Source organism: Pleurodeles waltl, chromosome 7, assembly GCF_031143425.1.
Source record: "Pleurodeles waltl isolate 20211129_DDA chromosome 7, aPleWal1.hap1.20221129, whole genome shotgun sequence".
NCBI classification, from domain to species: domain Eukaryota; kingdom Metazoa; phylum Chordata; class Amphibia; order Caudata; family Salamandridae; genus Pleurodeles; species Pleurodeles waltl.
Window position 1 is genome coordinate 931566889 of NC_090446.1, and position 535321 is coordinate 932102209.

The 535321-nt window shown below is 46.6% G+C and overlaps 2 protein-coding genes and 1 long non-coding RNA gene across 5 annotated transcripts; 1 reads left to right on the forward strand and 2 right to left on the reverse strand.

The window, feature by feature from the left end:
• The first annotated feature begins 2576 nt into the window (after window positions 1-2576).
• On the forward strand, window positions 2577-390398 carry SAP30L (SAP30 like). 3 transcript variants are annotated; one of them, XM_069199614.1, is made up of 5 exons: window positions 2577-3073; window positions 7497-7619; window positions 17271-17369; window positions 112206-112277; window positions 381868-390398. In XM_069199614.1, the coding sequence occupies exons 1-4, from the start codon at window positions 2882-2884 to the stop codon at window positions 112266-112268; spliced, it is 477 nt and encodes a 158-aa protein (XP_069055715.1). In that variant the 5' UTR covers window positions 2577-2881; the 3' UTR covers window positions 112269-112277; window positions 381868-390398. The 3 variants fall into 3 exon arrangements, with proteins under 3 accessions (XP_069055715.1, XP_069055716.1, XP_069055714.1); XM_069199615.1 differs by lacking the exon at window positions 381868-390398 and adding an exon at window positions 246677-247184; XM_069199613.1 differs by lacking the exons at window positions 112206-112277; window positions 381868-390398 and adding an exon at window positions 19404-23174 and having other exon boundaries at window positions 2580-3073.
• Window positions 162735-279644, reverse strand: LOC138245745 (uncharacterized). The gene is made up of 3 exons (XR_011194163.1): window positions 279591-279644; window positions 215354-215413; window positions 162735-162795 (listed from the first exon to the last, which is right to left on the reverse strand). It is a non-coding gene; the product is annotated as an uncharacterized lncRNA (long non-coding RNA).
• HAND1 (heart and neural crest derivatives expressed 1) lies at window positions 363453-378854 on the reverse strand. Its single transcript, XM_069199612.1, has 2 exons — window positions 378038-378854; window positions 363453-365229 (listed from the first exon to the last, which is right to left on the reverse strand). The coding sequence occupies exons 1-2, from the start codon at window positions 378521-378523 to the stop codon at window positions 365131-365133; spliced, it is 585 nt and encodes a 194-aa protein (XP_069055713.1). The 5' UTR covers window positions 378524-378854; the 3' UTR covers window positions 363453-365130.
• Window positions 390399-535321: the final 144923 nt, after the last annotated feature.

Genomic DNA, 535321 nt, shown 5'->3' on the forward strand with positions numbered 1-535321 from the left:
CCCTAGTTTGATCTTCTCCACCCACGCTTGCTCTCTCATCCTCAAACCTGTTCCCTGTCTTTGTGGCCCCATAGACCCACCTGGTTCCCCAGGGCCCTGTAATTTAAGGGCTCCTCGCTCTCTGACCACCCCCCCCTTACTCCCGGGCCTCCTTCGTCCTCACTGCTGCTCCATTGCAGCATGGTCGGCCATTTTGCTGAAATTGGGACCCTCGGATCCCTGGGGGCCCCCATCCCCAATGCCTCTTCATGACATCTCTCCCAACTGCCCTCGCTGTTAAACCCCGCCCCCCCCGTTGTCGGCGGGGGCTGTTGCCACCACGTCCCATGGTCCCCTCCTCCCTACTCTCCCTTTTCTTCAAACCCAATGGGCCCCCCAGCCCAACCAAGCCTGGGCCTGCCTTTGGGCCCCTCACCTTACCGGCACCGAGCCCCTGGGGCGCACCACCTGTTTTTTGCCTCACGTGCCCCAGGCGGCGCGCCGGTCCCAGCGCGTCTTTCCCAGAGCGGTGCGCTGCTCTCCGGCTCCCGCTCGAAGCCTGAGGGCGCCCCGCCCCGAGGGAAGCCCTCGGAAATCCCGGGCCCGCCTCCCGACCGCCCCCCCGGGCAACTCCCCTTACCTGAATTCCTGCTGCGGCGCGCGGCGGTGAACAAGCCGCAACCGCCACTGCAACTCCAGCTGAGGCCCTGCGCGCCGGGCGTCCAGGCGCAAGGGCCTCCTCCCTCACTAAGTCCATGCGGCCGGCCTGCTTCAGCAGCGCCAAGGCATCCTGGACTTTCGCGTCTTGAGCCATCACCGGACGAGAAACGACCAACTCCACTCCTAGGACTCCGACGTAGAACAGAAGGTAAGAGCACTAACACACCTAACTTCACCTACCCTCCCTGAAATCTTCACCAAACTGTGCTGATACACTCTGTCTATACCCACAAGTAATCGCTGATAAGAAACGCAAGCTACACCACGTGAAAAGGAAACGGAGCTAATGGACAAAGTCCTGGCCACCAGGTCACCTTTTCTAAAATGGTGCCTGAGGCCACAAAATGTCTGCATATATAATTAACCCACCCACCCTAATTGGCACACCGGACGCCCAACTGCGTTGCGGGTCATGCCACCTCTCCCAAAAACCCCGGGGGGGGGGGGGGAACTCCTCGTTCCTCCTCCCCCCCGAGGCCCCAATGTCAGGCAGGTTGGTGTCACGCCATTAGACATTGGTGTATTACATTTCGGGCTATGGTGCTTCCTAGAGCTCTGTCTCTCAGAATGCTTTTAGCAGGCCCTCTTCAACATTTGCTGAGGCTTTCCTTGCTTCCATCGCCTCTAGCCCCAAAGGCATTATGGAATCCAATTGAATGTCAATGTTCCCCATTAGGAAAAGGCCTCCCTCCCCTTACCAATCTCCTACGTCTTGTCCACCATCTGAAATGACTCGTCATCTTCAACAACCTTTACCAGATCTACAGGGCGATCATTCCTCACGTAAACATAAGAGAATACCATTTACATATTGACAGAGGTTCTGATTGTGTTATTGACAGTTTCTTTCAAACATCTTAGATCACAGATTTACTGTCAAGAATCTGCATAGTGGATTACATTACTCCTTTCCAAGATGTATTAACGGGAGGTGCATCCAAGCTTAATATCCCATTAGAGGCTTCCCATGTGGCCGTTTCAGTCATTACGAAGATGTTACGCCCATGGCAGCACCTATGCATCTGTTGCTATTAGTAGCAGGGCAGCTAGAAATGGGGATATTTTTACATGGACAAAAAAAACTCTACTTCTTGACTCTTGAAAAAGTGCAAACCTTCTGAGAAGAGCCTGGCTTTTCTTCTTCTGTAACCAAAACCAGATGTGGTTATAGTGTCTGCAGATGGAAAGAGACATGCATCAGTTCCAGAGAAAAAAAACTCACTTGTTGGGGAAATGCACATAATTTGTGTCACGGAACAAAATAAGCGGCACCGCCTCCACAGTTCTTAAATCTGCCAGTGCAGCAATCCGTTTAGGGAGATATTACTGATCCCAATGAGAATCTGAAAAAGTTTGTGAATAAACCCCCCAAAAGATTCTGTGAGATGGTTCAGGAAGGTCTCCTACTCTCTAGCCAATTGATAAGCATGAGCACAGACTGGACGTAACTTGCAATACCAAGGTTTTGTTATGGCTGTGCCTCACGACGTTGAAATACGATGCCTAACTGAAGACCCTGAATATTCCATTCACATGCTTTTCTTTGGGCAATGTGCAAATATAGAGATGCTTTGGATGAATAATGAAGCAGAAATGCTATAAACAGTTGAAATAACAAGTTTTTCAAAAACGTCGTTCTTCCTCGAAGGTGCAAACAGCAAAAACAAATCAGGAAAAGACTGTAAGCGTGCTCTACACGTCCTAATAAAACAAGGCTGGGCTGCCTAAAGCTGTTCTCATTGGCCCGGATGCCTTGAAGCATCACGGCCAATGAGAGAAGTCCTCCAGTGGAGCAGCGAGCACCAGGATTGGCTGATGGATATCAAGCCAATCCTAGGTGCTTTTCAGGCTCTTCACACAACGTCTGGGGTGACTATTGGAGGGTGAGACAAGCCACTTAATTGGCTGTCACCCCAAACAACTGAAATTACGGACAAATGGCGTCCGTGAAAGAAGTCTTCACGGACAGACAAACAGCTGGAATTACGGACTGTCCGTGACATTTACGGACTGGTGGTCACCCTACTTTCTGAGGAGACTGTCTGCTGGCAGAAGGGTAACTGCTCGTATGTAGCAGGAAATTGACTAGTCATTACTGAGAGGACCCCGAGTTTTCACCTCTGGGCCACACACATTTAGCTTTTGAAGAACATTCTTGGGTCGAGTAACAACGTCTTCCAAAATGAACGGATTCAGCACTGAAGAGGACAGTAGAGATGAACCACCTGCACCCAGCACTCCGTTTTATGGCCAAAGCTGCTGCTTGATTGACGATGGGGAAAGATGTGTCCGGCCAGCTGGAAATGCATCCTTCAGCAAGCGCATCCAGAAGAGTATCTCTCAGAAGAAGCTGAAGCTAGACATCGACAAAAGTGTGAGTATCCTCCTTGTATTTGTTGGTAAAAGCATGTCTGTTCATGGCATTCAGTCTACCCCACTGATTCTTTCTCCATGCCCGTTAGAATGCCAAAACGTCCTGTAGCATTGAACGAATTGTCAGCTTTATGAATGGGGAAGAATTTTATGTCTCTAAATGTTTATTGTCAAAACAAGATCACATGTATGAAATAAGCCAGAAGTTAGGTCGGTAAAAGCTCAGCTTGTTTTCTCTGGTGATAACAGAATAGATATTAAAGTGGATACTACACTTCTTCCACCTGTCGTAACATAGAGTAAAGAAGAAATAAATAAAACAAATCACGAAACCAGGCTTGAGATGATAGGCAAATGCCTCTATTTTCCTCCTTTCGAACAACACAAGAATCATGGGAAATGCTTCAAGAGCAAACTGTAACGCATGCTGGAAGGAGGATGGAGCTCTGACTGAAAAACTAAAGCTAGCTTGAAACCGTAGCACTTTTACACACATACTGGTCAAGTCACATAGACTCTTTGAAACAGCCAAATACAACACCCATCCTCGTTGATACATGGCCTTGAACACGGCAAAATACACATTCTCACTGGTCCACATAAAACTTCAAAATGCACACTTATTTGTACTTTCATCCCCACCCTGCTGATAGTCCTCTGTTTTAGATTAATTATTACATTCACCTAGTGATAATTGTATTCTATATGTTGGTATGCCAAACCTGTTTCTCAAATGAGCTGTAAACCAAGTATGTAGAACTAGGTATTGGAAGGGGGCTGGCATCTACAGGTTTGTAAGCCTGGGGCTGTGAAGGATTGGTTTGGCTAATTTGCATCCCTTTAAGACCTTTACTATAACCACGGTTATCCTACAGTAGACATTTCTTCTGGGGTTTCCCCAACTGCCTTTGCTTGTGCTAACCTTATCAACATGTAGGAGCTGTGTGGTCTTTGTCTCAATGTAACCAGCTCATGGAACAGCCCAAATTGTAACTCTCCTCTCCATGGTTTTTTTTTTTTTTTTTGGGGGGGGGGGGGGGAATGGCCCAGTGGTGAGGTAGATGTAGGACATCCAGGTTTTAATGATGAAGCCAATATCGCTAAACTGTTTCTTGAGTATCATTTCTGGTCAAAGGAGCAATTCGTCAAAACATGACGTAACTAGCCAGCGCATTGACAGTCCTTCCATGTAAATGCCTTTGTTCATAAAGCTTGTTCCTCTTTCCATATCCTACAAGTAGAACACACATGGACATCTCTTGTCTCCTCCTTTGATAACCATGGGAGAGCTCAATTTACTAATCCTTTCACTTGGCTTTATGTCTGTAATTAAGTTCCTTTGTGTACCAAGTGCAGGGCGGCCCCAACGTGAAGAGGAAGATGACTCCCGTCAATGTATTGAGTAATCAGGGGCATTGGTTCGTATATGGTTGACAATAAGATGCCTTTCACACACTCGGAGGATATGGAGGGGCTGTTTGTGTGAGCAACGGGACTAGCCTGTCTCGCATGTTGCCTTGCCACTTTTCCAGGAGCGAAATACCACAGTTGTTGTTTATAGAGTCTGCACAGGCCTGAGCAGGATACTGAATAGGACTTCACAAAAAAAAGTATGTATTCATTTGTAACAGGACTCTCTCTATTTTTGTTTACTTTATCCAAAGGTCTTATGGTATGGATCAGCTCGTGGTGGTAGAATGTAGCGGGTTTAGCCACTTAATCAGGGGAACAAAGTGTTTGATTCCGTTAACTATTGTGCATTTTCGAGAACGTTCATAAACACCGTTGTGCAATGCTAATGTCAATGTTAACTGTTGCAGACACGTCCATACAAAGTGGTGCGGTTGGCTTTAGGTATCAGGCACTTAATTTTGATTGTCTGTATAATCCCGGAGTGTGGCAATTATTCAACAAAACATTAAAGGTCATTTAATTACCAAGAACACATACAGTCTACACTTACTATACACAGAACTGTTTAAAAAAAAAAAAGAGAGAGAAAGAAAATCGCCAAGGGGAGGCCTATTGGCTTTGCCTGGCTTGTTTATTTTTATTTTAAGCCATACTCCCGCTGACACCAAATCAGCAAACTGTTCCCTGGAAAAATAGAAATAAATAAATATGCCAGGGCTCCTTAGCAACAGTAGCCTGGGGGCAGCCGTGTAATCTTTGTGGCCCGTGCACAGCACCAATACTACACTTTGCTCATAAAGAAAAAGTGATATTAAAGTTGTAATGTGATTCTTTATATACCTTCAAGGGAAGGCCTCATTATAAGGTGCCTGGTCTTATTTTTTTTTTTTTTTTTTTTTTTTACCACACACAATCCAGCGAAGACCTTTTAAGATGTGATCTAAGTGAGAAGAGCCTGCAGTGTCTTGTAATGTAGCCCTCAAAGAGAGTACAAATCACGTTGATTATAAACGCAATATACAGTACTGTATTTTAATCTTATTTCATCTGCCAAAAAACAGGATTATTAAAAAGGAATATCACCTTCAGGCGCACTTTATCTTTTCATGCAAAGGTCAAACATAGGCATGGCTGCTCTCTCCCTCTGTCTGTGGTTCTCTTTGACTCGTATCAGTCTGTCCCATGTCAATATTTTTATGATAACACGGTGCAATTGATTTGGTACTTCTGACTGACTTTTTCTACTATGACAGATAATATCCAGTTAATTATGCCATTAATTGGGGGATGTATAATTTCAGCTGCTCTTTAAATATTCTATTGGATTTTACACAAACAAAGGGAATTGGAATCTGTCCAAAGTGAGATTTTAGTTTTTGATAGACGAGCCACACCCTGTTCAGATTCCTTGCCCTTCTGGTTGCTCTTGCTAAGAGTGCAAATGGAGTTATTTTCTATGTCCGTCTCAGCTTTCAGCATCATGTAAAAAGTTCTCCTCATTTGATTCCTTCTCCCCAGTGCTAATGTTGATTCTGTCGCTCCTACCTCTTTTCGTGAAACCGTTATTGAGCCTATCATTATTTTGAACCTAGTTTATTCAGTGTTGCTTGTCATTCCACATGACCTGGTCCAAAGAATTCACCTCATGCTGAAATGCGGCTAGACTAAATCTAGACCTAAGCAGAAGGTCTTGAATTCGTCCAACCACTCTGCTCTATATTGGTTTCAGGACCGCAGTTGTTTGTAATGTAATCTGCATGGCACCCCTTGGCTATCACAGTAAAGGCCCTACTTTCATACGTGACTCTCTAAGCTTCACTGCTCAGGGGTCTTCTCCTCACCTTTTTCCATTTCTCGTGTCCACCAGACTCGGGTAAGCGTGATTACCTTCTTGATGCTAGCTCCTAAATCATTGAACACTTTTCCTTTTGACCCCAAACTCATGGAAGATCATCTATTTCCGACATAGACTCAAAATATCTTGTTCTCCTTCTCTGTTTTGGACCTAGTAGTCTTCCTTCTTCTTAGTTAATAGCTGTACCAAAGTGACAGAAGCACAAAAAAGTAAATAGATGTGTTTTAATAAAGTAAGTAAAAATGTGCAAGGTCACCTAATCTACGCTTTTCCAACTTAACAAAGCAACATCTTTAATGAGACCTTGGTTTCAGGTTAAGGTCTTTGCTTATGAAGGAGAGTTATTGTTTAGATAATTATGATTGAATTACAGACCCTTAAACGTCTAGTACTGATGTTCTCAGGTAGTCACTGGTTTTTATTAGTTCCACTGCTGTTCAGGTGTGTCTAGATCGAATCATTTGGTTGACATTCTTCCTCAATGCAGACTTTTCACATACCCGTGCACCGGGGCTCTGTGAATCACACACCACTGATAAACTGGGACCCACACACAGCTTTACTAATGACAATGATCTTCTTCACCACCTACTGTTCCAGTGTTGGACCAAACCAGAGTCTGCCAGTCCATCTGCGTTACACCTTGCACCCTCCCTTCAGTTGTCTTCAAAACTGGGTGGCGCTCCCCCCAATAACCTACGTGGGGGCCTCACATGATCCTGGGGCGAGGAAGAGGGCGGCTCTGGCTAAAATAAGCATTATTCTGATAGCAGGACTTTGTTTTAGGCAGAAAAAAATATATTGCATTTTTTAAAAAGATAACCCAACTGAACTAGATTGTTTAAATAGGTCTAGACACATTTAAAAATTGCAAACTTAATAAAATAATTGTGAAAAATTCTGAGGGGGGGGCGCATTATTTATTTATTTTTCCAACTGGGGGGACACAGCAATCAAAGATTTGAAAACCACTGATTTAATGTATCAAGAAGTCTTGAGACGAGGTCTTCAGTATGCTTTCTTTTCCAAAATTGAGTAGGAACTATAAAATCTTTTTTTTTAATACACTTGCTCACATTCTTTAATGTTTATCGTTAATATTGAATTGTGAATTTCTGCTTATAAAATTTTCCTGTTTGTATTTCTCCATACGTAGGTGAGGCATTTGTACATATGCGACTTCCATAAGAACTTTATCCAAAGTATGAGGAACAAACGGAAGAGAAAAACAAGTGATGATGGTGGAGATTCGCCCGAGCACGAGACAGATGTCCCAGAGGTAAACACGGCACCCACAGCTTGTCACTTGGGAGGCACAGTACCTCACAGCATGTGACTGAGGAGGAAAGTACAGCTCACAGGGGCATGTCCTTGATTCTACAAGCAGGGATGTGGAATTTATATCACCTTACAGCCGAGCGATGTGGATTTCCCTGGGAGGGAGGGTAGGAAGATTTAATGTCTATTTTATTCGATGAACAACTAGACATTAAATTACATAAACTAGAACAGAGCTCTGTCAATGTGTTTTCACAGCATACTGATGCAGTGTACCAAAAATAAAAGCACAGTGTAAATAACGTGCCTTTTTATCAACAGTCTGCTGTGAGAACGAGGTAAAAGAATGAGTTAAAGCAAGCAAGAACGAATAACTTTATTTCAGATGTTTACTACTCTTGTATGTCTTCCACATCTGGGGAAAAAAAACTAACCATTAAACCAAATCTCACTTTGGAGCATGCATCTAATATACAACAGGAGAGAAGTAAAACAGTGCTATGGAAGGAAAAGTAAAACTTAATGCAACATAGGTATAAAAGTAGAGACTAAGCACTTTTTAATATGATCAAAACCTAGTTCTTTCAGCTAACTGGGCTAGGCTTTGTGAACTTTTACCTTAGTAGTTACTAGAGTGGGCCACACTGCTGCAGGGATTGAAACTGCCTGGCTTGGTCCAGCTTTCTGCCCACTGCCTACATCAGCAGTAACTCGTCTGCAAAGACTCCTCGGGACTCGTTTGCAATGCTACGTGGGGCCTTTCCAGTCCACCCATAGCCCTTTAGCAGTCACTGACTTGCTGTTTCCTACAACTGCCTAAATGCTTCATCTCTACTGTCCCGTCCTCTGATGCTCCAGAAGCCCTCACCCTTCTCTGCTCAGTGATGAATGTGCAGTCCCCCCTTCCCTCTACTCGGTGCCAAGCTACTGAACTGAACCCATTCCCCAAATCTTGCTAGCCCTCTCTCACTATTTCCGTGAAGGCAGCCTTTTCTCTTTCTATCTACCAGCCCCCTTACACTCACCCTATCAGGCATTGGCTTCTACCAGTGGGTTTGTGGTTTTACTTGTGGGTTGGTCTGCTGGAGACATTTTTCTCCTGCAGCAAGTGGGTGTGTGTGGATCTTTGTGTGTGTGTCCCTCTGAGTCTGCGCGTATATGTCTTGAGCAGCTGTATAGGTTTCTACAGTGTGTGTTTATGTGTGTTCACATTATTTGTTAATGCATAGGGATATGTCCTAATGGTGGGCCTGCAGGGGACTGGTCTGCGCTGTACATGCATGCCTTTTTAGGAGATATATCTGTCTCCAGGGAGGCGTGTTCATTTACAGGGGTTGTGCCCTGTTGCTGGCTAGTCCTGTAACCTTTAAATAGAAATCTTTCGAGCTTCTAATTGAGGTCCTCCGTGGAGATGATTCTGCTGCACTCGCCACTTAATCAGCAGCTGTACCACGAACGAAAAGGGATGGTAGAAAAGGAAAGATGGCTTAAAGACCCAAAGCAAGAAGGGGAAAGAGCACAAGAAATGAGATCCGCTTACCTCAGAAAAATATGGGTAATTGCAAAATTATAATAATTAAAAAAAAAAAAAAAATCAGCATAACCAAGGTGAAACCAATAATGGGCGAGAACCAAAACTTAAAAATAGGGTATTTATAATCTGCAGGTTACTGGTTCCAGTTGTTCCAAGTTTAGTGGGTTAATGGCTAAATGCTTATACCTTATGTGGGCAGCAACGCATCTGCTTCATTGCTGCACATTATGAAGGTGGTGAAACACCTGCTTCTATACTGCACAGTGTTCATTGGAGGCACACAATGACATTTTCTCCTGTACTGCACAATAAGCAGACAGTGATGCTTCTGTGCTACACAGTATGCAAGCAGTGACGCATTTCTTTCTGCAACTTCTTATGTAGACCTTGTTCTTCTGTCATGTTGCTGGATTTCCTTTAATAAGACATTCTGGCGAGCTTTTATCTGAAGATATAAGCAGGAACTCTACTGCCAAAGTCTCTTGACGGTCTATATGTCTCTATCAGCTGCACAATTGTTGACTCCATGTACTTCCAAATACTATATGCGTACAAAAAACTCTTGCCACTTTTGAAGTAATAGACATTGAAGAAAACTTCAAGTTATTTCCAACTTAATATTTCATTCATATATTTTTCCTTTTTGGTTGGATTGTGCCAGCGTTTCTGGCATGGTCGGCGGGTTTGGGTGGTGGTCCTAGTTCCGAAGGCCACCAGGAGTTGTTCCAAGGGGTCGTAGTATTGCAGAAGATCAGCACTTCCGTTTTATCTATGTTGAGCTTCAGGCAGTTGCCCTTCATCCTGTTGGCGATGATGGTCATGCACCTGTGAAAGTTAGTTCTTGTTTTGGCGGGATCTTCTGAGAGTGAGAGGGTGAGCTGGGTGTCGTCTGCATAGGCTATGATGGTTAGCCCGTGGGATCTGACTATGTTTGGCCAAGGGGGTCATGTAGGTGTAAAAGATGGTGGGCCTGAGGGAGGATACTTGAGGGACACTGCAGATGACGTCCTTGGGTTCAGAGGTGAATGGAGTTAGGCGGACCATCTCCGTCCCTCCGGTGAGGAGGGAGGCGATCCACTTGAGGGAGTTTCCTTGGATACTAATGTGATGCAGTCTTCTGATCAGGTTGTGATGAGATACAGTGTCAAATGCTGCTGAGAGATCAAGGAGGATCAGGGCCGCTGTTTCTCCCTGGTCAAGGAGGGCTCTGATGTCATCGGTGGCTGCGATCAGGGCAGCCTCAGTGCTGTGGTTGGCGCGGAATCCAGATTGAGAGGTGTCTAGAAGAAGGCTCTGCTCCACATATTTTGTGAGTTGACGAGTGATGGCTTTTTAAAGGATTCTGGTGGGGAACGAGAGACGGGAGAGAGGGGTGGCAGGATTTAAGTTTGCTCGGTTCGGCAAATGGTTTCTTGCGGAGTGGTGTTGCTTCTGCATGTTTCCAGTCTTCTGGAAAGGTGGCCATGGCAAGTGAGGAGTTGAAGGGGGTGGTCAGCTGGCTGTTGATCCTGCTGCTTCCGAAGTCGAAAATGTGGTACAAGCAGGGGTTTGTGAGGGCTCCTGTGTGAATGGATTTCATGATGATGGTGTCCTGGGAGGTGAGCTGAGCTAAGTCGATGGTCTGTGTTGATTTTGCTCAGTGCGTGAAGCTGAAAGAATTCGAGTGCTTGTGCTGGGGTTCAAAGTTCTTATAGATGGTGGTGATCTTGTTGTGGAAAAACTTGGTGCGTCTGTCACATCGTTCTTGGGAGAGAATGATGCTGTTTTCTGTGGCTGCCGGGTTGACAAACTCTGACGATGTTGAAGAACTCCTTGAAGTGGTTGGAACTGGACTTGATGCGGTTGGCTAGGGCTTTCCTCTCTTTCTCTCTTAGTAAGCAGTAGAGGTTAAGGTAGGTCTTGCAGGTGGTCCTGTCTGAGGTATCCTTGCTTGTACACCATCTTCTTTCCAGTTGCCTACAGTGGCGTTGTGCTGTTCTCAATTCCTTGGTGTACCATCTTGCCTGCTTGGTGGATCTCCTGTGTCTGCTGGTCTTGATAGAGGTAATGATGTTGGTGATGCAGAGTTAGGGCATGATATGTTGAGGGCGTCGGCCCATTAGGTCTCTGATGCTTTGCTCCAGCTGTGGTGGTGATGCTGTGCGGCTCATTGTTGGAGGTGTGGGGACTGAAGATATTGAAGTGTACAACGGAGTGGTCGCCCCAATTGAGTTTAGTGACAAGGCTATACTTGACCCTGTTGCTGGAGGTTCAGATGGGGTCCAATATGTGTCCTGCATTGTGGGTGGAATTGGTGACGAGTTGGGTGAGTGCGATGTTATTCATGCTGTTAAGGAGGCTGGTGGTGTTGGTTTCGTCTAGGTGGAAATTCAGATTTGAAGGAAGATGTCGTTTTTAGAGTCCATGGATGCAGGGGCGCTGAAGTCGGGGATGACGGTTAAAGGTTTATGTCACATTGACAAGTTAAAAAAAAAAAAAGAAAACATTTTTATACATTCCATACCCCTGTTCAAGGGAAGTACACCCTCCCTTATATCATGTCAGTGATGACAACAAGATAGCACAGCATCACGCTACATGGCTCTGGTACAGGGGTGTGGAATCTAATAAAATATCTACCTGTCCATGGGGCACGTTGCTTCATAATTCTACTTGTGCTGTAAAAAATCTACTTGTCCCTTTGGTGCTATGTAGTGTGGTGACAAATTATGGCAGTAATCTCATTATGCTAGAGCACTGATAATAGCCTCTCTGATTATGCCAATGCTAATGCTGTAGTAGGGCTTGAATACTAGCAGTTTCAAGCCCAACTACAGCAGTTTCCTTATTTTGCCACCTTTCTGTAGATCTACATACTAGAACTGTAGGAAGCAGTAAGCAATAGTTCCAGGGCTGGAATGCCTTTGAACCTGTGCAAACCTACGGAAATGCATGTTTTAATGATTTTCATCAGCTCTTCTTTAATCTTTTCCCATACTGAGAAAGGTTGGAAAATTACTCCTGACAAGGGCAGAAGTAGAAATTCTCCTAGGGCTGGGGAAAAAGGTAGTTGGAGGCAAAGTTAACTTATAAACGCTCAATAGATTTTAGCATGAGCAAATGTACACATGTATATTTGCTTGTGCTAAAATACAGTTCACAAATATTTTCCAGGAGTGTGATTTCCTGGTCTACTTTTGTAAATTTTTGTGAATTCATGAATGCCACAAATGCAAAGGCATATAACATGGGTGCACTTTTGTGACTTTCTTTAAGAATTGTGCATCCAATTCGGTCTGGCTTTAACCAAAACATTTTGTTTTTATTAAAATTCCATTTCTCTCTATCCACCTATCGGCTGGCTTTACTATGAGTGATAGCACAAGAAGCATATTGACACACAAAGTAGTTTTGTTCAGTGCCAGGAACTACTGTGGCAATGTGTGCTTTTTGAGACCCAAAATATTTTTTTGCTTTTTGCCAATGTTTGTTACAGTTGTGGGGGCCTGGCAGTTCCCACAACAATAAAGTGTTACAAAAGCAATGTCAAAATAAAGACACGCAATGACAAAACCAACAGACTGACCACCAATGTCTGATCGGTTGGCTTTGCCAGTGCCTGTTTATTTCATGTTTCACATAATCTTGTTGAAAATGGTTACACTGATTTTCCGATATGAATATTTTTTAGAAATACTAGCGTGCATCAACACAGTTAACTAAATGATGCTTCAAAGAAATAGTACCTAAAAAGTTCAGTAATTTAGCAAAACGTTTTTCCTTCCTACTTGCATTTTTTTTCTGAACTTTTTATTTTGAAAGCAAAAAATTATCAGTCTTGCTTACAAGCTTCTGCAAACATTAGCATCTTATCAGAGAGCATTCTGGGAGCATTATACATAGCCTTATATTGTTAAACGTTTCAAACATGTACATATTTCTCACTGGAACCACTGTCAGTACTGCAGTGTGACCTGACAACGTTTAGAGTGCTCACCCTAATTATAAAGGCTTTCCTTTAATGATCCATAAATACGAGTTCGAACAACATTAACATATGGACACCATTATTACTTCAAGTGCAGACAGTTCCCTTCCCCGTAAACTGGCGGCCAAGGGGTTTGTGCTGCAGAGGATTGGGCTTACTTGTCCCAAGGACATGATAAACATGAAAACTTGTTGACCTTGACATCAAACAATATGTCCTACTATTGAGCTATAGGAATTCCACACCCATGCTGGTAAGATAAGAAAACTACAGCAATCCATAGCCATGATGGGAAAGAGGCAAGCACAGCAACCCATACCATGTCACTGGTGGTACGACATAAGTGCATCATCCCTGAGAATGTAACTGGTGGGATGTGGGAATCATCATACCTCTGGGTGTGTTGCTAGTAGGAGAACTGCAGACTGTCACTAGTGGGGGAAAGGAAGCAAAGCTCTCCTAAGCATGTCACTGATGGGACAAAGGTAGCACAGCACCCCAGAATAACCCCCTGGTGGCAGGGCATGTCATTGGAGAGCCAAAGATGGCACACAAGCTCAGGATTTCCCAGTGATGAGATGAAGGAAGCAGATCTCCTCGGGGTAGGAGGTTTTCATAGCATTTAACATTAAATCACTTATGGGGGGAGTGAACTAGATCAAAGACATATTTCTAATGTGAAGATGGAAATGCTGTACTCTGGGCACATTAACTAAAGAAAAGCTCTGTACTCTGTGCATGTCTGTAGTGTGATAAAAGTCAATTGAGAGAGGCTGGACTTCAAAGTACAGTGAGTGTGGAAGTATTTGGTGTCGACAGACCAGATTCTTTAATTTCATCTCCGCATCTGGATAATAGACTAACAAAGTGAACAGTTTTAATGGATTGAGATTAGAGGGGTTAGACTCTTAAATACACGATGACGTGGAAATTCTGGGCTCTGCTATACAAGTACAGGCAGATAAGCCCAGCTTGAGGTTGATTAATGTATTGATGTTACGTTACGGAATTTATATTGCACCAACTCTTCCTCAAAGGGATATCCTGGCACAACAGGTTGGTCAGAAGTACCACGTAATAAGGAAAAAACAAGGCGGTTTAAAACAACCAGGTCTTAAGTAATTTTCTAAAAACAGGCATCCTCTTTGTGAGACATAAATTTAAAGGGAAATAGAAAGTCACACTTCTTGAGAGATATGAGGATCCAGAAGAGTGAATAGCTGTATGGTCATTGCAGAGAAGTTTTTCTCAAACTGGGAATATAAGGAAATCTGGGAAGAAGATTGCATATCATATGGTTATCCATGTTTTGAATAGTTTAGAGATGTGTAAACAAATACTCTACCATGCCAACCTGTAGGGCAATGTTGTAATGAAGTCGGCTAGTGATTAAGGCCTGAATTACAATTTTCCTACAACTGTAATAGCAGCCAATTGAAGATTCTGCAATACAAGTTAGAATCCCATAGCTGGCCGTACTGATGGCTTTTACCTGTTCTTTCATTGAAAGAATGTTGTCAGTGATTATACCTAGATTTTTAGCTATAGTTCAACCAAGTGCAGTTAGCCTTCCCTCAAAGGATGACATTTGTGTTCTCACTATTCAGTATAAGACAGTGGTCCTTCATCCATGCAGCTATATTGGTTAAACTATCCACAGTTATATCTGGTAATTTGAGTATTATCAGCAATCAATATTATTAATTGCTTATCATCTGTGTTTGATATTATGTTGATGCTGTTATCTCTTACAGTTGCCGTCAGAGGGGCCATATAGATGTTAAACAATGTGGGGCTGGGGTGAAGCCAGAAGGAATGCCACAAGGAGCTAATACAGATTCTGATAGAGGGAGATGTATAGACTGGGATCTTCCAGCTAAGGATGGAAAACATTTGGGGGCCTTACAGAAACAGAAAAGGCTGTTTAATCAAGATTGCATGTCAAAGGCTGCTGAGTGGTCAATAAGGACAAGGGGTTGATTGCCCTCATCCAGAGTGAGCCATATGTGTACCATGGATGCTCTGAATATTGATTGGGATGGGTTTCATAGATTGGTGTCCTAGTAGGATGATAGCTGAGTTATGTTTATCCTTTCTAGGATCTTAGCTGGAAATGAAAGCAGGGATACAGTGTGATAAATAGCCCTATGCAGTGGATCAGCTGAAGAGTTTTTGAGTAATGAGGACATTTGCATGTTTCTGTGCAGCAGGAAACTCTTCTGCCTCAAGAGACATGTTAAATAGGGCCACTAAATGGAATTTAAGTGGGATAGAATTGGGTCTGAAAATATGGTGACGACATAGGTCTTCAGGTCAGCTGGAAGGAATATCATGATGTGTTTTAAAGCTTGGTGCCTAGCCAAATTAAATCGTCTGTGGCTAGTGGAAACCATTGAGGACAAACATAAGGAAGATTTTTTTTTTTCTTCCAAATGCATCATCTGCCTAGGTTTGTCGTCTGTCAACACCTTGTTTTAGACAAATTTTATTTTTTTCCTGCAGACCCAAAACTGCTCAGCCAGGCAGTTCACAGGTGAAGGAAGGCAGTGAGTTTTTAGCTGAACCCTTGTTAAGAAGGTTGCAAAACTGATAATGTGTATGATATTGGTAGCTGTCATGAGATTTTTAATAAATAAGGGGTAACAATCCTTTCGTTTTAATGTTAAAATGTTTTTTTTTTTCTCAAAAAATAAAATTGAAAAGTTATTTTTAAAAACACCACAAAGGAATGCTCTAGAGAATTGTGTTTTGAGTAGGACAAGCTAAAATATTGCAGAGCAAACTGTCAGTACAGTTGAAAACTATATATATATCTCGGAGTCAATCTGCATGAAAAACACCATCACAAAGCCCATTTACAGCAATGAAAGTTAAAGCACGGCCGTTATTTATGTATCCAGCTAAGTTGCTTGAAAGGGCACTTCAAAGTAAATATTTGTGGGTTTTTTTTAAGCACCAAGGCAAGATTGTCATATTAAAAGGCTCTCTTGATAAATTGGTTGAGCATATTTAGTACCATATTATAATTATTATTTCCTTCTAATCTGTGGGTAGTGTCTGTATTGCTGATGCCCAGCTTATATGATTTCTCATTTACTGTGATGTGTTCGCCAAATTACAAGGCATGGCTTACATGGCATAGAGCACTACAAACTCTGTCATTGGCTTCTTGGGCAACAGTAGATTTGTTTGTGAGCATTCCATCAAAATGAGCCTCTCTCACACACAAAACACTTGTTTTTCTGTCTTTCTGCTGTCCTTCTCTTTGGAGATTATGGGAGCACTCATTTTGGACAATGAGATGGGTGTTCGGTAGCCCTTTTTAGTGTTTCCAAAGTCTCTTTGATATGCAACAAAGACCAGCAAGTCCATTCCTAGAAACTGTGCCCTGTTTACTAATTCTGCAGGGCTGTATTTTCCTTTACTTACCGTGTCCCCTACTGGTCACCTGACCTGTTCCATTGTGTAGCATAAAAAATTAATTCTTAAAAAAAATAAATATATATATATATATTATTTTTGTTTATGCTAAAATATTGTAGAAACTTCCTCTCTTCACAGTCGGCTCTCCAAATAGATCCCACTTCCCATGTATAGCATTTTCTGTACTTCTGTAAACTTCCTGAATTTGAATCAACATTATTCAAAGGTAAATGTGTCTCCGTGATGCTTGTTTAATCGTAATGTTATGTTCGTTATTAGGACTGATTTGGCATGTAAAATGTTAGAAAAAACTATAGATAAAAATTATGAAATAAACTTTTACTAGAGATGCATTTATTACAATTCTGTACACAAGAAGTAAGACCGTTCTAGTATCTGAAATTATGGAGATCTACATCTCAGATCGCGCAGAGGCGTTCTTTTTGGTAGTATCCAGTTTGGTGGGAAGCATTGTTGACCATGTTGAGGTACAGATGACTGTGCTAGAGACTACTGCTGCATTTGATCCATTTAAAACACCTACTGGAGATAGTACTGTGCGCTAACACACAATGCGTTTCTCAATAAGAAAGTTTGCAATATGAGAGGGTGCATGATATGAGTGTACATAGCTCGGAACTACCCTTCTTTTGCCACTGTGAGTAAAGGATGTTCACAGTCTTCTGTCATAGGTTTCCTTTGCCCTGAAACAATTCTTCTCTTCTCAGGTTGACCTGTTTCAGCTGCAAGTGAACACACTCCGGCGCTATAAAAGGCACTACAAGCTGCAGACACGGCCCGGCCTCAACAAGGCTCAGCTTGCAGAGGTGAGGAGAAAAATTGGGTTGCATCGAGGGTGAATGAACAATAGTATTTACGCTTGGGTGGTGGGTTGGGCATCCGTTCTTAAGGGGAGGTTTACTAGAATCATGTTAAAGCACATGGCTTAAAGTATTTGAATACCCAAAAGGAGTATGGATGTGATAGGGAGAGTGGGTTGCAAAACTTGATTGACTACCTTCCATTACTTGCCATTTGCCACTGAAGATTACCAGGCAATGCATTAATAAGTTTCTTCTCAAAATATAGCAGTACATGCTCTCCTTGTCATACTTTGACTCTGTGTATGGCTCTGTGTATGCAAACCTGTAAAGTTCGAAACAATCTAGAGAGCAGAGAAACTGTTTCTTCAGAATAATGCAGTTTGCTTCAGATCGAAGCACCATCCCTGCTGCATTTATCTGCACAATAGGAAAAAAGTGGTATTCATGGAAGCAGAAGCACATACTGTGGGGTGATGTCAATATTTTATGGGGGTTGCTTAGCTTAGTACTACATCAGTAGGGAAAGTTTAATGGTGCTGAAGAAATTTCCTTAAAGAAACCTACATTTCATCCACAGTATAAACTAAAGCAGACCCCAAAGCCTAATGCAAAGTACTGCCATGCCCTTCTTTTACACGATTGCTGTGTCATAGCTTTTTGCTGCATTTTCGATTTTATTTATTTTCTGTTAATGAAGTAGTGTAAAATGTAGAGGAAGGACCAGTGGCGGTCACTGAGAGGGACCTTTTGGCTCATCGTTTTTTGTTTCACACAGCCTGTTGTTTGCCGCGAATCTAAGGTCTTCTACATCTTCTTAGCAATGAAGCGCTTTTGCTCATGAAATGCTTGACTACTATTTTCTCCTTTTTGGAGCTAAATCATGGTAGTGTTGCAGTGAGCCATTTTGAAGGAATTTGGGAACAACAAACGTCTTTTTTTCATGAGGTACACTGCTATTGATTTAGTAAAAAATCGCACAGATCCACACCCAGAAAAATATTTCAGAAAATTCTGGAGTAGGATTTTATTTGCAGCACCTACAAATTAAAGCTTTTAAAGGCCCCATATGTGAAGTTAGTATATTCAGCATTGGAAGAGTGCCTATGTTTTATTGTCAAGAAAAGTCCTGTATTTAATCTGCACTGTAGTCATAGACCCATATCATTAGTCTTTCATGACGGTTCAAGACTCCCAGATATTTTGTCATGATCTCTTTTTGAAGTTACATAACCTTAGGACCCAAAGTGGGTTATCATTTTATTTGTTTTAAAAGGTATTTTTTTCAGTTTCCTCTCATCGAAAATGTTTAACTATTCAGTATCTTTGAGGGGCTTGACCATCTTCTCTTCTCACTTGCCTTTCATAGATTTCTCTCAAACGGAATGTTTTAGCTTGTCAGTGATCATGTTTCCATACCAGGAGCAGGATGTAAATAGCCAGAAGATGGTGCTTTTGATGTATGATTTCCCTTGGCAATTCTTAAAGTCTAAGTATAGATTTAGCACAGTGCCATTCACGCCGAGTTGAAAAATGACAAAGGCTTTTTAGCACTTCAGCACAGTATTACAGCTTTGGATTAGTAAAATATCACCAAGCCATTCTTAAATAAATAAATACAACCCCATACATGTATTTCGCTCTAGGTAGAGCTCATTAGAGAAGTACACCTTTGTCACAACACCAGGGAGCACCCGGTATAAGTCAAGACAGTAGTCTTTCAGATCTATCTTTAGGGCAGGAAAGTGACTACTGAATCATTTTTATCTCCATCCCTGCAGGACGAAGTTTAACACAGGCCACAAATTGCTTCATATTCACTGCTTGTTGACCACAAAGGTATTTCAAATGTTTATTTAATTCCACTTCAGTCCATTTAAAAAAAAAAAAAAAAAGACACATTTGTCCCAAAAGTAAGTGTGTGAAACTTAATCACACATTGCACAGACACCCTGCCCAGTCCTCCTGCTCTGCTCCTCAGGAGTTCATACTGCATCTGAAGTTTTCCAAGACTGTGTTTCTTTTCATCCTTCCTTGCAGACTGTCAGCCGTCACTTCCGGAACATTCCGGTGAATGAGAAGGAGACCCTGGCATATTTCATCTACATGGTGAAAAGCAACAAAAGTCGCATGGACCTGAAATCAGACAGCAGCAAGCCACTGGAGTGAGGACTCCTGGAGACTGCAGAGAAAGGTGCTCTGCGGGGACCCAGTCTCCTGGATCTTGTTGGGGGGCGATTGCCACCTAAACCATCCTGACAGCTGATGGCTTCTGGATTTTTTTGAGGGAGGGGTATATTGTCTCCTCCCTTGATCTTGTTGGGTGAGCTGCTTCTCTTGGACCTTGCGTCAGCGACTTGTTTTTGGGGAGGGAGCATTGCAATATATTGCGTTGGTAGGAAGCAGTGGATTCTTTAACTGAAAGTGTGTAGGTGTTGATGGGGATGATGAGGGATCAGATCATGCTGTTTTTCCTGGATCTGAGAAAGTGCTGTACTTCCTGATGCTGAAAGAAGGTACACATAATAAACTCGTTTGATCTAAGGAAATTATCGGACTCCATACAAGGGGCGACTTGACATCACCTAGAACTTCACCAGGATCCCCTCTATGAATTTGTGACACCTATATGAGAATGAAACTTTCCCCACTGGGGCAGTTAAAGGATCCAACTTTGGGACTATGTGGAAAACTTCCAGAGATGCTGGGAAATGTTGAATAACATTAAAGTTGGCATGCATTGTAGAAGACAATAACATTTTAAAAATAAAATGAGACTTTACAGGACTGTATGGTCCTGGTCTACAGTGGCCCATGTTTTGTTCAGTGAGGTCAGTGGAACTTTAATCAGTTTGTGATGAGGTAGGATTTGCTGCATAAGAGGTGACAAAAAGGTGGGTGTGGGTCTATGCTTGGAACAACTGATACTGAGCGCTCTGGATTATCTGTGGCAGATAGACAGCCATTCACCCCAAAGGGCATCTGTTAATGTGCGGGGATCCACTGACCCATGTGAATCTGCTACCTGGTCAGTAAATGGCAATTGCTGAATTCTTGAGTATGCACATCTCAAACTCTGGTGCATGCTGCCACATTTTCTGTATGCTGCATATATTTTAGACATTTGCTGACTGTTTGCGCAAGGCCCTTTTGTACAGTCTTGATAAAAGAGCCCTAGCATTGAACTTCCTACAACTTGTATAATAATAGTGTTGGAGTGCATATGAGCAGATGTTTGTCACCTGTTACATATATTTGCCTTTTGGGGTGAGGTACAAACTAATTTCTCAAAGTTCTTATTTACTGGGGATACCCAGCTGACCTAAGCAGGCTCGTGCCTTCTTTCCAATCATGGAAACAGTCTAATGCTTTGATTCTATAGCCAAATGATCTTGACGCTTTATTCCAGAAAATTTGTTTTATAAAACAAACAAACAAGTGCATTTTAGCATGCCCTTTTCACAGTTGTAATTAAAGCATTTGGTTACTCATGCTGTGACATAGGTTTGAAGTGTTTCTTGCATGTAATATGGAAGACTTGGCGTGCTTTCCTTATCTTTAATTGTGGAAGATTCCTAGGTTTCAGCCACTGGTGTGTTCACGTATGCAAGGACCTATTTTTTTAGAAGAGTGGAAGGGCCAGGATTTTAGTGAATCGTTTTCTTTCTTGGATACAAGACTTTGGTTTAGAGCACTATTCCTCTCTATGGTGCTTGGAAGGCTTTTGTTTTGGAGCACTAGTCATGGCAGGAGGATTACACTAGCCTGCTTAAAGCATCATTCTGTGCATGAGGTGAGGAAGTCCATTGGTTTAGTGCACAGTTCTGCCTGTACTGACATGAAAGCCCTTGGCTTTGTGACTTTGTGGGAAGCTATATTCCTGGTGCTTAGTTCGTTGCATGACATGAAAAGGTATAATGAGTGGAAGATCTAACTGTAAAGCACTTGTACTTGTATTTTTAAAGCACTTTTCTTTGCATGGGGTGACTGACTATGATTAGCACGCTATTTGGCTTAGAAGGTTAAGCTGTTGCTGAAAAATTGAGTTCTGTTTGATGGCACTTTGTTTAATCTGACTTGCTATTCCTTCTCTTCTGCTGCCCTTTTAGGAACGAGCCCACAATAGTCATCATAGGGTTCAGTAGTAAGTTGAAAGATTGCCAAGGTCACTGAAATAGTAGCACTGTAAACGACTCCCTTTCTCCCCCTCCAAGCCTGCACATCAATCATTCTAGCCATTGTAAAGCTTTTAGGCCTTTCCGAAGTTGCCAGTACCTTTGTCCACCAGGATACTAGTTCTTCCTGGTGTGGCTTCATCTCTGCGCCTACAAGATGGGAGGCTGTGGACATGCCATGTGTCTTTCAGACCTGGTCGTGCTGCCTGGTCTACTCCGAAACATTTCAGTTAAATCTTCTGAGCCTAGACTGGAGTTCTCTGGAGTTACACAGATGAGACAGACTGAAGAAGCTGTTAAACAGCAGTCTGTACTGCCAAGACTGTGTGTATCACAGCATGTGTGATAATAGTAGAAGAGTGAAGTCTAATAGGGGGCCTTCTTCCTTGATGATAAAAATGTGACTGTTCAATATGCTTTCCATTGCAGTTTAATGAGCATGACATTTTCCTTTGTGTGGTGCTTAGTTCCTTTGAAGACTGCTGGACTTGGCTTATGAACCCTGTGATTTGGTCTCACTACTTGCTGCCAGTGCCAATGACATTTTCCTGGAAGTGCTAAATTCTTCTTGCCAATGCCAGATCTTGCTCTGCCAGTGTGCCTAACCCATGTCCTGGAAGTGGACAGATTATTTTTTGTCTTTCACCCCCTGAAGCATTGACTCCAGTGAAATAGATACTTACCCTCAGGCAGTGGTACTGAGACCAACACCTCGATTTCCCATTGGATTTTGAAAAAGGTTAGTGTTATATAAACTGAGTTTTTGGAGGTTAACTTGATTGCTGCTCCAAATTGTTGAAAAATGTAGTCCTGGGGCCTTTATCCATAGGAGAAGAGCTAGGTCTGCTTTGGTCATAGAGTGGTCCATCACGGCATTCTTTTAGTCATCACTGTTGGAGTACTTTGTGTATAAATGAGCGTGACTTTGTGTGTAAGGTGTCAAATGATTTTAGTTACCCAAAGTATTTTTACAAGCATAACAAGCAATCTGTAAAGAGCGTTCTAACTTTAAAAAACAATACTTATTATTTGACAAAGTAATTCTACGGTGAATTAATATGGGTCCAGTCTGTTTGTGAGGCCCCAGACACACATTCCAACTATAGGCCATGTATTGAAATGCTTCAATCATATCTAAGTTTTCCTACCCTGTATACTGTGTACTTTTGTCCTGGGTTGGTTGTTCTTGTAGATATATAGGACTGGTTCTTCTGATAATTTGTTGGCTGCTGAACACTGTTCTGCACTCCTCGTTTAAAGCGGTCTGTGCTTTCTTCTTTCAGGTTTTACAGCTTTGCTGCAACATGCCTTACCCTTTCTTTGTCTCTGATTTACATGTGAATTGAACTGAATGGTATTGTTTCGGTAGGCCTTATTTTAAAAATTGAAAAACACCTCTTTTTGTATCATGTGATGTTATTGTTGGATAATGTTGTGGATAACTTGTAGTTTTTAATGTCTAACTTTGTTCCGTTGCTCATTTCTTGTGATGTCTTCCTTAATGTTTTGCTAATATTAGGATTGTCACTTTAATTGCTGCCTTTCCCCAGACAGCAAACACCCCTCACCATTATGTTGAGTCAAATGTTGTGTTGAAAATTTATGTTTTGTAATAAAGGCAACGCTTCTTTTGGAATTTTGTGTTCCTTTTTTATTTTTCTGGACTTCTGTAGATTGGTAACCAATTTTGGGGCACCAGCTGGCTCGTCCATATGTTGTGTTCATCCCATTTAATTGGAGAAGGTTCACTTAAAAACAGTAACTCAAATTGTGGCATCTTGCGCAAAAAGTCCCGGTCACACATAGACGTTTGGAGGTGGGCTGAGGCAGGTTACCATGGTAGTAGTGAATAGTTTAGCCTGGAAGTAGACAGCTATTGGTGTTTGACCTGCCCAGGTAAAAGGAAGTTGAAGAACTCTGAGCCAGCAGGAAGCAAAGAGGCAGAAAGGAGGTAGACTGGGCACAGCAGTGACTCTGGCAGACGGAGTGAGAATTACAGAGCTTAAATGAAGGGATTGAAGGAAAAAGATATTAGTTTGGAGGACAGTAGCTCTGATCAGGATGGTGCAGGCAATAGTGGGAAAACAATGCCAAGAAAAGTAAGGGCAGGGATATATGAGTGCAAAATCAGGAGCAGAGGGTGGCAGATTTGTTTGGAGAGTATTTGGAGTGACCATTCAACCCCTTTTCCAAGCCTTTTTAAGTGAAGTAGAACCTCAGAAGTCTGTTTTTGACAAATCCATTTTTGTTTTGCATGAACAGAGTATAACCTAAACAACAGTCTATTAAACCCCACATTTAATCCCCCATATCAGTATAAACATTCCTTACATAAATAGCCACCTGCCTCCAGACCTTCTGGTACTTCTCAGTACAGCCCGCCCATTTGTATACCATTTTCTCAGCCGCAGCATCATATTCCATTCCACGTTACCAGTCTCCAGTTAAGAATTGACAGGCATTTCACCAGAATCTGGTGATGTTCTTCTCCCCACCAAAAATCTCACACCTTGAAGAATTCTCTGTGCGCTCTCCTCTGCCCATCCATCCATAATTCTGAACAATGCCATCTTGGGATCCAGGTCTGGTGGACTGCCCAGGATATCTGCCAGGACAGCGTGAATCATCTTCCAGTATCTCCAGATAGTTGGACACTCCTATATATCTCAGGATAAAAGGTACCCACAGAGTCACTGCACCTCACACGAAGGTTACTAGCACAGCCCATCTTCCACATTCTTTCTGTGGTGAAATACACTCTGTGGACGTAATTAGATTGAACCAGCCTAAGGTCAGAAGGAATCACAAGAACTCTAGAAGCAATTTTCGCCTCATGCTATTCATCATTGTCCATCTTATAGCCAATTCACAGAAGGATATTGTAGCCTGTAGGGGGTTATGACTGTTGAGAATCAGAGCACAATATAGCCTGCCTTTCCCCCTTCTGACCCGTGGGCTCCAGCATCATCTTCACCTTAAATGGATTGAACTTGGGTCTCCAATGTTGCCAGTGCATGACTAAGGTATAGGTGCCTACAAAAATGGATACTAGGCAAATCAAACTCCACTGCCAGGCCCTTTGATGACTTCATGTGTTCTGTTTCCAGGATTTCTGCAGGTATGAGATCCCAGTTAGGTCCCACTGTTGGAAACCAGGCAGCTGGAACTCCTTTGCCAACCAAGAACCTGTCCGCAACGGAGCCAGAGTGGTTTTCTAGACTAGCCACTATATTGGAACCCTAGTTACATGGACAGGGTTGGTGGGGAAGGGGATACCGTACAGTAGTCCCTGTATTCCAACCCCATCCAGGAACTCCAACTGTAGTCTAAAGGCAGAATCCTGCCTATCTTTAAAAAGCTTGTCTCCTATTGACACCCTCTGAGGTGCCTAGTAATCCAGTTTAAGGTCTGGTAATCCATCCCACCCTCGTACACTGGCAGAGAGCATTTCTGAAAATGGAGTCTGGGAAGCTTGCCTACCCTCAGAAACGTAGTGACCACTGTTTGCAAACCGGTGAAGAAAGTCAGAGGAAGGACATAGGGGTAATTTTGCAGTTTATGCAAAAAGCCACTATAATGCCACTCTGCCTATAATCGACATGGGCAACCCTCTAATTCCTCACATTTGTTGCATCAGGAAGGCAACGTTAAGGTCCCAGATCAGCTGTCTATATCTGGTGACCATTATCCCAAGGCTTTTGACCCTGTCAATTTCCATGTGTAGAGAAGGAGGCAGAGATATATAAGATACTGAGCCCTGCATCTCAATGCAGATGGGCTTAGCTCAATTCACCAGTTGACCTGAAGTGTCTCCGTAGATCTCAAAAATCTCCATCACCTGCTGGAGGAAGATCGGTGGATCGTGCAGAAAAGACTAGAACATATTCTCTGTTTAAAAACCCACTAGGCCATCAAAAACCCTTGACCTGTGCTTTTCTCCAAACCCACTCCTCGTTAGCACTATAGCCAGGGTGAAGAGGACAAGGGCATTTACCAGAGAATATCTCTGTTAAGGCCTTTAGTAGTTCCTTCATGGAAAGCTGTTAATGGTCCTCACGTTACTCTCTCGAAAATGACCTGATAATCAGGTTGTTTGCTATTGGATGTGTCGCTTCAAACGGAGGGTTAGGTTTTATGCTGTATAAGTTACAAAGACCCCTGGTATCTATGTCAGTGACCCTCTGACCCATCGCATCATGGTATATGTGATAATGCTAACTGGTTGTTCTCTCTGTGACAACCAACAAAGCAGTTTGCCTGCCTTGTTGCCCAGGTCATAGATCTTATATTGGGAAACAGTACAGGCTGCCCTGGCTGTGTCCAGATCTTTAGCTTCAGAGCCAGTTGAAGCTGCTCCACTTGCCTTTCTCCCCATTCTGACTGCTGTACATACCTGTTTTCTCCAATGTCTATATTTTAGGCTCTTAGTCTCATTTTCTCACTGCCTCTCACATACAGTACCAATGCTCTGCCTCCAAGTATGGCCTTGAATTTCTCCCAGAGGGTGAAATGAGAAGGCACTGATGGGATGTTCTCAAAGTATTCCTCAAAGTATCATGTAGGTAATTGTTAAAGGCCTAGTCTTTTGCCAGACATTGTCGACATACACCCTGCTGACTTCCTCAGGTACCTTTAAACAACATTGCAATTGGTGGGTGGTCTGGCAATCCCCAGAATACAGGACCCAGAGACTGCACCAATGTCAGTTGCCAGCATCAGTAAGTAGGCCAACCTAGAATAGCACCAATGAGGAATGAAGTAGAATGTGTGTTGTCACTCAAGCAGGTGGCTGTGATGCCACACATCGCCCAGGGAACCAACAAATTTGTTGAATACCTACAACCTATCGGTAGGGGTTTGGTTCAAGATTCGATTAATGTCTCCTCCGAGGATTGCGTTCCCCATTGGGGAATCAAGCAAAAAAAAACATTGACCACCTTGGGAGTAGCATTCATTAGTGTAGGACAGTACATATATACTGCCTTCTGGCCACCGGACCCATTCTAGTGTGCTCTCTATTATAACATACCTGCCCATATTATCCAAATTGATCCCAGTAACAGCGAGGGGAAAAAGCCTGTCTAGCTAGAGTGCAGTTCCCCGACAGCCTCTAGTGAACCCTGCGTGGAACATTGTCTTACAACTATAGTGGGCAAGGAATCCACATTTCTTGCCCTCTGAGTGTCCTATAATAACAGGATTTCCACCAGGGTAAGTTCCTTGGTATACATCATCACAGCCCTCTGCTTCATCTTGTCAAGGAGGCCATTGACATTCCAGGTCAGTGCCCTTTGGCTGTCATGGACATCACACATAGCCAAATAAGACTTCTTTTCCCTTTCCAGTGACAATCCAACTGTGGGTCCTTGCTCTACCAGAAAACAACCTAACTAGATAAAATAACCCCCTCCCCTATCCCCCAACTGCCATCCACCGCAAACTTCCTAGCCTGAAGCATCTGTTCAGTGCAGAAAACAAATAAAGCTACAAAGTATCAGACATGTCCCCTTCCACAAAACACCTACGCAGCTTTATCCAAGGCACCAGATTGATTGCATTACAATTTGAGCAGACTGTTAAGTGGATACCCGTTCGTGTCAAGGTAGATGGGTCTGTGCGGTGTCGAAGAAGCTTCCTTGGTGATTTATTTCTTTTCATCTGTCTTTTTTTGGGGGACCTTGGCAGCTTTGACATCTGTCCCCCAATTTCTCTCGCCCATGGGGGTCCTGAGGACTCTGTGCTCTAAAGTCCGGCTGTCGGAGGGGGCCACTCCTTGACTCACTCCTAGTCGCAGTCAGATGATCAAAAAACAAAGCCCCCCCCCCCCCAAAAAAAAATCACTTTGTATTTCAGGGAAGAGTAGCATACTTAAATCCATGGCACAAAGCTTCTGCTTCTACTTCTGCTGTCTCTGCACCATTGTCATATAATCCAGGAAAATTAGCTTCTTCCTTAAGTCATGCAAAACCTCTCCCAGGCTCCAGTCGAAGGATGAGATCTGTCTCTAAAGTTCAAAGAGCAGGCAATCATAGGTCTAAAGATGCTCATGGCAGGGACTGCAGGACAAATGCCTGGTGTGGCCGCTCATTTAAACAGGTCGAGAGTCTGGCCTCAAGGAATTTCATAGGGTGGGGGCCCTCCACTTTCTCGAGGAAGTTCATGTTGTTCTACGTCGAGCAGACTTAGCATCTTCTATATGAGCCACCATTTCTTCTGTGGGAAATTTGAACTTCTGACCGGTCTGTCCAAACTCCTTCATTTATCCTCCAGAACTGCGATGTTGGGCTTTTGTCTCAGTCACTGTGCCTGTAGTTTTGCACAGTTGCGACATCCGCCCTGACCTCCTCAATCTTAGTTCAAGAGCCACCGAGAGGACTAAATTGCCAGTAATATGGCATCTGTGCCAGAGTGACCATCTGCTGCATCACCCTGCCTCTTATACATTCTAGGTGCTGCAACATCTTTTACAATCTGGGCGTAACAAATTTGTCTAGTTTCCCCTGTTGAGGGGGAGATTTATCCTTAGCTATCACAGTACTAAGTACTGGAGTTTGGCATATATCCTTATTACCAAATGTGTCTGACCATACAACCCCCCTTTCCATTGGTGGCATGAGCAATAAGGGTCTGTCTCCATCTAATCAGGCTGCCCCCATGGGTATCTTGTTTGATCTGGCCAGAAGCTTTACAGTGCACTAGATTTGAAATGGAAGCAGAGGAAGTTATGTTCACTTGGTAGACTGCCTCTTGTGGAGCCAACTGATAAGTCATCACTGGCAGTACCTTCAATGCTAGGGAAAGGGTCCTGTCATAGGTCTCTTCAGATGTCACGGGCAGGCAGAGTCCAAGGTTCTAGTTGGTTAGCTGCAGTTGGTGGTGCAACTGATGGAGGAGGAACCCTCCTGGGTGACTGGCAGGCAGAATTGCGTCGGGGCCTCTGGGCACAGGGCCCGGATAGTGCTAACATTAACTGCATTTCCGCTGGCAGTAGCTTCCAATACCACTCACAAAATGCTGCTGTTCAAATAGTGCACCTGCTACCTTCTGATTCAGACATTCCAGTTAACTTCACAGTCAGGAAGCCACCAAACAGGTCTTGGCTCAGGAGCACGCACACTACTCCAGTTATTTTCCCTGCCGGTGGAAGGCTACATTGGAGCATAACTAGGGCCTGCCTCAGGGGATCCCTCCAGACTGCACGTCCTCTGGTTTGTCACAGGGAAGCCATCCCCTATACCCAGACCCATCAACTTCACGTGACTGCCATCTTGCTAGTGCAGTGTTGCAAGGATGTCCGACCTGAAACCCAGCCTCCACTTGCTGATGGGTCGTCAGCCGCAGCTGCAGGACTCCTGCAGCTCCACATGTCAGTTTTGCAGCAAAGAAAGTCCACCAGATCAAGGATAACAGACTGATACTGGGTGCAGGCGCCGAAGCACTAAGAGTTGGGGACCACCATCTTGCCCATGCAAACATCCCCCCAGAGAAGTTGACGTTGAAAAAAGTCAGTAGGGACAATTAAATATTTGGTGTGCAATCTGAACACAAACAAAAAGACAGATTAATAAAATGGTTCAATCTGATAGAGACTTCTAGTTGCAGATTCCTTACCTTAGAATTTTCCCCCAGGCGTCAGACTGGATCCGGAGATTTTTCTTTGAGCAATACCCTTGCGCGTTGGTAAGTGGCGTATGTCGACTCCATAGGCGTAGTGGTTGCCGTGATGATGTCAAAGGTAGTACATAGACGCCACCCTCGCGCAGTGATGTCAGTTCATTTCTTTCCTTGCCAGGCACTGATCCGGAGAGAGCTACCCTAGGCTATTTTTTGGCCGAATTCAATTGTTTTGTCGAGTTTTTTGTGTGCGACTTTGGTGTGTCGAGGATGTCCCCAAAGACCGGGTTCAAGCATTGTGAGGACTGCCATCGGACGATGTCGGTGACGGATCATCATCGCGTTTGTGTGTAGTGCCTCGAGCGCAACCACGACCCGAAGTCGTGCTCCGAGTGTCGGGCCATGAACCCAAAGGCTTTGAGGGAGTGGTCCCTAAAGCTAATGGCGGCCCGGCACTTGACTTCGCGTAGGTCCCGGTCTCGCTCGAGAGGAAGGTCTCGAGATCGGTTGCAGAGTCACCACCACTCATCTTCTTCTAAATCCTCGAGTTAAGGTAAGAAGAAGAAGTCGAAGAAGTGCCGTTGCTCTCTGACTTCTCCCCGTCGCTCGACCGACGTGACGTAGAAAGAGCATTCACGCACTAGGCCTCCATCCTCGGAGCCTGCGTCTGGGTCGCCTCCACGCTTCCCCAAGTTTCCCAGAGCTGGAGCAACCCCCCTGCCCAACTAAGAGTTTTACGAGGCCATGCGCCTCATATTTGGGCAGGCCGACCCTGATACGCCGCCTTCGGGTTCCGCGCCGGCATCTTCGGCCCTGGCTACCAAGGTCACCTCCAGATCCATGCGTGGATACGCACCGGCGCCGCTCGCACCCTCGAGACCTTCCTCGGTGCCGGGTCGATTATTGAAGCTCCTGACGTCGGTGGTGCCCACTATCGTCATCGACCCGATTCTTATCCCCAATGACTGAGTCGGTTTCGGTGTGGCCTATTCACCCCAGGTCGGATTCGGACCCTTTTTCTTATGGGTACGAATATGGGGAGGAATTGGATGGGTCCCTGGACCCTTACGAATACCAGGATGACCATGCTATTGACTGGGCACAGGAATTGGGTGAAGCCAGTGGTCTGGATACTTCTCCTGACGCTGGAATGCTGTCTCCTCGTACCGTGGCTACGGTGGCAGGAGCAACTTATGGTATGGTGGTCAGTAGGGCAGCTGAGGTCCTCGGCCTTGAGCTTCCTCCTGTAGAGGTCAGGTCTAATCTGACAGAGGTGCTAAAGCCTGGGGCTTCTACTTCAGAACCCCTTTTACTATTTAATGAAGCCCTCACAGATGTCCTTTTGGGTACATGGTCCAAACCCAACACAGCGGCTCCTGTGAATAGGACTATCGCACGCTGCCATCGGCCCGCTCCGAACGACCCTAAATTCCTGTCCAACACCCGCACCTGAGAGTCTTGTTATCCAGGCTGGAACAGTTTGGCAAGAAGTTGTTTTCTTCCTCCAGTCTAGCGTTGCGGTCTGTGAACACCGCATGCCTTCTGGGCCGTTATATCCACTCCTTGTGGGATACGGTTGCGCAAGGCCTGCCACAGATACTGGAGAAGGCCTGTGATATCTTCTCTCAAGCAGTGAGCGATGGGAGAGACGCAGCAAGGTTCACAATCTGTTGTGGGCTGGATACGACTGACTCTCTGGGCAGATCAGTTGCAACGACAGTGGCCTTACGACGCCATGCCTGGTTACGCACTTCTGGTTTCTCAGGGGATGTCCAACAGTCACTCATGGACATGCCCTTTGATGGCACCCGTCTCTTCGGAGAAAAAGCGGACTCGGCCTTGGAGAGATTCAAGGATTCCCGGGCTACGGCTCAGTCCCTCGGTCTTTCCTCGGCCTCTCGCCCACTACAGTCTGCTTTTCGCCCCTTTCGTGGACAAGGATGGGGTGCCCTGTTGCGTCCTCCACACAGCCACCGTGCCATGCACACTGGCCAGCCTATGTGTGGCCGCGGAATCCCACGTGGCCGTGGGACAGGGAACCAGAGGTCTGTCCAGTCCACCTCTGCCCCCGCTGAAGCCTCCGTACCCTCCTAGTCCGTCCCCTCATTCCCGCCCAGTTGGTGGCAGGATTCCCCATCACCTGCCCCATCGGGAACATATCACCACGGACGGGTGGGTTTTGCAGATCATTCAAAAGGGCTTACACCCTCCCTTTTGAATCTGCTCCACCACATGTCACCATCCTTCAATCACCTTGCGGAAGATCATTTGGCGCTTCTCCAGCAGGAAGTCGCGGCTCCCTTGGCCAAGGGAGCTATAGAAAAGGTCCCTGTGCCAGAAGCAGGTTGTGGTTGTTATTCCTGCTACTTTGTGATACCAAAGAAGGACCAGAGCTTACGTCCTATCCTAGACCTTCGGGACCTGAACTACTTCCTCAAGAAGGAGAAATTCAAAATGTTCACCCTGGCTCAGGTTCTGTCTGCCTTAGGTTCTGTCTGCCTTAGACCCAGGAGGCTGGATGGTAGCGTTGGACTTGCAGGATGCTTATTTCCACATCCCCATCCTGGATGCCCACAGACGTTGCCTACGATTTGTGGTAGGTCACGAGCACCTTCAGTTTACCGTGCTCCCCTTCGGCCTTACCAGCGCCCCTCGGGTGTTCACAAAAGTGATGGTGGTGGTTGCAGCTCATCTGCGCAGGTTAGGGGTCTCAGTCTTCCCCTACCTCGACGACTGGCTGTTGAAGGCAGACTCGCCCCAGAAAGTCGTCTCCCACCTTCAGACTACGGCAAACCTCCTGCACACGCTGGGGTTCACTATCAACGTGCCGAAGCCACACCTGACTCCCTCTCAGTCGCTCCCTTTCATGGGGGACAGTTCTGGACACAGTGCAGTATCGGGCGTATCCTCCCCACAAACGAGTCCAAGACACTCAGGCTATGATTCCGATCTTTCTTCCTTGGACTTGGGTTTCGGTGACATTGACTCTGAGGCTGCTGGGCCTCATGGCCTCCTGCATCCTGCTAGTAACACATGCCAGGAGGCATATGCGGGCTCTGGAGTGGGACCTGAAGGTCCAGTGGGCACAGCATCAGGGGAATCTATCCAACCTGGTCCAGATTTCGGAGGGAACTGCAAAAGACCTGCAGTGGTGGCTTTTGAATCCAAATTTGGTCCACAGCAGATCCCTCTCCCTCCCCCAACCAGATCTCTCTATAGTGGCAGATGCGTCACTTCTGGATTGGGGTGGCCACATGGGAGAGGCAGAGATCAGAGGTCTCTGATCTCCATCGTAGTCCGGACTCCATAGAAATCTGCTGGAGCTCCGGGCGATCAGGCTTGCGTTGAAAGCATTTCTTCCCTCTCTCAAAGGGAAGAGTAGTGCAGGTGTTCACGGACAATACTACCGCCATGTGGTAATCCAACAAACAGGGCAGAATAGGGTCTTGGACCCTATGTCAGGAGGCACTACGCCTCTGGACATGGCTGGAACATCAGGGCATTACCCTGATGGTTCAACATCTGGCGGGATCCCTCAACGCCAGAGCAGACGAACTCAGCCATCGATGCACAGCTGATCACGAATGGCGTCTCCATCCGAGCTGGCGCAAGGTCTCTTTCAGTAGTGGGGAGAGTCTTGTTTAGATCTGTTCGCCTCTGCAGAGAACGCGCAATGTCAGCTGTTTTGTGCGTTGGAGTTTCCAAGGCGGCACTCGCTCGGAGGCGCTTTTCGTCTTGAGTGGAGCTCCGGCCTCCTTTACGCCTTCCCGTCTATCCCTCTTCTGCCCAGAGTTCTCAAGAAAATCAAGAATGACCAGGCCCAACTCATCTCCTATTGTGAGTAGGTTCTTATGAGGGCTCACCCACTTATTTCCTCCCACTCCATTTATCATGCCTCAGTGGGACCTTAATCTTGTACTTACTTATTGGATGTGTACCCCCTTTTGAGCCAATGCATAACTGTCCCTTGCGGCTCCTCACCTTGAAAACTTGTCTTTCTGGTCGCTATCACCTCTGCTCGCAGGGTGAGTGAGCTTCAGGCGCTTTCCTCAAAACCTGCATACTTGTCTGTACATCCTGACAAAGTAGTGCTACGCACTAGAGCTTCCTTCCTTCCTAAGGTGGTTACACCATTTCATGTAGGCCAGTCCATCACTTTGCCTACCTTCTACGCACCCCCACATCCTTCCCATGAGGAGGAGAGACTCCACCGTCTGGACCCAAAAAGAGCATTGGCGTTCTACCTCAATTGTACTGAAGATTTCCAGGTGGACAATCAACTCTTCGTTGGCTATGTGGGTGCGAAAAAAGGGGAGGCAGTGTAAAAGCGTACCATCTCTCGATGGGCGCTTCTTTGCATCAAAATGTGCTACGCTTTGGCCAAGGAGCAACCTCCTGAAGGCTTGCATGCTCATTCCACCAGAGCAACTGCTGCTTCCACTGCGTTAGCATGTGGAGTTCCTGTCCTGGATATCTGCCAGGCAGCTACGTGGGCATCCCTGCACATGTTTGCTCAGCATTACTGCCTGGATAGTCTGGTCCGTCGAGACGGCTAGTATGGTCGTTCGGTCCTGCACGACTTTCTAGTATGATCTTGGTTCGCAGCCCGCCACCGACGATGGCATTGCTTGGTTATCTATTCTAAGGTAAGGAATTTGCAACTAGAAGTCTCTATCAGATGTACAAGTTACTTACCTTTGGTAACTGGTAGAGACATATTCTAGTTGCAGATTCCTTACCGCCCACCCATCCTCCCTTCTTGTGCACTGATTTCTAGGAACAGGAATTCCCCTTTTCAGGTCCTTAGCTCTGGCGCACCAATCTCAGTGTTCTTAGCGGCTCTGCGCTCTGGCGTTGAAAGTCGTTAAAAGAAACGGACGTCACTGCGCGAGGGTGGCGTCTATGTACTACTCCCTACGTCAACATGGCGACCATGACTCCTGCCGAGTCGACTGACGCCACCTACCAACGCGCAAGGGTATTGCTCGAAGAAAAATCTCTGGATCCCGCCTGACACCTGGGGGAAAATTCTAAGGTAAGGAATCTGCAACTAGAATGTCTCTACCAGATATTTCGTTACCGAGGGTAAGTAACTTGTATTTTAGGTCAGGTAATTGCTGATGCAATGGCCTCAGAATGGTAAGTTAGGGTTTGATAGAAGCAGGATCCGTTGAAGATCGGTCCGTTGAAGAGTCTATTGAAGAAAGGATCAGAAATATACCAAAGACTACTGATGAGGATTGGCAAGAAAAATGAAGGCAGACCAGTTTTACCAGCTACAGTTTTAGTAGTCTTCTTTGTAGAAAAAATACCGGATTATGTTGAAGTGTTGTACTGGAACTATGGGTATTCAGAGTACAAAAGTCCATTCCTTCAATTATATAAATGTAAACATTTGTGGAGGGAATTCGGAGTACCAAGACTGGAGCGATTCACTGAAGGGGTCTATGGCACACTCTCCTAATACACTTTCTTCACATAAACATAAGCAGCTCTGGGAAAAGAGGGACCCTAACTTCTTATAGTTTCACTACTTTCCTAACCAATTAAAAAAATAAGTGCGCAGGAGTAGCTACAAGCCACCTCATGGCAAACCTTTGTTTTGCAATAACATGTTTGGGAGCCCAGACTGAACATAAATTTGTTATTCAAAGAACTGTTCAGGAGTCAATTTTATTTACAGTCCAAATAGACATGCAAAATACACATATGCACAAATATTAATATCTTCAGTCTAGTTTGACTTCAGAGATCATAGACTAACTATTATTTCCTTCTAACAGTCCGACTGCAGAATATCTTTTTATTAATTACATGCACACCAAATACGTCTTGTTTTCTTAAAAACACATTTTCTTTAGAATTTACAATACTCTGTCAGATGCCCTCCGTTTGAGTACATAATTGTTAATACAAGTATGTCTTTGAAATCTCTCCAAGGTTTGAGGTCCTACAGTTAAGGAGTGTTTCACATATTCCAAACTCTTCCTCAGGGCTAAAATGTGGCGAACTCCACAGTATTTATTATTTGTGTTTTTGACGTTTTTTTCATATCTTCTTTATAGAAGGGGAAGTTCAGCTTCTTTAAAGGTAAATCTGAAAACATAGTGTCTGATTTAGAATTTGTTGGGGGTGAGGGATGTGCTTGAAGGAGGGGGAGGGGGAGAAAGTTACTCTGTCACAAACGTTACTGATATCCCGTCCACCGTATTACAATCTCGTAAGAGATATCCCATTTGCAGTATTACAGAGTAACCTGTCCGCCAAACTCTAAATCAGGCCCATTGTGTTCCTAGGGGACAGCATAGGCCGTTACTTAGGCTGACAATCGTGTGTGTCATTTGTTTCTTGACAAGTGGTGCTTCTTGCACACATGTGAAGACAGGACTTCACATCATTGATGTAAGATTGTGTTGTGAATCAGAAAGTCTCCCTTTCTTATGGAAACGTATAGGCTATTTGAACAAATATCAGATCAGGCTTATGCTGTGAATTTAATGTGTACACCAGGTGGGTTCCTGGTTTATTTGGTTGAGTAGGGTTTTTTTGTTAGGACGAAAAACCCTTGCTAACCATAGGTAGTATACTTCATGATCTGGCCTCTCCTCACATTGGTTGAAGGTGCTCTATAACGCCAGTAAACCCTTAGTAGGAAGTTCTCTTTGACCCTCCTTTATATAATGGTGCTTTTCTATCCTAACAGGAAGGGGAAAATAGGTTAAAACTAGCTAAAAGTTCACAGATCCTTTATTCCTGTCACTAGTTGGTAGGATGGAAACGAAAATGAAGATGAATTTGACCCTGCTCTGAAGTAGACTTGTTCCAGCTTGCAATAAAATGCCCAAGTGTGGGTTATGGGGCTTTCCTCCTGGCCAAATTCCTTTCTTTGAACTGGTATTTCTCCCAACTATCTACTCCAATGGTGGTGTCTGAGAATAGTGAACATGCAGAATAAAATCATATGTCAGTGAATGAAGAAATGGTGTAATAAACCCGCTCGGTCCTCTGAGCTTGCTTTCCCTCCATCCATGGAACCTATAAAACTCAAAGTAAATATACATTTGAAACACTACTTCATTATGGATGCCAGTTAAATGTGTACACAAATGTTCCTTCATTAAATTGTCCCTAAAGCAGCAATCAACTCTCATTAAGGAATTAATTGAATAGGCACATGTGTGGGTATTCTATGACTACCTCTCCCCTTGCAAATTATTAGCCCTGACCCCCACTGCCCCCCACACCAGCATCCGCCAAGCCTCTCTATCTTCCCCTCACATACCCATACCTAGCCAGTAGGAGACTGGATAAGGTTCATCACTTCAGAAAAATGACTACATCATGTCTTTCATTTTCTCCCTACCACGTTTTCATCCCAAATCTGAGAATCTTTCACTGGATCATTCTTCAATATTAATTCAAGTAGTCAACCTTCTAATGGCCACGGGTGCCAGATTCGGAGAGAGGCAATGGGTGTTATTTGCCCTACTTCCCTGTACCAAAAAAGGACCAAGGCCTCTGGCCCATTGTGGACATCCCCTGTCTACGGAAAGACAACTTTAGAATGCTCACCCTGGGCCCAGGAGATGGGTGATGTCTCTGGACTTGCAGGATATGTATTTCTGTTTACCCACCCTGCAATCCCACAGATGTTAGCTGTTCTTCAAGGAGGGGTTGGAACACTTCCAGTTTTCTGAGAAGTGTTTCAGCCTTACCTGTCCCTCAGGTGCTTACGAAAATGATGGTAGTGGTTGCTAACCACCTTAAGCGGTTGGGGATGTGAATATATGGATTCTTGTACTTGGATGTGTGTCTCCTCAAGGCTGGCTCACAAGGCAGTTGTAAGCTCTCTCCAGATGATGGCAGAATTCTTGACATCATTATTTTTTTTTTTTTCCCATCAACAAGGTGAAGACCCACCAGAACCCCATGCTGAGGATTACCTTCATGGGACTATCCTGGACAAGGTGGCTTTCAGGACTTTTCTAATGCTGCAGTGAGTCTGGGACATTTAGGATATGATCCAAATGTTTCTGCTCGGTCCTGAGTTTCTGTCTGGGAGCATGGTTGGAGGGTTCTTGGAATGCTAGCTTTGTGCATCTTCTTCATCTCAAATTCCAGATGAGATATGTGAGCCCTGCATTCAGTGGGCCCATCATTAGGGCCAACTCGATCCATATCTTGCTGGAAACTTCTCAACATCATCAGTGGTTGAAGACAAGTGCCATCCTGGCTTGCGAAGGCCACTCTACCTTCCCCACACAGACTTCCCAGTTGTGACCGATGTGGCACTGCTGGGATGGGGCAGTTACTTTTGGGAGGTGAAAATTGGGGGCCTAGATTATTCGCCTGCACGCCTGTGCTTATACACTGCTTGCGAAATCTTTTGAAAAGAAAAAAAATCTTAAAAGGGGCTTAGAACCCACCCCTTACTTACCTGAATTACCATTCGTTCATTCCAACATCAGTCTCATTTACTTGCTTCTCATTGGTCAGCCCGTCATCTGCTTTCACTTTGTGCTCGCTGCTTCTTTGCTGTGCTGCCCTCATCTGGAGCCTGGGCCAAGTACTCCTTCTGCTCACTGGCATTCGCTACTGGCCAGTGCCCTTTCACTGGCTACTTCACTGTGCAGGTACTTTTTTTTTCTTTACAGTCAAGCACTTCATCTGCATTCCTGCCCTCTTCCCATTGTTATTTGTGAGCAAGCCTGTTTTCTTAGTACTAGTCGTACTGTAGCACTTATTAAAAATATTAGGAGCTGTAAGGTATGCGTTGTTTGTGCAAATGACAAGTGCACACATGGTGTAAAATTTTATGTGGTACACAATTCAGATTGGCTCCAAAGAGTCTCTGGGCCGCTGTGTGAATAAAGTGCGACCGTGGGGGGGACTCACCTTTTGTTGCTGACAAAGGGCATTGTTCCACTCTACTTTCTTTCCAGTGTGCGCCTCAGCTGCACAGCACTTGCTCTTTATTCAGTCCTCTTTTTACTGGCAATCGCCCCCCATTTCACCAAAGCAGCAGCCCCAACCCATCTCCAGAGAGGAAGAAGCTGAGGCACCACAACTGGCCTTGGTCAGCTGGACATGTCTATCATCGTCCCCTCCTCTTTTTATGTGGTGCACGCTGTCCTGGCTGAAGAGTTCCTTGTCAATGGGTCACAAGAACAGCAGGAGAGGGTCAGTTTACTCTTTCTTTTTAGTCATATTGGTGTGTTCATTTTCAGCTAAAAAGAAGTGTTATAATGTGGTCAGCATAAACTGCATTAAAGTTTAGTGGTGACCACATCATAGTGTTTATTGTTTTTTTTTAAAATTTAAGACTCTGCTGCAGTGTGACATGTCTAAAAGAAAACATTGACCAAATCAATTGATTTCATAGAGGCGAAATATATTGGCTTTGACAATGCTTGTTGTCTTTTTGTGTTTGCCTTATCTACTTCTATATTTAAAACACCTGTTGTAATGCATTTTGTTGAAGGGCTGGCTTTCATGTTTCCCCCAAAGCTTTTTGTGATGCTTCAATGGGACTTGAACTTAGTGTAGCCATTTCTTATGAGGATGCGTTTTGAGCCAATGCAAAGGTGTTCACAGTGACTGATGGTGCTCAAAGCAGTTTTTGGACTCTGTGCTGCGTGAGTAAACTGCAGGTGCTGTTATCACCCTGCACCACCTTCTTCCGATACCAATTGGTGATGTGGACCTGGGTAGCCGTTTTCCTGAAATTGTGACACCGCTTCACCCAATCTGTCACTCTGCCAATGTCTTTTGCCCCACCTCACTCCTCTATGGAGAATAGGAGAGGCTCCATCTGCTAGAACCTAAAAGGGTTTTGAGTTTCATCATTGAGCCCACAAAAAACATTGTGTGAATGATCAATTTTTGTAGGATTTTCTGGGGCAAAGAAAACGATCTCTGTGCAAAAAAGGCCCCAAGATGGATAGTCCCCTGCATCAAAAGCTGCAATCTGCTCACAAAAAGCAACTCCCTGATGGCATGCATACTAATTCCACCAGGGCCTACAACGCTAGAGGGATGGACGGTGCTGAACATCTGCCAGGTTGCGACGTGGGTGTTGGTGCACACATTCAGAAAGAAGTACTGTCTTGACTATCTGGTCTGACAAGGTGGCCACTGTGCATGTTGGTCTGCAAGACTTCATAATCTTAATCCACCCTTCAGATCTCCACAAGCTGTCTAGTCTAAAGATGAGGAATCTGCGGTTAGATTTATCCATCAGAAGAACAAGTTACTTACTTTTCTGTATCGCTGTTTGTGGTGGATCCTATAACTTCTGATTCTTTACTGCCCTCCCACCTCCCTATTCTGTGGAGTGGACTCCTGATCATACTAAATAAGGCTAGATTCGGGCACACTGTCACCTACAATTTATTGAATGCTCCGTGTACGGTGCAGAAGGAAAAAGATTTTAAAACTGACATCGGTGTTCAAGGTGTGTTGCTTTTATGTCTCTTTGCTTCATCACTTCCAGGGCAGTATCGAGTCACTGTAGCACCACCTATTGACATGCAGGATGATTGTGGAAGAAGTCTCTTGATTCAGTCTGGTGTCTGGGTATTCTAAAGGTGAGGACTCTGATATTAGATAGGGTATGTACTAGGAAGAGCATTGCTGAGTCAAGTAACTGGTAAAGGGACAAAATGAATGGGATAGTTGAAAAAGTTAACAGATTCTGGAGATGAATAGTGTGGAACAGTGAGCTGGCTTTATATATGGAAGGACAAAATAAATGTGTTTTAGTACTTCAAATGCATAGCAATAGAGCTTGATAGTAAATCAAATGTAGAGCTTGGAAAATGGTTGTAAAAACAGGTTGCTCCTAATGAGGAACGTGGCGGCTAGAGAATGGAGAGCTAATGCAAAATAATATGCTGATGATGATGCATAGTCGACATTTGCACATCTATAGTTAAGGTTGAAATTTTAGGCCCATAGGAAAGGTCCTTTTTGTGTAGTTTATAACTTTCCTTATTTCACCATCATTTGCATTGTCCCCAAATCTAATGGAGGGTAAAGGGAGCAAGGATATGGAGGTTCTCCCACAAGAATTATTTTTCATGGAGGCTTCATTTGGTGCCAATTCCTGACTTGATGCACTTTTGCACAGTGGTTAGGTTGCACTTCCTCAAAACATAGTTCTAAGGGTGCATGCAATAAATATTGCTACTCTGCTCGTAAAGAACATAATTAAAAATTAGATATATATTTGCAGAATGTTCCTGTTGTTTGCAAGCAGAGTAAAAAATTATTGACTAAACAAAGGCCCTATGATTGGCAAACATAAAAAAAATCACAAAATGCCACACCCTTTAAAAATGCTTATGGAGCTGTGGCATTTTGTTTTTTTGTGGGATAGGGAAGAATGCCCTTTCACCTCAGCTGTCCTTCTTGATAATCGCTAAGACTGGAAAGAAAAAAAAAATCTGCAGCTCAAAGAGATTTTATGAGCTTTGTTACTGCATACTGAAGGCCCACCCACTTTTTCACTTTCTCATGTATGGGGGAGGGGGAGAGGAATGGGCAGCTAAAAGCTGCCTTGGTTGTCGTCCTGCAACATTCAATACAGTGGTTGGGAGGACTTGGGCCAGCTGATGCAGGTCATGGTGTCCAGTTCAAGAACCACTTCCAAATGCTTACTGCGTGTAATGACTCACAGTTTCAAGCCTTGTGCACAGTTACTGATATCTGTAACCCAAAGCAGTTTGTAATGGTTTGGGATCCCTAATGTCAGGGCATAGGATATGGTTTTTGGCCATTGTTTGTGCCTGCTACTTGGGGCCACGAGCACTAGGAACAGGCCAGGCCCTTTGTGCAATGGTTCTGGCTGTAAGGTGACAAGTCACAAGGAGTGGCTGAAGAGCAGGCCTGGAGGGCACAAACACTCACCTAGTAGTCACTGAGCACGATAAAGCCACAGCTAAAATACGCTAGTCTAACCCCTGATGTGTGGGTACTTTGGCAGGGCTGTACCTAATAGTCACTTAAAACACCTTTTCTGGCAAAAGCACCACCCCTCTGGTCACTGGCTTGGCACACACACAAATTGGAACCAGTCAGATACACTGGCGAGTGGCAGCTTTGTTTTTTAGGTCTCAGTCTACCAAACAGCGCATCTGTCTGGTTTGCTGAAGACATCTTGGGGACATTCAGAAAGCTGACCTAGGAATGCATTCTGCCTGTTGCATGCCATTGGCTTTGTAACTCACATTTTCTTGCTTTCCATTTTTAGCTGTGTTTGTTTAAGGCTGTCGAGCTTGAAGTTCGTACCTTCCCTTGTTAAAACCTTATTTACAGTATCCTAGGGGGATGCTCCCTTTTTGTAAAGAGGTCAGTAAATCTTGTTCCTATCTCATCACATTTACTGAGCATTCAAAGACGAAGGTCAGATGTCAGGCGCTGTCTTTCAAGGGCGCTTGTTTACCTTTCTTTCTCTGATTTCAAAGTGATAGGATTTATGTGACAATCTTGCTGGATACTGGGAGTAGGAAAGAGTTTTCTTTTCTAGCACACAACATTTAAATGAACTCAAGTATTTCAGAATATATAAGAATTAGGGACACAATGAAGCACATTTTTTGTGATTTCTAATGTGTGTTCAATCCTTTCATAAGGTGATGCAATTTCCACACATTTTCGTCTGTGTGGTGTATATTTTTGTTAGTAAAACTATGTCTGTGCAAATGTGATGGTCATTTCCATTGAAAATGTGTTGTCTGTAACTGCAGTGTGCTACCACACCATGAATACTCCACTTTACGCTGCTCAACTCTGCACTATTCCTTACCACTGCATTCTACTCTGCAGCAATTCATCCTATACTACTTCACGCTATGCCTCTCTACTCTACCCTGCACCACTCTTCTCTGTGGCAAGGCACTCTTCGACACTACTCTTCGCCACTGTACGCTACACAACTCCAGTCTAGGCTGCACCAATCTACTCTGCACAACTCCTCTCTACGTCACTGTACTCTACACCACTCTGTGACACTATGCTAACGTACTTTACTGTGTAACACTCAACTGTATGCCTCTGCACTCTATGCCAATCCAATGTACCCCACTATAATCTACTCTGCACTACTGCACTCTATGCCATTGTACTCTACACCACTCTACGCCATTACACTCTGTGCTGCTGCATTCTACCCTGCACTACTCTACGCCACTTCATTCTACTCTGAAACAGTCTACTGTACGCACCTGCACTCTACGCCATTCTACTCCACGCCACTGCACTCTATGCCTCTCTTCTCATAACCACTGTACTCCGCCCAAGTGCACTCTATGCTACTGCACTCTCTCTAAACTCGACATCACTGCACTCCACTCTGCATCACTGTACTCTACAGCACTGCGCTGACATTCTACTCTGCAACACTGCACTCCCTGCCATTGAACTCTAGGCTGCTCTAATCTGCACTACTCTGTTACCCCTCTCTGTGCCACTGCACTCTACAACACAATATACCACTGCACTCTACAGCACAATACTCTACTACACTTTATGCTACTCTATCTTGCACCACTATATGCCACTGAATTCTATGCCACTCTACTCTGCGCCACTGCCATCTGCCACTTGACTCTACTCTGTGCCAGTGCCCTCTGCATCGTTCAACTCTAAGCCACTCCACACCACTGCACAGTTCACCACTCTAATCTGAACCACTGCCTTCTATGATGCATTGTACGTCTCTGAATTCAATTCCACTGCACTCAATGCCTCTCCACTCTTCACCACTATTCTCTGCAGCACTCTACACCAATGCAGTCTGCACCAGTTCACACTACCCCGTTCCAGTGTATGCCACTCTACGCAACTCCCAAATCTGCCACTCCAATACACAACGCTCTCTGCCACTCCACAGCACTCTACTCCACTATTCACCACTCCACTCTACGACACTCAACAACACTTTCCTCAACGCCACTAACCTTTAGCCATGCTGAACAACAGCCAAGCTAGTGTACAATATGGCTAAAATGCATTGGCAAAATGAGTAGCTCTTAAATAGGCCAGACCTATTGACTTTGCCAATGCTTGTTCCTTCCCCTGCCCTCCATCAGCATACAAGTGGCAAATTCTGCACTGCGCGACCCCTAACGGTGCTCTCCCTCTCTGGGGAGATTCGTGCTGGCAGGATGTTTTTTTAACAGCTGGCCAGGCCCCTGCCGTCCTCAGAGCCTGCACCATCCTAGCCTGACATTGCTGGGAGCCCGCTGGAGATAACTAACAAAAACTCACATGCTTATCTCTTGCCCTACGGTCACGTGTGTTTGGAAGGTGCGAGGGCACCATGTTTATCAGCAGGCCCTGGGCTTCCGCGGCCGGTGGAGCACACAAGTATTTAAGTACGGCCACCGGCCCAATCAACAAACACCTCCAGTTCTGAGAGCTCTGTCAGAGTCTCGACTCAGTTACAGAAAGAAGGCAGGCTGCACTGCAGACCCTGAGACAGCAGACTGCCCAGCGCGATGATGCAGCCGGTCAGCACTAGCAATTTAGCAGTGAACAATCGTCCTGATAAGTGTACATCCGTGGCTGGTGGCAACTGAGCAAGTAGTGGCTGCAATATTTTGAAGGCACTGGCAGTGCTAGGTCAAGTTCTAACAGTCAAAGAGAGCTTCATTGCAACTTGTTATGGTGGTGGTCGTGATAGTCTAGCGATCTCCTCCTGCACCATTTGGCTAGATAATGAGTTACCATGCAGCTGTTGTGGCCAGTCAAGGGAAGGATGCCTCACTGATCAGAAAGGTAATGTTTCTAATATTTGTCACTTCCCATGCACTTCATTGCATGCTTGGTTTTAGTTATGATAAAGTGGCACTGTAAGAGTCACACATTCGGTCTTGGAATGTCACTTTGTGCACTGAAACTATGAAGATGGCACACATAAGCAACCTAAAAATGTAGCAGCTATTTATGTGTATCTAGAAGCACACTGGATTGTAGAATCCCTGTATCAGTGGATTGAAATTCCCTTGCAATGGACCCATTAAGTAACATGCAGGTGAAGGCTTTCCAAATGTGTTCCGACATTGTGAGCTGTTCTTCAGTCGAAGTTGTTCAGGCGTATGAGAGGAATGCCAGTAAATAGGAAATAAATGAATCAGAATCTTAATTATTTGAGCAGATTTAACATGCAGCAAAACTAAACCCTTTCCTATTTCGCAAATACGTGAAACAGCCAGACGAATATTTATCTTTCACATGGCTAAAGCCACAAATGCAACAGAACTGGAAAAGGACGAAAGCCAGGAACTGAAGAGCCTTGATTGGCCATAAGGAGGTGCAAGAAACCTGGAATATGCTGAAAGTAAAATGAGATACTTCACAATAAAACAGTAATGAAGGAATCCAAGAAATTAAAAAATGAATAAAAGAAAAAGAAAAGAAAAATGCCTCATGGTTGCCTTGTAGTCTAAGTACAAACGTTCTGAGTTGGTTAGGGTGACAAGCCAGTGGTAACAGCTATAGTCCTGATTGGTGGGCATAGGAAGGTTATGCCAGAAGTCTGGTCTGTTCGTTTTTGAAAAGTTATGATAAAGGCAGTAGGCCTGGCTCATATATAGTGAAAAGCTCTTGTAAAAGCCAACGGGACTCTAACAGTAGATTGTTACCACAATTTGTTACAGGCGGTATTCAGATACTTGGTTACATGTAATCTCACAGATTACCATTAGCATAGTAGGTAAGTGTTTTGGTGACTATTACCCGCTCTGTCTAACCCTGGGAGTAAAGGATTTTCACTGTGATGATTCTTGTTAGGCCACATTGAGAGTGGTTCTGTATTGGTTTGCCAACTGTAAATCTTTATATGTAATCATTTTATGACTGTATGCCCCTTAGCTGTCTTGTGGGAAACTTAAGCTCAATGCTGTACACCTCAGTTTGTTATAGTGTCAAGCCAATGATGATAAAGCTTATTGGTGTGCAGTCCCAGGCCCAGCTCACGCCGTGCTGCTGCATCACTATTGCTCCTGTCTTCTCCTTGCCTTTCCCCCGGTTTCTGGGTGCCTTCTCCTTGCTTTTCCCTTGTTTTTCACTGCTTTCTCCTTGCCTTTTCCATCATTTTTTGTGTGGCTTTTCCTTGCTTTTCCCTCGTTTTTCACTGCTTTCTCCTTGCTTTTTCCCCTCTTTTTTGTGTGCCTTCTCCTTGCTTTTCCCTCGTTCTCACGGCGTTCTTTGCTTTCCCCCTGTTTTTTGTGTGTCTTCTCCTTACTTGTCCCTCATTCTCAGTGCTTTCTACTTGTTTTTTCCCACATTTGTGTGTGCCTTCTCCTTGCTTTTCCCTCGTTCTAAATGATTTCTCCTTGTTTTTCCCACATTTTTGTGCCTTTTCCTTGCTTTTTCTTTGTTTTCCTTGCTTTCTCCCATGTTCTATGCCCTCCTTTCTTTCCCTAGCTTTCACTGTTTTCTCCTTGCTTTTCCCCAGTTTTGTGTGCCGCCTTCTTGCTTTTCTCTTGTTCTCACTGCTTTCGCCTTGCTTTTCCTCCATTTTTGTCTGCCTTCGCCTTGCTTTTCCCTCATTCTCACTGCTTTCTTCTTGCTTTTTCCTTCGTTGCTGCTCCAGCCTGTCACCCATTATTTCCTGCCTTCCTCCGAGCCCCGCCCCCTGCCTCCCAGCACCCTTCCCTCCTCCCAAGACCTACTTAATTGAGGCCACAGCATGACCTCATTGAGCAGGTCCCAGGCCTGGCTCTCCCTGTGCTGCTACATCGCTCTTGCACTTGCCTTCTTGCTTTTTCCCCTGTTTTTTGAGTGCCTTCACCTTGCTTTTACCTCGTTCTCATTACTTTTTCTGTGCTTTTTCCCCATTTTTTGTGTGCCTTCTGCTTTTCCCTCATTTTTGTCTGCCTTCTCCTTGCTTTTCCCTCGTTTTGAGTGCCTTCTCCTTGCTTTTCCCTCATTTTGTGTGCCGTCTCTTTGCTTTTTCCCCTGTTTTTTGCCTTCTCCTGGCTTTTCCCTCGTTCTCATTGCTTTCTCTTTGCTTTTCCCTCCTTACTGATTTCTCCTTGCTTTTTCCCTATTTTATGTATGCCATCTCCTTGCTTTTCCCTCGTTTTAAATGCTCCCCCTTGCTTTTTTCTCCTGTTTTTTTTCTGTGCCTTCCCCTTTCTTTTCACCCATTTTTACTGCTTTCTCCGGGACCTACAAGCACCTGGATACCCTGTTGGGTGATTATCCGCACCTTACAAATCCTGATTGGTTAATTGATCGATGCATTGATTGATATGCAGGGAAATGTTATGCCGGATGTCATAAGTCTTGTTGTATATAACGAAATGATATGGCGAAGGCAGTAGGCTCTGCTTATTTATTGTGAAAAGCCTTTAACAGTGGATTGTAATCATAGTATGTTACAGGCTGTAGACCGGCATTTGGTTACATTTATTTTCACAGATTACCATAATAGGCAAGTGTTTTGGTATTAACTGCCCTCTGTGACAAACCCTGAGAGAAGATTTTCACTGATGATTCTTGATAGGCCTAATTGAGAGGGGTTATATATTGTTTTACCAACTGTAATTATGTGCATATTTGTAATTTTATAACTGTACGATTGATGGTTGCACTTTATGAACACTTCAGTAGGCCTATGCTGGGTATAGTCAGGACCACTGAAATGATGCAATTCAGCATGCTATGTTTTTGGCATAATTGTGGATTTGTCATACTTACCACATGATCCATCATCTTCTGCATAGTTTGCAGATTTTAACAAAAAGAATTTGTGTCCCAGACAGATCAAAAGTTAATAAAAATGCTAACATAGGTTGAGCACATTGTCAGGCCTTTTATCGTGCAGAGGCAGGTTGCCTACTAGTTGCTTATTGCTGTATTTAGATTTTGAATTGAGAGTGTTGAGGTGAAATCTTTGTGCAAACACTGTTAGCATGTGTAAAAATGTTGAGAAGTTATAGTAGTACTCTTTCAAAATGTGTTGCATTGGGATGCATAATTAGCTTTTTTTCGTGCCACATAATTTAGACAGCCCTATTACCACTTATTTGGTCCTCCCTGCCGCACAATTCCAATTGTACTGGCTATGGTGTTAGGCCGGTGGCATTTGTTTATCGGCCTTATTGGTTCAATGGGAAAAGATATGTCTAATTCCTCAGGTGTGATCTCTTTATAAAGAAAAGTTATGACAAAGCGAGTATGGCTGATTTACCTTTTGTGAAAAACATAGTCAAAGGCAAAAAGCTTTGAAGGATGGATTGCTATTGCATTTTGCTAAAGCCTGTAGGCCGGTATGTGTAGTGGTATATGAAATTCACATAATTTTGGTTTTGTGAAATTAAGTGTCCCTGGAAATGCATTCTATCCATTGGCTTTGTGTTTTGTTACTCACAATTGCTTGAGTTCTATTTGCTGCCTTTGTTTGCGCTAGGCTATCCAGCTTAAGTCAGTCCTTCCACTGGAGCATAGCATATTTACTAAATTCTTCCAAGAGTGCTCGCTTTCTGTAAACAAGCCTTTGAATCTTGTTCTTATCATGTCACATTTATTTTGCATTCAAAGACAGAGGTCAAATGTCAGGCTCGTTCTTCTGAGGTAGCTTGGTGTTTACTTTTCTTTCTCTTATTTCAGAGTGAGAGAATTTGTAACATTCCTTTTTTTTTTTTTTAACTGTTATTATTGAATATTATAAACTGTAAACAAACAGTGCAGTGCCGACATGCCTAATAAGAAAAGGAAATGTAGATTGTGGTACAACATAATGGCGAAATCAAGCATGTACCAAACATGGGCCAGTCATATTCCATATACAAGGAAGAAACCCCTCTCTCCTCTCGACCACCACCCTCACCACTAGGAACCCACATGGGTACAAATGCAATATGCGATCTATGGGGAAGTCAGGGTAATAAGGTAGAAACCATAGTTGATCTTCTCCAAACACTCGATACATTAAACACCATCCCCACCCTCATCCTCCGTACTGTCCGCAGAGACCACCTCCACCTCACCAGAAACTCGCTCCAGCAGAGAGCCCCATACCTCCAAATCAGTGACCACCTTGTCATCCCTGTGCGTGCAGCGCATGTGTTGCTCCTCAGCCACACCCCATTCCAGCAGATCTCGTATCCATTCAGAAAGCAATGGATTCCGGGTGCTAATCCATCCAATTGCTACCCTACGCCTAGCCAGCACCAGTTGCGCTAGCTTAAATGGAATAGTCCGACCTCGCGGTTTCTGGAACACTCCCAACAGACAAGCCTTTGGTGTCACCTCTAATCTGTTACATTCTTACTGTGAAAGGAAATGTTTTTTTCTAGCACACAAAATTTAAATGTCTATCAATGAACTATGCAGATATTTCAGAATATATCAGAATTAGGAGGACACAAATGAAACTCATTTTTTGTAATTCTTAAGTATGGTGTAAACAAACATTTTAATAAGATCAAAATAAATCAATATGCTAGGTGATGACCTTTTCACACATTATCGTTTGTGAGCTATATACTTTTACCTGTAAAACCATATGTCTGTGCAAATGTAGTGGTCATTTTAATTGAAAATATGTGGTCTGTAATGGCAGTGCGTTACCAAACAATGCATACTCAACACTACGCCACTCAACAAGACTCAACTCTACTCTGCTTCTCACTCTTCTCCATTCTCCGACACTCCACTCTGACACACCATTCCCCCTGTGACACTCCATTCCACATAACTCCACTCTTTGCTACTTAGTGACACTCTCTCACTCCACTCTACGACTCTCTACGCCCTTCCACTCTACTTCCTCCACAGCAGTCTATACCACTCCACTCTACGCCACCCTGCTTCACTCTATACCCCTCCACTCTTCTCCCTCCATGCCACTCTGTGACACTCTGCTCCACTTTATGCAACTCCATGACACTGCTTTCTACTTCACACTACACCTCTTCATGACACTCTATGCCACCCCATGACACTCTACACCATTCCACAACACTTTACCAGTGGTGGCTCCTCTTAATGGACTTAAGGTCTACGCCCTCTTTTTTCCTGCCCGTTAGTTTTATTATACCAAGAGTGAATGATGATACATTATTTACTTTTGGTATAATAAAAATGCCAATCTCCTTAGTCTCTGTCTGTTGACTAGTCCAAAAACGCAGAGGCACCTGCACCAGCATTCAGAGAAAGATGAGCAGGGCTGGAGAAATTCCATCCCTGGCCTTGGGGTCTTGGCTCGCTTCTGTTACTTGCAGATGTGACTCCCTCTCTGGGACCCAATAGACTTTCTGCCCACCCAAGGGGGGGGTGGTTGATGGGGGTAATCACTTCCACTCGGCCCCAAGGGCTAGAACGCCAAATAATAAACACCAGGGCCAGCATTGATGCAGTATTTGTTTTAGGGGGAGCCCAGACATGAGCCCATAGAATTTCTGCCCCCTGCGAAACCAATGATTGCATTTATGCAGTATTTCCTGGGCCCATTCACTCCTAATCTGCACCTCCCTAATTCTCCCCCCCCCCCCCCTGCCCCCCCCCCCCCCCCCCGGGCAGCAGAAAGCCCACTAGTCACTAAGGGGGTTATTCTAACTTTGGAGGAGGTGTTAATCCGTCCCAAAAGTGACGGAAAAGTGACGGATTTACCACCAGCCGTATTACGAGTCCATTATATCCTATGGAACTCGTAATACGGCTGGTGGTATATCCGTCACTTTACCGTCACTTTTGGGACGGATTAACACTCCTCCAAAGTTAGAATAACCCCCTAAGTATTTCAAAATGGCAACAAAACAAAAAGATGGGACGCCCTATCTGGCGCTGGCCCAAAGGGGCAATAGTGTTTTTCTGATTCCCTGGGGGCAGATACGAAGCTTGTCCCAATTGGGGATCTGCCTCTTAACCCGGGTGGAGTCAGAATGTGCATTAGACATAAAGGATTTAGCATTTAGGGCAAAAGGAAGGAGTGCGGGCATTGCACTCTTGCATTGACCATGCCCCTACCCCAATAGGAACAAACCAGTCTTTCTGCCCCAATTTGCCCCTGGTGAGGGTACCCACCAGACACCACAGATTTAGCATTTGGGGCAACATAAAGGTGCTTGGGTGTTGCACTATCATATTGGGCCATACTACCACCCCAAAATGGACAAGCTAGTATTTTGGCCTTCCTGGAGGGCAGAGCAGGGATTTGCCCACAATTTGCCCCTGGAGGGGGGCAGATGGCCACTGGATGGCAGGACAATTTTTTTATTTATATAAATAATGGGGTGGGTATGGCTCGCCCTGACATCAGGCCCAACCCTCACCCCTAGAGCCTCAACAGGTTGTATGCCCTACATTGATCCCATGACGTTGTCTTACCCACAAAGCTCTCCGTACCTCAAACTCTGCCCAAAGTCAGGCATTTTGCTTGCATTTCTGTGTTGGAAACTTCTTGAATACACAGGGATCCACAAAATTCCCACTGCCCTTGATTCCCCTATTTGTTCAGATAAAACCTGTGCCCTCCATGTATGGGTGGGCCAAGCGTCCCAGGTAAAGCCCCAAAACGTAATATGCAGAGCTCAACATTTCCTGCTGAAAAACTAACCTGATTTGTCAATGGGGCAACTGCGTTTAGTAGCTGGGCTCGGCCGCCACCTCTGGAAACCTACCACACCCACACATTTCTGAAAACTAGACCCCGGGGTATGTCCAGGGTAGTGTGCTTTGCGTAGATCCCACAATGTTTTCTTAACTGCAGTGCTCTGCAAACCTCAAACTTTCCCCAATATCACAATTTCCCTTGCAATTTCTGTGACATAATCTTCCGGAATCCACCGTTATCCAGAAAATTCCTTCTACCCAGCATTCACGTACTTGTCCTGACAAAAAACAGCACCCCACTTGTCTGGCTGGGCCTAGTGACCGTGAAGGGAACGGATCAAACCAAGATCAATGGGAGTCCCAGAGTGGGACTCCCATTGACCTTGGTCTGATCAGTTTCTGGTACTTTGTTCCAACAACCTGAGGGTGAGCAAGACTTCACAGCTCACTGTCCTCTTTCAAGTTTCTGTCCAACTCACTCCTTAGGAAAACCTTTCAGGTTACTCCTGTTGCTAAAATTGCCCTAAGTGGGAACGGTATGCCCAGACGTGGGTCCCGTGCTCATTGTGCCACTGGATTCAAGCTAGCCTGGCTGATGAAGGGTGATACCCTGAAACCGGTCCCAGGATGCTTGTTTCCAGACCAAGGAGGACCTGGCCTGGCAGTTCGGGCTGGACTGTTCCCATGAGGAACAAGGTCAAGACTGATTTGCATATGGCTGAGTCCAAACTGGGGTGGCATGGTGAGCAAAAGAACGATGGATTAAACCCAGATCTGTGACTGGGGGTGAGTGTTTGCATTGTTCAGCACTCCGTCCATCATCCCTTTTGTGTTGCTCCTCATTGTACCACAAGCAAGAGTGCCCACAAACAGAAACCTTTTAAAAAGTGGAATTGCAGTGTCAAAATGTTTAAATGCAAGTGGTTCCCCTTGTTCTAAAGAGACACACAATATCCCGTAGACTTGTCTTACTGGTTCTGAAGGACTCCTGACAGTGAAATGCTGATGTCCTTCCCAGTGTGGAATCAAAGGCTGTAAGTTTAACCAGTGGAGCTTTCACGGATATGTTACAACTTAATACCATATGAAGTATGCTTGGTACGGATCCACTCTGTTAGACTTGGCATCTTTTGACCTGTTTCCCCCTGTCTTTTTGCCTCCCTGTGTAAATTGTATTAGCTATTGGTTTATCCATTCTTGGTATATTTGATTTACTAATAAGTCCCTAGTGAAGTGCGCTAGAGGTGCCCAGGACATGTAAATCAAATGCTGCTAGTGGTCCTGCAGCACTGATTGTGCTACCCACACGAGTAGCCCTGTAAACATGTCTCAGACCTGCCACTACAGTATCTGTGTGTGCATTGTTGCACTGCCAATTCAACGTGTGTGCCCACTTACCAGGCCCAAACCTTCCCTTTTACCGTATATATCAACCAAAGGTAGGCCTAGGTAGCCCATAGGCAGGGTTCGGTGTATTTAAGAGTTAGGATATGTACTGGTGTGTTTTACATGTCCTGATAGTGAAATACTTCCAAATTAGGGTTTCAGTATTGCAAGGCCTATCTCTCCCATAAGTTAATATGGGGACTGCCTTTAAAATATATTTTAAGTGCAGTTTCCCATTGGGAATAGATAGAAATCTGAAGTTTGGGGTCTCTGAGCTCACAATTTAAAAATGCATCTTTTAGTAGAGTTTGTTGTTAAATTGTGTTTGAAAATGCACTTTTAGAAAGTGGCCATTTTCTTGCTTAACTATTCTGTGCCTCTGTCCGCCTGTGGAATCCACATCTGGGTCAGACTGGCTGTGTGTGAATTCCCTATAGACAATAGCACAAAGGGAGCTGAGGTGTGTCCTGTAAATCGTGATGAGTTTTCCTGGGCTAGAGTGGGGAGGGAGGAGCTGACACCTGCACCTGAAAGGGCTGTGCCTGCCCTCACACAATGTAGTCTCCAACCCCGTGGAGTGAATCTGGGACCATGCCTGGGAAAGGCAGGATCTTGTGAACAACAGAGGCTTTTCTTTGAAGTTTGCCTACTTCAAAGGCAGAGATATTAGTAGTGGACCCAAAACCCCAGACTTTTAGTACGCTTCTGGATCAAGAGGAACCTCTTCCAAGGAGAAGAGTTGAAGAGCTGGAGGAGGAATACTGCCCCTTTGCTGTTTGTGCTTTGTTGGGTTGGCCTGCAGTTGCTGTTTCTGCCTTAAAGATGACAAAGACTGGACCTTGTTGTATATCCTGCTTGTGAAGTTTTTCCAAGGGCTTGAAATGGAGCTTGCCTCCTGTTAGAAGTCTGAGGTATATCAAAGACTTCAGATTCATCTGTTTACAGCACTGGGAACTGTGTTTTGTGCTGCAGCAGAAGAAAAACCAACATGATGCCACCAACGATGCCGCTGCCTGCACCATGACCTGAAGACACTGCACTAAGCCGTGCCCCGCTTCGCATCGCCACCCTGGTCTCACTGCCGCCGCCAGCTGATGCCATCACCTAGCCACTGCTTGCACCGTGACCTGTGGGCCCGCATTGTCTAGCCCACACCACAGCTTTAGTATCGCTGCCACCGTATGCTGACAGCGATGCTGCTGCCTGCACCTTCGCCTGAGAACACCGCTCGTGAGGTGCATGAAGCACCGTCTCATCCCGCAGTGCAGCCCTGGTCCACTGATGCCAGTGCCATGAACTCCAGCATCATCCAAAGATACCCCTGTCTGCACCGCGACCCGTGAGTACTGCACAGAGCCCACCCAGCGTCGTACCACCGTCTTTGGCCTCCCAACACCAGCGCTTCTGCAACAAAGGCGCTGCTGCCTGCACCGCGACCTGGAGCCTCCACACATTGCACCGCCACTCTTCACACCGAAGCCCTGGTATCACCGACACCGGAGGACGCCGTCACCGACATCATCCCGCTTCGCATCGCAGCCCCTGCGGCAGCACTCCTGACTTCGTCACCAGTCTGGACTTCGATCTGCAACCCATGTGACCAAGGGTCTGACGACCCCTGCACCGACCTCCGGCATCACGACACCCTACATTTCCAAGGTACTGTTTCCAAGTCTTCCCCACACCGTGGCTAGCCCTCAACGCCACAGTCGGCCTGAACTGTTGGATTTGTTGTTCACCTCACCGTGATAGCCTCAGACGGAGCTATCGACTTCAAGAAACTGTATTTTAAATTAATTCTGGCAAAATACATAACTTTATTATTGTATGTTGGATTTTTCTTGTTTGGGTCTTGTTTTACACTGATAAATATTGGCTTTTATTCTAAAACTGGTGTGGTGTCCTGTTTTAGTATTTTCACTGTATTACCGTGTGTTATGTGCAAATGTTTTACTCATTGCTCCTGAGATAAGCCTGACTTCTCGTGCCAAGCTACTAAGTGGGTGGGGTAATCTGAGCTGGGTTTCCCCCTTGCCCTGACTAGAGTGAGGATCCCTACTTGGACAGTGTGTAAACTGTCTGCCAACTAGAGACCCCATTTCTAACACACTGCCTAAACAGTAGGCGTCCCTTTGTCAATGCGTTTTAGCCATGTTGTACACTAGCGTGGCTGCTGTTCAGCATGGCTAAAAGTTAGTGGCATAGAGAAGAGTGGTGTGGAGTTTGTAAAGTAGAATGGCGAAGAGTGGAGTAGATTATTGTAGAGTGGAGTGCATAGTGTGGAGTCGTGTATAGTGGCATACATTGGAGTGGCATAGAGTAGAGTGGACTGGTGTAGAGTGCATTGGTATGGACTGTTGCAGTTTATAGTGGTGCAGAGTGCAGTGGCATTGAGTGCAGTGACATTGAATTCAGGGTCGTAGAAAGAACAATCGTAGAATGCAGTGCCGTGGAGTGGTGCACAGTAGAGTAGAGTGGGGCAGAGTGCAGTTGAGTAGAGTGCAGTGGCATAGGGGGCAGATGCGTAGAGTGGTGTGGAGTGGCATAGAGGTGAGTGATGCAAAGAGCAGTGGAGTAGAGTAGCATAGAGTGCAGTGGTGTAGAGTGCAGAGTAGAGTTGAGTGGCATGAAGTGCAGTGGCATAGATGTGTAGAATAGAGTATTGGAGAGTTCAGTGGCGGAGAGTGCAGTGTTGTAGGGTCCATGTCAGAGTGCAGTGGTTTAAAGTGCAGAGTGTAATAGTGTAGAATACAGTGGATTGGGTGGAGTAGAGTGATGGAGAGTGCAGTGGCAGAGAGTAGAGTGGCATAGAATGGTGCAGAGTGGAGTGTTGTGTATGTGAGTGATGCAGAGGGCAGTGGCGCAAAGTAGAGTTGAGTGGCATAGAGTGCAGTGGCGCACAGTAGTTAAGTGGCATAGAGTGCAGTGGCATAGAGTGGTGCAGAGGATAGCAGCCTAGAGTGGTGTAGAGCAGAGGTCTTCAAATTTAGGGGCGGTTAGTGGGGCCTCAAGTGATCCTAAGGGGGGTGCCAGACTCTGGCCCAAAGCAGCATTGTACAGATAACAGGCCTTTGTTTTAAGCAGAAGCATGTTATTGCATTTTCTAAAAAGGTAACAGTACTAAACTGCAATGTTTAAATAAGTCTAGACGTATTTAAACATTGCCATCTTTATAAAATAATTGTGAAAAATTCTGGGGGGGCAATGATTTTTATTTTTGCAACTGGGGAGGGTGCGGAATTTAAAATTTTGGAGACCACTGGGGTAGAGTATAGTGTCATAGAGTGCAGTGCCTTAGATTGGAGTACTGCAGAGTAGATTGGCGTTGAGTGGAGTGGCGCAGAGTGGATTAGAGTTGCGTAGTGTGCAGGCACATAGAGTAGATTTTTTCAGAGTAGAGTGAAGTGGCTTAGAGTGGAGTGGTACAAGGTAGAGTGCTAGAGAGTGTAATAGCGTAGAGTAAAGTGGTGTAGAGTGCAGTGGCATAGAATGCCGTGCTGCAAAGTAGATTAGAGTGATGTACAGCTGATTGGGCGTAGATTTGAATGGTACAGAGTAAGGTGCAATTGGCGTAGAGTGTATTGGTGTAGAGTGTATTGACGTAGAGTGTATTGGTATAGAGTGGTGTGGCATAGAGTGTAGTGTTGCAGAGTGGGATTAGAGTACAGTGATGTAGAGTTGGTGTTGCTTAGAATCGAATGGTGTAGAGTGCAGTGGCAAAGAGTAGTGGTGTAGAGTTGAGTGGCAAAAAGTGCATTGGCATGGAGTTGAGAGGTACAGGGTAGAGTAGAGAGGCATAGCGTGAACTGGCGTAGAGTGGAGTGGTGCAGAGTACAGTGGTGTGGAGAGGTGCATAATAGAATGGAGTGGCGTAGTGTGGAGTATTCATAGTGTGGTAGCACACTGCTATTACCGACAACTAATTTTCAATTGAAATGACCATTACGTTTGCACAGACATACAGTTTCACTAATAAAACTACAGTGCACAGAAGAAAGTTTGTGAAAATTGCTTCACCTACTTTAATGATTCATTTTGATCATATTCAAGTATTTGTTTCCAACACACTTCAGAAGTAGCAAAAAATTTGCTTTGTTTGTGCATTCATAATTCTGACATACTCACACATTTATTTAAATGTTGTGTGCTAGAAATAAACTCTTACCTGCCCCCAGAATCCAGCAAGATCGTCACATTAAATCTCTCACTTTGAAGTCGGAGAACAAAAAGTAAACAAGTGCCCTTGGAAGACAGCGCCTAACATTTGACCTTGGTCTTTGAATGCACAGCAAATGTGACGAGATAAGAACAAGATGTAAAGGCCTGTTAACAGAAAGCAAGTTCATGAAAGAATACAGAAAACACGGTTTAGGCAACTGGAGGGACGAACTGAACTTGGAGAGCCTAAAGCTAATAAAGCCAGCAAATGGAAAGCCAGCAAATGGAAGGCCAGAAAGTGCGAGTTACGAACCACAAAGCCGATGGTAATTAACGAGTGGACTGCATTCCTAGGTCATCTTTATGAAAAGTCCCAAGATGTCTTTAGCAAACCAGAGAGCTGTCTGGTAGGCTGCAACTTAAACCAGAGTAGCTCAGAATCAAAACACCTCAAAATCTTCTCCTCAATTGAAGGACTGTAATTGTTTAGAAAAAACAGAACCAAACTTCACCAAAGTGGGAGAAGAAAGCAAGCTGCATGACACACAAAAATGCAATAACTGCAAAAAAAATGTAGTTTTTTTAAAATTTACAAATATAATAACACTGACCCATAAAAAGAAAACACAAAAATAAAAAAAATAAAAACATTCAAAGCACTAATTATAATACATATAACAAAAACAAGCCAGAATGGAAAAGAGGAACGTTCAAACAAATCCAAAGACAACAGAATAAAAAGAACAAAGGGCGCTTCCTCCTGCCCTGGGTATCTTGATTCTAGGGATAACAAGGAGCAAAGAATTACAGGAGCAGGGGTGCTGGGGTTTTATATGGCAAAACAGGACACTATGGGGGATCTTTCCAGTCCGTAAAACCCCCGTGCTAAAAAAATAGCACTTTAAAAGTAACCTTCTGTTGTACAGCGAGAATGTGTAGGTGAATGTGCACTGCGATAATGTGGTCAGTTTTTTTCAAGTCAGTATCCAAACGTAGGGCAGGTTCTGAACTTGCTTCAGTTGGGAAGGACCCACATCAGGGAGGAACAAACAGAGCGGATTACAATACATTCAGACTCAATAGACTTTAAGAGGCAATGGCTTGGCCGTGCAAGTTTTGGTGTAAAAACATACGTGCCTTGTTCAGCACCTTATGCTGAAAGCAGCAGTTGCATCATAGATAACCGAGGCAACGTCAAGGGATTTCACTGAAGTAGAAGTTAACAGTTGTCGTGCACAAAGCTGTGTGCCAGTGAGCATAATCGTTGTTTCTACCACCCTCTAGCAGTTCTATCTTGTTATCACTTAAGTGCAAAAAATATTAACATCCCAGGATGAAAATCTATAAGGCATTTAGGTCGCTGAGCTAGGTAAATGTGGGTCCTGTTGAAGGATAATAAGGGTGTCCTCTGTGTAAGAAAGGGCAGAGCAGCCATAAGATTTAATGGGAGAATTCAAAAAGGCTGGGTGCATATGTTAAAAACAATGGGCGAAAGGGAAGAACCATAAGTGACTCTACACAAGATTATGTGCACTTGTCAGTGGAAAGGAGACAAAACTACAACTTTTGTTCGATTTATGAAGACCAAAGCAAAGAAAGCCAATCCTTGTCCTCTATGCCAGTTTTTGTTCCAAACAAGCTAATAGGTTGTCGTGGTCAACTGTATCAAATGCTGCTAACAGATCAAGTAATAACAGGGCTATTTAATCACCTTAATCATCCAGGGATTGTTGCTCTACTAGGGCGTGGACCAATGATGTTGCAGTGCCGATGCCAGATTTAAAACATAATTACCAAGTACTCAGCAAATCATTATTTTACAAAAAAGATTTTAATTGTCTAGCAGCAAGCTACTCAGTGATTTTACCCATCAGGGGCAGTAAGATGATACTTTGCTACGTTGCTGTTATCAAGCTATTGTTTTTAGGTCTAGGCTAGACAGTGTATGCACCGTCTCTTCGAGGCATGTTGTTTACTGTTAGTGGGCTACAGCCTGCCCATAGACTTACCATTTGTTTGCTTCAACGCTGTTCTCATATCCTTCATTGCTGTTTGTCATGGTATGTTTGCGTCCTGCCTCTTCTTGTGTTTGGCCCTCTCCTAGAGCATGGACCAAGTACTTGTGTCCGTCCACTGCTTTCGTTTTTGGGCTCGTTTTTTAATTGTGTTTTAGCTCTCCATACAAGTGTTTGCATGTTCACTTGCTGCTTTCCCCTCCCACCTGCCCCCATTCAGGTTGCTTCTTTTCCCCTCCCACCATCCATTTTGCTTATTTTGTCTCACACCACGTGTTTCTTCTTTAATTCCCCTCGACCCCACCCCTTTAATTGTGTTTAAGCACTCCATGTTATTGCTTGTGTTTTCACTCACTCCTTTCCCAGACATCCCCATCCCTATTGCTTATTTTCTGATTCACTGCCCTGTCCACTTCTGTTTCTTCCTTAAAACCTCCAACTCCCCATCCTTGCTCATTCTATATTTATCTGGAGCACTCCACTCAATCAACGAAATATTTAGTCACAAAAAGTATGACATACGTTTAATTGAAATAGCTTAATGTACAAATGTTTTTTAAATATAGAGATCAAACATTGTTACAAACAAAGAACAGGACAAATAACTCACACTCATATACTGATCGATATGCATGCCCATAGTACAACAATAATGTGCCCAGTTTGCACAATGGTTCAGACAATGGAGGACACAATACGCTACAGTTGATTGTCTCGTTATGATGTCCAAATAGATTACATAGTCAACACATGTTTAATCTGTATCTATAAATCAGCTTTCCATGTGTGCTGAAGCACACAGACGTTGTTATGGGTAGGGGGCTCAGACAAACCAAATGCACGCATGGTTTTGCTTAGCTGTTGTGCTTTCGGATTGGCATTGTTATCTATATGATCATTGAAGTCACCTAGGATAAATAATGTCTCAAAGTGAAGTCAGGAAACACCTAACAGATCTAGTCTGTGTTATTTTCCTGAGTGGGCGTGTGTGAAAGCAGCAAAAGTGAATAACATATTCCGGAGATAAAGCGCATCTGCAGTCCACACCTCTACCTAGATTCCTAGATGGATACCATTAATAGTGCAGAGGAGATGCTTGCAATAAACAAGGGCAATACCTCGTCCCCTATGCCCTTCTGATTTACCTGAGGAATTTTAAATCCCTGTGGGTTGTCTATAACACATTCTAGTGCAGATCCTTTGTTCAAACAGGTTTTTTTAATTAATTTGTATTTTATTTTGGATAATTATGTAGTGTGATTGAAGTTGCTGCCCTGAAGAGTCCCTGTAACAGTGAGAATGGGGTGGGAGCGAGTTAGACATTGAACAGGTCAACTGTAAATGAATGACTGAGGGCAGCTTTTACAGGAGTGTTATGCAGTCATGAACTAGGAGGTGGACAGACCAACTTCTGTTCATTTCTTCCACCCACTACTTACAGCTGTTTGGCCTTAGTCCCGTTTTGTGTTGGAAAGCAGCCTAGCTATTGAAGTACATCCTCTCACTGGGAAAGAGCTTACGCCTACATCAGCTATAGCTTCCCATTACTTTACTGAAATGATAAAAATTGGTTTAACAAGTTCTAAAAGACCCCTACTGCCCAAACAAATTTTACAGGATGCCAGGAGGAAATTCGCACAGGAATAGAAAGTATCTAGCAATGACTGCAGTGACAGCACGGATGGGTGCAGGCGGACTTGCCTTTGGTACAGCTGTGCAGCACAAGCACGTAGTCTTTTCACTGCTAGGCCTTTCCTCGTCACTGCTAAGCCTTTTTTTAGGCTATTTGGGGTAGTTCGCCTTTAGGCCTTCATAATCTTTTGTCCACATAAGCTATCCATGCCAAAGTTGTGTCCTTTTCAACATCCAGGGAATTCTAAAGGTACCCATAATTTTTAGATTTCCCTGGAAGGGACCAAGAAATTAGCCAAAATATAGCTAAATTCTGTTTTTTGGGGAAAAATGGGGAAAAGTGCTGCAGAGGAAAATGTTTTTTCCTGCAAACGACATCTACGAAAGGTTTATGATGCAAAAATTGCTATCTTCCCAACTATCAGGAATAGGCAGACTTGATTCAGAAAACCAATTTTTTACCAGAGTTTTGGCATTTTACTGGGAGATAGCCCTTTTTTCCTATTTTTGTTGCTTTCACTCTCCTTCCAGTGGTAGAAATGGGTGTGAACCCCATGGTGGATCACAGAAAGCTATACATTTCTGAAAACTAGACACAATACTGAATTCAGCAAGGGGCCATTTGTGTAAATCCTTCAAGGATTTGCTAAAGAAGCAGTTCAAATAAAAAACTATTGAAAATTATTAGGAAAAGACTGGCATTTGTGACAGTGTTTTCATTTGCCACCATGGCCGATTTACAAAAGCAATATACCATTACATCTGCTAGACCCTTTTGCTTGCGGAAATAAATAGGGTTTGTGGGTTTTCTAAGAACTCGCGGTACTCCGAGCCAATAACTAAGCTGAACCGTACAATGTTTTTTTATTATGTACCTGGTATACAGCAGTTCATATAGTAAAATATAAATAGTGAAAAACAGGTATTGAGGAAACCTGTGTATTTCCAAATTGGGCACAAGATACAGAGTTTAGAAGCAATAGTTATTTGCACATCTCTGAATCTGTGGGTACCCATACTAACATGAATTAGAGGGGATTTCTCTAATGAATTCTTTCTTACACAATTGTCTTACATTTGGAAGGCACAAATGCAAGACAATACAATTGGTAATAACACTTGTTCTACTACTCTGTGTTCCCCTAAGCTTCCCAATTAAAAAATGATACCTCATTTGTATGGGTAAGCCTAGTGCCTGCGACAGGAAACTGCCCAAAATGTAATGTGGACACATCACATTTTTCCACTGAAAAAAGGCCTTTTTGCAGTGTGCCTAGCTGTGAATTTTGTGCCCTAGCTCAGCCGACACCTAGAGAAACCTAACAAACCCATTTTTTTTTTTTAAACTAGACTCTTAGGGGAACCTAGGGTGGGGTGACTTGAGTGGCTCTCATTAGGTTGTGTTACCCAGAATCCCTTCCAAACCTCAAACTTTGACTAAACAAAAAAAACAAAAACTTTTCCTGACATTCCAGTGATGGAAAGTTCTGGAATCTGTAGTAAGCCACAAACGTCCTTCCACCCAGCATTCCCCAAAGTCTTCTGATACAAAGGCTGTTACCCAGAATCCTTTGCAAACCTAAACATTTGACTAAAAATACATTTTCCTTCTTTCTCTGATGGAAAGTTCTGGACTCTGTAGGGACCCACAAAATACTTTCCACTCAGCATTCCCCCAAGTCTTCTGATAAAAATGGTACCTCACTTGCGTGCGTAGGTTTCATGCCTGCAACAGAAAAAGACCGAAAACGCAACTTGGACACATCACATATTTTCACTGAAAACTGACCCCTTTTTTTCAGTGTGCTTAGCTGTGGATTTTGGGCCCTAGTTCAGCCAGCACCTAGGGAAACCTTGCAAACCTTTACATTTTTCAAAACTAGGGGAATCCAAGATGGGATGACTTGCATGGCTCTCGCCAGGTTGTGTTACCCAGAATCCCTTGCAAGCCCCCAAATATAACTAAAGAAAAACATTTTCCTCGCATTTCTGTGATGGAAAGTACTGGAATCTGCAGGGATCCACAAACGTCCTACCGCCCAGCTTTCCCCTGAGTCTTCTAATACAAATGGTACCTCACTTGTGTGGACAGGTGTAGTGCCCGCAACAGGAAACGGCCTAAACCTCAACGTAGACACATCACATATTTCCACTGAAAACGGACATTTTTTTCATTGTGCCTAGCTGTGGAATTTGGGCCCTTTCTCAGCTGGCGCTTAGGGAAACCTAGCAAAGCTATACATTTTTGAAAATTAGGGAAATCCAGGATGAGGGGACTTGTGTGTCTCTCGCTAGGTTGTGTTACCCAGAATCCTTTGCAACCCTCAACATTTGTTTTAAAACACTTTTTCCTCCCATTTCTGTGATGGAAAGCTCCGGAATCTGTGGGGATTGTAGGAAAGTACCATCTTTCTAGCATAGTTACCCCCACATTTTGCCTGTTGTCAGTGTGTTTAGACCGTAGCTCACTGGGATCTTGCTCTCTCCTCTACATTTGGTTGCTGGTTAAATTTTTACCCCCACAATTGGCATATTGGTGCACCAATGTAAGCCCCTATTATATAGTTCTGTGGGCATTGGTACACCAGGGGTCTTCCATGGGCTGCAGCATGTATTGTGCCCCCATGGGTGCCCAGTCAAATTTCCTGCGGGCCTGCCATTGCAGCCTGCTTGACATGGTGCATGCACCTTTTCACCACAGTTATAAGGCTTTTCTTATATCCTGGTAACTGCACATAGACACTGTAAGTTACCCCTCTGGTAGGCCCTTCAGCCCAAGGGCAGAGTGCATGTCCCAAAGTGTGAGGGTACCCCTGTTTGAGCAGGGTGCCCCCCAGGCCCTATTTCCTGGACTCTGTAAGTGCAGGGAAGCCATCTTAAGGTATCTAGTGGACACTGGTCAACACGAGTGGTCCAACTACAAAAAGGCTTCTCCGAACCTAGGAATGTTTGGTACCTATCATTTTAGAATCATGCAAGTACACCGATGTCAGTACTATTTGCATTATACCATGTATTCTGGGGTGTTCCTTAGAGCAGTGTTGTCCAACCTTTTTACCGCCGCAGACCGGTAAATGTTTGATAATTTTTCGTGGCCCGCTTGTCCCATTGTGTGCCAAGCGGGCCACGGAAAAATGATCAAACATTTACTGCCCGCCACAGTGGGGCGGCCCGGTGCCGATTGATCCACGGACCGGCACCGGTCCGCGGCCCGGGGGTTGGGGAACACTGCCTTAGAGGACCCCCCAGTTCTGCCTGTGCAGCCTAATGGGGACTAGCTGCCATCCCACGCTGCTTCTGACCCCAGACACCATTCTGCCTTTCTGCTGGCGAGCCTGGCTTAGGCCAGAGAGGCAGAACAAAGGATTTCCTGAAGGGAGAGGTGTGACCACCTCTGTACATATTAAGTGTCTAAGGGCTGGCGTGGGGTGGCCTCTGGGCGCCACCAGACTGCTTTGAAGGGCACATTTGGTGCCCTCCTTGCATAATTCGGTTCACACCAGTTCAGGAACCCCTGGATCCTTGCTTTGGCGCAAAACTGCACAAAGGACAGGGGAGTGACCACCCCCTGACCAGCACCTCCCTTAGGGAGGTGCACAGAGCTCTGCCAAGTGGCCACTTGATTCTACCATCTTGGAAACAAGATGGACAGAAGCCCCTGGGAGCATCTGTCTGGTTAGGTAAGGTAGATGACTTCCCTGACCCCCTATGATATGTGGGTCACTTCAGAGAGTGACCAATACCCTTTTAGGGTTACTTAGGGGCTCCATTACGGGTGGGTCCTCAGATTCATTGAGCAAGACTTTACAAAGAACTGTCTGCAAGACATCTTCTACTGCTGGTCTGCTTTGGAACCGAAACACGTCTGTCTCTAGTGGGAAGGCTCCCATTGCAACATTGTTTCTCCGGATCCTGCAAGATTTCTGCAACATCCAAGGCTGTGCATCCTCCAGGGTCAAGAGGACTCTGTTTGCGCCTGAAAGCACAAAGGAATCTCCCTTGGAGGGAAGGAGTCACTCCCCTGCATTTGCAGGTACCTCAAGACAACGTCGCCCAGCTACTGGAGTCTGCTGTCCCACGGACATTGAAAGATTCTGCATCACAGGTGATGGGTCTGTGGCTTTCTCTGGGTCCTGCTTGGCTTCTGACCACCTCGGGGGACTATGGCCCCCTGCTCCTGCCACTGGGCTGGAACCCCTGTGCACCGCCACTATTCTTCTTGCCAAGGATTGTTGACTCTTCCTCAAGGAGAGCTTCAGGCGCCAAGAAGCCTCGGCCTCCAGCACTCTGCAACTCAAAGATCAGCCCCTGTCCTGCAACGTGGTACTTATTTGTTGTTGTGCTGCGGAGGCCTTCTTGTGACTCCCTGAGTCCATCGCCTGTTGGTAACTCGTGGGGGCTTTATCGACTTATGCTGTGTGCTGAGGGCCAGTCTTGACTCCCCCTCAAAGATAGAGTCCCCTGGACTTTGGTGGTCCCCAAAACTCTGCAAATACTTCTTCGGCTCCTGTTTGCATTTACCAGTGCTTGATGGTGACCTTGCTGGTCACTGACCCTCCTGCAATCTGACGACCGTCAAGGGACAGCTCATAGGATACTCCTGGGATCTTCTGCAGCTCCTCAACCCCCTGTACCTCCGCGACTGGGTTGGTAACTACCTCGCTGGGGAGACTTACTGTACTTATTGCTGGTGTTTTCATCTGCCCATAGCTAACTACCACACTTACCTTGGTTGGGTTCACTATTTCACATTCCACCTTCTTAGTATATGGTTTGCCCCCTCCAGTAGGGCACTGTGTCCTTTTATGCTATTTCTGTTGGTTATTTGGTATTGTGTGTGGATATCTCCATAGGAAGATATACCAATGTTAACATAGTAGTAGTGCTGTAATAAGGAATCCTTTATTTTTGCAACACTTGTGTGGTTCTTTCTTGTGAGTGAGTTTCGGTCTGACTACTGTGGTATTGCAAGTGCTTTATATTTCTCCTGGATACGCTTCAGCTGCTCGCCTCAGCTACCCCAAGAGAGCTTTTGCTATCTTGACACCCACTCAGTATCACTAACGGTTGCCTGGACTCAGTATAGTGTGCCACACCATAGGTGTACACCATAAACTGGGCCAGCCTCCTACAGGGAGCCACAAACCTCCTTTCAGGCAGCATTTTCCCAAGTCTTCTCATTAAAATGGTACCTCACTTTGCGTGTGGAGACCGCTCATTTATTCACTGTGCAGCGCTTCCTTCTCTGACTCCCCCCATTTGTTCAAGGCCCCTCTCCAAGCCTGTACTGGGAGTGGGGAGGGTGCCCACCAGTGCAAGGTAATTGTACGGATTGCCAGCAGCAGTGCTAGTGCCCTGAAGCGAGAACGTACTTTGTGAGTTTTTTAATGCTTGAAGATACCAGGAGCACAGGCTTCCCATGTGTGAAGGTCGGGTAATTCTGTCACCTTCAGTGTGTCATGGATTGTGGACCAATATTGGTGCAAAGTCGGAAAGGCCCATAGTATGTGCTGGAAATCCGCATCCCACTGGTGGCAGCCTATGCAAGTGAGTTGCACAGGGGGGTAATACCTATTCAAGTGTGCTGGAGTTAGGTATGCCCTGTGGAGTAGGTGGAATTGAATGTTCTTGAAGCATGAGTTACGGGAGACTTTCTTGAGGTGTGACCACACTGTCTTCCATTCCTTGTCTCTCAATCCCCTGCCCAGTTCCATACCCCACTGGCATCTGAGTGGAGCCAGTGTGGTGTTAAAGATGTCTTTAATGGCTCTGTAAAGCCAAGATATAAGATGCCGTCCAGGATCCATGGTGTATATTGTCTGTTTGACTGGGTGTGGCGGCGGCTCTGCATCTATTCGCCCTCATAGTGTCCGCATGGAGTTGCACATTTGTGGATAAGTGAGGAATTGCCTGAGTGGTAAGGTGTTGTCCGTGATGAGCTGGTCAAATGTGAGTAATTAACCGTCTGAGTATTCGCCATCCATGTCGCAAGAAGGCGTGCTGTGTAATAGCTCGGGAAGGGGGGCATGCCCACCATATTTGGTGCGTAGCATGGTCTGTCTCGTAAAAGTCGGTAGATACGGAGCATACAGGTCCTTGCTATTGAAGAGGCAGAGGGGAGGCGGGTGTCAGCCTGGGTAACAGCAAGCTGCGTATTGTGATCATGCCTAGGGGACCATAGGGGGGGGCCTGTGGCCCCGTCCATATATTGGCCTGCCGCCCAGCGCGACAGCCACTGAAGCTGCGCCGCGAAGAAGTACGCCTCAAAGGAAGGGGCTCCTAATCCGTCCGATCCAATGGCAGTTGCATTTTCAAGAGGGTTACTCTTGTACGTTGCGTGCCCCAAATCAGGGAACCCAACAGTCAGCTCTTTGATGAAGGCACGACGGAGGCCGAGCTGAACATTTGCAAAGAAATATTACAGCTTTTGGATGATAAGCATCTTGTTATCCTACTAATGGGGGTGAGGGGGAGAAACTGCCAAAATGTCATCTGTGTTCTAAGGCCAGCAAGGGCCCTACGGAGGTTACCCTCCTTTAGATCCGTCAACGAGTGGTAGAGGAGGTCTGCCAGGTAGTGGACCGCCTTTGGGCTTCCTTGAAGATGTGTGTGGCCTTGCACAACATCGTCCTGTGATGCTCCCGAATATAAAGGCTAGACAGTGGATTTGGCTAAGTTGCTTTGGAGGCCAGAGACTACTGCGAATTCCTCCAGTGTGCTGGGCAGTGGGCTGAGGGTCATTTGTGTGTCCCAGAGATACACTAACATGTCATCCGTGTATAATGAGACCACGTGCACCCTGTCCGACAGCAGGATGCCCCAGTGGCTGCCCTCCCCTTGCAGACGGATCGCCACTGGTTCCTGGGCAAATAGTAGGGGAGATAGTGGGCAGCCCTGCCACATGGTTCATTGGATGAGGAATGAGTTGGAGACCGAGGGGTTACTGTACAGAAGGTGGGTATATGCGACGAGTTGCTTCACGACTCCCATGCAGGCCAGTACCTGGAACAAGTAGTCCCAGGATAACGTGTCAAATACTTTCTACACATCCAAGATGAGCGCTGCAGCATGGGGGAGGAGGTGCGCACCTGGTCCTGGACTTGGAACAAGTTGCAAAGGTTTTGCAAAGTGTTCCACCCAGGGACGGAGCTATTTTGGTCCTCGTGTACCTGTGTAGGAATGATCTGAGAAAAGCGGTCTGCCAGGATTTTGCCTAGTATTTTATTTTACCAAGATGAACACGGCCTCCAAGGGTGGGGCCAGTTTGGATCCAAGGGTGGAGTAGTACTCAAGTGGCAGACCTAGGCCTATGGATTTGTTTCGGGCCAAATCTTTAATGGCCTGGCGGACCTCCTGAACTGTGATAAGAGCATCTAATTCTGTCTTAGTGGCCGCAGGGATACATAGAATATCGATCCGCGATAGAAAGTCGATAAGGTTCGTTAGGGGAGTGCAGCCAGGGCTTTGATTATATATGTATGATATTGAGTACATTCTTGGAGTATCACTTCCTGCTCGCGGAGTATCTCTCCAGACCAGGAGCATACCTTTGTGATTTGAGGGTGGGATGGGGGTTGTGTCCTGACATGTTAACCAGGCCACAAACTGCCCCACCTTATCACCTTCCTGGTGCATCCTGGTTGCATGTGCTGTGAAGTAGAAACGCCATAGGCTTGCCATATGAGAGGCAAGGTTCTCTTTCGCTTGGATACGATATGCGGTTATGTCCGCGCGGCCAGCCAGCCAGCAGTGCTTCGGCCTCTCCTATCTCACGCTCATGTGTCTTGCGGACTCCTGTTATTTGTTTGATACATATACCCCGTGTTGGACCTGGCCCTTCTTACAAGGTCATTCCCAGTTTTTTTGCCTTCTTCCTCCTATTTTTTCTGACCCTTTTTTGTTGACGTTAGAACTCTGAACGCTTTACCACTACTGATTAGTGCTAAAGTCTGTTTGCCAAACTTCAGACAGGGTGGCCGCCGCCTTCGTGGCGAACCCCCTGCAGGAGTTAAGAGTTTTATGCTAGGTCGGCGGGCGGAAACAGGCTACAGCATTGTCTCTGGCTCGTAATCAAGCCAGCTGCAATGCTGTAGCCCACAGGGTGCACCAGCACCCTCGCAGTGTTCACTGTCTGCAAACAGACAGTGAACATTGCGATGCTGCTGGGCAGGGGGGTCCCAAACACTGCCTATGCCAAGCGCATGGGCAGTGCAGGTGGCCCCTGTGGCCCATGCACCTGTTCTCCACCAGTCTTTTCATGGCGGTGTTACTGCCATGAAAAGGCTGGCGGAGAACATGGTCGCAATCCGCAGGGCAGCATGTGTGCAGCACTGCCCTGCCAGATTACAATTTTCGCCACTTACAGGAGGTGCTGGTGGAACCCTTGCGGTCTGACCACCAGGGTATAAATGTGGCGGTCAGACTGCAGCAACAGCGGTGGTCCTAACCACCATAGCAAGTGTGGCGGTCTGAAGATCCTCTGAATGAGGCTGAATGAGGTGCTCAGTGTCATAATGATCAGAGGGTGGGGCTAGTGGCAGGCCAGAACTCCTCACTGCCTGAGCCCTTATTTATAGCCCATGCCTGGTTTAAGCAAATAACATTACCAAAGAGGGGCTCAAAACAATCCTGATCGAGTGTCCCCATCCTAATTGATTTACCTGCATAGCGTGCCGAGATTAGGAGCAAGACACCCCACCCCTTTCGTGATCGTCCTTGTCCACCCCTTCTCCACTCGCAGCTCCCCGTTAGTGATCCTAATTGGCGACCCTTTTGTGCTCAGAGGTGAGGTCCTGTTAATATCTCACTGCAGTAACTGGCCTGTGAACACACATTTCCCCATTGCCCAGTCATCTGAATCACCTATTCAAAACTCAAGGTGAGAATCCATGAGAGGTGTGAAAGACGGAAGGGGATTTGGGACAAAGGGGAACAGAGGGAGGCTAGGTGAAGGAAAGAAAACAAGTTGTATAAGTAGTCTGAAGCAGGCAATGAAACTTCTTATTTCCTATCTGGGGCGTTTATGACCCTGTCATGCATGCCATTTTCTAGGCCATAAGCATCTTGTTTACGGTTCTATGGGTGTGCACTGGTTTCAATTATTATTTAAAAAATATGTTTTCCAATCCAACCATTCCATCTCCTTTTCCTCCTCTATGCAGGGAAGAAGAGTGCCGCTTTCTCTAGCACCTCCACACACCCTTTGGCTGGCTCCGAACTCGGAATGGGAAGGGTTGCAGCCAAGACTGGGAGTCCTGGATTGCAGGCAGGCTTGTCACAGATACGGATAGCTCAGTGGATTGAACACCTGCTGCACAGATCCCTGTGCAACACAAGAGGGCGCAGGTTTCAATTTCCGTAAGACAGCTATTAGGGTGAATGTACATGATGTGGAGCTCAGCATGCATCCTGCTGGTTACAGGATCCAGTCATGTAAATTAGGTATGTTCTGTGGCAGAGATGCAAAGAATGCTGTGCTCATACTGCAGGGTAAAAGTACCAACCGTGACAGGGCTTCATCAGACTATCATCCATTTACATGCTATGTCATGGACACCATGGAGTCGACTAACTGCACCAAGTAAACAACTCATTATGTGTTTCACAGTAATGCATGTCACATTATTCATTACTCCCAAGGGTCATTGTATGGCAGCCTATTTGAAAACACCTAATTCGAATGATTAATTTATAAAAATCAGGGAGGGAATTGTCTGAAAATAACCAGCACAGCTATATCATAACTATATTATTTCTTTAATGTTCTAACCAACAAAGTAACCAGATTCCACGTTACAAGCACCTGTAATTTGACGAGCCAACGGAGTGCCCCTTTTTAATTCCTTTCACCGCCAGGAGTTTCTTACATCCAGCCCTCTGCCTACTTTTGCGGTGGGGGCACAGCTGACATTGGTTCTTTTTTTCACTGTTCATTAAAAGGAGCACACCTTTTAAATTTTCCCTCAGCCCAGCATATTTATTATTTACATTGCCCTCCTTCATCCAGCAGCATTGTAATTAATATGAATTTAATATTGTTTGCACGTGCCTCAGTGTTCTCCCCAGCCACACATTTTCCCCATGTGGTGCTGTAATGCTCCCACAAATAGCCTGTGGCATGTTCTGCGCCCCGCTTGGCACTAAACAGGCTGGAGATGGAAGTATTCAAAGCCTTATTGAGACAGTTTTAGTTTTCATTTGACCTGTTATCTCCACTCCCCTCGACCACCCTTTGCACAGTACTCACCTTGCTCACTCTCGCTATGCATAGTGCATAGACTGTCCAGGAAGGAGCCAGTTTCCTGTACCGTCTGCAGCAGCCCAGCTCTCTCAGCAGTAATAGTGAGGTAAAGTGGCAGACAGAGGCCCGTGGAGCACTCGAGCCTGCCAGCGTGCCCTCAGTGTGCCTAGTCTCCAGCTTTACCCTTGTTACTTTGGACAAGTGACGTTGAGTCCCTTAAAGGTCAATCCAACACTGCCTGTCTGTCTCGTCCTCATTTCTCCCTCTCTCTTTTATCTCTTTACTTCTCTCCCGTTCACCCTTGATGGATTGCCGCCTGTCTATCCATCTCTGCCTCATTCTCCATCTACAAACATGAGAAAGAGTAGAGGTAGGGAGGACAATGTGAAGGAAAAACCTAAAATAGACGGAGTGTGTGTGATGAGAGGCACCCCTCACCTGTTGATTCTCTGGTAGTAATTCCTCATTATAAGTGCTCTACACAGTGCTGCAGCTGCTTCTCTGGTCCGAGTGGTAATTCCTCATTCTTATTCCTCTAGACAGTGCTACTTCTCTGATCCCAGTGGTCATTCCTCATTCTTAGTCCTCTAGAAAATGCTGCAAGCTGCTTCTCTGGCCCCGTCATAAATTCCTCATTCTAAGTCCTCTAGACAGTGCTGCTAGCTGCTTCTCTGGTCTCAGTGGTAATTCCTCATTCTTAGCACTGTAGACAATGCTGCAGCTGCTTCTCTGGTTTCAGTGGTAATTCCTCATTCTTAGTCCCCTAGACAGTGCTGCAGCTGTGTTTCTGTTAATACATCCACCACACTCCAAACCAAAACCCGTAGGTAAAAGACATTGTCATCTCCAACACCAATAGCTCTAACTCCCACAAATGCAAGACCTATTGCATTGCAGATGCTTGTTTAGATATGCCACATTAACTGAAAGGCAATACTTGCATACATTTAATAATATTCTAGTATTATCCAAGTGAATGATAAAGGTAAAGGTATCATACTTTGCTTTAGTGAACTCACTGCTTCTTTGGATTCTTCAAAGTGGTGAAAAGGACTACTTGGCACAATCCCTTGCACTGGCCAGCTGACCTCCCTAGCCGCAGAACACCACATGTGTAATACCTGCACATACCCGAGGGCCCGATTCAAAAAGGTAAACTTTAACTTTTGGTATTCACTAAGAGCATTTCCAAGTATTTTTACGTCCGCACTTGGGGACGGAGATTCCACTCCGGGTGCAGCGTGTACCCTCCATACCAGGAGGGTACTCTCCGCATTCGGGGTATATCCACCCGAGTGCACAGAGTACACTCCAGTGCAGAGAGTACACTGAACACCTTGAGTGGAATCTCCACCCCAAGTGCAGACATAAAGATACTACTCGTAAGTGGCGTTTGTGAATACCAAAAGTTGTAAAGCTAGACTTTTGGCCTAAGTTTACACCAAAAGTATAAGTGAACTGAGGCCCTTTCTTTGCTTTCTAGTGAGCATATGATGTCATGGAGGCATCTCCGCAAAGAAGAGACTGTGTATTGTGATTCATGGTAAGTGAAGGGATTGCTGAATTTTGGGATAAGGGTGCAGTTTCTCAGTTATTATTTGTTGCTGTTGGTGTTCACCATTGTCTATGCTCATGTGCCAGTCTGTGTGAAAAGCAAGTGCATGTTCTGTGATCCGTCACCTCTCTGTCTTCATTTCCATGACTGCATTTTTATATAGCAGTGCATCCCTTGCTAGAGGGCTTTCTGTGTTGTATCTGGTTGCTGTATAATTTCTTATATCTATTGTAATAACATGCTTTAGGGAGTTTATCCTAACTTTGGCCCATGACATCCCCTTACCTGGGCATCTGGGACAAACAAAAACATGGAATAGGCTTAGCAGCCATTTCTATTGGCCCAATATGTCCCAGAAGGTTGAAGGGGTTTTGTAACTCCTGTGTCACCTGCCAAGCCAGTGGTAAGGCAGGTGGCCACCCAAAGGCCTGCCTTATTCCACTTCCTGTAAAGGGGGGGGGTACCCTTTGAAAGGGTTGGTGTGGACATTGTGGGTCCACTTGAACCACCCACAAACTCACAAAATCAGTACATACTGTAGTAGTGGATCATGCTACCAGCTATCCTGAAGCAATGCCACTTAGGTCTACTATAGGTCCTGCAGTAGCCAAGGCCCTGATTGGTATTTTTACCATAGGAGGGTGTTCTAAGGAGGTGGTTTCAGACGGAGGTACAGAATTGATGTCAGCTTACTTAAAGCACATGTGGAATGAGTGTGGGGTGACTTTTAAGTTCACCATACCATCCACAAACCAGTGGACTTGCTGAGAGATTCACCAAGACATTGAAGGGCATGATCATGGGGCTCCCTGAAAAACTCAGAAGGAGATGAGATGTCCTCCTGCCATGCGTGCCTCAGAAGGAAGTAGGGATTTCCCGCTTTGAACATGTTTGGCCACCCTGTAAGTGGACCACTTGCACTTGTAAAAGAAATCTGGGAGAGACCTCTCCATGAGCCTAAACAAGATGTGGTGGACTATGTGCTTGGCCTCTGCTCAAGGATGGCTGAGTACATGGAAAAGGCATCCAAAAACCTTGAGGCCAACCAACAGCTCCAGAAGCAGTGGTATGACCAAAAGGCTGCCGTGGTAGAATTGAAACGAGGGCAGAAGGTAGGGGGTTCTGGAGCCTGTGGCTCCCAGGGCACTTCAGGACAGATGGAGTGGCTCTTACCCTATCCTAGAGAAAAAGAGTGAGGTCACCTACTTGGCAGACCTGGGCAGCAGCAGGACACCCAAAAGGGTGATTTATGCACACCGCCTAAAGCACTATTATGACAGGGCAGATATAACCATGCTGATGGTTACTGATGAGGAGCAGAAAGCAGAGAGTGAACCTCTCCCTGACCTCCTCTCAAATTACCCTAAAGATGGGTCAGTTGATGGAGTTGTCTACTCCGACACCTTTACTGTCCAACAGCAGGCTGACTGCAGGCAAGTCCTACAGAAGTTTGCTGGGTTCTTCTCTTTGACCCCTGGACAGACTCACCTGTGTACCCAAGATGTGGACACAGGAGATAGTTCACCTGGCAAAACAAAAATCTGTAGACAGTCTGACCAAGTGAAAGAGAGCATCAAAGAGGAAGTCCACAAGATGCTGGATTTAGGGGTTATTGAGCCCTCTGACAGTTACTGGGCTAGGCCCAGTGGTCCTAGTCCCAAACCCCATTCCAGAGATGGCAAGAGAGAAATTAGGTTCTGTGTGGACTATTGGGGTCTCAGCTCTGTCACCAAGATAGATGCTCACACTATACTAAAAGCAGACAAACTAATTGAGAAGTTAGATGCTGCCAAATTCCTTAGTACCTTTGACTTAACTGCAGGGTACTGGCAAATTAGCATGACACCTGGAGCAAAAGAGAAGACAACATTCTATACACTGGATGGGCATTTTCAGTTTATTGTTATGCCCTTTGGTTTAAAGAATGCCCTGCCACTTTCCAAAGGTTGGTGAATCATGTTCTTGCTGGCTTGGGGTCCTTTAGTGCAGCAAATCTAAATGAAATTGCTGTCTTCAGCTCCTCCTGGAAAGATCACCTGATCCACCTGGGGAAGGTTTTGCAGGCCTTGCAATCAGCAGGCCTCGCTATTAAGGCGTCAAAGTGCCAAATACCGCAGGGCACGGTTATATACTTGGGCCACCTTGTAGGTAGAGGCCAAATGCAACCTTTACAGCCCAAGATACAGACAGTTCTGGGCTGGATGCTCCAAAAACCCAGACTCCAGACAGGGCATTCCTTGGCTTATCTGGTTACTATAGAACATGTCCAGAAAAGTTCACTGGCCTTTGACACCCTGAAGGAGGCAATGTGCTCAGCACCAATTCTCAAAGCTCCAAATTATTGAAAGCAGTTCATTGTGCAGACAGATGCCTCTGAACATGGGAAAGGAGCCCCAAACCAATGATGACGGCCATGACCAGCCTGTGGCTATTATTATCAGGAGGTTACTCCCCAGGGAGCAGCGTTGGAGTGCCATTGAGAGGGAGACATTTGCTGTGGTTTGGTCCCTGAAAAAGCTGAGACCATACTTGTTTGGTACTCACTTTATTGTTCAAACTGACCAGAGACCTCTCAGATGGCTGGTGCAAATGAAAGGTGAATGGACTTTTCACTGAAAACATAGACCTGGGACTGCCAATGAAGAGGGCCTTTCCAGGTTCTTCTAGTTAGACAATGAAGACTCCCTTGGGAAAGGTTAGTCTCATCCTGGGACGTTGGGAGGGGGTTGTGTAGGAAAGTGCCCTTGTTGGCATGGTTACCCCACACTTTTTGCGTTATATTGACGCTGACTTGATTGAGAGAGGGCTGCAGCATGTATTATGCCACCCTGAGGGACCCCTCAGCTAGCACATGCACACTGCCTTTTGCAGCTTGTGTGAGCAGGTGGGGAGAAAAAGACTAAAGTCGACATGGTGCCATGCCCTCAAACCACTGCCTGTTGCATAGGTAAGTCACCCCTCTAGCAGGCCTTGCAGCCCTAAGGCAGAGTGCACTATACCACCGATTAGGGCATAGTTGCATGAGCAATATGTCCCTATAGTGTCTGAGTCCATTCTTGGACATTGAAAGTGCAGTGTGGCCATACTGAGTATATAGGCTGTAAGTTTGTCATTACAATCTCCACAGCTCCATAGTGGCTTCACTGAAGTTTGGTATTAAACTTCCCAGCACAATAAACCCACACTGATGCCAGTGTTGGATGTATTATAAAATGAACCTACAGGGCATCCTGTATGTTAGTCCGACTTCTAGTGCAGGACTGACATGTCTGTGCCAGCCTCCCACTTCCAGAAGAGCTTCTGACCAAATGAGGGGTGAGAGCCATTGTGCTCTCTGTGGCCAGAAACAAAGTATGCGCTGGATGGAGGTGCTTCACACCTCCCCCAAGGGAACTGCAATATCTGGTGGTGAGCCTCAAAGGCTCAGGCCTCTTGTTACAGTGCCCCAGGGCACTCCAGCTAGTGAAGGTGCCCACCCCCCTGGACAAAGCCCCACTTTTGGTGGCAAGTCCGGTAGGAACATTTGGGAAAATAAGGAGGAGTGACCACTTCAGCTGGGACCACCCCTAAGGTGTCCAGAGCTGAAGTGATCCCCTCCTTGCAAAATCCTCCATCTTGGTTTGGAGGACATGGACCAATAGGGTTAGGTGTGTGTCCCCCTCACCAAAGGGAGTGGACCCCTGAAGGGTATAGTCACCCTCAGAGACAGTGGCCATTGGCTATTGCCCTCTGACCCTGTAACACCCCAATCCAGGATGTAAGAGGTCCCCTGAACCTAGCTCATCTGATTCCTGGCGACCTCAAGAAGATGAGCAGAAGAAAGGAGGACTACTAAGCTGACCCCAGCAGAGAAGGCTGAAGACACCATCTGACTTGGCCCCAATCCTACAGGCCTGTCTCCAGCTATTGAAGCCCTGCTACAAGAAGGCAACGCATCCTGCAGGACCAGCAACCACTTAAAAGCCTCAAGAGGACTGCCTGCACCCCAGAGGACCAAGATCTCCCGTGGACAGCTGCCTTGTCCAGAAAGAAACACCAACAAAGGACTCAAGAACCGCCCCGATCCGTGAGTCCTGCCCACTCTGCACCCGAAGCCCACGGCCCGTGTCCAGGTGTCCCAACCGACTAGAGCTGGTCCCCAGGCGATTCTGACCTAGTGTCCACCCTGGGTTGACCCCTCCTGTCCAACATGACGCCTGCAGCGTAACTCCAGAGGACCACCCCTGACCGCGAGAGAACTGGACGAAGATACCCTACGCCCAAAGGTACTACTGCACCCGCAGCCCCCTGGCCTTTGGGAATCCGACCACCGGACCAGCAACGTCCAACAGGCGGCCCTCCTCCTGGTCCAGCCTTTGGTGGTCTGGAACCGACCCCCTGGACTTAGCCTACATCTTTTGTGACCCCTGGGGTTCCCCTATTGGAAAGCATTGGGAGCCTGACGCTGTGCTTGCACCCTGCACCCGGCCACCCCTGCTCCGCTGAGGGTGTGTGTTTGGTGCTAACCTATGCCCCCCTTGGTGCTCCTCTAAATCCCTCCCAGGTCTGCCCTCCGAAGATGCTGGTACTTACCTGCAAGCAGGCCTGATTCCGAGTGCCCCCGGTTTCCATAGGAGCCCATGTTAAATGTACCTCAACTTTGACCTCTGCACCTGGTCGGCCCGTGTTGCTGGTGGGTGTTTGGGGTTAACTTGAACCCCAACCTGTGGAGACCCTAACCCCCGGAGACTGGAACTGTAAGTCTTGTACTTACCGCAAACCTATGCTAACTGTTCTTCCCGCCAGAACTGTTTCTGAAAATTGCACTGTCAACTTTTAAAACAGATAATTGCTATCTATTTGAAAACCATATAACTTGCCAAATTGAAACAAAGTGATGTTGATACATATCTCTGATCCTTTTTTTTTATTTTTTTAAATCTCTTAGGTGTAACTCTTACAATCGACATCTGACTTGAGCCATTGTGAGTATGTTATCCTTCATATAACATAAGCACAACGTGGAGGGGGGGAGGGCCACCAGCAACGGGAGGAACAAGTACCACACCTGCAATTAAAAATGCTATGTGTAATGCCCACACTTCAAAGTAAGGTTCAAAAGAAGAATAGAAGCCCCGTCATCTCGCCGCACACAGAATACATCAATGAGAGATATAAACACCCTTTGGACACTTCTTTTGTATGCCTAGGGTGCATGGTGCTATCATGGCCTCTTGTGCGGTGAGGATATCACAGCCCTTAATGCATTGTTACCTAATAGTAAGTGTAGGTGGTATGCAATCTCTTTCGGGCACAGGGTTCCCGGATTCCTTAGGGGCACACAGCGCCCAGTGTACTATCTCACAGCCAGAATGCCATGCACCCGCCCACGACTTGTGATTTCTACTGTGATATTAATACTTATTTGTAGTTCCTGATGCTTGCAAGACCAGTACTACTGGTTCAGAGGGGTGGGGGGAGGATGGAAGACGAGTGTCATTTTTAGCCTCAATTTTGACTATAAAATTATCCCAGAGCCCCAGTCCTTTAATCAATACTTCCCTGTCATTGAGAGAATGAACTGTGTATGCTTCTGCCCTCGCCCATCTTTGCAAGTCTCTCAGCCAGCAGCCCATGTCTGGTACCCCTGGTGCCTTCCATTGTATCGCTGTGAGGCGTTTGGTTAACACAAATGCCTGAACTACACACCTGTGTATTTGTCTATCTTTTTTTGACCTGGTGCGTATGCCTAGCAGGCAGGATTTCGTGTGGGCAGTAATGTATGACCGACCAATTCTCCTGTTAAGGAAGTAATGTCTTGCCAGGTCCATTGTATAGGTGGGCAAGCCCATATCATGTGATAGAAAGTAACGCCGGCACCCTGCAGTGTGGGTAAACATAGTCAGTTTGAGGGAACATGCAGTGAAGCAGGTGAGGGGAAAGGTATGTTTGATGTAAATAATTAAATTGGGTGTAACAGAATCTAGGGTTACGTGATACCTCCTTTATCATTCAGATCACCGTGGCCCATGCAGATTGCGTTAGGGGTTTGTGGAGGACCCCATCCCATCTCGTCCGTGCCCCCGCTTGATCGGAATCGAGGTTCCCCAGGAGAGAGCTATACAACTGAGATGTAATGCAGGCAGGCCCTATGCCTGTCAATATCATATGTTATGTAGGTGAAATCAGGGGTTCTGAGTCTCTGCCTCGCCAGATGTTATGTATGATTTGTTTCAATGCACAGTAGGTTCGGAATCGCCCTGGACCTATGCCATAAGTATCATCTATTTCCGTGTACGTCATGATAAAACCTTCCTTGAATAGGTCGCCTTTAGTGTGTATTCCCAGTTCTAACCATGGATCTAAGGAATGTTGTGTATTTAGTTTCCTTGCGCCTGGGATATCTGGCAGTGGAATCTTAGGTTAGTAAGGCAGAGTTATGTTCCTTCCACATACGTAACGGCTCCAGCACATACAAGCCAGTTCCATCAGGTTGTTTGCTCGCATGGGAGGGGTTGTGTGTTCCTGTAACCATGCAAGCACGCTTACCCTTCTCAGACTTTCACACACTGGCAATGACTCCACACTAGGAGACTTCAGTAGCCATTGAAGTGGCCACTGCAGTTGCGCTGCTGCATAGTACAGCTCGTAACTTGGCATGAGCAGGTGATGTGGGACAGTGAGTGCGACTCGCCGCCGACTGGTTCCCCACAATAATTCCAGCATCAGGCCATTCAGGGTCCTGAAAAAGGATTGAACCACTACTAGTGGAAGTGCAGTTAAGAAATACAGCAGTCTGGGAAGTATGATCATCTTTGCAATAGCCACTCGTCCCAAAGGTGACAATGGCAGTGACCCCCAAAAATGTAAGGATCCCTTAATTGCGTGCATCGCACGTTCTAAGTTGCCCTCCAGTAAGTCTTCTTTAGTATAATAGATTTGGATGCCCAAATACTTAAAAGTAGAATAGCAGCGTGGCAGCTTATGGACTGGAAGAGCAGGCCGCAAGCTTTCCGGTATCGGAGTCAGGGGGAACAAGCAGGATCTTGACCAATTTACATACAATAAGGATAATTCTCCAAAGTGATCTAATAATTTTAAAAGCTCCAGAAGGGACAATGTGCATTTATGTAGATATATTAATGCATCATCAGCATAAAGGGATACTATGTTGTTTGCCACCCTAAGGTATCCCCCATCCGTTCCGGGGGTCTTATTGCAGGCTGATTGACGCAGTACCATTTTGATCTCGTCAATCTCTATGGGTTCATCGAACTCCGTGCGTTGTCGTGGAGTAAGGTGCACAAGGGGGAGAGAGTCAAAAAAATCTGCTAGTTGTGCGGCCGGGGAATCCGGTCCCGCAGCATAAAGCGTGCTGTAATAGCATCGAAAGGCATCATTTATGGCCAGTTGGGTATTGACCATGATTCCCGAGTCAAGCCTCAACGCCCCAATGGCGGCGTGGCACTGCTTGCCTCGGTTCAGCCATGCCAGCAGTCTGCCATAGCGATCGCCTTCTGCATATGACCTAGAGATGTAATGTCGATAATCATAAATGTGCAGGTGTCTGTCTGTGTTGTGCGTGTTGTTTGCGGAGAGCCTCAGGGTCAGATAAGCCCGTTGCTACTGCACATTCCACATTGCGCAGGTCTGTTTCTAATGAGACTAGCTCCCGTACCAGCGTATGCCGTACTCCTCCTATGGTCGCAAGGCAATGGCCTCGCACAACCACTTTGTGGGCATCCCACCCCACTGCGCGTGTTGTGGCTGTCCCGCCATTTAATTCAAAGTATTGGAAAATACAAGCCATCACTCCCTGACGGAAAGGAGGATCCGACAACATGTCGGGCTGTAGGGGCCAGGTGGGTATGGAGGTGCGCGGTCTGCCCCAGTGCATGGTGACCCTCAATGGGCAGTGATCTGACAGCGTCTTGGCTAAGTAATCTGCTCTAGTAGCATCATGGGCCAGACCAGCCGGGCCTAACAGCAAGTCTATACGGGTGTGTAACCCATGTACTGGGGAATAGAATGAGTGTTCTCTGGCTTTGGGGTGTAAAAGGCGCCATATATCATAAAGCTCTCTTTTGGACATCCATTGGCACACAATTCACCCTCTATATTCCTGCTGGGAGCTCCCACCAATGGCGGGTGAGATCTGTCTATATCTACATTGGGTACGAAATTGAAGTGTGAAGGTGTGATTGACCTCAAGAAATCCCCCTGTTTTGAATTGGGGGCATATAGTCCAGCTATTGCTAGGGAATTGCCATCTAGGGAGTCCTCCAACAGCACATACATTCCCTCCTTGTCCACTACAGAGTGCTCGACTAGTTAGGGAACCTCTGGAGCTATCCATGTTAACACCCCTTTACCAAATGCTGATGTCACTGTGCCTTGGGCTAACCCACGCCATTTGGTTTAAATACTGTGCAAGTCTCTATCTAAGATATGTTTCTTGCAGGATTGCTATATGGATCCTGTGCCGCTTTAAGTATGCATGTATCCTATGACTTTTGATGGGATTGGCCATTCCCTGTACATTCCATGTTTCTATGTTGTAGCTGTCAACTTTCATGTGTGTGTGAGTACGTAGTACCGGGTGCGGACCGTTGTCCTGTTATGGCCGCGGTGAGAGACACTAGAGTCCGTAGTTCCCCGTCCCCCACCCACAGTGCCCCTCCCCTCCAGCTCCCAACGTCAGTGTCGAAAACCCACATATTTTCAGAAAAACAATAAACAGTGTTCAACCCTCCGAGACCACGGCCAACAGGGCCTGGACCACCCAGTAATGTATTAGCACAACAGGTGCAGTTTATAATAATGGTTTGAACAGTGTCCATTTGGGAGTCCATTCAGAGTTGTCATCACGTCTCTGCCAGCCCATTTCAAATACCATGGTTACCGCACCGACCCGGACCCCCCCCCTTTCACTGGCCGTAACGTATGTACCCCGATCAACACCTCCTTCAGGGTAACAGCATACAGTTGAGCAAGTGTAGCTGCAGGCTGAGCAGCAGAGCTGCTCAGAGCGACAGTTTATACAAGCCCTAAGTTCCGGCTTCCTTGCTTCCAAAAGCAGGTTTGTGCCTTGCTCGCGAATAGGGACCAGAATGTTGTTGTCCAAAATTATTCTGTAATATTAGAGGTTGTCAGCTGTACGCTGAGTCACATCCAGGCCCAACGTCGAGGGAACTGTAGATTCACTGGAACAGCCAACGATAAGTCTGAGTGAAATGCTTTATCATCTCAGAGGGCAGCATATTGATTGGATGTAAGCTGGGCCGCTTCAGTTAGTGCCTGTGCTTGGCCTTCAGCTGCTTGTGCCTTGGAGGGGCGCATCTTGATGCCAGACTTCTTTTTGCGACGGGGTTGGGGTGTCAGCCAGGCTCCCTCTAGAGGGTCTTCACAGTGCGCTTTGACAAAACCCTTGGCAAATAACCACGTCCATGCATGTGAAGGGAAAATGTAAGTTTTTCCCTCGTCCACCACCCGTAGTTGTGCCGGAAACAGCATGGAGCAAGTAATGTGGCACTCGCAAAGCAGTTGTTTGACTTTTATGTTTGAAGTTCGCTTGTGCTGCACCTCCATGGTGTAGTCGGGGTAGGCCGTGATGACAGTGTTGTCAAACTTCCAGGGGCCTTGCATGCGGAAGCTTTAGCGAATCAGATCACGGTCCCAGAAATTAAGGAGGCAGCCTATTAGCAGTCTTGGGCAGGGCTCTGGGTCGTGGCAGCCTTCCCGAGATCCGCTGTGCTCTTTCTATGGAGAAGAAAGGTGGTACATCGTTTGCGAGCACCGTGGCCTTCAACCATTGTTCAAGGAATGATTCAGCATTAGGCGCCTCCGCCCGCTCCAGAAATCCCAGAAAGCAAATGTTATTTCTCTGTGACCTTCCATCCGCATCCTCTGTTCTGCATTGCAGAGAAGAGATTGCCGCCGTCAGATGTGTCCCCTTCTTCTGAAGGCCCTTAACCTCCGGTTGTACAACTGCCAATGAGGCCTCATTCCCAGCCACCCTTTCAACTAGTTTAGGGTGGTCTACTCAAAGCAGATTGACTTCCTGCGCCATAGAGTCAATTTTTGATTCTAAAGTCATTTTGGTGTCCAGTACTGCTTGTAAGAGCTTATCGAATTGTGCAAATGAACCTGTAGAGTTTTGTTAATCTGTTGGAGGGTTGCCGTGTTATCTTTAGCGATGGAGGGCAGGAGTAGCATCGCTCCCTCAGCAAGTGGTGACAGCCGTACTGCTTTTGGTTTGACCATGAGTACTGCGAGTGGGGGAGCTCACCCAATCGTGCGCGACTCCCTATCTAATGTTCTCAGCTACCAAATTAGTGGAAACAAAGACTATTAGCATTCTATTGAGTGAGGGCCAGTGCCCCTCTCCCGCCGTGGCACTTCACGTGCCCCACATCGTGATCTAATGGGATCGCTCTAGAATAAACATCCTTGGTGCTCCATAGTCGGGCAGTAATTTCCAGGTCCTCTGTGCCGCTTTGGGCCCTCACCGGTTGCAAGTGGAGCCCCTCATAACTGGTCATACGGAAGATTCATTCCCTGCTACAGTCCCTGTTGCGGCGTGAGTGCTGCAGCTAGTGCTACCGGGGGGAGGGGAGGTTGTACCCCCTGCAATCTATGTCAGAGTTCTCTGGTGCCATTCAGTGCCTCGCTACTGCTTGAAGTGTCTCATCTATACCCCTGTCAGGGGCCACGCAGGATGTCAGAAGGGGGGGGGGCTACCTCCTCGATCCCCAAGAGCAGCCCGTAGCTCATAGCCTGCTCTCACCTCAGTCCCGGGCCCCGGCACGCACAGCCCGTCGTCCTATAGGCGCGTCATCACTCCATGGCGGTTCTACGCCTCTCGTACTCCAGAGGCAACTCAGTACTCCCCGTCCGCCACACAGTGCTGGCTCCCCTCCGGTCACGATGGGCGCACCAGCAGACGGGAACACGGTGTACCGCACCTCCACCGCCTGCTCGGCAGTTAAACAGGTCGTGGCAGGGTCCGCTTCCTACCCCAAGTGGGCCGCTCAGCCCTCAGATGTGACAACCGTCACCAGCAGGCAAATCGGCTCCCCGCATCACCATTCCCCACGCCTGGGGTCAGGGAGATCTCAATTCCAGCGTCTGGTGAGGCCCGGATAGAGTGCCTCAACAGGATTACTTCAGGGCCAGGAGCGGAGCTTTTCAACGAGCGTCCGCTCGGGTCGCCATCTTGGCCATGCCCCCAGAAGTGATCCATATTTCTGATACTTACTTACAAATGTACTTATCTGCAAACTTGTGGTTTTAGAAATAAAGTAAGTATATATATATATATATATATATATATATATATATATTTTTGCTATATAAAATCCAATGGCCTGGAGTTAGTCATTAAGTGTGTGCTTCATTTATTTCCTGTGTGTGTACAACAAATGTTCTGCACTACCCTCTGATCCTCTGATAAGCCTAAGTGCTCGACCACACTCCCACAAAAGAGAGCATTAGTATTATCTACTTTAGCCTCTGTTAAGCCTCTGGGGAACCCCTGGACTCTGTGACCACTATATCTCATTTTGATATAGTATATAGAGAGCCAGCTTCCTACATCTATGAATTGCACCGTTTGTGCACAAGATACTCCACAGAAATGTTATGCCATCAAAAAGTGCATTCATGCTTACATGTCCATTGAGCTATCAATGCTGCATCCCTAAATGCATTTGAGGATACATTCACAGGTCTTACCTGATCTGCATCTTTTTTTTGTTGTTGCAATCATCGCTGGACATATAACTACCTTTCTAACTTGCCCTTCTGTTAACTCCACATCATGGTGGTTTAACTTCCTCTTAGGAGGAATTTGCATGATATTTGCGCATTTAGTGCTGCTGTGTGCCTTATACCCTCTGTTCACAGAGATCCATGTACCTTTCATCTCAGTGGGCAAGTGACATCCAGCTCATCATAGCTTGCCAGTTTCTGTTGATGCAACCGCTTTTGCACTTTGCCAGGAAGGTTCTATAAACTTTGTTTTCAACCTTCGAGCTTAAATGCCAGTTATCTAACGTTATTCCCCTCACCTGGATGATATATGCCAGTAGCACCAAGAACCTTGTTGATGTACTGAAGTGAGGAAAAAGAAACCGTTAACCATTAGCAAGAAAAAGTGGATACTGACCTTAATCCTTTAACTGCTTTGCCTTTCCCCCTCCAGTGCTGAGCCCTTTTTTTGGCTATTTGAGGTAGTTTGAACTTAGGGCTACATAACCTTTTTTTTCCATATAAGGTATCCACACCAAATATGCATCTTTTTTTCCCCACTAGCCAGAGGATTCTACGGGTATCCACGATTTGTGGATTTCCCTGGAGTATACGGGGTAAATAGGCCAAATAATGGTTTGCTGTGCTAAAGTTACCATCTTCCCAGCTTTCAGAAACCTGCAGAACTGAATTAAAAAAAAAAGATTTTTTTTTTACTACAGTTTAGGTATTTTTCAAAGAAGTGGCCCATTTTTCCTATTTTTAGGGTGGAGCCTGCGCTAGCACATGCATCTTGCTTGCGAGACTCTGTCGTGTACAGTAAAGAACTAGGAGCCCACCTATCACTTACCATTTGTTGGTTTGCGTGGCCCTCTTCTTCGTAGCCTTGTCATTCGTCACTGCAGGCCTACGTTCATTCCTGTCTGTGGAGCAGGGACCAAGCACTGATTGATTCAACTTAATTAGTCCCCGTCCGCTGCTTCTGATGTGATTGAGGTACTATTTTGTTCTATTTACCTTCTAATGCCCTTCAAACAGAAGGCTTGTGACTGGCAAAAACGTGCCTAGCAGGACAAACAAAACTGCAAAGTTTTTTTTTTTTTTTTTTTTTTTTTTACAGCTAACTTTTATTTTGCCAAATCGTTCTTTTCTCACTTTGCACTCCTATTTTCTTTTGTTTTTACTCATGGGTCTTGTTCTCAAAAGATGATGATGATCTTTTTTCAAATATTGCAAAGCAACATTGTTTCTTTATTATGTGTCATTTTTTAAATGATGCTTTAACACATAATAGTGCAGCACACCCCAATCCACGCCACTCAATCTGCCCCACTACAATCCCCCAATTCAATCCACCCCACCCCCATCCACTCCACTCCAAACCACTCACACCAATCCACTCCACCCCACTCCAATCGTCCCAAACCAACCCAATCTAATATGCTGCGCTCCAATTCACCCCACCCCACTCCAATCCAATCCATCGCAATCTAATCCATTCCACCCCAACCTAATCCATCCCACCCCAACCCAAGCCACCCCTCTCCAACCCACTCTCTCCAACCCACCCTAATATTTATTTTTTTAAACTAAGGTTATTGAGTTTTAAATACTCATACAATCATCAGCATAATTGTATAGCAATTCAGAATCTGGACTTCTATCTGTAAAATAGCTACAGCATTTCATCTGCAACTATCCAACTGTAGTGATTATGTGAGACATATAGACAATTTCAAGGTAAACAAGTATATTCCTTCCACAGACATATATTTCTTGCCAATCAAGGTACGAATGTTGTCTGAAGTGAACCAGCCTCCCCTCCCCTAAGATGGTCCTATGCCCACTACTTGTTCAGATGATGCTGTACATTACTTTTATTTTTGTTTGGCGTAGTATGCCGCAATCATACCACACTTAATCAATCAGGAATTTGTAAAGCGCTCTCCTCACCCTTGAGGAACACAATGCGCTGTGGAGGTGGGGGGGAGAAGAGGAGGAGGTGCTGCTAGTGCTCGAACAGCCAGGTCTTGAGAAGTTAATGACAGTCCCCTTAATCCCCCCTCCTCACCTTCCCGTGGCACCTCCCAAACCCGATCTGTATCCTGTTGTGTGCAGTTCATGTAAATGCGTGTGTTTTTCAGCTGTAATGCTATGGGTCAATGTCAATAGTCTTATTGGGCGAGTTCCTCAACGGGCTGGTATTTACACTATTCTACACAGTGTTTGTTCTTAGTGGGTGGTGGGTGGTGTGAGCCCTCTAGGTTCAGTGGGGGATAACCTATTCATATATTTTAGGGCTGCAACCAATTGCTCCCATGCTTGTGTTAGTTCCGGTGAGCCCTGACCTGTCTGGCTTCTTGTTGCAACACTAAACTTTCATATTCCCAGTCCCAGTGCTCTAGTTCCTTCTTTCAGCAATGTAGCCTGGGGCATAACAGTCGCTTCCTGTTCCTTGTTATTTCCCTTTTTGCCAGGATAAGTACGAGGTCCTGTAGCCTACTAGTGACTTTATTCTTGGAAGTGTGTGGAAACCAATGAAGGAGGCAGTGGCCCGCCATGCAAGGTGTATCTTGGTCTAGGACCTCCGCCATATGAGTTGTTACTCCACTCCAATACGCAGTTAGGCTCATACAAGCCCACATCATGTGTATGAAGTATGCAGCTGCTGCTCCACAGCGTGGACATTTTGCATCCAAAACCCGGAGATGGTGGTGGAGCCCCCTTGGAGTCAGATATGCCCTGTGTGTTACCTAAAAGTGTATTAATTTAAACCAGGCATTTCAAGATATCTTTGGTACCCTCTCTAATATCTGCCCCCAGGCTTTCTCCGGTATCTGGATCCCCAATTCTGTTTCCCATTTCATTCACAGGCCCTCCAGGGGACGCAATGTTACCCTATGAATTGCCCCATATAAACTGGTTATAGCCTTATGTTTACCTTCCGAGGTTATTATATAGGTGCTGACCTCTATGCCTCGTAGGTGCCAGTGTTTTTGGAGGGTGTGGGTAACCTCTCGGTGTAGCAGGAACTGACCTTGTGGAAGATCATATTCTTGTCTGAATTCCTCAAATGGCAGCAGCCTCCCATCCCTATACAAATCCCCCAACTGTGTGGCCCCCGCGTCCACCCACGATGCCAGTCCTCCCCAATTACCTCTGTGGGGCATCGATCCTAGCTAGGTCATTGGGATGTCAGGTGAGTAAGGTGTGCTTGTGTCAGTCTTTTGGAGACACCTCTTCCAGCATTTATGAATGACCTGGACCTCCGGGGTATCTGATGGATCAGACCCAGTGAACTGAAAGTTCAATCCCACCAATTGAGGGAGATGGGGAATCGTTGAGGTCGACCCGGCCGTTCGGAGTCGACGCCCCGCCATCCACTGGGCCAGCCATTGTAATTGGGCCGCCAGATTGTATGATTCGTGGTCCGGAACCACTCGTGGTCTTTTCAGTGTGGCGAGGACCACCTGGCATCCTCCAGCCTCCCATATGAACGCAGTGAACAGGAAGTCAAGCTCCCTAAAAAGTAGCATGCCTGTTTTGTCCCTTTCAGCATGGGCTCTTACCATATAATTTTTATATTCAAAGCAGCAGAGTCTTTCAGTGTACTCTGCTACTTTCTCCCTGACCTCACTCACCTCTGTTTGTAGCTCTGGTCTTTGTTTTTCTTGTGTGCATAACTCATCTTCTGTTGTCCTGACCTCCTCTAGCAGCGTCTTCAGGATTCCCATCAATGAGGCTTTGCAATTCCCTCTAAGCACTACTTTGAATGCATCCCACAGTATCTGGGGAGAAGGGGCATTAGCCTCATTTTCCTCAGAATATCATCTGATGTGTCCTCCCACCTGTTCCTGAAAGGCTGGGTCTTCTAAGGATTCCGGCTTGATGCGCCAGGTTGGTATTCGGGGCTTGGTTCTATCTCAGGCCAGCTGGAGAAGGACAGGATTGTGTCCTCCCCAGATATTCCACTTCTGTGACCTGGCTATGTACTTCGGGCATGCAGAGGAATGTGTGTAGACGAATATGTAAGTCATGCATAGTGGAAAAGAAGGAGTAATCTCTGGTGTTTGGGTAAAGGTGTCTCCATGAGTCTATCAACCACCACTCAGACTGCCACCCTCAAAACATTTCAGCCGTTCTGCCCACTGGCGATCCCACAAGTGGGGGATGCGATCTGTCCAACTCAGTCGGCCACACAATTAAAGTCCCCCCTTATCAATACTGCATGTAGTAGGTGAGGGACTAACGCTCCCGAAAGGTGCTCCAAAAAAGTACCTCGTCCTGTGTTCGGTACATATATACTGATAAGTGCTATGTCCTTTCTCTCTAGGCGGCCAGTAACCACTACATATCGACCATTTGTCTCAGTGAGTGTTCCTGTTTTTTTAAAGGGGGCTCCCGCCCTGATCCATATAAGTCCCCGTGCATACGCTGAGTAGGCTGTATAGTAAACCTGGCCTCTCCATCTCTTCTGCAGTGCCACCCCCTCCGCTGCAGTCAGGTGAGTTTCCTGCAGCATCACATGTGGGTCCCTCTTCTTTGTAAATAGGAGAACACTTTGTACTGTTTAGTCATATTGTGCGTACCCCTAATATTCCAGGATACAACCTTTTAGTTTTGTGAGTCCCCCCATTAGATTTGCTTGTTATGTGACTGTTACTATGCATCCCTTTTCCATTAACAGGCCGTATTGACGCAGCATCCTTCTCCAGGATTACTCGTCTGGGGGTACAGCGTCAAGGTTCCCTTAAGATAGCAACCAAAGAACATCCCAATTCCCCTACCTCCGGACAGGTGAAAAAACAACCCCCATCCAAACTAGTTGTAATCAAGAAAACTCTCTTATGCAGTGCGTATGACCAAGCCTGTACCGGTGAAAAGCCCTCAGCTCCAGATCCCACCCCATCCAGTCTCATCTGTTCTCGAAACTGTGTGATTTGCCCACTCTTAAGCGCCCTGTGGCGGGCTTTTCAGTGTTTATCTCAGTCTCTCGCAGTGATTTCATGTGATATCTTCAGAGGTCCCTGGCGTCACTATCGGAAGCTCCACGCTTAAGCGCCGTTGAGCCCCCAGATTCTCCATCTGAATCAGAGTGCTGTACATCTCCCCCTGTTGCCACAGAGCATGGGCCGGACTCCCGTCCCCACACCCCCGCTCACGGATGCCACAGCTGTAGTACCACTTACTCTTTCACTCCTTGCCTCCTCCAAAGATGGCGCTGCTTCGCTGTGTCAGGGTCCCCCAGATCGTCTTTGCCGGCTCCTGGCTTGGTTCCTTCGATGTGTGTAAGCATCAGCTGCTCTTGATTGACCATCCAGCCAGTCTCGTGCCTTTTGTGGGGTTCAGAAGAAGGGTGCCCCCCCGGCCACCCTCAGCGTGGCTGGGAAGAGCATAGCATATGGAATGTTCAGTGTGTCCTTATTTGCTTATTGATCTCCAGGAACGTGGTTCACTGTATTTGCACTTCACAGAAAAAATATGGGAAAATGCGGACCTCGCTGTTCTCCACTTTTATCTCTTCTCGTTTCCGGGCTTGCCCGAGTATGTGGTCACGGTCCTTGTAGTGCAATAGTCAGGCCACCACCAGTCGTGGTGGGGCTCCTGGAGGAGTTGGCCTAGTCGGGACTCTGTACGCTCTCTTGGCATCCGCTCACCTGGATCTTGGCTGGTGCAGTCCGGCACCCTCGGTTCACTGCCCGCTCCGTGCCCGTGTGTTCTGGAGACGGGCAGGGCCCGCTCGGCCTCGGCTGCACGTCTCAACTCGTGCTTGCCATTTTGGTGATGGCGGCTCCCGGGTACTCTCTTCGTATCGGGCTGGTTTCTAGCCCCGCCGCGACACTCCGCTTTGTTTTCAGGTGCCTTGTCCCCACGCCCGCTGAGGGGGTCAGGGCTGCTGCAACTCCGGGTTCATATTTACAGGATGGACTCGGAAGGGGGGTTCCTGTGCCAGGGCGCTCTGCTTTTGCTCCTCACACCATTGGCGCCAAGCCATGCCCTCCTCCAACCCAACCTAATATAGTCTTCCCCACTCCGATCTAACCCACTCGATCCATTTCACTCTGCCCCACTCCAATCTTCCCTACTTTAATCCAAAACAATCTGCCCCACTCCAACCTGCCCCCTCCAATCCCAAACAACCCACTCCAATCCAAAATAATCTGCCCCACTCCAATTCACCCCACTCCAATCCACCACAGTCCAACCCACACCAATACAATCCACCCCAATCTAGTCCAGTCCAATCGACCCCAGTCCAATCCAATACACCTCACCCCAATCCAATTCACCCCAGCCCACTCCAGTCCAACCCACCCTACTACAATACAACCCACCCCTCTCCAATACAAACCTGTCCACCTACTGCAATCAAGTCCACTGCTACCCAGTCCATCTCACCCCATTCCAGTTCAGTCCACCGCACTCCAATCCATCCATCCTAGACCATTCCAGCCCACCCCACTCCACTGCAATCCACCCAACCCCTTCCAATCCACCCATGTCAGTTGAGCCCACCCCACTCCACCCATCCAGTCCACCTCGCGCCAAACCATCATACCCCACTCCAATCCAATCCATCCCTCTGCAGCCCACCACACCCCACCCCATTTAATTCAATCCACCACACTCTACTCCAGTCCACCACACTCTACTCCAGTCCACCCCACTCTATCCCAACCCATACCATCCCACCCCACCCCATCCCAGCTCAGTCCACCCCATTTCAATACAATCCACTCCATTCCAGTCTGCACCCCTCCACTCCAATCTGCCCCACTCAATCCAATTCACACCAATCCAGTCCACCCCAATCCAATCAACCTGACTCCAAACAAATCCACCCCACTCCAGTCCACCTCACTCTAATCCAGAGAATCCAATCCACCTCACTCCAGTCCAGTCTAATCCATCTCACTCCATCCCTCTACAATCCAATCCACCCAACCCTATCCCTCTAATCCAAACCACCCACTCCAGTCTAATCCACCCCACTCTGATCCACCCCATTCCAATCCACCTCAGCCCATTTCAATCGACCCCACTGCAATCCAATACACCCGACACCAATCCACCCCACTCAACCCCACTCTATCCCAATCCAATCCTCTCCTCTACCTCAATCCACTTTAATCCACTCCATCCTATTCCACCCACTCTACTCTATGAAACTCTGCCACTGAACCATTGAACTCTACTCCCGCTACTCAATTTCTACAACACTCTACTCACCTTACTCCACTCTGCGAAACTCCAACAAATCCACTCTGGGACACTCTATTCTGACACTTCACGCCACTAAATTTTAGCCATGCTGGACAGCAGCCACACTGGTATACAACATGGCCAAACACATTGCCAATGCCAGTAGCTCTTGTATAGGCAAGGACCTATTGGGTTTGCCAATGCTTGTTTATGCTCTCAGCCTACTTCCAGTTTGTGGTTTAAACCAGTGTGAAACACATGAGTGATCAGGGAAAGCTAGAAATTTCTGAAAAGTAGATGACATTCTTAATTCATCAAGGGGTCGTATGTGTAAATCTCTCAGGGTTTTCCCAAAGAAACTAACTGTTGAAATTTAGAAATATTGAAAATGAGTAGGAAAAAATCAGCCATTTGTGACAACGTTTTCATCTGTAACTTTTTGTTGCAATGGCCATTCAATACCATTATGTCTGCTAGACCCTTCTGGTTGTGGTGATAAATAGGGTTTGTAGGTTCTCCAAGAACCAACAATTGAGCTGTACTGTACCATGGTTTTTCATTGTGTACCAAGTATAGACCAATTCATTTGGTGAAATATGTAGACTGAGAATGGGTATCAAGGATACCTATGTATTTATTAAATGGGCACAAAATAGAGTTTAGGAACAGTGGTTATTTCTACATCTCTGAATTTGTGGGTACCCTTCCTAGCATATGATTTTGATGTTTTTCAAAATATCTTTCTTACGTTCTGGCGTACATTTGGCAGGCACAAACGAAGCAAACTCCATTTGGTAGCAGTGAATGTTCTACTATTCAATGCTCCGACATGTTTTTTTATAAAAATGGTACCTCACTTGTAGGCCTAGTTCCTGCAACAGGAAATTACCCAAAACACAACATTGAGGCATCACATTTTTCCACTCAATACACCCCCTTGTTTTTTGCAAGGTGGGTAGGTGTGGATTTTGGGCCCTAGCTCAGCCGGCACCTAGAGAAACATATCAAACATGAACATTTTTTAAAACTAGACAACTTGGAGAATCCCTGGTGAGGTGGCTTACATGGCTCTCAACCGTTTTCTGTACCCAAAATCCCTTCTAAGCCTTAAACTTTGACTAAAAAAAACATTTTCCTTACATTTCTATGATGTAAAGTTCTGGAATGTGTGGGGAGTCACGAACTTCCTTCCACCCAGCATTCCCCAAGTCTCCCGATAAAAATGGTACCTCACTTGTGTGGGTGGGCCTAGTGGCCACAACAGGAAATTACCGAAAGCGCAACAGGGAGTCATCACTTTTTGCACTCAAAACTGACCCTTTTTTTTGCAAGATGGGTATCGGTGGGTTTTAGGCCCTAACTCAGCTGGCTCTGAGGGAACTCTAGCCTAACTTGCACATTTTTGACAACTAGACACCTCTGGGAATCCAGTGTGGGGTGTCTTGCATGGCTCTCACCAAGTTGCTGTAGCGTACCAAGAATCCCTTGCAAACCTCAAACTTTGACTACAAAAAACATATTTTCCTCACATTAATGTGATGGAAAGTTCTAGAATCTGCAGGGAGTCTCAAGCATCCTTCCACCCTGCATTCCCCTAAGTCTTGTGATAAAGATGGTACCTCACTTTTGTGGGTGGGCCTTGTGCCCGTGATGGGAAACACCTCAAAATGCAACATGGATACACTACAGTTTTCCACTCAAAACTGATCCTTTTCTTCCATTGTGGGTGGCTGTCGATTTTGGACCCTACCTCAGGCAGAACCCAGGCTATCTTAGCAAAGCTGCACATTTTTGGAAATCAGACAACTTTAGGGGAGTCCACAGTGGTGTGCCTTGCATGGATCCCATGAGTTTTTCTTACCAACAGTGCCTTGCAAACCTCAAACTTTGCCTGACATCATGATTTTTCCTTACATTTCTGTGAATAAAACATGTGGAAGCCACGGGAATCCTAAAAATTCCCACCACCCCATGTTACCCCACTTATGCCAATAAAAACGCTGCACCAATTGTGTGACTGGGCCTAGTCCCCACAACAGGAATTGGTCAAGCCAAGGTCAGTGGGAACCCTTGCAAGGAGCACACCTGCACGGAATGTTGCTTCTTTACACCAAAGGTAGATTTTTGGCTTCAGGAAATTACTTTTATACTGGCAATGGCCCAGCAGCTCCCTCAACAATAAAGTTTTCCTTACCCATGACAAAAGTGTGCTGTGGTATTAAATATTTAGCAATGTGAATTAATACTGTGTCTTTTTTAATTTGATTTTTTTGTTTAGTGTCTTTGGAGAACCTACAATTTTATCTAGAAATATGTATTTTTTTGTTTATTTGTTGTTACACACATCCACTGACTGATTTAGAACAATACTTCTGCTTTCTGCGTAGGCCAGTATTTTAGAAGAAAAGTTTTGGTCAGTCAGCATAGTTGGTGTCTCAGTGGATGACTGCTGCCCAGGCCCTAAATTGGGTTATGGAGAACATCCATAACCCAAGTTCTAATCCTGCTCAGAGGCAGGATTAGATACTGAGACACCAGATACTGAGATAGCATCTGAGGGAAAGAAAAATGGAGCAGAATCTGGAAGTGTTGTTTTTTTTCAGTCGTGTAGTTCCATCTGATGACTCATCTTAAAGCAATTCTGAGGGACATGATGCCAGTCATGCTGTCCCTTCATAAGCACATTCTGTTCAGTAGGGCAACTGTAGCAGGGTCGACCAATCCAGAGAGCAGGCATGTGCAGCGGCAAGCACAGATGGAGTGCTCCTATGGCAACTCCCCAGTTTAGTTCACCTCCACATTCCGCTGTTTACTGGCAATGCTGGATGAAAACTCAATACAGCCAACTTTTTTGCAGATTGAGATCTGTAGCTCCCCGCATCTTTTTAGATATTTCCTTCCTTGAGCAAAATGTGCAGCAAACAAATGTGCTTGCTGAACAATTTCTGAGGGAGTATGGAGACACTCTAGGGCCTCATTCTAGGACACACTCATGGACCCCCACTTCGCTTGAGGAGTTGAAGATATTTTGGGGCCTTACACTCAAAAGGGGTTTAAGCACAAACCAAGGTTACAGTCTTACTGGTCTACTCACACTGTTTGGGTAACACCCATCTTTGCACCATATTTAAGCCGAGATTTTCTTTTGCTATTGCAGTGTATGCTGCATTTCAGTGACAGTTCTGCATTGTGCTGGTACCATCCAAACCGTGACACGTTGTTCAAAACCTGGCCTGCATTGGAACATTTGCCTGCCAGGTCTCCAGAGGTTTATACTCCTGGAAAGAATATAGCTATTGATGAGTCCTTGATCTTGAACACAGGGTGGCTGCTGTTCAGGCAGTATGTTGCAAGCAAAAGTGTCGTAAATGCTGTGTGAGAGCTCTACTGGTTATGTATACAGCTTGTGAGTGTATATAAGGAAGAACTCTACTCTAAACCCTGTAGGTTGCCCTCCCCCACTATGAGTCAGGGGAAAGCATATATGGGAGTTTGTCCAGCCACTTCTCCTAAAACAGTATAACCTTTATGTGGACAATTTCTGTAAGGGAGTTTGGGCTGTTCAGCTGGCACTGTGGCATGCGGTACAGTTTGTTTACACCGCAAAGGGTTCCCGCAGGAGCTTGTTTGTAAGAAGCTCCAAAAATCCCAGAGCACTGCATTACTGTTCCAACGAACTGCTTGCGAACAAGTTCTCCGATAGGCGTGATGTGTATGTGTTTGTTACAATTCGTGATGAGAACACTTCACCCATCACAGTTTGGGGGTCACATGGCCGAAGTTCACAACCCCACCTGTATACTTCATTACAGGTACATGAATAACCAGATTCTTCAGCCATACAATCCAAGTCTTAAAACTCGAACACTGTATAAAAAGCTGTTTACCCACCTGATCCAGATGGCAACATACAACGCGTATTTTGTTTGACCATGAGAAGACTCATGTCTTGCCTTGACTTTCAGGTGACCACCATTGAAAGTCTTACTGCTACAGAAGCAGTAACCTCCACTTCATATGTTCTGGAGTACATGGCAAAGCTGCAGGAGGACACTGCAGACCCCATTCCTGGAACAGCTTAAAAGACTCAACCATGTTGTCATTGTAGATTCTGCTGTAAGCAAGGAAAGAGACAGGCAAGTTGTGTACTGTCCCCAGTGCCCATCTCAGCCAGCCCTATGTTTTTCTACTTGCTTTATCTTGTACTATACAAAAGTAGAGCATTGTGAATTTGATGAGGTGGAGCTGCAGTAACATAAAACTTTGAAGGCCTGTGCATGGATACCTCCATTCTATGGGCCACTACTTCACTAGGCAGGCAGCTGTAGAATTTATTTTTCCTCTAATTGAGGAAATCATAGACTTATTTTTGGCCTGCTTGAAACCTATATCCACCATCAGAACATGGTAGGTGTTCTGTTCACCTATTGATTGGTGTATTATTGTCCCCACACAGCACATAATGGTGGATGAAATATAAGCCTTGTTGTCTTGGAGTGCCCTGTGTTGCAAAAACATAAAGTCTTGAGTAGTTTTTGAAGTGCTTTTTAGGGAACCTATGTATACAACACAAGGACCACACTGATTGCCCACAAGAACCAGGGTAGGTGTGGTAAGTCAAATGTCTATGGCACTCAGTAACTAACACTTCTCGTTTTGCTTTGGAAGTGTGCAGGCTCAATTAGTAGTGTGTATCATAATCAATGTTATTGCAAAATGCTACAGAACACAACATTTTGTACAATGGTGATTTTCACATTTTAGTATAAGGACAATATACATTTCATTATGTATCAAAATTAGTCGAGACGACACAGTGCTCAGAAAGTGAACTAATGTATGTACACAACAACATAGAACAAGACACTGAACATATCTCAAGGTTGTATATGATTTTATATCAAACTAACTTAAGTGGAGATCCTGTCTATTGTCATATGGTATCTCCTGACGAACCATATCATGTTTTGAAAGCAACTTAGGGAATGTTGATGTTTTGACCCATAGTTAATCTTTGCCTCTCATCAGGACCAAAGTTGTCTGATTAAAGTTCCCTAAAAAACGTGGAATTTTGAGAATTTCAATAAGGCATCATCTAAGCAATTTGTGCAAGGATACATAAAAAAAACAGAGTCTGCAGTGCATGTCAGTCCGCTTGGTTTCTCGGACAGTTTTGGTGCCGTAAACAAATTATTCGGGAGAAATAAACCTTTGTACTATGTTGTGAAAGTGGTCACACCTACACTGACAAGAGGACACTTAGTCAAAGCCACAGTACAAAATGGGCCACAACTTTCCTTAGACGGTCCTGTAGAGGTAAATGGATTACTCAGAGGGAAGGGGGGAGAAGCACACATTTGCATTGTGTCATGCCACCAACACAATTGCAGATCATCCTTTGAAGTGCTCGCCAGAGGACACACATTGACCTAGATTTGTTCTGTTTGTCACGAGCACTAGGCCCAGCCATACAAGTAGGGCAGTGTTTTTTTAGGCACAAGTGGGGTAACACTGGGTGGTAGGAATTTTGTGCATTCCTGTGGATTCCGGATGTTTTCATCACAGAAATGTAAGAAATATGCATTGTTTCCGGCAAAGTTTGAAATTTACAGAGCATTGTGGGTAAGAAAACCTCATGGGATCCATGTAAGGCACACCAGCCTGGGCTCCCCTTGTTGTCTAGTTTCCAAAATGTGTGTGGTTTGTAGGTTTGCACAGGTGGAGCCGCAGCACGCCCCAAATACCACAGCTCTGCCTTTTGCTTATCTCTCAACCTAGCACTTTAAAGTATTTTGTGTTGTGGTCTCTTGACACACCCACACAAGTGGAGTACTGACCTCAGCGGGAGGCATGTAGGAACTCAGGGTGGTATGAAATTTGTGGCTCCCGGCAGATTCCATAACTTTTCGTCACAGAAATGTGAGAAAAATATATGTTTCTGACCAAGGCTATAATTACCTGGTGAGAGCCACACAGGTCATGCACCGTGGATGCCACTGGTTTGCTAGGTTTCTCTTGGTGCTGTCTGAGCTAACCCCCAAAATCCACAGCTACACACATTGCAAAAAAAGGGTCAGTTTTCAGTGTAAAAATGTGATGTGCCTATGTTGCCTTTTTGGGGCCTTTTCGGTCTCAGACACTAGGCCTGCCCACATAAGTGAAGTACCATGTTTATCAGGAGACTTAGGGGACTGCTGAGTGATGAGTGGCCTCTCATAGATTCCAGAAGCTTTGCTCACAGAAATCTGTTGAAAATGTGTGTTTTAGTCAAAGTCTGAGGTTTGCAAAGGCTTCTGAATAAAATGACCTTGTGAGACGCACAAGTCATGCACTCCCAGACTCCCCTAGTTGTCTAGTTTTCGGAAATGTGCATGTTTGCCTAAGTGCCGGCTGAGCGAGGGCTCAAAATCCACATCCACTCAACTTGCAAATATAGAGTCTGTTTTCAGTGCAAATATGTGAAGTGTTTATGTTGGGTTCGGAGCCCTTTCCTGTTGCGGGCACTAGGCCTACCCACAAAAGTAACGGAACATTATCATCAAGAGACTTGGTGGAATGTGGTAGGAAATTTGTGTCATCTCACAGATTTCAAACATTTTCCTGACAGAAATATGTGGAAGTGGAAATCTGTCTATTTAGTCAAATCTGAGGTTTCCAAAGTATTTTGGGTAACATTACCTAGAGGGAGCCAAGTATGTCACTCCATTGTGGATTTCCCTAGGTGTCTAGTTTTCAAAAATATGTAAGTTTACTTGGTTTACATGGGTGCTGCCTCAGCTACGGCCCAAAATCCACAAGCACTGACTTTGCAAAAAATGGCTCAGTTTTCTGAGGAAAAATATAATGTGTCCAGGTTGCATTTGGGGCCAATTCCTGTCGTAGGCACTAGGGCTATCCACACCTGTGATGTTCCATTTTTCAATGGAGCCTTGAAGGAATGCTAGCTGGTAGGAGGTTTTGGCACTCGTCAGATTCCAGAACTTTCCATCACAGAAATGTGAAAAAACTGTGTGTTTTCATTCAAAGTTTGTGGTTTGCAAGGGCTCTGGGTAATAGCATCTGGTAAGAACCATGCAAGCCACCCCACTCTGGATTCCCTCAGGTGTGTAGTTTTAACAAATGAGCAGGTTTGGTAGGTTTCCCTAGGTCCTGATAGACCCACAGCCCAAAATCTACAGCTCCCCACTTTACAAAAATTTAGTCAGTTTTCTGTAGAAAAATGTGATGTGTTCATGTTGCATTTTGGGCAATTTCCTGATGCAGGCTCTAAGCCCACCCACACAATTGAGGTAGCATTTATATTGGGAGGCTTGGTGTAATTCTGCATGGTAGGAAGTTTGTGCCTCCCCTTAGATATTAGAACTTTCCATTACAGAAGTGTGAGGAAAATCTGTTTTTGAGTCAAAGTTTGAGGTTTGCAAGGGGTCCTGGGTACAAAACCCTGGTAAGAGTCATGCCCGGTGATTGCCACTTGTCTGGATCCTGCCAGGTGTCTAGTTTTAAAAAATGTGCTAGTGTGCTAGGTTTCCCCAGGTGCAGGCTGAATAAGGACCCAAAATTGACAGCTACCCACATTGCAAAAAAGTGTCATTTTTCAGTTGAAAAATGTAGATGTGTCTAAGTTGAGTTTTGGGCCCTTTCCTATCATGGGCACTAGGCCTACCCACACAAGTGAGGTAACATTTTTATCGGGAGACTTGGGTGAATGTTAGGTGGAAGGAAGTTTCTGGCGCACCCACATATTCCAGAACTTTCAGTCACACAAATGGGAGGAAAATGTGTTTGTTTAGTCAAAATCTGAGGTTTGCAAGGGATTCTGGGTAACAAAATGTGGTGAGAGCCACACAAGTCACCCCACCTTGGATTCCATTAGATGTCTTGTTATCAGAAATGTTCAGGTTTGCTAGGTGCCATCTGAGCAGCGGCTTAAAATTCACAGATAGGCACTTGGGGGCAGTTTTCAGTGAGAAAATGTGATGCATCCATGTTGAGTTTTGGCCCATTTCCTTTCGTGTAGAACATTTGTTATTACCAATGGGATTTTGCTACATATGTACAGTCGCGGCTGGTGTCTGGGCAAAGTGGTGGTGCGGCGGGGGGACAAAACAAAAATAACAACACAAAAAAACTTACCTGAATGCCTGCCCCATCGCTGCTCTTCTGGCTCTGCTGTGGGCACAGGCTCCCAGACTGCCCTGCAGTCAATCCTAACGCTGCCTCATGCTTCTGGCAGGATGAGAACAACATAAGAATTGGCTTGAGTGCCCTCGATTTGCACTCCCAGACAGACTGTGAGACTGTGCCTGCTGTCTAGAACCCAGCAACACAGCTCAGGTTGGAGACAGCTTAGTGCGCTTGTCGGTTGTGCCATACCGGAGATGGCCAGCCGAACCCACATGCGCACTGATAACTCCCCCTCGTGCCTGTCATCCCCATGGCCCCGCCCCCTAGGCTCGACGCTATAGAGAAAAATAAAACAATAATAACCATGCTTTTTTAAATTGTTTTATTTTTCAAGTTTTGCAGCTGCTACTGCTGGCGGGGGGGGGGTGACGCTCCTCCGCCATAGTGGAGGAGCCACCGCTATATGTGTATTTTCCAAATGAAAGCCAGTGTGTGAGAAAGAAGATGTTTTGAAAAATGCCCTCTAAATCATATGCTAGTACCTGGTACTTTTAAATTCAAAGATCTACAAATAACCATTACTCATAAACTCCATATCTTCTTCCCATTTCAGAAATTCATAGGTTTCCTTGATACCCATTTTTACTCTACATATGTTTCCATATGAATTTGTTTATAATCAATTGCTACCTTGGCTTCTTGGAGAACCTACAAACCCTATATATCCATGCAACAAGAAGGGTCTAGTGGATGTCATAGTATATTGCTTGTGTATATGAGTCATTGTGACAAAAAGTTACAAATGAAAACGTCCCAAATGGCAGTTTTTCCTACTCATTTTCAAGATTTCTTTATTCCAACAGTTAGTTTCTTTGGGCAAACCTTAAAGGATGTACACATGTGACCCCTTGCAGAATTCAAAATTGTGTCTACTTTGCAGAAATCTATAGCTTTCCTGGATCACCCACTGGTTTGCACTACAACCTGGAAGTAGGTTAAAAGCACAAAAATAGGAAACTACCGCTTTGAAAAATGCCAAAACTGGTACAAAATTCGTTTTTTTTATTCAGCTCTGTATTTTCTCAAAATCTGGAAAGATGGAGACTTTAGTACAGCAAAACGATTGTTGCTTTTTTTGGGAAAAAAAGCTGGCACTTTTATCTGGAGCACTTTTTTCCTATTTTCCCCATAAACTAAAAATGTTGCGAAATTGTGGCTATTTTCTTGGTTCCCTCCAAGAGAATCCACAAACCCTGGAAACCTTTAGAATCCCCAGGATGTTGAGATAAAAGGATACAAATTTGGCTTGGATACCTTATGTGGACAAAACGCTATAGCGTCCTAAGCGCGATCTACCCCAGCACTGGGGTGGAGTGCGAGGCCCAGCAGCTAAGGGGTTAAGTTATTCTTATAATAAAAAGCCGTGGCCAAAATAAACAAGCTTGTAGATAGAACATTGTTCCTACTAGGCATCTAGTAGTGACAGAGCTAAGCAGAATCAGTATGATATAGAGGAAACCTTTTGAAAGAAATAAAGCTGTTTACTACCGTGAACTAGTATACAGAAGACCACCGAAGACATGTACTTTCCTGAAGTGCTTCACGAAAAAGAAAAAAAAGAGTTCCCAGCAGGTGAGCACTTATGGAAGAATATAAGGTGCCAGTCAGAGATGGTAAGTGGGCTATGCTCCATGGGAGGGTAAATGGCATACTGGACAGCCTAAAACAAATAAAGGCAGCAAATAGAAAGCAAGCAAACGTGAGTTACAAACCTCAAAGCCAATGGTAAACAATGGATGGAATGCGTTCCCAAGGAACTTTTAAGAATATCCCCAAGAAATCTTACGCAGCCAGACAGTGGTGCTGTCTGGTACACTTCGACCTACAAACCAGGTTTATTAGACTGTATTTTGTTTATTCATAGTTACATAGGCAAGGCCAGGACTCGAACACTTGTCTAGGCTTGATTATCTTCTTGTACTCCTAGTTTTATTTTGCTAATATTTATCCAGCATTTCATATTAAGTGATGGCGTAAAGGATCTGGTAAAACGGGTTTAGCTGACACATGGCCAGCATAAAACCAGCACACTCTTTGTGTTTCCTTCATGTTTCCTTTACTTAAGATAATTCATCAGGGGGAATAACATTGTTCACCAACAATGCGTCCTGGTCAACAAAATGTCCTCACCATAATGCATTTTTCTTGTGAACGACACTTTGACTGCTATTAACGTACTCTATTTTTGTGTTTCCAAGATCAGCAGACAATTGGCTGAACAAGTTCCTAAATTATCACTTTTCCTCCATGAAAGTACCTGAAAATCTTTATATAAATCCCTTATTCTGTCCGTTATTTTTATCCAGTGTTACGTACCCATAATTTTACTACCTTACAGTGTGCTGCAAGCTAAACAGAACTGTTGTCTTACTATATGCAGGAGCGGCTTCTCTGCTATGGTGGCGCAGCGTCACCCTCCTCCCCCGCCAGCAGCAGCAAACCTTTTACAATAAAATCATAATAAACTAAGTTTATAATGGTTTTATTGTAAAAAGGGCGGGGCCACGGATGGAGGGGGAGTGCCCAGCACTTCCCCTCAGTGCGCATGTATGTTTAGCCGGCCGTCTTGGTCCGGCCAAACGCACAGGGCTTTTTCCAACCCGGAACTGTGTTGCCGGGTTAGAGAGTACAGGCTGAGGCTCCCATTCTGCCTCGGAGCGTTCATCCAGGGTGCTCTGGCCAATCCTAACACTGCTTTGATTCTGCCAACAGCATGAAAGCACCATTGGGATTGGCCGCAGGGCAGGCTGGGAGCCGGAGGAGCGGCGCAAAAGGTAAGTTTCTTTTTTTTGTCCCTCCCCTCCCTTGCTAAGCACCGCACTTCCCCTTCCCAAAATACCCCCCCTTCACCCCCCCCCAACGCGACAGAGTATTTGAGCTGACTGCAAATCTTGTTTGGATCCCATCCGATTACCTTAGCTTTAATACTGTGTGGTTGATAAAATGAGTTGCTCAATAATTGCATCTATTATGCACTGTGTAACAAATTGCAAGACAGGCGGCAAGTGCTCTTTTAAAAACAAACATTGGCAAAACCAATAGGTCTGACCTTGGCAAGGTGGTGCTATCGTTGCTTTTTTATATTTTACTTCAGAAGCATGTGTCACAAAAATAATATTAAGAAAAAAAAGAAAACACGCTGGCTCCTATATGTGCCTGCCATAGGCTTGCAGAAAGATTTCAAATTTAAAAATAACCTTTGCATATAATATAATTTAAAAATATGGATGCTTTCTATCAAGTAGGTTTACTTGGAAAGGGCATAGAAAATTGTTCTAGTTTTAATGAATATCGTAGGAAAATATGATTCTTAGTGGCACTAATGTTTTTTTTATTGAGGCTAGTGAAGGCCTAATTTAATTTTGCGCTGTATGCTGTGGTGGGGAAGCTACATGTGAATGATATTTAAATAGACCGATTTCTGAAGAGGGCCAGAGTCTCTCTATACATGTATTTGAAAATGTAATTTTTCGAGATCTATTTCTTAACTGCCTAACAAGTTTCACCGTCATTTTCGAGTTGCCCACGTGGGGGAAGCAGCGCCTTAGTTTTCAAGCATCAAGGATTTTTTTTTTGTCATGCTTGCTTAGGTAGGATGCTATTTTCGTGGCCAAGGGTTATCATTATTTGTCAGATATACACGTTTTCCCAAGTTGTATAAATTACAGGTCACATATTTTATCAGTAGCATATTGACATGGTTTTAAATCGCGAAATGTGTTTTTTTTACCCATTTTGGGACCTCTAAGGACTTTCAATGTTGGTAGGAACTGATTACACTTGGGAAAACCGAACTAAACCAAATTAACCATAACTTTTTTCCGTTTGATACAGGCATCGAATCCTAAGACCACAGGCCTGAGTCTGACAGGATTCTCGTTCTCTGCCTCGCGCGCGCTCTCTCTCTCTCTGTGTGTGTATATATATATATATATATATATATATATATATATTTTTATATATATATATATATATATATTTATTTATTTATATATATAAATATATACATTTATATGTACAAAAATAAAAAATGTTTCAGGGACGTTATAGTTAGGCTCACATTTTAAACGTACCAAACCATAGAAATTCACCAGTTAGTTACCTCAGGTAACTATAACTCCTGCACTAAGGTAACCATAACTTGCGCCCCCGCCATGCTCAGTTTTTTTTTGTCGAAAATTTTACTGCAAATATCACATGATATGATCAATGATGTTATCAAAGAAGTCCTAAGTGCCGTAATTTGTGGGGCAGTTAGAAGTGCATGGCGAGGGTGCCAGTTATAGTTATCTTAGGGCACGAGTTATAGTTACTTGAGGTAACTCTAACTATATCTGGTGAATTTCTATGGTTTCGTATGTTTAAAATGTGAGCCTAACTATAACGCTCCTGTAACCTTTGATTTTATTTTTAAGTGAATTTCTATGTTTAAAAAAAATTCTATTTCCTAACTATGACATCCATGTAACCTTTGTTTTTTTTTTTCAGTGAATTTCTTTGTTTTTTTGAACATATAGTAATTTCCAATACTATACGTAAATCCAAACAGGCACTGAGGCCATACCCCTATAAGCACCAAACCTTGCTCTGTGCATGGCCTTCCCCAGTGCGTAGCGGAGGTTGCCCACAAGACTTGGCCTACAGCCACACCCTGCGACCAACCCCCCTTACCACCCAACCCCAGACTGTGCACGGCCCTTTGGCTGTGTGCGGCGGGAGTTGGCCACGGCCTCTCTGGGTGTGAGAATTAGTGTGATAGGGTGAATCTGGGGGTGAGAATGTCTGTGTGGGTGTGGGAGTGCGTACATCAGTGTTTTAATGGGTGCGTCAATGTGTGCGGGGGTCTGTGAGAGGGTGCATGACGGTGTCAGTGGGTCTGTGAGTGGGTGTGTGAGAGTCTGCGTGGGTCTGTAAGTGGGTACGTAACTAGGTCTGTCATTGGGTGCGTGAGGGTCTGACTGGGGCTGTGAGTGGGTGCATAAGGGTCTGAGTGGATCTGTGAGTGAGTGCATAAGTGTCTGAGTGAGAGAAAGAGTGTGAGAAAGAGAGAGAGCTTTTTTAGGCTTTGTATGATATAGAAAATAAAAATATATTAGTCATTTGAAAAGAGTAGGATCACCTTTCAGTATGAGCCTTAAACATTTGCATTAAAAAAATTATAATAATAATAAAGGAGGCAAATGACCAGGGATACGCCTGGACTCGAACCCTCAATGCTCTGTGACCTTCACACTTGAGCTATTGAACTTTTTTATTTGTACTTTTATTTTTTTAACCCTTTATGGTCTATCTGGGACCACAGGGGGAGCCTCAAGGCCTCCCCTGCGGTCCCTGATGATTATTTAAATGTATTTTATTAAATGCCTATTAGGGGCTATCTGGGACAACGGGGAAGCCTCAAGGCCTCTCCCTCGATCCCATTGCTCCAGCAACCAAGGAGGTGCTTCAAGTAGCAGCTCCGTGGTTGCTGGAGCAAAACTTTCATCTCTGTTCCATGCATGAATATCTGCGTGCAAGGAACAGAGATAAAAACTCTGCTTTTTAACAGCGGGACCTGTGTGACAGGTCCGGCTGTCAGAAAGCAGTGTGTTTGTTGTGACTTGGCTGCAGCTGTCAACCCTGCAGCCAAGCCACAGCAAACAGCTATGTCCTGGGGGTGAGCACCCCAGAACATAGCAGGAGCCGACCCTGGAGGGTGGTGGTCCCCAGGGCCATCTGTGGCTCCTAGAGAACAAGAATAGCCCTGGGGAGGTTGAGCTCCCTGGGGCTGCACGGGGTCCGAAATTGACCCTCTTTCTATTTTTTTTTTTTTTTACATATGCCCTGGGGAGGTGGTGGTCCTCTGGGCTGCTAGGGGGGGGCCGCCCGGCTCCCTGCACATAATGAGATCAATGCCCAGGGCAGGTTGTCGTCCCTCGGGCTGCGGGGGTTAGGAATGTGGCCCCGCATTATCTTTGATTATTGCCCTGGGGAGGTGGCAGTCCCTAGGTCAGTACGAGGGGGCCGGATGTCGCCCCTTACTTAAATAATGCCTCTGGGACTTGGCCCACCCAGGGGCTCCAAAATGACAAAGCGCTGGAGCCCACTGATTCCTGACCCTGTCGTGATTCTGTGGCAACATTTAAAAAAAAAATGCTTTTTTGGTCTTTGGTGGGTCCCTATGGGACCCCACCACCAGAGTTAAGGGGTAAGGGTGACTCTACCTTGGCCCCTTTTCATTATTTTTTTAACCTTTTTTTGTGGGACTCAGCTGAAGAAGAGTCCCAACATGGCAGTTCCTTTTTAAAGTGTTGTCAGCCAATCCGATCTCAGCACGAGATAAGGAGGTGTCGCAAATCCTTCACATCCCTATATACAAATTTAAATTTCCTTTAATTTCTCTATATCTACTGAATGGATTTACACCCAATAACAAAAATGGACCAAGAGCTACCTTTCTGCCAAATTTGGTGTAATTCCATCCAGTGGTTTCAGTGCCATTGCTGTTCAAAATCCTTATGGAAAAATGAATGGGGAAAACATGTTTTGTGACACCCCCATTTTTCTCAGCCTGATCCTGATGGATCACCCCGAAACAAAAAGTATGGTCTCCTGTGCTTGTCGTTAGTTTAACCGCCGGGTGGGCCAGGTCCCCAGGGCAATAGTTATTTGTACAAAAAAGGAGGGGGCGCAAGGGGCCCCTTTCACATGGCTCTGTTGAGCCCCAGGGCCCGACTCCTGCCTAGGGCTTCGTTAAAAAATGGTGGTGGGGGGGCAGTGCTGACCCCCCTCCATGGGGCTCTTCTGAGCCCCAGGTACCACCACCTCCCGAGGCTTTAGTTATAAAAAAGGAGGGGAATTGTGCGGACCCCCTTCATGGAGCTTTAATATGCCCCGGGAGCGACCACTTCCCCGGGGCTAAATAAACAATAATGTAGGGGGTCGGTGTGGAACTGCCTGGGCCCTGGAAACCCCCGACTCCCCTGGGGCCAAATAAATAATTAAAACTGGGAGCCCTCCCCCTCCCCCCTGGGCTGATATATGCTCTGGTGACCCCATCTCCTGGGGCCTGGCCATGTCTTCCTGGGTGCCCTGGCCCCACCCATGGCCCTCAGTTTGTAATGATAAGGACTGCAGGGGAGCCTGAGGCCCCTGTGGTCCCAGCCGGTTTCCCACCTCCTGCGGGAGTCGGTATCGCTCCTGCATGCAGGGAGCTACTAAACATGCAGCTCCCCATGTGCAGGAGTAATCTTTAATCTTTTTCCCTGTCCGCATAACAGCAGGCAGGGAAACAGATGAAAACTCTGTTTTCAGTGAGCGACAGCAGTTTAACAGCTCGAGTTTGTGGTAGCATAGTTAGTATTTGCTCTTGCTTGGCGGGAGCTCTCACAGCAAAAGCAAACAGCTATGGTCCCGACGGTTGGCACCTCGGGAAATAGCAGGAGTTGACCCTGGGTCTGGCAGTCCCCAGAGCTATTTTTGGCTCGAGGAGGGGGCCTGAAAGGTGAAAGAAAGAGCACAAGTAGAGGTGAGGAAGCACAAATAGTAGGACTAAGAGGAGTTGGGAGCACAAAAACGATGGCAGAGACCTAAAGAGGGACTAAGAAAGCTTGAAAGTGGCTAGAGAGCGTAAAGGAAGAGTAAGAGAGTAAATAAGAGTAAGAGAGTATAAAAAGGAGACAAATGAAAAGAGTACTGCAATGAGAACAAGAACAGAAGACAAGAGGAGCTTGACAGAAGAAATGAAATGGGAGCAGGGTGAGCGAGGCAGGAGTGTCAAGGCGAGTGAGCCAGGTCTGAAATGGCCTAGACTACTTGGAGGACCAATCGTGGGTAAGTGGGGGCCTGGGCCTAGGCACCTGCTCAATGGGGTCATGCAGCTGCTGCCATTAAGTAGGTCCGGGGAGGGAGCAATACTGGTGGGTGGGGCAACAGAGCCGCGGGAAAAGAGAGGCAGGAGACACAGGGCAAGGGGCACCCACAAACTGATAAATGGTTGGAGGCCACGAGAGGAGTCCCAAGGCATCTGTGACCGCAGCCACCACCCACTTTGGGGCTGACCGAAGGCAGCTCCATTTCTAAGCTCCAGGGTGGGACCAAAGTTGTGTTTCCTGCCTTGGAAAGTGTGGCAGGAATCAGTAGTATCACAGGGGATGGAGTCCCTCGGAAATTGCTCTCATCAAGCCCCTTGGGATGGGGGTACCCATGGCCAGAGGCTGGCTTGGGAAGGCGGACCTGATGCACCCTCCCCTATGTTTAAGCTTTGGCCCCAGAGCTTAGGGTCCCCAAGCCTCAGTGAGGCACAGGAAGGGGCCTGCATGCCCCCTCCCCTATTTAATACAGCAAAAAATGACTTCCCCAGGCCCTGGCACAAATCAGAGGGCTCATATGAAAAAAAACATGAGAAGCTGTCGTTTTTTTTTTCCTCAGCTGTGCAGATCTACCGTGGATCTGTGATACTGAGGGGAAAAAACAAGTATTTGCCCCCACAGGGTTTCCCCTTTGGGACTTCCACCCACCTGGCCTGAGTGGGCAGGGTAACCCTACCCTGCTCTCTATGTTTTTAAACATTTTTTATTCAAGGCAGGGAATTGAGTCCTCAAGTTCTAACATGGCTGTCAGCATATCTATGTTGATGTGCTGGCAGCCAATTTGCTGCACAATTTAAAAAATGTTTTTGGCCTCAGGCAGGGTGCCAGGCCTAGGGTATCCCTCCCTGGCCGCCTTATGTCTCTTTTTTAACCCTTTTCCTCATACTCGGGACCATGTCCTGAGTCCTAAAATGGCTTCCCTCACTTCCTTCTTGATGGATGTCAGCCACTCAGATCTCACCATGAGATCTGTTGGCCAGCCGTGTGAAATATACTGTTTTTTAGCCTTATTTCCTCAGTAACTCCTGAACAAATTTACACTGTCACAAAAAGCACTCTTTGGGAAAACATTTTTCTCAGCTTCTGCTTGATGGATCACCCCAAAACTTTCCAGGAAGGAACTGTGGTAGAAGCATTTGTTTTTGGAATGTTTTGTGAAGATTCATCCTATGGCTTAAAGATATAAGCTAACCAAAAATCTGAGTAGTATATATACATACACACATAGATCAAGGTTTTGCACAAACAGCTACTTCCACCACCAGTGCCACTGCACATGCCATGGGTGCAGGTTCCGTCATTGCAATCCAAACTACCAGCATCCGAGAAAGAATGCTGTAACTCCAAGATCCGTTTGGCTGTATTTTATCAAACTGCATCAGGGGACGTTTCTTCTGCGCCTTTGTCAGCAACTGTAGCAAGTGAAGTCTCCCTTCAAAATATGGCTAACAGTGCTTAGATGTGCATGAAAATACAGCCTAGTGTTTTTGGATTGATGTTGATACATTGCAAGTTGTCAGAGTGTTGTGAGTCCATTTTAATTTGCCTCGGTATAGGAGTTTAGCTTAGCTTCGGCTTGCAGACCTGTGCCCTTTTACCTAGATAACATGCTTTGTTTTATTATTCCTCATTATTCATGTTAGATTTGCTGTCATTTTAGAAGAAATGTTTTTATTTCATAATCAGTTGCCATTGTGTGAAAGTGTCATTATCTGTAATGTACATATTGGATTTTCATCATGTCCTTTGCTTTATGTTGGACAAGAACATAATGTGAACATGTCAAGCATTTGTTATGATATTGCCGATACAGGTTTGCGCACACAATTTAATGTTTAGGTACATACCCACGTCAGGATGCCTGCACGAACAATAACATGTGCCTTATAATAAACATATTGTGAAACCAAGGCCATTAGAGGGGGTTCCACCCAGGACATTCCATCTATACTGCACGTCACTTTGCAGCAGACCTCAGCCTTTGTGTCTGTACGAAGCCTGACTTGGAGACTGGAGGCCGACCTTGTTCTAAGGTAACAGGGGTTGGAGCACTTCTCATGGGCATGGCATAGGCAGTTTAGGTTTATCACGACTTGCTCTCTTTATGGTAGAAAATACACTTTCAGGAGGAATTTGCTTATTCATGTTTATTGCAATATGTTGGGATTGTTCATATTTACAACGCTTATTTTCACAATCCTGATTTTGTTACTTGTCATTATCCTAATCATTGCAGCTCATGCATTTTATCACACATTGCAGTCTTTTTAATAAATGTATTGCAAACTATCCTGCATCTTTTTTGTTGTGTGCGTGTGAGAGACTCCTTTCTAATGAGAGAAAAGGGTGAGACTTGTTCCACTGTGATTTCCCTGAGAGATTTTCGTATTCCATGTGCTAGACTGCCAGAAATCACCTTTACTATTTGGGTTTGGTGAGGTGCTGCTAGAGATCTGGAAGGATTGGACAGACAGCTGCCAACTGGTGTAGGAGTGACTCAGTCACCTACAAGCAGAGGTCTTGCCGCCCCTAATCCAGCAGTCTCATAGAGATAAGAGAGTCCTTACGACAGAGAATTATACATAACATAATATTATCAACTTTCAAAATGTTTTGAACATTAGGAACTGTATCATAAGTTAACATTTATAATCAAAATTCATATTTAGATACACATACATTTTGGAAATCAGGAAATGAGTAATGATGAATCATTCAGTACCATTCGATTCATCACTCCTCTTTTTTGGGAATCTGATAGTATCAGAAATATATATTTCCAACACAAGATTTTGTGGGCAGACAATATCTGAAGAAAAGGATCACATCACATCCTTCCATGACATTTTGTTTCTCTCAAACCTTTAAGGACGTATTGGTGCTCATTTACTCCTCAGGAAGAAATCAGTAATTAGCTACAACTGATAACAACAAATAGAGAGTGCCAAAGCTTGCTAAATCAGTTATAATTGCAACAAATACTTCTTACACACAGGGGCAGGGCTTAATGCAAACACATCAGTTGCACTTTTGATCATTGGTTGTATGTGATACAGTGCCCTTGCAATCTAGTATATTCTGGACCATATTCCCAATATGTAAGCACATTTTGGAGCATATCAGGGCTATGAAAAATGGTGGTCTCTCATGCCCTGTGGTGGACCATTAAAAAAGAATACCACTGTAGGAACTCTAAACGTATCAGTTGTTTTGGCATTGGCAGGATCATGCTCAACCAGAAGAGTAGTGATTGAGAAAAAGATCCTGAGAAGGCTTGAATCGAAATACATTATTGAGCTCAACACAAAACATGGGTGAAGAATTATCTAGCACATTGGTTAAAATTAAATTATGTGATGAATGGATCCTTCATGTGCACCTGCTATTTCTCCACACCCTCATTTTTATCTTCCCCCCCATTTACCTTTCTACTACTCCCTCTTTTCTGTTTGTCTTTTTATTGTCAACTTATTTTTCCGTCAAGGACATAGTTTTGATCTGCATATCTATTATCTGACAGTTGGTGCTATAACATAGCCTCCACCTATTTTTGTATTATACGGATCTCTATTCACCTGACTGGGGTAAACAGTGTAAAATGAATTAGGGTTAGGATGAAGGAGGAGTGCAAGATACCTTGAATGGATGATATTCATAAGACATCCTTTGAGATGGGCTCGTATAGTATCTGAGCTAGGCTTTCACAGCAGGCCCACACGGGCATTAGCAGCGCTATATTCCTACCTTTACATCCCCACCCCCTGTTTTTTTCTCCACTTTCCCCCTTTGTCCATATTGACTATGAGTATGCTTCTTTGTGTCTTATATATATCCACATGTTTTATTTCTCAAGCAGACATTTATTATATCATCACAGATCAGACATGTGAACGTTTATTAGTACAATCTGAGGAGCCCTACATCATTACATATTTTTTCAAATCAATACAGTTAGATATATTCAGAACCCTCATCAACTTTTCTGCTGCTTAACAGAGTGTTTCTGTGAACACTCATAGCAGTCTGTTTACTTTTTCCATGCTATATGTGACATTCATTTTCATTAACATTGTTCCTGGCTCTAAACCTCGGAAACATCATGGCCTTCTCCTGTGCATAGAGGAATGATGTACTACAATTTTGTTTAGACCTAAAGAGTTCCCCAGAGGAATGCTTCATTTGAATTTCGATGGATAATGGTTCTTAGCACATAATATGACAAAGCAGACCAGTGACAAGTTTATTATCTCAAACATTTATGCTTACATCTAGGACAGCTATTGTTTTGTTCACTGATTTCATAAGTGAAGAACAAGTTCGGGTCATTTTGCTGTAGAGAATAATTACATATCTGTGCCTTTTCTTTTTTACCATCACAGATGACAAAAAATTCATAGATATACCGTGCCCACAGCATAATGTGGTTGGTGATGTCTTCTTATTCCATGGTCCAAACTACCTACTTTTCTTGACAGCCCATGGGAATGTTGCCATTGCTCAGGGTGAAGCAAGTACCCATAGCAGTGCTTGATATTTGCTTTAACAACTCATCTTAATATTGTATTACTCAAATAGAATTTTGCCACTTATAATGCCATTTCTGTGTTTTCAAATTGATTTATAAACTTACCTCTAAGAAAATGCCTGCACTCTTTCAAGCCTGCTTCATGGTGTATACTGTACATGTATATATTGAGGTATCTTCTATTGTGATATTCCCTACTTACTTATCACTATTGGTGTTACCTTATTGTATATGTGGATATAATGAATTAGTTTTTGACACATTGAACCCTCTTAGCTGTCGGTTTACAGTTTCTATGCATATTTGAATATGACACCACGATAGAAATAGGTCTCTTTCACATACAATTATGAACTTTTGATGAAGTTCTTAATGTTAAAAACATCATGAAATGTAATATTGTGTATCGTTAACTAACAACTAGCAGTGTGTCTACAGCTATCCGAAAACAGTGTAGCCTTTCACCCATGTCTATGCACAGTTCTTTTTTTTTTTTAGAGGGGTGATTGCACATGTTACTGTTATTTACAAAGGGGCTGAGCCGAAACACTTCCAGACTCAGTTTAATAAAATAGAGCTGAATGGATTTTGGAGTGCTGGCATTACTTCTTGAATGAAAGAAGTATGTATATTTTCTGTGAAAATACATATATATAATAATATATATTTAAAAATATGTGTATTATAAAAATATATTTTCACTGAAAAAACTACAAGTTAAAATCTTATAGTGCTATTGATAAGTGTTGAACTAAGGTAAACATCTAACCTTTAAAAACAAAAGTATGAAATACACCTGTTAAAGTTCAGTTAGTTAACTATAACATGTGCCCCTGCCATATACTGCTTCTTAACTCACATATAACATCACTAATGTGATGTTAAATGATATTTGATAACATCACTAATGACATCATATACTTACTCTGACACTGACCTAAGGTTGTAACATTCTTGAGTACAATTTCCCACCAGAATCACTACAGGCAATTTTGTTTGTTTTTTGTGTTCCAGGATACCCTGCCAAGGAAATGGAATTACACCAATCAAGTACCACCTTCCTTAACTCCGGCGTAGGAATATATAGTAAGTTGTCATTGTAGAAACAGCCCACCTTTGTTCTATGGTTGGGATTTTCTAACTATCCTCGTTGGTCCAGAGTTTCTGTGGTGATAGTGTGTTGTGCAGCAGAAGGTAGTGCCTCCACTCCTGAAAAGCCATTTCATTGGCAACAGTTCTCTTTCTGCAATGGTATGATTCTACTCTGCGGGGAGTAGCTTTTTTTTTAGAAGATTGCTACAGGGAGAATATGCCCTCACTCTGGGTCTCATTGTGATAACACAACAGCATATTGAGAAGCATCTGCCTCTTTAAAGTATGGCAAACTGGGATCAGGATTTTGAAGCACAGGAGCAGACATGAATTTTTCCTTATGCACAGGAAAGGCATGGCTGTCTTCTTCTGTCTTGCGGAAGGGAAAGCCTTCCCTTAAAGATTTTGTGATAGGGGTCAATACCTCAGACAAATGTGTTATGAAACACTAGTAAACGTTTGCAAATCCCAAAAGACTCTGAACTTTTTTCACGCTGCTCAGTCTTGGTCTTTTAAGGATTATTTCTACCTTTTTTTCAATTTATTTGAATTCCTGTCTGGAAATTCACAAACCCTAAAAGATCTACACCGGTGACATGGAATGAATGTTTGTCTAATTTAGTGAAAGGTTTTAACTATAGAACAGAGCATTGTCCATAGGTCTGTCTGAAGTTGTCTTTACCGTGGCAAATGTATGCCTGTTGTCATACCCCAGTCTTCCTGTGCTCTTTGTTCTTCTTTATTATCACCTTTTTTCAATTAGGCAGGTGCCATTTACTCTGATATGCACCGTTAAAATATCTGATCACCTAAGTTCAAATGCTTGGAATTTTTGTTAACAAGTATGTGGTGTTCATTAGTAAAAAAACCTCTGTTTCCTGCTAACCTCAAGGTTGTCTCATATGCTTGCTTGTTGTTTATTTGTTCAACTGCTCTGCCAGTGCCTAATGTGTTTGTTTACTCAACCTCGTATTTCATGCCTTAGCTTCCTACCAGAGACAGCCTTTTATTTGACAGGAACTACACAGTAATCTTCTTGCAGCCTCCAGATTAACATTTGCTTGGCTGTCGACTCAAACTGTCACTGCTGATGTCAACTTTTGTGGCAGGCATTTCTGGAGATTTAAACCGGCAGACGTTGTGGCCTGTCATTGTTAACTATGAGAAGTCTGTCAGTGGTTGCATAGAGCCCAAAATGTGTGGATTTTCTCCTGGAGTTCAGTGGGAGTATACTCTGATACCAGCCAAGGGTCCAGGACCTGGGGGGCACCTCTTGGGGATGAGAGACTCACTCGAGTAGAGGCCAGCAACAGGGCTCAGGCAGGTCCAGGTGGTGCTGGTCAGCTAGGCAGGAACCTTGTGTTCCTGTAACTCAAACAGGAGGTCAGCCAACTGGCCCATGGAGTCACTTCTGGGAAGCCTGGGTTCAATGCAAGCAGGTCCAATGTTCCTTTTTAAGACAGCACAGAAGTTCTTCTGAATCTTTCTGCAGGTCCAGGAGTGTTCTGATAACAGGTTCTGAAGATACTATTCTTAAACCCTTTGACAGCCTGCGGGTGGGGAGGCCTCTTGTCTAACCTTCCACCTTTTCTAGGTTAGGTTCCATGCTGTCTAGGTTAACAAAGAACAGGTTGTCCTACATGTGAGCTGCATTTATTAGTGGCAGGAAAGTCAGCCCTTAGAAGTCAAGTAGGGGATGGGTATAGCCTTCAGGATACCCTTTGAAGTTCAGCACGTCAAGTAGGGAATGGGTATAGCCTTCAGGCTACCCTTTGAAGCCCAAGAAGGGCTGAGCACAATCACCCAGGACATCCTGCTCAGGAGAGTAACACCCTGCCACACACACATACACTGCCATTTTGTGCCCATGTCGGGAAGGAATACAAAACACCCCATTGGAGAGCCATTTACAGTCATCTGACCTAGACACTGCCAGAAGGGCATATGCTAACTTTCGAAAAGTGGTACTTTCATAAAGGTAACTTAAAGTCTGCCTTTACCAATAAAGAGAATTTTAAACTACAATTCAAATGAATGGAAGAAGTTCTGCTCTATCTGTTCCCAAACTGAAGTTATCACTTATTAAGTGTAATAAAACACTCAGTTTTAGTCTGTGGGAGAGATAACCTTTCTACTGTGAAAATCACATTTAGGAGTTTTTACCTGTCAGGACTTAAACGCAAACACAAATGTCCTACTTTAAAATACTATGCACCCTGCCCAGTGAGTGGTTATGGGCTAACTTAGGGATGTCTTAAAAGCATTAAAAGGGAAGAGTTAGGATTGGCAAAAGTTTTATTTGCCAGACCAAAATGGCAGTTTAAAACTGTACTGCAGGTTGCATTGGCAGGCCAAAGACATGTTTTACATTTCTACTTTAGTGGGTGTCACAATGGGTGCTGCTACCCGCTAGTAGCATTTAATTTACACCCCCTGGGTACATGTACTACCATTTACTAGGGACTTATAAGTAAATTAAGTGTGCCAATTAAGTGTGTGCCAATTTTACCATGTTTAGGGAAGAGAGCCCAAGCAGTTTACTACTGGTTAGCAGGGCTAAAGTTAACAGTCATAATGCCAACAAAAACAAGTTCAGGCAAAAACAGGGGAGTGAAGACATAAAGGAGTAATACCACACCAAGGATGTCAGAGCTAACATGTTTCCTCCCCCAAAAAATGGCGGGAAGACTACCTGCCCTCATGGGAGTTCTCATCACTAAGGCGGAAAAACCTGGAAGGACCATCGGCATTGTCGTGGTCAGTACCAGGGTGATGTTCCACCTTAAAGTCCATTCACTATAGGGAGATGGTCTACCTCACCTCAGCACTTTGGGATTCTCACCACTCTTCTGCATCTGCCACCTGAGGGCTTGCGGTATGTCTGAATCCAGAAATGAGTCCCAAACAAGCATGGTCTCAGCTTCTTCAGTGCCCAGACAATTGCAAAGGCTTTCTGTTCTATTGCATTCCACCTCTGGTCCCCGAGAAGTAGACTTCTGCTTATGAGGGCTGCAGCTTGGTCCTGGCCCTCATCATTCAGCTGTGAGAGAATAGCCTCAATGCTATGTTGTGCTGTATCTGTCTGCACTATGAATTATTTGGAGAAGTCAGGTGCCTAAACCACTGGTGCTGTGGACATGGCCTCCTTCAAGCTGTCAAATGCTTTCTGGAACACCTGGCACACCTCTGTCCAGATCACCTTGTTGGGCTGCTTCTAAGAAGTTAGCTCTGTCAAGGAGGCAACAATGGTGCCTTATCCCTTGACAAATCTCTTGTAGTATTGGTGAGCCCTAAGAAAACTCTCACCTAAGTCTGGGTCTTGTGGGGCTCTCAAACCAGGATGGTTTGTATTTTGGGTTAGATGGGCTGCACTATGTTTCCCCCCGAATTGGTGGCCCAGGTACACAACTAATCCCTGCCTTATCTGGCACTTACTGACCTTGATAGTCAGGCTTGCACCACTTCAGGGCCTACAATATGTACAGAGGTGTTGCAGTTAGTCATCCCATCTAGAGGTGAAGACAGCAATGTTATCTAGATAGGTGGCACTGAAGTCCTCCAACCCAGCCAGTACTCAGTTGACCAACCTCTGAAAGGTGCCAGGTGCATTCCTTAACCCGAAGGACACCAACCCCGAATTGTAAGTGTACCTCTGTGAAACCCATCTGGGATGGAGCATGGAGACCTCTCTTTGGCCTCCTTGGTTGAGGCAATCTGCTAGTAGCCTTAATTCAAATCGAATATACTCAGGAACTTGTCAGTTCCCAACTGGTAAATGAGCTGATCAGCTTGGGGGTATGGGGTGTGCATCAGTCTTGATGACTGAGTTGAGCCCTCTTTAATCCACACAGAACTGGAGCTTTGGGGTGACACCGGGAGGGGCCACCTTGGGTACCAGAACCACTGGACCATGGGCTACTGGAGTGCTCAATCACCTACACTTTCTGACAAGTTTGAGACTCTACCAGAGTGGCCTAATGGTCATGCCAGAAAATCATGACTTTTTGGTGTCCTCTGGGTTCTCAGTGGCCTTTTTCCAAAAGCATTTCATCTGAATCCGAAGAGGCAACATTAGCTTACTATATCTTGTGGGTATTTTTTGTGAACTAGCTCTGACCCCTCCTTCACAATGCTGAGAGGCCCTCTAATAGAGTGACCATATAGAAGTTTGAAGGGACTGAACCATACCCTCTTCTGAGGCACTTTCCTGTAAACAAACAACAGGCAGTCGTAGAGGACTTCTTACTTACACCTCAAGAGCTCCGATTGGCCCATGATCATGCCTTTTAGGGTCTTGTTGAATCTCTCAACAAGACTATTGGTGTGGGGATGGTATGATGTGAAGTATATATAGGTTTTCTAACTTAATATATGCTGACATGAAGTTGGTGCACCGGTCAGACACAACCTCTTTGTAGAAACCCACGTAGGGTGTATCAGTGCACTGGCTACTGGGGTGCAGTAACTCTCATCAGAGGTATGGCCTCCGGGTACTAGGTGACATGGTCCACCGTGACCAAGATAAACTTGTTGCCTAGGGCTGTCCTTGGATCCGGAGGCCCTACAATATCGACGCCCACCCTCTCTAAGAGGGTGCTCACAACAGAAAGAGAAAGCAGGGAAGCCTTCAGCTTTACACCTGACTTCCCATTTGCCTGGCAGGTGGTACAGCACTAATAGAATGCATATTAGGTCACTCATCTAGGGCCAGTAAAAGTGGGTAACCAACCTTGCAAATGTTTTGGCCTGCCCCAGATGTACTGCCAGAGGTACATCATGGACCAGGTCCTGTAAGAAGGCCTGGTAGCATAGAGGTGCTACCAAAATACGGGTTGCCTGAGGCTTGCAATACGTGAGACCACTATTCCAATAAATTAGTTGATCATCTGAGGTGTATTCATTTGCCTGGACCTCTGCCTGCTGCCGTAGGCCCTCATGAGTTGGGCACTCTTTATGAACCTGGCAGAACTCTGCCCAGAGCTCTGTCATCTGGCTAGTTATGACAGGTCTCCCAAGGCAGCAATATACTCTACTGTAGGTTCCGGGCCATCACCCTCAGGTTATGCCTCATCCTGGACTGTGGGAACATCTTGGGGAGGTTTTCAATGGCCCTGCCCCTCCTCTTCTTGGTGCTGCTTGGGTGAATGGTCCAGGATCTATGTCCTTAGGACTCTCCTCTCAGTCTGGCATGGACTGTGTGGTCAGGCACAACCACTCAGGCAATCCTACCATCTCCAAGTGGAACCGGAGCTGCACCTCATTCCAGATAGTGTGCTCCAGGTCTATTTGTAGCAGAAAGTGCACATGCATGGCCGGACTCACAGCTACTTTTAAGGAAGCTGTGACCACCCCATTCATTCAGACCTAGAGCCACAGGATTGTGTCTCACCTCATCTGCAGTCTCATCCTGGTGGACTACATTAGGGACTACCTGTTCTGAGGGCACCAGTAATCCTACCAGCTCCTGGGTCTCTCAGAGCCTCCACCTTGTGCCAATTTATGGTGAGCCACTGCCCATACACCCTGTCACCCAAGGACTCTGGGGTAACCGCTGCACTCCCTGCAACTTTAACTGGAGCACCCTCCTTCCTGAGCACTAACTAGCCATCCCGAGGGTATGCCAACCAGAAGGGGGTGTAGGGTAGCTCCTGATTACATGAAATTGTAGCAGAAAAGCCTTGGACTGGAAAGCATTGTGTGCTGTCAAGATGGAGACCCTAAACACCCAGCTGTCTCTGCATACATCTTCTCATTGTACACTCATTTAACTTTTTTGCATTGGGAGGATTTGAGATCCTAGGCAAGACTATAAAGGAACATGCAGAAAGGCTGCTTGCGCCTTCTACTATCAGAGCTGGTAATTAGACGTGGGCATAATTTAAATTATAGCCAACACACCAAGAGCAAGTATGTCGCCACCTCCAAATTCTCTTTATGACCTGTCCCGTGTATCTCAGACCTCTTTTTTGGTTCTTGAAAAGACCCCTCACCTAGCTGGTGGCATGCTTTAGCATGAGGGTCCCCCCCTTGGTGTCTAGTGCCTCCGGGGTGTGCTATGATGCCTGATTATAGCAGAGCAGGTTGTTCACAGTGGTCTTTCCTGGCACCTCCTGCTTGAAACCCCAAAATGCAAAAGGATCGTTAAGCCCGCTTTCATGTCTGTATTCATACTAAAAACCAAGATCAAGTGAGATTTTGCCCTTCTGCTTTGAGGGAAGTTTTTGTCCACCTTAAACTCTCCTTAGGACACCTGTGTTACTGTACTACCCTGGTCAAACTGCCCCCGGAAAAGGTTGCACCCAGTGAGCGCTGAAGCCTTGGAGCCACCTGCAAGAGACCCATGTGACTTGCCCCACCGCCTTACCTGGTAAGTGAAAAAACAATGAGAATAATACTTTTACACTAGAGGCTGAGGGCCTACCACATACCCTACATCTCCCATGTCTCCTCAGAATACCAGACTAGAGTTGAGCTCAGCTGGGTGTTCTTTCCCCACTGATTCTGCTAAGCCCAGTCCCTTAGATGTGTTTTCACTAAATAGTGGCTTGGGACAGTAGGAATCGCGTTCATTGATTCATGTGCTACTAATTAGATGATGAGGCATTTGGCTATACTTGTACCACTGCAGGTCATTCTGTCTCTCCCAAAACATTTTTTTTGCTTGAGAGGATGTGGTCCTTCAACATGGATGGCTCTGCACCCTCGATTCCCCCCTGCTATGTGAGTCGACATAGCATGGCATATCTGGAGGTAGAAAAAGACCTCAGTCTCAGCCATCTGATATTCCTAAAAAGGCCACCCCATGGGATCAGCCTCTCACCTTGCCATACACCTCCCCGTTTGCCGATTCCTATCCTGGCCCATCTCTTTGATGTCTTCATTTTCCCTACCTAGGCCAGTGCCATGCTGTCCCATAGAGGGGTTTGTTTTGTTAATTTCTCTCATTCCATTTAGCTGGTGACCTTTCAGGCTCTAATCACTGACTCATTATGTGCAGGCAGGTCTGTCCATCACAGCCTCTACCTCAATAGAGGCTGTATAAGATTGCTCCTCACAAAACAAGCCCACACTTTGGTAAGATACTAGGAGATGCTTTTTGACGAGGACTTTAATCACTTTTTCTCTGTTTTCAGTAACGTTTTTTATAACATAGGTGAACCCCACCACTAGGGTGACTCAGGGTTAGCACACCTGTTATGTGGAAATCCCTCACTCCCCGACAAACCCCACATGCGGCATAAGGTGCTTAAATGCGCATTTCTTTATTTCTCCTCTGTTTCCATTACGCCCATGTTTAATCTACCGCCCTGGGATCGGATATCGTGCACTACTACCTGTGCATTGTCAGCTACCTATGGAACTGTAAGTATGATTGGTTTTCTATTGTATATTCATAATTATGTATTACTATAATCTTTCTTGATACTATCTATAACTGGAGACGCTTACCTCATGTGACCCTATCATGATTGTTGAATATGAAACTGTGCTACTTGATGTTTTCAAACAATTTTTGTTTATGGAATATAACCTGATGTGAAAACACTGGTTGGACTTGATTGCTGCCTTCTGTTTACAAAATGTTTTTGAACCCTATGATGCATTATTTGTGCTGTTGGGACTTTTGCAAAATTTGACCTGTTTTGAATCTGAACACTCTGTAATACTTCTATATCTACATGTCTCTGATATCTGATTATATTATTCCTGGATTGGATTTTTAATGGCCTTATTGCATAACGAATTGATTTATATGTTTCACTTATTACTTTTCCCTCTACTCCTGTTTTTTCCTTTTCTCTTTTTTTCCTTTTCCTTTCTCCTATGTCTTGTGTTGTGGATTGTGTTGCAATATTTTGTCAGGTTCTCCCATTCTAAAGAACAAACTGACTTATTGACTTTACCCTATTACACAAGTGTGGCCACGCCAGGGACTTTAACACCTGTTCTTTGACGCAAGTCTGTCCTTGTCTCGGCTTCATACAGTTCCACTAGGTAACCCCTTTCCCGTAACCACTCTGTCTGCTTTCAGGGATGGCTCAGTTTGTGGTGCGAAGGCCCATTCGTTGATGACCACTAACTGTGATAGTCAGTAAAATAACAGACTATCTTGCAGTGCAATTCCATCATTATAAACGACCCTTGTGAGTTCAGACAATGCTGTTTCTGCCGGCCCCCTGTCTCACAACAGCAGTCTTATTTCCCCCTCCAGCTTCCTGAAGACTTCTTGCAAGATCCTGTAAGGGGTGTTTGGGAACGCTGAAAGGGGTTTGGGCAAGGTAATCATTTGGGACATCGCAGCCCAGCCTATCAGGGACAGAGGTAGTGCCCTCCAGAGCCTAACCTCCGTCCTGATGCTATCTAAAATGGGGTATTGAATCGGGCATAGGAAGACTTCCTGATTATCTATAAAACATATATCTATCTCTAAGTATTTAAATCCCTCCAGTACTGTCGGTATGGTTTCTGTGTTCCTCACCACCCTGGGCTAACCTGCTAATGGATAGAATGTGGACTTTTCCCACTTGACGGTATATGCCGAGTATGTGCAAAAACTTAGAAGGGAAGGCAACTGCGACCCGTGGCTTATCCCGGTGAGCTCCAGCACTGCCTTTGCGACCCCTGGCATAAGGTGCCGCGAAATCAGTGTTAAGAGAAAGTAAACAGTGTTTTGGTGAGCTCTGATTACTTTCTGTCTTCCACTGGAACACGGGCTGGAGCTAGAGATTTAGTTTCCGTGAAAGTGCAGTGATCAGTTCTATGCAAGAATAAATAAAAAAGCACACACTTATTTTTAAACTCATTATTGCTGTTTTATTATTGATGTTACATGAAAAGTGATGTGTTTGTACATAACCTTTATCCCTCTTCGTCGCACAAGTGATAGTACCTTACAAATGAACACAAATCAAAATGAAACAACAATAAGGCGTAAGATATGCCAAAACCATAATTCAATTTATGGGGCCCAATTCACAAAATGTAGTAAACTTAAACTCTGATTTTTAAATCTGTTTGAGTGTACTTTTGCTACTTCTTGGAATTCATAAATTCCAATAGGAATCCACATTCAGAGCTGCCCGTGGTGCTTGTTTCCACATGGATGCCTTGGGAAATCACAATTTCCAACTTTTAAATCTATTCACACTATGAAGTTCTTCATGGTGGCGAACTCTGCACAGTGGACATGGTTTCTGTTGCAAATGCACGTTTCTTTTTATTTCCGTTTTCTCCGGTGTGAAAATATATTTTCCCGTGGAAGAAACTTCTTCTCCTACATCAGGGCCGTAGCTTTGCCAGACATTTTGGTGGGGAAGGGAATGAATCTCAATTTTCCCAACTAAAAGTCAGTGGGCTGCAGGATGGATGAGTGAGAAGACCAAAGTTTAGGGTGAACTGTTTTCATGGGAAACCGGGTCATTACGGATTTGCATTAGGTGGGAATCTGTCTAGAGTGGCATGGGCTGGAATGCTACCCACACTTTCAGTGGTTAGACTACTTGCAAGTACTCATCCCATCACCTTTTGGATGTTTGATTGCCAGTAGTGTTCCTGGAAACCTGAGACTAGTGTAACCGTTCAAACCTGCTACTACCAATGTTTGTGAATTTCAAAAAGTAGATAATTTTCACCCATTGAAGGAGTACCTCTATGGGTGAAAGTTCACTGTTTTTTGGTAAACCAGACACTATACATGTATGTTTCCTCTCCAAGAGATGAACTAGTTAAGACCTCTTAGTAAATTGAAAACCATGAGAAAAACCAACTCACAGACATAGCCCTGAGACCCACCTACCAAGCCAAGAATGTGTTTGAGGGGTGTGAAACCCAAACACCACCCTGAAGCTATGCCCCTATTTGTCCCATCTGGCCATGGTAGTTCTCCCTGAGAACTCATCATGACGCGCAACACACAATGGCCAGTTGTCTCTCTCCAGAGTTCACTTACTTTAAATGTATTTTCACTGCACACACTTTTCTTCGTCTCTGTTAAGAGAAGTCTTGATGGTTGAGTTACCAAATCAGTGCATATAGGAAGGGCTCCAGGATTCCATTCTCAGTTTGTACAGATCATTTTATCAAATGACTGGCAGCCCTATCTACTAAACCGAGTTACAAATAGAGGTGGGCATGCCAGCAAATTATTAGAGGGTCCTGTGCCAGAGCAGAGCCAAGGATTTGACTTGGCTCTAAGAGTACATGCATGAGCCAAGCCATGAAAACGTTTGGCATGTATATAGTGTAAGAAACATAATGTAATAAAATAATAAAGTCTCTTCTAAATTCAAAAAGTGTATTTCTTTAACATGCTAAAGCGTTTCACCTTAGTACATCAGATTATATCACTGCATAGTCAGACATCTATTCCAAGTTTTTGAACATGAGGGGTTCTCGACATGCAGACGCCAAACCCTGGCTCCCACAGGCCCCGGTGAATGGGGGTGTGGGAAACCAGCACCTTGTTGCAGTACCCTTACCCCCTGCCCCACCCCACCCCACACACACTTTTCGCCTGGTTTCTGAATGGAACTTGCACTGAAGTGTACTGGGATCCTGCTAACCAGGTTCCCAGTACCAGTGTTCTTTCCCTAAAACATTTTAATGGTAATTTGATACACCTTTAGCTACCACTATAAGTCCCTTGTAAAAGGTACCTAGGTACCCAGGCATGGGGTACTATGGGTACGTCCCTGAGGGCAGCAGCACTGATTGTGCCACCCTCCAGGGCCATGCATCCAGATGCACCCAGCACTGCCATTGTAGGCTGAGTGTCCTGGTGCAAACCTAAAACACAAACTCGACTTGGCACACTATCTGTGTGCCCTGTCCACCATACACTACATTTGCTATGGGTAAGACACCCCTCTGGCAGGCCTTACATCGCTAAGGCAGGGTGCTCCATACTATATGTGAAGGCATAGCTGCATGAACAATATGCCCCCACTGTGTCCCTGACAAACCTGGGACATAGTGAGTGAACAGAGCAGCCATTTTAATATATGTGCTGGAAATTGATGAACAAAAGTTTCCCAACTACATAATGGCTACTCTGAACCCTGGGTTTTTTGGCATCAAACAACTCAGAATGATACATCCAAACTGGTACAAGTACTGGATTTTTTATAAAAATGTACCCAGGGCTCACCTTAGAGGTGCCCCTGCAAAAGCTAACTATCCTGTCATGGTTGCTGACTGGTTCCAGCCAGCCTGCCACATCCAGGCAGCCAATACACAAACCTTGGGGGAGAGCCCTGTCTCTCTGATTTATAAAACAATGCCCTTCCTGGGTGGAGGAGCTAACACCCCCTCCCTCAGGAATGTGCACTGCCCTGGCATGGAGCTTCAAAGGGCACTTGAAACTCGATCCCCAGGCCTGCTGCTAGCAGCAGATGGCCTCCCCCTTTGCAAACCACCACTTTTAGAAGGAGCAAAGACGGGAAACCACACAAAGGGTAGGGTGAGTGTTCTCACTAAGCATGCACCACCCCTAGGGGCTTGCAGGCGAAGTGGACCCTCCATCTCATCTTCCTCCATGTTGGATTACAGGAAAATAGCCAATGAGGTGTAGGCTAGTGACCCATCCCACAGGAAGTGGTCACTATAGTAGGTGTAGCCACTCAAGGGTAAGTGTCCCATTGGACACTACCAGGTTCCCCCTAAAATGCCCACTAAATTCAGTATTTAGTGGTCTACCCTAGACCAAGAAATCAGATTTCATCAGAAAGAAAGAAGACAGCACCAAAGAACCTGATAGGACGAGAACAGAGCTGTGGAGGAGCTGACCACTGGACCGAACTCAAAAGACCCAGAGGACCTTCAGGCTTTGTAAATAGCCTGAGATCTCCCTTCTGAGTGGAGTGTAGGAAGTTGGCTCTGTATGCACTATTTCAAAGTAAGGAATAGTATGCACAGAGTCCAAGGGTTCCCCTTAGAGGTAAGATAGTGGCAAAAAGAGATAATGCTAATGCTCTATTTTGTGGTAGTGTGGTCGAGCAGTAGGCTTATCAAAGGAGTAGTGTTAAGCATTTGTTGTACATACACACAGGCAATAAATGAGGAACACACACTCAGAGACAAATCCAGCCAATAGGTTTTGTTATAGAAAAATATCTTTTCTTAGTTATTTTAAGAACCACAGGTTCAAATTCTACATGTAATATCTCATTTGAAAGGTATTGCAGGTAAGTACTTTAGGAACTTTGAATAATCACAGTAGCATATATACTTTTTACATAAAACACAATAAGCTGTTTTAAAAGTGGACACAGTGCAATTTTCACAGTTTCTGGGGGAGGTAAGTTATTGTTAGTTTTAGCAGGTAAGTAAATCACTTACAAGTCTTAGGTTTGGGTCCAAGGTAGCCCACCGTTGGGGGTTCAGAGCAACCCCAAAGTCATCACACCAGCAGCTCAGGGCCGGTCAGGTGCAGAGTTCAAAGTGGTGCCCAAAACACATAGGCCTCAATGGAGAGAAGGGGGTGCCCCGGTTCCAGTCTGCCAGCAGGTAAGTACCCGCGTCTTCGGAGGGCAGACCAGGGGGGTTTTGTAGGGCACCGGGGGGGACACAAGTTCACACAAAAAGTACACCCTCAGCGGCACTGGGGCGGCCGGGTGCAGTGTAGAACCAAGCGTCGGGTTTTCAATGTAAATCAATGGGAGACCAAGGGGTCTCTTCAGCGATGCAGGCAGGCAAGGGGGGGGCTCCTCGGGGTAGCCACCACCTGGGCAAGGGAGAGGGCCTCCTGGGGGTCACTCCTGCACAGAAGTTCCGTTCCTTCAGGTGCTGGGGGCTGCGGGTGCAGGGTCTTTTTCTAGCTGTCGGGACTTTAGGTTCAGGCAGTCGCGGTCAGGGGGAGCCTCGGGATTCCCTCTGCAGGCGTCGCTGTGGGGGCTCAGGGGGGACAACTTTGGTTACTCACAGTCTCGGAGTCGCCGGAGGGTCCTCCCTGAGGTGTTGGTTCTCCACCAGTCGAGTCGGGGTCGCCGGGTGCAGTGTTGCAAGTCTCACGCTTCTTGGGGGGATTGCAGGGGTCTTTAAATTTGCTCCTCTGAAACAAAGTTGCAGTCTTTTTGGAACAGGGCCGCTGTCCTCGGGAGTTTCTTGTTCCTCTTGAAGCAGGGCAGTCCTCTGAGGATTCAGAGGTCGCTGGTCCTGGAGAAAGCGTCGCTGGAGCAGGTTTCTTTAGAAGGCAGGAGACAGGCCGTTAGGACTGGGGCCAAAGCAGTTGGTGTCTTCTTTCTTCTTCTGCAGGGGTTTTCAGCTCAGCAGTCTTCTTCTTCGGTAAGTTGCAGGAATCTCAAGTTTTAGGTTCAGGGAAGCCCTTAAATACTAAATTTAAGGGCGTGTTTAGGTCTGGGGGGTTAGTAGCCAATGGCTACTAGCCCTGAGGGTGGGTACACCCTCTTTGTGCCTCCTCCCAAGGGGAGGGGGTCACATCCCTAATCCTATTGGGGAATCCTCCATCTGCAAGATGGAGGATTTTTAAAAGTTAGAGTCACTTCAGCTCAGGACACCTTAGGGGCTGTCCTGACTGGCCAGTGACTCCTCCTTGTTATTCTCATTATTTTCTCCGGCCTTGCCGCCAAAAGTGGGGGCCGTGGCCGGAGGGGGCGGGCAACTCCACTAGCTGGAGTGTCCTGCGGTGCTGGCACAAAGGGGTGAGCCTTTGAGGCTCACCGCCAGGTGTGACAGCTCCTGCCTGGGGGAGGTGTTAGCATCTCCACCCAGTGCAGGCTTTGTTACTGGCCTCAGAGTGACAAAGGCACTCTCCCCATGGGGCCAGCAACATGTCTCGGTTGTGGCAGGCTGCTGGAACCAGTCAGCCTACACAGATAGTCGGTTAAGGTTTCAGGGGGCACCTCTAAGGTGCCCTCTGGGGTGTATTTTACAATAAAATGTACACTGGCATCAGTGTGCATTTATTGTGCTGAGAAGTTTGATACCAAACTTCCCAGTTTTCAGTGTAGCCATTATGGTGCTGTGGAGTTCGTGTAAAACAGACTCCCAGACCATATACTCATGGCTACCCTGCACTTACAATGTCTAAGGTTTTGTTTAGACACTGTAGGGGCACAGTGCTCATGCACTGGTGCCCTCACCTATGGTATAGTGCACCCTGCCTTAGGGCTGTAAGGCCTGCTAGAGGGGTGACTTATCTATACCTGCATAGGCAGTGAGAGGCTGGCATGGCACCCTGAGGGGAGTGCCATGTCGACTTACTCGTTTTGTTCTCACCAGCACACACAAGCTGTCAAGCAGTGTGTCTGTGCTGAGTGAGGGGTCTCCAGGGTGGCATAAGACATGCTGCAGCCCTTAGAGACCTTCCTTGGCATCAGGGCCCTTGGTACCAGGGGTACCATTTACAAGGGACTTATCTGGATGCCAGGGTGTGCCAATTGTGGATACAAAAGTACAGGTTAGGGAAAGAACACTGGTGCTGGGGCCTGGTTAGCAGGCCTCAGCACACTTCCAATTCAAAACATAGCATCAGCAAAGGCAAAAAGTCAGGGGGTAACCATGCCAAGGAGGCATTTCCTTACATGGAGGCACCACTCAAGAAACCAAAGAAATCTACAAAGAACTAGCAAATCGCTGGGGGTCGCTTCACAGACCAGACAATACCTCTGCAACTGGAAGTCGCAGCCAGACCCAACAACACACCAATGACAGCCCAGATAAGACCTACAAGTGTGCCAAGTTTGGTGGCACTGCGATCTCCAGTGGCCGAATTGCACCAATACTCTGGGTACGGGTCAGCTGACTTCAGACAACCAGAAAACCAGCTCCCTCTGAGATGAAAATGGATCAGGAGGAAGCCCCCGTCGAGGGACTTCAGGAACACCCCAGACCTCCCACCAGAGTGCCCCCGTTGTCCTGTAAGCAGCCCTCAAAGAGACTCCCCTCCTGCTCCAAAGGACTCCGTTGCGCACAGCTCCTGGGTCACCAACTTGCCCTGCATCCGGCCACCCTGCACCCTGCAAAGAGGAACCAGCTATGCTCCACAGGTCCCCAACCCCTTGCGACCTCGACAGCCCAAGGGGACCCCAATACACCACCTTTAAGTTTGGAAACCATCTGCTTTTCCAAGTGGCCCTGTGCCTGTGCCAAAAGACTTTCTAGCTCTGCTCCTGCCAGAACCGGGAGCCATCCGAGGCTCTCCAGCTGACACACTGTGCCCACCGACTGCTTCGGCTATCCTGAAAAAGAAGAGACTGATAACCCAACTGTACGATTTTTCATGCATTTTAAAATGGACTGCATATTGATTCCTATTGTGCGTAATTACGCACAGAAAGATTAACTTTATTAAAACTTTGAAAAATCATAACTCAAAAAGTACTTAACGTACCTGAGCCATCTTGGTCTTAAAATTATATAAAAGTCTGAAGTATTTTTATAAATTTGTTCTTGAGTTATTCATTGAGTGTGTGTGGATGCATGATTGATACTGTGAGTACAACAAATGCTTAGCACTTCTCCTGGATTAGCCAAGCTACCTAAAAAATTGGAGCATTAGGTGATCTGATTTTTACCTCTGGAAACCAACATGTTGTTGCCTGGACCCCCTGCACGGTGTGCCTAGTTGTGCACACTACAAAGAGGGACAGCCTCCTACATTTGGTGTATCAGCAGTGGGATAAAGACTTTGCATTTGCTGATACCACTTTTTCAATTGTGTGAACACATGAATAACTCTCAAAAAGTGCCTTTAGTTAATTAATTTTGATTTTCTAATTGACTAACTATTTTTACAAATCTTTAAAATAATTGTTAGGGCCCTGGTTAGGTCCCTACAACTCTAGAGAAAGTTTAAAAGTCCTTGCTTTAGTTGGTTAGCCAAAAAGGGGAATTCTAAATTCTAAAAAGGTCCCAACTTTAGTAAGATAAAAATGTCTGATACAGAGGTCAGAACCCAGGAGTTCAACCTGGAACCTAATGAGGCATATAGTTATGACCAATTAAGGAAACTCTGCAGACTGTACAAGATTCAGACTGGAAAAAGACCCAAAACATAGAAACTTAGGTTTCTGGTGGCCCGTATGAAAGAGACCACTCCACAGATGAGATAAATGATGATGATGCATCTGTGATGGATGAACATCCTGTGTTGAATGGGGATGAGGGTAGCTCCTTCTTCCCTCAGCAGCTCTAGAGCACCCACAGAAACAGCCCTGGATATTGCCAGGCGGATCAAGAGACTGGCCTTAGAGAGGCAGCTCTTGGAAATGGAGAAACAAAGAAAAGAGTGGGCTTAGGGCCCATCTCTGGTGGCAACATACCAAAAAATAGAGAGGATGAGAAATATTTCAACCTAAGAGTCCCAAAAAGAGTTGTCCCTGTCCTACCAGGAAGGAGATGATATTCAGAAATGGTTCAGTTCCTTTGAAAGAGCCTGCATTGGGAGTGATGCTTAAAAGAAGCACTGGGGCACTCTGTTATGGGAATTATTCTCATGAAAGTGCAGGGATAGGCTCCTGACACTGAGTGAAACAGATGCTAAATCCAGTGACCTCATGAAGGGTACCCTAATTGAGGGCTTTGGTTTTACCAGTGAGGAATACCGCATAACATTAAGGGGGACTCATAAATCCCAGAGTCAGTCCTGGGTAGAATTTGTGGACTTCCCAGTAAAAATGCTAGGTCTTTGGTTAGAAGGCAACGAGGTACATGACTATGAAGGGCTGTACAATTTAATGACGAAAGAACACCTTTTGAGTAATTGTGTCCAGAACACGTTGCACCAGTACCTAGTAGATTTAGGGCCAGTCTCCCCCCAAGAGTTTGGGAGGAAGGCCGATCATTGGGTGAGAACTAGGGTGTCCAGAACTAGAACTGGAGGGGGTGACAAAAGGAAAGAGTCAGGGAAGCCTCCCCAAGAGAAAAAAGTGAACAACCTAGAAATAAAGAAAATGAGTACTTAGGCCCCCAGAAATCTGTCCAGGTGGGTGGGCCCAAAGACACCTCACAAAACAAAGGTGGGTACCAGGGTAAAACTTGTATGCCACTAAGGCATGGTGCCACAACTATCAAAAGACAGGGCACCACACCAAGGACACTTCTTATCCCAAACACAAACCTACTAGTAAGCCCCAGGGTTAACCAGTGTAGACATTGGGGATGACTCCTTGGATGAGGAGGTTCTCATAGCCTTTAACTGGAAAGTGGGCCCCACAGATGAGTTGAAGATTCCAGAGGGGAGTAAACACTTCCACCACCTGCTGGTGAATGGAATCCCAACCACTGCCCTGAGAGAAACCTGTGCCAGTCACACAATTGTACATGACAGACTGGTGCTCTCAAACCAGTATGTCCCAGGAGAAACTACCAGGGTAAGGGTTATCCCACTGAAAGTCACTGATAGGCCAGTAGCTGTAGGGCCTATAGAGATAGATGGGTCCCTTAGCTGGAGCAGGGTGATAGTCAGTCTTGACTGTCTCCTTGGAAATGACCACCCAAAGGTTGGTCAGAGCCCAAAAGAGGAAGTGGTCCAGTGCCAGCCCTCTCCCAAGGATTCTGGAGGTGCTGCTCCTAAAGTGAGTGCAAGTAGGCCCCAGAAGAAAAAGGGAAATCAGAAGAAAAGGAAAGGGGGGCAAACTTTAACTAAGGCACCAGAGAGCCAAGGGGTGTCTACTCCATTAAGGAAGAACTCCACTGTTAGAACTGGTGAAGCCCAGCTTGACTCCCAAGAAAGCCTGACTAGTCGGGCACGTGCTCAGTCTGAGTTGGTAGCTCCTCAGTGGGCAGCAAAGAAAGTGGAAGGAGGGTGTTCTCTGCAGAATGTAGAGATCCCCCATTCCCTTACAGCAGACAGGGACCCTGAACCCAAAGAAGCCTGTAAGTTAGCCCTGTCCCCTGTGGGTATGGAGCTAAAGGTGTGGTTCTGGGCACTGACAGCTGTCTGTGGCCTCGGCTGGGTGTTAGCCTTTATGGCTGCACTATCCTTAGCATGGTGGTCTGACCCCATACCAAATAGCAAGTTAAGCCCCCTGACCCTGTTGGTCATGGTGGGGTTACTACAGTTATGGGTAGCCTCTTTTGGTAAGCTAGGGGTTGCCTTGGCTAAGATAGGGATAGCAGAGGTAGACACCTCTGACCCCAAGACAGAAGGGAAACGTGCAGACACTGGTCAAACAGGTATAATACATTTCAGATTGGGTCCTATAGCTGTTAAGGTGGGTCAGTTCCCCTGAGGGAATGACCTGGACAGTAGGATGTGAGGCAGAGTAGGCCCTGCAACTGACCAGCGTGTTTCCCTTCCCTTCTCGTCCTCGCCTGACAGACTTGGAAGCCTCTCCCAGATATTGACTGAGTCTCCTGCCATGTAGGCTGGGGGAGTTGTGTGGGAAACTGGCCCCTTGTTGCAGTACCCCCCACTTTTGCCAGGTTTCTGAATGCAATTTGGACTGGAGTGCACTGGGATCCTGCTAACCATGTTCCCAGTGCCGTTGTTCTTTCCATAAAACATTGTAAAGTTAATTGGATACACTTTTAGCTACCACTATAAGTCCAGAGTAAAAGGTACTTGGGTACACCAGGCATGGGCTACTATGAGTAGGCCCCTGAGGGCAGCAGCACTGATTGTGCCACCCTCTAGGGCAATGTATCCAGATGCACCCAGCCATGCCATTGCAGTCTGAGTGTCCTGTTGCAAACCTAAAACACAAACTCGACTTGGCACACTAATTGTGTGCCTTTTCCACCATACACTGCATTTACTATGGGTAACACACCCCTTTGGCAGGCCTTGCAGCCCTACGGTAGGGTGTTCCATACTATATGTGAGGGCATAGCTGCATGCACAATATGTCCCTACTGTGTCCCTGCCAAACCTGGGACATAGTGAGTGAACAGAGCAGCCTTTTTATTATATGTGCTGGGCACTGGTCAACACAAGTTTACCAGCTATATAATGGCTACTCTGAACCCTGGGTTGTTTGGTATCAAACAACTCAGAATGATAAATCTAATATGGTCATCTTAAAGGTGCCCCCTGCAAAACCGAACTATTCTGGCATGGTTGCTGACTGGTTCAAGCCAGCCTGCCACATCCAGACAGCCAATACACAAACATTGGGGGAAGAGTCCTGTCTCTCTGGTTTGTAAAACAATGCCCTTCCCGGATGGAGGACCTAATACCCCCTCCCTCAGGAATGTGCACGGCCCTGGCAGTGAGCTTCAAAGGGCTACCACACTTGAAACTCCATCACCAGGCCTGCTGCTAGCAGCAGATGGCCCCCTTTGCAAACCCCCACATTTGGAGGGAGCAAAGGCGGGAAACCACACAAAGGGTATGGTGAGTGGTCTCACTGAGCGTGCACCACCCCTAGGGTTTTGCAGGTGAAGTGGACCATCCATTTAATTTTCTACCATGTTGGATGGCAGCAACATAACCAATGAGGTTTAGGGTAGTGACCCTTCCCACAGGAAGTGGTCACTATAGTGGGTGTAGTCACCCAAGAGTAAGTGTCCCATTGGACACTACCGGGTTCCCCCTAAAACGCCCCGTAAATTCAGTATTAGTGGGCTCCCCTAGATCAAGAAATCAGATTTCACCAGGAAGAAAGAAGACAGCACCAAAGAACCTGACAGGACAAGAACAGAGGACCTGCTGCACCAGAAGAGGCTTCAAGAACCCTGCTTGCTTCACCAGAGTACTGATAATTGCCACTGCGGAGGAGCTGACCACTGGACCATCTTCCAAAGACCAAGAGGACCTCCAGGCTTCGCAAATAGACTGAGGTCTCCCTCCTGAGTGGAGGCACCAATCAAGAAACCAAAGAAATCTATAGAGAACTAGCAAACCGGTGAGGATCACTTCACCGACTGGATGAAATCTCCTCGACCGGAAGTCGCAGCGAGACCCGATGACACACCGACAGTCCAGACGAGACCTACAAGTCTGCCAAGTTTGGTGCCACAGCGCCCTCCAGTGGCCGAGTTGCCAATACCCTGGGTACTAGTCAGCTGACGTCGGACAACTAGAAAACCACCTCCCTTGGAGCTGAAAAAGGATCAGTCGGAAGCCCCAGTCGAGGGACTTCAGGAACACCCCGGACCTCCGGCCAGAGTGCCCCCGTTGTCCAGTAAGCAGCCCTTAAAGAGAATCACTTTCAGCTCCAAATGATTCTGTTGCGCACAGTTCCTGGATCACCAACTCACCCTGTGCCCTGCAACAAGGAACCAGCTGTGCTCTCCGGTCCCCAAGCCCTTGCAACCTCAACAGCCCAAGGGGACCCCAAGGCACCACCTTTAAATTTTCAAACCATCTCCTTTTCCAAGTGGCCCCTCCAAGTGGCCCTGTGCCAAGAGACTTTCCAGCTCTGCTCCTGCCAGAACCGAGAGCTGCCTGAGGCTCTCCAGCTGGCACAGTGTGCCAACTGACTGCTTCGACCATCCTGCAAAAGAAGAGACTGGTAACCCAACTGTCTGATTTTTAATGCATTTTAAAAAGTGACTGCCTATTGATTCATATGGTTCGTAATTATGCACAGAAAGACTAAAGTTATTAAAATTTTGAAAAATCATAACTGAAAAAGTACTTAACGTACCTGAGCCATCTTGTTCTTAAAAATTATATAAAAGTCTGAAGGATTTTTATAAATTTGGTCTTGAGTTATTCATTGAGTGTGCATGGATGCATGATTGATACTGTGAGTACAACAAATGCTTAGCACATGTCAAGGATTAGCCTAACTGCTCGACCAAGCTAAATAATTGGACCATTAGGGGATCTGATTTTTACCTTTGGAAACCGTGTGGTTGCCTGGACCCCCTGCTCAGTGTGCCTAGTTTGGCACACTACATAGAGGGCCAGCCTCCTCCAGGGGGATGGCTGATGTGTAGATGGGGCAACCCTCTCTCATTGCCAGGTACGTTTTGGCCAGGTCCCTTGTGTTCCAAGACTCATGTGGCCCTGTCCAGGAGGGCTGGTAGTTGAGCGGCCTGCGTCTGCTGCTGTGAGAGTCTCTCACTTGCCTGCCTTCTGTAGTGGCAGATGGGGCTCCTGGGCTGAGCGTCTGAAAACATTCTAAAATGTGGAGGCTGTCTTTGAGAGATAAAGCCTGATGGGGTGCTGGGCTGTCTCACTACAGGGGTGGTGGATGGCCAGTGCTGACTTCCTCCCTCCTTTCCTGCACCTGCAGATGGGTGGACGTTGCAAAGGTTGCCGGTGACCCTTGGTAATAGATCACTTGGCTCATGTGTCAATGAAGAACGCAGCTAGCCGCGAGAATTAGTGTGAATTGCAGGACACATTTCATCATCGATCAGTGTCGGGGGTGACCCTCAACAGTGGAAGTTCGTCGAGCCAAGCGCCAAACCCAGTGGCAGGCACTGTAATAAATCACAGTGCCTTTAGACTTGCATTCCAAAGCTCTTAATCATGGCTTGTTATTGTAACGGGCCTTGACTGAGAGCTCTGGAACTAAGGCTGAAAGCAATGCAAGTTTGTCACAGTGCCTGTCAGTGGGCCAAGAAATAAAAATTAAAACATACTTACCCACACTTCCTTGCAGTGAGCTCGAATCATCCTGGAGAATCAGCCAACCCTCTCTAAATCCTGACACTACTTTCATGCTGCAGATGAGCTGCATGAGAGCAGCTCCAGAATTGGCTGGAGCTAGCTGCCTCAATGCTCCACTAGGCACTGGGTGCCTGTGTCTGCTCTCCACCCAGCTGTCAGGCTTGCAGTCGCAAGACAGCCGGTCAAACTTGCATGTACAGCGTAAACTGGTGGAGTGAGCACCACTCCCTTGCTTCCAGTCGGCAGCAATGCCCTGCTCCAAAACACTGCTCTAGCTGGGAGCAGTGAAAAACAAAATGGTAATTCATTTTATTATCCTTTTTATTTTTACACTTTTACCGCACTATCAGCAGGGGGGTGACGCTTCTCTGCCCTAATAAGGGAGGTGGGGGAGGGGCGCGTCTGTTATCAACACTTCAAACACACTTTGCAGCAAGGGTTCCCTTGAGGCTATGTCTGTCTTAGAGTCGCTTGAATGTCAGTCACCCTGGAGCTCTCTTAGGGCATGGCTCTGGGTTGTTGCAGGGGGCTGTAGTCCTTTTGTCCTCCTAAGGTGAGACCCATGATCGCCCATTACAGGGGCTTACCCAGTTCCACCATGCGTGCCTGGCTTTCCTCACGTTGGTGGAGTGGGCGGGTTCCCGATCTATCCTGCAATGGGGCAATTAATGTGAGGCACTGGGCCGGCGTTCTGCCTCGACTGGAGCCTAACAGCTGATTCTGATGGATACAAACTACCTGTGGATTCCTCACCTTATGAATTCGTCCTTGCGCCAGCTTCCGACGGAAAGTCTTCTTCCCAGCTCTCCACGTTGACGAGGACGTCGCAATTGTACGGCTCCACGCGACTCCGTCTGACGTCACTGTGCCAATAAGATTTCCTCGCCGGCGTGGTGACGTCAGTTTTTTTTTTTTCCGTGCCTTCGAAGCTAACGTTTTTTTCCTGGCTCGTTGGATAGAGTTGTAGGGTTTCAAGCCTTGTAATGAATGTGGCGGTCGGATCTCGGTCATTGATCCGCATGGGAACTGCATTTGGTGTCTTAGCTCTGAGCACGATGTCAAGGGGTGTGGATCGTGCCAGAGCATGAACCCTAAGGCACTAAAAGAAAGAGAGGCTAAGCTTTTCTTAGTGAAGGCTCAGAAGAAGGGCCATAAGAGGGCTTCATCTCACACTTCTTCCAAGAGGCACAGGAAGCGGCGCCGTCATGACTCACAGCGCCATTTGAGGTCGAGGTCTCCATCTGCTAGACGTCGAAGCAATTGGGAGGTGAGCCCTACTGTGACTCCACAGCCCCAGAGTCCAGAGATATCTCCGACGCAGTCAGTCTATGAGATGGCTCCTCATAGCCCTCAGTTTTCACCGGCGCCGCAAGAGCCTGATGTGCAGCAGCAGGATCAAGACCAGAGGTATCCTGCCTACCTGGCTCCGGGAGCGGATCCGGCAGCATTTCTAAATGCTATGTATGCTGTTTTCCAGTCTATGGCCCCTGCTGGTGCACCGGCGGGTCCCACGGGGCCATTAGCATTTTCACTGGGCTCCCCGGCTCCATATAAGATGAGGCCGTTTATGCCGTTTTGCCCGGTTGGGGGTGCCGGGTCGACGCCGATGATGTCTCCACGAGGTATGGCGTCACCATCTAGATCTGTGGCACCGTTGCCATCACTGCGTCAGCCGACCCCAATGCTATCCTGTGGCCAGCCGGCTCCATTACTTGCGTGCCAGCCGACTCTGAAGAAGGCGCCATTGGAGTCCGTGTCGGCGCCGGATCCGAGTGATTCTCAGGTCCATCCATCCTCTTCTGTGCCCGGTCGGGATTCAGAAGCGGTGTCTTCATCGTTGGTGGATTCGATGTTGACGCCGAGGCTAGAATCCCGCTTGAGATCTCGAAGGAAGGCCTTGCATCTCCTTGAAGAGAAAGAATACCTGCAGTTGGAAGAGGGCGAGCTTGTAGAGCCTTCGGATGAATACCAAGGATTGAGGTCAGCAAGTGGGCTGGATACTTCCCCGGAACGGGCCATTTCATCTCCAGGGGAGTTTACGGAGGAGGCAGCGACATTTCATTCGGTCATTAGAAAGGCAGCGGACTATTTAGACCTGCCTTTATCTGCAGCAGAGATTAAGACAAATCTGCTAACTGAGGTGCTGCATCCCTCTACGTCCTTGGCTGATCCTTTGCTGCCCTTCAATGAGGCATTGTTGGAGCCTATTATGGACTTGTGGAGGAAACCAGTTTTGTCTCAGGCTGTGAATAGAGCTCTAACAAGGAGGTGTAGGTGAGCACCCGGGGATCCTGGGTTCCTTTCACGTCATCCAACCCCAGTGTGTTTAGTGGTCCACAAAGTCTGCTCCTGGTTCATTCCCTGTAGTCCCGTCTGATAGAGAGTCCAAACGAACGGAACAGTCTTCGAAAAATATATTTTCGTCTTGCAGCATGGCGCTCAAGGCTGCAAACAGTACCTGTGTGCTGGGCAGGTATGTCCACGCCCTTATGGACTCAGCCAAGGCTATGGTAGGGGATCTGCCACAGGACGCACAGAGGCCTTTTGGAACACTCTTTTCGGACGCACAGGCTGCGGCGCAGCAGACTATACAATCTGGGCTTGATACAACGGACTCAGTTACCAGGGCAATGGGGACATCTGTTGCTACAAGGAGGCACACTTGGCTGAGGTCCTCCGGATTCTCCTCGGATGTACAGACCACCTTACTAGACTTGCCCTTCGATGGTGAAAGGCTGTTTGGAGAGAAAGCAGACTCTGCCCTTGAACGTTTTAAGATGAGCCGGGCTACAGCAAAGTCCGTAGGCTTACAAGCTACCCCTGCTGCCCCTTATAGGCCTTTTCGCAGGTTCAGAGGGTTTGGTTGTGGGGCAGTTTTTTGGAGGCCCCAGTACTCTGCCCAACAACCTGCCAATCCATCCTATCGATCCTTTAGAGGGCGAGGGAGGGCTAGAGCTAGAGGGGCAGCCCAGCAGCACCCTTCATCATCATCCTCTTCCTCTAGTGGACAACAGCAGGGGAAGCAGCCCTAGTTTTCCCCACTTTATCGAACATGCCTCTCCTGTAGGGGGAAGGCTTTGTCTTTTTCTCTGCGAGTGGGAGTAGATAACAACAGACTCCTGGGTGTTGAATATTGTGGAAAAAGGATATGCTCTCCCCTTTTAGGAGTTCGCTCCTCACTCTCCCCCCCCCCCAAACCCCCCCACTCCCTCGTTTTGTTCAGAAGACCAACTCCTGTTGTTGCAACAGGAGTTTCTTGCCATGTTATCAAAGGGTGCGGTAGAGTTGGTTCCAGAGTAGGAAAGGGGTCAGGGTTCTTATTCAAGATATTTCCTGATCTCCAAGAAGGACGGTCGCCTGAGACTGATCCTAGACCTGAGGATTTTGAATTGTTTCCTCAAGCAGGAGAAATTCAAAATGCTGACTCTAGCGCAGGTACTTTTTGCGTTGAACAAAGAGGATTGGATGGTGTCTGTCGACTTGCAGGATGCATACTTTCATATCCCTATACTCAAGTTGCACAGGAAGTATCTCCAGTTTGTGGTGGGGTCGCAACACTACCAGTTTGCGGTCCTTCCGTTTGAGCTTACTTCAGCACCTCAAGTCTTCACAAAGATGATGGCAGTGGTTGCAGCACATCTCAGGCGGAAGGGAATAGCGGTATTCCCCTACCTGGATGATTGGTTGGTCAAAGCCAAGTCTCCAGAGCTGGTGCTGCATCACCTGCAGGTGACAACCCAGTTGTTGTTCGATCTGGGGTTTTCGGTAAACGTACCCAAGTCTCACCTGGAGCCCTCTCAACGCCTCCTGTTCATAGGGGCAGTACTGGGCACAACATTGTATCGAGCCTACCCCCGCCTCAGCGGATTTGGGACATTCAGGCGCTGATTCCAATGTTTCGAAATGGAGCGGTTATTCCAGTCCTCAAGGTCTTATGCCTGCTTGGTCTGTTTGCTTCTTGCATTCTGTTGGTCACTCATGCGCGCTGGCATATGAGGGCTCTTCAGTGGTGACTCCGCAGGCAGTGGTTTCAGCACAAAGGAGATCTTGAGGATTCAATAAGGATCTCCGGGGACACTGCAGCAGATCTCCAATGGTGGGCAGTGGACGGCAACCTTTCCCAAGGAAGGCCGTTCTCACTACCACCTCCAGTGGCCACAGTTGCAACGGATGCCTCCACTCTAGGGTGGGGTGCTCATCTGGGGGATCTGGAGATCAAGGGTCATTGGTCTCCGGTGGAACAGATTTTTCATATAAATCTGTTGGAACTGCGGGCGATACGTCTGGCTCTCAAGGCCTTCCTCCCTTCCCTTCGTGGTCAGTCGGTTCAAGTCTTCACGGACAACACTACCGCGATGTGGTACGTAAACAAGCAGGGAGGAGTAGGGTCGTACCTTCTCTGCAGAGAAGCTCTACGGCTCTGGTCCTGGGCTCAGGACCATCAGATTTGCTTGATATCAAATCATTTGGCCGGGGTTCTGAACGTATGTGCGGACAGTCTCAGTCGGCACTTCTAGGCCGATCACGAGTGGCGTCTCCATCCAGACCTGGTCCGGTACATCTTCGGGATGTGGGGATCTCCGCAGGTAGATCTATTCGCCACTCGGGAGAACGCGCACTGCCCATCGTTCTGCATTCTCCAGTATCCGATGCAAGGAGCGTTGGGGGATGTGTTTAAAATACCCAGGGACGGCCAATTGCTTTACGTGTTCCCCCCCCATAACCTTGATTCCTCGGGTCCTGAGGAAGATTTGCCAAGACAGGGTCCAAGTCACCTTGGTGGCACCGGATTGGCCATCCATGCATCCATCCATCCATCCATCCACCCTTTCACTCACCCTCCCACTCCCAAGTTCATTATAAGCCTTTTTCTTCTGAGCTGCAGACAGAAGAGGCCCATCAGGAACCCCACCCCACTTTAGCTGCTAAAGTGTGTGTGTGTGTGGGGGGGGGGGTGATGATGTCCCCAATGCAGGCAGAAGCTTAACTGCACACTTACCTCTTAGTCCACTAGCGCAATTGTTGTCTGGAGCTGGTTATTTCCCTCTCTTGGGCCTCTACCAAGGACTCTTAGCTCCATAACGTGTTTTTCAAAGTAAAAGCAAATGCAGTATTGTAACTGTGTTACTGCCTGCAGAGCAGCCCCCTGCTCCCCTCCTACAGTCTTACCCTCTGTGATGACCAACAAATTGTTTCCACCCACTCTCTTATTAGCCTGCCTCACCCCCAGCCATTGAAGTGGATGACGTTTTGTAACTCCTCCCAGGGTCACTCTTTATGCGCCCCAAAACAACCTGATCCATGATTTTCTAATTCAGACCTCCCTCTCATGTGATGTCACTTCTGTAGCTCGTGCCTGCAGATCGAAGAAAACTTTGCCTTGCTTGCATTTGTGCAGTACGACATCTGAAAAGTTCACTAGAGTTCACCCAGGAGATTCAGCACACTGTCTCTGAGCAGTAATCTCTTGTCATCTGCTCTATGTTTATTTCCCTGATCTTGCCTCTCCCCGGAATGGCAGAATAATGCCCCTTCTGCCCATGAACACCAACTGCCCATGTGTTTATGGGGTCACTGATGAGCCCAATGACCAAAAGAAATGCCTTTACCAAGAAAGTCATGTATTGGAAATATCCCAACAAGAAAAAGTGGCAGAAGTTTTTAAAAGTGGCACGTAAGAATAAACACTTGCTTTCATAGTCATTTCAAAAGCATTTGACTATGTCAATCCCTATCATATCATACGGAGTTGCAAAAGACAAAGATTTCTGTCCTGGGTCTAATGAGAGACTTGTACACAGATTAATCTACATACTTCAAGGGAAAAAACATTGAACCTACACCAGCAATAATAATGAAGTCAGAGGTCAAACAAGGTGACTCACTATCCCTACTCTTGTTAAATATTGCCATGGACCATCTACGATGTGATCTTCAGAAAAAAGGCGGAGGCTTTACATTTGGCTTGAACAAATAACTGCTTTAGTCTATCCAGACAAAATAACAGTAATCAATTACACATGGAAAGTCATAAGTACTAACTTGAAGATCACTGAAAACTTCTTCAGAACAACAGTCCCAGAATTAAATGTTAACAAGACAAAGGTTTTTCATAAGCCATTATCAAGAAAGAATTCTGGTGAATATTTGGCAACCATAGCAATTTGAAAACCAGAACATCAATAACATTCCTTCAGATGACGATGAGAGTTAACTCAGATTGAGCTTTATTTCTCACACAGTTCATACTAAAAATAGCAAAATAAATGAGGTACCAACAGAATATGATAAAATAAATGTGGCAGTCTACCACTCAAGCCCACACAAAACGTTGGATTACTGTATCAATACCTGGTTCCTAAACTGCCATTCAAATTGGAAATGGCAAGCACAGAAGTAAAGAGACTCATTGAACTAGACCAGACCATAAAGAAATATGTCAAGAATTATCTCTACCTATCTGGTTAATGTGATGGTCTGTTGTACTCAAAAAGGTCAAATTGTGGCTTAGGTACCAAAGCTGTGTATAACTATGAGACTCAACAAAGTGAATGATCCATTGTATCTCAGAGAAACTCCAGACTTGCACAGTGCTCACTATTACATACGTGCAGGAGATATGATAAACGATAACATTGTTCGCATTATCAAAACTCACAACCAAAAACTATCAGACAGCAGATTGCTAGTCTACTTTTTGCAACTATTAGCATCTTACGGCTGGAGCAAAGAAGAATTAGAAAAATTGAAAAATCTGCCTGTACAAGATGATGGTATAAAATTCTTAACAAAGTAATCCAACCTCAAACTTTTGGATTACTAAGAGCATGAAACTAAAGGAAAATCAATACATAACTGCACCTATGCTGAGAGCGAATGTCATGAACACTTGATAAAAAATATCCAAAGGAAGAGATCAATCATTCTCTACTTTCTAGATATTAAATAGATCTAAAGAAAACAATTGCACGTGTCAGGCGCTTGTCCTAAAACAAATGACATAAGAATTAAAAGGCCTAACAAGATTCTGGAGCGCCTCAATGATCGAGCTAAAAGATGTGGTTGGCTAACATCCAAGGAACCTCATTTGAAGAATAGTCAAAGAGAACTAAGATAGCCTGTTGTAGTGTTCACCAAAGACGGTATTGCTATGGTGATTGATGTTTCAATCCACCTCGATAATTCACAGACTTCCGTTGAACAAGTATGTGAAGGTAAAGCCAATTATTACAGTGAACTATCTCAAGAAATCAAAACTCTCTCAACCTATTCCACTGTGAAACTTCATGGCTTCTCGTAGGTTGTCGGGTAACGTGGCCTCAATGTAATGATGCTGTTAAAACTGATCTGGACTGCAAATGAAATTCCCCTTCAAGAAAAATGTACACCTTTTTACCATGTTGGACGCTTTAAAAATGTGCCAAGTTTTCATGACAACAGAATAGCAAAGCTCAATATTTTACTGTACAATGTGTTTTGCTTCAACTGACATGTTAAAGTTAGAAATGTTGAGACATATGTTTAGTCTCACAAGTTAGTGTGAATTTGATAATGTTTTATAGCATTTGAGTTTGACAATTATATATCTAGAATATGATGTTAATAATAGTATTAGTTGGATGTTATTGTTATAGGTGGTATTAGGATTTATTAATTTAGCTATATGGTTATGTGTGAATTTACGTTGAAATAGACATTTAACTCGGTAAAATAAGTTGTTACATACACACACATAATGAGTACAGGCCACATTATGGTATGCTAATCATCTGTTAACCAAAGCTTACTCTGCACAGGGCATTTGTGATTAGAAGATTGAGAAGTGTGATAATAAATAGGCAATACCAAGGGCTGAAGAAATACTAGAGGGTTACTGTCTCTATCTAATATGTGATGCATGTTTCTGTGACGGCAACTTGAAGTGTATTTGCACTCCGGGACAATCTTAATGTTTTTAAAAGCAAGACCGATTTAACACTGATGGGCAGCAATAATAACCCACAATGAGCAGCATTCCTATACGAGGTAGAAAATAAGGCAGAGATGCTCCTTGTTTGGCTGAGTAAGACAGAGGAATTAAAACTGTGTGTAGAAAATACAGAGGATGGATGAGCCACCGGTTAAGTGTCGCATAGAAAAAGTGGCAGAATTTGCAAGCTATTATCAAGGCCTATAAGTAAGTCCACAGCTGACAAGTCATCAAGCAACATAGAAGACTTCCTAAAACATATATGCCTCCTGGCCCTCATTCCAGAAGAAGCAGAGGAATTAGACACAGACATAGGGAAAGGTAAGATAGCTAAAGCAATCAGAGAGATACAGTCAGGGAAAGCTCCAGGGTTGAACTGCATAATTGCACGGCCACACCTTAGTCCCACACCGAGACAGATATTCTTCAAAGCTAATTAAATAAACCAGTTATATTACGACTGATTGGCCACCATAGTGGCAATCCTGACAGAAGGCAAACCACCAGATAATTGTGCCACCTATAGGCCTATATTACTGCTTAATTGTATTTGTATAGCTCTTACTATCCCTGACGAGATGTTGAAGCGCTTTCCGGAAAGTAGCATGCTACTCCGGAAACCCAAAAGGATTAGTGATGGATCAGTAAAGGGAAATATGAGTATAGTATTAGTATAGAGAAGTATGAGTTAATTTGAGAGGAGGACATGTGAGTCTGTTGGTTGGATTGAAATAGAATAATGGAGGGGTAGAAGAGGGAAGAATCCAGAAAGTGTTAATTGGGAGATCATAGTAGTAAGATGAGGTTTGGGATGAGTAAAGGAGAGATGGAGGAAGGAAGAGTCTATAGAAAAGGATTATGGAGATCATTGTTGTAAAATGGGTTTCGGGATGACTCAAAGGGGAGATACTTGAGGAAGAATTTAGTAGAGTTGTTTGAGAGATCATAGTAGTAAACTGAGGTTTGGGGTGAGCCTGGAGGGGTAGAGGAAGGAAGTGTCTAAGAAGGGTTATTTTGGAGATCATAGTAGTAAAATGAGGTTTGGGATGAATCAGAGAGTGGAGATAGAGGATAGATTCATAGAGGTTTAGGGTGAGACAGAGTAATGCATCGGAGACAATCGTTTTATTACCTCTTTTTCTCTCTTCTACAGTAGGACTAAAGTAATAAATATATAGGTACATGACTATATAGGAAGGAGATTTATGTGTAAGTCAAATAATATATTGAGATTTAAAGTTGTATCGTATAAACACAGACCTTCAAGTGCTGCATTATTTGAAGTTCATTTGTGTACTTTCATAACATTATTTTTTTTATCTTTCCTCAATATTTTAATAGTGAAATACTTGTAGCTAGTTAGGATAATGTTTACTTATTGTGATGGATAAACAAAACGGAGACTCATAAGTATCTAAACAAACAAGTTATATTGAAACTATGCAATGACCTATGAACATGTTAAGCATAGAATAATATGCATATATATGTGTGTGTGTGTGTGTGTGTGTGTAACATATACATTTGTTAAGCAGTTATTAAACATATTTGTACAAAGAAATACACATATCTAGATATATACATATAATCAAATTATAAATGTTTACATACACAGATATATGCAGTATGTTGCTGTTTGAGTATGGTGGTTATGTACTCTTTTAAAAAAAAAAAGTATTGAATTTTTCATGTGATATAACCAATATATACCTCAACAGAGGTGAGATCAGTGTAAAAAAAAAATCACAGCATTTTCCCCACATCTATGTTGTAGATCTATGACAATTTCAGTAAGAAAGAAGAAATGAAAAATACATCTATCCCAGTTGCTCGGCAGGAGAGTGGGGAGGGTTGGAGGAGGACACATCTGTAGCGGGGTCACCCCCACTAACCCTGTCTAACATATCGCCCCAGAGCTCCAGATCCCATTCCGCATATTTGTCCGTGCGGACTCTCCTAAGCCCACCCTCCTCAGCCGTTGCCCATTGCTGCAGGTCAGTCTTCCACTTGGTCAGGGTTAGTGGGGACTGGCTGGCCCAGTGGATGGCACTGTGGCATCTTGCAAGTTGCAACCCCAGTTGGGCAAAGTGGTGTGGCATCCTTTTGCCCGTTTTGGGAAATGGTAGGAGTCCCAGTAGGCAGTGTTGTGCTGTGCGTTCCACTTTAAGTGCAGTTAGTCTGTGTACTGTGTGGGCAACCTTCATCCAGAAGGGCTGGAGCGTCCCACATACCCAGGCGACATGGTCAAATGTCGCAGACAGAGCGCTGCAGCACACACAGGCGTCAGGGCGTGCTGGGTATATTCTATGCAGGCGTAGTGGGGTGAGATATGCCCTTTGTAAGTAATACAAATGTGTTAGTTTAAAGCTGGCGTTGCTAGACACCTCCTGCACTAAGGATCTGGCCCTTATCCCCTCCCTGTCTGTAAGTAGGGTGTCAAGATTCATGTCCCAAACTGCGTGCATGGGGGACAGATCCATTTGTCAGGGAAAGATCTTACTCTTGAAGTGTCTTCTTAAGATAAGATAGTTATCCGTGGATCTTGTATTTGGGGGGTAATGAATTCCATAGTTTGGCTGCTTGAACAGAGAAAGATGTACCACCTATTGTCTTTTTCCTGCATGGTGGGTTTTGAGGTGAGGTGCCAATCTTAATGTCGAAAGTAAGATCCTAGGAAAAGTACTGGCCTCTTATTTAAGGCAGGTCATCTCTAAATTGGTGCATCTGGACAAGTCAGGATTCTTGGGATGTATGATGGAACAACGCATGCGTATATCACGCATGCCTCTACAACACAGTTTGTAAAACAACTGTGACTTTACCATGCATGCCTTTACAGCAAATTTGGTTGTAAAAGCATGTTTGGTAAAAGAACATGCATAGTAAGTTCTCCCCCGTCCTGCCCCCTCTCTCCTGATACCATACTCCACCCGCCCTTAAAACTGCCCCTCCCACCCCCTGCCCTGAGCCCTAAACCCACCTTCACCCTCGCCTGAGCCCTGAGCCCTAAAAAATAACCCTGCCCTGGCCTAAAAACTATCCCGAAGTACCCTAAAACCTACCCTGCCCTTTCCTAAAAACTAACCCCCCCCACCGAAACCTAAAACCAACCCAAACCCTCCCGACCCTGCACTAAACCCTAAAACCTATCCCATCCTGTTTTAAAAACTACCCCTTCCCCTGCCCTGAACCCTAAAACCTACCCCACCTTGTCCTAAAAACTACCCAACCCCTAGTCCTGAACCCTACAACCCACCCCGTCCTAAAAACTGCCCCAACCACCCCACCCTGATCCCTAAAAACTACCCTGACCCCCCGCCTTGATCCCTAAACCTAACCCGCCCTGTCGTAAAAACTTCTTCAAACCCCATGTCCTGAACCCTAAAAACGACCCCACCCTGTCCTCAAAACTGCCCGAACCCCCCACCTCCGCCCTGACCCCTAAAAACGACCCTGACCCCCCTGCCATAATCCCTAAAACCTACCCCACCCTGTCCTACAAACTACCCCGGCCCCTAGTGCCCCCGCCCTCAACCCTAAAACCTGTCCTAAAATCTACCACGACCCCCCCGCTCTGAACCCTAAAACCTGCCCTGTCCTAAAAACTACCCCAACCCCTGCACTATAAAACCTACCACGCCCTGTCCCCCACCCGAACCCCTGCCCTGAACACTAAAACCTACCCCAGCCCCTGCCCTGAACCCTAATATCGACCCCACCCTGTCCTAAAAACTACCCGCCCCCCACCCCGAACCCTAAACCCTACCCCCATCCTAAAAACTACTGCGACTCCTCGTCCTGAACCCTACAACCCACCGTCCTAAAAACTGTCCTGACCCCCCACCCTGAACCGTAACAAAATACCCTGACCCCCCTGCCCTGATCCCTAAACCTACCCCGCCCTGTCCTAAAAACTACCTCGACTCCCCGAGCCCTAAAAACTAACCTGACCCCCCTACCATGATCCCTAAAACCTACCCCACCCTGAACCCTAAAACCTACCCAAACCCCCCACCCTGAACCCTAAAACCTACCCCGGCCTGTTCTAAGAACTACCCTGACACCTGCCCCCACCAACTCTAAAATCTACCCTGTCCTGTCCTAAAAACTACAATGACACCCCTGCCCTGAACCCTAAAACCTACCCCATCCTAAAATCTAACCTGACTCCCAGCGCCCTGTCCTAAAACCTACCCCACCCCTCCGCCCTTAACCCTAAAACCTACCTCGCCTTGTTCTAAAAACTACCCCAACCCCCAACCCCCCACCCTGAACCCTAAAATCTACTTCATCCTGTCCTAACACCTACCCCGACACCCCTTCCCTGAACCATAAAACCTACCCCCCGTCCTAAAACTTACCCTGACACCCAGCGCCCTGTCATAAAAACTACCCTGAACCCCAAAACCTACCTCGCCCTGTCCTAAAAACTACCTGACCCCAACCCTGTACCCTAAAACCTACCTAAAAACTACCCCAACCTCCGCCGCCCCATACCTCACCCCACTTACCTCTCTCTCCTCTGCTCTCTACTCCTTACTCTTCCACCCAGACACCCAGACCGCTTTCTCTGCCGTTACCACGCATATGCATAGTAAACACATGCGTAGTAAACGCACATAGTAAACACATGCGTAGTAAACGCACATGCGTGCAGTGCTTAATTTGTAAATAAAAACGTGTCAGTGCGCAAAGACCTCCTCTTAAACATGTATGTGGCTGCTGCAATTAAATTTCGGAACACAGAATACTGAGGCGGCGCAATCCTGAAGCCATCTCGGGCCTCTCCAATCCATTTACAGCCACTCCCTGTCCCTTCAGCTCACTCTTGCAGCTTTCTACTTTCTCCCTTTGTGACGCGCTTTAGTTTTTCCCTTCCTCCGTCTTTCCCATATGTGTCTTTTGCTTGCAGCAAATGCTTGAGGCAGAAGAATAAGCCTCAAAAATAAATGCTGGTGCTCAGCACCGGAAACAACAAGCACAAATTAAGCACTGCATGTGTGGTAATGGCAGCGTGGTCAGTAGATAGCGTTGCATTGACTGCATTGTAAGTGATGTTTCCCGGGTTCATGCTGCATCGGGGGACTGAACTGAACTTTAGACGCCTCTACGACTGTCTGAATAGACTGAGGGACCACTGGGAAGAGTCAACCATACTATACCTTGACACTACTAAAGCCTTCGACACTCTGGAGTGGCGTACCTGCACAAAATGCTGGCATAGGTCCCTGTTTCCGGCGGTCGATAAAGCCATGGCGAGGGTAAAAGTAAATGCCCTTTGGTCTGACCTCTTCCAGGTTGAGAGACGAACGAGGCAGGAGTGTCTGCTATCCACAATGCAGTCTGAGCGGAACTCTTGGCCTGCTGGATACGGGAAGACCCGGTGGTTTGGGCCCTATGCAGGGAGGAAGACTAGGTGGACAGAATCTCGCTTTTCGCTAATGCCATTCTCTAGTACGTGTCACGCCTTAATGACACCAGACCCAGGGTCCTACAAGTTCGCTGCGCATAGAACATTTTCATTTTCAAATTATTTCCAAATCTGACCTGCTGCTGGTTTCAGTGACAGTCAAAGAATTAAAAGCTGGTTTAATTTGACCATGCGCTTACCCCTTGGGCCTTATAGAATATATGAATGGAGAGTTTCAATGATAATAAATGAAAATGATATGCAACGACTAAATTAACATTACTGTTAGAGGTGATATAATTACAGATTTTAAGTTATGAATCTTACAAACTGAAGATTATTATTGGACAACGAGGAGCTGTGTTTATATATTCAGCATAAAAATAAATTCAGATCGCCGTGACAACAATGCCCCCATCAGACTGCCACATGCTGAAAATTAAAACTCGCTACCAACTAAATTGTACCACTGTGATATCACTTCCTTTGACAATATTGCACAAAATTACTGGGCTTATATTGTGGTGATGTCCTTCTTTAAGGTACAGCGAAGTGAGCTCATAGGCCTAATACTAATGCCACGATACAGTGATTGTTGTCACTGTGCCATTGTACGTGAGGCTTGGTGTGGGCGATCTTCATCTTTGAAGGCAGACAATGAAAGTTTTAGCTCACTGTGGTATACAGAATGAAATCTGGATTCAACTCTGTCCCTGATGACTTGAAGTCTTATTTAAGGGGCCACCCACAAAAGTTGAAGGGAGTCCAACCATGTCGGTTTGTTCCACACTTACCTGTTTCTTTTTTCCTTAAAGTCCTCTAGAAAGGCAAGTTTTTCCTATTCTGAGCAGCTTTGTTTTTATGTCGAATATCAATATTTTCTTAATTTTGAAATGGCGCCGCGGATCACTCGATTCTGACTGTTTGACGTGTTTTGGTTTTTAAATGTAGTGTCGTCAATGTGACAACTTGACATCACGTAAAGAGATGGGCGCCCTCGCCTCATGTGGTGAAAGAAAGAGGGGTCGCGCGTGTAAACAACCACACTGATCCGCATCGCCGTACTGCACGCGCCCACTGATAAGATAGGTGTCTCCGTCCTCAGATAGTGTCAGACAGAGCACAGCTGGCGCAGAGACGGGTGATAATATGTCTCTGACCTGAGTTGGATTTACCAAGTCTCATATGAAGCTAATGCCAACATGTCTCAGATAAATACAGTGTTAGTCAGTAAATAGTAGTAAACGACCTTGCCAGTGTGCTGTGTGATTTCGTGGGAATGCTTTTCAGCAATTGCCTGCGCCACGGATTGTGTAGATGAATGTGGTCAGTTACCATAGTGCTGCAAGTATATGGGCGTCTTCGAATGGTTAGTGTCATTTGCACATTCCCCTACATATGGGTAACGGACAGAACTGTGGTAGGAGAGGGTTCACTTACTTATTGTGGATTGAGGGTGTAGAACATTATTTGGTCGGGGCTATGGTTTCAGAGCTTTTCAATAGCCGCAATTAGTTGATAAGCAATTGAAAGCCACTTAGAGGTGGGATAAGTTAACTTTTGGCATATTGAATGTACACAACCTAGGTGAGAGGTTCTGGTGGTTCCCACTCTTACTGGACAGATCTCGGTTTTGGAGGTGAGGGGTGGAAGGGGCGATTTGTCAGAAATGGCAGAGGTGGTCATGTCATGTGCAGACTATGAAACTAATCCTGGAGTTTTGAGCAATTTTTGAGTCAAAGTTAAATCCTAGTTGTGTAATCTTTGAGCATGGACCAATTGATTGACCCGGACTAAGTGTCAGAATTTAGTTGAGCAGAAGATTGAGACAGAACTGATGGTGCATTTGTTTGATGCAGAGGTTCAAATTTGTTTCCACTAATGGTCTGCAAGTTCGCTACACCCATGATCTAATAGCAGGCAAACACATTTTTAGAAGGACACCGGTTGTGTGATTTGATCATGTGTATATAAAGTATAATTAGCAATGAAGTGACAGAGCAGGTCATGATTACATATGATCTTCAGGGAAACTAGAGGTAGAAGTTGGAGTGTACAGGTGACCAGGAGATCGTTTTGGGACTTCACATGAGACCTGATGTGAGTTGGAGAGGAAAGAGACCACTATGTGGAGTCAGTGATAACAGCCAGAGAGGAAGAATGTGAACCAGGGGAGGGAGTAATCGGATTACTCCAGTATTGGAACTTTCATAGATTCACATGCTTGAATCATTCCCCATCGTCAAGATGGGAGCCCCCGGTACAATTACACAATTAGTGTTGAAATATATTAATACAAGCACCCTAGGCCTCTTCAGTTTAATAGTCTATCATAGTCATTTTAAGAAAAAGGACCAAACTTGAGCATCCACCAATCAGACAACACCACCCTCTAGAATCCTCCTGAGAGAAGCTCCAGCACCTCAGATTTTCTACTGCATGTCATGCTAGGGAGTCTCCTCAGAGCTCTGCTCTTTTTTCACACCTTTGGATTAGCTTGAAGCTATTTTTTCTCTGCTAACACTTGTTTTGACTGATTGGGGTTAACACCTACAACATGTTTGACAAGGAGAAGAAGGGTTTATTCAGAAATTTCAAAACTTGTGGTAAGAAACGACTACATTCTGAAGACCCTCATCAGGATTGCATATACTGCGCTATCCAGACCACTCAGCCAAGGACTGTAAGGTTTGTCGTACTTTTTCCTCTAAGACTCTTAAGGATAGAGAAGGCAGATTTTTGATTTGGCTGCAGATACTTAAGTACAGAGATAATCCAGTCTCTGACTCTAATAGTGATGACTCTTCAACATCAAAAAAGTCATCAAAAAGGGCAAGATCAGACACAAGATCTCCTTACCAACAATCAAGAAAAGCCCACAAAAAGACTGCCTCAGGGTCTTACAAGGGCCTCAGCCCCTCTACTTCACCTCATAAATCTTCCAGGAAAGGGGAGAGAGGTCATGCCAGCAGTTCTAAAAGGCATGAGAAGCCATCCTCTGTACCACCATCTGGGCCTTTCAAAAGGCCCTCATCTACCTACCTCTGCAGCTAAGAATGATCCATCGTCGACAAGACCGTCGGTGAGTGTTTTTCCACCGTCAACGATGACTTTCACTGTTCCATCGTTGACGACATTTGTGAGGACGACATAGTCGATGACGAGTGCCCCACCATGGACGAGAGCAGCGTTGATTATGTCATCGTCGACGAAGATCTACACCTCATCATCGTTGACGGCGGTAACAGCGGTATCTGCTTTACCATCGTCGACGGTATTCTCTTCGGTAAGGCTGTCGACGATCAAGATCTCCATGCGTTCGTTGTCGACGAAGACTATATCTGTGCCGTCGACAACACCATCGACGACACCGTCGACGAGGGAAAAACAACATAAAAAACAAGAAAGACTTACCCCAAAGCACACCTCACCTAGTAAGGTGACCCCTCTCATACCAGTTCACTTGTTAGAGGAGGAGGAAGAGTCAGACGACGAGGGTCCATTTGAAACAGCCCATAGCCCTTCTCAATTGAACGTCAAATATCAGGATGAAGACGAATTTGATGAAACTTATGACCCTCTGTACTATGGAGGAGATCAACAATATCAGGAAGGGACATACTTTCCAACCTCGTTGCTATCTGACCTCCAAGCGATGCTGGCTGATTACAGTAGGCATTTTACTCCTCAAGGGAAGCAACTTCCTCCGTCGCCCGTCTCCGGGGTTACCACTCCACGTCAGAGACTGACCTCATTGTCACTAACAAATGTGGCCACGCCGGATATGACTTTACCTCAGGACACTTTACATGTCAGAAGGTGATCAGGAAGAAGGGGAGCTCCTTGACACTCATTCGGAGTGGAATGAATACATTATTCCTGCTCCTCCTTCTTCCCAGTCAAAGGTGGATTCCCCTCCAGATGACATCAGGAGATTTCATAATCTTCTGGACAGAGCAGCTAAACGTTTTGCTTTGCCAATGCCGTCCAAGCAAACAGATTGCTTCCTATATGATTTTAAAGAGCCGTACCAGAAATCTGTGCGCTCCTTTCCACTGGTTAGCTACTTATGGGAAGAAGGGTTAAAAGTGATGCACAACCCCGCTACCGTCATAGCAGTACTGCCCCGAATAGATAAAAAATACAAGGCACCAGAGGATGCCCCAGCATGTCTAATTGGTCATCCTCATCCGGACTCAGTGGTGGCCCAGGCGGCACAGAGGAAGTCCAAGAATCCGTCTGCTCCGATTTCAGCACCTCCAGACAAAGAGAGTAGATGGCTAGACAATATTGGAAAGAGGTTCTTGTCGATGGCTAGCCTAGTGATAAGAGCTGATAACTCCCTAGCGGTGTTAGCCAGGTATGACAGACAGCTATGGGCAGACATCACCCCGCATATTGACCAGTTGCTGGAGGATGGAAGATCAGAGGCAAGGAAGACGTTGTTGGAAGGTCAGCGCACGTCAGCTGAGCTCATAGACTGTGCTGTGGACATAGCCACAACTGCATTTTGCCAGCTCGCAGGTGCAGCTGTACTTAGGAGACAATGCTGGCTAAAGGCTACATCATTCCGGCCTGAGGTACAGAATAAGATTTTAGACCTACCTTTCGATGGGCAAGCATTATTTGGTAAACATATTGATGAGGCCTTACAATCTATCAAATCTGACACGGATACAGCAAGATCGTTAAGGACTCTCCAGTTTCGGAAGCCTTCCTTTCGAGCTAGAGGACGTAGACTGCCTTCATATAGAGGAGGCTATCAGCAATATAGATACTCAACCTATCCTTCCTCCTCTCAGCAGTTCCGTCAGTACTACCCACAAAGAATACCACCACAAGCAGCTTATGGTAGATCTGGCACTAGGGGACTCTCAACTCGCCCTGCTAAGGACTCGGCTCGTAGAGCCTGATACATCCAAGGCTCCGGCTACATCCAACCCTCCTCCTCTGGTTTTAGGCGGAAAGATATCCCTGTTTCTCAAGCAATGGCAAGTCATCACATCAGACAAGTGGGTCCGCCAATTAGTGAAACAGAGCCACACTCTGGAGTTTATCCAACTACCTCCCTCCAATTCTCCTTGCAGGACTCCATCAAGGTATCCAAAACAGCTCAAGAGGGAGATCAACAAATCCTCCTCAAAGGAGCTGTAGAGAAAGTGCCTCTGTCACAGCGAGGAAGGGTTTTTTATTCCAGGTTCTTTCTCATTCGCAAGAAGTGGAAGGTTTGGAGGCCGATCCTCGACCTAAGAGAATTAAACGTCTACTTAAAAAAGCAGTCGTTCCGCATGATAAGCCTACAGGATGTCCTCCTGCGACTGAACCAGGGACATTTCATGTCTACACTAGACCTAAAAGACGCATATTTCCATATTCCCATCCACCCAACCCACAGACAGTACATGAGATTCATGGTAGCCGGAAGCCATTTTCAATTTCGTGTCCTCCCTTTTGGCCTAAAGTCAGCTCCCAGGATATTAACCAAATGCCTAGCGCCAATCGCAGCTTTCCTCAGGAGGAGAAAACACCAGATATTCCCATATCTCGACGATTGGCTGATAAAAGCAAACACCTACGCAGGAGCGCGCAGATCAACAAGAAGGTGCGTTTCCTTACTCAACAGTTTAGGCCTCACCATCAACTGGGAGAAGTCCAAACCTCTACCATCATACAGTATCACCTTTTTAGGGGCAAACCTGGACACTCAATCCACCATGGCGTGTCCCACAGTAGAGAGACAACAGAAGTTACTGACTCTAGCAAACTCAATACAGGGAAGAAAGTCAGTTTCAGTTCGCCTTTTCAAATCCTTGTTGGGCATGATGTCATCATGCATAACTCTGCGCTACAGGAACAACTCAACCTTCAATGGCTCCAGATTTTGGGAAGCTTCGAAGATCGGATAAGCATAACCCCAGCAATAGTCAAAGCTCTGACATGGTGGTCTCAAAATCATCATCTGTCTGTCGGCCTTTCCTTTCTACATCGTCCAGCTGTATGGACTATCACTACAGACGCCTCTCTGGAGGGCTGGGGAGCTGTTTTGCAAGATCTTCAAGTAAGTGGCAAGTGGCCACTAGATTTGAGGGCGATGCACATCAATCTGCTAGAGCTCAGAGCAGTTTATCTCGCTTTGCAGGCTTTTCTTCTGAAAATAGCGGGATCAGAAGTAGTAATAAGAACAGACAACACCACTACGATGCATTACCTCTACAAACAAGAAGGCACAAGATCTCTCACCCTCTCCAGGGAAGCCCAAAAAATTTGGAATTAGGCCTCACAGCAAGGCATCAAACTCACAGAGGTGCATATGCTGGGGATAGAGCACAAGATAGTGGACTCGCTCAGCAGACAAAGATCGAGCTGCCATGAATGGGAGCTGGACCAGTCAACAATGGATTACATCTTTTTCCAGTGGGGAACGCCCAAAATCGACCTGTTCACCAGCAAGTGAAACGCCAAATGCCAGTACTTCGCAAGCTGGCATCTCCAAAAGGGATCTTGGGGGAATGCATTTTCCATAGCTTGGTCCGGCATCTTTGCTTATGCCTCTCCTCCAATTCCATTGATCCCAAGAGTCCTCACGAAGATGAAGGCAGAGCCGTGCACCCTGGTATTGATAGCTCTGTAGTGTCCTCGCCAACACTGGTTTGCAGAGCTTCTTCTTCTATTAATGAAGCCTCACATTCCGCTGAAACCGTCTCTGCACTTACTAACAATGAACAAAGGGCAAATATCGCACCCGGATCCTCAGTCGATGCGATTGTCAGCATGGCTCCTGAGCACAGGGAGTTTGCACATCTGAATATCCCACAGGAATGTAGGGACATTTTGTCCAGAGCTAGAGCAGATAGCACTAATAAAGCTTATTCTTGCAAATGGAAAAGATTTTGTTTCTGGTGACACCAGTGGCAAATTGATCCACCGTCCTCACCACCGGAACCCTTATTGCCTTATTTATTGCATTTAGCGCAATCAAGCCTGGTGCATTCCTCCATAAAGGTGCATCTGGCGGCATCATACAGGCGTTCAGACTCTTCACCTTCGCTGTATTCCTCAAGATTAATCAAACGGTTTTTGCAAGGACTTTTCAGGGTCTTTCCTCCATTCAGACCTCCTCTTCCCTCGTGGAACCTGAATATTGTTCTAGAACAGTTAATGAAGGATCCATTTGAACCGATCCATCGTGCTTCTAAAATTTCTTTCTTGGAAGGTTGCTTTACTGGTGACTCTCACATCAGCCAGACGGGTCAGTGCGAGAGAGGCCCTCTCCATACAGGAGCCGTTCTTGCAGATCAAACAAGACAAACTATTGCTACGCACAAACCCATATTTCATCCCAAAGGTCCCTTTAGATTTCCACATGAACGAGCCCTTAGTTTTTAAAACCTTTTTTCCACATCCATCTACTCCTGCAGAAAGAGCATTACACTCCTTAGACATTAAGAGATGTGTTAAATTCTACCTGGACAGAACTAAGTCCTTTCGCCGCTCCAATCAATTGTTCGTAGCTTACAGTGCACCCAGACTAGGTCAATCGCTCTCCAAGCAGAGTATAGCCGGATGGATCTCCTCAGCCATTCGATTCTGACATCATGCAGCCGGCAAACCACTGCATTCATCAGTCCGTGCTCACTCTATGCGGGCAGTTTCTTACTCAGCAGCGCTGTTTGCGGGGGTTCCCCTGCAAGACATTTGCAGAGAAGTGACATGGAAAAGCTACCATACATTTACAAGACATTACTGCTTGGAAGCACTATCTCAGGGAGAGGTAGCAGTGGCTCAGGCAGTCTTCAGGAACCTCTTCAGGTGAAGGTGAGCTATCTCTTTCATCCCTCCATCCTAGATCAGGTATGCACATTGTTTATGTCTGTTCCTTTCGGATACGGATCCAATGCTTTTCATGTTAAAAAAAAAAAAAGAGAAAAGGGAGAGAAGTAAGGATGGGGTTAACAGACGATATTTTGTTTGAAGTATTGCTTTAGATATATATATGTATTAAATAGGCAGGCGTTTTGTGACATACATGGCTACAATGTTCCAATGTGCATAAGTACTGCTCGCTACTCTGATTCAAGCATGTGAATCTATGAAAGTTCCAATACTGGAGTAAGAAAATTAGTTACTTACTTGTAACTGTAGTTCTCCAGTATTGGAATCTTTCATAGATTCACATGCGACTCCCCCACCTCCCCGGAGAAGCTCACTTTCACTTCTCTCTCTCTCGCTCTCGCTCTCTCTCTCTTTCTGTTCCTATCCTTAATGCACTTGTGCTTGGAAAATCTGAGGTGCTGGAGCTTCTCTCAGGAGGATTCTAGAGGGTGGTGTCCTCTGATTGGTAGACGCTCAAGTTTGGTCCTTTTTCTTAAAATGACTATTATAGACTATTAAATTGAAGAGGCCTAGGGCCCTTGTATTAATATATTTTAACACTACTTGTGTAATTGTACCGGGGGCTCCCATCTCGACGACGGGTAATGATTCAAGCATATGAATCTATAAAAGATTCCAGTACTGGAGAACTACAGTTACAGGTAAGTAACTAATTTTCTTCCTGACAACTCTGAGAGTTGATGATCCAGAAGATCATGGTCCAAGCAAAGGTCTAAAAACACTTCGTCCGCAGCTTCAAAAGCATTGTCCCAGATTTTGTAGAGGGGCTGACTCAGCAAACGTGCTGAAGTGGTACTTTCATCGACCAAGGTCATGATTGTCGAGTTGTGCTTGAATATGTGCAACAAAAGTTTCCTCAAGGCTCATTATGCTATGGAAAGCCAGGAGATACGCATTCAAAATATGACAGTGTCCAGCTTTGGAGTGAGTCTCCCGAGTAAGAGTGTGAAGAAGAGGTTCTTGGAGCACTGGTTTCTAAGTTGGATCAAATGGAGGCCAAGTGGTCAGTGTACTAATTTTTGTGAATTAGATATTGTTGTTTCAGGAGTAGTCTGTGGATGAATGTGCTGTGATTGGTGTGATTCAAACGCAGGGTGGGTTGGTAGTTAATCTTCTTAGGGTCTATTTTGTGAATTAATTCAGGCAGGGGCTTTGCTATTTTGTTTAGTACCATAATTGATTTTAGTTTGCCGATTTAGGCCGTGAAGAACATTAGCAAGCTGATGTACAATTGTTGGTGATTATTCAGTGCTGAGCTTAGACAGTTAAAGTTTAGGGGCTGTAAGATGATTCTTTATAGCGATTGATAGTGATTATGGACCCTAATCATTTTTTGCACTAAATATGGCTTACCTTTGTGTTTTTCAGGTATTCTGCCAAAATATTGTGTCACAAATATCATGAGACATACATTCTGTAAAAAAAAATTGGGGAACCTAATATTGAAGGTAAAAATATTTTTTTTGTAGGTCTTTTATAACTTTTTTTAATTATAGTTGTACATAATATCGTTTTTTAAAATATTTAGTTAATTTTTATCAATTTTAGTGTTAGGTATATTTATTAATTTTTTTGTGTTTTATTTTTTTATTTTGGTAATATAAGTTTGTTTTGAACATTCTTTCAATTTTTTTGGTAGGTTGTTGGGTTTGTAGTGGAAGAGACCGGGAAGTTTTTTAAATATTTAATTTTAATTGTTTATAGTTTTTTTTACAGGTTTTAATTTCTTATCTATATATTTATATTACATTTTACTTAGCTTGTCTGCACAGTAAATAATGTTATTGTTTTTCAAAATAATCCATAATGTGGTTTTGTTCTGTTATTAACTTATTTTGTTTGTGGTTGTTGGAGTTTTACAGTAATAGGTGCACTATTATTTTAAATGTCTTTTTATTTTTTTAGTTGATATCCCTTTTTATATATAATTGTATGTATATTTTTTTTTATTTCGTGCTTATACGTTGTAGTTATTTCTATAAATTATATAAAGTTACAGATATTTAATATGTATATAATATTTATTTTGTATTGATGTAAGATATGGAAGAAACAAAATCTGAGTTTTATCAAGCTTAACGTTTTTTTTCCTACAGTTACTTATGTTTGAGTGAAAATAGTAATTTTGACCTCTCCAAAATCCATCACTTTTGGGTTGTAGTGGAAATAGTAAATGTAACCCTGCCAAAGTCCAACACTTTCCCTACAGTTTCTTACGTTGTAGTGAGAGTAGACAAACACCCCAGTCTACTTTTTAATCTGCTAATCTGATTTAATATATGTACATATATATATATATACATATATATATATAGCGAGAGAGAGAGAGAAATACATATATATATATATATATATATATATTTATTTTACCTAGTGGATGTTGCCACTAGGTAGTTATAGTTAGGACTTTTTTTTACCATAGATAGAGCTTTGTTTTTGCCAATAAATTTGGCGATGCCTGACGAATCTTCATGAAATTTTCAAAACGTATACTTTGGTCAGTTTAGCGGCTGTCTTGAAAGTTTCGGGGTGATCTGTCAAGCGGGGGCTGAGAAAAAGGAGGGTGGCCCAAAACACTTTTTCCCCAATTTAAGTCAATAGGATTTTTTTCTAATTTGCTGAACAGAATTACACCAAATTTGGCAAAAAGCTAGATCTTGGTACGCAGATTTTACTTTTTGTTATTTGGTGTAAGTCAGTTCAGTAGTTTCTGAGATATTAGAGTTAAAAAAAATATAGATATATTGGGACCCGGATCCGGGCCCAGATTCGCTTATATGGGGGAAAAGCAAGGCCCTGATTGGCTGGCCGCAACCTGACAGAAAATTTGCGGCTGCCATTTTCTTTTGTGGATCGGCTCGGGGTGGGTAAAAATCAGTGAAACAACACATAAGGGGTCAGGATACAGGTATCCTGACCCCATAGGACACATAGAAGGGTCCGAGACCCCTCATCAGCAAAAAATTGCCCAATCTTTTTTTTTTATCCGATCTGTGGACGTGCAAATCCATTGTTAGATTCGTGGATCCAGAGATAAGAAAAAAACATCTACTGCATCCAACCAAAGACTGTGCTGAGCTTGGAATTGGGTGCATGCAGAAGGGTTGGTCACAGGGCTCAAGTAACTATAACTTGTGCCTTCGCCATATACAGCTAGTTACTCCACATATTACATCATCGATGACACCTTCTATGGCATCATTGATATTATTACTGCAACATCTGCAATAAAATTATTGATGTGAAAATTGTGCATGGCAGGGGCGCAAGTTATAGCTACCTTAGGGCACAAGTTATAGTTACTTGAGTTGTTAACTATAACTACTGAATTTCTCTGGTTTTGGGCGAGTAATTTCAGTACTTAACTATAATGCCCCAGTATTTTTTTCAGTGAATATATAAATATATATGTCACTCTAACCCTGAAAAGGCTTTGTTTTGACTTATACTGGGTGCTCCCTTGTGTCTGGACAAAGCCAAACCCCTTTGAAGAGCTATAATGATAGCGAAACACTTGTCATGGGTTGTTTTTACTCATTCCAGGTTGGCTTGGATGGTATTTTACCAGTTCAAAGTTGTAATACTGTGCCTTGAGTGGTGATTGGCTTTTGTCATTTTGCAGCTCAGCGAGGATGGCATTGTGTCAATCCTCTGCTTAAAGATGGTGCTTCGTGCTGGAGCTGCTTTCCACCTAACCCTCGGAGATATATATATATATATATATATATATATATATATATATATATACACCCAACCTCATGGGAGGAGGAACGGCTGCAGAGGTAGCAAACTCCGCTAGCATATCACCAACCAACTAAAAGGTTATGCCGTTCAACCTAAGGTGTAGATTGGTAAATGTAGTTTATTGCAAGTCACCACATGGTGCATTTCATGTGACCAAGGCTTAGGCCGCTGAAGGACCTGAAACGGTGGGCAACAAGGGGTTCGACCAACTGGCAAGCCCCTGAAGCAATTTATTCACCTGGCTTGGACAACATGATGGAGAGGGGGAGGCCATTGACTAGGGCCTTGATCCGGGTGGCTTCTGGCAGCTGCACATGCATGCCCCTCCTGAACTGTCCTGCGGCCCGGGAGGCTGTGGCACTGTGGAAATGAGCTGCACGACAGGAGACTCAGGCCCTCATTCCGACTTTGGCAGTAACCTGACCACCATGCCAGCAGCAGTGTTATGACCGCCGCCAAGGTGGCGGTGCAGACCGCCATATAACGAGTAAGGCGGTGAACCCAATGCAGCACAGACAGCTCACTGCCAGCACTGCCCCAACGCCACTCCGACGAACAGCATCCGGCGGTAGAAGCCAACTTCATGCTGGCGGAAGCCAATATCCCGCCCACCATATTCCAAGTCACGACGCAGCCAGGATATCCGGGGTGGGCTTGCCACTGTGAAAAACCTGGCGGAAACAGAAAGTACAAAAGGAGACACCCACCTCCGTGGCTGCCATGGCAAACAAACTGCTAGTCTTCCCAGCATTGTATCTCGCCATACACCTTCAGGGCCACCGACGAAGACATCAAAGGTAAGTACGTCTAGCACAGAGGGGAGGAAATGGCAATGATACACTCCCACACATAACACACATTCCTCGCACAGACAGAAAGGCCACACAAAGGCACACACTATATACGTCAATGCCAAGTACCTAATACACACACAAAGCCAAGCAGATACGTGCCAAACATACAGCTCAACGCTCACAAACACCACCAACACACCCCATAACCACACAACAACAACTAGACCACAAACACCTCAACGCAGGCATAGACAGGCACGTTGTGCGACACCACATACACACACACACACCATGAACTATATGTAGCAATGACACACAATCAATAGTAGTGAACACATATCCAAACAATGACACAGGTGACACATCACGTACAACGAACAATCCAGGAAATCCACACATACAGCAGCATACACACAGACACACACAACACCCCATACAATCCCACAAGCAAACAGTCAGACACATAACGGCATGCCCTTGGCACAATCCATCTATCCATCGCATGCAACAACACAGGCACAACCCATACACAAACCTCACACACCGTTGCACACAGATGTCACACCACCAAGTAGAAGAAAACCAGGACAAGCATCTGATCTTGCCAAAAACAGCAGAGTGGGCAGATGTAATTGGAACCATCAAAAAATATTATAACTATATACAAAATCTCCCAAATGGCAAGTCCGATCTGCTTTAATGCAGAAACGCATAAAGTCCATATATCATGGTCCCAGCTTGACTCCTTACAGCAAATAGGCCTCCAAGTCATAGGGGCATCAGTGGGGCAGGCAGGCACCTCAGGGGTGTGGGGGTGGTGGGGGAGGCTTGGATGGGGAAGGGGCAGGTTTCGGTTTGGGCTTGGGATGGGTGACTTTGGCACTGGGAGAGGTGGATTTCTTGCTGGGTGGAGAAGCAGGGGAAACACCAGAGGGGGCACCCGAGGAATGGGAGGTGGAAGGGCATGGGAGGGGCAGGAGGGCACAGTGTTTACGGGGAACATGGGGTGGGAGAGGAGTAGGGAAGAGGTCAAGGGTGGCAAGGAAAACTCTATTAGGGGCACAGGGGCGGTCACATGATTGAGGTTTGGGAGTGCTCGTCTGAAGTGTATGTGTGCTGTGCATGGATGCTGGTGTGTGCAATGTGTGCATGTGTGAATGTTGGGTGTGTGAGTGGGTGCGTGTGAATTCATTGGGAGGAGGGGGTAGAGATGCAGGGAGAGGGAATGGGAGATGTGCGAGTGAATGTTGTGGTGGTGTGTGCAAGTGAGGTGGATGTGCTTCAGGTGGCAGAGACGGTAGTCGTGGTGAGTGCGGATGTGGTGTGTGTCTGTGAGTTTGCTGTTGTGGTGATTGAGGGTATGACAGAAATGCCAGCAGGACCAATATGTGATGATTCAGTGCTGGCAGGTGTGAGTGGAGATGTGACTTAAGGGGAGGAGATGGAGGGGGAAGTGTTGGGTGTGTGCATGCATGTGTGAATGTTAGTGATGCCTATGACTGTCTATGTGCACCTTGTCTGTTGTGTATACTGGTCTGTAGGTGTGCTTCAGATGGGTGTAGGGAGAGGGGTCGTGGATTGGGTACAGGTAGCTGGAGGGGGACGGAAGATGAAGGGACATTGGCTGCCATCAACGAGGAGGCCAGGGCCTGAAACGATCTCTGTAGGCCAGACAAGGCACCATGAATGCCTTCCAGGAACGCATTGGACTGCTGCATCTGGAATGCCAGTCCCTGGATGGCATTCACGATGGTTGTCTGCCCCACAGAGATGGACCTCAGCAGGTCAATAGCCTCCTCATTGAAGCAGCAGTGCTGACTGGGGCAGGGGCAGAGGTGCCTGCGGCGAAGGAGATGCCCACCCTTCTGGGTGAGCGGGCATGGGCAACTGGGTGCGGTGCAACAGGGAGGGCAGTGCTGTTAAGGGGGGTGGTGGAGAAGGATGGTCCTGGGGTGGTCCCAGATGGTTCCACCACTATCAGGGATCGGCCATCAGAGGAGGAATCTGTATCAGATGTGTTAGTTGCTCTAGTCTCCCCCGTGGTGCTCCCCTCGTCCTCCGTCCCATTGGTCCCCTTGGCTTAACTGGTGCCAGCCTCCTGGGTCCTGTGGGCTGCTGCATCCCCACTCGCCGGTGCCCTTCCTCCTCCACCAGATAATGCTAATGCACACAAAGACAGAGGTGGAGAGAGAGAAGGAGGGTGGGAGAAACAGAAAGGGAGGAAATCATGATAACCCACACATCCTCTTCATATACAAACAATACATATTACACTCCCTGCCGGGCAAACAAGAGACCATTTTGCAAACATTTACAATTGAGTCATGCAAGCGGTACCCAAACTCATCAGAGATCACCTCAACCCTGCAGCCCAAACACCTGAATGAAGACCACTACATGCCTATCAACTGCCTAAATGACTTATCCAACAAGCCAGTCCAGGAATATACCCAACCACATGTCATCCACTTCTGGATGATAAAAATCTGAGCACAAAGGGACTGAGCACACTAACTAACTGACAGGAATGAGTGGAGTACATTTGGTACAGAGGTCCATTGATGTAGCAAGTGAAGCTATTGGAATGTGCACGTAACATGCCTGTCATTACCCATATTCAGTGCCAATATGACCCCCTTGTACTACTACAGTACACGCAGAGATGGAGGATGCAGCCAGTGACATGATTGCATACTTGAGCGACCCATACGTACAGGTGAACGTGTGTAACAGTACCACCACTTCTTTTCCTGTATGGCTCAACATAGCTAATGTGACACACTCCTACATGATTGGTGTGGCAACCAGGACTGTACATTGCCTAAATCTCATCTGACGACATACATTCCAAGTCCAGTGAGGGTCACAGTTCACAACCATGAAGAAATCACCTAATAGTCAACACTTACCCCCTTGTGGCTGCTGTGCTGCCTTCAAGCGCCCATCTAACTCTGGGCAGGCCACCGTCAGTATGTGGGCCATTGGGGGGGTCAGGGTCCGAAAGTCACCCCTCCCATGTTGGGAGGCCGTCCCCACCTGGGCCTTCGCGGTCTTCCGGGCCCAGAGTCTCAGGTTCTCCCACCGCTTCCTGCAGTGGGTGCTCCGCCATCTATGGACTGCCAGGGTCCGCATTTCTTTGGTGATGGCTCTCCATAACCCTTTTTTCTGGTGGCGCTGACCTGCATGGGGATCATTCCGAAAATGGGGGACATGATGTAAATAATACCAATACAGCTGTCACCTTTGGCGACACACAACAAACACGGACCATGCACACTGCCAATATCCCACACATATCATGTGCATGCAAAACACCTGATCAGTCATGACATGTCAATGTGCACTCACACATATCGTCAAACACCACCCAACATGTGGGACAAAGGACGTTGTACTGACCTGGAGTGCATGTGGTGGACAATAGAGGCAACATTAGGTTGAGTGGGATATAGGACCCCGCTCAATTACAAGATCTTCTCAGTCTATCTGTAGTGACTCCACCCTGGCTTCATGTGCTACCCTGTTGCCTTTTGGGGTAAGCGTGCCGAGAGTGCATGTCACCAGATATACGACAATTTGACACCAAAGCTCCCTGCCCACTGAGCCCTGTTGCACTGCATAGTCCTGTGGCTGTGAGGGAGATCTGAGTTGGGCACCCCTGTTTGTTGGCCATAATGGGGACAAGCTTCATATGCTGGGATCCCGATGTAAAGTAGACAAATTCAACAACTATACCTCAGATGCTGCTAGAAGACTCGCAGCTGGAGATCCACTGTCAGTACCCTCTACCTCCCCATATGCACACCAGATACTACAAGCCATCCAGGCATCTTGTGATGCCCTTGACTCTCAAAAAGGGGAAGTTGGCATCAACAGTGCCCTGCTGCATCACGATCTTTGGAAAGGGGCGGGTGATGGAGGTGGAGAGCCGAGTGTCCACTTTTGAGGATGACTCGTTGAACTTGAAAGCTAAAGTAACTACACTTTTTTCCACCGTTCGCACCCTCTTGGCCAGAGCTGAATACATAGAAAATCTTTCCTGCCTGAGCAACTTATTCACAGAGGGATTTGAGACCCCCGCTCAGAGACCTTCATGGAAAACTGGCTCACATCTTGGATCCATGAGGGGTCTCTGTCACCATGGTTTGCAGTGGAGCGGGGACACTGGCACAGAGTCCCCCTCTGGGGGCCCCTTCCAAGCTGATCATTGCCAAGATACTAAACTTCCACAACCGTGATGACATTCTTTGGGAAGCCCTTGCTAGAGGCAAGCTCTGCTTCCAGTCATCCCAGTGGAAATATTTTGATACTGTAAAACAGAAACTCAAGGCTATATTACAATAAATGCTTCTCTTCCCTGCATGGCTATGAGTTGTTCACAGATTCTGCTCCCACTTCTTTGATACTCCAGAAGTGGCCTGGGAGTGGGCAACTGAGCAACATATTCTCTAACAATATGAACCTCCTGAAGATGCTGCATGAGTGGACACGGACACTTCACGTCCAGTCATTACACGCTCACAGACCCGAAACTGCCCAGATTCAAGGGTCAGCGGAGGGGCCATGGCTGCTCCCCTGTCTCCTCATAGACAGATCCTGGCAGGTCCCAGACAGGGATTTCTAACCCTGTTGCTCCTCTGCTGCCCTCTGGACATCCGAGGTTGTTAATGCCACAGCCTCTGATGAAGATGACCACCTTGTGGCCCCATAGTGAGCGTTTAATACCTTGGTCACTGGCTCAGGGTGCCTTACTTATGACTTGGTTTTTGCCTATTTATCCTACTTAGGAGAAGGTCCACCTCAAATACCCTAACATGTTTTTATTTCAAATGTTGGATTATGTTGGGGGACAGATGCTTCACAAAAGGAAGTAGGGAGTGGCAAGTTGCTGGGAAATGTTGAAAGGGAGTATGTTTGTATTGTCTTGTTTCACTTAATTCCCCTTGCTCCAGTGAATGCCTTATGCTCCTCACTGCTCCATCTATGGTGGACTCTCCTGTCGACCCCTGTTCTCCTAGGTAGTATCCATCATGAAATTGAATCTAGTCTCATGGAATGTAAACGGCCTCCTAGACTGTATTAAATGTACACCTGTCCTTAAATTCCTCCGCTGACATCAGCCAGGCGTAGCTCTTCTACAGGAGACTCATCTAATGGGCACCCTCTGCTCATTCCTGCTCCGATTTGGTTATGATCATGTCTACCAGTCTGGCTTCGCTAGGGGGTCCAGAGGAGCAGCAATTCTTCTCCACAAACATCTTCCCTTAGTGACTACTCAAGTCTTCCATGATTCCCTGGGTAGTGACTGGGGCCCTAGAAAGGAAACCATAAAACCTGCTGAGCTTTTACATACTTCCCCAGCAACAGGGGCAGACCCTCCAGGATCTCACTACAGTGATTACTAGTTTTCTATATGGGGTGATAAACCTGGGGGGATTTTGGTCCAGATGTAGAAGAATCCACTTTGCGATTCTCTAATAGCGATTTTTAAGAAATAGCTATTTCTGATTCGCAAAATGGTATGTATCATATTTGCGATTCGGTAATAGCGATTTCTTAAAAAACGCAAACGCTATTACCGAATCGCACATAGCGATTCTGAGCCCATTTGCACTTATTGGCCTGTAAGCCCATATTTGCGAATTTTTTGCATTTCCCCAATTGTGAATTCCTAACTGGAATTCGCAATTTAGGAAATGCAAAACCCCAGGGTGCTGGGGGCCTAAGGCCCCCTCTGCTGCACCCCAAAAAAATATTTCAGGCTATGTAGGGCGCACACATGCCAAAGGGGCATGTGTGAGTTACATGTCGATTTTAAAAATGCATTTTTAATGCATTTTAAAAATTTGCACATGGTTACCACCAAGTTTTACTTGATGGTAATTGCGATTCCTAAATGCCCTATTCGCATTAAGGAAAAGCTAGATACATGTGCATAAGAAATCGCAAATAAGGATTCCTTATTTGCGATTTCTTATTTAGAGAATCGCAGTTTGCGATTCTCTAAACGTGCTCGCAATTTTAAGGAATCGCTATTGTAGCGATTCCTTAAAATTGCATAGCGAATGCCTTTCATACATACTGAAAGGCATTTTTGCATTCGCAAACTGCCATTTGGACCATTTGCGAATGCAAAAACGCTTGATACATCTGGCCCTTTATCACTATGTACAATCTTGACTTTGAAGTCTCTAGTCATCCCTCGCATGACCAGCGAGCCCTCTTTAAGACTTTGAATTACAGAGCAGACTGCTTCGGACTCTGCAAGATTTGGAGTGTGTGAAACCCTCGAGAACAGGTGTATACCCATACCTTGGAGTCTACTAAACCATGTCCCACATCCAGTACATATTCTTCCCGGCCGTGGATCTCTCAGCTAGACAGAGAGCCACCATGCTTCTCAGTGACATCTCGGACCACTCCCCCATGCTCCTCCTCCTTGAGATCCCAGCACAACACGAAACATCCATGTGGCTTCTGAACGCTTGGCTCATTGTAGACGAAGGGCTTTTGGACTGCCTCCCTTAGGAACTGCGCTCCTACTTAAAAACTAAAGAAGGGACGGTTTGTACAGTATGCTCTGGGCAGCGAGAAACCCACAATGCAGGATATAGCTAAATCCTACCTCAAACGCATAGACAGAGACAGGTATCAGAGCATTGCTGACGCAGAAGCTTGTATACTCAACACTGAGACCATGGCTGCTTTTAACACAACTAAATCACTGACCTGGCAGTTGGAAATCTATAGAGTGTCCCTACATCATCTGGCCTTCCAAGAGACCACCCAGTGCTGGTGTGCTACCATGCAACATTTATATGACTACGGGGACAAGATTAACATGCTCCAGTATCGGCTATCAAACAGACGTATTATCTGTAGACTTATCCCGGCCACTGGGTCTTTGGTCACCACCAGTGAGGATTTTGTGTTGATGTTTACAGACTACTATGAGCGCTTGTATGCCTGACATCGGCAGCTGGCTGCTAAACTTGCTCGACTGTGGCTCACGGGTATACCCCTCCCCTGCCTGACACAACTCCACCAAAAGACTCTAGACGAACCAGTCCCCGCAGACAAAATCTAAATAGCCATCTGAAGGTTGAAAACTGGTAAGACCCTGGGCCCAGATGGCTTCCCTCTTGAGTACAGTTCTAAACTCCGTGACATTGTCACCCCACATCTTTTCCGGTTCTACTCTGGGGCAGTGAGGCAAAGGTCCTTTTCCCCTGAACGTGATCTTGCAACTGTTGTTGTTATCCTTAAATCAGGTCAAAAATCGACAACCTGTGCATCCTGTTGGCTCTTCTTATTAATTAATGCATTAAAATATATGCCAAAATCTTGGCGACAAGGCTCCAGTTGGTCCTCCGATCGTTAATCCACCCCAACGAGTGCAGCTTTATGCCAAACCGCAGCACCTGCCACTGTATTTGACAGCTACATGTGTCCCTGGCCCATGTCACAGAAATCACGGAGTTAACAGCTCCTTTACTTGGAGCCTTCGACACCGCCAACTGGAGCTACTTAGAGTTGGTGTTGTTTCGGATGGGCTTTGGTCCCCACTTCCGAAATATGGTGGCAACTCTGTATGCACAACTGACAGGCCAAGTCCTGGTCAATGGCATACTGTCTTGTGAATTCTGAATCAGGTGGGGTACATGGCAGGGAGGCCCCCTCTCTCTACTCCTCTATGCTCTTTTGTTGAGCCCTTGGCTCTTATAATCCACTGTGACGCCTTGTTGCTGGGGTGGAGATGGAGCAGAGCCTCTGAAGACAGGATTGCCCTATATGCAGATAATGTCCTCCTGTATCTAGCCGACCCAACAGTCTCTGGCCATTGGGCCCTGGAGCTCCTCTGCTTCTTGGAAGAAGCCTCAGACCTTTGATTAAACAGGAGGAAAATCACTTCTCATTTCTCTTCAAGGGGGATTACGTTTCATTAAACTGGCAGTCTAGCATCCCACTTCGCCATCTCGGTTTCATAATAATTGGGAGGCCACACCTCCGTAATACTGGACCTTGCATGTACTCTCAACCTCACACCCTTTCTGAAGGGAACCAAGAAAAGTCTAGTGACATAACAACACATCCCACTGAACATCTTAGAGTGGCAATGATTAAATGATATTTCCCCATTTCCTCTATATCCTGCAGAACTTCCCACTCCAAATTATGAATGCATGGTTCGACTAGATGGTGGCGCTGCTTCTGTCTTTTTTGTGGCAGGGTCACCCCCTCCCCCCCTTTGCATCGCGCAAGCCAAATGTCACCACACGGTGTACGACGGTGGCTTTGGGGTGGAAGACATCCATTTATATTATTGGATTATTGGGTGTCTCAGAGATTGGTCATAAATGATTGTCTGACCGGTGGGTGGGACGGTCTGGTGTGCCATCTTGAATCATCCAGCCTGAGCCTTGACGGGGTGATGCAGTACTTATATGGCCAGCCACTCCACCTTACTCTTCCAGTGGTCACTAGAGTGATCTTCCTGGTATGGAGGGCAGCAACGTGATTTCCCTGCTGGGACAGGCGTCTGACTTATCAAGCTTCCCTTTGGCTAGGATGATGGTTGGAACAGGTGACACATTTGGAGGGCTTCAGACCCTTGAACTCAGTCAGAATTACACTGTTGAGTGACGTATGACATGGATCTACTACATATTTATTCATTCACTGATCTCCAACCTCAATTTACCCTTTCCGGCACCCAATCCCACAGATACTTTTATCTGTGTCATGCCCTGTGTCACTACAGCGCCTGCCTGCTGGAGGTGCTGGCATTCAGCCCTTTGGAGGCACGACTGTTGTTGGGGGGACTGGGTCAAAGGGGGTATTTCCAAGATATAACGGACCCTCGTGTGCAACGCCCTGGAGACACTGGAACCGTTTAAACAGAAATGGGGGAGATAGGTGGGAGAACTAGAGGATGTTTAGTGGCACAAGGCCTGCATGGCTCCTAGGGAACTAGTGATATCCACAAGACTCAGACTGATCTAGTTATACTACTTGCACAGTACGTGCACATTACTTACATGACACCCCAAGGACAAGGAGGTATTATCTATGACTCCCGGTGTGCTCGCTGCAAATTCCTGGCAGGGAATTTTTCCACATGATCTGGCAATGTTTCAAGGTCACCCAATATTGGACCCATATAGGCAACACCCTATCAGCGATCCTTAGTATATCAATTGAACTGACTCCAAAGATTGTCCTGTTGGGTCTGATGGATAAGTTCAGAGAGCCACAGGGAAATAGGACGTTGGTGTGGTTGCTGGGCTGATAGCCAAAGAGACATTGCACTGTCAAGGAAGCTGCCAAGGCCACCTAGTCTGAAACTGTGGCAATCTATTATGAACTGGTGTGCCAAAGAGAAGGAACCAATTTATATTGCCCGGGGCTGTCCTCGGAAATTCAACAAATGTTGGCGTAAATGGTGGGAATACTACAGATTGTCCTACACATGAAATGCTGTTTACTAATGAAATTGGCTGCTGAGGGTGGAGGGTGGGGAGGTGGGGTTGGAACGGGATGCAGTGGCTATGTTTGTGGTGCTTTCACTACACCATCATTAAAACCATTAAAATGTGTTTATAAAAAAAGGTTAAATATTTATATATTATAGTTTTTTTAAATGTAATATTTGTAAATGTAATATCAAGTTAATATAGTCTATAATAATAGTTACATATTGATTTACATACATATTTTTATGACAGTATTGTGTACTTCTACATTTTAGCTGTCAGTGTTTTTCACTCTACATACAAAGTGTATAAAACCAATATTAGTGTCTTTCATATTTTTGGGGGAATATTTTTGTTGCTGATATTTTTTTTGGGCATATTTTTTCATACAGCCAATATTCTCCTGCTCACAAAGGCACCTGCTGCCACCACCCTTACCCTGTAGAGCAAACGTGGGGTGGATTACAGCAATAACAAGCCTCCAGACATGAGATGGAAACCTACCTTGTGTTAGGGTCACTAGCTCACCTTAGACGTCATCTTGTGGTGACTTTGTGTACTGGGTGCCTTATAAAGAGCCATAATACCATATGACAAAACGGTGTCACTATGTGAACTTACAAGTTCTTGGGATAGGGTTCACTCACAACTGGTGTAACAGCAGTCCAAACAATGTTGAAAAATAGATACCCTTGGGGTCTCCAGACAGAGGAGAGTTGGTACGGCTCTTCCTGAATGCCATTTGTTGTTTTCTCCAGTCTAGCAGCACAGTTTAGCTGGCTGTCTGGTGCGGGCATGTCCTACCTTTTACTTGTTTTGATAATTTATTTTACTATGGGACACATGAATGTAACCAACCATCTATCCTCATGAGGTTGAATTAACATTTGAACCCAGATAGGTGTGAGTGTTTGGCTCTGAACAATACAAAGTCAACAACATACAAAACCAAACAATACCATCATTAATCAACATTAGAGCCAGTAATTTATACGGCCCATGACCTATTTGGCAATGAATTACCACACCAGTTTAGTAAAGTTCAAGCATTTATTTGCCCTTTAGATTAACAATGCTAAGGTCACATAAATGAAGAGCAAAACCAAATTATAAAGATACATGAATAACACAGGTTGACCAAACCTTCTAAAGAAACTCAGCTTGTACAGAATATGGATCATTAGGCACTCAAGAATCACCATACAGAATAACAGCAACATCAGATGCACAGTTGAGATTGAATACATTTTGTTAATACAGATGTATTATTCACAATCAGTTATTTTGTGCAGCCAAATTCTGAATGTGACATTCTAACTATTACCTTAATTAGATTAAGCATGTTGGACTTCATGCAAAAAGAAATAGAAGACAAAAGCTAATTTGGAAAACACCTATCTATGGCGATAGCAAAAATAGCAGCTGGATTTTTAGAAGTGAAAAACAAAAAAACCTGCAAGAATGACAAATGCGCAATTTGTGTTATACCTCTCCTTAATGGGTTCAGCAGGCAGTGAAGTCTTCATCAGTTGAGCATCTTCATGGCCAGCTTCATTGGGCAGTGACAAATAGGGAAACAGTTCAGTAATGTTTGGTCTTAATGCATCTGAACTGTCAGTGGCACATAGCACATTATTTCACTAACAGAAATAAAAGTACATCTGAACACTGCCAGGAACAGGAAAGAATTGCACTTTAATCAGCAAGTTTTCTCTTATATCATTTGAAATAATTGGTAATTTTCCTTGGCAGTGGACAATTTCTCTCATTGGGTTACGGTACCTCAAATCTGGGATTGTGCCAATAGTAACTGTGTTTCAAAGATGCAGGACAGTGGGTCGCACGTCCACTTAAAAAATGTAACTTCAGTGTTACTTGCACGTTATTGAAGGTGGCTATACACTGTCCACAATGTTATTATTATTATTTTTTTTATAACAAAGGGTTTAATCCTTATAACTATGCATGTTTAAACATTTTACAACAAGTATATATTACATTTTGAAAAAAGTCATATTTTAGTCTAAGTCCCATATGTATCAATTTCAAGGCAATAGAAAACCCTGCTAATTATCTACAATTAACCTTGGAGCACTGAAGGATCAAATTATGTATTACCATCAATGTTACTAAATTAGGAGCCAAATAAAGCAGTCTAAAGAGCAATAGTCTGTGGTTACTTCAACACTGTGTTATTTCATCACACATTAACTCTGTCGGGACTAGAGAGGCACCTCATCAGTGCCAGTTTAACACCTGAATAGAGCATCAGAACCTATGCAAAGGATTTTCTACTATGCCGCAACAGGTGTGGTGGCACTTTACTTCAGTAACCTTTGATACATTTGAGCTAGAAACATTTTTTGGGTTGGAATCTGTGAATTATACAGCAGATGGAACATTATGTGGCAAGTGTGCTACATTTCTATTTTATATGAAAACGTTACAGTTCTCTAATCACATATTTCCAGTTGTCCAGGAAATAACTCCCAAGCTTTAAATCCACCATTTGTCGACTATCAGTATTATTTGTTTAGTGCAAGTCTTGTAAAGTGCTACATGCCACCTTGCCCACTTTCAAGCTCTTTAATTCACAGAAAAAAGAGTTTGTCAGAACCTCTTTCAGGAGGCCACAGGAGATGCAGGGGTTACTTGGCCAAACCATGGGGGTTGAGGTATTTTACTCCAGATGTCTCAGGGCCTGACCTGCGATGGATCCTTAGCAACTGGACCAAGTGCCCCTTCTGCACTTGACTCTCAGTGACAGACGTGAATAAGCAGTCTGAGGCTCCCTTGTGGGGAGATGTGGATGCAGATTAGTGAACATGACTCGTATCTCAAAAAGTGCGGAGCAGCAGCAATAAATGAAAGTTCTGCCAAATACTACTTTTGTAACTAAAAGAAATATTTAATTTCTAACTCTACTCATTGAAGGGAAGGTTATGCATTAACAGACAAAAGCACATTTCCCCCTTGAGGTTAGTGCTTTAGTTTTCATTGGGAAGTCCCTATCCCAAACGTTCATCACAATCACAATGTGATTGAGGTTATTCCCCATTCACTCCTGCCCGCATCAAGGGAATGCTCACTAGCAGGCCTTATCTCTAGAGCCCACTCTGCCTCTCCAAATAGTGTCAAGCAGCTCAGTAGCGAGTTCCGCAGTTCCCGCTAGGCACTTAACAAGTCTTACCTGCTCCTGCATGGAGGAAGCGTGCATCATCTTGGAGGGTGACTCGTCCCCTGGCACTCTTAACGGCTGTGGTCCTGCTCAAGTGAGTCAGCTGCATTAACAAATGCAGGCTCTCTCCTTAGCTTTTGTGGTGTTGCTCTGGAAGCAATCAAAGGTGTTTCTGCGCTCCTCCTGCGGGCTTAAGTTTCCATGCACCCAAACGGGGGAGGGGGGATTCCAATACTCCAGATCTTAATCCTGATGATGTGGCAGTGGTGCCACGGCGTCCTCACTCAGGCCACTGGGTTGGTTCAGTGACAGTTCTTCTTGCTCCTGATGCCCTACGTGTCACCGCTGCTCACAGTTCATAGCCTCCTGCCTGATCCACCTGGCACAGATATTCCTTGCAGCTCTTCCTGGCATACAGAGTTGATGCACCACTGCCACGTAATGCTTCAGCCCTCAATGCAGAGTATTCCTTACCACAGCGACTCTTCCTGGCATATAGGATCGCTTCTACGATGTCGCACAGGCTTGAGCCTTGATCCCATGGCAATTGTTTCCAAGGTGGCCCCTCTTGACTCACGGAGTCCCCGCATCAGTACCACAGAGGCATTTACCCTTATCTCAATGCAATCTTTTTGCAAGGCTAACTTCACAGTGGTCCTCTCCTGGAATATGGGGGTCGCTGACTCATTCCTACACATGGGCCACAACCCATTTGGTGCAGCAGCCATCTCCTCACACCTTGCAACAAGAGCCTGCTTGCAGGGCTCTCCACTGGACCGCGCTCCCTCCAACACTCTTCTTCCTCACAGAGCACACTGGACTTGGCAAGTAAGCAGGCACTCATGCTCCAGAGCATGTGGTCTTGGTTTCCCTGAGTGACGTCCTCTCACCCAGTAGGGAGACAAGCAGGCCTTCGCCCCTAGTTCTGGTTGCAGCCAGAAGTCTTGCAGAGCTTCCCCTCCTGACAAGGTTCATCTGGCTGCTTGGCAGATATCCAGATTTCTGGTATCTCAACTTACACTTCATAATTTAGGTGCTGGGTCTTGAGGTTTTATGTTGGGGTTCTACTTCTTTTGAAGTACATACTTCTCCTCTTCCTCTTGAAAAGCCATTATCACGGCAGGAGAGTCCGCAGCTGATAGTCCCATACAACACAGGCCATTAGAGTGACTAGAGTTCACACCTTAATGTCATCCACAGTAGTATGTGCATCAAAAGGTTATTCAGTTCCGACGAATTAAGTAGGACTGTGTATCTAGTCAGCATACGCTTCAGAGTTTAGTGACTCAGTCTACGTATGCCATCAGGAAATGTCGACACAATTCCTAGCTAGCTCACAGTACTCCATCTGAGCCCCTAAACACACCAGGGTACCAGATGGTATTTGCAACCTTGAACTTAACTACTCCGATTCCCAAGAAAATCATGGCCCTTTTGTTGCCACTCTCCGTACCCAAGATGAGGCACAAGAAAGATGCGGAAATATTTTATGGAACATTTATTGAAACATTCTTATTCTTGCATAAGAAATATGAGCTGCAATTATTAGGCAAACTAGACAAAGCATTGTAAGCAGCATTACAAAAATGATGAAATGGTAATGTTATTGAGTTGGTACACTCCTTTCTTACTGCCTACACTATTGAGAGCATAGTGGGAATACCCTCTGCCAAATCAGTTGGGATAGCCCGACCCCATACCTGGGTAAGATGTATGGGAACCCAGTCTGGAGTACTACAGGCTATTGTCCTATTCAGGGAAGAGGTCAGAATCAGCATTAGAGTCTGTATCTCGGTCACGGCGTCCCACGTTCCAGGATAATCCCAGTGGAAGTGCTCCTCTGCAGAATGTGGCACAGAGGCAGTTTTTAAAATAGAAGTACCATTCGTGTCACACTGTGTCAGAAGTGCAGGCCTGACGCCATGATATGTCGGCAAGTGTGAAGCTGTCTCCACAGACAATTAGAATATTTAGGACCTCATGATCTGTGTGCTTATACTTTGATAGAGTGCACAGACTTCAAGAAACAAGATGCATGTACAGTGACTTCTCAGTACCTTATGGCATGAGTAAAAGGCCATGTAAAAGGTCACCACTAGAGAAAAAATGCTAACTTAAAATGGGCATTTTTAAAATGGAGGCATTAGGTGAGCCCAATTATGGTTTACCACATCTCAGGCTCCCAGCCCCACTCTTTATGATTCCCTTATCAACCCCATTTTCTTCCTCAGATGATCCAGGCCCCATCCTTGTGTTCTATCATTGAATCAAAGAGCACCATATAAAGTATACAGGGGAGCCTCACTTTCTCTCCTCGGGTGTGTCCACCACAGCTCACAGGAATACAGCAAAACACAAATCTATCTGTGGGGAGTCGATTGCAGGTACCACCTCATATCTTCACCAGGCAGGCCTGGGCCTCCCAAAATTGAACACAGGGTCCTTCATGTTTTGTACTGGTACAGGCATGCATGCGCTCAGTGTACGTACACAGTACACACACTGTCCAGCAGTGTTACCTCCATTTATTGTGCCACCATAGGCACATATACAGGCACGCATACGCTCAGCACATATTCACTCTACACACACTGCTACCTACTGTAGCCTTTCTGTATTGTGCACTTGCAGGAAGACTTAGAACCAGTGCACACCTTCACCATGCATGCTGTGCCCAACACTACGTCCTTCATGCACTGTACACCTCACAGATACACATACACCCAGTAGGTGCACTCTCCATGCACCCGTTGCATAGCACTACATCTTTAATGCACTGTATTCCTTGTAAGTACACATACAACCAGTAGAAGCCCTTTTTGATTGCTCTTCTTTTGACCCTTGGGATTATTTGTGACCTTATAGGAAAAGGTTGGTCTTCTGAAGAAAAGTTTGAATTGGAGGGTTAGACGAAAGCTGCTTTTTAGCTGTGGGCACCGAACCCTCAAAAATCTTCTTCCATATTTAAGCCTCTCCCAATAGTATTGTTTGATTAGATGTACTGAATAAAAACACAGGTTTCCAGCTGGAATTGGCGGTATCAGAGTTTGAAAGAGTTATGGCTATTCTCACACAAATTAAAAAAATATTTTTTATGAATTTACACATTTCTTTCCAGCTTTAAACGCCCTATAGCAATGACCACAGAAAGGAAATTTGTTGTCGGCTGGTCAGCAGTCATGCCTCATTAGCCATGCACGCAAGGGTTCAGAGAAAGGAAACAGCAGAGTTTACTGTCGCCAACAAGATGTAAGACAGAGAGAAAAAAGTAAAAGTTGAAGTGGCCATTTAAATTGCACAGAATACCAGTAGTGGTCTAACTCTCTTCACTTTGGAGGTAATATCAGTCTGGGAACTTTTTCAGGAGACCCAGGGCACTCAGAGTTTACTAGTCTCAGAATTTGACAGTAAGATCCTTTTCCACTGATGTACTGAAGTTACCGTACTACTGAGCGCACAAAGTGCTCCCCTTTAGCACTTCACCCTTAGGGTAGTGAAGTTGAACAATCCAAGGAAGGGGCGTTGGCTAGAGACCTAGAACACAATGAGCTATCCAGCTCACCCAAAATCCAGTTGTTGCTTTATTTTAAAAGAGAATATACTTTATTGTAAAGCTATACAGCTATACAGCTTTTAGAACATTCCATCCACTGAGGGTAGAATGCTCTAAAATGAACAGGGAAAAACAGAAATATAATCATTGGACCGCTGGGATCAATGCTCAGTACCAGACATTATTAGCCTTAAGTCACTTGTCTTCATTATAGCTCCCAACATTCTAATGTTTGAAAATAGCCTTCTACCGTGCCATGGTAGGACATACTGGCCATAAAAGACCTGCTATAATATAGGCCAATAACAAGGAAGTGGGATTTAATGGCTGATATAGGCCACTATGTAGGGCCATGAGGCTATTAAGACATCCTGCCATATGAGGGCGGAATGTACTAGTTAGAAACAAAGAGGATTAATATCCCCCGGGGTGTTACGAAGCTTCTCGGGCTTTGCATGTGTTGTGCATGTTTGACAATCAGTGTCACGGCTGTGCACATGGTCAGTCATTTTTAAACATTCGCAGAGGTGCTGTGAAACAAAGCGTGGTCACCTCCCCTCAGCCCAACGGACTACCAGGTAGTTATTTGGGTCATCCTCCATTTCTTTTGTACCTTTGTTTTGTCTATGTACAATGTGAACAGCAGCGTTTGTGGACAACTGTGCTTTCAAACCACAGCTAAAATCGGAAGTTGAATTGGGTTTCAACTGGGCCTTCTTTTTCTGTCTTGCCTTCCACCAGTATAATAATCCTGAAACCATCTAAAAACCAAAATAGAACTCCAGGCTTGGAGGCAGGGACAGACTGAACATTGACATAATTTGGCAAATGCAGCTTTATGCATACTGCTTATTCTCAGGGACGTCTTTGCTTATTTGCATCTATAAAGCTGTAAAGGTGTTGCTAAAGCTGCGTGTAGAAGCACGCCTTATGCTACATCTCTGATCTCCAAATCACAGTGTAAACGGCTACAGCCTATTCATCCCAGCGGGGCTCATCACAAATGCATACTTTGGCTCGGAGTTAATGCATCTTCTGTAGTCTAAAATATCTCTCTCCGTTTTCACATGAGCAATAGAAAAGCTGCAGCAAATGGTATAAATTAGTTTTACAGCTAGAGACCAAACAAATGCCCCCTGCAATACGTGTGTGTGTTTGTAACTGAAATGAACCAATTACGTACAGTTAATCTTCATTACCCTTAGGATAGCCCTCCTTATCACAGTGCTAACATCCAAGGCCATCCTGCCTCTGACCGGGATTGCTTACACAAGCCTGTGTCCAAAACGAAAGTCAGCATGATAGGCACATAAGAGTCCCTCCACTCCCAGTTACTTCCTGTTAGTAACCAAGCCAATATAATTGTGTCACAGGAAATGGAAGAGAGGGAGAGAATTTACTATGACAAGCGGGAAAATACTAAGGGTAATGAAGATTACTAGTAAGTAATTGGTTAACTACTTCCAAGTCTGGTCTTTATCTCCATTGTGCTAACTTCTGAGGATGTACCAAAGCCGATAAAGTAACTAGCCATTTATACGCTGCTCAAATTATAATGTATTTAACAATTCACTTCATTGCTGACATCAAAACTGAATCTTCAAAATTAACAGAATCATTCAAAAACAACTGCAGCTTGTAGTGAGACCAAAAGAGTGATTGGGTTTGCCCATGTGGCTGCTCTGCATATTTCTTTCAGAGAGAGACCCCTTGCTTCTTCCCAAGAGGTAGCAATGGCTCGGGTTGGGGTAGCTAGGATGATGGCTGAATCTTAGTCCCCCATGGGTATATATGCCTGGGTTGTTGCCTATTTAACCCATTTACTGATTGTAGCCATGGTAGCTTAATTGCCCAGTTTGCTGACCCATGTGACAAGAAATTAGCTTGAGCTTTCCTAAAATCCTTAGATCTCTCCAAATATATTAGTAAACCTCTCCTAACATCAAGGGAAGAAGGGTCATTATCTTCAGCTTGAAAAACTGGAAGAATTATTTCCTGCTAGGAATGGAACTGAGACTGATCTTTCGGGTTGAACCCTGGACCTGACCTGAGCAATGCTCTGTTGGGAATTGTTTTTAGCTTAGGGATAGAAGCTTAAGAGAGGTGTTAATTCTCTTAACCTTGTAGTGGAGATAACGGCTACTGAAAAAAAAAACACTATAGGAGACACCCACAATGATTTCTTATTGATTTAACGGTTCAAAGAGTTCTTTCTGCAAACCTTCCAAAAAGTAAGGACAGATTCCAAAGTGGGAAAGGGTTAGCAACCCTTGATTTCTTTAGTTTAAAAGACTTTAGGAGTTTACTAACTAAAGGAAGGCTAATGAATAAATCTCCTGCCGGACCTCTACAGAATCTAATTGCAGCCCATTGTGCTGTTTTGATTGAAGTGACCTAGCCCTTAGAAAACCACTAAAAAAATAAACAACAGGATTTGAAATTGACCCCCGAGAAATTGGATCATAGTCCAACTTTTTACGTTAGGTGGAAATAATTGTCTAATGCTTTGTACAGGATTTGAGGGGAGAAGCATTTTTGGGAGGTTTGAATATCACATGCTATCTCCACTGAGCAACCCAGATGTTCCAACCCAACCCCCTCAATCTCCAGGCTATCAGCCTCAACTGGTAAAATGTTTGTATCTTAGATCCTGAAACAGGAGAGACCTGAGATAAAGGAGAAGAGAGAGATGAGAGTATGTTGCGAACAGAATCAAGAGAGAAAACCATGGCCTCCTCGGACAGTAAAGATCTATGAGGATCATCAAGGACCTCTTTGCTGGAATCCTCTGTGGCAGGCTCTGCAGGAGGGGAAAAGGAGAGAAAGAGTATAGGAGTTCCTGAGGCCAAGCAATTGTCAAGTCATCTCTCCCCTAAGCTTCCTTGCAGGTTAACTCCGAGCAGAAGCGTAGAAAAAGAGTGTTTGTCTGGGATGCAAAGAGGTCTGTGGTGCGGAGAATGAAATGACCTATTACATACTGGAGAGTCTCCCAACTCAGATGAAAATATATCAGTGAGGGACGATTCTGGCTGAGATTGTCTGCCTGTACATTGTCGTTCCCTGGAAAGTACATTCCCTGCAGCGATATGAGATTCATATCTGCCCTGGTCAAGATCAGGTTGGTTAAAATGGCCGGATTCAGGGACTTCATTCCCCGGACTTTTCACGTAGGATTTTGTGATTTGATTGTCTTTCTTTACAAAAACAGGCTTTGCTCTGCCAATTGCTGCCAACTCTCTCCCGTTTGAGGAGTTTTGGCTCTCCCAGTTTGACCAACTGCCATGAGTCTCCCATTCTCCCAATGTCAATCCCCAACCCCCCTGACTCACACATGTTTTGAGAAACGTAGGAAAGGATTCAGACATAGGGACACCCTTTTGAAGGTTCCTGGGGTAAACCACCACCGAACGTCTTAGTTTATGTTCCCAGAGTCTGGAATTTGAACTTGATAATTCCTGGATGAAGGGGACCAGTTTGACAGCATGTGAAGAACAAGAGGCTTTAGGTGAAAATATGGCTCCGGAACCTCAACTGTACAAGAGACCATGAGACCCAGCACCTTCAGCCACTGGCGAGCTGAAGCTGACTCAGATGGAGCAAGTGCAGTAACATTGCTTGCAAGTTCAATCATGTTGTTTCTGACAGGAAGGCTCTCCTTTTGTCTGTGTCAAGGAGAGCTGCAATAAAGTTCTTCAGGCATGTTGATAGGAGCTGTGATTTTTATTTGTCGAGCAGGAAGCCCAGGGCTTCGAGGTGGCACAAACTAGCTTCACCTGATCTTCTGCCTTAGAAAAAGAAGATGCAGCAATTAGCTAGTCATCTAGATAAGGGCGTAATTGGAGAACATGGAGATGAGCCTCCATCGGTGCACGCAGCTTGGTGAAAACACTCGGGGATGACGAAAGGCCAAAGGGTAGGACTGGAATTGAAACTGACTGCTTCTGACTGTGAAATGTAGGAACCTTGGTGAGTGGATGAATGTGAACCAGGAATTATATATCTTGATATATCTTGTAAGTCCAGAGTTAGGAGGAAGTCTTCCTTCGAGATAAGAGGGATGACACCACAGTGATAATGATTTTATTAACACCCCAATACTAAATTCCCAGTTCTGTTTGATTATATTAATTTACTGCTAAATAGTGTTGTCAATAAGGGCCATCAGGCCTGTCTTTGTTTAGCAGAAGATTTTAATGTAAAACTTTCCCTGCAACTTAACTCATCCAGTATTGCTATTAGCCCTCTAACAAGCTCTGATCTTAGAGGTCAGGAGCTGATGACTTATCTTGCCTCCCATGACTTGCACAATGCAGTGGAGGTGGCAGGTGTAAGTGATCCGCCTGTGTCCACCTACAGAGGCAGAGTCCATTCCTGTACTATTGATTATTTCTTTATTTTAACTAATCTGAAGGAACTGTTCCTATACTGGAAAGTAGCTACCTCTAATTTTTGGGATCACAATCACGTTGAAGCAGCCTTTTCAATTACACCAAAACCAAAATTTAGAGTGGATAGTGTGGCAGTAATCTCCAACCTTCAACAGATAATCTTAGATTGGTGTGGAGACTTTGGGAGCCAGACCACTTGTTAAACCAAATGATTAAGGAGAATAATGGGTTGACTGTGGGTCTTTTTAGAGGAAGAAGATGCAGAACATAGGGCGGTTGGGGTCTTTAACAATCTTAGCAATAACATAAGAAAAGCCTTTTTAAAACCATCTTGGCCTGCACTCAGCGTGTCAGTGGTTCAGTTATAAATGCTTGGTGGCTAATCGCTTATTGTGCAGGTCCATTATGGCTAAACCTAGGGTTGTCTCTGTGGCACCAGCTGTAGGAGGCTGGCCTGGCTTGTAGTGGGTACCAGAGATACTTACACCTTGTGCCAGGTCCAGTTATCCCTTATTAGTGTAGAAGAGGTGTTTCTAGCAGCTTAGGCTGATAGAAGGTAGCTATGGCAAAGCAGCTAAGGCTGAACTAGGAGACACGTAAAGCTCCTACTATACCACTGGTGTCATAAGCACAATATCATAAGAAAACACAATACATAGAAGTACTAAAAATAAAGGTACTTTATTTTTGTGACAATATGCCAAAAGTATCTCAGTGAGTACCCTCAGTATGAGGATAAGATATATACACGAGATATATGTACACAAACCAAAATTAGGTAAGTAATAGCAAGAAAAGTAATGCAAGCAGTGTAGAATTACAGTAGATTGCAATAGGAGCACATAGGTATAGGGGCAACACAAACCATATACTCCAAAAGTGGAATGCGAATCACGAATGGACCCCGAACCTATGTGAGCTTGTAGAGGGTCGCTGGTACTGTAAGAAAACAGGGAGGATTAGAAAAATAGCCCACCCCAAGACCCTGAAAGGTAGGTGTTAAGTGCACCTACTACCCCCAGAGAGAGGGGGATTCTGCAGGAAGAACAAACACCAGCAATGCAGCAACAGTGGATTTCCGGACCTGACTACCTGTAAGACAGGGGACCTAGTCCAATAGTCGCAACAGTGTCGAGAGTGGGCAGGAGCCCAGGAAATGCCAGCTGAGGGTGCAAGGAAGCTGCCACCGGATGGAAGAAGCTTGGAGTTCTGCAAGAAAGAAGAGAGCTAGGGACTTCTCCTTTGGAAGATGGATGTCCCACGTCGCGATGAAGCTTGCAGAGTTGTTCCCCCGCAGAAAGACCGCAAACAAGCCTTGCTAGCTGCAAGGGTCGCGGTAGAGGTTTTTGGGTGCTGCTGTGGCCCAGGAGGGACCAGGATGTCGCCACTTGGAGGAGAAGACAGAGGAGGTGCCCAGCAACTCAGGGAGCCCTCACAGAAGCAGGCAGCACTCGCAAAAGTACCCGAACAGGCACTTGGAAGGAAAGTGAACCGGAGTCCACTATAGGTCACAAAAGGGAGTCTGATGACGCTGGAGGACAACTCAGAAGGTTGTGCACTGCAGCAAGGAGTGTCGGGGACCCAGGCTTGGCTGTGCACGAAGGAAATCCTGGAAGAGTGCACAGGAGCCAGAGCAGCTGCAAATCACGCGGTACCCAGCAATGCAGTCTAGCATGGGGAGGCTAGGACTTACCTCCACCAAACTAGGACTGAAGAGTCACTGGACTGTGGGAGTCACTTGGACAGAGTTGCTGAGTTCCAGGGACCACGCTTGTCGTGCTGAGAGGGGACCCAGAGGACCAGTGATGCAGTCTTTTGGTGCCTGCGGTTGCAAGGGGAAGATTCCGTCGACCCACAGGAGATTTCTTCAGAGCTCCTGGTGCAGAGAGGAGGCTGGCTACCCCCAGAGCATGCACCACCTGAAAACAGTCGAGAAAGCCGGCAGGATGAAGCGACACAAGGTTGCTAGTAGTCGTCTTGCTACTTTGTTGCGGTTTTGCAGGCGTCCTGAGCAGTCAGCGGTCGATCCTTTGGCAGAAGGTGAAGAGGGAGATGCAGAGGAACTCTGGTGAGCTCTTGCATTCGTTATCTGGTGAGATCCCCAAAGCAGAGATCCTAAATAGCCAGAAAAGGAGGTTTGGCTACCTAGGAAGGAGGATTGGCTACCAAGAGAGGTAAGAGCCTATCAGAATGAGCCTCTGACGTCACCTGCTGGCACTGGCCACTCAGAGCAGTCCAGTCTGCCTCTGTTTCCAAGATGGCAGAGGTCTGGGCACACTGGAGGAGCTCTGGGCACCTCCCCTGGGAGGTGTAGGTCAGGGGAGTGGTCACTCCCCTTTCCTTTGTCCAGTTTCGCACCAGAGCAGGGCTGGGGGATCCCTAAACCGGTGTAGACTGGCTGATGCAGAGATGGGCACCATCTGTGCCCATCAAAGCATTTCCAGAGGCTGGGGGGGCTACTCCTCCCCAGCCCTGACACCTATTTCCAAAGGGAGAGGGTGTTACACCCTCTCTCAGAGGAAATCCTTTGTTCTGCCTTCCTGGGCCAGGGCTGCCTGGACCCCAGGAGGGCAGAAACCTGTCTGAGGGGTTGGCAGCAGCTGCAGTGGAGACCCCGGAAAGGCAGTTTGGCAGTACCCAGGTACTATGCTAGAGACCCAGGAGATCATGGAATTGTCCCCCCAATGCCAGCATGGCATTGGGGTGACAATTCCATGATCTTAGACATGTTAGTTGGCCATGTTTGTAGTTATCATTGTGACGCTTGCACATAGGTAGTGACCTATGTATAGTGCACGCATGTAATGGTGTCCCCGCACTCACAAAGTCTGGGGAATTTGCCCTGAACGATGTGGGGGCACCTTGGCTAGTGCCAGGGTGCCCACACACTAAGTAACTTTGCACACAACCTTCACCAGGTGAAGGTTAGACATATAGGTGACTTATAAGTTACTTAAGTGCAGTGGTAAATGGCTGTGAAATAACATGGACGTTATTTCACTCAGGGTGCACTGGCAGGCCTGTGTAAGAATTGTCAGAGCTCCCTATGGGTGGCAAAAGGAATGCTGCAGCCCATAGGGATCTCCTGGAACCCCAATACCCTCGGTACCTCAGTACCATATACTAAGGAATTATATGGGTGTACCAGTATGCCAATGTGAATTGGTAACTTTAGTCACTAGCCTGTTAGTGACAAATTTTAAAGTAAAGAGAGAGCATAACCACTGAGGTTCTGGTTAGCAGATCCCCAGTGAGGCAGTTAGGCATCACACAGGGAACAGATATATGCCACAAACTTATGAGCACTGGGGTCCTGGCTAACAGGGTCCCAGTGACACATAACAAACATACTGACAACATAGGGTTTTCACTATGAGCACTGGGCCCTGGCTAGCAGGATCACAGTGAGACAGTGAAAACACCCTGACATATACTCACAAACAGGCCAAAAGTGGGGGTAACAAGGCTAGAAAGAGGCTACTTTCTCACACCACCCTACATAACCAATATAAAAAAGTTTACTTCTAAATGTTGTAGGAAAGTTATAGTTCAACAATGGGGCTTACTTGCATGGGTGTCAACCAAGAAGAATGGCAAACTATATTGGTGCACTTTATCAGATATGAGAAGAATGATTCAAACTGTGTCCCTGATAAGTTGTCATATCTCCGGTGAGCCATGGAAGGCCCATTTCACAAAACTTGTGCCGCTACGCCCCCTGATACCGAGCTCTCCTCAGTTATTAATATTCGGTCAGGTATCCAGGTCACCTTGAGTAATCTGGAGGATGCAGTGTACGGAGCTAACATATGAGGTATTGTCAAATGTGAAGCCATTCAGACTGAAGAAATGAGGTTTTGTAGGAATGCTTTGTCGGCCCCCCATATAGTCCTCTCATTTAATCTGCCATGAGGAATTGCATTTGCCCTACCTAGATGATTATATTAGAGCACACCCCCATTACTGTGGCAGGCAGTATAGAGAAATGAGGAGGTCTGTTTATCTAGGGATATTATAAAGGATTGACTTGCATGTCATAGGGGACTCTCAATTCCATGGCTAGTAGGTGTGGAGTAAATTTTTCAGAAGATCGGATTGCGACATGTTTTTATGGACCCCAAATGTAGCACTGACATAAGTTAAGAACATGTGCAGCAAGCCCTATATAATCTTGACCATTCCATAAGAATGAACGGGGGGGGGGGGATTTAGTGTGGCAGCTTACCTGAATATGGTTGTAGAAAGCCCACCCACTAGGTATCTCCTTAGAGCGAAGGGGCACTTTGAGCACGGCTTATTGTTCTCTTTTAGGGCTGGCACAGGAAAATATCTACTTTGTTTCCAGTTGGGCTTTCAGAAGAACCCAGACGCACGTCTCTGCCCCATGACAGGAGAACTGGACAACCTATGTAGCACTTTGCACTTTTCTGTAAGTTTTAGTTTAGATATATGAAGCACATTTTACTCCCGCACATTAATCTTCTTAATATCAAAGGTTTTAGGGTAGCTTTTAGCTTTTTGATGCAATTGCCAGACTATGAGACAAGTTTACTTGTTTTTTTCCTGAGATCTGCTGTCCGGGCCCTCAGTACAATGCATTTTGATTGTTTTCATTGTTGACTCAATCGTATTGTTGCTAGGACTGGGTGGTTTTGTACTGTATCATCTGCTTTTATTACGCATTTTTATATAAGTTTTTAATGTATGTGTATTGTTTTCATTTTTATGAATACCATTACCATCTAAATAAAGATATTTTGACTAACTGGCTACAGAGAAGTCATTTTGAAAGTTAAATATTTCACAAACTTGTTTCGATTTTTTAAATGTGAAACAGGTGGAAAAGTACCGTTGGAATTGAGGGGCAAGAACAGAATAGAGCAGAACACCTGCACTTCCTCGCAATATAGAAGTGGGATTACAGCTTCCTTCTGTAACAAGGCTTGAATCCCTTGCACCATGGCTTGTTTCTTTGAGGCATCTTTTAGCAGTGGGGTTTTCCAAAAACGAGGCTCTGATGGAGAAAACTAAAACTCTATCAAGTACCCTTTACTGACAATGTTTATGACGCATTTGTCTGTTACCATTTCCCGCCATGTTTCCAAAACTAGGATTATTCTTCCTCCCATCAGAAGATTTTGATTGTACTTCTTTTTGTGCTTGATTTTGGGGCTCCAGCTGTGGCTGGGTTTTACCACCTATCATGGCTCCCCAAACTCGAGCCCGGCCTCGAAAGTGATGTTTCTCCTGAAAGCCTTGAGCTGTCTTCTTCTGAATAAATGACTTTTGAGGTATAAACACCTGCAAGGCTGGGGCATCTTTTTTTCTCTGCTGCCTTTTTTACCAGATCATCCAGCTGGGGAGAAAATAGCCTGACAACGTAGGTACGGAATCAGAGATTTCTTAGACTGATCAAGCTTCCACATCTTAAAGCTCAAGAGATGTCTAGCTGGAATGGATTCACCTGATGCTGTAGCCGAAGACCATAGAGAATCAAATGAAATGCCGTCTGAAACTGAGACAGCAGTTCCATATTCGCCAAAATCTCTTTTGGGTCCTTTTGCTCTTGTAGGGAATCATAGATAGATTTTGTGTCACATAGGCTGCGTAAATTGAGACCTGTAAATAAATGTTGGACACAGCATAAGCTCTCCTAAGTCAAACTTCCACTCTCTTATATGTTGTGTCTGATAAGAATTATTCTTCAAGGCTAAGAAGGAAGAAGATGACACACTATCCAAAATGGTGTTTACTTGGGTGCCCAAGGGAAACTTTTCCTCAAATTTCTCCAGAGCATATAATTGATGAGAAAGCGTGGGAAGCTTTTCTTGTCAATCACCTTTCACTCTTTGTGAAATATAGTTTCTCTGACCTCCTTGACAGGGAGCTCATCTGATGAAGGAGTATTATATTAAGAAAAAAATGGCTGTAGGGAGTTTCCTCTTCTGGAAGCTTAGCGTTTCTCTTACACTTTTTAGGACCTCCTGTAGCTGTGCCCCTGGATCATATTTACCCCTAGAGGAGTGTTTTATGGCATTTGTTTTTTGTCTGGGATACAGCAGAGCTGACTGCCTTATTAATCATCAGCAGTAAATTAGACCTAGAGATGATGAAAATCTCCCCGCACCCCCTGACTCTGCTTGCCTTGAAGTGCTTGGCACCGGCTCCATTGTAAAACACAAGATGAGCTAGAGGTACGACTTCATGATTTTACAGGCTGCTAAGCAACTCTAATCCAATCTAATGAAATCAGAATCTGGCTAAAGTCCTCTAGTGCCCACATGTGCTATACGAATGCAAACAAGTGGGCTCCACTACAGCAGCAAACCAACCTGGAGGATAGGATTCTTGGCCTGAATGTCCTCCTCAGAAGCAAAGTTCCCTACTCCAGGACCTGGGTGGGAAGAAGAAGAAGATCTAAACTGCACACAAACAACCGCTAGAGCTGGTTGTGAGGCCTTAACCTTTATTCAGGAATTCCTCTGTGTTGGCTTGTATGCAACTCTGTCTTCCTGACAGGAATGAAAACAGGAAGTGAGTGAGGTGGGAGGGTTTCTTATGTGCCTATCATGCTTGCTTTCATTTTTGACACAAGTTTGTGTGAACAATCCCTGTCAGAATTGCGTCGGCCTTGGTTGTTAGCACTGTGATGAGGAGGACAAGACATGAGGGTAATGGTAGTTTCCAATTTTCATGCTAACTGACATTGCTCTCTCTTTTGCTTTCCTTGTAGTATGAAACCATATTTTTTAATAGGTTTTTCATCTCTTCTAGGAGCCTTTTCATACGCATTTGTCATTGTGAGGCACAGACTCATCTCATTCACATTTTAGTGAAACACCTATTGGAAGATCTGGCGTTCTACAATAGAATGTGTAGCAGAGATTGAGGGGCAAGATGACAAGGGTAGGCATTAGGATAAACAATCAATAAAACTGGAGAATTGGGGGCAGAAGCATAAGAACGAGGAACAAGGAGACCACAAGTAAGAGGAGGACGAGGAGAAATAGGAGGTTCTAGAAACACTTGGAGTATTGGAACACCAGAGCAGAACCAACAGAATCAACAGGTCTGGAAACCAAAAGGATTATGACAAAGGAGTCTAAGGGTTTGAACATACATTTATTTGTATACAAACCAGTTTAATCTGTAATAAAACATATTTCTGAAGTACTTAAAACATATACATAAAGTCAATGGTAATAAATATTACTTTGTTTAAAAAAAACTGAGATTCACTTACAACAAAGGTTAAAGTGATGTTATAGTTAGAAAGTGTAATTATTTTTTACTTTACATTAAAAACTATAAATTGTGCCCTCGTCATGCACTGCTTATTAGCAAACATATTACATCACTTATGACGTTCCTTGATAACATCACTGCAACATCTGAAATGACATAATTGATGACAAGACTGTGCACTTCGGGGTGCGAGTAATACTGGTCCTTTTGCTCTTGTAGGGAAACATAGATAGATTTTGTGTCACATAGGCTGCGTAAATTGAGACCTGTAAATAAATGTTGGACACAGCATAAGCTCTCCTAAGTCAAACTTCCACTCTCTTATATGTTGTGTCTGATAAGAATTATTCTTCAAGGCTAAGAAGGAAGAAGATGACACACTATCCAAAATGGTGTTTACTTGGGTGCCCAAGGGAAACTTTTCCTCAAATTTCTGCAGAGCATATCATTGATGAGAAAGCGTGGGAAGCTTTTCTTGTCAATCACCTTTCACTCTTTGAGAAATATAGTTTCTCTGACCTCCTTGACAGGGAGCTCATCTGATGAAGGAGTATTATATTAAGAAAAAAATGGCTGTAGGGAGTTTCCTCTTCTGGAAGCTTAGCGTTTTTCTTACACTTTTTAGGACCTCCTGTAGCTGTGCCCCTTGATCATATTTACCCCTAGAGGAGTGTTTTATGGCATTTGTTTTTTGTCTGGGATACAGCAGAGCTGACTGCCTTATTAATCATCAGCAGTAAATTAGACCTAGAGATGATGAAAATCTCCCCGCACCCCCTGACTCTGCTTGCCTTGAAGTGCTTGGCACCGGCTCCATTGTAAAACACAAGATGAGCTAGAGGTACGACTTCATGATTTTACAGCCTGCTAAGCAACTCTAATCCAATCTAATGAAATCAGAATCTGGCTAAAGTCCTCTAGTGCCCACATGTGCTATGCGAAAGCAAACAAGTGGGCTCCACTACAGCAGCAAACCAACCTGGAGGATAGGATTCTTGGCCTGAATGTCCTCCTCAGAAGCAAAGTTCCCTACTCCAGGACCTGGGTGGGAAGAAGAAGAAGATCTAAACTGCACACAAACAACCGCTAGAGCTGGTTGTGAGGCCTTAACCTTTATTCAGGAATTCCTCTGTGTTGGCTTGTATGCAACTCTGTCTTCCTGACAGGAATGAAAACAGGAAGTGAGTGAGGTGGGAGGGTTTCTTATGTGCCTATCATGCTTGCTTTCATTTTTGACACAAGTTTGTGTGAACAATCCCTGTCAGAATTGCGTCGGCCTTGGTTGTTAGCACTGTGATGAGGAGGACAAGACATGAGGGTAATGGTAGTTTCCAATTTTCATGCTAACTGACATTGCTCTCTCTTTTGCTTTCCTTGTAGTATGAAACCATATTTTTTAATAGGTTTTTCATCTCTTCTAGGAGCTTTTTCATACGCATTTGTCATTGTGAGGCACAGACTCATCTCATTCACATTTTAGTGAAACACCTATTGGAAGATCTGGCGTTCCACAATAGAATGTGCAGCAGAGATTGAGGGGCAAGATGACAAGGGTAGGCATTAGGATAAACAATCAATAAAACTGGAGAATTGGGGGCAGAAGCATAAGAACGAGGAACAAGGAGACCACAAGTACGAGGAGGACGAGGAGAAATAGGAGGTTCTAGAAACACTTGGAGTATTGGAACACCAGAGCAGAACCAACAGAATCAACAGGTCTGGAAACCAAAAGGATTATGACAAAGGAGTCTAAGGGTTTGAACATACATTTATTTGTATACAAACCAGTTTAATCTGTAATAAAACATATTTCTGAAGTACTTAAAACATATACATAAAGTCAATGGTAATAAATATTACTTTGTTTAAAAAAAACTGAGATTCACTGACAACAAAGGTTAAAGTGATGTTATAGTTAGAAAGTGTAATTATTTTTTACTTTACATTAAAAACTATAACTTGTGCCCTCGTCATGCACTGCTTATTAGCAAACATATTACATCACATATGACGTTCCTTGATAACGTCACTGCAACATCTGAAATGACATAATTGATGACAAGACTGTGCACTTCGGGGTGCGAGTAATACTTACATTAGAGCACGAGTTAGTTGAGATTGGTGAATTTCAGGGTTTTTTAAAATGTAGAATGTTGTGTTGTCACTGAACTTTTCCTCTAACTAGAACGTTGCCTTAATTTATGTTTTTCCTGAGTGAATTTTTAAGGGTTCTTTAATGTAAAATAAGATATAATTACAATTCCTAACTAGGTCATCACTTTAAACTTTGTTTTTATTCTGTGAATATACAGATGAAAGCTTAATCCAGATACTTTAAAAACATCAATGTTATGCAAACAATGCTGAAACCTACTTCATTACGTTAACCAATACATGACACCTGACCAATACAGTAAACCTTACTTCTGTTAGCCTGTCAATTTCTGCTAATGCATTTGTGCTTTGTGTTGCACTCAACTTTTTCTTTTTGCTGGATGCCTGGATAGATGCATTGAATGACTTCCTCTTCCCCATAATTGTCTACCAGGTTCACCGCCACAGGGCTGCCTATAACCACTGCCCAATCTACAAGTAAGTTAGGGGGGGATTAAAAGTCCTACCTTCCTGAAGTTGAAGATGTCAGAGCGGTGGCCATGCCTCTTCCTGGCACTGACGGGTGCAGGGTGGGCCTTTTGCCCGGGCTTTGCCTAGATGTGGCCCGTCCTGTGGGAGTTGATGATGCGCTTTAAGCGGGAGGAATGCGGGCAGCGCCTCCTGGCTGGATCATGTCTGGGGCCTGTAGTCCCCCAGTGGCGCCCAGCAACAGCTCACCAGAGTCCTGCACTGCAGGAGCTGATGGCACGCTTTAAGCACGAGGAATGCAGGCAGTGCCTCCTGGCATGATGGTGTCTGGGGCCTTTAGTCCCCCAATGGCCGCCAGCAGCAGCACAGCAGGGTACCATGCTTTGGGAGTTGATAGTGCGCTTTAAGCGCAAGAAATGCGGGCAGCGTCTCCTGGCATGATGGTGTCTAGGGCCTGTAGTCCTCCAGTGGTCCCTAGCAGCAGTTCAGCAGAGTCCCCTCTCTACAAGCTTCAATTGTATTTCTTCAGCAGCTATGAAGTAGTAATTTATGTCTGTTATATCGTAAGACATAATTTCTAAATGTATTGCATAATTCAGCCCCATGTTTCAGGCAACTGATTATACTAATAATATGCCATAAACCTTAGCTTTCATGACTTCCTTCATCTATCAATCTTTGTTAGTAAATTTTAGAATGCATTTAGCATGAATAAGCAGCAAAGTTTTATCAGTCATTCAATCAACCCGGATTTATAAAGCACATCTATTCACCTGCAAGGCTATCCAACTCACCTATATTCATAAGTAGTAGATTCCTATTTTCATTGATGAGAAGTCAATAGATTTTAGAACTTGAATTTTTCTTGAGGAAATGCTTTAAATTGCGGAAAATAGTTTGAAGAAAAGAGCGATCTTCATTCAGGATGGTAAAGCTGTTTCTAAATACTTTGAGGACTTGACATAAATGAAGATAGTTCCATATTTCACCCTGTTGAAGAACTGTTCTTACTTAACTGTGTTCTATTCAAGTTTCACAGATAAAAAAGTGTATTTGGTGAAAGAATGTTAAGTTATCCCATACTGGCAATGATATTAGCTTGAGATAAAAAAAAATCTTTGTTTTTCTTCAGCTTTTAAAGATAAGTCCAACTAACGTCGGGCTCTCTGAGCATATACAAGACCATAATTCTCTCCTAAGGGAGAACATTGTAAAAAGTAGCCCTTTGATAGCTTGTTTTTCAATAGTATTGTTTTAGGGAGATATGGCTCTCAGCCATGATCAAACATTAAAGCTGTGCTATTCTGATGGATACAACTACCTGTGGATTCCTCACCTAATGAATACTCCAATGGCGCCAGCATTCAACGGAAATCTTCTTCCTAGCTTCTGCACGTCGACGAGGACGTCACATTAGCCCACGCGACGCCGTCTGACGTCATACAGGAAATAAGAAGTCCTCGCCGATGTGCCGACGTCAGTTCCCTTTTTTCCGTGCATTCGAAACGGTTATCTTCGAGGGAGCTACTGTTACTTTCGTAGTTACAGTGTATTTTCTGCTGCATGATTTTCTCTGAGGTTATAATGTCTCAGAGAAAGTCGGGTTTCAAGCCCTGTCGAGAGTGTGGGGGCAAGATGTCAGTTACTGACCCTCACTCCGACTGTTTATGGTGTTTAAGCTCTGACCACGACGTTGCAACATGTGATTCATGTCAGCACATGAATCCGAAGGCCCTGAAAGAACGAGAGGCTAAGCTCTTCATGGCGAAGTCGAAACGAAAGGAGAAAAAGCATCATAGAAAGTCTTCTTCGCCGAGGTCTCATCAGCGTCATCGAGACTCCCGGCGCCGTAGGGATTCACGGCGTCATTCCAGCAAGGAGTCTCGTTCGAGGTCGTCTTCAGCTTGGCGTCGAAAGACTTGGGAGGTCAGTCCCACGGTCACGCCACACCCATCGACGCCGTTGCCTTCTCCGGCGTCACCGACTTCGCCTGGACAGACTTCAGTGATTGAAGTGACGCAGCCTCAGGTGTTTTCTCCGGCGTCGCAGACGTCGAGGCTGGCATCGGGGTCGCCTTCGATCCAGGCACCCCAGTATCCGGCGTTTCCTGCCCCTGGAGCCGATAATACCGCATTTTTGAATGCGATGTACACCATCTTTCAACAGATGGCTCCAGGCGGTGCTCCAGCTGGTCCTTCGGGGCCGTTGGCTTTTTCCTTGGGTGCACCGGCGCCTTTACGACCGGCACCCTTTATGCCGGTGGCCGCTCCGGTGGCTCCAGAGGTTTTGGCCCCGGAGGTTTCCATCCCGTCGACTTCGGGATTTCGACCTGTGACTCCGACGAGGCCATCGGAGACTCCAAGACGTGACTCTCTTCGTCCGGCTTCTACCTCGGCGCCGAAGCTGCCTGTGGCGCCGGATATGGCGTCGAATGGATCCGGAGATCGGCGCTGATCCTCGACTTCGGCGGATGCCATGTCGACGCCGCGTATCGAAGAGAGGCTGCACTCTAGAAGGTGTGCTCTCCGTCTTTTGGAAGAGCAGGAATACCAACGAGTCTTGGAGGAAGGAGAGATTGAGGACTCTGGTGATGGACTTCATGGTCTGGATACAGCCAGTGGGCTGGATACTTCCCCTGAGTGGGACCTGTCATCTCCAGGGGAGTATACGGAGGAAGCTGCTACCTTTCACGCTGTGGTGAGAAAGGCGGCTAACTTTCTGGACCTGCCTTTGCCGGTGGCAGAGGCGAAGCAGAATTTGCTGACTGAGGTTCTGCATCCGGCCTCTACTGCAGCGGAGCCTCTCTTGCCATTCAATGAGGCTTTGCTTGATCCGGTGATCTTCCTTGGCTGTTCATAGGGCTGTGGCCAGGAGATATCGAGCTGCGCCATCTGACCCTGGCTTTCTGTCTAGACACCCTACGCCGGAGAGCTTGGTGGTGCAGGCCTCCTGTTCTTCTAGGTCAGCTCCTGGATCTTTCCCGACGGTGCCAGGGGACAGGGACTCCAAGAAGTTGGATGCACAGTCCAAGAAGATATTTTCGTCCTGCAGTATGGCGTTGAAGGCCACCAACACGACTTGCATTTTGGGGAGATACATCCATGCTCTTATGGACGACATATCATCTTCATATACGGAGCTTCCCCAAGGGCTTTTGAACATTGTTTCGGATGCCCAGGCTGCCGCAACTCAGATTATCCAGTCTGGGTTGGATACGACAGACTCGGTGGCTAGGGCGATGGGCACGGCTGTGGTGGAAAGGAGGCAGGCTTGGCTCCGCAATTCGGGGTTCTCTGCGGACGTGCAGTCGACCCTTTTGGACCTCCCGTTTGATGGGGACAAACTGTTTGGAGCCAAAGCGGATTCGGCCTTGGAAAGGTTTAAAGAAAGTAGAGCCACAGCCAAGTCACTGGGACTGCAAGCCCCTTCTTCTGCCGCCTCTCGGTTTTTTAGGAGGTTTTGTGGTTTTGGACGGGGTTCTTCCTCGTCTTCATTTTGGGGGAGATACCAACAACCTGCCTCTTCTCTCACCTTTAGATCGATTAGAGGGAGAGGTAGGGTCCGCACCAGGGGAGCCTCTCAGCAGCACTCTGCCTCTTCCTCGTCCTCTGGAGGGGTGCAGCAGGGGAAGCAGCCTTAGGCTTCCACCAGTCCCTACTTACTCCTCTCCTGTAGGGGGAAGGTTACGGCACTTTCTTCACAAGTGGCAGACTATTACATCGGACACTTGGGTTATCAGTGTTGTGGGGAAAGGCTACACCCTTCCCTTTCGGGAGTTTCCGCCCCCCATCCCGCCCGCCCGTCATATTGTTCAAAAGAACACCTCCTGTTGCTAGAACAGGAAGTTCAGATCCTCCTATTAAAGGGCGCAGTGGAGTTGGTCCCAGAGCAGGAAAGGGGTCGAGGTTGTTACTCGAGGTACTTCCTGATTCCCAAGAAGGATGGTCGGTTGAGGCCAATCCTGGACCTGAGGATCTTGAATTGGTTCCTCAAGCAGGAAAAGTTCAAGATGCTGACCCTAGCTCAGGTGCTTTTGGTGTTGAACAATGGAGATTGGATGGTGTCTGTCGACTTGCAGGATGCTTACTTTCATATCCCGATACTCAAGTCGCACAGGAAGTATCTCCGGTTTGTGGTTGGGACGCGGCACTATCAGTTTGCGGTCCTCCCATTTGGTATTACTTCAGCACCTCGAGTCTTCACGAAGGTGATGGCGGTGGTTGCGGCGGAGCTCAGGAGAAAGGGGATAGCAGTATTCCCTTACTTGGACGACTGGTTGATCAAAGCCAGGTCCCCGGAGCTTGTGTCGCGTCATCTGCAGTCAACAACCCAGTTGTTGTTCGACCTGGGCTTTTCGGTGAACGTGCCCAAATCTCACCTAGAGCCCTCTCAATGCCTCCTGTTCATAGGGGCAGTACTGGATACAACATTGAATCGAGCCTTTCCTCCGCCTCAGCGGATTCAAGACATTCAGGCGTTGGTTCCAATGTTTCAAAGTGGAGCGGTCATTCCAGTCCTCAAGGTCCTACGTCTGCTCGGTCTGTTTGCCTCCTGCATACTGTTGGTCACGCATGCTCGCTGGCACATGAGGGCTCTTCAGTGGTGCTTCCGAAGGCAGTGGTCTCAACACAAAGGAGATCTAGAAGGTTCGGTCAAAATCTCCAGAGATGCTGCTGCGGACTTGAAGTGGTGGATTGCGGGCAACAATCTTTCAAAAGGGAAGCCGTTCGCGCAGTCACCACCGGTGGCCACAGTCATAACGGATGCTTCCACTCTAGGGTGGGGAGCTCATCTGGGGGATCTGGAGGTCAAAGGGCTTTGGTCTCCAGAGGAACAGATGTTTCATATCAATCTGTTGGAGTTGCGGGCTGTACGTCTGGCTCTCAAGGCCTTCCTCCAATCCCTTCGCGGTCAGTCGGTTCAGGTCCTGACGGACAATACTACTGCGATGTGGTATATAAACAAGCAGGGAGGAGTAGGGTCGTACCTTCTCTGCAGAGAAGCTCTTCGACTATGGTCCTGGGCAAAGGACCATCAGATTTGCTTGGTAGCAAATCATCTGGCCGGGGTCTTGAATGTACGTGCGGACAGTCTCAGTCGCCATTTCTCGGCCGAACACGAGTGGCATCTCCATCCAGATCAAGTCCGTCTAATCTTCCACATGTGGGGGTTTCCTCGGATAGATCTGTTTGCCACCCGGGAGAACTCGCACTGTCCATTATTCTGCAGCCTCCAGTATCCGGTGCAAGGAGGTTTGGGGGACGCGTTTCAGATGACCTGGTACGACCAGTTACTTTACGCGTTTCCCCCCATACCCTTGATTCCTCGAGTATTGAGGAAAATTCGCCAAGACCGGGCCCAAGTCATCTTAATAGCTCCGGATTGGCCAAGGAGGGTGTGGTACTCCGATCTTCTCCAACTCTCATTGTGCCCTCCGCTCCGTCTCCCTCTCAGGGCAGACCTCCTCTCGCAGTCGCAGGGGCAGGTTTTACACCCCAACCTCCACAGTCCGCACCTACATGCCTGGAGATTGAACGGGGCAACCTGAGTTCCTTCTCTCTCCCGCCTGATGTAGTGGATGTTATCTTAGCGGCCAGGCGACACTCCACTAAAACTATCTACGCTAATAGGTGGTCTAAATTTGTGGTATGGTGTGGAGAGAGACAGATTGATCCCTTACGTGCTCATTTGTCAGATGTTTTATCTTTTGCTTTGTCTCTAGCGCAGAAAGGTTGTGCAGTGGCTACAATTAAAGGTTACTTGTCTGCCTTGTCAGCCTTTATTTGTCTGCCAGACCAACCATCATTGTTTAAGTCTCCTATTGTTCTTAGATTCTTGAAGGGTCTTCTAAATAAATATCCTCCAAAACCATTTGTTATGCCACAATGGAATTTGTCCTTGGTCCTGACTTTCCTTATGGGGTCCCCTTTTGAGCCTATGCATTCCTGCCCATTAAGATATTTAGTTATTAAAACAGTTTTCTTGGTGGCTATAACATCTGCAAGGAGAGTGAGTGAGTTGCAGGCTTTATCAGTAAAACCGCCTTATACAACTTTTTACGGGGATAAAGTGGTGTTGAGGACCAAGGCTGCTTTCCTTCCGAAGGTTGTTTCACCCTTCCATTTGGCTCAGACAATCACTTTGTCCACGTTCTATCCTCCGCCTCATCCTTCAAAGGAAGAAGAAAGACTACATCGCTTGGACCCAAAGAGGGCGTTAAGCTTCTACATTGACAGAATGAAGGAGATCAGGCTGGAGGATCAGCTGTTTATCGGATACGTGGGCAAGAGGAGAGGAAAGGCAGTCCACAAGAGAACACTCTCCAGGTGGGTTGTTCTTTGCATTAAAATGGGTTACTCTTTAGCAAAGAAGGATCCTCCTGATGGTATTAGAGCTCATTCCACCAGAGCCAAGTCGGCCACTTCGGCCTTGGCTAGGGGTGTTCCTGTGGTCGACATCTGCAAGGCCGCAACTTGGTCGTCCCTTCACACTTTTGTGAAGCACTACTGCTTGGATTCTGAGGTCAGAAGGGATGGCCATTTTGCACGGTCAGTGCTGCAGGATTTCTTGGTTTGACCATACAGGCACCCACCTCCGAGTGCGGTACTGCTTTGGGACTCTATTCATTAGGTGAGGAATCCACAGGTAGTTGTATCCATCAGAAGAACGAGTTACTTACCTTCGGTAATGACTTTTCTGGTGGATACATTAGCTACCTGTGGATTCCTCACGGTCCCACCCGCCTCCCCGTTGCCTTTTTGGTCTCTCCAAGTAATCCTTGAGTGTGCTCCTCTTGGTCTTTAGGACTGCAGTAGATTTTGTATATATGGATTCTTGTATATGTATATATTTCTTTGTGTATATACATATTTGGTATATTTAAATGTTTTGTTTTAAAAAGGGCAAGAATTTTATTAAATTTATAGACAATTTATTGTGATGTTGTGTACTTTGCAATGTTATGAGATGTTGCCTTAATCTTTCATTGTATAGGGTATTGTTCTCATGCACGTAAAAAATTTTGGTACTGACGTCGGCAAGGACTTCTTATTGCCTGTATGACGTCAGACGGCGTCGCGTGGGCTAATGTGACGTGCTCGTCGACGTGCAGAAGCTAGGAAGAAGATTTCCGTCGAATGCTGGCGCCATGGGAGTATTCATTAGGTGAGGAATCCACAGGTAGCTAATGTATCCACCAGAAAAGTCGTTACCGAAGGTAAATAACTCGTTCTTTAGGAGCATTCTTCCCCAAATACTGGTTATACTACTAAATATTAATCCCAAGAATATCATGGCACAAGAATATTGAGGGCATTATAGTGAGAGGTAAGTGCATATAGGGAAGTATAGATTATCTCTTCCTTACTCCACATCCACGTACCTTGAAGACATACATCAATGCAGGTACTTCTATGTGTAGTAAGGCATTAAAAAATCTATACTGACTTTTAGTTTTTTTAGATTTTATATCGTGTCCTGGATATTCTGTTCCATTGATATTCTACTTTTGATAATCGGTGTGCAGCATGTATAATTTTATGTGAAGGAATAAGTGGATTTTTTAAAGCAAATATTTAAGCACATTCAATCAAAATTCCACAATACAACTTTAAATCCTATCACTTGGATGGGATTTAACGTAGAAGGGTTTAAAGTTGTAAAATAGGGTGACTCACAACTTTGTATATTTACTTAACTTTTGTGAAAAGCAAAGCTCATGAAGTTCCTTTTTCAAAAACAAAAGCTGGCCTTAACTCAGAGCCCCACCCTCCCATACCTCTTACCTCAGATATCAAAAGTCCAGCCTCCACACTCAACATTGTTTTGCTGGAGGATAGCCTACCTGGCATATTGTGCATCAGGAAATATTCACACTTGGAAGGGTCGAAAGGATAAATTAAGAAACTTCATAAAGTGTTGAGTTTCCACATTCCACCCAACTTCAGAAGTGAAGTTTTAATTTCACTCACCATATATTTATAATAACTTTACAGAAAGCTTAGAGTACATCCGTCAAGAATATTTTGAGAAATCAGTGGCAAGCAATGTTTAAAAAATCTAGTGCTACTACAGTGTTGAAAACTAAATACAATGTAGATGTCATTTTAAAGGGGAAGTTGGGAAGGTCCCACAATGAATTTCACTATAAGGGTGTGACAAAAGATGGACAGTTCTATTACATTTGTCAAAATATCCTGGACTTGAAGCAGGCACAAACATAACCATACATCCCTCATAGTCACAGGTTGTGCGAAAGGTGCTGTACAAAAGGAGACCTTTGTTAGTCATTGACCAGCAACAGGTAGACATGGTAAAGGATAGGTAATTGTGTTAGCCCCGGGTGGATCGACTTCAGGGCTGGGACCTAGCTGAGGACGCAAGTTCCATCTCCACTAAAGGAGCCATAGATGGGCTGTCATATATTAGCAAATAACAAGAGGGTGCCATTGTTAAGCAATGCCCTGTCTGTACCGTAGTGAGATTGTCACATTGTTGAGTTTTACAAACTCCACTGACCTTGCAGTCTGAGAAAGAAAATTTAACAACATCTCCACATTAGAAGAATAAGGAGCAATTTGTCAGAAGACGTAGCCTGATATTTGTGCTAAGGTGCACGAATTTCCGCAATGTGTATCATGGGCAAAATAGAAGGCAGCAAGGGCTAGCATGTCAATTAACATTGTTACTACCCTTCTTTTTCAATATTGGTTGTCCCAGTTGGGACCTTTAAGCTACTTGTACCGAATATTGCGAATTGCTGCCAAATGTGTGCAATGTATGTCTTTGATGGTGGCCTTCGTGGTGGACACTGCTGTAAATGTGCTCCAACTTCCGTATAGTGTTTTCCCAACTCTACATTATTACATAGAGTGTGTGAACTGTGTACTAACCATAACATGTTCTTCTCTCTAACTGAGTCCAATATGGACTGGTGCGATATGTTGGCTACATGCATTTATCATTGTGCAGAATGCTTTCGCTAAGACATATCATTATTGTACACTGTACCCCTGATGCAAATGTACTTGGAAAATGTTTAAAAACAATAAACATATTTAAACCAAAAAAAGACGTTGCCTGACATTTAACTCACAGCAAGCTACCCTGGTCACCAGAATGGGTCAGTTTGCATGACAAAATCTTGATGTTTCCTTGTGCCAGAGGGGGCTAGGGAGCCGTTCCTTTCATGGGTGATAGATCAGTCACACAAAGTGGGGTATTATTGTTAACGGGATTAGTGTAGGAACTCTGTATGGTAGGAAATTTCTGAATCCTGAATTAGATGACATTAATGAGGTCTGCTTACACTTTTGTTTTGCTGTGTAACGTCAGTGCACAAAGCGTGCTATGCAATACAACAAAATAAACTAACAACTCATAGGAGGCATTTCCTTGCATTCCAACTTTGATGTCAGAACAGAAAATGCTTCTGGTAAACATTTTCTTTTTCAGTACTGTGGGTGACCCGTTGAAGTCCACCTCAGTGTGAAGGTAATGTGGTGAACATCAGTGGGTCGTTGTCTGCCCTAAAGCAGTTAAAATCCACCAAAATCCACGCAGCCAGATGTCCTGTCCAACAAGACAAGAATTGACAACAAGCTGCAAGAATATGATGGTCACATCACACTTATTTCTTTGTTCCATGATTGTAGGGATTCTCCGTTCTCATGAAGACCCCAGGTTGGTAGGCTTCTAGGACTGGGGAACAGCGAATAGCACAATGGTCAAAGAAAGGTGGCAGGTGCTGCAAATGGCCATGCACAGTCAAGAGAATGTTTTAGTTGCCATACATGGTCTACGGAGAAGAGGGCTAGAAGGAGAATAGAAAATATTGAGAAATAAAAAGGAGATAGAAGAGAACAGTGATGGAAGAGGTCCTAGGAAAGCAGAGACTACTTAGGGAAAGACAGGAGAGTAAACAGAAAAAAGCATGAGGGAGAGCAAGAGCGGCAGGAATGGGAAGACATGCAGCACTAAACAGAAATAAATACTGGGGAAAAAGTTGAGAGAGGCAGTGGTGGCAGAGATTGGGAGACTGGGAGAGAATTGAGAAAGTAATAGAGAGCCTAAATGAGCAAAGTTAAAACTAGATACACTGGGAGAAAAGGTGATTGGAGATATTCAGTGGAATTCATACCTTATGTTTTGACTGATACACCTGGACCAATATTATTTTAATGCACATCTTTGCACTTTATTTTCTAAAAGGGATCTTAATGTAAGACCCAAAATCACTTTACATAGTGATCTTTAAAGTCCCAACAGGGTCTAACCATTGTTAATTGATCCACATTGGTTTGTTGAAGTTGCTTAACAATGGCATCCTCTTGTTATTTGTTAAAATAAACCCTTGTTGAGAAATGCTGATGGCTACTCTTTTGATATTTATCAACCATGTCTCCATTTGCTTTATTCCAATTAGACTGTTTATATTCAAACTTGAAATGGAGTTTAAACAGAGTTTTAAATAAATAATTGGCTAGCTGCCCCGGTAACTTGGGGTGGGTGGGAAGCTTAATATGAAGTGACCCGACTCATTCAGGGTGCTTTTGGAAGCCAAAGAAAGTTGGTCAATGTGAGGGGCATGGCCGGCCATGAGGGAAAACGGTGGTGCAGGCTGTGCCCAGTGCAGCAGAGACATTGGGCCAATATGAGCTCATCCGGGTCTGGAGCAAAGCTGTTTCTTGGGGATGGGGGACGGTGGGCCCCAGAGACTCCAGTGCTACGAGTGGAGGCTGGTGGGAGAGGACCTGACTGCTGGCACCATCTGGGCACCACTGCAGGAGGCTTATGGGAGCGACTGGATGCCATGCTTATGCAGGGCTTCTCCCCTTAGCACAGTAGACTGCCATTCCTCTCAGAGACTGATAAACCGCTGCCCCTTTTGCTCTGTGTGGCCCCTAGTGAAGGCAGTGGTGAGTGATGCCACCCATATAGAACCCAAGCTTGATCCAATTGTTACCTCTTTCTTGGCTTAAGGTGCCCTATTTGCAGTGCCTGCAGCGGGGGGCTGGAACTTGTGTGCCTCTCCCCCGCCTTGTCTGACTCCAGATCCCTGGTTGCTGACGTGGGTCTTTACAGGCAGGAATTTAATCATGAGCTGCCTGCAGTGACCCCCCCACCTGTTGGCTGAGGCACCCACTGAGTTGATGGCTGGTATGGTGGGGGCTGACCTTCCACCTCCGGCGTCTTGCTGATCCTATCTGAGGGTGGGCAGAGATAGTCAGAACATGCCTCAATGGAGATGGGGCGAGTGGGCTCCCAATGGGGGTGGATGGTACTCCCCCTGGGAAGGATGACTCTGAGGCAAACTCTGTGGATGATAGGGGGGCAGTGATGTGGTGGACGTCCTTGGATATGAACCTCAACCGCATCCTGGCTCAGTTAACTCTACTAAACATGTCCTCAAGGTGAAAATTGGCAAAGTCTCTGTGGATCTAGGTCTTCTTCAGGATGACCACAGAAAGCTGTCTGATTAGGTCAGGCGCCATGAGGAGGCCCTGGAGGACACGGGGCCTGCAGTTCTCATGCTGCTGTACCAAATGAAGACTATGGTGCGCAGGGTAGACTTGATGGACAAGAGAGCTGCAGCCAGAGAAACAAAATCCTCATAGTGGGTTTTCCTGAATGGTTTGAAGGATCGGACATTGTTCAATACCTGGAGAAGTGGTTTTCCGACAATGTGACACTATGGGGTATTTCAAAATTCTTTGCACTAGAGCACGCACCAAGGGGCCCAGCTCGCACCCTCCTCTTTGTGTGCCCCATCCCCATTGTAACCCACCTACTTCATTTTAGAGACCACATACTGATTCTACAACAGGCCAGCTTCAAGGGTAAGCTACAGTTGTCTAACTCTGTTGTGGCTATTTTTCCTGATTGCATCCTAGAGGTTCAGCTTAAGAGAACGTCATATCTGGCTGCTAACTGGGTACTTAAGGATATTGGTGTCCAGTATATCTTGTTCCTTGCTAAGCTGAACGTGATTGTGGATGGTGCGGCTCACTTTTGTGATAGCCCTGAATCTGCTTGGGAAAGCCTGGAGGTGTATAAGGTGGGCGGAGGAGGCTAGGACTGGTCCCCAGCCCCCACTGCCCCAGCGACAGAGGCAGCAACAGTGCCAGTTGCAGAGTCCCTCAGAACGGCTGATCGAGCAGGAAAAGGCTGTATCAGTGGAAACTGCCAAGGTCTTCTGTGCACTGGAGACTCAGGAACTCACAGAGTGACTCTGACTGATGCCCACCATGGAGAGCTACGATGTGACCCATGGCTGACTCCAAGGGCTGCAGATTAACTCTAATGATGGAACGACTTGGTGCTAGGGCTTTCTTTGGCCTCTGCTGAAGAGGCAATGGACAAGTAAAGGGAGGGGGTGAGTAAAGACAGGGGGAAGTCCTCAAGAGATGCAAAAAGTCAGCTTCGGTTAAAAGTAGTAGAATGCCATTGTGCATGCTCAAGCTGAGATACATGCAGGATTTAAGTGTTATTAAACACATTTTTATGCCTTTGTGGGGATACACTGCGACTATGACATCGCCTTCTGTTGGGACAGGGTGGTGTTACCTTGACTGTTTCTTGTGGTCAGAGAAGACCTGGGTGGGCGGTGACTGAGGGTGAGGTGAGGGCTGCCTTAAAAGCCTTGGTGAGTAACAAGACCCTCTGACATTGAGGGCCTACTGGCTGAGTTTTACAGGCAATTTGCTCCTGCCCTGGTCCCCCGTTCAGTGGCTATGTACCAGGAGGCATATGAGCAGGGGACACTTCTGGCTACATCCTTGACTGCACTGGTCATCTCCAAACCCCAAATCTGGTGGGGAGTTGCTGGAAATTTTCTTTTATAGGCTCTTGTCCATGTTGAATCTGGACTTCAAGATTCTTAGTAAGGTTTTGGATAATCGCCTTGAGCCCCACCTGCAGATCCTTGTACATCAGGACCCGAATTAGTTCATCCTCACAAGGAATACCTCCGTGAATATCAGGCGGTTATTTCCCATAATCGGTGAGTTGGACCACAGAACTCATCCAGCCCCAGAAGCCCTGGTCCGTTCAACTCTTGAAAGACTTGAGCAGGGTGTCCACATGAGTTGGTCCAAGTCCTGTGCTTTCCCATTGCCGGGGGCTACCCAGCTTGCTCCACCAGTCGGCCTCTTAAAAAAATAAAATAAAAAAATAAACTACATTTTGCCACGCTGCCTTATGTTTTTAAGAAAACTACTGTAATTCTGTGTATTCTACTGTGTTGATAACTGAATTTGGGGGAAACTATGAAAGTGTTTGACCTAATCATCTCTGAAATAAGCTTGATTACTGTTTGGGAGGGAAACAGATCACATCCAGCCATCTTAGTGTGCCACCTGGTCATCGCGGTTAGGGCTCCAGTGGTTTCACTGCTTCTTTCTTGCATCCGGCGTGCCTATTTATTCGCGACTGGGATACACAGCAGGCGTGCCACAGGCATACCTAATTCAAGCCTGTCTGCGTCTGTCCGCAACAGAATGGTACTAGGGGCCAGGAACACAGGTCAGATGCTCTCAGCTAGGGTGGCCTACTCTTCATCTCAGCTGCTTGCCTTAAGCCCTACAAGACCAGAAACCTTTCACTTCTCCTTGAATCCGAATAGAGCCCTATCTAAATGCTTGCACTGTGATGTTATGCTTTTCAATATTGCACAACTCCCCAAGCCCATAACATAGGGCAGCGCTCCCCACCAATTAAGGATTTAACCAATTCCAATTCTACCCATTTCAAGTTTTTTAACCTCAACTGTCACCCATTAGGTAAACACCAATCTGACCTTTTCAACTTTCTAACACAGACGCTGTGTTTCTGACAGAAACATGGTTAAATTTGGCCTCAGCACCAGACAGTGTAGCCACTCTGCCCTATGACTGTCAGATTCTTAGAGTGGATTGCTCTTATTTTTAAAGCACAGTATTTCTGTAAAATAGTCAACTCACTATCTCAGACTGTGAAATTCTATTGTTTTCTCTGACTCTTTCTAATGCTTTCACCATGCCAGGAGCTCAGATTTATTCTGTCCTCCCCCACCCAGCTTGCAACCGGAGTTCCTCTTTAATGAAGAACTTATCCCCTTACATTGTTAAGTATGCTGGCTTTACAATTCTCTGAGATTTTAATATCCACTTTGAAAATAAGGCATGCAAAACTGCCTTCTCTCTTTTTCAGGATCTCATGGCCCTGGATAACCAAGGTGTCAACAGTGGTCCTACCCATGAGGCTGGCCATATGCTTGACCCCATTTTTTCAAATGAGAAGAACCTGCGAGCTCACCAAGCCCTACCCCTAGCCTAGTTTGACCACTATGCAGTTCCCTTTTTGCTAACGTTCTCAGGTGCACTCTGGCCTGGAGCAGCCCAGCCCTCTTCAACTGGTAGGAGCTGGTCGAAACTCAATGTGCTTGCCTTGAACTCTATCTTAGATTCCAACCGTCTGATGCTATACAATTCTGTAGGTCCAGATGCGTCCATCATTGATTGTTGGATCGGGTCTGTGCTTGACTCCGTAATTCCGGTCACCACCAAAAATCAGCACGGGACACTTCCACCGGCCCTCTGGTTCAAGGTACGTTACGCAATAACAAAAAGATTTGTATATCTCTTGAGAGAACGTGGAGAAAATCTTATAGCGCAGATGACAAAGCAAAGAATAAGTTGTCCCTAAAAAACTACCACAAGGTGGCTACGGGCGTCAAGATGGCAGTCGCACTCTGAGAGTGTTCTGGACCCGTCCGTCATCCGCCCAAACCCACTGCCTCGGTGCCCCCTGATTCCGGGGGACCAAAATATGGAGTTCTGGGGAGTCTGGGTGCCGTCGGTTGGCGGCACCATCCTAAAGACCGAGCCGCGCCTGAGGTGGGGGACGCCCTGTGCGGACTTCCGAGCAGAGTCGGTGGGCCGGGGCCTGCTGGGGTCGCGGCAGGAGGCGCTGCACCCTCCCAGCGCACCCGGGGGCTGCGCGGCGAGTGGCCGCTGAGGGGGCCGTTGGAGCCGGGCCTGGGTGACCCCAGGGCTGTCGGGTTCCAGGAGTGATCTGGGACCCGGTGAGCCAAGCACCGAGGACCCAGTCGCCTGTGCGCCGTCGGAAGGAGGCACAAAACAAGAAGGAAAGAGGCTGGGAGGGCAGCGCTTGGAGATCCGCGCCCTCCGAAGCCTCCGAGAGACTACACTGCACCCCTCCGTGCGGCGAGCGATCGATCCTGGTTCGGGGGCCTGCGGGCTCGGGCGCTGACCGCGGACCAGAAGCAGCCCCCCTCTAGACTCTGGCCGCCTGTTCCGCGCCCGGACTGCGGGCCTTTGGGCTGCCCCGCCCCGACACTGCGAGCGGGAGCAGAGGAGAGATAGGAAGACGAAGAGGTGAGGAGGAGCAGCAAGGGCCCAGGGCCCACGGCCTCAAGTGGATCCTTGCCCTGAGCCCCTGGGCCTTGCGGCTGGCCGGGTCCTCAATCAACCGGTGGATCTCACCTGGACCACAGATCAGCATCGTGGGGAGCGCAGAGAGAGGAGCCAGGGGCCCCCCTACCCAGGGACAGCGGAGACACGGACCCGAGCTTCTGAGAGAGGTGAGGCCTGGGGCGACCGGGGGTCCCCCTCAGCCCACGTCCAGAGGGAGGAGCATGGGCCTGGGATCACCATGGGGCGGCACCCCATGGTGATACGGGGAGAACATTAAAGACGCCCGACGGGAGATCGTCGTCCCGGGGGAACACGACAGCTGGGTATCTCCCTGGCTTTTGGTTTAACGAGGCGGTGGACGCTCCCCCTGACTGCCTAATCCTGGGACCCACCAAGACCGGGGAGGGGCCGACTCCCGAGCGTCCTTCTGGCTGACCCCCCCCCCCTCCTGGAGTGAACAATTTGACCTGGAGCCACTCAGGGGAAAAAAGAGACACAGGACCCCCGGCCGCGGCTGAGCCTTGCCTCCACTGAGACGTAACTGCGCCCGTTCAACCCCTCGGACAGCATGGACACGGAGAGAGCCTCCAGACAGACGCAGCCGTCCCAGCATTGGGTTGATCAATTTACCACACCGACGGTCCCTCGAGCCGGAGGTGACGCTCCACCTAATGACCAGACCGCAGACGGGGTCAGTGCTATCCTTCTTGCAATCCAAACCTCACAACGGGCAGTGGAAACCAAGATTGGGGAGGTGAGAGAAGAGATGGGCCTTGTGAGACAAGACCTTAGAAAAGCTGTGGGCCGAATTACAGAGGTGGAGAACCGCGTCTCGCGGACAGAGGATGACTTGATCGACCTTAGAACCAAGGTGGCCCAGCTACAAACTCGGACTGGCGAACTCCACAGTAGAGCAGAAGATGCTGAAAACCGCTCCAGACGCAACAACCTGCGCCTCGTGGGCGTCCCGGAGGGTGCTGAAGACGGCAATGCTACCAAATTTCTGGAGAACTGGATTAAGTCATGGATGCCAGAGAACTCTCTCTCACCATGGTTTACGATAGAACAGGCGCACAGGGCACTGGCCCCGTGGCCCCTGCCGGGCGGCCCTCATAGACACATGATAGCACGCTTCCTCAATTTTAAGGACCGTGATGCTATCCTCAGAGAAGCCAGGCGCTCCCCTGACCTCCTTTGGGACAATCAGAAAATTCTGTTTTTTCCAGACTATACTCGCGAAGTTCAAACTAAGCGTCGATCATATGAACATGTGAAGCAGAAACTGAGAGCGATGCAACTTTCCTATATGCTCCTCTTCCCAGCACGCCTGAAGGTAATCCTCGCCGGTAAGGCGCACTTCTTTGATTCGCCTGAAGAGGCGTGGGACTGGCTGACAGAAGAAGGTATCGGCAACCGAAGGGGCCCACCTGGTACATCCGAGGGACCCCGAGAAATACGTCCAGACACACGAGCTGACACGTGGAGAGGTCGGAAACGTACCAGATCCAGACGGGGAAGACTGAGGAGCTCCAATGCCCGAGCAGATGAAGACACCCGTCCTGTCCTGGTCCCACCGCCAGGGAAGGGACCGGTAGACCACCCCGGGGATCGAGCCTCGGGAGAAGATCAAGGGGGTGATTGCCTGAGCCACTCCCCCGAACTTGGTTGACATCAGCCCTGCATGTACTGAACTCCGGTCTGTTGGGACGCACCAACTGAACCGGGTGCCATCCCACATAAGCGGAGCAGGGTCACATCCACGACAGCACTACGTAGTGCACCCCAACGACTTTATTAAGGGCAGGGGTTTTGCATTAGTAAATTGCAATTGATCCGACGTACAGGAGGGGTCCACCACTCCACTCGATGGCAGTCTACACGGCTGCGTTGCCCCTGTTGGGCATTAGGGCGACAGATGCTTCAAGGGTAGAAGTATGGGGTGGGGGGATATTGGGGGTTCAAAGCTCACGTTAGGGCTTAGTGAAGTGGTTATGTTAAGTTACTTTTGCAATACCTACGCCTGTCACATAGATCCTTTTCAGTCAACGTGCCCATCTCTGGGTCCCTGGTTAGGTCCCCGACTACCCACCACGCAGTCATGGCACAAACAGCTCACTCACTGACACAGATTCTCTCATGGAATGTCAATGGCCTCCTAGATAAAATTAAAAGATCCGCAGTGTTTAACACTTTGTGCAGATATGCCCCCTCGGTGGTTCTCCTGCAGGAGACACACCTACTCGGAACCAAGTGCCCCATCCTAGCACGGGGGGATTTGACAAGGTTTTCCACGCAGGTTTCTCAAGGGGTTCCAGGGGAGTAGCTATCCTGTTCCATTGTTCGTTACCCATGGTGGTCCCCTCCACGCATTCAGACCCACAAGGTAGATTTGTAACGGTGACCGGTACATTGCACGGGTCACCGGTCAACTTCGTATGTGCATACACCCCCCCCCCAAGCCGGCTTCGATGCCTTCTTACTAACTCTCCGCGGGACGCTGATAGGCCTCCCGCAGGAACTTACTCTTATTGGTGGAGACTTTAACGCTGTCCTAGACCCTAAAATAGACGTATCCGGACCTATTTCCTCCACCCGAGCCAGGAGAGCAACCAACTTAAACAGTTGGATAACAGGACTGGGGCTATGTGAGGTGTGGAGGACATGGCACCCCAGAACACGGCAATACACGCACACCTCAGCAGCCCACCATTCTCAGGCAAGAATTGACCTTGTGTTTATGCCGGCTCTAGACATCTCTAAAGTCACTGGCGCTGAGATATTACCTCGAGGAGTCTCAGACCATTCCCCAGTACGAATCCGAATAGGGGACACAACCCCGAATCAGCGTCCGGTGTGGCGCCTGAATGCATGGTACCTGCAGAATAAGGAATATACCCTTGAAATAAGGGATCACCTTACCCAATACTTCGATCAAAACCTGGGATCCGTACAATCCCCGGGCACAGTTTGGGCGGCATGTAAAGCCACACTTAGAGGCTACGCTAAGCACCGCGTGTGCGCCCGCGAATGAGTGCGAGACCTGCAGGTGACAGCTCTCGAGTCTAAAGCCTTAGCCCTGGAGCAGTCTAAGACCGCCGCCACATCAGCATCCGCTTTAAGACGCCTAACAGTGATTAGAGAAGAGATAAAGCAGTTAGTGCTTGAGGCCGCAAAGCACACCTGGAGGGCGTCGGCGGCTCGCGTGTACGGATGGGGGTGATAAAAATGGCAAACTCCTGCACTGGTTGGCCTCGCGCCCACTAGCCGACAGGATTATCCCCGAGATCACGGATGAAGCGGGCTCGGTCGCAAGGACTCCCAGTGAAATTGCTGCGAGCTTTGCCTCATACTACGCTCACTTATACGCAGTGCGCCCCCGCCCACTAACTGAAAGGGAGTCCCCCCTTCTTCCCACAATCCCATATGCGACCAGGGAGATCCTGGTTGAAGCCATAACCCTGGCCGAAATCACAACGGCCATATCCGGACTAGCGTCAGGCAAAACACCTGGTCCAGACGGCTTCCCGTCTGAGCTCTATAATAGATGCGGGGACATTTTAAGCCCCCACCTGCTCAACATGCTTGACGAAGCGGAGAGGATCGGCCGTTTCCCCACCGGAATAGACCAAGCCACAATAGTGGTGATCCCAAAGACCCAACTGCCATCGCGGGACCGCTCGGCTTACAGACCTATCTCCCTGCTGAATGTCGAGATTAAGGTGCTCTCTACATTACTTGCTGCCAGGCTGAGGGTAATGCTTCCCTCACTGGTTCACCCAGTTCAGTGTGGCTTTATGCCTTCTCGCAGCACCAGGCACTGCATTAGGAGACTACACGTCGTTCTGGCCCAATACTGCACATTGACCGGGTCCCCTCTCACCCTTCTTCTGATAGACTTTGAGAAAGCCTTTGACACGGTGGATTGGTTGTACCTAGAACACGTTCTAATATAGAACAGATTTGGACCCAAATTCCGGGGTCTTGTAAAACTGCTTTACTCTAACCCAACCGCTCGTGTCCAGGTAAACGGGGTGACCTCCGACCCATTCCCCATCCGTCGTGGGACCCGTCAGGGATGCCCGTTATCGCCGTTACTCTTTGCCCTCGCGATCAAACCACTGGCCAAACTGTTGAGAGAGGACCCACTGGTAGTAGGCTGGGCATGGCCCACGGGCCCAGAAGACCGGGTAGCACTATACGTGGACGATGTCCTCCTTTATCTTTCTAATCCAGCAGTGAGTGGCCCGCGTGTCTTAGAACTCATGGACCTCTTCTCACAGGCCTCGGGACTAACACTGAACCCCAGAAAATCCCTGCTGATCCCTCTACACCCCTCTAGAGACTGTGTAAGTTGGCAAAAAAACATCCCAATCCGCCACAACAGTTTTAAATATCTGGGGGTCCACATAACTCTGCTCCCCGAACTAACATGGGAACTAAACGTCACACCGCTCCTTAAGAAGTCCAAAAAAGATCTTCAACGCTGGCAGAATCTTCCACTTAACACACTGGGGAGAATAGCGTTATACAAAATGATGATACTCCCCAGATTTCTATACCTGCTGCAGAACTTCCCACACCCAATCCCCCTGAAATGGTTCAACGAAATCGAGACAATGGCGCAACAATTCCTGTGGCACGGTTCCCGCCCCAAATTATCCCTTGTTACATGTCAGAGAGACATTTACGAAGGGGGACTGGGAATGTCCAACATTTATTTCTATTATCTGGCTATGCGCCTACTAGTGATTAACGACTGGCTATCGGGAGGTTGGACCGACCCCGCGTACAGATTAGAACTTCAGACGATGGGCTACAACTGGGTTTTCAATGCTCTATACGGGGGTGTGACCCCGCAAACCATCCCCGAGGTGACCAGATTGATTCTCACGGGTTGGCGAGCGGCACAGAGGGCCACGGGGTGGTGGTCCCATCTAACACAACAGACGCCTCTTTGGCAGGGGAAGTGGTTGAGGGAGGTCTCCGCATTGGAGGGTTTCCGGAAATGGGACATTATTGGGATATCTACACTTGGCGACATCTGGGGTGATTCACAAATTCTGTCCTTTGAGGAGCTTCAGAAAATACACTCCTTAAACAATACCCAGTTTCACAAATACCTACAGCTCAGCCACGCTCTATTAGTACACGTACGGCCAGGGGACGACATCCCAGAGTACAGTCCACTGGAGGCAAGGGTCATGATGGGATACCTAAACAAAGGGGGAACCTCCCAGATCTACCGCTCTATCCTCACTAATACATCCCCCCCCCCCTCGAGGAGCTTCGCCAGAAATGGGAGGGCTGGGTGGGTCCCATAGAGGACTTAGAATGGAGAGAAGCATTAATGGCCCCTCGAACACTAGCCATATCTACACGATTTCAGTTGTTGCAAACCCTTTACCTACACGCAGCCTACCTTACCCCTAAGAGACTCCATCGGGCTAATCTTCAACCCACAGATGAGTGCCCCCGATGTTCCCAACCGGGAGCCGATTTTTTTCATATGGTCTGGACCTGCCCAATTATAGAGTCATATTGGAGGTCAATTGTGGGGGAGATCTCCGAGGTACTACAATCAACGGTAGAGATTTCCCTGACACCAGTCTTGCTAGGGGCCATGGGTGATACTGGGCTAAATAGAGCGAATCGAACATTCCTGGGTGTGGCCTGCCTTGTGGCAAAAAGAGATATTATGTCAGAATGGAAGGCCGTAAAGGCGCCGACCATCACCAAGTGGAGACGAGGAATGGACTGGTGCGCAGGTTGCGAAAAACTTGTATACAAGGCGAGAGGGTGCCCTGACAAATACACTAGAGTGTGGGGGACCTGGGAGAGTTTACTGACCACTTGACCAGCCTAAGACAATAGAAATCTCCAAGCAACTCCCCTAAACCAAAAATCACCCTAGGGGTGATGGGCACTGCTACCTGCAATCCTAACTCTGTTGTGGTTGAGGGGCCACACCCATGCCACACGAGGTGAAGAGTGGGCCCATCCCCCCAAGAAATTGTGACTACAGGGGTTAGTGATCCCGTGCTGTAGAGGTGGGATCTGGTCCTAATAGTTACACCAGACTTCATGGAGCCCAAGGGGACCAAAGGGACGAGTAAGATGGAAATGCCAGATTACTTATCTCAAGAAGGCGTCAGAGCATTGGTATTTGTATTCACTGTTACAATGTATCTTCATTGTGTTTTCTTGTGTTTTTTTTTTGTTTTTTTTGTTTTTGTTCTTCTCTAAAATAAATAAAAGCTCTTTATAAAAAATAAAAAAACTACCACAAAAGCTGCTACCTGACTAGAGCCTCCAACTTCTCTTATAGAATTAGTGGGGCCCAAAACTGCTTGAAAACACAATTTCAAGTTGTAAAAACACTTTCTAATTCAGAAAATACAGCCCTGTCCCTCTCTCACAACCTCAGTGGGAGAAGCTAGCCTCTTTTTTGGCTCTAAAAAACTACCACAAAAGCTGCTCTGAAGCTTGAGTCTCCTTCTCTGATAAAATTGGAGTGGCCCCAAACTGCTTGAAAATGCTATTTCAAGTTGTAGAACCACTTTCTAATCATACAAATAACTGCCCCGGTCATCCCTCGCTCACAACCTCAGTGTGATGAGCTAGCCCCTTTTTTCTAAAAAGAAAAGACGTAGATTTTCATGCCACTCTGTCCTCTATATCAGACGATAACTTGACAGACACTTCTATTACTCCCCCCTTCACAGTAGAGTATAATTTGCCACAGGGTCCCCATGATAGGACCTGCTTACTGAGCTAAGTTCAAACCCTGGACACCCCGACTCACAAATCCCTACTCTCTTCCATTCAGTCGGGCTCACCTCTTGACCCTTGCACTCCCTCAGTGTTTGGTACATTTGAATCATCCACTATGGACCTTCTTACACAGCTTCCTAATGCCTCATTTTTGGAAGGTATCGTCCCAAGGGCATGGAATGCTCAGGCCCTTATTCAATTAACCAACTCGGGAGCCCTCCATCTGGGCTAATTACAGTTTCCCTTTTGCCCAACCTGTCTAAAGTCCTACTAAAACATGTGAACAAACAACTCACAATGTACACGGAACACAATGGCCTGCTTCACCCCTCACAATTGGGCTTTAGAGCTGGCCAAAGTACACAGTCGGGCCGTAACAGAATATCTAAGGCAACAACTTGACAACAGTGGCATCTTCGCACCAATCCTACTAAACACGGTGAACCACAAAGCTCTTCTCCAAAGGTTAGTGGCTGTAGGGGTGCAGGACACGGCTCTGTCCTGGCTGAGCTCAATCCTTTGGGACCCTGCCTTCCAAGCTCACACCTACCAGCATTGCTCTAAGCCACCCCTTCTACCATTTGGGGTCCCTCTGGGCTCCATTCTTAGCCCAAATCTCTTCAGTTTGTAAGTAAGTCCACTTGAAATGTGCGGCCTCACCATCCTGCCTTATGCCAATGATATTTAGATAGTTGTCATCCTAGGGGAAACATAGTACATAGGCATTGGATAGCTACCTCAAACAAGACTGCACCTGGATGATTACTAACTCTTTGAAGTGAAACACAGAAAAGACTGAGTTACTATTGCTGGGCAACTTTCCCCACTTGTGGGGTTCACATCTGTGACAAGATGTGATGGGTACTTTACCAACCCTTGTTCCAGTAGTCAAGAATCAGAGTCTGGCTGGACGATAATCTATCCATGAGTCATCAAATCACCAAAGTGGCTGCAACCTCCTTTGGAATCTTGAGATGACAAAAAAAATCCTAGGATGTCTCCCATCCTCGGTCCAGCAGACAGTCATCCAGGCCCTGATCATCTCGAGGCTTGATTACGGAAACATTATTTACCTAGGGTCTCAAAGTACCTTCTAAGGCGACTCCAGGTAGTGCAGAACGCAATGACAAGACCCCTACTTTGCCATCCCCCCCAAGTTCCATCTCGCTGCTAGCCTGCTCGACGATCTGCGCTGCCTTCCAAGAGAGAGACCCTAAATAGCCCAGGAACGGGGATTGGTCCCCTACACGGTGACCACCAATCAGGAGGGGACTGTGACATCACCCACCTGAACTGGCCACTCAGATGCTCTCATGGGCCTCTGCCCGTCTTGGATTCCGGATGACAGAATCAGGTGGCAACCTGGAGGAGCTCTGACACCACCCTTGGGGTGGTGATAGGCAGGGAAGTGGTCACCCCCTTTCCACTGTCCAGTTTCATGCCAGAGCAGGGACGTGGATCCCTGGACTTTTGCAAACTGGTTTATGCAAGGAGTGCACCCAATGTGCCCTTGAAAGCATACCAGTGGCTTGGGGGGGCTACCCTTCACAAGCCATGAAACACCCATTTCCAAGGGAGAGGGTGTTACCTTCCTCTCCCACAGGAAATCCTTTGTTCTTCCTTCCTCTGCCTGAGCTGTTCAAGAAGCAGGAGGGCAGAAACCTGTCTGAGGAGTGGCAGCAGCTCAAGCTGCCCAGAAAACCCCAAAAGACTAGTATGACCAATGCTGGGGGTCCTTTAAGAGCCCCCAGAATGCATGAAATCATACAACCAATACTGGTAACAGTATTGGGGTATGATTCTGACATGTTTGATACCAAATTGGCCCAGGTTCAGAGTTACCATTATGTAGCAGGACACAGGGACCCAGTCTAGTACCCAGTAAAATGTCTCCCCCCCCCCACTTTACAAAGCCAAGTGTAATGGAGCTGGAGTTTGTACTGGCACCTCTGTTCATGCAAGGGTACTCTCACACACAGATACCTGCACCCTGCCGTCTGGGCTAGGAGGGCCTACCATGGCTTGGCTTACAATGCCCTGGTGCATTTACCTGTAGTGAAAGGGTGCATGCACCTTTTTCACACAGGCTGCAATGGCAGGCCTGCAGACACATTTTGCATGGGCTCCCTTGGGTGGCATAATACATGCTGCAGCCCATGGGGAACCACTGGTGCCCCAGTGCCTCGGGTACCTAGCTACCATATACTAGGAACTTATATGGGGCACCAGTATGCCAATTGTGGGGTGTGCTAAGTCCTAAGCAACCACATTCAGAGGGGAGAGCACAGTCACTGGGTTCCTGGTTAGCAGGACCCCAGTGAACACAGTCAAAACACACTGACAGCAGGCAAAAAGTGGGGATAACCATGCCAAAAAGAGGGTACTTTCCTACACTTTGCAAAACCTGGTACATTACCACACCATTGATTTGATGAGAAGCTGGTGTCCTAGCCTTCTTATCTGTCTCAACTCACTTGGAACTTTTGCATCACTATAAAATTACAAGCTCTGACTTGCATTAGACCCAAAGAACTCTTTCTAAACATTGCATTGACGCAGCCGCATTGTATCAGCTGAAGGGCACCATGACGTATTCAATATAACTTCAATATATCCCTGACAGCTACCTTTTTGTTGGCCACCAATAGGGCTTTGCAACAGATCATAATATGGCAACTGCTGTGCTACAGGTTGAGAATGATGCAATGTTTGATTCTGCTAAATCCTGTCTTTTTTTCTGCAGGACCGCTCTGCTGCATCTGATACTGTGAAACACTCCATGAGCATCTCATGATTGACAGATTACTTCTTATTTACTTTGACTCGTATATCTCATGCCGGTCACAGCAGATCAGAATTCCAGATCTGTTGTCCTAACACAGAAACCGGGGGACCGCAAGGTTCCATCCTTGGTCCTACTCTTTTTTAACTTTACATTAAACTCCTTATAGTCCTATGCAGAAACTCAGAGATCCTGGATCATCAGTATGCCCATGATAGACCAACCTCTCTCCCTCCCCTCGTTTTTGCCCAAACTTGGGAATTAGTTCAGGACCGCGTGGCATCTTAGCATTTGACACTCTACCCCTCTAGCTATGATTTTTATTTATCTCACCCAAAGAATAATCCTTACCTGTCCAGTACCTGGATTGATTCATGTGGAATCCTGAAAGTACTTTTTCAGTTTGGGAGACTTTTTGTTGAGGGAAAAAAAGAGAGCAATCCATTACTAGTTATCACATTAAACACTCATATCATTATCCATGGGATAATGGTGACAATAGACTGAGGCCCTCATTCTGACCCTGGCGGTCGGTGATAAAGCGGCGGCCAAGCCGCCAACAGGCCGGCGGTCTAAAATATGCAATTCTGACCCTGGCGGGAACCGCCAACACAGCCCGCCAACTTAACACTCCGACCGCCACAGCGGTACAAACAAACAGCGCGGCGGTTCCCGCCAACAGCCCGGCGGCAGACAATGTACCGCCCACCCTATTACGACCCACCAATCTGCCACCTTTTCCGGGGCGGGAGCACCGCCGATAAGAACACGGCGGAAACAGACTACGAACGGGAAAACGCTCACCTCTACGCACTCCACGCGAGATTCCGGCAGTATGGAGCCAGAGTTGCAGGTCATCCCCGCACTCCTATTCCTGCTCATATACCAGGAGCACGCCCGGCGGCGCGGAAGACATCGGTGAGTACTGCACCTACGACACAGGGGAGGGAAAAGATTACCGGCACACACCCACCCACCCACACCCACTACAACACACACATCAATGCATTCCCACAGATCACTGTCACAACCCACAAACCACCCCCCTCCGAAATAATGCAAAGACCAAAAGAAGAGATCATAAACGGCCAGATATATTGAAATATGTACACCAGTAATCCCAATAAATAAATAAACTATGTACAAAATATATACAGCTACTAAATGTAGTCCAACCACTGTCCGTGGATCACAGGGGTCCTGTGCAAAGGGGCAAGGCCCAGTCCCACGACAAGAACTCCACGGAGAGAACACTGCAGGGGCATCAGAAAGAAAATAGGACAGGCACCTCAGGGGGAAGGGAAGGGGGGGCACCTCAGCCACTTGAGTACACGACGCCAGATCCACGAGGGGACTCCATGACCACTGGCCCATCCTGGGGAGAGCAAAGCCACAGTCCAAACAGTCCATACAGTGGGTGGCCTGCCCACTGGGCCATCCTGGGGAGAGCAAAGCCACAGTCCAAACAGTCCATACAGTGGGTGGCCTGCCCACTGGGCCATCCTGGGGAGAGCAAAGCCACAGTCCATACAGTGGGTGGCCTGCCCAATGGGCCATCCTGGGGAGAGCAAAGCCACAGTCCATACAGTCCATACAGTGGGTGGCCTGCCCACTGGGCCATCCTGGGGAGAGCAAAGTCACAGTCCATACAGTCCATACAGTGGGTGGCCTGCCCAATGGGCCATCCTGGGGAGAGCAAAGCCACAGTCCATACAGTCCATACAGTGGGTGGCCTGCCCACTGGGCCATCCTGGGGAGAGCAAAGCCACAGTCCATACAGTCCATACAGTGGGTGGCCTGCCCACTGGGCCATCCTGGGGAGAGCAAAGCCACAGTCCATACAGTCCATACAGTGGGTGGCCTGCCCACTGGGCCATCCTGGGGAGAGCAAAGCCACAGTCCATACAGTCCATAACAGACCCCACTGCCACTGGAGGAGGCAAGTTGGCCAGAGGACATCCTGCAGCCCTGCCCGAGATAGATCCTGCCCTGCCACGTCTGCCAAAGGGCCAGCGGTTCTTGCCCTGAAGGGTCCAGTTCAGCGGTTCTTGAGACGGCGGGGCCCAGTTCAGCGGTTCTTGAGACGGCGGGGCCCAGTTCAGCGCTCCTTGCCTTGAAGGGCCCAGTTCAGCGGTTCTTGAGACGGCGGGGCCCAGTTCAGCGGTTCTTGAGACGGCGGGGCCCAGTTCAGCGCTCCTTGCCTTGAAGGGCCCAGTTCAGCGGTTCTTGAGACGGCGGGGCCCAGCGGAGCGGAGCGTGAGACGGCGGGGCCCAGCGGAGCGGTGCTTGAGACGGCGGGGCCCAGTTCAGCGGTTCTTGCCCTGAAGGGCCCAGTTCAGCGGTTCTTGAGACGGCGGGGCCCAGTTCAGCGGTTCTTGAGACGGCGGGGCCCAGTTCAGCGCTCCTTGCCTTGAAGGGCCCAGTTCAGCGGTTCTTGAGACGGCGGGGCCCAGCGGAGCGGTGCGTGAGACGGCGGGGCCCAGCGGAGCGGTGCTTGAGACGGCGGGGCCCAGTTCAGTGGTTCTTGCCCTGAAGGGCCCAGTTCAGCGGTTCTTGAGACGGCGGGGCCCAGTTCAGCGGTTCTTGAGACGGCGGGGCCCAGTTCAGCGCTCCTTGCCTTGAAGGGCCCAGTTCAGCGGTTCTTGAGACGGCGGGGCCCAGCGGAGCGGTGCGTGAGACGGCTGGGCCCAGCGGAGCGGTGCTTGAGACGGCGGGGCCCAGTTCAGCGGTTCTTGCCCTGAAGGGCCCAGTTCAGCGGTTCTTGAGACGGCGGGGCCCAGTTCAGCGGTTCTTGAGACGGCGGGGCCCAGTTCAGCGCTCCTTGCCCTGAAGGGCCCAGTTCAGCGGTTCTTGAGACGGCGGGCCCAGTTCAGCGGTTCTTGAGACGGCGGGGCCCAGCGGAGCGGTGCTTGAGACTGCGGGGCCCAGTTCAGCGGTCCTTGCCCTGAAGGGCCCAGTTCAGCGGTTCTTGAGACGGCGGCCGGTCTATGGCCAACTGCTAATTGCCTGGTGGTGCCCTCCTGGGCAGCGGGGATGGTGCTCCTTCACTGCCCACCTGGGCTGTGGGTGGTGGGGCCCTCCTGGCCAGCTGGGCTGGGTCCTCCCTGGGCAGCGGCTATGGGGGTGGTGGGCTCTCCCGGGGCAGCTGTGCCGGTTCCTCCCGGGGCAGCGGCTATGGGGGTTGTGGGCTCCTCCTGGGCAGCAGGCCTGCTGCCTGACCTCTCCGACTTGCTGCCCTTGCCCTCCTTAGTCGTGGGCCTGTGGCCCTTTCCTCCCTTTGGAGCTGTGGCTGGTGACTGTCTCTGGGTGGTGTCCGGGGGGGATGTAGAAGGCGGGCTCCTGCGGCGACCCTTCCGCCTTCTGCTCCTCTTCCCAGGGGGTGGGCTGGCTGTCCCCTTGCTGCTGGGCGAAGATCCAGACATGCGGGCTGGCGGGCTCCAATACCCCTGCACCCTTGTCAAGGGGGCTGCAGGGCTGGTGGTGGCTGAGGTGCTCTTCTTACCCCGACGAGAAGGAGGGGGGGGCTCAGGGTCAGGAAAGAAGTTAGTAGTGGCGAGGAAGAGCTTCTTGGGACAATGGAGAGTGGTAGGTACAGTGGGAATGGGAGTGGAGGGAGAGGATGTGGTTGTAGGTGAGTCACGTTTGCTGTCTTTGGGTGCAGGTGCAGGAGGGATAGGCTGTCGTGAGGTGGATGGCTGTTGGGTGGGTGGGTGGCTGCGTTTGTGTGGTGTGGAAGAGGGGGTGACAGACACAGTGGGAGAGGACACAGGGGACGTGTAAATGGCAGTGGGGGTGGTGACTGCACGTGTGCGGACTGGAGTGGAGGGTGTGCTGGTGATGGAAACACTGGCTGATGTTGAGGTGAATGGAGGTGTGAGTGTAGACGTCACAGGGAGGGAGGAGGGAGACGAGGAGGTGGGGGTCACAGAGGTGGTAGTGACTGTTGGCATGTCTGCATCGGAATGTTGCGTGTGTGAATGTCTGCGTGATCTGTGGTGCTTATGTTTGGATGAGCTTCTCTTGGGTGTTGAGGTGTGTGCAGGCTGGTCTGATGGTGTGGGTGGGACAGGCAGAGGAACAGGAGACTGGGAGGAGGGAGTTAGTAGAGGCAGGCAGGAGACAGGGACAATGGCTGCCGTCAGTGCTGAGGCCAGAGCCTGGAACGATCGCTGATGGGCAGCCTGACCCGAATGAATGCCCTCCAGGTACGCATTGCTGCGATGAACCTCCCTCTCCACCCCCTGGATGGCATTCAAAAGGGTAGTCTGCCCAACAATGAGCGTTCGGAGGAGGTCAATGACCTCCTCACTGAGGGCAGCGGGGGTAACAGGGGCAGGGCCTGAGGTGCCTGGGGCGAAGGAGATGCCCGGCTTCCTGGCAGAGCGGGCACGGGGCGAACGCTGAGGGGCTGCTGGGAGGGCGGAGATGGTGCGCTGGGTGGCGGCTGTACCTGTAATGGCGGGGGGCACGGATGGTGCCACCCCCGCAAGGGAGCCCCCTTCCGAGGACGTGTCCGTGTCGCTGCAGGGTCCAGTCGTCCCCGTCGTGGAGCTCCCCTCGCCCTCCGTCTCACTGGTCCAGTCTGACTCTGTGGCATGGCCCTCCTGGGCCATGTGAGATGCAGCTCCCTCCTGCCCCGATGCCACTTCTCCTCCGCCTGATGATGCTGATGCACACAAGCACAGAAAGACAAACAAAAAGGGGGGGGGAGAGAGAAATAAAGGGATATTGAGTACATGGATCTCCGGTACAGTTAGCGGACATGACAGACACAGATGCCCCCTGCACTAAGTTGCGCACTTGGGGTCCGCTACGCATTCCGTGGAACATGCCCTACACGCCTAGAGTTGACAACTGCACCCATGGATGACACGGCCCAGGGATGGCTGTACTGACAAACTACTGAGGGTGGTGGCTGGGGACACAGGGGCTTACGGGGGTGCCCAGCCTACAGATATCGCCCTGGCCTAGGGGGACCCCCAGCCCTCCTCCCCCACCCAGACACCTCCACTGCGCGACAACAGAGTAGATAATGCTTGTACTCACCCCCTTGTGTCTGCTGTGCTGCCCTCACGCGCCCATCCAATTCAGGGTAGGCCACCGCCAGGATCCGGAACATCAGGGGGCTCAGTTGACGGCAGGCACCCCGCCTACGTTGGGAGGCCATCCCCAGCAGAGACTCGGCGGTCTTCTTGGTCCCGCGGCGGATGTCCTCCCACCTCTTGCGGCAGTGGGTGCCCCGTCGATGGTGGACCCCCAGGGCCCGGACTTCCTTGGCGATGGCACGCCAAATCCCGGTCTTCTCATGGGCGCGGACCTATGTGACACGTACAGGGAGGGAGAAATACCACGTTCAAGTTTCTCAGCATTTTCCTTTCCAGTGGCCCAACGCCCCCCATCCCCGCCAGGCCCCCCGCCATGCCCCCCGCCATGCCCCCGCCATGCCCAACATGGCCCCCATCCCCGCCAGGCCCCCCGCCAGGCCCAACATGCCCCCCATCCCCGCCAGGCCCCCCGCCATGCCCCCCGCCAGGCCCAACATGCCCCCCATCCCCGCCAGGCCCCCCGCCAGGCCCAACATGCCCCCCATCCCCGCCAGGCCCCCCGCCATGCCCCCCGCCAGGCCCAACATGCCCCCCATCCCCGCCAGGCCCCCGCCAGGCCCAACATGCCCCCCATCCCCGCCAGGCCCCCCGCCATGCCCCCCGCCAGGCCCAACATGCCCCCCATCCCCGCCAGGCCCCCCGCCATGCCCCCCGCCAGGCCCAACATGCCCCCCATCCCCGCCAGGCCCCCCGCCAGGCCCAACATGCCCCCCATCCCCGCCAGGCCCCCCGCCAGGCCCAACATGCCCCCCATCCCCGCCAGGCCCCCCGCCATGCCCCCCGCCAGGCCCAACATGCCCCCCATCCCCGCCAGGCCCCCCGCCAGGCCCAACATGCCCCCCATCCCCGCCAGGCCCCCCGCCATGCCCCCCGCCAGGCCCAACATGCCCCCCATCCCCGCCAGGCCCCCCGCCATGCCCCCCGCCAGGCCCAACATGCCCCCCATCCCCGCCAGGCCCCCCGCCAGGCCCAACATGCCCCCCATCCCCGCCAGGCCCCCCGCCATGCCCCCCGCCAGGCCCAACATGCCCCCCATCCCCGCCAGGCCCCCCGCCAGGCCCAACATGCCCCCCATCCCCGCCAGGCCCCCCGCCATGCCCCCCGCCAGGCCCAACATGCCCCCCATCCCCGCCAGGCCCCCCGCCATGCCCCCCGCCAGGCCCAACATGCCCCCCATCCCCGCCAGGCCCCCCGCCAGGCCCCCAAGCCAGCCAGTGGCCCCAAATCCATATTGAATTAAACTCACTTGTTGGTCTGGAGGACCGTAGAGTAGCGCATACTGGGGGAGGACCCCATCCACAAGTTTCTCCAACTCCTCTCCAGTGAAGGCAGGGGCCCTTTCCCCAGGCGCAGCAGCCATTGTCCCTTCCAGACCGAGGTCACAGCAACACTTGCAGTATAGGTCCTCTCCTGTGAAAGTTCAAGTCGCAAGTGGATAAGTAGATAGAAAGTGGCGGTCACGTCCGCGGCGGTGCGTACCGCGGCGGTGCCTCCCGCCACCGCCGGCGCCCTTCGCCATTGGCTCCTGAAACCCATAGGCTTCAATGTTAACCAATGCGGCTTCGTGCCGCAGTCTTCGCCCGCCGCGGTGTGCCACGCCAGCGCATTGACCTCACATCCCATTGTCACACTTCACAGGTCAGGCAGCCGCCATTTCCAGGGCCCACATGGCTCAATTTCAACTGCGTCACACAGGCCTAGGCCTTGCATAGCCACTCAGACACGCCATTCACTGCATAGAGAATCGTATACTGTGCTAGCTGTGAGTACGTACCTGTGGGTTGCTTGACTGTGTGCTCCATGTTGTCCTTCCTAGGCACCGTCCGCTGGGTTGGGCGAGGAGACGGATGAATCCTCCCGTGTACCGACCGCTGGTGGACCTGTCGACAATGGAAGAACGCCACATTATCCTGACCTACCGTCTTAACCGTGCCACTATCCATGAACTGTGTGCCCAGCTGGAGCCCGACCTGATGTCCCCCATCTGCCAACCCACAGGGATTCCCCCTCTGGTGCAGGTCATGTCAGTACTCCATTTCTTGGCAAGTGGGTCATTTCAGACAACCGTGGGAATTGCTTCTGGGATGTCTCAGCCCATGTTTTCGAAGGTGTTATCCAGAGTGTTGTCTGCCCTGATGAAATCCGTGAGGAACTACATCATTTTCCCTGAGGTGGGCGAATTGGCTACAGTGAAGGGTGATTTCTACGCCCTTGGACATATTCCCAACGTAATTGGTGCCATTGATGGGACCCATGTGGCTTTGGTTCCCCCAAGAGACAGGGAGCAGGTGTACAGGAACAGAAAAAATTACCATTCAATGAACATCCAGGTGGTGTGTTTGGCTGACCAGTACATCTCGCATGTAAATGCCAAATTCCCAGGGTCAGTGCATGACGCCTACATCCTCAGGAATAGCAGCATCCCTTACGTGATGGAACAGCTACAGAGACACCGTGTATGGCTAGTGGGGGACTCTGGGTACCCCAACCTGTCGTGGCTACTGACCCCAGTAAGGAATCCCCGGACCAGGGCAGAGGAACGGTACAATGAGGCCCATGGGCGTACTAGGAGGGTGATCGAACGCACCTTTGGCCTCCTAAAGGCCAGGTTTAGGTGCCTGCATATGACAGGTGGATCCCTAATGTACTCACCTAAGAAGGTGTGTCACATCATCGTGGCCTGCTGCATGCTTCACAACCTGGCTTTGCGCCGCCAGGTGCCTTTCCTGCAGGAGGATGGTCGAGACGGTGGTGTTGTGGCAGCGGTGGAACCTGAGGAGAGTGACGAGGAGGAAGACGACGGGGCTGAAACAGACAACAGGGACAGAATCATTGAACAGTACTTCCAATAGGACACAGGTAACATTTCAAAGATAATTTAGTAAATGTTAACTACTCTCCAGCATCTCTGCTGCCTGTCTATTTGCCCCAGTGTATGATGACTGAGTTTTGGCTTTTCCCTCCCTATTTCAGATCTGGGGTCCCCACTACGAGTCCTGTGCTTCGTTTCCCCATGGACTACAGCTTTGTGGCAGCTGTTTGTTGACTTCACCATGTACAAGGACATATTTGCACTGTCATGTCAATTACAATCTATTGAAATCACAGCCAGACTCCAGATATTTTGGTGCAAAATAGGTGTTTATTTAAGTGCTCAAAATGGGATGGGTGGTTTCAAGTGGGTGGGGGCTATGGTGAAGGAATGTCCATGGCAGAGTCCAGAGTAACAGTCACACAGGTGCATTGTCCAGAGGCCTGTGGAGAGATGGAGCATGGGCAGTTCAAGGATGGACAGGGTGACTATGTGGGACAGTGGGATGACATCAGGTGGTATCCATTGCTGGCGGGGGTCTTGACATCCTACTCTGTCTTCTTGCGAGATCTCAGGGCCCTCTTGCGGGGTGGTTCTTCTCCTGCAGGAGGTGGGGGTCTGGTGGGCTGCTGCTGTGCGGGGGCCTCCTGTCCACTAGCGCCGGCGGAGGTGGTTGGCTGTTCTTGGTCCAGGCTAGTGGCAGGGGCCCTTGGGTGTTGTTCAGTGTCCGCCCTGTTGTTGACGAGGTCCTGCAGCAGCCCTACCATGGTAACCAGGGTGGTGTTGATGGCTCTGATGTCCTCCCTGTACCCCCGATAGTGTTCCTCCTGCAGCACCTGGATCTCCTGGAACCGGGCCAGTACCGTCGCCATCGTCTCCTGGGAGCGGTTGTATGCTCCCATGATGGTGGTGAGGACCTCGTGGAGAGTGGGTTCCCTGGGCCTCTCCTCCCCCCCCTGTCGCACAGCTGCCCTCCGAGTTCCCCTGTTTCCCTGGGCCTCTGCCCCCTGGCCGGTGTGCCCACTACCACTGCCCCCAGGTCCCTGTTGTTGTTGGGGTGGTGGGTTATCCTGGGTGCCCTGTAGTGGTAGACACACCCACACCGCAGATTGACGCGCCCTGGAGACAGAGGCATGGGCCCGCTGGGTGGGAGCTGTGCTGGTGTTCCCAGAGGGGTTTGGGTCTGTAGTGGCCTGGGCCTGTGTGAGGGGAACCGACTGTCCAGAGGTCCCCGATGGTCCGGGCTGGTCATCGGTGTCCAGGTCGACAGAGCTGCTGTCATCGCTGACGGCCTCTTGGGTGGGGGGTGTGGAGAATTCTGGCCCCTCCGCCGCGGTGTGTTGACGGTCGGGTCCTGCAGGGGTATAGAGGTATGGTTATAGTTTCAATGTGTGGCATATGGGTGTATCTGTGGGTTCTCGTGTCCCCAAGTGCTGGCATTCGTGTGTGGGGGCTTTGGTGAGGGTGGCTTGTGGGGGGGATGTGTATATGCATTGGGCATGCTTTGGTGATGGGTGTCCATGCTTAGTGGACGCATGCAGGCCTAGGTTTTGGGATGTGTGGGTTGTGATGGTGAGACATTGGCGGGGAATAGGTGTGCTGGGGGTGGGGGTGAGGATGGTGGTGGGGGTGAGGGTGGGGGTGACGATGGGGGTGGGGGTGAGGGTGGGGTTCGAGGATGGGGGTGAGGTTTGGGGTCTGATTTGGCATGCAGGTGGGGGGGAAGCAGTATTGAAGCTTCAACTTACCAGTATCCATTCCTCCGCCGACTCCTGCGAGGCCGTCAGGATGCAGGATGTTCAAGACTTCCTCCTCCCATGATGTGAATTGTGGGGGTTGAGGTGGGGGTCCTCCGCCAGTCTTCTGCACGGCGATGTTGTGCCTGGATACCATGGAACGCACCTTCCCCTGTAGGTCGTTCCATCGCTTCCTGATGTCTTCCCGATTTCTGGGGTGCTGTCCCACTGCGTTGACCCTGTCGACAATCCTCTGCCATAGCTCCGTCCTCCGGGCAATGCTGGTGTATTGTATCTGTGTGCCGAACAGCTGGGGCTCTACCCGAACGATTTCCTCCACCATGACCCTGAGTTCTTCGTCTGTGAAGCGGGGTTGTCTTTGGGGTGCCATGGGGTGGTGTGTATGATGTGTGGGGTGGAGTATGTGTATTTAAGTGAGTTGAGTGTGGTGGTGTGTGTTGTTTTGTGTGTGGATAGTGTGTGGGTGATGGTGTTGAGTGGCTGTGGCTGTTATTTTTTGGATGCTGGTGTCTCGCTCTTGCCTTCTTGACGAATTTTTTAGCGTAGGGGTTTGTGGGTGATGTGGGTGTGTGTTTTATATTGTATTGTGTGTGTGGGAGTGGTGTGTGTATGTGTATCAGGTGTGTGGGATTCAAATCGTCCAATGTGGCTGAGTTTTGTTCGTTTGTGTGTATTCTGACCGCGGCGGTGTGTCCCGCCAATGGAATACCGCGTTTGAATGACCGCCGCGTGGATTCGTGGGTCGTAATGGGATGGGCGTATTTCTGTTGGCGTGACGGTGGAGGTTTGGTCACCTCCACCTTTCCGCCGACCGCTGGTCTGGCGGTCTGTTGTGGCGGTCGGATTTTCGGAGGTTTGCCTTCTGCGGGTCAGAATGACCGTGGCGGGTTTCCGCGACCGCGGCGGGATTATGGAGGATTTCTGACCGGCGGTAGGCGCCTTTTACCGCCGAGGTCAGAATGACCCCCTGAATGTCATATCAGGTTTGGAGAGACAAGAATTAAAAGAAGAAACATAAGGAGAGTGGAAGAAAGAAAAGAAGCTTTGAAAAGAGGGAGAAGGGAAAATAGATGGTGCTAGTAGCAATGCAAACAGCACAAATATCAAAAACAATACCAGTGAATAAATGCATGTGTGTGATACATTTCATGAATACTCAACCTTAAGAAGTACAATAAATAACTAGAAATATATAGATATTAGTGTTATATACATCAGAACATTCAAGGGGGGGTTGCTAACTTCTTCGAGAGATAGGTGATGAGTAGTAAGGTATTGGGCAGATTAGTTTATAAAAAGTGTAACAGGAGTCCAGATAGTGTCCCTTTGTATAGCTAAAGTCAAAAGTTGAACATAGGCTCTGTCTAGATGAAGGTTGCAGCAAATACCATACCACCATGCCTGAAAGGAATTAGCAGAAGTATCTTTCCAATTCTTGGTAATTTGTTAAAAGGCAACTGTCAATAACAGGTCAGTCATGTGAAAACTATAAGTACAACATTTCCATTTGTCTAATCTACCTAGCATGTATATTGGAGTATGAAAAGGAACATTATTTTGAAAAAATATAATGAATTTGTTTCCTTACTCTGAGTCAGAACTGATGTGTGCGAGGATAGGAGAATAACATGTGATGTACATTGACCAACGGTGTTACAAGACCAACAGCTAAATGTAATGTTCAAATTCATTTTAATCAATGAAACAGATGTAGTTAAAAGTCTACTATACAGGGAGTGCAGAATTATTAGGCAAGTTGTATTTTTGAGGATTAATTTTATTATTGAACAACAACCATGTTCTCAATGAACCCAAAAAACTCATTAATATCAAAGCTGAATATTTTTGGAAGTAGTTTTTAGTTTGTTTTTAGTTTTAGCTATGTTAGGGGGATATCTGTGTGTGCAGGTGACTATTACTGTGCATAATTATTAAGCAACTTAACAAAAAAAAAATATATACCCATTTCAATTATTTATTATTACCAGTGAAACCAATATAACATCTCAACATTCACAAATATACATTTCTGACATTCAAAAACAAAACAAAAACAAATCAGTGACCAATATAGCCACCTTTCTTTGCAAGGACACTCAAAAGCCTGCCATCCATGGATTCTGTCAGTGTTTTGATCTGTTCACCATCAACATTGCGTGCAGCAGCAACCACAGCCTCCCAGACACTGTTCAGAGAGGTGTACTGTTTTCCCTCCTTGTAAATCTCACATTTGATGATGGACCACAGGTTCTCAATGGGGTTCAGATCAGGTGAACAAGGAGGCCATGTCATTAGATTTCCTTCTTTTATACCCTTTCTTGCCAGCCACGCTGTGGAGTACTTGGACGCGTGTGATGGAGCATTGTCCTGCATGAAAATCATGTTTTTCTTGAAGGATGCAGACTTCTTCCTGTACCACTGCTTGAAGAAGGTGTCTTCCAGGAACTGGCAGTAGGACTGGGAGTTGAGCTTGACTCCATCATCAACCCGAAAAGGCCCCACAAGCTCATCTTTGATGATACCAGCCCAAACCAGTACTCCACCTCCACCTTGCTGGCGTCTGAGTCGGACTGGAGCTCTCTGCCCTTTACCAATCCAGCCACGGGCCCATCCATCTGGCCCATCAAGACTCACTCTCATTTCATCAGTCCATAAAACCTTAGAAAAATCAGTCTTGAGATATTTATTGGCCCAGTCTTGACGTTTCAGCTTGTGTGTCTTGTTCAGTGGTGGTCGTCTTTCAGCCTTTCTTACCTTGGCCATGTCTCTGAGTATTGCACACCTTGTGCTTTTGGGCACTCCAGTGATGTTGCAGCTCTGAAATATGGCCAAACTGGTGGCAAGTGGCATCGTGGCAGCTGCACGCTTGACTTTTCTCAGTTCATGGGCAGTTATTTTGCGCCTTGGTTTTTCCACACGCTTCTTGCGACCCTGTTGACTATTTTGAATGAAACGCTTGATTGTTCGATGATCACGCTTCAGAAGCTTTGCAATTTTAAGAGTGCTGCATCCCTCTGCAAGATATCTCACTATTTTTGACTTTTCAGAGCCTGTCAAGTCCTTCTTTTGACCCATTTTGCCAAAGGAAAGGAAGTTGCCTAATAATTATGCACACCTGATATAGGGTGTTGATGTCATTAGACCACACCCCTTCTCATTACAGAGATGCACATCACCTAATATGCTTAATTGGTAGTAGGCTTTTGAGCCTATACAGCTTGGAGTAAGACAACATGCATAAAGAGGATGATGTGGTCAAAATACTCATTTGCCTAATAATTCTGCACTCCCTGTATATAGAAATAATGTTTGAGTCAGTCAATCAAACAGGATTGGTAATTTACACAACCCCCCCCCAAACGAAAGAGGATGAGACTAACCTTTCCCAAGAGAGTCTTCATTTTCTAAGTGGAAGAACCTGGAAAGGCCATCTGCATTGGCATGGGCAGTCCCAGGTCTGTGTTCCACTATAAAGTCCATTCCCTGTAGGGAGATGGACCACCTCAACAGTTTAGGATTTTCACCTTTCATTTGCATCAGCCATTTGAGAGGTCTGTGGTCAGTTTGAACTAGGAAGTGAGTCCCAAAGAGGTATGGTCTCAGCTTCTTCAGGGACCAAACCACAGCAAAGGCCTCCCTCTCAATGGCACTCCAACGCTGCTCCCTGGGGAGTAACCTCCTGCTAATGAAAGCAACAGGCTGGTCAAGGCCATCATCATTTGTTTGGGACAAAACTGCCCCTATCCCATGTTCAGAGGCATCAGTCTGCACAATGAACTGCTTAGAATAATCTGGAGCTTTGAGAACTGGTGCTGAGCACATTGCCTGTTTCAGGGTGTCAAAGGCCTGTTGGCATTCCACAGTCCAGTTTACTTTCTTGGGCATTTTCTTGGAGGTGAGTTCAGTGAGGGCTGTCACAATGGATCCATATCCCTTCACAAACCTCCTGTAATACCCAGTCAAGCCAAGGAATGCCCTGACTTGAGTCTGGGTTTTTGGAGCTACCCAGTCCAGAATAGTCTGGATCTTGGGTTGGAGTGGCTGAACTTGGCCTCCACCTACAAGGTGTCCCAAGTAAACCACAGTTCCCTGCCCTATCTGGCATTTGGATGCCTTGATAGAGAGGCCTGCAGATTGCAGAGCCTTCAAAACCTTCTTCAGGTGGACCAGGTGATCCTGCCAAGTGGAGCTAAAGACAGCAATATCATCAAGATAAGCTGTGCTAAAGGACTCCAAGCCAGCAAGGACTTGATTCACCAACCTTTGGAAGGTGGCAGGGGCATTCTTTAAACCAAAGGGCATAACAGTAAACTGATAATGCCCATCAGGTGTGGAGAATGCTGTTTTCTCTTTTGCTCCAGGTGCCATTTTTATTTGCCAGTACCCTGCTGTCAAGTCAAAGGTACTTAGGAATTTGGCAGCACCTAATTTGTCTATGAGCTCATCAGCTCTTGGAATTGGATGAGCATCTGTCTTGGTGACAGAATTGAGCCCTCTGTAGTCCACACAAAACCTCATCTCTTTCTTTCCATCTTTGGTGTGAGGTTTGGGGACTAAGACCACTGGGCTAGCCCAGGGGCTGTCAGAGCGCTCAATCACTCCCAATTCCAGCATCTTGTGGACTTCCACCTTGATGCTTTCCTTAACATGGTCAGACTGTCTAAAGATTTTGTTCTTGACAGGCATGCTGTCTCCTGTGTCCACATCATGGGTACACAGGTGTGTCTGACCAGGGGTTAAGGAGAAAAGCTCAGGAAACTGTTGTAGGACTCTCCTACAATCAGCCTGCTGTTGGCCAGAGAGGGTGTCTGAGTAGATCACTCCATCTACTGTGCCATCTTTTGGGTCTGATGACAGAAGATCAGGGAGAGGTTCACTCTCTGCCTCCTGATCCTCATCTGTTACCATCAACAGATTCACATCAGCCCTGTCATGGAAGAGCTTAAGGCGGTTCACATGGATCACCCTCTTGGGGCTCCTGCTTGTGCCCAGGTCCACCAGGTAGGTGACCTGACTCTTCCTCTCTAGCACTGGGTAAGGGCCACTCCATTTGTCCTGGAGTGCCCTGGGAGCCACAGGCTCCAGAACCCAGACTTTCTGCCCTGGTTGGAACTCAACCAGTGCAGCCTTTTGGTCATACCAAAACTTCTGGAGTTGTTGGCTGGCCTCAAGGTTTTTGGTTGCCTTTTCCATGTACTCTGCCATTCTAGAGCGAAGGCCAAGTACATAGTCCACTATGTCTTGTTTTGGCTCATGGAGAGGTCTCTCCCAGCCTTCTTTAACAAGAGCAAGTGGTCCCCTTACAGGATGGCCAAACAGAAGTTCCAAGGGTGAGAATCCTACTCCCTTCTGTGGCACCTCTCTGTAAGCGAAAAGCAGACATGGCAAGAGGACATCCCATCTCCTTTTGAGTTTTTCTGGGAGCCCCATGATCATGCCTTTTAATGTCTTGTTGAATCTCTCAACCAAGCCATTAGTTTGTGGATGGTATGGGGTAGTGAATTTATAAGTCACTCCACACTCATTCCACATGTGCTTTAGGTATGCTGACATGAAGTTGGTACCTCTGTCAGACACCACCTCCTTAGGGAAACCCACTCTGGTAAAGATACCAATGAGGGCCTTGGCTACTGCAGGGGCAGTAGTCGACCTAAGGGGAATAGCTTCAGGATACCTGGTAGCATGATCCACTACTACCAGGATATACATATTTCCTGAGGCTGTGGGAGGTTCCAGTGGACCAACTATGTCCACACCCACTCTTTCAAAGGGAACCCCCACCACTGGAAGTGGAATGAGGGGGGCCTTTGGATGCCCACCTGTCTTACCACTGGCTTGACAGGTGGGGCAGGAGAGGCAAAACTCCTTAACCATGTTGGACATATTGGGCCAGTAGAAGTGGTTGACTAACCTCTCCCACGTCTTGGTTTGTCCCAAATGTCCAGCAAGGGGAATGTCATGGGCCAATGTTAGGATGAACTCTCTGAACAGCTGAGGCACTACCACTCTCCTAGTGGCACCAGGTTTGGGGTCTCTGGCCTCAGTGTACAGGAGTCCATCTTCCCAATAGACCCTATGCGTTCCATTTTTCTTGCCTTTGGACTCTTCAGCAGCTTGCTGCCTAAGGCCTTCAAGAGAGGGACAGGTTTCTTGTCCCTTACACAGCTCCTCCCTTGAGGGTCCCCCTGGGCCCAAGAGCTCAACCTGATAAGGTTCAAGCTCCAAAGGCTCAGTTCCCTCAGAGGGCAGAACTTCTTCCTGGGAAGAGAGGTTCCCTTTCTTTTGCTGTGTTGCAGTTGGTTTCCCAACTGACTTTCCTGTTCTCTTGGTAGGCTGGGCCATTTTTCCAGACTCCAGCTCTACTTTTTCACCCTGTGCCTTGCACTGTGCTCTTGTTTTCACACACACCAGTTCAGGGATACCCAGCATTGCTGCATGGGTTTTTAGCTCTACCTCAGCCCATGCTGAGGACTCCAGGTCATTTCCAAGCAGACAGTCCACTGGGATATTTGAGGAGACCACCACGTGTTTCAGGCCATTGACCCCTCCCCATTCTAAAGTAACCATTGCCATGGGATGTACTTTTCTCTGATTGTCAGCGTTGGTGACTGTGTAAGTTTTTCCAGTCAGGTATTGGCCAGGGGAAACCAGTTTCTCTGTCACCATGGTGACACTGGCACCTGTATCCCTCAGGCCCTCTATTCTAGTCCCATTAATTAAGAGTTGCTGTCTGTATTTTTGCATGTTAGGCGGCCAGACAGCTAGTGTGGCTAAATCCACCCCACCCTCAGAAACTAGAGTAGCTTCAGTGTGGACCCTGATTTGCTCTGGGCACACTGTTGATCCCACTTGGAGACTAGCCATACCAGTGTTACCTGGATGGGAGTTTGGAGTGGAACCTTTCTTGGGACAGGCCTTGTCTCCAGTTTGGTGTCCATGCTGTTTACAGCTATGACACCAGGCCTTTTTGGGATCAAAGTTTTTACCCTTGTACCCATTGTTTTGTGAAGAGGCTCTGGGCCCACCCTCCTGTGCAGGTTTTTGGGGGCCTGTAGAAGACTCTTTACTATTTTTAGTTTTGGTTGTCTCATCACCCTTCTGCTGGGGAGTCTTTGTGACCCCTTTCTTTTGGTCACCCCCTGTTGAAGTCTTGGACACCCTTGTCTTGACCCAATGGTCCGCCTTCTTTCCCAATTCTTGGGGAGAAATTGGTCCTAGGTCTACCAGATGCTGATGCAGTTTATCATTGAAACAATTACTTAATAGGTGTTCTTTCACAAATAAATTGTACAGCCCATCATAATTACTTACACCACTGCCTTGAATCCAACCATCTAGTGTTTTCACTGAGTAGTCTACAAAGTCAACCCAGGTCTGGCTCGAGGATTTTTGAGCCCCCCTGAATCTAATCCTATACTCCTCAGTGGAGAATCCAAAGCCCTCAATCAGGGTACCCTTCATGAGGTCATAAGATTCTGCATCTTGTCCAGAGAGTGTGAGGAGTCTATCCCTACACTTTCCTGTGAACATTTCCCAAAGGAGAGCACCCCAGTGAGATCTGTTCACTTTTCTGGTTACACAAGCCCTCTCAAAAGCTGTGAACCATTTGGTGATGTCATCACCATCTTCATATTTAGTTACAATCCCTTTAGGGATTTTCAACATGTCAGGAGAATCTCTGACCCTATTTATGTTGCTGCCACCATTGATGGGTCCTAGGCCCATCTCTTGTCTTTCCCTCTCTATGGCTAGGATCTGTCTTTCCAAAGCCAATCTTTTGGCCATCCTGGCTAACTGGATGTCCTCTTCACTGGGGCTATCCTCAGTGATTTCAGAGGTGTTGGTCTCTCCTGTGAGGGAACCAGCATCTCTGACTATTATTTTAGGAGTCAGGGTTTGAGGGACCCTGTTCTCCCTAGATAGGACTGGTAGGGGGGAATTGTCCTCCAAGTCACTATCCTCTTCCTCTGAGTTGCCACCCTCAGAGGGGTTGGCCTTTTCAAACTCTGCCAAAAGCTCCTGGAGCTGTATTTTGGTAGGTTTGGGGCCCATTGTTATTTTCTTTAGTTTACAGAGTGACCTTAGCTCTCTCATCTGTAGATGGAGGTAAGGTGTGGTGTCGAGTTCCACCACATTCACATCTGTGCTAGACATTATGCTTCTAAAAGTTGGAATACTTTTTAAGAAACTAAAACTGGTTCTAGAATCTAATTCAAACTTTTAACAAACTTTTAAACTCTAAAAGAAATGCTAAACAGGATCTAACACAAGGCCCTAGCAGGTCTTTTAAGAATTTAGAAAACTTTTCAAATTGCAAAAATCAATTTCTAATGACAATTTTGGAATTTGTCGTGTGATCAGGTATTGGCTGAGTAGTCCAGCAAATGCAAAGTCTTGTACCCCACCGCTGATCCACCAATGTAGGAAGTTGGCTCTGTATGTGCTATTTCAAAGTAAGGAATAGCATGCACAGAGTCCAAGGGTTCCCCTTAGAGGTAAAATAGTGGTAAAAATAGATAATACTAATGCTCTATTTTGTGGTAGTGTGGTCGAGCAGTAGGCTTATCCAAGGAGTAGTGTTAAGCATTTGTTGCACATACACAAGACAATAAATGAGGTACACACACTCAGAGACAAATCCAGCCAATAGGTTTTTATATAGAAAAATATATTTTCTTAGTTTATTTTAAGAACCACAGGTTCAAATTCTACATGGAATATCTCATTCGAAAGGTATTGCAGGTAAGTACTTTAGGAACTTCAAATCATCAAAATTGCATGTATACTTTTCAAGTTATTCACAAATAGCTGTTTTAAAAGTGGACACTTAGTGCAATTTTCACAGTTCCTGGGGGAGGTAAGTTTTTGTTAGTTTTACCAGGTAAGTAGGACACTTACAGGGTTCAGTTCTTGGTCCAAGGTAACCCACCGTTGGGGGTTCAGAGCAACCCCAAAGTCACCACACCAGCAGCTCAGGGCCGGTCAGGTGCAGAGTTCAAAGTGGTGCCCAAAACGCATAGGCTAGAATGGAGAGAAGGGGGTGCCCCGGTTCCGGTCTGCTTGCAGGTAAGTACCCGCGTCTTCGGAGGGCAGACCAGGGGGGTTTTGTAGGGCACCGGGGGGGACACAAGCCCACACAGGAATTTCACCCTCAGCGGCGCGGGGGCGGCCGGGTGCAGTGTAGAAACAAGCGTCGGGTTTTCAATGTTAGTCTATGAGAGATCTCGGGATCTCTTCAGCGCTGCAGGCAGGCAAGGGGGGGATTCCTCGGGGAAACCTCCACTTGGGCGAGGGAGAGGGACTCCTGGGTGTCACTCCTCCAGTGAAAGTCAAGGTCCTTCAGGTCCTGGGGGCTGCGGGTGCAGGGTCTCTCCCAGGCGTCGGGACTTTAGGTTCAAAGAGTCGCGGTCAGGGGAAGCCTCGGGATTCCCTCTGCAGGCGGCGCTGTGGGGGCTCAGGGGGGACAGGGTTTGGTACTCACAGTATCAGAGTAGTCCTGGGGTCCCTCCTGAGGTGTTGGATCGCCACCAGCCGAGTCGGGGTCGCCGGGTGCAGTGGGGCAAGTCTCACGCTTCTTGCGGGGAGCTTGCAGGGTTCTTTAAAGCTGCTGGAAACAAAGTTGCAGCTTTTCTTGGAGCAGGTCCGCTGTCCTCGGGAGTTTCTTGTCTTTTCGAAGCAGGGGCAGTCCTCAGAGGATGTCGAGGTCGCTGGTCCCTTTGGAAGGCGTCGCTGGAGCAGGATCTTTGGAAGGCAGGAGACAGGCCGGTGAGTTTCTGGAGCCAAGGCAGTTGTCGTCTTCTGGTCTTCCGCTGCAGGGGTTTTCAGCTGGGCAGTCCTTCTTCTTGTAGTTGCAGGAATCTAATTTTCTAGGGTTCAGGGTAGCCCTTAAATACTAAATTTAAGGGCGTGTTTAGGTCTGGGGGGTTAGTAGCCAATGGCTACTAGCCCTGAGGGTGGGTACACCCTCTTTGTGCCTCCTCCCAAGGGGAGGGGGTCACAATCCTAACCCTATTGGGGGAATCCTCCATCTGCAAGATGGAGGATTTCTAAAAGTTAGAGTCACCTCAGCTCAGGACACCTTAGGGGCTGTCCTGACTGGCCAGTGACTCCTCCTTGTTATTCTCATTATTTTCTCCGGCCTTGCCGCCAAAAGTGGGGCCTGGCCGGAGGGGGCGGGCAACTCCACTAGCTGGAGTGTCCTGCTGGGTTGGCACAAAGGAGGTGAGCCTTTGAGGCTCACCGCCAGGTGTGACAATTCCTGCCTGGGAGAGGTGTTAGCATCTCCACCCAGTGCAGGCTTTGTTACTGGCCTCAGAGTGACAAAGGCACTCTCCCCATGGGGCCAGCAACATGTCTCGGTTTGTGGCAGGCTGCTAAAACTAGTCAGCCTACACAGATAGTCGGTTAAGTTTCAGGGGGCACCTCTAAGGTGCCCTCTGTGGTGTATTTTACAATAAAATGTACACTGGGATCAGTGTGCATTTATTGTGCTGAGAAGTTTGATACCAAACTTCCCAGTTTTCAGTGTAGCCATTATGGTGCTGTGGAGTTCGTGTTTGACAGACTCCCAGACCATATACTCTTATGGCTACCCTGCACTTACAATGTCTAAGGTTTTGTTTAGACACTGTAGGGGTACCATGCTCATGCACTGGTACCCTCACCTATGGTATAGTGCACCCTGCCTTAGGGCTGTAAGGCCTGCTAGAGGGGTGTCTTACCTATACTGCATAGGCAGTGAGAGGCTGGCATGGCACCCTGAGGGGAGTGCCATGTCGACTTACTCGTTTTGTCCTCACTAGCACCCACAAGCTGGCAAGCAGTGTGTCTGTGCTGAGTGAGGGGTCTCCAGGGTGGCATAAGACATGCTGCAGCCCTTAGAGACCTTCCTTGGCATCAGGGCCCTTGGTACTAGAAGTACCAGTTACAAGGGACTTATCTGGATGCCAGGGTCTGCCAATTGTGGATACAACAGTACAGGTTAGGGAAAGAACACTGGTGCTGGGGCCTGGTTAGCAGGCCTCAGCACACTTTCAATTGTAAACATAGCATCAGCAAAGGCAAAAAGTCAGGGGGCAACCATGCCAAGGAGGCATTTCCTTACAGTAAGGCACACCTTATCACCCACAAGGGTATCTAGGCTCTGAGGACGATGCTGCAAAGGGGTTCAGTTGAATAGCCAAGTTTTGAGTCCTTTTATGAATTCCAGAAGAATGGCTGAGGTCCAAATGAGAAGAGGGGGCTCATTCCAGGATTTCGCCGCAAAGAAGGAGCATCCTCAATATTTGCTTCAGCGGATGCAGGGGGGTGTTTGAGGGAGAGGAAAGCAGAGCGCAGGCGTCTGTAGGGTTGGTGGCAGTTCAGGTGATGGTTAATTTTTTTTCTGGTCCTTGATTGGGAAGGGTATAGTAGGTGTGGATCAGCATCATAAATTGGCATATTTTCTGAATGGAGAGTCAGTGAAGTTTCTTGAGGTGGGAGGTGCTGTGGGTCTGTTTGGGGAGGTCGAGGATGATACTGCCCTCTGACTTCTGTATGGGCTGTAGTCCCTTCAGGAGAGATGTGTTAATTCCTACATAGAGTGCATTGCGTAGTCTAGCTGACTAGTGGGTAGGGCTTGAGTAGGATTCATCTGGTGTTGATGGAGATCCATTTAAAGATCTCATGGAGGATGTGAAGAGTGAGGAAGCATGCTGAGGAGAATGCATTGATCTGGTCTTTTATGGTGAGCCTGCTGTCCAGGATGATGTCAAGATTGCAAGCATGGTCTGTCGGGGTGGGTGCTGGTCCTAGTTCAGTAGGCCACCAGGAGTCGTTCCACGGAGAGGTGGTGTTCCGGAACATCAGTACTTCAGTTTTTCAGTGTGGAGTTTTAGGCAGTTGTTTTTTATCCAATCGGCGATACCCGTCATGCACTTGTGAAAATGTACCTTCATGGTGAAGGGGTCTTCTAGTAGTGAGAAGATGAGGTGGGTGTCGTCTACGTAGGATATGATGTCCATTCCATGGGTTCTGATGATGTTGGCTGGGGGGATCATGTAGATGTTGAACAGTGTAGGCCTGACGGATGAGCCTCGAGGGGCACTGCAGATGATGTTCTTGGGTTCAGAGGCGAAAGCTGGTAAGCATATTCTCTGGGTTCTTCCGGTGAGGAAGGGATGCGATGCATTTCAGGATGTCTCCTTGGATTCTGATGTGATGAAGATTTTTTCTAAGGGTGTAGTGAGATACCATGTTGAACTGCTGAAAGGTCTCGGAGGATCAGGGCTGCCATTTCTCCCTGGACGAGGAGGGTTCTGATGTTATCCATGGCAGCAATCAGGGTGGTTTTGGTGCTGCGGTTAGTGTGTAATCTGGATTGGAAGGGGTCCACAAGATTGTTGATTTCCAGGTGTTCTGTAAGCTAGAAGTTGATAGCCTTTTCGAGGATTTTGGCGGGAAAGGGGAGGAGGGAGTTAGGACGGTAGTTCCTCAGTTTGCTGTGGTCAGCAGAAGGTTTCTTGGGAAGGGGGTTTAACTTATGAGTGTTTCTATACTTCGGTGAAGGTGGCCGTGGTTATGGATAAGTTGAAGGTTGCAGTGAGCTTGCTGCTGATGCTGATCATCTTGCTCCTGAGGTTGAAAATGTAGGGGAGAGATGGGTCCGTGAGTACTCCTGAGTGGACAGAGTTCATGATGGCTGTAGTGTTTTGTATGGTGAGCTGGTCCCAGGCGGCGAGCAGGTGATTGGAGATACCATTGTGGTTACCCTCTGTAGAAGCGAGGAGGCTAAGGGTGTCAGCGGCAGTGGATTATAATTCAAAGTTTTTGTAGATGGTGGAGATCTTGTTGTGGAAGCAGTCCACTATGGGGTCACAGAGTTCCTGAGAAGGGTTGATGGTGTTTTTGGTGGCTGAGGGGTTGGAGAATTCTCTGGTGATGTTGAAGAGTTCTTGGCTGTGATTAGAGCTGGTTTCAACACAGTCGGCTAGGGCATTCTTTTTCATCTTTTTTCAGTAGTTGGTGGTATTAGTTGAGGGATGACTTGAGGGTGGCTCGGTTTGTGGGTTCCTTGCTGGTGGACCATTTCCTTTCTAGTTTGCTTGCAGTTGCATTTTGCGTTTCTGAGTTCTGAGGTGTACCAACTGGCCTGTTTGGTTGGTCTTTAGAGTTTGGTGGGCTTGACTGGGGCGACTCAGTCAACGCAATTGGTGATCCAGGCAGAGAAGTTCTTGACAGCCTGTTCTAGGCTGATTTCTATGTTAGGGTGGGCAGTGTTGAGGATGCCAGTCCATTGGCTCTCTGATACTTTGTTTCAATGGCAATTTGAGGTGCTTGGTGGCAGTGCAAGGCAATCCTTTGATGGGGAAGTGGACAGTGGCATATTCTGTCCAGGTGAGCTTGGTGACATGGCTGTACTTGAGTTTGTTTCTGGCCATGAAGATGGGGTCAAGCGTGTGTCCTACAAAATGTGTTGGGTCAGTGACTAGTATGATGAGGCTAATGCTTTTCATGCTTTGGAGAAGGTTGGCGGTTTTGGTGTGGTTGAGGTGAAAATTGAGGTCTCCAGGGAAGATTAGTGTTGGGAGTCAACGGCGAGTGGTGCGATGAATTTGGCGATGGCATTGCAGAAATTGGGGCATGGTCCTGGAGGTCTGTAGGCAAGAGTGCCTCTGATGATGGTTTTGCTGTCGATTTGGAGTTGGAAATTGAGGTGTTCCATGATCAGGATGGTGTCGTCTGTGGTTGCGGTGCAGTGGATGGTTTCTTTGCGGATGATGGTGATTCCACCGTGTTTGTTGATGTGGTCCCCATGTGCTATCTCGGCTGTCTGGAGTTGCTGCGGCGATGTTGGGAGCGTATGCGCGTCGAACTAGGTCTTGGTGAAGAAGACAACGTGGGGGGTGAGGGAGGCGATGATGTCCCAGATCTCAGTAGCATGCCTTCAGAGTGCGGTGAGCAGGAGGCAGTGGATTTGTTCCAAGGTGGTTGTGGTTGGCATAGTTGGTGAGGTGGTAGTGGTAGTGCATGTGGGTGCTTCAGTGTTGTAGGAGACAAGACAGTGCCGGCAGGTGAAAGGTCCTACTATCTATCGAGGTGAGGTGTGGCAGCAGTTGTTGTTGCAGAGTCTGGTGTACAGGGCTCGCACTTTGGTGGAGGAGTATCTCCGAGAGGTGGGGAAGCCGAGGTTCCTGGCGCTGGGCATGGTCCAGGCACGGATGGGCACTGACAGGTTTGTCTTTTGTGTGCTGGTGGTGCATTAAGTAATTGTAATTGTAACTGTATTTATATAGCACTTACTACCCCTGATGAGGAATCAAAGTGCTTTTCGGCGAGTAGCACTCTACTCTTGAACCCAAAAGTATTAGTGGTGGATTAGTATAGGGAAATATGAGTACACTCTTAGTATTAGTATAGGGAGGTAAGGTTTAATTTGACCAGAGGACATGTGAGTCTGTTAGTTGGATTGAATAGAAAAATAGAGGAATACAAGGGGAAGAATCCAGAAGTGTTAATTGGGAGATCATAGTAGTAAGATGAGGTTTGGGATGAGTAAAGGAGAGATGGGGAGGGAAGAGTTTGTAGAAAGGGATTAGGGCGATCATATTAGTAAAATTGGGGTTGGGATGAGTCAAAGGAGACATAAATGAGGGATAATTTAGTAGGGTTGTTTGGGAGATCACAGTGGTAAACTGAGGTTTGGGGTGAGCCAGGAGGGTTAGAGGAGGAAAGAGTCTAGGAAGGGTTATTTTGGAGATCATAGTAGTAGAATGGGTTTGGGATGAGCCAGAGAGTGGAAATAGAGGATAGATTGATAGAGGTATAGGGTGATGGTGAGACAGAGTAAAGCTTTTGAGAGAGTATTTTTCCCTATTGTACAGTAGGACTAAAATAATAAATATATAGGTACATGATTTCATAGTAAGGGAATATGTGTAAGGAATATAATATATTGAGATTTAGGCTGTATCGTATAAACACTGACTTTCAAGAGTTGCAGTAATTGAAGGTAATTTATTTGTGTACTTTTATAACAGTATTTTATCTTTCTTCAATATTTCAATAGTGAAATGCTTGTAGATAAATAGTTAATTTAATATCTAATGTGATAGATAAAAACAGAGACTCAAGCATCTAATCAAACAGCTTATATAGAAACTATGAACATGTTAAGCGTAGAAAAATATACATTCACATACATTCATACACATATACATAATATACCTTCATAATATATATATACTCGTACATACACATACATACATATATACATTTAACTGTAAGTAAAATATACATTTGTTAAAAAAGGACTAAACAGGTCTAAGTAGATAAAATAGTTATTATACCTATTTGTTCAAAGAAATGCACATATCCAGATTTCTACATATAATCAAATTATAAATGTTTACATACACAGGGATATGCAGTCCATTGCTGTTTAAGTATGGCAGTAATGTAGGAAAGTGCCAGCTCTTGAGTAGTCTTCTGAAGATAAGATAGTTATCCATGAATCTTATATTTGGGGTAATACATTCCATAGTTTGGCTGCTTCAACAGAGAAATATGTCCCACCTATTGTCTTTTTCTTGTATGGTGGTGTTTTGAGGCGGGGGTCAATTTTGAGCAGAGCTCTTTTGAATGTATTGGGTGATTTTATTCCAGATGAAAAGTGGTCGTATTCCAAGTATTGCTTTGTGGGTGATACAAAGCTGTTTGAAGGTGAATCTTCTGGCAACCGGTAACCAATCTAGGGTTCTTAAGACTGGAAGATGTGGGCTTGTGGCTTTACATGTAGGAGTGGTCTAGCAGCTGTCCTGCATGTGTTGTAGTTTTTTCATAGTAGATAGAGATGATCCATGGTGGAGGTCATGTGTGTAATCCAGTTTAGATAGTACAAGAAACATAGTGGATATCCTAGGTGGGGGAGATGCTTCAGAGAGTTTTCATGGTTATGAAGCTTGATCTTGCTAATTTGCCCACTTGAGCATTGATTGTTAACTTGGAGTCCATGGTAATTCCACGGCTTCTAACTTCCTTGGATACTTTAGGAGAAGGTCCCAGATTGTCAGTCCAGGCACAGCGCAGGTCATAATTTTTCCAGTCGCCACATGTGAGTATTTCTGTTTTGGAAGCATTCAAATGGCTCCATGTCATCCACTGATCAACGGCTCTGAGGCAACTGAAGATTTATGAGTTGTAAATGTCTTTGAGGCATTCCAGTTTAAGGAGTATTTGTGTGTCATCTGCATAGTTGTAGCATGTGAGTTGAAAGTTATTGATCATTGCTGGTAATGACATCATGTAGATTTTGAAAAGCATGGGTGATATGTTTGATCTTTGAGGGACCCCTGCTTTTGTGAAGTAGGATTTGGATGAGAGGGGTGGGGGAGTATGGGTGGCATTTGTTCTGTTTTGAAGGTAGGATGTGATCCAGTCGAGAGCAGTCCCCTCTATGCCAGCTTCATAGAGTCATTGTATTAGGATGTCATGGTCGACTGTGTCAAAGGCAGCTGAGAGGTCCAGGAAAAGTAGTGCAGCAACTCTATTGCAGTCTGTTGTGTTTTTAAGATCATCCCACATGGTGATGAGGACAGATTCAGTGCATCTTCCTGGGCAGAATCCAGTAAGTCCTGGGAGGAGGCAGGGGCACCGAGGAAGAAGGCAAGGCAGGCAGGAAGTAGGAGAAAGACAGCAGAGAAATAGAAACAGCAGGGAGAGTAGTGAGGTGACAATGGCGTAACTGGAGGAGAACAAGCAGTAAGAGGCGATTATGATCTAGCAACAATCAGACAGAATAAATAGTAGCAGCAAGAATAATGACAATACCGAAGCAGCAAAGCAATGGTGAAGCGACAGTAGCGCTACAATCAGGCACATAAATACCATAAAATATGGATACAGCAAGAAACAAGAGAAGCACAAATGCAGCTACAATCAGGCAACAGGGAAGTAAGATACAGCAAACAGTAGTGAAGCAAAACAGGCTAACAGGGCAGTCATGGGCAAGGCTTTATGAATGCCATGTCATGCGGCAGCAGGCCGAGCTGGTAAGGTTTGCTACTCTAGATGAATTGCTAATTTTGAGCCACATTTTATTCCATAACTGTGTGGACCAAGGAACATTAAAATCTTTTTCCCGTTGTAATTCAATTTGTGGCTTGTCTCTTAAAATTGAAATGCTGGGTGCAGTAATGATCTTGTGTAGAGTGGATGCATTGGAAGACAGTGGTATGAGATATAGGCCCTCATAAGGAACATGACAGTGTTTACCGCCTTGTTCAGGCTGGCGGTCATTTAACTGAAAAATGTGATTGTTCCTGTTGAAACATCATACATGTATTACTATTGAGTCTTTTTTTTTAACCTATAGGAGACCTTTCTTTCGCCAAGATTTCCAAAAACTAGGTCTGTCTTTGTTCTTAATTAGCTTATTATACCAAAGGGAATATTTAAAAAATATATCTACCTCAGTTTGGGGATCTTCCTAAAGGTTGTTTAGTGATTCTTAAGTGACTCTTAAGCATGGGGCGGGATAAGTAGCAAGGTTTTTCAGTAAATGTTAAAAATTCAGCCACTGAGAATGGCAAAAGAAATGATAAGTTGATATCAATTCATAAAGGGTAGGGGGAAGACTGTTATCAGTATTAAGGTAGTTAGATTGATTTAAGAAAAAGCAGTATAATATGAAGGACAGTTGGGAAATGTTATCCCACCTAAGTCTTTGGGATGCTGTAGTTTAGTTTAGAATGTTTGTCCTGCTACAGAAACGTAAATAAAATAGTGATTATGGTTTCTGTAGGAAAGTACCCTCTTTCTTAGTATGGTTACCCCCATTTTCTGCCTTTTGTCAGTGTGTTTAACTTTGTTCACTGGGATCCTGCCAACCAGGACCCCAGTGATTATACTTTCTACCTTCTAGCTTGGTAACTTGGTTACTTACACACCACATTTGGCATACTGGTGCCCCCATGCACATCCCTAGAATATGGTACTCAGGGCATTGGTGTACCAGGGGATCCCCATGGGCTGCAGCATGTATTATGCCACCCTTAGGGAGCCCATGCAAAGTGCATCTGCAGGCCTGCCATTGCAGCCTGCGTGAAATGGTGCATGCACCCTTGTCACTACAGGTCACTGCACGAGGTCACTGTGAGTCACCCCTATGGCAGGCCCTCCTAGCCCATAGGGCAGGGTGCAAGTACCTGTGTGTGAGGGCACCCCTGCACTAGCAAAGGTGCCCCCACAAACTCCAGTTCCATTTTCCTGGACTCCTTGAGTGCGGGGCACCATTTTATGCCCATACTATACATAGGTCACTATGCACCCCTGCACTAGCAATGATGCCCCCACAAACTCCAGTTCCATTTTCCTGGACTGCTTGAGTGCAAGGACACCATTTTATGCCCATACTGGACATAGGTCACTACCTATGTCCAGCTACATAATGGTAGCTCCGAACATAGGCATGTTTGGTATCAAACATGTCAGAATCATATCCCAATACTGTTGCCAGTATTAGAAATATGATCCCATGCACTCTGGGGGTTCCTTAGAGGACCCCCAGCATTGCTCCTACCAGCCTTCTCTGGGTTTCCAGGCAGCCCAAGCTGCTTGAACAGGTCAAGCCCAGGAAAGCACAACAAAGGATTTCCTTTGGAAGTGAGGGGTAACAACCTCTCCATTTGGAAATAGGTGTTACTTGGCTTGGGAGGGGTAGCCTTCCCAAGCCACTGGTATGCTCTGAAGGACACATTTGGTGCCCGCCTTCCATTAATCAGTCTACACTGGTTCAGGGACCTCCAGTCCCTGCTATGGCGAGAAACTGGACAATGGAAAGGGGTGTGACCACTTCCCTGTCCATCACCACCTCAGGGTTGGTGCCCAGAACTCCTCCAGAGGGTCCCTGGGTTCTGCCATCTTTAATCCAAGGTTGGCATGGACCTCTGGGAGCATTTGAGTGGCCAGGTCCGACAGGTGACATCAGAGCCCCTCCTGATAAGTTGTCACAAGGCTAGGTGACCAATCACCCTTTTAGGGCTATTTAGGGTCTCTCTCTTGGGTGGTTCCTCAGATTAGGCTTGCAAGATTCCAGCAGGACTCCACTGCAACCTCTACTTCCACTTCTGGCTACTGGAACCACGACTGGACCCTTCAGGAACCGACAATCTGCATACACGACGAAAACTCTGCTTGCAACATTGTTGCCACGACTCCTTCCAGCTTCTGCAACATTTCCCCAGATGTGCATCCTCTGAGGGTGGCAAGTCTTCATTCTGCACAAGAATATAGAAGGAATCTGCCTTGGAGTGAAGGACTCACTCCCCAACATCCGCAGGCACCAACTGCAACGACAAACGGCTGTGTGGATTGCCTCTCATCCTGTGCTGCATGGATCCTGCATCAAGGGTGGTGGTCAGAGTAGTCTTCTCGGTCCTCTCTGCCAGCTATCCAACTTTGGTGGAGGTAAGCTTTTGCTTTCCCACGCAGAACAGTACCCCCATGCACTTTGTCTCTTGCAGCTACCAAGGTTTGTTGGCATCACCTCCAAGGGATCTTCAGGATCCCAGTAGCCCCGGCCCCCAGCACTCATTCCTGTGACGCACAGCCCTCTGCGTGCTTCTCCTGCGGTGTGGGACCCTTCTCTAGTTGTGCTGCGTGGGCCCCTCTGCGACTCCTGGTTCCTCGTCCAGTGGGTCTCCTGTTGGAGCTGCCTCTTCTTTTGTGGACTCTCTGCCTTGCTGAGGGTCCCCTAATGACCCCCTGTGGGTTGAGACCTCCTGGACCTCGCGGGTCCCCGGCAGCCCCACTTTTGCTTCACAATGACTTTTGCCTTTGCCAAGGCTTGTCGGTGGCTCTTCCACGCCACTGACCAACTGCAATCATCCATCCAGCGTGGGACGTCAACTGCATCCTCCAGGAACTCTTCACCTGCTCCGGGGCTGCATTCCTGATCGTCTTCGTCCTACCATGGACCAACTCCTGCAACCACAGCTGGGTTGGTAGTAGATCCTGCTCCCCCTGGACTCTTCTGTGACTTCTGGACTTGGTCCCCTTCTTCCACATGTCTTCCTCTTCAGGAATCCACCGCTGGTTTCTTGCAGTCTTGTCTGGGTGTTGCATTTTCTTCTTTTCCTTCTTTTTGAGTGGTTTGGGAAAAATCCAGTCACTTACTCTTTTCTTCCTGTCACTAAGGGGCACTGTGGTACTTAACTTTGGGGTTTGCTAGTACCCCCAGGTCCCCTCTACACATTCCAGTTACCTAAGCGGGTCCTGTGTTCGCATTCCATTTTTTTTGTATATGGTTTGGGCTCACCAGAGGATCACTATTGTCTATTGCTATTTGCACTTTTTTCTAACACTTTCTTTGCCTATTGCTGATTACTAGAGTACATATCCAGTGTGTTACTTACCTCCTATTGGAGGATTGCCTCTCTAGTACTTTTTAGTAATAGTGTCACTAAAGTAACGTGTTTTCTTTCATGTGTGTAAGTGCTGTGTGACTACAGTGGTACTGCATGAGCTTTGCATGTCTCCAAGATAAACCTTAGCTTCTCATCCACAGCTGTCTCTAAAGAGCTGGGCTTCTAGGCACTGCCTAAACTACACTAATAGGGGAATACCTGGACCTGGCATAAGGTGTGAGTACCTTAGGTACCCACCACACACCTGCCAGCTTCCTACAGTTTCAAAATAATGACCCGGAATCCGTTCAGGGATATTAGCTAAAGTAAAAAAGAATAATAGAGACAAGTGTCATTTTCATTGAATTTAATCTACCCCACCATCATAGATACAGTGGATTAGATATGGAAGTTAAAGATGACATTTTTGTTATGACTGAGTTTATATTAATTGAGTCAGTGTCCTTGATAATATTCGTAAACCATAATCCCAAGTATTTAATTTTTGAGGGCTCCATGCAATGCAATGAAATTCATGTTTAAAACATTATTGAGAGGAAAAGTTTAACACTTATCAGTTACATTTATATCCCAAGACTGAATCAAAGCATTTGACTTCTTGAAGAAATGCAGATAGTGATAAAGTTGAATTAGAAATAAACATCAAAATACCATCTTCATATGCTCCTAATTTGATCTGTTTATCCCCATATTGAGATCCCATGATATTAGGATTATATCTAATAGGAAATGTTCTAATGCCAAGATCAAAAGCAACGTGGAAAGAGGACATCCTTTTCTAACTCATCTATATAGTGAAAAGGAAGAGGAAATCAACCCATTTACATATATAGAAGGTGCCAGTGTGGAATACATTCAAAAAACTAAATTAAGGAAATAAGGACCAAAACCAAACCACCGGGGCAAATGAAAAATAAAAGACCAATTCATTCTATCAAATTATTTTTCTGCTTTGAGAGATAGCCGCCAATGAATGCTTATATTTATTAGATTTACTTAAAATGTTAAATAATAATCTAATGTTATCAGAAAATGTCTATCTCCAACAAAGCCTGCTTATTCTCGCTCTATTAGATTAGGTAACAATGTATTACTCTGGAGTGCAACAAACTTTGCAAAAATGTTATAGCCTAAATTGACCAATGAAATAGGTCTACAGTTTTTACATATTTTAGGATCTTTACCCTCCTTATGGATTAAACAAATTAAAGCATCTTGGAGCCTCCCCCGCATGTTTATTTAAAATAAATAAATAAAATAGTTTAAACAGTTTGGGTAGTTGTGATTTAGAGAAGTGGAGATAAAACTCTATTGTGAATCCATCTGGACTCTGAGCTTTCTTTTTTTAATTAAATACATTGCTGAGAGTATCTCCTTTGTGGTAATTTCTGTTTTTAGAGGAGAGAAATACATAGACAAGTCAGAATCTGTAGGAATTTGTGAGTGTTATTGTGCAATAGAATCCAAAGATTGTTTCTTCAGGCGTGTATAGTTTGGAATCCTAAGATTTTGAATTTGTTTGAAATTTCAGAATCTTTGAGTAGAGAAATACTATGAGCCGATAACATTGACTCAATCTTGCTTTTTTTCCTTTTTAGGTCTCAGCTCTAAATGGAGCGCATGTGCTGGCTCGAACCGAGACATGCTGTATCTACTTTGTGGGTTTACAGCCTGCCCATAGGCTTCCCATTTTCTAGCACCATCGTCATTCCATTTTTGGTTATTCCCATTTGACAAGGCCATGCATACATCATGCTTCTCCCAGTGTTTAGCCCTCCCTGAGAGTACCAGCCAAATACTGTAAACCTACGCAGCAGCCATTTTTTATCCATTGTGTCTGGACTACTTTATTATTATTTTTTAAAATGAGTGACTGGTCTCACCACACATTACGAGCGCTGATGTTTTAATTGCGCAGAGTGCTAAGTTTATTATTTATTTTGTAATCATGTGCCACTGCCTGGCTCCTGTTTGCCCCATGGCTGTGCCTACAAAGGCTGCAGCCAGCCCTTCCACCTCCTGTGCTGGCTGCAAAATGAAGCCTCTAGCGCAGGCCCCTACCATCATCCTAGCAACTGCGTCTTTTGGTGTATGAAGCTCATTAAACTAGGTTGTGTTTTATAAACATACAGTATCTGGAATAAGCCGCAGTGCTTTGTGTGAGCTTGCCGAGATACTAATCTGCTGCTTCGTATGTTATGTGACTTGGATCATTGGTATAAGATTTGTTATTGTAAGTTGATACTGCAGAAAGGTAGGGCTCTTGGGTATAACGTTAAAGGCAGGAACAAACGCTGTCATTCGTGATGGTAGCGGAGCGACTATTGCGCAAAGTTCATCTGAGTTTAAGCCTAAAATAAGGATGGTCTCAGAACTATGCACGTTTTACAAATAACTAATACCCAGTGTTGGGAGACCTTAGAGGGAAAACTCCCTGTCCATTTGAAGAGTACATGCACATTACCACTAACAACCCCAGTCTCTGACTCTTGTCATGCAAGGCAGGAGAGACAAACACAGAGATGCTACCAAACATGAACTGTTGCTATAGAGAGGTTGTTTAAGGACAAGGACAGTACATCTTCTGTTAAGTGAGTGAGAGTGGGCACATCTGATCAGGAAGGCAGTAGCGGTGCTCTGTGCTTTCTGACTGGTAAATACCTGACTTCAATGAGACCGAAACACTTGGTGGAACCATACTGTTTAAAGTACAACATCACTTCTAAGGTATAGCCCTGTTCAGTTAATATAGCAACTTTGATGAGAATTGCTGGTGTTGCCTCTCAATAATGAGCGTTGTCTCCTTTACACTTGGTTAGCACATGAGATGCAACCTCTTCTTGACGGTTTAATGGTGTATCAACCCAGTGGTGGTACACTTGTGTCTAACCTTGTGGTGGTCTACGTTTGATTATAATTATGTCAAATGAATCTTAGTTATGCTGAGACTTTACACACTAGTCAAACAAGCCCACTTCAGTCTTTAGTCTATGGTGTCCTCCTTCGTTTAGGTTGCAGTTTTGCTTGCTCAGCTGTTAGAAAGTTACAGCTTTTGTGGCTGTCTACAGGAATTCAGTCTTTTCATGGCCACTCAAACCACACTTTGACAGAGAACAAGTAAAGATACTAGACTGAATGATTGGCAACGTCTCTGTTTTCGTGGCCTCGGACCTGTCTTTGGAAGTATGTAACCCGCCAAGATGATTAGATGCTAAGTGATAAGTGGTCAACATTTTTATCTGCTAGTGCCACTTCTCAGTGACTTAATGTGCTGCTGCAAAGGTATTTGGGCATTTCAGGACCAAAGTATGAGTACCCTTGTGCTTCAGAAATAGGCTCACTCATTTATTTACTAGTAGACTATTCAGTTTATGGTATGCACAATCTAAGTTGCCGATATTATCATGAATGTTCTTCCACACATTGAAATTAAGGTTATGTTAATGCTACAGAAGTGTGAATTAATTTTTCTCCGTGGTCCCCTGGGAGTGATATATTTACACACTGAATGTTTTCAAAGATGGCAAAATGCATGGTACCTGTTTATATTTTTCTAGGATTTCTATTTAGTATTCATAGTTGTAGATATTTTATAATGCAGCACTCTACTTTTGTCAGCTACTTTTAAAGCTTTCAAAAAACGACCCCTCTGTTTACAAAATGCTTTCTCATAAGGGGTTGAATTGTGTTTGTGCTGGTGTGGTCGAAGCAGAGCGCTATTTTGTGGTTTATTCTGAAAAAGATTTAATTTATCAGGGACCAGGTCGTAGGCTGTCAGCAATAAGTCTTCAAGGATTTGTCTAGTGAAATATAGTAGTAGAGCATAGTCCCTGTTAATGATTCATTTAAAAGTGCTGGAAAACAGTCACTTACTTATTTTTGATCTTTCTAGAATTCTGGGCGCAGCTGTGACTGCATTGGAGCATTTTGAAGGAGGTTTGGGGCTTGGATAAGTTGCAGCTGACATAACAGTTATGGCCAAAGTTCGGGTGACTCTGGGGCTACTATTGAGGCAAGTTGCGTGGTTCCGTATCAGACAGTGCAGGTGCGACCATAAACGAATTGGTTAACCCCTTTTGACGCCCGCACTACCTCCCTGGTGCGGGTCACGACCAGTGGCCGACACCAGAGAGGATTTTCTTTTTTTACATTTTTTTAATACTGGGAGACACGGAAGAGCTTCCGTGTCTCCCCCCACCCCCCACCCGCCCCTTTGTGACGTCAGTGCATCACTGTGTTGTTTTCCCCATCAGAGCAGGAAGCGGCCGTAGGGCCGCTTTCTGCTCCGATGGGGAAAACGGCCCCAAACCGCCTTCCCCACATTCGGGAAGGCCTCGTATGAAAGGGGAGACCCTCCCCTTTCATACGAGGCCTTCCTGAATGGGGCGCGATCGCGAGCGATGGCGCCACCCCCAGGGGCTAATTTACCCTGTGGGGGCAATTTTTTTTTAGTAGTTGTAGGGTTTCCCCAAGGAAACCCTACAACTACAAAATATATATATATATATATATATATATATATATATATATATATAGAGAGAGAGAGAGAGAGGGAGAGATATATATATATATATATCTATATATAGATATATCAATCCATGTAGATAGATATGTCTATCTACACGGATATATCTATAGATAGATCTCTCTCTATATATATATATATATAGATCTATATATATTTGTATATATATAGATATATCCATGTAGATAGATATATCTATATAGAGATCTGTGTATATATATATATATATATATATCACTTTTGTCAGTGCATGTGTGGTTTCCCTGGGGGCTGCAATCTGCTCACAGGAAAACCAGACCCACATTTAAAAGTGATCTATATATATATCTTATATATATATATATATATATATATATATATCTTATATATATATATATATTTGCCACCAGTTGTCTTGCAGTTGCAGCTTGCGTCTTTAAAGCAGTGCACATACTTCAACTGACGCATTTGAACTGTAGCTTTTAGGCAGCAATAAAGAAGTCAAGTAAGTCTTGTGATTATGTTTCTGCTACAAAAGGATCAGACTTTTGTCTAGTGGCAGTTTTAGTGGCATAAAAGAAGCACAGAAGGTTTATATGACTACTGCAAAGAGCAAATCTGTATTTTAAGTAAATAGCTTAGTACGTTAGTAAAGTCAGCCACTACCTGCGCTATAATACAAATGAAATGTATGTGCTGGGTGGGGGTCGGCTATGGAGAGATGAAGAGCACGTTTGCTGGGTGGAAATAAGGGAATCCGAGGAGGAGGACATGGGAGTGGGAGCACCAATAATGATTGTTGGACTGGGCGTAGGAGGTGCTAAAGACTGTGACGAACGGTATGTGACAAGGTGTTTGAGTGTCTTGAAAGAACGTGCTGATTGAGGGAAGAAGTGCAGGTAAGGTGGCCTCTACTGCACGTATCACACACACCAGCAATTTTGTGACTGTCTTAGTGGGCTAGTGTTTTAGAGCAACAGTTTAGCCAATAACAGAGATGGCATCTTGATGGATGACTGCTGCTGACGTCACTCTGGTTATAGAGGACAGCTCTGACATAGGATCAGAGACTGAGACAGCAGATACTGAGACAGCATCTGAGGGATAGGACAATGGCGCAGACTCTGGGAGTGATTTTTCAGTTGGAGGAGTCCCATTGGATAACTCCTTCCAGTAAAGTGTGAGGGAGGTGATGAGGGCAGTCCTGTTGTCCCTTCGCAAGCACAGTCTGTGCAACAGGGCAATAGTGGGTTAGCCCAACCCAGAGAGCAGGTGAATGCGGGGGCAAGCACAGAGAGGGTGCTCTCTTGGGAGCTCCCCAATTTAGTTCAGCCCCGAATTCCACTGCCCAAATTGTATTGTGGAGACATCAAAATTATCTATCACAAAACAAACTGGTTTTGTAAGGCAGGCACCTATGTTTTTGGTCCTGGGTTCGGCGGCTATATAGGGAAACACACTAAACCCAAACATTTCTGGAAACTAGACGTCCGGGGGAGTCCACAGAGGTGTGACTTGTGTGACTTGTGTGAATTCCTCAAAGTTTTCTTACCCAGAATACCCTGCAAAGCTGAAATGTTGAATAAAAACTCAATTTTTCTTGCATTTCTGTCACACAAACTACAGGAATATGCTGCGATCCACAAAATTCCTACCTCCCAGTGATTCCTCACCTGTCCTGATAAAAACACTACCCCACTTGAGTGCCTATACCTAGTGCCTGCATAAGGAATGGATCGCCCCAGGGTCAACAGTTGCCTCATGTAAGTACCAACATTGACCGTTGTGTGATCTATTCCTGTCGCGGGCACTAGGCCTACCCACGCAAGTGAGGTACCATTTTTATCAGGAGACTTGGGGGAACACAGAATAGCACAACAAGTGTTATTGCCCCTTGTCTTTCTCTACATTTTTTCCTTCCAAATGTAAGACAGTGTGTAAAAAAGACGTCTATTTGAGAAATGGCGTGTAATTCACATGCTAGTATGGGCACCCCGGAATTCAGAGATGGCCAAATAACCACTGCTGCTCAATACCTTATCTTATGCCCGTTTTGGAAATACGTTTTTCTTGATACCTATTTTTCACTCTTTATATTTCAGCAAATAGCCCTATATATCCCTGCAACCAGAAAAGTCCAGCACACGTAACGGTATATTGCTTTAAAAAATCTGACATTGCAGAAAAAAGCTACAGAGTAAAACGCAGAGAAAAATTGCTGTTTTTTTCAACTCAATTTCAATATTTTTATTTTTCAGCTGCTATTTTCTGTAGGAAAACCTTGTAGGATCTACACAAATGACCCCTTGCTGTATTCAGAATTGTGTCTACTTTTCAGAAATGCTTAGCTTTCCGGGATCCAGTATTGATTTCACCCCCATTCCTGTCACTAACTGGGAGGAGGCTGAAAGCACCAAAAATAGTAAAAATGGGGTATGTCCCAGTAAAATGCAAAAATTGTGTTAAAAAATGTGATTTTCTGATGCCAGTCTGCCTGTTACTAAAAGCTGGGAAGATGGTGATTTTAGCACCACAAACCTTTTGTTGATGCCATTTTCAGGGAAAAAACCACAAGCCTTCTTCGGCAGCCCTTTTTTCCCATTTTTTTGAAAAAAACAAAATTGTAGGTGTATTTTGGCTAATTTCTTGGTCTCCTCTAGGGGAACCCAGATACTCTGGGTACCTTTAGAATCCCTAGGATGTTGGAAAAAAAAGGACGCAAATTTGGCGTGGATAGCTTATGTGGACAAAAAGTTATGAAGGCCTAAGCGCGAACTACCCCAAATAGCCAAAAAAGGGCTCAGCACTGGGGGGGAAAAAGGCCCAGCAGTTAAGAGGTTACATAGTATCCAAAATGTTGAAGTAGTCTGACAGATATACTGCTCTGTTCGCTAAACAAATGGAAAAGATCAATAAAATGTGTATTCTAAACGCAGGGGTAGGGAATAGTTTTAAGTCCACAACTCCAAGTGCCCATTCTCCACTGCTCTTTGTCCCCCACGTAAACAAGCATTGGCAAAGCCAGTAGGTCTCGGCTATCCAAGCTACAGGCTATGGCAATGTTAATGCACTCATGAATATTAATAAAAACAGCCCAAGAGCCATACACAAATATATTTACATTGCCAACGCCTATAGCTCTCGGTTAGCCGGATTGCTAAGACCTGTTGGTATTGCCAATGCTTGTTCCCATTGTGGCTCCTTCTGCCGGGTGCCTTTACTTTTCACTAAATAAAAATGCCCATTTCTTTTATGACAAACTCACATCTACTGCTTTACATAAGCATTTCATTACGGTTCAAACTGAAGTTTTTATTGTTTTTTTGTTTGTTTGTTTTTTACACTTCACCTGAACTAAAAGAAAGCTACATCATTCCACGTATTTACATAATAACTCGTGCCACATTTGTGAGCGTGATCTTTTACATGCCTGCTTTACCACCTAAAGAGTAAAAGAAGGGTGACTGTTGGTTACAGACTTTCGTTGCTGTAAATGAGAGGGAAGCAACAATGTGCCAGATGTTAGAAGTATTTTACAGGTCTGGGCTGTTTGCGACTGGTAAAATGCTTTTTGATATGTACCGAAGGAAAAATACGACTTGGTAACTTGTCACCAAACCGCATTTTGCTTTTGCGATTCGGTATTAGGAAGGGGCGTATTTAGGGCATCCCTTCCTAACACCTAATCACACTGGTATGTATGAATGTTTTGGGACAGGAATGCAGCTGCAAAACATTCATACCTTACTGACTTCGTAGAGGAGGCGGTAACCCATTCGCAAACAGGAAGGGGTCCCCAAGGTATCCCTTCCCCTTTGTGAATGTGGGTGAAAACAATTTTTTTTTAAGAACAGACTGTGGTCCCAGAGACCACTGCCTTCTCTTCGAAATGCATCCCGTTTTCCCTTAAGGAAAATGGGCTGCATTACAAAAAAAAATGTTTTATTTAAAAAACAATCACAGACATTGTAGTCTGTTGACACCACAAAGCTACCATTCCTCTGATTGTGACCATTCATAATGGGTCGCAAATTGCGACCTGCCTTATGAATATTATTGCAGCAGGTCCCTTGAGATGCATTTGGGAATCGCAAACAGTGTCTGAGATATGATTGTACATAGCTGTTTGCAATTTCCTAATAGCGAATCGCAGAAATCCGCTATTAGGAAATCGCAAACACCAAGCCACGTATATCTGGCCCAATGTTAGTAATAAAAGAAGCATCTCGCTGAAGTGATTAAGATGGGTGAGGAGCTTTCTTTGGGTCAACAAGAAGTGAGCATTGATCAAAAGATTTATTGTCCACTATTAACAAGAAACACACAATTGAGGTAAACAAAACAAAAAGGAAAAACACGTGTTGAAACAACTTGCTTTAGAGAAATGTGTCTGCTAGTGGTAGGTTTGATTTGAAGTACAAATGAAAAACATGAACAAAACTTTAAAAATTGTGTTTTATTTAATGATGAAGTAGTGATGGAAGTTTGTGGTATCGTTGTGACCACTAGTGCTTACTTAGTTTATGTTTTTTTTAAAAAAAATTATAGGAAAGGCTGACAAAGGATCCTGCAACTAGTGCTGTCAAATGTCTGGGTTGCCGAATACCAAGGCTACCTACTCTTGTTTCCACTTCATGCTTTTTTCTTCCACCACTCCACACATCATGCCTCTTTCACTATTGCAGGTTCTTTTTTCATTCCTGCTTTCTCTTTGTCTGTTTTCCTTTTTGTTTTTCTGGATCAAGACGTCTGATGATTAAAATTAGGTCCTGGGCCCAAAATGACTGCGGGTGCCCACTACATACAAAAATTAAGCACTGGTGATCGCCAGGTCAATAGGGCTATGAGCTTTGATTCTCATAGCACGATCACCGCGTTTCTTGTCTATTGGAATGGAGACCAAGTTGAACGGTATTACAGAGGCCAGAATAGGTTTTTAAACTACATTGCTTGGTTATGTGAGTTGCTGATGATCTGAGGAGTTCAGGCTATTTTGTTGAAAGTGAAACTACATTTTGAAGACAGATGTCTGCTTTTCAAGGGCAAATGCGCCACATTTATTGATAAACTGGCTTAAAAAAGAAAGAAACTCATATTAGAAAAGGATGGTACTGGTTGCTGCATAAGGGTTTTGGACAGATAACTGAGTGGCAGTTACTTGTACACAAGTTTATCATCAGACATTGGTTGGAGCATATAATGAAAAGGTCCACATATACAATAAGGTAACAAAAATGTTGCTAGTAGCACTCCTTTTCTGGATTATGGTATGTTGTTTTGTCATAATGAGGAAGGGGATTACGGTACTCTTCACATTTTGGTCCTCAATAATGTGATTTCCGTCGCTCTGTATCCTACAATGGTACTTTTCATGGAAGCATTCTATTCTGATAATGCCTTTTTAGGGTCAAGCCTGCGAGTGCATGCACTAGCGCATGCATCTCACTTGCGAGACTCTATTTTGTTCATTAGTGAGCTTGAGCCCGCCTGTCTCTTACCATTTGTTGACTTGCCTGGCACTGTTCTTTACAGTCTCGATATTTGTAAGTCAAGTCAAGTGTATTATGTTACGGAACTCCAACGGAGAGCCACATAAAAAGATACATAATTGTATTAAAAGATGAAACATAGTGATAGTAAACGAAATAAACTTTGATAAACAAGTTGATTAAGCTAATACAAAGTAAAAAAAAAAAAAACACTTAAAATAGTTTAAAACTCTAGCACAACACATTTCATTAGGCGGAATGAGTAAAGCTTGTAATAGATTAGAAGCAGTACTAAAAGAAAAGGTAAGAAAAATAGTGCACAGCCATCTGCGGCGATAGGGCAATAGGGCCAGGCAGATTAAAACAACATGTTTCAAATCTTGAACGCCGTTATGGCATAGATTACAGATAGCAGAGCAGCAAAACCATTTTGCTTGTAATGTGTTTAGGGGGAGCTGCCCCTGTCACAGCAGGAGCCAGAATCTTCTCACCCCATGAGGCAGGTTCCAGATAAGATAGGGCTGCGAGATCCTTGGTTTTATGGAATCTGATGTTATATGAAAACTCTGCCTGTGTGCACAGGCCCGGCTGTCCTGGCGGAAACCAACCACCCAAGTTGCTTTCATAAATGTGGATTTAAGCTGTGCTGGAGAGAAAGTAAAAATTGCAGAAGGATCTAATTGTAGATGATCCATGGCATATAAAAATTTCCTGCAGATGGTATATTTCACTTTATGACCAGTTAATATTTCTTTTTTTAGCATTGACCACAAAGAGTCGTCACTGCACGTCATCAGATTAAACATCCAACAAATTACCGCAGCCAGGCCTTGAATAAAAGAGCTGCGCAGGCCCAACTCAAGTCTGAATAATAGTATTGAAAAGGCAGAATTTACAGTTAAAATATTCCTTAAGACACGTCCCTCTAGTTTATCTAGAAATATCCACTTTGATACCGCAATATGCTCTATACAATACAATGGAGATGGAGGTATCTTTGCCCGATAAATATCTAAGAGATGTTTAAAATGCCTTCTGCCTGTTGCCATATATAAGGCGTTCAGACTGTTAGCTTGAGATTGGGCCTTCCTTTGGTTGTGCTCAATATGTTCTCTATCTTTAAGGTTCCCACACACAGTTTTTTTCCAAAAAGGTGTAAGAGGTTACTCTTTCAAGGGGTTGAGCTCCCAAAGTCCAGCGAAAATTGCTCTACTTGAATCTTTTATTCGAGGGCTTGTAATCAGTTACTAAACCTCTTTGGGGTGCGATCTAAAATGATTGTCATCTGCATAAAGTAGACAGCAACGCGATCTACCTCCTAATTACGGGGCAAAGCCCTCACATTGAGTTAAAAGTGCAGGTAAATCTGAGAGATACAGGGAAAATAACTATGGAGCCAACATACATCTTGTTTTAGGCTGTTTTTGGTTGAAATTACATGAGATAGACCTTGTTCACCCCCTAGCAAAACTCTGCACCAGGTGGAGGAGTGAAAAGCTACCACAAGATCAAAAAGAATGCCAGGCATGCCTAGTCTTAGGCGCTTCTGCCATAACAAGACACGATCTACCTTATCGAATCCTGTAGAGAAATCTATTAAGGCTGCATAAATCACTTCCCCCGGCAGAGAAACATATTTTTCATTAATTAGTTGCAAAACAGAGATATTGTCGGTTGTGCCATGATTTCTCCTGAAGCCAGACTGCTCTAGGGGGATACTTTTATACCTTTCTTCCCAATCATTAATCTGACATAGCAAAAATGTGGTAAAGATTTTTCCGACTGCATCCAAAAGTGCAATTTGGTGGTAGTTCTTGGGGCAACTTAGAACCCCTTTTTTATACAAAGGGACAATGACGCTACCCTCTCAGGATTGAGTGACATTTCTGGCTTCATAGCAACGTTGATACACCGGAAATAAAATCTTACACCAGGAAGCTATTTCTTGTTTTATCATCAGTATTGGCCTTTCATCCGGTGCCATTGCTGATGAGCAACGGATTCCTCGTATAGCAGCCTCAATTTCTTTTAGAGTGAGATATGAATATGAGGAATCGAGACTGGTTTGAGGGAAATCCACTGTAGTCCCATTAGAAGCATAGAGGTCAGATAGAAAAGTCGACCAGCTTAATTCCCTGCTAAATATTGGGAGGGGCCTGGCTCTTGTATCACACCCCTCTGCAATCAGGGACTAAAAACCGCCTAGTGTGGCCGGAAGAGGCTGCTTCTCTTACTGCAACCCAGAATCTATCTGTGGCATCCTTTTTTAGGCGCGCTCTTAACCTCCTTCTCCTTCTTTTTAAGATGTCTAGCTGGGATTGCCTCACAGATGTATAGTCCCAATGCGGTTTACGAATAAGAGCATTAATTTCTCTATTCAATAATAAAAGGGAGCAGGGTTTTGCTGTATGTTTATTCTGGGGCTTCTGACGAGGGATCGAAGCAACCAGGTGCATGAAACTAGTAAAACTCTCCATTACTTTTCCTACCCAGCTACCAAGATCATTCAGGGTACTTTCTAGGATACCATTGAGCCCCTTGAAACCACATGGGGACCAATATGTTCTTCCATTTTTAACATTCAGCTGGGGGTGCTACCCTGCTAAACTCCATGAATCGGTAAGTTGCGCCTTCAAGTCAAGAGATACTACCAGAACATTATGATCACTAGGGGTAGTCTGTAATACTATAATATCCTTTAGCAGGGAAAAGGACTGATAGTTTGTTACCACATAGTCCAGGATTGCAGCACCCCTGGATGATTTATGAGTACAATGGGCTGGGCAATCAGATGGGAGTCTACCATTAGCAACAATACAATCATTCTCTCTCAGATACTCAAGAAAAAGCTTCCCATGCTTATCAAGCCTTATTTTATGAGGAAAAATACAAGGAGATAGTCCAAATGCTTCCTCCTTTTCTTCATCCCAAAAGGATGCAAGTCTCAGGTTAGAAATCTTACAATTTAAATCTCCTACTATGATCATTTCTGTTCCTGGATCCTACGTCGCAGAGTTCCTTAATGTAAAGAAATACCTTGACTAAAAGATTATTAAAAGGGACACCAGGAGAGACATAAGAGTTTAGCAAAGTAAGGGGCGTTACCTTGTCTCCTACTCCAATGCAGTGTAAAGTTACTGCTAAAAACAAATTACTGGGATCCCTAAAGCATTCATGCTGCCAATGCAATCTATTCGCCAGCAAACATGCAACTCCTCCCTTTGCATGACCCCTCGTTGAGGGGGAGGCCTTACAGTAAAAGGAATAATAATTTTTGAACCGCAGCTCCCCAATAGACCAGGTTTCTTGTAGGCAAATTATATCAAGATTTAAGGAGTTCAGAAAGTCAATTTTTTCCCCTTTAAACTTTATACCTGCCACATCCAATATATAAGGGTAAGCTCATTGCTACATTGATGGTGCTGTTAGCCTGGAGGTTGTGGTAGAACTACTTAATACTGCTGGTAGCCAGTTCCAAGAATGGGGATTAATGCTCAGATCTAGAGGCGGACAAACAGGGGAGTCCCTAAAAAATACTACTCAGCCATATGCCTCTAGGGGAATTTTTAAGTCCGGATAAGTGTGAAAATGAGTGTCATGTGTAACAAAAGGGATGACTGAGGAATCAGGGGATTGGCGGACCCGCTCGGTTGACCTTAAGCCCGTCTCATTCAAGACATTGATACATTTACATTGTAGAGACTCTAAATTACTTAGGAATTTGTTGATAGTCAATTTAGAGAAAAAGGATACACGAGACAAGGGGCCAAAATCAGCCATCTTAAAGAGACCAAAGGTATATCCCTACTTTTAATCATTTTAAGGGGGTCGATATCAGAAAAACATTTTAACAATTGGGATCTGTTAAGAAAGAGATAATTGTCAAATAGAAGCATAAAGTATAGAGTTAAGGTATCCTCAGGGTAACGACCCTGTCCTCTTCTGGTGAGTTGCAGCCAAGTCTGAGCAGGTATAAGTCCTGTAGTGGCTTCAAAAGATTGTGCAGAGGGATTTAAGGATGACTTAATTGGTTGAGAGATAGTTGGCTCACTAGCCAAAATTAGGTTGACCATTTCAGGGTTGCTGATGTGTGGATGGGGTTCGCACAATGACAAGGAGACAGTAGATGCAAGGCGAGGATGTAAAACTGGAGCCTCCTGATTTAAGGGATCTTGCAGGTCAGTTTGATCCTTGGAGAAATGTATCTTTGTCTGACCTTTTTTGGGATGTCTCTGGATTGATTTTTGGACCTTTTGACTTTTTTCCTTTGACATATTAGAGGCTGTACAGGAGTACCCTGGATACTGGTCAAGATATTTACTTTTGCTTTTGGTCGAGCTTTAAAAATTGGAAACATCACTGTCTCTGAGTTTTGTCCGACTGTCTCTGTTGAAAAATCTCTTAATAAAAACCTAATAGAATTGACTGGACTCTCAATTGGCGTGAGATTCATAGGAGATAGTCTCACCTGTGGTGCACCAGCCTGAGAGCAAAAATCAGTACCAAGAGGTGTTTCATTGTTTGCAATAGTGAGATGCCATGCTAAGAGATCACTGCAATACTGTGTCAAGAATCCAGGATTTCCTCAATTCTTTTAGGATGGTCATTACGGAATCAAGAATACAATCAGATCCACCAACCAATTTTTCTAAAAGGTTCAAAATAGAAGATAAAAGTTGCTCTAGGCTTAAGAGCGAAGAGAAGACCAAGATGTTTTGATCAGGATTAGTATTTGAAGGTTTACCATTTAGACTCAGGTTGGGTGTTGTTGAAAGATGAGAGCAAAGTTAGGAATGGTTGGAGGGTGTGCTACTAAAGAGTTGTAGACCCGTGGATGGAGGTAGAAGAAATGGTTCTAAATCGAGATCGGGGAGGGTGAAGTCCCCAGGAAGATTTTCCAGGCTGGTACATGGAAGAGGGGCGTCAATGCCAAGTTCAAGAAATGAAGTTTCCCTTACAAAGGCCAGACTGGTTACATCATGATTTAATGGTGGGATTGTACTTGGAGAGGGCGAAGAAGCTTTGCAAAAGGCTGAAGGCTCAAGGGTAAAGGAAGATGTGTGAGACAGGGCTGGACTCCTGTTTATCACTAGAGGCCATATCATCATTTCTGTTCCTCCTTGTGGAGCAGGGAGCATCCACTGCTTGATTCAACTTAATCAGTGCCTGTCTGCTGCTCCCGACATGATTGAGGTATTATTTTCATCTTTTTAACTTCTAGTGTCCTACAAACAGAAGGCTTGTGACTGGGAACAATGTGTCCAGTAGAGAAAACAAAATTATAAAGTTTTTTTTTTTTTATAGCTAACTTTATTTATTTTTTGCTAAGCCATCTTTTCTCACTGTACACTCATGTTTTCTTTTGTTTTTGCTTGTGAGCGCTGTTCTCAAAAGATGACAATTATCTTGTTCTGAATATTGCAAAGTGACATTGTTTCTTTATCATGTGTAATTTCTGAAATTATGCTTTAACATGTAATTGTGTAGCACACCCCAATCCACCCCACCACAATCCACCCCACCTCACCCAACACCAATTCAACTCCCTCCAGTCCAAACCACTGGCCCCAATCCAATCCACTTCAGCCCACCCCACTCCAGTCCTCTCAACGCATCCCAGTCTAATATGCCCCACTCCAGTTTGTACCACTCCAATCCAAAACAATCTGACAGGAGGAGCTCTTCTGCTGGGACAGAGGAGCATCGCTCCTCCCCACCCCCACCAGCAGCTGCAAACCTTTTACTACAAAATGATAATAAACTATGTAATAAAAGGGGCAGGGCATTGGGGATGATGAGCACTGAGGGGGAGTGCACTCCAATCCAAAACAATCTGCCCCACCCCAATCCGCCTCCCTCCAATCTGCCCCACTTCAGTCCAAAAGAATCTGCCCCACTCCAGTCCACCCCACTTCAATCTGCCCCACTCCAATCCAAAACAATCTGTCCCACTCCAATTTGCTCCACTCCAATCCAGAACAATCTGCCCTGCTCCAGTCTTTCCCACTCCAATCCAAAACAATATACCCCACTCCAATCCAGTTCACATTACCTCGCCCCAGTCCAATCCACCTCACTCCATCCCAATTCATCAAACTCCAATCCACCCCAATCCCATCCAATCCACCCCTCTCCCATCCAATCCACCCCACACCAACACAAACTACCCACTTGAACCCAATCCACCCCATTCCAGTCCAGTATGCCCCACTCCAATCTGCACCACTCTGCTAGGCTCCACTCCAATCCAAAACACTCTGTCCCACTCCAATCCGCCCCACTCGTATCTACCCCACTCCAGTCCAAAGCAACCTGTTCCACCCCAACCTGCCCCACGCCAATCCCAAACAGCCTTTTCCAATCCAAAACAATCTGCCCAGCTCCAAATGGCTCCAATCCAATCCACCTCACTCCATCCCAATTCACCTCACTCCAATCCATCACAATCCACCCACTACAATTCAGTCCACCCTACACCAATCCAGTCCACCCTAGTCTAGCCCAGTCCAATCTACCCCTCTTAAATCCAATACAATACACCTCACCCCAATCCAATCCATCCTACCCTAATCCATGCCAATTCATCTCACTCCAATCCGATCCAGCCCACTCCAACCCATGCCACCGCAATCCATCCCACCCTAGTCCAATCTAGCCCACCCTACTCCAGTCTGTTCACCCCATCCCAATCCAATCCACCCTACTCCAATCCACTGCACCACATCCCAGTCCAATTCACTGCACCACTTGATGGATTGGTGAGGGGTGGACTGGGACCCCTCACCAATCCATCAAGCCCACCCCACTCCTGTCCACCCTACTCAAATCCAATCCACAACACTCCAATCCAATCCACCACACTCTAATCCCCCTACCCCACCCCGATCCAGTGAATCCAAACCACTCCAGTCCAATCCAACCCAAACCACCCACTCCAGTCCATCCCACTCCAGTCCAAACCACCCCGCTCCGACACACCCTGCTTCAATCCATCCCACCTCACTCCAATACAATCCACCCTACTCTAGTGCAACCCACCCTAATCCAATCCAATCTATCCACTCCAATCCACCCCACCCAAATCAAGTCCACTGCTACCCAATCCACTTCACTCCAGTACAATCCACCCACACCACCCCAATCCAGTCCAGTCTAGTCCACATTAATCCACCCTACTCCAGTCTAATCCACTCCACTCCAAACTACCTTAATCTACCCCACTACAATCCAGTCCACATTGCTCCAATCCAATCTGTCCCACACAAATCCAATCCACCCCACTCCCATTTTTTTCACAGTTTTATATAGAGTGAACTGGATTTGAAGATTTAGGAGTGCATTACATGAGCACCAGTTACATTACACAAGGACATTTTTATGTTTTGGTAGGCACAGGGAGATTAAGTTATTTGCTCAGAATCACAGGATATTAAACAAAGACTGAGACTCGAGTCTAGCTCCCCAGCTCCAAAGTCGGCAGCTCTGACCATTACACAACATCCTCTCCCCAATCCACCCCACTCCAATCCAATCCATCCCACTCCAGTCCAGTCCACCCCACCCTCCAGTCTAGTCCACCCCATTTCTTTTCATCCCTCTCCACTCTAATCCACCCCGCTCACTCTAATCCACCCCACTCTAATCCACCCACCCACTCACTCCAATCCACCCCACTTCACACTACCCCAATCCACCACACCCCAACCCACTCCAATCCATTCCACCCACCCCACTTCAATCCTGTTCATCCCACTGCAGCCCACCACACCACAATCCAATCCACCCCACCTGTTTCTATAAACCCCTCTCCAATCCAGTCCACCCCAATCCAATCCACCCCACTCACTCCAATCCACTCCACTGCACCACATCCCAGTCCAGTCCAATCTAATCCATCCGACCCATCCTCAGTGCAATCCACCCCACTCCAATCTACTCCAATCCAATCCAACACACCCCAATCCAATCCAGCACACCCACTCCACTCCAATCATTCCACCCCACACCACTTTAATCCAATCCATCCCACTGCAGCCCACCACACCCTAATCCAATCCACCCCACTTCTATGCCGCCCCTTCAATCCAATCCAACCCAACCCACTTCAATGCACCCTACCCGCTCCAATCCTCCACACTCTAGCCCAGTCCTCTCCACTGCACCACATCCCAGTCCAGTCCTCCCACTCCAATCCAATCAATCCAGCTCACCCCACTCCAATCCAACCTACTACAATCCAAACCACCACACTCCATTCCAGTCTAATCCACCACACCCCATTCCAATCCACCACACCCCATTCCAATCCACCACACCCCACTCCAGTCCACCCCACTCCAATCCACTCCACCCCACTTCGATCAATATAATCCACCCCACTCCAATCCATTCTCATCCACCCCACTCCAGTCCAGTCCTTCCAGCTCACCCCACTCCAATCCAACCTACTACAATCCAAACCACCCACCCCAATCCAATCTAGTACACACCAGTCCAATCCCCCAATCCAATCCAGCTCATCCCATTTCAATCCACTTCACTCAAATCCTATCCACCCCACTCCAGCCCACCTCACTCCACTCAATCCACCCCACTCTACTCTGATCCAGTCCACCCCACCCCAATCCACCCCACTACCTCAATCCACTCCACCCTATTCTACCTCACTTCACTGACACTCTCTGCCACTGAACTGCTGAGCTCTACCCCACCCAAGCTCTATGACTCAAATCCAAAACACCCACACCAATTCGATCCACCGCTCTCGAATACACCACAGTCCAATCCACCTAACCCCATTTCAATCCACCCCACTCCAATCCACCCCACACCAGTCCTCCCCACTCAGTCCACCCCACTCCACTCAATCCACCCCACTCAATCCATTCTACCCCACTCTATTCCTATGCAATCCACCCCAGTACCTCAACCCACTCCACTCTGTTCCCTCTACTGAACTTTATGATGTGTTACTCCCCCTACTTCACTCTACAACACTCTAACAAATTCACACTTCTCACCCATGCCACTAACGTTTAGCCATGCTGAACAGCAGCCACAATGGTGTACAACATGGTAAAACACATTGCCAAAGCCAATAGCTCTTATACGGAGGAGACGTATTGGTTTTGACAAATCTTGTTAATTTTAAGGTAGTCCGCTAACAGCTTTCCTGCTTTATTTCATAAGCCATAATATTTAGAAATCGACCGAAGGAAAAATGATGTATCTTCAGTGGAGTGTTTATTAAATAAAAATTTAGCATGGATTAGTTCGACAAGACAGGATTTGGATTTTGTAGTGAAGTATAAATTCTCTAAACCTTTAATGTTTTTTTTTATCATTTCATAAGATTGCTGAGAATTAAAGTAACTTTTTTTTGATACATACAAAATAATTTAATCCTCAACTGATGCTCTAAAAGCGTCCCATAAAATTTGAGGGGACAGATCAGGAGTTATCCCTAAAAAGAAAAAATCTTGGTTAAAAGATTCAAAACTCTGAGTAAACTGAGTATCTCATACAAGATATTAATGTAATCTCCACCTTCTGTTTCCTTTAGAAACTGGAAATAATTCTAAATCCATTAGCACCAGTGTATGATCTGAAATTAGGATATAACCAATCTCTGACTGCAAAAGTTGAGAAAATTAAGACAAACATAAATGATCCAATCTGGATTGGGAACACTGTACTGGTGAAAGGAAGTTGTATTCTTTCAGAGTCAGATTATAGAGTCTCCACGCATCTACTAATGATAGTTGATTAGTTGTTGATTGAAAACGTCTATGGGTAATGGACGGAATAAAAGGAACTTTAGAGCTTCAATCTGTAAAAGGATCCATAATTAGGTTACAATTGCCTCCTAGATTGAAATAATCCTCTGAAATAGACATTAATTTATGAGTGATATCTCAGAGCAAGACACATCTCCAGAAACAGCTTATGTCTATCCGCAGTCACCTTGATTAGATCTTGTGTAAAAAAAGAGATTAGATCCCAGCCATGAATTACGACCTTTACCCTGTGCTGCCTTAAGAACCATTATTAAGCCGGTGTTTTCCAGAAACTGAATGATGACCCCTCTAGGTTTCAGAGAGGAGGGCGTGAGTTTAGGAGCATGACCTAGACAATGAGCTCACTGAATATTTAAAGTAGTAGTTTCAGGCAGGCCAAGCACTTTTGGAATAAAAGATTGAAAATAACTAAATAGGACCTTGGTCTTCCAAACCTTCCACCAATCCATAAATGTGTATATTATGTCTATGGATTCTATTTTCCAAATCTTCAGTCTGTTTTTTTAGGTGACATACCTCAAATTGTAAAAAAGCAAGTTGATAAGAAGCATCCCCCCAAAATCCCAATTTTTGTTTCTACGTTTGTGACCCGATTGTCCAATGAAGACCATTTATGATCCAAGATTTGTGTGTGTTGATTAGTTTCTTCCATATATGGTTTGCGAGCATGGATTTCCTCCAAGATAATTTCCATGATAATTGGAGAAGGACACTTGACTGGAGAAGTAGGATCTTTTTAACTCTTTTATGAGAGGAAAAAGTAGAGGTGCCACTTGTTTGAGCAGGAGGTTTAGAAGAACCTGTCACCAGTTGAGGAGTCACAAGTGAGTTAGATGCTGGAGCCTGCAGCAGATTGTTGGAACTTTCCATGGCAATAAGTTTGGCCGAGAATGGATTAGAGTCTGAAAACGTAAAAAGGTTGGAAAATGATCTACTAGAAGGTGCGTTAAATTTAAAAATATGTGGTTTCCCCATAAAAGATTCACAAAGTCTGTGCAATCTGGAGGATATCGTCAAGAGTCAGCTAAAGTAGAAAATGTCAACCAGCGATTCTCTGAGAGAACCCCAGAGTAAATAAGGTTTGGAGGCAGAAGAAATGTCAGTCTTTACAGTTAGAAAACAATGAAAACAGAAGCAAAATATGCAGCAAGCTATTAAATCTAGATGTCATCAATACTCTTTTAATAGAAGTAGTCAGTTTTGCCTTGTAATGGGGCGCTGGGGGGATTTGCCGAAGGATGAGGTCTTCCGCCTGGGGTCTTTGGATAGGGTGGTATGGCCCACGACGTAGTTGGGCGACATTTGGGCTGTCTGGTTGGGCGTCGGGTGGGGGCATATAAGCAGACATTTTGTTAGGTCAGCCACCATTTTGTCAACAGGTGACACGTTGGCCGTTCCTTTCTTTTGGGGGCTTTTGCAAACTCGTTTTAGGCTCGCTTAATCTAATACGTTCTTTTCATATCCCTGAGGCGGCAGTGGGCGTATATATAAAAAAAAAAGACAAACCTTTAATTGCCATACCGTTTTTCGATGTTTGGGATGTCGGATGACTGTGTGCGGTGGGCGCTGGCCCTTCTTGCGAAGGTCCCTTGCGTCTGGCGCGAAAGGCGTTGTCTGGAGTCGCGGTGGCAGTGCTTGCTTGTTCGCCGCCGCAGTCGGGCCGAAGGCAGCAGTGCAGGTAAGAGGAGGCGGGCGGGTGCTGAGGCGATCCCTCGGGAGGGGGGCTGAGCGTTTCCCGGTGGGCCTGTCGAGAGATGTACAGAGCTGCACAGACATGCCGGGAAAGCCACGGTGTGTCTGCAAGTCCAAACAGGGAGCTGTGACTGCGGGCAGCGCCCGGGAGAGGGGACTGGGCGCGGCCTGCATGTCGACCGCAGGAGGACGAGGGAAGGGAAAGGGGAGGGGCTTGGCCTGCAATGGGAGCACAGGTTTTTCCCGACGGCCCCCTGCAAGGGCAGAGATACGCTGCAGGGAGGTGGGGGTGGCTAAAGATTTGCAAAGGGCAGGGGAGCACGACAGTATGGGCAGGGTGGGGGCTGGTACAACCCTGGGAGGTTTATGAGTTGAAGCCCGTCAGAGGTGGAGATCTAAGGAAGGAGGGGGTTAAGGCAAAGGGAGGTGAAGAGGTGCATCACATAGCGAGGGACCCCCAGGTGCCCATTTCTAAGAAGTGGCCCCCCATTTTGGAATGGAGTAATAGTGAGAGTGAGGGTGGCAGCGGAGTGGAGGAGATGGGGTTGCAGGAGGCTGTGGATCCCTCCCCTCCACCTAGATGTAGGTTCCTGATGCGCGTGTACGGTGCCCAGGCAGCAGGGCGGGGGGTGCTGAGGTTGGGGGGTTTATGGGGAGTCGGGTATGTCAGGGGGTCTATGGGGGGTTGAGGTAGAGGGCGGGTCGAAGACATGCATATTGCGGAGGATGGTTTTCAACCCGGCACATTGGACCTTCATTGGCAGGAGGAGGAGAATCTCGGAGGCGATGAACCAGGCAAGCAGCGTTTGGCTCGGGGATCCTGGCAAGAAGAGAAGGCGGGGCCTGGGGCGGCCGGCTGGATGTCATCAGCAGAAGTTCGAGCATGGAGGCAAGGGGCTGCAGATGCTCCCAGGGAACGGTGTGGAGGTATGGGTTTTGCGCCCGCCGGCATCGCCGTTCCTGGGAGCAGTGTCCGGGCCCGTCAGGTATGCAGAGGGAGTCGCGAGTGTCTTCTTCAGAAGCTGCCCCGCGTGGTGGATTGCGGCAGCAGGTGTGTTTGGCAGCGGGGTCACATAGGCAAGAGGCATGAGTGGATGAAGAGTGGGAGGGGGATTTTGAGGAGAGTAGTATTGAGGAAGGGGAGCTGGTTGAGGGATGGGAGGAAGAAGAGTGGTGGGAGAGCTGTAGGGGTGGGGTGTCCACTGCTAACCCTGTTGTTAAGTCATTTCATAAGGCAAACCAGTTGCAGGTGCGGTCTGCAGGCGTGGTTTTGGATGGAACACAGCTGGAGAAGCCGAAGGCACAGGAGCGGCCACCGTTGTTTTCTCCAGGTAAGGAATCGGCTCTGCAAGGACATATGGGGGGTGATTTTAACCTTGGCGGACGGCGGAGGCCGTCCGCCAAGGTACTGCAGCCAAATGACCGCACTGCGGTCAAAAGACCGCGGCGGCCATTCAAACATTTCCTCTGGGCCGGCGGGCGCTCTCCAAAAGAGCGCCCGCCGGCTCAGAGGAAATGCCCCTGCAACGAGGACGCCGGCTCAGAATTGAGCCGGCGTAGTTGCAGGGGTGCGACAGGTGCAGTTGCACCCGTCGCGTATTTCAGTGTCTGCAAAGCAGACACTGAAATACTTTTTGGGGCCCTCTTACGGGGGCCCCTGCAGTGCCCATGCCCCGCGGCACCCTCTACCGCCATCCTGTTCATGGCGGGTTTCCCGCCATGAACAGGATGGCGGTAGGGGGTGTCTGAATCCTCATGGCGGCGGAGCGCGCTCCGCCGCCATGGAGGATTCACTGGGGCAGCGGTAAACCGGCGGGAGACGCCGGTTTACCCTTTCTGACCGCGGCTGAACCGCCGCGGTCAGAATGCCCTCGGGAGCACCGCCAGCCTGTTGGTGGTGCTCCCGTGGTCGGTGACCCTGGCGGTCACCGGCCGCCAGGGTCAGAATGACCCCCATGGTGTCTGTGGCAATACAGGCTAAAGAAGAAGCAGAATGGCGGCGCGATTAGTTAAAGGTGTGTACGTGCTGGATGCGGGGGTTGCGACTGATAGTGGGGCGGCTGGACCAGGAACGGGTGACAGTGCCTATCAGAAGGCATCCATAGAAGGAATGAAAGGTGACAGCCTCTCTCTACAAAAAGCAAGTGACACTAAGAAAGGGGACAAGGCAGAGGAGCTGGTGTCCAAACGGGTAAAGTCACCTTACATGGGCACTGCCAAGCCGTTGGGGGCGCATTGGATGCAGGCGACCAAAGAAAGAATTTGAAAGGGGGAGTATGTCGAGCTTTTAAAACTGCTTCACAGGGAGGTTCGGGCAAAAGAGAGCTCCAAAGAGGAGAAGTTGGAGCTTGCTAAACGGCCTAAAGTTCCAGTCAATATTGAGAATTGGACGGCGGCCTTTTCGATTTTCGCTATTGTGTATTGCAAACGTTTTCCGGAGAGGTCTGTGGCGCTTTTCAAGTATATGGATATCATTCGGCAAGCGCAAATCAACTATGGTGGGTATGCATGGCGGAAACACGACGAGGAGTTCAGGGTGAGGATGGCCGCGGATCCGGAGGTAAAGTGGGGGGAAATAGATGCGGACCTTTGGCAACACACCATGGGCCCGGCAAAATTTGGTAAGACTGTATTTACGGCCAGCGGGTTACCCATTAGCTACCGGCCCTTTCGGGAGCGGCCCTTCCAAAGGGGTGGGGGCCGGGGGCGCGAGCCAGCAAAGTCCGAGCACAGCTGGTACGGGGTGAACGGGTGCGTACTGGGACTATAACAAAGGGATACGTTCTCGGGAGTACTGTAAGTTTTGCCATGAGTGCTCCAAGTGTGCAGGGTGTCACCCCCTCATACACTATTCTGGGCAACAAGGCTCCACAGGCTCTGTTTCGGCACAGGGTCAGGCCAAATGGGGTGGTCAGCAGTCAGGATCAGGTGGATGAGTCGGACAGAGATTTAGACAGGGTGCTACGGGAAAAGGTGCATGCTCCGGTTAATGTGGACAGGCTAGCATTTTGGTTACAGGCTTATGAGAGACCATTGGATGCTGACATGCTGATACAGGGATTTTTACAGGGGTTCCGGTTGGACTACACGGGTCCTGGGCAGGGGTGGGCAGAGAACCTTCAGTCAGTACACGGAAAAGAAGAGATGGTGCGGCACAAGTTGGAGAAGGAGGTGGGGGAAGGTCATATGGCTGGCCCTTTTTCAGATTGGCAGATGCAGAACCTGATGGTGTCCCCTATTGGGGTAGTGCCCAAGAAAGAGAAAGAGCAGTTTCGGTTGATTCACCATTTGTCTTGGCCGGAGGGATCATCAGTCAATGATTTTATTCCAGCTGATGTGGCAAAAGTGTCATATGCGTCAGTCGGTGTGGCCATTGATATGGTGGAAGATTTGGGGTGCGGGGCGTTGATGGCAAAGACAGATATCAAGTCGGCCTTCCACCTGCTCCCGGTTCATCCTGATGACTTTGAGTTGCTGGGAATTCAGTTTCAAGGGTCCTGGTACATAGACAATGCGCTCCCCATGGGTTGTTCCAGTCCTTTTGCTCTTTTTGAATGCTTCAGCGCTAGCGTGCAATGGATTTCACGCAAGTGTCGGGCCATGTCCATGTGACGCATTATCTCGATGACTTCTTCTTTGCAGCACTGGCAGACGCTCTGCGGTGCGCAGATGTTTTGCAGCAGTTGCAAGAAATCATGGGGGACCTTGGTGTGCCCTTGGCCCCCGAAAAGACAGTTGGGCATGAACGGCGCTGTTGTTTCTGGGTGTTGAGTTGGACACGGTGACGGCGACGGCTCGACTACCTGATGATAAGAGGGTGGACATGATGCAGAGGATTTATGTCATGTTGAGCAAAAGTAAATTGACAGTGAGGGAGGTCCAGGTGCTGCTGGGTCACCTTAACTTTGCAGGTAGGGTGGTACGGGTGGGGAGGACGTTTTGTCAGGGATTGGCTTTGGCAGGGAAGTCGCTGCCCCACCATCATGTGCGCCTCAAGGCGGGTGTGCGGGAAGATCTGCGTATTTTGAAGACATTTCTGGAGTCATTCAATGGGATACCGCTGAAGGTCTGGCAGGATTGGGAGTGGGAGGTCCAGATATTTTCTGATGCAGCAGGGACAACTGGGTTTGGTATTGGGAGGGCAGGTGGTGTGCGGAGGAGTGGCCTCTTGAATGGAAGAATGGTGGCCGTAGCATAGCTTTTTTGGAGTTTTTTCCCTGGTGATAGCAGCGTGCCTTTGGGGGAGCACTTTGCAGCATAAACGGGTATTGTTTCGAGTGGACAACATGGCAGTGGTGCATCTGGTCAACAGGCAGTCAGCATGGGAGGTCCAAGTACTTCAGTTGCTTCGGGTTTTTGTGCTACAATGCTTGAGGAATGACATTTTGTTTTGGGCGCGGCATGTACCTGGAGTGAACAGTGACATTGTGGATGCATTGTCTCGTTCACAGTGGAACGGTTCCATGGGTTAGTCACGGGCACTGACCTGTGCAGGATGGCCATGCCAGAAGCTCTATGTAAAATAGGCACTTGAGGATACTTCGATTGGTAATGAATTTGCTGGCGCCATCCACACGACGGGCATACGCGAAGGCATGGGAGGAGTTTCTAAGCACTGGTGCTCGTAGGAGAGTAAGACAAGACGATACAGTGGAGGATGTGGTCCAGTTTATTATGGCACTGATAGACAGAGGACAGTCTAGGGTCACTATAGCAGGTAAGCTAGCGGCGTTGGGTTTCATGGGTCAAATTTTTGGGGGATACCCGCCATTGGCAGGCGAGCTAGGTCAGCGGATTTTGGAAGGTTGGGCGAAGGAAGGTAGCAGAAGGGGACGCCTTAGACATCCGTTGTCGTTACAGTTGTTAGAGTTTGTTAGGTATCTTGGGAGCCGTTTGCCTTAACACCAGTGAAACACTTCTTTTTCAGACCATCATGGCATGGTTGTTCTTTGGCGCTCTCGGGGTCTCTGAGCTGCTGGGTTCAGAGTGGAAGTCGGGTATTGATTGGAAGGAGGTATATTTGGGGGTTTCTGGTGTGGCATTGCGGATCAAAAGTAAAAAAAACGATCAGTCGGGTTCCGGGGTGGTCGTATTTCTCAGACGATATCAGGATGCTTCGATTTGCCCTTTGATTCTGGTACATAAGTGGAAGAAGGAGGCTGGCGATCGGTCGGGAGTGGTGTTTACACATAGTGACGAGAGCAAGGTTACAGCATCTCAGTTATTGGCAATCATGCGTAAAGGGCTATCGGTCAGGAGGCGCGTCATTTCGGGACCCATTCCTTTAGGATTGGGGTAGCTACAGAAGTAGGACAGAAGGGTTGGGACAGGGAGATGCTGATGTCGTTGGGGAGGTGGAAGTCTGATTGTTTCAAGAGGTATGTGAGAAGGAGGGAATTTTAAGGGGGAATTGTTGCTAATTTTTTGTTTCTCTTTGTAGGTGTGGTAGCAGGCCCGCAGGCGGGATACATTGCGATTTGGGTTGTCAGACATTCGTTTATCAAATGGGCACAGCACCAGGCACGACGGATGGTCATAGGGGAGAATTTGGGGCATGATTTAGAACGGTATCATGTGCGTTGGATTAGTAAAGGGGGTATGAGGTGGGGAGAACTCTTACCACATTTGCAAGGGTCTGCTGAAAGGGGACCTTGTCCAGACATATTGTGTTTACATTTGGGGGAGAATGATTTGGTGGTGAATGATTTGGTGGTGAAAACATGTCTTGATCTTTTTAAGGATTTGAAGAAGGTTTGCAGGTCATTTTGGCTCAGTGGAGCGGCTGCCATGTGGTCTTTACAGGATTTGTTCTGCGGCGGGTTTGGCGGGGGCAAAAAAGCCGGGGGCCATTGAAAGGGTCAGACGCAAGCCTAACAAAGAAATCAAAGGTTTTTGTTTGGTCAAGGGAACATAAGGATTTGCGTTTCGAGGATGTTGAATTTTTCAGGGATGATGGGGTCCATTTATCCTTTATGGGAATGGAGCTCTATCTTTTGCAGTTAAAGGAGACTTTGAGGGAGATGTTGCGGGAGGTTTAGATGGGGGGGAGGGAAAGAAAAAGTCAGGGTAGGACTTTTTCTGGTGGCGGAGAGAGTTTTCTTCCAGGTACCAAAACACGTGCGGATGGTGAAGCTGGCAGAACAATTTAGGTATTAAGGGGGGGAAGCAGCAGCAGGTCACGAAGGACAGGCAGGGAGCTTGACATTAGCGTTCAGAAGGAGAAGAAGCGGGTATGACGGGGAAAAAGGTAAACATGAGTGGAGAAAGGGAAGGCAGGATAAGGTTATAGGGATGGGGGTTGACAGGGTAGGGGAGGGGTGAAGATAATTTGGATGTCTAGTGAGGTTTTAGTTTTGTACGGCAGAGGCCAAGGTTTACAGGATTGTTCCAATAAAGCGGCCTTTTCCCCACATCAACTATGTTGTGGTGTTGTTCCCTCCTCCCCAATGTGGCCCCGCGGGGATTTGCCGAAGGAATGAGGTCTTCCCCCGGTGTCTTTGGGGAGGGTGGTATGGCCCACAATGTAGTTGGGCGACATTTGGGTTGTCTGGTTGGGCGTCGGTGGGGGCATATAAGCAGACATTTTGTTAGGTCGGCCACCATTTTGTCAACATGTTTGGCCGGTCCTTGCTTTTGGGGGCTTTTGCTAAATCCCCCCCTTCCTCCCAAAGAGCTATTCTGGAGGGGATTGTTTTTTTGTATTGTGATATGTGGGACGGGCGTTTCGTTTGGAATCGGTGCACGTAAGGGCTCGGGTACATGGTTTGTTGTCGCTTGGAACAGGTGCTATGAGAAGCGGAGAGAGTTTTCTTCCAGGTACCGAAACACATGCGGATGGTGAAGCTGGCAGGACAATTTAGGTATTAGGGGGGGAAGCAGCAGCAGGTCACGACGGACAGGCAGGGAGCTTGACATTAGCGTTCAGGAGGAGAAGAAGCGGGTATGACAGGGAAATAGTTAAACATGAGTGCAGAAAGGGAAGGCAGGATAAGGTTATAGGGAGGGGGGAGGACAGGGTAGGTGAGGGGGAGGATAATTTGGATAGGTGTTTCGATGTCTAGTGAGGTTTTAGTTTTGTAAGGCAGAGGCCAAGGTTTACAGGAATGAAAGTGCACCTATTCCGATAAAGCGGCCTTTTCCACACAGCAACGATTTCATGGTGTCGTTCCCTACTCCCCAAAGTTCTTTCTAGAATGTATGGCGAAATTAATAGCCCTTCCGTGGGGAGGGGAAAACTGCATCAAAACAAAATGGTGGGTGCGACCCCTTCAGTCACCGCACCCGCCATCAGAGCAAGAGAAACTGCAGCACTGTCACGGTTTCCTGCTATGAGCGACAAAAACTAAAGAGGAGCACCTCCCTCCGCTCACTCCTCTCTAAAGCTGGCCATAGCGGTGGAGACCTCTGGTGTGGTCGACCGCTTTCTCCATCGGTCCCGGAGCCGGATCAAGTTGCAGCCATCTTCTATGGCGTCAAGCCACACTCCCAGAAAGAAAGTCGTTTATTCACAATATTGTACTCAATGCTACACTTTCTAATAGTCATATACTCAATCAGTGACTATGTGTACTATCTGCTGTGAGCGCTAAACCCATCCCACTCCCCTCCAAAAACAATAGCTCTCCCAGGAACTGAATCCCTCAGCAGGAGCAAGCACTTCACCATGGGTGCTTGAACGCTATGTTGCAGGAAAACTAACAAGAAGAGCAACACGGTGAGCAAAAAATGACAGCTGTGAGACTCCCAAAAAATAAAAGCTGAAAGCGCATGAGAGAAACTGTAAAAAATAAGGACAAGGCAAAAGACAATTAGTGGAAACTAAAGGGTCTCCAGTATGGAAGGAAAAGCACAATCTCGGGCAACAGCGTCCAATCCTCCATCAGCAGGGGCCACACCCATAATATCTATCCATGTGAGGAACGTAGCATGCAGTAAACTTCTAGTCCGTGTACTGACAGCACCCGCAATGAAAACCCCATACCGAGCCCCCCTCCCACGCGGGAGAGTCCCATTGGCGCATCTGGACGGGCAAGCTTACAGACAGAACAATTATTTTGCTGCCAGAAGAGAAATGGAGCCATGAATAAAAAGGTCTCATCTGCTCAACTACGCTGGAAAGATATACAAACAAACACTGGTGGTGATGATAACGATGAGGCAGAAGTAGCAGCGCTGGAAGAACACTTAACCCACTGCTCAATTCGGACTACGAGTGTTTTGTACTCAGGCAAGCAAAACAAAACAAAACAAATTGAAAATCAATCAACAGTTTTTAATGCCCACCTGAGAGAACTAGCAACCATGTGCGTGAAGGATGATGCTAACAAACAAATCCGAGCACAAATAATTCAAGACTGACTAGCCACAGGCCTTCGACGATGGACTTTTAGCAAGCCAAGAATATACCTCAATTAAATCCTCATCACTGGCGGATCACTCTGGATGTGGCCGTCAAAACCATTTGTGAGAATATGCAAAAGGGTTTGTGACGAAGAGGTGGAAGGAGAGGGCAGACCCTGCAAAAAGTGAGAACCAACCACCCCGAGCATGACGTGGTGACAAGGCAAACTTATCCACCAGGCGTAGCCATTTGTCTGCATGAGCCAGGCCTCATGAAGGAGCTGAAGAGGATGAAGACATTTTCCTCGTGTTTGCCATCAACCAAGATTCCAGTCACATGAGATCTTCCCTGAAATGCGAGGTCAGCATCAAATGGGTAGAGACTGTTGCGCTCATAGACACAGTCAGTCAGTCAATGTCCTGGACCGAGCACAGTCCCACTGGCCCCGACCCAAGCCTACGCTGCAGGAGGTGAAGACTCGCATCTCCCCATGACAGCCATGAGCCACTGCCAGTCACGGGTGCTTGTACCACTGATGTACAATATGATTCTCACGCTAAAATCTGCTACGGCCTTTGAGTTTCACCGGAGACCAAGAACCCCTGTTACTTTGAACAGCGTTGTTATGTTGTTTGTTTAGTATCGATGTGATATTTTCCATTGTTCAGGCTCGTGCTTTCAGTACAAGCTGCCTCAGGAGCTATTTGAGGCCAGCTGTGACGTTCAAGTGAATTTGAGGAGGGAAGGGCTCCTAGGGAGCAGCTTACACCCTGACCAGCTGGCGCGCAGCGGATTTTCTCGTCATCCTCTTTCAATAAACATTCGTCAGTTTCACTAACCTGCACTTCGAGTCTTGGTCATTACAATTAAGAACCGTTTCAGAAACAACCTGTAAGGCATACAAATTGATAAAAATATTTACACTGTTCAAACCCTTCTTGACCAGAATGTTAGTTCAATCAAGTGGGCTATTGTGGCCACTGATGGCGACATTATGGTTACCCCTGGCAAAGCAGATGCCCATCATAGACATAGTTTGAGTTTTGTTAGTGACATTTCAAATATCCCAGGGGTACGAAGGCCTTTTCAGGACATATTGTGGTTTTCTAGGCAACATTCCTAGCATACAACTGGACAATCCATGATATTTTGTGAGATTCTTTGGCACCATTCTGGTTGTGCCTGGTACAATAGAAGTTCACCCATGACTAATGCGGGCATTCTTTGTGACAGTAAGTTCATCCCTGGCATGGTTTTGGTGCATCCTTGACATCTTCTGGTCATTCTTGACATCATTCTTGCGACCTCTGGTGTAATGACGGTACATTCTTGATGCCATTCACACGTGGCGCACTCACCAGGCTGCCGCTTACATACTGTGTCCATATATTGTAAGATATTTTGAACAATTTGATACTTAGATTACAGTTATTAATCAGTGCCAATAGGCCCTGATGAAGTTGTGGGGCGTCACGTCTGAGCGACAAAACTCATGTTGGCAGAGGGCAGAGAAGTAATAAAGACTGGAAATGTGGCAAATGATTTTTGGACTTGTGATAAACGTTGAGTGGACTCTTTGTGTGACGTGTGCTCAAGGACTTTGGTTGTCATCTTTGACATATCACCTACATTCGTGGTAACATTCTGTGTATCGCCTGCATGATGGCGACATTCGTGGAATGTTGTGGTGGATTGTGTGTCTTTCCTTTATATATTGATAGCTCAGGCCAGGGTTGGATTGGGGCCATAATAAGGCCCAGGCAGTCAAAAAAAAAAGTGTCCCACAATCGCAGATTGCAAAACACTGTTTAGTTAGGAGCATGGACCTAATGTTGGTAAACATTTTCAGTGCTAAAAGTATTTTAAACCTTATAGGGCCAGTAACGTTTGTCAAGACTGGAAACAAAGCATTCCACATTATTTTCTTGGGTGCTCTTGGAATATTTCTCACCCTAAGATCCCCTGAGAGCCCTCTTCATCCATAGGCCTTTTACACTCACCCATGACTTTTTAGATATGCACAGTAACTTTACACTATTTAAGAGAAGTCCTGTAGTGTTCAGAGACTGACGAAAGGCGTATCGTTATTTTTGTTTTACTTGCAGGTAGCATCATGCGTAACTTCCAACAAATAGAATGATGCTAGTGTGTAAATACAAAAATAAATATACATAGTGTCACTTTCCTAACATACATGCAGTTTTATATAGCATAAACTTGACACAGACATATTGGATAGCTTTACAAGAGCACCAGATAACATTACAAAAGGGAAGATTAATTTCTTTGGAGGCTCAGATGAATTATGTGATTTGCCCAGGATCACTGGATGCTGAGCTGATGCTGGGACTTAAACCTGGTTTCCCAGTTTCAAAGCCCGCAACATCTCCCTGTTGACTGCAGGAACGGATATGGGGCAAGCAAAGAAGAACAGCAGAGACTAATTTATCCCACCCTGTTCCATGGAGGGGAGGGGACAAAAATCAATTGCAGAGTTCCCTCTGCCTCTCACCAACTCCAACCACCCAACTCTCAGGACCTCTCCCCTGCCCCCGCCCTCTGCAAAGCAGGTGGTAACTGCTTCCCATGGGGAGCTCTGTCACACCTGGAGAGCGTCAGAGGGGGCATGCTGTGACAGCTGGAGCAGCCCCATTGTCATTTTGCCTCTGACAATTAGCCTGCTGCCATGACTTCATTTGCACAGAGACAGGTTCAGTATATATATATATATATATATATATATATATATATATATATATATATATATACACACACATACTATTCATACTATTATAACAGCTGTTGATGTTGTGCACTTGGTGGCGCCCGAGAGGGCCAAAGCAGGTTGCACTGCTTAATAGACCGAAAAACCGTCCCATTAACTGCTGGCCTCAGGCACAGGCCCATCAGTCGATGCCCGATTGCCCGCCTTGCCTGTTCAATGCTTGCTCGGGCACCACTGCGCCCCTTCTTGTCCCGCTGTGGCCATTGCTTGCCCAATTCTGGCTATATATCAGCCACAACACCGGGGTGGTAACCAGCCATGCCGCACTATCGATATCCCGGGTGTGATGATGAAACATGGGCAGGATCTGTCCATGTGTGACAGTGGCATTTAAGTGCTTGTGACAAGACATACTTTTCACGACCAATGAAATGAATATGGTGTAAGCAATGTCAATAATTGTTCCTCTCTCTTTGTATGATATAGTGGGAAATTATTGAGGTGACATGTTTTTGCAACAGAATGTACAAATGTTGAATGAAATAGCACTGTGGTGATCAATTGACTTGTTTCCCCTTGATATATCTATAAAATAACAGTACAAACAGAGCACGCAAGCTACCTTTTTCTTTGTATGGCTATTCTTTTTAGGGTCGAGCCTGCTTTGCATGCGCTCGCGCATGCGTATAGCAGGGAGACTCTTTAGTATTTAGAAAAGGGCTCCGAGCCCTGTCAACTTCACGTCAGTGCTTTTTATTGGTTCGTGGGCTTCCCTAATTAAATCGGCTTGCTTTCATTAGCGAAGGCACGCATAGGTCATGCCTTTTCCGGTGGCTAGCCCTCCTCGAGCGCAGCGACCAAGTACAGAAAACATGTGAGGCTTGCTGTTTCCCATCGGGCTGGTGGACTTTTTTTTAAAACTAATTTACGAGCCCGATCTCGCTTGGCAGAAGTCGAGCGCTTTACCTACTTGATTTCACTTTTTCGGGTTACGTGCATAAATGCACTTTTGCCCGATAGGTGAAAAGTCGGGTTAGGAGTTTACAACGCGATCGGCTCTAACACGAGCAAACGCGAGACCCGATGCATTGTAAATGCTTGTTTTCCTTTTTGCGGCATATGCGTGCAGTAAACCACGCAGAAGCTTGTCGAGGCCAGATCTATTGCATTTGGCAGGCTTGTTTTTAATGGAAATAGGCTTTTGCTACAGAAGTACTTGATTGGCTCACATCCTACCTGACTAAAGTGTAGAACAGGTCATCATTTTCTGAGATGGAGATGGTGACAGTTCTGATGGGTGAATTAAAGACTGGATTTTGGGGCATTTGTCTTCTGCAGCTGAGCAATCGCTCAGTTCACACCCTTCTGATGGCAACGAGTCTTGCACTCCCCATCCCACCTTCCTTTGCCTCCCCCTGTTTTGCTCCCCTCCCCCTTACTTCTCTCCACCTCTTAATCCTGATGTCCAGCTGGTATGTCACAGGCTCCAAGTAGTCTGTGCAGCTCTCCCCTTACTTTTGCTTGGCCGGTTTCGAGATAACAGGGGAATCCCTAGAGATCAGATCCCCCACACCCTGCTGACATTAGACCAGCATCCCAGCCCCGCGCCCCTTGTCAAACGGCCTGCTTCGAGAAAGGCAGGGTTGACCTTACAAAATGTAACAATAACATTGCTTTACACTGAAAATAACACGTTGTTGCCCATCTGAATTGTATTCGTTTTATCAGCCTTGGAAAGATGAAAGGCTGCCTGAAACTACTGGGATATGAACCCCTGACCTGAACATTAGACACAAATCTCTGTAGCGGTCGCTCAGCTCACTGAGTTACCTTACTGGCTTGGATGCTGCTTTAATTCAGCGCTGCTGCTGTGGATGTTTTTTCCACACTTGGGTTGCGGAATGTCTATGTTTACATCTTATTAATTCCACAGACTTGGCGGAGCTCGAGAACCGACGCCTCACCTGTGAGTCAAGCAACCTCTGTACAGCCATGCACCCTTTCGTAAACAGCGATCGCTTCCTTCATGGTGAGATCACTGCTGCAGTGTCCAATCAGAATTCGAATCTGTTAAGCAACTCCACTGGAAGGCCCTTGTTTGAGCATACGTTTTAAAGAAACAGAACCTGGAACTCCCTTCGCTGCATCGTGATGATGTTAAAGTACGGTTCCATCTGTACTGGTCAAGACAGTTCTTTGACCCGTGTACAGTGCAGGACAGGGTCACGCGTGGTTTGCAGCATCCGGCCTCAAGATTACTGCACTGTTCTCCACTCTAGCACCCCTGCAGCTCCCTGCTCAGTCTCGTGTCTCTGGCAACCATGGTATTTCAAACAACAGTGGTTCTTTCTATAACACTCCTGAATTCTCAATAGAGACCAGCACAACATCAATTCGCACAGTAGCAAGACGCACAGACAGGAAGGTACTACTCGTTTGAAAAGAAAAATCTGAAATCCTGTTCAAGGGTTTAAATACATATAGTAGTGCAAGGTACATATAAAAAGATGTATAACACCCCGGAAACCCATTTTTCTCTTGCAAATTGAACATAAAAAGTTGCACAATGCCCCAAAGAAAAGGAACCTGCAAAATGTATTAGGACACACATATATATATATGTAAAACGTACAGATCAAATAAGGTTTCCAACAAGAAGCCATAAACGACCCAAGTTTGCCATGATTAATAAAGGCAACTTTATTGGATTCGTTAAGTTCTAGTCAACGACGTCTCGACCCTCCAACAATATGGGGTCTCATCAGGACAGAACTTTTAAGGGGACACCTAGAAGAAAACACAATTCTTTAAAATCAAAGTAATAACAGAGCAAAAAGAGGTGAATACTAAAAGAGAGTAAGGTGCACCCACCTACTTAGGAAATACCACAAACCAACACCAAGTGCACATACAAAGGTGCCAAAAAATAGTAACATTTACTTACAAAGGGACCTTGCACTGCATCTGGCCAAAAAACATAACGAAAATACATGAAGACAATACATAGTAAACCTCTTACTAGTTCACATTAAAGAACAAATTACAATAATAGAGAAGCAGGGAGAGCAGCCTACCCCCTTTGTAAGAAGAACCAGAGACAGCAATCAGTTGGCATACAATTGGATAACTTGCTATGGATTCCGACACGCTACACCTAGATAGCAGGAAGAGGGTGTTAACCAATGAAATAGGGTAATTCACTAAAAGTAAACTAAAACACAGGACCGTAACTAACATGTATATGGCCTGACAAAAAGTATATATAGAAGGTGCGAATCGCAGTTGGAGATAGCCACCGCGAGGACAGAATGTGTGTCTCCAGGTGAACAACAATGTAATTCAATGCACAATGGAGGAAATATATAGATGGCGTGCGATGATACTGGTCTTCACTACATGTGCGAAGACCAGAAGGTATGCTTAGTAGCGGTATAATCCAGACGCGCCACCAATTTCTAGACTCCAGAAAGACAAGTCACCCTCCATTCGAAATGGGTAAATAAACCAGGTAAAGACGCAGTGTCCCAAGAGAGGCTTGGAGCACTCGTGTCACATCCTCCGCTCTTGTCGAGAGGAGGAGAAAAACTAGAGCATGTACCCAGAGGCAGGGAAACCAATCATCAACATCTCCAATATATTGCTACTGAATGGAAAACAGAAAAGAATAATAAACAACTTAAATTGCAAATCCATCCATTATTCCTCATTCAAAAGAGACTGACCATGGCGCAACGAGGGCACTGGGGCAGTATTAGATATACTGAATCTGATTTCACAAAGCCATTTGAGTAATGTGTGTACCCAAGATCAACATAGGGGCACAAGTGGCCTAATTTATGTGGGTGAATTTTTTTTGAGAATCCTAAAATGTGGATTTAAATGAGACGTGTACTAATTTCTACATGTTGTCGTCTAGTTTTTATTAGAAATAAAGAAGTGACATAATTCTAATAATAATTGAGTATATTTATAAGTAAATAAAATACAGCCGGGAGTACAGCACAGTTCTGTAACTGTAGCCACATTCAACTCAACTCTTACAAACAGCGGTTTTTATACACTTTGTGGACACCCAAGTTGCACTTCTTTCATACTTTTACAATTAACAAAAGACCATAATTCTTTAAACACTATCTGACTATTTGTTACAAAAATACAGTTATAGCAGATATAATACAAATATCTTTCTACACACACAATAACCTTTGATCCTACCCTTTGAACTTTATCAATCTGTCCTCCCTACACGTCTACCAGCCTTTGAGGTTTTACGGTCTGCCCCCACTTACTGCTAACCTTGAAACACAAACATCTAGTGCCGTGTCTCCCTTTCAGCCTGTCATGATTTACCCCTTCTCCTGACCCTGGTATCAGAAAGTGGCTCAGACTCTGCTTTGTGTATGCATCCTTCTAAATTATCTATGGCATGCGAAGTCGGACTGTGACTGCTTTTACCCTGCACCTGGCCTTTCTCCTCATTCTCCTTTCTGTCCCTGCATCCCTGTGTGACCGTTATATTCAAACCGAGGCTTATACTTTTCATGTATCATATACACTTCTGCTCATTTGTTTTCTATGTCGTATGTTGACCAGAGTAGGCCTTCTGTCATTTTCTTGAGGCCTATTACATTCCCCCCTCTAGTTGAATTTTCAACTACTTGCTCATCTTTCCTACCCAGTGTATCTATCTTGGTGTATGCGCTCTGCTTTTCCTTTCACACGTTACAAACTACCCTATTAGTAAACATCCCTCCCAGCTTCTCACTACTGGTTTTACAACACCCTACAATGACCTGAACAAGACTATACATCAATAGGATCATCAAAAGAATTGGAAAAAGTCCTTTAAGCAATTCGGCTAACCAGGACGGCATCCACGAAAACAACCCTGGAAACCACTCGATGGAGGCACCTCCTTCCTCTACCATTTTCTCCTGCAGATTGTGCAAAGTCTGTATAGCCTCTGTTATTGTCCCATTGTCTGCATCGTTAGATGGCACATATGTACAGCATGCCGTACCGATCTTGGCACAAACCCCACCTTCCATTGCCATCATCAAGTCTAACACATATCTATGTTGCATCAGCATCACTGGTACTGCCCGTAGCTCTTCTTTGATTGCATTGAAATCCTCTTCCGTTGCATTGATGGCTTTCATCAGTTCCCAATGTGTTATTTGCAACCAACGAGCAGTGGCTTTAGCCTGAATGAATGGGAGGATGCTTCCAAAAAACAACTGGACATCATTGATCAATCGATATTCTTGAGGAACCTCTGCCCATGTTGCAGTGCCAAAGTATTCAGCCGCTTTTCTCCTTCGATGATGGTGTAACAACGTTTTTGGACGGCTCATAGGATGCTCATGTAACTTTGAAACATCCACTCCTGGAATCACTAAGGAGGGGGTGTGCACAGTAACTAAGGCACAGAGTCCATTCCATCCTGAAGGAAGTCGTGTATTTAGCCATTCTCTACATTGCCAATAATAGTCCATTAAACTGGAGTTGCCCCCTTTCATATCATCATTATATCTTGTGGTGATGCAATTGGCATTTGTCCCTACTGAAACTGTTCCGTTTCCCTCAAAACATAAGGAGAAAACACTAGGTGTTCGACCCACTCAAAGAGTTGAAGGTGTTTCTACCCAGGTTAAACTTTGTATATTCTCATCCCATATAGCCTGACAATCCAGTTGTGTATTAATGTTATTTCCACTCCCTCTCCATAAGGAGAGAGCTCTACATCCAAATACTGCTCCATGGTGCCATTGATCATGGACATATACTGAACCATTTACCCTAAGATAAGGTCTCTCCTGACAGTCATAGGGCTTAGGTGTGGCTGTGTAATAATTACATAGAAGTGTAGATTTGATACTCCTAGGAACCCTTGTCCTAGTATTTTAGCCTTCCACCTATCTCCCTTGTATCTTAAAGCTCCTGTCCTCGTCATTGCTTCTATTTTTATTTCTATTTCCTTACGGTCAGTCAGAACATTCGTTATATCAGCTATCCCTTTCTCATATTGTGTGATGATTACTAAAAATGTTCCCTGCTGCACTTGTAAAGGTTGCATCCGTGCCCTCATTCTACATAGGAAAAGTTGGAGAAGGCACTGTGTGATATTAGAAGACACTTCTTTAGATGAATGTAAAATATCTGAATCACTAGCATGTGGAATTAAAGAACATACTAAACAAGACTCATTAGTACTTTGCATCCCTACTTCTACCATATGCTGATACCATGTATTGTCAAGCAAACTATGATGTATAACATTAGATACATTTTCATACATATGTCTCTCCTTTCAAACGCACAATATTTAAATTTGATACTATACATGAACTAGAATACCACTTCAAACCTAGAGTAAATATAAAAAAATAAACAAACAAATAATACAGTGGTCCAAAAAAGTCTGAGCTAATATGGTGCTCCGCTCGCTCTTTGAAAAAGAACAGAAGTTATTTCTCCTTTTGTTTGCTCGCCTCCAAAAGTTCCTATCCCAATGACAATGTTTGACACAAAGCAGGGGCCAGTTGAATGTCCGACAAATGTATCCACAGTTTCCTGCCCTCCACTTTCACTGCAGTGGGGGTGCTCTGGGTGACTGGATAAGGCCTCTCAAACTTACTGTCTTTCCATCGTCTTACAAAATTTTGACCCACAGGAATCAGACTGATCTGCTGGGCTGCGGTGGTGCACTTCTGTTGCTGCATCACCTGTTAAGAGAAGAACTTAGCAGATTTCAGCAATTGAGACAAATTCATTGAGACCCATTCATTTCCTCCCCCAAAACTTCAGCAGTTTTATGAGCATCTGTATTTTGCCTTGCTATCGTTAAAGGAGTCAGCATCGGGCGTCCTGTCACTATCTGATGCGGTGTCAGGTGGTGATCACTTCCTGGCTGATTTCTAAGCGCATACAAAGCTAATGGAAGGCAGTAGAACCAGTTTTTATGCAATGTAGCACACAGTTTACTTATTTTGTTTTTTTAACAAGCTGTTAAGGTGTTCCACTATACCATTACTTTGGGGATGATAGACAGATGACAATTTATGCTTTATCCATAGAGAGGTGCAAATGTGTTGAAAAAGGGCGTTAACAAAGTGGCTGCCATTATCTGAATGGATCGTTTCTGCAATTCCCCATATAGGTATTACTTCTCGTATCAAAAAATTAGCTGCTGCTTTAGCATCTTTATGTACACATGGTCCTGCCTCGATCCACCTTGAAAAAGGACAGACCACGACTATCAAGTACCTGTAATTATTACATCTATCGATCAAGTCAATGAAATCTAAATGTAGATTTTTAAATGGCCCTGTTGGGCGGGGGATTGTTGATGTAATAAGATTCAATGTAGGTCTTGGGCTGTATTGTTGGCATTCTGCACATTCAGAAATATACATTGTGATCATCTCCGATAAATGTGGGATAAACCAATCTGCCTACAATGTAGCTAGAAGATATTCTTTAGCCGTATGCGCAGGGAGATGCAGTTGCTCCAGCGCTGTATGCAACAAAAGTTGTGGCATTACCAGTTTCCCAGTACTTTCCTTTCTATAGATGAAATCTGTTGGTGATTGTATACATCCTTGCTGTTCCCACAGTTCCCTTTCATGTAGTGGGGCCTGTTCCTGCAACTCACGTTCATGTAATTGTGCTGTCTCAATATACAAGGGTAGTAATTCAGTATTGTTCGGTTGTCTGCTTATCATTTCCAATGTGTTCTCTTCTGCTTCACTATAATTTGGAGATGTTTTAGCTGCCTCCTTGGCTGCCCAGTCTGCCAGAGCATCACCTCTGGAGACAAGGTCTTGCTTGTTTGTATGTGCCACACATTTTATTACCGCCACCTTAGATGGTAAGGTTAAAGCATGTATCAGTTTTGCCAATAAATCTTTATGCATCACTGGAGACCCATCAGATTTCAAAAATCCTCTTCTCTCCCACCTGTAGATGCTCGAATGCACAGTAGTAGTAGTAACATATGCTGAATCAGAATAAATCGTAACTTCTAACCCCTCAACATGTTGCAATGCTTCAATAATAGCCACTAATTCTGCAGCTTGCACTGAAAAATGAGAGGGTAATGGCACTTGGCTCACCATCTGCAATGTGTCAGACAACCCCTGCTGTTCGGCTCTTACAACTGCTGCTCCCGTATGTCTAATCCCTGTTTTCTGATCTATGAAAGAGGATCCATCCACAAAGAGCAGCACGCTCCCTAGGATGGGATCTTCTCCTACCTTACTCTTTGCTTCTGGCACATAATTGGCACAGTCATGTACTTATTCATCGTCAGTAACCAGGTGTGCAAACAATGTCGCTGGATTAACTGTATGACATTTAACCACCTGCAAGATGGCAATGAAAGTATTACGTCATACCCAGATACTCTCTGAGTCATGAGAGTGCTTTTGCCTCTTTGCAAAATAGCAAATACCGCATGCTCTACATACAGTGTTAAAGGTGATCCCATCACAATCGTAGTACTCTTCTTAACTGCAAATGCTGCTGTAGCCAGGGCTTGCTCACTCTGATAGGGGACCTTCATGATAGGATATAGCAGCCCACTGTAGTAGGCAATTGGCTTATGTCCCATAGGTGTTTTCTGAATCAATACTGCGGTCATCGTCATTCTATTACAATGACAAAAAAGGTAGAATTGTTTCTTGTAATCGGGTGAACCTAACACTGGAGCATTCATAATCGCTTTCTTTAGCTCCAAGAATGCTGTCTCTTCTTCATCTGTCCAATGTATTTAAATTGCAGTCGCATGGGACTCCTTTAATGCAGTGAGAAGCAGTGTTGTCAACGTAGCATAATCAAACACCCACTGCCTCATATAATTACAGAGTCCTAAAAACTGCTGCATCTGTTTGGTAGTGGTTGGCTTGGGCATATTCTTTATGCTTTCTATTCTGTCAGGTGTAACCTTCCTCCCATTTTTGGATATCAGTTGTTCCAAATAATGAACCTCTTTCTGCACGTACTGCAACTTATTTTTATCCACCATGTATCCTTTGTCTGCAAGCGTGCAGCGGAGGCTAATGGTTTTGTCACCTGCATTCTGAGAGAAATGTCTATTTCAAACATTACTGTTCCAACTAAAGGTTGTTCTCTGAACAATTCCTCGTCTGAAATATCTCTTAATTTGACCCTGGGATCTGTGAACACTATTGATGCCTACATTCCCTGTCTTTTGTCAAATGCAATGAGCACTGCGTATGTTGGCCTTAGTTCAAGAACTGATATGTCCAGCACAATCTCTCGTTCTGTTATTGGGTCTATAGGTTCACATGGTCTAAATACTAATTATTTTGGTAACTGCACTGTTTTCCCCTGCAACGCTGGTGTATGCGCTATCAGAGCATATATGCCCGTCAAAAAACCCTCTGTGTTTACTGGTACTGCTCTGACCTGCTGTCTAGATTCTTCACATGCTATGAGAGATAACATCCTACCTGGCGTAACACCAGGTGTATAACACACCATCGATCCATCTTCCAAAAACAAGATGGTCATATTCAATTTGCTCATTAGGTCTCTTCCCAGAAGGTTAACGGGTGACTCAGGGGAATATAGCAATAGACCATCGATTTGTGCGTCACCCACAGTTATATTTACAGAATTAGTAAAAGGAACCCATTTGACAGCCCCAGAAAACCCTTGTGCGTCCATTGAGTTGCACAAGAGTGGTAATGTTCCTTCATTTATGCAAGATTTGGTGGCCCCAGTGTCAATTAAAAATTGATAGGGGCCACCTTCTATGGCTACTGTCACAGTGAGTTCCTCCTCTGATCTGTGGGTCACTGATAGTATTGGACACATAGGGGGTCATTACGACCCTGGCGGCCGGCGGTAAGTTGGCGGTAAAACCGCCAACAGGCTGGCGGTGTTCCGCCAGCTATTATGACTGTGGCGCAATAGCCACGGCCATACCGCCGGCCCATCCACTATACCGCCAGGCTTCCGCCTGGCGGTCATAATCCCCAGGGCAGCGGTGCAAGCACCGCTGCCCTGGGGATTATGAGTCCCCGACCGCCAGCCTGTCTGTGGTGGTAAACACCGCCATTGAAAGGCTGGCGGAAAGGGGACTTGGGGTGCCACTGGGGGCCCCTGCACTGCCCATGCACTTGGCATGGGCAGTGCAGGGGCCCTCAGGCATAGCCCTGTCGCGCATTTCACTGCCCGAATTTCGGGCAGTGAAATGCGCGACGGGTGCTACTGCACCCGCTGCACATCAGCATTGCCGCCGGCTCTATTACGAGCCGGCAGCAATGTTGATGTGACTTTTCCGCTGGGCCAGCGGACGGTAACACTGTTACCGTCCGCTGGCCCAGCGGAAAACTCATAATAGGGAGCCAGGAATACTGCTGTCAATGGCGGTATTCTGACTCCCGCAGTCTCGGCGGTCTTTTCAAAAGACCGCCGAGGTTGTAATGACCCCCATAGTTGTTACCAATGGGCTTTGTTATTGGACATAATTATTGTCAGTGCTCCACTAGATACTTGGGACGGTGTGCAAAAGGGGTTACCTCCTTGCATCACTACTCCTCCTACCTGTCCTTGTGCTTGTCCACCCATGATGTTACTGCCATCCTGGGCCCCTGTTGCTGCAATGGCCCCTGAGGTGCCATCAACTGAGCTTGAGGGGCCTGTGGCCACTATTGTCTTGTATATTGTTGTGGTCTCCATTGCATCTGCGGCGGCCTCGCTACTTCTCTTTGCGATGTATTCATCCATACATTCATCCATCCATTTAATTCTGCATTCCCTTACAAAATGACCTGATCTGCCACAATAATAACATGGCTGACCCCCTCGGTACTATCCTTGCCTTCTCCCCTGCATGCTCTTTGTTCTCCTGTTGGGCCTCCTGGTCTTCTCCCTATTTCACCCACTACCTGTCCTCCTGTTACTTGCCCTTGCACTGGCGTTGTGACAGTCGCTGATTGTGTTGTCACAAGTGCTCCTTCTGTACTTGGTTTCTTAAGTTTCTGTTGCACCAACTTAGCAGTAGCTCTCTCTGCCTGTTCCGTTCTCTCTTTATCTTTCTCTTGTTTACGTTTAAAATAATGTATTATGTGAGCCTGTATTTCTGACCATGGTTTAGCCTCAATTCCCACTACTCCATCTAGATTTACCTGTATCTCTGTAGGAAGGCCTCTCTTCAGCACATTATAGAATAAAAGTGCATTCCCTCCCGTATTCTCCCAATTACATCCTATCTCCTGTATCCATTGTTCTTTCATTCTCGTAATAAACTCTGCAATGTCCTCAGATGGCTTAATACTTTCTGCCATAAGAGCTCCAATATCTGGCCTATCTGGATATGTCAGCTGCAGCGCATCCCAAGCATGCTGGCGGACATTATTAAAGAACGATCCATCAAACTGTATTTGTCAGCGTAACTTGAGGAAGTCCTGCTCTCGTAAATATAGTATTTACCTCATCTCCTGCCAGAGAACTCAACAAACTCTTGACATCGCCCAGAGCAAGATTCACTCCAGCAGTATGTTTTTCAAAACTTCCTATCTATTTTCCTGCACCTTCAGATAGTGGAGGCTTGCTCTCTTTAAATTTTCTTTGTCCATTTGTGACCAAGGCACGTATGTTGGAGCCTGACCTCCCTTAAAAATGAGAGGCAGTTGGGTGATAGGCGGGAAGCCTGTTAACCTACGACTTAACCTCGGGTCTGGCCTGTTACTGCATATCACTTCGGTCGGTTTGTCTTCAGCATACATCTCCCAAACTACAAGACACTCTTGCATGTATGGATAATCCCAACCCAAGGCACCCTGTCCCTGTCGTATACAGTCTTCTGCTATAACCAAATCATAGGATTGAAAAGACCCCTGTCGGGACCATGATTTTCTCCCCTCTTTTTCAGTCCATTCTGATAATTTGTCTGGAAAGGGTTGGCAAAAATACCTGCCCTCCTCTCGTTCTGTCGTCTCAATAGGTGACACCCTCATTTTGGTTGTTTTTAAAATTGACTTTCTCTTTATTTCTCCTGAGTCTCGTGCTATCAATTGTAACCTTTGTATAGGACGGGGTCGAAAGTTATACTGGCCTCTGTCTCTCCCTGCTGCACCCTCATTTGTATCAGACTCGTCATCCCAATCCTCAGCTGCTCCCTCAGCTCCTGTTTCCCTTTGTGTTTCCTCTAAATATCTATCATATTGTGACCTTTCTACATCTTCTTCCTTCTTTCTTTCTTCCAACATCCACTCTCCTGCTGCTTCTCTCAGTGTATTTGCAGATGTATCTCCTAATTTGAGTATAACCTGCCCCGTAGTCCATTGCCATTGAAGAGGGTCAGTATTCTCAAATCTGTCTGCTCGATCTCAAGTGCGTGGCACCCTACGTATCGCTCCTCCCTTTCTTCTCTGTTCATGCTCTGCCTGAGGAGCTGTCGGGAATAGGCTAGGCGTTCTCTCCGTCTCCTTCACCTCTGTCTAACTTTCCCCAGATTTGACCCATACTGGATCTTGATATCCGGCCGCTGGCCGAATAGGGTACAGACCATACGGTGGGGGTCCCTCTGGAGCCCCTTCTGCGAATATTTCTTGTGCTTGTGTCCCTATCCTTTCTAACATTGTCTAATGTAGGTTTGTCTTTGTGTCGCAGAAAACCTGCCATAATGACAAAATAGCTTCCCTCTTCTTTCTCTTTTTCTTCTGATATTTAGATTTGACGTAAGTCAATGTATGTTCAACTATGTGCTCATCAAATGTCCCTTCCTTAGGCCATGGCTGAGCATGGTCTTTGGTATCTCTATACCATTGCTTACAATATTTCTGTATTTTCTTCTTGTCAGCCGAAAATGTTTTTATCATATGTAACAGGGGAGCATCCATGATTTACCCCAGGACATACTCTTCCTATATCTCTATATACTCTTTATTACCACCCTCTCTTTCGGTCCTTTCTCTCCTCTGTATGTGTTCTTTTGTCAATTTCGCTAACCTATACCCCTTCTTCTATTTCAATGTCAAGTGTGGGTGCATTTATAGGGGACGAAATAGATTGTTACCTAACAGGTTACACCCTATTGTGAATGCGAATTATCAACAGTGGCACTTGGGGACATAACATCCGTTTCTTCATTTAAAATCCAAGACTCCTATAAATCTGTGCAAAATGCATCAAGAAGGGCTTCTAACACAATAATCTCCCGCGTTATTATGTGAAACTGAGTAGTGTCACACGGACATGGGGGTTGGCCATGGGCCCATTGAAATGTTAAAACTAGATCGAGGGTATCTGCTTCATGCCACAGGGAATTAACGATCTCACTCATGAGGGTTTTTTATTTATCTTCCCTAATCTTGATGCCACCTAATTTTAATTCTCCATTTTTATTTGCACTGATGTTTCCCCCCTCCCAGGACACTTCAGGTTTTTCTATCAGAGTGTCAAAAATATGACAAATATCTTGCACTCTCTCTTCTTCACTTATTTCATATTTTATAACCTCAGGCGAGAATCCTTGCCTTTTCTCTACAATTTGCCCAATATGATTATGAAAAATCGCATTCTTTTTATCATCCTTATTACACATTGTTAACATCACATATTTTAGTCATTATTATTACACTCTTCACGTTTTCAACAAAAGGTGTGACTACGCTCCGGGTAAAGTCAATGGACACCGACCACTTGGTCGTCCCTTTGCCTCCTGTCAGACTTTACACATTACCTGGTTCACTCCACTCTGTACTCTCACCCTCTGAACCTAACCGGAACACCTAATGGACACTAACCGTCCCTTCCAGGAAATATTTCCTAGGTTATCCACTAACACATCTAATGTGTCTTCAAGGTGCTATTCTCCTAGGTTATCCGCTAATACACCTAGTGTGTCTTCCAGGAGCTATTCTCCTAGCTTATCTGCTAATACACAAGGTGTCTTCCAGGAGCTACTCTCCTAGGTTATCCACTAATACACCTAATATGTCTTCCAGGAGCTATTCTCCTAGGTTATCCGCTAATATACATGGGCCCTCATTACAACCCTGGTGGTCGGTGTTAAAGTGGCGGTAATACCGCCAACAGGCCAGCGGTTAAAAAAAATGGAATCACGACCATGGTGGAAACCGCCAACATAGACAGCCACTTTAACACTCCGACCGTCATAGCGGTAGAAACAAACACCCCGGCGGAAACCGCCTACAGACAGGCAGAACACAATGTACCGCCCACTGTATTACAAGGCACCAATCCGCCAGCTTTTCCGGGGCGGTACCAACGCCATCAAAAGCACGGCGGAAACAGGACTTTGAACGGAAACCACTCACCTCTCGACACCCAACGTGGAACCAGGACGCTATGGAGCCCGAGTTACAGGTCCTGCCCATGTTGGGTTACCTCCTCTTCTACCAGGAGCAGCAAAGACGCCGGCGACGACCACAGTGAGTACTGCACCTAGCACACAGGGGAGGGAGGGAGGAAAGAGAGTGACACACACACATGCAACACTCAACACCCCCACCCTCACCCACAACAACATACACACAAACACATGCAACAACTTGACATTTACACCCCGTCACAATCTGGAAGAACGCAAGGACAAAATGAAATGATTGTAACAAGTGTAATCATCGAAAAATCAGATAGTCCAAGATTCAAATCATCAGTATATACAAATATGTACAGCAACTACACAAGTCCGGATAGTATTGCAATCATTGTCCGTGGACCAGTGGTCCCAAAATGCACGGGCGAAGCCCACACATGATACCTGACTCGAAACGGAGAGAACACTGCTGGGGCATCAGATTGAAAATAAACAGGCACCTCAGGGGGAGGTGGGGCACCTCAGCCGGATGAACGGACAACGCCACTGCTCCACGAGGGGGCTCCATGCCCACAGTTTGGTCCTGGGGAGTGCAAAGCCACAGTCTCTCAAGTCTCACAAGTGGGTGGTTTGCCCACTGCTTCATCCTGGGGAGTACAACGCCACTGTCTCTCAAGTCTCTCAAGTGGGTGGTTTGCCCACTGCTTTATCCTGGGGAGTGCAAAGCCACAGTCTCTCAAGAATCACAAGTGGGTGGTTTGCCCACTGCTTTATCCTGGGGAGTGCAAAGCCACAGTCTCTCAAGTCTCTCAAGTGGGTGGGTTGCCCACTGCTTTATCCTGGGGAGTGCAAAGCCAAAGTCTCTCAAGTGGATGTTTATTTCCACTGGTTCTAGAGGGGGCATTGTGCCCAGAGTGCTTGATCCTGCCAAGGACTTTGTGAGTGGATGCATTTCTCCACTGGTTCTGGAGGGGGCATTGTGCCCAGAGTGCTTCATTGTGCCAAGGAATTGGGGTTGTGGATGCTTTTCTCCACTGGTTCTGGAGGGGGCTTTGTGCCCATAGTGCTTCATCCTGCCAAGGACTGTGTGAGTGGATGCTTTTCTCCACTGGTTCTGGAGGGGGCATTATGCCCAGAGTGCTTCATCCTGCCAAGGATTGGGGTTGTGGATGCTTTTCTCCACTGGTTCTGGAGGGAGCTTTGTGCACGTAGTGCTTCATCCTGCCAAGGACTTTGTGAGTGGATGCTTTTCTCCACTGGTTCTGGAGGGAGCTTTGTGCCCAGAGTGCTTCACATGCAGTGTGGCATGTCCCATTCCCTCACCTGTGTGTGTGTGCCACGAGATTGCCTGGGAACAGGTAGCATGATACTCCATGGAGGCAGAGACACACTCCACCCTGCTGCGACTTTGCCTGCCACCTGCAGGTACAAACAGTGCTGGGTGTGGTGCCTCATGTTCGCTGTGCAGGGTCCAGGACATCTCCTGCAGCCTTGGATGGCTGCCCACTGAGGATGTTAGCCATGTCAGTTTTGGTGGCACTGTCTGAGCACATCGCGGGGCTTGTGGCGGTGGTTGCGGCGGTGTCTGTGGCTGAGATGCTCCCGGTGGTGAATGTGTCAGCACCTGTGGAGGGAGACAGCAGGACGTCTCCTGCAGCCTCGGATGGCTGCCCACTGGGGATGATGCTGGGGACTGTTGTTGAGGCAGCAGACATGCAGATGGCGGTGCAGGTGGTGGTGTCCACTGCCGTACAGGTTGCTGTTCTGGTTGCCAGAAGGGGTGACTCTGGTCCCTCAGCCAGAGGCTCTGTGCCCTGTACTGACTTCCCCTTCGCCTTGTGTCCCTTCCCCCCCTTGGATGTCGCTGCTGGTCCCTTGGCACTGTCCCCTTTTGGCTTGGAGGAGCCCTTGCTGGGTGGTTGGTGCGGCTTTTCCCTACGGCATGTGGGCACTGTAGGAGGCTGGCCTGGTTTGTAGTGGTACCAAGGGATACTTACACTCTGCACCAGGTCCAGTTATCCCTTATTAGTGTACAAGAGGTGTCTAGCAGCTTAGGCTGATAGAAAAGGTAGCTTAGCAGAGCAGCTTAGGCTGAACTAGGAGACATGTAAAGCTCCCACTATACCACTGGTGTCATATGCACAATATCATAAGAAAACACAATACACAGATATACTAAAAATAAAGGTACTTTATTTTTATGACAATATGCCAAAAGTATCTCAGTGAGTACCCTCAGTATGAGGATAGCAAATATACACAAGATATATGTACACAATACCAAAAATATGCCGTAATAGCAATAGAGAGCAATGCAAGCAATGTACAGTCACAATAGATTGCAATGAGAGCACATAGGTATAGGGGCAACACAAACCATATACTTCAAAAGTGGAATGCGAATCACGAATGGACCCCAAACCTATGTGACCTTGTAGAGGGTTGCTGGGACTGTAAGAAAACAGTGGGGGTTAGAAAAATAGCCCACCCCAAGACCCTGAAAAGTGGGTGCAAAGTGCACCTACGTTCCCCGGAGAGCACAAAAGTCGTGATAGGGGAATTCTGCAAGGAAGACCAACACCAGCAATGCAACAACAATGGATTTCCAGATGAGAGAACCTGTGGAACAAGGAGACCAAGTCCAAGAGTCACACTCAAGTCGTGAGTGGGCAGATGCCCAAGAAATGCCAGCTGAGGGTGCAAAGAAGCTGCCACCGGATGGTAGAAGCTGTGGATTCTGCAAGAACGAAGAGGACTAGGAACTTCCCCTTTGGAGGATGGATGTCCCACGTCGTGAAGAACCTTGCAGAGGTGTTTCAGTGCAGAAAGACCACAAACAAGCCTTGCTAGCTGCAAGGGTCGCGGTTAGGGTTTTTGGATGCTGCTGTGGCCCAGGAGGGACCAGGATGTCGCCAATTGCGTGAGGAGACAGAGAGGGCGCCCAACAAGACAAGGAGCCCCCTCAGAAGCAAGCAGCACCCGCAGAAGTGCCGGAACAGGCACTACGAAGAAGAGTGAACCGGAGCTCACCCGAAGTCACAAAGGAAGGTCCCACGACGCCGGAGGACAACTCAGGAAGTCGTGCACTGCAGGTTAGAGTGTCGGGGACCCAGGCTTGGCTGTGCACAAAGGAAATCCTGGAAGAGTGCACAGGAGCCGGAGCAGCTGCAAATCACGCGGTACCCAGCAATGCAGTCTGGCGTGGGGAGGCAAGGACTTACCTCCACCAAACTTGGACTGAAGAGTCACTGGACTGTGGGAGTCACTTGGACAGAGTTGCTGAGTTCCAGGGACCACGCTCGTCATGCTGATAGGGGACCCAGAGGACCGGTGATGCAGTCTTTTGGTGCCTGCGGTTGCAGGGGGAAGATTCCGTCGACCCACGGGAGATTTCTTCGGAGCTTCTAGTGCAGAGAGGAGGCAGACTACCTCCACAGCATGCACCACCAGGAAAACAGTCGAGAAGGCGGCAGGATCAGCGATACAAGGTTGCAGTAGTCGTCTTTGCTACTTTGTTGCGGTTTTGCAGGCTTCCAGCGCGGACAGCAGTCGATTCCTTGGCAGAAGGTGAAGAGAGAGATGCAGAGGAACTCTGATGAGCTCTTGCATTCGTTATCTAAAGAATGCCCCAAAGCATAAACCCTAAATAGCCAGAAAAGGAGGTTTGGCTACTTAGGAAGGAGGATAGGCTAGCAACACAGTAAGAGCCTATCAGAAGGAGTCTCTGACGTCACCTGCTGGCCCTGGCCACTCAGAGCAGTCCAGTGTGCCAGCAGCACCTCTGTTTCCAAGATGGCAGAGGTCTGGAGCACACTGGAGGAGCTCTGGGCACCTCCCAGGGGAGGTGCAGGTCAGGGGAGTGGTCACTCCCCTTTCCTTTGTCCAGTTTCACGCCAGAGCAGGGCTGGGGGATCCCTGAACCGGTGTAGACTGGCTTATGCAGAGATGGGCACCATCTGTGCCCATCAAAGCATTTCCAGAGGCTGGGGGAGGCTACTCCTCCCCAGCCCTGACACCTTTTTCCAAAGGGAGAGGGTGTAACACCCTCTCTCTGAGGAAGTCCTTTGTTCTGCCTTCCTGGGCCAAGCCTGGCTGGACCCCAGGAGGGCAGAAACCTGTCTGAGGGTTTGGCAGCAGCAGCAGCTGCAGTGAAACCCTGGGAAAGGTAGTTTGGCAGTACCCGGGTCTGTGCTAGAGACCCGGGGGATCATGGGAATGTCTCACCAATGGCAGGATGGCACTGGGGGGGCAATTCCATGATCTTAGACATGTTACATGGCCATGTTCGGAGTTACCATTGTGAAGCTATACATAGGTGGTGACCTATGTATAGTGCACGCGTGTAATGGTGTTCCCGCACTCACAAAGTCCGGGGAATTTGCCCTGAACAATGTGGGGGCACCTTGGCTAGTGCCAGGGTGCCCACACACTAAGTAACTTAGCACCCAACCTTTACCAGGTAAAGGTTAGACATATAGGTGACTTATAAGTTACTTAAGTGCAGTGGTAAATGGCTGTTAAATAACGTTGACATTATTTCACTCAGGCTGCAGTTGCAGGCCTGTGTAAGAATTGTCAGAGCTCCCTATGGGTGGCAAAAGAAATGCTGCAGCCCATAGGGATCTCCTGGAACCCCAATACCCTGGGTACCTCAGTACCATATACTAGGGAATTATAAGGGTGTTCCATTATGCCAATGTAAATTGGTGAAATTGGTCACTAGCCTGTTAGTGACAATTTGGAAAGAAATGAGAGAGCATAACCACTGAGGTTCTGGTTAGCAGAGCCTCAGTGAGACAGTTAGTCATCACACAGGGAACACATACAGGGCACACTTATGAGCACTGGGGCCCTGGCTGGCAGGGTCCCAGTGACACATACAACTAAAACAACATATATACAGTGAAATATGGGGGTAACATGCCAGACAAGATGGTACTTTCCTACAGGCACCCTCTTCACCTTGGCAGGTGGTGGAATGGGCTGATCCTTGGCCTCGCTAGGTGGCACACTGGTAGCCCTGATGGGTGCCGCCCCCGATGTGACTGGACGTGCTGAGACCACAGTGCTGGAGGATTTTGTGGCTGAGGTGCTGGGCTGGGACCTGGACATCCTGGCCCCAGGGGAAGGACGGGGGGAGGTTTAGGGAAGAGGTCAGTGTTAGCCAGTAAGAGTTTCTTAGACACACTGGGATGGGAAGATGGAGGGGGTTTGGGAGTGGTGGAAGAGGTAGTGGTTGTAGGAGATGTACGTCTGCTGAATTTGGATGAAGGTGCATGGGCCAGAGGCTGTTGTGAGGTGGATGGCTGTTGAGTGGGTGGGTGCCTGCGTTTGTGTATTTTGGGAGGAGGGCTCACAGACACACTGGGAGAGGACACAAGGGACGTGTAAATGGGGGTGGTGATTGCACGTGAGCTGTGTGTGGTGATGGGCGTGCTGGTGATGGAGGTAGTGGATGAAGATGTAGTGCATGCAGGTGTGAGTGGAGACGAGACAGGGAGGGAGGAGGAGGACGTAGAGGAGGAGGACACAGTGGAGGCAGTCGATGTTGGTGTGTCTGCATGGGGATGGTGCTTATGTTTGCCATGTCCACTCTTGTGTGTTGATGAGTGTGCATGCAGGTCTGATGGTGTGCTCGGGATAGGCTGAGGTACATGGGATTGGGTCTGGGTAGAGGAAGTTGGAGGGGGAGGCTGGACACAGGGACATTGGCTGCCACAGCCTGAAATGCTCTCTGTTAGGCCGCCAGAATGAGTGCCATCCAGGTATGCATTTGTTTGCTGCAAATGCCTCTCGACACCCTGGATGGCATTCAAAATGGTTGATTGCCCAACAGTGAGTGATCTCAGGAGGTCAATAGCCTCCTTCCTCACTGAGGGCAGCAGGGCTGACTGGGTCAGGGCCTGAGGTGCCTGGGGCGAAAGAGATGCCCACCCTCCTGGGTGAGCGGGCACGGGAAACTCGATGAGGGGCTGGTGGGAGGGCAGTGCCGGTAGGGGGGTGGCGGCTGTACCTGTTGTTGCGGTGGGCACAGAGGTGCCCGCCACCGCAAGGGAGCTCCCATCAGAGGAGTAGTCGCTGTCTCTGGTGTCTGCTCCTGTCCCCGTCACGGAGCTCCCCTTGCCCTCCGTCCCACTGGTGCCTTCAGACTCTGTAAATTCACCCTCCAGGGCCACGTGGTTTGCTGCTCCAGTGCCAATGCTCCTCCGCCAGATGATGATAATGCACACAAGGACAGGGTGATAAAACAAAAAGGGGGGAAGACAGAAGAGACACATGGTCAATGCCTGCAACACCACTACCGTTGGCGGACACAACACACAGTGAGCAGCCCTATGCACTAGCGCATGCACTAACAGTGCAGGGGAAAAGCACATGCCCATGGGGGACTCTGTCTAGACCCATTTAATGCACAGCTGGAACCCATAGGAGCCTGACTAGGTGTAGAGGGCAACTACCACCTCTGGGGTTGGAGTGGCACTGAGCCTGCAAAACAATGGATCTACCTTGGCGCGTCTGCCCTGGCCTAGGGGAACCCACAGCCCACTTCCCCCAGCCAGACACCTCATAAAGCTCCCAGAGTCAGCTGAATGAGACTGTACTCACCCCCTTGTGGCTGCTGTGATGCCCTCAAACGCCCATCCAACTCAGGATATGCCACCGCCAGGATCCGGCACATCAGGGGGGTCATGGTGCGACGGGCACTCCTTCCACATTTGGAAGCCATCCCCAGCTGGGCCTCCGCTATCTTCTTGCTCCAGCAGCGCAGGTCCTCCCATCTTTTACGGCAGTGGGTTCTCCGTCTATGGTAGAGCCCCAGGGTCCGCACTTCCTTGGCGATGGCACGCCAAATACCCTTCTTCTGGTGGGCGCTGACCTAGAGGAATAGTTAAGTAAAAAAGGTTGTTACTCCCCTGTACTGTTCTTGTCACACATTGGCCACAAACCTCCCACCCTGGCCCAGCAAAACATACACTCATCATCCTCACATGGTGGCCTGTCCCCCCCGTCTCTTCCATCCACGACACTCCATACAATCATGTGCCATCCACCATGCACACAGTGTGCTCACCTGTTTGTCTGGAGGACCGTATAGTAGCGTGTACTGGGGGAGGACCCCATCCACCAGTTTGTCCAACTCCTCCGCAGTGAAGGCAGGGGCTCTTTCCCCAGACACTTTAGCCATTGTTGCTTCCAGATGCAGGTTACAGCAGCACTTGAAGTGTAGGTCCACTCCTGTTGAAGGTCAGGTATCAAGTGAGGGAACTGATAGAAAATGGCAGTCACGTCCGCGGCGGTGCATACTGTCACCGCCGGTGTACATTGTCATTGGCTCCTGGAACCCATAGGTCCCAATGATAACCAATGCTGAATTGCGCAGCGGTCTTCGGCCGCCTACCGCGACGCTGCACAACGCCAGCGCAGTTACCTCATTTCCCCTTGTCCCTCCTTACAGGTCAGGCAGCCGCCATTTCAGGGAGCCACATGGCAGGCCAACTAACTCAGTCACAGCAATTCTGGCCAGGAATACGGACAGGCAAAGGCACACAGAGATTATTTCACGATTGTGCTAAACAGCCTGGTGAAAGCTATGTGGCGTATGACCATCTACTCACCCTTCTGCTCCATAGGGCACGTCCGCTGGGGCAGGTGATGAGATGATGGCATCCTCCGGTGTACAGACCCCTGGTGGACCTGTCGACAATGGAAGACAGACACATCATTATCACTTACAGACTTGATCGTGTCACAATCCAAGAACTGTGTGCCCAATTGGAGCCAGACCTGATGTCAGCTCTCTGCCATCCCACAGGAATCCCCCCTCTAGTGCAGATCCTGTCAGTGCTCCATTTCCTGGCAAGTGGGTCCTTTCAAACAACAGTGGCCATGGCATCAGGGATGTCACAGCCAATGTTCTCTAATGTGTTGTCCAGAGTGTTATCTGCCCTGCTGAAACACATGCACAGCTACATTGTTTTCCCTCAGGTGGAGGATTTGGCCACAGTGAAAGGTGACTTCTATACCCTGGGACATATCCCCAACATCATTGGTGCCATTAATGGTACACATGTGGCATTTGTTCCCCCCGCAGGAATGAACAGGTGTACAGAAACCGGAAAAGCTACCATTCTATGAATCTGCAGATGGCGTGTTTGGTAGACCACTACATCTCCCATGTGAATGCCAGGTATCCTGGCTCAGTACATGACGCTTACATTTTGAGGAATAGCAGCATCCCTTTTGTGATGGGGCAACTCCAGAGGCACCGGGTGTGGCTAATAGGTGAACCCAAGGTCCCCACACAGTTTAAATAGGTGTCTGGGTATGGGAGAGTCCCTAATGGTTGGAGGATGTCTAACAGTTGTCCCTCGATATTTGCAGGTGACTCAGGTTGCCCCAACCTGTCATGGCTCCAGGACAAGGGCAGAGGAACGCTGCAATGAGGCACATGGGGTGAACTAGGAGGATAATAGAGCGCACCTTCGGCCTCTTGAAGGCCAGATTCCGGTGCCTTCATCTGACAGGTGGCTCCCTATACTACTCACCGAAGAAGGTGTGCCAGATAATCGTGGCATTCTGTATGTTGCACAACCTGGCTTTGCAACACCAGGTGCCTTTTCTGCAGGAGGATGGGCCTGATGCTGGTCTTGTGGCAGCTGTGGAGCCTGTGGACAGTGAAGAAAAGGAGACAGAAGAAGATGTAGACAACCGAAACAACATCATCATGCAATACTACCAGTGAGACACAGGTAAGGGGATGGCACTGCTTCTCACATCTCATACTACTGTAGGACATAGCATAAATCTGCCTTTTTACCTCTGTGTGTGGACCCTGACATGTCACTTTGGCTTTCCATTTCACAGATCTGGGTCCCACTGTGTGCCCTCTGCTATGTTTACTGCTGCCCAACAACTGTGTAACCATGGTATGTGAACATGAACATTGACATTGCTAGATTCCTGAAAGGTTACTATTACACATTTGTAAAAATACAGACTGACTCCAGATTGATTTGCGATTCACAGGTGTTTATTTCTGTGCTAATAAATGGAGGGGGCTGTGCAATTGTCTTGGGTGATGGTGGAGGAATGTCCATGGTAGAGTTCAGTTTCTTGGTCTCACAGGTGCATTGTCCATAGGGGCAAAGGAAGGGGAGCAATGTCAGTTTAAGGTGGACAGGGTGACAAAGTGGGGCAGAAGGGTGACAATCAGGAGGGTCTTATTTCCTGGCGGGGGTCTTAACAATGTTCTCTGTCTTGTTCCTGGATCTCAGGGACCGTTTGCAGGGTGGTTCTCCTTCTGCAGGGGTTGGGGTGCTGGTGGCCTGTTGTTCCTGTGGCGGGGCCTCCTGTCCACTAGCACCGGCGTAGGTGGAGGGCTGTTCATCATCCAGGCTAGTGTCAGGGGCCCGTTTGTGTCCCACTGTGTCCCTCATGGTGTTGGCCAGGTCTGCCAGCACCCCTGCAATGGTGACCAGGGTGGTGTTGATGGACTGCAAGTCCTCCCTGATCCCACGGTAGTGTTCCTCCTGCAGCCGCTGGGTCTCCTGAAACTTGGCTAGTACCGTGCCCATGGTCTCCTGGGAATGGTGGTATGCTCCCATGATGTTGGAGAGTGCCTCGTGGAGAGTGGGTTCCCTGGGCCTGTCCTCTCCCTGTCGCACAGCAGTCCTCCCAGCTTCCCTGTTATCCTATGCCTCTGTCCCCTGAACCATGTGCCCACTGACCCCAGGTCCCTGATTGTCTTGGGTTGGTGGGTTTGCCTGGGGTCCCTGTAGTGGTGGACACACTGCTGATTGACGTGTCCTGGGGACAGTGCCTGGGCCCGCTGGGTGGGTGCTGTGGTGGTGTTTCCTGAGGGGGGAGGGTCTGTGGTGGCTTGTGACTGTGGCAGGGGAACTGACTGTCCAGAGGTCCCTGATGGGCCGGGCTGGTCATTTAGATCCAGGCGTGCAGAGCTGCTGTCATCACTGTGGGGCTCTTCTGAGGGGGGACTGGATATGTCTGGAACCTCCTGTCCGGTGACATTGGGCATGGGTCCTGTTGGGGTGTAAATGCATAGTTTCAGTATCTGTGTGTGCCATCTTGTGCATTGGGTGAGTTACCCTCTACTCCTGTGCTTGCCTTGTTGTGTTTGCCATTGTGTGATTAGTGTTTTGGGGTCTGTGTGGGTGTCTGTACTGGACATGCTTTGACAATGGGTGTCCATGCTTCGGTGTTGCATGCAGGCCTTGGTATTGGGATGGGTGGGTTGTGATAGTGGGGCATATGTGAGGTGTTGGAGTGATGGGGGTGAGGAGGTGGGTGGGGGGTATGTGATGGCATGCAGGTGGGGTGGGGGGGGTATGGTAATTAAGATTTGACTTACCAGAGTCCAGTCCTCATGCTACTCCTGCGGGTCCCTCAGGATGCAGTATTGCCAAGACTTGCTCCTCCCATGTTGTTAGTTGTGGGGGAGGAGGTGGGGGTCCACCGCCAGTTCTCTGTACAGCAATCTGGTGTCTGGGTACCACTGAACGCACCTTCCCCCGTAGTTCGTTCCACCTCTTCCTGATGTCATCGCGTGTTCTTGGATGCTGTCCCACTGCATTGACCCTGTCGATGATTCTCCTCCATAGCTCCATCTTCCTAGCAATGGAATTGTGCTGCACCTGTGATCCGAAAAGCTGTGGCTCTACCCGGATGATTTCCTCCACCATGACCCTGAGCTCCTCCTCAGAAAACCTGGGGTGTCTTTGAGGTGCCATGATGTGGTGTGGGTGATGTGTGAGGTGATGTTTTTTGTGATGTGTGAAATGTTGTGTTGGTGTGTGTTGTTTGAGGTGCGTGGATGTTGTATGAGTGATGGTGTGGTGTGCTTGTGGATGCTGGTGTAGTGTTGGCTATTCTCTCTCTGTGCTTCTTCACCAAAATGTCGTTGTAAGGGTTTGTGGGAAATGTGTGTGTGTGTTATATAGTTGTGTGGGTGTGTGGGTGTGGTATGTGTTTCAGGTGTGTGTATTTCGAATTGTCCCATGTAGTTGTGTTTTTTAAATGTGTGTGTATTTTGAGCGCGGCGGTGTGTACCGCCAATGGTTTACCGCGGTTGAAAGACCGGTGCGTTGATTCGTGGGTCGTGATAGTGTGGGCGTATTCTTGTTGCCGTGACGGTGTAGGTTTTGGTATCGCCAGTTTATCACTGACCTATGATGTGGCAGACTTGTGTGGGTGTCTGTATTGTGGTGGATTATGAGATGTGGGTCGCAATACCTGTAGCGGATTTCCGCCGCGGTATGTTGGTGGCCTTCAGCATGGCGGTAAGCGGGATTTACCGCCAGGGTTGTAATGAGGGCCATAGTGTGTCTTCCAGCGGGATATCACATTTAATTTCTGCATCAACATTATATTTAAAAAACCCACACAAATCCTGCATGGACTTACTTCCCCATACTACAATTACCACGTAATTATGCACTTTTAATTATCAGAGTTCGAAGCCCAACCCCTCCTCACCCTTTAGGACAGCAGCCTCTGGAATCTCGGCTGTCCGCTTGGACAGGTGTAATCCTCACCTGGTTTACGCGCAGTGCTCTATTCAAGCGTCACCGACGGTGGTTCCTTCAGCCGTGTCCAGGGACTTGAGGAAGTAGTGGGCTCCTGGCTGCCGCTCGCCAAAATGTAATCGAGTTTTTATCAGCAATAAAGAAGCGACACAATTCTAATAATAATTGAGTATATTTATAAGTAAATAAAATACGTCCGGGAGTACAGCATAGTTCTCTAACTGGAGCCACACTCAACTCAACTCTTACAAACAGCGGTTTTTATACACTTGGTGGGCACCAAAGGTCCACCTCCTTCATGCCTTTACAATTAACAAAAGACCATAATTCTTTCAACACTATCTGACTATTTGTTACAAAAATACAGTTATAACAGATATAATATATTTTTCTACATACGCAGTAACCTTAGATCCTACCCTTTGAACTCTATCAATATGTCCTCCCTACACGTCTGCCAGCCTTTGAGGTTTTACGGTCTGCCACCCACTTACTGCTAACCTTGAAACACAAACCTCTAGTGCCATGTCTCCCTTTCAGCCTGTCATGATTTACCCCTTCTCCTAACCCTGGTATCAGAAAATGGCTCAGACTCTCCTTTGTGTATGCGTCCTTTTACATTATCCATGGCATGCGAAGTAAGACTGTTACTGCTTTTACCCTGCACCTGGCCTCTCTCCTCATTCTCCTTTCTGTCCCTGCATCCCTGTGTGACCGTTATATTCAAACCGAGGCCTATACTTTTCATGTATCATATACACTTCTGCACATTTGTTTTCTACGTCGTATGTTGACCAGAGTAGGCCTTCTGCCATTTTCTTGAGACCTATTACATTGTACATATGAGTAAACCGTCTTTCACAGGTGGAACATAGGCTTTCTAGGGTGGGAAGTCTCTTGGAACATGGGGTTGTCGGTATTCTCAAACCTTTTCACAGCCCTTTGCAACTATGATCATGAAAGGATGACTCCATGTGGAAAGGAGCTGGGACCACCTACAAATGTATAGGAGTGTTTGGTGAATGGGTATTCCTTGGGGAAGAAGTATTGAAATGTAATTGCGCTACTGCTTTAAATTTAAGTAGGGGTAAATGCACATTATATGTATTTTAGCATGCAAAAATGTTCTAGCACTGGGCTAAATAGGGAATTCACAAAGCAGTGCCAAGAACCTGCAACTGTTTCATACTCTGCGATTGTCGTATCTTTCTAGGTGTATTGCTGCAAGGGCGGTGCTGTCTCGCAAAGTGAAGTCACCTTTCAATAAGTGAGTACTGAGATAATATTCTAACTGCACCATTCATGCTGGTGCTGTCTCGCAAAGTGAAGTCACCGTTCAATAATTGAGTACTGAGATAAGAAAGTAACTGCACCTTTCATGGTGGTACTGTCTCGTGAAGTGAAGTCGCCGATGACAGTTGAACACTGGGATAAGGAAGGGGATGAGGAGATGTTTACTATCAGGGATGGTGCTCACTGCAAACTGGAACTTCGTCTGCAGAAGGCCAAGACAGGGGTAGTCAGGTTGCTGTTAATACTCGTCTTTAGAACACATTGTCGTATTTTATCTAAGTCTCCTTTCTAGTGAGTGCTAGGTGCCAATCATATGATCGTGTCTGAGCTGCAAGGTGGATTGACCTGTGACATGAAAAGCCCAATTTACAGTTTTTGTGGCTGAATCGAGCTTCTTACTGGACCAGTGACAAGGTTTCCAGTCAGCTGAGATCTGTGGACATTAGATAAACTATCCTGCATATAATAATACTCTTATTTACCTAGCATTTTTTATCCAAAGTGCTTAACATAGGACATTGTTATATGCAATTATTATTATCCAATTGAAGTTGGTACTCATTTTATCTACCTCGGATGGATGAAATGTTGAGTTGGTCTTGCCGGTAAACAAACCTGTAACCTGCATGTAGGTCACTGTGGGAAGGGCCTCTTTTGACATGGTTAGCCCCCCACTTTTTGCCTGGTATTTGATGTGGTTTCAAAGTTGTAGTGCCCATGGCCCTTGCTAAACAGGTTCTCTTTCCCAAAACTATTGTGATGCATTGGCACAACTGGCAACATCTTTAGCTGCCACTATAAGTCCCTGGTAAATGGTACTTAGATACTCAGGGCATGGGGTATTAAGGGTAGGCCACTGAGGGCAGCAGTACAAATTGTGCCTCCCCCAGGGACCATGCATCCAAATGCAACCAGCACTTCCATTGCAGGCTGAGTGTCCTGATGCAATCCTAAAATGCAAAACTGACATGGCACACAGCCTGTGTGACCTGTCTCCTACCCACTGCATGCAATATAGGTAAGTCACCCCTCTGGCAGGCCTGTCAGCCCTAAGGCATGGTGCACTATACTGCATGTGTGGACAAAGATGCATGAGCAATATTCCCCTACTGTGTCCTTGCCAAATCTGGGACATAGTAAGTATACAGAGCAGTCATTTTAAATGCATGTGCTGGACACTTGTCAGTACGAGTTTCAAGACTACATGAAGGCCACTCTGAACCCTGGGTTGTTTGGTATCAAAAAACTCAGAACAATAAATCCGAACTGGTACCAGATTTATTGCAAAATGTATCCAGGGGCCACCTTAGAGGTGACCCCTGCAAAAGCAAACCAACACTGGCATAGTTGCTGGCCAGTCACAACCAGCCTGCCACCATCAGACAAGATTCTGCAACCGTGGGGTGAGAGCCTTTGCTCTCTAGATCCAGAAAGCAAAGCCCTTCCTTGGCAGGGGTGTTAAACCTCCTCCTCCAGAAAGGTGTACAGCCCTGCCTGCGAGCTTCAAAGAGCTTGCCTTCCTTAAAACTCTACCCCCAGCTGTGCTGCTAGCAGCAGATGGCCGCCTCAATTGCAATTGCCCACTTTTGGTGACAGCAACGGCAGAAAAATGCACAGAGGACAGGAGAAGTGACCACCCCTAAGGTGATGCATGCGAAGTGACCCCTCCATTTCATTTTCCTCCATCTTGCATGGTAGGAAAACAGCCAATCAGGGATAGGTAAGTAACGTCTGCCCACAGGAAGTGGTCACATAATGGGTGTAGCCACCCTAAGGTTGATGCCCTGTTGGCCACTACTAGAATCCCCCCCAAACACCCACTAAATGGAGTATTTAGTAGGAACCCCTAGACCTGCAATCAGATTCCACAAACACAAAAAGGTCAGCAACAAAAAAGACCCAAGGCTTCAGAACAGAAGTCCTGCCGCACAAAGAAAAAGGTGCCAAATCCTGTCTGCTGCACCCAGGACTAGACAATAGCCACTGAGGGGTTGACTGGGCATGGGACTGACTCTTCAAAACCCCAATGGACCTTCAGCCTTCTGAAAATTGCCAAGTACCTCCCTCCAGAGTGAAGGCATCAGTGCCTGCAAGCAAGATGCAGAAACCGGCCGGCCACTGACCAATGAACTGGACACTGCAGCCAGACCAAATTCCAAGTGTGCCAAGTTTGGTGCGACTGCGACCTCCATTGGCCAAACCATGCAATAGCCAGGGGTACTGGACCCCACTGGACCCCCAACAGCAGACAACCAGAAGAAAAGTCCACTCCGGACTCTCCATGGACCAGTAGCAATCCCCATTCGAGGGACTTCAGGATGCGTGAACGCCCCCTCACCCCTGTGCAAAGTGACCTGCCACCTGGTACCAAGGGCACCTTTGGATGCACCTCTTGGCTGACCTATCTGCTCTGCACCCAGCCTCCCTGGCCCCTGCACTGGAGAACCAGCTGTGCTCTAAGGGTCTCCCACCCCTGGGGACCGCTATACTCCAAGGGGACACACTGGACTCGCCTTGAGGTCCACCTGTGCAGTGCTTTTCCAAGTGCCTCAATCCCCTCCCCACCCCCACCGTGGTTCTGCAACAGCTCAAAAGACTTTCAGAAGCTGCTCCAGCTGGAACCAGGAGCTGCCCAAACTTCCTTGGCTGGTCCACAGGACATCTCGACGACCTCGACCTAAAAGCAAAAAGAGACATTGGTAAATGAATTGCCTGATTTTAAATGGATTTTTGAAGTTTTCTCCCATTGATTCCTATGGTGCGTAATTATGCACAGAAGCAAGACTTTTTTTTTAAACTTTGGAAAATCATAAGTTAAAAAGTACTTACCCGATTTTGAGGATTTTGATCTGAAGCATTTTTATAAATTAATATTGAGTTATTCCTTTTAGTAGGTGTCATCATTTATTGATACTGTGAGTACAACAAATGCTGATTGGCCTAACTGCTCGACCAAGCTACCACAAAAATTAGAGCATTAGGTGGTCTAGTTTTCACCTCTGTAAACCAACGTGTAGTTGCCCAGACTCTCTGCACACTATATAGAGAGCCAGCCTCCTCCAGTCACATTTCTCAATACCATCCGCTGAACTCACTGAGCTATCTTACCACTCATCTCACTGAGCTATCTTATTGATGCAGTACCTAATTTAGTCAAATATATTTGACTTATAATTCAGTAGTCCCATAGCCACCAATATTATCATGCCTGGGCAATCCAATTATAATTAATTGTTCAGGTTTTATTTTACCTGCATATGAGCCCGTACTCACACAACCCTCCTGTAGCAAGCCTAAATTGTTTGCCTTCAGTACCCCATGGCTTTCTGTGAGCTCACAGTAGTATTTGGTTCCTGAAATTCAAGGGGCAATAAACAACACTTCATACAAGGATTGCCTAGTTGACATCTACGTCCATATGCTACAACTGGCATTCGACAGCAGACAACTGAAAGAGACCTAGCAAGCACCCTATATAACCCTATACAAGTCCTGATGCGATAGATTGCTCACAATCCCCTATTTTTCATCCACGTGCTAAACACAAATAAGGTAATTTCTCTGGAAACAAGAGAGGGTTCTCCATTTTAACACCTCAGTGGGAATCAGTGACTTGAATTAGTTCACGCAGAGCAACTCTTGGATGACCTTGGAACTGATTGTCGCTATAATCTGCAAACGTGTAATTGACTGTCTGGACCTTCGAGGTGGCTCTCCGAGGTTTCCGTCATTTGGCGCATGCGACACTAGTTTGAAGATGAGTGAAATCATCCATATGACACAGTCACTCCATAGAAAACAGTGCCCATGCATTCTTAGCTATAGATGCTTTCCCTTTATTTACTTCCGGCAGCCTCTCACCTTGTTGGCTGTACAATCCGCGCCATCATCATTGGACGCTGCACACCCAACACATGTGAAAGAAATTCCCCAAAATGCAGAGCCTACGCTGCCCTCCAGCCGCTGGCTGGATTTCCCTCCAGATTTAGACTGGGATTCCAAACAGGCAGGTCCTGTTTGCACCTGTTACCCTTTGGGTCACGGGGGACACTTTCTGAATCCTCTCTCTCATGGCATGTTGGGCCGTAAAGCCAACCCAGACATATGCTCCCCGGTCCATAGACGGGCATCATGGATGGAGTCTCTTTTGCCAGTGATTCCAAATGCACCGATGCAATGGAGCAGGGTTACAAAAAAAGTTTTAAAAAACAGTCCGACACCTCAGACAGCAGTGAGACCTCAGTTCTGAAGTGCTGACAACAGGTAGAAACATTCACTGGTAAAAACATAAGACTAGCAGCTCGTGTTAAATAAGCCCCACCACCTCGCAGCCCAAAGTGAGGCCACCAGGAAGTCCATCTCCACTAGCATTGGCCAGCATGTGACGGCACCCACAAAGCACACCTGAGACACACAAGTGGAACCTAGGAGAATGCAAACTTCACCAAGGAAGAACTGGCATTCCTGGCCCAGCAGATGGAGCCACCTGTAAAGCTGTTGTACTTTTTTAGCAAAACGACAGAGGCCCTAAGAACCCAACAAAGACTGATACCTGCAGGTGATTCAGTGTGCTATTTTAATATGTATTAAAATCCACATGGGAGAGTACTATAAGGGAAAACGCATATACTTTTTTTCTGAAATGTACTGTTTACAAATTATTAACAGGATTTTGAATTAGAAACGTGCCTTTACAAGAGTTTGTGAACATCCACAAACTCACAAACTGTGTGATTGATAGCCTACTTCTCAAGGCATTCCCATTCTGAAATACCAATTTCTCTTCCCTTTAGGAAGATTTATCAATTACATTATCCTGGTGTAATTTCGCATAATCACAGATCACATACAAATCAATCCATTTGCACAGCTGGTGAACTGTGCCCAAAGAGTATGGAAGGAATGTTCTGGACAACTTGGGACAGAATTAGGTATATACTAATTTGGAGGAATACATATTTCATACAAGTGTGGGTGAGTTCCATGGTGTCATCACTCCGGATATTAATGTTACTTAGTGGCTGTCTAAAACTTCCAAAAGTATTAAGTTGTTTTGAAGTTCTTTCTTGAATACCAGATTAATTTGAACATGGTCCCAGGTCATAACCTAGTTACATGTTTCTGAAAAATTAGTACAATTTAAATGGATTTGAGAGCAGATGATACAATCCAACACTAAAACAATGTTCTGAGGTGTCTGGTTTGAACCGGCGTCAAAACCAGACGCACCTCTTTGAAAAAAACAGCCGTTTCACGTCGGGTTCTTGGAGGATTTTGTTACAGAACCATCATAGTTCTGGGAAATGGCATCATACTGCCTACTATTCTAGAAAAAATGGCACAAGCTGAAATAAATGATACTGTGGTCGATGAGTAATTTTGAGCTGTGAGGGGACGTTTCAGGAATGGTGTTAGTTCCTGGTCGGGTGCGCATATAATTGATGTGTATTTAGACAACAGGGATTTAAAATACCTTATTGTAGGACATTAATCTGCTAACATGTATATTTTTTATTTGGCCATCTGGAGTTTTGATGTCTTTTGTGGTCCGAGCCATATCGAGCAGGCCTCAGAGACGTGTTTTTTCTCACATAGACGGTCTGCTAACTTTGTATTTTCTTACCTATATCTCAGTGGCGGACGGCAATTTTAGAAGGGAGGGGGGCGGGCGAGAAGCACACTCGCACTCATTCATATTCACACACATGCACATCGATTCACAACACTCATCAACATTCAAACATACACGCACGCACCAAACATTCATTTAAAAAAACACACACACACACACTTCCCTTCAGCTTGGAGGTCCCAGGAGGGTTGGGACTGCTGCCTTCCTTCACTGGCCGACCTTAGGTCAGCCAGTGAGGGAAGCCAGCAGTCCCAACTTCGTCACAGAGTGGGACGGGGTCAGTGAGACACCTGACGCCACTCCACTCTGTGACGAGGTGTCACTGATTGACACTCGCTCTGGGCGCTTCAGGGCTTAAACCCGAAGCACCCAGGTCGGAGTCAATGGGTGACACTTCCCCTCGTCACCGAGGGGGAGGGCCTCAAAGCACCTTTGCTGAGCAGAGGAGGTCACGTCCATAGGAGCTGTGACCTCTTCAGCCCGGCAAAAGTTCAGCTCAGGCAGCCAGGAGTCTGCGCAAATCGCAAATTGCGCATGTCTTGCTCTTGGCTGCCTGAGCTGAACATGAAGAGTGTCTGTCAGGCTGACCTGTGCTCACTCTTCATGAGGGACAAAAGGTGGTGGGGGTGGCCCCTCCGCCCTAAAAGACGGGCCGCACTTGCTTTATTTGCAATTTGATCAACGCTGTGAAGTTTACAAATGGTTGCAGGAAAACTAACCATAAATTGCACCCCTCAATACACTATTAATGATGCCACATATGGCATCACTTATGACTCGCTAAATGACACCATTCACAGTATCACTGATGACATCTCAAATAACATCGTTCCTGACATCACTGATGACTTCACGGGCATGCGAGCATTCCAAGCACCCATTCGCCTACAGTATACCTCTGCAATAGATCGCCGGTGGCCTCCTTTTTACCTGTTTTATTTAAAGACATTTTTCTGAGTTGCAGCCTAATGTAAACAACGCTATCAGAGATTTTATTATGGCTAGTTAACCTGGTGTGTTTTGTGACCTTAACTGCATGTAATCTGCATTTTTTCAATGGATTTCTGAGGTTTCTTTTATTATACCCAAAGCTAGCCATAACTTCACTTTAACTTTTGTTTCTTTTCAGTCACTTTCATATTTTTGTTTTTTAATTATGTACCACTTTCAACAGTTCCTCCCTCCTAGCCTCCTGTTTACAAACACTCTTCTAGCAGGCAGACGAACCCCCGCCACACACAGTTTTTGCCTGTGTACAGCAGGGGTTGGTTGCAAAGCAAGGCTTACTGCCTGGCTCTGCGCCCAACCTGCTGCAGACAGCCAACCCACTGCAGTGCATGCCGAAAGACCAACCCACCATGGGCTACCAATCCCTGCTACGCACAGCATGTGGCCTTGCTCAGTGGGGATTGGCATACTGCCAGGCACTACTCTCAATTCACCAAGGATAGCCAAACTCCACTCTACTAGGGCTTCGGCCATGCACACTGGCAGTATGCCACACTGTCTGCCCTTTTGGCCAGGCCCTGTACCCACCAAACAATAGGCCCCAAACCACCGCTGTACACGGTCAGATAGCCAAAGTTTATACACTGCTCGACTAGGATTGGCCAAGCACAGCTGTAGTGCACTACATTTCTTTTTTTAATTAAAAATTGAAACCTGCCTTTGGCCATGGTCAGGAGTGCTGGCTACAGAGCCTGGCCAGGTCCACTACCCAAGCCGTCGTCAGTGGCTAACTTCAGCATAGTGTTTGGCTGTGTGCAGGGTCTGCACCCCCTTCCTAGCAGTACCTTTCTTTTTTAATGTGATCCACACATTGACGATTGAGCTATCTCCAAAATGTAACCTCTTCAAGGCCAGACTAAAACATTTTAAAAATTCAAATTTCTCAACAACTACTGAGCAGATTACACCAAACCAAACAAAACGATTCCTTGAGTAAAGTTCTACTTTTATGCCAAGTTTGGTGTACTTCAATTCATTTGTTTTGTCTGTATCATGGAGCAAATAATCCGATGGGAGGTAAAATGAAAAATTGCACTTTTAGGTGCCCCCTTTTTACTGGCCCTCACTCGATGGAGCCGCACAAAACGTGCCATTAATAATACAATGTGGAAGGATCATTTTTCTTTTGAAAGTTTTGTTTTTGAAAAATGCTTCTTCAATGGAAAGTCTGTCATGAAATTAACTACACAGGTGCTATTGTGTTGTGCTGAGTAAATGGTCATTATTAGCGTAATTATAAAACACAATCAGTTTAAGTACAATAGTTTACATATAATATGGGTTGAATTATTCACATTGGGTGCTGAAAATAACATATAACATTTCTGTTGCCTTCATTGGTCTACCAGAATCCTCACACACATTATCCTCACATCATCTTTGGCAGTCATCATAATGTAATGTAGGAGGTAGGCCAATGGTAGCATGTTCTGCCAGTGCTGCCTTGGGAAAGGTACTAGTGTCATGAGCATTTTACAATGACCTCCCCCCCCAAGCACATGCCTTCTTCATGTCTGTTGAGTAGGTTTTCTTCTATATAGGCCCTAATTGTAATGACCAATGACAGTGGACACAAAGGTGCCCCATCTTGAAGCTCCTGTATATTCAGGGGCTCTGTGCCCCAATGGACTGATGGCATTACTGCAACTGGAAAAATCTAGACACAGTACAGCCAACTCTGAAGACCAATGTGTCAACCTAAAGTGGTAATTGTACAGAGGTTCAACATAGTGTCTAAATCCCATATGAATGGTCAGGAAGTGTAGTGAACGGTGTTAAGGTCACTAGCATCAATGAAGAGTCAGAGCCAGAAGACCTTACTGGTTGTTCCAGCAGTTCACATCATGATGGGACATGATCTACTGAGCCAGGCTTTTCAGTTCATTCCAGGAATTTTGGCTCTCATCAGGTTCTGGAGACTGAACATAAATATCTTTGTAAACCAGAAAAATGCATTGTTTTCTGCTTCTATTTATTGTTCAGGGATCTTGGATGGATGTTCTTTTGCTTGACATGCACAGTTCGTTAAGACCTTTTCCCCATGTTCACTAATTCCAAGGCTCCTGTCCCAGATCTAGAAGGATAGCACCTAGGGCCAGATGTAGCAAAGGGTTTTACCCATTTTGTGTCTATGGGAAAATGTGTTCGTACATATGGCCCTTAGTATTTTATTGATTGTATAGCCTCCGCTTTCTTCTTTGCACCCGCACTCCATGAGACTTCATTTGTTTTCTTGTTTTACCTCATATTCTGCTTCCCTCTCAGATCCCCACCTCCTCATACTCTTACTGTTGCTCTTCTGTTGCTTCCCCCACCATCCTGCTATGTTTTTTTAGGTTCCGCATAGCAGCGCACAAGCGCTGATTTTCGACCTGTTATAATCTATTCTGTGGACGTTAGCCATGCCCATCTCACACCCATTACTTTCATTCCTTCCTGGGCCTGACTTTCAAAAAATCCCTTGATGTTGATGGTAAATGCTTTACGTTTGTCCTACCTTGAGGCTGTTTTGTTACGCCTTGCAGACTAACCCGTTACATTATTGTACGATCGGCCATAAACTTTAGTGTGTGCGCACTCCTTTTCTCTTTTGTCTCTCCACTTTGCGCTCCATGGCGGCCATGATGCTTTGAAGCTCTAACGCGTTCATTATGTCCTTTGTTTAGTATACTAACTGGTGCTCTCTCCTTCCCGACACTGCCCAAATGCTGCTTTCTCACACCATGCACCATGTACCAGCTTTTCACACTGACTGCAACGCGTGCAAGTCAGATTTGCCTGAGGAAATATACAGCACGTTCTCAAGACATCATCCCCCAGACTGGGCCGATGCTGCTGCCTCCGACAGTGGAAATTTACCGCTGCTTGCTTGTTTTTTATTATCTTGCCCCACACTATTTTAATTCACTGTTTCCCCACTTGTTCAGGTTTGGCCAGTGTTCATATGTGTTTGTGATTTTGGTTTACTTTGGGCGCCATTTTCATGAAACAAAGGCATGCAGCATCTTCATTATCCCCACCCTTATCAGGCTTTTGATCGAAGAAGTAGAAATATGACCCAGCACAGAAGGAAGGGGTAAGCATTGGCTTTCAGTTTCAGAAATAGAAAATAGGAACCTAGATTTTCGTGATGTAACACTTACCAAGTAATTTCCGTGCTCTCCTGCCAGTCTGTGTTTCGCCTTGCACAGTTTTCTCAACGGTGATAGCTCCATGTTGTCTCACAGGGTGAAGCAAATGAGCTCATCTTAGTTTTGACTCTCTCGGAATCTTGTTGCCTGTCTATGATTGAACTGTCTGTTTTTTCAATTGCAGAAAGAAACGTGGTGATCCTATTAAAAGCCTTACTCCATTTTTTGGGGTTTCTAACAAACATTGCACACATACTTTAAAACGGGACAGTGGTCCTGGGGCCAATTAAGTGCTCTATTCGACTTCCAAGAGGTAATGCACTGTGGAAAAGATTTAATTGTAGCGGGTGTTGGCTCTTGATTTGCTCTTCCCCTGGAAACATAACAAATAACTGTTAATTGTCTCCTTATACTCCAAGTTTGGTAATTGTCGACTGACGGTAAAGGTACAATTTTATTGTGTTTTGTGATGTGGTGCACTAATATTACTGCACTGCAGCAATATCACATCAGATTAGCGCTTGCACTACAGAAGTGGGCAGTAACTTGGTGACTCTTTGTTTTCCTATTTTACCTACCTTTAAGTGACCTTTTTGCTCAGTGCACTGTTCTGCAACCCTTGTACAGAGCCTCTGTTACAATCCAAGATGCATCCTGATTTTGGGCACATTTGACACCTTTTTGCATGCCACTCTTTTTGGAATTCTAGAACTTTGTTACCTGCATACCAACTGTAAATGGTCTTACACATACACAACAGAGCCTTCCAAGAATTATGACGGGTGTTTTTTGTTCCGTGGTAGAAATATTTTTACGCTGTCTCCAGGATTCGTGTTTGGTAAATAGTAATTCTCTGTGAGTGATGACGAGATGACAGATGTTAGCATTTTATACCTGTTTTGCTATTTTTAGACTCCGCTTTGGTTTTCTTGGGTTGGGGGAATGGCTACAAAGAGTAGAAGGCAAAGGGACTATTATTACACATGTGTGTTTTCAGTCACAAATTGTGTCCTCAATGCTTTGATAGGAATACCACTAGGTGGAAGCAGATCACTTTATAACTATATTCGGATAGTGCTGTTGTTGCTACCCATAGAAAGGTTATGATCCCTGAGTTTATTTTACACCTTGCTGATGTCACATGTAAATAGCGACTTTTGAAAGCTCGCTTTTACTGATGCAAGGACAGTTTTTGACAAGATATGTCTATCTGGCCTGCCTTCCTAGAATTTTGTGGCAGAGAGGGCCAATTTATGTGGCAAAAATGTCCAGTTATGCATTTACAACACCAATAGCTCTAAATCAAGAAAATGCGAGGCCTATTGCATTGCAAATGCTTGTTTAATTTAGACACTCCCGACCTCACAGCTCCTCTTTTGCTGTCTTATGCTGCTTGTTGACGTTTCATTTTCCTACCATGTCACCCACATCATGTTTTTATAACCAAAATGCTCTGTTTTGGAGGATCTCACAGCTGCAATTTTCTGCTGGGTCGTTCAAAAAGCAAAATGGTAATTGTCTCATGACTGGTGACACACATGTATATGTCAACACTAGTGTCATGACACATACTTGCAAATGGGTGGTGACACATTTGTGCATATTCATTCGCTTTCTTAGGTTTTGTTATAACAGCAGAACTGTCAAACAGATCTGTTGCTTACCAAATACATAAAGTGAGCTTCAAGGTCTGTCCCTTTCAACCTTTGACAACTCTCTCTTTGACCACCCTCTTACAAGTCATTGCCTTGAGACGTTGTCAATCACGCCTTGGCTCGGCCCTGTATTCGTTTCTCTGCTACCCTCATTAGCTGTTTATGAGTATCCTTTCCCTTGAGTACTTCCATGAAACTATATGCAACACTACTTTACAATAGACCTCTCTCCCCTCTCCTGCTTGGTCCCTCCCGAGTGTCTCTTTCTAATGCACGCATCAGCACATTAAACCTAGCCCCATTACGTTTGCCAGTGCCTGTTGTATTTGGCAGCTGCTGTTCAGGATCAGCAAACGTGTTTTTTTTTTTTTTTCTTGGTTGCTGAACTGCATTTGCAAAAAGCATCGGCCAAGCCAGGTAATGCTTTTGCCAGTGCTTGTTTCTTTCATGAACCAGTAAACGCATTGGGTGTGAATCAGATAAGGTCTTCAGATTAACTGCCGCAGGGTTATACTGAAACAGGCTGATGTAAAAAGAGTACCTCACGGTTGCAGTACACAGTTTGTGTAGTTTCTGTCTGCATGGATGGACATTTTTGTGGCACGCAGTACTTTTCGTAGCAAACGTCGCCAGTTCTACTTGCCAGAATGGGTTGTGATTTTAAAACAGGATTTGTGTGAAAAGAAGCGTCCATCAAGGACTTTCTTAGAAGAGGTTATCGAAAAATCTGAATTTTAAAGCACATTGGGCCAGGCACATAGGGCAAAATGGTGTGGAATTTAGTGACGTATACCACAATGACGAATGCAACGCCGTTTTTGTCATGGATTTGGATACTCTGATTTGTTGAAAACATGGCTGACAACCTTTTGCAGATGCATTGAGGATAATTTGCAAAGTAATGTCTTGAAAGCAAATACTTTCAACGGATTCAGTCTTACATTGATGTTTTGGAGGTTGTGTTTGGAAATCTGACCTATTTAATAGAAAGCATGAGTACCATAGGACACTTCATCTAGGGGCCCATTGTATTTAGCGCAGAATGTCGTTGGATACAGTATACCTCCGGATTTGTGGATTCTAAGGAGAATGTGATTCTATGTCAGGACCGGAGGCTCAGATTATGCTTCTCTTTCTTTACTACTCAAATATCAGCAGCCAATCAAAACACAAACTACATTTCCCAAAATCAATGCAACAAAATGTCCACCAATCAACGGTCCTTTACTCATATTAGAGTCCATCAATGTCCCGGGACTTCCTCTTTCTTTGCTGCTCCTCACTGAGATAAGTGCTTTCTATGCTGTTATGCTGTGAAGAGCACGTGCATGTTATTTGCTCTTAGCTTTATCGGCGTTGCTTTTCCTTTACATTTCAGGCAGGCCTGTTATGGCTGTGCCGAGGAGTCTGAGTACTTGTTTTTCTTGCACTTGGGGTTGGCTCCCCACCTTTGCCTGAATTCAGTGTTCAGACTGAAATTTGTGAAGTTGCTTTCGCAACATGGTGTAACCATGACCGAGTGGCTGCCCTTTGAGGAGGAGGAGATGGGGCTTGGTTTTGAGGACGCCCTCGGTCCCCAGTTGGGAGCAGGTTTGTCTGAGATGATTAATGCCTCAGTACAACAGTCTTTGAGCAGGGCCCTAGCGGTGTCTGTACCGCAAAGGATTAACCAAGCTGTTCTCGCAGCTCTCAAGCCCCTCACTCAGCAATTCGATTCCTTTGTCAAAAAGCAAGGGTTGGCCCTCTTACCAGAGGAGAAGGTGAGGGAAGGCCCTGAGACTGCGACTACTCCCCAGGACTCTTCTTGGCCGCATGATGGTTCCTTGTCAGCGTTGGCCAAGGCTTCCGCTGACCATGTGTATTGTTACTTGCCGTCTACCTCTAAGGGCACTCTCCTAGAGGCGGCAGATTCATCCAATTCGGACTCAACCTCCTCTAAGTCCTCTCACTCCAGCGGTACTTTACGTAAGCGCAAGAGAGCTCGTAAATCCAGCTCTTCTCAAGGCAAGGAAAGGTCTCACTTGCCCTCTAACCCTTTCCAATTTAACCCAGAGGATATTATTAATCCTCGCTCTGCGGATTGGGCCCCAGCGCAGGCCCTGGCAGATTATCTCCATGACAAATTGAGAAAGGGTTTTGACAAGGAGGTCTGAAACAGATTGCGGGCTGAGTGCCCCAGGCCAGAGATCCCGGATAAGGTGGCAGAGACACCGGATAATGACCCCAGCATGCTGACCTTCCTTAAGAAGTTCGCCAAGGACCCCAAGAAAGGGATCGACAGGGCCTGGCGCTCATGCCAGGACAAACTTTTGGACCTCGCGGGTCCCTTGGCAAACATTTTTGAAATGGCCCTCAGGGCTAAGGAGTCTGGCGAGCCTATTGACCCCCCCTACACTAGCAGAGTGGACTCAGAGGGCAATCTGTTTATTGGGGAATGCGAACTGCGCTATCTCTTCTGAGCGCCGGAAGTCCCTCCTCATGAGGATTGATCCGACATTGACGGAGTTGGCGGTGGCGGATGCAGGTCCCCTGGCAGATGGTCGTCTTTTTGGCGATAAGTTTGTCAAAGATGTTGCCAAGTATGTAACTACTTTTACAACCCTGGATAAGGCACAAGCGAACCTAAACAAGGTTTTTCACTCTGGTGTTTTTGGCCGGGCCGGGCGAGGTAGGGGCCGCTCATCAGGCCGTCCCTCCTTTCAAGGCTCCCAACGTGGCTCCTTCCGGGGCCAGAATTATAACAGAGGAGGTGCTTTCTTCCCCTCACGCTCCCGATTCTCCCGGCAGCTTAGTCAACGAGGCAGTGCCAGATCCACTTCCCAATCAAACTTGTCTACAGGTGAGAACGTTAGACGATTCTTTCATTCAGCTGGGGGGTCGTGTTCAGTTTTTCCTTCACAATTGGTCTCGTGTGACTCAGGATGCATGGGTGTTGTAAACCGTTACATTTTTCCCGACAAGACGCCAGCATCATAGACTCCGCGATTCAAATGCTGCTCGGAAAAAAGCCATTGCTCCGTGCAATCCCCATCCATCGGCTTTCTGCAGCAATATCTTCCTAGTTCAGAAAAGGGGAGGAGGCCACCATTTAGTCATAAATCTTCGGGACTTCAACGCCTTTGTAGTTTACCGGCATTTCAAAATGGAGGGTCTTCATCTCTTACCAGACCTCCTTCAGCCGGGAGACTTGCTGATACGACTAGACCTCAAAGATGCCTATTTGACGATCCCCATCTGGCATCCCCACAGGCATTTCCTCCAGTTCAGGTGGAGGGATACTTGGATGGAGTACTTGGTCCTGCCCTTCGGGGTCTCGTCGGCGCCTTGGTGTTTTACCAAGTTGCTCAAACCAGTAGTGGCATTTTTGAGGGAGAAAGGGATTTGTTTGATCATCTATCTAGACGATATCCTTATCATGGCTCAATCCCAGGATCTGCTGAGGCAACACGGTCTCACAACTGTCACTCTTCTTCAGGATCTCGGATTTGTCATAAACGACAAGAAATCAGTCCTGGTTCCCTCCAAGACTGTAGAATTCTTAGGTTTTCAGATAGACTCCGACAAATCGCTCCTGGTTCTTCCCAAGGCCAAACTTCGAGCCATCAAGAAAGAGCTTCAGGTGGCCTTGTCCAAGACGTCGTTGTCCCTGTGAAAGATCGCTCGGATTGTGGGTCTCCTGGCATCCTCAGTACGGGCAATCTTTCCAGGTCCCCTCCACTACAGAGCATTACAGAGACTCAAGATACGTCATCTCCAAAGGGGCTTGACATATTCGGACTTGGTCTCTCTGACGGAGGAAGTCCATGCGGAACTCAGCTGGTGGCTGTCCCAAGTCGACGAGTGGAACGGCAGAGCCATCTTCAGCTCCCAACCCGAGACGGTGATAGAGTTGGATGCCAGTCTTTGGGGCTGGGGCGCGAGATGCGGGGACATCTCGACGGGGGGGGGAGATGGTCTTCGCAGGAACTTCAGTTGCATATCAACTGCCTGGAGTTATTGGCGGGGCCATTTGCAATAAAGATCTTGTTACCCAAGAGAGTTTCGTGTTCCATTCTCCTTCGGATGGTCAATGTGGCGGCAGTCAGATATATCAACAAGCTGGGGGGCACACGTTCGCCTTTCCTAGTGGAGATAGCCAAAGAGTTTTGGCATTACTGTCTGGAACATCGCCTACAAGTGAAAGTGGAATATCTGCCGGGTCAGATCAATGTGGTAGCGGATTGGCACTCTCGCTATCTCACGGATTAAGGTGACTGGAGGCTTCTGCCTCAGCTGTTTCAGTTGACTCAGCAACTGTGGGTTCAATGCAGAGTGGATCTCTTTGCCTCTCGCCTAAACAAACAGCTTCCGATGTTTTTCAGTTGAAGGCCGGATCCGTTGGCGATGGCAACGGATGCCTTTCTTCAGGACTGGTCAGGATCCCTCAACTATGCATTTCCTCCGTTTGCCATGATTCCGAGGGTGGCGTCGCAAATCAAATGCCAGAAGGCGGAGGTGATATTGATCACTCCGCTCTGGAAGGCACAACCATGGTTCCCGCTTCTGTTGGCACTTGTGTGCGACTATCCTCTTCTTTTGCCTTGGTCGCCAGACATGCTTCTGGGGCCGCAGGGCGAGAGACATCCTCTGGTTCTGGACAGGCAGTTGCAGCTGATGGCCTGGAGGCTTTCAGGCAACAGTGGCACTTGCCAGGCCTTTTGCAATCAGCTCAGAAATTTATCAGTGGGGCTTGGCCGCCTTCAACTAGGAAGAGGTATATCTCCGCTTGGAGAGCATGGAGCAGTTGGTGCCTGGAACGGTCTTTGGATCCCGTGTCAGCCAAGCTTGCCCACATTTTAAATTTTTTATCGCAGAAAGCCGACGATGGATTATCTTACAGGTCAGTGAATAATTTTCGTTCGGCTATTTCGGCTGGCCATGTTAAGGTGGATGGTGTTTCGGTAGGTATACATCCTTTGGTTGTTAAGTTATTAAAAGGAGTCAGGGTTTCTAAGCCTCCTTCCTCCAAGTATACTTCCCTTTGGGATGTGAATATGGTTCTTCATCTCTTTGAGAGTTGGCCAGAGAATCCTGACCTTCCTAGAAAGCAGTTGTCTGCTAAACTGGCCATGCTGCTATGCCTAGCAGCTTGTCCACGTTCTTCAGATGTGGTAGCCTTGGATCTTGCAGGTAGAGTTTTTACACCAGACGGTGTCTCTTTTTCCATTTCTAGAAGAACAAAAACAATGTCTTCCTGTATAGACTATTTGCTTTTCCCTTTTCTAGGAAATTGTGTGTTGTTGATTGCCTAAAGGAATATGAACAACAAACTAGATCTCTTAGACAGAGTTTGACAGGTCAATTATTTATCTCTCTTGGCAAACCTTTCAAACCTGTATCTACGGCTACCATTGCCAGATGGTTGCGTTTTGTCATGGCTCAAGCAGGTATTGATACGCTAGTATTTGATGCGCACTCAGTTTGGGGCGCCATGGCTTCAAAAGCTGTAGGTTTGGGTATGTCAGTGCTGGACATTATGAAATCAGCAGATTGGTCTTCAGATTCCACGTGCAAGCAATTTTATTATAAACCTGTGGGTGATTTTGCATCCAGTGTGTTTCAAGCAACTTTGAACTAGCATAATCTGAGCCTCCGGTACTGACTGAGAATGAAAAAATTTCTAGCATTTGCGCCAAGATTTTTCAATTCTATTAAGGACACGGAGGCGAAGATTATCCCGCCCTAGGGTTGTGTTGTTTAAACAACCACTTTCTCGTTAAATGTAGTTTTTCTGTTGAGATGTGTCGTCATGTTCCCTCCCAAATTTATTCTACGGTTATGTAGATAAACTTGTTGATGCTAAAGATATTTTCTGGTTGTTATTATCATTTTGTCGTTATTATTACGATTTTTCTTATCTATCTAGGATCGGACCAGAAAGGGGAGTAGGACACAGTACCTCCGGAAGCTCTCTGGCTTGGTCTGCTGGAAGAATGTTATCTTCAGCTGTTAAGGTTCTCAGGCGTTCTTCAAGTTTGAGTTTAGGAGTTCTTACTATGTAATTCGTATCGCAAAGAAAGAGGAAGTCCTGGGACGTTGATGGACTCTAATATGAGTAAAGGACTGTTGATTGGTGGACATTTTGTTGCATTGATTTTTGGGAAATGTAGTTTGTGTTTTGATTGGCTGCTGATATTTGAGTAGTAAAGAAAGAGAAGCATAATCTTCGCCTCCGTGTCCTTAATAGAATTGAAAATTCTTGGCGCGTTTGCTAGAAAATTTTCACTCAGTGCGGAGGCCACGGACGGCTTGAATGGGCCGGGCACACCTATAAATATGGCTGCCTCCTATGCCCCCCCCCCCCATTACTCCCCCATTCAAAATGCAGCTGCCAGAATGTCAGAGATTGCTTTCAGAACAAAAGCTTTCTTTTTTAACTCTTAATTTAAACTTTGTCAGAACAAAAGCTTGCTCTGCAACAGTTAAGGGACTACAGACGCCTCACACGGGCAGCAATCATAATAAAAAAGCATGAAACAGGAGCCTCACTTTCAACACTAATGCCTTTTGCATTTGCTGAGGATTGAGATACCAACTGTCTGCAAGGAAAGGTGCTGCCACAGCCAGGAACAGAGGCTTTTGGACAGGGAAAGCAACACTATTATAATGATTTTGCACAGGGCAGCACAGACCCATAGCCAGGGGTAGATGTTAAGAGGGGCACGGCCCCAAGGAATAGCTACAGGAGGGTTTCGGTTCTTGGTGTTTGAAACTGGTGTAGTTTCTCGCTGTATTTCTTTAATTAAAGGCACAATGTGGTGAGATTTTAAAGAACTTAGCATATTTGCAGTTTTTCTGAAGTGCTCCCATAATTCTACGTTTACAAATATTAGAGATAATAAATAGGAAATGGTACATTTCAAAGCACAGCGTTAACGGGACACTGGGAAATGTTCATGATCCAGTAAAATTGTTGAAAACTAAATAGGTCATAAATGCAATTCTGCATGGGCCTGTTTGCCCTCATTCAAGACACCTTTGTGGAAAAGTAAAGCATATCTAATGTTTCAAGGTACAGTTTCTGAACAAGCATTGATAATAATTGAATGGGTTTTTAGGACAGTTCTAAATCATCTTGGGCAAGAGAGACCTCAATGGAACAGTTGGTAGGATACATAGACCAGGTAAGCAAGGGATGTTGGGAGAGCCTGGGCACAGCTTAGCCTACTACTTAAACAGCAGAAACCTGCCAGGTAGCTGCCCTGTCATCATTTCACATCCTTGTGACCGGTTCTTAATGTGTGTAGTTGTTTGCAGGTAGCGGGCGCTGGCACTTATCTTTGGGGACCCAGACGTATTTTTCATTAGCAGATTTTGACCCAGACCAGAAGCAAAATCAACAGAAAAGAAAGAAAAAGAGGAATAGGAGTATCGCAAAATAATGACAAAGACAGACTGCAGAGACAAAAAAGATCTTGTAAGAATAACAAAAAGAGGCAGAAAGTCAGGCAGGGTCGTGGAAGAAAGAGACATATGGTGAAATCAAGAACAGACAGCCTTAGCCTTCAGGAATCTCCACATGCAGCAGGTCTGGCCTCGTTGAAGCCCCAAATCAAATCAAATCAAATCAAAACATTTATAAAGCGCGCTACTCACCCGTGAGGGTCTCAAGGCGCTAGGGGGAGGGGGTTACTGCTGCTCGAAGAGCCAGGTTTTGAGCTGCCTCCGGAATGCAGGTTGGTCCTGGGTGGTCCTGAGGTTGGCGGGGAGGGAGTTCCATGTCTTGGCTGCCAGGTAGGAGAAGGATTTCCCACCTGCCGTGGTGCGGCGGATGTGAGGGACGGCGGCGAGTGCGAGGTTGGCGGAGCGAAGTTGACGGGTGGGCGTGTAGAAACTGAGGCGATGGTTGAGGTATTCGGGTCCCTTGTTGTGGATGGCTTTGTGTGCGTGGGTGAGGAGCCGGAAGGTGATCCTTTTGTTGACGGGTAGCCAGTGCAGGTGTCTCAGGTGGGCGGAGATGTGGCTGTTGCGGGGTATGTCGAGGACGAGGCGGGCGGAGGCGTTTTGTATTTGCTGCAGACATTTCTGGAGTTTAGCGGTGGTTCCTGCGTTTCCGTAGTCCAGGCGGCTTGTGATGAGGGCGTGGGTCACAGTTTTTCTGGTGTCGGCGGGGATCCAGCGGAAGATCTTTCGGAGCATGCAGAGAGTGAGGAAGCAGGAAGATGATACGACGTTGACTTGTTTGGTCATGGTGAAAAGCGGGTCCAGGATGAATCCGAGGCTGCGTGCGTGGTCTGAGAGGGTTGGTGCGGTGCCTAGGGCCGTGGGCCACCAAGAGTCGTCCCAGACGGACGGGGTGTTTCCGAGGATGAGGACTTCCGTTTTTTCTGAGTTCAGTTTCAAACGGCTGAGTTTCATCCATTCTGCGACGTCTTTCATTCCATCTTGCAGGTTGGTCTTGGCGCCAGTGGGGTCCTTGGTGAGGGAAAGTATCAGCTGAGTGTCGTCGGCGTAGGAGGTGATGATGATGTTGTGTTTGCGTATGATGTTGGCGATGGGGCTCATGTAGACATTGAAGAGAGTCGGGCTGAGCGAGGAACCTTGTGGGACGCCGCAGATGATCTCGGTGGGGTCTGAGCGGAATGGAGGGAGGTAGACTCTTTGGGAGCGGTTGGAGAGGAAAGAGGTGTTCCAGTCCAGGGCCAGTCCTTGGATACCGGTGGAGCCCAGGCGGGATGTTAGGGTTCGGTGGCAGACAGTGTTGAAGGCAGCCGAGAGGTCGAGGAGGATGAGGGCAACTGTTTCTCCGTTGTCCATCAGAGTTCTGATGTCGTCTGTGACTGAGATGAGGGCAGTTTCTGTGCTGTGATTGGCTCGGAATCCTGACTGAGAGGGGTCGAGTAGGTTGTTGTCTTCAAGGAAGTTGGTCAGTTGCTTGTTGACGGTCTTCTCGATGACTTTGGCAGGGAAGGGGAGGAGTGAGATGAGGCGGAAGTTCTTCAGGTCGCTGAGGTCCGCCGTAGGTTTCTTCAGTAGGGCGTTGACTTCCGCGTGCTTCCAGCTCTCGGGGAAGGTGGCAGAAGCAAACGAGCTGTTGATGATGGTCTGGAGATGCGGGGCGATGATGTCGTCGGCTTTGTTGAAGATGAAGTGTGGGCAGGGGTCCGAGGGGGAACCGGAGTGGATGGAGTTCATGGTAGCTTTGGTCTCCTCCGCGCTGATGTGAGTCCAGGCGTTGAGGGTGATGGCTGGGGTAGTAGGTTCTGTGGTGGTTGGCTGGGTCTGGTGTCCGAAGCTGTCGTGTAGGTTGGTGATCTTACGATGGAAGAAGGTAGCGAGGCAGTTGCAGAGGTCTTGTGAGGGCGTGATGGAGTTGGAGTTGGCGTTCGGATTGGAGAGCTCTTTGACGATGTTGAAGAGTTCTTTGCTGTTGTGAGTGTTCTTGTCCAGTCTGTCTGTGAAGGAAGTTCTTTTGGTGGCGCGGATCAGCTGATGGTGTTCGCGGGTGGCGATGTTGAGGGCAGACATGTTTTCTGCGGTGTGGTCCTTGCGCCAGGCTTTCTCGAGGGTACGGCAGGTTTTTTAGGATTCCTTGAGGGTGTCTGTGAACCATTGAGGTTTCCTGGTGCTGGTCTGTCTTGGGAGGCGTCTGAGGGGTGCGAGGTTGTCTGCGCAGTTGGTGATCCAATGAGTGAGGCTGAGGGCTGCGTCGTTGGGGTCGATGGAGAAGGTGGGTTGGTTGTCGCTGAGTGGAGAGAAGCTGTTCCGTGGGGATTTTGTTCCAATGTCTGCGTGGGATGGGTTGTGTGCGGAGGTGGAGAGTCTTGCATCTGAAGGTGAAGTGGACACATCTGTGGTCGGTCCAGTGTATTACGGAGGAGTGGCTGAAGGATACGTGGTTGCTTGCGGAGAAGATGGGGTCGAGCGTGTGTCCGGCGATGTGGGTGGGGGTGTTCACTAGTTGCTTGAGACCGAGGTTGGCGAGGTTGGCGAGCAGGGTGGTGGTGTTGGGGTCGTTGTTCGGCTCCAGGTGGAAGTTGAGGTCACCGTGGAGGCCGGCGAGGCAAGGGCGTGCGGGAGATGAAGTCAGCGATGGATTCGCTGAAGAGGGCGCGTAATCCAGGGGGTCTGTAGATGAGAGTTCCTCTGAGGGTGGTCCTGGGGTCGGTGTGGATCTGGAAGTGCATGTGTTCGGCGGCGAGGGGGGTATCTTCGGTGGAGGTGGTGACGTTGATGGAGTCCTTGAAAACTATGGCGATTCCTCCACCGACTTGGTTGGTGCGGTCTCTCCGGGTGATCTTGTAGCCGTCGGGGATGGCTATGGCGATGTCTGGGCTGACAGTAGAAAGCATGCACCTTCAATATTTCTAGAAACCAAAGTTGTGTTCTCTCAACTCAAACTGTAATAGGCAGAGATCGGGGTTACTTTAGGCAGGTCTGAGGGGTCATTGCCTCCAGACTGGTGAATTATCTAAAAAGAGACGGTTAGGAAGTATTGCTGATGATAAGGTGCTGTTAAAGAATGTCGTTCTAACTGGACCATAGACTTGCTTATCTTATGTCTGTAGTTTGAGCCTAGTGAAGGTGTAGTACGGTGGCAGAGAACGTGTGCGCTGCAGTCTGGAGGCATGGGACGTGAGGCGGGGGAGGTACACTGCAGAGGCAGCTCGGGGAGATGCACTGCTGCAGCATAGAGCGGCATAGAAGTAGTGGAGGTGCGGTGCTGTGGCATATAACTGGGGGTCAGAGAGGTGCACTGCAGCAGAAGAGATCTTGCGCTCGGGGAGACGCATTGCAGTGGCACGGAACCGGAAGGGGTGTGCTGCAGCAGCATAGAAGCGGGGTGCACCGCAGCAGCAGAGATCTTGCGCTCGGGGAGCCGCAGTGCAGTGGCACGGAACCGGAAGGGGTGTGCTGCAGCAGCATAGACCCGGGGTGCACCGCAGCGGCACAGAACTGAGTGAAGAGCGCTGCATTGTCATTGATCAGAGTGAGCAGCGCTTCGGCGGAGGTGTGCAGCAGTGGTAGAACTGCTGGAGATGTGCTGCGGAGGCGAGAACTGGGCTTGCGCTGCAATAGCAGAGAGCTGTTGGGGGCGGGTTGTAGCGGCGCAGAGCCGGCAGAGGTGCGCTGCAGCCGCATAGAAGTGGGGGCGCTGCAGCGGCATAAAACCGAGTGCGGTGCGCTGCATTACCACTGAATTTAGTGAGGGACTCTGCACACTGGTGACACAAAAAGGTACCACACCCTCCCTGCAGAATGTGTTTGGGGGCCTTCAGACTCCAGTGTCTTAGAGATATTAGTTGGCCTTTGGCTGAATAACCCCCTCCACTTTAAGGGTTGGGGACTCCTGAAAGGTTTTTTTCGGGGGGGGAGGGGGTACTCTCCCTGTGCCGCTGCAGGGGCCTGCGTTACGCCCACAGAACGGGTGGGATTCCGCTCCGCTGCAGAAACATAGAAAGGTGGTGGTGTGTGTGTTGGTGGGGGGGGAGGGGGGTTAATTTTCGTGGGTTTTGGGGGTGCTGCTGCAGCACAGCGGCGTAGAACCGTGTGAGGTGCGTTGCAGCGACATGGAAGTAGGAGGGGATTGGTGCTGAAACTAAATCTAGGGAGTTCTTCGGGGGCTCCTGGGTCCCAGCACGTGCGTCATTGAAAAGGTGTTTTCCTCATTAATGTGCCCTGGCTTTTAGATCTCACTTTCCTTGGCTTTGCTCAAATATTGTCACATCTTGGGTTCCCCCACAACTCGAGGAATAGGGAGCTCGTAAAAAGCGGATTCTGGTGAACTTGCGAGAGCCCAGATCAGATGAAGACAGCCTTTGACCCGCCACCTTCACGCTTATGGGGTTTTCCATACCTATAAAATACTTTGGCCTGCTCCCCGGCAACTCAAAGGCCTCTTGTTTGGCACACAGCGCGCTTATTATACGCGCACGAACGTGAACATAAGGAACTGTAGACGCGCTTTTGTAAACGAAAACAAATGCATACATCACAGGTTAAAAAACGTGTTGTCTTTAGGATTCTAAGTGCATACACTACTAAATAGTGCGAAGTAAACAAGATTTTTACGGCATCCCTTAGTAGCACGGGTGAAACCACATCTGACAGTTACAAACAACGCACGACTTTCCGTGCGACATATGCATTACTTCATATATGGAACCACACAGCACCAGAAAGTGTTCAAACATACAGCGTAACATCATCATAGCACAGTGTCTTGTGCTGGGCCAATGGCAGGTTGTCATAGTCCCCCCCCCCCCCCTCCCCCCCACCCACAACGACGTCCTAGTGCCTGTAATACGGGGTCAACCAGATCAAAACATCTCTCACTCTTCCCGGTCCCACATAATACCGTGGGACGTGCAGTACGCATGACAATGCTCTGCTGAAGTGGTTCTCTGCCTCTTGGAGACACCCTGAGCTACATCAAATACCTTAAATAAATACAAGTAAAAGAATCTGTCTCACGACGTCACCCAGACAGGCTGCATTGGCTCCTGAGTGACAAGAATCTGCCCCTCTGTTCCATTATCCTCGGTGACGGCCTGGCCCGTCCTCTCAGTTGTGAGCATGGTCTGGGCGTTGACCATCCGGCTCCACGGTCCCTGTGTCTGTCTGCTTCCCTAAACCTCAGCCGGGAGATCCACGCATTATTCTTCCGGAGGCTCGGATGCTGCTCAGGTTTCTAGGCGCCCTGTATCATGTCCCACATTAGCCAGAGCCTTGTGTCTAGGCCCGATCTCCGCACTTAGACAATAAACACCTGTAGCAGCCGCCCAGCCTAAGGCATTACATGTAAGGGATTCTCTTTATGGCCTTTTCTCCGCCCTCTCCAGGTACCTCGCGAGCGTCACCCTTACCTGCAGCGAGGAGCCCCTGCCCGCACTTAGGAGCAGCACAGGGACTGCTTGTCACATAACACACCACCGAGTCTCTGCATTCTCCACACTTGACATGAAGAGTGTAGACAGTGGAAGAGTTTACTCTGAAACGCACTATTGTGGAGGTGGCTTTGGGTTTTGGTGTGTGAGGAGTAGGGTTAATAGGCTGTCATGAATAGGTTATCTTTTTACAGTGCACCAGCCAAGTCGCCACAATAGGCTGCTGGCACATCTCACAAGGTCTTCACTAACTGTAATGCATCATTCCCAAGTCCGAGCTGAGTGAAATCACGTAATGGTTCTGACTGTACATCAATTACAAATCTCAACAGGGAAAGAGTACTGGCACACCACAGTGTAATACTGGGCCTCCTACTAGCCCTGGCACAGGCTGTTGTCGACTGTGGATACAGCAGCGTTACACCGTAAAAACTGCTGCCACGCCTCCTGTGGTGTTGGTCAGTCATGATTGTCCCTGTTGCCATGGCAGCAGCCGGAGGTTGAAGTCTAGGGAACCCAAAGCCAGATGGTTTCAAATGTGTACAGATCACAGGAAAGCTAAAATGTTCTAAAGCAAAACTACCTGTGGTCAGAACATTATCCTGGCATGCCTTGGCTTAGAATTGAGGTGGCAAATTTGAGTAGCAGGCATTAACTGTGAGCACCTGCAACATTAATGGGACACTAGCATCCTTTCAGCAGGACACTGATCTTCTCAGACTTCACAGGTCCCAGCTAATGGTCCTTCATGCACACTGGTCAAACGCATCACCAGTGCTGCACCCCCTTCCCCCTGTCCTCTGCTAGCTAGGGTCATCTACCCCACCTCTTCCTTGAAATGTCACCCACGGTATTTACTGTGATTGTTAATGAGATAGCTCATCATTAGGTACCACTATCAGTCCATAATCTACCATTCACCATCATTACGACTGGTCATTCCTGTTGTCTGTCTATTCTTGTCAATATGGATGGCGAAATCCCCACTGTGGTAGTAGAAGTGCCCACCTGATTCAGAACTCTCACCAACACACTCAGATGGTTTGTTCCGGTACTCTTGTCCCAAGAGAACCTGACAAAAGCCCTACGGATGTGTGCCAAGACTGTTCACTATCACTCGACACAGTAAATGGTGTTTCACAAGTCTTGAACTGCATACCCTCTTCAAATGCAGTGAAATCAGGTGGTTCAGTGATGGTTTTTGCTAACAAAACATTTTACTAGCATGCTTTGAAACAAGGTGAAAAATTCGAGATCTGCCATCGACGTCGCTGGTTGCTAAATCCATAATAGAGAGAACAAGTTTCTCCATCCTAGAGCCAAGAAAGCAGCGCTGTATCAATGAAGTATAAAATCAACGAAGGAATATATGTTTGTCATTGCAGCTTGTGTCATGTTTCCTAACAATGTTCTCCAGCTATGCCCACTCCTGAGTTCATACCTAACTCAGAGGGGATGTTTGAGAAGGTATTAAAGTTTTAGAAGACCTAATTGCCAACCTAAACTCTATGCATCGCCAATTTAGCTAAGGTCAGACTCACTGTAGTCTACCCCTGTTAATGTCCATCCCTCAGCTTTCGTCTATCCACTGCAATAAAAGCCAAAGGAAAACTCTGAATTTCATATGAATTTAAGACACTTCTCATATCTCCTGTGTGCCAGTAAGGCCCTCAAAATGTTGGTCTTTGAGTCCCACTGTCGCCTTTGAACAGCCTACTTAATGATTATAATTTAGGCTTGTGCTCCAGCTGTAGCACTGAAATGACTCCATGGGCGCCGCAGAAGTCCTGCTCACCACCAGTGATCATGGTCAATCATGTGCTCGATTGCACTTGACCGGTATGTGACTCCTTGTGCTGTCACTTATGAGAGCCGCAAAGCCATCCAGATGAATCAATGGACATCAAGGTGATCACCCAGCAGGGGTTTGCTTCCATCCTCTACAATTGCACCTACCAAACAAACCTTGCATCCTTCATTCCATGATTTCATGCATCATGTGTACAATGTTCTAGCGGTCTGCCTTATCATTAACCCTTTGATTGTTTACCCAGGCAATTAGCTAAAATTCTGGGTAATTACAAGATTTCTACTAAATGAAGTTTGATGAAACCCAGGTTCATCTCAAGCTGCATGAAAAAACTGGGTGCCATCAGCTGATTCTGAACTGCCTCGTGTACACCGAGGGGTAGAAGAATGCAAACTATCTCTCCTTAAATGTTGGAAAAACCTGCCCCACCCACTCCTTCGTCATCTACAGGTGCAGACTGTAAACCTCAAATGGGAGGCCTGGAATCTGGGGTTTACGTTTGACTCTGGCTTATTACCACATGCATAACCGCAGCTGCCTGCAATTATGCTGCAACAGATAAACTGTGAAATATACTAGAGACAAAAAAGTCAAGGACTAGTTAACCCTAATCACACACCGGAGGGACTCTTCTGCTGATTTGTTTTAGGGCATTAATACAGAAATAGTTTGGATTTAGATATGTTATTTCTTCCATTTGAAAGTATCTAAAAACTTCTCTTCAGAAAAAAATTAAATAAAAAGGAGAAGAAAAAATAAATAAAGTGGAACTTTGACTGAAGAAACTTGAAAAATGAAGGAATGACCAATAAGCCCTGACACTGACGCATACTCGTTTTCAGGTGCATATGCACATGTAATCAGAAAATCTTGTAATTCAAGGGACAAAACACGCAATGACTAATTTATACTGAACCATTATCCCATGCAGTAACCAATGCCGAAATCCTTTCCTATAAAGGTAACCTGTGAGATTTCATGTAACAAAATACCTGACTGTGTGCTTTGACACGGTGTAAAAACAATCTACCATTAAACACCTATTGGCTTTAATATATGTGTTACAGAGTAAATAGATTAGGCTCACTGCCTTTTTTGTAACTTTTTTAAATAAAATCTCAGACCTATGGCATCTAAAATACATTTTCCTAGTGAACCAATTAGGCCTATTGCTATTATCATTGATTTGATACTATGACCAATTTAGGCCTAAAATATTGAGTTTAAGATTTCCAACATGGCAACCATAGGTATAAATTCATACAATTACAAAAGTATACAAAATTATAGTTGGCAAAGCAAAATACAGTCTCCTTTAGAGTATTTAACAAGGATACTCACAGTGTAAATCCTCTATCTCCACTGTTTGCCAGGTGCGGTAACCAACACCAAACCCTTGCCTACTGTGGTAATCTGTGAGATTACACATAACAAAATACCTGTCGACAGCCTTATCATAGTGTGAAAACAAACCACTGGTAGAAGTCTATTGGCTTTAACACACACTTTTCACAGTAATTAAACCAGGCCTACTGCCTTTGTCATAACTTTCCATAATAAATAGATCTTGCCTGTGGCATCTGGTGTAACTTTTCCCAGTGAACCTTCCAGGACAACAGCTGTTATTGATGACTTGTTACCATAACCAAGTCAGGCTTACTGTACTTAGCATACCATTTCCCATGAAGTAATCATCAGGAATACAGTACAAAACATAGAAATGGATACACAATTACAGTTGGCAAAGCAAAATACCATTCCTCCTAGAGAGTCTTATAAGGATTCCCACAGAGCAAATATTCTATATCCACAATTCGTCAATGAGGTTGCCGAACACCAAAACCCTCGCCTAGCCCCCTCCCAACCCAAAACACCCACATGTGTTCCACCAGGTCAGTAGAATTCCAATGTCACATTGGCGAGATTCCCTGAAAAATATTAGTAGACTAAGTTCACAAATCAACCCCAGGCAGCACTGCTGAGAATAATACAAGGGTAACTTGAGAAACCAAGGGTCGCTGGCTGGCCTGGGGTTCCAGATTGCTAAAAGACACATAGGCCGGACCAACTCTTCGCTACAGCTGGCAGACTGGCACTGTGGCATGGATTACTGTGCGGCTGCAGAAAACAAGGTGTGTAATTGGAGGGGATTCACTACAAAACATGCTAAGATCTGGGGCCCTTGAACTGGTAGTTAAACCTTTTATTGAATTCGAATTTGGTTCCTTATGTACTATCGTTCTAGAGATGATTATGTATCAAATGGCTGTGTTGAGATGCACGTTTTGTATTGGAGTCCCCAAGTCTCGCAATTCTTTTGGTGTATATATTTTTCAAAATACAATAAGAAGATTTGTCACAAATAACAGTGATAATAATCTGTGTTTTGTTGCGAGCTGAATCGCTGTTGTGTAATAAAATGACTTGACTCTCCTTGAGGAGTTCTAGCTTGTTTCACACACCCTTCCTGTAACATACAGCAATTATCGGTGGAAGCTGAGGGCTATTTAGATATTTGAAAATACTTTATTTAATAATTGCTAAACAATGTAATGAAAATAGTATGTTTACAGTAGCAGAAGGTTAACAAGATGTCAGTTTTGGGAGTATTTTTCAGACAGCCGCCCAGGGCTTGTTATAAAAACCTGCTGTATTTCCAGCTTTATTTGTGTTTTTTTGAAACAAAATCCCAGCTGGGAAAAATAATGAGACAAAATTTCAGGTTTTGGTCATGTTTTCTAAAATAAAACCTGTGTGAATGCACATCTTGTTATAAAAACACCCTGAAAGTCTGGGTTTTTAAAATAATTTTCAAAAATTTTGTATGTATGTATATAAATTCTTTATTTGGGTTCAAACCTTAAAATTATAGAACACAATAAACTGTACAATAATTCATTAAAATTATCTTTTACATGATACATTCCTATATACTGTTCTTGGTTCACTCCTGTTCATATTTACCATAACTTCCTTACATAATTCAATGAATTATTCTAACCTCAAATACAAATTTCATTTTCCTACTCATTTTACAAAGTGCATTGTGGATACTCACTACCCCGCTTATAATTCTGTTGGGCCTCAAGGTCTTATAATTTCCATGGGGGGCAAATTCTAAATAAAGTGACATCGCATTTTGTTTTGAACCTTATTATAACAAAACAAATGTCCTGTGTTAAAGTCAATCAGTATAATTTTTAAAACAATCAATTTGTAATCTCTTCCTTCATCTAAAAAAGTGCCATCTCTTGTTCAACTTCAATTCCTACATTTTACAGGACCCTATAAGACCAGTTAAAACCTCTCAAAATCCAATAAAAAATCGGCCTAGTGCACACGTTGCATTAAGAAATCTCATATCTACTAGTAACTTAAGCGCTTGATCCCGATTTATGATATTATGTTCCTTAAAAATGGTTTTAAAAACTTCTTACGCACTTCTAAAAACCACTGACAATCCAAAGCTTTTGCTTTAGGGTTCCTATAACCTGGGTTTAACCCAATTTTAAACTGTAACACTGTGTCCCTTAATCTTGGGTTGGGTAGGGCCTCTATATAGGGAAAACTATTGGAATTCCTCCATCCACCTACCATAAACTGGGTGGAAATTTCTACATTCTAGGTAATTCAGATCTACTTCTCTTGCCCTCTCCTTTATCATTATACAAAGAATCTGCTTCGGAACTTGATCTCCGCACCACTGGTTACCAGATAGACCTAAGAGGACGCAAACCCTTTCTAACCGTCCTCTCACATGTGATGCCCAGTGTAACTCACTTGTTATTATTTCTATTTTACACATTCTTGCGATCTTAGAGATTCCCTCATCTCTTATGCTTAACCAAAATTTCAACGAGGCATGCAATCCCTGGTAGGTCCATGCCATCATTTGACATTCTGCTCTTATATCTTGTATCATGCTTGAGGGAGGTAACGATAGCATACGCTTTACACATGTGCTTTCTTCTGTCTCACAATGTAATTTCCCAGAGAATGTTAAAACTTCAACCCCATATTGAAATTGAGGACGTACCATAGCGTTAAAGGCAGAGACAGCTGGCTGTAGGGATGGTCCCCCATATTTACTGCTAAACTGTTTCAGTCCCCATACCGCTGTTAGAGCTCTATTCTTTAGAGCTTCAATATGATCTTTCCATCTTAGTTCAGAGTCAGACCACATGCCTAGATATTTATATTTTTTTACCTTCTCCACTTTTTCTCCTCCCAAAAAGTAGGTAAATACACTCTTCTTTTTCCCTATTGACATTATGGGCCTCATTCTGACCCTGGCGGACGGCGGAGGCCGTCCGCCAGGGTACCGCCGCTGAATGACCGCACCGCGGTCAAAAGACCGCGGCGGCCATTCAGACATTTCCTCTGGGCCGGCGGGCGCTCTCCAAAAGAGCGCCCGCCGGCCCAGAGGAAATGCCCCTGCAACGAGGACGCCGGCTCAGAATTGAGCCGGCGTAGTTGCAGGGGTGCGACGGGTGCAGTTGCACCCGTCGCGTATTTCAGTGTCTGCTTAGCAGACACTGAAATACTTTTCGGGGCCCTCTTACGGGGGCCCCTGCCGTGCCCATGCCATTGGCATGGGCACGGCAGGGGCCCCCAGGGGCCCCGCGGCACCCCCTACCGCCATCCTGTTCCTGGCGGGCGAACCGCCAGGAACAGGATGGCGGTAGGGGGTGTCAGAATCCCCCATGGCGGCGCAGCAAGCTGCGCCGCCATGGGGGATTCTAAGGGCAGCGGTAAACCGGCGGGAGACCGCCGGTTTGCCTCTTCTGACCGCGGCCGAACCGCCGCGGTCAGAATGCCCTGCAGGGCACCGCCGGCCTGTCGGCGGTGCTCCCGCCGACCCTGGCCCCGGCGGTCTTAGACCGCCGGGGTCAGAATGACCCCCTATTTTCGTTACCCATATTTACTACCATTTTTTCCTTTGACAAGAAGAATTAAACACATCCAGTTTTCTTTGTAGCCTTAGCATGGTGATATTGATTATCACTAGATCGTTCGCATATAGTAAGCAGGAAATATGTACCCCATTCATATTTGGGCATAAACCTTTAGCCTCCTTCAACAATCCTGGTACGTCTGACAAAAATATAGTAAATAATAATGGAGCCAGAACACACTCTTGGTGTAAGCCATTCCTTATAGGAATCTTCTTTGAAAGTGCACCACTTGTGTCTAAAATTACTGGGCCCAGTTTTGTGAATGCAGACCCTGAAGGAGAAATAAAAATCAAATCTCATTGTAAAAGTCTTTCGTTGGGAAGGCATTTTCATTATAACATGCGTTATAAAGCCATTTGTTTTATGTAGTATTATAGCATACATCCGTTCACCACATGTCAACAGTGAGCAACTCACAAGAATGCAGTGGTTACAACCAGACAGGGTAAATAAAACATGCTCTAGGGTCTACAAAGAAGGGAGACTAGAACATTCATTGAAATGCAGTGGCTATAGGCAGTCTGGGTAGATGATATATGTTATCCACTGTAGGAGGCTGGCCTGGTTTGTAGTGGGTACCTAAGGTACTTACACCTTATACCAGATCCAGTTATCCCTTATTAATTAAATGTGGGCAGTGTCTAGCAGCATAGGCTGTCTAGGGGTAGCTGTAGCAGAGCAGTCAAGGCTGAACTAGGAGACATGCAAAGCTCCTGCAATACCACTATAGTGACACAGTACTTATACACAATAAAAGACAATACTCAGTGTTACCAAAAATAAAGGTAGTTTATTTTAGTGACACAAGGCCAAAAATATCTTAGAGGCAATACTCCTACTGGAGGTAAGTATTATACACAATATATACACTAGTAACCAAAATCAGGTAAGTAAACAGTCATAGACTAGTGCAAACAATAGAAAATAGATTGCAATGATCCTAGGGGCAACACAAACCATATACTAAAATAGTGAAATGCGAATTCCTCCCTAGGCAAGTGTAGTGTGTAGAGGGGTGCTGGGAGTGTAGGAAAACACCAAAGGTAAGTAAAGTATCCCACCCCAGAGCCCAGAAAATCAGCAGTAAAGTATAGCAAGTTTCCTCAGAACACACTACAAGTCGTGATGAAGAATTATGCAAGAACCAAGCAAGACTTCAAGCAACCAACAGTGGATTCCTGGACCTGAAAACCTGTGGATAGAGGAGACAAGTCTAGAAGTGGAAGAGTCCAGGAAGAACAGGAGGCCCTGCCCACCTGGAAGAAGGTGCCAAAGTGGATTCTCCAGTTGGAAGAAAAGTACAGAAATGCACCAAAGAAGATAGCTGTGGGTTCCTGCTTGGTGCAAGAGATGTCCCACGTCGAGTTGTTGGATGCAGACTGTTTGAGTCACTGGATTCCGCCAACGAGCCGTGGTTCACGCAAGTACGCGGTTTGAATCAAAGAAGAGTTGCCTGGACCCAGGAGGGACCTGGGGGTCTCAACTCGAACTGAGGAGGCAGAGGGGCTCTCAGCACTTTAGAGAACCTTCAGAAGACCAGGCAGCGCCCATGGGAGTCGCAGAAGATGGGGACAAAAAAGTTGCAAAGTTGAGTCGTCACAGCACTACACTGGATCACACTCGTCAACAGGAGAGGAGTCCCAGAGTACCGGATGTCGTTGCAGGGAGGTGCCTGCTGAAGCAGGGAAGTGACTTTGTCACTCCCCAGGAGATTCTTTCGGTTCATCTGGTGCAGGGTGAAGCCAGGACACCTTGGAAACTGTTGCAATTGCTGGCTGGAACTGAAGTTGCCGGTCACAGGAGTCTTCCTGGATACCTTGTTGCAGTTACAGCGGTTCCTGGAGTAGTCTGCGGTTGATCCGATGGTCAGAAGCTGAAGTAGAGGATGCAGAGGAGTCCTGGAGAAATCTTACAAACCAAAACTGAGGAAACACCCAAAGGAGAGACCCTAAATAGCCGCGAGAGGGGGGTTGGCTACCTACCCAGGTATGCACCTATCAGGAGGGGTCTCTGACGTCACCTGCTGGCACTGGCCGCTCAGATGCTCCCAGAGGGTCCCCACATACACATACATGCTAGCAGGATCCCAGTGAGACAGTAACAACTCACTGACAAATAGGTCTCAAACTTTGAGCACTGGGGTTCTGGCTAGAAGGATCCCACTTAGACAAAAAAACTACACTGACAAACAGGCCAAAATGGAGGTAACCATGCTAGAAAGAGGCCACTTTCTCACATCCACACAGGAGCAACAGCTGGCTATCTGTAAGCATGCACTAGATACAAGCAGCCTTACTGAGACATCTAAAGAGCATGCATGGATGACTGAGCAGAAACTGTAGAAGAATACACTGGTTTAAATGAATGCTTAATGGGGTGTTGGCAGCAGCTACCAACCCTCGTTTCACACGATCGAAGGACATGCATGGTGTGGGAATGGGTGCTTATAGGGGGTAGGCTGCGGGGTCTACAGCCAACCCCTGCCGCACATGTCCAATGGCCATGCATGGCGATGGTTGGATTAACTTAAAGTAGTTAAAATTACTTAACGTTTGAAAAAACCCATAGAAAATGACTGAAAAAAAAACAATGGCCAACCCCGTCTCACACGATCAAAGGACATGCTTGGTGTGGAAATGGGTGCTTATCGGGGGTAGGCTGCAGAGCTTGGCCTGTGGCCAGGCCCTGTAGCCAAACTCCTGTCGCACCTGACCAAAGGCCATGCGTGCCATTGGATTGGGTGTTTCTAGGGGTAGGCCTGTGGCTGGGGCCTGTGGCTAACTCCCACTGCAAATGGCCGAAGGCTTGTGTGGTGCAGGGTTGGGTGCTTATACGGGGTTGGCCACACATGGCTGAAAGCCATGCGTGGCACAGGGTTGGGTGCTTATTGGGGGTAGGCCAACTGCTGCCGCACATGTCCTATGGCCATGCATGGCAGTGGTTGGATTAACGTAAGTAATTAAAATTACTTAATGTTAAAAAAAACCATAGAAATGCACTTAAAGAACAAAGGTTACAGGGATGTTATAGTTAGGAAATATATTTTAAAAAACCTTAGAAATTCAGCTAAAAAACAAAGGTTACAGTGACCTTGTAATTAGGTTTGCATTTTACTCACACAAAACCATAGAAATTCAGCAGTTATAGTTATGTTTATCTCAAGTAACTATATTTGGTGCCCTAAGATAACTATAACTCAAGCCCTCTCCATGGGCAGTTTTATCATCAATAATTTTACTGCAAATTTTACAGTGATATTATCAATGATGTCATAGAAGATGTTATGAGTGATGTAATATCTGGGGTAATTAGCAGTGCATGGAAATGGGCCTGAGCTATAGTTACCTTATGGAAGTAGTTGTAGTTACTTGAAATGACTCTAACTGTAACAGCTGAATTTATATGGTTTATATGCTCCTGCACCCTCATTACAATCCTTTGTGGCCATTGTTTTGCCACTGTCGTTCGCGCCTGCCCCGAACAGTCAGCTTGCTGCCTCATCCACCTCCTCCCTAAACTCTGTTTTCCCAATTCATGCACCAGCTCCTCCCTTCTGCCCTGCATGGTCCGATGTGCTACCACTGCCCTCCATTCAGCCTGATGTCCCTGCCACTCCTCTTGCCCTCCATTGCCCAATTTTATGACCCATCATTGTCCTCCTGCTTAGCAACTGTGCTTAGCTTGCTGCCCCTACCCTCCTTCCCCACCCTCTGATGTCTGTATGCTTGCCCCTGCTCCCTTCTTTTTGCCCACCATGTTCCATGGAACTGCCACTGCCCCCCATCTATTCTGAGTGTTCTGTTGAGCTGCCACTGCCCCTCCCACCTGCCTCTCATGGCCAGATGACTGCTGCCTTTCCCTGTCACCTCCACCCCTCTTGTCCGAGTTTCAAGCCGCTGTTCCTTCCTTTCTGTCCTCCATGGTCCATTTTCCTGCCACTCCCTTCTACCCACCATGCTCTCTTGAGCTACAACTGCTCCTCCTGCCTACCACGTGTGGTCTGTGTAGTCTGTTGTGCAGGCTCTTCCCCTGCCCTCTCCTGTCTGTGTCCAGCCCCTACCCATCCCTTCTGACCGCCGTGGTCCTTTCTGCATGCTCCTGCTCCCTTCCTCTTGCCCACCTTGGCCGTTGTGCTGTCAGTAACCCTCCTGCTTGCCTTGCATGGCATTCTGTGCTGCCGCCGCCGCTCCCCCTTGCCCCGTATGTTCAGCTTGCTGCCCCAAACCCACTCCCACCTTCCCTCCGTTGTCTGTGTGCATGATAATATAGTCTCACTGTTGCCCTCCATGGTGTGTTGTGCCTCCAGTTCTGATTCCGCCTGTAACGCATGGTCAGCTTACTGCTCCAGCCCTGTCCCTTACCTCCTGTTCTCCGTTTTCCATGTGCAGACCCCTGTCACCTCCCTCCTGCCTTGTCTGGTCCATTGTAGTGCCCCTGCCCCCTCCCTCCTTCCCTTAATGGTCCATTAAGCTGCAACTGCCCCTCCTGTCTGTCCGGTATGGTCAGCTGCCCTTGCCTCTTTCCTCTCTGCTCTCTGTTGTCCATGTGCATGGCCATATCCCCTCACTATTGCTTTCCTTGGTCCATTGTGCTGCACTGCCATCCTGTTTTTCCTGTATGGTGGAGTGTGCTGCTGCAACCCCTGTCGCCTCCTGCCCTGTACGGTAAGTTTGGTGCCCCTGCCCATCTCCCCCCTGCCTGCTGTTATCGGAGTCCATGACCCTGCCCCATTCCTCCTACCCTCAGTGATCCAATATACGATACCTGCCAACATTTGGAACTTTGTAAGAGAGAGATTTTGAAAACAAAACCTGGAGAACTGATTTTCCCCATTTACTTATGTTGAAGACGAGGCGATTTTAGTCAGGAGATAGATAAAATAAAGCCCTTTTGGGCTTAAAAACATTGGTGGTCTTCTGCCTGAATTGGGTCTATTGGCAGGTATGGTTGTACTGCCACTGCCTCTTCCTTCTGGAATGGTCTGTTATATTGTCACTGCTCCTCTTGCCTTTCCTGCATGGTTGATTTGTTGGCCCTGCCCTCTATAGTCCATTGTGCTGCCACTGCCCCTCCTGCCTGCCCAGTGTGGTCAACTTGTTGCCTTTACACCCTCCTCCCTACGCTCAATTATCCGAGTCCATCCCCCTGACATCTGCGTCCCTACAGTATTATTATGAACCACTAGATTGCTAGCATTCTCTATTTATTATAAAAGTGTGGCATGCCTGACATCATCTTGTTGTAATCAAAATTGTAATACCGAAAGCATTTCCTTTAGAAATTATAAAACTGAGAGGGCCTTATTACCATAGGAATTATGGTTAGTGCTCTAAAAAACTAAACAGAAGACATATTTACTGAGTTCTCAAGTAGCAACAAAGCACTTCTATCTTGATTTTTTTTTTATCTAGTTGATCACCTGATTTTATGTTGCACTTAAGGGAGAGAATGTGGAGTTAGGGCGAGAGCTGCAGACTTTGCTCCTGGGGAACCAGGTTTGAGTTTCAGAATCAGCTTGACATCCTATGATTCTAGGCAAATCATTTGATCTCCCCATGCCTAAAATCAAAATGAATGTGTCCTTGATTAATGTAACTGATGCTCATGTAAAGCGCTCCAATAACTTCGAATCAAGTCTGCGCTGAATAAAACTGAAAAACAAATAGGTGTTCTGCACACTTCTGTCGTCGGTCTGTAACTTGGGCTACATTTGGGTCCTTTTTTCTCTGGTGGCCATCGTCGGAGATTTATTTGTTATGAAGGGTCCTAATCTCGTCATTTACTGCAGTATCCTCAGTAGAAAATGCTTTCAGTTTTCCACTTTGATTCCAGCAAGATGGCGTTCAGATGTGCCACTCTTTAAGCATAAATTCAGAATGTTAGCACTCTTGTTGCCCATAAGAACACTGTAGTAAATCTGCTGATAACCAGGGACTCAACTGGAAGTGTGCTGCTGGTATTGAAAGTGATGTTTCAGTCTGCATGTGAGAATGTTTTAATGAAATAAAAAATAAACATATTTGAGAACTCACTTAAAGCGTGTCCTAATTTTCTCTCTACAGCACTAACCATAATTTTTATGACAAAAATGTTGTTCCTTTCTAAATTAAATGGTTTAAGCTTTACTAGTTTGATCCACTCAAGGTGGCTTCAGGTGTGCCACACTTTTGTAACAAGTAAGACTGTTAGCTCTCTAGTTGTTCTTTAGAACATTCTGGGAGGCTGTAGTAAAACACAAGGGAATCAACTGACAGGCTGCTTCTCTTGAAAGTACATGTTTTACTGAAAATGTCAGATTTCATTCTCATATGATTGTGAATTTACAGAAAATATACTCTCATTTTAGCTACTGGAGCACCTTCCATACCCTCTATGGGACAATCATGAGAAAGCAGCTTCCTCTCAAACATGATTCATTAAATCCCAGCAGAAGGCTTTTTCACAGAGTACAATCACATTAAAACACACCACAATTTTTAAAATGAGTATGGTACCACCAGCAACTGATTTATATTGTAACTAAAATCCGTTATCACCCTTTATACGTTCTCCTTTTTGTGACCCTCAAAACCTGCCATTCACTACAATGCATTTCTATGGGGACCATGCCTCAGAGACCTGTAAGTGCTGCCACAGCATCTTGTCCATGTTGTGGCCAGACAATAAAGGGGGAAGTCCATTGGGACTCCCATATATAACCGTTGGGGGTCTAGGTGTGTTCACCCTACCCAATTACATAGTTTTTAAATTCATTTTCAGGACAAAGGATCCAAGTCCCTGAGTCTTGTAATGGCTGCCAAACCATATTGTTCCGATTGTCCCCAACGAATCAGGATTGACTAGTCTACTTTAAATTGTCCAATCAGAGCATATCTGAACACCAACTGTCCAGAGATACAAATTTCTTCTTCCTTTAATATCTCAAAAACTACTGAACGGATTTACACCAAATCACAAAAAGCATGCTTTCCGGACTAAGAGCTAGCTTTCTGATAACTTTTATGATATTCTGCCCAGCAGTTTGGGCTGTAGTCTTCAAAATACCTATAAAAAATGAATGGGGAAAATGTGTTTTGAGACCCCCCTTTTTCTCGGCCTGCTTGACGGATCACTCCAGCGATAGCCAGTAGGTAATTTTATTTATATATATATATATACACAGACACATATATATATATATATATATATATATATATATACACACACAAATATATTTCACACTGCAAAGTTCCTATAGTCTAAGAACTGTCGCAGCCACACTCCAAGGGCAGATTATTTATTCAAGCAACTTCCACCTGAAGTGTTTTGGCCCCACTGCCTTTCTCATGGATCATGAGTGGTAAAGGTTTAAACAAACAGACAAGTAGTCTGCTACCACTCTGCAGAATTCCTCCATCAGAGTCCCACCCCAGCATGTCTTCTGCTTTGGCCCCACCTTTCGCATTTTCCCAGGCCCCATAATTAACAAACCCCTCCTGCCATGGTCTTCTTGGGCAAATATGTTTTCTCAATCCCAGAGCTCCATCCTCCTTTCTAAGCTCCAGCCCTCGCAGCATCCCCAGTCAAGTCCTCTGCTCCGTCCCCACGTGCCTCTTCAAACGTGGCCTTTTCCCAGTTTCAAGATGTCCGCATGACACCCTGCGACTAAATTACACACAGTTGGGTGATCATGGTGGAAAACTTGGCACGTGCAAAACTGGTCCCTGAATTAGACTAACTTTGCGGGCAAATGTAAAAGCTTGATCTACCCCTATTCTTAATTAGCAACTTATCATTCATATACTTGACTTTATTAAATGTCATTTAGGATCTGGTTTAAATTTTGGTGGATGCGAGACAGATGCCAAAAAGCATCAGAAGTCCTGAAGTCAGAAGTCCTGCCTCCAACCTTGTGGCTCAGCCTCTCTATCTAGAATCAAGGTGAGCTCTGTGTCACAGCATAGCAGTGGCAGATACTTTTCACTAGTGGCCCAACTGACACTGTAATGTTGATCAAGATAATAAAACTGTCCATCCAGTTTAGGACGAATGTTCCAACATACGTTTTTCCTGTTCCCGATTGCAGAGGAAAGCATGGAAGTCCTGAACAGAAATCGAAAAACAATCCCCAAATGCTCGGAGAAAACACACAGTGCTCCAGGGACATTTCTTTTAATTGCTGTCCCACTTTGGGAGTTTGTTTTTGAAAAACAAAGATTTTGCTGAACGGCCGTGTTAAACACCGCATCCACTCAAAAAAACGTTAGTGCCTTCTATGCAGCCTCTGCAAGTGCAGTTGTGCTGAAGGTACACTGGCCTCAGCTTGCCTGGCAGAGATCTCCTAGTATGGCAGTCAGGCTTCGGCCATGGGAGACCGTCCACCATACATTATACGAAACCCTTAGTATCTTCTGAAGTCTGGAATTCAGTGTAAGGCCTTTCCTTCTGTATCCTGTGACAGTGGTTGCTGACTAGTATCCTGTGTGGGTAGAATTGTGTGCCACTAGTGTCCAAGGCCACATTATGATTCCATCCCAGTTCGATAACCAAGGTACTCCCTTTTGACACTTGCAAGTTTAGCAAAGTCCACCAGTTAAGACCTACTAGAGAGGCAAGAGAGGGGAAAGAAAACTCATACACAGCAAGGTAGGGTAAATAACAACCAACTCAAATGTCCAGTCAGAGGTAAAACTTCAGGGAAGAATAGTTCAGCATTGAAATAGGAGTTCATATTATAACACATAGAATAAAAAAAAGCTGTCACTTTCTGTCAGTAGCCACTCTCGCTGTGGTAGAGTACACCTGGGTATACCGCCCTTCGGATGTCTCTTGCCGAAAGATGGAGGCCCTCCAGCGGTCTAGCAGACTGTCCAATTAACTGACTGAAAACAAAGCACGTGTAAAGAAAATCACCAGGCAGAGTGGCAGCTATGCAGAGATCCAACACACATAAATACTTTATAAAGTGTAAAAAGAGTATACTGCGCCAACTACACTACAGTTGAAGCGGATGGTTTGGTTGACACACCATCTGGGGTACAGCAAAAAGCTGTGCTCGACTTAAAATTAAACTGCCACGTACAAGTTTCTCCTAGAGGCTAAAGTAAGCAATAGTTTGGGTGTCTTACCAAAACAAGGTGGCACCTCAGAGATGCCTCCTCTGATGTTTTAGTTTTGAGGCCACCAGGTGATCAAGCGCTGTCAAAGCCAATAGGCCTCACATATGAGAGCTAATGGCTTTGGCAATGATTTTTAGTCGTGATGTACAGCAGTGCACTGTTTGGCGAAAAGTAATGTACACAATTATTTTAAAAAGCGCTATGACATAGCCAGCGCTAAATTAAACACCAAGACGGGTGGGTTAGGGTGCTAGGCGACGTGGAGGAAGGAAGAGAGGGAAGGACGCAGGTGGGCGAGAGAACACATGAGAGACAACGAGTAAGCACAAGGACTTTGGCGAGCGAGAGGGGTTGAAGAAGCACAGTGACAATGAAGGGAGAGTGGCGGGGCTGGGGCAGCAAGCTGACAGCAGAGGGCAGAGGGAGGTGCTGGGGCAGCAAGCCGACACTGGAGGGCAGAGGGAGGTGCTGGGACAGGAAGCTGACACGGGCAGAGGGAGATGCTGGGGCAGGAAGCTGACACTGGAGGGCAGAGGGAGGTGCAAGCTGACACTGAAGGGCTAGGGATGTTATAGGACAAAGGAGGTTGGGCAGGAGGGTCTGGGGAGGCACATAGAGAATAGAGGACAGGGAGGTGGGGATGGGGAAGCAAATGGATGAGGGGTGGTGGGGAAGCAAGAACGGCAAATGAGGGAGGGCGAAAAAGAGGAATATAGAGGAGGGAAAAGTACACAAGAGAGACAGATGGAAAATGAATGCACTGTTGTGGTCTGTGCTCCAGCGGAAGGACAAACACAAGAAGAGGAAGTAAAGCGTGCTGAGCTGACACAGAAGAAGCAAGATAATGAGACTGCAATGGTACCAACCAATGCCAAGCAATGGAGGAGCTCTAAGATCACTGTAAGAAAACATGTCTCACAAAATACAGTTTATACTCTATTTTAGGTGAGACCTACAAATCATTGCAACCTTACTCCCTAGATTGTACTGTGGAGAAGCTGAGCCACGGGGATCCGTGTGGCCTGAAGGTTGAGGAAGCTAGTGGCTTCTCCTGTCAGATGCCTTCTACATGTGAGAATTGCACTTGCTTTGCTTATCACCAAAGTTTTTGTTGGATTGAACCTGTCGTCTGGATTGCTTTTTAGTTGTGGGTCATGAGCAGTGGAATGGAGCTGCATCACTTCCTACTAGTTTCTTCCCTCAATCGAGATGCTAAGAAGTGTCTAGTCTGAATTGCCGCAGCAGCTTTTCCTGCCCTCTGTAGTGCACACATCCCGCCAAATGTTGAGGGTTTGCCCATGTTACCCTTCGGTTCCTGGCCCTTAATACTAAAATAATAGAGTGGAAAAAGAAGGGATAGATTGCATTTCTTTATCAACAATGACACCATAAATTGTTGCTGGAAAACTGTTTTATTCACTTATAAATTGCTTTCAGAATTCTGATATACAGAGCCTGTAATGTTATATCTATCACCATAAAATTACAAAACAGAAAATATACAACACAGACAAACAAATAAGTCTTGTTAGTTTCCTTGTGACATCATGTGTTTTTCCATTGAAGGTAAGGTGATTGTCCAAGGGCTTCCAGTATACAATCCACCTGGAGATAGTCCTCGAAAAAAAGAAAAGCCTAAGGCCTACTGATTCTCCTATCTCTACACCAATCTATCTTTAACTATCACTTTTGTTGGACTCCTCAAGAAAAATGTTGATGCCTTTCAGCCTATAGAAGCTCCAGGCCTCAACAGGACCAGGGAAGTCAAGAAAAAAAACGTAATTGAACTCCTATGGTGACATGGTGCACGATGTTTAATATTGTTTCTTTCTACAGTTTACATCTTCCGATCGCTTGCTGTCTCAGAAAGCCTTCTCCCACAATACTCCGAAAATCCTGCATGAAAAATTGACCTTGACTTACTCCCGCTTCAGTCCTCTCCTGTCTTTTTTCAGACTGACCCTCTTCTTACCTTTCATCACCTGCATGCCTTCTATTTCTGAGTATAGTTTCCTCTTATTCCAATGCTTGTCTGGATTAATCTCTCTTAATGTAATTCTGCAATTGTTTGATACCTCATTTCATAGATCATCACAATCTCACCTCTTCAGAAGCCTATCCCTGTAACCGAGCATTACCTAACCTCCAACACCCTAGTTAAATCTCCACTCATTCACCAGAAACCACATGACCCCCCACTAATGATCACATCTAACTGGATTAATATAATCTATCAGAAAATAGCTGGAGTAAATGCGTGCATTTTTTCTTGAGTGCGCATGACTAATCACAATACCCACTGGATTAACTGCTAACCTTGGGTTCTGGAGTAGCATTCTACTCACCTCAAGGCACTCCAAGGCCTCAGGGGCAGTAAGCACTATATAAAAACAATTACAAATACAAGTATAACTTATTGCAGAGGGGGATGTAGGATGACATTGCTGTGATTAAATGTTTTGGCCTTTCATCAGTACACAGCTGAGCTGTAGTTTTGGCATATGACAAAATAGGTGCTTTCTTACTATGTCTTGTATTGGACTGTCATACAATGCCAATATTGGTTTATTTTTTTAAATACGTCTTTATTGGCATTTTGCATATTATAACAATGGGCCACTCATTAGCATATATAGATAGTAGCACTGAAGGTCACACTGAACAGTAACATAACACTGACCCAGTAGACTACGAAGAAATCACAGTGGCGTTCATGTGGATTCGGTAATCCAGCTATACATTAGGAAAAATGATCAGTAGCATATCAAGCAATCAAGGTGCTACCAAACAAAAAACATACAATATTTGCATTAGAACAAAACAACAGACTACAACCTCAGGAGTGGCAACTCAGTGACAGACTCAGAAAAGAAAATGTTATTACTCGTAGAAAGGGGGAACCCTGCGGGGGTTCATAGTACCTGGCCCACATGCCTATGGCAAGGCGGGAAGGGAGGATACGCCAGCCCTCGCAAGTCTACCAATAAAGACCGCAGTCCCTGCAGGCATCCATGGTGATCCGTCAGATAAATATATTCTTCATGTGGGAGTATCTAGTTTGTCAAGGAGTTTGAGGATATAAATGTCCCATAGTGTGGCAGCTCCCCCTGTCCCTCGTGACTGCATGTCATGGGACATCGCATTCACCTCTGCCCATTTATGTACCACTCGGAACCAACAGTCCTCTAAGGGGGGGATGTACTGCCTTCCAAGACATAGCTGTCAGATGCTTGAAGAAGGCCATAGCCAAGTCTACTAATTCCTTGCAGCAGACACAACAGGGGATCAGGCTTCATCAATTGCACCCATACCTGTGCTAATGTCAGGCAGTCCCATACCATGTGTAAAAATGTCACGCCTGGGTGTCTACAATGCGGACACATCTGGCAATATCTTGTGGAGCCAGTGAGGTGTAAGGTAGGTTTGGTGCACATAACTGAACTGCGTGAACTTCAGACAGGCATTACAAGAAATCGGTTTAACTTGTCCAAGTGCCATCTTCCATTGTTTGTCAAACAATACTATTCCCAGGCACTCCTCAGATCGCGGCTTACTACGCAGTGTGGGGTCTGAGTCAGAAGCCTGCAGTGCTGCATGTAACATCATTACCGCCTGTCTGCCCAGCCCATGTGTTAGAATGCACTGTAGCCCAAAATGCAGCTGTGGATTCTCTTGTCCCACACTCCAAGTGTTCCTCACCTCCGAGCTACAAAAAGACAGGCCCTCAACTTGGGTTATCCGACCTCCTACCTTGGAATCAGATTGTGCGCTCCACAGGGCTAACTGCAGTGCATAAGGCATCCGTCTTCGCCTACGTTGGATATACCAATTCCAACAGAGCTTGGCTGCACATGCCAATCTATCCAGGCTCCTGGTTAGGCCATCCGAAATGAGCAGCCAGTCCAATATACCAACGCCCCCAGCTCGTCACAAATCGCCCCACTCTCTACTATTGCGTCGCCAACCTGTCACTGCATGGACCACAGCAAATTGTGCCACCGCGAAATAGAGCTCGATGTCAAGTGCCCTCAGACCACCCACCGCCAGCAGCCAATGAAGCATTTGAATGGACACTCTTGTGAGCACAGGTCGGATATCATCTCCTGTAATTCTCCAAAACATGACAGAGTCAGCATTATTTGTAGTGCCATAAAATGTATAGGAGCCGCAGGAGAACTATCATCCTAGCTATAGATGTCTGACCCATGAGTGACAGGGGTAAATGTGCGCAAAAACCCATGGATTGGCACATAGATGTCAGAGCCCTACCAGGACTGTCATTGAGCAGGTCGATATCAGTGTGGTACACATTAACTCCATGATAACGTATGGTTTCAAGACACCAGGACAGCCTGCGAGGTTCCAGCCTTGCCAACTCTGCCTCCCCACACTACATTAGGAAAAGATGCAGGGCTTCCCCCAATTATTTGTGAGGTCTGTCATTTCCCCAGACAGAGTTCCAAAAGGTTATATAGTGCCAGAAACGCCTGTCATTAGGCTAGAGAGAAAGTGTCTGCCTGTCAGTCCCCACTGCCACACCTCAGTCTGGACCCTTAGTCCGCAGGAGCGCGGCGAGGGGTTCCTGTCCAGTGCAATAATTATGGATGATAGGGAGCATCCTTGATGGGTGCCCCCATCTCAAATTGGCACAATATCTGGTGTCCATCCACACTCTGGCTCGCGGAGCTGGTAGAGCCGTTTGATCCATCCAAAGAACTCAGGCCGCATCCCCAGGGCCCTTAACACCAATAGCAGGTAAGGCCACCCCAGGGTGTCAAACGCCTTCTCGAAATTCAGGGACACAGCCACCGGGAGTTCAAGGGTTCCCCCACATGCACTCATATTGTGACATAATCTGCTCATGTTATACTAAGTGGCTCTCTCAAGGATAAGTCCTCATTGGTTGGGGTGCACTAGCGATGGAAGCAAGGGAAGCAACCTGTTGGCAAGCACTTTGCTTACAATTTTGTAATCAATGTTAAGCCTTGATAGCGGTAGATAAGAGCTCACCTCAAGGGGGTCTCTGCAAGGTTTGGAAAGGACTACAATGAGGGCCTCTCATAAGGAATCAGGTAACTCCCTGCTGATGAGCCTCCCAGTCGACTTCAAGTAACTAAGAGGCGAGGAAATCCGTCAGTCCCGGGGACTTTATTCCAGGCCATATGACGGATCGCTGCCGGTACTTCCTCTGTTAGTAGAGGTTGCTCTAGTTCCTTAAATTGTAGGGGCATCAGGCGTGGGAGGGAAACCTCCTGTATATAATCTGAATATGATCCAGAGGGGTACTGAAGGGAGGGGGATACAGAGCTTCATAATACTGCACAAAGACCTTGTTGATATCTGCTTGTGTGTTCGCAGTATTACTAGAAGTGTCACAAATCAGGCCTATGAGAGTTCTAGGGACTGCCGACTGCAGCAGCCATGCCACGGTGCATTCTGATTCATCACCATCTGCATGCTGTCGAGCTAGAGAAGCCTTATAGTCAAATATTGAGTCAATGCATCTCAACTCTATATTGTTTGCGGAGCTCTTCCAAACGCACTTATGCCTCAAGCACCGTGGCTGCGTCTTTCGGGGCTATCCGTAGTTGCTCCTCTAGATCCAGTACACTACAGAGCAGAGAAGATCTTGCCCCCAGGTGGTCTTAATGCAGTGGCCTTGCACTACTCCCTGTAACTTACTGACCCCTCGTTCTCTGAAAAGTATTGAAGCAAATGCGTATTAATGGTGTCTCTATAGTTTGCACCAAGAAGGGCTTCTTTCTGCAGTCTCCAGGTGAGTATCGGTGCCTGGGCTTCCCTCTATCTAAACATGACCCTGGAGAGCTGTGGCCTGATATGGTCCGGCCCTTGTCTTCAGAGCTGATCACTGCAGGTACTGCAGGCCAGAAGTCTGCATTACAAAAAATTTAGCCAGGTCTGGTGTGCACTTGATTTGCTGGAGCATAGTAGGAGTATTCTGTTTCTCTGGGTGGCCCATCCACGAGATGTCATGAAGGTCCACTGCCTAAAGTGTCTTGTCATGTGGATTCCATGTGCTCTGAGGAGCAGGAGTATCGAGTGATCTGCGTCTGTGCAGTGTATGCAGTTGAAGTCCCCCCCCTGCAGATCCCTGGAGTTTGGAGATCTACAAGCATAGCTAGGGACAGGGTGCGAAAGAACTCACACTGGTGTATGTTAGGCACATATAGGGACGACAAGGGTCATACATCCAACGTACCATCTAGTAGAGCATATTGGCCCTCTACTCTATGATGTGCAAAGGGCACCCCAGAGCCAATTCACATAAGAACGCCCCTAGCGTAAGCGGAATACCAGTTCCAAAGACCTGCCCACTCCAGTGCCTTGACACCTTTTCAAGTTCCACATTAGTGTGGTGAGTCTCCTGGATGCATGCAATATATATGTGCCTATGCTTTAGGTATGCATACACCCTGTGTCGCCTCACTGGAATTGCCATGCCCTTGATATTCATGCCAGTATGTTATATGTGGCAGCCATGTATATGTAAGGACACCCCAAGACCTAGGACTCGTGTTGCACCCTCCTGCATCACCTACCACCCCCCAGCCCTTCCTCAGTGCTGCACCACAGTGTCTGTACAGAAATCTGAAACTGTAATAAAACAATAACCCTCCCATCTTTGACATGGACGCTAACAGGCACTGTGGCACAATGTCCCAAAGAACTCAGAAAACAACAAATGTGTGTCTTAGTGCTTAGAAAATCATGCAGAAGACTCTGGTGGGCCAGGCCAACACCGGTATTTCGTAATAACAGTCAACAAGCAAGCTTTGCTGGGCCCAAAGTGAGCATGTGCATCAAATAGTCTTGCTCTGAGCTCGGAGGAACATTCAGAGTCTCTCAAACCCCACCTCACTCGACACAAAGACCACCTTCTGTGTCCCCCTGCACTCACCAACAGAGTAGTACCATGCATCTGGCATCTCTCTCTGAGGTGATCATTTTGATGTGATAGTGGTCTCCCTTTCTGAGGTCACTGAGCTGGGGGCTCCGAGCACCGATTCCTGGTTCGTTTTCTATGGTCAGGACCTGAAACCTGTTGGTGCTGTGAAGGGAGAATTCCTTTACCACCACTGATGGTTACTTGGCAGCCTGTTTATCAGTGGGGCGGGACAGGGGTCAGCACAGAAAATGGCACCAGGGCCCTCCTCCAAGTTCAGTCCAGCAGATCCTCACTTTTCACTCACGGCGGGTCCTGCACCTCTTAGATCTTAGCCATGACCAGGTCTTCTCTGGAGAGGGGAAGAAGTGAGTCACACCAGCATCCACCACCCTGAGCCTGGCTGGAAACAGCAGTGCATATGATAATTCTATAGTCCGTAGCTGTGCCTTGACTGCTCCAAAGGTGTTGCATCGTCCCTGCATCTCCGCTGTGTAATCCGGGCACACCTTGATGTTATTGTTGTTATAGATCGAGGGGCCCTTTGCCCAGAACATTTCTAGCAGGAGATCTCTGTGTCTGTAGTTTAACAGGAGCATTATCACTGGGCACGGCAGAACCCCTGGGGAAGGGATCATATGCGCCCTCTAGATAGTGAAGAATTTCATGAACCGGGCAGCCAAGGCCATAGTTGTCAGCCAGTCCTCTATGAAGAACTCCATATTGGGGCCCTCAGACCCCACGGGGAAGGCTAAAAAGTGGATACTTTTGTGTTGTGAGCATCCCTCGGCGTCAACTGCTCACGACTTGAGGTCTCATACCTTCGCCTGAAGTGTTTTCAGTGGGTCTTGCATGACCACCAGAGAGGGGCCCATCGTGGTCTGAGACGATTCTGCTTCATCCACCCTGATCGGCCTGCAACAAACCAGTCTCTACTTGTATCTCCACAAGTTGGGCCTCCATAGCAATTTTGGGGTCATGAATAACTTGGAGGACCTTATCAGACATGCTGCAGTGTTTTTCAAGGGTGCGTTCCAACTGGTGAATCGAGTCCATTGGCACACGGGGAGCCGTCAGCATGGACATGATCTATCAAGATGTGGCATGTTCCTGCCTCTTCTTGCGCTGGCGCACAATTAGCATTATAGAACCAATGCTGGAACACTTGCACTATGGAGCAAGGGTGCCTGCGTTACAGGCAGGATTTTTTTTGTTGCAGGAAGGGACACCTTCCTTTACACAAACATTCCTCTTTCTATGTGTGGTGCAGAATAGAGCACACATAAAAAGAGTTAAAGCGAGGAGAAATAAAGCTATGTCTCCTTGTTATGCCTCCTCTGGGTAAGTGTAGGATTTGACACATTCGCAGGTCTACCACTAATGGTAAATCTGGAAATGCACCAGAATACATTGGTGGATGTGTGGGAAAACACCCCAATCCACCCATGTAACGCCTCCCTGGGGCAGAGTGATGCAAGCAAGCTGCCTTTCCTAACTCCAGATTTATCAAGCCATGGAGAGCCACACAAGGTGTCCTTGAGTGGCTTGGTAAATCTCACTTTCTATTCTATTCTGTAGGTCCTGTAAAGTGCATGCCTTGTAAAGTGAAGGCCTGCCTGCGCTGGAACAGTAATCATCTAAACCGGTTCATCAGCAGGAACAAGTTACCGTAGTCAGAGACTTATGGAAAGAGAGCTCGCAGGACAACTGGTTCAGGTCAAGGGGGAAGAGAGTTCCAAAGTTTGGGGTTCAGAAGGGAAAAAGAACGGCCACCCCAATGAGATCTACTGAACTTACGTATCTGTCGTAGATGGGCTGAGGAGGATCCCAATTACCTTTTAGGAAAATAAGGAGTGGCTAGCAATCTTAAAAGAGCGGGTGTCTCTTGTAAAGAGATCTATGCAGAATAAATAAGGCTTTAAACTGGACCCGCTGCTCAACTGGGAGCCATTGGAAATCCTTCAGAGCCTCCTTTACAGATTGGTATCAAGGTAGATTCGAGAAGCCGGGCAGCAGTGTTCTGTGTGTTGTGAAGCCTCTTTGTCACATACCGCAGAGCACCCAAATAAAGAATGTTGCTGTAATCAAGGCGAGAGATGATGAGTGCCTGGAATATTATTCTCTTGCTACGAAAGGAAGAAGATTTGAAACCTTTCTTAGAACACCAAAGCAATTGGTTGCAAGTTTATTAGCTTGGTGTTTCATCGTGAGACTAGAGTCTAACTAAATTACAAGGCTCTTTATCATTATTTTGGGGCTAGGAAGCCTATCCAAGCAATCGGGCATGGAAGATGGGATTTTTAATTAAAATTGTTGCCCAAAAGCATGACCTCAGCCTTGTCTTTGTTGAGATTCAATTTGCAGTTAGCCATCCATCTGGCCACTGCCTGAAAACAGGGGGCCGGATTGAGGTGAGTGGAGCTGGGATCAGAAGAAATAGAAATCACCAACTGGGTGTCATTGGCAAAGGAAACCAATGACAACCCAAAAGAGATGACAATTTCAGCTAGAGTGTACATGTAGAGATTAAAAAGTGTGGGACTCATGGAGGACCCCTGAGGCACCCCGCAACATAGAGGAAGACTTTGAGAGTATCAGGAATGCTCTAGCACCTGGGATGTTGTGTCCTTCAAAAGAGAAGAAAAGCAGTTCAAGGCACGGCCGAAGACAACCACTTAATATATCCCATGGATAAGTGTGGCATGATCTATTGTGTCGAAGGCCATGCTCAGATCTAATAGAATAATGGCTGTTGAACCTCCTTTGTCCAACAGAGGTCTAAGTTGCACGATCACAGTCAGCAGAGCTTTTTCTTTGCTTTGCTGGGGACTAAACCCCATTTGTGGGGGGAGGATTTCGTTGGACTCAAGGTAGGCAGAAATATGTTTATTGACATGTTTTTCCAGGAGCTTTTCAGGACTTAGTAACAAAGAAATTGGCCTAAAGTTGCTCAGGTGCAGTAGATCAAGTCCAGGTTTTTTTAGAAGGATCTTATCCACAGCATGCTTCCATTGCGGGGGAGCCTGCCCTTTAATAAGGGAAGAATTCAACAAATCCTTCAGTGTAGGGACAATACTTTCAGATCCTTGACGCAAACTATGTAGAGGGACATGGTCAAGGGGAGAGCCTGACTTTACTGCCTTTAGAAGGTCTATGAGAGGACTCACAGTAAGGTCAGGGAAAGCCGAGAGAGTCCCTTCAAACTGCGCAGAAACAGGCTCAATTCCTAGGGGCTCCTCTGTAATAGAGCCATTAGAGAAGGAGTAGATGTCAAAAATCTTTTTATGGGAAAAGTAATCAGGTCATTTCTACTTTCGACTGAAGCTTCTAAACCAGAACAAAAAGATTTATGTTCTCTGATGTCCTTAAGAATCTGGAAGATCTCATTAGGTGAATTAGCAGATTGCTCAATTTTGATGGAAAAATAAGTGGATTGAGAGGCTTTCATTTCTGCATGATAACTCCTAACTGCTGTCCTATAATTGATTTGAACTAACTTTGTCATAGGACTTTCTCCAACGTCTTTCTAGACCATTACAGCCCTTTTTTTATATGAACATTTTATTGCTTTTTTGTACACCAAACAACAACAACATTTGCCTTGCTTCACCCAAAATCACAAGCAAAATGATAAATGTCATTAATATGTTCCCAGGACCAGTTTTGAATCAAAGATATTGTGAACATAAGATTGAAGATTTGTTAACCCATCAGTCCAAGGTAGTCCCACCATTTCTTCCACACCTTTTGAAATTTCTTGGGTCAGCCTCTCACTTTGAATATTGTTTCCTTGAGTTTACAACACCGATCCATATCCCTCTTCCATGCACATAGCACTTTTTTGAGGCAAGTAAGCTGGCATTAAACCAAGGGGATTTATTTTCCCATTGAACAGTCTTACTCCACCTTGCAGGTAGAACCAAGTCCAATGAATGGTAATCCATTCATTGAATCTGGAAGTAGAAGAAGTGATGCAATCCATCAAGTCAGGTCTATTGGCCCATAATGCAGCTGATCAAACTTTTTTATTTAGCTTGGACCAACGACATACAAGGTGTTTGACTGTGGGTAGGACAGAGGGGGGAGAGGTAACAGACAAAACAACTGGGAGCATTAAGTGGTCTGACCAGGTTAGTGGATGTGACTCTGCACTTTAAGATTAGGAATATTACTGAATACTAGGTTGATGATATGGCCTTTTTTCATGAGTTAGCCCTTCTACCAATTGAAACAATTGCAGAGATGCAAGGTCCAATAACAGGTTCTTGGCAGCAGCATTATTACGGTCATCAATATAGAGATTAAATTCATCAAGCACACTGAAGTTGGCCCTTTTTACACATAAATTTTGCATTGTCCTTGCGCCCCATTACATGGCGCAATGGCGACGCAAAACCTTCATAAATCTGGCCCCATACCTTTTGATGCTTGGAGGAGCAGTGTCTGCCCTTTTTAGGTTGAGCCTACCAGACAGCACAAGTGGTCTACTTAAAAAAGACCTGTTGTCAGTTTACCAACAAATTACAGTGAGTTTAAAGTTCACCAATTGATTGCCATTGGTTTGCTTTATTGTCACTCATAACTCATATTGGCTTGCTTCTTATTCGATGGCATGCCTTGGTGAACTTGTTTTTGTCCCTTCCTCCTTCTTTACTTGTGTTACACAATGTCCGTCTTAACAACGCGTATGAAACGATTCATTTAAATGTGTTCCTCTGAAAATGCCCCTCTCGCTGTAACATATTCTGAAATACATTTGCTAAACATTTGAAAATGTGACACTCTTCTCATGACATTGAGACTAAGGTTGCTGCTGCAATCCTCATGTGCATTAAGAAGAACGTACATTTGTTTTTCCTTTGCCTAAATAATTTGGTAGCATAATCTCATCAAGACTCCAGATTGTAAATTAATCTGTCAGTGCTGCCCCTTGACAGAATTTGCCTATCTTAGTGGAGCACTTCTTGAAAGGGTCTCTCCTTCCAATGCTTCCTTTGTCCTGGACCCCTTCGCACTCCAATAGACTTTTACATGAACCCATTGGTTTTCTAAGAAAAGCTCTCCATTCATCATCTGTTCCCTCCTGTCCATATGTGGGATAGTATGAGCCTTTGGGATGGGCACAACACATTTACAGGACAGTTTATTAGGTAGAAAAAGCCCTAATCTTTGTCTTTTTAAAGGCACCACTCATCATCCAATCAGGGTGGGGAAATTTAAAACACCTGTGCAGTCCTACGCTAACTATTGGCAATGCCAATTCCTTTTAGCCATGTTGTACTGTGGTTAGGAAAAAAGTGCCATGACCTGGCCAATGCTGGTCACGTCATAGCATTTTTTTGTTTTACTTTAAGCCATGCTGCACAGTAGTCACACTGCTGTGCAACATGGCTAAAAGACATTAACAAATCCAATAGCTCTCGTTGTATGGTGACCAAGTGTCACGGATTTGTCTGGACAGCCCCGGTTTCTCATAAGCTGCCCAGACAGACTTCAGCAAATTTAGCAAACATCCCAGTTTTAAAAGAGGTCTACGGAAAACAATTGTTAAAGGCAGGACTACAAAGCAGTTCTTATCAATATGCAATTTAACTAACGTGTAATACTGGATTTCAAAGTTGCATTTTATTTATTCACTTAGTGCCTTTTTCTCTCTATATTTTGATGAGCATTGTCAAAGTCATTCTGTGTCCTTGGTTGATGTAAAATTGTAGTCCTCCTTCTATTTTTGTGAAATGTCCCAGTTTTTAGTTTTTAAAATCTCATCACCCTATCTCGTAGACAAGACCTATGGGCTTTGCCAGTGCATGTTTTCTTTCTGCTTAAGCACTCCAGGAGAGTGGATGTATTTTCCAGCTCTCTAACTCCTGTGCTTCCCTCCACTAGGACTTTATGTTGCGCCCTCATCAGTGCCTTTCCCCTCCCGCTCCACCCCTCCCACTCCATATTGCTCTCTCTCACCAGTGTGCTTCCCTCCCCTGTACTCTGTAGTGCTTTTGCCCATGTGCTTCTCCCTTCATCCTGATTTGTTCTCCCCTTTTGTGCATCTCACCCACCCACCTTGATGGTTCTTCGCTTGTGAACCTTTTTGGTTAAAGCCTACCAGAGTTTGCATAAGGCTTCTTGGGGACATTCTAAAAGCTTCCTTTGGATTGCAATCTACCCATTTATTACAATTGGCTTTGTGTTTTGTAACTCACAGTTGTTTGCTTTCCATTTTCTTTATTAGGTTGAGCCTAGGAAGTGTATGCACTGTCTCTTTGAGACATGCTGTATTCACTTTGTGGACTTACATCACGCCCATAAGCTTGCTAATTTCTGGTTGCATTGTCACTCTGGTATTATTTCTTCCTATTTGTTTATGACATGTAGTTGTCATGCCCCTTGTAGTTTTTATCTTTCCCTGACTGCAGAGACCAAGTACAATCTCACTCCACTTTTACCATCAAAGCATCTGTTTTGGAACTATTTTTATTTTGTTTTGAACTCACTCGTGTTTTTAGTCGTTAGCGCTCTGTCGGCCCGGAAATCTGTGTCTTTTATTTTATCACTATGTGCTGTGCTTCAGGTTTCAGCACAACTTTTATTTTATCAGCACGCCGCCACACTAATTTTTGTTTTGAGCTTGATTGTGTTTTCAGTTGCTACAGCTCCGACGGCCTGGAAATCTGTGTCTTTTATTTTATCACTACGTGCTGCGCTTCATGTTTCAGCCCGCCTTTATTATTTTATCTTAACCGCTGCTGCACTGATCTCTTCAGATGTTAAGTGAGCTGGAGTGCCTAGTTAACCAATTAACCCCTTATTCTCTAGAGCCTGTTGAATTTAGCTGAATGTAGCCCTTTACTTTCAGGAGGAGTGGCATGCTTTGAGTGTGTCATAGAATAGGTTGTTTTGCTGCTCAAAATGCACACTTTACCAGGGAAAACACATTCTCTGGCAAATATATGTATTTTGTCGCTGCCAAACTTACATGGGATAGAACACACCTCAGTTTTCATTTATCGGTCCATTAAATTGTAAAACACACCCTACCTTTCAATGTTTTTGCAAGAGTGAAACAATCAGCACTTCTACGTTGCTCTCAGAAGAGACTATGACAAAGAAATAGACAATGCCAATAGCTTGCAGATTGCAGCATTGGCAAGACCTATTGGCTATGCCAATGCTTGTTTGTTTTAGGCTGCCCAGCTTGAGATATTTCCTTCCCATGGATCATAGCCTGTTTACTTTATTCTTTCATGAGTGCTTGTTTTCTGTTAACAGGTCTATAAATTGTGTTTTTATCTTATCACATTTGCTGTTCATTCAAAGACAGAGGTCAAACATCAGGCTGTCTTCCAAGGAAGCTTGGTGTTTTACTTTTTTGTTGTCTGACTTCAAAGTGAGAAGATTTATCTGGCAATCTGGGAATGTGAATGGAAAGGCATTTTTCTAGCACAACAATAATACTTAAATGTCTGTAAAAGTGCATTTTAAATATTTCAGAATACATCCGAATTAGGAAAGCACAAGTAAAGCCAATTTTTTTGTAATTCTGAAGTGTGCTGGAAATAAATATATTAATGTATTTAAAACAAATCAATACATTAGGTCATTTGTTCTTAACCTGTGGTTCTGACATCTCTGTGGGTCCCTGATGCCTAACCAGGGACTTCGCAACTGTTTAGAAAATTAAATAATATTAAAAGATTTAAAGAGTGTATTTAAATAAAGAAGCAAAATAATTGAAATTGTAAATGTTCAATAAATGTGATGGAATTTGAGTGTGGAGGCTAAGAATTATATTGGTACCCTCAGACTGATTCCTGGGAACAGTGCAAGTGCATCAAACAGAATATATTATGGATTATATAGGTTGCCTCAACTGAAGTTGGAAAAATTCCAGCATTCTCTTTAAAATTAAAATGTTATTTTTTTTTATTTCACATTTGTTTGTAAATGAAATAAAGTACAGTATTATTTGCATATTTCTATGATGAATGCCTGTTTTTCAGTATTGTTTTGTAGTTCAAGTTATCAAAATTGATTAGTTCAGGGTCTCTGGCTTCCAGTAGTGATTCAGTGAGGGTCCCCTGAATCCAATAATGATTTGATATGGGTCCCTGGGTTCCAGTAACTATTAAGTGGCGGTCCACATAGGTTTAAAGGTTAAGAGCCAGTGCATTAGTTGATGTCATTTCCACACATTATCATTTGTGCACTGTTAAGTTTTATCAGTAAAATGTTATACCTGTGCAAATGTGATGGTCATTTCAATAGAAAACATATTGGCGCAAATTGAAGAGGGCCTAGCGCCTCCTTGCACCGCATTAGCATCTTTTTTTATGACGATAATGTGGCTCAATGAGGCCAAATTTGTTGTGCCACATTTACAAAGCGGTGCAATTCGTGCATTGCACCACTTTGTAACCCCTTGTGCCACATTATGCCTGCGCCAGGCATAATGTATGCAAGTGGGGGGGGGGGTGTTCCTATTTTAGGAGGACTGTAAAAATGGTGCAGTGGAATCTCTGAGATTCCACTGTGCCATTTCTCTGAGATTCCACTGTGTCATTTTTGGGGCATTTTTTAACACCTGCACAGAGCAGGCGTTAAAAGGAGGCACACCATTATTTATAATGAGCATTCATGTACTTTGTAGGATTAGCACCAAAATGTTTGGCGCTAATCCTGCAAAGTACAACAATAGTGTCAAAAGTTTTGACCCTATTGTCCATAACCTGTGCCATGGTGTGCTGTATGTATACTACAGTGCATATAGGGTGGGGTTAGAGGGCGCTAAGATGAGCAAGAAAAATGGCGCTGCATATAATGTAGTGGATCCTATTTAGTTTTAATGGGAATCAGGAGTTTAGCTTAGCCTTCTGGCTTGCAGGCCTGTGCCCCGTCACCTAGTGACTTTTAACCTACTTAGCTTGCTCTGTTTTAGTACATTTACTTAATTACTTCTTCCAAAATGGCTGCCATGTTTATAGTTAGGAAGATGTTTTAGTGTCATGTTATCAGTGCCACTCTGTAAAGGCATCACTAGCAGTGTCAAAGATAAATGAGATACCTAGGTGTTCACATCATGTACTTTCCCACTTTCGTGTGACAGTAACATAATGTACCTTTTCAGGGAATTGTTTATATAATTGCTGCCCCAAGCATGCCTTCTTATCTATTGTTTGAGAACATACCTGCGTCAGGGGTCCTACAAGATCTGTATAAATACATCTCACACAGACATGATTATCAGAGGCATTCCTACCAGTTGCCATCAATGCTATCTATGTCGCCTTGATCCTGTTGCAGTCTTCGTGTCACCATGGAGTCTGATCTAGAGACTTCATTTTAAGGTAACGAGGGTTGGGGGGCTCTTCTCATGGACATGATACTGGAATGTTTTGGGTTAACACACCTAGCTCTCTTTAGGTTAGAGATTAGGTTCATCATGCTAGGGTATTAGGGCCTATTTCACATCTATTTCATATTACATGTTATTGCAAGATGGTGGAGGTCTTAGTATTTATGGCTCTTGCTTTTACCATTCTGTTTCTTGCATTGTTCATTATCCTAATCATTGCAGCCCATGCAATTTACAGTAGATTGCAATCTTGTTAATAAAAACCTATTGAAAACTTCACTGCTTTTTTTTCATTGCTTGTGTATGACTGAGACTTGTTGCTCATGTGAGAAAACGGTAATCTCCGTTTAACCACAACCTCCATGAGGTGTCGCACTCTTGAATCAATGCTTAAAGTCTGCCACAAATCACATTTTACTGTTTGGGTTCTTTTGGTGAGGTACTGCTGGTGAGCCCTGAGGGTTAGGCTGACAGTTGCGACTTATTGTAGGATTGACCAAGTCACCTACAAACAAAAGTGCTATCATCCCTAACCAGCAGTCTTGCCTAGAGCAAGAGTCAAACTACTACAATAATGCAGCGCCACTCGTTTTAAATTTGCGCCATTGTACTGGCAGCGCACTACCACACAATGCATACTTCACTCTATACAACTCTGCTTAATGACACTTTGCTCCACTCTATGCCACTACACACCCCTCCACACCACTTAACTCTATGCCAACCTATTCCTCCCTATCTCACTCCACTCTGTGCCACTCCACTCTAGAACACGCTACTCTACTCAAATTTTATTCTACTGCACTTTACACCACTTTACTTTATGCCACTCTACTCCGCTGTATGACATTCCACTGTATAGCACTCTACTATATGACACTCCATGCTACTCTACTCCACTCTAAACAATTCTACTTCACTTCATGCCACTCTCCTCCACTGTATGTCCCTCCACTCTGTGCCACTCTACACTACTCCACTGTACACCACTCTACCATACTTGACTCCACTTAACTTTATTCACCTTCACTACACTCTACTCCACTCAACGCACTCTACTCTATGCCACTCTGTACTACACCACTCAATTCTACAGCAGTCTGATCTACAACACTATTCTACAACACTTAATGATACTCTACGACACTCTGTTCCACTTGCTAACCTACTCTGTGACACCTTATGCCACTCTCCTCTACACCAGTAATTCTTAGCCATGCTTAACAGCAGCCACGCTGGTCTACAATATGGCTAAAACACATTATCAAAGCCAATAACTCTTGCTCAGGTGAGACACATTGAAATTGCCAATGCTTGTTTTCCCTTCCATACTCAGCCACTGCTCCTCCGTTGCTCCCTGCGTCCATCTGGCCTGCAGTCCTGTGTCTTTTTTCTAATGTTTAGCTTGTTTAAATGTGCAGGCACCAAAATGTTGCTGTCCCTTCTGTTTTAAATAAAATCGCAGAAGCACTACCTCATCTTTATATGTTTTTATGTACTGATAATACAAAAAAGCTATGGATCTGTCATAACACATGCATACCTACAGAATGAGGCGAATGCCTGCATGTGCTTTGTCTCATCTGTCCTCTATTTTGTTCTTGCTGTACAGCATTGGCATCTAGCTGACCTGTACTGCATGCAAACGGCACTGCCCGAGTTAATAAGCCTTACTGTGAAACCTATTGGCTTTACCAATGCTTATTAAAAGATGACAGTATGGTAGCCAGAATTTTCCTCTCCTGATTGGCTTCTGTTGAAATCATTGCAGCAGCCTTGGGGGGGGGGGGGGGGGGGGGGGGGGGGGCATCTGGCATGGCTATTCTATCATGCTTTTCCGGCCATGTGTATCGGCACTATACGTCCCTCCTGTAAGAGGGGGCTACACTGCCAGTACCCACATCAGAAGTATCCGTGACGTGGGACACCTGTATGTTGGTGCTTGCAGACATAGTGTACATGATAGTCCTGCAGATAGAACTAGGTACTGCTGAAACAGCAGGACAGCGAATGTGGGAACCCACATAGCATTGCTAGTTGCAGAGCCAGCGAAGACTCCACCATCAGGAACGATGCTTTCTCGCGCCCTTGAATATGTGAGGAACGCTAAGTAGGGCGGGAGGCCGTCTGCTATTTTTAGCAGATGCCCTGCGACCTCCTAAACCCGTATCAGCCCCTCAGCCTGTGTGCCTTGGTGTAACACGCACACAGCCGAAACCAAGAATCAAAAATCAAGAACCATCAAAAAACACAAGGCAGGTTAGCAGATGTGTTTCTATAAAAACTTTTATTTTCTGTCAAAAAACCAATAAATATTTGGCTTTGCAATCTTTGATCTGATAGGAAAGTGGTCATACATTTGAGGTAGAGGAGAAAAACCGATACAGTAAATTCGGACATTTAGGTAGTTAAATATATATATTTTTACAACATAGAGAAACAACACTTTATTATGTACAAAAATAAACGTTTTCTGCTCCATGGGCAGAGAAGTGCAGAACAATAGAGAGGACTAACTAACACTGTTAGAACACAGGAACCAGATCACAACACAGTACGCTGGTGGGACGGGGCACTGGAAGAGGGGCCGCTAGGTAGTTAGGTAGTACAGTAGGAGGTGGGGTGCTTAGAAAGAGCCCCCGTTACTCTACCCCACGCATCCCAGCTTTGGACCCCCACTTATTTCGTGGTTTCAGGGCCAGGGCTTTAGCGCGTGTAGGCGCTTTTGGAAAATAAAAAATACAAATAAAATAAATGATGGAACTGGCAGAATACACTCTTCACTCTACCATCGCCCCCCACCCCCAACCTCTACCACCCACCCTCCCCACCACAGCCTTTTTTTCCTTGGTGGGTGGGGCATGAATAAAGGGGCGGGATTTGTCACGGATGAACACGAAGTTGTATCAAGGTACCAAACTGGGCAGGTGGTTTATATGGAGAGCTAAGCATGCTTGGAGGTGCCTTTGGGTGGGGTAGGAGGCACAAGGCATACCCAAACGTGAACGCGCTGTCTGTACTTTTTTTGTAACTTATCACCGCAGTATTTTGCAAAATCCTGGAAAAGGATGGCAGGGGATTGCAGCAATATCTACATATTCTGGAGGGGGGGTTTGATAAACACAAAAACTTACATGTTCACTTTTTATTCCAGTGGGAAAATTCCGCAGTGAGTGGAGAGCATTGAAAGGGGCATGGAAGGGAAACGGTGAATGCCTCAGTGGACCGAGCCCTGGAGGTAACCAGTCACCCACATGACATATGAGGCTGGCACGATATGCCCTAACAGGGTACCCACCCTGAGGGCTGTGCTTGGGAATTCTTGCGAAAGAAGCTTAATGAGGCACCTAACGATGTGTGTGTTTTCTCTTCCGACGGCACACTCGTGATTCCGGCCTGGCCGGATTGTCCTTATCAAGGCCAGACAGGGGGGCCCTGGAGCCCTGCGGCAGCTCTGATCTCCCCCTGGATGTTCTGCCTGTGGTGGACTCCAGAGACCTCTTCTCCCGGTTGGTAGGAGTTCACATTGCGGGAACGGTGCGGTGCGTGCCTATTTTTTGGGGGGAGAGCGAGTGGAGACAGACTCGGTACTACTCGTGTCTCAGGACAGTGTGGGTACCTCTCGCTTCCGCTTCTTAAACGTGTAGTGTAGGGATAACCAAGAATTGTTGAGCGGTGCAGTTCGACGCTTATGACCCTTTTCTGGCACAGGCGTGACGCAGTCCAACTGGGGTCCGAGGGGCCTGTGCTGCGCACGCAGGAGGTGGGGCAAGGCTGGTAGGCTGTAGGAACACTTCTAGGACCAGTTCTCGGCCATCACCTCTCCCCCGTTTCATATTTCTTGTCCTGGGGGGCATTGCACACTCAGTGGTCAGTGAAAGGAAGTCCCGGCCTGGACGGGGAGTCTGCGCTCCTCGCACACTCAGTTCGTGGTCAGTGCTTGCGCCTAGGGGTTCAGCTCCAGAGCCCACACCTGCTGGGGCCAGCCCGTCCGCCCCTTCATCTTCTTCTCTCCTGGGCCCAGGGAGGGCGGGAACACTTCCCCCTGTGGAGGAGAGAGAAAGAACGTGAGCAGGAGGCGTGAACATGAAATAAGGGAGAGAGAGAAGGGAGAGAGTGGAGAGAGACAGTGATAACATGAGAGAATGACAGACCTGCGCACGAGAGACAGGACACACGGGAGTGCTGGGCAGAAAACACAAGGGAGGGACTGCCCATCAGAGGACAGAGCGCACACCAGAGAAAGACCGTCCATCAAATCACAGCGCGCAAGAGAGGGACAGCAAATCACTCGGGCAGTGCACACCATAAACTGCTATTACAGTGGTATCGCACACTAGAAACTGCGCATTACAGTGGTATCGCACACTAGAAACTGCGCATTACAGCGGCATGGCACACTAGAAACTGCGCATTACAGCGGCATGGCACACTAGAAACTGCGCATTACAGCGGCATGGCACACTAGAAACTGCGCATTACAGCGGCATGGCACACTAGAAACTGCGCATTACAGCGGCATGGCACACTAGAAACAGCGCATTACAGCGGCATGGCACACTAGAAACTGCGCATTACAGCGGCATCCACACTAGAAACTGCGCATTACAGGGGCAGTGCACATTAGAAACTGCGCATCACAGGGGCAGCTAATACTAGAAACTGCGCATCACAGGGGCAGCTAATACTAGAAACTGCGCGTCACAGGGCCAGCGTACAAGGGAGAGACACTGCACATTACAGGGGCGGCGCACGCGAGAAAGACTGCACATTACACGGGCAGCGCACATAAAACGAGGCGGTAAAAAACAATAGGATGGAGAAACATTTTAAGAGATAGAAGGGGAATAAGAGGGAAACCGATAAAAACAAAGCAACGAACAATGGCCAACAGCAGCCACATCCGCAGTGTGTGTCCAAATGGCCCGCCCCCTCCCGCCGGCAACATTCGCGGCACAATGTCCGCGAGGGCCTGTCACACCGGCGCTGCCACCCGGGTCACTGCAGAGCACAGGAAGAGAGAGTGTGCGCAGGAACATCGCGAGAGTAAGTCACAATTCACCCCCTCCGCTCCACTCGGCAGTATACAGTGTGTTTACACAAAAGTCTTTTTTATTAATGATAATATTAAAAAGCGTAGGTCATAAATTAGCTTTGTTTTATTTTAGATATTCTTTTACAAAGTCACTTGCTGCTTACAAGTACATCCTCACATTTGTTTTTTCCCGATTCATTCGGACTGAAGTGATATTACGAGCCTTCTCAGACTGGCATCTTCTCATGGATGTTTTTAAAATTAATTATGCGACTACAATCTCGCTTATTTTGCTTCTTTCCCTCCTACTCTTCTCACAGAAACATAAAATGACGGGGTGCGAACATAAAACGAATCAACTAGTTAGTCGTTCATGTGACTTTGAGGGAATGGTTTCACGATCCATTTACATTTTTCGAAAGTTTTTTTTTTTAATAACTCTGGCACCGTTGGACATATTTGTGGAGAATACAAAAGTTACATTTCTGATAAAAATGTTCTATTTTAAAATTTTAAAACGTGTTATTTTTTCTACGTCCACTTGCCGCCGGTTCTTGAACTATTATGCTCACATTTAGGCGCCCTTTCCTATTTGTGGAGTCAAAAAATACTTTTTTCACCTGAGAACCATTATTTGGTCAGCCCGTCTTTATTTTTAATGGGACATAAAGGCCTCTGAGAGTAGGGTCAGGGCACGGGGGGCGGCTAGAAGCTTCGTACAGGGCGCTCACCCCCGGGACATGCCCAGCGGCAGTTGTGCCCACCGTGGATTCCTGCCCTACGGATCCGCGCGCTGTGCCATGTAACGGGGGCTCACAGCCGTTCTCTGCAAGTAATGTGGGCACAGTAACACACCCGACCGAAGTAATAAAGGACACTGTTAGTGAAGAGGACTTATGTATCTCTTTAAAAAAGAATACTAACATCTTATAAAAAAAACAACCTCCTGAAAAACTTTGGTTGAAGGGACATCATCATCATGTTTCAAAACTACATAGGTATAAGGGAGATTGGCTGCGGTTTCAACAAAGGCGCAGCCCATGCCCCATGTGGGACATGCACAGGGCTGGGCAAAAGACCAGAGCTAGTGTGTGCTGCCTGCTTCCTTCCATGCCCAGGAATAAAAAATGGTGAGTCCTTGGCCGGAGGCTTGAAGGGCAAAGGGGCATGCCCTGTACCTCATATTGGTGTGTAGTGTTGACGTGCATAGAGTAAGGCCATGCCCTGTATGTCATACACCTCTGTACACAGTGTTCACTAGCATGGTAACAGGCCATGCCCTGTATGTCATACACCTCTGTATACAGTGTTCACTAGCATGGTGACAGGCCATGCCCTGTATGTCATATACCTCTGTACATAATGTTCACTAGCATGGTGACAGGCCATGTGCTGTATGTCATATACCTCTGTGTACAGTGTTCACTAGCAGGGTGACAGGCCTTGCCCTGTATGTCATATACCTCTGTACATAATGTTCACTAGCATGGTGACAGGCCATGTGCTGTATGTCATATACCTCTGTGTACAGTGTTCACTAGCAGGGTGACAGGCCATGCCCTGTTTGTCATATACGTCTGTGTATAATGATCACTACCATGCTAACAGGCCAGGCCCTGTACGTCATATACTCCTGTGTATACTTTTCACTAGCATGGTAACAGGCCATGCCCCCTATGCCATATACCTCTGTGTATAGTGTTCACCTGCATGGTGAGAGTCCATGCTTTGTATATCATAAACCTCTGTATATAGTGTTCACTAGCATGGAGACAGGCCATGCCCTGTATGTCATATACCCCTGTGTATACTGTTCACTAGCATGGTGACAGGCTATGCCTTGTATGTCAGTCATATACCTCTGTGTATCATGTTCACTGGCATGGCGACAAGCCATGCACGATGTGTGAAATACCTTTGTAAATAGTGTTCACTGGCATAGTGGCAGGCCATGCCCAGTGTGTCATACACCTCTGTGTATAGTGTTAACTTGCATGGTGACCGGTCATTTGCTGCATGTGATAGACGCCTGTGACTAGTGTACACTCTCATGGTGATAGGCCATGCCATGTGTGTCATATATATCTGTGTATAGTGTTCACTAGCATGGTGACATGCAATGCACTGCATGTGAAATACTGTTGTGAATAATGTTAACTGATATGGTGACAGGCCATGCCCTCTATGTCATATACCTTAATGTATAGTGTTCATTGGCATGGTGAAAGACCGTTCTCGTTGTTCACTCCATACATGTATGCCCTGTGCCCATAAATGGGATGAGCTCTATGCCTAGGTGAAGCAGACACGCCGGGCCTTTTTTTTGTTTTATCGGGCATGGCCTAAAGCAATTTTGTTTGTTCTGACTTTTATATTGATGATGTCATTTCTGATGCCATGAGGCGTGCATGAAGCGGTAGTGTTGTAGTTGTGCGTTTTACCACAACTGGTGAATTTCTGGGAGTTTTAGGTTTCTTAATGTTCTCATTAAGACCCTAAACTGTTTATTTCAGGGACTGTATAACATTTTAGGGTGTGCAAAGTTAGGACTTATCTCCCCAGGTAGCGTCCTGAAAAGATCATGGCCCTAAAAGACACAGAACTTCCAGGGGGACAGGGTTTAAGGTGTTAGTACAGAAAGGACACAAAATTCCAGCGACCTTTGCAGCGAAGTAATATAACAAGCGCATGACATGGAAGCAAGTGGGAGAGTTCTGAAGTAGAAAAGTAATAAGAAAAAAAAACACTTTAAAAAATGAATCAATGGTGTTAGTTTGAAGGCATCTGATCTGGCACTGAGAAGGTACTGTTAGTGGAAGCTGGCGGTAGCGGGAATCCTAAAGCTCTGAGGCGCAAGACAATGGCACTGCAGTGGTACCATGCACTACCTTGTGGGTGATCTGGCACTGGTGAATACAACACACTGCAGTGGTACCAGGCACTACCTTGTGGATGATCTGGCACTGGTGAATACAACACACGGCAGTGGTACCAGGCACTACCTTGTGGGTGATCTGGCACAGGTGAATACAACACACTGCAGTGGTACCAGGCACTACCTTGTGGGTGATCTGGCACTGGTGAATACAACACACTGCAGTGGTACCAGGCACTACCTTGTGGATGATCTGGCACTGGTGAATACAACACACTGCAGTGGTACCAGGCACTACCCCGATGCTTCTGGGTGATCTGGCGCTGGTGAATACAGCACACTGCAGAGGTACCAGGCACTACCTTGTGGGTGATCTGGCACTGGTGAATACAACACACGGCAGTGGTACCAGGCACTACCCCGACGCTTCTGGGTGATCTGGCGCTGGTGAATACAACACACTGCAGTGGTACCAGGCACTGCCCCGACGCTTCTGGGTGATCTGGCTCTGGTGAATACAACACACTGCAGTGGTACCAGGCACTACCCCGACGCTTCTGGGTGATCTGGCGCTGGTGAATACAACACACTGCAGTGGTACCAGGCACTACCTTGTGGGTGATCTGGCACTGGTGAATACAACACACGGCAGTGGTACCAGGCACTACCCGGATGCTTCTGGGTGATCTGGCGCTGGTGAATACAACACACTGCAGTGGTACCAGGCACTACCTTGTGGGTGATCTGGCACTGGTGAATACAACACACTGCAGTGGTACCAGGCACTACCCCGATGCTTCTGGGTGATCTGGCGCTGGTGAATACAGCACACTGCAGAGGTACCAGGCACTGCCCCGATGCTTCTGGGTGATCTGGCACTGGTGAATACAACACACTGCAGTGGTACCAGGCACTACCCCGATGCTTCTGGGTGATCTGGCGCTGGTGAATACAACACACTGCAGTGGTACCAGGCACTACCTTGTGGGTGATCTGGCACTGGTGAATACAACACACTGCAGTGGTACCAGGCACTACCCCGATGCTTCTGGGTGATCTGGCGCTGGTGAATACAGCACACTGCAGAGGTACCAGGCACTGCCCCGACGCTTCTGGGTGATCTGGCACTGGTGAATACAACACACTGCAGTGGTACCAGGCACTACCCCGATGCTTCTGGGTGATCTGGCGCTGGTGAATACAACACACTGCAGAGGTACCAGGCACTACCTTGTGGGTGATCTGGCACTGGTGAATACAACACACTGCAGTGGTACCAGGCACTACCGCGATGCTTCTGGGTGATCTGGCGCTGGTGAATACAACACACTGCAGTGGTACCAGGCACTACCTTGTGGGTGATCTGGCACTGGTGAATACAACACACTGCAGTGGTACCAGGCACTACCCCGATGCTTCTGGGTGATCTGGCGCTGGTGAATACAGCACACTGCAGAGGTACCAGGCACTGCCCCGACGCTTCTGGGTGATCTGGCACTGGTGAATACAACACACGGCAGTGGTACCAGGCACTACCCGGATGCTTCTGGGTGATCTGGCGCTGGTGAATACAACACACTGCAGTGGTACCAGGCACTATCTTGTGGGTGATCTGGCGCTGGTGAATACAACACACTGCAGTGGTACCAGGCACTGCCCCGACGCTTCTGGGTGATCTGGCACTGGTGAATACAACACACTGCAGTGGTACCAGGCACTGCCCCGACGCTTCTGGGTGATCTGGCACTGGTGAATACAACACACTGCAGTGTTACCAGGCACTGCCCCGATGCTTCTGGGTGATCTGGCGCTGGTGAATACAACACACTGCAGAGGTACCAGGCACTGCCCCGACGCTTCTGGGTGATCTGGCACTGGTGAATACAACACACTGCAGTGGTACCAGGCACTGCCCCGACGCTTCTGGGTGATCTGGCACTGGTGAATACAACACACTGCAGTGGTACCAGGCACTACCCCGATGCTTCTGGGTGATCTGGCGCTGGTGAATACAACACACTGCAGTGGTACCAGGCACTATCTTGTGGGTGATCTGGCGCTGGTGAATACAACACACTGCAGTGGTACCAGGCACTGCCCCGACGCTTCTGGGTGATCTGGCACTGGTGAATACAACACACTGCAGTGTTACCAGGCACTGCCCCGATGCTTCTGGGTGATCTGGCGCTGGTGAATACAACACACTGCAGTGGTACCAGGCACTACCCCGATGCTTCTGGGTGATCTGGCGCTGGTGAATACACTGAGGGAGTCACTCCCGGGCGCTCACTCCGTTGAAGTCCTGCTCGCCCGGCTCACACTTCTCGGGCACTGCCCTCGTCCTAGGCAGGCCCGGCTGCTGCTCTAGCCTCACTCTTCAGCGGGTGAATGCCGCCGCTACGCAGCAGGCCGGAGCCCCAGAGGTCCGGCTGTAAACGTCCGGCCACAGTGATAGGCACAGGCCGGTGGCACCCGAGCTCTCTTCTGCACCGCTAAGATTTTGTGCAAAAATGTAGCCGCTTCGAAACAGACAATTCACAGAATCGCTTTAGTTATCTGCATATTTCAGCGGAAAAGTTAATCAAACTTAAAGTTTTTTCGCCAAGGGATTGTCGCACTTTGTAATTTGTTAGAGCCTGCTTATATTTAGCTGGCCAAGCACTCATAATAAGGTATCACCTGAAGCACAGAGCTGTGAAGTTGTAATCAGTTCGTTTTTACTCTCGGATCGCAGGATACGTCACTGCTACCAAATGAACAAACTGCTTCTTGTTTATTCGACATTATCTCTGTCTACAGCGTCGGCTCCGGCGCTGCATGCAGTGCGCGAACCGAAAAGAAAGCTACCCCCGACAGCCGGTGTCCTACTGCTGCTTACCAACCTTAGTGTGCACTGACGCTCCGTGGCGCTCACCTCGTACTGACCGCGTGATCCGCGGCTCTAATGGCGCTCATGCTTCTCTGTGAGCGGCAGCGGCGCCACCCTGGGCATTCCTGAGCAGTGTGGGGCCTCACAGCGCTATGCTTGCATGGCACAGGTCTTTGTTTTACTGCGCACCTAATAAACTGATGTGGAAAACTTGCTCTCAGTCGCTGAAAACCCATGATTCTCACAGAAAATTCAGAGGGCTAACTCTCACCCCCCCCCCACCCCTTTTTTTCATACCCATGTTAAGGATTGCCACAATATGTGTGTGTGTGCGCGCGCATGCACACACGCACACACACGTATATATATATATATACATATACATATATATATATACACATATATATATATATATATATATACATATATATATATATATACACTCACATATATATAGTTGTGGTAGCCACTGTAGTTTTAGTTAGAGTTCGCAGACATAGCAATTCCTTAGAATTTTGATTGCTAATAACTTTGCACTTGTTTTACGAATCTCCACAAAACTTCGCAGGCCAATTTCTAGTTTCTAAATTGGTGGATGACGCAAAATTTTAGTGGTTTGTTAAGGGGCTGCAAAGATTAAAGGGGAATCACAAAAAGTATTTTGACACCAATGCATTTTTCCGTAGACATTGTACTCATGTGTAGCACGAAAAAGGCTGAACGGATAGCAATGAAATTTGGCAGGAATATAGATTCTGGTGCAAGGATTATCCTTTTGGGTAGTACAGGCAAGTACAGTAAGATTTTTAACTTATCATGTATTTTAACTTAGTGATATCTTTTGTGGTGATTTTATGGTATTTTATAAAAAGTACAGTCGTACCTAGCGATGACAAGTCATTATTTGATTAGATAATGACTGCCTTTACAAAAGTTAATGTGTATGTATATATTTATGATTATTTCATGAAAAAAATAAAGGTTAAAGAGAAGTTATAGTTAAGGAAATCTTTAAACCTTCTTTCCATACAAATCTAATGTAAACTACACATAAGTTTAAGATTCTAATTTCTACCACCTTCAGTTTACTACAAGTCATGACCTCAGTACACAATCCAGTCACCTCGCTCACCACACTACATTAACTATAGTTTGCCACTCTGCCATGCATTGTTCTTTGAAATTATGTTTTTTGAGATGCCATAAGTGTTGTTATGAATGTTATTTCACATGCATTATCATGTAATATGCAAGGATTTAACAAATGCATGGAGAAGGGACCAGTTATAGCTAATATAGTGCGGTGACAGACTTGTGTACAGAGGTGCACAATTTGTAGTAAATTAATGGTAGTGAGTAAACTAGAAATGTTAAGTTATAACTAACTTTAGAACTTCTAAAGTTTGTGTATTTCAGGTTGGGTTTGTATAGAAAAAATTAAGTTTTCCTAACTATAACTTAACTTTAACCTTTGTTTAAAAAAAAAAAATATATATATATATATATATATATATATATATATATAAAACACATATATGTACATATATATATATACACACACACACAAATATATATATACATATATATATACCTCTGCTTTTTTAATTTAACTAAAACATTTCCTCAAATTTTTGTTAAAAGGCATCTGTCCCCAGATAGTTAATTTAGATAGTTAGATAGTTGAGATACCTTAGAAGGACTGGAAGGGAGGAAGTCTCCTGTGCTTTGAAACTAATAGCAGGACAGGCCACTAAACAAGAAAGGAGCCTTAAATGTAAAGGTGTGCAAGTGGTTAATCTGCTTGGAAGCTGGTATTGGATTTGACTGCTGGAGTCACAACGCCCCTTGATGGCAAAGATTTATTTTTTGAGACATATTTTATAGGATGTTACCAGCTGACGAGTACACACTTTTGATGGATAGTTATGAAACATGTCCGCACTAGATACATTTAGTGCATTAACAAAATCTATATATTTTGGAAGCACTTTTTTAATCTAAAACCTAAATATTTTTGTGGCAGCCTATATTATAGTGTGTGTAATACAGGTTTAGCCTAATGAGATAAATATTCACAGTGCTTTCAGTCAAAGTCTGGAACCTCGTTGATTTAAAAAATACTCTGATCTCTATTCTCCACTGCACCACCCAGGATTTAATTCTGTGGCTCTCCGGTCCCACACATCGACCTCTGCAGTGATCGCATTAACAAAGAGAGGTTTAGTAACGTTAAATAGTGGATATGTTGCATTTAAGGTGTGCGATGTTAGATAAGCACTTACCTAAAGGCCAAAGACCAACAAAATAGTTACAGGGTATTTTATCATTTTAGCTACAGGTTTGATTCTGTCCCCAGCTCACTAACTTTAACACATGGCAGTCGGGGTCGCACTTCTCATACTTTTTAATGCACTTCGACCACTCGGTGGATGGAAGCGAGTCAGACTGAGACAAGTACATGGCTACTTTTGATCCAAAAAAGTAACAATAGTTTGAACCCTATTCCATATTTCATATGCTATTTCTGTCAAACTGCTAATGCAGAATAAAGTCCTCAAAGATCATAAGAGTATGTGGAGCTATTAAGTATTTTTTGATAAAAGACATGAAATGATATATCTATTTACCCTCAGAATAGGTGCATGTCATTGAGGTATTCTGCTGACATCGTGCACAACTAGGGTGAGGAGTCTGTAGTTGTCTCCAGAACTATATATTTTTGAAAATTAATTGCCTGATTATCTTTGCCGTTTGTTTAAGAAAATTTATTTTTCTTACCAGAATGTTAACTGAAAACAGTAAGTGAAACGCTGAACTATACTGTGTGTTTGGCTGTAGAAAAAATACCAGAAGCTCCAGTACTGGGACCTCTTAAATATATTTAATATTTTATGGATCCCAGCGACTATGGACTTTTATACTCTTGCATTGTGTTCAGTAAAAGCACGGTATATGTTGGTATGCATTTGCGTGTGGTCAGAAATATATGCGCGTGTTTGTATACATGTGCATAATGTGTATTCATATGTTGGGAGTATTTACATATATAGTTTTACACATATACACAGATACACTAAACTGTAAGGATGTGAATGGTTAACGTCCGATCATTGCTAAAAATGTTTATTTCGGCTCTTGCCTACATGTTTAAAAATGTTGCCTATATTTTAGTACATTCCCATATAGGCCCTCACTCGGTGTAAATGCTATTCTATTTCCGTAAACATAAATGCACCTTTCGCTTGTTTCGATGAACAGGGTGTGATGTGCGCTCGTGCTTGCAGCGTTTTCTCTGTACGTTAATGGACTCTCTTTGCAGGACCAGTGCCCTTTTAGATTACTAAAGCATTGTGTGTGCACGTGACTGCACCCATAGGCCTGGCGGGCGCTCCCATTACACGTTTTACCTAATGGCCAGTGCTGTTTGCAAAGATATGTTTCATATTTATTACCAATACTCAAGTCACTATTTAGGTAAGTAATCTGTCCGGTGGATTATTGCGAAATGTCTGCCTTTTTACAAGTGCATTATATCCTAATGCAAATATGACGAGGCATACTGGAGCACCCATCCCCCAAGCTGTAAATCAGGCCTTTAGTGGTTACATAGCCGCCGGGCCGCTGATAAATGCGCTCGCGAACACAGGGTTTTGTGAGCGCTCCATATTTGCAAGGCCAGAACTGTAGCCCCTCGCCTACCTGTCCTGACTGGGCACAATTCTTGTAATTGTGCCATGTTTACCCTTAATTGTGCACAGCTTAAAGCACTGCGAACACTGAAACACAGTCTCCGTTCGAAAATATATTCTTTTTTAGTGCGGGGGCTTTCTCCTGTTCGTTTTGTTGACTCATCACCTGTACTTGTTTCGATGTTACGGGAGGCCCTGTCGCCCCTTGTGTTTGCATACATAACCTGTTTACAGTTGTCATTCATTCTACGTAGCTCCCCTCGCGGTAACTTCGAAGCGCTAGGCGCGGTGATGCTGCCCGTTACCCTGCTGGTTCTGCAGAAGATTCGGTGTTTCCAGATATGTGTTCTTTGAGAGTGGACCGACCTAGGAGGGCCCTGGGGCCGCTTTCCAACCTGCAGCGTCGGCCTCAGACAATCGCAGCCTGTGCCGGGCTCCTGCAGACGGCGCCCACAGGCCCTGGAAATAAAACTGCTTCCCCGCGGCTGACACAAGCCAGAGCACTGCAAATTGATGGCCATGCTTTTCTCGCGAGACCCAGACACGGAAAATGCATTTGTGTCTGGAGCAAGTCGGGCTCTGTCTACACGAAGGTTTAAGTGAGGTCCTAGAAATGTAGCAAACTGCAGTGCGACTCTAGAATATACAATGTGGAGTGGGGAAAGCTTTCGGACAGTACTTGCAGAAGCATTCAAGGAGGGTGCATCACAGAAATCACCTTCAGAGAAATAAAAAAAACATTTTTTGCAAGTGGGTATCGGAATCATACTGATTTGTGTGGTGGGGTGTAGGAATTGGCAATACATTGGACCCGAATTTCCCTGTTCTGCAGAAAAATAAACTGAAACATCTTTACAAATGCTTCTTATTTCGCACAGTTAAGTGGGGAAAATGTCGGAAAAAAGTGGAACTGAAAAGTTTACAAGCCCGTCCCTTGTGGTCTCAGCTCTTGCCAGGAAACTCTTTCTGTTTGAACCCCTCATTACCAGTCCTCGCTATCTGGCTGCAGCTTTTAATGGGCTGTGAGGGATTCTTTCCGAAGTGCTCTGTTTTCTCTTGGCGTGCGCACGCGTTTTTACAACAAATTAGGAAAGGGCCGTAAGAAATAAAATCAAGCTTTTTAAAGTTCAATGATGCGGTATACAAGCAACAACCACGGCGCTTGTAAAAGGGATGATTCAGGTAGTGTCGTTAATTCTGGCGTTTCCAGCGGGTTTCGGATAATACAAAAGTGTTTAATTATGGATTCAAGACCCGCTATTCGGAAACCTCATTTTCCGATTTATGGATTTGATAAATGGGGTGACGTAGCCCATGGAACATCCGCAGCCTCGCAGAACAGGACCAGGGAGTGTGTAAGTGAATTATCTGTTTCTGGGAAGGCCTATAATCGGGTTGCGCCTCCGGCCGGCTCCAGATGCCCCCTCTGGCGGGTCATTGATGATATCAGGGTGATTATGAGGCGAACTCACGAATTAAAAATGTCCCCTGTCGGTGGGTGCAGGTCGTCTCCGGGGCGCCCCAGCACTTTAATGAGCAGAAATTAACTTTAGTATCCCAATGCATTAAACCGCGGTCCCATAAATAATAAAAACCCCGAAATAAAGGTAAAAGCAATCTACGTTGAGATAATTTTATTTTACATAGTTATAACTATTTGAAGGTTATTTTTTAACGCGTTACAGAGTTTTCTCAGTTCTCATTGCAGGGTGTGCGCCTCATCCGATATTTAAGCTACTGTTTTCTCCTCAAATTACAGTGTTGTATTAATAAAAATAAGGGCAGTTATTCTACTCTTGCATTTTTTTTAATTATGTGAATCATTATTCTGCATTGCCGTGATTTAGTTTTTCTGCCTGGTGCAGCTTGCTATACTTCGCAAATATTTGACATAGGATGGGGTTTATTACAGTGAGATCACACGTTTTTAATTGTTTTTATAGGTTTTTTTGTATGCTGGGGTTCTCCGTCCTTACCGTCTGTCTAAATTTTTCCCTATCCCCCTCCGAGGGGTTCATAAAGGTCTCTCCCCTGGTTCTTTAACGCTTCTCTTATCCCCCCCCCCCCCCCCACCTCAACCACATTTTTTTGTTGATAGAGATCTATCCCCTGGTTTATGAGTCTCTCCTTTTGGGCCCCCCCACCCCCTTAAACTTTGCACCCACTTTCGGGATCATACAGGCTCTTCTCCTAGTCCCTTACTGGCTCCTCTCCTCTTCTTTCCCTTACCTCTGGTTTATCATAGTACAGGCTCCGCTCCCACCCCTTCGGTTCATAAAGGTCCCCCCAGCCTGGGCCCTCACCCCTGGTTCATACACGTTTCTACCCTCCTCCTCTTCGCCCGATCCACCACCTGTTTCATACCGGTCCCCCCCCGGTCCTTACCGTCTCCCCCCTCTTCTTCTTGTCGCCCCGCTTGAGCTCGGCCTTGAAGGCCTCGGCCTCCTCGGGCTGGCTGTCCCGGGCCAGCACCTCCATCAGGTACCCGATGTAGCTGGTCGCCAGGCGCAGGGTCTTGATCTTGGACAGCTTGGTGTCCGCCGGCACGTTGGGGATGCAGTCCCGGAGCTCCGCGAAGGCGCTGTTGATGCTCTCCGTCCTCCGACGCTCCTTCTTCGGGGGGCTAGGCCCTCCCTTTCTCCGGCCCAACCTCCCCGCCAGGGTCTCCAGTCGGCCGGGGCCTTGCACGGGCCCCGGGACCGCGTACTCCGGGCTGAAGGGCGGTGGATTCGCGAACTCGGGAGACATGTCCGCGGAGTTCAGCAGCCAGCCCTGGAAGTAGGGCCGGTCCTGGGGGCACCTGGGGGGGAAGAGGAAGGGGTCGTGCATCATGTGGGGATGCGGCTGGTGGTACCCCCCGACCAGGTTCATGACCTCGTAGTCAGCCACAGGTCGCTGGAGAAGATGTCCTAAGGAGCTGTCAAAGGCACCCTCAAGGCAGCCCCCCGACCCCTCCAATGAGTCTCGGCCGCCTCGGCCTCTCGGTGCACCTTCCGCGTCCACGGGCTCCTCAGACACCTCCGGGAGGTCTTGTGCCTCGAGGCCAGGAGGGGATTGAGTCAGCACAGCCGAGCTCACAGAAGCGTCAGACGATGAAGTGTGAGGGAGAGGCGCGGGGGGATCAGAGAGGGCACCTCCTCAGCCGGGCTCAACCTCTGGGGAAGGTGCTTAACCCCTCAAGGCCCGGCGCCCCGCCTTATATAGCCGGGCTGCAGGCATGTCAGACCGCAGCCCCAGCCAATGGAGAGAGGGACCATGACAGGGAGGGGCGCCCCCTTCCGAACGGTTTACTTTACTATCCCGGAGGATGCCACCAGCCCGGAGATGCACACCTCTGTGCCCCGAAGAGGACAGGCCGGACGGGACTAGAGGAAGGGGCAGTTTTTGGTGATGGGGAGGTGAGGGCGGAAGGAAAGCGGCTGCTTAGGGCGCCGTTTATTAGATGGGCGGTTACTTTTACATTATCTGCAGTTAGGCTGCGTGACGCTTTATGCTGTTATGCTATGTACTCTTATTTATGTCTCGCGCCACCTACTAAAACACCAAAAGCAACCCAAGAAAATACATAAAAATGAGATGAATGTACGATGCATACTGTGGGTGCGGTGCCATTTGATAAACGGATAGACACGGACAAGTGATTTCTGTTTATTTCTGTTACTCGCTTGAAGAACACTTTCGCTGTATATGTCTCGTGGCCCCATGTAAACAACGAGCAGAGCGCTCTGTATACAGTTTACAGCAATGTCTGAATAACTCTGCACTTGTGAAACTGCCTCCGTCCTCTTTGAGGAGCCCCTTCACTGCGGACCACGACCCCCTCACAGTAAACCTCGCAGCCTCCTCCTGGGTCGGACTGGCCTATGGGGCAAACCGGCAGTGCCCGAAGGGCTGGTCTCATGGATCAGGGCGTGGGCCGTGTTTTTTACTGTTGATTTTCTCTGGTATCACCACAAAGCTTGCCTGCAGCAAGGTCAAATGTATGCATTCTCCACCACCGTGCAAACCCTTATACAGCTTGTCTTTATAAGTTTAATACTGCCTTGATTTTTAAATTGGATTTTTTTTTTTAGCCTTCTGATTCGTAAAGGGGAAGGGGCATTTTTTATTTTAGTGCCTGGACCAATTTTCTTTTCCAGTCCGACTATGGCCTCCTCAGACAGCACGTGGACATCGTCACAGCAGACATGATGTCCCCTCACAGCAAACCTGGAGACACCTCCTAGCACACCTGGACCCCCCCCTCGCAGCACACTTGCAGCCACTCACTTCACACACGGAGCTCCTCGCAGCATGCCCAGAGCCCCTCAAAGAAGGCCTGTAGCCCCTCACACCACATCGCGCAGCAGACTTGGAGTCCCCCACAGCACACTGTGAGCCCCCTCACAGCAGACCTGGTGACACCTTCTAGGACCCCTGGAGCACCCTCACAGCACACTAGAAGCCCCCTCATAACACACCTGGAGCCCCCTCACAGCACACCGGAAGCCCCCTCACAGCTCACTTGAAGCCCCCTCACATCACACCGGAAGCCCCCTCACAACACACCTGTAGCCCCATCACAGCACACCGGAAGCCCCCTCACAGCACACTAGAAGCCCCCTCACAACACACCTGAAGTCCCCTCACAGCAGACCTGGAGCCCCCTCACAGCAGACCTGGAGCCCCCTCACAGCACACCTGGAGCCCCAACACAACACACCTGGAGCCCCAACCCAGCACACATGGAGCCCCAACACAGCACACATGGAGCCCCATCTCAGCATACATAGAGCCCCCTCACAGCACATCTGAAGTCCCCCACAGCACACCTGAAGTCCCCTCACAGCACACCCGGAGTCCCTCACAGCACACCTAGAGCCCCCTACATGTAAAACTGTCTTTATGGATATCTTGCAATCTGTCGTAAGGCAAAGTATTTTACCAAAGCTGGGATGCAATATAATACACAGTTAACATGCAAACATTTATAACTCGAGTAACTCTTCAATTTCAGATTTCAAATGCAAAGTAAACAAGCATTTGCAATGCACTAGGGTCTCGCATTTGTCGGAGTTACAGCTATTCCCAGTTGTAAACTCCCAACTGGATTTTTCTTGTGTTAAAAGAAAAAAACTGCGCGATCGCGCTGCTACAGTTCACTCCTAATAATACCTACCGGCAAAAGTGCAATTATGAACATAACCGGAAAAAGTGCAATTAACTGTGTAACAGGGTCGATAGTATGCAAAGCGCTCGACTTCTGCCCAGCGTGATCGCACTGCGAAAATAGAGAAAAAGTAGTCCACAAACCTGACGGGAAACAGCGAGCCTCGCATGTTTTCTGTACTTTGTCGCTGTAGGAGGCTGGCCTGGCTTTTAGTGGTTACCAAGGGGTACTTACACCTTGCACCAGGTCAAGGTATCCCTTATTAATGTAGAGGGTGATGTAGGAAGAATAGGAATACATCACATACAAACAAACATAAGTTCCCAAATCCCAATACAAACATTTTAGGCTAGATAGTTGTAAACCAATGTAAGTAGTGAAAGGCTTAATACATGACATGTTAAAAAAAGACAGACTGTGGGTTCAATAGAAAAGGCAGGTCATATTTAGGACAAACAAACACTTATTAGTTAGGAAACATATATACATGCTGCATTGTTAAGTTAGCTGTGCTGAAACACACAAGAGGCCCCAGCCACATTAAAAAGAGAGTTTTTCTTTAAAGCTGCACCAACTGTTGCTTTCATAATGTTCACTTAGCATGAACAGGGTGGAACAGAAGGGTGTATCCTCCCTTAGCACAGGGGTCCTAAAAACCATAAGTCATTCATATTGTGTTAAGGGGAACTGTGTAAAGGGTCAGATAAGTATTTGCAAGGGAGGGCTACCTTGAGCAGCACGCAACATATAATCTCTTGTTGTGCAGAAAGATAGATATGGTGAATGACGTCATTGTAACTTACACACCCATGAGGCCAACAAGTGCAAGTGCTTCTTTCCAGAGGCACCTCATTATCTTATCTGTACTGCTTGTAGTTGCTTACGTAAATGCTGAACTCTTGACCACAGTTTTTTGTGGTTTTTACAGTATAAATGCTACTGGTGTTTGAACCAGAACTTTGAACTTCAGTCATGGCCTCTATGTGAGACTGCCTGTTGTTCCCAGCTGAAAATCGATTAAACTTATATTATTGTGTCAAAATGATTTGTTTTATTTTATTAACAGATTTCCCTCTAACATATTGGCGAGCTAAGCCAGGAGCTCTACTTTGATCTCACCAACTGCTGGACTGGGGGCCCTGCCTGTCTCCACGAGGTGATTTGTGCACATTTTAAAGAGGTAAGGGAGATGCCTACATTTATGTAAAAATCTCTGATTTCGTGGGGACAGATGGGTCTCAGTGGAAGGTAGTGAGGTGGAAAAAGTACGAGGTCTGTTCCTTTTATTTTATAAAGACATTTACAATTTTGACACTGTAATATATGTAATTTTTGTGTTTGCATGCAAGATTGTGTATGAATTGAGATAATATTAAGGGATCCCGGTGGTAAGTCCGGAAGATACAGGGAGCTTGACTAAGTAAGTCAAAAGTGGTCAGGAGTAGTGTTGGACTTGGGGGCTGAGCAATCAGTGTATGTTTTAAAGAACACTCATGTCAACCTAACCCAGATATTAAATCTGGAAGTCACTTTTTTGTTGAAAATAGTGAAAAGTTGTCCCCTCTATGAATCCAGAGGGAAGTGACCAGTAGTATTTTGTTTGCCCTAGTATGAAATTAAGAATTACTGTGTATGTATATTAAAATTTACTGTGTATGTATATGCATGTATAGACAGAAATGTGGCCACATAATAATGTCAATATATAAGTTTGTTATTTAGTGTATAATTTAGGAATAAGTATCAGACCTCCTATTCTTATGAAGGTTAAGTTATAATAGTATACTCAAAAGTAAAGTAATTGACTGGATTGGGCAGGTCCCAAAAAGTCAACTAATTAATTCCACATCCCTGAATTAATTATAAATGTTTATAACAGTCAGGCTGTCCCCCTCTGCAACAGAACTGACCTTAGTAGATCAGCAATATCAATACCATAGAATAATTTTTTAAGTCAGAAGTTTATGAATGCCTAGGTATTTATAGTATATCACCTCTAGGCCTAAAAACAACCTACATTGACATAAGAGAAATGCCTGTTAGACAATTATAAATAATTATTCAAAGAACTAATACAAGGACATTATTTTCCAAGTTAAAAGTAGTGTACTAGCCTCATGAACCCCATAACAAATATTGACACTACTGTTATCCCCATTATGAAACTATAGAGCCTTAAGATTGGAGGCTAGATGAATTATCAAATAGTATAGACTGGGACATACACATATATATTGAAGGTATACAAATAGAAGGAGAAATATCAGCTACTATACATACAAATATATTTAACTACCTTTCATATAGATGTGAACAGGATCTTCACATAATTAGAATAAAAGAGTTTATTTTGAAATGTACAAAACCTGTTGCAGTTGTCTTTCCAAGAGTAAAGCACTCATTTGTAGGCCTCTAAAAATAAATACATTTTGTTTTAATTTTCTCATGTGTGACACTGGAGCCACATTGTGGCCAGAAAGTGAATATATTGAAGTTACTGCAATTTTTCAGTGGAACCATGGGCAACAGTCACGTGAATTCCCTGCAATAACAACAGACTCATATTTAGTATTAGACCTCCTACTGTATGCATTTATTAGGGACCTCCCAGGGTGGAATTTAGGATATGAGTAATTAATAAACATGTATATAGATCACAATAACATTATTGTTTGTTGTGTCAGGCAAACAAACCACTTAGGCCACACATAAATGCACCTACCATATATATCTATATATAAATGAACAAAGTCTTTCAGAGATTAGGGATATATATATATGATGTTCACCTTCACAGCCTAATAATAGTTTATGTGAAGTCTGGAAATACCATAGGAAGTAAATAGAAGCCCATTTAGAGTGTAACACATATAGTACAAAAGATTAAGTTCACTAAACAGACATGGGGTCTCCTTTAGAACACATGGTTAAAGTGTTCTCTTGAGACAGGGACAGGATAGGAAAATACTGTAAGGAATGGCACAAAGCAACATTAAAACTTGCACATGTATGGCCCAAAGTGGGCACATTTGATAATACAATAATAGAACACATGGGCACCTTCCTACAGAGTAAATACAAGGGAAATAAACTAGAGAAAAGGAAGATCACACTAGACATATGGAGGGTCTTTTGTGAAACAAATATGAATGAGTCAAATACAAAGCCTCAGACCCTCCCTTCGGCTCCTCCACCCCCCTATCAAGATGTGCAATTAAGGTTAGGCAGTGCAAAGGTACAGGGCATGTATACGTTGCAACCTGGTGCCCCACACTCATTACCCACCTCTTCACATCCCCCTGCTGTGGGATATACAGACCCAGAGTATAGCCCACCATTAGAATCTTTTTCTAAACATAGAGAATATGTTCACCCATCTCCATGTCCTCAAATGGCCAGTACACCACGGGAAATGTCAGGTGGGGACAGAATTAAATACATAGGGACAGTAGATGCTAGATTTACACTTCATTTAGAGGACGAGATGTCCCCCACTAGAAAGAATGAGGGTATACCTAATGAGGGATCAAGAGAGGCACAGAGAATGGATGGGGCTAGAAAAAAAGAAGGTGTTTTGAAAAAAAACGAGTACCAATATTAAAAATAAGACAAGAAGGTTAGCTTTCACACCAGAAAGTTCTCCCACAGAGTACTGGAGGTTCATGTACCCAGGAGCAGAAGAGAATAGTGTAGGCAAGTGGATCACAGAGCAGGAAGATGGATGGGTAGACAAAAGAGCGACTTGGGAAAAGGAGGACGGGCCCCTGAGGCAGTCAAGGGCCCTCACTAGGCCACAAATAATTGAACAAGAAGGACTAGATGACACAGTCTCCACACACAGCAGCTTAGGTGAAAAAGATCTGGATTTAGAAAAATCTTACAAAGGATCAGAGGGGGCATTAGATGACATCACTGAACATGTTAAAAGAATGTCCCTTTTTGAGGACCATAACAAGGAACAGTCACAATATGCCTGTGAGGGAGAAGAAAACAATAAGACAGGACAGACTTTACAAAAGAAGCCAAGAGAATTACAGAGATTAGTATTTGATGGGGCGCATGCACGCCCATATGAGAGAAAGGGAACATTTGATAAGGCAGGAAAAATGACACTGAGGAAAGACATGGCACATGCATTCCCTGTATGCCCTGGCAATAATTTGACACCCAATTAAATAGTAGCTCAGTATGAAAATAGTTGGTATAATGTTGTCCCTTTTACTGACAACCTAGCAGGTTGGACAGAAGGATTGGCATCACAGATGACACCATGGCTGCGAGAGGGTTCCTTTAAACCCCGAGACATGGCTAATGCAGAAATGTGCATTTTTCAGGGTGCAGGGGATCCTTATTGGGATTATCCCTATATGCAGAAAAGTTTAAGGGTGTGGCAGAGATATGCTTGTAAGTATGACTCTCGTCACCATACTGGCAATAGGACTACAGTCCTGTCACAACTGCCCTTGATATTCAAGGGCCCAGGGGTGCCTCAATATATACCATGGCTCCAGATGGACAAAGAAAATCTTAAAAAATAGTTGCCACAACATTCTGAGGGTGCTGGGAAATGGATAGCAGCTCTGGAGAAACATACTGCAGGGATTACTCTTGCAATAGGGGACATTAAGAGTTTACTAAGTTCCCTTATAGGAGATGACACAGACACACTGTTCACAAAGGCAGGAGTAAAGGATGTGACATTGACTAACCCAAAATGTGATGGGGCACCCTTTAATAGAGTAAGGGGAATTGTTTGGAAACAACTGAGGAAAATGTATCCAGACAGGCCAGACATTGGGTCCCTTATGGCACAAGCAATGCAGCCAAATGAGGACCCACACCAATTCCTTAGCAGAATGAAGGAAAAATGGACACAGGAAGTGGGGGAGAGTTGGGATGTCACTGGACAGAACGCAATACTATTTTTCAATATAGTGAAAAAGTGTCTGCCAGTTGAAGTACAGGATAAATTAGATAATATAGTTGCCTTAGAGGCCAAACCATAGACAGAGATAGAAGCACACATAATACATTTTTGTAAGAAGAGACAATAAAAGGAAAAGAGAGAGAAAGATAAAATAGAGAAAGCAGCAGCTAAATTGGTCCAGCAGAAACTAGCCAAGAAAACAGAGGAAGGATTTGCCACTGTAATGGCCAGGTGATGACAGCTGTCCTCACCCAAAAGTATCCTTTAGGTCACAAACCAGTTGCATATTTTAGTGGCCTACTTGATTCTGTCATGAAAAGTAAGTACCCTTGTGAACAAGCACTAGCCACAACAGCCTTTGTAGTAGAGAAAAGTGCTCCCATTGTCATGGGTGCACCCTTGACCCTGTATGCTGAACCTGCTGTGTTTGCAATAATTCAGAAAGCTAAAACAACACTAACAACACGGAGAGTATCAGGCTATGAGATAATATTATCACTAACATCCTTGAAGGTGGTTAAAATGCCACACAGTCAATCCTGCTACCTTCTTTGCACACCCCATTTCAGACACTGATGATGATGCCCATGATTGTGCCACATATACTCCAGATGCGTGTAGCCAAGCAACAGAAGACCCCATTCCAGGTAGTGTTGTATATTTTGTGGATGAAACTTCCACAATAGATCAGGACACAGGAGTAAGACATACAAGTGCTGCAGTGGTCAGAGCGATGCAGCACAACTCTTCAGACACACTGCAGATAACTGAACAGATAACTTTGCCATCTCAATATTCAGCCCAGGCTTCTGAATTAGTAGCTTTAGGGGCAGCCCTCAAACAAGGGCAAGGAGAAACAATAACAGCATACTCTGATTCAGCCTATGTCACTACAACAGTGCATTCCAGCATTATGTGGTGGAATAGATGGGGATTTCTCAAGTATGATGGAAGCACTGTCATGCACCGAACCCTTTTAGAGGACTTGATACAAGCTTTAACACTGCCACATGCAGTTGCAGTAGTGAAATGCGCAGTCCACACTAATGCTCAGATTTTGTGTCCCATGGAAATGTCCTGGCTGATTGGGCAGCCAAAGATGCAGCAACACACCCTCTTAGTGACACACATACCACAGTTTTGTTAGCTAGTGAAACATTGACATCTTCAGACTCTTTGAATGCATCTAGACATTACACAGAGACAGCTCACTTGCATATAAGAGAGATACAAGAAAATGCACCTGAACATGAGAAACAGTTGTGGGAAGCCAGAGGATGCACACAGACAGGAACAGATTTAATATACAGACAAATATCAACAGGGAAGCCTGTCATGCCCCAAGCATTGCTACTGATAGCTCTAAACCAGCTACATCTTCCTTCACATACTGCTAGAGACAATATGTCCCTCCAAATACGTCAGGATTGGTTTGTCCCTAACTTACATGAGATGATTACAATGTACATACACACCTGCACAGTGTGCCAGCAGTATTCACCAAATCCCACATCTAAGGTAATAGCTTCCACAATACCTCGCCCACAAGGTCCCTTTAAGGAACTGCACATTGACTACATTGATATGATTGACAGATGCAATCATTATCGCTATCTGATAGTTGTAGTCTGCCCATTCTCAAGGTGGATTGAAGCAGGACCTTGTGTTCACTGTGATGCCAAATCTGCTGCTAATTTTTTGATTCGTGAGGTAATACCGCGATGGGGTGTCCCTGAGGGGATCAGATCGGACAATGGCACCCATTTTGTCAATAATATCTTTTCTCACCTCACCATCTTGTTAGGAATAACACATAAATTGTCCTCAGCTTATCATCCGCAAAGCAATGGAATTGTGGAGCGCCTTAATGGCCTCCTCAAGAACAGAATAAGTAAACTATGTGTGACATTGAAGAAGAAATGGCTATACTGCCTCCCTTTGGCACTCTTTGCTTTGAGAAATACCCCAGGATCAGATCATCATTTAACTCCACATCAAATAGTGACAGGTAGAACAATGAGCACATTTGTGCCATCAACTAGACATAAATTGGAGACTGAGAGTGCACCTGAGGTTGTACAAATTGAAATGAATGAATACATGTCTGAGCTAACCAAAGTTGCAAAGTTCTTCCCTAAACAGGTTACACGTGCAGCCAAGAAGCGCGCCAATGCATCTCCTGTAAAGAATCAACAAACACCATTACCTTTGAGAACTTTAGCAATTTTGCAAGACAATGGAAGAACTGCTAATTTAATGGACCCTTCCCAGTGCCATCCATCCCTTTGGACAACGAGCAGGAAAAAGAGGGGGGAGAACAGGAGAAGCAACCGGAGTAATGCCTCCCTCTAAAGCCTCAATTTTAGACAATTCTTCTTTTAAGTTATGTATTTTATGTTTGTTTTTCCTCCTCGTTGCACTGATTTTGCTGCGTTTAGCCCTTGGATATTTTAATTTTTTTGATCCTATATCAATTATTACACGCATGCGTAGAACTGTTGATAATGATACTGACCATCACCCTCTCCATATTGCTTTGTTTGACAATGTGTGGTATCAGTACATGCACAGTATAGGCACATCCACATCCAACACCAGTTGTTATGTATGCTCTCTCATCCCCCATGCTGCTGGAGTAGATAAATTGCATCTCCCTAAAAAGGTATCCCCAAACATTACACATTGTCTCCTGCACCTATTTTTATGCAGAATGAGAGCACAGCTACAGCCAACTCATGTTAGTCCTGTTACTGCACGAGCTAAACCCCTGCCCCCTGATTGCGCAGGCAGGCCGGTTCTTAGTATCACAGGATCAGTATTTGCCCATGACAAATGGTACCAAGACAAAAGGTCCACTAAGCTTTAATAAGATAATAGGCCAGTGTCAGGAAATATGGGATGCGAACATACAGAGATATACATGGACAGGGACTACCATACACCCTAGAATAGCAATGAAATTAACACAGTTTTCTCTTTGTTTCAGAGGGAATGGGACAATGAAGGTGGGGAGTAACCTCAACTGCAACATCACCACCTACAACGCTGATATGCAGGGCTGCACCTCCAGCCTGATGGATCACTACTGGATGTGTGGGGCACGGCTCCACATGCAACTACCCCCGAACTGGAATGGCCTCTGCTCCCTAGTGACTTTGCACACCCCCTCCCTGGTGATACCAGGTGTGGACATCTCTCAGTTACATGACCATCCCATGAGCCATCCAACAACCTTGCTTCACCATTATCGGACAAAACGAGCTGCTGAGTTTCTTGGTACTGAAGTGTGGAAAGACATTCCACAGGAACACAGACTATTTAATGATGCCCAAATCTTTTTTGGTAGCATCCTACCATTCATTCAGGTGAAGGCAACTGCACGCTGGCTGCAGATCACGCACTTTGAATTGATGAAGACCATAAATGCAATTGAAGATGGGTTCAATGCTATCAAGGAAGAACTTCCAGCCCTTAGGCTGATGTTAATGCAACACAGATATGTATTTGATTTAATGATGGCCATGGAAGGAGGGGTGTGTAAGAAGATTGAATCTTTATGTGCCGGCCAATGATGCGGACAATGGGACATTAACTCAGGACATTCAGACATTGCATGATCTACAAAAGAAAATGATCGATGAGGGGGGTGCCGCCCCTGATGGGTGGTTCGAGGGCTGGATCGAATGGGTGCCGTCCTGGATGTCAGGGTTGTTCAAGGCCTTGTTGCCTTTGATTGTTTTGTTGCTTTTGATGTGTCTTATTTTTCAGGTAATAATAGCATGTTGCAAAAGGTTGACAGCTAAATTGGGAGGGACAGAGTAGTGGGTATGTGATGATTCCCCTAGTTTCATTAGTAGATGGGAAGGTAGGAAAAGTAGTTGAATAATCAACTAGAGGGAGGAATGATGTAGGAAGAATAGGAATACATCACATACAAACAAACATAAGTTCCCAAATCCCAATACAAACATTTTAGGCTAGATAGTTGTAAACCAATGTAAGTAGTGAAAGGCTTAATACATGACATGTTAAAAAAAGACAGACTGTGGGTTCAATAGAAAAGGCAGGTCATATTTAGGACAAACAAACACTTATTAGTTAGGAAACATATATACATGCTGCATTGTTAAGTTAGCTGTGCTGAAACACACAAGAGGCCCCAGCCACATTAAAAAGAGAGTTTTTCTTTAAAGCTGCACCAACTGTTGCTTTCATAATGTTCACTTAGCATGAACAGGGTGGAACAGAAGGGTGTATCCTCCCTTAGCACAGGGGTCCTAAAAACCATAAGTCATTCATATTGTGTTAAGGGGAACTGTGTAAAGGGTCAGATAAGTATTTGCAAGGGAGGGCTACCTTGAGCAGCACGCAACATATAATCTCTTGTTGTGCAGAAAGATAGATATGGTGAATGACGTCATTGTAACTTACACACCCATGAGGCCAACAAGTGCAAGTGCTTCTTTCCAGAGGCACCTCATTATCTTATCTGTACTGCTTGTAGTTGCTTACGTAAATGCTGAACTCTTGACCACAGTTTTTTGTGGTTTTTACAGTATAAATGCTACTGGTGTTTGAACCAGAACTTTGAACTTCAGTCATGGCCTCTATGTGAGACTGCCTGTTGTTCCCAGCTGAAAATCGATTAAACTTATATTATTGTGTCAAAATGATTTGTTTTATTTTATTAACAGATTTCCCTCTAACAAGGGGTGTCTAGCAGCTTAGGCTGATAGAAAAGGTAGCTTAGCAGAGCAGCTTAGGCAGAACTAGGAGACGTGTGAAGCTCCTACTATACCACTGGTGTCATATGCACAATATCATAAGAAAACACAATACACAGATATACTAAAAATAAAGGTACTTTATTTTTATGACAATATGCCAAAAGTATCTCAGTGAGTACCCTCAGTATGAGGATAGCAAATATACACAAGATATATGTACACAATACCAAAATTATGCAGTAATAGCAATAGAAAGCAATGCAAGCAATGTACAGTCACAATAGATTGCAATGAGAGCACATAGGTATAGGGGCAACACAAACCATATACTCCAAAAGTGGAATGCGAATAACGTATGGACCCCAAACCTATGTGAGCTTGTAGAGGGTCGCTGGGACTGTAAGAAAACAGGGAGGGTTAGAAAAATAGCCCACCCCAAGACCCTGAAAAGTGGGTGCAAAGTGCACCTAAGTTCCCCAGAGAGCACAGAAGTCGTGATAGGGGAATTCTGCAAGGAAGACCAACACCAGCAATGCAACAACAATGGTTTTCCAGACGAGAGTACCTGTGGAACAAGGGGACCAAGTCCAGAAGTCACGATCAAGTCGGGAGTGGGCAGATGCCCAGGAAATGCCAGCTGTGGGTGCAAAAAAGCTGCCACTGGATGGTAGAAGCTGTGGATTCTGCAAGAACGAAGAGGACTAGGAACTTCCTCTTTGGAGGATGGATGTCCCACGTCGTGAAGAAGCTTGCAGAGGTGTTTCCGTGCAGAAAGACCGCAAACAAGCCTTTCTAGCTGCAAGGGTTGTGGTTAGGGTTTTTGGATGCTGCTGTGGCCCAGGAGGGACCAGGATGTCGCCAATTGCGTGAGGAGACAGAGGGGGTGCCCAGCAAGACAAGGAGCCCACTCAGAAGCAAGCAGCACCCGCAGAAGTGCCGGAACAGGCACTACGAAGAAGAGTGAACCGGAGCTCACCCGAAGTCACAAAGGAAGGTCACACGATTCCAGAGGACAACTCAGGAGGTTGTGCACTGCAGGTTAGAGTGTCAGGGACCCAGGCTTGGCTGTGCACAAAGGAAATCCTGGAAGAGTGCACAGGAGCCGGAGCAGCTGCAAATCACGCGGTACCCATCAATGCAGTCTAGCGTGGGGAGGCAAGGACTTACCTCCACCAAACTTGGACTGAAGAGTCACTGGACTGTGGGAGTCACTTGGACAGAGTTGCTGAGTTCCAGGGACCACGCTCGTCGTGCTGAGAGGGGACCCAGGGGACTGGTGATGCAGTCTTTTGGTGCCTGCGGTTGCAGGGGGAAGATTCAGTCGACCCACAGGAGATTTCTTCAGAGCTTCTAGTGCAGAGAGGAGGCAGACTACCCCCACAGCATGCACCACCAGGAAAACAGTTGAGAAGGCGGCAGGATCAGCGATACAAGGTTGCAGTAGTCGTCTTTGCTACTTTGTTGCGGTTTTGCTGGCTTCCAGCGCGGTCAGCAGTCGATTCCTTGGCAGAAGGTGAAGAGAGAGATGCAGAGGAACTCTGATGAGCTCTTGCATTCGTTATCTAAAGAATTCCCCAAAGCAGAGACCCTAAATAGCCAGAAAAGGAGGTTTTGCTACCTAGGAAGGAGGATAGGCTAGCAACAGAGGTAAGAGCCTATCAGAAGGAGTCTCTGACGTCACCTGCTGGCCCTGGCCACTCAGAGCAGTCCAGTGTGCCAGCAGCAGCTCTGTTTCCAAGATGGCAGAGGTCTGGAGCACACTGGAGGAGCTCTGGGCACCTCCCAGGGGAGGTGCAGGTCAGGGGAGTGGTCACTCCCCCTTCCTTTGTCCAGTTTCGTGCCAGAGCAGGGCTGGGGGATCCCTGAACCGGTGTAGACTGGCTTATGCAGAGATGGGCACCATCTGTGCCCATGAAAGCATTTCCAGAGGCTGGGGGAGGCTACTCCTCCCCAGCCCTGACACCTTTTTCCAAAGGGAGAGGGTGTAACACCCTGTCTCTGAGGAAGTCCTTTGTTCTGCCTTCCTGGGCCAAGCTTGGCTGGACCCCAGGAGGGCAGAAACCTGTCTGAGGGGTTGGCAGAAGCAGCAGCAGCAGCTGCAGTGAAACCCCGGGAAAGGTAGTTTGGCAGTACCCGGGTCTGTGCTAGAGACCCGTGGGATCATGGGATTGTCTCACCAATGCCAGGATGGCATTGGGGGGGGCAATTCCATGATCTTAGACATGTTACATGGCCATATTCGGAGTTACCATTGTGAAGCTATACATAGGTAGTGACCTATGTATAGTGCACGCGTGTAATGGTGTCCCCGCACTCACAAAGTCCGGGGAATTTGCCCTGAACAATGTGGGGGCACCTTGGCTAGTGCCCACACACTAAGTAACTTAGCACCCAACCTTTACCAGGTAAAGGTTAGACATATAGGTGATTTATAAGTTACTTAAGTGCAGTGGTAAATGGCTGTGAAATAACGTGGACGTTATTTCACTCAGGCTGCAGTGGCAGGCCTGTGTAAGAATTGTCAGAGCTCCCTATGGGTGGCAAAAGAAATGCTGCAGCCCATAGGGATCTCCTGGAACTCCAATACCCTGGGTACCTCAGTACCATATACTAGGGAATTATAAGGGTGTTCCAGTATGCCAATGTAAATTGGTGAAATTGGTCACTAGCCTGTTATGACAATTTGGAAAGAAATGAGAGCGCATAACCACTGAGGTTCTGGTTAGCAGAGCCTCAGTGAGACAGTTAGTCATCACACAGGGAACACATACAGGGCACACTTATGAGCACTGGGGCCCTGGCTGGCAGGGTCCCAGTGACACATACAACTAAAACAACATATATACAGTGAAAATATGGGGGTAACATGCCAGGCAAGATGGTACTTTCCTACAGTCGCTGCGCTCGAGGAGGGCTAACCACCGGATAAGGCATGACATATGCGTGCCTTCCACTAATCAAAGCAAGTAGATTCTAACAGGCAAGCCAACGTGCCAATGAAAGACACTGACGTGACGTCGACGGGGCTCCGAGCCCTTTTCTAATACCTAAAGTGCCTCACTAGTGATACGCATGCACAAGCGCATGCACAAGCGCATTCGACGCAGGCTCGACCCTAAAAAGCCACTCTCTAAATCAAGATAACCAGGAATGAGCGTTATGAGAGGAATAATGGTATTGCAAAAATAGATGGCAGCAGGTGTAAAGTATTAGGACAGGAGTACTTATATAATACTATATATATAGTCCTAGTGTACTAGAGAAAAAAAATATTCTCTCGTAAGCTTTACTGTCCCCACATCACCCCATAACTATCAGTCTATCCTCCATCCCCACTCTGACTCATCCCAAACCCATTCTACTGCTATAATCTCCAAAATAACCCTGCCTAAGGTCTTCCCTCCTCTACCACTCTTGGCTCACCCCACACCTCAGTTTACTACTATGATCTCCCAAATAACCCTACTCAATTCTCCCTCATTTATTTCACCTTTGACTCATCCCAAACCCCTCCTGCTACTATGATCTCCCTATGCCTTTCCACAGACTCTTCCCTCCTCCATCTCTCCTTTACTCATCTAAAGCCTCATCTTGTTACTATAAACACCCAATTAACACTTCTGTATTCGTCCCTCCTCTATCCCTCCATTACTCTGTTCAATCCAACTAACAAAGTCACATATCCTCCACTCAAATTAACTCATACTAATACTGTACTTATAATTCCCTATACTAATCCACCACTGTTCGTTTTGGGCTCAGGAGTAGCATGATACATTCCAAGAAGCGCTTTGATGCCTCGTCAGGGGTAGTAAGCTCTATATAAATATAATACAATACAATACACCTGGAGCCCCTTCACAGCAGGTTTGAAGACCCCTCGCAGAATACCAGGAGGCCCCTCACAGCACACCTGGAGCCCCCTCACAGCACACCTGAAGTCCCTCACAGCACACTTGAAGTCCCTCATGGCACACCTGGAGCCCCCTCACAGCACACCTGAAGTCCCTCACAGCACACTTGGAGCACCCTCACAGCACACCTGGAGCCCCCTCACGGCACACCTGGAGCCCCCTCACGGCATACCTGGAGCCCCCTCACAGCACACCTGAAGTCCCTCACAGCACACTTGAAGTCCCTCATGGCACACCTGGAGCCCCCTCACAGCACACCTGAAGACCCTCACGGCACACCTGGAGCCCCCTCACGGCACACCTGAAGTCCCTCACGGCACACCTGGAGCCCCCTCACGGCACACCTGGAGCCCCCTCACGGCACACCTGGAGCCCCCTCACAGCACACCTGAAGCCCCCTCAAAGAAGGACTGCAGTCCCTCACACCACATCTCGCAGCAGACCTGGAGCCCTCTTGTAGCAGACCTGTAAACCCCACCCCAGCTCTCCACAGACCTCATTACTTCAATAATCGTTCAGGGGTCGGCAGGAGAGGCATTTTCATATACCATAGTGGTTATTTCCAGTGGTAATGGTTTACTGCAATCAAACTGGACCAAAACCATTCAAACAGATGTTGGCTTTAAGTGAAAAAGGAAAGTATTTACATTTAGAACAACAGAAAACGCTTAGCTCGAAAAATAATTAATTTTTGATGTTTAAGCGTGTGAGGCAAAAGCAGAATATTTAAAGAATTGTTATTCCTCAAAAATTTGGAAAAAATTACCCTTTTTGCCTGTAACAAAATAATACAATATACACACACAGTTCAGCTTAGTCTACGTATAAGTGAGCACACGTCACTGAAGCATTACTCACACCAGTATTTAGAAGTGTCTCGGTATGTATCATGAATATGTGCCCTCACACACAATGGCAACATTAATTCTCACCACATACTTTTAAAGTTGCGATTTTAAATATTCGGTCGATTCTCTTTAGTGGAGAAGCTCATATTCAAACTGTATGCTCGCATTTGTTTTTTGACGATAAATTATTCCTTCCTTGCTGTGGCGGGTGATTGTGGTCTCTTCTAAATGGGACAGCAATAGACGAGGTTTCATTTTAAACTCACCTAAGTGTCACAATTTACAAGTGAAAAGCTACAGTAGGCGCATATTTGTTTTTGCTTTGTGGGATTCCCATTGCCTTGGGCCTGTTCTGTAGAAGTCAACAGGGCCTTCCGTCTATTTAGAGGTATCAACACTGTCTTGTCTACTGTGTGGCTTCCGTGCTCACCGGTCTGTCGGTGGCACCCTCTGTTCTGTGGCATCGTCCACGCCTCTCTCCCTTGGTCTCCACTATATCTCTATCCTGGCTCCACCACAATACCCTTTTTATTTGACATCCACACAGCCCTGCGTCTTTCATTAGGCTTCCACAATACAAATAATACAATAAACCATTCACTGGCAAAGACAATAGGTCTGACTTGGATTTTGAGCCATTAAAAAGCCTGCTGCAGTGGAAAAAAAACAATTGCCTTTTGAATACAATGCATTTATGAGACAAAATCAACACGTGCATCATAATTCGAAGTACTTTTGAGATGCTAATCTAAACCCTCATTCCTTGCAATGCAAGAACTTTATACGAGGCGGAATGATACACTGAACAGTCAATAGTTTACACAGAGATAGCGACTCTTCTGAGCACAGCCAAAGTTTAATCTATGAATATTTTAAAGAACTGTGGACAGTAGGTCAGTAGGCATCTGCATTGTCAAACCAGACATAGGATCCAACATGTGAAATGTAAAGATTATAATTCTGCTCATTAGCGCAATATGCTAAAAATACAGAAACTCTGAGGGGAAGAACATTGATAGCCAGGGTAAGAATGAGCCGTCACCCACCGAGCTGGCATCACTTGGCATGCCCGTCACCTCAGTCTAGACGTGTTGCACTTTGTTGGGCTCTCCGCAGTCATGGAGAGAGCTCTCTGGATTCTCAGGGGTTTCATCTCACTACTACTTCTTCCTTGTTCTTCTTTTCAAGGTTTCCCTCTTTTGAATACAAAAAGCAACAAGGTAATCTTGTGGTTTCTCCTACAAAATCCCCTGGTATTTTTGATTACTTGCATGATTGCTCGTAGTAGCCAAAATAACCCTTCCCCTCCCCCTTCTTTGTGCAGAGTCTCCTCACTACTCATTGTTCGTTCAGTGGCCTCTACTCTATCCTGCGGCCTCCTCAGTGCTTGGTGTCTGCGCCACGGCTGCAGTTCTGCTCTGACTGAGATGTGGCCTCTACTGTCCGCTGTGTCTGCCCAGTAGCTTCTGCACCGGTCACAGTGTCCTGCACTTGTTCCAAGTCATTTACACCCCCATATCTCTATTATGTGACTTCCTGTAAGCTTTACGCTCATTTTGTAGTTTCTGCACCCCTATCGGATGTTAGTGCCCTTTAGGTGGTCCGCACAATGTTCAGTGTTCTTCAGCCTCCACTGCACCATATGTCACCTGTGTCCACCACGTCCACACTTCCCCATGTTTTCTGTGGCCTCCACACAGCTCTGTCACTTTAGTTGCCTTCCAGTGTCCCCATGCTTACCTGTAACCTCCAGTACACCCAGTGTCTGTCCTGTGACCTTCACACTGCCCTCTATTGTTTCTGCAGAATCTACACTCTGTTGTATCTATTCTTTAACTACTGCCAATCAAATCAAATCAAATCAAATCATAAACATTTATGCATTTATTCATACACTCAAGACTTGAGAAATGTTCTCCAGAAATGAGTGACTAGCCTGTCAGGTAAAGGAGCGTAGCTTCTGCACAGTTAGGCCATTAAGGTCAGTGCCAGGTACATAGCTCTAAGGGCTTTATCCTTCCACCTACTCGAGCTTCCACTCACCACTCCCACACCCCATCATTCACTCTCAGCATTCCAGACACCAGCTCAGATATACAGATTACAGATTGCTGCAGCTACCCACACGGCCTTAAGTATTACGTGGCCGCCACAAGCCACACTTTTGCCCTTTCGTAGTGTCCTGTGGTCCGTCTTCCGGCCTTTGCCTGTTCTGTGGCTGCTTCAGTGTTGCATCTCATTGGTGGCACTTCCGCACCCTGGCCATGCTGCGGTCTGCTCGGCCCGGCTTCTCTTCTCTGGTACCCAGACAGACGTGGTGTCTTGTGGCTTAAGAGCTGTCCTATTCCTACTCAGAGTCCTTCACAACACGGTGTCTTTTCGGGAACCTCCACACTTCAATGAATCCTCAGTGGCCTACACTCTTCGTGGACGCCCCGCGCCGACCGTCCTCATGCCCTTTATGCCTCCGCACGGCCCCGTCTTCTGTGACACCTAGTAGTGCTGAGTACGTTCTGGTACACCACATTATTGTATGCATTAACACCAGTGCTTAATTTGAGCCGGTGGTTTGCGTTGCGGGGCACCGCACTTGTTTTTCATGGCAGACATTTATTTTTCTGCTTCAAGTATTTACTGCGGGCAAAAGACAGAGGGAAAAGACGGAGGATGAGAGAACCGAAAACGCGTCGCAAAGGAAGAAAGCAGAAAGCTTCAAGAGTGAGATGAAGGGGCAGGGAGTGACTGTAAGAGGATTATAGAGGCCCTAGATGGTTTTAGGGTTCCGCTGCCTCAGTATTCTATTATTGTATGCAACAACACATCCATCTGTCTGTTCCCTGGACCCAAATATGTTTTGAAACTGCGTCCCCATCACCAACTCCGCAACCAGGCTGTGGGTATCTGTTCTGCGGGCTCAATAGTGCCTCAGTGGTTTGTTTTTTGTGGCCTCCAAATGACATTTTGTGCTCTTGCCTTCCTACGGCTTCTGTGGTCTGCATACAGCGTGCTTCTGATCCATGCCATTGAAACGGCATCATGTCTGTTCTGCGGTAGCCCCCAGCGGTCACCTGTGCCTTTTTTGGAGCCCCACGCGCCCCCGTGTCTCCGGGATCACCATGTGTGTGACCTGAAAGCTCCACTGTGCACTGTTCTATTCTGTGGCCACCACAGCTCTGTGTCCGCTCTTCCTTATCTGAGCGTGCCCCCGGCCGAGTCCCGTGCAGTTTACACACACATATAGAATTACTTCCAACATACTAACATTAATAATTACATAGGATGTACGGCACATATAGATTTCACATACATACTGCATTACATAGAATGTACTTGCATATAAATTTGCATATGTATTTCGGGGTCATCTCTACTGATTCAGGGCCCCGAGGGAGGCAGCGTCCATACCTCCTGCCTCTGACCGGACACCCCTTGCTTTGGCCACCTAAAGTTTCTCAGTGTAGACTTCACATTTGCCTTTGTGTGCCCTGCGACTGGCACGTGCCTCGGTGTTGAGGCGTCTTTGTGGCTGAAGTCTTTATGCTTTCACTAGGTATCCATGAGCCAAGGGGAAAACATTTGTTTTATTTTCAGCCTCTTGTTTATTTTTACAACCTCGAATTAAACACAGACTCCAAGCAGGATGAACTCAAGGGCAGTTTCCAAGAGAAAAGTATTTGCCATGTATCATGACCCTTGGGCAAAATCGCTGCTATGTTTGTTGAAAACCTTACACTTTACATGCATAAATTCTTCCGGCGTGCACTAACACATTCCTGCACTCACAATTAATATGTATGGGTTCCTCCGATCAGGCATTTCCTCAGATCCAGCGTGTCAATGGCGACCTAGCAGAATAGGACTGCAAGGCATATGCGCCACACTGAGCAGTGTGCTGGTGGTTGGCACTGAGATGGAAAGCCAGCCTCAAATCTAGGGGCATATTTATGAGAGGCCTGCGCCGCCGTTGTGTCACTTTCAGTGACGCTGAGATGGTGCAAACGTCTCATCTATATCTATGAGGCCACACAAAGTTACTTTGCGCTGCTTTGAATGGCCTCATAGACATGGAGTAAGGCAACGAGGCGCAAGTCACTGCGTTGCCTTACTCTGCGCCAGGGAGGAGTTACATAGGCGTTGCAGGGGGTTTTCCTATGCAACTCCCTTGGGTTTTGATGCATTCACAGATTTATAAGGACTTGTAAACCTGGGAATGAGCCAAAACCTTACGCCTCCCCTCTGTAGGTGTAACAAGGAGAAATATTTCAATTTCTCCTCTTTTTTCTCTTTCCATACAGCACACATAGAAAGAGGAAAACACCTCTATGGATTGTTTTTGTGCAGGAAGGGACCCCTTTCTGCACAAAAACAATCCTGCCAACAAAACAGCACCCTTGCCCCATGGTGCAAGGGTGCAGGCGTTGGCGTTAGACTGCTGAAACGGAGCCACCCAGGGCGAAAGGACAGGAATGTACCGGAAAGCATAGAGACAGCACATTCCTGCTCTTTCACTTTGGCGTAGGGCAGCACTGCGTTGCCCCACACCAAATCCCCACAAATATGGCCCTTAGTGTTTGTGGCGGAGCCAAGGTCTTGTTCATGGGGATGATATAAAGACTGTATAAGAAATTGGATTATTTTTTGGGGTGGGTGACTACCTACCTCAAGGAACGATCACAACCCTTGTCCAGAGTGAACCTAGAAACATTTAATCAACCTGAGGTCAACTGCATGGTGGCTATGGCACAAAGCAGACAGGCTTAACTCAGAGCTATGTGTAAAGCATTTATATAATACTAAAACAGTAATAAAATACACAACAATACAAATCCCTAAATTAGATAAATTGAGTAAAGAGAACTGGAGATATGAATCCAATTTCTTACAGTGATCCTCAAAGTGGAGTGCATTGACGATGCAGAATCACAATCCCCTGGAAACAGCTTCCAACACTGTACATTCTTTACAATCACTGTCTTCCATCTTGGGTGACAAATCTATGGCAGGACTAAAGACACTCTGGAAGGTTTCCCAAGTCTCCTTAAGTTGGCTGGTGAGTCTTAGGCAGAAGTTAAAGCCTGGTCCCAGCCTCGAGGGGACGTGCTGCACCCATCCCTAGTCCAGAAAGCAGCACAAACACACTCAGGTGTATTACATTATTTATTTTGTGTCAATGAGATTTCGAATAGAAACTCTTTGCATACCTGCAAAGGTGGTACATAATAAACTCCCCTGTCATTACATGTAAGTTACCCCTAAGGAGTGCCCTAGGTAGCTCATAGGCTGAGTGCTAAGTAAATAATAGGTAGGGCATGTACCTTTAAGTTGTACATGTCCTGGTAGTGAAAAACTTCCAAAGTCGTTTTTCACTACTGTGGTCAGAATTGTGAATTCCTTAATATATTTTTAAGCTGTAATTCCTGATCAGAAAGGAGTACCTGCTTCAAGATTCATATCATTGGAATTGCAATGATACATCATCTTTACTGGTTAAGTCGGATAACATTACTATTTTAGAAATTCAATTTTTAGAAAGTGGATATTTTTCTAGTCTTACTGCTCTGTGTGCCTTGCAGGCTGTCTCCAAAACATGTCTGGGGCTGGTGGCAGCTACACTTTGTGCATTCCGTCAAGACAGCCACAAACACAGGAAGGGTGGGTGTGACAAAGGCATCACCTGCATTCATCTGCATTCTGATGGGCATTTTCGGGAAGGAAGGGTAGAGGGGAGCTGACACTTACACTTCAATAGGAAAGTTCCTGTCCCCACACAAAGGGTGAATTACCACACACTGATAGTCTGGAGCCAGTGCCGGGATGAAAGGGGGACCCGTGCACCTCAAGAAGCTGCTTTGAAGTCACCCCCACTTCAAAGGCACATTTGTGTATAAGTACTGGGACTCTGACCCTCCTACTAAATCAGTACACTACTGAACCTGGGAAGAACTCTGCTTTAGTAAAGACTGCTGTGTTGTAAGGATTGCCACTCTGCCTGGACTGACTATTCCAAGGAACTGCTTCTCTGCTTTGCTAAGCTGTTCTGCTTGCGGTTGATCTCTGCCTTGCAGAGTGGCTCCAAGGGCTTGCTGGCTTGTCTCTTGTTTGCAGTCTCAGGGATCATCACAGCCTGCCTGCAACTCTCCTGGTGCTCATGGACTCTGCCATCTGTGATCCTTACCTTTGCCTGAAGTGCCCCCTCCAGTCCTGGGTCTCAGAAGTGGGATTTGCAGCTGATTACTGCCGAAACTGATGCATCATCATCACTGCGCCGGTCAGAACTGATGCATCACCCCCTTTGACGGCGACGCAGAACCTGTTGGACGACAAGGGATCCACAGCCTGCACGGCCCAATGACAATGCTCTGCTCAGTTCAACAATGATGCATTCCCTCCATCTCTACGGAGTTCAATGCCAACGTGGGACCCAACTGCAAGGCTCAACGACGACGACGCAGTAACCAGACTGCATGGAATGTATCACTGCATTGCCTTTGCATTTGGTCTGCGACATTGATGCTTGCTCCACAGAAGGTACTTTTTCAGCAGACCCTGCATGGTTTCTGTAGCTGGCTTACCCTCCTTCGCAGTTAGCCTGAACTTTGGATTTGCACCTGTCCCTTGCAATCGCAAGTAACCTTTTGACAGCTAGTGAATTCTAAGCATTGCTTTTGCTTTATGCTTTTAAAATTTGTGTCTCGACTTCTTCTGGCTGGATTTTTGTCGTTTTTTTCTTGTTTTACTCAGATAAGTAGTCTCTATTTTTCTAAAGTTATGTGGAGTCTTTTGTGGTGTTTTCACTGTTTACACATTGGCTCGTAAGTCTAGCGTGACTGTTCTGTGCCAAGCTACCAGAGGGTAAGCACAGGTTAATTTAGGCTGTGTATCCGGTTTACCCAGCCTAGGATTATAGTCCCTACTTGGACAGGGTGCCTATCTCTGCCAACCAGCAACCCGATTTCTAATACTATGCAATTGAAAGGGTAATGCAGCTTCCAGTAACAGAGTTATACAGATTAAATATGCACATTTAAGGATACAAAGAGATTTTGGAGCTTTGTAAATGGTGCAGCTCTAAAAACAACAAAGGAGTAAGACTATAACATCATCTCCGTAAAAGGCTCATATCGAGTCAATAAATGTATTAGAAACACATTTTAAAAAGAAACTGTTTAACAATGCCAATACCCTGCCATTTTCCTAGACTTGTGTTGCCCAAATGATTAAAGATGTAGGGCTGATGTTGCAAAAGTTCTTCGTGGGGTTTCAGCAAGTATGTTTTTAGACAGATATCGTATTTGAGAATAAACAGACTTTGTAACTTGTGTACAGCTGTTTCACTGTGACAAGGGATTCCTGATAAATGAGAGGGGCTGCTCAGCATTTACCCATAAAAATCATACATCAATATCCTTTCTAGATGAGAAGACAAATTGTATGCAGGACTTTTGCATAAAGCGCTTGAATCCTAGGGCATTAGATAGGAAACTCTGTGAGCCCTAGCGAGTGTCAGGACCCTTTCTTGATCATTTTGTTCTTTTAACACATACTCTCTGATGAGTGCTGTAGTGAACTGGTGTTATGCTTCGCAGAATGGGAGGCTGAACGAGTATTTGTGAACCCATGTGGAATGAGGACTAGAACCTACAGTCTTCACAGACTCTGCTAGTTTTTTTAAAACCAACTTTATTCGCTTTTTTCCCAACAGTACATGCTATGCTCTGAAGAGCTCACTTCTGGGAGGACACACAGTTCACCACAACAGTACGGAAACATCATATTATTGCAAGTGTTTATGCATGCAAAGCTGTGTACGCTTATATGGTAAAATCGTATCATTGAGATGCCTCCTTGCTACTTCCCCTACCTCCCTTCCCCCCATCACCTCCCACCCTTCCCGCTCCTTCGTCTAGGCCACTTTTGTACTGTCACACGAATTGTGGTCTCAGCAAGTGGAAAACCCATTTCCCAGTGTTGGCCCTCCTCGGTCTGTCAACCTGTCAGGTAGCTTTAGTTAGGGCTGCCCCCTCGTTCACGTCAGCTGCAGCCAGGGGGGGAACCAATGGGCGATCCCTCTTCCTGTTCCTTAAGGCAATCAACTAGATGTTCCCAGGCTTGTGCTACTTCTGTAGAGCTACGCCCCCTCCTCCCCCTCCTGGAGTAGGACCACACTCTTATATCCTGTCCACTGGGTGAGGACCTCCCTCCATTTAAACAGGCATTTTTATTTCTCACTTGTCAAGGACCAGGGCCAAGTCCACAAATCTGGTAGTCACCTTACATTTGTTTTGGCGTGGGACCCTCCCTCCCCAATGCAATAGGCATGCCAGGGGTATACAGGGAATAGATCAATGAATTACCTCATTAAGAGTCTCCACTACTTTCATCCAAAAGGCTACAAGGGCAGGACCACACCATGTGGAGCATCTCAGATCCCCACTCCAGCCATCTAGGGCAGTTCCCTTCCACTGCCCCGAATGTCCTAATGATCTTTTCTGGGGCGAGATAGGCTCTGTGCAATATGTAGAAATTGATCAATTTGAACCTCGCATTTTGGGACACCGTGTATGTGTAGGATGAGATCATGTCCCAGACTGCTTCTGTAATTTGAGTTGCAATGTCAGTTTCCCATTTCTCCCGCAGGTCAGTCAGGGATGTGATGATATCTGCTCTCAGAGCTCCGTAAAGGCAAGTAACTGCTTTAATCTAGCCAGTAGTTGTACAGAGGGTCTGGCAGCAGAGGTGGACAGGTTGTTCAGTCACTCCATGTCCTTAAAGGGTGGTACAACAGTAACTGACTCTGAGGCATCTCAAAGGTTGTGAAGAAATCATCGAATGACAGCAACTATCCATCCCGAAAGAGGTCCCCGATCCGGGTTGCTCTGTATGCTGACCTCTTCACCAGGCCCCGCAGCCTCCGTTCTCCCTCAGTCACCATCTCCAGCCCCACCAAAGGCCCAAACGCAGGTCCGCTGAAGGCAGAGCAGCGGACAATGATGGATCACCTAGAAGGCCATATGACTGCAACAAAGCAGTCATCTTGGGCCCAGACGGAGCTGAAATATCGTCTCGCTGCTGCGAATCAAGCCCCTGATACACCTGACTGGGTCCATTCAATAAAACACCCATTCGTTAAACCATTGCAGCTGTGCCACCAAATAGTAGGCCTACATATCCGGTGCCACAAGTCCCCCTCCATTGTGGGCACTGTAGTTTACACATCACCACCTGGCACCTTTCCTATCCCCATATGAGCTCCACAAGTAGCAAATTCAGTACCCGAAATGCAAGGTAAGAGAATTGGCAGCTAGGAAAGGAAGTACAGAAGTCAGAGGAGTGCCACCATCTTTGCCACCGCGATTCTTCCCACCACTGATAGCAGCAGGGATTTCCAAAACTCAGCATCGGTCCTCAGAGCCCTGACAGTTGCACCAATAGTGCCATCTAGTGGGTCATGGGAACTATGGTAGATCTTGATACCCAAGTATTTTAGGCAACTGTCTTCCCAGGTAGGTCCATGCAGCTCCTGAGGAGGGGGTGTGTCGCTCAAAAGCAGGAACAGATTAGACTTCTGTCAGTTAATACGAAGCCCCAACGCATATCCAAATTTCTCCAAAAGCAAGATATCCCCTATATGTCTGTCTCCACGACTCGCAGGACCAAAAGCATATCAACTGCGTACAGGGTGATATGATGCGATGAGCCTTGCATGTCTAGGCCCCGCTTTGACTCCCCAGCATATGTGCGCTAGACAAAGGCTCAACTGATGTGGCGAACAGCAGTGGGGAAAGCGGGTAACCCTGTCTTGTCCCTCTCCCCATGACATATGGAGCAGATATGTTCCTGCCAGTGCAAACCCGGGCTTTGGGTGCTGAGTAAAGAAGTCGTGTCCATTCAATGAATCCTGGACCCAGTGCCATCTTGATCATCACACTGTAGAGGAAATCCCAGTGCAAACTATAAAATACTTTTTTGATGTCAATCGCCAACTACTGCAGCCCTACATTTGTTTGCCACATCCTCCTCGATGACCAACAAGAGCCTGCGGATATTGATGGCTGTGTTCCACCCTGGTATAAATCCATCTTGATTGGCATGGATCAGTGTGCTCATGTGGGGTAGGAGATGGATGGGCAAGATTCTGCTAAGAATTTTGTAATCCATATTGATCATTGACAGCGAGAGATAGACTCGGACATCTTAAACAAGGGGACCCGGTATCAGGGGAAGAACGACTAGAGCGTCGCTGGCAGAGATTGGCAGCTGGTCCACCTTGTGAGCTGCCGTATACAGAGCAACCAGTCCTGGTGCCAGCTCAGCAGCATATGTTGCATAAAACCCTACCGGTAGGACATTGATTCCTGAGACTTTGCCCCAGGCGATGGCCTTGATCGCCACTTTCACCTCCTGGAACGTGATTGGGATGCCCAAATCTTCTATTTCATCTCTGTCTATTGTTGGCAGCTCAGTGGGGTTCAGATATTCGTCAAGTTCCTGTGAGGACATGTCTGGTGGTGGAGAATACAGGGATGTATAATACTCCTTAAACAGTTGGTTGATACTACCCTGGCAGTATATTAATTTTCTCTCCTCAGAGTCCATCTCCAAGATCAGCGAGCCTCTGGATGTGGGGTTGGCCAGCCAGGCAAGTAGTGTCCCCCACTTATCTCTCACAGTGTGTGCATGAACCATGTATTTACGGTGATCAAGCAGCAGAGTTTCTCATTATAAACTGTCAGTTGTTCCCTGGTGTCTAAAAGCTGCTGCAAAAGGGCCGGATTCCCAGGTCTGACAATCTTCAGATCCCACACCACCCATTCCTGGGACTCTAGTTCCGGAAATAGTGTATGCCTAATGCCCACTACTTCTGTGATGCACTCTCCCCTTACGACTACCTTAAAGGCATCCCACTCAACTAGAGGTGAAGTGGTAGGGTTTGTGTTGTCTACGAAATAGTTGGTGATGGCCTCTCTAATGGACTGGCAAAATACTTGGTCCTCTAGCGTCTCGACCTGCAGGCACCAGTCTGGTAGACATGAGTGCTTCCTATGCCAGTCCAAGGACAGGAGCACCGGGGTACGGTCTGAGAAATATTCAACATTGCAGACCACCCCATAGGCCCCGGGGGAACATAGGAAACCAACTAGACGCATGTGTTATTCGCACATACCTGAGAAGAAAGAGTAATCCCTCGCTCCTGGATGCACGTTTTGCCATGAGTCCACAAGTTCCCACCACTGCTCCCACAGCACAAACGTCTGTGCAGTGTGGGCAGCCGGGGAGTCACCCAAAGGGGGGTGGTAAAGATCCAATATTGAATTGGACATGGGTATAGTCTCCACCTAATATAACACTGTGGGTCAAGTACGGGGAAAGGACTCTGGACAGTACCACAAGAAATCCTCCCTGTTCTGTGTTGGGAACATTTGCTCTGATTATGGTCGTCAAGGCCTGCCAGACGCCCTGTCACCACCACATATCTCCTGTAAGGATTTATAAACTCATATCTTCTGGAAGGGCACCCTCGGGTGAATCCACAGAAGTACTCCCCTAGAGAATGTGGAGTATGATATGGCATAGAGCTGCTCCCTCCATCTCTTATGCAACGCCTCCCTCTCCACTGCAGTGAGATGGGTCTCCAGCAGGAGAGCCATGAGCCCCCTGCCACTTCAGGTAAGCCTGACATTCCATGTGATAACATTATCGTTTAGGGTGGGTGCCATATGGGAGGATCAAAGCAGGACAACCCTGCGTGGGCCCAGGGACCCATGTATTCAGGCTGGGCAGTATTCCAATATCTCTGAGGTGGAATTCCAGCACAGTCGACCATGGCCCCCAACAAACATATCCCATGTAACAACTAACAGCAACCCTACTCCCCAACCCCAGGACAAGAAAAAAACGACTCCCCATCCAAACTAACAAAACCACTGTCAGCACACGTGCATCTATCACATGCCTAGGTATAAAGGATGGAGGGGGACACCAGTCAAACTGCCTCCCAGCCTCTCATCGCACTTTCCAGTCAGCTAGCAGAGTATAAGTGCATACAGGCTGCCCCTCTGTAATTTTTACTCACATTCAAACCTGGCCCCCAGTGGAGGCCACTTCACAACACTCTACACCATTCTTCGCCATTCCACTCTACGGCACTGCACACCACTCTCCTGTATGCCACTAACCTTTAGCCATGCTGAGCAGCAGCCTCCCTGATGTACAAAATGGCTAAAACACATTGGCAAAGTCAATAGTTCTTGCATAGGTGAGACCTGCGGGCTTTGTGTACATATATATATATATAATCTTAAACCCCAAAGATTTAAGATTTGTTATACTTAGGAAAACTTCATTTATTGTTTCTATAGAAAACCAACTTAAACTACACACAACATCAAAACATATACATAAAAAAGTTATAGTTATAACTAGAGTGTTCTCAACTCGCAGACTAAATTAACTATAATTCACACCTTCTCCATGCACTGCTTATACCTTATCATATTACATATTACATCATTCATAGCATATTAAATCATAGCATTCATAACAACACTCATGACAACTCAAATAACATAATTCATGACTAGAGTGTGCATGGCAGAGGGCTGAGTTGTAGTTGATGTAGTCTGGCTAGTGAGTTGACAACACTCTGTATGGAGGTGCGTCAGTTATACTAAGCATTGGAAGGGGTATAAATTATTACTTTAAGTTCTACCTTTACAGTTATAGAGTGTGTGGTCCCCCCCCTCATACCAAATGGGCCCGAGGATCCCATTCCCCATGGCCATACTTTAATTATAAGGGAGGGGGTGCATACCTACCCCTCCCCAATTCTTAAGAGACCATGGGGACCCCATCCCTGGGGCCAAATACTTTTACATTATGTGGGAAAGGGCATGTGGCCCCCCCCTCCCCAAGCCCAAATGGGCCCGAGGCCCCCCAACCCGGGGCCATATTTTAATTATAGCAGAGGGGGCATGTGGTACAGCTCCCTGAGCCTTCAGAGGCCCCAGTAACCCCATCCCCTGGGGCCAAATACTTTATTATTTGGGTAGGGGGCATATGGTCCCTGACCCAAACCTAAATGTGCCCCAGGACTACATCCCTCAGAGTCATATTTTAATTAAAGGGAAGGATGTGTGTGGCTCTCCTCCCGTAGCCTTAAAAGGCTCCAGGGACCCCATTCCCCTGGGCCATATCTATAAGTAACAGGAGGGGCCATGCAGTACCCCTCTCCAAGCCTATTGTGGCCCTGGGAACTCCATCCCCCAGGGCCAAATGTCATAAAAAAGGGGAAGGGGCCATGACCCCCCCACCCCCTTCTCCTTGAGCCTTGTTATGCGTCTGGGACCTCATTGCCTGGGGAAAAGTTACATTATTAGGGAAAGAGGGGCATGCGGACCCACTCCCCAAGCCTTCTCGGACCCTAGGGGCCCCATCTCCAAGGGGCAGAAGTGGGTGCCCTGGTGCCCCCCCTTGAACTCACAAACCACAAGTTGGGGGCTGTGGGTGTACCCTCAGGGGCCCCGCTGCACCGGCCAGCCCCCCACATAGTGCGAGAGCCAGCATTGCTCCCACCCGGTAGGAGCAGTTTTTTTATTTGCTCCCGCTGAGTGGGAGCAATCCATGTTTCTCTGCCCGCATCAGTGTGGACAGTATATCAGAAGTCTGCTCCCAACCGGCAGGAGCATGTTTAAATCTCCCACTGGCGGGCAGCAGGCTTGCCTTCTCAGCTCACGCAGCTGCAGGCAGTGAAGGCATGTTTATTCCTGCCAGGTGGGAGATTTAAATACGCTCTCACCAGATGGGAGCAAACATATGTTTCCCTGCTCGCAGTGATGTGGGTAGGGAAATTACTCTGCACACCCCCTTTTAAAGTTGTTTTCATCCCCGGAGGATGGGGTCCTCGCAGGATATTTAAGGCATGGGGAGGGGGGCGGACGGGCTGTCCTCCCTCTTTTTATGAATTTCGGCCTTGGGGGATGAGGTCCTGGGGGCCTTTTAAAGCTCGAGGAGGGGGTTGTGTTGCCCCTTCCTTTTGTCATCATTTTGGCCATGGGGATGAGATCATTGAAGTCTAACAAGGCTTGGGGAGGGAGCTGCACATCCCCCTCCCTTAATATTTTAGGCTCTGGGGGATGAGGGCCCAGGGCTACCATTGACCCGGGGAGGTGACTGCACGCCCCTTCCCTTTAATTAATCTTTTGGGCCCTGGGGGATGAGCTGCCTGGGACCCAAAATGGGCCTGGGGAGAGGGGCCCTACTCACACCCCTCTCCCCAAATATGCTTCTGTTAAATAACAGAATGCTGTTTTCTTATTTTTTTTACCTCAACCCTGCTGGAGTCCCACAGGACCACACCAAAAAACACTATTTTTTAAATGTAATTTTAGGACTGGAGAGGGGGTCCCTCTGGGTAAACCACAGGACTTAGGTGGGCCAGGGTATCCCTACCCTGTCCCCTTATGTTATTTTTATTTTCAACCACCTCATAACCCTAAAAATATTTTACTGCACTATACTCTCACCCAATCCTAAACCCTAAAACACACATACCAACCTTTACCCTTACCCAGCCCTAAACCCTAAAAACACCCATATCACCCAATACCCTTACTCACCCCTAAACCCTAGAATTACCCTTACCACTGAATAACCTAACCCACCCCTAAACCCCCTATGCCCCTACCCACTCCTAGAACTTAATATTACCTGTAGTACCCAATAATCTTACCCATCCCTAAACCCTGAAAACATTATATGCCCCTACCCACCCATAGCAACATCCTCACTGCCCTATACTCTTACCCACTGTAGGAGGCTGGACTGGCTTGTAGTGAGTACCAAGGGGTACTTGCACCTTGCCCAGTTATCCCTTATTAGTGTATAGGGTGTCTAGCAGCTTAGGCTGATAGATAATGGTAGCTTAGCAGAGCAGCTTAGGCTGAACTAGGAGACGTGTGAAGCTACTACAGTACCACCTAGTGTCATATGCACAATATCATAAGAAAACACAATACACAGTTATACTAAAAATAAAGGTACTTTATTTTTATGACAATATGCCAAAGTATCTTAGAGTGTACCCTCAGTGAGAGGATAGGAAATATACACAAGATATATATACACAATAGCAAAAATATGCAGTATAGTCTTAGAAAACAGTGCAAACAATGTATAGTTACAATAGGATGCAATGGGGAAACATAGGGATAGGGGCAACACAAACCATATACTCCAAAAGTGGAATGCGAACCACGAATGGACCCCAAACCTATGTGACCTTGTAGAGGGTCGCTGGGACTATTAGAAAATAGTGAGAGTTAGAAAAATAACCCTCCCAAGACCCTGAAAAGTGAGTGCAAAGTGCACTAAAGTTCCCCTAAGGACAAAGAAGTCGTGTTAGAGGAATAATGCAGGAAAGACACAAACCAGCAATGCAACAACTGTGGATTTCCAATCTAGGGTACCTGTGGAACAAGGGGACCAAGTCCAAAAGTCACAAGCAAGTCGGAGATGGGCAGATGCCCAGGAAATGCCAGCTGCGGGTGCAAAGAAGCTTCGACTGGACAGAAGAAGCTGAGGTTTCTGCAGGAACGAAAAGGGCTAGAGACTTCCCCTTTGGTGGACGGATCCCTCTCGCCTTGGAGAGTCGTGCAGAAGTGTTTTCCCGCTGAAAGGACACCAACAAGCCTTGCTAGTCGCAAATCGTGCGTTTGGCGTTTTTGGACGCTGCCGGGGCCCAGGAGGGACCAGGAGGTCGCAAATTGGACCTGAAGAGAGAGGGGACGTCGAGCAAGACAAAGAGCCCTCACTGAAGCAGGTAGCACCCGGAGAAGTGCCAGAAACAGGCACTACGAGGATGCGTGAAACGGTGCTCACCGAAGTTGCACAAAGGAGTCCCACGTCGCCGGAGACCAACTTAGAAAGTCGTGCAATGCAGGTTAGAGTGCCGTGGAACCAGGCTTGGCTGTGCACAAAGGATTTCCGCCGGAAGTGCACAGGGGCCGGAGTAGCTGCAAAGTCGCGGTTCCCAGCAATGCAGCCCAGCGAGGTGAGGCAAGGACTTACCTCCACCAAACTTGGACTGAAGAGTCACTGGACTGTGGGGGTCACTTGGACAGAGTTGCTGGATTCGAGGGACCTCGCTCGTCGTGCTGAGAGGAGACCCAAGGGACCGGTAATGCAGCTTTTTGGTGCCTGCGGTTGCAGGGGGAAGATTCCGTCGACCCACGGGAGATTTCTTCAGAGCTTCTGGTGCAGAGAGGAGGCAGGCTACCCCCACAGCATGCACAAGCAGGAAAACAGTCGAGAAGGCGGCAGGATCAGCGTTAGAGTTGCAGTAGTCGTCTTTGCTACTATGTTGCAGGTTTGCAGGCTTCCAGCGCGGTCAGCAGTCGATTCCTTATCAGAAGGTGAAGAGAGAGATGCAGAGGAACTCGGCTGAGCTCATGCATTCGTTATCTAAAGTTTCCCCAGAGACAGAGACCCTAAATAGCCAGAAAAGAGGGTTTGGCTACCTAGGAGAGAGGATAGGCTACTAACACCTGAAGGAGCCTATCAGCAGGAGTCTCTGACGTCACCTGGTGGCACTGGCCACTCAGAGCAGTCCAGTGTGCCAGCAGCACCTCTGTTTCCAAGATGGCAGAGGTCTGGAGCACACTGGAGGAGCTCTGGACACCTCCCAGGGGAGGTGCAGGTCAGGGGAGTGGTCACTCCCCTTTCCTTTGTCCAGTTTCGCGCCAGAGCAGGGGCTAAGGGGTCACTGAACCGGTGTAGACTGGCTTATGCAGAATTGGGCACATCTGTGCCCAAGAAAGCATTTCCAGAGGCAGGGGGAGGCTACTCTTCCCCTGCCTTCACACCATTTTCCAAAGGGAGAGGGTGTCACACCCTCTCTCAGAGGAAGTTCTTTGTTCTGCCATCCTGGGCCAGGCCTGGCTGGACCCCAGGAGGGCAGATGCCTGTCTGAGGGGTTGGCAGCAGCAGCAGCTGCAGTGAAACCCCAGGAAGGGCAGTTTGGCAGTACCAGGGTCTGTGCTACAGACCACTGGGATCATGGGATTGTGCCAACTATGCCAGGATGGCATAGAGGGGGCAATTCCATGATCATAGACATGTTACATGGCCATATTCGGATTTACCATTGTGAAGCTACATATAGGTAGTGACCTATATGTAGTGCACGCGTGTAATGGTGTCCCCGCACTCACAAAGTTCAGGGAATTGGCTCTGAACAATGTGGGGGCACCTTGGCTAGTGCCAGGGTGCCCTCACACTAAGTAACTTTGCACCTAACCTTTACCAGGTAAAGGTTAGACATATAGGTGACTTATAAGTTACTTAAGTGCAGTGTAAAATGGCTGTGAAATAACGTGGACGTTATTTCACTCAGGCTGCAGTGGCAGGCCTGTGTAAGAATTGTCAGAGCTCCCTATGGGTGGCAAAAGAAATGCTGCAGCCCATAGGGATCTCCTGGAACCCCAATACCCTGGGTACCTCAGTACCATATACTAGGGAATTATAAGGGTGTTCCAGTAAGCCAATGTAAATTGGTAAAAATGGTCACTAGCCTGTTAGTGACAATTTGGAAAGAAATGAGAGAGCATAACCACTGAGGTTCTGATTAGCAGAGCCTCAGTGAGACAGTTAGTCACTACACAGGTAACACATTCAGGCACACTTATGAGCACTGGGGCCCTGGGTTACCAGGGTCCCAGTGACACATACAACTAAAACAACATATATACAGTGAAAAATGGGGGTAACATGCCAGGCAAGATGGTACTTTCCTACACAACCCCCCCCCAAACGAAGGACAATAAGACTAGCCATGACCTGATGAGTCTTCATTGTCTAAGTGGAAATATCTGGAGAGTCCATCTGCATTGGAGTGGCTACTCCCAGGTCTATGTTCCACTGTATAGTCCATTCCCTGTAGGGATATGGACCACCTCAACAATTTAGGATTTTCACCTTTCATTTGTTTTAGCCAAAGTAGAGGTTTGTGGTCTGTCTGAACAATGAAGTGAGTGCCAAACAGGTATGGCCTCAACTTCTTCAGAGCCCAGACCACAGCAAAGGCCTCCCTCTCAATGGCAGACCAACGCTTTTCTCTAGGGGTCAACCTCCTACTAATAAAAGCAACAGGTTGATCCTGGCCCTCAGAATTAAGTTGTGATAGGACTGCCCCTACTCCTAATTCAGATGCATCAGTTTGGACATAGAATTTTCTAGAATAACAAGGGCTTTTCAGGACAGGTGCAGAGCACATGGCCTGCTTCAGCTCCTCAAAAGCTTTCTGACAGTTTGCTGTCCATAATACCTTTTTAGGCATTTTCTTGGATGTGAGGTCATTAAGAGGGGCTGCAATGGAGCCATAGTTCTTAATGAACCTCCTGTAATACCCAGTGAGGCCTAGGAAGGCTCTCACCTGAGTCTGAGTGGTAGGGGGAACCCAATCAATAATTGTTTGGATTTTCCCCTGAAGTGGTGCAATCTGTTCCCCACCAACAAGGTGTCCCAGATAAACCACCTTACCCTGCCCTATCTGGCACTTTGAAGCCTTGATAGTGAGGCCTGCCTTTTGCAGGGCCTCCAAAACTTTCCATAGGTGGACCAGGTGATCATCCCAGCTGGAGCTAAAGACAGCTATATCGTCCAAATATGCTGCACTGAAAGCTTCCAGCCCTTGCAGGACTGTGTTCACCAACCTCTGAAAAGTGGCAGGTGCATTTTTCAAACCAAAAGGCATTACAGTAAACTGGTAATGTCCTCCAATGGTAGAAAATGCAGTCTTAGGTTTAGCATCTTCTGATAATTTGATCTGCCAATACCCTGCAGTCAAATCAAAAGTGCTTAGATACTTGGCAGATGCCAGTGTATCTATAAGCTCATCTGCCCTGGGTATAGGGTGAGCATCAGTTTTGGTTACCAAGTTGAGACCTCTATAGTCTACACAAAACCGCATTTCCTTCTTTCCATCTTTAGAATTGGGTTTTGGTACCAGTACCACAGGAGAAGCCCATGGACTGTCAGAGTGCTCAACCACTCCTAGTTCCAACATTTTCTGAACTTCATGCTTTATGCAGTCCCTGACATGGTCAGGCTGCCTATAGATCTTACTTTTGACAGGTAAACTGTCTCCAGTATCTATAGTGTGCTCACACCAAGAAGTGGTGCCTGGCACAGTAGAGAAGAGTTCTGAAAATTGTCCTAGGAGATTTATGCAATTGTCTTTCTGCTCAGCAGTAAGACAATCAGCCAAAACTACACCTTCCACAAGAGCATCCTGTTCTGTGGAAGAGAAGAGATCAGGTAGAGGATCACTGTCTTCTTCCTGTCCCTCATCAGTTGCCATGAGCAGGGTGAGATCAGCCCTGTCATAGTAGGGTTTCAGGCGGTTGACATGGAGCACCCTAAGGGGACTCCTGGCAGTGCCTAAGTCAACCAAGTAGGTGACTTCACCCTTCTTTTCAACAATTGTGTGGGGTCCACTCCATTTATCTTGGAGTGCTCTTGGAGCCACAGGCTCCAAGACCCACACTTTCTGCCCTGGTTGGTACTGAACCAAAACAGCCTTCTGATCATGCCATTGCTTCTGGAGCTCTTGGCTGGCCTGAAGGTTTTTACTGGCCTTTTTCATGTACTCAGCCATCCTTGATCTGAGGCCAAGTACATATTCCACAATATCCTGCTTAGGAGCTTTTAAAGGTTGTTCCCAACCCTCCTTTACAAGTGTGAGTGGACCCCTAACAGGGTGTCCAAAAAGAAGTTCAAAGGGGCTGAAGCCCACTCCTTTCTGGGGTACCTCCCTGTAGGCAAAAAGGAGGCATGGTAGAAGGATATCCCATCTCCTGCGGAGTTTTTCAGGGAGTCCCATAATCATGCCTTTGAGAGTTTTATTAAATCTCTCCACCAGTCCATTTGTTTGTGGATGATAGGGTGTTGTGAACTTGTACGTTACACCACACTCCTTCCACATGGCCTTTAAGTATGCAGACATGAAATTGCTTCCTCTGTCTGATACTACTTCCTTTGGGAAGCCCACCCTGGAAAATATTCCCAGGAGGGCCTTTGCCACTGCAGGAGCTGTAGTGGTCCTTAAAGGAATTGCTTCAGGGTATCTTGTGGCATGGTCCACTACCACCAAGATAAACCTATTGCCTGAAGCAGTAGGAGGGTCAAGGGGGCCAACTATGTCAACCCCTACCCTTTCAAAGGGAACCCCAACCACAGGCAGTGGGATAAGGGGTGCCTTTGGAGTGCCACCTGTCTTGCCACTGGCTTGACAGGTTTCACAGGACTTACAAAATTCCTTTGTGTCCTCAGACATCCTAGGCCAATGAAATAATGGAACCAATCTGTCCCAAGTTTTCATTTGACCCAGGTGCCCAGCTAGGGGAATGTCATGTGCCAGTGTTAGGAGGAACTTTCTGTACTCCTGAGAAATCACTAATCTCCTGGCAGCTCCAGGTTTAGGATCCCTATGCTCAGTGTACAAGAGGTTGTCCTCCCAGTAAACTCTGTGAGAGTCACTGACATCCCCATTAGCCTGTTTGACAGCTTGCTGTCTGAGACCCTCTAATGTGGGACAGGTTTGCTGTGCCACACTCAGCTCCTCTCTGGCAGGCCCCCCTTCACCCAAAAGCTCAGCAGTGTCTGCTTCCAGCTCCTCTGGTGTAGGTTCTGCACAGGGAGGGAATTCTTCTTCCTCAGAAGTTGAATCCACTGTAGAGGGAGGGATAGTAGGAAGTGGTTTGCTTCTACTAGCCCTAGCTTTAGGGAGCACGTGGTCCATTGTTCCAGGATCCAAGCTTCCCTGTCCTTTTTGCTTTTTGGCCTGAGCCCTTGTCAAAGCAAAAATATGCCCTGGGATGCCCAGCATTGCTGCATGGGCCTCCAACTCCACATCTGACCAAGCTGATGTCTCCAAATCATTCCCTAATAGACAGTCTACAGGTAAATCTGAAGCTACCACAACTTTCTTTGGACCAGTTACCCCCCCCCCCAGTTGAGATTTACAACAGCCATGGGGTGGCTTTGTGTTATGTTGTGAGCATTGGTTACTTGGTACTGGTGTCCAAGTATGTGTTGTTCAGGGTGCACCAGTTTCTCAATCACCATTGTGACACTGGCACCTGTGTCCCTGTAGGCCTGGACCTCAACACCATTTATTAGGGTTAGTTGCTTGTACTTCTCCAAGTTATGGGGGCAAGCAACCAAAGTGGCTAAATCAATAGCCCCTTCAGAGACTAAAGTAGCCTCTGTGGTCTCCCTAATCAGACCAACCCCAACTAAGTTACCAAAAGTGAGCCCAGCTACTCCCTTGGATTGGCTATTAGTAGGTTTGCTCCCACCACCACTGCTATTAGTAGGGACACTAGGTGTAGCAGTAGGGGTTGTAGTGGTAGGAGCAGTGGTGCCTTTCTTTGGACAACTGGGATCTGTTGTCCAATGGCCTTTTATTTTACATAAATAGCACCATGGTTTCTTTTCCTTGTTCTGATTAAAGGAGGATTTGGACCCACCACCCCCACCAGAGTGTTTTTGTGGGCCTGATGAAGACTCATTTTTAGATTTGTCCCCACCTTTGTCAGAAGACTTACCATCCTTCTTTTTGTTGCCATCTTTGTCACCCCCTGTATGAACTTTTCTGTTCACTCTTGTTCTGACCCATTTGTCTGCCTTCTTTCCCAATTCTTGAGGAGAGGTCAGATCAGAGTCCACCAAGTACTGGTGCAACAAATCAGACACACAATTATTAAGAATATGCTCTCTCAGGATTAAGTTATACAGGCTGTCATAATCAGTAACTTTACTGCCATGTAACCACCCCTCCAAGGCCTTCACTGCCTGGTCAATGAAATCAACCCAGTCTTGTGAAGACTCCTTTTTGGTCTCTCTGAACTTTATCCTGTACTGTTCAGTGGTTAAGCCATAACCATCCAGGAGTGCATTCTTAAGAACTTGGAAATTATTAGCATCATTTTATTTTACAGTAAGGAGCCTATCCCTACCTTTTCCACTAAATGATAGCAATAGGATAGCAGCCCACTGCCTTTGAGGGACATCCTGTACATCACAGGCCCTCTCAAGTGCAGCAAACCACTTGTTAATGTCATCCCCCTCCTTATAAGGGGGAACTATCTTGTGCAGATTCCTGGAATCATGCTCTTTTGCAGGATGACTATGGGGAATACTGCTGCTGCCACCATGGGTATCTAAACCCAACTTCTGTCTTTCCTTCTCTAATACAAAAGACTGTCTATCCAAATCCAGCTGTTGCTTTTTAAGCTTCAGTCTGGTTTTTTCCACCCTCAACTTATTGAGTTCCCTCTCTAACATTCTGTCATCAGGTTTGGTGGGAGGGACATTTCTAGAAACAGAGCTATGATGGGAATGAACAGAAGGAGACCTGTCCCTTACAGAAGCCACCCTAACAGCTTGGTTTACAGAAACATTACTACCAGTATGGTGAGAATAAATGCTTTTGCTATGATGTGAGACAACACTATTTATTTGGTGTGGCTCATCATCATTACCATCTATGCTAGATTGTCCAGTAATGGGCAGGCTAGGAAGTTTCTTTCCTGAATCTTTTCCTGGGGGAGTCCCTGAATCAGATTGGGAACTATTAGGTACTTTTTCAACAGATGGGGCACCTATGGCCTTATCCTGTTCTCTAAGCATGTTAAGTAACAGTTCCAAGGAAGGATTCTTCCCTACACTCAAACCTCTCTCTATACAGAGACTCCTTGCTCTTTTCCAGCTAAGGTTGTCATATGCAAGTTTGGACAGATCAACACTTTGGCCTGTGCCAGACATTTTTTAGAGAGTGTTAAAGTGATAGAAAAAGAGAAAAAAGTTTTCAGAACTTTTTGGAAAGACAGAAAAAAACTTTTTAAACTTTTAAGAACTTTTTGAAAGTTTAGAAGTACTTTTCAGCACTTAGAAAAGAGTGAAAAGAGGAAATGCAAAACTTTTTGGCTATGTGTATATACACTGACCTTGTTTTGTATATTTTTCTCTTATGAAAAGTACAATGACAAGAGTGGTAAGTAGTCTCAAGCACTTATCCCACCACTGCACAACCAATGTAGGAGGCTGGACTGGCTTGTAGTGAGTACCAAGGGGTACTTGCACCTTGCACCAGGCCCAGTTATCCCTTATTAGTGTCTAGGGTGTCTAGCAGCTTAGGCTGATAGATAATGGTAGCTTAGCAGAGCAGCTTAGGCTGAACTAGGAGACGTGTGAAGCTACTACAGTACCACTTAGTGTCATATGCACAATATCATAAGAAAACACAATACACAGTTATACTAAAAATAAAGGTACTTTATTTTTATGACAATATGCCAAAGTATCTTAGAGTGTACCCTCAGTGAGAGGATAGGAAATATACACAAGATATATATACACAATAGCAAAAATATGCAGTATAGTCTTAGAAAACAGTGCAAACAATGTATAGTTACAATAGGATGCAATGGGGAAACATAGGGATAGGGGCAACACAAACCATATACTCCAAAAGTGGAATGCGAACCACGAATGGACCCCAAACCTATGTGACCTTGTAGAGGGTCGCTGGGACTATTAGAAAATAGTGAGAGTTAGAAAAATAACCCTCCCCAAGACCCTGAAAAGTGAGTGCAAAGTGCACTAAAGTTCCCCTAAGGACAAAGAAGTCGTATTAGAGGAATAATGCAGGAAAGACACAAACCAGCAATGCAACTGTGGATTTCCAATCTAGGGTACCTGTGGAACAAGGGGACCAAGTCCAAAAGTCACAAGCAAGTCGGAGATGGGCAGATGCCCAGGAAATGCCAGCTGCGGGTGCAAAGAAGCTTCGACTGGACAGAAGAAGCTGAGGTTTCTGCAGGAACGAAAAGGGCTAGAGACTTTCCCTTTGGTGGACGGATCCCTCTTGCCTTGGAGAGTTGTGCAGAAGTGTTTTCCCGCTGAAAGGACACCAACAAGCCTTGCTAGTCGCAAATCGTGCGTTTGGCGTTTTTGGACGCTGCCGGGGCCCAGGAGGGACCAGGAGGTCGCAAATTGGACCTGAAGAGAGAGGGGACGTCGAGCAAGATAAAGAGCTCTCACTGAAGCAGGTAGCACCCGGAGAAGTGCCAGAAACAGGCACTACGAGGATGCGTGAAACGGTGCTCGCCGAAGTTGCACAAAGGAGTCCCACGTCGCCGGAGACCAACTTAGAAAGTCGTGCAATGCAGGTTAGAGTGCCGTGGACCCAGGCTTGGCTGTGCACAAAGGATTTCCGCCGGAAGTGCACAGGGGCCGGAGTAGCTGCAAAGTCGCGGTTCCCAGCAATGCAGCCCAGCGAGGTGAGGCAAGGACTTACCTCCACCAAACTTGGACTGAAGAGTCACTGGACTGTGGGGGTCACTTGGACAGAGTTGCTGGATTCGAGGGACCTCGCTCGTCGTGCTGAGAGGAGACCCAAGGGACCGGTAATGCAGCTTTTTGGTGCCTGCGGTTGCAGGGGGAAGATTCCGTCGACCCACGGGAGATTTCTTCGGAGCTTCTGGTGCAGAGAGGAGGCAGGCTACCCCCACAGCATGCACAAGCAGGAAAACAGTCGAGAAGGCGGCAGGATCAGCGTTACAGAGTTGCAGTAGTCGTCTTTGCTACTATGTTGCAGGTTTGCAGGCTTCCAGCGCGGTCAGCAGTCGATTCCTTATCAGAAGGTGAAGAGAGAGATGCAGAGGAACTCGGCTGAGCTCATGCATTCGTTATCTAAAGTTTCCCCAGAGACAGAGACCCTAAATAGCCAGAAAAGAGGGTTTGGCTACCTAGGAGAGAGGATAGGCTACTAGCACCTGAAGGAGCCTATCAGCAGGAGTCTCTGACGTCACCTGGTGGCACTGGCCACTCAGAGCAGTCCAGTGTGCCAGCAGCACCTCTGTTTCCAAGATGGCAGAGGTCTGGAGCACACTGGAGGAGCTCTGGACACCTCCCAGGGGAGGTGCAGGTCAGGGGAGTGGTCACTCCCCTTTCCTTTGTCCAGTTTCGCGCCAGAGCAGGGGCTAAGGGGTCCCTGAACCGGTGTAGACTGGCTTATGCAGAATTGGGCACATCTGTGCCCAAGAAAGCATTTCCAGAGGCTGGGGGAGGCTACTCCTCCCCTGCCTTCACACCATTTTCCAAAGGGAGAGGGTGTCACACCCTCTCTCAGAGGAAGTTCTTTGTTCTGCCATCCTGGGCCAGGCCTGGCTGGACCCCAGGAGGGCAGATGCCTGTCTGAGGGGTTGGCAGCAGCAGCAGCTGCAGTGAAACCCCAGGAAGGGTAGTTTGGCAGTACCAGGGTCTGTGCTACAGACCACTGGGATCATGGGATTGTGCCAACTATGCCAGGATGGCATAGAGGGGGCAATTCCATGATCATAGACATGTTACATGGCCATATTCGGAGTTACCATTGTGAAGCTACATATAGGTAGTGACCTATATGTAGTGCACACGTGTAATGGTGTCCCCGCACTCACAAAGTTCAGGGAATTGGCTCTGAACAATGTGGGGGCACCTTGGCTAGTGCCAGGGTGCCCTCACACTAAGTAACTTTGCACCTAACCTTTACCAGGTGAAGGTTAGACATATAGGTGACTTATAAGTTACTTAAGTGCAGTGTAAAATGGCTGTGAAATAACGTGGACGTTATTTCATTCAGGCTGCAGTGGCAGGCCTGTGTAAGAATTGTCAGAGCTCCCTATGGGTGGCAAAAGAAATGCTGCAGCCCATAGGGATCTCCTGGAACCCCAATACCCTGGGTACCTCATTACCATATACTAGGGAATTATAAGGGTGTTCCAGTAAGCCAATGTAAATTGGTAAAAATGGTCACTAGCCTGTTAGTGACAATTTGGAAAGAAATGAGAGAGCATAACCACTGAGGTTCTGATTAGCAGAGCCTCAGTGAGACAGTTAGTCACTACACAGGTAACACATTCAGGCACACTTATGAGCACTGGGGCCCTGGGTTACCAGGGTCCCAGTGACACATACAACTAAAACAACATATATACAGTGAAAAATGGGGGTAACATGCCAGGCAAGATGGTACTTTCCTACACCCACCCCTAAACCCTAAAAACACCCTTACTCCCCAATACCTTTACCTGCCCCTTCCCTCACACTCACACACGCACAGCCACACACTTAACTTAAATATACTTACCTTTCATTATAACGGCATACATGGTAAAGGCAGATTTGTGGTAAACAAAATGCACTTATAAGGGCACTATATGGTAAAGGCATTGTGTGGTAAAGGATGCGTGGTAAGGCATTCTATTGTAAAGGCTGACTCCTGCAAAAACTCATCACAAGCCAATTTGACTGAAGCAACACACTGTATGCCGGAATTTCCAAGCAACTCCTTAGCAGACTTCAGACCATCCAGAATTCCGCCCTAAGTCTCATACTCAACCTTCCTCGCTGCAGCAACATTTCACTTCTCCTCATGTAGTTCCACTGACTCACCATTCACAAACACAGCTAAATCAAACTCCTCACACACACCTAAAGCCCTTCACAACACTAGACCTGCATACTTCAACAGCTGCATACACTTTCACAACCCATCAAAACACCTGCACTTAGCCACACTCTCACACCCCATTCACAAAAGCAGAGCACCAGGTCACTCATTCTCTTACATTGCACCCAGAACATGGAACAACCTTCCACAACACATCACAGCCTCCTTCTCAGTACTTGAGTTTGGTAAGAAGCTGAAGACCTGGCTATTCGAATAATTCTGCGGGGCCACACGCCTACTCAAGTGCCTGGACACTCTCGCAGGTGGTTAGTGCGCTCTACAAATCCACATAACATATTTATTGACTAATATCACATCTAACTATTCAGATTAATCGCTTATGTTCTAAGCTTGAACTCACAATACAGTTATGTCTCCCTAAAACAAAATCATAATTCCTATATTCAATCAATCTCATCCAAATTTTACATTAAGCCTGGCATTTACTCACACTTATAAAAATATAATTTACTGTATTCAATGTACTATTTAGGCCCTCATTGTGAACACGGCGAGAAAGACCGCACCACCGGCAGTGGTAGTAACCACTACCAACAGGCTGGTGGTCTGGACCGCCAAATAATGAAGCACATGAAAAACATGCAGCCTGAAAACCACTCACCGCCAGCAGAGGAGTGCCAACAACAACTGAAGAGGCCGCCCACTGGCCGACGGAAAGGCCCTACCCACTCAACAAATAATGAAGCACAAGACCGCCGTCAGTTCCGGGGCGGGAACCACTGCCACTCAAAGCCTGGCAGAAACGAACCAAGTAAAAGGAAACACTCACCAGAGGCATACACAACACGCCGAAGCAGACATGGAGAGAGAATTGGAAATCATGCCAGTGCTGCTCCTTGCCATATACCTTCACGACCGTGACCGCCAACGAAGACGACGACGGTAAGTAGCGCAACCTACCAAACAAGGGAAGAAAGGGCACAGTTACATACCCACCCACTCCACCCACCCCGCAACGCACCCACAACCCCTCACAACATCACAAGCCATACACACCTGAAAAGAGGTACTTACCCGACACAAGGCCAAGACAACCTGCCCAAAGTACACACATGTGCACAACACCCCCCTACAATGAAACGATGAACCACGTATCCAGAGTGTGCCAACACCAACACTGGGCACACAAACTTTATTACAGATATGATAGCAGATTGTTCAAATAAGGCCATTGGCTAGTCCAACACAAAAAGACTGATGGGCCCAAATGGTCCAAACTTGACTCCCACATGTGCACATGGTACTCCACCATAAAGGGACATCAATGGGGCATCCAGGCACCTCAGGGAACAGGGGTGGTGGGGGTGGTGACTTATGTCTGGGGGGGGCTTGGGCTTACGTTTGGGAGGTGGAGGGGGTTTGGGTTTAGCATTGGAAGGTGGGGGAGTGGACTTGGACCGGGGGTGGCAGATGGCCCAGGGCCAGCACATGGCTTCTTGCTCATTGGGGAAGGGCGGACGGGGGTGGGCTTGGACGTGGAAGGAGTGGACAGGGCAAGGAGGTGGGCACATTTAGGCACGAGATGGGGTGGGCCAGTGGGTTCGAAAAGGTCAGCACGGGACAGGAAAAGTTTTTTAGGGGCAATCGGGGTGGACATGGAGGAAGGTGTGGGAGTGGAGGTAGAGGGAGTGGTTGTAACAGGTGTAGGTGTGCGTGACGTGGATGCAGGTGCCTGTATGGTATGCTGAGGTGTGGTGGATGTGTGTTGGGTGGGTGTCTGGGAACTTTTGAGTGTCTTGGGAGGAGGGGGGTGGACACAGTGGGACAAGACAGGCTGCCAGTGTAAATGGATGTTGTCTGCAAGTCTGATGAGTGTGCTGCAAGTGTCACTCAAAGTCGTTGTGGTGAGTGCAGGTGTGGTGTCTGTGGTGCATGACTGTATGTCTGATGTTGTTATGACTGCAAGAATGGGGCCAGCAGCTGCACCGCCGCTGGTTTCGGCCCTCCAGTCACCATGGGCAAAGACAGATCCACCAGGCAACCGCCGGCCTCCCAGCAGAGGATTGACCAGTTCACCGCGCCAATGGTCTCCCGGACTGGAGGAGTCACAGACCCGGGACTCCCCCTCCGGATGGGATACATGCAATCCTTCAAGCCATCCAAACCTCTCAGCTGGCCGTAGAGACTAAGGCCCTCATTCCAACCCTGGCGGTCTCTGACCGCCGGGGCGGAGGGCAGCGGAAGCACCGCCAACAGGCTGGCGGTGCTTCCTGGGCTATTCTGACCGCGGCGGTAAAGCCGCGGTCAGAAAAGGGGAACCGGCGGTTTCCCGCTGGTTTTCCCCTGGCCCAGGGAATCCTCCATGGCCATGGGGATTCCGCCCCCCTTCCCGCCAGCCTGTTTCTGGCGGTTTTCACCGCCAGAACCAGGATGGCGGGAACGGGTGTCGTGGGGCCCCTCGGGGCCCCTGCACTGCCCATGCCACTGGCATGGGCAGTGCAGGGGCCCCCTAACAGGGCCCCATACAGATTTTCACTGTCTGCTTTGCAGACAGTGAAAATCGCGACGGGTGCCACTGCACCCGTCGCACCCCTGCAACTCCGCCGGCTCCATTCGGAGCCGGCTTCCTCGTTGCAGGGGCTTTCCCGCTGGGCCGGCGGGCGATCTTCTGGCGATCGCCCGCCGGCCCAGCGGGAAAGTCAAAATGACCCCCGCGGACTTATGACCGCGGTGCGGTCTTTCGGCGGTTTCCGACCGGCGGGCGGCGGCCGAAGTCATAATGAGGGCCTAAGATTGGAGAAGTGCGCGAGGACATGGGAGTAATAAGACAAGATCTGCGAAATGCAGTGGGCCGAATCACGGAGGTGGAGACCCGGGTGTCCCAAACGGAAGACGACCTAACGGAACTAAAGAATAAGGTGGCCCAGCTGCAAACTCGAACGGGCGAACTACACCGCCATGCTGATGACGCGGAGAACCGCTCCAGACGTAACAATCTGTGTTTGGTCGGGTTCCCGGAGGGAGCAGAAGAAGGCAAACCCTCCGAATTCCTAGAACAATGGATCAAATCGTGGATGCCAGAACCCTCCCCCTCGCCCTAGATCGCCATCGAGCGAGCACACAGAGCTCTGGCCCCGCGGCCCCCTCCGGGTGGACCAAGGAGGCCGATGATCGCCCGCTTCTTGAACTTTAAAGATCGTGACAGCATCCTCAGGGAAGCCAGGCGCTGCGCTGACCTCCACTGGAACAACCAAAAAATCATGATATTCCCAGATTACACCAGAGAGGTTCAGACCCGACGCCGTTCGTACGAACAAGTAAAGCAAAAACTCGATGCAGCTCTCATACATGCTCCTCTTCCCGGCGCGCCTAAAGGTCCTGATGGGCGAGAAAGTATATTTTTTTGAAACGCCGGAGTAGGCCTGGGATTGGCAGACGGAGGGGGGGTCGGGTCCGAGAGAGGACCCCCTGGCCTCACGGGGGTTCCCCGGGACGGGGCCCTTTGCCCCGGAAGAACATCCGAGGAGGGCGAAGATGCACCAGGTCTCGACAGGGTAGGCGAGGGGACTCCAGCGGCCCACGCAACGGACCTGAAACACAGAATCCCAACCAGCAAGAAGCCCAAGAACCTGCAGAAAACGCTGGGACCAGAGACTCGACCTGTGCCAGAAGAGAATGACCGCTTGAGCCAAACCCCCACAATTGGATGAAAGCGAAATGCATCCACCCTGTGACCACATTAGTGGAGTGGGGTAATCAGTGAAACCATCCATGTGGGGCCCCGGATTTGGGACCCGCGCTCGTCACTTCCAACTCTCGGACTGAGGTACATTATCACCTAAAGGGCACTAGCCATGCTCTACTAACTACTAATTGCAATTGATCCGTATCAAAGGAGGGGTCCACCACTCCACACCACCGGCAGCCCACCTGGCTGTGTTATCATATTGGGATATTGGGCGACAGATGCTTCGGGTTTGAAATATGGGGTGGGGGGTCATTGGGGGGTGGGAAGTTCACTACAGGGTCAAATGGCTCTAGTTACATTTGGTCGTTGTTTGATTCCTTTATATTGTTAGTTTACTTGAGGCGGCTGACACTAGGCCAAATTGCAGGTCCTCGACACTCTTCCACATTACTACTCTCCATGCAGCCCCTAGACTGATAAAAGTCCTTTCATGGAATGTAAATGGACTCCTAGACAAAATTAAAAGATCAGCGGTGTTCGCCACGCTACGCAGGTACGCCCCCTCAGTGGCTTTCCTACAAGAGACTCACCTACTCGGCACCAGGTGCCCTATGCTAGTGCTGGGAGGGTACGACAGGGTTTACCACTCAGGGTTCTCATGGGGCTCTAGGGGATCTGCTATCTTGCTACATCGTACCCTTCCCATGGTGGTCATCGCCACCCACTCGGATTCACAGGGGTGGTTTGTGGCTGTGACTGGCTCCCTGCAAGGAACAACAGTTAACCTCATAAGTGTATATGCCCCCCAGCTGCATTTGAAAACTTCTTACACTCACTTCGGGGAGTACTATCAGGACTCCCCCAAGGGACAACCCTAATAGGTGGAGACTTTAATTCGGTTCTTGACCCTTCAATAGACGTGTCGGGTTCTGTATCCATCAGCCGCTCTTCCCGCATGACGAATCTAAATGGGTGGGCAGAGAGCCTCGGCCTTTGCGAAGTCTGGAGAATCTGGCACCCCAGACTGAGACAGTACACACACACCTCAGCGGCACATCAAACACATGCCAGGATAGACCTGATGTTCATGCCAGCGTTGAACGTAACACGGGTCACCGGAGCAGAAATATTACCTCGCGGAGTCTCTGACCACGCACCACTACAGATTTGCCTGGGAGGCACAGATCCAACACAACGCCCGATATGGCGTCTAAATGCATGGCACCTTCAGGACAATGACTACACCCAGGAAGTGCGGGACCATCCCACCCAATATTTTGAACAAAATGTTGGGTCTGTAAACTCCCCAGGCGTGGTGTGGGCTGCGTGCAAGGCTACACTGCGGGGACACGCTAGGCATCTCCTCCGTATACGCAAACGAGCACGCAACGCGCGAGTAACAGAACTCGAAGCACAAGCGCTGCGACTTGAGCGCCGGCACACGGCCTCTCCTTCAACCACTGCTCAAAGACAACTCACTGCACTTATTGCTGGAGACAGCGAAGCATCTCTGGCGAGCCTCCGCGGCCCGGGTCTATGGTTGGGGGGATAAAAATGGAAAACTCCTGCACTGGCTGGCCTCTCGGCCGCTGGCCAACAGAGTTATTGCTGAAATAATGAATGACTCTGGATCTCTGGTCATGTCTCCAGGTGAGATTGCGAAGTGCTTTGCTGTCTATTATGCCCGTCTCTACACAGACCACCCCCGACCTAAAGCTGAACAAGAGTCCCCCCTTTTAGAAGACATTACTCTCCCTAAAATCTCACGTACAACCAGAGAAAATCTGGACTCCGCTTTAACTCTCGAGGAGATAAAAAATGCTATAACCAAACTAGCGTCAGGAAAAACACCTGGTCCGGACGGGTTCCCGGCGGAGCTGTACAGCAGGTGTGGAGACATTCTAGGCCCACACCTGCTGAGCATGTATAAAGAAGCCCAAATAACTAATAGCTTCCCCCCGGCAATTGACCAAGCTACAATTGTCGTGATCCCGAAGACACAGCCCCCGTCGCGGCACTGCGCGGCGTATCGCCCCATTTCACTTCTAAACACTGAGATCAAGGTGCTTTCCACGATTCTTGCCACCAGACTGAAACAAGTGCTTCCTTCACTGATACACCCTGACCAATGTGGATTTATGCCCACCCGCAGCACAAGACACTGCATAAGGCGTCTGCATGTAGCATTAGCCCACCGGAAGGACCTGACCCAGTCCCCCCTGGCCCTTCTCTTACTAGATTTTGAGAAGGCCTTTGACACCGTGGACTGGTCCTACTTGGAACGAGTCCTACGGGGCAATGGGTTCGGGCCCAAGTTCCGCGGCCTCGTGAGGCTCCTGTATTCCAATCCGACAGCTCGTGTCTTGGTAAATGGTGTGATATCAGACCAATTTCCCATTTGCCGGGGGACCCGTCAGGGATGCCCGCTGTCCCCCCTGCTCTTCGCACTCGCAATAGAGCCCTTGGCAAAACAGCTGAGAGAGGACCCTCTGGTTGAGGGGTGGGCATGGCCTGCGGGACTTGAAGATCGTGTGGCCTTGTACGCGGATGACGTGCTCATATACCTATCAAACCCCGCCAGATGTGGCCCTGGAATCCTACAACCCTTGAACCTATTTTCTGAAGCCTCGGGTCTGACACTGAACCCCAGTAAATCCTTGCTGGTTCCTCTGCATCCCTCACGGGAATGCATCGAGTGGCAGCAGCAGATCCCAATCAGGTACAATAGCTTTAAATACCTGGGAGTGCAGGTGTCCTTGCTGCCTGAGACGGCATGGGCGCGGAATGTTGCTCCGATGTCCCAAAGAATTAAAGAGGACCTCCAGCGATGGCAGACCTTACCCCTTAACCTACTCGGCCGAATAGCACTCTATAAGATGATGGTTCTCCCCAGGCTCCTCTATCTTCTGCAAAACTACCCATACCCGATCCCTCGGAAATGGTTCAGAGAGATTGACATGATGGCGCGCCTCTTCCTTTGGGGCAGTGCCCGCCCAAGGCTGGCTCTCACCACCTGCCAAAGGAACGTTTACGAAGGAGGTCTGGGAATGTCAAATTTGTATTACTACTATCTCGCCATGCACCTACTAGTGATCAACGACTGGATGGGTGGTGGCTGGTCGGATCCAGCCTACCGACTGGAACTCCAAACATTGGGCTACAATCAGATCCTTGATCTGCTATATGGGTGTCCAATTCCCCAGGCAATGCCTGAGATAACTAGGGTGGTCCTACTGGGATGGCAGGAGGCCCAAAAGAAATCTGGTTGGTGGAACCGTCTCACCCAGCAAACCCCACTCTGGCGAGGCAGAATGTTGACAGAGACGTCGGCGCTGGAGGGATTTCACAGTTGGGACACCATCGGTATCTCCCTACTCGGAGATGTTTGGGAGGGGTCACGGATACGCTCCTTCGAGGAGCTCCAACGACTCTTCTCTTTAAATAGAACTCAGTTTCACAGATACCTACAACTCCGCCATACGTTGTCAGTGCATATCCAGGGCGGTGAAACCATACCGGAACATAGTCCTATGGCGGCGAAGGTGCTGATGGGAAGCCTGGGGAAGGGGGGGGTTTCGCAGATATACCGCTCCTTGATGACAAACACTGCGTTGCCCCTGGAGGGCCCCCGCCGCAGGTCGGAGGGTTGGGTGGGCCCCCTGGGGGAGGAGGAATGGAGGGAGGCACTCATGGCCCCGCGGAACCTTACAATGACATCCGTTTCAGACTGCTGCAGTCCTATTTTCTCCATGCGGCCTACCTCACACCGCTCAGGCTACACAAAGCGGGCCTCCGGCCTCAGGCCGATTGTCCTTGCTGCTTTGGCCCAACAGCAGACTTCTTTCACATGGTGTGGTCCTGTCCACCTATAGCATCTTATTGGAGGGCTGTGGTGGGAGAGGTTTCGAAGATCCTGGGTAGCGAGATCGAACTGGCTATGATAACACTCCTATTGGGGGCATTGGAAGATGTGGGGCTCAGGAGGGCAGACCGAACCTGCCCTCCCGAGTCCTGAGGTCTGGCATGCCTAGTGGCTAAGAGAGACATAATGACACACTGGAAGGCAGCTGAGGCACCCTCACTGGCCAAATGGCGACAAGGAATGGACTGGTGTGCCCGACGTGAAAAACTGGTATACGAAGCCAGAGGTTGCCCAAATAAATATTATAAGATATGGGGGAAGTGGGAGGCCGCAGGATATTCTTGAGCAGTGAGCACCCTGTCGAATCTACCAGATCTGAGGGTGTCCCATACACCGGGGGTGCAGCTTACTAGGAGCCTAGTACAAGTACAAGTATATGAATATATAAACTTATATAACTCTTATACAATTTTTGTCTACAATGTTTTACAAAGCTGCAAGTGGAACTTTAACTGTAAATTGTTACTTTTGCCCGCAGGGCTTGTTCGAACCTGGAAGAACGTTTGTCTCTAATGCTTCAATTTAATGCCTCTTATTGTTTATCTTTTTATGTGTATTATTTTCCTTCTCCTGTCTTCAAAATCAATAAAGTTCTTCATTAAAAAAAAAAATGAATGGGGCCAGCAGCAGTGACTGAGGGTGCAGTGCTTGTGAGTGTGCATGTAGAGGTGACAGATAGGGAGGCGGAAGAGGTGGACAAACTGGGGGAAGCGGATGTTGTTATGTGTGCCTTTGTATGTTGGCTGTGTGTATGCCTGTGGTGGGAAGTGTGGTGCTTGTGTTTCTGAGTGTGCTTCTTGTGTGTTGAGGTGTGTGCATGGCTGTCTGAACGTGTGCTTGGGATGGGTAAAGGGAGTGGGGTGCTGGAAGGGGTAGAGGTGGTTGGGAGGGGACGGAAAGACCAGGGGCACTGGCTGCCGTCAAAGAGGTGGCCAGAGCCTGAAAAGATCTCTGTAGGCCAGACATGGCACCATGAATGCCTTCCAGGTATGCATTGCACTGCTGCATCTGGAATGCTAGCCCCTGGATGGCATTCACAATGGCTGTCTGCCCTACAGAGATGGTCCTCAGGAGGTCAGTAGCCTCCTCAGTTAGGGCAACAGGGCTGACTGGGGCCGGGGATGAGGTGCCTGGGGCGAAGGAGACGCCTGCCCTTCTGGATGAGTGGGCACGGGCAACTAGGTGGGGAGCAATGGGAGGGCGGTGGTGGTATGGGGGGGGGTGGCGGAAGATGGCAAAGATTGGGTGGGCCCACTAGGGTCCGCCACCACCAGGGAGCTCCCATAGGAGGAGGTATCAGAGTCACTACCTCAAGTGGTAGTAGCCTCCCCTGTGGTACTCCCCTCGCCCTCCAACCCACTGGTTCCCTTGGCATCGGTAGACTCTGCCTCCCTGGAACTGTGGGCCGCTGCATCCTCACTCGCCGGTGCCACTGCTCCCTCGCCAGATGATGCTTATGTACACAGACAACACAAGAGTACAGGGGTGGGGAGACAAAACAGGAGACAAATATGTTAACACCTGAATGGATGTACATAGTTGGTTCACTCATACTCCCACCAAGCTAATACACCAACATGCAGCACCTACACCTATAGTCATGCCTATGCCCCTGACTAGTGGCCACAACCCTAGCATACAACCATCTCCCACATTACAGAAGGACCTGAGGAACAGCAGACCTGCCCCTAATCATCTAATTGCACATGGGGGCCGTATTGCTGTAAGACACCAGTCATAGTCCCTGCCACTAGACAGCATACATACTACAGCACCTTCAGACATCAATCAAGGAAGCATAAAATGGTCTCAGTACTCACCCCCTTGTGTCTGCTGTGCAGCCTTCAAGCGCCCATCCAAGTTTGGATATGCCCCGTGAGAATGTAGCGCATTAGAGGGGTCAGGGCCCGACGGGCACCCCTTCCTCGTTGGGAGGACTTCCCTAGCTGTGCCTTGCAGGTTCTTCCTGGCCCAGCGCCGCAGGTCCTTCCACCACTTCCTGCAGTGGGTGCTCTGCCAGTTGTAGACCCCCAAGGTCGGCACCTCCCTGGCGATGGCCTGCCAGAGTCCCCTCTTCTGAATGGTGCTGACCTGTCGGGGACACACAGAAAAGTAACACAGAGGTCAGAAAATGCCCATTTGATACAGCTGGCTATACGTCCCCTATGGGACGGACACTTAACAACATCATTCCACCACCTCACTCACGCTGATTGTCAAACATTCAACGCCTCTGCAGTTACAAATCATGCATACAGGCATCCACCACCATCACGCACATCCATGCACGCCATCTGCCTACTCACATGCACCTCTGGTTGCCCATATAACTTGGCATACAGGGGTAGGACCCCGTCCACCAGCTTCTCCAGCTTCTCCAGCTTCTCCGTGGTGAAGGCCGGGGCCCTTTTCCCTGTGACTCTTGCCATTTGAGTAACCAGAGTGAGGACACAGCAGCACACTCAGTGGAGTACTTCCATGCACGGAATCCGGGAGTCAAGTGACCTGGGGTGACGAAATGGCCTACGCTCCACGGCGGTGTGCACCGTCTCCGCTGGCGGCGATCATGATAGGCCCATATTCCCCATTGACAACCATGTTAACCAATGAATGGGTGCACGGCGGTGAACACCGCCTCACGCCATTACAACAACCGCTAGCGGTATAAGGTCACTTCCACTGCTACTTATCTGGATAGCAGGGGGCTGCCATTTTGCAAGTACTACGCAGATATTTCCTGGTCATGAGCCTCATGCAGGCCCTATGGACCCCAGGCCTAATTCACATGCCAAATGACTATTTACTGCCCACAACAGTCAAGACGTATCAGTTAAAACATGTCACTCCAGTTTTACATCCTACAATGCTTGTGTGTAACCTACATGTTGTACAGCAGTGTTTTATACACAACAGGTTGTGCAAATGAATGGGTGTCCCTCACATATGTTCTCCACTCCTCCTAGGTACAGACCCATGTGGCAAGGGAGGGCCCCATCTGTGTACAGATGTCTTGTTGATTTGGAGACCATGGTGGAACGTCACATCATTATCAAATACACACTCGCTCGTGCTACTATCCAGGAACTTTGTGCATTACTGGATCCTGTATTGAGAACGGCAAATCGGAATCACCATGCCATCCCTACTGAAGTGCAAGTGCTCTCTGTACTCCATTTCCTGGCCACGGGTTCATTTTAGGTAACAGTGGGCATGATGTGTGTTATGGGTGGTGTGTTGTGTGGATATTGGTGAGGGTGCTGTTGTGTGGTTACGTGTGTGAGTTGTGTGATGTTGCTGCATTCAGGGTCTGCATGTAGTGTTGTCAGTCTGGCTTATCCTATTGGTGATGCAAAGGATTGTGGGGTGTGTCTGTGTGTGTTTTATAGTGTTGTGGATGTGTGTCAGGTGTGTGGTTTCAAACTTGCCAAGGTGTGCTTTTCATGCTGTTGGGTACCATTGCTGGCCGTGGCGGTCTGTACCGCCAGTGGTCGTTCGGCATCCACTAACCGCTGAGGTGATTTGTGCTTCATTATTTGGTGGGCCAGGGATTTGTGTGCTTGGCGGTGGTGGGGTGGGATGTGCAGCCTTTCCGCCGACAAGGCCCTGGCGGTGGCTGGTGGTAGCAGAAATTTTGGCAGATTCTGTTTTTGGCATCTTTATATGGCGGGTTTCTGTTTACAGCCAATGATTTTCTTCTGTTCACCATCGCCAAGGCAGCCAATGGTGTTTACTGCCATGTTCATAATGACCCCCTTAATCTTAGCATATTAGAATGCTCCAAAATAAAGATTATCTTGGATTTTCAAGTTATTATCTCTATAGGTGTTTTCTTTTTATATTATGCATTTTGCTTTTTTTTTTATTTAAACCATTCTCCTAAAAGACACACATAAATATTGGGTATAGTGTATTCTAAATGAAGTGCAGACTAATTAGATAGCTATGTATAGTTACAAAGTATCCCTGATCCATAGAAAGAAAGAGAAAGGAAGCATTATTTATTTGTCCCCAACTGAAAGCTGGGTGACTTGACAGAGACACTGGAAATGACTTATTTTTTGCTGTTTTGGACTAATCAGCAAGAGCTCTAAATAAAGGCCATTTTTCTAATTAAAAAAAATACCTTTAGCATCACAGCGTTCATTTTGGTGATCCCCAAACTCTACAGTTCCTAGTTGTTCCAACCCCAAAACGTTTACAGGCAGGGATTACCTGTTTTTGGTGCCTGTGCTCATGCTGCCTGCTGGCAGTGTTGCTCAGTGTATTGTGCAATCAGGGGCAGAGTCGGAAACCCATAAGCATGGCAGGCCTCTTCTAGACCTCCTTTAAATTTCCTTGAGGTGCCAGAAGCTCATGGAGTAGGTCTGCCAATGAGCCTCCGTGCCATCTCCGACCTGCTGCTCAACTCTGCTCCATTGCTGATTCTTGCCACTACCTCAGCAGACTGATCGTGCACCTTCGGTATTTTTTGGTTTTGCCTTGACAGCTCATGCAATGTCTCTGCAAGATATTTGTTTTGTACAGTGGCCTTACAGTCCACTGCACTGTATGTGACTCTAATCTACTCTGCTCCATTCTACCCCCCTGCACTCTATTCTACACCACTCTACTTTGTGCCACTCTGCTTCATGCCACTGCACTCTATGCTGTTCTACTGTATGTCGCTGCACTCTACTTTGCACAACTCTACTATATGCCACTGTACTCTATGCCAGTGCACTGAATGCCACTCTACTCTGCACTCTACACCACTGCACTCTGTGTCACTCTACTCTGCACCACTGTACTCCACTGCACTCTAGGCCACTCTACTCTACACCATTCTACTCTACACCACTGCACTCTACACCACTCCAATCTACTCTACGCAACTCCACAATACTCTATGACACTCCACGCCACTCCACTGTACACAACTGTACAACAATCTACTCTATGTCATTCCACTCCACTCCACACAGTGCCACTCTATGCCACTCTATAAGCCTCTATTCCACACAATGTCACTCAAAATTACTCCACTCCACTCTATGCCACTCCACTGTATAACACTTGGATCTACCCCACTCCATTCTACGACACTCTACTCAACGCTACTCTATGCCACTGCACTGTACACCCCTCTATTCTAGGACACTATACTCTATGCCAGCCCAATCCACTCTACTCTACACTAATCTACTTTACGCCACTCCACTCTAAAGCACTCTGCTGTACGCCAGTCCACTCTACACCGCTCTACACTACTCCACTCCATTTCATGCTAAGCTGCTCAGTGACACTATTCCTCTTCACTCTATGCCACTCCACACCACTCTACACCATGCCAATCCACTCTGCTAGACTCCACTTCACACTGCTGTACAACATGGTTAAAAGACATTGGCTAAGCTAATAGCTCTTGCATAGGCAAAACCTATCACAGAACTAGCACAGAACCTCAGATCCTCATGCTGCTATCTCAGTTAAGGTGAGCCTCTGTTTAAAACCGAGGGACTCAAAGTGTTGCCTTATGATGTAGTGTACCTTCAATGCCAGGCTCACAAAATGAGCAGTGTTCTTTGTTCTACTCTGACAGGGTTTGTACACCTGTAACTAGTATAGCGTGAAAACTTGCCGATGGAGCTTGGTGAGGTGCTTCCTAGTGAGCTGTCTGCAGCACCCATCCTCCCAAAAAGAGTCTGTTATTGTGCTTGTAGACATAAGTGCTGTTGGAGAGGTGCCTCCCTCTGAGAAGCGAAGCCTATTTTCTGTTAACAATAAAGGCATCTCTCACTGAGGATAGAGTATATTTACTGTTAACAAGTTGGTGACTCTCAGTGAGACAAGAAATATATTATCTGTGAATGAGAGAGGTGCCCCTCACTGATAAAAGTAGTATATTAATTAACAAGAGAAGTGCCTCCCGCTAACAACAGAAACATAAAAGTTGAACAAGAAAGGTCTCTAACACTGAAGTCAGAAATATCTTATCTGTTAATTAGGGAGGTGCTCCTCATTGATAAAGAAACATTTGAGTTCATTTGTTAGGAAGAAAAGTAACTCTGGCTGAGGTCAGAGTCTTATTCCTTGTTAGCTAGAGATATGCCTCTCACTAGGCAAAGCATCATACTAACAGTTAACAAGAGAAGTAGTGCTTCTCAAATGAGAAAAGAAAAAATATTAAGTATTAAGAGAAAAGGTGCATCTTACTACACAAGAAGTGACATCACCTGGTCTCCATTCATCCATTTGCAAATGAAGCAACATCATTGGTTTCCTTCAAAAAGCGTCTTTAACAGAATCAGCCAAGCAACAGGGCTCCCTTTCCCATCATACACCTGCATAAGAAGTGACATTGCTGGTTTGCCACCAAAACCGTGTTTAAAAGGAGAGGCTAAGCAATGACTATTTCCCATCATCCATCTGCAGAGGAAGCGCCATCACTTCCTGCCTTCTTCGTACTTCAATTATCTTTTTAGAGTCTCCCACTATCCAGATATCCCCAGTAAAGGGTGCCAAAGACAAGTGACTTGCCTGTTTGGGTCCGTTAGGGAAAGGAAGGGCCTTGGACCAGAACCCCTGTTCCAGTGTGTTTTTCTACACGCATGCGGCCCCCTTGACCTTTACATGCGGCCCCCTGGGCTAGAGGAGTACAGGGTTGCTGTTCTCTCTATCGTAAATAGAGAGGCAATCGTTTATTTCAAGGTTAACTGGTGTTAAGGAAAGGAAGTAACTAGGGAGTCCTGAGCTTCACTTTAGAAGCAAGTTCACTTTTAAAGACATCTTGCAGCAAAAGTGTAAAAATATGTCACTTCAAAATTCATGCAGTGTATTAAGTTAACATGCAGTCCATTTCACCTAAGTATAATTTATTGTATCAGTACAATGAGAAGTATTCATTTGAATGCGATAGTTTTCAAACAAGAATTTAGAAACATAAATTTTCACCTCTACCCTCACACATACACCAATAGTGAAATAAACAAGCAAGTCAGATGTTATGTGCACTTTTTGAGTGATCTTGGTTCCGATTATAGATGAACAACATTGTAGTTTATTAAATCAAACACAGGAGCAGATTTGTACAATGCAGACCCTGAACTTAAAATTAAGCAATTGCCCACGATCACACAATTTGTAAAAGTAGGGACGCCAAGATTAATCCCAGGTTTTCTGACTTCATATTTCTCAATGCAGCCACTAGATGTATATCCTTTGCTTCGCCTAGCAATATTTTCCTCCCAACCCCCTCGCCCGACCACCGTTCCGCTGGCATTGATGTGGCCCTCGGGCACATCACAGACCAAACTTTTTGGCCCCTGGAAACATTTTTGCGAGTACCCATGCCCTAGGCAAACAAGTAACACTCAAGTCCATGGAACTGCTGACATAATGTATCACAGTCTCTGCAACTCAAACAGCCAGTTTCTGTCTCTTCTATAGGTCTACAAGAAAGACTTTACTGATGAATTCTTAGATCTGCTTGCCACCTCATCCATCCAACATGACCACATCACCCTAATGGTTGACTTCAACCTCCCATTCAACACAGCCAACATATTCCAAAAGCCACATCTTCAACCTTATTTTCTCAACCTCACCAATAATCCACTGAAGACCATCTATACCCTTGGAAAACAAAATCAACCCTAAAAGAGATGACCAAACCTTCAAATCATTTAAAGACTTAGCCATAGACAACTGAATGCTTGAACTCATCTCTCACTCTATTAACTCCATGTCTGACACCAACACACTTCTAAACAACATCCAGACTTTTTTAAAAAAAAGCTATTTGAACATTAACGCACCAATTAATCTTGCAAATACAAGACAAAACCTTCAGCACTCTGGTACTCTAAAAACCTGTCTGACAATAAATGGTCTCCCAGCAGAAAGGAAAGGAAATGGAAAAAAATCTGAACTCCTGATAACCTGTTGATACTAAAGTCTCTTAGTGCAACACACAAACAGCTCATCACATCAGCAGAAGAAAAGTACTATACCAACCCATCAATGAAACCACCAACAGAAACAGAACGTTTCTCAACGCTTCCTCAGGCCACAGAAAGGTGCAATGCCATAATTCTCTTCTTCAGTGAAAAAAAGCAGATGATCTGATAGAACATCGACAACACCAAGCGTGCTTCATCTTTAATGCCCACCCCTTCTAAGAGAAAACCGCAACTACATTCAAAGCCCTATCATTTGCAGATCTTGCTGACATACTCAATTACCTCAAAGCCACTACTTGTGAAGATGATATTTTGCTCTTGTCCTTCATCAGTATTCTCTCTGGAAACTCTCTCCTACCCCTACTTACCACTGTCAATGACTCTTTCACTCAAGGCATCTTCCCAGAAGCTGGCAAGACAGACCTACAACTCTACTTGAAAGTCTCATCTGTTTCAGACATCCTGCCCCTCAAACTCTGCTTGCACATGAACCAGACTTGGCTGCCCAGTGCCTACCTGAAGCTCAACCCATCCAAGACAGAATTCCTGTTATTTTCCAAGAACAACAAATAAGAAACAGTACAAGCCCATCTCAATCACATGAATCTTGACAGTTTCGAACCCCAGCTGTCACAGAATGCCAAGTCACTTGAATTCAGCCTGGACACCAACCTCATTCTCAAGAAACACATTACCAAAAAAACACCCAAGATGTCCTGGTGCCAACTCTCTCTTCTAAAAAAAGTTAAACTATTTCTTCCAGAAAAAGACTTCAGAACTGCTGTTCAAGCCTTAGACTCCTGCATCTAGATGGTGGTAACACCCTGTTCCATGGCCTGCCAAACTCCATACCAGCACCCCTTAAGGGCATCCTACCCACAGCAGCACATGTCATCTAGTTCCTGAAGAACCGTGAGCACATCACCCTCATCCTGACTGAACTCCATTGGCTCCCGTTGCAGACACCCACCATCTGCAAAACCAGCTACATCATTTATAGAGCCATCACAACCAGCACCTCCAGTAATCTTCCAGAAAAGCTCACCATATCTCTTGGATCTCGGCACACCCGCAGCCAGAACACATTCATTCTACAGACTAATAAATATACAAAAGTAGAAACAAACACCAGGCTTTTTCCATCTGTGCACCCAGGATCTGGAACATCTTCTTATCCATTGAAGTCTCACCTCTTTGGAAAATACTACATCATACTGCAAAATCAGTGAACAAGAGAATTGCCTTTCACAACAAGAGAAACAGATAATGCCAACAAAGGAGATGCCTCCCATGGAAAGCAGAATAATTTTACATATGAAGAAGAGGGCTGCCTGTCACTGGCAATAGAAATGTACTGAGTATGAATTAAGCGAGGTACCTCTCACAAACAGAAATATATTACATATTTACAAGAAATGTGTGTGTGTCCCTGAGAATAAAAACATACTAAAGTTAACAAGAGGGGTGCTTCTCCCTGAGAAAAGTAACATGTTAAGCGAGGTGTCTCTCATCGAGGCTAGGAAGATATTCATTGTTAACAAGAAATGTGTCTCTAATACAGAACCAAACCCTTTTGACAGTGTGCAGGACTGTGCCTCTAACAGTGCATAAGAACATGCTCCCTGTTAGCAAGAGATGTGCCCCACACGAAGCTTCGCCATGTATAGTGCGGAAAAAGATGTGCATGTCACTAAGAGTCCTGCAGAGACAGAGAAGTGCAGATAACCGACAACACTTGCGTACACCAATATAAACAGAATGACATATCACTGATCAAATAGTTACACACTGATAGTAAAGGTGACTAAACCACACAGCGATTACAAAAGAGACACGGCCCCTGTGCATAGAAATGGGTTTCGTGCCAGCAAGAGAGGTACATGTACCGGATTACAAAAACGCATAAAATGACAGCAAACATGTCCTTTCCCCGACTGTAGCAGCACAGGCAGCAAGAGAGGCACCTCGCACTGACCATATAAACCGACCGAGCACAGAAACACATAAAGGGAGCCCGAGGGGTGCCTCGCACGGACTACAGAAACGTATACAACCTGACAGCTAGAGCGAGGCCTCAAGCCGACGAGGAACAAATTGGCTCTCACGACAAGCACTGCTTGTTATGGCGCATACCTTCAGCCACGAGCAAAGCGGAGACAAACCAGATATCATTCCGTCACCCTTCTCATAGTCTACGTTTATATTTATAGTTTGTGCACCAGGAAGGCGGTGCTATAGCAGAAACATTTTCACTGGCGAAAGCCCGGCCGAAAAAAAGTAGCTATTAATTAGTTATATAAACAAAGGACCCGATTCCATTAACGTCAATTCACCAAAATGCCAGGGGTAGCGAATACGTTACACACCCATTTTGACCTTCAATTCCACTCACACACAGGCTTACACATTCACACTTACACACACATTCGCTCATCTAAACACACACACCCTCAAGCACGCACAGAACATACATGTAAAAGCTTTCCTGTCTACCTCAGCTGAGAGGGAGAGTATAATCCAGCTAATTGTGCTACATTATTAAAATTAGACTAATAGTGAATGATTAAACATTTTTCACTATCAGTGTAATAAGAAAATGAGAGAAACCAAAGATAAAGGAGCCCCAACCAACCTCCATAAAGATAAGCAGCCACTGTTTCCAGCACTGCTTTTGCCACCTCTGAAACCAGCGGTCGCAAAGGCAGAGGCAGGGGTAGCAAGGGGCAAGACATGGGTTGCAGCCGCGACCCCTGGCGACTCCCAAATTACGCCGTGTCTGATTCACAAAAAATAGTGAATCTGCACCCATAGGTTTAATTTTACCTGCACTACTTGCTACTTTCTGAGGTTCACCAACTTCCCCCACCTTTTCAAGAGTTCACCATTGGAGGTAATCCATTCTCCTTCCCATTCAGGAAGGGGAGGAGTAAATTGCCAACCATTTCCAGGATGGGAACAGGTCAGAGAAGAGTTTGAGAATTGCCCACAACCATAGGTTTGAAGGCGTTCCCAAACTTCCCAGCAAACAATTTCTAAGAATGTCCATGCCCCACCACTTGAGTGAAATTTATAAGTTGGGATTTCTCCATATAGGCGGCAGAAAAATCTGCAATTGTAAAACCATTTACACCTGCCAGGAATCCATTTGTGAATTCCTGACAGGTGTATAAAAGGTAAAATCAGTTGTAAACGTACATTTCGCCAATACTGCGTAGTTTCCAAAATATTAAAATCTAGCATACACATAAGTATATATCTCACAAAATGTAATGATGTGTGTATGCCTATACCTAATCTCTTAAAACAACCACATAACAATTATGGTTATGATTTAAAACTGATACTTCACTCAGCTTCATCATTTTAGGTTGACTACACAATCCATAAATCACTAAAAAGCCATAGAAACTCATGTTCAGTTGTTTTTCAGTTTTAGTTTGTAGCCATCACTGTACATAAAATGTGTTTTTAAGTGAATTTCACAGTTTTGTAAAAAACATTAAAGTGTTATGAACAATCCTAACCTTTACTTCACTTTAGCTATAGTTTTTCAATGCATTTTCATGTTTTTGTGATGGTGCTTTACATCTAAGTTCTTGGAAATTATACTATTAGAAATGGGGTCTTTGGTTGGCAGTCAGGTTACCCCCTGTCCAAGCAAGGATCCTCACTCTAGTCAGGGTAAGTCACACACAATCCAAATTATCCTGTGCCCACCCTCTCGTAGCTTGGCACTGAGCAGTCAGGCTTAACTTTTGAAGGCAATGTGTAAAGTATTTGTGCAATAAATCATACAATAACACAATATAGCACCACAAAAATACACCACATAGTGTTTAGAAAAATATATAACATTTATCTGGATATTTGCAGGTCAAAACGATCAAAGGTGCAATAAGTAAATGTAGAGATATCACTGAAAAGTTATATCAAGTGTCTTAAGTCTTTTAAAAGCAAACAAAGCCTCTTTCAAGCACAAAGTACCTGGTTCGTGTGAAAAATCTCTGCAAAGGGCTGCAGAGGAGGAGAAGAGTGGAAACGAAGGGGTGTGCGTTGATTTCTCGGGCCGCACACGGCGATGCGTCGTTAAGTTTCCATGCAGGGACGGCTGTGCGTCGATTTCCGGCACTCGGTCGTGGATCTTCTTCTGGTAGCGGGATTTCCAGACGCCCCGGGGTCTGTGCGTGGAATCCTGGGCTTGCGGAGCAAAGTCACAAGTGCTGCGTCGTTCCGGTGGGCGTTGCGTGGAAGTTTCTTCAGCACAGCAAGCGCTGCGTCGATTTCCCCACTGGAAGACAACCTGTGTCGTCCTGGGTCGACTGTGCACCGATCCGATGGGCCGTGCATCGAAGTTCCTGTCGCAACGCAGGCGCCGCGTCGATCTTCTCCGTGCAAAGTTGCACTGCGTCATTACGGTTCGGCGTGCAGTGAATTTCACACTGTGGGGCAGGCTGTGCATCGCTTTTAGCAAGCTGTTCATTTAATTTTTGCCGCACAAGGAGTCCAGTTTCAAGAGAGAAGTCTTTTTGGTCCTGAGACTTCAGGGAACAGGAGGCAAGCTCTATCCAAGCCCTTGGAGAGCACTTCTTCACCACAGCCAGAGAGCAGCGAGGCAGCAGGCCAACAGCAAGGCAGCAGTCCTTCACAGAAAGCAGTCAGGTGAGTCCTTTGGGCAACTAGGCAGTTCTTCTTGGCAGGATGCAGGTTCTGGTTCCAGTTATCTTCTCCAGGAAGTGTCTCTAAGGTAGAGTGTCTACCTCAGAAGTATCTAAGTTGGAAGGGGGAAAAGGCTGTTTATATACCCAAATGTGCCTTTGAGTGGGGGAGACTTCAAAGAGTGGCTTAGAAGTGCACCAGGTCCCCTTTCAGTTCAATCCTGTCTGCCAGGGTCCCAATAGGGGGTGTGGCAGTCCTTTGTGTGAGAGCAGGCCCTCCACACGAAGACCCATTCAAAATGCAGATGTATGCAAGTGAGGCTGAGTATCCTGTGTTTGGGGTGTGTCTGAGTGAATGCACAAGGAGCTGTCAACTAAACCCAACCAGACGTGGATTGTAAGGCACAGAAAGTTTTAAGTGCAGAGAAATGCTCACTTTCTAAAAGTGGCATTTCTAAAATAGTAATATTAAATCCAACTTCACCAGTCAGCAGGCTTTTATATCCCCATTCTGGCCATACTAAAGTTGACCTTCCTACTCCTTTCAGATCAGCAGCTACCACTCAAACAATGTATGAGGGCAGCCCTAGTGTTAGCCTATGAAGGGAGCAGGCCTCACAGCAGTGCAAAAACGAATTTAGGAGTTTTACACTACCAGGACATGTAAACTACATAGGTACATGTCCTGCCCTTTGCCTACACAGCACCCTGCCCTATTGGTTACCTAGGGCATAACTTAGGGGTGTCTTATATTTAGAAAAAGGGGAGTTTCAGGCTTGGCAAGTACTTTTAAATGCCAAGTCGAATTGGCAGTGAAACTGCACACACAGGCCTTGCAATGGCAGGCCTGAGACAAGGTTAAGGGGCTACTTAAGTGGGTGGCACAATCAGTGCTGCAGGCCCTGGGCACATACAGTGCACTCTACTAGGGACTTATAAGTAAATTAAATAGTCCTATTGGGTATGATCCAATGTTACCATGTTTAAAGGGAGAGAGCATATGCACTTTAGCAATGATTAGCAGTGGTAAACTGCGCAGAGTCTAAAAACCAGCAAAAACAGTGTCCAAAAAGTGGGGGGGGCAGGCAAAAAGTTAGGGGTGACCACCCTAAAGCTGTCAGGTCTAACATATACCCTTTGCCACTGTGCACAACTTTTGACAGCGGGCCACGTGCAGTAGTGCTGTACTACCAAAGGTGGCCAACCCCGGCTGCACACATCAACAGCACCATGCAGAGCATCAGATTTAATAAAAAATAAGCTGTTTGATTCTGTTTTGTTGGTGGTTTTCAAAAGAAATGTTTTTGATTTTGGATTTTTGTTATATTTTAGAAATATTTTTTATTTTATAGCTGTAGTGGCAAATGGCCGCTTGTAAACATTTTTTACTGTTGGATTTTTCAGTAAAGTTCTTAAATTTTTCTGTCATAGTTCATGGGCACTAATTTCTGCTTCATATGTTACTATTGTACTCTATGTAGTACAGTTTGAATATGTTCAGAGGAGGATTGTTTTCCTCCTCAACCTGCTGCAGCCCCTACATAGGAAGAATTGACTGAGTTTTGAAGTCTTTACTTCAGCAGTCAATCTTTCCAGCTGGTACCCCACTTTGACTGGAGGTGTCATTTCATAGTTGATGTGTCAGTCAATATGAAAGAATAACTTTCCATTTTATGGCCAGGCTATCACGATTGCCAGGTCCATAGACCGATAGTGATCAGAAGGACTTCCTTGACCATTGGGAGTTTTTAAAAAACAAAAAACAAATGTCTTGCCTTTGAACAGTCTCATTGGACCTCTATGAACTAAAATGTCAAGACATCCAAAAGTGTTAGCCTTTCAAGCAACCCCGCACCTTTATTTAACATTAATTTCCCAAAAACTACTGGACGAATTTACACAAACAAAAAGCGGGCCTCCTGATTAAAAGCCTACTTTCATGTCATGTTCGGCATCAATTCATTCAGCAGCTTTTTGATTTAGGCACTTGAATAACTCCTGTGGTAACTAATATGGTAAAACACAACTTTTTTTGAACCCGCTCTAAACCTTTATACCTTGCGTGGAACTGAATGAAAATTGACATGGTGGACATTAGCTGGCTATGCTTTTCGATCAGCAAATTCAGTGCATGTTTGCCCACGGGAGCCAGTTATAAGCAGATAAATAAGCCCCTCTTTAATGGAAAGCGCTGCTAGACATACCTAGAAAGTGGTGACTGCCACTGTGTAATATATTACGTTTGGTTTATTTTATTGCAGAAGATGCAGTGGTGTTAAAAACCGTATTTCACGAGAAACTGAAATATGAAAATTATTTCACAATTTGCTGTGAAATGTGGATTTCACTATAGTAATGACAGCCCCAAACCACTCTGCAGAGCTTTACTATTGTTAGAGCTTTTAGGATTATGTGGAAGACCAAATTATGCAGCATTATACCAGATGTACTACATCGTTAAGCGGTTGCAAACCCTGCAATTTGAAAAATCACAGTTTACAACCACAAATGGATTTTTGGTATTTACTAAACCCAATTTTGCTAGTTGTATAAACATTTCTGATTCGTAAAATGAATTCCCCCATCAATAACAAAGTGCAATTAGAAAGGGAGGAGAAGGAGCGCCGCCTAATTGTGACTTGTTCTAGTATGTATCACTGGTTTGTGAACACAGTTGCGGTCACAAACCATTGAACATTATCGACTCATCAAAGAAGGTGTTAACTGATTTGGAAACGGGAAACTGTCTCCATAGGACAATTTCCTTTTTGGGAATCGTATCGGACTACCTCAGTTCAGCAGTATTGTCACGGCCACTAGAATTATGATGCAATAGAGGAGCAATGATGTGGCTGAGTTCGCTGAATTATGCAGCAAAAAAGGAAAATTATTTAGTATATTCTCTGTCAGTGTAATTGTGATCCATTTGAACGAGAACAAAAGGTTTTGTAAAATCCTGCAAGAATTATATGAAAAATGCAGCAGCTCTGAGATCACATACTCCAGCTGGCCCAGACCATTGTTCTTTGTTTTGTTAAGGAGATATTCATAAAAGGTAAATAAAATCTAAAGATCTAAGAGAGAGAGAGACGGTGGGAGCACACTGCCTCACACCCAGCACTCAAAATTTACCACGATGCAATGGGGCAAGCTGAGTGCTGGTATGTGATGCAGTGTGCTTCCGCCCTCTTCTGGCCTGAAAATCTAAACATCTAATACCAATCGGTGCCCATTTTCAGTTGCACCTTAAAAAGAACAACTTGGAAAAATTAACCACTTCAACAGCCCCCCCGTCTTCAGATACAATGGTGGTCATTACAACCCTGGCGGACGGTGTTAAAGCGGCGGTAAGACCGCCAACAGGCCGGTGGTAAAAAATTTGGAATTACAACTATGGCGGAAACCGCCAACAAAGACAGCCACTTTAACACTCTGACCGCCATGGCGGTACAAACAAACAGCGCAGCGGTCACCGCCAACAGACAGGCGGAAGCCAATGTACCGCCCACACTATTATGACATGCCAATCCGCCACCTTTTCCGGGGCGGATTCACTGCGGATAAAAACACGGCAGAAACAGGAATTTCGAAGGGAAAACGCTCACCTCTACACACTCCACGAGGAAGGAGGACACCATGGACCCGGAACTCCAAATCCTACCTGCGATAGTCTTCCTGCTCCTGTACCAGGAGCACGAACGCCGGCGGTGAAGACCATGGTGAGTACTGCACCTACGACACAGGGGAGGGGGGAGGCAAAAAACAGGGACACACACACGCAACACCCCCCACCCCACCCTCACCCACTACAACACACACACTAATACATATCTATACATTATAGTTACACTCCCAACCCCCCCGGAAGAATGCAAAGACAAAAGGAAATGAGTGTAACCATTGTAATCTATTGTAATGCAGTACGCAAAAATATACATATATACACTATTAACAAAATATACACCAAGAATAGTAGTCCAGGTATTGCACCATCCATAGTCCTGGACCACTGGGCCCAAAATGCATGGGCGAGGCCCACACTCGATACCAGATCAAAACAGAGAGAACACTGCAGGGGCATCAGATAGAAATACAACAGGCACCTCAGGGGGAAGGGAAGCGGGGGCACCTCAGCCGGATGAGTGCACGACGCCAGATCCACGAGGGGGCTCTATGCCCATTGATGTATCCTGGGGAGTGCAAAGCCACAGTCTCGCAAGTCTCTACAGTGGGTGGCTTGCCCACTGCATTATCCTGGGGAGTGCAAAGCCACAGTCTCTCAAGTCTCTACAGTGGGTGGTTTGCCCACTGCTGCATCCTGGGGAGTGCAAAGCCACAGTCTCTCAAGTGGATAACAGTCTCCACTGGTTCTGAAGGGGGACTGGAGCCCAGAGTGCTTCATCCTGTGAAGGACAGAGGTAGTGGATGCATGTCTCCACTGGTTCTAGAGGGGGACTGGTGCCCAGAGTGCATCACTCACCCCGTGACGGTCCTAGTTGCGTCAGTGCCCCTGCCACTCATGGGCTAGCTGTGCTTGATTTGGCGGTGCCCTGTTCAGCAGTGCTTGAGTTGGCGGTGCCCTGTTCAGCAGTGCTTGAGTTGGCGGTGCCCTGTTCAGCGGTGCTTGAGTTGGCGGTGCCCTGTTCAGCGCTGCTTGAGTTGGCGGTGCCCTGTTCAGCGCTGCTTGAGTTGGCGGTCCTTCATGGCCCAGCGGTGCTTGTGCTGGCGGTCCTTCATGGCCCAGCGGTGCTTGTGCTGGCGGTCCTTCATGGCCCAGCGGTGCTTGTGCTGGCGGTCCTTCATGGCCCAGCGGTGCTTGTGCTGGCGGTCCTTCATGGCCCAGCGGTGCTTGTGCTGGCGGTCCTTCATGGCCCAGCGGTGCTTGTGCTGGCGGTCCTTCATGGCCCAGCGGTGCTTGTGCTGGCGGTCCTTCATGGCCCAGCAGGGCTGGGGCTGGCGGTCCTTCATGGCCCAGCTGGGCTGTGGCTGGCGGGGCCCTCCTGAGCAGCTGGGCTGTGGCTGGCGGGGCCCTCCTGAGCAGCTGGGCTGTGGCTGGCGGGGCCCTCCTGGGCAGCTGGGCTGTGGCTGGCGGGGCCCTCCTGGGCAGCTGGGCTGTGGCTGGCGGGGCCCTCCTGGGCAGCTGGGCTGTGGCTGGTGGGGCTCTCCTGGGCAGCTGGGCTGTGGCTGGTGGGGCCCTCCTGGGCAGCTGGGCTGTGGCTGGTGGGGCCCTCCTGGGCAGCTGGGCTGTGGCTGGCAGGGCCCTCCTGGGCAGCTGGGCTGTGGCTGGCAGGGCCCTCCTGGGCAGCTGGGCTGGCGGTGGCCTCCTGGGCAGCGGGGATGGGGCTTGCGGGGCCCTCCTTGGCAGCGGGGATGATGGCGGTCTTCTCCGCCGTGCTGCTCTTCCCAGACTTGCCGGGTTTCTTGTGGCCCTTCCCTACCTTGGGAGGTGTCACAGCTGAGTCCACACTCCCACCGGGACCCCTGGGTGCGGCTTGGGTGGCTGGAGTCTTCCCCCTCTCCCGCCAGGCACTGGCCAACTTCTGGTGCTTCACAGGGGGGGGGGGGGACTGGCTGTGCTGTGGCTCCGTGCCACAGTGGCTGTCCTGGTGGCCGGTGCACTCCACATACCTGTAACTACAGGCACCACTGGTCCCGGAGATGGTGTAGCTGAGGTGCTAGTTCGGGACCTATGAGATGGACGGGGGGGAGGTGTGGAAAAAGGTCAAGGCTGGAAAGGAAAAGTTTTTTGGACATACTGGGACGGGTAGCTGGAGGGGGTTTGGGAGTGGAGGAAGCGGTGGTGGTAGCAGGAGGTGTACGTTTGGTGACTTTGGGTGCAGGTGCATGCGCTGGAGGCTGTCGTGAGGTGGATGGCTGTTGGGTAGGTGTGTGCCTGCGTTTGTGTATCTTGGGAGGGGGTGTCACAGACACACTGGGAGAGGACACAGGGGACATGTGAATGGTAGTGGGGGTGGTGACTGCACGTGAGCGGGGTGTGCTGGTGGGTGTGCTGGTGAGGGACGTAGTTGCTGTAGAGGTAGTGCATGCAGGTGTGTGTGTAGACAAGACTAGGAGGGAGGAGGGAGACGACGAGGAGGGGGACACAGTGGAGGCAGTTGATGTTGGTGTGTCTGCATGTGTGTGATGCTTGCGTGAGTGCCTGTGGGATGTGTGGTGCTTATGTTTGCCTCAGCTTCCCTTGTGTGGTGAGGTGTGTGCAGGCTGGTCTGATGGTGTGCTTGGGATAGGCAGAGGTACAGGGGATAAGGGTCTGGGTGGAGGAAGTTGGAGGGGGGAGGCTAGACACAGGGACAATGGCTGCCATCAGTGCTGAGGCCTGAGTTTGAAAGGCTCGGTGAAGGGCCGCCTGACCAGAATGAATGCCCTCCAGGAATGCATTAGTTTGTTGCAACTGCCTTTCTACACCCTGGATGGCATTCAAAATGGTAGACTGCCCAACAGTGAGGGACCTGAGGAGGTCAATGGCCTCCTCACTGAGGGCAGCAGGGGTGACTGGGGCAGGGCCTGAGGTGCCTGGAGCGAAGGTGATGCCCAACCTCCTGGGTGAGCGGGCACGGGGCGAAGGCTGAGGGGCTGCTGGGAGGGTGGTGCTGGTAGGGGGGGTGGCGGCTGTACCTGTAGATGCGGGGGGCACAGATGTTGCCGCCACCACAAGGGAGCTCCCATCAGAGGACGAGTCCGTGTCGCTGGTGTCAGCTCCTGTCCCCGCCGTGGAACTCCCCTCGCCCTCCGTCCCACTGGTGAATTCTGAGTCCGTAATGTGGCCCTCCATGGCCATGTAGGATGCAGCTCCCTCGTGCTCCGGTGCCACTGCTCCTCCGCCTGATGATGCTAATGCACACAAGAACAGGGAGACCACAAAAGGGGGGGGGGGGGGACAGAAGAAAGACATGTTGAGTGCATGGATTACCGCTACCGTTGGCGGACAAGACAGACACAGAAGCCCCCTGCACTACGCTGCGCTCTTGGGCTCTACAGTGCAATTCCTGGGAAATGGCCTACAAGGCTATGGACGACATCTGCACACATAGGTGACACAGGGGGATGAATAGCTGTACTTGGCACTCTACAGAGGTGGGGTGGGGGGCCACAGGGCCATGCCTTATGGAGGGGCCTAGCCTACGGAACTCGCCCTGGCCTAGGGAAACCCACAGCCCTCCTCCCCCACCCAGACGACTCCACTGCGCGTAAAGTCAGCTGAATGAGAGTGTACTCACCCCCTTGTGTTTGCTGTGATGCCCTCAAGCGCCCGTCCAACTCCGGGTAGGCCACCGCCAGGATCCTGAACATCAGGGGGGTCATGGTTCGACGGGCACCCCTCCCACATTGGGAGGCCATCCCCAGCTGAGCCTCCGCCATCTTCTTGCTCCAGCGGCGAATGTCCTCCCATCTTTTCCGGCAGTGGGTGCTCCGTCTGTGGTAGACCCCCAGGGTCCGGACGTCCTTGGCGATGGCACGCCAAATATCTTTCTTCTGGTGAGCGCTGGCCTACATGAAATGTACAGGGGAAGAAGAGAAGTAATTACCAACTGCACCGTCAAAGTGAGTGGCCCCCATCCCTACCCTTGCCATGTGGCACATGCACCCACCGTCTTTCATGCACGCAGAACTCTGCCCCCTTCCTTCTTACATCCAGCCCTCTCCACACAGGCATAGCCCATACAACAGGCTCACTGTGTACTTACCTGTTTGTCTGGAGGACCGTAGAGTAGCGTGTACTAGGGAGGACCCCATCGACGAGCTTCTCCAACTCCTCCGATGTGAAGGCAGGGGCCCTTTCCCCAGATGCACGAGCCATTGTCTCTTCCAGACCGAGGTCACAGCAGCACTTGCAGTGTAGGTCCTCTCCTGTCGAAGATCAGGTATCGAGTGATTAAACAGATAGAAAATGGCGGTCACGTCCGCGGCGGTGCGTACCATCACCGCCGGCGTACATCGTCATTGGCTCCTGAGACCCATAGGGTCCAATGTTAACCAATGCAGCATTGCGCCGCGGTCTCCGACCGCCTACCATGACGGTGTACAACGCCTGCGCAGTTACCTCACATCCCATTGTCCCACTTTAGAGGTCAGGCAGCTGCCATTTCAGGGGCCCACATGGCCTAATTTCCAACTGCGTCACACATACCTAGGCCTAGTCTCAACACACATACATGCCACATTTTGTGTATGATTGGTGTTCTGGGTAAACTGTGGGTACGTACCTCTGAGTTGTTTGACTCTGTGGTCGCTGTTGTCCTTCATAGGCACCGTCCGCTGGGACATGTGAGGAGATGGCGGAATCCTCCGGTGTACCGACCTCTGGTGGACCTGTCGACAATGGAGGAAAGACATTTGATAATCACCTACAGGTTTGACCGTGCCACAATCCAGGAACTGTGTACCCAGTTGGAGCCAGACCTGATGTCAGCAATCCGCCATCCCACAGGAATCCCCCCTCAAGTGCAGGTGCTATCAGTGCTCCATTTCCTTGCAAGTGGGTCTTTTCAAACAACTGTGGCCATGGCATCAGGGATATCCCAGCCTACGTTTTCAAACGTATTGTCCAGAGTGTTGTCTGCCCTGCTGAAACACATGCAGAGCTACATCGTTTTCCCTCAGGTGGAGGATTTGCCTACCGTGAAAGGTGAATTCTATGTCCTTGGACCTATCCCCAACATCATAGGTGCCATTGATGGTACCCATGTGGCTTTGGTCCCCCCCCACAGGAGTGAACAGGTGTACAGAAACCGGAAGAGTTATCATTCCATGAATGTATACTTGGTATGTTTGGCAGACCAGTACATCTCCCATGTGAATGCCATGTTCCCTGGCTCAGTGCATGACGCCTACATCCTGCGGAATAGCAGCATCCCTTATGTGATGGGTCAACTCCAGAGGCACCGTGTGGCTATTAGGTGAGCCCCTGGAAGCAAGACAGTGGGAATGATTGTCTGGGGTTATCCCTAAGAGTTAGTGTGTGTCTAACATTTGTCCCTCGCCATTTGCAGGTGACTCTGGGTACCCCAACCTGTCATGGCTACTGACCCCAGTGAGGAATCCCAGGACCAGGGCAGAGGAACGCTACAATGAGGCCCATGGGCAGACTAGGAGGGTGATCGAGCGGACCTTCGGCCTCCTGAAGGCCAGGTTCAGGTGCCTGCATATGACAGGTGGATCCCTATTCTACTCACCAAAGAAGGTATGCTAGATCATCGTGGCCTGCTGTATGCTTCACAACTTGGCTTTGCGACAACAGGTGCCTTTTCTGCAGGAGGATGGTCCAGATGGCAGTGTTGTGGCAGCTGTGGAGCCTGTGGACAGTGATGAGGAGGAAGCAGAGGAAGAAGACATGCAGAACAGGGACTCCGTGATCCTGCAATATTTCCAGTGAAACACAGGTGAGAATACATTTCTGCCTACTACAAGTACTTTTAGCCTACTACCTCTATCCTGTCTGTCGTTTTCACCCAGTGTATGGTCACTGAGTTGTCACTTTCCCTTACGGTTTCACAGATGTGGGTCCCAACGTGTGTCATCTGCTTAGATTAATCATGGACTAGAGCTGTGTGACATAGGTATGTTGACATTACTATTTCAAGAACATTTTGTCACTGTAATTGCAAATACACTATTTCAAAATCACAGACAGACTCCAGATCTTTTTGTGCTTTAGGTGTGTTCATTTAAATGCAAAATATTGGATGGGGAAGTTAAATGGTGAGGGCTGATGGCGGAGGAGTGTCCATTGCAGAGTCCAGTCTATTAGTCTCACAGGTGCATTGCCCATATGGGCATAGGAAGTGGAGCTGGGGCAGTTTAATTATGGACAGGGTGACAAAGTGGGACAGTGGGATGACAATCAGGGTGGTCTCATTTGTTGGCGGGGGTCTTGGCATCATGCTCTGTCTTGTTCCTGGATCTCAGGGACCGTTTGCGGGGTGGTTCTCCGTCTGCAGGGGGTGGGGTGCTGGTGTGGTGGTCCTGTGGCGGGGCGTCCTGTCCACTAGCGCCGGCGGAGGTGGTGGGCACTTCATCGTCCATGCTAGTGTCAGGGGCCCCTTGTAGTGCCACAGTGTCCCTCCTGGTGTTGAGTACTTCCTTCAGCACCCCTACAATGGTGCCCAGGGTGGAGCTGATGGTTCTGAGTTCCTCCCTGAAGCCCATATACTGTTCCTCCTGTATGCGCTGGGTCTCCTGAAACTTGGCCAGTACCGTTGCCATCGTCTCCTGGGAGTGGTGGTATGCTCCCATGATGGAGGAGAGGGCCTCGTGGAGAGTGGGTTCCCTTGGCCTGTCCGCCCCCTGTCGCACGGCAGTCCTCCCAGTTCCTGGGCCTCCGTCCCCTGGACCGTGTGCCCACTGCCACTGCCCCCAGGTCCCTGTTGTTGTTGGGGTGGTGGGTTATCCTGGGTTCCATGTAGTGGTGGACACACAGCTGTTTGACGTGTCCTGGGGACGGAGGTATGGGCCCACTGGGTGGGTGCTGTACTGGTGTTTCCATAGGGGGGAAGGTCTGTGGTGGCCTGTGCCTGTGTGAGGGGAACCGACTGTCCCGAGGCCCACGATGGTCCGGGCTGATCATCTAGATCCAGTTGGACAGAGGTGCTGTCATCACTGTGGGCCTCTTCTGTGGGTGGAGTGGACATGTCTGGACCCTCCTTTCTGGTGATGTTGGGTAGTGGTCCTGCAGGGGTGGAAAGGCATGATTATTGCATCTGTGTGTGTCATGGTGTGCAATGGATGGGTGACGTGTACCCCAGTGCTGGCATTCCTGTGTGGGAGCTTGTGTAATGATGGTTTAGGGGGGTGTATGGGTATGTGCAGTGGGCATGCTTTAGTGATGGGTGTCCATGCTTTGTTTTTGCATGCAGGGCTTGGTGTTGGGATGTGTGGTTTGTGATATTGGTACATTTGTGAGGAGTTGGAGTGATAGGGGTGAGGGCGAGGGTGGGGGTATGTGATAGCATGCAGGTAGGGTGGGGGATGTAATAGTTAAGATTTGACTTACCAGAGTCCATTCCTCCACCAACTCCTGCGAGGCCCTCAGGATGCAGAATCACCAAGACCTGCTCCTCCCATGTTGTTAGTTGTGGGTGAGGAGGTGGGGGTCCGCCGCCAGTCCGCTGAACCGCCTGGTTGTGTCTTGATACCACGGAATGCACCTTCCCCTGTAGGTCGTTCCACCTTTTCCTGATGTCCTCCCGATTTCTTGGGTGTTGTCCCACTGCGTTGACCCTGTCCACTATTCTTCGCCATAGCTCCATCTTCCTTGCAATTGAGGTGTGCTTCACCTGGGATCCAAATAGCTGTGGCTCTACCCGGATGATTTCCTCCCCCATGACCCTGAGCTCCTCCTCCGAGAACCTGGGCTGTCTTCGCCGTGCCATGGGGTGGTGTAGGTGATGTGTGGGGTGGTGTGTGGGGTGATAAGTGTGGTGATATGTAGTGGTGTGTTGTGTGAGGTGCGTGGAAGTTGTGTGGGTGATGGTGTTGTGTGCCTGTGGATGCTAGTATTGTTGATGGTGGTGTCTCTCTCTGGCCTTCGTTTGTGATTTTTGGTCGTAGGGGTATGTGGGAGTGTGTTTTATATTGTATTGGGTGTGTGAGAGTGGTGTGTGTATGTGTCTCAGGTGTGTGTATTTCAAATTGTCCAATGTGGCTGTGTTTTGTAAGGGTGTGTGTATTTTGAGCGCAGTGGTGTGTACCACCAATGGAATACCGCGGTTGAAAAACCGGCGTGTGGATTTGTGTGTCGTGATAGTGTGGGCGCATTTCTGTTGGCGTGACGGTGGAGGTTTTGTTTTCGCCAGTTTATCACTGACCTTTGGTGTGGCAGACTTGTGTGGGTGTCTGAATTTTGGTGGATTCCGAGCAGTGGGTCATAATGACCGTGGCGGAATTCCGCGGCCGCGGCGGTGTGTTGGCGATCTTCTGCACGGCGGTAAGCAGCTTTTACCGCCAATGTTGTAATGACCCCAATGTGTTTTTTAAAAATTGAAAGCCATTTGTCAAAATTTCTGCCTTCTTTATTAACAAATATATACCCACTATTTCCAGAAAACATTGTGGTTTCATTTATTTATCTTTCACAAATAGTTTACAAGAGCACAGCAACTCTTCTGTAGTCAAGGATGACTCCTCACTCCAGAGGAAATCTGATTTTTGGGGACCTGAAAAGTAGGAAAGATTGGGTGTAGTTTACTCAAATGATGCAAAAGTTACCAGGGGAGGGGAGTCCCAAGATTGTTTTAGTCAGTAGAAAATAGTTCACCCAGGCACACCACAATAGTCTATAAAGTTTGTTTCTTAGTACAATATATCAGTTGACTGATAAATTGTACTAAGAAACCGACTGGGTGAACTATTTTCTATTTCTCCATGTTGATTGACTTTTCAGTCGACATAACTACACCTGAGGTGGTTGGGTGTGGCACCAGTTTGGCACCCTCGGAGTACTATATGTGATCTTTGGACACCATTTTCCCAAGTACATTATATACATATATAGGAAGTGTGAACCTGTATGCATAGCCACCCTTTCTGTAGTACATAATTGTTTTAGTCAGTGTTAAAATGGGTTTTCACCTTTCAAGTTTTTATGGCACAATGATCTTTTGTTTATTCTATGGCTTTGTTTGGCTGAGTGAAAAATCAATTCAGCCATTTTGCAGATATAAGGCAAAATGTGAGTATGCAGCACAAAAAGAGTGTGCATATTGGTAAAGGTTCTTGAAGAGTTGGTGTGCATGGGCACAAGTTCACTTTTCTTTTTTGTTTTGCATGCTCTGCTTAGTTCACAAAAGGTAAAATGTGGAGAATGTGTGTCAGTAATACAAGGCCAACCTTATCTGCCCATGAGGACCAGGGTATCATACTATAATGCGACAGTTGTCCAGTGGAGCTCATTCATCACAATACTTCTTGTGTAATTCCAAGTTGTTTACCACAATTGTTTTGTTAATTCATCAATCAATTATAAAAAAAAAGTAAATGACATTTTTCTCTTCTTTGCAACTTCCATATGCTTTATAGAAACAAGGTGCAATATACAGTGTGGTAATAGTGCAGACGACAGAGTTCTATAGTGAAAACATATATACAAACAAACACATGGTCATTGTACAATGTTCCTGGTTGTAACGTAATTACTGACAAGATAAGTATCTATCTGTACATAATCCCCCTTCATGTATAAAACTGCAGTTATAGTTAGAAATTAAAACTGAAAAAATAATGAAATTTGCCAGTTATGTTTGGAGCACAACTCATAACTCACACCATGGTCATACAAACCATAGCTCGCAAACCAAATGCAATGCTCATGACCTCACCCTCAATGGAATAAATGCAATTACAAATGTTGTAAATCGTCTTCTTACAGAAGAGATTACATGTCACATTACCAATACCTCTTTGATAGAGATGGCAACTGATGTGTAGTATCATTAAATGGCTTGATTATGGGTTATTCAATTACATGACTCATTTAGGTGTTATTATTTAGTGGTAAAAATAGTGTGCAGTCATAAGCATTGGATTTAGTGTGCAAGTTATGGTTTCCATGGTTGTTGTGTGAGTTACGAATTGTGCTTCTGACCATAACTTGCCATGTTCAGTGTTTTTTCAGTTTATTGTTCAAGGTTTATGAGGGCCATAATACTCTATTATTCTCTTCTTCTATGAATTGCCTGCATGCCTGAAGGTTTTAGCTCTTTTTTCCATTTAGTGGCCCTGTAGAGATACCTGTGCTTCTACATGATATTTAGAAGTCTTAAGCAACACACAGGATACAGGAAGAAGTTTCCCTTACCTCTGGCAGCCTTGATGAGAGAAGAAGGTGAGTTCAGTTGATCGCACCAAGTTCACAGATCTTGTTCAGGTCCTACAGCCATTGTCAAGTTACTTAGCTGTTCATGACTTGCAGCAGTTTTGGCCCATTCAGGAAAGGGGTGGCTGACAGCTGCCTAAAATGTTTTTTTTAAAATCCTCACCCTTGGACAAGACAGTGAGGTGGGTCAGGAGAGAAATAACAACTCCCCCATCCCTTGGTCAACTTTAAATACACATCACTACCACTGCCCTTAAGTATCTTGGGGGATTGATAAACCTGCCTTTGGACAAAATGGTGGGACTTGGACCAGAGTGGGCATTGACTTATAAACAACCTCACATCCTTGGGCAAAATAGAGAGCAATAAATACTACTCAAGCCTCCCTTAGACAAGATGAGTGGGTATTAAGTGGTCCGTTGCTCAGACCCCCCATCTTTGGGCAAGTCAGGGTTGTCTTACGGGGGAGGGCAATGGATAGGGGTCATGTCCATATTCTCAGCGAAATTGCGATTTGACTTTTTATTACAAAATTTTAAATATGTTAAAAATTGCTGCATTGCTCTGTTGCATGTTTTGATCCATCCCTCGCAATGATGGGAAAGATCAAGAGATTATAAAAAATAACAACACATTTCACTGCTCTTGGCTAAAGCATGGGGGTGATAAGCCTTAGGGCTGGATAATGCATGTGCCCTTGGGCATGGCAGAGAACTAACACAAACCACACCTGTCATGGGCAGGGGAGCAAACAGAGAAGTTACCATCTATTGGACAAGGCAGGAATACACAAATGTCCGCCATCTTTGGGTAAGGTGTGGGGATAACTAAATATCTCCAGCCTTGGCTAAGTTGGAGGATTCAAAAAACATAACACTACTCCTGAACTTGGGCAAACCAAGAGGGGACAAGTACCGCAACACAATTCAGGGAAGTAGAGGAAATCAACCCCTTGTTTGTTGGGCAAGGGGCAGGGGAAAGGACACTAAACACCCCCACCCTCCAGCAAGGTGGAGACAAACAATTTTTTCTTGCACCCTTGGACATAGCAAGTGACAACTAAAACCTGCCCAATTAAGGCCCCTATTGTACCCCTCATCCCCACTGGACAGTATGAGGGGGGCAATGTCTAATAGAACCCACAAAAATTGGGCAAGGTGTGAGGTTTTAGTACCCTAATCAGCCGTACATCCACAAAGCAAGGTAAAGGGTGTAGGAGGCTGGCCTGGTTTGTAGTGGGTACCAATGGTACTTACACCTCATACCAGGTCCAGGTATCCCTTATTAGAAAAATGTAGGCAGTGTCAAGAAGCCAGGCTCTCTAGGAGTAGCTGTAGCTGAGCAGCTAAGGCTTACCTAGGAGACATGCAAAGCTCATACAATACCTCTGTAGCCACGCAGTACTCACAATCATGAAAGAAAATACTTGGTGTTACAAAAATAAAGGTACTTTATTTTGGTGACACAAATAGCAAAAATACCATTGAGACTATACTCCCTTAGGAGGTACTTAGTACACAAATGATATACACTAGTATGCAGAAAACACTGTAAAAACAGAAAACAGTGCAAATAGTGAAAATCACAATAGTTAGAAATGGGCCTAGGGGAACCCAAACCATATACTAAGAAAGTAGAATGTGAATGTCGGTTTCCCACCTAGGCAAGTGTTGTGTGTAGAGGGGCGCGGGGAGTATTAGAAAACACCAAAGGTAAGTAATAGAACACACCCCAGAGACAGGAAAGCAGAAGTAAATCACAGTAACTTTCCTAGAACACACAAGAACACGAGAAAGATGATATTGCTAGAACCAGAAGAGACTGCAAGACACCAATGATGGATTCCTGGACCTGAAGACCTCTAGAAGTACGGGACCAAGTCCAAGTAGCACTGAAGAGTCCAGGGAGAACAGGAGCCCCTGCTAACCCGGATGAAGGTGCAAAAGAAGAACCACCGGTGAAAAACAACAGTCCGTACTGAACCTAAGAAGATGGATGTGGGTTCCTGGTTGGTGCAGGTGATGTCCTACGCTGGTTGGATGATTGCAGTCTGGTTTATGTTGCTGGATTCTGCCAACAAGCCTTGGCACACGCAAAGCTCGCGGTTAGCGGAAAATGGCGCTGCCTGGGACCAGGAGGGACCTGGTGGGCTCTACTCAGAAGGGGGAGCCAGAGGGCGCTCTCAGCAACTCAGAGAGCCCTCAGAAGACCGGGCTGTGCACACAGGAGTCCTACAGCACAGAGACAAAAAAGGTGCAAAAGGAGACCCATGCAGTACTACAAAAAAGGGTCCCAGGCCGCCGGAGAACCACGCAGGAAGCTGTGCGTCACAGGAAGGAGTGCTGGGGCCTGAGCTGCATGGTGCACAAATAACTTCGTGGAAGGATGCCAACAAGCCTTGGCAATTAGAAAACACGCTGTTCAAAGGGTACTGTCTTGTGTGGGGAGACAAGCTCTTACCTCCACCAAAGTTGGACAGTTGGAGGTCAGGACCACTTCAGTCCACCACCTGTGATGCAGGATCCACACAGCTCATCAGGAGAGGGGTCCCACACAACCGGTCATTGTTGCAGAGAGGTGCCTGCCGAAGCAGGGGAGTGACTCCTTCACTCCAAGGGAGATTCCTTTGTTCTTCTGTGCAGCTGAAGACAGGCTATCCTCGGAGGATGCATGATCGGGAAACAGTTGCAGTTGCTGGCAGGAGCTGAAGATACAATGTTGCAGAAGTCATCTTTGCTTCTTTGTTGCAGTTTGTAGAGTTCCTGGAGGGTCCAGATGCAGTTTCTTCGGTAAGAAGGTGAAGTAAAGGATGCAGAGGATTCATGCTGGAATCTTGCAATCTGAATCTGAAGAGCCACCCAAGAAAGAGACCCTAAATAGCCCTGCAAGGGGGATTGGTCAGCTAAACAGGTAAGCACCTATCAGGGAAGGGTTCTGATGTCATCTGCTGCCACTGGCCACTCAGGTGCTCCCAGAGTGCCCTGCCAACTTGGAATCCAAGATAGCAAAACCCAGGGACTCTCTGGAGGATCTCCGAGCACCACACCTGGGGTGGTGATGGACAGGGGAGTGGTCATTCCCCTTTCGTTTGTCCACTTTCGCATCAGAGCAGGGGTTGGGGGTCCCTGAACCGGTGTAGACTGGATTATGCAAGGAGGACACGATCTGTACCATTTCCAGAGGCTTGGAGAGGATACCCCTCCCAAGCCTGTAACCCCTATTTCCAAAGGGAGAGGGTGTAACACCCCTCTCCCAAAGGGAATCCTTTGTTCTGCCTTCCTGGGTTTGAGTTGCTCAAGCAACAGGAGGGCAGAAACCTGTCAGAGAGGTGGCAGCAGCTGGGGCTGCCTGGAAAACCTCAGAAGGCTGGAATGGCATTACTGGGGGGTCCTCTAAGGACCCTCCAGAGTGCATGGAATCATACAACCAGTTCTTGCAAAAGCATTGGGGTATGATTCTAACATGTTTGATACCAAACATGCCTATGTTCGGAGTTACCATTATGTAGCTGGACATAGGTAGTGACCTATGTCCAGTAGACACATAAAATTGTGTCCCCGCACTCACGAAGTCTGGGAAAATGGTCCTGGAGGTTGTGGAGGCACCTCTGCTAGTGCAGGGGTGCCCTCACACACAGGTACTCTGCACCCTGCCCTCAGGGCTGAAGGTCCTGCTATAGGGGTGACTTACACGTGACCTGGTGCAGTGTAAATGGCAGTGAAAGGGTGCATGCACCTTTTCATGTAAGTTGCAATGGCAGTCCTGCAGAAGCCTTTGCATGGACTCCCTAAGGGTTGCAAAAGAAATTCTGCAGCCCATAGGGATCCCCTGGAACCCCAATGCCCCGGGTACCTAGGTACCATATACTAGGGACATATAAGGGGGCACCAGTATGCCAATTTTGGGTGAAATACTGGGTTACCAGTATACAGTGACAACATTTAGAGGAGAGAGAGCATAATCACTGGGGTCCTGGTTAGCAGAATCCCACTGAACACAGTCAAGCACACTGACATCAGGCAGAAAATGGGGGTAACTATGGCAAAAAGAGGGTACTTTCCTACACAACCCCTCCAAACGAGGGACAATAAGGCTAACCTTGCCCAGATGAGTCTTCATTGTCCAAGTGGAAAGATCTGGAAAGTCCATCTGCATTGGAGTGGTTACTCCCAGGTCTATGTTCCACTGTAAAGTCCATCCCCTGTAGGGAAATGGACCACCTCAATAAATTAGAGTTTTCTCCTTTCATTTGCTTTAGCCATAATAGAGGTTTGTGGTCTGTCTGAGCAATGAAGTGAGTCCCAAAGAGGTATGGTCTCAACTTCTTCAAGGCCCAGATCACAGCAAAGCCTCCCTCTCTGTGGCTGACCAACGCCTTTCTCTAGGGGTCAACCTTCTGCTGATAAAAGCTACAGGTTTATCCTGGCCCTCTGTATTCCATTATGATAAAACTGCCCCAACACCTACCTCTGAAGCATTGGTCTGAACTATAAACTTCTTGGGGTAATTTGGGTTTTTTAAGACAGGTGCAGTGCACAAAGCCTGCTTTAGCTCCTCAAAAGCTTTCTGACAGCTAGCTGGCCACAATACCTTTCTAGGCATCCTTTTTGAGGTGAGGTCATTAAGAGTGGCAACAATGAAGCCATAGTTCCTAATGAACCTCCTGTAATACCCAGTGAGGCCAAGAAAGGCTCTGACGTGGGTCTGTGTTGTAGGGGGAGCCCAGTCTAAAATAGTCTGGATCTTCCCCTGTAGTGGTTCAATCTATTTTCCACCTACCAGTTGTCCCAGATAAACCACCTTCCCGTGCTATATCTGGCACTTTGAGGCCTTGATAGTGAGACCAGCCTTTTGCAGGGCCTCCAAAGCTTTGCATCGGTGGACCAGGTGGTCATCCTAGGTGGACTGAAGACAGTAATATCATCAAGATATGCTGCACTAAAAGCTTCCAGACCTTGGAGGTCTGTGTTCACCAACCTCTGAAAAGTGGCAGGTGCATTCTTCAAACCAAAGGGCATAACAATAAACTGATAATGCTCTCCAATGGTAGAGAAAGCTGTCTTAGGTTTAGCATCTTCTGATAGTTTGATGTGCCAATACCCTGCAGTCAAATCAAAAGTGATGAGATACTTGGCAGATGCCAGTGTATCAGTAAGATCATCTGCCCTTGGTGTAGGGTGAGCATTAGTCTTTTTGACTGTGTTGAGCCCTCTGTAATCTATACAGAACCTCATCTCCCTTTTTCCTTTCTGAGAGTGAGGTTTGGGTAGAAGCACCACTGGGCTGGCCCAGGGGCTATCAGAGTGCTCAATCACTCCTAAGTCAAGCATTTTCTGAACTTCAGATTTAATGCAATCTCTGACATGGTCAGTGTAGGAAGTTGGCTCTGTATGTACTATTTCAAAGTAAGAAATAGCATGCACAGAGTCCAAGGGTTCCCCTTAGAGGTAATATAGTGGCAAAAAGAGATAATTCTAATGCTCTATTTTGTGGTAGTATATTCGAGCAGTAGGCTTATCAGAGGGTAGTGTTAAGCATTTGTTGTACACACATAGGCAATAAATGAGGAACACACACTCAGAGACAATTCCAGGCCAATAGGTTTTTGTATAGAAAAATATCTTTTCTTAGTTTATTTTAAGAACCACAGGTTCAAGATTTACAAGTAATACTTCAAATGAAAGGTATTTCATGTAGGAACTTTAGGAACTTTGAATTAGCAAAATAGCATATATAGTTTTCACATAAATGACATATAGCTATTTTAAAACTGGACACCGCAATTTTCATCAGTTCCTGGGGGTGGTAAGTGTTTGTTAGTTTTTGCAGGTAAGTAGACCACCTACGGGGTTCAAGTTTGGGTCCAAGGTAGCCCACCGTTGGGGGTTCAGAGCAACCCCAAAGTTACCACACCAGCAGCTCAGGGGCGGTCAGGTGCAGAGGTCAAAGTGGTGCCCAAAACGCATAGGCTTCAATGGAGAAGGGGGTGCCCCGGTTCCAGTCTGCCAGCAGGTAAGTACCCGCGTCTTCGGAGGGCAGACCAGGGGGGTTTTGTAGGGCACCGGGGGGGGACACAAGTCAGCACAGAAAGAACACCCTCAGCGGCACGGGGCGGCCGGGTGCAGTGTGCAAACAAGCGTTGGGTTAGCAATAGAAATCAATTGGAGACCAAGGGGTATCTTCAGCGATGCAGGCAGGCAAGGGGGGGCTCCTCGGGGTAGCCACCACCTGGGCAAGGGAGAGGGCCACCTGGGGGTCGCTCCTGCACTGGAGGTCGGATCCTTCAGGTCCTGGGGGCTGCGGGTGCAGTGTCTTTACCAGGCGTCGGGTCTTTAAAGCAGGCAGTCGCGGTCAGGGGGAACCTCGGGATTCCCTCTGCAGGCGTCGCTGTGGGGGCTCAGGGGGGTCAACTCTGGCTCCTCACGGTCTCGTAGTCGCCGGGGAGTCCTCCCTGTGGTGTTTGTTCTCCACAAGTCGAGCCGGGGGCGTCGGGTGCAGAGTGCAAAGTCTCACACTTCCGGCGGGAAACGTGTGTTGTTTCAAAGTTGCAGTCTTTGGGGAACAAAGCCGCTGTCCTCGGGAGTTCTTGGTCCTTCTAGATGCAGGGTAGTCCTCTGAGGTTTCAGAGGTTGCTGGACCCTGGGAACGCGTTGCTGGAGCAGTGTCTTTAGAAGGGGGGGAGACAGGCCGGTAGAGCTAGGGCCAAAGCAGTTGGTGTCTCCGTCTTCTCTGCAGGTTTTTCAGTTCAGCAGTCCTCTTCTTCTTAGGTTGCAGGAATCTGAGTTCCTAGGTTCTGGGGAGCCCCTAAATACTGAATTTTGGGGTGTGTTTAGGTCTGGGGGGTTGGTAGCCAATGGCTACTAGCCCTGAGGGTGGCTACACCCTCTTTGTGCCTCCTCCCTGAGGGGAGGGGGGCACATTCCTATCCCTATTGGGGGAATCCTCCATCTGCAAGATGGAGGATTTCTAAAAGTCAGAGTCACCTCAGCTCAGGACACCTTAGGGGCTGTCCTGACTAGCCAGTGACTCCTCCTTGTTTTTCTCATTATCTCCTCCGGCCTTGCCGCCAAAGTGGGGCCATGGCCGGAGGGGGCGGGCAACTCCACTAGCTGGAGTGCCCTGGGGTGCTGTAACAAAGGGGGTGAGCCTTTGAGGCTCACCGCCAGGTGTTACAGTTCCTGCAGGGGGAGGTGAGATGCACCTCCACCCAGTACAGGTTTTGTTACTAGCCACAGAGTGACAAAGGCACACTCCCCATGTGGCCAGCAACATGTCTGGTGTGTGGCAGGCTGCTAAAACTAGTCAGCCTACACGGATAGTCGGTTAAGGTTTCAGGGGGCACCTCTAAGGTGCCCTCTGGGGTGTATGTTACAATACAATGTACACTGGCATCAGTGTGCATTTATTGTGCTGAGAAGTTTGATACCAAACTTCACAGTTTTCAGTGTAGGCATTATTGTGCTGTGGAGTTCGTGCATGACTGACTCCCAGACCATATACTCTTATGGCTACCCTGCACTTACAATGTCTAAGGTTTTGCTTAGACACTGTTGGGGCATAGTGCTCATGCACTTATGCCCTCACCTATGGTATAGTGCACCCTGCCTTAGGGCTGTAAGGCCTGCTAGAGGGGTGACTTATCTATACCTATAGGCAGTGTGAGGGTGGCATGGCACCCTGAGGGGAGTGCCATGTCGACTTAGTCTTTTTATCCCCATTAGCACACACAAGCTGGCAAGCAGTGTGTCTGTGCAGAGTGAGGGGTCCCCAGGGTGGCATAAGACATGCTGCAGCCCTTAAAGACCTTCCCTGGCATCAGGGCCCTTGGTACCAGGGGTACTAGTTACAAGGGACTTACCTGGATGCCAGGGTGTGCCAATTGTGGAAACAAAAGTACAGGTTAGGGAAAGAACACTGGTGCTGGGGCCTGATTAGCAGGCCTCAGCACACGTTCAAATCATAACTTGGCATCAGCAAAGGCAAAAAGTCAGGGGGTAACCATGCCAAGGAGGCATTTCCTTACAGTCAGGCTGCATATAAAACTTACTTTTGACAGGTAAACGGTCTCAAGTATCAATGGTGTGCTCACACCAAGTAGTCTGGCCAGGTGTCAGAGAACAGAGTTCAGAACACTGACCCAAGAGGTTCCTGCAGTCCTCCTTCTGAGATTCAGTAAGGCAGTCTGCAAGGATAACTCCTTCCACTGAGCCATCAGCTGCAGTGTTGGAGAAGAGAGGGTCACTCTCATCTTCCTGTCCCTCATCAGTGGCCATGAGCAGGGATAAGTCAACCTTATCATGGTAGGGCTTCGGGAAGTTCACATGAAGTACTCTAAGAGGACTTCTAGGAGTGCCTAGGTCAACTAAATAAGTGACCTCACCCTTCTTTTCCACTATGATGTGTGGACCACTCCATTTGTCTTGGAGTGCTCTTGGTGCCATAGGCTCCAGTACCCACACCGTCTTTCCTGGTTGGTACACTGTTGGGACAGCCTTCTGGTCATGCCATGGTTTCTGTAACTCTTGGCTTTCCTGGAGGTTTGTAGTGGCCTTTTCCATGTACTCTGCCATTCTGGATCTTAGGCCAAGCACATAATCCACTATATCTTGTTTAGGGGGCTTCAAGGGTTGCTTCCATCCCTCTTTCATAAGAGCTAATGGACCCCTATTAGGGTGACCAGAGAGGAGTTCAAAGGGGCTATAGCCCACTCCTTTCTGGGGTACCTCCCTGTAGGCAAAAAAGAGGCATGGTAACAGGGCATCCCATCTCCTTCTGAGTTTTTCAGTCCCATAATTATACCTTTGAGGGTTTTGTTAAACCTCTCAACCAACCCATTTGTCTGGGGATGGTAAGGTTTGGTGAACTTGTAGGTTACACCACACTTTTTCCACATTGCTTTCAGGTATGCAGGCATGAAGTTACTACCTCTGTCTGACACCACCTCTTTTGGAAAACACACCATGGAAAAGATTCCCAGGAGGGCTTTGGCCTCTGCAGGAGCTGTAGTGGTCTTCGGAGGTATTGCTTCTGGATATCTAGTGGCATGGTCCACCACCACTAAAATTAATCTATTACCAGAAGCATTAGGAGGGTCATGGGGGCCAACAATGTCAATCTCAACCCTCTCAAAGGGCACCCCAACCACTGGCAGTGGGATCAAGGGGGCCTTTGGGGTGCCACCAGTCTTACCACTGGCTTGGCAAGTGACACAGGAGCGACCAAACTCCTTCATGTCTTCTGACATGTGAGGCCAGTGAAAGTGAGGGGACAGTCTGTCCCAGGTCTTACTTTGCCCTAGATGTCCAGCAAGGGGAATATCATGAGCTAAGGTCAACAGAAATTCTCTATACTGCAAGGGAATGACCAGTCTCCTGGTAGCACCAGGTTTTGGGTCCCTTGCCTCAGTGTATAAGAGATTGTTTTCCCAATACACCCTATGGGTGTCACTGACATCCCCCTGGCTCTTGATTGACAGCTTGCCGTCTTAAACCCTCAAGTGTGGGACAGGTCTGCTGAGCCACACTTACCTCCTCCCTGGCAGTCCCCCCTGCACCTAAAAGCTCAGCTGTGTCAGCTTGCAGCTCCTCAGGTGTAGGTTCTGTCCCGGGAGCTGAGTCCTACTCCTCAAAGGGGGAATCATCAGTGGAGGGAGGGATAGTGGATAATTTCTTACCCTTTCTTCCCCTACTTTTGGGAAGCTCTTGGTCCATTGTTCCAGGATCCAAGTTTCCTTGCCCTCTTTGCTTTTTGGCCTGAGCCCTTGTCAAAGCAAAGATATGCCCAGGAATGCTCAGCATGGCAGCATGGGCCTCCAACTCCACTTCAGCCCAAGCTGAAGTCTCCACGTCATTTCCTAATAGAGATTCTACAGGTAGGTCTGTGGATACTACAACTTTCTTTGGACCAGTAACCCCGCTCCCCCAGTTGAGATCAACAACAGCCATGGGGGGCTTACAGTGTTGTTATGGGCGTCTGTCACTTGGTACTGATGACCAATTAGGTGTTGCTCAGTGGCCACCAGTTTTTCAATCACCGTTGTGACTCTGGCACCTGTGTCCCTGTAGGCCTCATCCTGAACACCATTTATTAGGGGTTGTTGCTTGTACTTATCCATATTAAGGGGACAAGCAACAAGGGTGGCAAGGGCAATCCCTCCATCAAAGACTAAAACAGCCTCAGTGGTTTCCCTAACTAAACCAACGCTCACTACACTTCCCACAGTGAGCACTGCCACACCCTTGGATTGACTAGTGTTATTTCTCCCACCACCACTGTTATTGCTAGGGGCACCAGTTGAAGCAGTGGGGGTTGTGGTGGTGGGAGGCTTGGTGCCTTTCTTTGGACAAGTACTCTCACTTGCCCAATGGCCTTTGTTTTTACACATAGAGCACCAAGGCTTTTTATTCTAATGGTTTGAAGAGGATTTGGACCCACCCCAGAAGATTGTTGTGGGCCTGATGAAGACTCTTTGTTTTTAACTTTGTCCCCACCCTTGTCATGAGACTTACCATCCTTCTTTTTGTTGTTCATTGTCCAAGTGGAAAGATCTGGAGAGTCCATCTGCATTGGAGTGGTTACTACCAGGTCTATGTTCCATTGTAAAGTCCATGCCCTGTAGGGAAATGGACCACCTCAACAAATTAAGGTTTTCTCCTTTCATTTGCTTTAGACATAATAGAGGTTTCTGGTCTGTCTGAGCAATGAAGTGAGTCCCAAAGAGGTATGGTCTCAACTTCTTCAAGGCCCAGATCACAGCAAAGCCTCCCTCTCTGTGGCTGACCAACGTTTTTCTCTAGGGGTCAACCTTCTGCTGATAAAAGCTACAGGTTGATCCTGGCCCTCTGTATTCCATTGTGATAAAACTGCCCCAACCCCTACCTCTGAAGCATTGGTCTGAACTATAAACTTCTTGGGGTAGTTTGGGTTTCTTAAGACAGGTGCAGTGCACAAAGCCTGCTTTAGCTCCTCAAAAGCTTTCTGACAGCTAGCTGTCCACAATACCTTTGTAGTCATCCTTTTTGAGGTGAGGTCATAAGAGTGGCAACAGTGAAGCCATAGTTCCTAATGAACCTCCTGTAATACCCAGTGAGGCCAAGAAAGGCTCTGACGTGGGTCTGTGTTGTAGGGGGAGCCCAGTCTAAAATAGTCTGGATCTTCCCCTGTAGTGGTTCAATCTGTTTTCCACCTACCAGTTGGCCCAGATAAACCACCTTCCTGTGCTATATCTGGCACTTGGAGGCCCTGCAAAAGTCTGGTCTCACTATCAAGGCCTCAAACGCTTTCCATAGGTGGACCAGGTGTCCATCCCAGGTGGACTGAAGACAGCAATATCATCAAGATATGCTGCACTACAAGCTTCCAGGCCATGGAGGACTGTGTTCACCAACCTCTGAAAAGTGGCAGGTGCATTCTTCAAACCAAAAGGCATAACAATAAACTGATAATGCTCTCCAATGGTAGAGAAAGCTGTCTTAGGTTTAGCATCTTCTGATAGTTTGATCTGCCAATACCCTGCAGTCAAATCAAAAGTGCTGAGATACTTGGCAGATGCCAGTGTATCAGTAAGATCATCTGCCCTGGGTATAGGGTGAGCATTAGTCTTTGTGACTATGTTGAGCCCTCTGTAATCTACACAGAACCTCATCTCCCTTTTTCCTTTCTGAGAGTGAGGTTTGGGTACAAGCACCACTGGGCTGGCCCAGGGGCTATCAGGGTGCTCAATCACTCCTAAGTCAAGCATTTTCTGAACTTCGGATTTAATGCAACCTCGGACATGGTCAGGCTGCATATAAATCTTACTTTTGACAGGTAAACTGTCTCAAGTATCAATGGTGTGCTCACACCAAGTAGTCTGACCAGGTGTCAGAGAAAAGAGTTCAGAAAACTGACCCAAGAGGTTCCTGCAGTCCTCCTTCTGAGACTCAGTAAGGCAGTCTGCAAGGATAACTCCTTCCACTGAGCCATCAACTGCAGTGTTGGAGAAGAGAGGGTCGCTCATCTTCCTGTCCCTCATCAGTGGCCATGAGCCACTGATGAGGGTTGATAAGTCATCAAAAAACAACAAGAGAAGGGGCCAAAAAATGGGATATTTGGAGACAGGACTCCTGGTCCCGTGTGTGAAGCTCCCAGTACAGTACGAATCAAAAATTACACACACGATTCCAAAAAGAGAGTTCCTTTTAGACCGATAGGTTCTGCATACCAAGGAAAGAAATTTTTTCTTTTGAAGCACGAGCCCTCACTCACCTATTGGTGACATGCTTCATCATAGGGCTGTGCTCCTCGTCAGGCTGGCGCTGCAATGCCTGACGGGCCCCACCTGGGGGCTCTTTGCCGGAGATCTTTTGGAGGAAAATGCACAACCGGTCAAAAGAATTTGAGGATTGGTATAGTAATGGTTAAAAATGCCTAGAGGTAGGATATGATCATAAATTTAATTCAATGTTAGTACCTCTGGCAAGATTAAAAACAATAAATAGGGATATAGTAAAATAATGTCTACACTCCCCATAAAAAGAAGAATTTCTTATTACAGCTACTAGCTCTCACATTGGGGAGTAGTAAGAACGAAACAAGTAAACACAGGATCCCCTGTGTTACTCTACATCATAGGTCAACATGTTTCTCGCTAATTTATAGTCAATAAATGATCTTACGCGATTCGTCAGGACCTTAAAGACGTACCTAATCCTTTAAACACTTGGACATCCCATAATAGGGAGAACAAAGCCCACAAAAAATTAAATGTAGGGCCTCATCGGGGAGAGCATCTACTTGAAGCAATCCACTTTAGTTTGTTAGTGGAGCCGACCTAGCCGGGTGACCTACTTTCATCGATGTTCCCCGGAATAATAAGTCAACCTTGTCATGGTAGGGCTTCGGGCAGTTCACATGAAGTACTCTAAGAGGACTTCTAGGAGTGCCTAGGTCAACTACATAAGTGACCTCACCCTTCTTTTCCACTATGATGTGTGGACCACTCAATTTGTCTTGGAGTGCTCTGGGTGCCATAGGCTCCAGTACTCACACCGTCTGTCCTGGTTGGTACACTGTTGGGACAGCCTTCTGGTCATGCCATGGTTTCTGTAACTCTTGGTTTTCCTGGAGGTTTTTAGTGGCCTTTTGCATGTACTCTGCCATTCTGGATCTTAGGCCAAGCACATAATCCACTATATCTTGTTTAGGGGGCTTCAAGGGTTGCTTCCATCCCTCTTTCACAAGAGCTGATGGACCCCTAACAGGGTGACCAAAGAGGCTATAGCCCACTCCTTTCTGGGGTACCTACCTTTAGGCAAAAAGGAGGCATGGTAACAGCCTAAAACAACCTCAGTGGTTTCCCTAACTAAGCCAACGCTCACTACACTTCCCAGAGTGAGCCCTGCCACATCCTCGGATTGACTAGTGTTATTTTTCCCACCACCACTGCTATTGCTAGGGGCACCAGTTGAAGCAGTGGGGGTTGTGGTGGTGGGAGGCTTGGTGCCTTTCTTTGGACAAGTACTCTCACTTGCCCAATGGCCTTTGTTTTTACACATAGAGCACCAAGGCTTTTTATTCTAATGGTCTGAAGAGGATTTGGACCCACTCCAGAACATTTTTGTGGGCCTGATGAAGACTCTGTTTTTATCTTTGTTCCCACCCTTGTCGTGAGACTTATCATCCTTCTTTTTAGGGTCGAGCCTGCTTTGCATGCGCTCGCGCATGCGTATAGCAGGGAGACTCTTTAGTATTTAGAAAAGGGCTCCGAGCCCTGTCAACTTCACGTCAATGCTTTTTATTGGTTCGTGGGCTTCCCTAATTAAATCGGCTTGCTTTCATTAGTCGAAGGCACGCATAGGTCATGCCTTTTCCGGTGGCTAGCCCTCCTCGAGCGCAGCGACCAAGTACAGAAAACATGCGAGGCTCGCTGTTTTCCATCCGGCTGGTGGACTTTTTTTTTAAACTAATTTACGAGCCCGATCTCGCTTGGCAGAAGTCGAGCGCTTTACCTACTTGATTTCACTTTTTCGGGTTACGTGCATAAATGCACTTTTTCCCGATAGGTGAAAAGTCGGGTTAGGAGTTTACAACGCGATCAGCTCTAACACGAGCAAACGCGAGACCCGATGCATTGTAAATGCTTGTTGTCCTTGTCACCCCCTGTGTGAGCTTTTCTGCTCACTCTTGTTCTGACCCATTTGTCTTCCTTCTTTCCCAATTCTTGGGGAGAGATCAGATCTGAGTCTACCAAATACTGGTGCAACAAGTCAGACACACAGTTATTCAAAATATGCTCTCTCAAAAGCAGATTGTATAAGCCCTAATAATCAGACACTTTGCTGCCATGTAACCAGCCTTCAAAAGCCTTAACAGAACAGTCCACAAAGTCAACGCAATCCTGTGAGGAGTTTTTTCTGGTTTCTCTGAACTTAATCCTGTATTGTTCAGTGGTTAAGCCAAATCCATCCAAGAGTGCAGTTGTAAGAATACCATAGTTGTCTGAGTCTTCTCCTCTGACAGTGAGAAGTCTATCCCTCCCCTTGTCACAAAAAGGACAACCACGGAACAGCAGCCTACTGCCTTTGAGGGACCCGCTGAACTTTGCAGGCCTTCTCAAGTGCAGCAAACCACTTGTAGATGTCATCCCCCACCTTGTATAGGGGAACAATTTTATGCAGGATTCTAGAATCAATGGTGTCCTCTCTGACCCCATAACTCCTTAAACTGCTACCACCATGTGGTACGAACCCCAACCCCTGCCTTCCCCTTTCCACAGCCAAGGCCTCCCTACCTAGGGCTAGCTATTGCTGCTGCAGCCTCAGCCTGGCTTCCTCAAGTCTTAGTTTCCTGAGCTCCCTATCTATGGAGTCATCACCTGTAGTTGAATCATGGGATCCCTCAGACACTGAGGTGATATGGGAATGGGCAGAGGTAGACCTTCCCCTAACTTTTGTGACCCCAGTGACTTAACCTCTGGGTGTGAAGGGAGCCCTACCTGAATGACTACCCCTCCCACTACCAGCTACACTACTGGGTCTCCTAGGTGTAGGTTCTTTGGAAGAGCTCTCCCCTGAACCTGAAGGATGATTTTCTGATTCTAAGGGGTCATAATCTCCCTCTACCTCCTCCTCCTCCTGGCTGACCAGCATGCTCCTGGTCATCCTGAAGAAGGAGGCTCAACAAGAAATTCTTGTTATGGGTTCTTCCCCACATCTAGGTTCCTATCTGTGCAAAGCCCCTTGAAGGTCATGGCCTCATAGGGAGTACCCATGACCTCAGAGCTAAGCCCAGCAGTAGATAAGATGTGAGTGTGTGTTAGTGTAATGTATGAAAACCTGATCTACCTAACCTCTAGTCTCTTGGAAAGGAAAGCAAGAGACTAGAACCCTGTACTAGGTATATGTGTATAGCTCTAGGTATAGGGTATTATTTCCTGTGGTGACAAAGTGATAAGGCAATTGCAAGTACTTATCCCACCGCTGCACCACCAATGTAGGAGGCTGGCCTGGTTTGTAGTGGGTACCTGTACCAGGTCCTGTTATCCCTGATTAGTGAAATGTAGGCAGTGTCTAGAAGCCAGGCTCTCTAGGGGTAGCTGTAGCTGAGCTTCCAATGCTTATCTAGGAGGCATGCAAAGCTCATGCAATACCACTGTAGTCACACAGTGTTCACACATATAACAAAATACTCAGTGTTAAAAAAAATAAAGGTACATTATTTTGGTAACACAAATGCCAAAAATACCATAGAGACTATACCCCCTTAGGAGGTAAGTAATACACAAATTATATACACTAGTATCCAGAAATAGCTGTAACCCAGCTAAACAGCAGTTAGAAAACAGTCCAAATAGTGAAAATCACAATAGTTAGAAATGGGCCTAGGGGGAATACAAACCATACACTAAGAAAGTGTAATGTGAATGTTGGTTTCCCACTTAGGCAGGTGTAGTGTGTGGACGGGTGCTGGGAGTATTAGAAAGCACCAAAGGTAAGTAATAGAACCCACCCCAGAGTCCGAGAAAGCAGGAGTAAATCACAGTAACTTTCCTAGAACACACAAGAGCTCTTGAAAAAGGATATTGCAAGAACCAGAAAAGACTGCAAGACACCAACGATAGATTTCTGGACCTGAAGACCTCTGGAAGGAGGGAACCAAGTCCAAGAAACACTGAAGAGTCCAGGGAGAAAAGGAGCCCCTGCTAACCCAGGTGAAGGTGCAAAAAGAAGAACCACTGGTGAAGAACAACAGTCAGTACTGCACCCAAGAAGATGGATGCGGGTTCCTGGTTGGTGCAGATGATGTCCCAAGCTGGTTGGATGATTGCAGTCTGGTTTGCATCGCTGGATTCCGCCAACAAGCTTTGTTACACGCAAAGCTCACGGTTAGCGGACCAGTAGGGACCTGGTGGACTCTACCCAGGAGAGGGAGTCAGAGGGGGCTCTCAGCAACTCAGAGAGCCCTCAGAAGACCAGGCAGCATGCACAGGAGTCCCACAGCATGGAGACAAAGAAGGTGCAAAAGGAGGCCCACGCTGCAGTACAACAAAAGGTCCCACGCCGCCAGAGAACCACGCAGGAAGCTGTGCGTCGCAGAAAGGAGTGCTGGGGGCTGGAGCTGCATGGTGCATGAAATATTTTGTGGAAGGATGCCAACAAGCCTTGGCAACTGCAAAACATGCTGTGCACGAGGGTAGTGCCTTGCGTGGGGAGGCAAGCTCTTACCTCCAACAAAGTTGGACAGTTGGACATCAGGACCATCGGGACCACTTCAGTCCACCAACCGTGATGCAGGATCCATGCAGCTCGTCAGGAGAGGGGTCCCACACAACAGGTCATCATTGCCGAGAGGTGCGTGCTGAAGCAGGGGAGTGACTCCTTCACTCCAAGGGAGATTCCTTTCTTCTTCTGGTGCAGGCAGGCTTTGAGGATGCACAACCAGGAAACAGTTGCAGTTGCTGGCAGGAGCTGAAGATACAATGTTGCAGAATTCGTCTTTGCTTCTTTGTTGCAGTTTGTAGTGTTCCTGGAGGGTCCAGATGCAGTTTCTTCAGTGAGAAGGTGAAGTAAAGGATGCAGAGGATTCCTGCTGGAGTCTTGCAATCTGAATCTGAAGAGCCATCCAAGAGAGAGACCCTAAATAGCCCTGAAAGGGGGATTGGTCAGCTAAACAGGTAGGCACCTATCAGGGGAGGGCTCTGACGTCACCTGCTGGCACTGGCCACTCAGATGCTCCCAGAGTGCCCTGCCAACTTGGAATCCAAGATGGCAAAACCCAGGGACCCTCTGGAGGACTTCTGGGGTGGTGATGGACAGGGGAGTGGTCACTCCCCTTTCCCTTGTCTACTTTCTCACCAGAGCAGGGATAGGGGGTCCCTGAACCAGTGTAGACTGGATTATGCAAGAAGGGCACCATCTGTGCCATTCAAAGCATTTCCAGAGGCTTGGAGAGGCTACCCCCCCAAGCCTGTAACACCTATTTCCAAGGGGAGAGGGTGTAATACCCCTCTCCTAAAGGAAATCCTTTGTTCTGCCTTCCTGGGCTTGAGCTGCTCAAGCAACAGGAGGGCGGAAACCTGTCTCATAAGTGGCAGCAGCTGGGGCTGCCTGGAAAACCTCAGAAGGCTGGAATGGCAATACTGGGTTCCTCTAAGGAGCTCCCACAGTGCATGGAATCATACAATCAATGCTTGCAAAAGCATTGGGGTATGATTCTAACCTGTTTGATACCACACATGCCTATGTTCGGAGTTACCATTATGTAACTGGACATAGGTAGTGACCTATGTCCAGTACACGCGTAGAATGGCGTCCTCGCGCTCACGAAGTTTGGGAAAATGGTCCTGGAGGTCGTGGGGACACCTCTGCTAGTGCAGGGGTACCCTCACACACAGGTACTCTGCACCCTGTCCTCAGGGCTGTAGGGCCTGATATAGGGGTGACTTATAAGTTACCTGGTGCAGTGTAAATGGCAGTGAAAGGGTGCATGCACCTTTTCACGCAGGCTGCAATGGCAGTCCTGCAGAAGCCTTTGCATGGGCTCCCTATGGGTGGCAAAAGAAATTCTGCAGCCCATAGGGATCTCCTGGAACCCCAATGCCCTAGGTACCTAGGTACCATATACTAGGGACATATAAGGGGCATCAATATGCCAATTTTGGGTGAAATACTGGGTTACCAGTATGCTGTGACAATATTTAGAGGAGAGAGAGCATGATCACTGGGGTCCTTGTTAGCAGGATCCCAGTGAACACAGTAACATCAGGCAAAACAATGGGGGTAACAATGGCAAAAAGAGGGTACTTTCCTACAGAGTTGAACAACTAGTACCAACCCTCCAACCCTGTGGCAAGGTGGGGGTGCTTATGTTTGACATGCACTAAGGGAACTGTCACCTGTCCCAGGAATTGTTCACCCTAAAACAGAGACTGAAAGCAGGCCATGAGAGCTAATAAGTTCCCTGGCACCCTGTTGGCAGTCACAGACTGCACACATTGCAAATGGTGCTGACCTCAAAGAGGCCAAGGATTCATAAGGCGTAATCATGAAATTTGATCTAAAAGTGTCATAGAAGGGTTCTGGTGGCACTATAAACAAAGGCCAAGTGGTTTGTAAATCTCACCGGAACCCTTAGATGGCATTTGGACATCAGTATACTTTTTACTCTTATTCATTTGCATATTACATGTTTATATTGCAGTAGTTAGCTTGAAGGGTTGGTTATTTAAAAAAATTGTAACATTTATTGAAAATATTAAGTGAAATACTGATCTATGCTGTTTGGTTGTCTAAAATAAATAGATGTGTGCAATAATTGTATTCAGAGAATTCTAGAAAAGAACACCATTTCCAATGTTAAAGGTAGATTGTATCTGTATAAGGGAGAGGTTGTTTAAAACGTTCTCTTCGGGGTGCAGCTAACAATGGGCAATGACTGTAATTAGAATGCTCAGGTTTTGTTTACTTTTATGAGTGTTGCTAAAACAATGGATAATGGTCAGGGCCAGTGGAATTTTGTTATTCTATGTCTACACACTTACCACATAATTATGTATTTACATTACTTGCCACATAATTTGCTATAGAATGTGCAGATTTCAATAAAAAAGTTGTTTCTTGCTCAGACGGACTTAAATAATACTGCCAGAGACTGTACAACATAATGCTGCATAATTTGCCTTTTCTTACTGCATAATGGTGCATAATTTGGTCCTCTGACCTACATAATTCTAGTGGCCCTGCCAATGGCAAAGCTCCACAGAGTGGTTTATAAGCTGTCATTAAGACGATGACCCCCATATTTTAAGGGTCCCACTAAATATATTCCACATTATATGGTTCCATGTGTGATATGGATTTGTATAGAATGCACTTTTGTGCAATAGTAACCACCAAACAGATGTATCTATTTCTCTATCTATCTGTCTGACTGTCTATCTATCTATCTATCTATCTGTCTATCTAGCTAGCTATCAATCTATCTATCTATCTAGCTAGCAAGCAATCTATCTATAATACACAGTGGTCATCATAATCATAGTTATGGTTCAGGCGCACTTTCTGTTGAAAAGGCAGTTTTTGATTACAGTATAATCCATGCCACCCATGGATGGATCTGCTCGAAATTTGGAACGTAGTCAGCTAGGGTTGAGCATGACATATTTTGTGCTGGCCTATGCAGGACACGGCTATCGTATTTTATCTTACATAGGTAATTGTGCTTGCATCTATAAGCAAAAACCATTTATTTGATTTACATGAAAGTTGCCATGTGAGTAGAACTTTACTCCGAAAGAGCTCTTTATGGGTTTGGTGTAAACCTATTCAGTAGCTTTTGATGTTTTAGCATTTGAAAAGGTGTGGGGTGGGCTTGACAGGGTGAACACTTTTAAATGGTTGTACCTTTAAAAGTTCTAATTCAGCAATTCACGGCCTCTGTCAATCACATTTGAAATTTTTGACAACTGTGATTGGCTGGTGAAGAACTCTCAAAAATTAGTTTACCATCTAAAAATCGTGAATCAACTCCAGGTCGCTATTCTCTCATTAAAGAAAAAAAATCCACAGAAATCCATTGGAAACAACACTAGAAAAGTCCAACCCAAGGGAGAGCTGTGGGAAACCTAAAGGCATGGAAAACTCGAATACCAGAGCAGGAAAAATAAAAAAAAGCATGCGTTTCGGGAATTAAAATGCAATTGTGCGAGCCACCATTTTAAGTAACAGATTTGTTCGCATTCTGTAAACAAAAATTACAAATTGAATACGATTTCTATTTTTCTCAAAAGGTTAAAAAACCAAGAAAGCAACAGGGAGTGGGAGGCAGAAAGAAAGAAAGATATAGGCAGGGAAAAAGAGAGTTGGGGCATACCAAAGGTTGTGTGCAGGGGAGGTTATGTGCAGGAGGCGCTGGGCACCAATTGTGGGTAGGGGTAGGACCTGGCCACATGCCAGACCCTGAGGCCACAACCTGCTGCACACGGCCAAGGGGTTGGGAATAAAATGTATTTCAATAACGTATAGAAACGCAGTGAAAAAACAGACGTTGAAAACAGAGTTATGTTTCTGCCTCAACAGCTCTGATCCACTGAAATTCTCTAGTTATGTGGTACCCAGCGTGCACAATGAATGCCATAACCCAGCTTGCCCTCCATGCACAAAATATGCATTTGAAAGGAGACTGGGGAAAGACATGTAATCAAGCAAGAGTTAGAAATGGTGGCAACGTAAGTTATAACATGCTTTGTGTCACTGCATGCCATAACTGGAGAAGTTCACTGGTTGTGTGTGTTTGAGTCAGAATATCTAGAGAGAGAGAGATCCAGAGAAAGAGATACTTCACATATACCGAAGAAATATGGGTTTGATTCAATGCAAAACCTAGATTCTGCCTGATTTCCTTGCCTACAGCTAATTAGGCGTTATGACATGCAATTCATTTAAGTAATGACTACCACAGACCACTCTACAAAGCTTCATACTTGTCCATTGTCTAATTGGCATCCTCTTGATGGAAGCGAAGCAAAACCTGCACATCCCAATAGCAACCAGGGCTGATTATTAGCTAAATATTGTAGAAGCAGCTTCAAGATTGAAGGGCTTATATTTTGCCCATTGTTTCATCGGCGTCTATTCATAAAACTTCAACATTCTAATTACCCATTATTTGCTGGACTTGCTGACAGCAGCTTCAAACATACCTGCCTTCTAAAGACAGAATGTGTTGTAACAAAGCGACGCCTGTTTACTATAAAACCTGAATTCTTAATTACATAATTAAATAATATTGTCTTCCTTTTATAACAAACAAACGGTACGCTACAGTACAGTATATAACTACTTAATGCTGTTAATAAACAGTTTCTCATCTTAACAAACCATTGTTGTCATGGTGATTGCACCAAAATAATCGTTTTATGCAAAAGTACCGTACATAATCATGTGTAATCTTGTGTGTGTGTGTGTATATATATATATATATATACACACTCGGTAGAGCTGATGATTGTGGAGGAGCCACCAGAACAGCCCGGTCGGTGCCCCCTTCCCCCGTCCCACACACGCACACCACATGCCCCTTCCCTAGCCTCGCAGACGCCTGTGCTACACTCCAGTGATCTCCCTGGCCAGACCCCCTGTCAGAGACCTCGAGAACCAGAAGGAGCAATAAAGAGCCCAATATAAACAGAGGATAAAGAGCTGATAAGGCGGGTCCGAGACCACAGCCCTCAGCCACCTACCCCACCCCCCTCCATCTGAGGCAGGGCACACAGATGCACAGATTCTGCACACCAGCCAGGCACAACTCGGCCTTTAAAGCCTGTCTGTCCATGTGCATCTCTAAACCTAATTACACGAGGATGGAGGGGAGTGAAGGTGGAGGAGGAGGGGGTCCCCCACCCCTCAAGAGCGCCGATCCTAGGTTGATAACCGAGGCCTGTCCTTGTGTCTGGAGCGCAGAGGCCTGGCTCTGTGAAATCAATGGCCGCCCCCAGCCCCGCCCTCCTTCCGCCCTGTGACTGGAAAAACTGAGCAAAGAAATCAAATATTCGGATTAGTATTCAGATGTTTTTTATGCCTGTGTGAAGAACTGCTCGGGCCTTGTAACCGGGTACCCCACAGACTCCGTGTCTAGTTTACAGTGGGCTGAGGAGTCCACACCAGGTTAGGGGGCTCTGGTCGCCCCAGGTTACACCCACCCTCCTCCGACTCGGGGATGGCCCACTCACTACAGCGTTCCGAGATAAGGCGAGAAGGGCTTTCTGGGCCACAGGCGCCCTCTGGCTCAACAGGGGACAAACTTCTTTGCCCCAAAAATCTTTCACGTGCAAACTGAGGGCACCAGGGAGGGACAATGGTATAATGGTACGTGGAGAATCAAGGCGTGTTTGGTTGGGAGCCTCACAAATGTGTGTACAATGAATAGATGCTTCACACCGTATAATCTGTACTACTTGTCATTGTATACCTATATCGACGAGTCTCGAAATATGAACCATAAACTGCACGATTTCAAATCCGGAATTAAGCATTTTACGAACGGTGCTCCGTAATACTAGATGTATATACGGTACCCTAGTCAATGTAGTGCCTAGAGGTTGTGCTTAAATTCATACGCCGCTTCACCATTTTGTGCATAAATAGGACGTGCAAATCTCGTTATTTTTTGTATAATACTTGAACGGTAAGCCTCGTATGTGTTGTTCTAACCTCGAGATTTCAGGAAGACGTGACTATTTACACTATCACTTGTGCCAGTTTGTGTGGAACTACGAGTTAACTTTACATTCAAATGTTGAAAAATATACTTTGCAAACCTCAATATTCCATGCCCAGATTGTGGAGTCGCCCATGTACTATTAACAAAGTGAATTATTTTACGAACGTTTTATAACGCGTGTGCAGTGCACAGAATTGCGTGTACTCTAAATCCCAGGCACTGTTTTTGGGTGTAACCTAAATTGATGTGTGCAAGTGTAAACATAATTAATTTATGTGCGTGTTTATAAATTATGTAGAATGTCCATATGACCAGATTTCGTAGAAAATACAAGATTTGGTGAGGCGTAAACTTTATCGGCCTTTGTTTCCCAGCCGGCAGACTGGCCGTGAGGGTGAAGTGCTTGGAGGCGATGCCTGTTGGCATGTTCAGCGTACAACTGCGAACCCTTGTAATGCCAACTCAGACGTTCTTTGACCCGAGGTCGATAAAAACCGTACCATGCTCTTCTGGCTGAGGCTCCGTGACCCTGACCCGGTGATGTTCTGGGCATGTGCTCTTAGGGGGGGCGCTACAGCTCGGCGCCTCCTTAACTCCCAAATGTATACCCTTTATGGAATGGCCCAGAGTGCACGGGACTGCCAAGACTTTCTAGTGCCTATTACAGAAACAGCGGTCTCAAGCCACAGGTCGAAATTATCAGATCCATATTACTGTGCCAAAACAGTGCTCCGAGCATGTAACTAGCCTTTTCTTTGAGCAACGTGATGGGGTTTATGGGCAATGGGGTAGAGTGATATGATAACTTTTTTAAAGCAATCTTGGGATTTGGAATTTTTCGAGCCAGTTCTAATGAATAGAGAAAAGTTTGGAATTAGTATGTTTTTCGTCTATTTTTTTATAAACTGCTGAGTGAACGAACGTCCTAAAGGATTGATTTGAGCTGCAGTTTGAAGATGACAGAGTTTTAGCCTTTCTCGGACAAATCAGCGTGTAAGTGTAGACACTTGTGTGGTGTCCCTTCGGTAGGGTAGGGGAGGGGAGGGTAGGGTAGGAGCGGCAGAACTTAATCTCGAAAACTAGAATTGCAGCGACCCAAATGTTTTCCACATACCAAGGCCGCCTCATTATGATTTCTAAAGCTTCTGCCTTCCACGCCCTAAACTCCTGTCTGAGTATTCCTGCAGGTTCTTTTTCGTCCCCGCTTCCTCTCTGTTCCCATACTTCTTTCCTGCATTTTTGTACACTACTCTCTCGTGCTCAGAGTCAAAATGTGATGACGAATATTAATCAAGAATGAATGCTGGAGCCGGTCTAAGGTGACCACGGACACACATAAAGCACTGCCTTTAAGTCACCCCTCTCCCCATCGCTTTATGCTAATGTAATCCCTGCATTTTCAGCCTGTTGTCATTTCAAAGCAGAATCACCATTCTTGCATTTTCGTAAGAAGGGATGCAATTCAAGAAAATATGACTGCACATTTGTCATACTCGTAATGCTCCAGCACAGTGGCTCCCAACCTTTTGACTTCTGTGGACCCCGACTGTATGAAAACCGGGGACCTGTCCACTGAACCATGTTGGAATCCGGGGACCCCTCACTTAGTCATTATTGAAAGCTGGGGACCTAATCTGTTAATATTATTTAATTTTCTAAGTAGTTGCAGACCCCCTATGAGGCTCTGTGGACCCCCAAGGGTCCCTGGACCACAGGTTGGGAGCCACTGCTCAAACAAACATGCAGCTGCATTTCTAAAGCCTGCAACTTGACTATCGGGTTGGAGACAGAGGGATCAGGCTGCAGGGGCATGTGGTACACGCACAAACCGAAAACTGAGTTAAATTGCTTGTCTTCTGTCTGGAGGGGACTTGGACTAGCAGTTCAGGATGGGTGGCTCCTATTGCAGCAACCCCCAAGATGGATTAACATATGGCTGATCTCTCTCTGGTGTGTCATGATCTGCAAAACAAAAAAATGAACTTCGATCCCAAGTAGCTACCGCTCGTTGAGATTATTTGAATAATTTCACCTATTACTTTTTATGTCTAGATTAAAGACAGCTCCTTTTATCAAGGAAACTAATACATGTCCTTTCTCCCTCTCTCTGCCCCCCCCACATCCCCTTCCCCCTTGCTTCCCCTTCCCTCTTCTTCTCTCTTTCCTCTTTGGCCATTGGTCTGTTCAGCTGTCATTCACATCTTCTGTGATGCACCACAGCATGGGACAATGAAACAACCTACGTCAGTCAGTAACTCTCTTACACTGTGAGTGAAGGCATTATAGGTACCCATCTGCCTTTAGAGATGTACACTTCACTGTTGTGGCTGGTGGGTCACTACTTTCCGTCATCAAAACCTTTTTCTGTCCATTTAAAAAAAAATCCTTTTCAGGGTCGAGCCTGAGTTACATGCGCTTGCGAATGCGTTTCACTTGCAAGACGCTTTAGTAGATAGAAAAGGGCTCGGAGCCCCGTCCATGTTACGTCAGTGTCTTTCATTGGTTCGTGGGCTTGCCTTTCAAAATCTGCTTGCTTTCATTAGTGGAAGGCATGCATACGACACGCCTTTTCCGGTGGTTAGCCCTCCTCGAGCGCAGCGACCAAGTACTGAAAACATGCGAGGCTCGCTGTTTCCCATCAGGTTTGTGGACTACTTTTTACCTTTTTTTTTTCGCAGCGCGATCTCCTTTGGCAGAAGTCAAGCGCCTTGCATGACATCGACCCTGTTACATAGTTAATTGCACTTTTGCCGGTTACGTACATAATTGCACTTTTGCCGGTAGGTTTCACTACGAGTGAACTGTAGCAGCGTGATCGCGTTCTTTTTTCCCATTTAATGTGGCAAGAAAAGTTTGGTTGGGAGTTTACAACTGCTAATGGCTGTAACTCAGAGAAATGCGAGACCCTATTGCATTGCAAATGCTTGATTATTATGCCATCCGTGTATGTTTACATTATGTCTGCAGGTTAGAGTAATTCAAAGTCTACAGTGCTTTTTCTTTGTAAGAACAACATTTCCTGTAATTTACACTAAAACAGTATATGATTTGTACACTTATCCTATGAACTTTTACCATCTGAGAAGCACATGTACTGGTCTATTTAAATGATATGCATGTTTATATAATCAAATTTTGTATTGCAAGCATTTTACTGCCTCATTTTGGCAGAGGCACTTTTTTTTTCATTTGTGGAATCAAGCACTGAGAGCCTCTGGCCATGAGTGATTATGTGCCATATACGAGAAATAAAATACATATAAAAAATGCTTGTAATATAAAATATATAATAACAGTTGCCCATGTTAGCCAATCCCAAACCCAAGAGCTTTGACAATGCTTGCTTGTTTTTTTAAGTGAGACGCCATAAGTGCAATATTTATGCCCAAACTTGTGTCCCACGCTCACTGTGCTATTAAACATAAGCTGCACCTTACTGACAAGAGCCATTTATGCTGAAATCAAACTTGGGTCGCTTGTGTTCCCATCTAGAGTGGACTTTGCAGTTCTGACTGGACTGTTTCTAAAGGAGCAGAACTGGGACTGATTTGCATATGGCAGGTCTATATCTATAGGGGCATAATGGGCAAGAAAACCTTGGGCTGGAACACAGTCTCTTCTAACTACCAGTAGTTGAGAGGAACTCAAGCTTTCCACCAATCACTTTTTAGGTCGAGTTTACTAGAAAGCACATGCACGGACTGTTGCAACGCATATTGTGGCTTACCAAGAGCACAGAGGGGTTTGGAACCCACCCACTGCTTACCATTGGCTGGCTTTCCTTGTCACTCTCATTTGCCTGCTTCTTATTAGTGTCCTAGCTTGGCAGTCTTGTGTTAGGTCTTGCCTCTTTACAATCTCTTGGACTGACTAGATTGCTCTTCCACTGTTTGCTTTTCAAGCACTAATTATTTCTTTTGTGTGAAGTACTGTATGAGAGTGCATGTGTTTTCGAACTCTCGCACTCATGTACACCTCTCCCACTTCACCATGTGTTGCTCTCTGTTGCCTGGCTGCTTCTCCTTGCCCCCTCCCTGTTGCTCTTGCCCATGTACTTCTCCCTATTGCTTTCCCCCTACCTGCTGATGCTGAAACAAGATGGGAGGGGACGGTAAAGAAACTGGGAAGAGTGCTAGATCAGAAGCAGCTCATTGAGGGCCGATGCCCCTTTCTTTCATCTTCCAACAAGTACTGCTTTTGATCAAGCACTCTCCTGTGTTGCTTTTGAGCCCCCTCCAGTCTTGTTTCAGCATTCCCTCCCATCCTTACAAACTGACATAAGTGACCCCATCACATGTGTTTTTTGTTTGTTTTTCTTTAATACTTTAGCCACGCTGCCCAGTATCACTGATGCTGGGCAGTGTGGCTAAAAACATTGCCAAAGCCAATAGATCACAAAGACATTACCTATTAGCTTTGCCAATGCTTGTTTTTTTCACTTTACTTTGAGACTGGCCAGTCCATTGTGAGCATTAGAGCAGCAGGCTCTCCTACCCTAACATACATTGGTTCCCATGAACCATATGGGTGGACAGATGTGGTCTGCCCATGCCAGCAGGACCTCTGGCCTAAAATGCATGGGGCCACCCCAATCAGGGGGGCCCCGCATATGGCAGCAGCACCAGGCCGGATGTACGGGGGGAGAGGAGCGCGATGCACCACCAACCCCACCCTGCCTTTTAAACAAAGGCATTTCAAGTGCCTCCGGGACCGCACGCAACAATGCTCCTGCTCTCCAACCGCAACCTGGCAAACGGCTGCCACAGCCCAACAAAAATGCCCACCTGCCTCCCTCCCTCCCTTTTTGGCAGCCGTCTACTCTTTGAATGTAGTTTGATGACTTGTCATATCATGTTTCTGTCCCATGTCTGTTGTGTATTCTGTGCTTTTAACAGGTTCTCTTTTCAAAGGTGTTTGAATTCGTCGTGAAAGCAGGTTGTGCATATTGTCATATTTAATGGGTTGTGATGGTGGTAGGAGTGGGATCATAACTGGGGAACAATTAGGTACCTTAGGATGGCAAGGTAAGTGGACCCTCCAACGGGTGCTGGCCAGGAAATGAGAACGACATCCAGGGGCACGGGGGTTGCATGGAATTTGTTGCTGGGATCTAGCCCCTGGGGACAACGACCCCTGCATGCGTGCATGCGCAAAGGCCTGAAGCTAGCACTGGCCCTGCCGGGGGGGGGGGGGGGGGGTGGAGTCTGAGGTTGGTGTGGGTGCCCGAAGTAGGTATCCTGGCAGGCAGGCAGGCCCCCTCCACAGGGTGTACCCCTAAGTGGGAGTGGGAGGGGATAGGATGATCCCCTAAGGCGATCCTACCCCTGGGCCTTCTAGAGGGAGGTGGGGCAGGGACTGAGTGTATTAGCATTTAGTCATGATCTCATTCACAGTCACCAACATTGGGATACTCAGGAATGAACTGGTTTAGTCAATGTTAGGGAATCGGATGTATTAGTATGCTCTGCTAATGCTAGGCATCTGAAACGCTGTAAATATTATGTAAATTGGATGGGTTTATGACTTTTGTTGATTGATTTATTTGTCTTCTGTCAATAAACATACGACCTGGGGATAACGACCCCTAAATCCAGAAGGGTGTGGTTATGTGCAAGGCAAAATAAGAGCTATGCTGGTATCCTTGGGGGACAGGAATTGGTTGGGGTAGGCCTTGTGGTACCTGACCATATGAACATCACCCATTTACATTCCCAATCATAAGCCAGAAGTAGCAATGGAGCCGTGAGTGTCATTACTCATGTATTTTGCAGATGGTAAAGGCACCTGCAAACCACCTCCCACTGAGGCAATCCTGCAAAAGGAAGCGTGTCCAGCACACAGCTTACTCTCGTGAGTGAGGGATGCTGGTAGATCTGCACCTGGCAGGGACAGGAGCGCTTGTTTCCCCTAGAACTGGTGGTTGTGGGCAAAGCAACCTGTGCACGTGCAGCACTTTTAGTATGCGCACATGTATTATGTGGACAAGCGCTTGTGGCAGCGCAGTTCAAGGGCAAGCTGTAGTAAAACCTGTCCCCCGAGTGTCTTTCTTGTAAAATCATTAGTGTAGCACGGTCAAGTCAAAAATACTGGTCAGACGTAAAACCCACGAGTATCAAAGCACCGGAAGTTAAGCGTAGCTTTATTAACAAGCGTATATGACGAGTAGTCAAGGTTAAACAGTGCTTCTTATCAGGGCGCAGCTCTACTAATGACCTTAAAAGAAAACGAAACACGTGACAAGAGCCTGCTCAAATGAAGCCTCCAAGAAGTGAGAGTTGGGGAGTAACTCAAGGACTACGTTACACATAAAACGACGGGAGGCTCCAGGACGGGCCTCGGGAAAGCTGCCCACTAGTGCGCAGTGGTACCTGCTGCGTGTGAGAAGAGCGCGCCTTCCAGCTGAAGCGCACCGGGGCCTCGCGACAACCCACCGGAAGTAAGAGAGAGCTGACGCGCCTGAGGGCCCCCTCGCCGCTCACACACAACACAGCGCCGACAGCAAGGAGGGACTGCACTCCTTCAGGGCCCCCTCACTCTTCAGACGGGCCACATGCCGCCCAAGCCACTGAGCGAAGGTGGACTCAGGGGCCCATCTTCACATTCGGCCCGTGCCCCATCCTCTTATCTTATACCACTGGACTGCCCCAATACCGGCTGCCAACCAGAGTCCCAACCAGCAAGAGGTACACAAGGAAGGAGCATGGAACAGCTTCCCACGAGAGACCCACTCAGCAAGAGAGGGCAACAGCTGCCAGCGCGAGGACTGCGGTACAGCAATATACTAATAAAAACACCAGCAGCAACCTCGTAAATAGTCACAGGAATGTGTAGGTGGAAGCTATGTGAAGTACTAATAAAAACGATATTTATAATGTGTATTTCTATTAAGAGCTTGGAAAATATTAATAATAATATCATCTCGTGAGCAAGAACCTTTCAGAAATATACTCGTTGTGGTGCCTCGTGATTTCTGTTTGACAATTATAACAATAATTCTGACACCATTTATAATATGTATTATTACAAAGAAGTCTTTGTAAAACATAAAATGTGATCGTTATTAATCATTTGTTCAGTTATTGGTTCTTTATTTTTGATTAAATGAAAATTCACATTCTTTTGTCTACGTTAAAATGATAAGTAGAGAAAGAAGAAGAACAACAGCAAAAAAGAAACTCAACATAATGATAATAATAGCACTCTGCCACTGCCAAGAGCGCGAGACTGTTGGAATGATGAATGTGCACACTAAGGGCCTGATTTATACTTTTTAGCGCCGCAAGTGCGTCACTTTATTACGCGCAAACTTACAAAATTCAATTATATTGTTTGCACCGCTTTTGTATAAAAAATGACGCAAATGCGGAGCTAAAAAAGTATAAATCAGGCCCTACATGTTATTTGTGGAGATAATACCACTACCAATAATAATGTTAATAAGCTCAACATTGCAAGAACAATAATCTTGGTTGGCTGTCATATGAACGTTGTTAAAATAATATAACGATAACAATGAGGCCATAATAATAATAATAATAACTGTAGCACTAGTATTAATGAAGCCTTATTATGAAGAAACAATCACCAGAATGATGGATATTTATTAGAAAAGTAATAACAATGACAACAAGAGCAATACATATTTATCAACAAGAAAAACATTAAGGTAGCATTAGGAAGAGCTCGAGATTGCTGAAAGAATGACAGTGCCTGCTACAATTCGTTTGAAATAAAAATAATAACAATAATAACAGTAAATACAACAATAATAATAATAACAACAATAATAATGATAATAATAACAATAATACTGTATTATTAAGTGCGGAGGCAGCGGAAAGGATAAAGATGCCCACCGCGTGCTCTTCATCGGACCAGTCATACAAATAATAAGAATCATTACGTAGTCCCTCGTTGCAATAAGTACCGCGGTGACGATAACAGCGCGATCGCTTCATTATTATTGACCGCGCTCGTGGGTTTGCACGCGCCCTGCAGCCTCTGTGTTACTGGCGCGCGCTCTGACTCTCGGCCACTCCTGAGGTTCGCGCCCAGTCAGAAAACACCTTGTTAGCGGCATCACAGCATCAAATACTGCGCGGGCTTCACGCCAAACCACTAGGTGGAAATGCGGGTGTTTTACTGCCAAAGGAAGTGTTAAATACCGCCCTGGGAACCTGTGTGCGGGGACAAAGAACATTTTATCTGCAGTAAAGGAAATCTTCCCAGTTCTGTTTAAACTTTCATAAAGGCTTCATCATTTTCATAACCTGGACTTGGGAGACAGAGCGAAGGAAAAATGTGTGCCCGTGTGGGTTTAGAAAGAGTGCATTTTATGTGAACATGGATATCTGCCGGTAGGGAATATTCTTCTGAGCTCTTTACCCGCTTTATGGCGTTGCAGAATTTCAAAATATTTTAGGTAGAATAGTTTGTTAGTTTATCAACCTGTTTTCTTAAAATAAAAGAATGAAAAATAATTTCCTATACTTCTATTTATGTCAGCTCTCTCCATTCCATGTGCTTTTGTTAAACAGAATTATCTCTCTGGTAATATTATCGTGCAAATAGAAACTGATTCAGTTTGATTTTGGCGCTTTATAAATGATCACTATTGTTAATGTAACGACAAGATAAATGGGTTTCTCACTAAAGGATGTCTAAGAGTTTCTATAAGCCACGTCTCCCCCAACCCTCCACCCACAGCATTGCACTTTGTTTTAGCCCATCCATCCTTCATCTCTCTCCATAATACTACGTTCTTCAGACCAATCATACTAACAAACATGCGTTCACGTTTACGTATTTCTACTGTGCAAATGTCATATTCATGTCTATTACCACAGAGCAGCAAAGGTAGCATGGAAAAACAGTCTTACTGCCTCACTGATTGCATGTAACAATTAGTTTACACGTGACAATTACTCCTGACAGTCACAAAATTGCATGAGTGTGATTTTACATTGCTGCACAAATGTAACCCCTTACATCCTGGTTTTGGTTTAACACATTTGTTAAATGAAAACATGCCATGCCATAAACTATATATACAGATGTGGGGATTATAATAATGTACGTATTAATATTATCGGGTGAGGGGACGGGCTTCGTGGCACTCAGGCTTCACTCTCCTGAGTCATGGACCATCCCCTCTATTCATCTGCATATAATATACGTAGAAGTACAAACATCATTTTGAGATAAGTTCACTGGGGGCTCTAATGAATATGCTACCAGTTACGGTTTCCTGTGATTCAAAGGGCAAGAAAAAGGTATACCATTTAAAAAAGGACAATATCTAGCGACCACAGTTAGTGGAATAAAGTGGTATATTATGGGGATGTTTCACGAAAAATAATTAAAAATGAATGTTCATTCAGATTTGGTAGTATGTTGGGTTTTCTAGTGTAAATATTTGAAACTGTTTCATGGGCACAACATATAAAGTACAATATTTGAAAGAAGGGCATATTTCAATAGTCAATTACATTTGTATGTCAAGTGAGTAAAAATGGAGCGGCGCGGGGGCAGGGCGGGGTGTGAGAGGACATTGTTTTTGGAAAATTAACTATAGAACAACTTAGAAAATGCTAACAATGTTTGAAAAATGAAAATGGTGGACCCTGGATAACACAAAACACACCAATGCATTAAAAAATGAACAACTGTCAGTTAGTAAAGGCGCAGGGTCTAATAATTGCAAAGTCACAAAACGCAGCTTATACAGAAAATGCCATGTATTGGCCGAAGAGAAGCAAAAGGCACTAACGGCTAAAATGCACAATAAAAAATAAAAAAAAACAACACACACACAAATTAAAAGTGCAAGCCACGAATGGGGATGGGGGCAGAGTGGGTATGTGAGCGATTAGGCGGCTCCTAGCGTGATTAATGGCGGCTCGCGGTTGGAAGTCCTCCAACCCCCACCACATCACCCCCATCCGAATTAATCACCACCCCAGCCGCCATTAGCGTCTTCTGCACTTTTAAGGATGACAAATTTTATGGGCCGGTTCTCGGTCCCCGGGGCCCGAGAGGCACTTTAAAACTAGGGTAAAATCAAAGCGCTCTGTGCCTGTCTGCTGCAGAAAAGCGCACTTCCCCAAGCCTGTAATTCAGGGCTTTAAGTCCGTGTTCTGACAGCCCTTCTTCCTCACACCACTGATCTGCCAAAACCCAGTCCCACAAATCAAAGGGTCAGCAGCTCTATTAAGGATGTATTTGTTGCTTGGAACTCCCGAAGATATGAATTATGAAATGCCCCTTTTCTTAACCCCTAATGAATCCTTTTCCTCACCCTTTGCGCCGCAAGTATTCCCCTACTGCATGAGACTCAAAGGGACTTTTCTTCATAATTCCAAGTGGCAGCCAGGCTGCTGTTCAGATCCCCTTTACCGCCACATGTAGAAGCTGTATCCTTATTGAGGCTTTTCCAAACAGCTCGAGTTTGGAACCGTGACCCGAGGGAGCCCGCGCTAGAGCAGTATAAATACGTATTATTTATTGTCCTGTGCTTATCCCTGCTCACAATACTCTTTGGCACTGGTGTGTGCTCCAAAAGCACTGCGTGTAATTTGAAACAACCTCAGAGGGGTTATAGCTGTCTTCTTTTTGTGTAAATTAGTCCGGGTGTGTTTTGGGCTTTTGGATGCCACCGCCCCACCCCAGGATGAGAGGTGGTACCTCCCTCTCTCACAGAACTCAGTGCGAGATGTGATTGGGCCCCGAGACACAACCAAGTACACGGGCCATGGCAATGGGCGGGCACGACACACCAGTCAAGGTCAAAGATGACGCCGAATAGATGCTTCCTTACGCACAGCACAAGCTGAGCGCAGAACTTGACGTGGGGTGACCCCTCTCTTATACAACGAGGCAGCAACCACTGACGTTCTCCTGAATAAAGAAAATGCCAGGACACCACCCTCACCAAGGGCTTTAAGTGTGAGGAAAAAACGTCTATGTGGAAGGGGGCGTGGCCCGTTTAACACAGGGCGTGGCTCAAATACATAGACTACATTTCTGTGATTTTCATAGTGTGTCAGCCTCCATGTGTTTTGGTTCCCCTCTGAGCTTTCTGTTGTTGCTTCCAGATGTAGAACAGAACAACTGACACACACCTAAAAACAGCAAGGACTATTGGCGTTGCCAATAGCTAGGCCTTTAAGATAAATAGATAACAATAATTTCGTGAATTAAACATTACCAAGGCCTGTGAAAGGAGTAGTGGTCTTCAGAGTGTCTCAATAACTCTTATTATGTTTACGCTGAAATGTAGGCCTTTTGTGTCTCCACATCTCTCCCATGTGCAGGTGTCATACATCTTTACTCTATAGCACCCTCTTTTCACGCTCTCCTGAAGGCATTCCTCCCATCCCTCACTTCGCCCCTCCTCAATACGCAACATACCCACCCACTTTTTACTTCCTTCTCAGAGAGGCTAAGGTTTGGATGACCTTGTATTCTGAACGCCATTTTGAACTCTGACAGGCAGTGTGAGAAATTCGCACTACCTTAGGCCTCAACTGCTGCGCTCTCGATCGTGGCCATTATAAACACCTGGATGAGACTTCAGTTCAAATAATGCGCTATATGAGAGCAATGTGCTACACAAAAGAAAATACTGAAACACAACATCCTGGAAATATCCTACCTAATCTTGAAGTGCCGAATAGTGAAAAAATGCAAATACAAACAAAATCGCTGACAGGGATTACTTTAATGTTTATTACATAATTGTTCACAAAACGATCAGTGTTTTTGCCAGGAAAGTGAAGGACATGATGATAGGGCCCACTAGGGACCCATTTCAGTGTATGTTTTCAATTACTGCTAGAGCTGAGACCTGAAGGGACTTGACCCACGTACCCACTTTAAGCCTTGTTTGTGCCTCGTACACTCCACATACACTGACAGATCAGTGCTAGCTCTACAGTTCTGGGAACAGAAGATGAGCACCCCTCACATACAGAGTGTGAGCAAGGTTGGGCACCTTCATTGGTTCTAGGATAGGACATTTCCTCCCTTATCCTCTTGTGTATGATGGCACATACAGATCTCTCCAGTGTTATAAGTGGACAGGACTGAAAAATGTGGAGGGTCTAAGAAGTGTAACAAAGAACAATTTACAAACGGCATAGTGTCTGCAACTGAAAGTGTTTCCTAACATACATGGTCTAGAATTCTTTCTGGTCCCCTGGTTCTTGTCCTCTTCGTCCTAATTCTTCAAGTTTGCCTTGTCCTCATGTGCTTTCTCCTAGGCATCTGCATCCCTTCAGCTTTTCTCTTGACCCTGGTTCTTCTACTCTTCCTTCTGCTTCTTCTGTCCTAATCCTACTGACTGTCCTCTATTGGGCCTCCTATTTTCCCTTCTAGTTACTGTCCTAGTACTATAGTTATCCTCCTTCTTTACCCAGTTCTTCCCCTATTCCTTCTCATGCTGCTGTTCCACACTGTCCAAGGCCGCCTGTTTTTGAACATCCTTTGTGCTGGTCTTCAGAGTAAGGGTTATCCTGGTCGTGGTTCTCATTGGACTTGGTAATTATTGTAGTACTTATCCTCTTGGACTCGGATCACCCTCACATTTTCCCCCAATGGATTCAAACAGGTCATACCTGCCAACATTTATCAGAGGAAAAGGCCTAGGAATAATGCAAAACATTTGGTGTGTTAAAAACCAATACTACATATGATACCTCATGTCTAACTAGAAACTCAGAATGGGTGGCATTTACCTTGCCTAGCAAATACGTCACCCTACAATGTGAGCTATAAACCAGTCCTCTGCCACACAACTTGTAACCGCAGCTATGATCTTGATCTTTCTAGTTCATTGTCCTCCTGGTGCACCTGGAGTTTGTTTCCTATGATCCCGGTGCTCCTGCTCCTCCTGGCAGTGTTGCTACCCTGTTTCTTCTGATCCATCTCCACCCCCTGGTCGTATTCGTCCAGATCTGCTTCCTTATTCTCTTCCTCCAATTCCTTTACTTCATTTTCTAAATTGTTGTCTTCACCTCTGGGTTGAAGCCATGTTGGCCTTCCTTGAGTGGTCCTTTTGGCCACGATCCTGTTGGACACTGGACCTCCTTTCAATCATACTCCTTTTCCCCCAGTCTACTTTGTCCTGGTAATCATGGTCATTTTAGTCTTGCTGGTTATGGCCCTCTTGGTCCTTCTAGTGTTAGTCATTGTGGTTCTACTAGAACTGCCTGTCACAGTTCACAAGTTTGGGAATCTTGGTAACGGGCTCCGATGATAATTCTCCAATGCTTTTCACTAACAAGACATACGATTGGGCATTATGAGTAAATACCACAATCAATACAATCGCCCCAAGAAAAAATGTGTAATTGGGAAGCAGGAAAGCAGAGATAAACACAGAAGGCCCTGCTCATTTTTCTGAGGCCATGTACACTTGATTATGTAAGCCTCACTGTAAGACATTGTATATTAGTTGGGGTAGTAAGAACCCACCTCAAATAATAATCACAATCCTTGCTGGGGTGAACCACAAAAGTCAATAATAAAACTGTGCTTAACCATGTGTTTGCTTGGCGCAAAGCAGTCGTTCTTAATTTTTAGAGGCAATGTGTAAAGTATTCAGCAGTATTAAAACAGTAATAAAGTTGAAAATGCAAAACAATAAAAAACAAAAATAATTTTTTTTTTTCTTTGATCAATGGTGGAAGCAGACAGCAGATTGTTGGAGACAGGCACAAATTCCAGTGTCTACAGTGGGGTGGAGTGCTACCCCCCCCCACCCCCCCATTTTCTGTCGCTTGGGAAAAGTACCCCATTTGGCCATGATGTAAGCCATAATAGGTTTGTTGGATTGGAGTATGGCATGATCATACTTACGCTTTTATACTGAAAGCCCTGAGAAAGTTCAAGTCTATTGAACAAAATCCGTTTGCTGTTGTTGTGCTGTTATGATGCAATAAAGGAAGTCAATAAATGAAAATATCCTAGACTCTTTAATGATTGGGTGCACCATTCCACTTTGTGTGTTTTTACGTGTACTCTGCTGTAGCAGCAGTACAAACCAACGGCTGGTGCTGAGGGAGAAGTGGACTGAAATTTTACTTATGGAACTTTAAGGGAGGTGCAGTTTGGAGTTTCCGCCATTGTTACTGTGCTTCTCTAGATGCCGTTTGATGCTGACCATAGTGAAGGTTTGTTCTAGTCAAAGACCTTACCTTCTGACTTTAGTCCTTTTATCCCAATCCACCACAGGAGTGCACTTTTAAGGCCCCCTGGACTTCACCAGAGGCACTTAGAGACTCACAGGGTTGCAGGTAGGTGCCACAGCAGGGTCAGTACTGATAAGCTGGGCAGCTGCAGGAAAAGACCTCTTGCAGCACGTGCCCATTTAACTTTAAAGAAGGTCATCCTTATGACCCTTGGAGTCCACTTATTTGTCCTAGATGCGAAAGGGAGAGCAGGTCCAGCCTTTAGGGCTCTTCTGTGGTCACAGACAGGCAGCCCTTCTTCTACTCTTCGGAGGTCCAAAGAGTGTTCTGATTTCAGACTCTGATGGTACCACTTTTATGCCCAGTGCCGTCCTGTAGGTGTGGGACAATCTTTTGTCTACCCCTAAAGCTATTTCTGGTCAGTTCTCCTTTTTCCCTGGGTTTCACTGGTGAAATGAAAGCCAGTGGCAGGCCTCGTATCAGGTTCCTTTGTTTGTGCTGGGACAGGTTCTTCTGAAATGTAATCAGGGCAGGACACACCTCCTTCCCAGTCATTCTGTCTGGAAGACCCACTCCCCTCTACACCCAAGCCCTTTGTCCACTGTCTAACTCCAACAAATTTCCTAGTGGGGGAGCCATCAATAGCCCAGGGGCAGCTGGCCACTTACAGATAGACCACAGAAATGTTAGGCAAGGAAATGCTAACTTTCTACAAGTAGAAAATAATAATTTAAAACCACGTTTTACCATTAAAGAGCATTTTATTTTGTAATCCAAATAAGTGGTATAGGTATTTCTCTAGCTACACCTAAACAGAATGGATCACTTATCAAATGCAATAAAGTAAACCAGTGTTAATCTGTGGGAGACCAGCCTTACCACAGTGAAACACAACTTTGGAGGTTTTTCCACTGCCAGGAAACTTTAGGCATACATGTCTCACCTTTTTAAATATCATGCAACCCCACCCTCCAGCCTATCGTAGGAGTAACCTCTAAGAATTAAAAGGGAAGGTGTAGGCTTGGAAAAAGTTGTATTTTTTCAGGTCGAAATAGCAGTTTAAAACTGCACTGCAGGCTGCAATGGCTGGTCTGAGGCATGTTTTAGTGAGCTTCTTTAGTGGATGGCACAATGAGTGCTACAGCCCAGTAGTAGCATTTAATTTACAGCCCTTTGGTACAGCCAGTACTGTATACTAGGGACTCAAGTACATTAAATGTGCCAATCATGTATATGCAAATTTTACCATGTTTAAAGGGAAGAGCACACATACTTTACCACTGTTTAGCTTGAGTAAAGTGCACAGATTTGTATGGCCAACAAAAATGCCTTCAGCAGCAGAAGACAAAAATCTGGGATGCCCCTACAAAAAGGGCAAATTTCCAAACTGACCCGCCCCCAGCCAAAAGCCAGGGTTGACAAATCAATACCTTGATGGAATTCCCTGCTCCGGTGAGAGAATGTGGACAATTTGCCTCTTCTGCAGTGGCAGTTGTTTGTTCTATGCCCTTCTGAACTTAAACTGCACTTCTCTGTCACCGTCCTCCTCAGCCACTGTTCTGGCCCATGGAGAATACTACCTTTCATCTGCCGACCCCATCTGTGAACATCATGACCATAGCTTCTTCACAAATGCATCCCAGTAGGTAGACAGTACCACCATGGCCATCAAGGTGCTGTGTCCCATTTCACCCCTTGTTTCGGACTTCTGTCCCCGAGCCAGGAAAAACTGTGCTTAAAAGGGCATCAACCAACAGAGGAAGCTGTCAGCATCAAGAGCCAGGCCTCTGGCCATCCACTGCCAGGTGGAGGCTCCAACTTGGGGCCTTGGGTGCAAGGGTGTTGCACAGGGACCTCCAGGCCCTATGGGTCAGGAGGGGAAGGCAACCCGTCAGGGGACCTCCAACTCTTCATAGGGGCTTTATTCTGCCCAAGGACAATTAATATCGGTTAGATATATGAGACTCAGGGGCTCTTCTTCATATTCTGCATGGAGTCCAATCATTTTATGTTACACCACAGATTCAGCAGATCTCACTTCCAACCTTTGGACTGTCAAGGAGTCCCCCAGTTGCTCCTGATGTTTCCCTGACCTCTTAGGTTTCTCAGAGTGGGAAGCAAGAGCCCTAGGTGATATGCCTGCTCACCATCTCAGCGGTATTATCCTTTAGGCTAGTCTCTCAGCCTAGGGTCTGTATCTGTGACTAAATAGGTGCCTGGTGAGGAAGGACATCTGGGGGGAACCACAGCCCCCTCCAGGAAGGCACCCTGGGTCATATGTTCAACCCTGGTTGCATCGCTTTTACACCACATAATGTGGTGCAAGAGTGACGCAACTCCTGAGGCAGATTTATGAAGCCATGCAAGGCCACCAGAGTCAGTCTTGGGATGCTGTCCTCTCAGAGCTGATAACCTCTGATTAGTCCTCCCACTGTGGATTTCCTCCGCCTCCTACCCCTTGCTTTCCATATGGGCCTCCGTACTCTACGTTTGGGAGCAATGCCCCAGAGACCTTAGCTTTTAGGGTGTTCTGGGTGGATGCCCCACCAAGCTCTCCTATCAGGGGTGGTAGTACATTTCCCATGATGCAGTCCATGGGAATCTGGGGGCCATGACCCTCCTCTGAGCCACTTCCCCAACCTATTTTAGGCAGACCAGGACAATAGTGTAGAAGAAGTCCTGCCTTTGGGCCTGGGTTACCCTACACACGTCCTAGCAGGTACTGATCTGGGGAAAACAGCCTTTTTACCACCATGGTCTGACTGGCACAGGTATCCCTCAGAACAGTGAAAGGGGCTCCAATCACAGTGACCTTATGAAAGTGATGACCCCCACCCTCAGGGCTCACCAGCTTACCTCTTGGGTCCCCTTCCCAACTAAGGGACACTAGAACATGTTCTACCCTGTACTCCTGGAGATTGCCTCACCCCATGGACACTTTGGCCAGTCCTTTAGAGTTTCCACCAGAAGGTTCATGGGAATCATATACTCCCACACTATTTTGGGGTCCTTTTTGGAACTTGTATGGTTCATCATGGACCTCCAATTCACTCTACTGAGAGGGCAGGGGTTGTACCATCCTTCTTGTGGTCACTCCCAGGTACCTTCTTGTGGACCCTGGTGCTGAGCAAGAGGTCTGCTTCCTTTGCATGCTCTCCGGGTACAGTGAGCTTGGAATCAACCAGGTGTTGGCACAGCTCTAGAAAACAATGACTGAACATGTGCTACTTCACGAAAAAATTGTGCAGCTCATCATAATTACACATCTTTCTGCGCTTCACCCAACCATCCAGTGCCTTCCTGGAATACTCCACAAAATTAACCCAAGATTGCAAGATTGGTTCAACAGCTTTTGACTGTCTCCAAACTTTAGCCTGTACTTTTTTGGAGTAAGAGCATATTTTACAATCACAGCTTGTTTAAACAGAGCACACTTCATCGGCTCTCCCTTTGCCATGGTCATTATGGTATCCCTCCCTGAATTTGACATATGTTTCTACAGACTAGCCCCCAATTCTCCTCAGGGACTCTATGCATCTTTAAAGCCACTTCATAGGCCTCAAACCATTTATCAATATCATCCCCCACCACAAAGCTATGCACTAGGCCTTTGCGTATTTGGACCCGTTTGCCACCAGGATTCTGAAGCCTACCTTGCCTTCAAGTCCAGTTCTTTTTTTATTCACTTCATGAGCTAACAAGGCCTTTTTCTCCTCAAAGGCCAATTCTGCTGATGACTTCTTTTCCTCAGCAGCCAGCCTTTTCTCTTTCAAGGATAGCTTCCTTTCCTCCAGGGCTCTCTCATTCTCAGCTGTTTTCTCTTCTGCAGCCAATTGTAGTTTGACCTGCTACAGTGGCCATTCCCTTTCAGCCTGTCTGTTCACCAAATCCACTGGAGTCAGGCCGATAAAGGACACATGTTTTCTACCCACAGATAAGATAGGGGACCTGACACCTGTGGGCAAGTTTTCCTTCTTTTCTTGCTGCAGCCCTGGACCTTTAACCAATATATCTCCTTCATCTTCCTCATCTGCCTCACCCATCTCCTCATTCTCAGGGTCATCCTCCTCCTGCTCAGTTGTTGCAGTTTGCATCCTGTGGACCTCCTCAAAGGCTCTAAGGAGTCTACCTAAGATCTGAAATTCCATCTTAGTGGTCCCCTTCTTCAAGGTGAGCCCCTGTCCTTGCAAATTTTCAATAATTCTACCATTTGAAACCTATAATGTAAATGAGCTCCATTTCAATGCTTGCAAGAAAGTCCCAGTTATAAAAAGAATATAAGAATGATGAGATTAAGAAAAAAATACAAAATGACCAATTAAAGACAAGTGAGAATTTAAAAATCAAAAACTGGTTTTAATGTCAGAATGTAAGCTAGTGGCACTGCAAAAAAAAGCACCTGGGTTGCTGGCCCAACCCAGGTGAAGTGTGACATCTAGCCCCATATTTATACTTTTTTAGCGCCACATTTGCGCTGTTTTGTTACTCAAAATCGGCGCAAACTTACAAAATACACTTGTATTTTGGAAGTTTGCGCTGCTTTTGCGTCAATAAATGACGCAAATGCGGTGCTAAAAAAGTATAAATATGGGCCCTAATGACCAGATGCAGATTTTGCCCTCCTCCTTTCCTGTCCTAAGAACTGGGTCAATTACTACCTTTGGTGTGTGTTTGGAGGATGGGGGTGCATGGGGGGCTATGTTTGCTCTGCTAGAATAGGTAGATTGCACATATATGTATAATACAGTAAATGCACTACAGATTTTGGAGTACGTCCTATTGACCTATCTATGAATGCCCACTAATACTATAAGGTCAGCACCTATCATTGCAGAGTCTCTTCTGCACCAGGCTACCTGTGTGGAATTACAGGGCTGTGTGCGATAGTAGTCTCACATGCACAGCCCGCATAGGTACACGCATGCGTGCATACATGTTCATGTGTAACCAGTCAAGAGCCAATTACCGTTGTGCCTAGCGGCATGATCTTAAAAGGCACATACTGGCAGCAAACAGGCTCATTCCAATTACCATGTAATTACGGAGCGTGAGACTCAGGTAGTGAGACTCATCCACTGTAAAGGTCCAAAAACGAGGTGATCAAAAAGCTCTAAATGGACTAAACTGGCAGAACCCTTATGCAACACCTAATGAATCCTGTGGCAAGGCTTTCTTCGAAATATGTTTTCAGGACTACATCTTCCTTAGTAGTAGGTGGATACATGAGGAATTTAACATTAGGTAGCAGATTACTGGCACAGTCACGATTACATTGCAGTGGTAAAGTATTAGCCCCATTTTGACTGAAGACATCATGAAATTCCATAAGTGGATATTAGGAATCTCTGGTGTTTCCTGGCAACTGAAGCACATCAATAGTTAGCAACTGTACCTTTAGTCAGGGACAGCAAAGTTGACATCAATCAGAATTGGGAGATATCAGTTCTTCTACCCAGTTGACCAAAGAACTATGTATTTGGAGCTATGTTGTCCCTTATACCAGAGGAAACATTCAATCAATCAATTCTGATTTGTAGAGCACGGCTAATCACCCTTGAGTGTATCCAGGTGCTAGGTTCTTGCTGGGATCAGAGGAAAAGCCAATTCTTGAGTCCCTTTCTGAATTTCGGGAAAGAGGATGATGTTGGGAGGTGAAGGCCGTTCCAGGACTTGGCAGCGAGGTAGGAGAAGGATCCCCCTCCACTCTGGCTTCGGTAGATGCAGGGAGTGTGTGCAAGGACAAGGGAGGTGGAGAGCAGACGTCAGGAGTGTTGGTGTAAGTTCATGCCTTGGATGATGTATGCTGGTCCTTGGTCGTGGAGGGCCTTGGAGGCGTGTGTAGGCATCTTGAATTGGCATCTTTTCTGGATGGGGAGGCAATGGAGGTTCCTGATGTGAGGGCGATGTGGGTCCATTTGGGGAGGTTGAGGATGAGACTGGCAGCTAAGTTCTGTATCGTCTGGGTCTCTTCAGGAGTTGGGTGGTGTTAGAAATGGGGTCTCTAGTTGGCAGTCGTTTTTTACCCTGTCCAAGTAGGGACCCTCACTCTAGTCAGGATAAGGGAAATACCCACTCAGATAACCCCTGCTCACCCCCTTGGTAGCTTGGCACAAGCAGTCAGGCTTATCTCAGAAGCAATGTGTAAAGTATTTGCACATAACACACAGCAATAAGTGAAAACACTACAAAAGGACAACACACCGGTTTTAGAAAAATAGCTAATATTTATCTATATAAAACAAGACCAAATACAATAAAAATCCAACATACTGTAAGAAAAATATGAATTCTGCAAGATGTACTCAAAATTACAGTTCCTTGAAGTCGATAGCTCCACCTGGGGCTATCACGGCATTGTGATCAACAAAACCAACAGTGCAGGCCAGCCGTGGTGTTGCGGGCCAGCTATGGTGTCGGGAAAACCTGCAAAAAGTACCTTGGATTTGCAGGGCTTTGTGTCCTTTGCAGTGAGCTCCGGACAGCGGCATCACAGACGTCACGGTGTCGGTTCCGGAGTCGGTGCAGGAGTCGTCGTCCCTTGAGGTCACACGCGTTGCAGATCGAACTCCAGGCTGATGAAGTCAGGTGCGCCGGTGTGGATGGCTTCGGGGCTGCGATGCAAAGCGGGACAATGCGACGTGTGGTGCCCACAGATCATGGTGCAGGCAGCAGCTCAGTGACGGCGTCCAGCGGTGTCGGTGAGACCAGGGCTGCGGTGTGAAGCAGGGCAGTGCGACGTGCGGTGTCCACAAGTCACGGTGCAGGCAGCGGCATCGTTGTTGCTGAATCGCTGTCGTCGGTAGGCCTAAGCAAGCAGTGTGGGACGGGACAGTGCTTTGTGACACTCACGAGCGGTGTCCACAGGCCTCCGTGCAGGCAGGATGCCTGGTGACGACACAGGAGTCAATGATGCTGGCGTTGGTGGACCGAAGCTGCTGTGCGGGATGGGACGGTGCTTTGTGTACCTCACGAGCGGTGTCCACAGGCCACGGTGTAGGCAGCGGTGCCGGTGTCAGTAAGAGCGTCGTCGTCTGGGATGCCCAGGCTGCGGTGTGAGCAGGCGATGCCGGAGTGCGGGGCCCACAGGTCGCGGTGCGAGCAACGGCTCAGTGAAGTCATCTGATGATGGTGTCAGTGAGACAAGGGTCGCAGTGCGAAGCGGGGCAATGCGACTCCGTGTGGCGTCGGCACAGCTGCATCATTGGCGGTGTTGCAGTGGTTTCTCCTCTTAAACAGCACAAAACATACAGTTCCCAGTGCTGCAGGTCGAGGAACCTGAAGTCTCTGGTGTCCCTGAGACTTCCAACAGGAGGCAAGCTCTACTCCAAGCCCTTGAGAATTTTCTCACGCAGGACACACAGCAAAGTTTACCTTTTGCACTCTTTTCAGGCAGAAGCAACAACTGCAGGCCAGTCCAGCAAAGCAACACAGCAAAGGGACAGTACTCCTCCTTCAGCTCTCCAGCTCTTCTCCTGGGCAGAGGTTCCTCTTCATTCCAGAAAGATTCTAAAATTCTGGGGTTTTGGGTCTTCTTCTTATACCCAATTCTGCCTTTGAAGTTGGCAAACTTCAAAGCAAAGTCTCAAGTGTTTGCAAGATCCTTCCTTGTTCAGGCCAGGCCCCAGACACTCACCAGGGGGTCGGAGACAGCATTGTGTGAGGGCAGGCATAGTCTTTTCAGGTATGAGTGACCACTCCTCCCCTCTCCTCCAGCACAGATGGCTAATCAAGATATGCAGGCTACACCCCATCCCCCTTTGTGTCACTGTCTAGAGGAGAGGTGTGAACAGCCCAACCGTCAAACTGACCCAGACGGGGAATCCACAAACAGGCAGAGTCACAGAATGGATTAAGCAAGAAAATGCCTACTTTCTAAAAGTGGCATTTTCAAACTAACAATCTAAAAACCAACTTCACTAAAAGATGTATTTCTAAATTGTGAGCTCAGAGATCCTAAACTCCACATTTTGATCTGCTCTCAAACAGAATCTGCGCTTTAAGGATATTTAAAGGCAGCCCCCATGTTAACCTATGAGAGAGATAGGCCTTGCACAGTGAAAAACGAATTTGGCAGTATTCCACTGTTAGGACATATAAAACACACTAATATATGTCCTACCTTAAACATACACTGCATCCTGCCCAAAGGGCTACCTAGGGACTAACTTAGGGGTGCCTTACATGTAGTAAAAGGGAAGGTTGAGGCCTGGCAAGTGGGTACACTTGCCAAGTAGAATTGGCAGTTTACAACTGCACACACAGACACTGCAATGGCAGGTCTGAGTCATGTTTACAGGGATGTTAATGTGGGTGGCACAACCAGTGCAGCAGGCTCACTAGTAGCATTTGATTTACAGGCCCTGGGCACCTCTAGTGCACTTTACTAGTAAATCAAATATGCCAATCATGGATAAACCAATCAACAGTACAATTTCTATAGGGAGCACTTGCACTTTTGCACAGATTAGCAGTGGTAAAGTGTGCAGAGACAATAAACCAGCAAAACAGACCTAAAAAAATAGGAGGAAGAAGGTAAAAAGTTTGGGGATAACCCTGCAAAAAGGGCCATTTCCAACAGGTTGTGATTGCTACATGGAGCACGGTGCTGTAGTCCAGCTGGCTGGTAACTAGGTTTGAGAGACGGTTTTCCTGGTGTTGACGGGGAGCCATCTGAAGATCCTCTGGAGCATGTGGAGGATGTAGAAGCAGGCAGAGGAGAATGCATTGATCTGGTATTTCATGGTGTTTGCTGTCCAGGATGATGCCCAGGTTGTGTGCGTGGTCTGTGGGTCCAAGCTCGTGGGCCACCAGGTGTTGTTCCATAGGGAGGTGTTGTTCCCAAAAATCAGCATTTCCGTCTTGTCCATGTTAAGCTTCAGGCAGTTGGTCTTCATCCAGTCGGCGACACTCATCATGCAGTTGTGGAAGTTGATCCTAAACGTGGAGTGGTCTTCTGAGAGGATGAGCTGGATGGCATCTGCGTAGGATATAATGTTGAGGCCATGGGTTCTGATGATGTTAGCCAGGGGAGTCATGTATCTGTTGAACAGAGTGTGGCTGAGGGATGGGCTTTGAGGGATACCACAGATGGTGCTCTTGGGTTCTAAAGTGAAGGGTGTTAGGCAGATTCTGTGAGTTGGTCCAGTGAGGAAGGATGCAATCCATTTGAGGGCATCTCCCTGCATTTCGATGTAGTGGAGTCTCTTGATGAGTGTCTGGTGGGATATGGTGTCAAACACTGTTGAGAGGTCGAGGAGGATTAGGACTGCTATTTCCCTCTGGTTGAGGAGAGTTCTGATGTCCTCAGTGGCATGGATCATGGTGGTTTTGATGCTGTGGATAAGTAGGAAACCTGACTGGGAAGTGTCCAGGCGGCTGTTTCTCTTCAGGGGAGCAGAGAGATGGGACAGTAGTTCTTGAGTTCACTGGGGTCGGCAGAGGGTTTCTTGAGGTGGGGTCTGACCTCTGTGTGTTTCCAGAAGTCTTGGAAGGCAGGCGTGGTGATGGATGTGATGAGAATGGAGGTAAGTTTGCTGCTGATTTCCTTGCTCCTGAGGTTAAAGTAGTGGTAGGGGTCTGTGAGTGCTCCAAAGTGGATGGAGTTCATGATGTCTGTGGTGCTCTGTGTGGTGAGCTGTTCCCATGTGGTGAGCGGCTGGTTGTGGGTAGCATCCATTGATGTGAGGAGGTTGTATAGGTCTGTGGGTTGCGGATTGAAGTTACTATTCATGGTGGATATTTTGTTGTGGAAATAGTCTGCCAGGATATCACACAGTTGCTGGGAAGGGGTAGTTTGTGTTCTAGGTGGCTGATGGGCAGGAGAACTCTTTGACGAGGCAGAAAAGTTATGAGTGGTTGGAGCTTGTTTTGATGCGGTCTGCCTGGGTTCCTCTTTTCGTCTCTTTTAGGTGTTGGTGGTATTTGTTGAGGGTTGCCTTGAAGGTGACTCAGTCTATGAGATCTCTGCTGGTGCACCATCTTCTTTCTAGCTGTTTGCAGGAGCATTTCATTTTCCTGAGTTCCGGTGTATACCGATTGGCCTGTTTGGTGGATCTGCTGGCCTTGGTTGGCTTGATGGGGGCGACTCTGTCAGCACAATTGGTGACACAGGCGGAGAAATTCTGAATGGCCTGTTAATGGTTTGTTGCCGAGTTGGGCTGGGTAGTGTTGAGGGAATTCATCCAATGAATCTCTGTTAATTTGGTCCAGCTACAGAGGGAGGAGCTTGGGGGTATGGTAGTGGTGCATGGGGATCCTGCAAAGGTGAAGTGGACGTTGGTGGGGTCGGTCCAAGTGAGTTTGGTGACATGACTGTACTTGACTCTGTCGCTGGCAGTGAAGATCGGTTCAAGCATGTGTCCTGTGCTGTGTGTGAGGTTGGTGACCAGATGGATAAGGCTAAAGGTGCTCAAGTTTTCCAAGACGTTGGCTGAGTTTGCGTCTTTGGGGTCGTTGAGATGGAAGTTGAAGTCACCAAAGAAGATGAAGTTCTTTAGGTGGAAGGCTAATGGTTCAATGAATTCGGGGAGGGTGTCGCAGAAGCTGGGGTATGGTCCTGGGGGTCTGTAGCCGAGGGTGCCACTGATGGTGGTCATGCCATTGGTTTGGAGTTAGAAGTTGAGGTGTTCCATGATCGGTGTGGTGTCATCTTCGGTGGTTTCTTTGTGGATGATGGCAATGACTCCTCCATGTTTGTAGTTGTGGTCCCGGTGTATCATCTTGAAGCCATTGGGCATCACAGTGGTGATGTCGGGGTGGAGGAGGGGTTGAGCCAGATCTCTGTGATGATGATGATAACCTTGACTGTGAGGGTGGCGATGGTGTCCTAGATTTCGGTGGTGTGTTTGCAAAGTGATCAGGCATTGAGCAGGAGGCAGTGGAGTAGTTCAAAGGTGGTTGTGGTTGGTGAGGTAGGTTTGGCATAGGTTTCTGTGGGGGTGGGAGGTCCCGAATTGCAGGTGAAGAGGCAGCTGCTGCAGGGCAATAGTCTATCGATTGATTGAGGAGATGCAATGGTGGTTAAGGCGTCTGTTGTCCAGGGCTTGGTGCTCTGCGACAAAGTATCTGTGGGTGGCCGGAGGGCCAGGGTTTCTGGTGCTGTTGTGCAGTCCAGGCGCGGGCAGGCTGGCCTTTGGTGCACCTTTGGCATGCCAGCGGAGCACCCTGCTACGTGCATCTGCTGCGCCATTGCGCTGCGACCTCCATTAAGTAGGTCCTGGGAGGTGGGCGGGTCATTCGGAGGCTGTGGGTGGGGGCATTGGAAGGCGAGAAGCGGGACGGAGAAGAAACATTGGGAAGCGAGCAGGTGGGGGGGTTCAACAGAAACAACCAAACAGGCAGAAAATTAATATGGCAGGACAATGGCCCACAGATCAGTCAGCAAGGTAATCTGAAAAGGGCATAACAAATGGTAAAAGACAAATAGGTAAACAATGAGAAAAAGACAGAACAAATGGTCAAAGGACAAATAGGCAAACAATTAAAAAAAAGGCAAAACAAATGGTCAGAGACACATCGGCAAACAATCCGAAAAAAAGGCAAAAAAGATGGTCAGAGACAAATAGGCAAAACAATCATAAAAAGGTTAACCAGATGGGCAAATGACTAATGGCAAGACAATCAAAGGCAACAAGGGCAGAGCAGACACGAGGACCTACTCAATGACATCAAAGGTTAAAGTCTCTATATGTGTATTGCCCACCACCATTATTATTGATGCAAGGCCTTATTTAAAGATTGGCAAGCAGGATATTTTATCACAGTCATGCTCACTATCCCATCTTGTGAGAAATTCTGGAGACTGTGGTCTCTGGTGATCACAGCTAGCATCACAGGAACACCACTGCATTTCTCAGACTCCACGATTCAGGCTTGCTAGTGGACACTATGACAGTCAGTTCAGTGGCAGCTGAAGAAGCAAAGGAAGGTGTAGTCACAAGGTTTTACTGATCAGCATTTCCAGGGTAAAGTGCAAACAATGAGAACTTCCTGGAAGAGGCGAAATATTGTGGAAAGAGCCGGAGGGCCCTGAACACTTCCAGGTTAGTAAAAGGTGGGAAGATTTAGGCACCAGTCATAGTATCACCTTTTACATGGAAACAGCAATTGGTGGGTTTTTTATTCCAGTCTGTTAGTTTGCATCATTGGGCTCTGTGCCTTTTTTGTTTTGCCCCCCTTTGGTTCTCTTGGGTGGTTAGGACAGCTCAGTTTAACCCTCACTTTAACAGATTCTGGGCTTTCCTTGCTGCAGTTTGTTGGAAAGTGGATTATTGGTAAGGGCAGGTAAGCACCTACACCTAGCAATAGGCCACTAACCCCCGTAGGTTCAGTTAGGTGTCAATAAATTAACCCCAGCTCAACCCTTGGTAGACTGGCAATGAGCAACAAGCCTTAACTTAGGAGACAAAGGTGGTCATTACGAGTTTGGCGGGTGAAAAAGGCCGCCTGCCAAACTCTCACAGTCAGGTTGCCGCCAGTGTGGCTGCCTTCCCGCGGGCCCCACTATGAGTTCCCCCCTGGGTCGTGGGTGGAAACGGTGTTCCACCCACTGGCCCAGCAGGGAACAGCACACAGCATTGACACCTGCTCATAATTGAGCCAGCAGCAATGTTGCGGTGCGTAGGGTGCAAGAGCATCCATCGTGCTTTTCACTGTCTGCAATGCAGACAGTGGAAAGCGGGACGGGGCTGTCCATGGGGGCCCCTGCACTGCCCATGCCAAGTGCCCCATGCTAAGTGCATGGGCAGTGCAGGGCCCCCTATGGGGCCCTTTGCACCCCGTCTCTGCCAACTTTTACATGGCGGTGATACCGCCATGTAAAAGCTGTCGGAGAGGGGGGTTGTAATCCGCAGGGCATGGATTAGGACCAACAGCACAGCCAGTCCCGTTGGTAGTGGGAAACTGGCAGTGCTGGAGGTCCAACCTTGGGGCAACAGCCATGGTCATAATGTGGCGGTCAGACCACCACCACGGCGTGAAGACCTTCAGGGTAATAATGAGGCCCCATATCTGTAAAGCATTCACATATCACAAAACAGTAATAAAATAAAGCACAGGAAACCATTTAAAAATCCAAAAACAATTTATAAAAATAGGAAATATTTTTATCTTTAATTTGACACCAAACTGATAAAATCAGATAAGGGGAACCAGAGAGTATGAATTTTTTAAGAATTCATGTTTTTTATTGCATAGAAACTAAAAGTGCCACTCAGGATATCTGGTTGCATCTCGACAAGGGCAAAGTCAAAGTTTAACGTCCATCGGGATGGAGCCCTGCTTGACTGCAGCAAGTGGGGTGTCTCGGCCAAAAGATTACCTTTGGACTTAGTCTTTTTCTTGAAGATTTTTCTCACTGGGACAAAGTCACCAATCCAATTTGACCTCCTTGGAGCCCTCCTCGAAGACGCGTCACAGGAGACCTCGGTGAAGAGTTCTACCTTTGGACTTAGACGATTTTTCAGGTCGGAAATCTTCATTCAGGCCGAAGTTGAATTTGGAGCCAATGTCCGTGAAGCCCTCCTTGTATAAGCTGAGCGGGAAGTCCTGCTCAACTTTTTACGTTCAGACTTTGTCACTTTTTTTGAGCTTTTTCTCTCTGACATCCGATGGCCCTCCACAACAAGCCAATGTCGAGTCGACCTCGTCGGATTGCCCTTCCAGGAGACCCCAGGGAAATTCTGGAAATCGGAGTTTTTCAGTGGGACAAACCTGCAATCAGGCCGGGTCAGGATTGAGGTAAGCCAGCTTGACTCATGATGTTGGGTCGGTCCCTTTATGGAGCTTTTTTTCAAAAATTCTCCAATCTTCTGAATCTTCTTCCGGAAGGCCTTTGAATGTCCTCTAGGAGTCCACAGCTCACCCCGAGGTTCCAGAAGCTCTGAGGGTTAGGACTCCAACTCCCACAATATACCTGGCTCAAATCTGAAAATGACCACTGGACAGTGGTCAGTTTCTTCAGGTTTTGATGGAGGGAACTCTGGTTAGCTATTTTTCACTTGAAGCAAGCAGGGAGACCCTTCTTGAACCAGTTGAAGTATGGCAAAGTCCTTTTTGTGGTGAAGCCCAAGTGTGCAGCTGGTGCTGTTCTTCAGAATGCAGTGTCCAGGTGCAGGTCAGGGGTCCACCAGGGCAGTCCTTCTTCTTTGGTCATTGTTCCTTAAAGGGATCTGAGGTGTGGGTGTAGCTCTGCCATATTTATCCTTGCTCCTGGGGTGGAAAGCAGGGGGGCAACTGTCCAATCACAGGCAGGCCAGAAACCTCTTTGATGATCACTTCCTGAGAAGTGTGGCAAATCAATCACAGGAAGCAACATTGTTTAACAATTCAAAATGGCAGAATCTGAATTTTGGAGGTTAGGTCTGGCTGAGTCCACCTACTGGTGTGGCTAAAATTTCTTAACACACCCCTTTCCTGCCCTCTCCTAATCTAATCACGAGGCACCTGGTTGTCGGATTTGCAGGAAAGGGGGAGGTCCTGAGGTGCTCCAAATGTCCTTCCCTTCTTTGAAGACCAGTTTGGCTGCTCTCACTCCATCCGGTTTCACCATCTGCTGAGGCAGATCTCCTCCCCCAGGAACTTCCTTTGTCTTCAGCCCAGGCCACTTCACACCTCATCAAGGCAGCCTGGCCAGGCTGCGATAGGCTGGCCAATCAGAGAAGGGCACTACAGAGCTGAAGTTAGCTGCTTTCAGGTAGAGTTCTAAAACTCTTTCTCTGAAATAGTTATATTAAATTCAATAATGGCAAGTTGTTGGATATATTAAAACAGTAAGTTTGATACCAAACTTGACATATTTAGCTCCTTTTGGGACTTTATTAATTTAAAATAACATCTTCCCATTTTAGCCTATGAGCGGGTTCACTACAGTGAGGGAAATCAAATTTGGCTATTTTTCCTCACCAGGGTTTATGTAACACTTTTTTATAAGGTCCCTGCTTATAGTTACATAGCACATAGCCCGAGGGGCACTTAGAGGTGAGGTATATCTAAAAATAAGGTAGTTTAAGACTTTGGAAGTACTTTTAATTCCAAAGTCGAATTTACATGTAACTTTAGTTTAGCACATATGGGTGCACTATCTATGCTGGAGTCCCTAAACCTGCATGTCCTACCATATACTAGGGACTTAGAGGTGGGTTGATACTGCCAATTAGAATTATCCTAATTTGCATATCCACTTTACACAGAGCACTGGCCCTGGGGTTGGGTAGCAGTACCCAGGACACAGCCAAGAGTCAATAACCACCAGTATCTGTGCAAAAAGTTTGAAGGGGACTAGGGCAAAAAGGAGGAGTTTCCTACACTGCCCCTCCCCAGATGAAAGGTGATGGGTACTAATTTACACCCTGGTAGTCCTCATCAGCTAAATGGAAAAACCTGGAAATGCCATCTGCTTTGTCATGGGTAATCCCAGGTCTATGTTCCACTGTGAAGTCCATCCCCTGTAGGGAAATAGACCACCAAAACAGTTTTGGATTCTCCCCCCTCATTTGCATGAGCCATCTGAGAGGTCTGTGGTCAGTTTGAACACAGAAGTGAGTGCCATACAGGTATGTCCTCAACTTCTTCAGGGACCAGACCACAGAAAGGCCTCCCTCTCACTGGCACTCCATTTTCTTCTTCTGGGGAGAGGTCACCTGCTGGTGAAGGCAACTAGCTGATCCTTGCCCTATTTATTGACTTGTACTAACACTGCCCCAATCCCTTCCTCTGGAGCATTTGTTTGCCCTATAAACTCTTTGCTGTAGTCAGGGGCCAGTAGAACTGGTGCTGAATACATACCCTTTATCAGAGTGTCAAAGGCTTTCTGACATTCTGGCGTCCAAATGACCTTCTTGGGCGGTTTCTTTGAGGTGAGTTCTGTCAGAGGACCACTATGGTCCAATAAGTCTGAACAAACCTCCTGTAATACTCAGTCAGGCCAACAAAGGCCCTGAGTCTGGGTTTTAGGAGCCCCCCAATCCAGGATAGTCTGGCTCTTGGGCTGGTGAGGCTGTACATGGCCTCCACCAACAAGGTGGCCCAGGTACACCACTGAACTCTGCCCTATCTGGCACTTGCTTGCCTTGATAGTCAGGCCTGTCTAGAGCAGGACCTGAAGGACTTCCTTCAGGTGGACTAGGCGATCCTCCCAGGTGGAACTGAATATAGCTATATCATCCAGATAAGCTGCACTGAAAGATTCCAACCCAGACAAGACTCTGTTCACCAACCGTTGGAAGGTGGCAGGTCCATTTTTCAACCCAAAGGGCATCACCTTGAACTGAGAGTGGCCCTCTGGGATGGAAAATGCTGACCTCGCCTTAGCTCCAGGGCTTAAGGTAATCAGCCAGTATCCTGAGTTCAGATCAAATGTACTTAGGAACTTAGCAGCCCCCAACCTGTCAATGAGCTCATCAGCTCTAGGTATGGGGTAAGCGTCAGTCTTAGTGACTGCATTTAGACCTCTGTAGTCTACACACATTTCTAGCTCTTTTTTTCCCACTTTGGGGATTGGGTTTGTGTAGGAAGTTGGCTCTGTATGTGCTATTTCAAAGTAAGGAATAGCATGCACAGAGTCCAAGGGTTCCCCTTAGAGGTAAAATAGTGGTAAAAAGAGATAATACTAATGCTCTATTTTGTGGTAGTGTGGTCGAGCAGTAGGCTTATCCAAGGAGTAGTGTTAAGCATTTGTTGTACATACCCATAGACAATAAATGAGGTACACACACTCAGAGACAAATCCAGCCAATAGGTTTTGTTATAGAAACATATCTTTTCTTAGTTTATTTTAAGAACCACAGGTTCAAATTTAACATGTAATATCTTGTTTGAAAGGTATTGCAGGTAAGTACATTAGGAACTTTGAATCATTTCAATTGCATGTATACTTTTCAAGTTATTCACAAATAGCTACTTTAAAAGTGGACACAGTGCAATTTTCACAGTTCCTGGGGGAGGTAAGTTTTTGTTAGTTTTACCAGGTAAGTAAGACACTTACAGGGTTCAGTTCTTGGTCCAAGGTAGCCCACCGTTGGGGGTTCAGAGCAACCCCAAAGTCACCACACCAGCAGCTCAGGGCCGGTCAGGTTCAGAGTTCAAAGTGGTGCCCAAAACGTATAGGCTAGAATGGAGAGAAGGGGGTGCCCCGGTTCCGGTCTGCTTGCAGGTAAGTACCCGCGTCTTCGGAGGGCAGACCAGGGGGGTTTTGTAGGGCACCGGGGGGGACACAAGCCCACACAGAAATTTCACCCTCAGCGGCGCGGGGGTGGCCGGGTGCAGTGTTAGAACAAGCGTCGGGTTCGCAATGTTAGTCAATGAGAGATCAAGGGATCTCTTCAGCGCTGCAGGCAGGCAAGGGGGGGCTTCCTCGGGGAAACCTCCACTTGGGCAAAGGAGAGGGACTCCTGGGGGTCACTTCTGCAGGGAAAGTCCGGTCCTTCAGGTCCTGGGGGCTGCGGGTGCAGGGTCTTTTCCAGGCGTCGGGACTTAGGTTTCAGAGAGTCGCGGTCAGGGGAAGCCTCGGGATTCCCTCTGCAGGCGGCGCTGTGGGGGCTCAGGGGGGACAGGTTTTGGTACTCACAGTCGTAGAGTAGTCCGGGGGTCCTCCCTGAGGTGTTGGTTCTCCACCAGCCGAGTCGGGGTCGCCGGGTGCAGTGTTGCAAGTCTCACGCTTCTTGCGGGGAGTTGCAGGGTTCTTTAAAGCTGCTTCTTGAGACAAAGTTGCAGTCTTTTTGGAGCAGGTCCGCTGTCCTCGGGAGTTTCTTGTCGTCGTCGAAGCAGGGCAGTCCTCAGAGGATTCAGAGGTCGCTGGTCCCTTTGGAAGGCGTCGCTGGAGCAGAGTTCTTTGGAAGGCAGGAGACAGGCCGGTGAGTTTCTGGAGCCAAGGCAGTTGTTGTCTTCTGGTCTTCCTCTGCAGGGGTTTTCAGCTAGGCAGTCCTTCTTCTTGTTGTTGCAGGAATCTAGTTTCTAGGTTCAGGGAGAGCCCTTAAATACTAAATTTAAGGGCGTGTTTAGGTCTGGGGGGTTAGTAGCCAATGGCTACTAGCCCTAAGGGTGAGTACACCCTCTTTGTGCCTCCTCCCAAGGGGAGGGGGTCACATCCCTAATCCTATTGGGGGAATCCTCCTTCTTCAAGATGGAGGATTTCTAAAAGTCAGAGGCACCTCAGCTCAGGACACCTTAGGGGCTGTCCTGACTGGCCAGTGACTCCTCCTTGTTTTTCTCATTATCTCTCCTGGACTTGCCGCCAAAAGTGGGGGCTGGGTCCAGGAGGCGGGCATCTCCACTAGCTGGAGTGCCCTGGGGCATTGTAACACGAAGCTTGAGCCTTTGAAGCTCACTGCTAGGTGTTACAGTTCCTGCAGGGGGGAGGTGTGAAGCACCTCCACCCAGAGCAGGCTTTGTTTCTGTCCTCAGAGAGCACAAAGGCTCTCACCGCATGAGGTCAGACACTCGTCTCTCAGCAGCAGGCTGGCACAGACCAGTCAGTCCTGCACTGAACAATTGGGTAAAATACAGGGGGTATCTCTAAGATGCCCTCTGTGTGCATTTTTTAATAAATCCAACACTGGCATCAGTGTGGGTTTATTATTCTGAGAAGTTTGATACTAAACTTCCCAGTATTCAGTGTAGCCATTATGGAGCTGTGGAGTTCGTTTTTGACAGACTCCCAGCCCATATACTCTTATGGCTACCCTGCACTTACAATGTCTAAGGTTTTGCTTAGACACTGTAGGGGCATAGTGCTCATGCACATATGCCCTCACCTGTGGTATAGTGCACCCTGCCTTAGGGCTGTAAGGCCTACTAGAGGGGTGATTTACCTATGCCACAGGCAGTGGGAGGTTGGCATGGCACCCTGAGGGGAGTGCCATGTCGACTTAGTCATTTTCTCCCCATCAGCACACACAAGCTGGCAAGCAGGGTGTCTGTGCTGAGTGAGGGGTCCCTAGGGTGGCATAAGACATGCTGCAGCCCTGAGAGACCTTCCCTGGCATCAGGGCCCTTGGTACCAGGGGTACCAGTTACAAGGGACTTACCTAGGTGCCAGGGTTGTGCCAATTGTGGAAACAATGGTACATTTTAGGTGAAAGAACACTGGTGCTGGGGCCTGGTTAGCAGGGTCCCAGCACACTTCTCAGTCAAGTCAGCATCAGTATCGGGCAAAAAGTGGGGGGTAACTGCAACAGGGAGCCATTTCTTTACAGTTTGGGTACCAGTACCCCTGGACTGGCCCAAGTACAATCAGAAGGCTCAATTACCTTTAACTCCAACATCTTAGCTACCTCAGCTTTGATATTGGCTTTGGCCTGGCCAAACAACCTGTACAACTTATTTTTGACAGGTAAGCTGTCACCAGTGTCAATATCATGGGCACACCAATTGGTGAGTCCAGGGGTCAAGAAGAACAGCCCAGCAAACTGCTCCAAAACTTGTCTGCAGTCTTTTTGCTGCTGGACTGTCAACTTGAGAGAAAGTACTACTCACTCCACTGACCCATCTTGGGCATTGTTGGATAGGAGGTCTAGCAGAGGTTCACTCTCCTCTTCCTTTCTCTCATCTGTGACCATAAGCATGGTCATCTCTGCCCTGTCCTGGTGGGGTTTCTGTCTGCTGACATACAGGATCCTATGAGGAGTCCTGGAGATGTCAAGGTCCACCAGGTAAGTGACCTCACCCTTCTTTTTCAAAATTGGATAGGGCCCAGTCCATTTGGCCTGAAGTGCCTTGGAGCCAAAGGCTCAAAAACCCACACCAACTGACCTGTGTGATACTCCGGCATGGTAGCCTTCTGGTCATGCCAGAGCTTCGCAAGCTCTTGGCTGGCCTCCAGGTTGCTGCTTGCCTTCTTCATGAACTCAGACAAGCGTGAATGAAGGCCCAGCACATAATCAAGCATATTCTGCTTGGACTCTTTAAGAGGCTTCTCCCAAGACTCCCTCACCAAACACAATGGGCCTCTTACAGGGTGCCCAAACAGTACCTCAAATGGGCTGAAGCTAACTCCCGTTTGTCAGACAAACCCATTATCATACTCTTCAGGGTCTTATTAAACCTCTACACCAGACCATTGGTCTGGGGATAATACGGGGTGGTGAACTTATAGTTAACACCACGCTCATCCCACATTGCTTTCGGATAGGCTGACATAAAGTTGGTGCCCCTATCTGAGACCACCTCCTTTGGGAATCCTACTCTGGTGAACACACCAAGCAGGGCTCTAAACACTGTGGGAGCAGTGACTGCCCTCAGGGGTATTGCCTTTGGATACCTGGTGGCATGGTCCACAACCGCCAAAATGTACCTGTTACCTGAGGCAGTTGGTGGGCCTAAGGGACCAACAATTACAATCCCCAACCACTGGTAGTGGTACCAAGGGAGCCTTTGGCTTGCCCCCTGTCTTGCCACTGGCCGGACAGGTGACACAGGATCTGCAAAACCCCTTGACTTTTTCTGACATATGGTGCCAATAAAAATGGTTGACCAGCCTGTTCCAGGTCTTGCTCTGCCCCAAATGTCCAGCTAAGGGAATATCATGGCTTAAAGGTATGAGAAATACTCTATATTTCTTTGGGACCACCACTCCCCTTGTTGCCCCTGGTGTGGGGTCCCTTGCCTCAGTATAGCGGACTCCATCCTCCCAATAAACCTTGTGGGGTCCACTGACATCCCTTTGTTCTTGCCTGGAGACAGTCTGCCTCAGACACTCCCTTTGTCCCTGACACAACTCTTCTCTGGTGGGCTCACCTGCTCCTTGCAACTCTGCCAAGTCAGGAAGAGCTTGCAGGGGAGGGGAGAGATCAGATCCTCCCCCTCAGGACTGGATTCCTCCCGAACCTCTGTACTTGATGGGGCTGGCAAGCCAGACTCAGTGCCCTTTCTCTTGTTCTTGGAGGCTTGGCATATTGTTCCAGGGTGCAAGTGTCCAGCGCTTCCCTGTCGTGCTGCCTATGATCTGGTCACAGCACGCACCCATTCAGGGAGGTCCAACATCTGTGCATGGACCCTTCTTTCCACCCTTGACAACTCAGATGCTTCCAGATAATTTCCCAGGAGACACTCTACTGGGGCTGTAGGAGCTACAACTACCTTTTTAGGGCCAGTCACACTTCCCCATTCTAAGCTCACCATTGCCATGGGATGGAGGTTGGTTCTGCTGTCTGCATATGTCACTTGGTGGAATACACCAGGCAAGATCTGCTCTAGTGAAACCAGTTTTTCTGTGACCATAGTCACACTGGCACCTGTATCTCTCAGAGCCTCCTCCGCAGTCCCATTAACTTTAGGCTTCTGCCTGTACCTCTCAGATAAGGTGACCATGGCTGCAATGTCCACCCCACCCATTGACACTAAGGTAACCTCTGTGTACCGTGATCCCAACCTGGGCCAACTTCCACCCCCACACCTACACTAGCAATCCCATGAGACTGCCCACCAGTGGGGGGCTTCTTGGAGCAGACAGCATCCTCGCTTTTGTGTCTAGGCTGGTGACACCCAAAACACTTGCCAGCCTTAGCAAGTTCCTGAAACCTCCTTGCCTTAACAGGATCATAATGCTTCCCCTAGCACCCTTTCCCCTTAGAAGTGGCATGGCTCGGGGCTCACCCACTCTGAGAAGGTTTGGGGGACTCTTATGTGGACTCCTTGGACTTTATCATCTTCTCCTTGGTTCTTCTGCTGAGAAGAACCTTGTCTTCCCTTTTTCTGATCACCCCCTGGGGGTTTCTGGTTCTCACCCAGTCATCTGCTGCCTCCCCCAGCTCTCTGGGGTCGGTTAATTTAGAGTCAACTAGACACTGGTGCACCTTCTCTCGGGCACAATTAGTTAGAAGGTGCTCCTTCATAATCAAATTGTAAAGCCCCTCAAAGGTACTTACCTTGTTGCCCTGTATTGCCTTAACTGAGATGTCCACAAAATCAACCCAGGACTGGGTAGCTGTCTTCTGGGTGTTCATGAACTTGAACCTATACTGCTCTGGGGTCAGACCAATCATCTGGGTTAATCACCTCTTGATACTGGAAGAGGAATCAGTTTCCTTTCCATTTAGGGTGAGGAGCCTACCCCTCCCAGATATTGGGATCAACTCCCATAGGAGTGAACCCCATTATTGGGGCTTAATCCTTCTCATCTGGAGAGCCCTTTCAAAGGCCTCCAGCCATTTATCTATGTCATCCCCCTATACATAAGCAGAAACAACCCCTTGGGAAGTCTGAGACAAAGCCCCCACCCATGGATATCTCAACTTCTCTGTTGCTGCCACCATCTCTTTTCTCTTCCCTTGCCCACTTTTTCTTGTCCAGAGCCAGCTTCTCTGCCTCCAGAGCTATGTATGCCAGCTGGGCTTCCAGCTCTCTCTCTCTGTGAGGGACAGGTTCTCTCCTTCTAAAGGGACCCCCTTCCCTCAACTAGCTTCGGTATGGTCCTGGTGACTGTGTGTTGTGAGGTCCGGTCTTCCTCCTTCCCACTAAGGTTCAGATGCCCTCCCTCTCCTGAGTGGTTGGAGCTGGCATCTCCCCCTACTTCTTCCTCCCCTGGAGCTTCCTCTGTGCCTACTTCTTGGGCCTCAGCCCAGGCACTCAGGGATTTATTCAAAACATTCTTTCTGAGGTTAGTGGCTGCAGGCAACCCCATCGCAGTACACAACCCCCTAAGCTGGACTACTGTCATTGTGGGTAGGCTAGCCAGATCAAGCTCCATGATTATTAGTTTTGTGTCACACAAAAAATCTTTTGCAAAAACTGGAATACAAATTTTAGAAAATTCACAAAAATGCAATCATTGAAACCAGTCCAAATTAAAAATCAAAACAATTTTTGCACTAGGACAATTTAAAGGATTTTTTATTTGTTTAACTACAAAACTGTAGTGTGATACTGAACAGAAGTACTGGATCCCACCATTGCGCACCAAAAATGTTAAAAAGTGGATTATTGGTAAGGGCAGGTAAGTACTTTCACCTAGCAATAGGCCACTAACCCCCCACTAGCTCCAGTTAGGTCTCAATAAGTAGCTTGGCAACAAGCAACAAGGCTTGACTTAGGAGACAAAGGCCCTCATTACAACCTTGGCGGTCGGACGAGGCTGACCGCCAAGGTTGTACTGCCAGACGGCCACCCATGCGGCCGGAAACCCGCCGGCCGCATTTGGACATGCCCGCTGGGCCGGCGGGGATGTCGGCCGTAACATTGCAGCCGGCTCCTAATGGAGCAGGCGGCAATGTGGCGGTTCGGCGGGTGCAGCAGGACCCGGCGCGTTTTTCACTGTCTGTCAGGCAGACAGTGAAAATCGCGACAGGGCTGTGCCTGGGGGCCCCTGCACTGCCCATGCTAAGTGCATGGGCAGTGCAGGGGCCCCCAGGGGCCCCGCAACTCCCCTTCCCGCCAGCTTTTCCATGGCGGTCTCTACCGCCATGGACAGGCTGGCGGGAAGGGGAGTCAAAATCCCCAGGGCAGCACTGCAAGCAGAGGAAAACCATGGTCAAAATATGGCGAATTGTACCACCAGCCTGTTGGCGGTACGATCACCACTTCAACCCTGGTGGTCTTTGACCACCAGGGTTGTAATGAGGGCCATAGTGTGTAAAGCATTCAAATATCTCAAAACAGTAATAAAACAAAACAGAGGAAATGGTTTAAAAATCCTAAACCAATTTATAAAAATAAGAAATATTGTTATCTTTGACACCAAAACGAATAAAATCGTATAAGGGGAACCAGAGACATGGATTTTTAAAGAATTTATGTTTTTAGCATATAGAAAGTAAAAGCGCCACTTGGGAAATCTGGTCGCACCTCAACCTGAGCAAAGTCAAAGTTTACGGCTGACCACGATGGAGCCCTACTCGGCTAAAGCAAGCAGGAGGCCTTGGTCAAAAGTTTCCCTTCGGACTTTGGCCCTCATTATAACATTGGCGGCAAATGCCACCTACCGCCACGGCGACAGCCGCCAAAATACCGCCGCCATGGCTACCAACCACCCACCAAAATATGACTGTAGCCCGAATTCCACCAGAAGGCTGGTGAAAGTCCAGCTACGGTCATGGCCGCAGATGGCGGTAAGGTGGAGCTGCTGCCAGCACCAGCGCCACGCCAGTAGAATGCCGCTGACCGTATCATGACCCATGATACGGCCTGGTGATGTTTTGCTGGTGGACGTTGCTGCTGGCAGCAGCGCCGCGTCACTTCTCCTTCCAGAGAACCCCCTGCAAGCAGGTAAGTCAGGTTCTCCAACAGGGGAGGGGGTGAGGGGTGTTGTGGGTGTGTGTGACTGTGTTTGTATGGGTGCATGCAGGTATGAGTGTGTGTAATGCGTGTGTGCATGAATGGGTGTGAGTGTGCATGTATGTTGTGTCGTGTGATTGTGTGTGTGCTAGCATGTATGTTAGTGAGTGTTGCTGTGTGTGTGTATGAATGCATGCATATGTGGCTGAATGTGGGTATGCATGTGTGTATGAGTGTGAATGTGCAGGTAGGAGTGTGTATGTCGGGGGGTCGGGAGGGTGGGGAAGAAGTCTGGGGAGGGGGGCGGGAGAGAACTATATCAGTGTCAGGGAAGGAATTCCCTGGCGCTGATAGTGCCTACCGCCATGGTTTTCGTGGCGGTACAGAAGCCACAGGAACCATGGCAGGGGGCGGGGTCATAATGCCATGGGCGGCCTAGTGATGGCCGCCGGGCTGGAGACTGTAGTCTCTAGCCCGGCGGTCATTACTGCCGTGACAGTCATTACCGCCGTGACGGTCGGTGTGGTACATTGGCAGTTTGGCTTTAGCCAAACTGCCTATGTCATAATATGGCGGTATGTACCGCCAGCCTGTTGGTGGTACTACTGCCACTATTACACTGACTGCCGGGGTCGTAATGAACCCCTTAGTCTTTTTTCTGAAGACTTTTCTCACCGGGACAAAGTCACCAATCCAACCCGACCTCCCTTGTGCCCTCTTCAGATACACATTGCAGGAGACCTTCATGAAGAGTTCTACCTTTGGACCGTGAAGATTTTTCAGGACAGAAATCTTCATCCGGGCTGAAGTTGAATTTGGATCCGATGTCCCTGGAGCCCTCCTCAGATATGCTACGTGGGAAGTCCCGATCAACTTTTTACGTTCAGACTTTGTCACTTTTTTTTTTTTTTTTTTTTTTTTAGAGTTTTTTCTCTCTGACGTCGGCCGCCACTCAACAGCAAGCCGATTTTGAGTCGACGTTGTTGGATTGCTCTTCCAGGAGCCCCCGGTGAAATCCTGGAAGTCTGGGGCTCCGGAGCTTTTCAGCAGGACGAACCTGAAAGTCAGGCCGATTCGTGGTTGAGGTAAGTCGGCTTGACTCACGACGTCAAGTCCGTCCATTTCTGGCGGTTTTGTTCAAGGTTCTCCAAACTTCTGGATCTTCTTCCAGAAGGTCTTTGAAGGTCCTTCAGGAGTCCAGAGCTCACCCCAAGGTTCCAGAAGTTCTGGCTTGCTCCTTGAGGGTTAGGACTCAACTCCCAGAATACACCTGGCTCAAATCCAAAAATGCCCACTAGACAGTGGTCAGCTGGTCAATTTCCACAGGTTTTGATGCAGGGGACTCTGGTTAGCTATTTTTCACCTGTAGCAAGCAGGGAATCCCTTTTTAAACCAGTTGACGCCTGTCAAAGTTATTTTTTTGAGGTGAAGCCCAAGTGTGCAGCTGGTGCAGTCCTTCAGAGTGCAGTATCCATGTGTAGGTCAGGGGTCCAGCAGGGCAATCCTTCTTCTTCTGTTGTTGTTCCTTGTAGGGATCTGAAGTGTGGGTGCAGCTCTGCCATATTTATCCTTGCTCCTGTGGTGGAAAGCGGGGGGAGGGGCAACTGTCCAATCACAGGCAGGCCACCACCCTCTGGGATGACCACTTCCTGTGAAGTGTGGCAAAAATCAGTCCATGAGAGCAATATTCTTTAAAAGTCCAAAATGGCAGAATCTGAATTTTGGAGGGTAGGTCTGTCTGAGTCCACTCACTGGTGTGGCTAAAATTCCTTAACACACCCCTCTCCTGCCCTCTCCTAATTTAATCAAGAGGGCAACTGGTTGCCTGCATTTGCAGGAAGTGGTAAAGGTCATTAGCTGCTCCAAATGCCCTTCCCTCCTTTGAAGAGCAGTTTGACTGCTCTCCCCCATCCTGTTTCACCATTTGCTGAGGCAGATCTCCTCCCTCAGGCACTTCCTTTGTCTTCAGCCCAGGCCACTTCACACCTCATCAAGGCAGCATGGCCAGGCTGTCAGAGGCTGGGCAATCATAGAAGGGCACTACAGAGCTGAAGTTAGCTGCTTTTAGGTAGAGTTTCAAAACTCTTTCCCTGAACTAGTTATATTAAATAATTCAATAATGGCAAGTTGTTGGATATATTATAACAGTAAGTTTGATACCAAACTTGACATATTTAGCTCCTTTTGGGACTTTATTAATTTAAAATAACATCTTCCCATTATAGCCTATGGAGCCCATTCACTACAGTGAGGGGAAAATGAATTTGGCTATTTGTCCTCACCAGGGTTTATTAAACACTTTTGATAATGTCCCTGCTTATAGTTACATATTACCCAGCCCTAGGGGCACTTAGGGTACACCATAGGGGTGACGTATATGTAAAAATAAGGTAGTTTAAGACTTTGTAAGTACTTTTAATTCCAAAGATGAATTTGCATGTTACTTTAGTTTAAAAGCAGCCGGCAAGGCAGGCCTGCCTTTAAAATAACACTGGGCACCTCAGCAGCGCACCTATGGGTGCACTCCCTATGGTGGGGCCCCTAAACCTTCATGCCCCATCATATACTAGGCACTTATAGGTAGGTTGATAATGCCAATTATAATTACCCTAATTTGCAGTTACACAGAGCACTGGCCCTGTGACTGGTTAGCAGTACCCAGGGCACAGCCAAGAGTCAGTAACCATCAAAACATTTGGGAGTGACCAGGGCAAAAAGGAGGACTTTACTACACTTTTCAAGAATTCTTGCACCACTTTTCAACATTCGGTGTTTTTGCATTTGGAGGCGGATCTTTGTATTCTGTTCCTGGCCTGTGTCCTGGTTGTACACAATTATATTTAGATGGTGCAATTGTGTTTTATAAAATTACAGGGGTTACCAGTCTGTCCACTTCAGACTGACAGTTCTTGCCTCATGCCTTCCACCAGTCCATTATTCCAAGGTCAGTAGGTTGAGACGCTTATGGAGTGTTTCTTCTTTCTTTACCTCCCTTCCTTTGCCTTTGTAGTCACTTCAGATCCTGGAGTTCATTACAGATATTACTTGAATGAAAGATGAAGAGATGCGATTAGCATTGGAGTCTCTGGCCTTAATGCCAATGAAATCCTGACACGCCCGCCATATTACAAGTGCATTCCAATCTATAGCACTTGTATATGGCAAAGGGGTAGTGGAGATATCTGCCTACATGTGAAAAGTTACAAACAGTAAATTAGGCTCCACCCTTTGGTTTCAGGAAGATGGAGCCAGACATGTAAATCTACAGTTTGTAGTAAATTAAAACCTGTAAATGGGGAACAGTCAAAAGTTGTACACTTACTACAAATGGGCTTTCAGACAGCCATCGTCATCCATTGGCCTGTTGTTGCGATAGTCACATTTTTCTTCCACCCACTACATCATGCAGTATAGGGTAGTGGGTCAGCCCAGTTCAGTCACTTGTTAACTTCACTTTGAGTGATGGCATTCAGCTCTTTCATCAGGCGTACTTCTACATGCATTGTTGTTCCCTTCAGTACCAGGGACTAATATGATTTTTGACACCCAAAAATATGTTTGACTTCCGCCAATGCTTCCTTTTTGTATTGTTGAGGGCCCAGCAGATCCCACGTGAATAAAATTTACAAACCATGGCAAAACAAAACAAGCCTTGGCAAAGTCAAAAGGCTGGCAAAACAACAGCATGATTACTCTGACGATTAATGTCTTTGATGGAGAGATCTGTGACTTGGATTGTGATATGTTTTAACTCATGCTAAAGTAGCAGAGAGGGTTAATGTTCCTGGTGCAAAGCACAATATGTAGCAGGCATCCCACAGATTTGTATTTTTTGCAGATAGCTCTGTGGAATACTGCTTTAGTCACAGAGAGCATTGTGTTACTTGGACTTCAGAGGTTTCCTTCCTTCTAGTGTAGCACAGTGAGCTATGAATTGGCATCAAAGTGCTGCAGGCAAACTGCAAGAAGTAGGTTTAGAACCTTTTTGCAGTTTCACAATCTTTCATCATTCTGAGGTTGGTAAAAAAGGGTTCCTTTGCGCAGTAATACATCTTTATTAATATAGACAGCCCAACCACTGTGTTATGTTTTATATCCTGAGTTTATGGGGCAGATTTACTTACTCGTTGCACCAGTTTACCATCACAAACGTGACACCAACTCGGCGCAAGTGCACAGGAATGAAAAACAGTGCCATGACAATGTAAGATACTCAGCAGTATATTAGACAGTGTTAAGCACATTAATGGCGAGCACAGTAAGGCACTGCAGAGCGCACAAGAGTAAAACCTATGAAGCCAAATTGTATAATGCATTGAGCACAAAAGTACAAACCATTGAGCACAATGCTAAAAAATCAACAGCACTATAACGCAGCATAAAGCAGAATACAACAAGCATTTACCACAATAACAAAAACACATCCGCAGTATAAACCCTAATATTGAACAGAATTATATAGCCCACTGAGCAAGATAATACCAGTGGACACTAATACAGTAAACAGTGAAAATAATTGAGCACACTATTGCAAAGAGAGTAGCATGAAAATATAAAGCCTGAAACGTGATCATGAAAATCATTAAACAGAATGTTCGAGGTATCGAACACACAAGCACAACCATACAACGCGTTCGACATAATATTGTAATATATTGAACAAATAATGTAAAGCCTTGAGTACTATAATTACAACACTCAACATAGTAAGGCAAACCATTTTATTAAAAACAACAAGCGCTGAACATAAGAGTACAAAGAACTGAACATAAATAATGCAGCACATTTAACACAGTAATGCAAAGCATAGAACACTGCAAGTTCAAAGCATAGGCCACACTAACACTAAGCACTTAACACAACATGCAAAACACTGGATATGAAGAAGCAAAGCACTGAGCATACTCACATTTGTTACATGCAATGAAAACAAGACTCGGACACATGAGAGAAAACACTGCACACCACTGAAAAACATTGGGCACAATTATGCTAACCTCTGTACACAGTAATGCACACTGAGTACAATAATACAAAACGTTGAGCACAATAGTACAAAGCATTGGGCACAATAATCAAAGCCATCGAGCACAATAATCTGAGGCTTTCGGCATAAATCTAAAATGTGATCACTGACATTAATGCAAGTCATTGAGTGAAACAATACAAATCACTAAGTGAAAAAATGCAGTGAATTGAACTAAGAGCAACGTGCATCATTCGCAATAACAAAACCAACTGAGGACAATTATAGCAAACACACCAATACAAACCATCAGACTCTTAAATGAAAGGCAATGACCAAACTAACAAATAGCAACATGGACAAACAAGCATTTGCAATGCAATAGGTGTCGCGTTCGCTCGTGTTAGAGCTATTAGCGTTGTCAATTTCGAACTTGAACTTTCTTGCCACACAAACTGAAAATAAAAAGTAAAAAAGTTGACATAAGCTAGCCAATTCTAAGCGCCGCTGTGAGCGCAAAGGATAGAGACAAAAGGAAAAAGAAGTTTGCTCGCAGTCAAAGTTATCGGCAATAGTGTAATTATCCATGTAACAGGGTCGAAGGCCAAGGCGGTAACAAAAACCGCCCTCAGGAGGGACACACATAAAGCAGTTACCAATGATAACAAAGGATTTTTGAAAGGCAAGCCCATGAACCAGTGATAGTGACGGATGTGTGATGGGCATGGTTAAAAGCCCAGATATATACCAACATGTCGGAAAAGCAGCGCTTGCGTGCTGCTATGCTGAACCTAAAAAAGCAAAGCAGCGACCAGACTAAAGCAAATCATAGATAACTCGAACACACTATGCACTTTTATAAAAAGGGAGTAATAACTTTGAGTATTTTGACCATCATATAAAGCTTTATGCAGTCAATTTCAAAGCAAAGGGTATCACACCTTGGCCATGTCACCACCAACACCATCACTGGACTAATAGGACCTCGGGGTTATAATCATCAGAGACTTTCATTATGTGTTATGTTGTGGCTACCTCCATTCACAAACCCACAATGCAATTGCAAGTGGTTCTGCAACTAAGTAAAGTCTATATAATATCCTGAGGAGTACTAGTCCGAGAAACCCAAATGGTGTACATCCCTTTCACCTTCCATGGCTTAGGGATGAAGAGGGAGATAGTTCTTACCTGTGCCCACCCCCAGGTGCAAATCTTCAGTCTGTTGTCTATCTGTGTAGCCCCCACATGTGGTACATCCTTCTCCGTCCAAGCAGCCAAACTATGGAATTCATTACCCCCAACTATAAGAGCCACAGATAACTTTCTTGTTTTCAGAAAACTACTCAAGAGTTGGCTCTTTCCTTCATAACCACCTTTTTCAAACAACTATGAACTGCATATGCCTATGTGGATAAATATTTTTTCAGATTATATGTATATTTCTATTTATTTATAGTTTCTTTGGAAAATATGTATTGCTACTGTCATAACAATAAAATACACACACACTCTTTTTAAACCTGTCTGACTAAGTATTTTTTTTACCCATGATTCTAATTATGTATTGTATGTGCATATGTGTGTGTATAAATATATATATATATATATGTATGTATGTGTATATGTTGTTTCTGTGCTTGGCATGTTTGTGGATCATTGCATGGCTCCTGGTTTTTGGGTTGTTATACTAGATATCTATGAATTTCTGATCTCATTTTTCATCACTCTTATGTCATGTCTCTATCAAACTATCCTCCATTCTCACTCTGACTCATCCCAAATCCCTTCGACCACTTTCATCTCCTAAATATCTCTGCCTAAGCTCTTCCCTCCACCTCCACATCTAACTCACCAAACCTCACTCTACCTCTGTGACCTCCCACACAACCCTACTAAATTCTCCTGCATTCATCTCACCCTGCTACTATGCTCTCCCTAACCCTTCCACATACTCTTCCCCCCTCCACCCCCCTTTATTCATCCCAAGCCTTTGGATTGAGTAAATTAAGGATATACTCCCAATTAACACTTCTGGATTTCTTTCCTCCTCCACCCCTCCATTACTCCAGTCAATCTAACTAACAAACTCTCATATCCGCGGCTCAAATTAACACATAATAATACTAAAACTGTACTCATTATTAAATGATACTAATCCATCACTAATTCTTGTTGGGCTCCGGAGTAGCGTGCTACTCATCGAAAAGCGCTTAGACGCCTCGTCAGAGGTAGTAAGCGCTATATAAATACGATTACAATACAATTACAATAGTGCATTTCCCTTCGGAGGAATGGGATTCAATACTCCCTTGTTACTGCATTTAGCATGTTTCTTGACCCTCGTGTTCAGAGACATTTTTATTTCAGGTGGCAGATTCTATACTATTTCATCTTCCAGGGTCATTCATTAGTAGTCTTGTTTCAGTGCTCACTGCCTTTAGTATTCCAACTTTTGGGTCTTCATTTCTTAGTACCTTAGTACTTTAGTTCCACTCCAGTTTGCTGTTCTCCTCTCCAGTTGGACTTAAATCCCCCTAGAGGGAGCCAAGCTTATCTCTCATAATAGTAAGTAATCCTTTGTGCTTTTTTATTCACTTCCTTAGTCGCTTCTTCTAAACCTGTTGCTTTTCGTCCAGCATCTCCAGGGTGTTCTTGTTTTCCCCTTTCTGACCGTCTCCACTACAGGCTTGGGAGTTGTAGGACTTTTCATTGCGGGACAATCACAAATGCACATAGCCAATCCGTAAATACCAGAGGCGAAATTCCCGCCAAACAGCATTTTATAAGAAATTTCCTAACACATGTAAGCTAACTCACCCTGCGCAATGAATAAACTCATACACTGTCTATTTTGTTAAATATAAAATATTAATTCAACCAAGTAAAAGCTTCTAATTTAGTAAGCTGAGCTAAACACAAGAGAGCTACTTCAAGGTTGCTGAAGAGATAGCAGTAGCTCACGAGGTCCTTGATGAAGAAGCCTGTGATAAGAGGGTTCCTCAGGTCAAAGAACATAGGTGTTTGTGTTAGTTATTAAGTCACTGTACAGCAGTACAGTACAGTATATGTCTGCTAATCCTCTTGAGAGCTTCCAGATGAACTGACTAGTATAGATTAAAGAGTCTAGATAAACATGAAGCACGTGGCACCAGAGAGTTTCCTCATGAGGGTTCCAATAAAATAAAGGGTCTCTCAAAAGACAGGTTAGGAAATGCTACATTTGCTTACTGGAAAATACATTACTTGGAGTGCTCCTTTTGCCCAAATTAGTTCCTCAATGACAGGCAACAAGACTCTGGGGCACACCACCTCACAAGTGTTAGAATGCAGAAGCCCCTCTCACCCGCTGGTGTTTGTGGACTCAAGCCTTAACCATCTAGTTGGCCTGGTCCAACAGGATGGTCGGCCGGGTGTAATAATTCAGAAAAAGGAAGCACACTGAGTAATGTATTTGCCAGTAAGTAAATGAAGCATTAACTCATTGTGCTGCCTTTTCCCTCATTAATTACTCAATGCGATATAGCAAACAATACCGGACCAGTGCAACCAACATGCAGATTACAACCAAATTCATTCAAATGTAAGTTTGTCTCTATTCCAGCATAGATGACAAAACCTATGAACCAACAACAATATATGAATTTCAGTCTCCTATAACATTTTATAGTGATTTGCAAACGTGGATGGGACCGCACACGTAGTTGCACGACAGATCTCTACCGAGGATGCTCCTTGTGTTTCCCCCCATGAAGTGGACATCCCTTCTGTAGACCGGCTCTCCATAACTCTGGAGGGGGGAGGGGCTTAGACTGATAGTGGACCTAACCTATCTTCTCAGTGTTTGAACTGACAGCTTACAACCCTGTTTTGCTGTCCCAGAATTAGCAAACAGGCTATTCGTGCCCTTTGTTCGAATTGGTTCAGTTCGTTCCAGATAGAGTATAAGTGCCCACTTAACAACCAAACAGTGTAAAGCTAATTCCTCTTGTGTTTGAGAATTTGGACAAAAAAAGCAGTAAGAGTATCTCTTGTTCTATATGAAATGGGGACTTAACTTTAGGAACAAAAGATGGACCCAACCGCAAAATCATCCTGTCTTCCAAAAATCTCAGAAATGGAAACTTGAAAGAAAGAGACCCAAGTTTCCCTAATTATCTTTCGGCCCTTAAAGCACCAAGACAAAAAAAGTCTTTGGTGTCAACAATCTAAGCTCTATAAACTCCATGGGTTCGAAAGGTGGATCCATAAGAGCTTGCAATGCCAGGCCTAAAATCCCAGATCAGAAGCACAAACTTAAAAGCAGGCCTTTTATTGTCATAACATTTGAAGAACCTGCCAACTAAAGTCTGATCATTCCGTAGGTTTCCCCATACTCCTGAAGCCCGAATGGCAGCCCACTCTATGTCATGAGTTGTTAACTTTAACCTCAGATTAAACCTACCCTAAAGGAATTCCAGTACTTGGAGGAAGCTGTCTGTGGAGACAAATCCCTGCTGGAACACCACTTAGTAAAGGTCCTTCAATGCCTATTATAAGATCGCAAAGTGGACTTTCACCTAGAAGCCTGAATAGAACAGGCCAGTTTCTCAGATAAACCTCCACGCAAAACCCCGCCCTTTCAGTCTCCAGGTTGTCAACTTGAGTCTTCAAGGAAAGATCAGTGGGGAAAGATGAATGGGAAAGCCATTGTTTGCCTGCATTCAAAGTCACTATCAAAGAGTACTAGTGTGATCGAGGCCATGGTGGAACAACCAGTATCACCTCCGCTCTCTTTCTTTACTATGTCCAAGAGTCTCAGAAGAAGAGGGAACATAGGAAAGCATACAGCAATCCCTTCTGCCATTGGAATGACAATGTATTTTTGCAAATGATGTGGTATTTTGCAAACCAACTTATGTACCTATAGGTTGACTCACAAAATACAGATCACAATTGGTCACAATTCAACCTACCTTCTGAATGTTAATGAAGTAGGTTGCAAATTGCGACCAGCTAGGATTCTCAGCTATCACAGGGATGGTGGCCTGCTGAGCTCAGCAGACCACCTGGTCTGTGATTGCTTTGAAAGAAGTAATTTTTTTTTAAATACCGTTCATTTTCATTAAAGGAAAATGGTCTGTTTAAAAAACAAAATGTTACTAACATTTTTGAAGAGTAGTACTGCCTACTATTAAAACATATAGTTTCAACATTCTCAAACGGGGGGGGGTCCTTCACCATATTTTGAGTAGTTGGTAAAGTATTGATGTTTTTTACGAGCAGATTCCAGTCCTAAAACATTCATGCATACCAATCCAACTAACTATTTGGAAGGGACATTGTTGGACCTGGCCCTTTTACATGGTCATCTACAAGGTTTTTGCCTTCCACCTACTTTTTCTGACCTCTTTTTGTTGACGTTAGGACTCTGAGCACTTTATCACTGCTGATCAGTGCTAAAGTGCATGTGCTGTCCCTTCTAAACCTGGTATGACTGGCTTACACCTAGTTGTAACATTTCATTTACCTGTAGGTCCCTTGTACAGTGGTATCCCTATACCCAGGGCATGTAAATGAAATGCTACTAGTGGGCCTGCAGCTCAACTTGTGCCACCACACAGAAGTAGCCTTTTAAACCTGTCTCAGGCCTGCAGGCACAGTTTTCTACCACAGGGTCTTGGCATCTATATTGACTTGGCCACCCGGGAACTCCCCTTTTACTACATGTGAGCGCTGCCTCTCTCATAGGACTGCATAGGAAATGCCCTAACAAATGTCTAAGTGGTATTGTATAATCTATGAGGGGTGGCGTAGGCATGTTTGGTATGGCTGGAATGGTAGTGAGAAATGCTGCTTACTCATGTTTATTACCATTATAGAAATGCCACTTTTAGAAAGTGAGCATTTCTCTGTGCTTATGACTCTGGTATTTTTCAGCTTGACTCCAATCCATGTCTGGGACAGAGTGACAGACGGGCTTTGCGCATACTTTTCAGACAACCTGTTTGCAGGGAGGGTGGAGGTGTAACCAGAGTGCATCTGCATACTGAATGGTCGTCCTGGGTTGGGAGAAGTAGAGGTGGGGCACACCTGCATCTGTAAAGGCTGTGCCCTGGCCTCACACAAAGGGCTTATTTATCCCCCGCTGATGTCTGGAGGCAGTGCTGGAGAAGAAAGGGAACATTCCAGGAACTGGTTAGTGCTGGATGGAACCCCTTCTCTGCCTTTTGTGGAGGCTGCGTATAAGTACAGAAGGTTGTTCCCCAACATTTTTAGAGCACATTTGGACTTGAGGACCGAACCTCTGCCAGAGAGACTGCCTGACTGCGCAAAGGACTCCTCTGGACTGCTGTTCTTTTGTTGGCCTGCTGCCTAGTGGTTGCTGGGTGGCCTAAAGGACTCATCTGGATTGCTTTTCTGCATGTTTCCCTGCTGCCAGCCTTTCCCCTGACTCTGGTCTGCCAGGGTTCTCTGGGGCAGCTACAGGGACCCACCACTGGAACTTCTTGTTTGTTGTGCTGTCTTGTCTGCCCCCTCCCCGAGTGTCCCCTTTGGTGCCTCCCGAGGAGTCCAGCACAAGGGGAGCACTGGGTCCTGCTCCTAGGCCCCTATTACCCAAGACTAGTGTGAGAAGAACGCTTTCCCCCTTTTTTTTTAAACTAGAGTGTTAAGAGCGCTTTATTTGGTTCTTTTTCTTACAGCACGTGAGGAGCGCTGTTTTGTCTCCGTGGAGCCTGGCCATGTTTACTTGAGGCGAAGCGCCTTCAACTCTTGCACGCCCTCTGGAACCGAGTGGCAACTGTGACTCCCTTACTCGGTCCAGACACAAGAGAGAGAGAGAGAGCACGGCCGGGAGGACTCCCGTATTTCCCCAAAAGACTGCGTCTCACAAATTATACTCAACGTCCCAAGCTTCCCGAAAGGGAGTGACTACGGAGGTCCTTGCCTGCCAGGAGGACCAGGTGAGGTATCCCTGTCGACGCAGGCAGGGGCCTGTTGGAGATCCCGCATGGGGGGTCCGGGGAGGGCTCCCCCTCCTTTTTATTACTGTTTGTGCTCCCTGTGTTGGTAGCATTCTTTCAGGAGTGCTGGGCCTATATGCTTGTGGTACCAGATATTTCTCTTTTAAACATGCAGCATATCTATGCTTTCACAATAATGTCTCCTCTACGAGGTCTGTGTGATGACAGGAGCTATATGGAAATGTTTCTTGCTGGCATTCATGCTGATGCTTCACATGACTTATACTATTGGGAAATGGTACTCTTCTATGTGCATTTTCTGGTGCCTGGCATGTGCCAGATGGGAATGTTTCATCTTATGTACACACATGATGTGGTCTTGGCATTTCACATGTGCCTTTTGTGTGATGAGGAAGTTAGGACTGATGCTCCTGTTGCAGAATCCCTGTAACCTATGTGTTTACCAGACTACTGCTTATTTTCTCAGAGTACTAGTAACCTGTGAGATGTTTTGACACTGCTTATGCAGCAGGGTATTACTGATATATGTTGTGTTTGGTCTAATGATATTTTATACAATGCAGTTTATTTTTTATATAACTTGTTGTTGTGCGTCCTTTGTGGTGTATTTATTGTGTCACGTGTTGTGTGTGTTGTGCAAACGCTTTACACATGACCTCTGGGATAAGCCTGACTGCTTGTTCCCAGCTACCAAAGGGGTGAGCAGGGGTTATCTTGGGTGTGTAATTCCCTCGCACTGACTAGACTGGTGGGTTCTGCCGGGCTTAGGTGCATACCTTAGCCAACCAGAAACCCCGTTTGTAAGAGACACCCTAAATATGCCCCTTCCAAATACCAATTTGGACTTTGGTCGCAAACCCAAATTGTCATTTGGTAATATGTTAATAAATCACATTTTGTGCTTTGTACATACCAAGAGGCCATTTTGCGGTCGCCGCCAATGATCCAATTCTGCAAATCAGGCAGTTTGCGACTCAAAAAAAAGCTTTCTGCATCTGGCCGTATCGATGCCAGATGGCTCCAGCGAGGTTTACGTCACAGTAGTTTAGGTTCTTTTCTTAAAGCTGGTTGTGACATGCATGTCGCTAGTCATCTTAAACAGGCCAAGGTCTGTTTATTATTTCATTCTGTCATAACCTGAAGATAGGGGAAGGTAGCAGCTGAGACACCTAGTTACCTAGTTGCAACAACTTAATCCGCATGATCGAGTGGCAGATATATTCACAAGAAAGGAAAATTCAAGGAGAAAAGGCAATGGGTAACCTTCTGTGGTGGTCCTAAGAGTATATCGCATTGCTGGGTTGGCCAGTTTCGCAATGTAATCCAGGGTGAGGGAGTTGTAGAAGAATGTATGCATACTATCCAAACAAGCTTGTTGGGCAGGGGCTAAATCAGTGGGCACATTTTTAAGGTGTTCACCATTGCTTTTTTAGTGATTTTTACAATTATACTTTAAAAAAATATTTTAATTGTGCAAACTGTTTGCAAACCTCTAGTGATTGCAATCTCTAAAGGTACATGACCCACTTTTTGTTGGTATTTGGATTGTGCATGGTCATAATATTTGTTGTCGTAGAAGTCTGCTGATCCACATGTTGTGCAGGTCCACATATCATATCTTTTTTCCAGTCTTTTTTGGGGGGGTAAGGGCATTCCCTCTAGGCTAGAATGCGCTCTTATCCTACCTAGTTTCATGTTTTGTGTGGTTGGTGCTGCAGTGACTCAACTAAATCTTTTGAAGAACAGAATTTGTGAACCATTCAGGGACATTGTAATGGTATTGTATTGTTGTTGCCTTTATACACTGTTTTCTACCCCTGGTGAGGCACTGATGCACATTTTTGGCAAGTTGCACGCTACTCTTAGGAACCCAGGAAAAGTCTGTTGGTTATGTGTTTTAACATCAAGCTTACCAGACAACACAGCTGTCAGCTTTTCATGAACATACAGCCCCACCACTGCTTATCATTGGTTAGCTTTATTGTCAGTCTCATTTGTTTGCATCTTATTTGGTGGCTTGCCTGGTCCATCTTATGTTAGTTCCTCCTCTGGAGCATAAATTCTTTACTTGTGTCCTCCCTCTTTGACTAGTCACTTTATTGAAGCTACATTTAAGTGCACTTCAAGAGCGCATGTGTTTTCCAGCTGTCACTATCATATGCTTCCACCCTCCTCCCACGATCCATGTGTTCATTTTCATCCATGTGCTTCTGTCCCACCGGTGCTCAGTATTGTTCTCTCTCACCTGTGTGCTTCTCCCTTGGCCTCTCCACTGTTGTTTTCTCCCTCATGTGCATCCTGCTTTGTGGCTCCCTCCTTCGTGTGCTTCTTTGCCATTGCTCCCCCACCCGCCACCCTGATGTGCTCCATGGTTGCCAATTTCAACCCACCAATGTCCAAATGTATTTTTTTAAATTTTAGCTTTTTTTGACGAGCCATGCAACACATTGTTGCCAGTCCTTCGGCCAGATAAATGAAAGTATTTTTGCGATCCTTTATTTTCATATATTTTCTTTTTTATCCATTGTTGATTGGTACATAAAATTTGGTACCTGTAACAAGCCAGTACCAATGCTACATAGCATGAACAAAAGGCATTGGCAAAGCCAACAGATCTCAAAGGCAAGAGCTGTTGGCTATGCTAATGTTTGTTTAACAATGGTCATTTCATGCGTTAACCTAGATTCTTGTTAAGAGGTTAATTAAATATAGACTGGTTGGGTAGGAGACATGAACATAGGTGATTAAGGGGCCGATTTACAGTTTGGTAAAGTGTGACGTATATCCTGTCGCCGTATTACGACTTCCATACGTTATAATGGAATTGTAATAAGGCAGACCGGATATCCGTCACATTTGTGACAGAGTAACTCCATCCATCAAACTCTAAATCAGGCTCAAAATTGGAACAATATATAAATTGAGGAAAAAACTATTCAAGCTGTAAAGTTGTTCGGCACATGCAGGTGAGTATGAAGTGGGTAGTTAACTGAATGGGTTTAAAATGTAGGCGGTTCATTAAGTATATTAGGTGGGTTGGAAATAAATATACCAGTATTGGGTTTCTGCACACAAGCTCGTGAATAGTCTAGTGAGCAAAGGATTAGAGGAATGATTGGAAATATCATGTTCTGGGTGACACTGTATGAAGGACTAAAATGGCATTTGATTTGGCATTTGGGTGATCAATAAGGGATATCGCAGTTGAGAACAATAGATGAAGGAGAAACATTTCTATATCAGATGTCAAGAGCAGTAGGCATGCAGGGAGAGAAAGGAGATCAATGGTGTTTACATTCTGGACGTGATATATTTTGTAACATCTTAACTTACGTAGGCCTTTTGATTGTCTCTAGTAATTGAGCTCTGTTCTAAGATAGAAAATATAATAGAATAAGTCCCATACTTTTAGACTTAGCACTTGGCTGATTTGAATTGTGAGAGCCCATAGTATACAACGTGTCTAGTTGGGAGGCCGAATAGGTTCTGCTAAGTATACTTAGAGTGGTGAACAGTCTTTGTGGTTTGTATACAAATTTGTAAATATGTTCGTGTTCTAAGTTGATACTTGGACCACCTGTGAGTCAGAAAATAAGGTTGTTCAGATTCTTCCATGATTTTAGACCGCAGTGCAGGGATATATGATGGTAGACAAGGAGTTCAGAAATGATGCTCTCTTTTGTGGTATGATAATCGATATTATTTAATGGCTGTTAGGCGTTCTCTTGAATTCCAGGTATTCCCAGTAGCTCTAATCTTGGTGGGTAGTGAGTTTCTAAATGGTTCAGGAACAGTAATGCTAACTGTTTTTGGGCTATCCCCAATCAAGAATAGGGTTGATTCCATTAATTTCCCTTTGTGGTATCTTATTTGCTAGTCGGAGAGCAGAGTGCTTCCTTCTATGATCTGCAAGATCTGGAGGCATGCTGCTCTATTCATAAGTTTGCCAAGGAAAGTTCCACTGGAGACTGGTCTGTAATTGTTAAGGTTATGTGGGTCCATGTTGTTGGAAAAAGTCCTGGGGTTAAAGAGTCATTGATTATGTATAATATTCGTGCAACTGCAGCTGTTGATAGTAGAATCTTGTAGAAGATTGGTGCAGGGTAAGGATCTGATGGGCAGGGTTGCTGGATTTTACCAGCTCATGAAATTCTAGGATTGTATTTTTTCAAAACCATTATATTGATGGGGATAGATTTTGTTTTGTTATGGTTTTTGTGTGTAGAATAAGGGGGAACTTGCTGTTTTGTTTGGTAGAGAGGAATCCAATCTGTCTGCTCTGGTTACGTAATGTGTTGCTAAACTAGTGTAGAAGTCTTGTGGTGCAGCAGAGTATTGGCTGTCACCTTTGACGTCACAATGCTGATCTACATGTGACCATAGCGATAACAAAGGAGTGACCTTTGACCTCTGTGACCATAGCGGAAACAAAGGAGTGACCTTTGACCTCTGTGGCCACTGGATCGCTCCCCACGCGTACAGCGACACCCAGCTGTCCCCGTGTCCTCCCCTCCCCGCCCTCGCTGCTCCCCGCTGGCCATCCCTGGTGGCTAGTGGTAAGTGCCTTCTTGTAATCGCTGTGGGTGTTTACCCTGCCGTGTCTGCCGTGTCTTAACTGTTTTCCAGTGTTTCCTTGTCTTAACTGTTACTCTGTGTTCCTTGTCTTAAACTGTTATCCTGTGTCTCCTCGTCTCAACTGTTACTCCGTGTTTCCTTGTCTTAACTGTTATTCCGTGTCTCCTCGTCTTAACTGTTACTCCGTGATTACCTGGTCTTAGCTGTATTCTCCGTGTCTTCCTTGTCTTAGCTGTTTTTCTCCACGTTCGCTTGCTTTTTTACCCCCTGCACCCCCCAGCGCCTCAGCTCCCCCGAACCGTCTCCTTTTCCCGCCGCTGAGTCCCTGTGGCCCCACCCCCTCGAGCCCCCATTCGTCCACACCTCCCACCTCCCAGCTGCTCCTCCCTCCCTCCTCCCCTTCTTAATGCGGTCGCTGCATGACTGCGCAGCGGGCGTGCCGGAGGTGCGCCAGAGTCAAGCCCGTCTGCGCCCATCCGCACCTGGACCGCGCCCAGTGCCACCCCCCCGGTCCACGGAACCCCCGCACCTCCAGACGCCACTACACTGCCAGCGACCTCAACGCACTCAACCCTGGCCGCCCCACAGCATGCTTCCAGTCCTCACCAAGAAATACCCACGGACCCTTCTCCTGCCACTACTGCAGATACACCTGCAATAGAACCACCAAACCTCCAAAGACCAGAACCAAACACCTCCACTGCATACTCCTTAACACCCGCTCTGCACGCAAGCACGCCATCGAGCTCTGGGACCTGCTCGACACCTCAGCCCCGGACGTGGCCTTCCTTACCGAAACCTGGTGGAACGACTCCTCGGCGCCCGACATTGCCATAGCCATCCCGGAGGGCTACAAGATCACCCGCAGGGACCGCACAAACGGAATCGGAGGAGGAATAGCCATCGCCCACAAGGCCACCCTCAAGGTCCACACCCACACGGATGACACCCTCAAGACCGCCGAACATCTGCTCTTCCAAATACACACCGACCCCAACACCACCCTCAGAGGAACGCTCGTCTACAGACCCCTCGGACACCTTTCAGCGACTCCATCTCAGACCTCGCCAGCACCCACGCACTCGCCTCTACAGACTACATCCTCCTCGGGGACCTTAACTTCCACCTCGAGAACAACAACGACATCAACTCCACCACCCTGATCGACAACCTCGCCAACCTCGGCCTCAGACAACTCGTCACCACACCCACCCACGCAGCCGGCCACACGCTTGACCCCATCTTCTCCACAAGCGCCCACATCACCTTCAACCACACCACCGAACTCCACTGGACCGACCACCACTGCATCCACTTCACCTTCCAGAAACAGGTCAAGCACAACCGTACCCTACAGCAACCCCGCCGCCACTGGCGCAAAGTCACCCAAGACCAGCTGACCAGCGCCCTTGCCCAGAACCCGCCCAACGACCCCACCGACCCAAACACCGCCGCCCACAACCTCAGACAGTGGATCAACGACTGCGCCAACTCACTCGCACCACTCAAGAAGACCTCCAACAACCAAGCCACCAAGAAAGCCACCTGGTTCACCGAAGAGCTCCAGACCTCCAAGCGCACCTGCCGGAAACTTAAGAATAAATGGCTCACCGAACACACACCTGACAGCCTCACGGTCCACAAAGACGCCACCCGCAGACACCACCAACTAATCAGACTAGCCAAAAGATCATCCTTCAAAGACCGCCTAGATAACAACGCACACGACAGCAAAGAGCTCTTCAGCATCGTGAAAGAACTCTCCAACCCCAGCACCAACGTCAACGACATTCCACCCTCACAAGAGCTCTGCGACTCTCTGGCCACATTCTTTCACCAAAAGATCACCGACATCCACGACAGCTTCAACACCACAGCCGCCCCCACCATGCCAGACACCACCCCCGCTAACATCACCCGCTCCAATCGCCTAACCTCCTGGGCCAACGTCAGCGACAGCGAGAC

Bases quoted from the DNA above. Each gene is read 5' to 3' on its own strand.
- SAP30L (XM_069199613.1), top strand. From the start codon at position 2,882: ATGAACGGATTCAGCACTGAAGAGGACAGTAGAGATGAACCACCTGCA. The intron at 7,620-17,270 runs GTAAACACGGCA...TTCTCTTCTCAG, and splicing joins ACGAGACAGATGTCCCAGAG to GTTGACCTGTTTCAGCTGCA. The intron at 17,370-19,403 runs GTGAGGAGAAAA...CCTTCCTTGCAG, and splicing joins ACAAGGCTCAGCTTGCAGAG to ACTGTCAGCCGTCACTTCCG.
- HAND1 (XM_069199612.1), bottom strand. From the start codon at position 378,523: ATGAACCTGGTCGGGGGGTACCACCAGCCGCATCCCCACATGATGCAC. The intron at 365,230-378,037 runs GTAAGGACCGGG...TCTCCTCCACAG, and splicing joins AGAAGAAGAGGGGGGAGACG to GGGGAAGTGTTCCCGCCCTC.